General features: G+C 44.7%; 10 protein-coding genes and 1 pseudogene across 34 annotated transcripts; 7 read left to right on the forward strand and 4 right to left on the reverse strand.

The window, feature by feature from the left end:
• Nucleotides 1-340: 340 nt before the first annotated feature.
• On the reverse strand, nucleotides 341-175203 carry ATRN (attractin). Of its 3 annotated transcripts, XM_079784525.1 has the most exons (30): nucleotides 174792-175203; nucleotides 136178-136261; nucleotides 131825-131938; nucleotides 125654-125782; nucleotides 118057-118262; nucleotides 116591-116759; nucleotides 109263-109353; nucleotides 107854-108097; nucleotides 106934-107117; nucleotides 104819-104973; nucleotides 102162-102246; nucleotides 91498-91718; nucleotides 89188-89309; nucleotides 87991-88129; nucleotides 86229-86419; nucleotides 83484-83703; nucleotides 82052-82237; nucleotides 81046-81279; nucleotides 70154-70291; nucleotides 64015-64108; nucleotides 62252-62304; nucleotides 57205-57299; nucleotides 54749-54827; nucleotides 52866-53023; nucleotides 33505-33566; nucleotides 12995-13073; nucleotides 11153-11260; nucleotides 7466-7580; nucleotides 4503-4648; nucleotides 341-3628 (listed from the first exon to the last, which is right to left on the reverse strand). In XM_079784525.1, exons 1-29 carry the CDS (start codon nucleotides 175157-175159, stop codon nucleotides 4524-4526), a joined length of 4248 nt encoding a protein of 1415 aa, XP_079640651.1. In that variant the 5' UTR covers nucleotides 175160-175203; the 3' UTR covers nucleotides 341-3628; nucleotides 4503-4523. The 3 variants fall into 3 exon arrangements, with proteins under 3 accessions (XP_079640651.1, XP_079640652.1, XP_079640650.1); XM_079784526.1 differs by having other exon boundaries at nucleotides 341-4648; nucleotides 125654-125761; XM_079784524.1 differs by having other exon boundaries at nucleotides 341-4648.
• Nucleotides 175204-214182: 38979 nt separating this feature from the next.
• Nucleotides 214183-345007, forward strand: DNAAF9 (dynein axonemal assembly factor 9). 2 transcript variants are annotated; one of them, XM_079784898.1, is made up of 37 exons: nucleotides 214183-215230; nucleotides 232730-232809; nucleotides 236526-236645; nucleotides 239842-239966; nucleotides 240691-240787; nucleotides 241667-241773; nucleotides 246602-246679; nucleotides 262514-262612; nucleotides 269729-269784; nucleotides 271744-271879; nucleotides 273782-273863; nucleotides 276685-276721; nucleotides 279775-279862; nucleotides 281024-281100; nucleotides 282623-282667; nucleotides 283029-283074; nucleotides 286608-286719; nucleotides 287486-287556; nucleotides 288503-288553; nucleotides 289155-289242; nucleotides 301386-301489; nucleotides 302330-302476; nucleotides 303520-303608; nucleotides 304201-304302; nucleotides 304574-304691; nucleotides 306856-306944; nucleotides 308182-308340; nucleotides 313980-314105; nucleotides 320521-320558; nucleotides 328206-328341; nucleotides 331540-331626; nucleotides 335218-335324; nucleotides 335639-335713; nucleotides 337487-337692; nucleotides 338820-338885; nucleotides 339822-339915; nucleotides 340472-345007. In XM_079784898.1, exons 1-37 carry the CDS (start codon nucleotides 215148-215150, stop codon nucleotides 340582-340584), a joined length of 3534 nt encoding a protein of 1177 aa, XP_079641024.1. In that variant the 5' UTR covers nucleotides 214183-215147; the 3' UTR covers nucleotides 340585-345007. The 2 variants fall into 2 exon arrangements, with proteins under 2 accessions (XP_079641024.1, XP_079641025.1); XM_079784899.1 differs by having other exon boundaries at nucleotides 279778-279862.
• A 7662-nt stretch (nucleotides 345008-352669) lies between these two features.
• On the forward strand, nucleotides 352670-362448 carry SLC4A11 (solute carrier family 4 member 11). 12 transcript variants are annotated; one of them, XM_079784777.1, is made up of 20 exons: nucleotides 352670-353036; nucleotides 354552-354596; nucleotides 356875-357027; nucleotides 357158-357207; nucleotides 357465-357696; nucleotides 357779-357860; nucleotides 358096-358219; nucleotides 358582-358794; nucleotides 358867-358960; nucleotides 359063-359188; nucleotides 359269-359382; nucleotides 359473-359605; nucleotides 359857-359930; nucleotides 360332-360575; nucleotides 360651-360757; nucleotides 360849-361017; nucleotides 361115-361288; nucleotides 361446-361641; nucleotides 361757-361897; nucleotides 362024-362447. In XM_079784777.1, the coding sequence occupies exons 2-20, from the start codon at nucleotides 354566-354568 to the stop codon at nucleotides 362048-362050; spliced, it is 2484 nt and encodes an 827-aa protein (XP_079640903.1). In that variant the 5' UTR covers nucleotides 352670-353036; nucleotides 354552-354565; the 3' UTR covers nucleotides 362051-362447. The 12 variants fall into 12 exon arrangements, with proteins under 12 accessions (XP_079640903.1, XP_079640901.1, XP_079640896.1 ...); XM_079784775.1 differs by having other exon boundaries at nucleotides 352671-353138; nucleotides 361728-361897; nucleotides 362024-362444; XM_079784770.1 differs by having other exon boundaries at nucleotides 352671-353036; nucleotides 361728-361897; nucleotides 362024-362444.
• A 1958-nt stretch (nucleotides 362449-364406) lies between these two features.
• Nucleotides 364407-376403, reverse strand: ITPA (inosine triphosphatase). The gene is made up of 8 exons (XM_079784784.1): nucleotides 375725-376403; nucleotides 374693-374750; nucleotides 374539-374603; nucleotides 373852-373925; nucleotides 372794-372825; nucleotides 372033-372148; nucleotides 366100-366176; nucleotides 364407-364831 (listed from the first exon to the last, which is right to left on the reverse strand). The coding sequence occupies exons 1-8, from the start codon at nucleotides 375788-375790 to the stop codon at nucleotides 364696-364698; spliced, it is 624 nt and encodes a 207-aa protein (XP_079640910.1). The 5' UTR covers nucleotides 375791-376403; the 3' UTR covers nucleotides 364407-364695.
• A 2550-nt stretch (nucleotides 376404-378953) lies between these two features.
• LOC307107462 (small ribosomal subunit protein eS8-like) lies at nucleotides 378954-381580 on the reverse strand (annotated as a pseudogene). Its single transcript has 5 exons — nucleotides 381541-381580; nucleotides 379799-380301; nucleotides 379566-379620; nucleotides 379082-379375; nucleotides 378954-378988 (listed from the first exon to the last, which is right to left on the reverse strand). The product of its transcript is annotated as a small ribosomal subunit protein eS8-like (transcript).
• A 162-nt stretch (nucleotides 381581-381742) lies between these two features.
• On the forward strand, nucleotides 381743-393037 carry DDRGK1 (DDRGK domain containing 1). The gene is made up of 9 exons (XM_079783919.1): nucleotides 381743-381897; nucleotides 383043-383234; nucleotides 384422-384534; nucleotides 384780-384881; nucleotides 388011-388133; nucleotides 388503-388541; nucleotides 391616-391672; nucleotides 392323-392371; nucleotides 392737-393037. The coding sequence occupies exons 1-9, from the start codon at nucleotides 381807-381809 to the stop codon at nucleotides 392901-392903; spliced, it is 933 nt and encodes a 310-aa protein (XP_079640045.1). The 5' UTR covers nucleotides 381743-381806; the 3' UTR covers nucleotides 392904-393037.
• An 11600-nt stretch (nucleotides 393038-404637) lies between these two features.
• On the forward strand, nucleotides 404638-414569 carry LZTS3 (leucine zipper tumor suppressor family member 3). Its single transcript, XM_079784123.1, is given in 7 exon segments — nucleotides 404638-404791; nucleotides 408187-408246; nucleotides 409341-409503; nucleotides 410087-410089; nucleotides 410091-410558; nucleotides 410866-411738; nucleotides 412093-414569. Coding segments are annotated over 5 exon segments (2115 nt in total). The 5' UTR covers nucleotides 404638-404791; nucleotides 408187-408246; nucleotides 409341-409431; the 3' UTR covers nucleotides 412792-414569.
• A 2239-nt stretch (nucleotides 414570-416808) lies between these two features.
• Nucleotides 416809-454221, forward strand: UBOX5 (U-box domain containing 5). Of its 6 annotated transcripts, none has more exons than XM_079784055.1 (6): nucleotides 416832-416937; nucleotides 437151-437224; nucleotides 445618-445712; nucleotides 447176-448373; nucleotides 450735-450896; nucleotides 453406-454221. In XM_079784055.1, exons 3-6 carry the CDS (start codon nucleotides 445659-445661, stop codon nucleotides 453612-453614), a joined length of 1623 nt encoding a protein of 540 aa, XP_079640181.1. In that variant the 5' UTR covers nucleotides 416832-416937; nucleotides 437151-437224; nucleotides 445618-445658; the 3' UTR covers nucleotides 453615-454221. The 6 variants fall into 6 exon arrangements, with proteins under 6 accessions (XP_079640178.1, XP_079640183.1, XP_079640181.1 ...); XM_079784053.1 differs by lacking the exon at nucleotides 437151-437224 and adding an exon at nucleotides 419369-419470 and having other exon boundaries at nucleotides 416901-416937; XM_079784052.1 differs by lacking the exon at nucleotides 437151-437224 and having other exon boundaries at nucleotides 416809-416937.
• Nucleotides 416835-445712, forward strand: FASTKD5 (FAST kinase domains 5). 5 transcript variants are annotated; one of them, XM_079784047.1, is made up of 4 exons: nucleotides 416899-416937; nucleotides 419369-419470; nucleotides 427961-430503; nucleotides 445618-445712. In XM_079784047.1, exon 3 carries the CDS (start codon nucleotides 427998-428000, stop codon nucleotides 430449-430451), a length of 2454 nt encoding a protein of 817 aa, XP_079640173.1. In that variant the 5' UTR covers nucleotides 416899-416937; nucleotides 419369-419470; nucleotides 427961-427997; the 3' UTR covers nucleotides 430452-430503; nucleotides 445618-445712. The 5 variants fall into 5 exon arrangements, with proteins under 5 accessions (XP_079640176.1, XP_079640173.1, XP_079640174.1 ...); XM_079784048.1 differs by lacking the exon at nucleotides 416899-416937 and adding an exon at nucleotides 417051-417188; XM_079784050.1 differs by lacking the exon at nucleotides 419369-419470 and having other exon boundaries at nucleotides 416835-416937.
• A 13419-nt stretch (nucleotides 454222-467640) lies between the features above and the next one.
• On the forward strand, nucleotides 467641-469816 carry AVP (arginine vasopressin; the record flags this gene model as incomplete). Its single annotated transcript, XM_079784946.1, has 3 exons — nucleotides 467641-467760; nucleotides 469290-469491; nucleotides 469647-469816. The coding sequence occupies 3 exons, from the start codon at nucleotides 467641-467643 to the stop codon at nucleotides 469814-469816; spliced, it is 492 nt and encodes a 163-aa protein (XP_079641072.1).
• A 5400-nt stretch (nucleotides 469817-475216) lies between these two features.
• On the reverse strand, nucleotides 475217-475892 carry OXT (oxytocin/neurophysin I prepropeptide). The gene is made up of 3 exons (XM_079784995.1): nucleotides 475766-475892; nucleotides 475439-475640; nucleotides 475217-475345 (listed from the first exon to the last, which is right to left on the reverse strand). The coding sequence occupies exons 1-3, from the start codon at nucleotides 475883-475885 to the stop codon at nucleotides 475311-475313; spliced, it is 357 nt and encodes a 118-aa protein (XP_079641121.1). The 5' UTR covers nucleotides 475886-475892; the 3' UTR covers nucleotides 475217-475310.
• Between the last annotated feature and the right edge of the window lie 5610 nt (nucleotides 475893-481502).

Consider the following 481502-nt stretch of genomic DNA (forward strand, 5'->3'; position numbering starts at 1 on the left):
CAGCTGGCAGGCCCAGCATCAGTGTGGACCGCTCTGCACACCAGTCTTCATTCTCATTTCAAGGGCACCAGGTACAGTGGGACATTAGGAAGTTCCTCCAGAGGCATCGGAGGTGCCCACCTGCTGGTTTTACACCTTCATCTTCAACTGCCAAGTGCTTCCTCTGAGGCAGCTTGAAATTTGGGAACCATTAAAAAATTTTTTTCCTTAAGGCTCTAATGACCAAATTGTAAAAAAAAGAAAGAAAGAAAGAAAGAAAGAAAGAAAGAAAGAAAGAAAGAAAGAAAGAAAGAAAGAAAATAAAAATTAAAGACAGAATAAAATCCCACATTTTTACCAGATCTACTTTTATTTCAGAAGGAGTTTGTAGTATAGTATTTACTTTTGTTTATATACAAGTTCTTCACATTTGTGTTTAAAATGCAGACCTCCCTTAATTCTCTTGTTCCCACTTAAATTAGCTGTTATTTTACAATACAAAAAATACCAAAAAATTGCAGTCCTTAAATGTATGTATAGTACCCACAATCCTCAGCAATGAAATAGTTTACAATACTTACTCCATATTTACATGAGTGCAATAGATGCTAAATTATACATATTAACAAACTAAGCTTGAATCCAAACAAACAAAAATGTAAATAACTATAGAACAAAACATTTTCAAAGCCAGAATTAGTTCAATGAAACAGGCTTCACTAGTGTTCAGAATGTTTTGTGCCCAAATTCAGTTACTGGAAGTCACTTCCATTATTGCCTTTAAAAGAGAAGGCGCCAGTTTTCATCTGCTCTCCAGATCGTTTCCCTGCAGGCAAGGGTGTTTATTAGTTTGAACCACTCAGGGACATGTCTCCTGGCGGGCCTGGCTATCTACAAACCATCACCGTGACTTCTGAGGCCGAGTTTGGTACACTGGGTAAACATTTCGGACTGAGCTGGTGCACAGCCGAGGACAGCCCTTCTGTCTTCCTGGGTCTGTTCTCAGGATGGCCAATTCTCACAGAATCCCTAAGGAAAGATCTCCTGGATGATGGGTTTGGGAACTGGATTCTGTTGTAATTCTGGAGCTGCTTTTTCATCGCCCTAGCATTAGCTTAGGTTGTTAGTAAGTGCTTAGTGAATATTCGTTGACTGGATGAATGAAACGGAAGGATCGGAGGTGTTCATGACAAGGGCACCCCCCTCAAGGACATGAATCATTCCCACCCCTACCCAAATGCACTCCCTAAGTTGAAGGAGTAAGACTTGCACTGAAGGTAAAATGTCTTTTTCTGATAGTGCTCTGGTCTCTTCATTTGCCCCAGATTTTCTGGTGTCTCTAATCTTGCACCTCAGGCCTCACCACAGATATTCCCATGTTTCCCTTTTGCTGCCAGTTTTCGATCCTGAGCTGCTTTTCCTCTGGGATAGCCCGGGAAAGTAGGAGTTGCCTTCTCTCCACACCTCCTCCCACCTGTTGGAGGCGATCCTCAGAGAGAAGCACAGACTTCTTCCTAAGCTGTGTGTATAAGGGAGTAGGAGAGGGCAGGAGGTCAGGGTGTGTGCGGTTCTCCATGGGGAAGCAGGAGCTATGTATCAACAAACTACCCCACTCCCACCTACAGTTTTCAGTACAGTAAACTATGGTCCTTGGAAATGATCACTAAAAATTTAGACAAGACCACAACAAAATGCAGCCTGGAAAACCCCTTTTCAGAAAAATCTGATTCTACAGGTATAATCTTTCAACTTAAAGACTTTGAGAAACATTTATCATGATGATTTGATAAATTGTTCTGGCCACCCACAGCACCCAGAGGCTGACAGACTGATTCATGATGCACTTGCAGAGCCAACAATAGCGACAGAGAGATTCGCACTGCCTTTGAGACTCCTCACATACTGTTTAAATGAACTCACTGCCAGCTTTCATCTGTGTACTGACAGATGACCCGGGTTCTCAGGGTTATCCAATTGGTACCAGATGCATTTGAACATTGAACACATCAGCACGATGGGGGTGCACTCTCTGGCTTTGTTATCAGTGCTTCAGGGCTAACAAGAGGACTTCTCTGAACTTGGATATCCAGTATATGGCACAAAAACACATTGGGTGAAACTCAGATGCCATAAATTTAATAAAAATACATTTAGATATTTTTCTGTTTTATGTACACTCTGAATGTGAACATTCTGGACTACTGTATAGTTATGTACAAGTGCAATATCAAGGTTGTCATGACTACTTTAATTTATGTACAGGCTCTCCTGTGACACGCAGACATCTCTGAAGTTCCAGGTGATGCCCTCTTGGTAACTGGCTCTAAGCGAGTGCCTTTCTCCTGCCACCCCCTTCCTCTGGCCGAGCCTGGAGGAAGCCGCTGGCTGTGGGCTGCAAAGGAGAAGCAGTGGGTTCAGCTGCTTCTCCACTGTGGGAGCAGAATTACACTTCATTTGCTCTTTTCTTCCGTTTTAAAACAAAACATTATCTTTTAGGAAAAAAATAAATAAATAAAACCAGGTGGCTGTGGGACCGGTGCATGTTCTTTCAAGGCATGGGACTACGGTGGGGAAGGGACTTCTCTGGCCAAGGGCGCATGGGGTCCTTAGAAGAAACAAGGATGTCCCTTGTGGTAGGATCCTCTGCAGTGCCTCCCTCTTGGCCAGTCACAGAGGTGAAGGGCCATTCACGGCAGGCTCCCTGTGGGTGCGGTGACCTGGAGTAGCAATGTGGGGAGTTCAGAGGTTTTTTCTAGAACCATCTGCTCTTTAACAGTGATGTGAAAACACAGCTTTTTAGAGGCAAGTCTCAGAGTAGAGGTGTTTTGTGCACCAGACAGTATTTTATGGTTCAGCTTCTTTGAAAACATCTTCCCAGGCCATTCTTCACGGGAGTGGGTCGGTACTGGGAAAGAGATAATACTCGCTCTCTAGGCACTGCATTTAAAGGTGAAATGCCGCAGTTTTTGCTCTTTTGACTATTTATTTATCCAAATTCACAAACTTGAGCATTGTTGTGTAGGGGCCCATCCCCAGGCTCTGAAGCAGGAGAGGTCTCGGGAGGCTGCTGCCTAATGCCAGAGAACAGAGCACCACGGGCAGACAGCACGATGCCCAGGCAGTGCCCTGGGAGAAAAGCCGGGTCTGCCCCCACCCCGCTTACATTTGGTCACTTTCCATTTGGCGTAGTTTTCCCTCATCCATTTTTTCCATGTGCTTTTCATCCTGTTAGTGTTCACTGCCTTCCCCATGGCCACCACCTGAGCCTGGGGAGGAGGGGTGAAGAGCCCAGCCCCTGCTGGGGGAAAGAGGTCCTTCCCCTGGCGTGCGATCCCACCGCAGCCTGCAGCCCGGCGCAGGCTCCAGGAACAGAGTTGCTCTTTAACAGGTGCCGTCATGCTCTTTTCTGCTCAGGGAGACATGTACCACGAGTGAGTCCCTTCTCCTGTGGTGCCCTGGCAGCAGGAGGCCAGAAAGGCTGAAGCAAACGCCAGGCCGAGAGTGACCTGGGGGCAGGGACACATGGGGATCACGCCTAGTGTCCTTATGTCAACAGCAACAACTGGAGCTTTCAGTTAGGTCATTTCCGCTCTCCTCTCAGTCCTTGCTGCTGGGATAAAGGTTGCTTGGGGTGAGAATTCTTTCCTGGCTGCAAAGTACATTTTAGAAAAAAAGCAGATTGCCAATGAGACTATTTAAATTCTGTAAGAATGTAGGAATGCAATTATGTAAAAACTTAAGCTTACTAACTTTCCAATTGCTAGATCTATTTAAAGTCTAGGCACTTAGTGTGTGTGTGTGTGTGTGTGTGTGTGTGTGTGTGTGTGTTGAGAGAGAAAGAGAGAGGAATTTCAAATGGATTAAGACCTAAATTAACCAAGTTGCTATAGAAAACTACCTATCACACCAGTTTACATTCTAAGTAACACTGCTGACCTTGACATTTAAAATAGCCCCCTTCTATCTCAGTTTAATATGATTCAAAAGTGACATTAGTTCTCAACTAGAAAAAAAGCTCCCTAGAAGAGTTATCTGCCTAAAATGTGCAAGAATAAATAGCACATCTTTTTAAAAAGATAGCACGTTTCAGATGACAAGTTCATTCATCTAACTAGTTTTGAAAAGACCTTGTTCCAGAACGACTGATGACACACGTTTACTTGTAAACACTACATCTTTGTTTTTTTGCACAGTTGAGACAGTCCCAAGACCAGTTTCCCACAAGTAAACCTGAGTATCATTCCTAGCTCTCTCACTGGCTCCACACTGGCTTCCTCCAGCAACATCTGGATCATCCCTGGACCTGTAAGTAAATCAATTATTCCCTATGCAAAAATAAAAGGTTAGATGCTGGAGCACAGATGGGAGAAACTGTCAAAGAAAGCTTGTGAACATGCAGATGAGTCGATGTTTCCAGTCGGAGGGTTTCCAGTTTTTTGCCCTGCTCCACTCAGCACAGCGTCTCCTGCCTGCTCCCTCCCTGCAGACTCCAGCACGCCACTCGCCTCCATTTGCTCACTCACAAAGACTCCCTGGCCCCAGCATCAAATGCAGGTCCCAGGCTGCGCAGGGGGCTGCTGCTTCCGGTTTCTCAGTGCTCCTAGCTTCTCTTTGTACAGCATTGGCAGGTGCTGAGAAATGTCCACCAGGGCGCTGGCTACTGCGAGACCTTGGGAGAACCCACAGAGGGAACACATGTTAAGGAGCAGCTTGCCTTTATTTTCAAAAATAAATTTAAAAAATCTGTTTACATTCCCACAGTGCAATAAACAAAGCAATAAAGTATGTAGGGAAGTCTTACTTGCACTCTGCCCTTTCCTCCACCTGTCCCAGCTGAGAAACTGCTTTCATTAGTTTGCATATATTCTTTCAGGGTTTAGTTATACAAGTACAAATACATATTCTTTGCCCCTCCCTCGTTACACAAAAAGGTATAGCCTGCTTTTCAGATCAGTCAAGCCAAGTGCTCTGCTTGGTGGTGGGAGCATTCAGTATGATTGCAGACATACTCTAAGCACTAAACTTCTCCTGCTGGCCTCCAAAGGGAGGCCAAGGAAAAGCAGCACTCATTTTTTAAAATATGTTTTTATTGATTTCAGAGAGGAAGGGAGAGGGAGAGAGAGATAGAAACATCAATAAGAGAGAGAGTCATTGATCGGCTGTCTCCTGCACGCCTCACACTGGGGATCAAGCCAGTAACCTGGGCATGTGTCCCAACCGGAAATCAAACAGTGACCTCCTGGCTCATAGGTCGACGCCCAACCACTGAGCACACACCGGCCGGGCAAGCAGCATTCTTTACAATGTAATTCAGATTCATTCCACATGGCCCAGCCAGCATTAGTGATTTTTTAAAATATGTTTTTATTGAATTTAGAGAGAGAGGAAGGGAGAGATAAGATACATCTATGAGAGAGATTGGCTGCTTCCTGCAAACACCCTATTGGGGATTGAGCCCACAACCTGGGCATGTACCTGACTGGGAATCGAACCAGCGACCTCTTGGTACATGGGACAACACTCAACCCACTGAGCCACACGAGCCGGGCCAGCACTAGTGATTTTTATATCTATACCACGATACGGGTTAGGGCAGACTCTGGAATAAGTAAGGTTCTTTAATCTCCCTGTGCCTCTATTTCTTCCTTGTAGAATGGGGAGTAATAACACAGGGCTTGTATGAGGAGTCAATGAGTGAGCTGAAGTATCCTTAGAATGCTGCTTGCTCATCACCACCCCACACTGCTTTAGAGCCTGGTGGTTCCAGTCTCCTTTTTGGCTGGTAACCGTTAACTGATTTCATCTGGGAAAAGGCCAGCCCAGGTCAGAGCTGGGCTGAGCCCTCAGGAGCCATGCTGGCAGACTTGTCGCTCCACCTCACTGAGCCTACAGAATGGGGGGAAACGAGAGGGGGTGGTTTTTAAGTGCCAGGTTTAGTGCCTGGAATTCAGTAACAACGGCTGTGCCAAAGGCAGAGCCAGGTGCTCTGGGAGCCCAGTGGACACCCTCTAAAATGGGGGGTGGAGAAGGAATGGGGTCTCAAGCAGGGGTGGGCCTTCATCAGGAGCTCAGGGGGGTGGTGGGGCACATCAGGAAGAGTTTGGGGCAGAAAAGGCCGCAGTCTGTCATCTCCTCCCCACCCTAGCCAGCACCTTGCCATCAGGGAGAACTGTCCAATGTGGCAGAAGACACAGCCCCAGAGTCTTCAGGTTTACGGTCATCCTGCCCTCAACATGGGCAAGTTAGGGGCTCAACTCACTGAAACCCCCAGGTGAGGGCAAATCAAGCTGTTCCCTAGGAAGTGAAGGCAGAAACCCTGGCCTGGCCATGCCTAAAGGCCTCCTTTCGTGAGGACACCCCAGATGCAGACCATCTGAAAGCTGAGCGGGAGGCTCTTCTGGTTATGCTCAGGGTGTGGAGCTCAGGGCCTGGGCAAGTAGTCTGCTCACACTTTCCTCATAGGCTTTTTTTGGCTGAGGCAACCCTGACCCCAAGAATCACCTCAACTGAAAGTTGTCTAAAACATTCATATTGTCTGAGGCATCCCTCCAAAGTACTGCATGGTTAATCAAGATACTTCAAAACTATACTCCTTCTTTCCTTCATGTTCAATAATAAGAAAATGTTTATCTAAATTATGATCCATGTATTTGATGGAATAGTATAAAAGAGATTGGTAAAAGATTATGTAGTAAGTTGTTAAAATGTTTATGAAAGTTATATGAAAAAAGAATAAAATAAGAATGACAAACATTTCAACTAAATTGCTGGAAGGAAACAACAGAACAGTGAAAATTAATGGGTGTTGGAGAGGAGAACTCTAAGTTTTCAAAAACTTCCTTTAAATTGTTATAATTGCTGTTTGTGCCTTATATTTAAAACAGAGTGAAAAATGCCCTGGCCAGGTAGCTTAGTTGGTTAGAGCGTCATCCTGATACACAAAGGTTGTACATTTGATACCTGGTCAGGGCACATACATGAAGCAACCAATGAAGGCATAAAAATTTTTGGAACAACAAAATTATATTCCTCTCTCTAAAATAAATCAATTAAAATGTATAAAACACAGTGAAAAAGCAAATGAAATGCAACAGTTCTGGAAATACCAATTTGAAAAGTTCTGGAGGAGCCACGAGAGTAGGTAAGATGACTGAGAGAGGAAGAGGGAGGAAGAGGAAGAACACCTACATGTAGGGGCAGAGGAAGGAGAGACAGGAAAGGAGCAGCAAAGGCAGAGGAGGCCAGAGACACTGTAGGCAAAGGAAGGTGTGGTAGGAAGCATCAGTGTCACCGGGAAGCTGGCGCAGTGAGGGGAGTTCTGGACTTTCCCCTGGGAAGGACCTCAGGAGAGACAGTGAAGGAAATCCAGTGACAATGGAGTTACCTCACCGAATCCTCATAAGGACATGAGGCAGGAACTATTCACGTTTATACCCAGTTCTCTATAAAAGGGAAGGATCCCTCACTGACCCTCTAGTCTACTCACCGGACTGCCCAGGAGGAGGGATTCCACCAAGGCCTCGAGGGAGCCTCACAAATGCAGAGAGGACAGCAGCTTTGTAGTAAAAACATGGCTCCAGGGCAATGGGTTTGGGAACAGCCTGGTGAAGAAAAAGAATTAGCTAGAGTGGTGTTTCTCAAGCTTTAGCTCTGCAGCCTTCAAAGGTGATTTTGTAAAGATGCCCTCTGTATTAGTTCCTGTTGGTGTGTAACACATTATTAACTTAGCTGCTTAAAACAACACATCTATTATCTCCGTTTTGTAGGTCAGAAGTCCAGACAAGCTCTGTAGGGTTTTCTGTTTAGGGATAGAGGACTATTCATGTGTTCCATCAGTTCTGGAAAATTCGTAGCTTTTATCTGACAAGAGTCTCAGCTCTTATCTTCACAAGGAGGAAGTCAAGTATCAGCTGGGCTCTACTCTTATCTCGGGCTCTGGGGCAGAATCTGCTTCAAAACTCATTCAGGTTGCTGGCAGAGTCCAGCTCCTTGCGGCTGTAGGCCTGAGGTCCTCACTTCCTTGCTAGCTGTCAGCCAGGGCCACTCTCTTCTCTTAGTCTGCTTGCATTCCTGCTCATGTGGCCTCTCCAGCTTCAAACCAGTGATGATCCATCAAGTCCTTACCATGCTCTCTCTGTGCCACCAGCCAGAGAAAACTTTCCCCATAGCTTAAGGTCAATTACCTTGGGACTTTTAATACTTCTGCAAAATCCCTACATATCAGTCCCTTGAGTTTGACTAACTAACCATGAGACAGGAATCTTGGGGCCATCTGTAGAATCCTGCCCACCATACTCCCAAACATGTCAGCAATCTCTTCAGTTTGGCTGAAGAAAATAATTTGCAGAACCGCCCTGGCTGTGGCACAGGGAAATGACTGCATGGTGAAACCAGTTATGAGCAATTACAATAATCCAGGTGCAAGATGACAGTGGCCTAGACCAAGGTGGTAGGTCACAGTGGTGGAGAAGTACACAGTGGTCAGGGAATATTTTTAAAGATAAAGCCAAAAAGACCTATTGACAAACTGGCTGTCCAATGAGAATGAGAGTGAAGATGAGTCAAGGACGATTCCATGAGTTTTGGCCTGAGCAAATAGAATAATGGAGGCAATGTGTCCTGAGTTCAGGAAGATATACCAGAGGAGCAGGTGTGGGAAACACTATATACAGTTCAGTTTTAGACATGTTAAATTTGAGATACCTGTTAAGACATCCATGTGGGGACACTGAGTAAGCAATCTGATACATGAGTTGGAGGTTCATGGGAGAGAGGTGAAGGGAGAGCTCATAGTGTTTAAATCCATGATGGATAAGATCACGGCTATGGTCTGAATGTTTGCGTACTCCCAAATTCATGTTCAATTGTAATGCCCAGTGTGATGGTATTTTGAGATGGGAACTTTGGGAGATAATTAGGTCATGAGGACAGATTTATCATTAATGGAATTAGTGCCCTTAGAAAAGAGACCCCAGAGAGCTCCCTCACCCCTTCTACCATGTAAAGGTTTCAGCTAGAAGGTGCCATCTATGTACTAGAAAGTGGGCTTTCAGAAGACAGTGAATCTTCCAGCACCTTGATCTGGACTTCCAGTCTCCAGAACTGTGAGAAATAAATTTAGGTTATTTATAAGCCACCCAGTCTCTGGCATTTTGTTATAGCAGCCCAGACTAAGACAATCACCAAAGGAGTAAATGTAAAAGATATGAGAAGAGACCCATTTGGGTTGCTTTTATCTTTTAGCTACTGTGAATAATGGTTCTATGAACATGGGTATACAAATATATATTTGTGACCCTATTTTCAATTCTTTTTGGGTATATACCTAGAAGTGGAATTGCTGGATCATATGATAGTTCTATTTTATTTTATAAAAAACTAGAGGCCCAGTGCACGAAATTCGTGCATGGGGGAGGGGGGTGTCCCCTCAGCCCAGCCTGCACTCTCCAATCTGGGACCCCTTGGGGGATGTCCGATTGCCGGTTTAGGCCCAATCCCTAGGATTGGGCCTAAACCGGCAGTTGGACATCCCCTTTCACAATCCTGGACCGCTGGCTCCTAATCGCTCACCTGCCTGCCTGCATGGCCGCCCCTAACTGCGCCCCCCTGCCAGCCTGGTCGCCCCACAGCCTGCTTGTTCAGCCGTTTGGTCATCCCTCACTAACCCCCCTGCCGGCCTGGTTGCCCCACACAGCCGGCTTGTTCAGTTGTTTGGTTGTCCCTCACTAACCCCCCTGCCGGCCTGGTCATAGGCAGCCATCTTGTGAGGGTGTGATGGTCAATTTGCATATTGCCTCTTCATTATATAGAATCAATACTGTTTTCACAGTGGCTGCATCATTTTTACATTCCCAACAGTGTACAAGGGTTCCAATTTTCTCCACATTGTAGTGATCTATTTTTGCTCTGGCTGATTTTAAGATGTTCTCTTAAAAAAAAAATGTTCTCTTTGTCTTTGGAGTTCTATAGTTCCAGTATGATAAATACAATTGTACTATTTTTTTCTCTTCTGCTTTCCCTTTGCTTTCTTTCCTTAATCCTGCTTGTGATACGTTTTGCTTCTGAAATCTGTATATTCATGATTTCTATCATTCTGGAAAATTCTGTTATTATCTCTTTGACTTTTGCTTCCCTCCATTCGTTTTGAGACTCTGATAATATATATGTTAGATCTTTTCATTCTATCCCCCATATTCTTATTATCTGTCATATTTTCCATTTCCCTGCCTCCTGTTCTACATTCTATGTAATTTCTTCAGATTCATCTTCCAGTTCAAAAGCTCTGTCCTCATTTGTGTCTGATGTACTGCTTGACATGTAAACTGAGTTATTTAAAAAATTTCTACTACTATACTTTCCATTTCTAACAGTTACATTTGGTTGTTTTTCAGATCTGCTTGGCCATTCTTGACTCTCACGGCTTCCTCATCGTTATGATTCCATCTTTTATTTCTTTAAACATTTCATACATAGCTATATTATGTCCTTTAGATATCAATTCAAACATTTGAAGTCCTGTTTAAATCCACCTGCTGACTCTTATTCATGAAATGTGTCTCTCTTGTCTGTGGGAATCACTTTAGGTTCTGGTTTTGGTTCATGACTTGTTCTTCTTGGAAAAGGAAAAGGAGAATGGTCCCTGAAAATATTACCTACTTCCTGTGAATTCAGTCATGCTTTAATAGTATGTTTTATGCAGGACATATGGCTGTTTTACTAACGTATCTGAAATATTCCATCATTTTGTTAAAAGAGAAATTTCTTTTACTTTCCTCATCAGTTTTTGGGGGAGGAGTCAGAAATATTTACTTTATACAGAATTCATAGTGAATTATGATTCTGTCCCTTTAAAAACAAAGCCCTCCAAATACTTATAAAGAACAATGGTTCAATTTAGCTTTTTTCAAGTTTTAAAATATAAGGCCATAGAATATCAGACAAATCATTTATATTTTAAAATCCCTTAAACATGAGACTGCTTAGCGACATGAATCAAAGACTGGAAAACAAAAGCAAAAGAATACAACTTTGGTGTGCTGGCATATTGTAAAAAAGAAAGAGAGAGGAAAACATGAGGCAACACATTAAAGTTCTTTCTCTCTCAGGTTTCCCCGACTCAGAAGCATGAATTTTGACAAATTAAGTTATAGGGACTTTGTAATCACATTCTCACCTTTATAGTCCCCCCAATAAGATCAGGAGGCTCTTCATCTGTTTCCAAGGCAACATTTACAGAGGCAAAGGGACGACTGGCCATCTGCTGCATCTCCCGCAGAAGTTGCTGATGAGTAAAACAGTAAGCATTACTGCAATGAGTACTGAGGGGATTTTATTAGAGAATACTACGTATTAAAAATATCCCATCCTCCCTGATTCAAACACATCAAACCCAAAATATTTTTAATACAGTCAGGGAAAGTTGGACAGAGACCATGTACTAGTTAACATTAGGAATTACTAAATCCTGTTGGATGTGGTAACAGTATTGTTATTATATTATAGAAAAAATCCTTATCAGTTAGATATATATACTTTAGTATAGATATAATGCCACTATACCTCTGTTAAATACATAAAATTCTATAGCCCTATCCCGTGTGTGTGTGTGTGTGTGTGTGTGTGTGTATTTTTTTTTTCCTATTAATCCTCACCTGAGGACGTTTTCCATTGATTTTTAGAAAGAGTGGAAGGGAGGGGGAGAGATAGAGAAACATCAATGTGAGAAAGACACATGGATTGGTTGCCTCCCCCATGCACCAACCAGGGTGGGGATCAAACCTGCAACTCAGGTATCTGACCTTGACCAGGAATTGACCTACAACCTTGGTGTATCAGGACAATACTCTACCTGACTGAGCTACCTGGCCAAGGATGATTTAGGACTCTTAAAACTTCCCATCATATCCTTTGCTCTGAAACAGTTTATATGTTTTGAAAATAATTCTCATAAGTATCTAAGAAGGAATAGAATATTATTTCCATGAACTCATCTTAAAATAGAAACTCCCTGAGTCTAATGACCTTTGTGGAGAGAGTAATATTTTGACAAGTTTTCAATTCCTTCTTCCCTGATTATTAGTTTATTGTGGCTCTCACTTTTTTCTTATTCCATTTGGATGACTTGTATTTTTTCAGAACACTGTACAATTCATTGGGATTTTAAAATATCCTAGTAACAGAGCTATTAAAGAATCCTCTGAATATGTTACCCACTGATTTTTAAAATAATAAAGAGGATGCAACATTTACTTCTATGATAACATCACCTTTACATGGGTCAGAAAAGGTTTCATGCCCCCAGGAAGAGGCCCATATTCTGGAACCTACCTCAACCCCATCACAGACACTAATGTTCTATGATCAGTGCTGAGTGCTTGTGAATTTTGGTTTTAGATATTCCCATTCTCTTCTAAATCTTGATTATAGATAAATTTTTATATAGAAAAAGGCACTAGTAGATACAGAAAACAAAGCACATGTAAGGCGAGGTCTCAGTGCATTTTCATTAGCAATAACGCAATAGACCTGATGACCAGAAGGCAGAGTATTAACAGTGACAGTTGCAATAAACAAAGTTCTTATGTTATAATTTTTAACCAAGTGTATTTATTTGATTTGTCTACTGTAAATATTTGTTTGAGTTCTTACTTCTGTAACGGAGCTCTGGAAATAAATCAAGATTCATAAAAAAATAAAATTCAAGCCAAAACTTAATTAGATTTGTATTTATCTTCCTTGAAATATGAGAAATTCTTAGATCTCCAGGACCAGGGTGCTGGTAGGACGGGTAAAACTGGCACCTGTTTAAGTCAATATAGAGTTTCCTTATAGAAAGCTGAGACCATGTGGGGCAGAATTAATGACACTTTATGTAGCAGTAATTGAAGTCTACTGGCCATCCATGAATATGTCCATCAATGATCACTGAATAGCTAATGCTGACTTGCTTAAGAGAAATGTGTAGAAAGGAAAAGTTCTTATAAGGATTCATTAATCTTTATCCACTGAGGCTTACCTCTCTGCGCCTGGAGGCCCAACAACTTTGTTTGATCTTCCAAACCACAGCAGCCACCAGGAGCAAAGAGAGGAAACAACTGTGAGAAAGGAAAGTATCAAATTATTATCCCAGCCCCCAGAATCAGCACCACTGTCTCCATATTCCAGGCCAGACAGGGAAGCAATCCCTCAGATACCACCCCAAGCTCCTCTCTGATGAGTAATCACAACCATGTTCCGGTTCGTAGGAAAGCAAAGTGTGAGGGGCCTCGATAAGCTGAGCTTCAGACCTTACTGTACAGTCACCACCAGGTGCTCGGAGGGACCCCGACCTCCCATTGGACCTTTAATGGGATGGCTCATCAGGGGCTTATCCCAAATAAGGAAAATAATTCTAACAAAATTATGACAGATAATAAGCATGCTATTTAATAAAAATTAACAAATATTCACTGTAAGGTATAAAAATAGGAAAAATTAATTTTTAAAATAACTTTTTATAAGGAAGAAGTAAATATAGAAGAAACAAACTTATGTGTAATAATATATATTCAATTACATTTTTACAAAGTAAATGCATACATTTTTGTAAAGTAAAATGATCACTCTCAAGCAAACAACTTTCTTAAAAGTACTAGGAGAGACTAACTCCCAGTGGTCACATAACTGCAGGTAATTTCAGTGCTCTCCCAATTGTAAACCAGGCATTCAATGGTTTGAAAAGCTACTGTGATAGCAGAGAACTGACTTCTGATAAAAGGATTAATGAGTTGAACAAATATACCTCTAAAGTAATTGCTAAAGTATTTTAAAAACTGGTGTTCTTCCAGCTGGTATGGCTCAGTGGTTGAACATGGACCCAGGATTCAAGAGGTCACCGATTAGATTTCCAGGCAGGGCATACGCCCAGGTTGCAGGCTTGATCCCCAGTAAGCGGCCTGCAGGAGGCAGCTGATCGATGATGTTTCTATCTCTCTATCCCTCCCCCTTCCCCTTTCTCTAAAAATAAAAAGTAAAATCAATAAAAACATATTAAAAAAAACACAACACTGGTGTTTTCACTCACTAACTTGTAAAAGGGCTTGCTACTGATTTTTTGTTTGTTTGTTGTTGTTTTTTTGCTACTGAGCTTTGTTCCAGAGTGTTATACACAGACATGATGCTCTTGGCCCGTGCCACCAGATACCCGCTTGCTGAGCTTCGTGTTTGCAGGATGGATGGGGTCGGCTTCGTGAAAAGCGGCCTCAGTGCCCCCAAGTACTGACCCCAAGGCAGACCTCCCAGGCTGGCTGGAGAAGGGCACTCTAATATGTTAGGATGATTCAACTTTGGTCTTTTCACAAAAAGAAACTTCAAAGCTCTGACATCTCACCACTTCCCCAAAATGCATAAGCATGGAGACCCCTCCGAGGTAACCTAACAGAAGGTAAGGGGCCCCAGGGTCATCACTCAGGGAAGAGCCTTCAATTCCTTGTCTGCTGGTCCTTCCTCCTCCCTGACAGTCTCTGTTTTCCTTTTTGTATCAATACTTTACTGGGCCAGGTCCTGCCCTAGGCTCATGGAATACATTGACAAATAGAACGAAAGCCCAGTTCCCATGGAGTTTACATTCCAGGATGTGGAGACAAATAGTAAATAACATAGAAAACAAGAACAACATAAAAGAGCATGTCAGAAGGTAGGAAATGCTACAGAAAGAAAAGATGATCGGGTAGGGGGGGTTCAGAGTGCCAGTGGCATTGTAAGGCAGAATGGTCACATGAGCCTTACTTCTTGAGAAGGAGATATGTGAGCAAAGACTTGGAGGAGGTGTGGGAGATGGAGTCATCAGCATGCATATGGTATTTGAAGTAATCAATCTGGGTGAGGTCACCACGGGATTGAATACAAATATATAAGAATGTCCTAGGGGACATCCGTACATTGAAAATTTGGGGAGAAAAGAAAGAAGCAATAAAAGAATCTGAGAAGAGTAACTTCAGTCTTTTTTTGGTTTCCTTGCATAATATTGTTTTTATTCTAACATAAACACAGGGAGGCAGCAAATCCACATGGAAGGGATGAAGTAAATGAGAACAGCATCTAATTGGTCAAGACACGGTTGATGCAGCTGAGTACAGGGCTGACCTCTGAGGACCCTAGTGTCACGACAGAACCATCGGGAGGGCAGCCCCACTGACGCTCAGAAGGTCCCCTGTCCTCCAGGGCCTGAGGCTTCTGTCTTCAATACAGACCAGGTGAAAACATCAACAACCCAGTGCCTTCCACCTGTTCCAGCTTTTAGAAGTGACACAAACAGCATATCAACATGTAGTGATTGTCCCTCAAAGCTGACACATGTATGATTTCTTCTAAGGTAATAACAACAATGAAAATTTACTAGCTATTTCAACAAAGGTGGCTCTTGCCAATACTCCTCCTTTCTTTTTTTCCTACCACTAACTTGGTTACAGGTGGGGCTGCAAGTCAGTGTTCATCCTACTACAGTTTCTTTTATCAATGTTTTTCTACATTTTTCAATACAAATGTAATTTAAAGAAACATATGAAAAATTTCAAACACAGAAATAGAACAATCTAGTGAATTCCTATATGCCCATTACTTAGCCTTGACAATATTAACATTTTGCCAATGTCATTCAAAGATCATTCTTAAAGAAGTGTATTTCTTTCAATACTAGTTCACTGACCCAGGCTAAGTGTCCCTTACTTCCTATCAGCTCTGTACCTAAGGAGAAGCCCAGAATCCTTCAGCCTTTTTGTTCCGTACCTGTCCCTTTCTATCAAAGGCTTATACTGTCTATCAGAGGCTGAGACTTCGCAAAAATCCTGGTCAACTTGCTCTGGGAAAATATTTTCTTCCTCATGTTCATGAAAAGGACTCTATTCTTAGCTAAGAGCTCACCATTCCAAGTTCTTAAACAAAATCCAGAAAAAAACAAAGTTCTGGATTCTTTCCCAGAAGGGAGAAGTGATGATAACACCACCAGTGGTCCCTGATCAATGCTGTAGTGATCACTAGCAGTGACTAATCCTCACTGGGTTGGTACTTGAAAGCAGGGTCATCTCATGAGCATACCTGCTAACTTAACTGAGTTAGCACAGCCTCTGTATCCCCTTAAATGAGAGCCATCAACCAGCACCACTAGCTTTTCTCCCTCAGAGAAGTTGGTGACTATGGTTCCTCATAAATGCACTTTTCCTAAAGGTCTAATTTACTTTCCACATATATTTGAGCCTAGGTGCAGAGGTGTGTGTGTATGTGTGTGTGTGTGTGTGTGTGTGTGTGTGTAGGGTTGAACAAAAGATACAGTGTCCTGCTCTGTTGAAGCTTAGAGTCTAACTGAGGACACAGATCTTACACAAGTAAAAAATTACGAGAACTACCATGATGAAAAATAATATGTTAATATGTTTGTGTGGGAAAGATCAAGGGCAGACAATTTAGTTTGGGGGTTCCAGGATAGAATCTTGGAGGAAATGACACAGTGCACAATTTGAAAGATGAGTACGGTATAATAAACAGCTTTACTTGTAATAACCAAAACTGGAAACAACTCAATGTTCATCAAGAGGTAAACAGATAAGCAAGCTGTGGTTTATCTTTACATATACTATTACTCAGCATTAAAAAGAAGTGAATTATATTTTTATTTTAATTTAAAAAAATTTAAAAATACATCTTATCCGGGTGAGGCCGCGCGCCCCTGGGACCAGGTGAGGCTGGGTCCCGGGCCTGGGTGAGGCCGCATGCCCCCGGGTCCGGGTGAGGCCGCGCACCCCTGGGTCCGGGCGAGGCTGGATCCCGGGTCCGGGTGAGGCCACGCACCCCTGGGTCCGGGTGAGGCTGGATCCCGGGTCTGGGTGAGGCCGCGCGCCCCTGGGTCCGGGTGAGGCCACGCGCCCCGGGGCCTGGGTGATGCTGGGTCCCGGGTCCGGGTGAGGCTGTGTGCCCCTGAGTCCGGGTGAGGCCGCGCCCCTGGGTCCGGGCGAGACCAAACCAGAGGGAGTCGGACCTGCATTACCACCATCTGTCCACCATCCAGAACTGAAAAGTCAGTGCTGACATGTACACATAAGGAACTGGTGGACATTGAAATTGGGTCTCAAAAGAACTGTTGGTCCAGAAAGAAACTCACTACAGACTGATTCATTTGCCTGTCAGAATAACTATTATTGCTCGTCTCACATTCGGTTCTTATAAGTATATTTCTAGTAACACATGATCTCACTCATCTAGGGGAAATGATGAACAACATAGACTGATGAACAAGAACAGACCCAGAAACAAGGAGGCATCGATCGGACAGTCGGGCCTCAGAGGGAGGGTAGGGGAGGGTGGGGGGAGGGGGGAGAGATCAACCAAAGGACTTGTGTGCATGCATACGAGTCTAACCAGCGGTTAAGGACAACAGGGGGGTGGGGCATCCGTGGGGAGGGGTGTGGGATGGGAATGGGGGGATGAGGACAAATATGTGACACCTTAATCAATAAAGAAATTAAAAAAAAATACATCTTTACTAGTTTTTTTGGTATGAAGCAATTATACAAATCAGAAGGGTATAATAAAAGAAATGACAGTCTTTCTGAGTCTGAACAACCTATTTTCTATAACAGGTCTGTTGAGATGTAATTCAGTAGCATCTTTTATAGGCTAACAAGAGGCCTGGTGTATGAAATTCATGCATGGGTAGGGTCCCTAGGCCTGGCCGGCAATCCAGGGCCCATAGGGGCTTTCTGGCTGCCGGCCGGGGCCTCCCTTCCCCAGCTGCTGGCAGGGGCCTTCCTTCATTCCACGCTTTCCCCTGGTGGTCAGCGCACATCATAGTGAGCAATTGAACTCCCGGTCTTCTGGTCGAACTCCCGAGGAGTCAATTTGCATATTAGGCCTTTATATATAGAGAAGATGGTGACTCGTGAGAGGAAAGGACCTAAATTGCTTCAGGATGGAGGCTGGTTCCCAGAAAAAACAATCATGTGATTTGGGGTTGGAACCTCAGAGGAGAGAGGGGCAGAAGACTGAGTTCAATCACTAAAGACCAGTGATTTCATCAATCATGCCTGTGTAATGCAACCTTGAAAAAAAACAAAACGTGGAATGAGGTTTGCGAGCTGGTGGGTTGGTGAAGAGATTGATTTGCTGGGAGGCTGTCATGCCCAGAGGGCATAGAAACTCTGTCTTCTCCTCCCATCCCCGTCCCTCATCTATACATCTCTTCCATTTGGCTGTTCCTGAGTTGTATTCTTTATAACAAAACTGTAATTTTAAGCACAGTGCTTTCCTGAGTCATTTTAGAAAACTGTCAAATCTAAGGGGGTTGTTCATTGGAACCCTCAAATTTGTAGTTGGCCAGGCAGAAGTGTGGGTAGACTGGGGACCCATTTGTAGTTGATATCTGAAGTGGGGCAGTCTTGTCATACTGAGCCTTTCACCCAGGGGGTCTGTGCTAACTCCAGGTAGTGCCAAAACCAAAATGAATTGTAGGACACCTAGTTGGTGTCAGACAATTGGTTGTTGTTGGGAAAAACCAAGCAATGAATAAAAGTATACAGGTGAAAGGTAGGGAGAAGTGTATTCTAGAAAGAAGGGAAAACATTTTCATATGCTGTGAGGCAGGAAAGAACCTGGTGCTTTTGAAGAAACAGAAGGTGACCATGTAGTGGGAACACAGAGGGCAGCATAAAATAAATACAAAGGGGTGAGCAGAGGCCATTTCACACAGGACCCTGGTGTTTATTTTAAAATATAACATCAATGATGAGAATCATTAATCAGCTGCCTCCTGCATGCCCCCTACTGGGGATCGAGCCCACAACCCCGAGCATGTGCCCTGACTGGTAATCGAACCGTAACCTCCTGGTTCATAGGTTGACACTCAATCACTGAGCCACACCAGCCGGAACTGGTGTTTATTTTAGATACAATGGGAAGTCACTGGATATGAGATAAGTAGACAGACCCAACCTAACTCACGATTTTAAAGGTCTCCTCTGGGATTTTTGTGGATTGTAGAGGGGCCAAAATCAACTGAAATGGTCAGGTGAGCTTGTGATGGTTAGGGCTAGGGTAGGAGTGGAGGTGGAGCAGACTGAAGTTGTAAATGCTGCAATGTGGTGAGAGACTGCCTTTTGTTTTTCATTTTGTTTTTTGTTTTTTTAATCCTCACCTGAGGATATTTTTCCATTGATTTTCAGAGAGAGTGGAAGAGAGAGAGAAAGACAGAAATATTGATGTGAAAGAAACACATTGATTGGTTGCCTCCTGCACAAGCACAGACCAGGGCCCGAGCTGGGGAGGAGCCTGCAACCAAGGTATTTGCCCTTAGTCGGAATCGAACCTGGTATCCTTCAGGCAGATGCCCTATCTATCCATTGAACAAAACCGGTGAGGGTGGGCGTGCCTTTAGGATGTAAAGGGAGAGCAGGGGCTTAGAACTGGCAGTATGATGTTGCAACTAGAGATGGGGAGAAGACTGGAGAAGAAGGATCAGAAAGTTCACTTCTGCCCTGACTGGTTTGGCTCAGTGGATAGAGCGTCAGCCTGCGGACTGAAAGGTCCCGGGTTCGATTCCAGTCAAGGGCATGTACCTTGGTTGCGGGCACATCCCCTGTGGGAGGTGTGCAGGAGGCAGCTGATCGATGTTTCTCTCCCATCGATGTTTCTAACTCTCTATCCCTCTCCCTTTCTCTCTGTAAAAAATCAATAAAATATATATTAAAAAAAAAAAAAGAAAGAAAGTTCACTTCTGGGCATGTTATGCTAACTAAGGGGATGCAGAGTTCAATCAGAGAACGCAGAGTGGGAAGATGGCCAGGATCCGGCTCAGGAAGAATAGCAACAGTGAGAGGTTGAACAGAACAGGTTGTTCAGGAAGGGAGGCCAAGAGGGCATGAAGAATCTCACAAAAGGGTGATCAGTTGGATACCTTCAAATTCGGCAAAAGAGATGTACTAATTGTCCTCAATAACAATTTATTTGGGATATGGGGATAGAAGACATTGGAAAGGGTTAAAAAGTAAAAAAATGGGCTCCAAGCCCAGAGTCAATAGATACGAGAAGGAAGGGGGCTCTGAGGAAGAGTCAGAGTATTGGGGGAGTAGCATTCTGAGTGCATCACGAGAGGAGATGGCTTCCCCCCATTTCTGCCTGTGCTGAGCAACGGAAGACAGCAGCTAAGGCAGTGAGCTCTGGTCCTGAGGCCGGAGAAGCCATTCAGAAGACAAACTAACAGTACATCCCACCCAGGAGCACATTCTGCCCCTACTCCACACTTAGTGGAGGCTGTGACAGACAGAAACAGCATTCACACACAGGCAATGTGGAATCTTCCACACAACCAAAAATCAGACATTTGGAGGAAAACCAACAGTGTGAAAGAGTGGTACCAAACAACACATAAAAGAAAAAAAATCCAAAATCTGAGGCGACAATTATTAATAGCACAAAGTAAGACTTCAAAATAAAATATTATTAATCTCACAAATGAATATGAAAGGAAACTGCATTCACAAAATCAAAACAGGCTATAAGAAAAATGTATTAGTAAAACACTAAAAACATTAAAAATGTACTAGAAATAACAAAAGAAATGAATCCAACTCTGGATTAAATTAACAAACTGGTAAATATTGCGGAGGGGGTCACCTAGAATGCAGGGCAAAAGGAAAATCAGAGTTCAGTTAAGAAATATAGAGCAGACACAGAATCTCCCTCATTCATCTAACAGAGAATTCCACAATTCAAGCAAATAGAAGTAGAGACAGGAAACAATCAAAGAAATAGAAGACAATGTTGCAAAACTCAACATTCTAGTCTTCAGACTGAAAAGGTCCCCAACAAGTACCAAATTTTTGTTCAGATCTTTCTTTTTAAAATTGAAATTAATGGGGTAACATTGGTTAATCAAATTATATAGGTTTCAAGTATACAATTATATAATATATCATCTGTATATTGTATTGTGTTCACCATCCAAAGTCAAGTTGTTTCCTTCATCATTTATCCCCCTTTACCATCTTCTACCTGCCCCAACCCCCTTTCCCTCTTTAATCAGCATACTGTTGTCTATGAGTCTTTTTCTTTTTCAGATCTTTTCTGAGAGAATAGGATATAGTTCGGCACCACAACAACATTCAACAAAGGGAATGAGGGGTACATAAAACAGTGCAAACTTCCCCCCACCCCCCGCCAAAAAAAACCCACTACAAATGGTAAGACTTATAAAACTGTTCCTATATAATGTAAAAGAACTACAATCTAGAATTTAAATCCCAAATAACCACTACCTAGGATGGCTGTGGGAATAATTATGGGTCTCTCTCAGAGACCTAAGGCAGCTAGCTCTTCTAGGAACTGGAATCAGGAAGCTGCCAGGAGCTGAGGCCATAGTCACAGCCCCTCAGTGGTTACACAGCCTTTCCCATCTGACCCTCCTATGCCTTTGTTTGGATGTGGATGAGTACTACTGCCAGTCCCTGAATTCACATGACTTTCAGCTAATTCAGGGTTTCTCAATGCCACCTGAACATATAAGAATGGTTCTAAGGTACAGCCAGGGCTTGGATTCATGAGAGAAGTGTTTCAGATTCTCAGAATCCAATTTAAAACTTGTAGGAGAGGCCTCTAATTGGCCCTGTTCATCTCTGCATGTCAAATTATAGGCTTGCCTGTTTATGGTCTGCCCTTAAGCTCTAGACTGTTAAATACCTGCATTAAAGGGTGATGAAGAGCTATAATGTAAACAGGAGCAGGTCACAGTCCAAGAAGAGGTGGCCTATGTGGTGAATGTGCCAGGTGAAGACATCACAGAGTAGACAAATAGGTTGTGTTTTGAAGGAGTAAGACTATGACAGGCAAATGCAGAAAACTAGATTAAGTATACCACCCTTCCAGGTCCTGCTGCTCACATGGCCAAAAAGGGAAGGAAACAACAACAACCTTAGAGGGACTCATAATTTGGTGGAAGTAACAAGACAAAGATTCATGAAATACTGAATTTGCAAGAATATAGAATGATTCTTTGGCCTGCTGTGGAGGAACTGTGGAAGATGGCTGATGTCAGTGAGTCCTGGCTATCTGGCACTAAGCAGAATACAAAAAATGTTGGCAGGTTTGGGAAGAAATGCTGGAATCTTCTGTGGTAACACGAGAGAGGGCAGTTTCCTTCTGTGGGAGGGAGAGACTTCCCTGTAAATGGGAAGAAGTTTCATCAATTTCCAGCATTCCATATTGCTGGCTTTGCATTATTTGGGACAGAGGTCCTGGGTCCCCACTCAGCTCCAAAGAGCTAAGCTGGGCATACACTGAAAACGGAAATAAAATAGAGAGTGAATTCCCAGCCTAGTGGGCGGTGTGGCCTTGGAGTTGAAGTAATTAACATCCTCCCTTGATTCATTGACAAGTTTCTGAAGTCTATCCATTTGGAAAAAAAGTAAAGCTATAGCCAAATAGATTCCAGATGGAAAAAGGATGACCTAAACATGAAAAAAAAAACAACAAGAGGAGATAAAAATACTCATGAAGAAAATATAGAAAAAGACTGACAGACCTGCTTGCCAAAAAATACCAGAAAAGACAAACAACTGAAGACACACACATGTTAACAATCACAAAATATAATGAAATCCTAAATTTCAGTAAGAAAAAGGCAAACAGACCAATAGAAATATGAGCAAAGGATATGAACAGATAATTCAAAACAAGAGCTATAAGAGATCAGTAAGTATCACTCATAATTAAAGAAATCCAAATTAAAACAAGATACCAATGATACCTCCCAGATTAGCAAAATTAAAAATTTGACAATTTCCAGGGTTGCTGAGAAATAATAGTGGTAATAAGAGAGATAGGCAGAAATATTAGAAGTAAGAGATATCACATTCCTGCTGTAGGAATGTAAATTCATGCAACTGTTCTGAGGGGCAATCTGACAATGTTTTTGTGTTTGGGTATAGCAAGTATAGAACAAAAAACTATCCCAGAGAGAATATTCACAGAAAAATGCAGACATATTCAACAAAAATTGAGGACAATCTAAGTCAGTCAAAAGAGGAATGTTTATGTATGGTACTCAAAATATGGGAAAAGCTGTTTTGGGAAAAATGAGGCGAATTTCCACCTGGGAAAATTTAACCAGAGAACTAGAAGTAAAATAGTAACTTATAGAACAACTAGAGGCCCAGTACATGAAATTTTAGGCCTGGCTGGCGATCAGGGCCAATTGGAGCCTTCCTTCTGGATGCCAGCCAGGGCCTCCCTTTCCCAGCTGCCGGCTCCTGGCCAGGGCCTTCCTTTGTTCCACGCCACCCCCTATTGGTCAGCACACATCATAGTGAGTGATAGAACTCCTGGTCTCCCAGTCGAACTCCCGTGGGGACACTTTGCATATTAGCCTTTTATATATATAGATATGTAAGGAGGCAGCCATTTTAATAACCAAAGAATCAGAAAAAAAAACACACTACTTATGTGCAGTGTATATACACAGAGAAAAGTTTTGGAAACATGTAACACCAAAATACCAACAGTGGTAATTTCTACATTTTTTAAAAAATTGATTTTAGTGAGAGGAAGGGAGAGGGGGTGAGAGAGAAACATCAATCAGCTGCCTCCCGAATGTGCCCTACCCAGGGATTGAACCCTGGGTATGTGCCCTGAATGGGAATTGAGCCTGCTGCCTTTTAATGTATGGGACAATGCTTCAATCAACTGAGCCATCCGGCCAGGGCAACAGTGGTAATTTCTAAAGACTAGAATTAGGGGAAGTTTGAATTGTAACTTTATTTTTATGTTGTTTGAAGTTTTATAATGAATATAAATTACTTTTGATATTTTATAAGAATTCTTGTCCTAAAAAATCAAACAAAAATTCTGGTCTTCATGCTGATTTTCCACATTAAAAAGTCTGAGTCAAGATTTAGTATTTTTACTTTAAAATACTTGGATTAGCCCTGGCTGGTGTGCCTCAATTGGTTGGGTGTCGTCCCATGCACTGAAAGGTTGCTGGTTTGATTCCTAGTCAGGGGACATGCCCAGGTTGGGGGCTCCATCCCTGGTGGGAGGTATGCAGGAGGCAGCCAATCGATGTTTCATCACACATCAATGTTTCTCTCTCTCTCTCTCTCTCTCTCCCCCTCTCCCTTCTTCTCTCTCTCTAAATATCAATTTAAAAATCTTAAAAAAAAAACTTGCATTAGTTTAGCAGTATTTCATGGTATCTTTCTATGTTGTCCTATAAACATTTCCCCTTTATATTATCTCTATCACTGTTTAATAGAAATCTAATATGAACCATATATAATTTTATATGTTCTAGCAGCCACATTAAAAAAGTGAGAACAAAAAATTAATTTTAATAATAGTTTTATTTAACCCAAAATATCTAAAACATCATTAGAACATGAGGCCAGCCGAAACCGGTTTGGCTCAGTGGATAGAGTGTCGGCCTGTGGACTCAAGGGTCCCAGGTTCGATTCCGGTCAAGGGCATGTACCTTGGTTGCGGGCACATCCCCAGTAGGGGGTGTGCAAGAGGCAGCTGATCGATGTTTCTCTCTCATCGATGTTTCTAACTCTCTATCCCTCTCTCTTCCTCTCTGTAAAAAATCAATAAAATATATTTAAAAAAAAAAAAAAAAAAGAACATGAGGCCAATATAAAAATTGAGATATTTTACATTCTTATTTTCTACTAAGTCATTAGAATCCAGTGTGTATTTTATATTTATAAAAAACCTCAATCTGAAAATAAAAACAACAAAAAAACCCCACACACAACTCAATTTGAACACTAAATTTTTATCAGGAAATATCTTATCTGTACTTAAGATTTCATAAAATTTACATTTGATATATAGATTCACATAAGCAGGTTTTTAAAAACATACTTAAAAGTTTTCTGATAACTGAGTCAAGTATCAGTGTTTAAATTATATTTAAGTTAGTTAAAATTAAATAAAATGAAAAATTCAGTTTCTCAGTTGCACTAGCTACATTTCAAGCACCCAGGAGCTACATGTGACTAGTGGCCATTAAGTCTATACTGATCTTTCAGTTTCTTGTTTGTTACGATTTACTTTTTATTCCTATTTAACTTTTCATCACTTAAAACAAACCCGAACCTTTTAAACTTTATCTGTTTCTCTGGTTATGTATTATGCTCCACTGGTCAATCTGATTTTGTGCCAGTGCCACACTGATCACTGTAGCTCAACAACATGTTCATTACCTGGAGGGCTAGTGGACTGTCTCCACCCTCCCACATTTTTGTCTTGGCCATTCTTTCTTGATCCAGATATGTTGTAATTTTGTGGGGGTTTTTTAAATCCTCACCCAAGGATATTTTTTCCATTGACTTTTTCAGAGAGAGGGAAAGGAAAAGAGAGGAGAGAGAGAGAGAAAGAGAAACATGGACTTGAGAGAGACACATTGATTGGTTGCCTCCCGCATGGGCCCCAACAGGGGCTCAGGAGGAACCTGCAACTGTGGTAAGTGCTCTTGACCAGAAATCAAACCCACAATCCTTCGGTCCGTGGGCCGGCACTCTAACCGCTAAGCCAAACCAGCCAGGGCAGATATGTTGTAATTTTGAACAAGTTTATTTATCAAAGTAGCACAAACATATGTTAATTTCATTTTTTTTTTTGTTGGTGAAGTATAGAAATATACTGTAATTGATTTTCCCCCTAGATATACTAAATGTATTATTTTATTAGAATTCTTATCTCTCTTTGAGATTGAGAGTATGCAATGAGTTGCTTCTTGGTGGAGATGTCATCATCCAGAAACTAATTAAAGGCTAGGCAATCCCTGGCTGGGTAGGTCAGTTGGTTAGAGCATCGACCCTACACACCAAGGTTGTAGGTTTGATCCCCAGTCCGGACACATATAAGAATTACCAATGAATGCATAAATAAGTGGAACAACAGTCAATGTTTCTCTCTCTCTTTCCCTCAAATCAATCAATAAATAAAATTTTAAAATAAATCCTATATAATAAAAGGCTAATATGCAAATTGACCAAACAGTGGAACAATTGGTCGCTATGAGGCGCACTGACCACCAGGGGGCAGATGCTCAATGTAGGAGCTGCCCCCTGGTGATCAGTGGGCTCATTCCCACAGGCGGAGTGCCGCTCAGCCAGAAGCCAGGGAGCAGGCCTAAGCCGTTAGTACAACATCCCCCAAGAGCCCCCGGACTGTGAGAGGGTGCAGGCCGGGCTGAGGACCCCCCCCCCCCCGCCCCGAGTGCACGAATTTTGTGCACTGGGCCTCTAATTTAAAATAAAGGATATGCTGGATGCTGGGTCTTTTACACTCTGGTGAACAAAATGCATTAGCAACCAAATTAAAACACACATTATAAGTGCGCTTTTATATTGAAAAGGACAACGTGGTAATTTGTTAACTCTTTCTCAACCTCATCAGTTTACAGCAGGTGGAAGTGAGTCCAACAGTATGTAGATGAGTCTTGACATGAGGCCATCTGCTCCCCAGCATCACTCAGAAATTGATTTTCCACTTCATGACTTGAGAGTGAAGGAGGGTACCTGATAGCTTTCTACTGGAAAAACAACATTATGGTTTTCATGCTAGCATCTGCCCTTACTGATAAGAACTGTAAAAGATGATGTCTTGGAATAATACTGAACTGATTTTTAAAAATATATTTTTTTATTTTTTACAGAGAGGAAGAGAGAGGCATAGAGAGTTAGAAACATCAAAGAGAGAGAAACATCGATCAGCTGCCTCCTGCACACCTCCCACTGGGGATGTGCCCGCAACCAAGGTATGTGCCCTTGATCGGAATCGAACCTGGGACCTTTCAGTCCTCAGGCCGATGCTCTATCCACTGAACCAATCCGGTTAGGGCTGAACTGATTTTTAACTATTGCCCTGTGTCTAGCAACTTTGTTGAATTCACCTATTCTAATACTTCTCATCTACATTCTTTTAAATTTCTATGAATACAATCATGTTGTGAGTAATGATGATTTTTCCTTTTCCAATTCTTATTTTATTTATTTTTCTTATCTTACTGTATTAGCTAGAACACCTATCATGATGTCAAATGAAGTGATAGTGGCATTTTTTTTTCTTGTTTCCAAACTTAAAACAGAAAGCTTCCAACATTTTACTATTAATAATGTGGTTTGCTGTTGTATTTATATATTATTATGTTATCAGATAGATTTAAAGAAGTTTCTTTCTATTCTTAGTTTCCTAAGATTTTTAAATGAATATTAAATCTTGTCAATCTTGCAATTCCTAGAATAAATCCAACTGGGTCATGATACTGTAATTTTTTTATTGATTGATTGATTGATTGATTCCAGAGAGGAAGGCAGAGGGAGAGAGAGATAGAAACATCGATGAGACAGAATCATTTGTCGGCTGCCTCCTGCATGCCCCCCACTGGGGATCGAGCCTGCAACCCAGGCACGTGCCTTTGATTGGAATCGAACCCAGGACCCTTTAGTCCACAGGCTGACGCTCCATCAATTGAGCCAAATCAGCTAGGGCCAGTAGTCTTTTCATATTATTGGTAAATTTTTGCTTCCTCCTTCATGAGACTGGCTTGTAAATTCATTTCTCTCATGATATTCTTGTCAGGTTGTGCTAAATTCATAAAATGAATTGGGGTGTATTCCCTCTTTTTCTGTTCTCTAGAAGATTTGATTAATATTGATATTATTTCTTCCTTAAAGGGTATAAGTTACCAGTGAAACTACCTGGAACTAGAATTACCTTTGTGGGAAATTTTTAAATTATGTATTTTTTAAAAATACATACAGGGGAGAAACCAAGATGGTGGCATAGATAATCACCTATACTTGCTGCCTCTCACAACCACATCAAAACCACAACTAAACGGCAGAACAACTACCACCCAGAACTGCGGGAAAGCTGGCTGAGTGGAAGTTCCACAACTAGAGAGGTGAAGAAAGTGCATTGAGACCGGTAAGAGGTACGGAGGTGTGGAAAGTGCTGGCACCTAGATGTGCTGCTCCTTAAACCTGGAGGGAGATACAAGCTCCCGCTTGCTCTGAACTCCAGTTCCGGGCGAGACTCTGGGGGACCCAGGCACATACGGGGTGAAACTGGACTGTATGGCATGGGGACAAGAATGCGAGGGCGGCTTACTCTTAGAGGTGCTCGTAGGATCATTGTTCCTGCATGGGGGCGCAGGACACGGAGAACCGGGGACTTCTCCGGTTCAGGGCAGCCATTGCTGTTTGCTCCACCCTGGTGATTCCCAGAGAACCTGCTGCACCCAATTTACAACCCCACCCAAGCTGTACGCATCAGCTTTTGCATATGAATGGCCTAAAACCGTAGTCGGCAAACTGCGGCTCGCAAGCCACATGCGGCTCTTTGGCCCCTTGAGTGTGGCTCTTCCACAAAATACCACGGCCTGGGCGAGTCTATTTTGAAGAAGTGGCATTAGAAGAAGTTTAAGTTTAAAAAATTTGGCTCTCAAAAGAAATTTCAATCGTTGTACTGTTGATATTTGGCTCTGTTGACTAATAAGTTTGCCGACCACTAGCCTAAAACAAACTGCAGCTGGGTCAGAGAGCCCCAGAGATTCCAAAAGAAGGCCCACTGCCTGGCAGCAGCAGCGGCCTTGCTTCACAGCTGGCCTCATCTGGGCACTTCCAAACCCCATACAAAGAGGAGGAATCTGCAGATGTCTCTGTAGCTCCTGCTGGGCGGCCCCAGATAGTGGCTGACCTTGCACCTCCTTGGAGATCCAAGAGCCAGTGTACCCAGTGGTAAGAGTGAGACCATACCGGATTACAACTCTTCACATCCATAAGAGACACACTCAAGGGGCAGACTCAGTGAGCACCAAAGCCCTACTGAAGCAAGTCCTGCCCCATAAGGGTGTCTCCTGTGCAACAGATCTTCCAGTGTAGACACAGCTGGTCATCACAGCATATTGGCCTGGAGGTCAATTCCTCCCAGTGACACCAATAGCAATCAAGGGTTAACTACAACAAGACTGTGCAAACAGCCCACAAAGGGGTGCATCAAGAGCGTCCACCTCAGGTGACTGGGGAGGCTGAGCCACTGGGCCCTATAGGACACCAACCACACACAGCCACTCTATCAACTCAAGGAGACTTAGCAGCTACCCAGTACATAGAAACAAACACAGGGAAGCAGCCAAAATGCAGAGACAAAGAAACAAGTCACAAATGAAAGAAATGGATGAAAGCAAAATACTGGATATAGAGTTCAAAACCACGGTTATAAGGTTATTCAAGAATTTTCTAGAAACCTCCAAGAAATTTAGTGAGACCCTCAAGGATATGAAAAAGGACCAATCAGAAATTAAGCATACACTGACTGAAATAAAGAATAATATACAGAGATCCAACAGCAGACTAGAGGATCCCAAGAATCAAGTCAAAGATTTGAAATACGAAGAAGCAAAAAACACCCAGCCAGAAAAGAAAAAAGAATCCAAAAATATGAAGATAGTGTAAGAAGTCGCTTGGACAACATCAAGCATACCAACATCCGAATTATGTGGGTGCCAGAAAAAGAGAGAGAGCAAGACATTGAAAACCTATTTGAAGAAATAATGACAGAAAACTTCCCCTACCTGGTGAAAGAAATAGACTTACAAGTCTAGGAATTGCAGAGAACCCCAAACAAGATGAATCTAAAGAGGACCACACCAAGACACATCATAATTAAAATGCCAAGAGCAAAAGACAAAGAGAGAATATTAAAAGCAGCAAGAGAAAAACAGTTCATTACCTACAAGGGAGTACCCATACGACTGTCAGCTGATTTCTCAACAGAAACTATGCAGGCCAGATGGGAGTGGCAAGAAATATACAAAATGATGAATAGCAAGAACCTACAACCAAGATTACTCTACCCAGCAAAGCTATCATTCAGAATTGAAGGTCAGCTAAAGAGCTTCACAGATAAGAAAAAGCTAAAGGAGTTTATCACCGCCAAACCAGTATTATATGAAATGCTGAAAGGTATTCTTTAAGAAGAATATTCCTTAAAGGTATTCCTTTAAGAAGAGGAGGAAGAAGAAAAAGGTAAAGATAAAAATTATGAACAACAAATACATATCTATCAACAAGTGAATCTAAAAATCAAGTGAATAAAAAATCTGATGAACAGAATAAACTGGTGAATATAATAGAATCAGGGGCATAGAAAGGGAGTGGACTGACAATTCTCGGGGGGAAAGGGGTGTGGGGGATGCAGGAAGAGACTGGACAAAAATTGTACGTCTATGGATGAGGACAGTGTGTGGGGGGGGTAAGGGCAGAGGGTGGGGTGGGAACCGGGTGGAGGGGAGCTATGGGGGGAACAAAGAAGAACAACTGTAATAATCTGAACAATAAATATTTATTAAAAAAATAAATGTTTAAAAAGGGTAAATGCAATATATACTAGTAAGTTTTAGAAGTCAGGTAAACAGTTACTGCCGGAAACAAATCAGTTTCACTAAAAGAGAGATGTTGACAGGAAGCCAGGAAGGCTGGTCAACAACCTTAATTGCTCTAACCACTCATCCTTTAGTTGTTTACATTGTTAGCTGAGGCAGCCTCCACCTTTGTTTGTCCCATGTACGTTTCTATTATTTCCTGCCTAAGGGCTACATGTAAGTTTCTGTTATTTCCTGCTTAAGGGCTACATGTAAGTTTCTGTTATTTTGCCTAAGATGTTTTTCCCCAAAACCTCAATAAAAGGGATGGCAGAGCCAGAGCAGTCCTCAGTTCTCCCACTAGAGGTGGACTACCGCCTGGCCCCCCATTTCGCCAAATTGAATTTCTTCAAGTCTCCATTCATTTGTGTGCGGCCCTTCTCCAGAACTCGAACCCTGAACCGGAACCCTGGACCATGCGGGACGTGGAAAGGGATTCCTACAAGTTACCTTTGGGGAAGATGGGGGTTGTAATTGATGGATATACAGGGAGTTCCTAGGGTACTAGTAATATTATATCTTTTGCCCTGGGCAGTAGTTACAGAAGTATGTTCAATTTGTGATTATTCATTGAGCTAGATACTTATGACTTGTGTTTCTGTAATTTTGTATTATACCACAATATATTTTTTTGTTCACAATATAATTTTTAAGAAGAGAAAACAGGTTCCATATAAGGAGTGGACATTTTAATGGCATTAGCTTTTTTAATAGTAATACTGGAAGATAGAAGAGATAGCATAATGTCTTCCAAATTCTAATGGGAAATAATTTCCAACCTAGAATTCTGTAGTTAATTTTTCAATCAATTGTGAGGGTAAAATTAAGACTTTTTCAGACAAAATGGTCACAGAAAAGTTACCTTCTCTGCACCTTTTCTCAGAAACCTCCTGAAGAACGTACCCCAGTAAAAGGAGGGAATATATAGGGAAATGAAGGCACAAGATCTGGGAAACAGAGATTTCGATATAAGAGGAAGGCAAAAGAAACTCCCAAGATGACATTGTGCGGCGTCTTCAAGAAGAAGTGCACCAGGAGCAGCAGGCAGAAGGGTCCTAGGGCACTCATCTCCAAGGGAAACAAATTAAGAGAGTGCCTTGCCTGGTGGTTGTTTGACCAAACTGAGAGTCTTTTCAGTTCTGTCAGAGTACAGGACGAATCAGAAGTAGCTACATAGAAAACCAAACAATTAAAAAACAAATTCAGAGTGATCGCCCATCCAAGAAAGGGGATGTATACTTAGAGTTCAATTCATCTGTGAAGGAACTTTATGGTTATAACAACATAAACAGAGATGATTGATGTAGCCAAGCATTGTGATGTACTATACTGAATGAATGGGAGGGATTATATATGTTTTTGTGGTGTGGGGAATTGTTGGGTGAGGTAACATAAGATAATAAAGACTCGTCTTCAGTAGGACATCAAAAGATAACAACTGAAAAATCAAGAAACAGAGTAAGCCTGGATAAGTGAAAAACAGCTAAAGCCATTTAAATTGGGGAAAAGGGAGGGTTGAAAGGTGGGGGACAGGATGCTGTTGCTTTCTCTTATAAGCCCTGTATCTATCACTTGTCTTTTCCAGTTATGTGTATACTAGGGGCCTGGTGCACGAAGATTCGTGCACAGGGGGTGGGGGTGGGGTGGGGGGTGGGTCCCTCAGCCTAAACTGCACCTTCTCCAATCTGGGAGCCCTCAGGGGAGCCTTCTCCAATCTGGGTGTTTCTGTCTGTCTGCAATCATATGAGCGAACTGTCTGAGACCCCAACCCAGTTTGGTTTGTTGCTCACAGAATAATATAGGCTTTTTTTTTTTTTCTTTGCTTCATTGGTGGAGATTTCCTGGAAGTTTTAGGATATCTTCCCTTTAATTTCTCCTAGACACTCTGACTTTACTTATCTCTCTCACCTCTGCTTTCCCTCCATCCCCCACCGCAACAGTAACTTGCTCCAGGCTCACTTTGCTCTAGTGCCTAGGACAGTGGTCGGCAAATTCATTAGTCAATAGAGCCAAATATCAACAGTACAACAATTGAAATTTCTTTTGAGAGCCGAAAACCGACTTCTGCGCATGGGCCACGAAGTTTCAATCGCACTGTACGTGCACGCCCGCATGTGGTATTTTGTGGAAGAGCCACACTCAAGGGGCCAAAGAGCCGCATGTGGCTCAAAAGCCGCAGTTGGCCGACCACTGGCCTAGGAGATCCGTTTGCCACCAGAACTACGATTCCCAGCATTCCTGGTGCTTCCTGCGCTCTGGGCTTCAGCTTCTGGTCCTGGGGCTGCCACCAGTACTACTACTCACAGAATTCCTGGTGCTCCCCATGCTGTGGGTTTTCCCTTCCTGCTCTGTCTCTGTCCCACGGCCTCCCGCTCTGCCAAGTCCTCCAAGCCGCCAGCTCTACCTTTCTGCTCTCTGTCTGGCGGCTTGGGGAGCCAAGTTCCCCAATCTGCTCCACTGGCTCTCCCGCTCTGCTCTCCGTCTGGCACCTGTGTATGCAAATTAACCCGCCAGCTTTGTTGGGTTAATCTGCATACTCACTCCTGATTGGCTGGTGAGTGTAGCGGAGGTACTGTCAATTTACATGTTTCTCTTTTATTATATAGGAGGAGGATAGTATTTTCATAAAAATAAAATTTAAAAAACTAAAATAAAATAAAAATCCCAAGGGCTTAGCAAGTCATTATAGCTTTAAAACTCTGGATAATCACCTGAATCATTTATTTCTTGAACAAGAGGAAGCATATATATAGCACACACCAGTAATCATTAATTAAGTGTTGTTTCAACCCCAAATTCTTTCCATATAAAGAGCCAAATGATCTCCACTTTAGTATAGGGTACATGAAAAGCTGCCTCAAAAATGCCAGAACTTACCAAGCAAATGTTTTCATTTTATCAGATGAGACTGAATTTACACTACTGTTACTGACATGTAACTTTTCAGGAAATAAATACGATTAGTTTGGTCTGTTGTGCAAACTCAGGATTATTCATTTATTTTTTATGAGCTGATAATTAATGAAATTAAGTACCTCAATCAAAAGAACAGATATGGTTTGTATGAGTGAAATTACCTGAAAAAGGTCACGAAGAACTGTACTAGGTCCATAAAATTGCTGTGCTGGGAGAAGGCAATCTGTGACAGAGAAACAGTAGTGTGATTAGGTGGGTTATAAAACTGCGCCATTAACTCAGTCTTTTTGGTTCAATAGTTAAGCTGAAAACATACTTTCAATTCTAAACAAGAGATTAATGTAATATTTTTCACTTGAGGAAAAGTGCCTCATCCCTTTAGTTTCTTCTCTTGTTTAACTGCCAACCCAAAAGTAATACAGCAGGTCTTTCAATAACATTTTGTCCTTATAACGTTGATGAGATGCCACAGGAACTTAACTCTTGTTTCTATCAATTAGACTGTGGTCATGTTGGTTTTGTTACATGTTGTTTTGCTTACAGAATCTATCAATGACGTTGAGAACTTACTGTATTCCGAGGCTTCCACAACCTCCTCCAATGCCCCTCTGCTCACGACAACAAACCTAAGTTCTTAGAGGCTGAAACTGAAGACGTCTCATTACTAATGACAGGCAAGTCAGCTTGCTTGCTACCTCTTTGTGCCTTCATCTAAACAAAATATTCTGCTGGTTTGCTTCAAATTCCAATTCTTGATCTACAGTGTGGAGGGCAGCCTCATCTCATGCCCCTCATTCCTTCAACATTTATGTGCTCAGAATGTACTCACTTCAGGATAATGTCTTTTTTAACCATATCTCAAATCTTACTATACTGAGTATCACCTGACAATCAACATAACATCAGTTGGAATTTAAATAATTTCATTTTACAGTGAATAGTCTTTATACCAAGAATATAAAATATTCCTAGTGTAGTTAATCAAAACCACTGTCTAAAAGAGGCATTCTTTTGTGTATTATTAAGAAAAAACACTGCCAATTAAACTATGATAAAATGCTTTTAAAATCATTAACTGTAAGATTCACCTTGATTTCAGATATTAGAATATGAAAATATGTACACCTCAGGATTTATTACTAAGTATGACAATCATGTCCTTATTATTACCTGCAGTACCTGCCAGCTATTATGGTGTATTCCCTACTTCCTTTTTTTTTGAGGGGAACAGAGCCCTCCTTGGAGAGAGAATGATAATACCGACAAAGCAATTATTGAATAATTGAATAAGTGCTATAGTACAGACAATATGTATGATAATCAAAGAAGTAAATGATTTTTACTAATCTCACTCAACCCCTTATCTTTGTCAGGAAGCATCCTGCAGTAATGCAAGAAAAGTGCTATGCCCAGGCCCCAGCACAATAGCAATACAATGCTTTGCACTCTTTTTTAACCATTTTCTAGAGAGGGAGAGAAGGAGAAAGGGAGAGAAAAAAACATTAATTGGTTGCCTACCATAGCGGCCCCAATTGGGAATCGAACCTGCCACCTTTCAGTATAAGGGATGATGCTCCAACCAATTGAGCCACACTAGCCAGGGGTATGCTTTGCACTCTTTTAATAGCCAGACTCAGAGAGGCAGAAGAGGTTTCCTCTGTTTGCCTTTTGGATGGTATTCTTTTCTTTTTTTAAAAAAAAAATATATATATATATTTTATTGATTTTTTTACAGAGAGGAAGGGAGAGGGAGAGTTAGAAACATCAATGAGAGAGAAACATCGATCAGCTGCCTCCTGCACACCCCCTACTGGGAATGTGCCCGCAACCAAGGTACATGCCCTTGACCAGAATCGAACCTGGGACCCTTGAGTCCACAGGCCGACGCTCTATCCACTGAGCCAAACCGGTTAGGGCTGGTATTATTTTATTTTTGATATTCCATAAATAAAGTTCCAATACTACGTCTTCAGGCCATAGAATATTATGGGCATAGAATTTGAAGATTTTGTAGCCTTCCTCTGGCTACCATTTATAATCAGAAATACAAAGATAACACAGGTTTCATATCTTAGATGAAAACAAACCCACATCCTTTGTTTTTCCTTCATTTATTACAGTAACACATATCAAATAAGAAGGCTCTCTAAGAATATGGCTATAGCCCGGCCAGCGTGGCTCAGTGGATGAGTATTGACCTATGAACCAGGAGGTCACAGTTGGATTCCTGGTTCTGGCACAGGCCCGGGTTGCAGGCTCGATCCAGAGCAGGGATGTGCAGGAGGCAGCCAATCAATGATTCTCTTTCATCACTGATGTTTCTATCTCTCTCTCCTTCTCCCTTCCTCTCTGAAATTAATACAAATATATTTTTAAAAAAGAATATGGCTATAGTCCTCACATAAAAGCATTTAAATGAGATTGGAGGGAGGAACCAAGATGGCGGCATAATTAAACAACTAATCTGCTGCCTCACACAACAATTTCAAAAATACAACTAAAAGACAAAACGTCTACCACCCAGAACCACAGGAAAGCTGGCTGAGTGGTAGATTTACAACTAAGGAGAGAAAGGAGCACAAACGCTGAAAAGCTGAGGTACGGAGGCGCGTGAATCGGGCTGGCAGCGGGCGACTGGGTGCGCGGCTTTTCTTCAACCCAAAGGGAGACAAGCTCCCGATCACTCTGAAATCCAGTTTCTGGGGACACATGGGGGACCCAGACACCTACAGGGAGAAGCTGGACTCTCGGCCATCGGGTCGGAAAGTGAGAGTGACTTTTTTGCACAGGTGTACCCAGCAATCATTGTTTTACTGCGCTGGAGCGCGGGGCGCAGGGACTTGGAAACTTGGAAAGGCAGAGACGGCTGACGCCAGCCATCGCCGTTGGCCACGCCCCAGCCTAGTGACGCCCTGAGACCCCGCCCAGCCCTGAGACCCCGCCCCGCACATTCTACAAACCCGCCCAGGCTCCACACAGCGACTTTTGCATATAAATGGCCTGTTCTGTGGCAGCTCAACCAAATTAACTGCAGCTCCAGTCAGACTGCTCCAAAACCGCCCAAGCAAAGGAGGAGAAAACTAGTTCTTGCTGTAGCTCCTGCTGGGGGACACACAGTACACAAGGGTACACCAAGAGTCCACCTCAAGTAACTGGGAGGCTGACCCATTGAACCAATAGGACATCTAGTACACAAAACTACCCTACCAATTCAGGGAAGCAGAGAAAATGAGGAGGCAAGGAAACAGATCACAAACCAAAGAAATGGAGGAGAACAAGCAACTGGACATAGAGTTCAAAACCACGGTTATAAGGTTTTTCAAGAATTTCATGGAAAAGGCCGATAAATTCAATGAGACCCTTGAGGATATGAAAAAGGACCAACTAGAAATTAAACATACACTGACTGAGATAAAAAATATTATACAGAGACCCAACAGCAGACTAGAGGATCGTAAGAATCAACTCAAAGATTTGGAATACAAAGAGGCAAAGGACACTCCTCCAGAGAAGCATGAAGAGAAAAGAATTCAGAAAGTTGAAGATAGTGTAAGAAGCCTCTGGGACAACTTCAAGCGAACCAACATCAGAATTATGGGGGTACCAGAAGAAGAGAGAAAGCAAGATACTGAAAACCTATTTGAAGAAATAATGACCGGAAACTTCCCCCACCTGATGAAAGAAATAGACTTACAAGTCCAGGAAGCGCACAGAACCCCAAACAAAAGGAATCCAAAGAGGACCACACCAAGACACATCATAATTAAAATGCCAAGGGCAAAAGACAAAGAGAGAATCTTACAAGCAGCAAGAGAAAAACAGTTAGTTACCTACAAGGGAGCTCCCATACGATTATCAGCTAATTTCTCAACAGAAACCATGCAGGCCAGACGGGAGTGGCAAGAAATATTCAAAGTGATGAATAGCAGGAACCTACAACCAAGACTACTCTACCCAGCAAAGTTATCATTCAGAATTGAAGGTCAGCTAAAGAGCTTCACAGATAAGAAAAAGCTAAAGGAGTTTATCACCACCAAACCAGTATTATATGAAATGCTGAAAGGTATTCTTTAAAAAGAGGAAAAAGAAGAAGAAAGATAAAAATTATGAACAACAAATACATATCTATCAACAAGTGAATCTAAAAGTCAAGTGAATTAAAAATCTGAGGAACAGAATAAACTGGTGAACTTAATAGAATCAGAGGCATAGAATGGGAGTGGATTGATAATTCTCAGGGGGAAAGGGGTGTCTGTGTGGGGAGTATGGGAAGAGACTGGACAAAAATCATACACCTATGGATAAGGACAGTGGGGGGGAGGTAAGGGCAGAGGGGGGGTGGGAACTGGGTGGTGGGGAGATATGGGGGGAAAAAGGAGAAACAATTGTAATCTGAACAATAAAGATTCATTAAAATAAAAATAAATAAATAAATAAATATTACATGTCAAAAAAATAAAAAAAATAAATGAGATTGGAGAAGGACAATTATATTAACAAAGTTATTATATAAACAAAGTTATTCAATCTTGAGGAATGAAGATTCCAGGTTATACTATGTAAAGAAGAAGAAGGAAACAGATTCTAGTCCATTCAATTCTGTTTATAGAGTTTAATTTCTTAAAACATTAGTATGTCCTCAGTGTTTACATTTAAAAGAAACTCATGTGATGCTTTTAATTATTGTGGGATGCCAAAAAGTTTGGATGCCAATGGCACCCTCTGAGGATCTATCAGTGTCCACGGGCCTATGCCTCAGGGAAGCTCCCCCAGGGCTTCGTAAAGCAGGGTCACGCCACATTCATGTCCAATTTAAAGTCATAACAAGCCTATATAAGCTGGCTGCCAGTGTGGCTGGTACCCAAGATTCACATTATTCTAAAAGGGGTCCCATTTTGTTGAATGTTTATCATCTAAGTCTCCACAGCTACAGGGTTTCCTAGGAAAGCAAAAGGCATAATATAAAAATGTTTATGAATGGACCAACCACTTAGAAACATCTCACCCTGCTTAACACTCCACCCACTGTGTTAGTCTTCATTGATTAATGTTTAATTGATAGAGTTATGAACTTATTGTCCAAACTAAGAATTGCTGAGAGTGAAGGGGAGTGCAACAAGCATGAATTGGGCAGTGCCTATTCACAGATTGTCAGACATGCAAACCAACTGCAAAACCAATTTTGCAAAAGATGAGATTTCAGTGAAAGTGCTGTTGGAGAACTGATCACATAAAACCACTGACAAAGATGGCAGAATTGTCAACTGAAGATGGATAAAGGTTACAGATGTAAACCCTTCAAAATACTCTTAATAGGATTAAGAGAGGATCTTAGGAAAACTGATGAGGCCCTTGTGACGATGTTTTTAAAATCATGGTGTGAAGTCAAATGTGAAGAGGAAGACTGAACTCCAAGCACTACAACACAACTGAAGCCACAACTCTTATCTCCTTACCTTGTTTGATTTTCCTTCAGCTCTTATATGTGCATTTATTTATAGTCTTTTTCTTTCACTAGTAAATAAGATCCATAAGAGCACAGGAACTTTGCTGCTGATTACTATATCTTAGTGCCTAAAGCAAGACTGGCATGTAAGAGGTGCTTAATAAATATTTGCTGAATAAATATGATACTTGAAAAAATAATGACCTCACTTCCCCCATAATCCAGTAAGACATAATTGAGTTTTCTTCTAAGAACTGGGGCTCATGGTTGCATCCATAATTTAACTTCTTAACATATATTTTTATTGATTTCAGAGAGGAAGGGAAAGATAGAAACATCAATGACAATAGAGAATCACTGATCAGCTGCTTCCTGCATGCCCCCTACTGGGGATTGAGCCAGCAACCCAGGCATGTGCCTTGACTGGGAATCAAACCATGACCTCTTGGTTCATAGGTCAATGCTCAACCACTGAGCCATACCAGTTGGGCTAATTTAAATTTTAACTATAAAATCTAAATAAACATTTTTTATACTTTTGAGTTCTATTTTTCAAGATGCTATCCCAATCAGACTTTTTTTCATGATTATTATAAAAATGTTTAAATGTGTTTATGGACTTTTCTGATACTAAAAATGAGAATTTTTATAATAAAATCTACTTAATTCAGAGAAGAAAATCTCATTACAATTTATTTTTTTTAAATGAAATGTATTTTAATAAACACTGACTTTCTAATTATTTAAAGTGTGTGCATACATTTTTTTTTTTCAGGAGACAGAACCCTATATTTTCAGGAGACAGAATCCGATTGATCCATATGTCTATTCTTAATCAAAGAAGGCTAGAAAGAATGGGTTGCATAGTACAAATGTGGGTATTGAAAGAATTTCTCGAAGAAAGGGTCAAAGGCTGGGAAAATACCTCAAACGTGTAGTTATACTGAAGCATCCATCTTATATAAAAACTGCTGTTTGAAATTTTAACCCTGCTATTTTGGCTTCTGTAAATGTTTGCTTGCTTAAATAATAAGGAAAATAAGACTACTCCATTTCAGAGAGGCCATTAATATCTTTTTTTTAATTAAAAGCTTTTATTCTTTAAGTCTTTATTGTTGAAAGTATTATAGATGTCCCTCCTTTTCCCCCCATGGACCCCTCCACCCCGATTCCATCCCCTTCCCAGGCCTTCAACGCACTATTGTCTGTTCATGGGTTATGTACATATGCTTCTAAGTTCTTTGGTTAATTTCTTTCTGTCCCCCAACCTTCCCTCTGAAATTTGTCAGTCTGTTGTATGCTTCAATGTCTGAGTAAATTAAGCTCCCGATGTCATTATTCTCCCTTTCTAAATAGTAAGTATTACTCTCTACACTTCAGGACATCTAGAATTTATATCCCTGTACATTTACACACCTGCTGTCGACTCAATTTTCAGTGACATGTTTGATTAAGATGTGCTTGCAGGAGGGGGGTGTGGTTAAATAAATTCTAAAAACAAAACTCTGAAGCCCAGCTAGCCTTAGGACTTGGGGTAGGATAAGGAGGATCTGCCCTGCCTAAACACTAATTTTGTGCGTCAGCCAAACAAGTGTTTTCAGATGGCTGTATTACTGCACTTGATCTTCCTGTCAATAGAGTGTCCTCCCTTCTTATCCAGTCATCCCACCATCCACTGGGAAATGGCTCTCTTCTCTACATTCTCTCCAACACTTGATCCACTTCTTTTAAAGGCTGGGGGAAATCACATGCTACCTGTGTATACAGAGATTACCTGGAAAAGATGATTCCTATATTCTTCTGTCTACAAAGATCTCAATATCTGACTTTTTAACTCTTGTAGGAGAAAGAATAAAAAGGTAATTCCCCACCTTCCACACTAAAGCAGATGCACCTTTGCATTCTAAGAACTAGAGCAGGGTTCTCAAACTCTGGAGAGCTTGCCACAAAGTCTGAACCCCTGGCCCTATTCCTACTTCTGTAGCTTTAAGCTCCCCAGGTGATTCTGATGCTGGTGTTCAGAGGCCACACTTCAGGAAAGTGTGAAATAAGGAATAATTTTTAAAATATCTTCCCTCACTCCTTCCCCTGAACAATTTAGTTAGTTTCATGAATTGCAATGGAAAAAAAAAATTAACATTTTTACTTGAAAGGTTTGGCCCCAAAAGAAAATAACTTGGATCTTTCCCAGGGTAGAAGTGAGGGGAAGGATAAGGGTAGAGGAAGAGAGGATAGTACTTTGAAATAAAAAGAGGCAAGACGCAAACCTTGAGACTGGGAAATGGAGGGAACGAAGAGGATGTTTTAGAGTTTTGAAAGTGCCAAGGAATATGGGGTGCAAAGGAATGTGGGATGACTGCATGGTGGGCCTGGGGGCTCTGGAGCCTTAGTGCTTATTCTGTGTCCAAGCTTGTCACACACATGGGAGTGAGGACAGCTGCCTTTAAACAAACCTCATGGCCATGGGCCAGAGCACTGGGAGCAGTCAGTGAGTGTAGATCAGAGGTCCTTCCCCAGATCTCTGGTCTGTTAAGCCCCGCGGTTTCCGCACATCACTGAGAGAAGGGAATGGAGCTCTGTGAATACAAGCTGAAAATGAATTTATAAACTATGGTAGGTAGAGGCTGAGCCCAAGCATACTCTAAAAATAAGAAAAATAAGACCTTTCTTATACTCCACCACCTCTTTTTTTTAAAAAACAAAAACAAAAAAACAAACAAAACAAAACACATTTTACATCTATTAGGTGCAATTTATAAAGCAAGTACTCACAAAAACTTAAGTGAATGAGTATGTGAATGAATAATGAATGAGTACAAAAAGACCACCTTCTAATATACAAGGATTAAAAAAACAGGAAAAGGCCTCTAATCTTTTATCTTCACAAGAATGACCTTCATTGTTAGAGCATGCAAGACAGGGAGAGGATGGGAAAGGACAGTTGGACGCCCTGTGAGGCGATGCAATCTTGACTCTGAAGCAGCACCCGTCAGGCTCTGAGAAAACCCAAGTCTATGTGTACCCAGCAGAAACTCTGTGGGCTGCTCCGAGGCCTTGAGGCCAGCAGCTCCACCAGGGCTCAGCTCTACCTGGTTTGGGAGCCCACCAAGACTACAGCCCCTCTGCTGCTCGAATCTCCCTGAGAGGTCAACCTCTGCAGATGCTGAAGGTCTCACATTAGGATCCAAAAGTGCTGAAGTGGACATGCCTGCCATCTGGGCTCCTGGCTTCACCATGCCAATCTTGCCACATAGTTCTGGTCACTGCAAGGCTGGAAGCCAGGAAAGGACTGTTTCTCCTATAAGAACTGAGCCCTGTCTACAAACAGCTTTCCACTCAAGCCTCAGCTGTGCTGAGGACGGAAGATTCTGTGACCACTGGCTGAGCATATTCTAACCTGGGTCTAGTGCTGCCAGCTCTTTGAGTTTTGCTGTGATACAAAATAACTTTCTTTAAAAAACAAACAAACAAATAAACCCCAAAGTTCTATATGAAACTCTATGTTGAGACCACAGGCCCTGGACTGGATCCCAGTGCTCATTACCTGGCCCCACACACCACCCATCTAATGCTGGTTTGTGCTGGCACAAAAATTGTATACCCAAGCTCTGGCCAGAGCCCCAGGCTGGTGAATACCACCGAGCCACTCATTCCTGACATGCAAGCTAACACTCACCATCTGTCCACTCCCAACCTCCCACCTCAATACTCCTCTGTGCTTTCTTCCCCAAATTTCCTTCCAGCCATTCCTTTTCACCTCTCCAAAATTCCTATTCCATTTTATCATGCTCATTAATAATTTAGAAAACATTAAGAATGACACACACTTTGTTGAAGTATCAACAAAGCAATGGTTCCTGCTCTCCCCCACTCTTCTTAAGGCTTCTCTCCAGAGGACTCTACCTTTAATTAGGATTACTTTCTTTTTAAATTTATTTCAGAGAGGAAGAGAGAGGGAGAGAGAGATAGATGAGAATCATTGATCGGCTACCTCTTGTACACCCCCTACTGGGGATCAAGCCTGCAACCCGGGCATGTGCTCTGACTGGGAATTGAACCCTGATCTTCTGGTTCATGGGTCGAGGCTTAACCACTGAGCTACACTGGCCAGGCTAATTAGGATTCTTTTCAGTTCTTCTGAGTGATACCTTTATATCACTAATACTTTTTTTTTAAATTTGTTCTTTCTTGACTTAGCCATGTTAGGCATTACTTCCTGACTTCCTGCTATAATAGAAAGTGATTCAGGCCATCATCCCCTTTCCCCTCTTCCAGTATAGTTATATCACTGTTTTTAGTGCCTCTGTTTGTGTCTATGTTGTTATCCTAAGGGTGATGGTGATAGAAAGATGCCAACAAAGACAGGAAAGGGATAGAACACCCTCAGATACAGGGAGAAGATGTGCCTGTTACCCACAACTGCAGGAGCAGGAGCAAATACAGCCGTGGCCCACTGCACGGCAGCTTCCCAGGCCTCACAGCCTCTGGTGCACCCCTGCTTGGGGTTGAAGCCAGTAGCTCTTGGGGAAGTCCCCCCACCCCCATTTTCATCAGGGTGAGGTATCTTGGGCTAAGGGAGAAGGAGTTTTGCCCTCGATCCCTGATTGTTCTAGAGACTGCCCAGCAGTGGCCGATAAATGGTAAAACCCTCCCAGTGCAATGCTGTGTGCTTCCTGTAAAGCAAAGCAGACGTCTGTTCTGAGACCTATCCCAGCTGAGGCACATTCCTGTAGCTACCTTTAGGAGGGTAAATAATAAACTTGTATCTTTATTTCTTGTTCTATCACTTGTATTATCTTTTTCCACTATTTTTATTGTGGAAATTTTTTAACTTTATAAAAACGTAGAGAGAATAGTGTAATGAATCCGATGTGTTCATAACCTAGCTTTTTAAAAATATATATATTTTATTGAATTTTTTACAGAGAGGAAGGGAGAGGGATAGAGAGTTAGAAACATCGATGAGAGAGAAACATCGATCAGCTGCCTCCTGCACACCTCCCACTGGGGATGTGCCTGCAACCAAGGTACATGCCCTTGGCTGGAATCGAACCTGGGACCCTTCAGTCCGCAGGACGATGCTCTATCCACTGAGCCAAACCGGCTAGGGCCATAACCCAGCTTTAATAATGACCAGCTCATGGCCAATCATGTTTCATCCATACTCTACCCACTTTCCTGGTGATCATATTATTTTGAAGCTAATCCCAGACTTCCTAGCATTTCATTCTTTTAAATATATATAATTAATTTCAGAGAGGAAGGTAGAGGGAGAAAAAGATAGAAACATCAATGTGAGAATCATTGATTAGCTGCCTCCTGCATGCCCTCTATTGGGGATCAAGCCTGCAACCCGGGCATATGCCCTGACCGGGAATTGAATCATGACCTTCTGGTTCATAGGTTGATGCTCAAACACTGAGCCATGTTGCCGGGCTCATTTCATTCTTAAGTATTTCAATACAGATAGTATCTCCTAACTACCCGCTCTAAAATCAGGAATGTTTGTGTGCTCATCCTTTCCTTTTCTCCTGCCTCTCAACTCTTTTGACAAAATTTCAACCTAAAACAATTCAGTCATCTAACACCACACTGTGGAGACTGGGATGACAAATTCTTGGTCTCCAACCCAGCTAGTTCCTTAGCAGAGGTCAGCAATCACTCTGACATCAGACAAAGCTGTCAGAGGACCTTTAAAGAAGTTATGAAAGTTGCAAAGAAAGAGAAAGTTCTGATAACAAGCCTAAATCTCTTGTAACTCATAACTATGCATCCATCTAGCAACATTTATGAAGTGTCTACAACTGATTAACACTATGCTATAAACTGAGGGTTCGGAAATATAAAACAGTGTCCTTACCCTTAAGGGAATTTTTGTGTAGTGAAAACCAGACAAGTCTAGGTTGTGGAGGCGCAGATAAGGGAAGGAAACTCCCATGGGATATGTCTATGGGTCATCAGCGAAACCTTGCCCTGGGTTTCTAAACAAGAATTATACCTGCAAACCTCAACTCCGGCCTGGCTCCTTCCAATCTATTCTCCAAACTGCTGCCAGAGGGGCCTTTCCAAAACTCTGATCTTTGTCACTTTTTGGCTTAAAGCATTTTAATGACCCCACCCCCGTGGTTTTCAGACTACAGTTCAAACCCCTCAGCAGAAACCTCCAGTCTCTTGATGACAGCCTCTGCCTAGCCCTCCAGCATTTGCTCATAGGACGACATAACTTCAGTTCTGCTAAACTCCTGTAGTTCTTGAAAGTGATTTGGCATGTCCTTTCCCCACTCACTGCCTGACCCCAGGTTCCTTAAGACTCAGCTCTGATGTTGCTCACTCAGACTCAGGCGACACAGGACACACACTCCCTTCCCCACCCAGGAGCACAGTGCCTGACATAGCTCCTGCTATCCATGCTATCATGGCTGCTGCTTTGAGCCAGAAAGTCTGCTGAGTGCATGGATGTTGAAGGAAGCCTAGTGGGTCCTGGCTATGGAGAGCACAAGAGAGAGGTCTGCTAGCAATGGGGATTTATCCATTTTAGCTATAGATGATGTTCACAGATGGTGTGGATGAGACTGTCCAGGGAGAAAGGTCCAGAGGAAACCCAAGGGGACAATGTCATTGAAAAGCTCAGAAGAAATAGCCAAAGTCACAGATGAAAAGCAAAAGAGAGGAGACTTTCAAGAAAAAAGAATAATAAATAATGATCATGATGAAAACCACAGGTAGTACAAGAGCCTTGAATGCCACTTGAAGCAAGGAAAGACTTATATTTTATGTAGTTTAGTTTTAAATTATTTCATAGCTTTGTAATTCTTAAAACCCTTAAGTCACAGATATCTAACACCAGGAGGTTTGTATATACATTGGCATCATTATTACACAATTATTACAAACATTAAAAGTATATCTGACACTATTCATAATTTCAAAGAGTGGAAACAACCCAAGTATCCATCAACAGATGAATGGATAAATAAAATGTGGTATATCCACACAATGGAACATTATTCAATCTGAAAAAGGAATGAAGTACTAAACATACTAAAAATGGATGAACCTTGAAACCAGAGCTAAATGAAGAAGCCAGTCACAAAGGACCACATATTATGTGATTCAATTTATATGAAATGTCCAGAATAGGCAAATCCATAGAGACAAAAAGTAGACCGGTGGTTTTCAGAGGCCGGGGGTGGAGTGGGGTGGGTGGTGGGAGGGGAGAGGGAGAAATGGGAAATGACTACTAATGGGTATGTGATTTCTTTTTTCAGATGATGAAAATATTCTAAAATTGATGTGGTCATGGTTGCACAATTTTGTGAAATGTTAAAAAACACTACATTGTGCACTTTAAATGGGTGAATTGGATGGTATGTAAATTATATCACAATAAAGCGTTTACTAAAAAAAGTATATCCGAGTCAATAAAAGTTTCATACATCCTTTGCTCAGTATAGCAATCTTGCTAGCACCCATAAACATAACTCTAAAATCTAAATGAATGCCTGGTTCTCAATACAAATTCTGTGTTGCCTTCACTTGTGAACACTAGCCTCTTACATAAAGTAGCAGATGAAACACCCAGCATGGAGAGGGCTTTAATATTAGTTCCACATTACAATAACAACCTCTGTTGCAGAGCCAGTAACAAGCTAGAATCCCAGCTTCACTATGCACCTTCCCCCCTGGCACGTCTGTCCGTTCTCAATCTTGAATACCTATCCTCCCAAATGATGGTCCTGGCTGAGCTGGCTGAGTCTTGCTCACTGGGGAGAACACCTAGGATCACATTCAGAAAGCAGGGTTGAGGGAGGGGTGCTCACCCACAGGAGCAGCTGACTAGAAAACAGGCACAACTAGCCCCAACATACCCTCCACCCAACTACACACAGGCCCTTTCAGTCTGGGTAGGTGTTTTTTTAAACTGCATCTACAAAGACTTTTATAGTTAGTTTCAAATTCCCTCAGTTAGCAGTTATAGGTTTTGATCTGTTCCTAATTATGGAAAAGAATCCTGGGATCAGTTCAGAGTGAAGGAACTTGAGTTTAGCATTACCATTTTTAAAGCACGAATGTTTACATGAATTTCTGAGTACAGAATTAGATTTCCTCAGTTACTTTGCTTTAAAAAATGAGAAAGACAGAAAAGTTATTTTGGTTGCAATGAAAGCCATACTGAAATTTAACTGAATGGCCTACACTACTGCGCCATTTAGACATCCTGGTTCTCTACACTTTTACTGAATTTGTACAGTCTCTAAGTGTGCATGCATGTTTTTGTGTTTAAGAGCTAGCTACATCTAGAAGAGTGAAGGCTCTGAGGAAAACAAAATAATAAAGAAACATATAGCTCCCTTTGTTGAGAACATGCCTGCATCTGCCTAGGAAGACACAAGCTTAGCCCTCCGCCCAGCGCACATTCAGATACAGTCCCAAGTGCAGAGAACCAGGCGTGTGAAGACACTGAGAACACGCTACAAGTCTAGTCACACTGTTTGCAAATACCAGAGAACAAAGAGACACATTTTCAATAGAACTTACCTGCTTTTCAAGGAAAGCTTGGCAAACTAAGTGGTGAGCATGCCATCGTTTATTTTCAAAAGTGCTCCTGAATGCAGCTTTCATAAAGGGCTCTTACTCAAGTGAGTAATCCAGCAGAGGTAAAAGCACCGAAAAAAATCAGGCAGAAAATCGACATCTCTTTGATTCTTAAACTTAAAATTCGTACTTTTTAAAAGTAAGTGTGAGGAAGAGATCCCTCTAGAAGGAAATGCTCTAAAACCATTTCAGTGACTTTCAGAGGGTGGAGCAACAGGGCATGGGAAGGAAAAAAACTAGAACTCCGTATTGGCAACAGCTCGGCTATCTCCAGCACAAAAGCCTGTTTATGTGCACAGAGCCCTCTTTCCAAATGGGAAAAACGTCAGCAGCATTAAGTCAAGATTCTCACCAAGATTCTTAAAAATATTAATTATTTCTTCAGCTATACGCTGAAGAACAAAATCTGAAGTTCAACTGGATTCAGAATATCATGAGGTATGCCATTATGAAAACAATCTCAACTTAAAAAACAAGTCAATAAATAACATTTACTAGAGCTCAAATCAAGTATTTTACAAAGGTATATGATCTATAATTTGATAATGTTAGAAAATGCTACCAAGCTCAACCTCTTTGGGGTCAGACAAGTTACCTAAACCCCTGGTTGACCCCCAAGATTCCCACTATGTTAGTACGTACACCCTCCCCTAGAGTGTGGAGGACCTGACCTAATTAGATGACCCCTTTTAAAATAGGGTCTAAGGTCAGAGTTAGAGAAAGGTGAAGCCTCAGTAAATCATATCTGTTTTGGGTATAAAATTTTTATTTTCAAATGCTACAGAAATAAAATAATGCAGAATGCCAATTTCTAATTTTCTCCCCAACTCAGGAAAATTTTCTTGCAATTTATCCAACTTGTATCAATAGCTTGTTTCTTTTTATTGCTGAGTATTATTCCATGATATAAAGGTAGCACAATTTACTTATCCATTCACCTGCCAAATAATACCTAGCTTGTTTCCAGTTTAGGGCTGTTATGAATGAAGCTGCTAAATACAGCCAAATAGGTACAATAAATGTTGGTGCACAGGTGTCTGTGTGCCAGCATGGCTCAGTGGTTGAGTGCCGACCTATGAACCAGGAGGTCATGGTTCGATTCCCTGTCGGGGCACATGCCTGGGTTGCGGGGTCGATCCCCAGTGGGGGGAGTGCAGGAGGCAGCCAATCAATGATTCTCTCTCATCATTGATGTTTCTATCTCTCTCCCCCTTTCCCTTCCTCTCTGAAATCAATAAAAACATGTTTTTAAAACAAATTTTCATTTCTCTTGGATAAATGCCCAGGAATGCAACTCTGTATAATAAGAGCAAGTTTAGTTTTACAAGAAAATGCCAAACTATTTCTTAGAGTGGCTGTACCATCTCACTTTCCCACCAGCAATGTAAACATGATCCAATTTCTTGGCAACCTCTCTAGCATTTGGTATTATTATTTTCAATTTTAGCCATTTTGATAGGTGCACAGTGATATCTCATTGTGGTTTTACTTTGCATTTCTTTAATAGCTTTTGATGCTAAACATCTTTTCATGTGATTATATGACACTACAGGCACGATGCCCTCTTGCAATCAGGGAGCCCTTGGGGGATGTCTGACTGCCGGCTTAGGCCTGCTCCAGTTGGATATCCTTAGCGCTGCCGTGAGCCGGCTTTTAACTGAGCAGCGCTCCCCCTGTGGGAGCACACTGACCATTAGGGGGCAGCTCCTGTGTTGAGCGTCTGTCCCCTGGTGGTCAGTGTACGTCATAGCGACCAGCTATTTCGCTGTTAGGTCGATATGTATATTAGTCTTTTATTATATAGGCTATGTACATCCTTTTTTGGTGAAATGCTTCTTTATGTCTTTTGTCAATTTTCTAAATGATGTGTTTGTTTTTTAATGAATTTTGAGAATTATTATTTCTCTTTTTTTTGTTAAATCCTCACCCAAGACATGCTCACTGATTTTACATGCTCCAACCAGGGATCAAACCCAAAATCTATGTATGTACCCTGAACGGGAATCGAACTCGCAACCTTCTGGTATATGGGGCAACACTCCAACCAAGTCACACCAGCCCAGATGAGAATTATCCTTATATTCCAGATACAAGTGCTTTGTTGGAACTACAGTTTGAAAATATTTTTCCCCAGTATGTAGCTTGTTGATTCATCCCCTTAACAGGTTCTTTCACAGAAGAAAACCTTTTTGTTTTGATGTCCAATTTATCAATTTTTCCTTTTATGGGTCATGTTTTTGTTGTCAAGTCTAAAAACCTTTTGCTAGCCTTAAGATGTGAAGATTTTCTACTAAAAGTTTTATAGCTTTGTTTTACAATTAAATCTGTTAATCCATATTGAGTTAATTTTTATGTAAGAGAGTTGTGATGTTTATGTCAAAGTTCGTTTTTTTGCCTATGGTTGCTCAACTGTTCCAGCACTACTTGTTGAAAAGGCAATCCTTCCTCCACTGAATTGTCTTTGCACTTTTGTCAAAAAACAGTTGGGCATATTTATGTGGATCTATTTCAGGCTTCAGAATTCTATTCCGTGTCCATTCTATTGCATGATCTGTGTCTATCCTCCTGCAGTAACCCAATGTTTTGGTTACTCTAGCTAAATAGTAAGCTTTAACATTGCATATAGTGATTCCTCCCACTTTATTCCTCTTTCTCAAAACTGTTATAGCTATTCTAGAATCTTTGTCTTTTCATATAAATTTTAGAATAAGCTTGTCTATATTTACAAAAAAAATCCTGCTGTGATATTTATTTATTTATTTATTTATTCATTCATTCATTTATTTAATCATCACCCAAGGATATTTTTCCATTGATTTTTACAAAGAGTAGAAGAGAGAGGGAAAGACAGAGAGAAACATCTATGTGAGAGAAACACATTGATTAGCTGCCTCCTGCACGAGCCCTGACCAGAGCCTGGGTGGTGGAGGAGCCTGCAACAAAGGTACGTATCTTTGACTGGAATCAAACCCGGGACCCTTTGGTCCACAGGCCGATGCTCTGTCTACTGAGCAAAACTGGCTAGGGCATTGTTGTAATTTTTAAAACTATTTTTGTTGGGGTAAAATATATTTAAGATAAAATTTTCCATTTAACTGTTTTTAAGTGTATGATTCAGTATACTTAAGGACAGATGCTGCAAAGGTTAGATAAAAGGACAGTGTGAATAACTTTGTGTCAATACATTCGAAAAATATAAGAAATAAAAAATTACCTTAAGTTACTCAAACAGAAAAAGAATATCCAAAATATCCTATAACTATTAAAGAAGTTGAATCAGTAGTTAAAAAAATCTCCACATAGCTCTGGCTGGTGTTCTCAGTGGTTAGAGCATCAGCTCTTGCACTGAAGGGTCACAGGTTTATTCTAGGTCAAGGGCATATACCTGGGTTTCAGTTCCCTCCTGGCCTCCCGTCGGGGCATGTGCAGGAGGCAATCAGTCAATGTGTCTCTCTCACATCAATGTTTCTCCCTCTCTCCCTCCCTTCCACTCTCTCTGAAAAACAATGGAAAAAATATCCTCGTCTGAGGATTTAAAAAAAAGAAAATCTCCACATATAAAACACCAGAATCAAATGATTTTAAAGGACATCTATCAAGTATTCAAGGTTCATGTAATTTTTTTTATCATGATAATGTTTTAAATTTTATCTTTATTTTTGAAAGTATTATACATGTCCCCTTTTTAAGCTTCATGTAATTTAATATTATATAATCTTTTCCAGAAATGAGAAAAAACTCCACGATTATTAAAGGTTAATTTAACCTTAATATAAAAACAATAACAAGGACAAGAAGGGAAAATTATCAGACGTTCTGACTCATGAAATAGATAAAATGTTCTAATCAAAACATTAGCAAACTGAATACAGCAATGCTTAAAGAAAGAAAATGACACATCATGCCCAAGTCAGGTTTATCCCAGGAATGCAAATGACTTTCCAGGACCTGGCTTATGCAAAACAATAAATCTGTGGTGCTTGCCATTCACTGACAAAGGAAGCACAGGGTTTGGGGCTAAGGTCACAAAATGACTATATGCTGAAGTGCAGAGAGCTTGTGAATGTCCAGGTAGAGATGTCTAGGCAGCAACCAAGAGTACTTACTGGTCTGGAACTCAAGTATAAGCTGGGCTGAAGACAGAACACTGAGAATCACCAGTACAGACCAGTACCTACAAATGGGATGGAATTATCCAAAGAAACTGGGATGAAGACAGAAGAGAACCAACCTGAATCCCAGACAACCCAATGTTTAAAGAAGAGGATTCCCTAAAAAGACTGGCCAGAGAATCAGGGAAAGAGAGAACCAGAAAGGCAAGGAAGACAGTAACTCAAGTCACTCTACAAAGGAGAGGGGACAGGAGAATTCAGTCACTGTTGTTCACTAAGACAGGGCAGTTTCAGGATGTGGTGAGGGGAGAAGGCAGACTGTTTTTGGCTGATGAATGAATGAATAAGAGAAAACAGAAATAGGGAATGTGGTCAATGCTTACAAGAAGGCTGGCTGAAGAGGGAAGCAGCCTGTGCCAGAGCAAAGGGAGAAGCCCATTAGAGGATGAACTTGTAGACCATTTAAATAGGGTGGTGAGAAAAAATACAACAGAGCCTATCCTCCACATTTCAGAACGGAAAAGATTGTTCTTTAGTCACAGCCCTGAGGCATGAACATACAACTACCAGAATTAGATTGCAAACCCATCCTACTTGATTTGTGACAACTTGCTTCAGTTGACCATGCTTCTGAAATTCAGCAAACAGCCACAACCCTAGTCCAGTGACCATGCTCCTATGGCTAAAAGTGAACCAGTCCCTGAAAGTCCACTCATCCCTAAATTCCACATTTACCCAAAATGAAGGGGGTAAAAGCAAAAAGTATTAAGGTCTTCCTCAAGGACAATTATAAAAAGCACAAACTGGACCATGGATCTTGGAAAAGGGGGAGTCCACTGGTCTGGAAACTGAGAAAATGAGCAGATGGATAACAACAGTGGCTGCAGTAGGTGACATGAATCCTTTCACATCACAAGTATCAAAATCTGAGCTGTGGAAAGGCTACCTGAATTGTACAGGAGCAAGCTAGGACTCAAAACCACATCTGTTTGGCTGTAAGGCCTAGGCTCTTTATGTGAACTTATAGTGCCTTTGTATCCATCTTACTCATTCCAGAATTGAAGCTCTTTATGTAGCTCTACAAACTTTTACATGGCCAGTGCTAAATGAAGAAATTATACAGCTATAATTATCAAATTTGTTACATGCCACCCTATTTCAAGTGTTGACAACTTTGCTTCATGAGTGATTTATACCATCTCCACTACAATCTTCTATGGTACTCATGTACTCAGCACTCCTTTGCTACAGATTTAGAGGCAAAGCAATACTGTACAGGTTGATTACTGCAAGTTCCAAACTAGTGAATTTAGTTTCTAATAAAGAGAGTTCACCATGTCTGCAGATGAGACCAAAAAGCACATCTTACCTGAATTTTGATGGGCCAGGTGAAATTACTGACATAAACAAAGAAAGTGATATTTTGGTGGTTGCGAAAATCAAACTTCTCATTAGAGAAGCTATCTTTGTACTCCTTAATGTTGGTTTTCGAAACAACAGGCATCTCTTCTCCAGCCTGGGTTCCAGCTATTAGAAAGAAAAGAATAAAACAGAAGAAACTTTTTGGGGGGTTTGGGGGACAGAATTTACCTTCATTACTAATAAGGATAATAGTTAGCATTTACTAAACACTTACTATGTCCCAGGAACAGCCTTTTAAGAGCTCAATCTCATTTAATCCTAACAATAACTCTATTATCCTCATTTATAGATCAGGAAACTAAGGTTCAGAGAAACTAAGTAACTTGGTTCAGGTCACACAGCCAGTAAGAAGTGGAGCTGCGATTTGAAGCTGGGAAGACTGATATTCAAGCCCGTGCCCTTAACTAGAATGGTTTTATTAGGAATCCCTGCAATTCCCTTCCATCCTGCACATGGCCATGAAAATACAGGTAGCACTAAAGCCCTATTAACAGGCAATGACATCCACTCTGCCCACCAGCTACAACTGTATTTAAGTCCCCCCAATGTGGTATAAATGCATCCCATTCCCACAAGTCCTTCAACATCCCGTATTCTCCCTCTGCCGGGAATTCTAGTGTCTGTAAAAATTCATTAAATAGATTTTCCTCATGTCTGAATCAAATCCTGTGACGGGAGCCCAGACTGTCAGGTTCTTATTGAGACAGTCATTGTAAATCATCATATGCTCCGAGATGTTGCCTTTCTCAAGACAAACATTCCAATAATCCAGACCTTTTCTTAAAAGTCTCTCATCCCTGCAAGTTTCTGAATATTTTCTGAATTCTAGACAGTCTTTTAAGACATGGTAAACATAAAGTGACGTGCAAAGCTAATGATTTTATCTTGCTTCAGTCTAATTGGTTGCGTTTTAACAAAAAACCAAAGACCAAACAACAACAAAAAACCCAAAACAAAAAACCAGTATTGTATAGTAATAATAATGATGCAACATTTAGTGAGAATTTATCATGTTTCAAGCACTACTTTGAGTAGTTTTGTTTATGATCTCATTTGTTTAATTCTCACAACACCCTGCATGGCTAGGTGTTTTTTTATGAGGAAACTGGGACAGAAAGCTTAAGTAATTTGCCCAACAGCACAGTAACAGGTAGAATTCAAACACAGGTCTGTCAAGCTATGCTCTTAACCACTACATAAGACCCACCCTTTACTGTTTTAGCAGATTTTCTGCTCCAGCACATCTTCTTTAGTGACTCATAGTAAGATAAACAAGATAGTAAAAGCTGTGCTCTTAGAGTTTTAATCTCCAAAGTACATTTGCCTGTACCTATTAAAATCTCATTCTATTTTAAATGTTTCCATTTCTTGAAACTTCAAGTCATTTGCCTTTTTCACTTCTGAAGCACTGATGAGGATGAGGATGGCAGTGCCAGAACAGCAGCTGCAGCAATGCTATTCGTGGTGGTAGTGGGGCAGGGTAGTGAGCATGTACTGAGCTGACACCATGGTAGCCACTGGCATGTAGAACCTAATTTAATCTATACAACACTTCTTTACAATGAATAACCCTAAAATCTAGAGAAGGATTTAGACATTTGCTCAAGGTCTCCCAGCTGATAAGTGGCAAAGCGGGGTTTCAAACCCAACTGTCTCTCTCCAGAACTCCCTTTCTCAACTCCTACCTCACGATTCTTAACCTTTTGCACTCGGATGTAGAGTGTGACTCGACAGGTTAGCATCGGTAGCAGCTCGAGAAAAAAGCAAGCGAGTGCAAAGGGTTAATCTACTACCTTCACTCAGAAGGTTTTCACTAGGTAAGTTTTTTACCTGAGAAACTGGCGGCCCAGGTGATGTTGAGATTGAAGTTTTTGGAGGCATTGATGAACATGTCCAAATCCCTGTTTTGCTGATGAGAGGTACAGATAATTAGAAACGTAATTAGAACAGTTTCCAGATTTTAAAATAATGCAATCATTAAATTTTATTACTTTTACCTTTCTTAATTACTAAGCAGATATTTTACATCTTAACAGAAACTGACATTTATAGATTAGTAAAATTTCTAACCAATATAATATACCCCATATACATTTGATTTCTCTCCCATAAAAATACATGGAATTGAATGATTTATCAAATGCCTAACTCCATGAAAAATACATCTTTAAAAAAACAGCCTCACCAGAGCACAATGACTTACACCTGTGACCTATGTTAGGGAAATCAGCCTCCTAAGAAACCTCTGGGCAGCCGTTTCCAAACGTCTGGATGTAAAACACTTGATCAAGGGTTCCACTTTAAATGTATTTATAAATTTAGTCGATGTACTTCTGAACTAATAGATTATATACAGTGTAAAGTTCTCCAAAATGGAAATGGTTTTTAAAAAAGCAAACAAAGCTGAAATAAACTAAATAAAAAAATAATTTGATGGTATTCGTTCATGATTTGAATAACATTTTTCTCTAACTAAAAATATTATTTCAAATAGAGAAAGATGACTAAATGTATTTTATGGACTTTGAAAATCTTGTTTACCACTAAGAGATATAGCAAGTTGAAGAGCTAGTTTAACTTATTTTGATTTTTGGTTTTAGTGACTGAAAAGATATCTGTGAGAATTGTGTTCTGGCAACTGGGAGAAGTATACTGTTGGCCATGCTGGGTAAATTTTAATACTAATATTTACTTTTTACTGATATTTGGCAAAAATTATTTGGTGTCAAAGAATTATTTTTGCAAATAAATCAGATGTTGTATTTTTACATTTTACAAATGGATCCAATCCTGCTGAAATTCTTCATTTTGTAATATCACAAAACATTAGAAAATTAAGATTTTTAAGGGTGTTGTTTTAATAGTTTCTACAGGACAAAACTTCAATGGAAACATTTTCAAAATGGAATCTCCAAACCAGAAGTTTCTCTCACAAAGCAGTTATCTTCTCATTTATTAACATAACCTCACCTTCCCCTTGAAGGGACAGCTCAAATGTTTAATTTTAATATTTATTGGCAGCACACTACTAACAATTACTTATTCCAAAGGAAGATCAATAAATTTGGAACCTAGTGCTTTTTTAAAAGATAAAAAGATACACACTGGATACCTCTATTAAATATTCATAAGGTAAACAGGGAACTCCAGAGAGGTCCAAAGGTTTTCATGGTCACTGCCCACATTGTTAAGAAGTATTACCAAAAGCCTAACAACATCAATTACATCCTGAAAGACTGAGCGCTTCAACCACTTGCTTATGAATAAGTTTAGTAAATAAGTTTCATATTTGGCCCTTTTGCTATAACCTTATCCTAAAATCTTTTTTCAAAATTCCACTTAACACAGCCCCTGAAATGATATGCCTACACAGTTTTCCCACAAAATGTTTTCATTTAAAGTACATTGATGAGAAATAAGAAACTCCTAGGGAGGCTCCTAAGTAATTTATCAAGTTTAGAAAAATTGCATTATGTATTGGAGTGGGTAATGAATGACTTTATATTTCATTGAAGAAATTGGGCAGATGTGTCTTCACATTCTAGATGCTTCACTTTTAAATGTCATGCTGGGTTGGCACCGTTCTACCACTAGGAAATACCTTATGGCAAGATGGGGTTCATCATTAACGTCAGTAGGTATAAATCCACGTTTCAAATAGTCATCTTAATAATTTCAATTATTTCTGGCTAACTTCTTGTTGGGAATAACTAAACCTTTGCTGTTTTTACCTCCGCCTGAATGAGGCTAACAACTTATTCTACGAGAAGTGTCACCTCTGCCACCTCCCTTGCACCACTGGTATTGATTTCAATCTGCAGTTTCTTGGTGAGCACTTTTTAAGCCTCTGATCTACTTTGAGAGAGTAAATCTGGGCTTTGCCATTTGCCCCTCTGATGGGGGAGTTTCCCTTGCAGTCTCTTCTCCTTTTCTGTACAGGCATGCAATGGGCTGATGGGCAACCAAGTATGTGTGGAGTCAATGTCAGTCTGTGTATCCAATACTGGTAAATCTTAAAACCGTTCCTGCCTTTTAGGTGGAAAGGAGATAAAATGTAGATCTAAAATTTCTTCCCTGTACCTCTAAACATCATCCTGTGTGCTCCACTCTGGAGACCACTGCTAAGGCAGTGCTTCTAGCCATAATGACAAAGAAAAGAAAAAAAAAAAGAGGAGGAGGAGGAGGAGGAGGGGGAGGGAGAAGGGGAGGAGGGGGGAGAGGGAGGGGGAGGGGGAGGAGGGGGAGGGGAGGGGGAGGAGAAGAAGAAGAAGACTTTTAAATCTTACTTCATCAGGTGTAGCCACAAAATTGATGGCTGTGTAATAGCGGTCATCCTCCTGGGACAGGCTAAAGGTGAACTGATAGTCAATAAGAAGAGTATCTATGATAAGAAAGACATGTGTATTTAAAAGTTGAAGAAAAACAAAACAGGTCTCTAGAAACATACCTTGATTATCTCATAAATATTCAATACCAGGAAAGCACTTTTGGCTCACTTATACCTGGGGACTGGGGGGTTTTCAAAGGAAATCAAAGGCAGTATCATAGTATAATTTTGTTTGGATATACCCACAAACCCTCCTTATACCATTATCCTGGTTGAGATTTTAAGCTCCAACCTAACCCACCTACAAATATCAATTGAACATCTACAAGCTAGGCCGTACTTAAGCATATAATGTTATAAATGGGGAGTTGTTGGCAATTTTATTTTTAACTGTTTAAGAAACTGCCATATGGTTTTCCAAAGTGGCTATACTATTTCACATTCCCACAAAGAATGTATGAAGTTTCTCTACGTCATTGTTGAAACTTGGTATTGGCTTTTATTTTTCCAGATAATAGATTATAAATATACCCTGTTACAAAAAATTCACTGATGTGGTTTCAGGTTCCACATCGTAACTACCCTTTAAAAAATAGCCAGTTGTCTGGTTTTGGTACAGTATCAAAGCATAATATCCATAACTATGTGAAAAGGTAATTAAAATACTCCATTTTCCAACTCTGTCTGGTGAGGCCAGGTTTTTCTCATGAATGTAGGAGCAGATGTGAGACTCCAGTTGTCTTCTCTTAATCCACAGTATTGGCTTTTGAGTCTAGTCATTCTAGGAGTATATCTCACAGTGGTTTTAATACATATATTCCAAATGTCTAATGTTACCCATTTTTTCATGTGCTTATTGGCCATCTATAATAATAAAAGTGTAATATGCTAATTATACCAGACAGCCGAACAACCTTCTGGACAAAGCCGGAGCTGTGAGGGCCAAGGCAAGCCACTGTGGCTGCGAGGGCTGGGCCCCTTGCATGAATTTTGTGCATCGGGCCTCTAGTTTATATATATTCTTTGGTGAAATGTCTATTCAAATCTTTGCCTGTTTTTAACTGGAATTGTCTCCTTATTCAATTGTAAGAGTTCTTCATATATTCTGAATGTAAGACTTTTATCGAATATATGCTTTGCACCCAGCCACAGTGGCTCAATGGTTGAGTATCGACCTATGAACCAGGAGGTCATGGTTCAATTCTGGGTGAGGGCACATGCCCGGGTTGCAGGCTCGATCCCCAGTGGGGGGCATGCAGGAGGCAGCCAAGCAATGATTCTCTCTCATAACTGATGTTTCTATCTCTCTCTCCTTCTCTCTTTTTCTCTAAAGTCAATAAAAATATATTCTAGAAAAAACTTTAAAATACTGGTATATATATACTTTGCAATATTTTCTAGCCTGTGGCTTTTTTATTTAAAAAAATTTTTTTAAAGAAACATCTATGTGAGAGAAAAGAACATCAATCGGCTGTGTCTGATATGTGCCCCTACCAGACGCAATCCAGGTTTGTGCCCTGACTGGGAATTGAACCTGCCACCTTTTGGTGTATGGGACAATGCTCCAACCTACTGAGCCACACCAGCCAGGGCTTATTTTTTAATGGTGATTTTTAAAATACAAGTTTTAAATTTTGATAAGTCCTAATAAACAACTTTTTCTTTTATAAGTTGTGCTTTTGGAATCATATCTAAGAACTCTTTCCCCTACACAAGGTCATAAAGTTTTTCTCTTTTCTCCTAAGGGGAAAAATCCTATCTAATAATAGAGTAATATGTAAATCATCACTCCGCTACACTCACAAGCCACGTCCACCAGCCACGCCCACCAGCCAATCAGAAAGCGAATATGCAAATACACCCAACCAAGATGGCCGCAGCCTTGGAGAGCGGCCATGGTCTGAACTGGGTGATTGGAGCCGAAGACCAGAGGGGAAGATCAGAGCCAGCTGGGGTCCCCCACAGGCAATCAGAGCCAGTTGGGGTCCCCTGAGGCAATCGGAGCCAGCTGGGGGTCCCTGCCCAGGGCCCGAGCCTCAAACAGTGGCTTGCGGCATTGGCTGGGGCGGAGCTGGGCCATTGGAACCAGCTGGGGTCCCCTTCGGTGATCGGAGCCAGCGGGGGTCCCTGACCAGGGCCCAAGCCTCAGCCAGAGGCTTGAGGCCTTGGCTGGGGGCGGAGCCCGGTGACCAGGGCCCAGCTTGCAGCCTTGGCTGGGGGTGGAGCCCGGTGATCGGAGACAGCTGGGGGTCCCTGCCCAGAGCCCGAGCCTTGGCCAGAGGCTTGAGGCCTTGGCTGGGGGCAAAGCGGGGCGATCAGAGCCAGCTGGGGATCCCTGCCCAGAGCCCAAGCCTCGGTCAGAGGCTTGCAGCCTTGGCCGTTGGGGCGGAGCTGGGCGATCAGAGTGAGCTGGGGGTCTCTGCCCAGAGTCCTAGCCTCGGCCGTGGATGGAGCCGGGTGATAGAGCCAGCTGGGGTCCCCTGCAGGTGATCAGAGCCAGCTGGGGGTCACTGCCCAGAGCCCAAGCCTCTGCCAGAGGCTTGCGGCCTTGGCCGTGGGTGGAGCCGGGCGATTGTGCCAGCTGGGGGTCCCTGCTCAGGGCCCCAGCCTCAAACAGAGGCTTTAGGCCTTGGCTGGGGGTGGAGCCAGGCGAGTGGAGCCAGCTGGGGTCCCCTGCAGGTAATCGGAGCCAGCTGGGGGTCCCTGCCCAGAGCCTAAGCCTCGGCCAGAGGCTTGCAGCCTTGGCTGGGGGTGGAGCGGGGGGATGGGAGCCAGCTGGGGGTCCCTGCCTAGGGCCCGAGCCTCAAACAGAGGCTTGAGGCCTTGGCCAGGGGCGGAGCCAGCTGGGGGTCCCCTGCCAAGGGCTGGAGGCTTTAGGCCTTGGCAGGAGCGGAGCGGGAGATCTGAGGAGATAGGTGTGAACTACAGAGGAAACACCTTTTCTGACCGCTCATTGGCTAAGCTCCCTGTATGCCACTGGTAATATTCTTAGTAACTTGGGTATAAGAATCCAAAAAGGTAATCTAGGGCTTTTCCACCACACTCCTGGGGAAAAAAATGAAGGTCCGCTGCTGGAGGGCTAAGAAATGTCATAACCTGCCCTACACGGTTTTGCTCAGTGGATAATGCCTAGGTTTGCCAACCGCAGAGTCCAGGTTAGATTCTGATCAAGGGCATGTACCTAAGTTGCAGGCTCCTCCCTGGCTGGGGCCCAGGTCAGGGCTCATGCAGGAGGCAACCAATCAAAGTATTCCTCTCACTTTGATGTTTCTCTCTGTCTTTCCCTTTCTCTTTCACATTCTCTAAAAGTCAATGGAAACATATACTTAGGTGAGGATAAAAAAAAAAGAAAGAAATGTCATATTCTATGAAAGACACATCTTGAAAATGCCTAAAGAAAGTTGTCATTTTTTCTTGGTGAAGGGACTGGAGTCCGTGTTGATGAAAACACCTTGGTGGCTGCGGTGACTGGCAGTGGCTCCAGCAGTGGGGTGATGGGGCTGGTGCCTTTCCCTGATCAGCCCTGTTGTCTCTCACAAAGGGAGGCCAGACTGCGGCTTAGGCCCACTCCCTATGGAGAGCGGGCCTAAGCCGTCAGTAGGACATCCCCTGAGGGCTCCCAGTATGTGAGAGGGGGCAGGCTGGGCTGAGGAGACCCTCCCCCCCATGCACGAATTTCGTGCACCAGGCCCCTAGTATATCTATATATCTATATATATTACATTTATAGGTTCCAGTTGGGACACGAATTTTGAGGGGACACTATTCAACCCAGGAAAGCAAGTATATAATTAGAGTGCATATGCTAAACATTAACTCATTTTTCTCTGGTTCCATAATCTGACCTGCTATGTGGGTTCTCCTACTGGAAGACAATGTATTTACCCATAATGACCTGGTCACTTTGCTATTTATCTTTCAGTATAAGTTAACCTTTTGCACTTGGATGTCGAGTGTGACTCCACATGGTTAGCATCGGTAGCAGGAATCGAGAAAAAAGCAAGCGAGTGCAAAGGGTTAATCATTAGAGATTTTGTTTTATACTAGAGGTCTGGTGCATGAAATTCGTGCATGGGTAGGGCCCCTAGGCCTGGCTGGTGATCAAGGCTAATCTATGGGACGACTGGTGGGGTGATCAGGGCCCCCACTCGCACCTGCCTTGGCCTGGCACTGCCCGCTTGCCATCCCCACCCCCCACTGTGGTCCTGCTCTTGGCGGGGTCCATCGGGGCCAGCAGCACCTCCACTGCCACCCGCTGCCAGCACCACGCCACCGAAGCCTGCCATGTTCCGCACCATCCCCTGGTGGTCAGAACACATCTAACTTCCGGTCAGTTGAACTCCGGCCCGTGGTAATAATTTGCATATTAGCCTTTTATTATATAGGATATTAGTTCCTAAAGAGGTTTCAGAGAGAATGATACCTTCAACTATATTTTAAGATTTGAAAAAAAATACTTTTATTGATTTAAGAGACAGAAACATCAATGATGAGAATCATTGATCGGCTGCCTCCTGCATGCCTCACACTGGGGATCAAGCCCACAACCCAGGCTTGTGTCCTGACCGGAAATCAAACTATGACCTTCTGGTTCATAGGTCAATGTTCAACCACTGAGCCATGACAGCCGAGCTAATATTTATTTATGTTACCTATGTCCTAAAATAAGAAATATGGTGACCCCAACCAGGTAATGGCAAATGAAACAAAGTTTCAAGAGAACATAAGCAAAAAAACACAGAGATATATATCTCTCTGTACTCTTCCCTGATATCTGCTATGGACAAACTAACATAAACTATAACCACAATTAAAGTAGTTTAAAGTTGTGCCCATATATGTATTAAACTTAATAGAATGTAAGCACATCAAAAAAAGAGGACACTTCCATGGGTCATTGCTATATTCCTAGAGCACTTACCATTCTCAAACAATGTTAAAGACAATAATGAAGTTTTACTGAACTACTTTGCTTCTAGACAGACAAGAATTACAAAAACACTTACAGTAACATGTTCCTTTGAGAGGGTTTCCCTGGTATCGATTTTCTACTTCACATCTAGGGGGGGAAAATGAAGATTATTTTCTATTGCTATTTAAAAGAGAATCTACATTCATTTTAAAATCAAGTAGACCCTTTAATATAAACTACTGTTTTTGAGTCGGTATAATTACATTTTTCACTGTTATTCAAATCAAGTAAACTAACAAGAATTTGCATTTATTTTTAATGCTGACTGCCCAGGAGTTCATACAACCACCAACTGAGAAACATTTGCCAAACACATGAGATAAACCAAAATATAATATATCTAGATCCTACTTATAATCATGAAAAATACATTTTTACTTTTGTATGAACTATTCTTTTAAAAGTGCAGTTAAAATATTTTTCATATATTCATTTTTCACCTCTTTCCTATTCTCCCTGGATAAATTGATCCTGTTCTTTAAATACAAGTAAGAGAAGGCTAAACACAAATAATCTTTTTTTTTTTTTAAACCTGGGACACAGTTCACCAGTCTAGAGAAAAAATAAGTTCTAGTAAAGAAATTATTAATTTCCTCATAGGTATTATCTATGAACATCAGCAAAACTATTGAGGCAAGCACAATAGCTATGAACTATGAAAAAAGAAGGGGAAAGCTTGGGTCAAGCACTTTTCCCAGATAAATAATACAGGGATATGTGTCCTTTTATACTTGTTTATACCTAAATCTCTTAAAAAGAAAGTCTTCCCCATTTCTTTGCTGTGTATCAAAACTGAGGACAGAAGTGATTAATTTTGCTCTATTACATTTTTCTGTTTAAAGAAACCTGGACTCAAAAATTAAATTTGATCTTTGATTATAATTTTCTTCACGTACTGGTTTCAGGGCAGCATAAAACCAATAAACGTATATGCACTAATATAAACTAGGAAATGTAGACAGAGCATTTCCCTCCTGAACACCACTATCAAGCCTCAATCACTGGTGACATAACTTTGTTTACCAATGACACATCTGCTTGCATCAGCTCAGTATTTTGATACTACTAAACATTTCTAAGTCTCTTCTTGAGAGAATGCGTAAACCTGGAGCATGTGTTTTCTGAGGTTTTCTGGTGAGGCAGACAGGAATATATGAAATGGAGAACAATCTCTCTTCTTTCAACATCCAAGGACATTAAAAACAATTATTGTTAGTCCCACTACTGAAAGAGGTAGAAAATGAGATTCAGCATAATTAAGTGATTCACCTCAAGAGGACCCCACTCAGTGGAGGCACAGCCCCACATCTGCTTGCATCCTCATAGGTGGGGACCCCAGACACTCCCTTGGAAGATGTCTCATCTATTTCATCAAGGAAAATGCTAGAACAGGGTGGGATGTGTTAAAGGCCAGAGAGGATCATCTCCACTATCAGACAACCAAAATGCCAAATAAAATACTGTCTGGGAATACCAGCTCTTCCAACTCTCTTTTGGAAAAGGGTTCAATCTCCTGACATGACAAACACCAAGTACTGGCTGAAGTTAGACAACTAATCCAAGTCAGCAACCCAGGGAATATCAGAGTTATTAAGGAATTGTTGCTAAACTGATGACCTACTCAGTATGGAGGTTGACCAAGTTAGACCTGTCTGAAGTGGAAAGTGCAAAATTCCAAATCAATCAACTCGGGATCCCTTAGAGCCCATGGCAGCAAGGCATAGACCCAGATGACCTGGGTCAATCACTAAACCCGGGCGTGGCCTGTGGCAGGGGTCCGGGGAGGGTGGTACTCACAGCTGGCACTCGTCCCCCTTGACGCCCTTGGTGGTGCAGAAGCACTTGCCCGTGTTGGTATTGCACAGGGATGCATGACCATTGCACTTACATACTAGAAGGAGGAAAAGGAATGTTGGTCACAACTGGCTTAAAAGATTACTATCAGAGACTTTTTCTAAAACAAGTAAATTAATATCAATTGGATTTGATATGAAAGATTAAAATAAAAGCATTTAATGAGTAAGATTCTTTTTTTTCAGCTAATGATTTATCTCAAATAATGTGAAGGCAACATTAAAGGAACCAAAGTCAAAGGACAGGAGGAAAGAATGTCATTTCCACCACCATCTGAAGCAATCCCAATTTTTATCTTTTTAATAGACTGTGATTTTCACTATTATGATTCTTCTATTCATTCAATAAACATTTAATGAAGTGTCTAGTGTGCCAGCTGCTGGGTGTGAGGACACAGACATAGTCCCTGCCCCCATGGAGATTTTCTGAGTGATGACAGCCTGAGGGAAGGGTTGGTCAGGCTGCACTCAGCTTCAGCTGAGGTGCTTTCTCCACAATGTTCTCATTTCAAACCCCAGGAGGGCTCAGAAGTAGGGTGGGATTCCAATGGCAGGTTGGTGTTTCAGAGGCCGTTCAGTATTCACCACCCTTCCTTGCCTTCTTCTTGGCCTCCACAGAAAACAACTTCTGGCCCTAACTGGTTTGGCTCAGTGGATAGAGCATCGGCCTGTGGACTCAAGGGTCCCAGGTTCGATTCCGGTCAAGGGCATGTACCTTGGTTGTGGGTATGTGCAGGAGGCAGCTGATTGATGTTTCTCTCTCATCAATGTTTCTAACTCTCTATCTCTTTTCCTTCCTCTCTGTAAAAAAATCAATAAAATATATTAAAAAAAAAAACAAAACCAACTTCTGTCACTTCTCTCCTCTAGCCATCAACACCTCTCTACCTTTTTTTTAATCCAGCACACTAGAGGCCTGGTACATGAAATTCATGCATGGGTAGGGTCCGTAGGCCTGGCTGGTGATCAGGGTCAATCAGGACCTTCCAGCTGCCGGCCGGAGCCTTCCTTCTCCCAGCTGCCAGCTGCTAGCCGGGGCCTTCCTTTCCCTGGCTGCCAGCAGGGGCCTTCCTTCGTTCTGCGCCGTCCCAGATGGTCAGCGCACGTCATAGCAAGCGGTCAAACTCCCGGTCAGTTGAACTCCCAAGGGGACAATTTGCATATTATCATTTTATTATCCTAAATAATAAAATGATAATATGCAAATTGACACAATTTGCATATTATCATTTTATTATCCTAAATAATAAAATGATAATATGCAAATTGACTGAATGGTGGAACGACCGGTTGCAATGATGCGCACTGACCACCAGGGGGCAGACGTACAACACAGGAGCTTCCCCCTTGTGGTCAGTGCGCTCCCACAGGGGGCTGGCTGGCGAGCACAGAGGCGGTGGCGGGAGCCTCTCCTGCCTCTACGGCAGCTCTAAGGATGTCCAACTGATGGCTTAGGCCCGCTCCCTAAGCCGTCAGTCAAACATCCCCTGAGGGCTCCTGGACTACGAGAGGGCACAGGCCAGGTGGAGGGACACCCCCCCCCCTTAATGCATGAATTTCATGCACCGGGCCTCTAGTCTATATAATAAAAGCCTAAGCAGCCGTTACAGCGGAACAACTAGAACGACCGGTCGCTTGACGCGCAATGACCACTAGTGGGCAGACACTCAACACAGGAGCTGCCCCCTGGTGGTCAGTGTGCTCCCATAGGGGGAGCACTACTCAGCCAGAAGCCAGGTTCATGGCTGGCAAGTGCAGCAGCAGTGGCAGGAGCCTCTCCCACCTCTGCGGCAGCACTCAGGAGCAGCGAGCCCAGCCGTAAGGAGCAGTGAGCAGAATGGTGGTAAGGAGCGAGGGGTCCTGGACTGTGAGAGAGATGTTTGCCTGCCAGCTTAGGCCCACTCTCCATGGGCAGACATCCCCTAAAGGGTCCTGGACTGCGAGAGGGTGCAGACCGGGCTGAGAGACCCTTCCCACGCCCCCGTGCATGAATTTTGTGCATCGGGCCTCTAGTATAGGATAAATATGAAACATGATAAATTTTATGTGCTAGTTGAAATAAGTGAGTTTTTTTGCTCAATTCCTTTTCACTTTACACCCTGTTTTTCTGTGAATAAAATTAAAGGCATTAGGCTGGAGATAGGTGCACTTTTAAAATAAATTTTGCAGAGAAAAAAATCACCCAAAGAAACCTGTGAAACAGAAGAGTAAAGCTGTTAAGAGAATGGATGAAAATTCAGAAATATGAGTGTTCAACTGCTGGCTCAGTTGAGTATGGAGAGGGGGGTTTAGTATATTAACAAAAAAGCAAAGGCCTGAAGTCAGTTTGCCTGGGTTTGAATTCAGTCCAGTCCACTTAGCTCCTTTGTAACTTTGGCATGCTATTTAGCTCCTGTTTTTGCATCTATATGATGGGTATAATAATAGTACCTATATCGTGGGCTGTTGTGAAAATTAAATGAGATAATACATGAATGAAACATAGTAAGCATTCAATAAATCATGGTTATTATCCTTAGCTTAAGGACTATCCTCTCTAATAAAATGGTAATATGCAAATTAACCATCACTCCGCTACATAAGCCATGCCCACCAGCCAAGCCACGACCACCAGCCAATCAGGGCGAGTATGCAAATTAACCCCAATCCAAGATGGCTACAGCCACAGAGAGCAAGGTTTCCCAGGTAACAGAGGAAGCCAAGCTTTCCATAGCCGTTGCAGGCCTAAGCCTCCACTCAAGCTACAAAGTTTCAATTATAGAAGGTAAACAAATTGAAACAAATGGCAGCAGAATGGAGCTTGAGAGAGCAGGCCAGGGTTGCCGCCGGCAACAGGGGAAGCAAAGCTTTCCGCACACCCTGGCCAGGCTCACCTGCTTAAGGCTACAAAGTTTCAATTGTAGAAGGTGAATTAACTGCCACAGAAATGGCTGCCGCCCCGGAGGAAACAACAGGCTTGGCTCCACTCCAGGCTACAAAGTTTCAATTGTAGAAAGAAAATAAATTCCAAATACCAGGGCCTCCACTTGGGTTGCCAGGGGGCGTGGCCGGCCTGCAAACCACCACAGGCCCCTCGCTAAGGCCGCCCCACGCCCCAAGGGAACCCCACCCTGATCCGGGACACCCTTCAGGGCAAACCAGCTGGCCCCCACCCGTGCACCAGGCCTCTATCCTATCTAATAAAAGAGTAATATACAAATTGATCATCACTGCAACACACAATATAGCTGCCCCCATGTGGTCAAAGATCCTGCTTCCCTGTGGACACAAGATGGCCACTACAAGATGGCCAGCAGGAGAGGGCAGTTGGGAGGCACCCAACCTGCAAGGGAGGGCAGTTGAGAGGGACTAGGCTTGCAAGTGAGGGCAGTTGGAGGTGATCAACCCTGCAGGAGAGGGCAGTTAGGGGTGACCAGGCTGGCAGAGGAGGGAAGTTGGGGGCAAACAGGCTGGCAGGGGAGCAGTTAAGCATCAACCAGGCTGGCAGCGGAGTGGTTAGGGGGTGATCAGGCTGGCAGGCAGAAGCGGTTAGGGGCAATCAGGAAGGCAGGCAGGCAAGCAACTGGGAGCCAGCAGTCCTGGATTGTGAGAGGGATGTCCGACTGCCCGTTTAGGCCCGATCCCACCAGGATCGGGCCTAAACGGGCAGTCGGACATCCCTCCAGGAGTCCCAGATTGGAGAGGGTACAGGCTGGGCTGAGGGACAACCCCCCGCCGTGCACGAATTTCGTGCACCGGGTTTCTAGTCTATATATATAAAAGCCTAAGTGACCGTCGCAACCGAAACAACCGAACGGACGACCGAACAGGCTGTGTGGGGTGACCAGGCCGACAGGGGGGGTTAGTGAGGGACAACCAAACGACTGAACAGCAGCCTGTGTAGGGCAACCAGGCTGGCGGGGGGCGGGGGGGGCAATGAGGGGCGACCGAACAGCCAGCTGCGTGGGGTGACCAGGCTGGCAGGGGGGGCAGTGAGGGGTGACCAGGCCAGCCAAGGGGGGGAAGTTGGGGGTGACTAGGCCATTGGGGGGCAGTTAGGGGTGATCAGGCAGGTGAGCAGTTAGGAGCCAGTGGTCCTGGATTATGAGAGGGATGTCCGACTGCCGGTTTAGGATCGGACCTAAACCGGCAGTCGGACATCCCCTGAGGGGTCCTGGATTGGAGAGGGTGCAGGCTGGGCTGAGGGGACCCCCCCTGCCCATGCACGAGTTTCGTGCACCGGGCCTCTAGTACAATTATAAGAGGAAAACATAAAAGATTTAGTGCCACTCACAGTATTTTAAAATCATGCTTTCTATTGTGGATTGAGACTCTAAAAAATAAAGTTAGCTCTAAATTATGGACAATAGTACTCAGGCCCCACAACTGCTACAGAGCAGAATGTAATTTTTCTAGATGGCTGATGAAGATCTGGGGATGAAGACAACAAGGCATAGATCCAGCAGACCTGGCTATAGGAACAGGCACTTGGAAGCACAATCAGGCCCAGGAGTTAAAGTCACACATTCTGAATGTGGTTCCCAGCATGGCCATCTCGCAGTGAGAAATTAGGCAGGCTCCTTGATCACAGGGATAATAAAAGCCCCTATGTCTCGGGTGGCTGCCAGCACAATGCCTTGTACACAATTATCAATAAGTTTGGGTACTCTGATTACTGTCTAATGGATGAAGTCTATTCACAGGAGTAGAAAAATATTTTTACTGAATATTTTTTAATCTGAGCAATAAATTTAAGAGTGGTAGGAAATGACATTAGAAGAGTAATAATAATTGTTCACATCTACTGAGTGATGACTATGTGTCATGCATTCCTCTGACTGCTTTCATTCCAACATCCCCATATTTGCAGATGAGGAAACTGAACCCCAGAAAGGTTAAGGGATATACTGCTGGGATACAGCTCTCTCCTGGCTGCTCTGGGATTAGACCTTTCTCAAGAGCCATGCTAAGGAGCTTGGAGGCAGAAATAGATTCGGCCTATACCCACCAGCCACTAGCTCTGTAAGCTTTTGAGAAAGCAGAGGGGAAGACTAATTTACTATGAAACCTTTTAAAAAAATATTCACACACTTTCATGTGCTCCTGTCCAGACGTCAGTGAAACAAGAGCTTGGGAGCATCCCGCCCAGGCCGTGGGGAGGGGTTGTCTTCCTGGTGTGCACTACTAATTTTAACAACCAAATGAGCGGAGATTTTCTTTTCTTATTTATTTTCCTGCTCAGAACCTGAAGGGTCTTTTTATGGAAACTAGAACAAACCAAAAATTGGTTCGTTGGTATCACTGGTAACTTACAAAAAACATAATTTATGTTCTAACAATAAAATGTCCTGTTGCTTACAGGAATCTATTTGACATGTATGGGGAAATGTGGGACTATTTAAATATTTAAAATATACCGGAAGTACTGAGGAGTCCGGCTCCTGGTTAAAAATCTACATCCATTTTTTTCCAACCATAGCCTTTCCCTGGCAGACCTTACAGGGAAAGATGCCCTCCAACACCAGCCTGGGTAGAAGTCTCTGAGGGGAGTTGCAGCCAAAGTCTCAGGAACCCCTGGTTGGCCACCTCTTTCACATATTCGCATTCCACCTTCAGATGCCTTCATTCCTAGGTCTCCTTACCTGAGGCCTTGGGCTAGAGGTCATCTTCAGGCCTCTGCTGAACTTCCTCATGGGGGAGGAGAGGAAAGCCTTGAAAACACTTTCTCCACTCTCCATCCCCAGTGCTTTCCCACTCCCAGCCCTTCCTCTTCACCCTCCCTCCCCACCCAGGGTCCATAAGAGGCTTTTGCTGAGCCTTTTGTCTGGGCTCCCTCAATAGTCCGGAGACCACCCCCCACTTCCACCCCCGCCTGTGCTCATCTATCTGACACTCAACCGGTGCTCCATTCCAGGAGAGAACATAGAACAGGTGGAGTTAGTGCTTTCTCCACTTTAAGCCTCTTTCTTGTATGACTTAAGAAATACTAGTACAGTATCCAAAACCAAGTGGTTTCTTTCTCCTTTTAGATATTCAAGTCAAAGAGAAGCATTGTGTTACATCTGGGTTGCAGTCAGTAATCCTGATGAATGGATTTGACTTACACTGACATTTCCCCCCATTGGTGGGATCACCATAGAAGCCAGATATGCAGGTCTCGCAGTGCTTGCCCGTGGTCAGGTTCTCACACTTCTCACAGATACTCTGATTAATGCATTTGCTGTGGCCATTGCACTGGCAAGCTGAAAGAAAAATATTTTTTTTTTTGGTCCCATTGTACAACTGATGGAGTAAGTTCCACAAGATTATTTGCATCTATCTAAGTTCCTTATTGCCTCTAAATACAAAATCATTGAAACTGGGTCACTAAAAACTAGTTTGAAAAATAAGATCAAAACATCAAAAAAGAGCTAGTGTGTGAAATTCAGAAATATATCACAGCAAGAAGAAAGTCCATAGACAGTAAAAAAAAAAATTTGTTGCTATTCACTGGAAAAGCAATATATGCTTATGGTACTTAAATTTGAAAACTATAAGGCAGGCAGGAAAATTACATACACTTCCACCATCCAGAGATCACTGTTCACATCTTGAATTTTTCCTTCCAGTATTTAAAAAAATATATTTTTATTGATTTGAAAGAGAGGAAGGGAGAGGGATAGAGAGAAACATAGATGTGAGAGAGACACATCAATTGGTTGCCTCCCAAACACGCCCTGACCAACCAGGGCCGAGGATTGAGCCTGCAACCAAGGTAAGTGCTCTTGACCCTTCAGTTCATGGGCCGATGCTCTAACCGCTGAGCAAAACTGGCTAGGGTGTAAACAGTTTTACTGAGATATAAGTGACATATAACATTGTGTAAGTTTAAGGAGTATAACATATTACTTTGATACACTTATATATTGCCAAATGATTACTATCATAGCATTAGCCAACACCTGAATCACATCACATAATTATCATTTTTTGTGTATGTATGAGAACATTAAAGATTTACTCTTTTATAGCAACTTTTGCAGGTTTTTCTTGCCTGATCAGTATGATATAGTTTTTTACTATCTCAGAAACTTTCCATAGCTGGTACCTGTTTTGTTTACCACCTGTTCTCTACCCTAACCCTGTAGGTATTTGAGTTGTTCTGTAGGGAGAGGTTATAGGGTTAAGCCTCAGACTGACCTGCTGGTAAAGTCGCAAACAAGTCCCAACTTAGTGGGCACAGTCCTCTAAGCATAAAGCTTGATCTTGTGACTGCTCCCTAGATCTTTCCTGGGTAGCTAATTGGCTCTGGGAGGGGAAGCAAGTGCTGCCAAAACAAGTGAAACTTATAAGAACATTGTAGATTACCTTGTTTGCCCCTGACTATAACTAAAGCATCAGCTTTGCAGTCTGGGTCTGTTCTGTGACCTCAGCAAGGCACAGAAGATCCACCTAGACCCAGCTTTTTCTCTTTGTCTATCTTTATTCTTCATCCTTCACCACCTCCCTCAGGCTCGCCAAACCCTTGGCTGTGCTGGCGCAGCACATTGTTCTATACAGATTGCAGCTGAAAAACTTAAAAATGACTACATTAGTTTTAACTGCACCAAAATTACTTTGGATGTATGGGATACACATGTTGTTCCTGTGAAGATGGGTAGTCCTCCCTTAGTATCTACTGATGCTCAAGTCCCTTAGTCGGCCTTCCATTCTGTGGTTGCAAAACCCATGGATATGGAGGGCCAACTATACAGCAGAAGAGCAGAGCACAACACACATAAAATGTAATACCCAAAATCATTTACAGGAGAAACCAAGATGGCGGCATAAGTAAACACCTAAACTGCAGCCTCACACAACAATTTCAAAAATACAACTAAAAGACAAAACAGACATCATCCAGTACCACAGGAAAGCTGACTGACTGGAAATTCTACAACTATAAGGAAAGAGAAAACCACAAGGAAAATCAGAGGAGCTGTAAAAGCCTGAGGTACGGAGATACGGGCGCACGCGTGCGGAGAGGACGGAGCCAGAGAGGACGGGGCGGCTGAGTGCCTGGCTGGCGTTCTCTAGCGGGAAGGAGAGAAAAGCTCCCAACTGCGCTGAACCCCAGCTCCGACTGCACTGAACCCCAGTTCCGGGCGAGACCCTGGGGACCCAGGCTCATACTGGGGGAATCTGGGCTGTAAGGCGGAAACTCAGGGGAGCGGCCAAAGGCAGAGCTCCGGAGGCGCACGTGAATGCGCGCAGAAGACGGACTGTTGACTGTGCCGCTGGATTGCCCTAGCGAGAAGGAGACAAAAGCTCCGGACTGCGCTGAACCCCAGTTCCGACTGCACTGAACCCTAGTTCCAGGCGAGAATCTGGGAATCCAGATTCATTGGGGGAGAGACTAGACTGTCTGGCAGCGGGTGAAACTCGAGGGTGCCTTTCTCTCAGAGATGCTTGCAGCGACTACCGAGAGACACTGAGGGACACCGAGACCCAGGAACCTCATAGGGCGGGGCTGACGGGAAGCCAAGGCTGTAGGCTCCACCCTGAAACTCCGCCCCATCCAAGCTGAGCACAGAGGCTTTTGCAATTTTGCAAGTCTAGTCAAATAAGGCTATCTCCCGGAGTAGACACAGCGGATCCTCACAGCCAATTGGCCTGGAGGTCAACTCCTCCCACTGATACCAACAATAATCAAGACTTAACTACAACAAGGCTGTACACACAGTCCACAAAGGGGTGCACCAAGAGTGTCCACCACAGGTAACTGGGGAGGCCGAGCCACTGGCCCATATAGGACACCAAGCACACAAAGCTACCCTACCAACTCAGGGAAGCAGCGAAAATGCAGAGACAAAGAAACATATCACAAATGAAAGAAATGGAGGAAAACAAACAATTGGATATAGAGTTCAAAACCATGGTTATAAGGTTTTTCAAGAATTTCCTAGAAAAGGCCGATAAATTTAGCGAGACCCTCAAGGATATGAGAGAGACCCTCGAGGATATAGAAAAGGACCAACTAGAAATTAAACATACACTGACTGAAATAAAAAATATTATACAGACACCCAACAGCAAACTAGAGGAACGCAAGAATCAAGTCAAAGATTTGAAATACAAAGAAGCAAAAATCACTCAACTGGAAAAGCTAAAAGAAAAAAGAATCCAAAAATTTGAAGATAGTGTAAGAAGCCTCTGGGACAACTTCAAGCGTACCAACATCAGAATTATGGGGGTGCCAGAAGAAGAGAGAGAGCAAGATACTGAAAACCTATTTGAAGAAATAATGACTGAAAACTTCCCCCACCTGGTGAAAGAAATAGACTTACAAGTCCAGGAAGCGCACAGAACCCCAAACAAAAGGAATCCAAAGAGGACCACACCAAGACACATCATAATTAAAATGTCAAGAGCAAAAGATAAAGAGAGAATATTAAAAGCAGCAAGAGAAAAACAGTTAGTTACCTACAAGGGAGCACCCATACGATTGTCAGCTGATTTCTCAACAGAAACTATGCAGGCCAGACAGTAGTGGCAAGAAATAGTCAAAGTGATGAATAGCAAGAACCTACAACCAAGATTACTCTACCCAGCCAAGCTGACATTCAGAATTGAAGGTCAGCTAAAGAGCTTCACAGATAAGAAAAAGCTAAAGGAGTTCATCAACACCAAACCAGTATTATATGAAATGCTGAAAGTTATTCTTTAAGAAGAGGAAGAAGAAAAAGGTAAAGATAAAAATTATGAACAACAAATACATATCTATCAACAAGTGAATCTAAAAATCAAGTGAATTAAAAATCTGATGAACAGAATAAACTGGTGAATATAATAGAATCAGGGGCATAGAAAGGGAGTGGACTGACAACTCTCAGGGGGAAAGGGGTGTGGGGGGTGCGGGAAGAGACTGGACAAAAATCGTACACCTATGGACGAGGACAGAGGGAGGGAGGTAAGGGAAGAGGATGGGATGGAAACCAGGTGGAGGGGAGCTATGGGGGTGGGGGGGAAGAGTAACAACTGTAATAATCTGAACAATAAAGATTTATTCAATTTAAAAAAATCTGCTCAATATAAAAAGACTAAAAAAAAAAAAAGACTGAACAAATGTGTCTCTCTTCCCCTTCAAAACTACACTGAAAGATTAAATTAACAGGAGTATGGGATAAGAGGAAAAGGTGCTATCAGAAGTATTGGGAGGTACTTCTAAAGTATTGAGGAATTTCCAGAAATCAATCTGACCAAACAACGGGAGTTCAGACACCTGTATCCTAATATAGGAGAAGGAGGGGACTGACAAAGTGACCACATGCACTTTACCACTTGACACCTAAATAATCCAACAAAGGCTGGCAGCCAGAGCAGGCCTCGGGAGAGTGAGGGATAGCAGGAAGTACCTCATGACCTGCTCAACAGCTGGCTAAGGCATCTGTCCGAGGCTGCAGTAGGAAAGGACAGTTCTGTGAAATGAGTTGGGGGTCAGAAAGAAAAACCAGGGCAATGCCCTAGCTATCTTCAGGTTTCCATAACATCCTAGTGTGGGGAGACACTTGGCACAACCATGATCATGACCATGCCAAATGCATCCGGGCACTTGGTCCATTACTCCCTCCTTCTTCCACTGAAGGAGGAAAGCAGACCACTCAACAACAGTCAGAGCATACCAGAACTGGAGAGACCTGTGGTTGGCTAGCCTGCTTCTCCCTTAGGATATCACACCATACCTTCACAACAGCTCAGTGTACTCAATAGTGATAAATTCAGATAATCTTAAAAATAAATACAAATCAACTTTAAACAGTAATCAGTATAAGAAAGTCATCAATGTAAAGGCACTACCTGGATAAACATGAAGAGCAACTAACCTTGAAGGAAAGGCTGATGCAAGAAACTTAAGAGAATGAAAAATACTAATTTTAGTATTGAAAGAAATGAGGGATTATTGTATTCATAAAATAAGAAAGCTGGCTCTGAAAAAACCTCATGATATTTAGAGAATTTGCAAAATGAAAAAGGATAAAACAAAATTAGGCATAAAACAAAATATAGGTTACACAGGAGAACATACATCTTCAAGAAAAGAAGCTATCTTCAAGAACATATTATGAACAACTGTATGCCAACAAATTTGATTACTTAGATGAAATAGACAAATTTCTAGAAAAACACAGATTACCAAAACTGAAATAGAAAATCTGAATAGAGCCGAAACCGGTTTGGCTCAGTGGATAGAGCGTCGGTCTGCGGACTGAGGGGTCCCAGGTTCGATTCCGGTCAAGGGCATGTACATTGGTTGCGGGCACATCCCCGGTGGGGGGTGTGCAAGAGGCAGCTGGTCGAGGTTTCTCTCTCATCAATGTTTCTAGCTCTCTGTCCCTCTCCTTTCCTCTCTGTAAAAAGTCAATAAAATATATTTAAAAAAATAAGAAAATCTGAATAGACCTGTAATAAATGAAGAGTTTAAATTAATAATCTAAGAGCTTCCCACAAAGGAAAGTCCAAGCCAGATGGCTTCACTGATGAATTCTATCAATACTTAAAGAATTAATGCCAATCCTTTGCAATCTTATTAAATAGAAAAGGAGGGAATATTTTCCAACTCACTCTATGAAGCCAATACTAGCCTGATAACAAAGCCAGTCATCATAAGAAAGCAAGCTATAGAACAGACTCATATCCCTCATGAATAAAAGACACAAAATCCCAACTAGCAAAATGAATCCAGCAACACACAAAAGGATTATGCAACATGAGCAAATTGCTTTATCCCAAAAATGCAAGGCTGGTTTAATATTCTTAAGTCAATTAATGTAATGCATAGTATTAACACATGAAAGAATAAAAACCACATCATCATTGCAATAGATACAAAAAAAGCATTTGATAAAATATAGCATCCATTCATTACAAAAATCTTCAAAAAGCTAGAAATAGAAGAAATATTTCTCAACCTGATAAAGGGCATGTATGAAAAATTTAAAGCCAATATCAAACTTAATGGAGAAAGACTGCATTCTTTCCCCCTAAAATCAGAAACAAGACAATGAAGTCCACTCTCACCATTTTTATTCAACATTACATTGAAGTTTCTAGCCAGGCCAGTAAGCCCCCCAAAATAAATTTATAAAAGAGTATCCAGATTGGAAAGAAAAAGTAAATTGTCTTTCTTAACAGACATAACCTTGATGTAGAAAACCCTAAAAAACACACTAAGAAATGAATAGAAATAATAAATTAGTTCAGCAAAGTTGTATGACACAAGATCAACAGACAAAAATCAACTATATTTCTACACAATAGCGATGAACAATCAGAAAATGAAATTAAGGTAATTTCATTTTAAGAAAAATAAAATACTTTATATAGTAAATTTAACAAAATAAGTACAAGATATGTACACTGCAAACTATAAAACATTACTGAAAGAAAGTAGTAAAGAACTGAAGAAATAGAAAACCATTTCAGGATCATAAATTGTTAGATGGCAATACACCCCAAATTGGTCTATAGCTTCAATGCGATCTCTTTTTGTTGTTGCCAAAATTAACAAGCTCATCCTAAAATTCATATGAAAATACCAGAAACCCAGAATAGCCATGACAATCTAGACAATAAGAACAAAGTTGGAGGACAGATTTCCCAATTTCAAAACTTACTACAAAGCTAGTGATACTGATATAAAGACAGTCAATGGAATAGAAATGAGAGCCCAGAAATAAATTCTTACATTTACAGTGAGCTGATTCTCAACAAATGTGCCTCAAAAATTCAATGGCAAAAAAAAAAAAGCCCTTTTAACAAATGGTGCAGGGAAAACTGGATAGCCACATGCAAAAAGATGAATTTGGTCTCCTACCTCACACTACATAAACATTAATTCAAAAGTGGATCATGGACCTAAATATAAGAGATAAATCTATGAAACTTTAAAAAGAAAACATAGGAGCAAATCTCTGTGATGTTGGGTTAGTTAAGGCACTGATTTCTTTTTTTAAAAAAATATATTTTATTGATTTTTTACAGAGAGGAAGAGAGAGGGATAGAGAGTTAGAAACATCGATGAGAGAGATACATCGATCAGCTGCCTCCTGCACACCCTCTACTGGGGATGTGCCCGCAACCAAGGTACATGCCCCTGACCGGAATCGAACCTGGGACCCTTCAGTCCACAGGCCGACGCTCTATCCACTGAGTCAAACCGGTTTCGGCGGCACTGATTTCTTTAAAAAGCACATGGGATAAAATAAAACACATTGGACTTACAAAATTTAAAACTTTTGTATTTCAAAAGATACTATCAAGAAAGAAAAAAGAATGCAAGAAAATATTGCAAATCATATATTCTAAAAGGGATATCTAGGATTCATAAAGAACTCTTATGGATCAATAATAAAAAGACAATGTAATTTAAAAAATGGGCAAAGACTTTGAATAGTTATTTTTCTAAAGATGAGATACAAATGGCCATAAAGATGAGCAGCTTCATTAGTCATTTGATGCAAATCAAAACCACGGTGAGATACAATTTCTCATAAACTAGAACAGCTACAATAAAAAAGATGAACGCAGTGTTGAGGAGGATGAAGAAATCTGAGCTTTTTACATTGTTAGTGAGAATGCAAAATGGTGTACCTACTTCTTTACACCCTTTGCCCACTTTTTCTGTTGGGTTGACATTTAGCTTTTTTTTCCTGGAGGGAGGAGGTTTACATACTATGGAATCATTGGATATATACAATGCAGATATTTATTCCCAGTTTGTCTCTTGCCTTTTATTTTTGTTTACAGTGGCCTTTCTCTAACAGAACTCACAGGGAGCCCTGTTATCAATGGCACTGTCTGAGATGCTCTTGGAGAAGTTCTCACCCACTAACTTCCTGCCTACCCTCTCCCAACTGTTCTGGAGGCCTATCAGCACATTCCTGAGTATTTACTGAAAGGGAATCAAAGGCCAATTTCTCAAGATTAGTTTCTTAGGGCAGTCTCCCCAGCAGGTTTACTAGGCACAGGCTTTTAGGCCAACTCATGGTATATTCCTTCTAAAACCAACTACTGGAAGGAATAGAGAGAGTAGGGAAGGAGGGAGAGAAGAAAAGGAAAGGGAAAGACCAAAAGGAAAGAAGGAGGGATAGAAGGGAAAGGAAGAGATACAGAAGGAGGGAGGAAGAGAGGGAGAGAGGGAGGAAAGAAGGGCGAGAGGAAAGAAGGGAAGGAGGGAGATAGGCAGGCAGGCAGGCTGGGTTATTCCTCTTGCCAAAAGGCAGAGACCTTTTCCCCTTCTCCCTTTTCTTACAATTCGTTAAGAAAAACCTGTATTGCCCTAGCCGGTTTGGCTCAGTGGACAGAGCATCGGTCTATGAACCAAAGAGTTCTGGGCACATACCTTGGTTGCAGGCTCCTCCCCTGCCCCGGCCCTGGTCGGGCTCATGGAGGAGGCAACCAATCAATGTGTTTCTCTCATGTTGATGTTTCTCTCTGTCTTTCCCTCTCTCTTCCACTCTCCCTAAAAATCAATGGAAAACTATCCTTGGGTGAGGATTAATAAAAAAATAAAACCTGTATGCATATAAATCTTTTTAAAACCTAAATAAGCCTCTTACGAGCACTACAATCCAAGAATGTTTTTCTTAAGGGCCTGGGAGCCACCTCTTTTAAATGAAAACATCAAGGAAGATAGCACCCTATCTCCCAGTCCTTTCCGGGATTTAGCCTGAGTGCATTGTGCCGAGCTGCAACCACATGCTTGCCATAAATTACAAGATGGTTTATTATTTTCTTGGATAAAGGCAATTACCTAACACAGGTGGCCACCCCAATTACCAGGTTAATTCAGGATAAACTATGAAAGAATGTACAGCAAACAGTGCCATCAAATCCTCTCTTATGAGGACAAATTATCATTCATCTTGAGAACATGTATATAATGATTGTATTTGCTTGGCTATTTATTTAAAAGGGTGAGATTTTGTTTGTCTTTGAAATCTCATTAGTGGCTTGCCTGTGATGTGCATCACAGTCTGCTTAAAGCTGATATCCTACCTAATAACAGACAAATATGCAAATTGACCATACCTCCACTACACCCAAGCCACGCCCACCAGCCCAAGCCATGCCCACCAGCCAGTCAGGGCGAGTATGCAAATAAACTGAACCAAGATGGCTACAGCCACCGAGAGCAAGGTTTCCCAGGCAACAGAGAGAAACAAGCTTTCCGCCTGCCCTTGACAGGCCTAAGCCTCCACTCAAGCTACAAAGTTTCAATTATAGAAGGTAAACAAATTCAAACAGAATGGCGGCAGCCACGGAGCTGGAGAGACCAGGCCAGGGTTGCCGCCGGCAACAGGGGAAGCAAAGCTTTCCGCACACCCTGGCCGGGCTCAGGCCTCTGCTTAAGGCTACAAAGTTTCAATTATAGAAGGTGAATTAACTCAAACAGAAATGGCTGCCAGTGGAGCATGCAGGAAGCTTGGCTCCGCTCCAGGCTACAAAGTTTCAATTGTAGAAGGTAAATAAATTCCAGATACCAGGGCCTCCGCTTGGGTTGCCAGGGGAGGTGGCTGGCCTGCAAACCACCACAGGCCCCATGCCCCAAGGGAACCCCCACCCTTATCTGGGACACCCTTCAGGGCAAACCAGCTGACCCCCACTCCTGCACCAGGCCTCTATCCTATCTAATAAAAGAGTAATATGCAGATTGACCACCACTCCAACACACAATATGTCTGCCCCCTGTGGTCAAAGATCCTGCCCCCATGTGGACACAAGATGGCCACCACAAGATGGCCAGCAGGGGAGGGCAGTTGGGAGGCACCCGGCCTGCAAGGGAGGGAAGTTGGAGGCGACCAACCCTGCAGGGGAGGGCAGTTAGGGGTGATCGGGCCGGCAGAGGAGGGAAGTTGGGGGCAAACAGGCTAGCAGGGGAGCAATTAGGCATCCATCAGGCTGGCAGCGGAGTGGTTAGGGGGTGATCAGGCTGGCAGGCAGAAGCGGTTAGGGGCAATCAGGAAGGCAGGCAGGCAAGCAGTTGGGAGCCAGCAGTCCTGGATTGTGAGAGGGATAACCAACTGCCCATTTAGGCCCGATCCCAGTGGGATCGGGCCTAAATGGGCAGTCGGACATCCCTCGATGGGTCCCAGATTGGAGAGGGTACAGGCTGGGCTGAGGGACACCCCCGCCCTCCATGCACGAATTTCGTGCACCGGGCCTCTAGTTCAATAATAAAATGGTTTTCTTTCTTTTCTACATCTGTGGAGAGAAACTTCTGGGTTGGCAGAAGACTTATTTTTGATTTTTCTCCTAACAACTGCCAAGATGTATTTTTAAGTAAAAAGCAAATTGTAGAACTATATCATATGCATTGCATTTTTTTAGTTTTTAAACTTTACCCTAGGACATTTTTTTCATTGATTTTTAGAGAGGGGAAGGGAGGGAAGGAGGGGAAGAGAGAAAGAGGAAAGGGAAAAAGGGAGAGAGAGAAATACAGATGTGAGAGGTACATGGATTGGTTGCCTCCTACACATACCCCGACCAGGGCCGGGGACCGAACCTGTAACCCAGGCACACACCCTTGACCAAGAATCGAACCTGTGACCATTAGGTGTGAAGGCCAGTGTGCTAGCTACTTAGAAACACTGGCCAGGGAGTACTTTTTAGTTTTAAAAATATACATTGGTATGTCTAGAGATATCTGTATCAAACTGTTAAAAGTTTTTACTTCTCTGATGAACTGTAGATGAGAAGAGGAATTCGTTTTTATTTTATCTACATCTATAATATTTAGTTTTTTTGTGATGAATTTATTTCATTACTTTTATAATGAATGTTAGCAAAACAACTCACTTGAAATTTTATTATTTTCATTAACTGAAAATAAAAATATTTGTCATGTAAAACTACTTCTCCAAAAATGATGTGTTTTTTTTTCTTAAAGGAAATCCATATAAGTAATGTAGATTTCAAGGTTTTATTCTTTGCAGATAGGTAGTGAAACACTTGATTTTGGATACACAAGACATCTTACCTGGACAATGAATAAAAGACCAGTTGTATCTGCTGTCCTCCAGACACATGCTGGAATTGAGAAGGGGCTGTGGGTAGAAATTTCCTATAGGGGCCTGAGAAGGCATCTTCACTGGTCCTTTATAGGAGCCCTCTATGCATTTCCCTTTGCCAGTATTGCTGGGATCAGTACACCAGCCGCAGCCTGGTTGCTCCAAGCAATGACTACAGGTATAGTAGCCTGAACAATTTTCAGCTGTTAAGAAAACACAAGTTGCAATTCACTATCTCCTACAGATCTGAATTCATTGTATTTAAATCAGCTTTTTCTTTAACAGATTATTCAATTTCTGTGAGTCAAAATTCCTATTCTATTGTGACTGTTTTAAATGGTATAATAAATTTGAAGAACCCAATATCTTGTTCTACATGTATTAGGGACTCCTCCCCTCTCTCAATCTCAGGATGATGGAGCCATAAGGGACCTGAGAGGTCACCTACTGAAAAGCACTTACTTTAGGAGTTAGAAGATTAAGATGTGGAGACCAGCCCGGCCAGCATGGCTCAGTGGTTGAGAGTTGACCTCTGAACTAGGAGGTCACGGCTCGGTTCCCAGTCGGTGCACATGCCCAGGTTGTGGGCTTGATCCCCAGTGCGGGGTGTGCAAGAGGCAGCCAATCAATGATTCTCTCTCATCAATGATGTTTCTATCTCTCTCTCCCTTCCTCTCTGAAATCAATAAAAATATATTGAAAAAATGATGTGGAGGTCATACAGGATGGAGAAATATGATACTGAAGTTGAGCAATTATTTCTGTACTCTGTGATCTATCCTACATTTATTTACTTGTGTCATTGTGCTTCGTTCTGTATGAAGATTATCATCAAACAGTCTATCGACAGATCTGAGCTGAAGGTCAGGTCCAGTCTTGTCCCTCAAATGTTCAGAGGCTGACAGCACCACCTTACTGCAGGAGTTGTCACCCGTACACATCGCACTCAGTGCCTAGAGCTCACTTTTCACTTACGGGGACAGCTGCTCATGGTATACCACTCCATACACTGGCCATAAGGGAAGGAGGCCACATAGGCATTGGAGTCCACACACTGCTTCATGTTGCTGCACCACATGCACTCAGAGCTACCACTGGTGCACTCTCCACACGCCGTCCTCAAGGCACACGGCGTCCGGCACTGCTTGGTGCTATGGTTCGCTGGGAAGTAAACACAAGAGAGACACTTAGAGCTCCCACCATGTTGGCTAAGGTCAAAGTCTTTTCAGTATGGGTTGTGACCCATTAGTCTGTCATGAAATGTCATGAAATCAATTCAGTGGGTTATATTAAATGAAGGAGAAAATGGAAAATATTAGAGTCACCATGTACTGTTTAGTCAAATATATTGTTACACTTGGGGAAAAAGATGTTTTTCTTTTTCAAAGACCATTAAGGATAGACCTGTGGGAACAAGCTAATCTTTCCATTCAAGTAGGGGTTCTAAAACTCCTCAAAATATATGGGACCTAGAATGAACTTCAGGGTTTTTACAACCCACCTGAACATGCAAAATCACATCTTTGTATATTTTAGGGAGGAAGGACCACAGCATTCATTAAATACACCAAAGCACTCAGGATCCAAAATGGCTACTAAGCTCCCCTATAGGAAGTTTAGAAGTAATATTTTAAGGTGACTCCTACAGTGCTATAAATTCTCTTCTATACTTCTGTGTTCCTCATATTATGGTCCCTTCCTAAAATGAGACATGATATCCATGGAGTCCAGCCTCCCAAAAGTGCCCAGAAAATTCCACCTATTACTTGTGAACCCTCTGCAGGAAGAGGACACTTGTCTTGGGCTTATCTGCGTGCTGCAGGTGATGCTCCTGTGCCTGCCTTTAAGCCTAAATGTAGCCTAGAAGAGAGATTCAAACCCATGAAACTACTCAAAGTGTTTGCTCCTTCAGTTCTCAAGTACAGCTTTAGCACATCAGGTTTGCTTCTGTTTTCTGTCACAGAAGTGCGCTCATCATTTTCCTCCCTGATACATCTTTCTGTCCAGTCCCTTTTGTCCCCTACGTCAGTTCTGATCTTGCCTTTGCTTTTATTTGTATTTTTGGTTCTTTCTTCCACAATATTTCTCTTCCAACACAAGAAATTAACCTTTTAGAGCAAGTCTCAAACTTTTTGAGATCAACAAACCAACCAATCTCATTGTTAATTAGAATATTAGGTTCTCTGAGTAGTATTAGTTATTTTTTTTTTTAAGTTTATGGGTCATACTATTCTGAGCCAGAGACAATTTCCTTCTGCTTTTAAAATTCTGGGTTATACTCTGCTTCATATGCTTGAAATCAATACTCAATCTGTTTTTCATGAATATTTTACATATATCAATACGATGCCTCCTATGGTTTCTCTTTCAATGAACTTCCAGTAATGCATAATTCCCATATACTTACCCTGCCTTTCACAGACACTACCATTGAGTGGGTTGATGCAGGTTGCAGCCTTCAGGCCCCGAGTACTGGGTTCTGATAAGATTCCACAGAATCCAGCATCACTGGGCTCAAATGGCATCCACTGTATCGAACTATTTGTGAATGGGGACATATCTTCCCAGCACCAGTAGGACACATTGATCTTCCGAAGGCCAACCCATGGGGTCAAGGTCAGCTTAGTCTGTAGGCAAAAGAGACACAGTTATGAATATAAACAATGTCTTGACCAAAACAGGCTTCTAAATAAAAACCATGAAGTTACAAATATCCCAAAGATATAGGAAAACTTCCCTATCCACTGACTCAGCCATTACAGAGAAGGACAGACCATCATTTTTATGTTATATATCATGCTTGGCCCGTCAATATGGTCTTTTTACAAAGGACAAAAATATAGCTCAGAGAATATATCAAAAATTTCACAGAGATTAATGGCAAAACAATAATCAAGGTCCAAAATTTCCACATCCTATGACATGCTATGAAGAGATAGCCACCCCCAAACTTGGTTTAAATATCTAACCATACATGAAATAATCTTGCCAATATTCCTGAAATACTAGTTATATGTCTATCCTCAGAATCATTAACTAAGCCTGTTTTGGGGCACTAAAAAGCTCAGATGACTGGAGATTCCCACCTTCAGCTGGGGGGTAAGGGCTGGCATTGAATTTTATAGGGAATAATGGGATAGTAAACCTCTGGGAGAGTCTCTGCCTGCTGCTCCACTGAAATTTCCTTCCCGTTGCATTAACAAATTCTTTTAAAAGAGAAGTACAAAGTTTAGCCCAGAAATGAAAGATAGTCCTAATTTTGCCAGTTATAAAACAAAACGTACGATGTATTTCCATTTTTGAGGAAAAAATATGCATGCCTATTGAAAGACCGAAAAGAAATAAACATACCCCAAAATAGTTATTTTTAGTTGTAATGAGTAATATTTATTGCATTTTTAATGTTACTATTTTCTAAATTTCCTTTGAAATGTGTATTATTTTTTAAGGAAAGAAAAAAACAAAGTTAATACTTTTTAAAAGTCCTTCAATAACTTCCCTTTGCTTTCCTGATAAAACTCAAAGTAATAGCATTGTAGACAACGTCTCTCAGGATTTGGCCTTGATTCCTCATAAGACACAGCTATAGCAATTCCCTTCTACCCAGCTGGCAGCTCACCCCTCAAACTCTGCATCTTGCATGTGTGGTAGCAAAGCACAGAGAGCCCTTCCCTAGTCACCTTCCCAATGCACTCTTCATCTTCAGGAGTTACCACTTTCTGGCTACGAGCTTGCCTCTGCCCTAAAGGCTAGGTTGAGTACTCTTACTTGTTTTTCCATGTAAGCCTGGGCTCTTAGTCTAGACTTACAGCTTAATTTACAGCTTAACACAAGACTGTGAATTCTTACTGTATAAAGATAGTCCCAGCTAATTTGACTACCCAGAATCTTCTAGAACTAGAAAACCTGAGGAAGAGAGAAGAGGGACCAGAAGATAGGATAACTATGACCAGCTGGGATAGCCAAACCCTTCTAACCAGCTATTCTTTGAGACACATGGAATTGGGAGTCATTGGAAATGAGCAAAACTGTAAGCTATCCATTTTCTGAAGAGTGACTATAGATAAGATCAGCTAACAGGCAAGGACAGAACACTGTAGACACCCATATTTGGGGGTCAGGTAAAGAGAAACAAACAGCAAGAGCAGTCTCTAATGGAGATTATAAATTTGAAAAAGCTTTTAAGATATGAAATATCAAATGTGGCCATAGTGTTCCCTGAGGTAACGACATTTATGATGTATTACCAAAGTTTTCCACACCATACCAAAGTTGCACTAAAAAAAACCCGAAAAAACTAAATGTAGAAAAATAAAAAATAGGCACCCCCTACCCATTGCAGAATGGCCCTCGAGGCAGTATACAGGGCCACATGTAGCCAGGACCCAGGCTACACTCCATATCCTCACCTGAAGCAGGCTGCACCTAAGGAAGTACTGCCTATTGCTTCTCCCTACTTGATGAGAAGAACTCCCCCCCCCCCCCAACCCCAAATGCTCTGTACCAAAGCCAATGCCGTTAAGAGCTTTGTCTTGTGTCTACTTAATTGAGGATAGAATCACAGCCTAAGATTTTAAACTCAAAAAGACCAAATGTGATTGTGGAATGTCAACTATAAGCCACCTCAGAGCACTGAGCAGACAGGAAGAGAACTTGGGGTTCTGTGCTTAGAAACTCTTGATAAGAAGGTACTCTCTCTTTTTGGGCTGGCCAGGCCTAAGGAAGATGCAAACAAACAAACATTTCTTGGGTGATGAACATTAAATCGTATTACACACTGTAATAATACCTAAAATCTGAGACTCAGGTGGCTTAATTCAACCTAGCTAAGTAGCAGTGACATTCCCCTCCCCCCAACAGCAAAACCTAGGGATAAAATAGATACAAAATCATCACTGTTGTCACAAAGATATGTGCATAAGTACACACATTACTATTCAATACACATTAATTTATTCAAATATAATTTAGTAGATATGACTAATAAAATGTTTAAAATGTTAAGGTAAGAAAGAATGTATTAAAGGAAGAGAATCTGACAGTGCAAGTTCCAGTGTGTTACACAGCACTCCTCCTGCTAAGCACATCACAGGTGAGCTGTGTTCATGCCCTCAATAGATAATAGATGTAAGTTCTAAGGATTTTAACTCACCATGCTCTGCGATGATTGCATTTTTTGCAGCTCACTAATGACAAAGTCTATCTTCTTCTGGGTTGTAAGAGAAGCCAACAGGGCATTGTGGTTCCTACAGGACAATTTAGCCGTGTCATAAGTCTCCTTGGCCGTAGTAATTTTCAAACACATGTTTACAACCAAATGCCAGCCAATGCCACAGGTAGTTTCTTTTGTAAAGGATGGAGAGAAAGAAAAAAAAAGTTTTAGAAATCACACAAAACTACTATATTACCCGTTTGAATTAACAAAAAACTAAATGTTTTTGTGATTTGCATTCTAGGTACTTCCTTAGGATGTAGTGAGAGTATCAGACACATTACTAAGGAGCAAGTACAGAATATGAGAATTTTAAATGCTTTAAAAAAAATTAGTCTTATTTCCTAGATCTCAAAAATGAGGCCAACCCTCCTGTGTCTTAGAAGAAAACATTTGTTTGGTGCCAGTGTTGATTTTATAAATCTCCTTTTTAAAAACAATTAAGAATAAGACTAAAATTTAAGAGCAGAAAAATAAATATGGATATTGGAAGGCTGGAGATAAAAACTGCAAGAAGAGAAATGAGTTGGTGAATGAACAAGTCTATTTTTCAAAAGCTGCATTGTTTTCACATCAAGTATAAAATCAAGTGCACAATTATCCCAAAAGTAAAGTGAAAAGATCTTTTTTTTGGGGGGGGGGGACCCCAAAGTGACAGAGCTGTAGCAAACAAGGCAAGCCTGTAATCTGCTACTGTGACTGCCCTAAACCCACTCGATAAACTGCACAGAAGTTGTGAATACTTCTTGGAAGACAATGAGCAAAGCAACTTCACCAGAACCAAAGTACCCTGGAGACACCATCAATAATGCTCATTACCAGTCAGTGAGATCAATGAAAGGTGCAGTACCATGGGTCAGGGATCATTTAAGAGCAGATAAACACTTGCTCCTCAAGTGTGGCATCAGTGTCACAGCTTGTTCAAATGTAGATTCTGAGCCCCACCCTAGATTTGTACCAGAATCTGACTTATGGAAAGAACCCCAGGTCCTCAGCTGTGCATTAAAGTTTGAGATGCAATGAGAGAAAGAACAAGAAGCCCACTCATACAAGCTGAATCAAGTACTTCCAAAGGACATTCACAGGGGCCTGGTGGAGCCCAACTTCCCTTATCATGCCTCAGCTGTTGCACGGAGCCACAGAAGTCCCCCTTCCTGGATATCTTGGTTAAGCAAATATATCATACAGTTTTAGTTATGGCTGGTTGGCCCCAGACCCCCTAACTCATCATCCCAAACCTCAGAAGTGCCATAAATTAAGGTATTCAGGGCTGGAGATCACCCCAGGAGGTGCTGTGGACACAGGCATCTCTCCTCTCCTTCTTGTCAGAAGGTGCAGGCTGTCTAATCCCAGTGGTCAATAAGAAGTAAGTACTCTTCATTAGGTGCCCAGCAGAATGGCTGATGAGACTGCTGCATTATATTCCTGGGTTTGCACAGAAGAGGCAGGGTGAAAACAATGGAGTGGGCTCCATGATACAGAGCCAAGCTGTCATTTGATTCTCCAGAGCAGCAGATGTTTCACTTTGTTTCAAAAGACAGTAGGAGCATACTTAAGAACTGTATTTTTGTTTTAAAAAATAACCACAATATTGGTAAGAGGGAAGGAATGGATAAAATGAGCTTATCCCTCGCCCCTGCTGGGTTTAGTCAAGTCTTTGGACCCCCCGCCACACACATCAAGATGCCCCTCTAAGGCCTACCGGGCAGGGAGGAGCACTCCTGATTGCGGTGATCCCACTGGCAGTACTGGTCCAGGGCACAGCTCCTACAGCTGGTCTTCTTGTTACAGTAGTACACGGGATTATCCTTGGTGCAGTTCTCATACTTGGAAATGGAGATCTAGAACACAGTGGACAAGAGTTTTCTTATTTCCACAGAAAGAACTCATGGTAAGGACAAACTCATGGTAAGGACAAACAGGATACTAAAAATTGAATTAAAGAAGCAAACTGCAAATGGATATATAAATAAGATTCATAGGAAGCTGCACCACAGTGAAAACACTAGGGAAAGGTTCTGCTGAAGGACATGCCTTTACCTAGCAAGGAAGTCATTCATTCTTAAACACCATGCTTCAACCTGCTCATATGTAAAATGGGAATGTTGAATGTAATGCTTTTCAAATGCCTTCCAAACAGGCTAAATTTAAATTCTATGAACTGTTTTACAGACTGTCAAAGAATGTCTTATAAATTGTCAAAGGCTGTAAAAGTTGAGTCATCATCTTTGTTGCCTTCTAACCTACATAAAAAATTACAAATATTAAGCTTTAATTATGCTAAGCCAAGATATAACAACTATAATAATAAAAGCATAATATGCAAATTAGACCAGACATCCTTCCGGACGACCTTGCGGTTGAAGCTGGGGCTGCGAGGGAAGCCTGGGTCCCAGGTGCCAGAGGGAAGCCGGTGCCAGAAGCGGGGGGAAGGAAGGCCTACTCTTGCACGAATTTCATGCATCAGGCCTCTAGTTAGACAAGAAGATTATACAAAGTATATTATTTCCACAATTCAATGTGGCTACTACCTGCCTGACTCCCTTTTAGTCTCAAATATAACTTGCTTCCAAAACCTTGCATAGGCAGAGCTCACCAAGCCTCACACCGGCTCTAGTACTTAGCCACGGCCATGCTAGGGAGTGGGGCATAATCAAAACACCAATCCTTCCTTTTTCTAAAACACCACACGTCAATCCTATAACAAGGACCTTTGGAATTAGAATGTACTGGGCATCCCTTCCTAAAAGAAAACTTGAGCAATAATAAAAACCAAGTCTACAGTGAAGGTTTTAAAAATAACTCTGGGTCAGTTTTTATAACATTCACACTGTAACCTAAACATAACCCCACTCTGGACTTTTCCATCCTCTAAAATCCTTGAGAAACAGCCCCTGACCTGGCCTTCCGCGCAGCTGTGGTTCCTAGAGACACAATAGTTGTTGCACCAGTGGCAGTCATTGGTGTTGGCTGTGCAGCTGTAACAATCCGTGTGTTGGTCACATCTGTCATGGGCAAGAGCTATGAAGAGAAGAAAAAGTCATCAACTGTGACAGCTCTTCCTTAGAAAAGTCAAAGGCCATTACAGCTGCTGTTGAGCACAATCTGAGACTAAGGCCAAAAAAAATGTAAGAAGTGTCGGGAAGTAAAAGGATGAGTGCAACTGGCAGGAAAATATATCTGTCAGGTTAAAATAGATTTAGAAATAAGTAAATAATCTGAAAAAACACTATTTTGTACCCACTCCCCCCAACAAAATTACACAGAAAGTGAAAAACAAAGAGAGGCTAATTTTCTTTTAACAGTGAGATAAAATGGAAGTAGCTGTGGTTCTTTAAATATTTTTCTTCCCAAGAAAAAAAATCAACTAGCAATAGAATGAACACAATAGAAAGAGCTTTCCTGAAGCCAAACAAAGTAAGGTAGAAGAACAAACGATTCCTCCCAGCTATAAACACAAGGATAATCTGGGCACAGGAAGTAGGCAGCACCACAGAACCCCAAAGGAAGCACTTGGCTGAGCTGCATTTTCTACACATACATGTAAGTCCAAGAGTGTAATTTTGAAAACTTCTAGGCTACTAAAGACTTGTTGCATTGCTTACTGACCCTAGATAGGTCAAGATTAGCAATAAAAGAGAAGCTGCACAATCATATTGCCTTATCTGTTGAATCACTCATGGACATAGCACATGGTGGAATCCGTGGATAAGAATAGGTAGGGCCCACCCTCACAAAGACTCCAGCATCCTGCTCCTTAGGTTGTTCTTCCTGCCCTGGTCATCACCCCGAGGACTGAGCCCAAACAGAAAGCAGAGTGAACCAGAAAGGCAACATTTGAGATGAGTTAACATTAAATGAGGTCATACTGAACCACCTAAGGTAAGTGAATATTATTTCCTATAAGCTTTCACCTTTAGTTTGAACTTTAAAAATTTGGTTAAAAAATAACTATGTCACTGATTTTATCCCTTTTAGGAGACAGGGACTAACCCTACCAGATTCTGATAATCTCAGTTCTCCAGCACTCACCAGCCCACAGTGAACCTGGAAGGTTGCCTGGGTGTTCTTACTGCAGTTTTATGTTCAGCTTAAAAGTGAAAGCTGCCTCTACCCACCATAACTCTATGGTAACTCTATACCAACCCTAATGGTTAAGAAATTCAGTCAACATACTTTAAATTAATTGAAGTGAACAAATATTCTGCAGAGACATTTTTCTTACTCTTAACAGACTTTCTCACATATTACTTTGCATTGTGCTAAATGTCAGAGCACAAGGGTAAAAAGTAGGCAAGATGAAAAAAGTTTGGAAAGCACAAGAGGTTGTTCTAGAAGCAGGGATCACTACTCATCATCAGCAACGGTCTGTCATGCTATCACTACTGTGCCCAACTTGAGAAGCTAGAAAATAATAGTACTTTGCAAAGACAGCAACTTTACCTCTATCTACAAGAGTAATAGCTTTTACTGGGTTGGCCCTCTTCTTCTCCTCCTTAACTTTAGAACTGCATAACACAATATGGTAGCCACTACCCACATATAGTTCTTTTTTTGTTAATCCTCACCCGAGGATATTTTTCCATTGATTTTTAGAAAGAGTGGAAGGGAGGGGGAGATATAGATGTGAGAGAGACACATCGTTTGGTTGCCTCCCACACACACCCTGACCAGGGCTGGGGATCGAGCCTGCAACCAAAGTACGTGCCCCCTTGACCAGAATTGAACCTCCCTTCACTCCATGGGCCAACGCTCTATCCCCTGAGCCAAACTGGCTAGGGTCACATGTAATTTTTAATTTACATTAATTAAAATTTCAGTTCTTCGGTCATACCAGTCCAGTCTCATTTCAAAGTACTTGATAAGCACATGTCACTAGTAACCACCATATTGAGACAGTGCAAATATAGAACATTTCCATCAACACAAACCAATTGCAGCCAGGTTCTGGAATTGGTATAGAGTCTATGCAAAGCCAAGGAGGTTTTTGTCTCTATGATTTGCAGATAGGTTGTAGGAGCCACATGGCATCCTCCAACCCATTGTAAAGATCTTTACAAACCAATTTTTCATAAAGCCTTTGCATAAGTTATTATTGAATATTTTTGGATAATAACATGAAATCTAAAAAGTGTACATATGCTAAATGCCTTCATGATTCAGATAAAATGAGAACTCAAATTAATTTAAAGAAGAAAAAAAAACATACTTCTTTTGGAAAAACATTCTGATTTTAACTTTTCTTCTTGTGCTTCTGTTGCTAACTCCCAGGAAATACACTGAGATGACCCTGTGTCCCACACACACTGGATGCCAGGTCCTGCTGCTAGACAAGCAGCTTCACTCCGGTGTGCTTCACACCGTTCCGAGGTAAATACCAAGATGTCACTGAGGAGGAGACTATTGAAGCCACCAAACACATACATGGTGCTAAAAGGAAAAACAAAAAAGGGAGAGTAGTTTACTAAAACCTTAAGTAAACAAAGTCATGATACACTATTTCAATCTTCAGACAAACCTTACATATTGATAGTTCTGTAAGAAATTATTTTTTCAGGATCTCAAAAAATATTCTTATACCTTTCCCTCTCAATTTCATCCTAGCCTAATTCCAATAATCAACCTACTCTTTACCTAACTATATTAAAAAGTTCTCATGATAACATGGTGACTTTTAACCATAATTCCCTGGAATATTTTATTGTCAGGGTAAGCAAATGTCTTTTAAAATTAATCACATAATTGTACATCTACATGTTCTTAAATATTAAAAATAAGTATGTATAATTTTAAAAACATAAAGTCTTAATTAAAATTGTGTAATGATTCATAAACCAATAAGAAACAGATAAAAATACAAATGAAAATTTAGTACACAGTAAAAATGGCATCTTAAATTAGTGTGGAAGAGATGGACTTTCTAGTAAATGGTATGGAGATAACAAAATAAACATGGAAAAATATAAATGGACCAGAGAACCACTTGAAAAAAAAAAATGAACCCACACATGCACTTTAGAGGTTAGAAGAAAATACAGGTGAGCTACTCTATAACCTGAGAATAGGAAAAAAAAAATCCCCATGACTTAAAATCCAGAAGGCAATAAAGAAAAATACTGAAAAATTTGATTATATAAAGTAAAAAAAAATTTGCACAGAAAATACAGGTATAAGCAAAGTAAAAGACAAATGATGCACTGTGAAAAAAATTATTTACAAGCTATGTTAAAGGAAAAGAATATCCCTAATATAGAGACAGCTTCAGCCAGTTTGCAAGGGAAAAATGTAAATGACCTCAAGCATATGAAAAGATGATTAACTTCAATTATAAGAAAAATGCAAATTAAAATTACAATGAGAAAGCATCTCTCACCTAAAAAGACCAAAGTCTGACAATGACTGGTGAGGCAGTAGGGAAACAAGCACTCTAATACGTGACTGCTAGGCAACAAATGGGACAAGCCTAAAAAGGGGAATTTGGCACTATCTAACAAAACTATGCATTGATCTTTTGAACCTGAAATCACATTTCCAGAAGTCTATCACAAAGACATAGCAAAAGTAAAAAAAGAAATACACATGAGGCTATTCACTAAAGCAATAATGATAATAGTAAACACACAAACAACCCAAAATGTCCATCGTCTGGGGATGTGATGTATAAACTGTGGTGCATCCACACAATGAAATAGTAGGTAGCTGTAAAAGGGATTCAGGAGGATTTCTACATACCGCTCTAAAGTGATCTCCAAGATACACTGTTATGTGAATTTTAAAAAAAGGAAATGCTAAATAAATAAATAAATAAATAAATAAGGAAATGCAGAGAAAAGTATATAGAAGTGTGCAACCACTTATTGAGGGAAGAAGGAGCTCAAACACACACACACACACACACACACACACACACACACACACACACATTCATTTTTCTCTTCAAAACAGCAACAAAGTTTCTCTTTAACTTATCTTCTTAACAGGCTTAGAAACAATGACCAACCCAGTAGCAAAAGATAAGAGTAGCACTTACATTGTGGTATTTGAAAACCATTCTTTCCCCCACCCCTCAAAAAAATTTACCACTCTTTAGAAACAAATCTAATTTCATATATGGGGCAAAAAAGTTTGTGATGAGCCTAGACCAGTGATGGGCAACCTTTTGAGCTCGGTGTGTCAAACTTCGCCAAAAGACTGAGCATAACTCAGGTAGTGTGTCACTTTGAGGAAAAAACTAACTCCAAGACTCTAGTCGCAAATGTTTCATCCTCAGGACCAGCAAATGTTTCATCCTCGGCATGCGGCCGTGTGTCATCAGAAATGGCTACGCGTGTCAGTGCTGACACGCGTGTCATAGGTTCGCCATCACTGGCCTAGACGATCTTGGCACACCAAACAAAAAGGAAGACTATAGTTGTACCAAAAAGACTCAGGAGCTAACATAAAGAGATGCTTGCTGGCCAAAATTGGGAAATATTTGAAATTTAATAAGAATAAAAACTATAATGGATTAAAACATATTGCATACTTTTAAATCTATAAGTTCTTAATGATATATGGCCCCTCTCCTCCAAAGAAACTCATTTGTCAACTCTGTAGAGTGCTAAGAAATCAGTTCATTTTGAAAATTAGTAAATCAAGGCGGGGGGGGGGGGGATCAACCCTATGAAGTGATCTTGCTAAAATATTGAAGTGAATCTGACTGAATTAATTTGCAAGAATTTCAAAAGAGAGTCCAATACATATTTTATAAAACATGGGGATGCAATAATCAAAATGTAGACTACAGGAAACTCTACAAAATAAACAACCCAGTTTGTTTGTTTTTTTAATGTTTGTTTGTTTTTTATTTCAGAGAGGAAGAGAGAGATAGAAACATCAATAATGAGAGAACCATTGATTGGCTGCTTCCTACACACCCCCTACTAGGGGCTGGAGCCTGCAACCCAGGCATGTGCCCTTGACTGGAATCAAACCCAAGACCCTTCAGTCCCCAGACCGACGCTCTATCCACTGAGCCAAACCAGCTAGGGCCAAACTAGTTTATTTTTAACAAATAAGGGGGGATGTGATGAACAGGGAGCCTATATATCAACAGAAACTTAAAATACATTTCATCCAATTGTAATATATGAATCTTATTTGGACCTTCATTTGAACAAATTAAATTTTTAAAAATTATGAGGCAAGAACTTCTGGTCAAGATGACAGCGTAGGTAAATGAGGTACTCAAATCTTCCCACAACCACATCAAAATTATAACTAAACTACAGAACAACCATCGTTCAGAACCACCTGAAATCTAACTGAATGAAAGTCTTACAAGTAGGGATTTAAAGAAGCCACATTGAGACTGGGAGGAAGGGCGGAGTCGTGGAACAGGCCAGGCCCACACCTATATGTGGCATTTTCAAACTGGAGGGCTATCTCAACTGCAGAGGTCATCTCTGAGGAGCAAGGAGTCCCGGGCCACACCAGGCCTCCCAGTCTCCATAACTTCTGGCTATAGGAAGCAGCAGGGATTGTGGCTGAGTGAGAAAGAGGGCTGCTGGAGTCCCAGGTAGTTCCTCTTAAAAGATCTGTGCAAGGACTTACTCAGACTCACGCCCTCTGAGCTCCAGTACTAGGGCAGCAGCTTCAAAGGAACCAGGGACTTATAAGGAGGAACTGAAGTGTCTACCATCAGGATGAGAGCTGGGGGATGGGGGAGGGGGACAACTTTCTGCCAGACTAAAGTGCTGGCAGAGGTCTTCGTTCCTTTCCTGAGACTCAGCCCCACACACTGTTCACCGGCCCTAGTGATTCCCTGAGACTCCATCACACCCAACTTGTGGGCCAACCCAAGATGTTTTCAGTGGCTTTTACATACAAAAGGCCTTTTTTGCCTCATGCTTTGGACTTTCCTAAAAACCTCTCAAACAAGCAGCATCTGGCCTCTGTGTACCCTGTACCTCTTGCTAACTGGCCCCAGGCCTTGCATTAGCAGCAGCTGGCCTTGGTTTGTAGTTTGGCCTCTCCTGGGCACCTCTAAGTACAAGGAGCAGCCATTTGCACATTGCTCTGTAGCTCATGCCAAGTGGCTCCAGGCAGGGCACAGCAAGAAAAAGAACTAAATAAAATGAACATAAGCAAACTACCAGATACATAATTCAAAGCAATGGTTAGCCCTAGCCAGTTTGGCTCAGTGGATAGAGCATCGGCCTGCGGACACAAGGGTCCCAGGTTCGACTCTGGTCAAGGGCATGTACCTTGGTTGTGGGCACATACCCAGTAGGGAGTGTGCAGGAGGCAGCTGATCAATGTTTGGTTATAAGGATGCTCAAGGAACTTAGTGAGAACTTCAACAGCATGAAAACAGGAAATAGAAACCATAAAAATAAGCCAATCAGAAATGAAGGATACACTAAGTGATATGAAGAATAATTTAAAGGGAAAGAACAGTAGAGTAGATGAAGCTGAGAATTAAAGCAGCAATTTGGAATACAAGAAAGCAAAATAAAACAAAAACAAACAAACAAACAAACAAACAAAAAAAACAATCAGAACAGCAAAAAGAATCCAAAAAAATGAAGATAGTGTAAGGAGCCTCTAGGAAAACTTCAAGTGTACCAACATCTGCATCATGGAGGTGCCAGAAGAAGAGAGAGTAAGCAAGAAATTGAAAAACTATTTTAAAAATAATCACAGAAAACTTCTCTAACCTGGTAAAGGAAAAAGACATACAACTCCTAGAAGCACAAGAGTCCCAAACATGATGAACCCATAGAGGCACACACCAAGACACATCATAATTAAAATGCCAAAGGTTAAAAAAAAAAGATAGAATTTTAAAAGCAATGAGAGAAAAGCAGTTAGTTACCTATAAGGGAGATCCTATAAAACTGTCAGCTGATTTCTCAACAGAAACTTTGCAGGCCAGAAGGGAGTGGCAAGAAATATTCAAAGTGATGAAAATCAAGGACTTACATACAATCAAGATTATTCAACCCAGTAAAGCTATCATTTAGAATCGAAGGACAGATAAAGAGCTTCACAGATAAGAAAAAGCTAAAGGAGTTCATCACCACCAAACCAGTATTATATGAAATGTTAAGAAGTTTTCTTTACAAAGAAAAAAATGAACAATAAAATGACAATAAGTACATATCTATTAACAATTGAATCTAAAAAACAAAATAAACAAACAAGCAGAATAGAAACAGACTCAGAGATAAGGAGAATATTTTGATGGTTGCCAGATGGGTGGGGAGTTAAGGGGGATGGGTGAAAAAGGTGAAGGGATTAAGAAGTACAAATTGGTTGTTACAGACTAGTCATGGGGTTGTACGACATAGGAAATATATCAATAATATTCTAATAACTATGTATGGTGTCAGATGGGTATGAGATTTATTGGGATGACCACTTAGTAAGTTATATAATGTTTTAATCACTGGCGTATACACCTGAAACTAATATAATATTGTATGTCAACCGTATTTGAAAAATAAAAAATGATTTTAAAAATAATAAATAAAATTAGAAAAAAATAAAGTTTATGAGGCAATTGGGAAATATGAACAATGAGTGGTAGTAAATTACTATTCATTTTTTAAAGTGTGATAATTGTATCATGGTTGTATGTTTTTAAAAAGTCTTTATTTTCAAAAGATACCCAATCAATCCTCATTATTTGTAGATTCCATATTTATGAATATACCCAGTTGCTAAAATTTATTTCTGACTCCAAAACCACTACTCGCAGCAGATTTGCAGTCACTTGCAGACATACACACACAGAAAAATTTGAGTTGTCCAGCATGCACATTTCCAGGTGAGGTCAAACAAGATGATGCTCTTTTCCTGTCTTGGTTCTCAAACTATACACAAGTGTCCTTTTGATAGTTTATTTAGTGTCATGTGTTTGTTTTTGTTTTGTTTTGTTTTTTAATATATTTTCACTAGAGGCCCAGTGCACAAAATTTGTGCATGGGTAGGGTCCCTAGGCCTGGCTGGTGATCAGGGCCGATCAGGTTCCCTGCCTCCCCGCCTCCTCCTTCCCTCGCTCCCTCAGCGCCCGCAGCCGCCACTGGTTGCCCACCATGTTCCATGCCACCCCCAGGTGGTCAGCACACATCATAGCGAGCAATTGAACTCCCGGTAGAACTCCCAAGGGGACACTTTGCATACTAGCCTTTTACATATATATATATAGATTGATTTCAGAGAGGAAGGGAGAGGGATGGAGAGACAGAAACATCAATGATGAGAATCACTGATTGCCTCCCTCCTACACACCCCCTACTAAGGAGGATCGAGCCTGCAACCCAGGCATGTGCCCTTGGCCAGAATTGAACCTGGGACCCTTTAGTCCACAGGCGACACTCTATCCACTGAGCCAAACCGGCTAGGGCTGTCATGTGTTTTTTGCATGTTTGTGCTTTAAGTTGGTGATTCTGCTGTTTTAAATGGCCCCAAAGCACTTCATGGTGTTGAAGTGCTGTCCAGTGATGTGGCTTATAGAGAAAATACTGGTACATGCATTAGATGAGTCATTCAAGCATGAGTCATAGTGCTGTTGACTATGAGCTTAATGTAAATGAATCAACAATATATATAAACTAGAGGCCCGGTGCACAAAATTCGTGCACGGGGGGGGGGGGGGTGAGGGGGGTGTCCCTCAGCCCAGCCTGCACCTTCTCCAATCTAGGATCCCTCTCACAATCCAAGACTGCTGGCTCCCAACTGCTCACCTGCCTGCCTTCCTGATTGCTCCTAACCGCTTCTGCCTGCCAGCCTGATCACCCCCTAACCACTCCCCTGCCAGCCTGATTGATGTCTAACTGCTCCCTTGCCAGACTGTTTGCCCCCAACTTCTCTCCTCTGCCAGCCTGGTCACCCCTAACTGCCCTCCACTGCAGTCTTGATTGCCCCCAACTGCCCTCCCTTGCAGGCCTGGTCCCTCCCAACTGCCCTCCCCTGCTGGCCATATTGTGGCAGCCATCTTGTGTCCACATGGGGGCAGGATCTTTGACTACATGGGCACAGCCATCTTGTGTGTTGGAGTGATGGTCAATCTGCATATTACTCTTTTATTAGATAGGATAGAGGCCTGGTGCATGGGTGGGGACCAGCTGGTTTGCCCTGAAGGGTGTCCCGGATCAGGGTGGGGGTTCCCTTGGGGCGTGGGGTGGCCTGGGCGAGGGGCCTGTGGTGGTTTGCAAGCTGGCCACGCCCCCCAGCAACCCAAGCGGAGGCCCTGGTATCTGGGATTTATTTATCTTCTACAATTGAAACTTTGTAGCCTGGAGCGGAGCCAAGCCTTCTGCTCGCTCCGTGGCGGCAGCCATTTCTGTTGGGATCTATTTATCTTCTATAATTGAAACTTTGTAGCCTTAAGCAGAGGCCTGGGCCGGCCAAGACTGCAGAAGCTTGGCTTCCTCCATCGCTGGGGGCAACCCTAGCCTCCTGCTCTCTCCAGCTACGTGGCTGCCGCCATTTTTGTTGGGATTTATTTATCTTCTATAATTGAAACTTTGTAGCCTTAAGCAGAGGCCTGGGCTGGCCAGGGTGTGCGGAAAGCTTGGCTTCCTCCATCGCCAGGGAAACCTAAGCCTCCCTCCTGCTCTCTCCGTGGCTGCGGCCATCTTGGTTGGGTTAATTTGCATACTTGCACCTGATTGGCTTGTGGGCGTGGCTTGTGGGTGTAGCAGAGTGATGGTTAATTTGCATATTACTCTTTTATTAGATAGGATAAGGTGTGTCGTTAAACAGAAACACATACAAAACAAAATTATAAATTGATTAGTTGATGAAAATGCAAGAGACTTGCAAGAACCTAACTCTGTATTTCCCTGGGTGTAAAAATTCAATATTCTCTAATTCAGTGTTTGTGGTGACTTTATAGAATACCACAAAAAATGATAACCAACTATATTCTGATGAAATTTTATGCCAGGGAGCTTCAAAAATAATCTGGAATGGGTTAGGGTTTCAAATTTCCATAATAAAAAGTTTTAACTTTTTTTTTTTTTTTTTTGGAAACAAACTCCACAGTACATGATTTATCTGCATCTTACCTAAAATTTCTTTTTCTATTTTAAGACTATATTAAATTGCTAGCACTAATATTAAAATTGGGTCTATTACCTCTTACATATTAACATGTAATAATGAGTTTAATTTGTTCTTAGTCTAAGGGTAAAAAAAAAAATCTAATAGGATCATTCATAGTCTCTGTTTCTAAAAAGAACAAAATCCAAACCATCCTATTCATTTACACATTTTTTCAGAAATATCTAGTTGACATGTACTATGTATAAAGAAATCTCTGGTTTCTGCTCCTCAGCCTCTAAGAATCAGTAGAAAGCTCAGCTGCACCTCTCAGCTGCTTCAACTGGATGAGGAAACTCCCATAGGCTAAAGCAGCTCAATTTATCTCTTTGAACTCTATTCATCTCTTATTATCTTTTTACTAGAGGCCCGGTGCATGAAATTCATGCATTGGGGGGGGGGGGGGAGGTACCTCAGCCCAGCCTGCACCCTCTCTAATCTGGGACCCCTCTGGGGATGTCCGACTGCTGGTTTAGGCCCGATCCCTGTAGGATCGGGCCTAAACCGGCAGTGGAACATCCCTCTCACAATCTGGGACTGCTGGCTCCCAACCACTCGCCTGCCTGCCAGCCTGATCACACCCTAACCACTCCCCTGCCAACCTGATCAATGCCTAACTGCTCCCCTGCTGGCCCGATTGCCCCCAACTGCCCTCCCCTGCTGGCCTGGTCACCCCCAACTGCCCTCCCCTGCCAGCCATCTTTGACCACATGGGGACAACCATCTTGTGCGAGGGTGTGAGGGTCAATTTGCATATTACCTCTTTATTATATAGGATTTTTAAATATTCTTATTGATTTCAGAAAGGAAGGAAGAGGGAGAGATAGAAATATCAATGCTAAGAGAGAATCATTGATCGGCTGCCTCCTGCATGCCCCACACTGGAGATCGAGCCCACAATCCAGACATGTGCTCTGACTGGGAATAGAACCCCGACTTCCTGGTTCCTAGGTTGATGCTCAACCACTGAACCACACTGGCCAGACGACTCATCGCTTATTTTCTGCTCAGTATTTCTTCATTATCTTGTTAAATCCTTACTGTATACTTTTCAGTTGTCTTTTAATGGGAGACTTCACTGGCTGATGCCAGAAGTGAAAGTCCTCCTTCGGTCCAGTGTCAAGATTTTCAGCCTTTTAAGTCAAGCCCAATTCACCTTTGGAAACATGATGATGTAAGTATCTGGTGGTTTGAAATGCTATGTTTGAACAAAGCTGCAAGCAGCTCAGAAGGTAATGGAGAAGGTCCTAGCTATCTATTTTTTAACAGATCCATCAGCAAAGAGTATAATTCTTACTAGCTTAAATTGTTTAAGCAAAACCACTGGCTGATTACTAAACAACAATGACCTAGGAAGTCAGGTTGAAAAATAAAAACAAGAGAAAACAACTAGAAAAATCAGCAGACTCCACAGAATTAGTCTAGGCAAGCCACTAAACAAACAACAAAAACAATAGTTGGTGGTGATGGTGGGGGAATCAGAATCCATATTTGCTACAATATATTACCAAAAATGTTTAGTTTTCAACAAAATATTACAAGCTATGCAAACACACAAAAAATGTGACCCATACAGAGGAAACAAAACAATCAATCAAAACTGTCTCGCCCGAACTGATTTGGCTCAATAGATAGAGTGTAGGTCTGTGGACTGAAGGGCCCTGGGTTCTATTCCAGTCAAGGGCACATGCCCGGGTTGCAGGCTTGATCCTCAATAGGGGTGTGCAGGAGGCAGCTGATCAATGATTCTCTCTCAGCAGTGATGTTTCTATCTCTCTCTCCCTCTCCCTTCCTCTCTGAAATCAATAAAAATATTTTTAAAAATGGGTGAAAACTTCCACAAATTTTAATAAAATGACTAATCTATACACCCATAAAGCTCAAACAACTCCAAGATTGACACAAAAAAGATCCACACTTAAACACATTATAACCAAGATGCCTTTTTTTTTTTTTGAGAGAGAGAAAGAGAAACATCGATAGGTTGTCTTCTGTATGCACGTGGGGATTGAACCCACAACCTAGGTATGTGTCCTGACCAGGAATGGAACCCACGATATACTTATGGGACGATATTCGAATCCACTGAGCCACACCAGCCAGGGCATGGCCTAAAATTGTAAAAGGTGAAGTAAACAACAGTAATAACAGCAGAAACAAAATGAGAAAAATTAACATGACTAGGCTGTTTAACAAATAAAAAATCTTTAAAGTACAGTGTAAGGAACAGTGGAAAGGCCACTATGAATTGGCCTTATATTACAGAGCCTTCTCCAGGGCAGGCTGATAAAGAGCGCTATTAGTTTGGGCCAGGCATTTTGACCAATGCAATGCAGACTTCACATTATTAGGGACTATAAACCTGTTCTATATGAATCTCCCCATCTCTGTTCCCCTACCTTATTCTCCCCTATCTGATGTGCCCTCTCTCTTTTTCTCAAATCTCCTTACCATTCAGACCTAAGTTCCATGAACAGTAGCAAATGACAGAGGGCATAAGATAGTCATTGTACATAACTTTTGTGGTCCCATGCATTCAGACATCAAACATAGCATACTCCTGCATGCTAACAAAAAAAAACCATGGTATTAAAAGAAATTCAAATGTACATCAAATATTTTAAATATAAATCAGGAAATTCATGCCTACATAATTCTGTGAAAAACGAACAAGGTGGGAAAATGTTGAGAATAATATGCAAACCCAATTCCATTTCTTCATATTTTACTTCATTTTCATTTTAAACCCAAGAGAAAAGGAACAAGCACTTCTTTTCCAATTACCTGTTGTGTAGGATTGCTGAGTGGCCAAATCTGTTGACATCATGGTGCAGATCAGGTCTGGGAAGCACTGACCAGCGGTCACAAGCTAGGAGCAAGAAAAACACATTTCAAATGAGACTGCCATTCATCATCAGTAGGAAGTGGCATCTTCTTTGGGAAGAAGACTGCACAAACACAATCACATAAAATGTTTCTCTTGCTTTTTCTGAGTCACACCTTCATTTCTGAGGTAAAATGCAACAGCAGCAGAATAGCAAGGTATGCAAGAAAGGCAGGACCACATGGCAATTCTAATTAGCGAATCCAACATCCCTGACACCCACACCACTCACTCTGTTGCCTATCAATTTCACGCACTAGAATGTTTTTTAACTTAAGCAAATTTTTCAGACCTTATGTAAGTAAAACATATGGGTTCCATAATTATTTTCCACTCTATATTGACTTGCCCAAATGGTAGCTAAAATAGGAAAATACAGGCGAAAAATTAAAACTTAAAAAAAGAAATTCAAACTTCCTTTAAATTTTTAAAAGTCCTTTTGTAGAGCCCTGGCTGGTGTGGCTCAATAGGTTGGTGCATTGTCCTGTCCACTGAAAGGTGGTGGGTTCAATTCCTGGTCAGGGCACATACCTGGGTTGCGGATTCAATGATCCCCAGTCAGGGCAGGTACAGGAGGTAACCAATCAATGTTTCTCTCTCACATCGATTATTTCTCTCTCTCTCCCTTCCTCTCTCTAAAATCAATAAAAAGCATATCCTCAGGTGAGAAAAATAAAATGAAATAAAAGTCCTTCCCTAGATCTCTTAGATCTACTAATTTTCCTTTGTTCTGATCCATGCTGTCAATTTCTCTTACTGGTAAACCACACCAAACTCACACACACTGTCTGCTTCTGAAATAAGCAAAGGTTCTTCTACTCAATCCAGACATTAATTCAACCTTGACAACAACAGCTTTCATTTCCTTCTCCTACCAGTGGAGCTGGGATGAGCAGGAGCGGCAGGCAGGAGCAGCAGGTGGCGTTGGACTGACAGTTTCAGCCCAGTCCCCGCAGGCTATGCTGAGGGACCCCACCGATGCACGAATCCATGCACCGGGCCTCTAGTAATAAATAACCTCTGTTGCTAAATCTGAAAGACTCTCCAGGACTTATTTTAATCCCTTTGCAGCCATTGTTAACAGCTCCCTCGTAGGATGCCAATTTTGCCTCACTTTCCTCCTACTCCTCCTACATGCTTTCGTAGTCTGCATGCTGTTTCTGACTTCTTTATCCATCTATCTGTCCTCTGGCTCTTTGCTCATCCCTGATGACATATGTCCCCTATAGAATTTTATCCTGGAGCTTCCCACTGATCTTGAAACACCAAGAGCTTCCCACTGCTCCATCCCATAGTCATCTCCAGCTGAACATTCTCCCAAATTCACCTTACTCACCTTGTCCCAGACTCCGTCCGGTACTTCTATTTCCAGCCTTGGTAAAAAGCACCATCTCACACTAGATACCTGGGAATCAAAATGCTTTCATCTCTCTCAAATTACACCCCAGGTAATCCTCAAGTTTCCAGGAGTTCTCAAAACCATCTATCTCTTTATCCTCATTGCCACTTCCGCAGCCTTAGTTCAAACCCTCCTCAAGACTTCAGCCTTAAAACTTCCATCTTGCCCCTTCCCAACTACTCATCACATGCCACAAAGAGATCTTCCTAAAACACAAATACGATTCTGTCACCTCCTCTGTAAGATTCTTCAAAAAGCCTAAACTCCTCATCATGACATCACAGGTTTTTCAGGATCTAACCAGTCTGATAGCTGCTTGGGTCTCTAGTTCAGCTGAAGCCATTGCTCTCCTATGTGCAGCTATAATACAGCCAAAACTATTTACAGGCCTCAAGTATGGCATGGTCCCTTTTTGCCTCCACCTGAGAAGTCCACCTAACTTCACTTAGCTGACTTTCCAGTGTTCCTCAGGACCCAGCCTAAAGGGCCCCTTCTCAAAAAGGCTTTCCCCAACTATAACCCTTTTCCCTATATGTTAGGAATGTTCATAGGTGTTCTCATACATTCATCTTAGAGCAAGTAACACCATGAATTGCAATTATATTGTATACTCGGTTCCCTACCTCCCACCCTATGAGGCCAAGGGCAATGTAGAAGCTCAGTAGCTGGCATAGAAATGAACATCCAATGATAATATTTATACAAAAGAATAGCTAGCATTTGTTCTGCATGAACAAATACTGCCCTCTTCTGGAAAAATGTATTACCACACTAGAATTTTTAAATAATGTGAAATTGGTATCTAGGGAACCAACTTAACACAATGCTGGTGGTCAACAACTACATGACACTACATCTGTAGCACAGGAGAGCCCAGTTATCCCAACTCATCCTCAAAAATTAACATTCAACTTACGTTCAACTAATTAAAGGAGTGACTTCAAAAAAAATTTAATACAGAAGTCATGTTTTTTTAATAAATGTAACATTAGTCAAATTAACATAAAAATACCTTTTATGGCCTCTTTTAAATGGCCTGACCTTTTTTTTTTTTTTTTTTTTTTTTTGGCCTGACCATTTTTAACTATTTCCATTTCCTTTAAAATGTTACTTATAGACAAAAAAGACTCTTGAAAATAGTGTTTTGGGGAAACTTACCAATGTCATAAGCCATGAAATCTGAAGAAAAGCATTTGGCGCCATGGCTCATGGATGTGTCATTGTGTGTATTTCCTCCAAACACCAGCATGGTTCCACTCACTATCACAGCTGTGTGCAAGTAACGGAAAAATTGGCTGTCCTTAAGAATGGTCCTTTTGAGATTTAAAAATAATAAATACAAGTTTAGTTTTTTACAATACTTATCACCTATTCACTAATGCAAACATAACCTTGTTTGTTACTTTTTTGTTAATCCTTACCCAAAGATATTTTGCCATTGATTTTGAGAGACAGTGAAAAGGAAGTGGAGGGAGGGAGGGAGGGAGGGAGGGAGGGAGGGAGGGAGGGAGGGAGAGAGAGAGAGAGAGAGAGAGAGAGAGAGAGAGAGAGAGAGAAACACATGGACTGGTTATGCCAGGGTATTGAACCTACAACCCAGGTATATACACTTTGGTCCGAAGGCTGACACTCTAGCCATTGAGCCAAACTAGCCAGGGCAACATAACAACTTTCTTTTTTAAAATATATTTTTATTGATTTCAGAGAGGAAGGGAGAGGGAATAAAACATCCATGATGAGAACCATTGATTGGCTGCCTTCTGCACACCCCCTACTGGGGATCGAGGACCCTGCAACCCAGGCATGTGCCCTTGACAGGAATCAAACCCGGGACCCTTCAACTGAAGCTCTATCCACTGAGCAGAACCGGCTAGGGCACATAACCATTTTCTTAAGTTCACATCCAAATGTTTAAATACTTCTGGATTTTTCCATACATATAACTTTCTTAATAATAAGTAAACATGTAAAATCTTAAAGACTTATGAGAATTTTGACAAACTATATTAAGAGCCACGCCGAAACCGGTTTGGCTCAGTGGATAGAGCGTCAGCCTGCGGACTCAAGGGTCCCAGGTTCGATTCCGGTCAAGGGCATGTACCTTGGTTGCGGGCACATCCCCAGTAGGGGGTGTGCAAGAGGCAGCTGATCGATGATTCTCTCTCATCGATGTTTCTAACTCTCTATCCCTCTCTCTTCCTCTCTGTAAAAAATCAATAAAATATATTTTTTTTAAAAAAACTATATTAAGAGCCTTAAAAATTGATGACCTTATCATTGTAGTTTCTGGATAGGAATCATATGAAAAACAGACAGAAGCTTATGCACAATGCTTTATCAGTAAAACAAAAGCTAGAAACCAAAATTTCCAACTGTACAGGCTCAGTACACCTACACAATGGAGTATTACACAGCCATTGAAAGTGACAGAATATAAAACTGTATCCACAGTATGGTCTCAAGTATGTAGGGCAATACAAAAAGAAGAGAAACTTGCTTTTTAATTATATTATTTCATATCTCAAGTTTGCTTTACATTTATTAAAATTAGCATACTTTATAAAGACCAATATATAGTTTAGAGTGAGGAGAGCTTTAATCTTTTAGGTACTGAGACAATCTCTGTTTGGTGTTTTCATGGAATGATGCCAATAACTGACCCCAGTGATGACACCTTAGTCATCAAGGAAAGGTAAAATGAAAAAAAGAAGGAAAAAGAAAAAAGAGAAGGTAAAATGGATATATTCTACTTAACTACAACATTGTGCATAAACGCAAAATAATTTATCTTTAGGATTCTGAAGAGCTAAAATTTTACAGTGGTACTGAGTGTCTGAAAATCAAAAACCATTAAAAAAAATACCAAGCATTTTCTTGATCAACCTACTACAAGATTATAGAATAATGCAACAAAATAAATACTAGATACTTTATTACCTTCTGCTTATTTCCCAATTTCTTTGTAACACCTGCTAGGCCTAAAGAAAAAAACATAGTACATTGCCCTAGCTGGTTTGGCTCAGTGGATAGAGCGTTGGCCTGTGGACTGAAGGGTCCTGAGTTCTATTCCAGTCAAGGGCACATGCCTGGGTTGCGGGCTCGATCCCCAGTAGGGGGCGAGCAGGAGGCAGCCGATCAATGATTCTCTCTCTTCATCGATGTTTCTATCTCTCTCTCCTTCTCCCTTCCTCTCTGAAATAAAAATATATTTTAAAAAAATATATAGCACATTTTCCCACACCTTAAAATGAAAGCTCAAGAAAAAGCACCTACCACATCTTGGTGTCCACATCGTATCTGTAGAGATCATCTGCGAGCCGGTATTTATTGGCGCTGAAAGCCTTGTAGCCTCCATGAACATAGACTGCTCTAGTCCTGTGGTCATAGACACTGCTATGGCCATAACCCCCTTGGACAAGGGCACCCTCGGTTTTTAATATACTCCACATATTCGTATCTGAAAATGGAAAACAGTTAAAGGCAAATGTTGCAGGCTCCTCTTCTCTAATACTTATAACTACCAAATAGCTTAGGATAAGAGAAGAGATTCTGGGAGACTTGATACATATAACTTTTTTATCATTTTATTTTTAAAGGAAGGTCACCTAAAACTAATAAAGTCAAGTGCCAAACTTCAATTTGTTAAATGTTTTAATGTTCTAATACACCATATTGGAAAAGAATTACATTAAATTTAAGAGTCAAAGTCCCCTCAATTGAACACTTAATTCCCCATGTCAATACACAGATATACTTTATGGGTCTGCTTTCTCAAAATATAAATTATATCTGGTACTCCTATTCCATAAAAACAGATAAAATTTAACCAAAGGAAAGGTTTTATAATAAGAGGAAATAACGCTCCCCTAAACCAATCTCTAAAGAGCTACACAAATGTGTGTGTTTTTTTCAGAATGCGTTGTTTTGAATCATTTTTATTAATTTATTTTATTTTCAGTTCCTAAAGCAGTTAGTGCCATCTTTGACTCTGTGCCAAATTGACAGTAACAAATATACTGCATACTACATAGCAGCACCATAATCTGAATTTCACTAGTAATACATCAATGTTAACTGCATTTCAAGATAAAGTACTAGGCCAAGGTTAGGTTGAATTGTAAAAAAGCCATAATAATTAGGGTAAAGTTTTAAATTTCACATTAAAAAAAATATCACTGGAAAAATATACCTACCCAAGTCATATTCCTGTACATTGCTTATGTACCCATAGAGAGGGCAGTGACCAAAGAAGACCAGCATGACCACTTGGCCCGTATTCAACGTGATGATGTGTGCTGAGTGCCCAACAACTGCATACTGCTCCTTTGCGTCCGGAGTCAACAACACCCATGATTCATTATGAATATGAAACACTCTCAACTCATTGGTCACATTCCCTGTTGAATCAATTTTACCTCCGTACATGTAAATTTTATCCTGGGGAAAAAATGTGAACAAAACTCTAAAAACATCGAAAGGATTAAATCTGAGAACAGAAAAAGAGCAGTTCAAAACCTCAATATTATTCTTAGCTTAAAAAGTGTTAGTGAAATGCAGCTTTCAGTGAATGTCTAGGAAAAGATGGCAAAAGAAACAAAATAAAATAAGTTGTATTCTACATCTCTAATTTGCCACTTTTCTTGGACTTCCTCATGCAAAACCTTTACTACAGTGACAAAATGATTAGAAAAATAAAGTTGAAAAGTTCCTTCATCTACCATAAACCACAAAAACAAGGAAATGAAAATGATTACTTAGTTATATTGCAATGTGGCTATTTTTGGCTAACCTTGCTAATATAAGAAACATAAACACTAATCAACACTATATTATATTAATTTTTAACCATCTAGTACCACAATCATAATATCCTAGTACAATATGAATTCATTAAAATTTCTCATGTTAAATTTGTTTCAACTTTAACTTCCACTTGTACATTAGACAATTATAAACCCCTCCAGCCCTAGCCAGTTTGGCTCAGTGGATAGAGCTTCGGCCTGTGGACTGAAGGGTCCCGGGTTCAATTCCAGGCAAGGGCACATGCCCGGGTTGCAGGCTCGATCCCCAATAGGGGGCATGCAGGAGGCAGCCGATCAACGATTCTCTCTCATCACTGATGTTCCTATCTCTCTCTCCCTCTCCCTTCCTCTCAGAAATCAATATATATATATATATATATATATATATATATATATATATATATATTAATATATATACTTCCAAATATTAAGTTTTCCCTAAATTAAAAAAAGACACTGAAGTCAAAATCATAGAGACAAAAAAGCAGAATAGTACTTATCAGGGGCTAAGGGAGGAAGAAATGAGGACTTAAGTGTTTAATGGGCATAAGTTGCAGTTTTCTTAGATGAAGTTACAGAGATGGATGGAGGTGATGGTTGCACAACATTATGAATGTATTTAATACCACTGAAATTTATACTTAAAAATGGCAAAGATGGTAACTTTTATGTGATATGTATTTTACTACAACCAAAAGGTTAGGGGGGAAAAAACATTAAATAGCTTTTCAACCACATAATATGAAAAAGTCACTATGGAAGAGTTGAGTTTCTAGCTCAGTAGAGTGGAGACATTTTACCTTGTATAATGCTAAAGAATGGCCATATCTAATAACCACATTGTTCACAGAACGGTTCAGTGCAAGCCACTCCCTAGAAGCAAGGTCATACCTACAAAACAAACAGATCATATTTTCACCCAAATGACAGAACAGAATATCTTGTACTCTTTTATTTGTGATAGAATCTAGCTTGGAGATGCTCATTACATCTGACATGCATATGGATAGGCACCTGGGTGAACAAACCTCATATCTGAGCCTACTATGCATATGAGAACTCAGGAAGGAGGGCTGGGTTGTACAGCCCTGGGACAAGAATGAAAGAAATCTAATGGAAGTTTCTAATGATTCCTGAAAACCTCTTCTACACACAGTTTAAATAACCTGAAGATAGCGTTATACCAGTGGTTCTCAACCTTTCTAATGCCGCGACCCTTTAATACAGTTCCTCATGTTGTGGTGACCCCCAACCATAAAATTATTTTCGTTGCTACTTCATAACTGTAATTTTGCTACTGTTATGAGTTGTAATGTAAATATCTGTGTTTTCCGATGGTCTTAGGCTCTACAGCATTGAGAACCGCTAGCAGGGTCGCCTAGGGTTATATATATATATATATAAGCAACCGGTTGACAGTTTGACCGATTGCTCTGACGTGCACTGACCACCAGGGGGCAGACGCTCAATGCAGGAGCTGCCCCCTGGTGGTCAGTGTGCTCCCACAGCGGGAGCGCCACTCAGCTGACCGACGGGCCAACAGGCACTAGATGCACTACTACACCCCTCAAGGGATGTCGGACTGCCGGTTTCAGCCCAATCCCCGCAGGCCTGGGTCCTGAATTGCGAGAGGGCACAGGCCAGGCTGAGGGACCCCACCACTGCACAAATCCATGCATCAGGCCTCTAGTAATTAAATAAAAGATAGACAAGTATCCTAACTCTCCCTTTTCTTTACCTAATTGATTTTTTAAATTCATATTTTAAGAAAGCTATATCATTATAGTATTTCAATTATAGTATGAATACATTTTACAGCAAAAAAATGCCAAAAACATAAATCATCTATACTCTTGCTTTGCAGCTTAATCACATTCAATATCTTAGAATAGTCACTTTTAGTTTGTCTTCGAGAAAAATATCACTCTACTGGTTTTTACTAAAATCATAATATTCATTATGAAGAATGTAACCTATGACCCTGGCTGGGTTGCTCAGTTGGTTAAAGCATCGTCCCAATATGCCAAGGCTGATGGTTCGATCCCCAGTCAAAAATCTTCCTTCCTCCCTCCCTCCCTTCCTTCTTCCTTTCTTTCCTTTCTTTCCTTCCTTCATTCTCTCTCTCCCTCCATTCCTCCCTCCCTCAATCCCTCCCTTCCTCTCTCTAAAATCAATAAATAAAAACTTGAAAAACATGTAACAAATGCAAAAATATAAAGTTAAAACCTTAAAAAATGATCCCACATTTAATCACCTAAAAATGAATATCATTAACATTAAGTAAACCTCATTCCAGGCATTTTTCCATGCATATATACAGATAGAAGAATCGAGTAACAATATATATTTATAGAAAGGAGATCATGCTATGGATAATATGTTTAATAAATACTATTTTAATTTTTATATAATTTAATAGAAAAAAATCAAAGGGAAACAAATGCTATTGTTACACTTTAAAAGTTTATTTTCTGTAAGTTTCCCTAAATAATCCAAGTTTTTAAAATTATACAAATCATTACTATATGTAAACAATTACCCTTTGAGAAAGCATGGAGGGACCTGGAGAGTTTTATGCTAAGTGAAATAAGCCAGAGAAAGACAAGTATCACATGATCTCACTTATACAGTATGTGGACTCTAATGAACAAAAAAACCTGACGAACAAAATAGAACCAGAGACACTGAAGCATGCAACAAACTAATGCATTTCAGAAGGAAGCGGGTAGTGGATAGACATTAACCAAATAACTTATATGCATATATGCATATAACCCATGAACACAGACAATAGTGTAGTGAAGGTCTGGGGAGGGGTGGGGGTGGGGTAGAGGGAAGAAATAAATGGGAGGAAAAAAGGGACATCTGAAATACTTTCAACAATAAAGATTAATTTTTAAAAAGAAAGTTTTATCACAAAATAATAACAAAAAAGGAAACAAATATCCATCAATAGAAAATAGATTAATTATAGTATATCTATGTAATAGAATAATTATACAGAATCAAAAATAAATATACTCAAGCAACCTAACACTGTTGAGAGTTATCAACATAACTCTCAAAACAATGTAAAGCTAAAAAGGCAAACTACAGAATACTATTTCTATAAAGCCTAAAAACAGAAACTTTATTAATTCTAAAATATGTTTATATATAAAGTATAAAAATATGTATGTTAACAAATGACACCACAAAATCAAGGTATTAATTGTCTCTGGGATTTTGGAGGGGTATGCGGGGGGCTTTAACTATATTATCAATGTTTTACTTCCTAACCTGGGTGGTAAATGCATTAATATTCATTATTTTCCTCTAAACCTTTCCTTTTGTCTTAAGTATTATATACATGATCTGAAACAAATCTAACAAAATGGTGACAGTTATTAAATATGAAAAGTACATAAATTAATACCACCTAAAATTTTATGTATTGTTTGAATGTTTTATAATTTTTAAGTACATGAAAAATTTAGAGGTTGAATTCACTTTAGTTTTTAAGTCAAATACAATATAATTTTGGACAAGATCCACTCACTCCCTGTTTGGACAGTTGAAAACAGCATTTGTATTTCCTCCCATGTCTTCTCCCAATTTTTGTTATATAATTTTTACATTATCCAGGTTATAACATTCATATTCCATTCTATAACTATAATTCAACAGTTATTTAGTAGTAGGTCTATATTTTAGCTGGATCAATCTCTTTACAGTCCTCTTACCACAGCTTCTCTTTCTTGAGTCTTTAATTTTTTATTGGCTGTATTTCACTGTCAAGTAGCCTTTTTCTAGTTGAGCTCATATATATTCCTTTCTCTAAATTGGTGAACCTATGACACGCATGTCAGCACTGACACGCGTAGCCATTTCTGATGACACGCAGCCGCTGAGGCGGCCGCATGCCGAGGATAAAACATTTGCTGCTCCTGAGGATGAAACATTTGCAAAATAATGTTTTTTCCTCAAAGTGACACACTACCCGAGTTATGCTCAGTTTTTTGGCGAAGTTTGACACACCAAGCTCCAAAGGTTGCCCATCACTACTCTAAATTCTTTCATGTTTAAGAAAAGTATCTGGAAAAACCAAGATGGCGGCATAAGTAAACACCTAAACTGCTGCCTCGCACAACAATTTCAAAACTACAACTAAAAGACAAAACGAACATCAACCAGAACCACAGGAAAGCTGGCTGAGTAGAAATTCTACAACTAGCAGGAAAGAGGAAAGCACACAGAGAATCAGAGGAGCTGCAAAAGGCTGAGGTACGGAGACACGCGCACAGGCAGCTGAGTGCCTGGCTGGCTTTCTCTAGCGGGAAAGAGACAAAAGCTCCTGAATGCGCTGAACCCCAGTTCTGACTGTACTGAACCCCAGCTCCGGGAGAGACCTTGGGGACCCAGGCTCATATGGGGGGAATCTGTACTGTCAGGTGGAAACTCAGGGGAGCCGTGAAAGGCAGAGGTCTGGAGGCGTGCACGCGAGTGCGCAAAGAGAAAACTGACTGCTGAGTGCGCCGCTGGCTTTCTCTAGCAGGAGAAAAACGGAAGCTCCTCACTGCGCTGATCTCCAGTTCTGGGCGAGAATTTGGGAATCCAGATTCTTTGGGGGAGAAACTGGACTGTCTGGCACCAGGCGAAACTTGAGGGCGGCTTACTCTTAGAGGTGCTTGCAGCGATTACCGAGGGGCACTGAGACCCAGGGGCCTCATAGGGCAGGGCTGACAGAAAGCCAAGACTGTCTACTCAGCCTGAGACTCCGCCCCACCCAAGCTGAGCACAGAGGCTTTTACAATTTTGCAAGTCTTGTCTCATAAGGCTGTCTCCAGCACAGAAGTTCTCCCGGCGTAGACACAGCTGATCCTCACAGCCAATTGGCCTGGAGGTCAATTCCTCCCAGTGATACCAACAATAATCAAGACTTAACTACAACAAGGCTGTACACACAGTCCACAAAGAGTGTCCACCTCAGGTAACTGGGGAGGCCGAGCCACTGGGCCATATAGAACACGTACCACACAAAGCTACCCTACCAACTCAGGGAAGCAGAGAAAATGTGGAGACAAAGAAACAGATCACAAAAAAAAAGAAATGGAGGAAAACAAATGACTGGATATAGAGTTCAAAACCATGGTTATAAGGTTTTTCAAGAATTTCCTAGAAAAGGCCAATAAATTTAGCGAGACCCTCGAGGATATGAAAAAGGACCAACTAGAAATTAAATATACACTGACTGAAATAAAAAATATACAGACACCCAACAGCAGACTAGAGGAATGCAAGAAGCAAGTCAAAGATTTGAAATACAAAGAAGCAAAAAACACTCAACTGGAAAAGAAAAAAGAATCCAAAAATTTGAAGATAGTGTAAGAAGCCTCTGGGACAACTTCAAGCATACCAACATCAGAATTATGGGGGTGCCAGAAGAAGAGAGAGAGCAAGATACTGAAAACCTATTTGAAGAAATAATGACTGAAAACTTCCCCCACCTGGTGAAAGAAATAGACTTACAAGTCCAGGAAGCGCACAGAACCCCAAACAAAAGGAATCCAAAGAGGACCACACCAAGACACATCATAATTAAAATGTCAAGAGCAAAAGATAAAGAGAGAATATTAAAAGCAGCAAGAGAAAAACAGTTAGTTACCTACAAGGGAGCACCCATACGATTGTCAGCTGATTTCTCAACAGAAACTATGCAGGCCAGACAGGAGTGGCAAGAAATAGTCAAAGTGATGAATAGCAAGAACCTACAACCAAGATTACTCTACCCAGCCAAGCTGACATTCAGAATTGAAGGTCAGCTAAAGAGCTTCACAGATAAGAAAAAGCTAAAGGAGTTCATCAACACCAAATCAGTATTATATGAAATGCTGAAAGGTATTCTTTAAGACAAGGAAGAAGAAGAAAAAAGTAAAGATAAAAATTATGAACAACAAATACATATCTATCAACAAGTGAATCTAAAAATCAAGTGAATTAAAAATCTGATGAACAGAATAAACTGGTGAATATAATAGAATCAGGGGCATAGAAAGGGAGTGGACTGAAAATTCTCGGGGGGGAAGGGGTGTGGGGGGTGCGGGAAGAGAATGGACAAAAATCATACACCTATGGATGAGGACAGTTGGGGGGAGGTAAGGGTAGAGGGTGGGGTAGGAACCGGGTGGAGGGGAGCTATAGGGGGAAAAAGGAGGAACAACTGTAATAATCTAAACAATAAAGATTTATTAAATTTTAAAAAAAAGAGTATCTGCTTGCTAGCTTTAGAGTTGAATGACACCTTGGCTGGGTATAATATTCTTGAGCCATCCATTCTTTCCTTCAGAAATGTGCAGATACTGCTCCCTTGAATGCTGGTATTAAATGTTGCTATGGAGAAATCATAAGCAAGTCTGATTTCTCCCCCTTTTATGTGGTTTACTTTTCTGCTTAGAAGCCTGGAGAAGTCTCAATCATTCTCACTGTCTCTCCCTGGCTGTTTCCCGCTTCTCACCCTCCCTTTCTTTCGCTATGTATTTTATTCTCACTATTTTTTAAAAAACACAGTATTATACTTGAGGTAAAAATAACTCAAAACTATCCAGGAAAATGGTTTTACAGAACTTACTGTATACCGCTGCAAGACTTTTGTGGAGTTCTGACCATGCAAGGTGTTTTCTGAGAAGGGCTACTATGGCTTCTGTAAACACATTTACTCCTACTATTCAAGAGAGTGGACTCATTGCTGCCCTTTGCTTACTCCTGCACAGATACTGATACATACAAGTCTTGCAGCTATCAGTGGTTTAGTTTTACCCATCTGTGTAGATCAAGCATGTCAAACTCGCAGGCCCACAATGAATATTTTTGGGGTCCAGCCAATATAATGGTATGTAAGGAACGTTTTAATAAAAATTTTGTAACTTAATTTTTACAATATCCTGTTATACATAACTATTAATCACGAACTACAACATTTGCTAATGACTGATGACTATAATCATGTTGCATTAATTTCCCTTACGAGCCTTACGCGCAGGCACACCATTTCTCCCCACTAATACTGGCAGTGAATATTTTAGCAGCCGATCGCCACTTCACTAGTCTTGGACTGACTTCCTGTGCGCAACAGGAAATATTTCGAGTTCGGAGAACAAGAAATATAGGTTTATTTGCATTATGCTTATTAATTTGTGCAGTTATTCAGTGTCTGGTAAGTTAATGTTCAAGAAAAAATAGTAATTTTTATTAAAATGTTCTATTATTTTATGTTAATGATTACTCATTTATTTCAGCCCTTTGTATTCACCATGTCTCTATTGAAATAAACCTACGTTTCTATGAAAATTGAAGCTTTTGTCTTTCTGCGGCCCACATAAACTTAAGCCTTGTTTATTTGGCCCATGTTAGCCTTTGAGTTTGACATGCTTGATGTGGTTGCATACCTCTAACCAAGTCTTGTTATCAATGTAACCCATGTATTTTTGCATGTTTCCTAGTTGTTCTGTGTGTTTAATGATACATTTTGGGGGAAATCATAAACTATGCCTTATTCCCAGACCCCCTTAAAGAACAGATGATAGTTTTTTACAACCTTCATTAATAGAAAATGTCTAGAAGACACTGCGAGGGCACAAAATCAGCAATAAGTTAAGCACTGATAAATTTCTCCCAAAAGTCAATCTCCATAGCTAATTCCACCATGACAACATATATTCTCCTTTCAGGATAAGTGGCATGAGACCAGTAAATAGACCTTGAACTCTGGGAAGTACTACACAGTGGCCTAATTTCCACTGGTAAACTATAAATTCAAACCATTTGATATATAGATTTGTTGTTAATTAAATGAAGAGATAAAGTAACCCCCTATTTAAAAGAACCTACTATATGTACTTAAAGCAAAGCATGAGATACAGTATTTGGAAAAGATGAATCATTGCTTATTACAATGAATTCTTTGTGGCTTCCAATTTCAAAAACTAAAAATATGTCAAAAAAGTCTGGGATACTACTACCAAAATATTAACAGAGATTTTCCACCAGATAATAGAATTACTGATGATTTCTTTTCCTTTTGTTTATCTCTATTTTATAAATTTTAAAAATGGAAAATTAATTTTTTTGCAAAAGTGTTAAAACAACTTACGCTAGAACCATGCTGTAATCTGAGTGGTTAAACATATATCCTCCAACAACCCACATTGTATTTCCATTGACCACAGCTTTGTGAGAGGCTCTGGGGAGCCCTGGGTTAGAATATTCCTCTTGAGTCCAAAATGACTGGTTAGCTGGTACAGGAATTGAACATCCAGGACCTAATAAAACATAATAAATTAGCTTCACAAAATGCAGCTTTAGAATTACTGCATTTCAAGTTTTAATCTACTAAATGTAACAAATATCTAAAGATACTCAGTCTTGCCCTTTAGTGTCTAGATATCAGACAAATAACTTTAATTTGTGCTTTTAATTTACTCAAAGCTAGAGACCAACAGTAATCTCTCATAAAATTCAAAATCACATACTTGTTAATGATGACCTGACCATATACAGGTTAGGATTTTTTAGAAATAAAATACTTGCTTCAACAGCCCTCAGAGGAAAGCGGACAAAGGGATTATTAAGGCAAATGGAAAAAAAAAAAAAACAACAACAAAACTTTAGGGCTAAAATGTAAAGACTCGTCCCAGGAATAATAGTACAAACTTCCCATTTCCTGGAAAATCAAGAAGCTCCATTCTTGGAAGGTTTAGCTTCTGCTGCACCATTTGCACAGTGGTAGGTACTCAAATACTTTAGTTATTTACCTCCTTGATTTCCGCCAAATTGAACAAATAAAGCATTTATAAAAGCACATTTCCTTTCACAATAAAAGTGGTCTGACGAAGGGATAAATATATAAAGAAAATCACTAAATCAGTATCAGCTATTATCATCCATCCTTAAAGAATTTGCTCAACGCCAAAACCGGTTTGGCTCGGTGGATAGAGCGTTGGCCTGCGGACTCAAGGGTCCCAGGTTCGATTCCGGTCAAGGGCATGTACCTTGGTTGCGGGCACATCCCCAGTCGGGGCTGTGCAGGAGGCAGCTGATCGATGTTTCTCTCTCATCGATGTTTCTAACTCTATCCCTCTCTCTTCCTCTCTGTAAAAAATCAATAAAATATATAAAAACAAACAAAACAAAACAAAAAAACAAACAAAAAAAAGAATTTGCTCAAGCTTCTTTAATAATTTTTACCTACATATAAATCCATTAGCTGACTACTTTAGAATTTTACTATATATTGAAAGTTTCTGAGGAGACATTATTATTGTCCCATCTCCCAGCTTGGTTATCTGCTATGTCTTCTTATGGCTGAGACCAAGTTCTCCAACTTTCATGAATGAATTGCAAAGAATGTCAAACCCCTTCCCAATTCTAAAGAGACTACAACCACATATCTATGAATTTCAAATATTTGTAAGAAGCTCAATAAAGAGATGTGAAAATCTAAACACTACCTGATATTTGAATAACAGAGAAGATATAGATACTAGGAATAAAGTCAGTTACAAGTTATTAAACTAGAAATATACTTTAAATTGGAAGAAAAGTGAAGAAAGCACCTACCCTGCCACTCTGAGAAGCAGAAACATCCTCTGACATCACTGGAATTGCAGATGCCTCGATGAGGAAAACCACAGTTATTTACACAGTGAGGAATGTCACATGCTTCACCTTTCCAGTTTTCAGAACATTCACACTGAGCAGTGTTGCTGCTGTTGCTGATCTTACATTCTCCTCGGCCTGAGCAATTATTCGGACACATGTCAAAACTATAAAAACAGTGAGAGAAAATTAAATCAAAACAAAGCAACACTTGTAATAATTTAGGAGAACTTTCTCCTACACAAGGTTTAAGAATGTCACTGTCTTTCTAGTTCATTCACAAGCACAGCTGCAGTACTTACCATTCAGCCTAAATAGGGTCACCCAACAAAGCATAGCTTGGGTAAGTAATGAAATCAAATTGACCTTGCTGGATTCTCTTAAGAGATAAGTGAAAAAACTTACAAAGAGAGAAGAAATTCTTGCAAAATGTTCAGGCTTAGCTTCTCAAGATGGAATGACTATCCTATTCTTGGTAGCCACAAATGATGAGCATTACAAAAATTATGAAATGCATGTTGCAAGTTTGCAGAAGAAAAGGATAAGACAAACTGCCAACAATGCACCATCATCCTTATGGTGTGTGTGTATATATATATATACATATATATATATATATATGTATATATGTATATATATGTATATATATGTATATATATATATATATACTAGTAGCCCGTTTGCACGAAGATTCGTGCAATAGACCTTCATTCACCTGGCTGCCTGCACCAGTTTTCTGCCGGCACCAGGGACCCAGGCCTTGGCTGTGGCCACCGCCTTCTGCCTTTTTTAGGGTCGGGGCTTGGCCCCGGGCGGTGGCCTTGGGCTCCGCGGCACCCAACATCCTTGCTAAGGATCGCAGGAGCCGACCCCCAGTGGTTTCCTGCGATCCATGCAGGCTGCCCACTGGTGCCCAAGGCCGGGAAAGCCTCCGCCCCAGGCTTTCCTGGCCTTGGGCTCGCCGCACCCAGCGTCCCTGCTACCAATCACAGGAGCCGACCCCCAGTGGTTTCCTGCGATCCATGCAGGCTGCCCACTGGTGCCCAAGGCCGGGAAAGCCTCCGCCCCAGGCTTTCCTGGCCTTGGGCTCGCCGCACCCAGCGTCCCTGCTACCGATCACAGGAGCCGACCCCCAGTGGTTTCCTGCGATCGGTGCAGGCTCCCCGCAAGTGCCCAAGGCCCGGAAAGCCTCGGCCCCTGGGACCCCCGGGAGGGGCGGGAGGGGCCGGGCCACGCCCCCCCCGGTGGCCGATCGCCTCCGGGATCCCCGGGAGGGGCGGGAGGGGCAGGGCCACGCCCCCCCAGGTGGCCGATCAACCCTGGGAGGGGCGGGAGGGGCCCGGACACGCCCCCCTAGGTGGCCGATGGCCCCAGGCACCCCCGGGAGCAGTAGCATGGGCCCGGCCACGCCCCCCCTAGGTGGCCAATCGCCCCAGGCACCCCGGGGAGCGGCGGCATGGGCCCGGCCACGCCCCCCCAGGGTGCCGATCGCCCCAGGCACCCCCAAGCGGCGGCCTGGGCCCGGCCACTGGGCACCGCCATCTTGATCTTCTCAACCGCGGATATGCCACCCGGAGTCCCGCCCCCAGCCTCCTGCCGGCCCAATCGTGGGCATAGCGGAGGTGCGGTCAATTTGCATGTTTCTCTATTATAAGGTAAGATATATATACACACACACACACACCATAAGGATGATGGTGCATTGTTGGCAGTTTGTCTTATCCTTTTCTTCTGCAAACTTGCAACATGCATTTTGTAATTTTTATATACACACACACACACACACACACACATATACATATATATGTGTGTGTGTATATATATATCTGGATAGTCTCTACAAGTTTACAAAATTTGTTAAAGATTATTGCTCAGATTATTGCAGGTGGCAGCAGCATCACCCAGCAGGTATTTAGAAACACAGATTCTCAGGCACCGTTCTGCTGAACTACAATTTCTGGGTAGGGCCCAGAAATTTGTGCTTTAACAAGTCCTACAGAAGATTCTTGTGCATGTGAAGTTTGAGAAGCCCTAGCCTAAACTCACATTTCCCTTTTATCCCCTCCCCTTCAGAGAAGAAATTCACCAGTTTCCCACTCTCAATGCCATGACTTTCTAATCTTCCATTCCTACTGGGCCCCCGACTCCACCCTCCCCAGCTAGGGTGACCTAAAAGCCTCCTTTGCTTACTCAACCTCATAGCTGTCAGCTTCCTCCTTCCTGACACTTTCTTCTCTGGGCTTCTATGACAACAAAGCCCACAGGCATTCCTATGCCCCTTAGCTACCTCTACTATCCCTCTCCTCACTGTGCACACGCCCCATAGGCCAGTCACTGTGCACACGCCCCATAGGCCAGTCACTGTGCACACGCCCCATAGCCAGTCACTGTGCACACGCCCCATAGGCCAGTCACTGTGCACATGCCCCATAGGCCAGTCAGCCACTGTACACATGCCCCATAGGCCAGTCAGTCACTGTACACATGCCCCATAGGCCGGCCAGTCACTGTGCACATGCCCCATAGGCCGGCCAGTCACTGTGCACACGCCCCATAGGCCAGCCACTGTGCACACGTCCCATAGGCCAGTCAGTCACTGTACACATGCCCCATAGGCCAGTCAGTCACTGTACACATGCCCCATAGGCTGCCCAGTCACTGTGCACATGCCCCATAGGCCAGTCACTGTGCACATGCCCCATAGGCCGGCCAGTCACTGTGCACACGCCCCATAGGCCAGCCACTGTGCACACGCCCCATAGGCCAGTCAGTCACTGTACACATGCCCCATAGGCTGCCCAGTCACTGTGCACATGCCCCATAGGCCAGTCAGTCACTGTACACATGCCCCATAGGCCAGTCAGTCACTGTACACATGCCCCATAGGCCAGTCAGTCACTGTACACATGCCCCATAGGCCAGTCAGTCACTGTACACATGTCCCATAGGCCGGCCAGTCACTGTGCACATGCCCCATAGGCCAGGCACTGTGCACATGCCCCATAGGCCGGCCACTGTGCACATGCACCATAGCCAGCCACTGTCCACATGCCCTATAGGCCAGTCACTGTGCACATGCCCCATAGGCCAGTCACTGTGCACATGCCCCATAGGCCGGCCAGTCACTGTGCACATGCCCCATAGCCAGCCACTGTGCACATGCCCCATAGGCCAGTCAGTCACTGTGCACATGCCCCATAGGCCAGTCAGTCACTGTACACATGCCCCATAGGCCAGTCAGTCACTGTACACATGCCCCATAGGCCGGCCAGTCACTGTGCACATGCCCCATAGCCAGCCACTGTGCACATGCCCCATAGGCCAGGCATTGTGCACATGCCCCATAGGCCAGTCAGTCACTGTGCACATGCCCCATATGCCGGCTACTGTGCACATGCCCCATAGCCAGTCACTGTGCACATGCCCTATAGGCCAGCCACTGTGCACATGCCCCATAGCCAGCCACTGTGCACATGCCCCATAGCCAGCCACTGTGCACATGCCCCATAGGCCGGCCACTGTGCACATGCCCCATAGCCAGTCACTGTCCACATGCCCCATAGGCCAGTCACTGTGCACATGCCACATAGGCCGGCCAGTCACTGTGCACATGCCCCATAGCCAGCCACTGTGCACATGCCCCATAGGCCAGTCACTGTGCACATGCCCCATAGCCAGCCACTGTGCACATGCCCCATAGCCAGCCACTGTGCACATGCCCTATAGGCCAGTCACTGTGCACATGCCCCATAGCCAGCCACTGTCCACATGCCCTATAGGCCAGCCACTGTGCACATGCCCTACAGGCCAGTCACTGTGCACATGCCCCATAGGCCAGTCAGTCACTGTGCACATGCCCCATAGCCAGCCACTGTCCACATGCCCTATAGGCCAGTCACTGTGCACATGCCCCATAGCCAGCCACTGTCCACATGCCCTATAGGCCAGCCACTGTGCACATGCCCCACAGGCCAGTCACTGTGCACATGCCCCATAGGCCGGCCAGTCACTGTGCACACGCCCCATAGCCAGCCACTGTGCACATGCCCCATAGGCCAGTCACTGTGCACATGCCCTACAGGCCAGTCACTGTGCACATGCCCCATAGGCCAGTCAGTCACTGTGCACACGCCCCATAGCCAGCCACTGTGCACATGCCCCATAGGCCAGTCACTGTGCACATGCCCCATAGCCAGCCACTGTGCACATGCCCCATAGGCCAGTCAGTCACTGTGCACATGCCCCATAGGCCGGCCACTGTGCACATGCCCCATAGCCAGCCACTGTGCACATGCCCCATAGGCCAGTCAGTCACTGTGCACACGCCCCATAGCCAGCCACTGTGCACATGCCCCATAGGCCAGTCACTGTGCACATGCCCCATAGCCAGCCACTGTGCACATGCCCCATAGGCCAGTCAGTCACTGTGCACATGCCCCATAGGCCGGCCACTGTGCACATGCCCCATAGCCAGCCACTGTCCACATGCCCTATAGGCCAGCCACTGTGCACATGCCCTACAGGCCAGTCACTGTGCACATGCCCCATAGCCAGCCACTGTCCACATGCCCTATAGGCCAGCCACTGTGCACATGCCCTACAGGCCAGTCACTGTGCACATGCCCCATAGGCCAGTCAGTCACTGTGCACATGCCCCATAGGCCAGTCACTGTGCACATGCCCCATAGGCCAGTCAGCCACTGTGCACATGCCCTACAGGCCAGTCACTGTGCACATGCCCCATAGGCCAGTCAGTCACTGTGCACATGCCCCATAGGCCAGTCACTGTGCACATGCCCCATAGGCCAGTCAGCCACTGTGCACATGCCCTACAGGCCAGTCACTGTGCACATGCCCCATAGGCCAGTCAGTCACTGTGCACATGCCCCATAGGCCAGGCACTGTGCACATGCCCCATAGGCCAGGCAGTCACTGTGCACATGCCCCATAGCCAGCCACTGTCCACATGCCCTATAGGCCAGTCACTGTGCACATGCCCCATAGCCAGCCACTGTCCACATGCCCTATAGGCCAGCCACTGTGCACATGCCCCACAGGCCAGTCACTGTGCACATGCCCCATAGGCCGGCCAGTCACTGTGCACACGCCCCATAGCCAGCCACTGTGCACATGCCCCATAGGCCAGTCACTGTGCACATGCCCTACAGGCCAGTCACTGTGCACATGCCCCATAGGCCAGTCAGTCACTGTGCACACGCCCCATAGCCAGCCACTGTGCACATGCCCCATAGGCCAGTCACTGTGCACATGCCCCATAGCCAGCCACTGTGCACATGCCCCATAGGCCAGTCAGTCACTGTGCACATGCCCCATAGGCCGGCCACTGTGCACATGCCCCATAGCCAGCCACTGTGCACATGCCCCATAGGCCAGTCAGTCACTGTGCACACGCCCCATAGCCAGCCACTGTGCACATGCCCCATAGGCCAGTCACTGTGCACATGCCCCATAGCCAGCCACTGTGCACATGCCCCATAGGCCAGTCAGTCACTGTGCACATGCCCCATAGGCCGGCCACTGTGCACATGCCCCATAGCCAGCCACTGTCCACATGCCCTATAGGCCAGCCACTGTGCACATGCCCTACAGGCCAGTCACTGTGCACATGCCCCATAGCCAGCCACTGTCCACATGCCCTATAGGCCAGCCACTGTGCACATGCCCTACAGGCCAGTCACTGTGCACATGCCCCATAGGCCAGTCAGTCACTGTGCACATGCCCCATAGGCCAGTCACTGTGCACATGCCCCATAGGCCAGTCAGCCACTGTGCACATGCCCTACAGGCCAGTCACTGTGCACATGCCCCATAGGCCAGTCAGTCACTGTGCACATGCCCCATAGGCCAGTCACTGTGCACATGCCCCATAGGCCAGTCAGCCACTGTGCACATGCCCTACAGGCCAGTCACTGTGCACATGCCCCATAGGCCAGTCAGTCACTGTGCACATGCCCCATAGGCCAGGCACTGTGCACATGCCCCATAGGCCAGGCAGTCACTGTGCACATGCCCCATAGCCAGCCACTGTGCACATGCCCCATAGGCCAGTTAGTCACTGTGCACATGCCCCATAGCCAGCCACTGTGCACATGCCCCATAGGCCAGTCACTGTGCACATGCCCCATAGGCCAGTCAGTCACTGTCCAAATGCCACTGATTTCCAGATGACATCCCAACTCGAACAGGAATTCTGAGTCCTAGATCCCAATATCAATGTCCTGTTTAGACATCTCATATGTACCCAACCAACCTATCAACATCTCCCCTCAACCCAGCCTTTATTCCTACCTGTGTCACTAAAAATCACCTTGCTAGTACTTTGTGTGATAAGCCGCCTAAGCTGCCAAATCACACACCCTGGGCGCCTGAAAGACTGAATCACCACACTAATCAAGATAGAGACGGCTTCAAATCAGCCTGAATGAATACTGAGATCATGAGAAAATGGGCAGAATAACAACCCAACATTAAGGTTACACGTAGAGATGACTGCCTATGCCAGGAGCTGGCAAACTTATTTTGTAAGAGGCCAAATAGTATTTTAGGATTTGAGGGCCACAGAAGTTCTTTATCACAAGCCGCTAGCCTATTTAACTACTTATGAAAAGAAACATTTCTTCTTTTTTTTCTTTTCAGTTTGAAGTGAAAGTGGGTTTATTAGTGAAGCAGTGAGGCAGAGAATAGGCTACTCCACAGAGAGAGCAGCCCCCGTAGTGAAATTTGCTTCCTTTACTGAGGTTCATTTAATCGGGGGGCATTTCTTAAGAGGAAAAATAGAAAAGACAAAAGCCTCTCTAGCCCTGTCCATGGTTGTTCAGTGGTTAGAGCACCGGACTACACACCGAAGGGTCATAGGTTTGATTCCTGGTCAAGGGTATGTACCTGGGTTGTGGGTTCACTCCCTGCCCCCCAGTTGGGGCACAAGCAGAAGGCAGCCAATCAATGTCTCTCTCTTACACTGACATTTTCTCTCTCTCCCCGCCACCCCACTTCCTCCCCTTCCACTCTCTCTGAAAAGCAATGGAAAAAATATCCTCAGGTGAGGATTAGCAATAACCAAAGTTAGCCTCTCTCCGTATCACAACAAATTCCAAAAGCTGCTAAAGTCTGTCTGTCTACATTTCCTTTGTAATCTCAACTAAGTTGTCATCAATGGTCCAACCACTGAGTACATGAAAACTACTACTATTTGTTAAATCGTACTTAGCAAAAACCCTGTTTTAATCCATTAGCAGGAAAATACCCCTCTCTTCCAGGAGAAGCTCAATAGCAGAAAGATCTAGGTTGAAACTGTGGTTCAAGCACTTTAACAATGTATTGTTTCCCACTAGTTTCTTCAATTATAAAACAAGTAGAAAAACAGTGCCCATATTTCACTGAGTTTTAAAAAAACTTTAAATGAGAAAATACATTCAAACTGCTTACTGCAATGCCTGTCACACCATAAGCCCTCAATATATATTAGTCATTATTATTGTTAAAACAAAGTATATAGTCTTTTGAATAAAACTGCAAATATTAGACTTAAATATCTTACTTGTAAGTGATATTAAATCCAGTCAAATTATAAGCAGCATCACTAAAAAAATGCAGCAGGGCATAACCTGATGTGGCAACAACCTCAGGGACAGTCTCGTTGCCGTCTCTTTCAGGAACAATCAGGCCACTGAAATGAAAACACATTTCTTATCAAGGGAAACACACTCACAGACACATCACATGGTGGCAAACACAAACTAAGAGCTGAAATTCATCCTTATAATTTAAAAAACCACTTCCAGGAGGAGGGGTAACTTCCTGTGATAAATGCATGGTACAACCCTATTAGTTCTGGTTTCTCTGGCGAATAGATATGAATCTTTTGCTAGATTCCCCTTTATTCTGGGTTATATTTCTATTAAGATTTGAAATCAATGGCCCTATTCTTCTTTTTTTAATAAACACTTTTATAATGCTTCTTTGAAAAACTGAATAAACCTCTAATAATCACAGAAGGTAACAAACTTCATGAGTTGATGAATGTCAAATACTAGCAAAAGACATGAAAAGTAAAAATATAAATAAGTAAGCTTGATAAACAAACACATAATCCCAAATACATCCTGATGTATTTTCTTTGCCTAATTAATACCAGATTACATTATATAGTCTACTAGAGGCCTAGTGCACAAATTCGTGCATCAGTGGGGTCCCTTGGCCTGGCCTGCGGGATCAGGCCCAAACTGGCTCTCAGATATCTCCTGAGGGGTCCTGGATTGCGAGAGGGCACAGGCCAGGCCAAGGGACCCCACTGGTGCACGAGTGGGGCTGGGAAGAGACACAGGAGGTTGGCCAGCCAGGGAGGAACTGTGGGAGGGCTCCAGGGCATGTCCAGCCCGTCTTGCTCAGTCTCTATTGGTCAGACCCCAGCAGCAAGCTAACCTACTGATTGGAGTGTCTGCCCCCTGGTGGTCAGTGCACGTCATAGTGAGCAGTTAAGTGGCCTTAGCATATCATTAGCATATTATGCTTTGATTGGTTGAATGGACGACCGGACACTTAGCATATTAGGCTTTTATTATATAGGATTTTATCAGTAATCCTACCTAATAAAAGAGTAATGTGCAAATTGACCATACCTTCGCTACACTCATAAGCCACGCCCAGCAGCCATGCCCACCAGCCAATCAGGAGCAAATATGCAAATAAACCCAACCAAGATGGCTGCAGCCACAGAGAGCAGGAGGGAGGCTTAGGTTTCCCCAGCAACAGGGGAAGACAAGCTTTCTGCCTGCCCTTGCTGGCCTAGGACTCCACTCAAGGATACAAAGTTTCAATTATAAAACAAATCCAAACAGAAATGGCGGCAGCCACTGAGCTGGAAAGAATGGGAGGCAAGGGTTGCCCCCGGCAATGGAGGAAGCTAAGCTTCTGCAGCCCTGGCCAGCCCAGGCCTCCACTTAAGGCTACAAAGTTTCAATTATATTAGATACATAAGTCCCAACAGAAATGGCTGCATCCACAGAGCGAGCAGAAGGCTTGGCTCCACTCCAGGCTACAAAGTTTCAATTGTAGAAGGTAAATAAATCCCAGATACCAGGGCCTCCACTTGGGTCGCCAGGGGGCGTGGCCAGCCTGCAAACCACCACAGGCCCCTCGCCCAGGCCGCCCCACACCCCAAGGGAACCCCCACCCTGATCCAGGACACCCTTCAGGGCAAACCAGCTGGCCCCCACCCGTGCACCAGGCCTCTATCCTATCTAATAAAAGAGTAATATGCAGATTGACCATCACTCCAACACACAAGATCAAGATAGCTGCCCTCATGTGGTCAAAGATCCTGCCCCCATGTGTACACAAGATGGCCACCACAAGATGGCCAGCAGCAGAGGACAGTTGGGGGTGACCCAGGCCTGCAGGGGAGAGCAGTTGGGGGGGACCAGGCCTGCAGGGGATGGCAGTTATGGGTGACCAGGCCTGAAGGGGAGGGCAGTTAGGGGCAAACAGGCTGGCAGGGGAGCAGATAGGCATCAATCAGGCTGGCAGGGGAGTGGTTAGGGGGTGGTCAGGCTGGCAGGTGGAAGCAATTAGGGGCATTCAGGAAGGCAGGCAGGCAAGCAGTTGGGAGCCAGCAGTCCTGGATTGTGAGAGGGATGTCCGACTGCCCGTCTAAACGGGCAGTCGGACACCCCTCGAGGGGTCCCAGATTGGAGAGGGTGCAGGCTGGGCTGAGGGACACCACCACCCACTACCCCCGTGCACAAATTTCGTGCACTGAGCCTCTAGTATACCATAAGCATTTCCCATATTACTAAAAGTTCCTTCAGAACTTATGGTATCTCACTCCAGTACACAAAAATATTCACTGGGTGCCTGGAGAGGGAAAGAATTATGTCAAGGTTCTAAATGATGGCTTTAAGGCTCCTGACCCATAATTCCAACTTGCTTTCCAGAAGATACGTGCCGACCTGAAGTCCCATCAATAAAGACTGAAAGAGTCAATCCCACATCACCCCACCAAGTAAGATTACTAGTCCTATTTTAGCTTCGCTAATAAGTAAAAAGTGATTTTTAAATTTTGATGCTGAGTTTCTTTTACACTCCCAATGTTAACCATTTTTCCTATGTTTACCTGCCTATTGCATATCTTCATATGCTCAATATCTTCAATTATTGAGGCACTGTCTCCACCACCAATACCACCACCTCATTCTTTAAAAGCCTAAATCCTTACCAGGTCTTATGCAATATGTTCCACACACACACCACCAACAAATGAACAAAAATCTCAACCATTATTCTCTTCCCTTCATTCACTTGACCCTAGCCAAACTGGCCTCTTTGCTTCATAATTTGCAATACACCCAGAGAAAACACCATACAACACCTTCATCTTAGGTTTTAAAAACTGAAGACTACAGAACAGAATTCAGATTAAAAGTCCACATCTTCTGAATCCTGTGTGGTTTTTTTCCTTATTGGCTGAACTATCTGCTGCCAGGCTCTCTCCACTCCAGGTCCCCAGCACATTACCACTGGGTTGATTCCTCTATCCAAGTCCTCCTGACCCAACAGAATTTCTCAGCTCCCCATCTTGTGTCAGGGTTTCCAAATTGTTCTGTTTATCAGTGGTTTAGAGGTTTTGTGTTTCAGGTAAATTTCAATTTTCAAACCTGTATTTTCTCACTATAATTTTAGAAAATTTATATTCCAATACTATGCCACAGGTTAAATTTTAACACAATCAATGGATTAGTCTATACTATCAGTTAACCAACTTTTTTTTATAGAAACCTAAAATTTTTCCTGTTTTCTGTACATATACTTTGGCTTCTCTCAAAAGTCATCAATTAGAACGATTACAGCCTTCTACTTATTTATATGTTGCTGATGATTCACATGTCTGCTCAACAAATACCCAGTCCAGGTGAAGCACAGCATTGATTATGCATACCTGCTTGGCTGATGTTCCCACAAGGCTAATGGCAAGCTGATTACAAGTGCCCAGCACATTACAAAACTCCATATATTTGGATTAATGAACTCAGTATCAAGTGAACCCAAAAAAAGTACTATCATGATAACAAAATACTATAGATAGTTTTTGCGCTTGTGTTAAAATTTGTGGTGCCTCTTGCTATAATTATAATGCAAGGAATACTTCAAATTCTGGCATAAAGATATACATGCACAACACTTAGCAAATGACATTTTGATGCTTAGCATGGCCTATCCATCCTGATCTTTGGCCTCGAAAGTGAATCTAAGAAACTGGTTCTTAGTTCAAAATATGTTAGAGAGATTTCTAAGCCAAAGGGAGGGGAGAAATACAAGGGCACATTAGTCCCTGGTCTCCTGTGTCCTTTGGCAACTCTTGTACTGTTTACTCTGTTACTTCCTCACCCACATGAGACTAGTCCCATGTGAGGAATACAAAAAAATATTTGTTGAATTGATTTCTATTTAGTCAAGGAAATAAAATACTTATAGGGGGTGGGGAGAATCCAGAAAGTGAGTTGTAGATTAAAAAAAACTGACAAATATGACTCCCTAAGGAGATGTGTATTTTAAAAATCCTCTCTAATAAAATGGTAATATGCAAATTAACCATCACTCCGCTACATAAGCCACGCCCACCAGCCAAGTCATGCCCACCTGCCAATCAGGGCGAGTATGCATATTAACCCAAACCAAGATGGCTACAGCCACAGAGAGCAAGGTTTCCCAGGTAACAGAGGAAGCCAAGCTTTCCATAGCCATTGCAGGCCTAAGCCTCCACTCAAGCTACAAAGTTTCAATTATAGAAGGTAAACAAATTGAAACAAATGGCGGCAGAATGGAGCTTGAGAGAGCAGGCCAGGGTTGCCGCCGGCAACAGGGGAAGCAAAGCTTTCCACACACCCTAGCCGGGCTCACCCGCTTAAGGCTACAAAGTTTCAATTGTAGAAGGCGAATTAACTGCCACAGAAATGGCTGCCGCCCCGCCCCGGAGGGAGCAGCAGGCTTGGCTCCGCTCCAGGCTACAAAGTTTCAATTGTAGAAGGAAAATAAATTCCAGATACCAGGGCCTCTGCTTGGGTTGCCAGGGGGCGTGGCCGGCCTGCAAACCACCACAGGCCCCTCGCTCAGGCCGCCCCACACCCCAAGGGAACCCCCACCTGATCCAGGACACCCTTCAGGGCAAACCAGCTTGCCCCCACCCGGGCACCAGGCCTCTATCTTATCTAATAAAAGAGCAATATACAGATTGATCATCACTGCAACACACAATATAGCTGCCCCCATGTGGTCAAAGATCTTGCCCCCATGTGGACACAAGATGGCCACTGTAAGATGGCCAGCAGGGGAGGGCAGTTGGGAGGCACCCAGCCTGCAAGGGAGGGCAGTTGAGAGGGACCAGGCTTGCAAGGGAGGGCAGTTGGAGGTGATCAACCCTGCAGGAGAGGGCAGTTAGGGGTGACCAGGCTGGCAGAGGAGGGAAGTTGGGGGCAAACAGGCTGGCAGGGGAGCAGTTAAGCATCAACCAGGCTGGCAGCGGAGTGGTTAGGGGGTGATCAGGCTGGCAGGCAGAAGCGGTTAGGGGCAATCAGGAAGGCAGGCAGGCAAGCAACTGGGAGCCAGCAGTCCTGGATTGTGAGAGGGATGTCTGACTGCCCGTTTAGGCCCGATCCCACCAGGATCGGGCCTAAACGGGCAGTCGGACATCCCTCCAGGAGTCCCAGATTGGAGAGGGTACAGGCTGGGCTGAGGGACAACCCCCCGCCGTGCACGAATTTCGTGCACCGGGCTTCTAGTATATCTATAATAATAAAAGGGTAATATGCTAATTAGATCGGACATCCTTCCGGATGAAGCCGGTGGCCGGAGGGAAGCCGGGGTCCCAGGTGCCTGCTGGCAGCCAGAGCGAAGCCCAGGTCCTGGGTGCCAGAGGGAAGCCGGTGCTGGCAGCCGGGGGAAGGCAGGCCTACTCTAGCCCAAATTTTGTACATTGGGCCTCTAGTTATTTTATAAACCTTCTATCAAGTTAAAGGAAGAAAAATAGGATGGTTTTGAATTCCTATATGGTAAAAAAGATAACAACACAGCCAGTTATTGTTAATAAAAACTAAAATGCCAAAAGCAATTTAGAACACGCCATATATTGGGTGTGAAGCTCTTTTAACAATATGGAATACAATTATTGAAAAAATATTATAATACATAAATGGTATATTCCTCATTCTCCTCAGATAACCACTGTTCATTTTCTGTATATTCTTCCATAAAGTTTCCCTCACCCATAAGTACACACACACACACACACACACACACACACACACACCTATATTTGAATTTAACAAATACCTCCTGAAGGCCTATGTAATGAGGAACACAGAAAGGATTAAAATTAACATGATCCCTGATTTAATTTTTTACAGAAATATTAATATTCAACATATTACTCACAAAACATTTTTAAAATGTAAACTTCACCACTACCAGGAGAAGCAGGTGAACAATACTACCATCATGACTGTACAGAGCAGGAAATTAAAAAGAGAAGTCAAGTACTCTGCCCAAAGACTTACCTAGTAGTTACAGGAAACCAAGTCAGGCCTCCAGAAATAGTACTCTTTCCATGAAATAGTGTGTTAAGGAATAATAAAGGTGAGTCCAGTAAGAATGCAATCTAGGACATATGTTTGAATTCAGAAATCATATGATTAACAACTAATATGAGTGAACTTACCTAAAGGCAGCAATTAGTGGTGCATAAATTGAGTCCCCATCATAAACATATAAATGGTCCCAACTACACTCTGTAGCAAAATGATTGAAACGGAGTCTCATTATTCTATTTGGCCTGGAAAAAAAAACCCAACAAAAAATAATTTATAATAATCATCACTATCAAACATTTGAAAAATATATACCTAGATTTTTCATTTACAGAGAGGAGAAATTAATACTAAGGAGTATTTCATTATTTGTCAAAGATTTACTTAGTATTTACTATATGCAAGAGACCACTGAACATGCACTGATAAACAAAATAGACATGGTCTGTGCCTCTTTGGGCCTTATAGTCTACACAGTAGCCATTCATTAACAGCCTCTGAACCAACCCATTAGCCCTTCCAGTTCTGCACTTCCTTCTTCAACCGAAGATTCCACACTACATCATTTCATAATCACACCTGCCAATTCTCTAAATTCACCTGCCCCTCTAACTTTTCATGGAACTACTTGGCAAAAGCCGTGGTCTAGAGGCAAACAGTTACCTGCTTTGACTTTGAACCCAAACAAAACTAATCCGTGCCAGAGAAAGTCACACCTTCGAGTAGGCTGGCTCCAGTATTGGTCATTGCTCACCAACTTCAAATGGTACTTCAATTCTGCCAGCAGTCCTATTACTAACTCTCTCTCTCTCTCCTTCTCCACAACTGGTATTCTCAATTACTATTTCAAGCCATTCAGTCCCACCCACTTCTCTGCTTCTGTTCAGCAAGACAAAAATCTCTCAAATTCCCATTTTTCAAAACAGATACACCTACCTACTTCTCCTTCCATTTCTCAAATATTTAGCATCTCCCTTATCTGAAACCTCTACATACACATTTAAATCTCCTTCAGTATCACATATTTTACAAAACAACAAAACATAAAAAGCTTCAAATCCTAACTCTTCTTCGAGTTATTACCCCACCCATCCCTTTCTCCTCTTAATAGAGTAAAACTCTACAGAAGACTGTTTTCTCCATTTCTTCATATCCCACTTAGCCCTTCACTCTCTAACCTGGCTTCAGCTCAAACAGCTCTTGGTATTAGCAACACCATCTAGTTCCTGCGGATGCCTAATTATATGTCTCCAGTCTAGACTTTCCTCTACCTCACACTTATCTATCTAAATAACATCTCTAACAACTAAGTAAATACACAAATAAGTTAACTCAGATAGTGATAAGTACTGTGAAGAAATTAAAGGAATTATGTTATGGTAGTACACCAGGTGGTGGGGAAATACCCCAGAAAGCTTTGAAGGAGATTAGAATGACAAGAGATAAGCCATATGAAAAGCTTAGGAACAAATGTTTCAGGCAGAGGAAACAGCATGGTCTTAAAGACTCAGGAAGAAATAAGTTGATGTGTAAGGACAATATGAAGAAAATCAGCATATCTGAAACAGCAAATCGAGGGAACCTCATGAGATAAGAAGTAAGAGGTAAGCAAGGGGCAAAAGCAAAAATCAAAAGGCCAATTTCAAGGCTATTACAGGGGCCAAGGAAGTTGAGGGTGGTGGTTTTTAAAATAATTTCAGAGATTAATATGAAAAGGAGAATGTAGAAGGATTTGGGCAATATTCTAGAAGGAAAATGGACAGAACTTACTGATAGGCTGAATATGGGGATAAGAGGAAGGAGAATTATTTTTTGCTTAGGCTGAGTAGGAACAACCACTGAGATCCCATGCTGAGCAATGGTGGAGAAGGACACCAGATGGGAGTGGACTGACAGAAAGGGCAAGGGCAGACCATAGAGCACAAGTTCTCAAAAGTGTGGTCCACAGAACACCAGGGGCCCTGAGACCCTTTTAGGGGCCCAAGAGGTCAAGACTATGTACATAATAATTAACATTAAGCTATCATGTACCTTATCATCATGTTAGCATTTACTAATGGTACAAGAGCAAATTGTGGGTAAAACTGCTGACACCTTGGAACCTAGCAAGACAGTTGCACCAAACTGTACTAGCAATCACTGTTATGCTTCACCATCACTCCCTCACAGAAAGAAAAGAAATGACAGCTTCATTTAAGCATAGCTTTATTACAAGGTAAAAACTATTAATTTTATTAATGGTACTCATTCTTTTTAATACTATGCATGACAAGGTGGGAAGTATGCATAAAGCACTTCTGCTACCTAACAAAGTACAATGGTTTCAAGGAAACTCACTTTTGAAATTGAGTTGTGAGCTGAACTAGTTGCCTTTCTTTTAGAACACCATTTACCATTTTTACTTGAAAGAACAAACTATGGTTTTTCAGACTTGGACATATGGCAGATATTTTCTTGAAAATGAACAAAGTAAAACTGTCACTTCAAAGAAAACAATTGGCAGTATTTGGTGCCAAAGATAAAAAACAAGCTTTCAAGCAATAATTAGAGCTTTGGAAGATTGATATCTGCCACCTAGACACAACTTCCCAATATTTAAAACGTTCTGATGAGATTGATGGTGATATAACTAATGTGATTTTTTAAATTGATTTGAGAGAGAGAGAGAAACATCGATTTTTATTGTTCTACCCATTTATGCATTCACTGGTTGATTCTTCTATGTGCCCTAACCAGGAATCTAATCTGCAACCTTGGGTATCAGGACAATGCTCTAACCACCTGACTACCTGGCCATAGCCCAATGTGATTTTTTTAAAATATCATATAATGAAATATATCAACATTTGGGATATCTGCATAATTCAGTGAGCCAATATTTTCCAAATGACCACATATCATGTTATAAAACCATGCACAGGTTAAAGATCCATTCAAGTACAAGAAAACTAATTACTTTTAATTTAACAAATTCCTAAAGTTCATTCACATTGTTTCATAGTCCACATTGCAATTTACTTTTAAGAAACTACCACTTGTCAAAGACTACCATCCACAATTCTTTAAAAGCACTATAAAAACCCCTTCCCTTTTCCCACTTCATATTCAAATGAAGTCTAATTTTCTTCACATACTTCACCATCGTAACATTGAAACAAAGTGAATGCAGGCCCGGCGGGCATGACTCAGTGGATGAGCATCTACCTAAGAACCAGGAGGTCATGGTTCGATTCCTGATCAGTGCATATGCTCAGGTTGCAGACTCTATCCCGAGCAGGGGACGTGCAGGAAGCAGCCAATCAATGATTCTCTCTCTCTCTCTCTCTCTCTCTCTCTCTCTCTCTCTCTCTCTCTCTCTCTCTTTCTCTCTCTTTCTCTCTCTCTCTCTCTCTCTCTCTCTCTCTCTCACACACCATTGATGTTTCTATCTCTCTCTCCCTCTCCCTTCCTCTCTGAAATCAATAAAAATGTATTTTTTTAAAAAGTGAATGCAGAAAAAATGATAATCTAGCTGTCTTCTATTAATCCAGAGAAGAGATTTATAAAAATGTAAAGCAATGCCATTCTTTTATTAACTTTTTAAATACAGGGCTTCTTTTTTCATAAAAATATGTCATTTGTGCTAACGCATAGTGGGTTTATTAGTTGTTTTTAAACTGAATTAAATAGTATTTCTTAGTTTTAATTTTTAATATGGTAAAAACCGATATAACCCACAAAAACAAAAGTTATTTAGAATTCTATAAATTTAAGAGTGTAATGAGGTCCTGAAACCAAAAAGTTTGAGAAACACTGCTTTAAGTAAGGTTTGCTAAAGGTAAGAAAAAGAAGGTAACAGCTGGAGAGGCATGGGAGCGGAGAGAAGGAGTTGTTTGGACAATAACAGTTATTCTAACTTTCATCCCCACAATAAAAATAGGTATTTAGAAAAATGACACAATATTATGATTTTCTACTGCTTTAAGCACATCACTTAAAATACTCCTGTTTTTTTAACTAGTACAATTGAAAATATACAAAATTCTGGTGTGTACAATTCCTCTACAGCATTAAATCAACACAAAAGCCCTAGCCAGTTTGGCTCAGTGGATAGAGCATCGGCCTGCGAACTGAAGGGTCCCAGGTTCGATTCCGGTCAAGGGCACATGCCCAGGTTGTGGGCTCAATTCCCAGTGGGGGAGTTGCAGGAGGCAGCTGATCAATGATTCCCTCTCATCATGGATGTTTCTATCTCCCTCTCCCTCTTCCTTCCTCTCTGAAATCAATAAAAATAAAAAAAAATAAAAATAAATCAACACAAAGAGTTTTTTTAAGTAAAAATAAAGATTAAGAAAAATAAAATAAAATTTACTTATAAAATAAGAAATTATTGAATAAAAATATTTAAGTACTTTATGCTACAGTTTGTTAATTTTACTTGTAGGAAAAGTAATGCTACACTGAGCTCTATCCTAAAAAAAAATCAATTAGCCATTATTACTTACTGTCCTTCAATGAGCCATGTGCACTTCGTTTTATATTTATAATTTCCAGGTCCATCTGTTACAAACCCAGAAGATCCAGTTAATCTGTAATTTAAAGAAAAAAACTTAAGTTCATCAAGATTTTATATATTAATAATATATTTTCTAATTCTCAATACAATCCAAATTAAGCAAAGTGAGATGCATACTATATAACAAGAAGAAAATAAATGCATAGTTATATTCAGATTACACAAATATAGATAAAACTAATATATACACTTAAGAAGTTACAAATATACTAAAATCAACACAAATAAACAAAAAACATTATCTAAATCGTTCCAGATAAGATAAGGAAAATCATACATTATACCATAAAAATGGCCACAAAAACTTATTTATAAATATGAGTTGGTATTTTAAAAAATAACATCACAAAGCCCTGGCTGGTGTGCTCAATGGTTAGAGTGTTGGCCAGTGCACAAAGGTTCGATTCCTAGCCCTGGTAGGGGTACGTGAGGGAGGCAACCAATCAATGTATCTCTCGCAAATCAGTGTTCCTCTCTCTCTGTTTCTCTCTCTCATTCCTCCCTCCACTTTTTGTAGAAAAAAAAAAATCAATGGGAAAAATATCCTCAGGTAAGGATTGACCAAAAAAAATTTCACATTAACAGTTATACGTATTTAATACAATAACACTATAGACAGCATAACTGTGATGGGCAAACACATCAAGCCACAACTCACAACAGATCCACCATAGCCATTTAAGCTGCTGCTTCTGAAGTGGCAATCTATAACCAACCCTCTTTGAACAGTGTACATCAGCACCTGTCTTCCCACACTCGTGCCAAGCCGGAAGTTTGGCAATATTTTGAGATCTTGCCAATATGATAGGCATATCCTACTATTTAATTAATGTTTTGACTGGTACTAGCCCTTGTTTGAATCTTCTCATCACTTGTTCATTTGCATTTCTCCCTTTGTGAATTTAGATTCCATATTCTTTGCCTACTTTGCGACCAAGAGGTCTTTTCAAATTAATATTTAGGAGCTCTTTTTATACTAAGGAGCTCCCATTTGTAAGTTATATATACTATAAATATGTTTTCTCACTCTCCTTTTTTCCTTATACTTTATTTCTAGTATATTGTGTTATATAGAAACTAGAGGCCTGATGCACGAAATTCGTGCACAGGGGGTGTGTGACCTTCAGCCCAGCCTGCACCCTCTCCAATCTGGGACCCCTCGAGGGATGTCCGACTGCCCGTTTAGGCACAATCCTGGTAGGATCAGGCCTAAATGGGCAGTCGGACATCCCTCTCACAATCCAGGACTGCTAGCTCCCAACTGCTTGCCTGCCTGCCTTCCTGATTGCCCCAACCGCTTCTGCCTTCCAGCCTGATCACCCCCTAACCACTCCCCTGCCAGCCTGATTGATGCCTAACTGCTCCCCTGCCAGCCTGATTGCCCCTAACTGCCCTCCCCTGCAGGCCTGGTCACCCCCCAACTGCCCTCCCCTGCAGGCCTGGTCCCCCACAACTGCCCTCCCCTGCAGGCCTGGTCCCCCACAACTGCCCTCCCCTGCTGGCCTGATTGCCCACAACTGCCCTCCCTTGCAGGCCTGGTCCCTCCCAACTGCCCTCCCCTGCTGGCCATATTGTGGCGGCCATCTTGTGTCCACATGGGGGCAGCCATCTTTGACCACATAGGGGCAGCATCCTGTGTGTTGGAGTGATGGTCAATTTGCATATTGCTCTTTTATTAGATAGGCTTTTTATTATTTAAGAAGGATGCTATTTCCTTTCTCACTGCTGTTTCCAGGTCATTTTTCCTCCAACTTCCACCAACAATGTCAGTCTCTCTGAAACAGACACTCTTTTGGATCAGTCTCCCTTACTTTTTTAGATATCTACTGAGATCCCAATTACATCTCACCCACTGAAGACATTAGTATCTAGTTCACTGCCTTTCACTCAACTACTTCAACATCTGAGATGTTCCATCCCAAACCCAGATTTTCCATTTCATAATTTCAACATTAAAATCTTTCTCCATCCCACTTTAGTTACTCAGTATTCTAGGTCTTGTCATTACCAGTAACAGCACAACCACCAAAATGTTCATTTTACGTGTCCTGTACTCCTATACTATTACCATCTCTTCTCTCTCCAATTCATTTAGCTTTCTTCTCCCTTCCCAATGAGTCATCAGCCCCATTGGGACCTCCAACCCACTAGACCAACTCTCCTCCATGTTCATCCCCACTACCCACACATTTCACTTTCCCACTTCCCCAGTTAAGATCCCATAACCTATCACAATTATAATGCCCTGAAAATCTCTACTTCTTTGCCCTTCTCTACCTCTGCTATAAATTGACACAAATGTCTCCATGTTTTACTCCCCAATGTCTATTCACCCCCAAAATGTTAGTCTGAGCCAATCATGGTTTCTTGTGCCCTCTGCCAATAACTGATTGCCAAAGGGAAGCAATCCAGAGCATATAAGGCATTTCCATGATCATCAAGAACCTAATAGTCTTCTATCTTGTTTTGTCATCTTCAATATGTGGCTTCCACCACATAATCCAAGATGCTGCTCAAACTCCAGCTATTATTCCCACAGTCTACCCAGCAAGAAGGAGGAAAAGAAAACAAGGCACATATCGCCTCCAAGTCAAACATGACAATGCAATCAGCCAAGAGTTAGACAAATCTAAATGTAGAGGCTGAGGTATGTAGCCATGACCCCAGATAACCATGCATCCAATGAAAATCAGGACTTTCTTTACTAGAGAAGTGGAGAAAGACTAGGAACAATCATTCTTAGTCTTTATCACAACATGGAACCTAATATTTAAATGTGAGGGGATGTCTGATGAAGGACTTCTGGAAAATATTTTCTGATTCTTAAAGACAGTGTGGTAGACAGAGAGATGTGCCACCTAGATCTCCCCTTCAAGGAAGAACTTGCTGCCAGCTGCAGCAGGGAGTCTGGTCATCAGACAGCCTCCAGCTGCCAGTCCTTCAGGAGCTGTCTTCCCAGGGCAGCCCACACCAGAGCAGGTATAAAGGCTGAACATTTCAATCCAACATGGAACTCTGACAAGCAATCCTTGCCCCTTGGGCAGGCTTGCATTAAAGCTCTTCTTTTGCCCAGTTCTGCTCTCAGCCCCTTCCTCTCACAGTTGTTATAAACAACTTGTACTCCAAACTCCATCTCAGCAAACGTTTCCAAGAAACCCTACAACAGACATCCAGAGAAACCATACTTCTCCCTCTGGACTCTGCTACAGTGGATTTTACAGTTAGAAGTACCGCAGCCTGAACACAAAGCCAACACCAAGGATGACAAATCAAAGAAAGGCAAAGGTCCCTGAAGAGCAATACCAACCAACCACAGAGTCCACCCCAGTTTTATTGGTAATTAAATTTCCCACGGGTTACTGTTTTAGAGAGCGATCTCAAGAGGGAGAGAGAGCACACCCATGCATGCACTACCTTAATTCTTTGTTTTAGGCTCTCCTACCTCCAAAAGTTTATGGCTTTCTATTATACTTGTTTTGCTCTTAAGAGTTTCTATTGCCTTCACATGGACATGCTCAGGTGTTTGTAAATCAGCATCACCTTTAGAAAAGAAATAGGCCATTTTTATTTTAAATATTTATTTAGTATCTTTAAACATGCATATTTACATAATTTTACAGATAATCCTAATCCTATCTAATAAAAGAGTAATATGCAAATTAACCGTCACTCCGCTACACCGCCAGCCATGCCCACCAGCCAATCAGGAGCTATTATGCAAATTAACTCAACCAAGATGGCTGCAGCCATGGAGAGAGCAGGAGGGAGGCTTGGGTTTCCCCGGCGATAGAGGAAGCCAAGCTTTCCGCACACCCTGGCCAGCCCAGGCCTCCGCTTAAGGCTACAAAGTTTCAATTATAGAAGATAAATCCTAACAAAAATGGCAGCAGCCACGGAGCTGGAGAGAGCAGGCTAGGGTTGCCCCTGGCGATGGAGGAAGCCAAGCTTTCCACCGGCCCTGGCTGGCCTAGGCCTCCACTCCAGGCTACAAAGTTTCAATTATAGAAGGTGAATAAACCCCAACAGAAATGGCTGCCACTACAGAGTGAGCAGAAGGCTTGGCTCCGCTCCAGGCTACAAAGTTTCAATTGTAGAAGATAAATATATCCCAGATACCAGGGCCTCCACTTGGGTCGCCGGGAGGCATGGCCGGCCTGCAAACCACCACAGGCCCCTCGCCCAGGCCACCACACGCCCCAAGGGAACCCCCACCCTGATCCGGGACACCCTTCAGGGCAAACCAGCTGGCCCCCACCCATGCACCAGGCCTCTATCCTATCTAATTAAAGAGTAATATGCAGATTGACCATCACTCCAACACACAAGATCAAGATAGCTGCCCTCATGTGGTCAAAGATCCTGCCCCCATGTGGACACAAGATGGCCGCCACAAGATGGCCAGCAGGGGAGGGCAATTGGGAGGGACCAGGCCTGCAAGGGAGGGCAGTTGGGGGTGATCAAGCCTGCAGGGGAGGGCAAGTTAGGGGTGACCAGGCCGGCAGAGGAGGGAAGTTGGGGGCAAACAGGCTGGCAGGGGAGCAGTTAGACATCAATCAGGCTGGCAGGGGAGTGGTTAGGGGGTGATCAGGCTGGCAGGCAGAAGTGGTTAGGGGCAATCAGGAAGGCAGGCAGGTGAGCAGTTGGGAGCCAGCAGTCCTGGATTGTGAGAGGGATGTCCGACTGCCTTAAATGGCCCAGACTGGAGAGGGTGCAGGCTGGGCTGAGGGACACACACCTCCGCCTGTGCACGAATTTTGTGCACCGGGCCTCTAGTATATAAACAAACAGAGGCCATCACGACCAAAACAACGAGACGGACAACAGAACACAGGCTGAGTGGGGCGACAAAGCTGGCAGGGGAGTTAGTGAGGGACGACCTAACGACTGAATGACAGGGTACGTGGGGCGACCAGGCCAGCAGGGCGGTTAGTGAGAAATGACCAAATGACTGAACAGCAGGCTGCGTGGGGTGACCAGGCCAGCAGGGGGGTTAGTGAGGGATGACCAAACGAATGAACAGCAGGCTACGTGGGGCAACCAGGCCAGCAGGGGGGTTAGTGAGGGACGACCAAACAACTGAACAGCAGGCTGTGTGGAGCGACCAGGCCAGCAGGGAGGTTAGTGAGAGATGACCAAGTGACTGAACAAGCAGGCTGTGTGGGGCGACCAGGCCGGCGGAGGGGGGGGGAGGCAGTTAGGGGCGATCAGGCCAGCAGGCAGAGGCGGTTAGGGGTGATCAGGCTGGCGGGGGGAGGGGCAGTTAGGGGCAATCAAGCAGGCAGGCAGGTGAGCAGTTAGAAGCCAGTGGTCCCGGATTATGATAGGGATGTCCGACTGCTGGTTTAGGCCCGATCCTGAGGATAGGGCCTAAACCGGCAGTCAGACATCCCCTGAGGGGTCCTGGATTGGAGAGGGTAAAGGCTGGGCTGAGGGGACCCCCCCACACACATGTACGAATTTCATGCACCGGGCCTCTAGTGAATAGATATAATCACAGGCTTTTTTGGGCAACTAAAAAACAATTCTTCCCTGGTTCTCCCACCTACCCCACACCAAGATAAACATTTAACTACTAGCAAGCATTCTTGACTATTTTTCTTCATGCTCATGAGCCCATGATGTATGCTTGGTTCTCTTACATAATTTTTTATTACAGAAATTAATTATTACACAAACTTTTGTGCATCTTTGTTCTCTCACTCAACAAAACTTTGTGGGACTCTCTCCAACTATTAGGTCTAATTCATTCCTTTTCATGTAGCATAATATTCCAAGCTATAGAGATATAATTTTTTTCTGCCCTTCTCCTACTAACATTCATTCTGTTTTCAATTGCTTGGCATTATATACATTGCTGCAATAAATAACCCTATACATATGACCTAACTTGTGCTTTTATTTCTAAGAATAGAATCTTAGGAGGTTTACTGGGCCAAAAGGAATATGAATTTTAATTGTTAACCAGGCTGCCAAATTATTTTCCCAAAGGCTGTAACAATTCATATTTTCACCTGCAATATGTAAAAATATTCTATTCTCCACATTTCCTCTGTATTAGGTATTGTTTCTTTTAAATTTTACCAGTTTTTAATTTGAAATTCCCTGTGTTCTAGTGAATGACCAACAAGTGGTTATTGAAAATTTAGAAAGAATTGAAAGGGGAAGACCAGGAATAGCAACCTAAAATTTCAGGTCAAGTTTTATAGTAAAATTAGAGTACCAGGACACTGGTACTACCTGTACCCACTTCAGCAGTAGTCACACAAAGGAATCAAATTGAAACATAAAGACATTTTGACAATATAAAAACAGAAATATAAGGAATTAATGCCTTGCTACTACCAATTTACCAATTTGAATATATGCTGAGGGTAATTCTACAGTGAAAATGAATACAGAGAAAATAGGGAAATCCTCCATAAGAGGCAGATTTCAAAGGAGTCATCTTATTAACTATTTCTTTCTAATTTATTTGTATTATTTCCAGACAATATGGTCTGTAAAATCTCAACTTTTCTCATCTGTTCAGACTTTCTATATGACCTTGGACATTGATAAACTTTGACCAAAGTTCCTTGGATATTAAACAAACAAACAAAAAACAGCCCTAACCAGTTTGGCTCAGTGGATAGAGCATCGGCCTGCCGACTGAAGGGTCCCAGGTTCGATTCCAGTCAAGGGCATGTACCTTGGTTGTGGGCACATCCCCAGTAGGGGGTGTGCAGGAGGCGGCTGATCGATGTTTCTCTCTCATTGATGTTTCTAACTCTATCCCTCTCCCTTCCTCTCTGTAAAAAATCAATAAAATATTTTTTAAAAATAGCCTATTGTAGGAATGTGAAATACTATTTATATACGCACATATAATTAAGTTTATTGAATGCACTATTCAATTCCTTTATATTCTTACTTAATTTTATCTACATTTAAATCTAACTCTGAGACATGTATGTTGAAATCCCATACCACAACTGCTTAACTGATGACATTTCACAGATTAATTTTGCTTTATATATTTAGCTATTAAGCCAAACCAGCTTATGACAGTAAGATCTTCATAAATTATGCCTTTTAGAAAAATGTTTTTATTGATTTCAGAGAGAGGAAGGGAGAGGGAGAAGGAGAGGAAGATAGAAACATCAATGATGACAGAGAATCATTAATTGACACACACCCCATCCCTCCACTGGGGATCCAGCCAGCAACTCAGACATGTGCCCTGACCAGGAATCGAACTGTGACCTCCTGGTTCATGGGTCAACGCTCAATGACTGAGCCACACCGGCTGGGCAAATTATGCCTTTTATGATAACAATCAATTAACCTAGTTTGATGCTCAAATTGCAACTTGTCTATTATAATTATTAGAATAAACATATCTTCCTGTGATTTTTCCTATGTCTGCAGGATCTATACTGATGCCCCCCCCCCCCCCCCCGCTTTGTCATTGATACCGGTAATTTTTTCTCTTTATCAATCTCTCCATCAGCTTATCAATATTATTCTTTTCTAACTATTATCTTTATCAATCGTCTATAACAGCTCACTGCTAAACAAATGCTGAACACTGTTTTCACTTTTCACCTTTTTTCATAAAAGCAAAAATCCTCTTTGGATTTCTTTTGGTTAGCAAAAACAGGTACAACTGTAAGTCTTTTGTAAAATGAAATGGCAAACCATGAACTTTTGAAAAGTGGGGCATACCTGTATCATTGTTAAATTTACTGGAGAAAATTGTCCCTAAGATTTAAGTCTCTTAAAACTATCACTATTCTTAGAAAACGCATGCTAAAGTATTTTGAAGGGTCAAGGGTCATAATATACTGTATATATAGCTTACTCTCAAATGGTTCAAGTAAAAAAAACTATAGGGGAGGAGGCAAGGAGAGCATGCAAATGACATTTTCATCTCTTCCTCTCTGTGCTCTGTCCAACATATCTTACAATTCACTGATATTTCTCTTCATCTGTGTCTAAAGTTCTCAAAATCAGTTACTGTTTTTTCAATTCCCATTAATTCTTTTTTAAATTTTCTAATTCTCTGCTGAAATTCACCTTGTAATTTGAATTCTTAAAGATAGTACTCATTTATTTCAGTCTGTTTCTAATCATTCTAATTGCTGACTCTCCTGTGTGCATGTGTCTTCACTAATGTCCTTTTTCTGTTCCAAGATCCAATCCAGAATTACACTGCATTGATTTGTCATATCTTCTTAATCTCCCTGGCCCTTTTTAATAACTTAAATTTTAGTTGAGATAACAGATTCACATGTAGTTATATGAAAGTATACAGAGTGATTCCTTGTACACATTGACTAGTTTCCCCAAATGGTAACATTTTTCAAAATTACAATATATCACAACCAGAATACTGACACTGATAAATCAATCTTACTGAGATTTCACAATTTTATTTATACTCGTGTGTGTGTGTGTGTGTGTGTGTGTGTGTGTGTATGTAAGTTTATACAATTTGGTTCATGTATCCACCACAATCAATATACTGAACAGTTTCAACACTACAAGGATTTCTTATATTACCCCTTTATAACCACTCAGACCTCTCTACCACATTTCCCCCAAGCACTCCCCATCCATAACCCCTGGCAATATTTAATCTGTCAATTTTATCTTTAGCAATGTCCCTCTTTGTGACTGGTTATTTTCTCTGCTCTAAAGTCCAATTTATCATATACTAATATAGCCAATTCCTACCTTTTTTTAAAAAAATGTTTGCATGGTATAGTTTTTCCATTCTTTTACTTTCTACCTACCTACATTGTGGAATCTGAAGTGACTTTCCTATAAGCTGCATATAGTTGGGTCACATTTTTTTTATCCACTCTACATTTAGATTAAAGTAATTATTGTTACATTTATGGTAATTATTGATATGTTAAGGCTTAAGTCTGCTGTTCTATTACTTCTTTTATGTTTCTATGGTTCTCATTCTTCTGTTTCTCTCTTTTTGCCTTCCTATGGGGGGAGGGTACTTGAACATTTTTAAAGATTCCATCTTATAGTTTTTATCTTTTGTACAGTTTTCTTAATGGTTACCCTAGGTATCAGAATATAACTATGTAACTTATAACAATCTACTAGTAATGGTATGTTACCACTTTAAGTGGAGTGTGGAAACCTCATTTCCATTTAGGTGCTTTATCTTCACTATTTTCTAAATTATTTTTAATTTATTGATTTTTAAAGAGAAAGAGGAAGTGAAAGAGGGAAACATTGATTTTTGCTGTTCTACCAATTTATGCATTCATTGGTTAATTCTTGTATGTGTCCTGACCAGTATTGAACCTACAACCTTGCTCTATTGGGATTCGATAACCAACTGAGCTACCCGACCAAGGCTATCTTCACTATTTTAAATATCATATTTAGTATTAGATGGTTTTAAATTTTTTATTCAATCACCATAATCTGATTGCTAAAACTCAGGAGGAAAAGATTCCATTATTGTATGTATCGATATATCTGTTCTCTCTATTATTCCTTCTTTTCTGATGCTCCAAGATGCATTCCTTTATCATTTCTTAACTGTTTAATGAACTTACATTAACCATTCTTTAAGGGTAGATCTACTAGCAACAAATTTTTAGTTTTCCATCATCTGAGAATGTTTTTATTTCCTTTTAATACCTGAGGGACAATTTTGCTGGATACAGAATTAACAATTGATAATTCTTTTATTTTAGCACATAAAAAATATTGTGCCACTTCCTCTGGTCCCCTGGTTTCAGATAAGACATTTGTTATTTGAACTGGCGTTCCCTATAGGTAATGCACCATTTCTCTCTGGCTGCTTTCAAGACTCTTTCTTTACCTTTAGTTTCTGGGCTCTGTTTTGTTCCACTGATCTATTTGTTTATTATTTCACCAGTACCATACAGTCCTGATCTCTATAGCTCTATATTAAGTGTTGAAGTCGTGTCAGTCCTCCAACTTTGTTCTTCACCTTCAATATTGTGTTTCCTATTCTGGGTTTTTGCCTCTCCATATAATCTTTTTTTTTCATATAATCTTTAGAATCAATTTATCAATATGCACAAAACAAGTTGCTGGGATTATGTTTAATTTATAGATCAAGTTGGGAAGAAACGACATCTTGACAATATTGGGTTTTCCTATCCAGGAACAGGGAATATCTCTCCATTTATTCAGTTCTTTGATTTTGTTCGTCAGTTTTGTTACTGTTTTTAACTATATTTGTATTGATTTCAAAGAGGGAGAGGGAAAGAGAGATAGAAACATCAATGATGAGAGAGAATCATTGATTGGCTGCCTCCTGCCTGCCCCCCACTGGGAATCCAGCACACAACCCGGGCATGTGTCCTGATGGGAATCAAACCCAGGACTTTTCAGTCCGCAGGTTGATGCTCTCTATATCCACTAAGCCAAACCGGTTTTAGTTTTCCTCATATAGATCTTGTTCATATTTTGTTAGACCTATACCTACATATTTCATTTTGGGGGGTGCTAATGTAAATGGTACTGTGTTTTTAATTTCAAATTCTACTTCTTCATTGCTTGTATATAGGAATGCAACGAATTTATATATATTATCCCAGTATCTGTGCCTTGTATCTGTATCTGTAGTTTGTTCTTTGCCAATTTGGTAAATTTTCAGGCACAGATTCTTTGAAATACTCTATTTCTCCTTTCCTTCTGGGACTGCAATTATATAAATTTTAGAACTTTTGCTCTAAAATAGAACTGAACTTCCTGGTTCATAGGTTGATACTCAACTACTGAGCCACACCGGCCAGGCCTCAGATATTATTTTTCTATTGTTTTTTTCTCTGTTGTTTATATTGGGTAATTCTATTGTTCTGTTCTCAAATTTACTGATTCTATCCTCTGTTATCCTCTACTATTGAACCCATATAGTGAGTTTGATTGTGGTTTTCAATTTTAAAATTTCCATTTGGTTCTAATTTCATTACTAACAGGGTTCTAAATAATTTTATTTCATTCTCTTCTTGGAACATATTCAGTGGGACTCCCATTTGATTCAGGGGAGAAATGAGCCCACCTGGATGATAGTTCGGAAGGTCAGGAACTGGTTTAGGTGTCCTTCTTCTGTTCAGTGTGTGTGGGGGGGGGGGTGTGCAAGATATCCTATGACTATGTTGTACATCCAGTTCTATGATCCCAAACCAGCTTACTTTCTTCTTACAACCTTTCAGAGTTCTCCTTGGGTTGTCTTCTGCACCAATTCCAGGATTTACACTTTTTAGACTTAATAGGAAAAAAATGGATCTATACCATCTCATCTGTACTGGAAGTCTCCCTATGGATCTATTTTGATTATCTGTTTTCTCTCTTGATTTTCAATCACTTATTTTATTTTTTATACTAGAGGCCTGGTGCACAAAATTCATGCACGGGGGGAGGAGGGTTTTCCTCAGCCCAGACTGCACCCTCTCCAATCTAGAACCCCTCAAGAGATGTCCGACTGCCCGTTTAGGCCCGATCCCACTGCTGGCTCCCAACCGCTCGTCTGCCTGCCTGCCTGATTGCCCCTAACTGCTTCTGCCTTCCAGCCTGGTCACCCTCTAACCACTCCCCTGATCGACACCTAACTGCTCCCCTGCCAGCCCGACTGCCCCTAACTGCCCTCCCCTGCCGGCCTGGTCACCCCTAACTGCCCTCCCTTGCCAGCCTGGTCACCTCTAACTTCCCTCCCTTGCCAGCCTGGTCGTCCCTAACTGCCCTCCCTTGTCAGCCTGGTTACCTCCAACTGCCCTCCCCTGCAGGCCTAGTCCCCCCCAACTGCCCTCCCCTGCAGGCCTGGTCGTTCCCAACTGCCCTCCCCTGCAGGCCTGGTTGCCCCTAACTGCCCTCCCCTGCCGGCCTGGTCACCCCTAACTGCTCTCCCCTGCTGGCCTGGTCGCCCCCAACTGCCCTCCCCTGCAGGCGTGGTTCCCCCCAACTGCCCTCTCCTGCAGGCCTGGTCCCCCCCTAACTGTCCTCCCCTGCCAGCTTGATCGCCCACAACTGCCCTCCCTTGCAGGGGAGGACAGTTGAGGCTGGGTCCCCCCTCAACTGTCCTCCCCTGCAGGCCTGGTCGCCCCCAACTGCCCTCCTCTGCTGGCCCAGTCACCCCTAACTGCCCTCCCCTGCTGGCCTGATTGCCCACAACTGCCCTCCCTTGCAGGCCTGGTCCCTCCCAACTGCCCTCCCCTGCTGGCCTGATCGCCCACAACTGCCCTCCCCTGCCGGCCATCTTGTGGCGGCCATCTTGTGTCCACATGGGGGCAGCCATCTTGTGTGGTGGAGTGATGGTCAATTTGCATATTACCTCTTTATTATATAGGATATCTGGTTATTTTATTGAATGCAAACTAAGTTTTATAAATATTTATTATATGTTATAAATATATGCAGTATAATTATATATGTAATATATTATCAGTAAATACATAAAAACTGTACAGATAACTTGAAATAATGGTTGATGGTGTCTTCCTCCAGAGCAGATTTATATTTGCTTCTAGCATGCAATAAATAACCTTGATCCAATCAAGGATTACGGTGATTTGGAAGCTAGGCTTTAGCCTTTGTGAGAGCTGACCTATTTTCAGTTCAGCCTTAAGCATAGGGTGTAGCCTATCCTTCAGGTTTCTCAACTAAAAGCCTGAGGTGTTTTCCAGTGCCCCTCTTTCTTTGCAGGTCCTGACTTCCAATTTTGTCCCCTAAGTCTACATGATTACCAGAAACCCTGCTCAGAATCTCAGCCTCTCTGCCACAATTTTCTGCTCAACCTCCTAGCTGCACATTTCAAACCAGCCAATCACTCCATGAGAAAAGCTGTACCAAATGTTGATCGTACCACTCTGAGCTTTCCTTCTCACCAAAATTTTGATCTCTCAAGTCCTTACTCACTCGCCAAAGTCTTCAAACAGATTTAAAAATAAAAATAAAAAACTTCACAGCTTTTCTAGTTACTTTCAGTTAAAGTGTTGGCAAAAAAAATAAAAAATAAAAAAAGCTATTCTACCACTGATAGACACAGAAATTTCCACAGTAGCTTGTTTTATGATATGAAATATTATTGGGAATTATTATTTAGAGAACACAATCAGGCACTAAAAGTAATGCTACCTAGGTTATTTTCTAGAATTTTTCAGTAGAGAGAACTAGAAAACACATTTTTAAAAAAGAAAATACATCTCGAGTTCACACTAACATTTCCAACTCAAAGTTAGGATCCCAGAAGTCTTACTCAACTTCTATGATTGTATCTCTTTATCACACCAAACTCTAGTGCCCCAATCTATATATATAAAAGGCTAAGTGACAAACCATCCATCCGTCCGTCCGACCAACCGACCGGTACATATGAAGCGCACTGGCAATTTAAAAATAAATGCTGACTCGTACATGCGTGATACAATAAAGTTCTCGCTGGCGCCAATTGCATAAGATTATATTAATTTTATAATACTATGCTATATATACTATTTTGACATGTATTTTTTTGCAGTAACGTAATTACCGCACGAATCTTTCTTCTAATTAATTTCCTTTCAATGTGCACGAATCTGTGCACCGGGCCACTAGTCTAATATAATTACCCACTTGCTCTACCTTACACACCTCCAGAATAATAACACCAATATTACTAACAACTATATGATTACTAAAGAGTATATGGTGTCTTTTTTTTGCAGTTCTTTGTTCTTAGTGATATATCCCACTAGAAATGGATAGTCAAATTACTATGTTTCAAAGTCACCTGAAATACTCTCTCTGTGCTTCAACCTCAAGCTTCATCATTTAGGTTCACTTGTTTCCTATGCTTTTGATATTTAGACATTGCCCTTTTCTCTCATTTTAATTTATTTTTGTTTCATAATACGGTAAAGCATTTGCATGATTCTAAAACTCAATCCAGCCCAACCTGGTTTGGCTCAGTGGATAGAACATCAGCCTGCAGACTGATAGGTCCCAGGTTTGATTCCAGTCAGAGACACATGCCCAGGTTGTGGGCTTGATCCCCAGTAAGGGGCGTGCAGGAGGCAGCCAATCAGTGGTTCTCTCTCATCACTGATGCTTCTATCTCTCTCTCTCCCTCTATGAAATCAATAAAAATGTATTTAATTTAAAAAAAGCCAATCCACAAAACAAAGTATATTAAGAAGTCTAGGTTCCATCCCTGCTTCTTCCACCCCATTCCTTTCCTTAGAGAAACCATTTCTATTAGTTTTTGGGTCTATGCATATACTATACAACAATATTTGTGTATATATTTGTAGACACTCTTTCTTTGAAAAATGGTAGCATACAATATCACTGTTCTGCTCCTTGATTTTTCATTCAACAACATATTCTCAAGATGACCACACAGCATATATATAGTCCTTGTTCCTTTTTACAGCTATTCCATTATGTGGACATACCATATTTTGTTTAACCAATCCTCTAGTGCTCTGGGCCTAGACTAACCTGCAAATGATTTTTTTTTTAATAATTTAAATTCACATAAGATTTTAAATGGTCTCACTGTGATGGCCGGAAAAATAAAATGGCTGGTATTCTGTCTGGCCTTTGCTGTCACAGCTTAAAGCAAAGAAGTTAACTATATAAGCAAGAAATAAAATATACTAAGAAAGCCCCTACACAAACTACTGATACAGGGTGCTCAACAGGAGTACACATTAACATCAGCCACAGAGCTTTAAAAAACACAAATGATAAATAATGGGGGCCCAATGCAAACCACTCTCTAGTGGAACTCAGCATTGCACTAGTGTCTTTAAAAGTTCATCAAATGATTCTAATACATACTCCAAATTAAGAACAAATCATAACAATCTTGGAATTTCTAGGTATTAAAGTAAGTGGCTAAATTTTTGGCAAAAATACTAAAAATAATTCCACATTCCAAAGTTTCACCTTTAATCAGAAAATTTTAATTCTAATTCCTTAAAATTAAAACCTAATGAAAAACAGTTCCCCCTGGCCGGTGGATCAGTGGTTAGAGCACCAGCCCACACACCAAAGGACTCGGGTTTGATTCCCAGTCAGGGCACGTACCTGGGTTGCAGTTTGATCCCCAGCTCAGTCGGGGCACCTCCTGGAGGCAACGAGTCAATGTGTCTCTCTCACATCAATGTTTCGCTCTCCCCCCCCTCCCTCCCTCCCTCCCACTCTCTCTAAAAAAGCAATGGGGGGGAAAATCCTCAGGTGAGTATTAACAATTTTTAAAAGTTCATGGAAATTTATTCATGCTAATAAGCCCTAAAATGTAACAGATTAAGCATATGTCCTAATTATTTTTAAATAATAAATCTATAACTATTATAAATGATACATTACAACTGAGTGCTGTGCTATGTTTAGGATATCCTACTATACCCATCCATGATAATAATTAAAAATAGAAAATACACTTCCTCATTTAAAAAAATAAAGCATCAAAAAATAAAAAAAAATAAAAAAATAAAGCATCTACCTTGAAAGAGTCAATAAAAGGGACAATTCCTATGCTCAAACTCTGGGCTCTGTCCTTGGAGTTGGCCTGGATCCAGTTCTCTATGATCCCTCTATAAGTAATCCTTATCTGCATTCATGGCTTCATCTATCATCTATCCTATCTAATAATAGACAAATATGCAAATTGACCGCACCTTCACTACGCCCAAGCCATGCCCACCAGCCAAGCCACGCCCACAAACCAATCAGGACGAATATGCAAATTACCCCAACAAAGATGGTGGCTAATTTGCATATCAAGACAGCGTAGAAAGAAGCCAAGAGCTGCAGAAGGGAGCAAAGCTGCGGAGAAGCAAGCAAGCCAGGTGGAGGAGAAGGGAGGAGTGGAGGCGGGGCCGGGGGAGAAGGAAGTTGAGCAGGCGGGGCCGGGGGAGAAGGGAGGAGCAGAGGCGGGGCCGGGGGAGAAGGGAGGAGCAGAGGCAGGGCCGGGGGAGATGGGAGGAGCGGAGGCGGGGCCGGGGGAGAAGGGAAAAGCAGGCGGGATGGCGGAGAATGCGGGCCGGGGGAGAAGGGAGGAGCGGAGGCGGGGCCAGGGGAGAAGGAAAGAGAGCAGGCTGGCGGAGAAGGGAGAAAAGCAGGGGGGCTGGCGGAGAACACGGGGCAGGGGACAAGGGAGGAGAGCAGGCAGGGTGGGGTAGAGTGCAGCAGGAAACCCTATTGCAGGATTTTTCCTGCAACGGGAACGCTAGTATGCTGATAACTGCCCATGCTATATTTCCAGCACAAAGCAAGACCCATGTTTCAGACTCATATTTCCTATGCCATAAATTTAAGTCATTAGTCCCCTTCTTTTACCTCTTGCTTTTTTTCACCACTTTGTCATCATCCACCCTAACTTTCGAAACTTATCAACTCTTCCTTTGCCTCACCCATTTATTCAGCCTACAAAACCACTCATTTTCCCCCTTCTTCTATCCCCTTTGCCAATGCCAATGCCTACTTAAAATTCTCCTCTTCCAAGTTTGGTCTCCTGTAACAACTAAGCCCAGCTCTGTGATCTGGCCAGTTCTCTACAGAGCCACCTGTCATCTTCCTCAAAGGCTAAGTTGATCACATCAAAACCTTCTTGGAAACCTTTTCTTGCCTTAACACTGCATGAAAGGTCCATCACAATCCAACCCCAACTTATTTCTCCTGATCCATCTCTAGCCGCTGCTCCCCAGACAAAGCAGCCCATATTGCAGCAATATCAAATGTCACTCTTCCCTCAACTCACCTGCCTGGAAGTCCCCAAGCATTAGCACATCCTGATTTCTCTGTTTAGACTTAACTTCCCTTCATCCCTTCGCCCTCTTTCTTGTTTCCTCACCTAGTAAACTCCTAACCACCCTTTCAGATCTCAGTTCAAATTTACTTTGGAACTCTGGGAACTGTGCCCAATGTCTTTTTTTTTATTTAAATTTCTTTATTGATTAAGGTGTCACATATTTGTCCTCATCCCCCCATTCCCGTCCCCCACCCCGCCCCACGGATGCCCGCCCCCCCCCCCCCCGTTGTCCTTAACCATTGGTTAGGCTCGTATGCATGCACACAAGTCCTTTGGTTGATCTCTCCCCCCTACCCCCACCCTCCCCTACCCTCCCTCTGAGGCCCGACAGTCTGATCGATGCCTCCTTGTTTCTGGGTCTGTTCTTGTTCATCAGTCTATGTTGTTCATCATTTCCCCTAGATGAGTGAGAACATGTGTTACTAGAAATATACAAGAACAGAATGTGAGACGAGCAATAATAGTTATGCTGACAGGCAAATGAATCAGTCTGTAGTAAGTTTCTTTCTGGACCAACAGTTCTTTTGAGACCCAATTTCAATGTCCACCAGTTCCTTATGTGTACATGTCGGCACTGACTTTTCAGTTCTGGATGGTGGACGAATGGTGGTAATGCAGGTCCAACTCCCTCTGGTTTGGTCTCGCCCAGACGCAGGGGCGTGGCTTCACCCGGACTCAGGGGCGCGCGGCCTCACCCGGACCTGGGACCCAGCATCACCCAGGCCTCGGGGCACGTGGCCTCACCCGGACCCAGGTGTGCGCGGCCTCACCCGGTCCCGGGATCCAGCCTCACCTGGACCCAAGGGCGCGTGGCCTCTCCCGGACCTGGGATCCAGCTTCACCCGGACCCGGGACCCAGCCTCACCTGGATCCAGGGGCGCACGGCCTCACCCGGACCCGGGATTCAGCTACACCCAGACCCAGGGGCGCGCGGTCCCACCCGGACCCAGGGGCGCGTGGCCTCTCCCGGAACCAGGGGCGTGACCTCACCCGGACCCGGGACCCAGCCTTACCCGGATCCAGGGGCGCACGGCCTCACCCAGACCCGGGATCCAGCTTCACCCGGGGCGCGTGGCCTCACCCAGACCCGGGACCCAGCCTCACCCAGATCCAGGGGCGCACAGCCTCACCCGGACCCGGGATCCAGCTACACCCGGACCCAGGGGCGCATGGCCTCACCCGGATCCGGGACCCAGCTACACCCGGACCCAGGGGCGCGTGGCCTCACCCAGACCCAGGGGCGTGGCCTCACCCGGAACCAGGACCCAGCGGGGCTTCGTCTTCTTGATCCCAATTCCTGTCGGTCATTTCCCTCTCAGCAATTCCTTCGGCCATTTTCTCAAAGCTCCGGGGCGGCTGCCGCAGAACTCGCTGGGCGGCGGGCTCGGCGAAGCTCCGGTGCGCCCAGTGCGCGGCGGTGGGCTGGTCCGAGGTCGCTGCGGTGGCACTCAGGTCTGCAGCAGCGACTAGTCGCCGGGCGAGCTCACCTGGATCCGGGACCCAACGGGGCCTCGTCTTCCCGATCCCAACTCCCATCGGTCAATTCCTTCTCAGCAATTCCTCCGGCCATTGTTCTGGATGGTGTCTGCTCTGTTTTCCAGTTGTAGTTTCAAAATTGTTGTGGTAGGCAACAATCAGGCGTCTGCCCTATGCCGCCATCTTGGTCCTCCAGAAGATTCTTAAGTAACCTTATAAATGTGGTTCTGAACACTGTGTCGTCCATTAGTTTACTTTCCTTCATCCCTTCTATTCGTGACCTGCTTCGGTGTCTTCACCTTTTGGCTGCCTCCCTATAGCTCAGCTTCCCCAATCTCCTTAGGTGGTCGTTCTTGATACCCCCCTTTGTGGGCTGAGTGCAAAGTCATGGTGTTGTTAAGCCTTGATTGCTGTTGGTACACTGGGAGGATGTGACCTCCAGTCCAATTGGCTGTGAGGATCAGCTGTGTCTACGCCGGGAGACAGCCCCATTCAACTAGACTTGCAAAATTGTAAAAGCCTCTGTACTCAGCTTGGATGGGGTGGAGTTTCAGGGCGGAGCCTACAGCCTTGGCTTCCCGTCAGCCCCGCCCTATGAGGTTCCTGTGTCTCAGTGTCCCTTTGTACTCCCTGCAAACACCTCTGAGAGAAAAGCGCCCTGGAGTTTCGCCTGCTGCCAAACAGTCTAGTCTCTCCCCCAATGAATCTGGATTCCCAGATTCTCGCCCGGAACTGGGTTTCAGTGTAGTCGGAACTGGGGCTCAGCGCAGTCTGGCGCTTTTGTCTCCTTCCCACCAGGGCAATCCAGCGGCACCGTCAACAGACCATCCTCTGCGCACAATCCCGTGTGCACCTCCGGTGCTCTGCCTTTCGCCGCTTCTCTGCATGTCCGCCTTACAGCCCAGATTCCCCCAGTATTAGCCTGGCTTCCCAGGGTCTTGCCTGGAACTGGGGTTCGGTGCAGTCGGAACTGGGGTTCAGCACGGTCCGGAGCTTTTGTCTCCTTCCCGCTAGGGCAATCCAGCGGCACAGGCAACAGTCCCTCCTCTGCGCCGCTCCTCTGTGTTTCCGCCCCACAGCCCAGATTCCCCCAGCATGAGCCTGGCTTCCCAGGGTTTTGCCCGGAACTGGAGTTCAGTGCAGTCGGAGCTGGAGTTCAGCGCAATCTGGAGCTTTTATCTCCTTCCCGCCAGAGAACGCCGGCCAGGCCATCAGCCGCCCCTTCCTCTCCGGCTCCGGCTTCCCCGCACGCGCGTGTGCTGGTGTCTCCACCCGTGTCTCCATACCTCAGGCTTTTACGGCTCCTCTGATTTTCCTTGTGGTTTTCTCTTTCCTTCTAGTTGTGGGCATTTCAGTCAGCCAGCTTTCCTGTGGTTCTGGATGATGTCCGTTTTGACTTTTAGTTGTATTTTTGAAATTGTTGTGCCAGGCTGTAGGTTAGGTGTTTAACCTATGCCGCCATCTTGGTTTCTCCCCAATGTCTTTTGCACTGAGCTGAGTGTTGCCTTCTGTGTTGACTTACCATGTGGTCTGATTATCACTGACAGAGAGGAATATCTCTGCCCACTAGTCTGCCATGGTTTTCTAAAGGATATACCACATGTACTTTTTTCTCCACTGCCTAAAACATCATGGATGCCCACAAAAAATGTGCTGCCTAATGAAGTTCCAACCAAATTTTACAGCAACAAAAAATTTTGAGCTCTTATTATAAACGAAATTTACTACAAAAAAGTCCAGAATAAATTCCTATAATGCATCCATGACAGTCTGGAGAGAAGGGCATTTCGGAAGCTAAAGAACTGGAGGAGGAGCCTTTGTTCAAAACACCTGAACACTGACTCTACCCTATCACCTCAGATGAAAAGGTATCTTGTGAATGCCTAGTTTGGTTCAAGAAACAGGAGAGTTCAATAATTTAAATAAAGCCTTCCCTTAAGCAGCCATATAATGATAGTCTGTATTATGTTTTTCTAAATAGCAATGAAAACTCAGAGCATAAAAGGGCAATACAGAACAAAAACTGGGAGTTCCAGAACCAGCTCAACTCAACCTGCAAAGAAACCAGGAGCCAAAAACCTGGCTCGGACACAAGCTATATCTGGCTCTGCACTGTGTGGTCTCTCGTTTCTTCTAGGTTTCTAGACACATCCTTAGCAAATAATTTGAAATACTAAATTAATCTTATGGGGGAATACATCTTCCCATCAACTACAGCCCACCTGAAATAATAAAACAGCCCCATTCTCCCAGGCTTAAAATGTTGGTGTTACGTTTGTTAGCTTCTTCCTCTATTTTATTTCCTTCATCAATGTATGACTAATTTATGATACAATTGCCATCAAAGACTTCCTTACATTCATTCCTTCATCTCTAATTCCACTGGTACACTCTATTCCAAGTCCAAACAATTCATAGTAGCCTTACTGCCAAAGATTTTGGCTACCTTTACAGCTTCCATGAACTGCCCACAAAGTCTGCTTAGCATTCCACAGCCAGAACAAACATTCCTAAAGGACCAATGTCACCATGTTACTACCCTTGTCAAGCGTTTACAATGACTCTGCACAGACTATGGAATGAAGTTCAAACTCCTGATCGTGACATTCTGACTACTAAGAATGTCAATCCTCCCTCTTACTCTGACAAATCAGTTTCCATCACTGTCCCCCAAACACTCTATGCCCATTCTCATCTCAATTGTGCTTTTACTCATACCATATTCCCCATCTCTTCCTGGAAAGCAAACCCAGCCACCCACACACATTTTCCCCTACATAATATATGCTTTTGATCTTTCTTGTGTATCCAATAACCAAAATCTCTCCTAGGCCCCTGAATATTAGACCCAAAACAGCACAAAATAGGATTCCATTCAACCAAAGACCAATCCTGTTGGCAATCAACTTATTGTAACTACATTCCTTTCAAAGAATCCCTATAAATATATAGTAATGAAAGGAAAGAAAAAGCAATTAGTAAGGATAAAGAAACAGAAGCTTAAGGAAACTGACATTTAACTCCAACTCCTGCTAGCCATCTAACACCTTTTATTTGTATATCACCTTATTAAACTTTTCAGATTTTTTATGTTTATTTAAGAACTAGAGGCCCGGTGCACAAAATTTGTGCAGGGGGCGGGGGGGGTGGTTTCTCAGCCCACTCAGCCCAGCCTGCACCCTCTCGCAATCCGGGACTGTTGGCTCCTAACCGCTCACCTGCCTGCCTGCCTGCCTGATTGCCCCTAACCCCTCTGCCTGCCTGCCTGATCACCCCTAACCACTCACCTGCCTGCCTGATAGCCCCAACCACTCACATGCCTGCGTGATCACCCCTAACCACTCTGCCTGCCTGCCTCATTGCCCCTAACCACTCTGCCTGCCTGTCTCATCGCCCCTAACCACTTGCCTGCCTGCCTTATCGCTAACCCCTCTGCCTGCCTGATCGCCCCTAACTGCCTCTGCCTCAGCCCCTGCCGCAGCGGCTTTGTCCAGAAGGACATCCGGAATGACATCCAGAAGGTCGTTCGGCTGTCTGGTCTAATTAGCATATTATGCTTTTATTATTATAGATTTAAAGACATACACAATCTGGCTCCTACCTACAAATGGAGGGGGAGGGGGAGAATACCAGAAGATTCTTAGCTAATATTTAGTGGTTAAATAGTCGAGATTTGATGATAGTTTGGAGGTAAAGAAAAAACAATACGTAAGGAAAACACCCTGATTTTTGGCCTATGCCAGTGGTCGGCAAACTCATTAGTCAACAGAGCCAAATATCAACAGTATGACGATTGAAATTTCTTTTGAGAGCCAATTTTTTTAAACTTAAACTTCTTCTAACGCCACTTCTTCAAAATAGACTCGCCCAGGCCGTGGTATTTTGTGGAATACCAAGGGGCCAAAGAGCCGCATGTGGCTAGCGAGCCGCAGTTTGCCGACCATGGGCCTATGCTGACAAGAATGAGAATTGAACATGCCTGGAGTAAAAATCAAGAGTTCTAGTTCATAGTGTTTAGAGTCCTGGGACTAAGAACATCTGAATATAGAGTGTAGATAAGAAGAGGATTGGGTACAGATACACAGACAGTATGTCTTTAAGTACTCTAATTTCTAGAGGTCAGAAGAAGAAAGAGTTTGCAAATGAGCAAACAGTCAAGTATGGGGGTAAAATAGATAAGAAAAAGGAGCATGGAGTATGCAGATCAGAAATAAAGGAACAGTCACAATTTATTGGCAGCATGATTATCAATATAAAAAAAACAGGAGAATCCAGTTTTGTATTGATAGTCAAGCTTTCAATACCACAAAAATATAGGACAGTTTCCTAGACAAGTTCAATATAGGAGAAAATCAATTCTGCTTTCACACCTCTGCCATCACCATGATTTTAAAGCCCAGCTAGTCTCTGATCCTAAGACGATTAGACAGTTGTGATACGCTATCTCCACCAAGTGAGTCCAGCCAAGCTCCAGCCTAGACCCAGATAGGTGATTTCAGCAGAAATCAACCAAGTTGCCCAGACAACCACAGAGATTCATGAGCTAAGTATTACTTAATGTTATAATGATAACACTAATAAAAATGATAACAATAAAAATTTCATTTCTATGCATCAATTACATTATAATAATAGCAACAAAATTATGTGTCTAGGGTAAATCCAATAAAAGTATATCAGACCATTTTGAAAAAAAGTTACAAGAATTTACTTAAAGACATAAAAGATTCTATGGCCATACCACCCTGAATGCACCCGATCACATCTGAAGACATAAAAGAAACCTAAATAAATGGAAATATAAAGCATGTCTGGATGGAAAGACTCTATATCACAAAAATGACAAATTTCCTCAGGCTAATCTCAATATTCCAAACAAAATCTCAACAAGGACTTTTATTGAAATTAGAGAAGAAAAGGGCTAAAAACAACTAAGACAAATTTGATGTCTTCTATGGCTACAGTGTACTTCAAATCTATAGGGGGAAAACATATTCTAATTCAGTCTCTTTTTTTAAAAAATCCTCACCCATGGACATGCTTTTATTGATTTCAGAGAGTGTAGAGAGGGAAAGAGAGGGAAAGGAAGAGAGAGAGAGAGAGAGAGAGAGAGAGAGAGAGAGCAAGAGAGAGTCAAACAGACAGAAACATCGATGTGAGAGTGAAACATCAATCAGTTGCCTCTTGTACACACTCAGACCAGAGATCGAACCCACAACCTGGATATGTGCCCTGACCAGAAATCAAACCTGTGAACTTTCAGTGTATGGGAGGGCACTCCAATCAGCTGAACCACAACGGCCAGGACAAAAAACATACTATTCTATAAATGGGACTGGGACAACTGCTTACCAAATAAAAATAATTAAATTAGATCATTACAACAAACTATAAATTACAGGTAGATAAAAGATCAAAATGTGAAAAAGTAACAAATTTAAACATTGAGGAAGTAAGATAGAAGGATATCTTTACAACATCGGTATAGGGAGAAAAAATTTTAAATATAACACAAAAAGCACAAACCATAAAGAGTGATAAAACTGATTATATTATAATTTGAAATTCCTGTTAAAAAAAAAAACACCACAAAGAAAGTTAAAGACAAGCTATAACGTATTACTGCTGGTAATGTAAACTAGGTAAATCTCTATGGGAAGTTACTTGACAATACTTAACAACATTTAAAATACACATATCCTCTGGTAAAGCAATTTTACTTCTGAGAATTAATCCTAAAGGCAGACCCACCAATGTGTGAAATGACATGTATATAAGATCATTCAACTCTTCTATCTAAATTAAGGCACATTCATACAATGGAATACCAAACTTTTTTTAAAAAAAGAATATACTGGTATGAAACTATCTCCAACATAACATTATTCAGTGAGGATGAAGAAGGTGAAACAAAGTACAGGTAGTGATCAGAGTTAAAGGAAGGATAGGATACAACAAATATAATTGCTTTTACTAGTATATGCAGCTAACACATTTGCAAGGCTACACAAGAACCTGGTAACAACTGACTACTCCCCGGGAAGGGAAGGAAAACTTTCCACCATGTATCCTTTTGTAGCTTTTGAATGTATTACCTACTTTTTAAAAAAAAGACCATATTCTACCTAATCTAATACATGCCTTTTTTTTCTGATTTAATATCTCTGAAACCACTGTGCTTCTTAAAGAATCACTAAACCCAGGCTATTCTCAAGGGGAGCAATGAAGAGAAATTAAGCTCCACATTCTGGAAGGGGAAATATCTACTTATATTACTCAGAATTCTTCTGTAAGATTTGTCCCTTCTCATCGTTTATCAAAACTGATGCAATACCTTAATTTTACTGGCAGGATTTTTTTTCTTTAGCAGTACCTAAAATTTAGGTATATCTTATAATCAATGGCATCTTAGATTAAAAAAAATAAGCTAAAATTCTTAATATCTTTATTTTGGAATATAATGTTAGATTTACAGAAAAGTTGAAGAGATGATACAGTGAATTCCCAGACACCTCTTACTTTTCACCTAATGTTATCATATTAGATTACCATGGTACATTTGTCAAACTAAGTAACCAATATTGGTACATTTCTATTCCCTAAACTCCAGACTTCATTCAAAGTTCTCCAGTTTTTACACTAATACAGTAATTTCTGCTCCACAATCCAATCCAGGATACCACATTACATTTATTCGTCAATCTCCTTTGTCTCCTCTGGTCTACGACAGTTTCTTAGTGTTTCCTTGATGACCTGTGCAGTTTTGAGAACCACTATCCAGTGCTTTGTAGAATGTCCCTCAATTTGTCTGATGCTTTTTCACCTAATTAGATTGAAGTTATAGGGTTTGGGGAAAATAACACAGAGGCAACATTCCCTTCTAATCACGTATCTGGTAGCATATGAGATCAACATGTCTTATCACTGCAGTCTTAATCCTGATCATTTGGTTAAGGTGTTTGCTACGTTTCTCCCCGTTATCATTACTATTTTTGCCCTTTCCATATTCTGTTATTTGGATAAGAATCACTAAACCCAGGCTATTCTCAAGGGGAGCAATTAAGAGAAATTAAGCTCCACATTCTGAAGGGGGAATATCTACTTATATCACTCAGAATTCTTCTGTAAGATTTGTCCCTTCTCATCATTTATTTATAGGTAATTTTACTGTTGTTGTTAACCCTCACCCAAGAATATTTTTTCCATTAATTTTTTAAAATATATTTTTATTGATTTCAGAGAGGAAGGGAGATGGAGCGAGAGATAGAACATCAATGATGAGAGAGAATCATTGATCAGCTGCCTCCTACACGCCCCCTACTGGGGATCAAGCCTGCAACCTGTCACGTGCCCTTGACTGGAATCCAACCTGGGACCCTTCAGTCCTCAGGCCAATGCTCCATCCACTGAGCCAAACCAGCTAGGGCCCATTAATTTTTAGAAAGAGTAGAAAGAAGCGGGGGGGGGGGGGGGGGGGGGGAGGGCGGGAGAGAGAGAAACATCAATGTGAAAGAAACATCAATGTGAAACACTGATTGGTTGCCTCCTGCATGCACTATGATCCGGAGCCAGGGATCAAACCTGCAACCCAGGTACAGGCCCTTGACCAGGAATCAAACCCCTGAACCTTTGGTGCGGGAGGAGAGCAGGCAGGGCGGGGTAGAGTGCAGCAGGAAACCCTATTGCAGGATTTTTCCTGCAATGGGAATGCTAGTAAATCAATAAAAAGGAACAAATAATACTAATAAGCAAAGGCAAGAAAAAGCAAATAAACGTAACATCTAGATCACTGGACAGAATTCATAATCCAGGGGGGGAAATTACATGAGTGAATTAGAATAAAAATAAGAATTTAAGCCAAAAAAAAAGAACAAAATAAAGAAGACAAAACATCTTTTTTAAATGAATGAGAATGGTTACCAAACTACTATGGAATTTGAATTCTACTCAATAAAATTTTTAAAGTAATATAATGGGCCTTTTTCAATAACTCTACACTATGCCAAGAATGATATTCTTTGCAACTATGTAAATACATTTTTATAATTGTATAAATTAACTGCATGTCAACTTAAATACATGCAAGGAAGTAAATAAAATTTTTAAATTATTTTGGAGGTGCTTCAAAAGTTTAAAAATCACTACTCTAGAGAAAAATCATACATGCACCCACAAAGAGATATGTAAAATGTAAATTACAGCAATTTGTAGCAGCACACATTAGAAAAATCTAAATGACCATCAGCAGGACAATGAATGAATTGGAATTCTGTAATGAATATAGCTAGAATCTAGTAAAACTACATTTATGAACATAAATATTAATCTTAAAAGCATTAAAAATGTATTTTGTGGTAAGAAAAGCATGCTTACTTTTTACAAAGTTTGAAAAATATGACCTGTTTTTTGGAAACAACAGTGTACTGGTATGTGTGTATGTGTGTGTCTGCAGTAAAACTAGAAGCATGCATGCAAGGGAAACAATACACATCAACTTCATCATACTACCTATCTCTGGGGAGAGGGTAAGGTAAACAGGATTAGGGAGGGGTAACACAGGAACTTTGGTTGGTATCCATAATATTCTATATTACATAATTTATATTTATATTATTATGGAATAATAATAATATTACTATGAAGAAAATTCAGCAAAGATAGGTTGCAGGTACAAAGATACTCATTTTATTATTTTTTTATTTCTTCCACAGGCTTGATATATTTTATATTAAAAGGAAGTTAAAGTCAGTCTACAGAGACTGAACCAGCAAACCCATGATTGCTTTAAAGCAACCAATTACTTGGCCAGGGTTGCTCAATGTTGTTCAACCAGTAGTCCAAATGATGTTCCAAAAGAAAAGCATAAGACACAATGTTTAAATAGGAGTCACGAAGGGCAAAAAATTAATCTCTATCTACAAATTTACCTCAATCTCAATATTAACTTGTCAAATCTAATCAAAATCCAACTTTGCAAGATACCCTTTGCACTTCAAAAAACCCATTGTTAAAAGGGGAAAATATAGTGACAATTACAGCCAGTTTGGCCTTTTTATTCAATTTTGGGGGGGAAAAACATCCACACAGGAACCATGCTATTTGCAGAGAAATGCCTACAAATAGTTGAAAACCACTATTATTTTATCATGTAGAAACAAAATACAAAAAAATTCTAAGAAATAATTTTTAAAGCACAAATGCATGAATATCAAACAAAAGGAGAGGAAATTTGTTTAATTTTATAGTACAGAGTCAAATTAAATCCCTATTTTAATATACATTGATCCCAAAATTAAATGCCATTTTTTATTTGTGTATAAATCATGCTTTTTCTTACACATTAATTTAAAATACATTAAACATGTACCACATGAAACAGGGAAAAGGGCAAATTTTTTATACTGTGAATGCCATTACAAATTATATTTAAAATCTATGTTATGTTCTTTAAAAAATTACTTTTCACTCTATTTAAAAGTATCTTATAAAAAACAGGATGCAGCCCTAGTTGGTGTGCTCAGTGATCAGAGTATCAGCCCATGCACCAAAGGGTCTTGGGTTCGATTCTCGTTCAAGGGCATGCATCTCGGTTGTAGATTCAATCCCTGGCCCTGGTCACACTGGCAGGAGACAAACAATCGATGTGTCTCTTTCACATTGATGTTTCTTTCTCTCTCTCTCTCTCTCTCTCTCTCTCTCTCTCTCTCTCTCTCCCCCACCCCCCCTTTTCTGCCTCCATTTCACTTTCTCTAAAAATCAATGGAGCCCTAGCTGGTTTGGCTCAGTGGATAGAGCATTGGCCTGTGGACTGAAGGGTCCCAGGTTGGATTCCAGTCAAGGTCACATGCCCGGTTGCAGGCTCGATGCCCACTAGGGGGCGTGCAGGAGGCAACCAGTCAATGATTCTCTTTCCTCTCTCTCCCCCTGCCTTCCTCTCTGAAATCAATAAAAATAAAAATAATAAAAATAAAAATCAATGGAAAAAATATCTACAGGTGAGGATTAAAAACAATAAGAAAAAACAGAGGATGTATTTTTTAGCCCTGGCTGGGTGGCTCAGTTGGTTGGAGCATTGTCCTATACACTGAAAGGTTGCAGGTTCCATTCCTGGTCAGGGCACATACCTAGGGTTTGATACCATCAGTGAGGCAACCAATCACTGTTTCTTTCTCTCATTGATGTTTCTCTTTCTCACTCTTTCCCTTCCTCTCTTTCTAAAAATCAATTAAAAATGAAAAAGAAAACATATCCTTGAGTAAGGATTTTTTTAAAAAAAGAAACAGGATTCATTTTTAAAGATTACCTTTTAATTTATAAGAGAGTCCATAAGAGTATACATTTTTCCGAAAGAATCTGTGAATCAAAAATAGAGGAAACACTGGTGAAGAGAGGTGACTTTTGTGTGTCTTAACAGCATCTGATAAAATTTCAGCCCCTAATGGTTAGAGATTAATAAACAAATTAGAAAATTCTTAATTAGAATGCAAAAAGGACCAAGAGGAATTTTAAAATTCATTCAACTTATGACTGTACAATGTTAATCTCAAATTCTAAAAGAATAAATTCAGCCATCGCAAATTCAACTATGACTAAAATTAACTTCTATAAGTGAAAGATAGAATTCTAGATGAGAAAACACATAAATAAATAGCTAGAGTTGGCCCGACAGGTGTGGCTTAGCAGTAGGGCATCGACCCAGGAACCAAGAGGTTGCCAGATTTCTGGTCAAGGCACATGCCCAGATTGCGGGCTCGACCCCCCAGTAGGGAGTGTGCTGATAGATGATGTTCCTCTCTTATCGATGTTTCTAACTCTCTATCCCTCTCCCTTTCTCTCTCAAAAAAAAAAAAAATCAATAAAAACATATTTTAAAAAATAAACAGCTAGAGTTGAAGTTCTCTCAAAATATAACTTGGAAAAACAAAAAACTTAAAGAATTACAAATTGAAAAAATAAAAATGAAAGCAGGCTTTCAAGTGCTAAAAGAAAAGCAGTTAAAGGGATATGACATCACTAAAACAAGGAGAAAGAAAAAAACAAGGCATATATAAGAAAGTCACCCTAAGGAGAAAAAATTAGAAAAAAAGCTAATAATAAAGGGCTAGTTTGAGAGAATAGGGAGAAAAAGGAAAAATGGAAGGAAGAAAGTAATAAAATGAAGGATTAGAGTAATACATAATATACTAGTAGGGATGTGAGTCACTTTTGCCACAATGCATTTGGGAAATCACAGAAATAGGAAACAAGTTTCACAATAGGTTAGTGGCTGACAAATTTTCAGATACAATTATTCTGAAAAGTATTAAAGTTTCATTTCAGTTTTAGAAACAAGATTGTGTGAAAGAGAAAACAGTATGATTTCATATTGTTCAGCCACAATTCCAGGTAACTACTTTTATATTTAATTCTCAAGATAAAGATAACCTACAAATTTATTGAATCAGTTAATCATAGTTAGAAAAAAATGTTTAGACCATAAACATACTCTGCTTTTCTCCTATATATTTCTCTGTCCTCTATACTGTAGTAAATAAAAAAATATTAGCTCATCTTGGGAACCTTTTGCAAAGATAAAGTTTAAATGTCACATATCTGCTTTTAGGCATATATTAAGACATTCATGCTCAACTTTTCTTTTTACTCAATAAGCATATTTTTACCCTTTCAGATAAGTAAACTCTATCTTCCAGGAATCAACCAAAAACTTTAAATGTCTATTATGTAAGTATTTTATATAAAGTTAAGGATGCTCCCAATATAGCATAATTTCACACAATGAGCACATATTTGTTTGCTTCCTCCCATCATCCTCTCTGTTCCTCCATTACAAAATCAGGAAATGAATAACTGCCATTCAATGACTTGGCTCTACTGGACTGAAACTCAACATAGGACAATCCTCACTGCAGTAATCTCAAAGAGCCAATATAATGCATTCCACCTAATGGGTCCCTCACAAATCCTTGTAATGACTGAGTGAATTCCTAATAAACTGGGGATCAGCATTTTGTTACTTGTTATATTTTCTAGAACATTCCCAATTTTCATTATCAATACTTAGTGGCAGGTTCTAAGAATACACAGCAATGTCACTGTTTTCACCTGCCTAGCACTGGCCCCACTTTCTGGTAACAAAACATGTGTTTTCCTTTCTCCTTCCTTGTTCCCCTTTCTCAGTTCATGCCATCTAATGAAGCTGAACTTCATCCTCCACTCCCAGTGTAGAGGAGACAGCCAATCAATGATTCCCTCTCAACACCGATGTTTCTATCTCTCCCTTTCCCTTCCTCTCTGAAATCCATAAAAACATTAAAAACAAATAAACAAACAAAAACAGTAAATCTCTCATCTTTTTCTCTTAAGCTTGTATAAGATGGGTGTCTGTCACTAAAAGAACTTTGACAAAAATCATACCCAATACAATTTACAAACAGAATGACAATTAATGAGCCCTCAACTATAAAACTTGCTTAACAGGGCTGAGGTACAGGGCAGTGAGAACAGTCTCATCTCCAGCTGGTAGTTGGCAATCCCAGTTAAGCAGTATCAAAAAAACAAGCTACAACTATTGGCTATGGTAACTTACGGTTCAGATCATATCCCATCAAAATTGGAACATTGAGAGACTTGGTAGGAAAATATCAGGAATTTAGACCATGTTATCAACAGCAAAAGCATAAGGCCCAAAGTCCTGGGTATGGAAAATACAGACTTTCATGATCTGGCCCTACGTCCCTCTGCATGTTAGAAATTTTTCTATATTGTAAGGGACAGGAAATTCAACACTTCCTGGCATAAGAAATGTATCTCACAAAACTGAAAAGTACATCTTCAGACAAGTCTTGAACCAGAGATTCAGAAAGTCGTCAGGTCTCCAACTCCACTTCTCTGACATCCTCCCTCCTCTAGGAGTTGCTTGGACCTCAGGTGGGCTCCTATCACAACAGCAATGCTACTAGCTGTAATGGTTCTATGTTCCACATCCTCACCACATAGAGGGCAGATGACAAAGCATCTGCTTCATAAACACCCACAGAGAGGCCTCTAGCAGGTTCTGAGACTCATTCTGATTGAGTCAGCTTAGATTACTGCCTACCTCAAAACAATCACTGCAGCCAGAGCCTGGAATGAACTGATGGCTTAGCGAGGTCAAGGATGCACCCTGAAGCTGAAGGTTTTAGGAAAGGCAGAGGGAAAGCCATTATAACCTTCTAGTGCATCCCTCACAAGTTATACTCTAACAACTACCTATGTTGAATTCTCTAAGTGTTGTGGTTTGAACTATGTCCCCCCACACAAAAAATATTTTGAAGTCCTAACCCTGAGTACTTGTGAATGTGACCTTATGTACAAACGGTCTTTGCATATGTACTCAAGTTACTAGTAAAATGTACTCAAGCCATATATCCAATAAGACTGGCATCCTTATAAGAAGAGAAGACACACAGAGAGAATGTCATGAGAATGAAATGATAGAGGTAGACACTGAAATGATGTACCTACATGCCAAGGAATGCGCAGGATTGCTGGCAATTCCAGAAACTTAGAGGAAGGCAAGGAACAGATTCTCCCTTATTCAGTGAGCGTACGGCCCCGCCAAGACTTCCATTTCCAATTTCTGACCTCCAGAACTGTGCAATTAAATTTCTGTTGTTTTAAGCCACCCATTTTGTAACACTTTGTTACCACAAACCTAGGAAACTAATACCCTAATAAGTGTTTGACAGTTCATGATTCTGTCTTTGCACAAGCTCTTTGCTCCTTCTGAAATGCCCTTCTCCCCCACTATTCATGTTTCACTATTCACACTAAACTTCTCAGATCTGTCCAAAATGTCTTCTTCTCTGTATACCTTCTACCAGAGCCCTCAAAAATTTAGTCTCTCCACCACATATTAACCCTGCACCACATCCTGCCTGTATTTTTATTATTAATTTCTGATTGCCTGTGCGCTTAGCTGTCTTTTCAGAATTATGAGCTCTCCAATAGGAAAGCAGGGCCTGATTCTTACCCACATTCATATGCTCAAGGCATGCACATAACCTAATACATAATAATCATTCATTCAGTAGCTATCCATGAATTAAACGGGTTGATAACTCATCTCAAAAGAAGATAAACAGGTATGATTTTGAAGAATTTTCTATTATAGATTATAGATTATAGATTATAGATTATAGAGAACTGAAGATGGGCCTTGGGGTAGAATCTACATAAGTAGAGAAGAATGCAGAATACTGCTGAATTAACAAATATGCAGGAAAACTATATAAAGTGGAAGAATTTGTGTAGGAAAAAAGAAGTATATAGGGCAGTGGGAGCCTTCTGTTGACAGTCAATTTACAGTTAAAAGGAGTGAAAAAAAAGAGGTTTAGATAGTGACACATATTTTCAGGGGATTATGTGACAAAGTGTAGAATGGACTCTGGAGGTGCAAGAGACCAGTCAGGGTGTAACAGAGGCAGGTTAGCAATGAGGTAAAGGACCATGCAGATGTACTCAAGTTACTAGTTACACTAGAATGGCAACAGGAAAAATGAAAAGGAACAAATTTCTAAGACTTTAGAAAAGAGAGAATAAACAGAAAGAGCAATGAATTACTCCTAAATATTGACTGTTGTTTATCTAAAGTCAGATTTGCTACTTATATAAGAAAGTGCAAAGGAAAAGACTATTATTTCAATGAGGATAAGAAGTTTGGTCTTACACATGGCTCATTCTGAGGTGACATTAAAACATCCCAGTAAAGATGCCCATCAAATAGTAGAAAATAAGACAATGAAGTTTAGGAGAAACAGAAGGACAAAAGATATATGGCAGTCATATAGGCAAAAATGATTTTGGGGGAGCAGTTTTATAACTTTATTCTAAAATCAGCAGTTAGTTCTCAACCATATTAACTGCAGATTTTTTTAAGTGGTGATGGGTACTTAGGTAACCAACATATAGAGCTTGTTTGGTGAATCTTCATCCTCATTATATTTTCTGGACAACCACACCTGAGTACAGTATGGGACATTTCTTATTCCTTTGGCCCAAACAGCTTTGTTGAGCCTGGTGTCAATGTGTACATCTAGAGTCTCCATCTCCTTCATGGTAAATTTCCCAATCTCTTTAAGCCTGAGAGGAACACTTCTTAAAACCCATTCCATGGGTGGGCTTGTGAATAATGATAGTATATTCTCTGATCACTATCTTGTTGATGGCAGAACGGTCCTTCTTCTACTCTCCACCCTTCTTTATGGGAGCCCTTCTGCCAGGCCCAAGTTGGAAAAGAAGCTCAAGGTGTTTCTCAAAGGATTTAGGTCAGCCCTTCCAAAGAATGTTCATAAAAGGTGACTGGACTCAGAAAAAATGAGAGGCCAAATGGTACAATAGAAAGCATGGGTTTGGAAATTAGACAAGGTCTGAGTTCAAACCACAATTGTTTATAAGTTGGGCAAGTAATTTCAATATATACTCATCTATGAAATGGGAATACCTTCAATCTAAGGATTACAAGGAATAATTCCTAAAAGGTACTTAACACAACACCTGGAAAAAATGGATGCTAGATAAATGGTGACAGCTGCTGCTGTGACTAATCCTAGTAGTTACTGTACATGCCAGGCACAAAACAGATCTATCTATCTATACTAATAAAAGGGTAATATGCTAATTAGACCGGGAGACCTTCCAGACGTCCTTCTGGACAAAGCCATGGTGGCGGGGCCGAGGCAGAGGCGGTTAGGGGCGATCAGGCCAGGAGGGGAGGGCAGTTGGGGGTGATCAGGCCGGCGGGGGGGGGGGGGGGGACTGTTGGGGGCCGAGCAGGCCGGCAGTGGGGGGCAGTTGGGGGCAAGCAGGCCGGCAGTGGGGGGTAGTTGGGGGCGATCAGGCTGGCAGGGGGGGCAGTTGGGGGCAAGCAGACCGGCAGGCAGAGTGGTTAGGGGTGATCAGGCAGGTGAGCGGTTAGGAGCCAGTGGTCTCGGATTGCGAGATCCCGTGGGATCAGGCCTAAACCAGCAATCAGACATCCCCCAAGGGGTCCCTGATTGGAGAAGGTGCAGGCTGGGATGAGGGACACACCCCTGCCCCCCCTGCACAAATTTCATGCACCGGGCCACTAGTATCCTATATAATAAAGATGTAATATGCAAATGGTCATTACGCCGTGAAACATAACGACTGACCGCGTAGTAACGACTGGATCACAGATCAGCAGGAGGGTGGGGCAGCTACTGGCTACAAGCCGGCAGTGGAGAGCTACCAGAGGGGGCAGGGCAGCAAGCTATGAGGGGGGGGCGGGGGGAGCTACAGGAGGGCGGGGCAGCGGGCCGAGAGCTACTGGCGGGCGGCAGTGAGCTACTGGCGAGCTACTGGCGCACGGATTCGAGCACAGTCTTTTTATATATATATAAAAGACTAAGCGACCGAACGACCAGTTGACCGGTCACTATGATGCACACTGGCCACCAGGGGGCAAATGCTCAACACAGGAGCTACCCCCTGGTGGTCAGTGCACTCCCACAGTGGGAGCACCACTCAGCTGACTGATGGGCGCCAGACGCAGGGCTCACAGCTGGCCGCCGCAGCCTGGAGACCGCAGCAGAGCAGCAGGGAGCCTACCGACCAGCGGCAGCAGGCGTAGCAGGGCTGGGATGAGCAGAAGCAGCAGACAGCGTTGGACTGCCAGTTTCAGCCTGATCCCCACAGGCCACGCCAAGGGACCCCACCAGTGCACGAATCTGTGCACCAGGCCTCTAGTATTAAATAACTGCCTACTTCTTTTCTTCTTCTCCTATAGAAGGTAACTCAACATCATGGCTCCAATTCACTACGTTATTCTATACTATCCTCCCAAAAGTTTTGTACAGCAAGAACTTTAAAAAATTAAATGCATATTAATTTCATAAATGGACTTAATATCTTTATTCTCTAACTTGATATTTATCCTCCAAAGAAATATTTCTATGGTGATGACACAAGTAGAAAAAAAAATATCTCTGAATTATAAAGATTCACATAAAAATGAATGAAAGTGGTACTGCTTTAGAAATCATCCACCAAAGATTCCATAGTTATTTTTATTACAATGGCACCATTAACTTTATTCTCTGCAATTAATCATTTTTGTAGTATCTTTCATTTGGAAAAAAAAAAATCAAGTGATATTCTAACTACAACCACACAAAAATCAAATTTTATACAACACTGTCAGAGTTGTCCTGAAGATTAAATGAAACAATGTATAAGAAAATGCTTGATCAGGTCCCTGGCATTTAATATGCACTCAGTAATAACTTCAGTAAAATATAAATCCTCTTATTATCCTACATTCCTTTCAATTAATGAAAGAGTCCTTATAATAGCAATTATAACATGGGATTTATGGAACTAAAAAGCTTTAAAAAAACACACCAACTTGATGCCAATACAAACCAGAAAGGTGTCCATTTTAATGTCTCTTAGTTTAACAACAAGGAGGTTTATCAGTTAAATCAAGATACATACCACTGTAATCAAAACCAGTACTTCACTCTTCCCCTAAAAATAATCCTTCAACTAAAACTTAAAAAGTTTGTTTAAAGGTCAGAGACATAAGTTCCTCTTACTTTCATTTCTAAAGATGAAAATGCCATGAGCCCACAAAATATAATAAAATTATCAAGACCAATGTCAAAGGAAAGGACCCTGACACCAGCTCAAACTGGCTCAAATGGAGTGTCCACAGTAACCAGGGGAGCTGCTTCACTCAAGTGTGACACCATCCGAGACAACCAGTGTCAGGACTGCCTATTCCCCATAACAAGTGATTCTTCTCTAATCCTCTGGACTTTCTATGTGAACACTCAGATCTGCTCTATCTCCCTGGCAATCTCCTTCATCTATACTAATAAAAGGGTAATATGCTAATTAGACTGGGAGACCTTCCGGGAGACTGGCCAGGGAGGGCAGTTGGGGGCCATGAGGCTGGCTGGGGAGGGCAGTTGGGGGCGATCAGGCCAGCAAGGGGGGGGGCAGTTGGGGGCGAGAAGGCCAGCAGGCAGAGTCGTTAGGGGCAATCGGGCAGGCAGGCAAGTGAGCGGTTAGGAGCCAGCGGTCCCTGATTACTGGGATCGGGCCTAAACCGGCAGTCAGACATCCCCTGAGGGATCCCAGATTGGAGGCCGGGCTGAGGGACACACACACACACACACACACACACACACCCGCCCCCGTGCACGAATTTCGTGCACCGGGCCACTAGTAGATAGATAATGCCAATGCTTACACCTGTCCTACCAGTTGGATACCCTGAAAGCATCGCAGTGTGTGCAAAATTAAACATTTCAGATCCGTTCCTCCTGTGTCACTGTGTTTCTTAATGGTACCACTATCTTCTCAATAGCCCAAGATAGAATCTAGTTTTCTTCCCCTCAGCATCCCCCCTCTTCCCAAAAGCAAATCAGTTTCAAAGAAAGATTTGTCACTTACCTCTACAATACCACTTAGGACCTATCTCATATCCTACCTCTGGTTACTGCTGTCCTGACCCACACTAACTGTTCCCACCTGGCTGCCCACCATCGCTCATGCTTAAAGTGAGTCCACCTACTCTGTACAGACTGATCTTGCTATGCATCTCCCTCCCCACACTACAGTCCCCCGCTGCCTACCACGGCATGCCAGATTTTCAGAACTTGAAAGAACTTTCCTCTGATCAAACCATTCATTCACTTGATCTTGGAAGCTCCCCAAATTCAAAATGCTCTAGCCTCGCCTTCAAGGCCATTCCTGCTCAAGGCCATTACAATTTAAAAAGCCTGTAATGTCATGAAACCAAGACCATTCCACTCTTCACAGGCTAAAAGTCAAAATTCTCAACCCAACCAACAGGGATCCACATGGCCTGGCCCCTGCCTATCTCCCCAGTCTTGCCAGATTCCAACTCAAAGTCACTTATTCAATCGCTAAACTTACCATTCCTAACTAAGTCAGGTCCTCTCTCTGTCCCCTGCTCGTCATCTCCATGGCCTTAAGCAAATTGGATAAGTCTTTTCTTTCAATTACACATTTACTTGTTAACAGCCTGTTTCCTGACTAGAATGGAAGATCCATGAAAGCAGTGACCCTGTCTAGCTTGTTTTTCGTTATTTCCTCACTCCTCCACATCTGAGATCAAAAATGTTCAATAAAGCCCTGGCCAGGTGGCTCCACTGGTTGGAGCGTTGTCCCACACACCAAATGTTTCCGGTTGGATTCCAAGTCAGGGCGCATACCTAGGCTATGGGTTCCATCTCTAGTTGGGACGCATACAGGAGGCAACCGATCCATGTTGCTCACATTGATGTTTCTCTCTCTCGCCCTTCCTCTCTCTCTAAAATCCATAAAAACATATCCTCCCGCGAGGATTTTTTTTTTTTTAAAGTGTTCAGTAAACCCCTACCAACGGCATGCGGGGCTCTGTAGCTCCCCTATGACTGGGGTTATTTGTGTACATACCTTTTTCTTGCTATATTCCAAACTCCTTGTGAACTAGGCCAAAGTTTGGCTAATCTATTTGTGTGCATTATCTGGAATTCCTTGCACAACTGAAGCAAATAATAGATAACCACTAATTAATTAGTGAGTGATCTCTCCAAGAGGTACTGCCCTGAACCAGCCCAACTCGGAACTCCATATTCCCCAGAAACCAGGGCCAACAGGAACCTCCTTCAATGCCCTCACCGACAGACCCTCTTCCAATCTGCGGCTTCCAGGGAGCTTCAAAGGGCTAATTTCCTCACTTTCCTTTAGCCAACAATCATTGATTCTTCTTTCTCTCAGACCTCGCAATCCTACCCTTTCTACCTCCAGCCAACAAATCACTTCCAAGGCCCTCTTTTTTCAGAGTGCCTCATCTCTCCAGCAGTCGGGGAACTCATCAGGCCCTAGGGAACAAGGGCATGTTAAAACCAAGTGTTTAAGTAAGACTGGCTCTCCTTTCCACCTCTTCTTTCACACCTCGTTTATCCGAAAGAGGCCCAGTTTCAGAGACGGGCTTTGATACATTTTGGGACCCTAAGCTTTTTTTTCCCAAGGTGGCTCGCCGCACCCAAACCCCTTTGGGGTACCCCCACCTCTGCCTCGAACCTTGCCATCGCCCAAGTACAGGAAGACCCCGGGCCACAGACGACGATCTCCCCGGAAGCAAATGGTCCTCGAACACCGTGGGGCGGCCCTACCTCCCCACTTTCCGTCTGGCATCCACCTCGGGCCTGCAGCCGTCTCGAGCACCCCTTAGCCTCCACCTCTGGCTGGGCCCGGCCCTCCGACACCGCCTTCCACTCACCTGAAGCGGCCCCCGCAATGCTGGCACTGCTCGCCCACCCAGCCGGCGGGGCAGATGCACTGGCCGGTGCCAGGGTTGCAGCGGCCGCCGTTGACACACGGCCGGTCACACTCCTTGGCCTCGGTGGCGACCGAGCCCGACACCACGGCCGCTGCCGCCGCGGCCTCGGCAGCCCAGGGCAACAGCAGCAGGGGCGGGAGCAGCAGCAGCAGCAGGCGCGGGAGGCGCAGCCCGGCCCCCAGCCCCGGTCCCCCAGCCCCGGCGGCGACCCGGTCGCGGAGCCGCCCGCCGTTTCTGCCCGCGGGCGCTGTCGTCGCTGCCGTCCGCCTCCTCCGCCTCGCCTCAGTCGCCGCCGCCGCCGCCACCATCTTCCCGGGGCTGAGACGGCGCCCCGAGAACACATACACACGGCTCGGCCGGCTCCGCTGCGCCGGGCCTTGCGGGGCGGGGCCGTGCGGACGGTGGCTCCGGCGGCCCATCCTGAGGGCGGAGCCAGAGCCGCGCGGCCGGCGGGGCCGGCGCGAGCGCGCGTGCGTGAGTGGGCGCCCCGCCGCGGGCGGTCGGCCCCCGGGATCCTGTCGGCGCGCGTCCTACCCTGAGTCTGCGGCTCCCGGAGACCCCCGCGCCCACCCCGGGGCCGGGTACGAAGGCCCCCTAGCGGGCTGGTTTCTGCGCTTCGCCCAGGAAGGCGGCCGCGGGGGAGCAGCCCTGAAGCGGGGGGGCCCCCTTCCCCGGCTGCCTGGGAGCCGGCCGATCGGCTGGCCCTGCCGGGCCGTGTGGAGCGCGACCCTCCCGGAGACCACGGCGCCCGTCATCGCTCTGTCCCAACTCGAACTGCGGGGTAAAAAGGGCTTAGGAGGCCGCGTCGTGGTGTGGGGCTGCGAGGTGCTGCGTTCGAGCCTCTGCTTTCTCCTCTGTAAAATAGGGATAACGAAATAACACGTGTGTTTGGAACCTCGCGCAGCGACTGTGCTCCATACACGCTTAATAGACTAAACGAGCACACACACAGCCTAACCTCCTTTGATTCAGGCTGATCCAGTAGCAAACCGGACCCCCTTCTGTGGAGGAAGATTGGGGTTATCTTATTTCCCATTATTTGCCCTCCAATCATCCCTGAAGAGGGGGCAGCATAAAATTAGGGATAGGAGCACCCTCAGCCAGCGCAAGTCTGTCTGTAGACCCCTTCTTGTCAGTTTATTATTTTGATGGTCCCCCTATGAAACATGCTTCCTGGCAGTATAAACTGTGTGGTCCCTGACCTGGGAATCTGGACCTTTGTCTCAACCAATAGAAGAAGGTGGCAGAAGTGACCCTGTGCCGGTTACAGATCTCAGCTTTAAGAGAGAGCACCTGGCAATCTTGATGATGAGCTCTTGATTATTATAAGCTGCTCCCCGCCCCCCCCCCCCCCACCTTCTACCTTGCTGTAGAGAGATGATATTGAGGAAAAATAGGGACCCAGTTATCACCAAGAACTGAGACCCCAGACACATGAACCTGCCAGATCCATCCCAACTGAGTGACCAGCCATTGAGTGAAGAAGCCAGCTGGGTTGTTCCAGGTGGCTGGGCCGTTCCTCATAACCTAGGACAGGGACAAGTCCTTCTTCCTGTGCCTTATCCAAAATCCTAAGAAACGATAAAGTGGCTGCTGTTTTAAGCCTCTGTGTTTTAGAGAGGTTTGTTACTCAGCAATAGATAACCAGAAGCGGAATCAGACTTCGCCTTCACTCCCCACAGCAAAACTGAACCCAGGCTGTGAACTTTCACATTATTTTACCAAACACTCATGGATAACCAAATGGTTTGCCTACACAGAAGGGCAATACAGCTGCCCTTGAACCTTGATGCAACAAACGTTCTCTTTCTTCCTTAATCTACTCCCTCCTTTTGTTCTTTTTCCTTAGCCTCCAAACGTGCTCAAATTATCTTTTCCTTAAACAAAACAAACAAAATCTAACCTTGACCTATGAAGGGAAGTATTGCTATCTTCTTTCTCCTTTATTATTGTTGTCAAAGAGTTTCCTACATTTCCTATCTGTGTGGTATATTAAAGATAGTTGCAAATTCTTTAACACTCTTTCCATGGAGAAATGGGGACTAATCACCTCCCCCCCCCCCCCCCCCCCAATTCCTTGAATCTGTACTGGCCTTAGTGTTTGCTTAACCAATAGACTATGGTGGAAGTGCTAGGACTTCTGAGTCGAGATCATACAAAGTTTTGCAGCTTCCTTCTCAGTGTCTTGGAACACTTGCTCTAGGAAAATCCAGCTGCCAGAAAAGAAGTTCAGCTACTTATTCTGAGACTGCCATATTATGAGGAAGCCAACCCCAGCCTCCCGACTATTTGAGTCTTCCCAGTTGAGGCCCCAGACACTTATGAAGCAGAGAAGTATCATCTCTGCTGAACCCACCACAAATTACAGATTTGAGCAAAATAAATAAGTGTACTTGTTTCAGCCACTAAGTTTTGGGACAGTTTGAGACAGCAATAGATTACCAAATTAGCCTGTAACTTGCTTCCTGCAAAGACAGGAATAAGTCTTACGAGGTAAACTTAGATTAAGAATGGCAATATAATTATGTATACATTTTTAATGCACAACTAGTCATCTATATATATAATACAAAGTGGGTTCTGATCTTATTGGCCAGTTGCTCCTCATGGAAGAAGTCGCTGCAGCTCCAGATGTATTTCTGTTGGACTCTTCTTGCTTTATCACTAAGGTTTTGTGGCTTTTCTACCTGAAATTCCATGCCACCTTCTTCTCTACTAGTCCTTATCAGGGTGGCCACTTCCAGGTCCTAGAAACTTTAATGCCCATGGCAAAGAATTCCTAGCCTTCGATCTGGAACTGCTCTAAGTCCAGACTCTAAATAAGAGTCCTCACCAACTGCTTGCCCAAGGAGGTTTGCATGCACTATGATAGTTTGAAAGTACCTCTGCCAGTTTGTGTGTGTGTGTGTGTGTGTGTGTGTGTGTGTGTGTGTGTGTGTGTGTTTTAATCCTCAAGGATATGTCTTTATTGATTTTACATACATAGAAACATTGATCAGTTGCCTCCCATACGTGCCCCAACTGGGGATTGAACCTGAACCTAGGTATGTCCCCTGACTGGAAATTCAACCCACAACCTTTTTGGTGTACAGGATAATGCTCCAACCAACTGAGTCATAGGGCTCTGTGTGTGTGTGTATGTGTATGCATGTGTGTTTACTCAAGAAAAGCATTCTCTCTGTTTGTGAGGCCCTTTTGCTCTCTCTGATTCTATGTTATCATTTTTTATCTCTTTGCTTGCATCGCCTCAAGGTCATGGATATGGATGGGTTTTATAATCCTTGGTTTTTACTCAGATAGTGTCTTAGGTCAGTTTCTCTAGAAGCAGAGCCTGACACAGGGTTTGGGTGCATACTTTATTGGGATTGCTCTCAGGAGACAGGCAATGAAGAAAGCAGGACAGAGCAGGAAAGGAAACTAAGCAAGGATGTGGCCTTCTCTGGAGTTTAGCTTCAGCCTGATCCTATGGAGAGCCCTGGATTATGAATTGTACCATGGAATTGATCTCACCTTGAGGCAAAAAGGCCAGCATTTTGTACACATATATCATTAGTCGCCAACACTCACAGCAGTAAAAAGGATTCGGTAAAAGAAATTTAAGAGAGGAACCAGTAGTCTACTATACAACAAATATTTATTGAGCTATAGAGAGCACAGATGAATACTGCCCTGGTAAAAACCTATCTGATCAGCTGTCTAACCTTTCCTAACCATCAACAGATCTTACACTTTTAGTCTACGTAGAACAAAGCAATTTCCTGATTATAGCTGTCAGGTTCTCACCTACCAGGGAAGGCCCTATATTGTCTGTGAAAAAGGCTGATCCTGAAAGTTTGAAACACAACTGAGAGGATTCCAGATAGAAATGGCGCTCTACTGGGTAGCAGCTCCTATGTGAGGTGTAAGTCAACTTACAAACATAAGATCCTAATAGTTCTTGGCAGGCTCTACAGGAAAGTGCTTAGGGATCCTTGCCCTGGGAGCACAGGGTTAGTCCCCTGAGTTGGCAGAGCTCCTGGTGGCCTCCATAGACAAGCCCCACAAAAACAGGAAGTAGCCTTTATAACAGCTCAAGGGACAAGACCTTGGGAAGAGATCACCAATTTAAAGGCAGAGCATTTGCCCTAACCGGTTTGACCCAGTGGATAGAATATTGGCCTGTGGACTGAAGGGTCCTGGGTTCAATTCAGGTCAAGGGCATGTACCTGGGTTGCAGGCCCTGGTTGGGGTGCGTATGTGTGGGAGGCAGCCAATATTAGACATACAAGAGACTTATGGGGGAAATGTCTATGAATGATAAAGGGGAAGGAAGCAGAAAAAAGCAGGGAGAAGATAGAGACTGGAATAAAAATTGACCGTTGTGAAGAAAAGGGGGAGGCAGGATTGGTTAAGAAGAGTCTCAAACTACAGTATAGCTCCAAGAAAGGCTTGTCCAGGCCATTGAGGAGGGCTGGAACCAGAGTTGCCCGTTGGAGTAGCCTTTCATCTCACAGGAATAAGCCTGCATTAGCACAAATGTGGTGGTAGAGCCACAGGGCTAGCAGATCATCTGCCAGTCAGTTCAACGCCCCACAGCAAGAGACCAGAACAATGCATTTTCATGGCTACTATACCTGGTAATATTCCTTTCCACCATCGCCCTGGAGATGAATGGGATGGCTTCTTAGTCAGTGTCCCCTCTAGACATCTTACCTTTCACAAGTTAGATGCACAGCCCTGGCTTGGCTGATTTGTTTGGAAGCTAGACTGGCAACTTTATACTGAATAAGCCCCAGGTTTCTTGGGTAATTCACTGGAAAAGAAAGAGGGATTCAAGGAGAAAACACTTGATTTCCTCCTATTGAGGACAGATCAGTGTTCTAATTTTTGTTGTTGTTGTTGTTAATTCTCACCAGAGGATATTTTTTCCAATGATTTTCAGAGAGAGTGGAAGGAAGGGAGTAGAGGGAGGGAGACACACACACACACACACACACACACACACACACAATCACACACATATCCACTGGTTGCCTCCCGCACGCACCCCACCCAAGGGTGGGGAGCAAACCTGCCACCCTTCGGTGAGGGGGCAATGGAGAGGGGTGGGACAGGCAGGGATGGTGCTCTAACCACTGAGCACACCAGCCAGAGCAGTGTGTTCTAATTATTTATTTTAAAAAATCTGAGTTGACTATATTATATTCCAACTAATGATTTTGTACATTACTGATTATATAAGAAAAGAAAGTCTGAAATAGAAGCTAGAAAAGATCTTATAATCCAAGTTATAGTTAGCTATTGAACTAAAAGCAATGTGGTGCTTTTTAAAAATGTCCACAAATTCCTTAATATGCCCTTTAAACATTGGAGTTTAACTCGATTCCTGGTCAGGGCATATGCCCAGATTGCAGGCCCTTTCTGGCCCTTTCTAGAAGGCTAGATTTATTACTCACTTCTAACAAATAGAATATTATAGAATTATGCTATGTGACCTCTGTGGCTAGGTCATACAAAGGATAATCTCTCTCTCTCTCTCTCTCTCTCTCTCTCTCTCTCTCTCTCTCTCTCTCTCTCTCTCTCCCTCCCTCCCTCCCTCCCTCCCTCCTCCCTTCCTCTCTTTTCACTTGCTTTGGAGGAAGCCAGCCATCATGTAATGAAGACATTTCAGCAGCCTGTGGAGAACTGCCCAAGTGGGGAGGAACTGAGGCCTCCCACTAAGAGCCAACACAAACTTGCCAGTGGTGTGTGTGTGTGTGTGTGTGTGTGTGTGTGTGTGTGTGTACCTTTAGCCTCAAGGATTCATATGACAGTGGCCTTGGCCAATATCTTGACTGTGACCTCATGAAAGACCTTGAGCCTGAATTGCCTAGTAAAGCTGCCCTTGAATCTCTGACTCAATATAAACTGTGAGAATAGCCCAGCCGGCAGGGCTCAGTGTTTGAGCATGGACCTATGAACCAGGAAGTCACGGTTCAATTCCTGGTCAGTGTACATGCCCAGGTTGTAGGCTCGATTCCCAGTGTGGGGCATGCAGGATGCAGCTGATCAATGAATCCCTTTCATCATTGATGTTTCTATCTCTCTCTCCCTCTCCCTTCCTCTCTGATATCAATTTTTTTTAAAAAACTGAGAATAATAAATTGTTATAAGTCTCTAAATTTGGGAGTAATTTGTCTCAGAGTAATAGATAACTAACACAGGCAACAAGAGTTTGGAAGTCCACCTACATGCACCCAACACCATGACAGAAGATATTAATTCTGAGACAATATAGCAAACCCACAGAAGATGTCCATTTCCTTCTTTCCTGCTTTGGCTCATAGACAAGCCATTTCCTCCTCAAGCTAACTTCCATCAAAGCCCACTGTCCTGGTGCCACCAGAATCACCATCTCTATTTCTAGTGCTTACCTAAGGCCCTGATACAGGCTACTACAAGTGTTGTGATCAAGCTTGTGAGGCCTACACAGAAGTCCCCATCTCATGTTGCTACCCAGCCACTGGCACCAACTCTCATTATCTGAGACGTCACTGGCAGCAACACAGCCTTCATTACCACAAATTGGTTCTTGCATACACTTGTACTGTGACTATGGCAGGAACCCCAAGATGGGGGATGGTGACAGGTAACCCTGTGTGCAGAACCAGCTGACCTAAAGCCTGGGCTGTGACTAAAGGTGTGGCCCAGATTGCAGTGTTTACCAAGTTAAACAGGCTGAAGCCACCTCAGCGTATCAGAAATGGATCAAGGCACAAGGAGCATTTAGCTATGAACCCCAGCAAGCCAGGTCTAAGGGCATTAATTATGAACAAGCTTCATTAATTAAGGACAAAAAGAAAGCAAACCTTCAGGAAGTCCATGAGTCAGAGTCCTGGGCTTGGGACAGCTTTGAAGTCTGTGCCTATTGCCTGTGGTGTGGCCCCCACCCTCACGACTGGCATGAAGCCCTCAGGCCCCTTCTCTCATATGCATTTCAAGGGAGGCTATAGCTTTTTTTTTTTTCATGTGGAAAGTTCCCACAGAGTTGCCACGGCTCAGACTCTGTCTCATACAGGCAAGAAAGCTTCAACAATTTTATATTACTTGAGGTGCCCCCAGAAGAAAGTCCTGTGGCAAGGATTCAAGATCAATATGGGTCTTAACCCCAGGCAGCAGGTGGAGAGTAGGGAAGTAAGACCTGGAAGGGAAGAGAAGTCAATACCTATCAAGCTAGTTACTGGTGTGAGCAATCAGAACTTAATTCCACAGGGGAAATTATGGGAATTGGTATAGGACACATGACTTAGAGGCAAGGGAGCCAGAGTATTTAGGGGTATTTATACACCAAATCCAGTCAGTTATTATGGAGGGGAGTGGTGTTAATTACTGTGGGGACCAACACAGACATGCAGATATTGGTTGATCAACCTTTTGTTTATTGGTCATCTAGGTGTGAACTGTGCATTCATATCCTTTGACCATTTTTCTTTTCTTTTTAAATATATTTTTATTGATTTCAGAGAGGAAGGGGAAGGGGGAGAGAGAGAGAGAGAGAGAGAGAGAAACATCACTGATGAGAGAGAATCATCGATCGGCTGCCACCTGCACACCCCCCACTGGGGACCAAGCCCGCAACCTGGGCATGTGCCCTTGACCAGATCAAATTTGGGACCCTTCAGTCCACAGGCCAACGCTCTATCCACTGAGCCAAACTGGCTGGGGCCATTTTTCTATTTTGTTGTGTACCTTTTTTTATTGATTTGCAGGAGTTACTTATATATTCAGATACTTATATATTCAGTTACTTATATATTCAGATACTATTTTCTTCATTAGATGTGTGGCAAATATTTTCCAAATTGTAGTTCATCTTTTCACTCCCTTTATGGTATAATTCAATAAATTCTTATTATTTTTTAAGTATGTTTTTATTGATTTTAGAGAGAGGAAGGGAGAGGGATAGAGAGATAGAAACATCAATGAGAAAGAAACATCAATCGGCTGCCTCCTGCATGCTCCCTATTGGGGATCGAGCCCACAACTGGACATAGGCCCCAACCTGAATCAAGCCTGTGACCTCTTGGTGCATGGGACGATGCTCAGCCAACTGAGCCACACCACTCAGGGCATACTTATTTTTAATGTAGGTGAATTTAACAATCTTTTCTTTATAGTCTTTGCCTTTTGTGTCTTGTTTAAGAAATTCTTTCTGCCTTGAGGTAACTAAGATGATAATTTACTAGGCATGTTGGCTTTTTTTTATATAGTCTTTAATCCAGCTAGAAATCATTTATATGATGATGCAATATAGGAAGTCAATACTTCATTTTTATCATGGAAAACATCAAACATATACAAAAATATAATAATTCAATGAGCCCAACACCCAGCTTCAATAATTATTAACTTATTTCAGTTGACCATTGGTGTGTAAAATATTATCCCAACTTCACAAATTAAAACTAATAAACATTTGTTATCTCACACAGTTTTTGTAGGTCAGGATTTCAGAAGTGACTTAACTGAGTGGTCCTGGCTCAGGCTCTGTCATGAGGCTGCAGTCACGCTGGGCTGCAGTCATCTGAAGCCTCACTTAATGGGGCTAAAGGACCTGTTCCAAGGTGACTCTCGCCTATGGCTGATAAGATGTTGGCAGAATGCAACTGTTTTTTGCCACATGGACCTTTCCATAGAGCTGTTGGAGTGTCCTCATGGCATGGTGGCTGGCTTCCCCCAGAACGAATGATCCAAAAAAGAATAAGGTGGAAGTTCGAATGGCTTTTATGATGTGGTGTTGGGAGACACACAAGATCACTTCCACCACACTGTATTCATTAGAAACAAGTCACTACATCCCACCCACAGTCAAGGGGAGGGAAATTAGGCTCTACCAACTGGGTTATTTTGAAGGAAATTGCAGAAATCATAGTATTTCAAATATAAGTACTCCAATGTGAATTTCTAAAAGGTATGCTCTGAAGAAATGTCATAACCATAATACCATTATCACACAAAAAGTTAACAATAAAACAATAATTCCTCAATATCCTGTCAGCATTAAAACTTCCTTATTCAATTAAGCCACTGCTGCCTAGATCAGTTCTGCACACAGGTTCCCCCAGTCACCTTCTCAGGGATTCTGTTTCATGCTGCAGGGTGGGATACTGTGGAAATCTGTTTGGTACCCAGGCATGCACAACCCAAGAGTGCCAGGGATTTAATATTCTTTGAAGCAAACTTTGACCAATAGGGATTGAGAAACAATGGACCACTACTTTTGTTATGGAGTCCAGGGGCTTGCTGCTTAGGGTGTTCTACTCAAGAACAAGACGTGGTTGACAGGTAGTTTTATTTATTTGCAGCAAGTAAAGGAGACAGGGGATTCACATCCAAAGCTCTGTATCCCCGAGGGAAGGCTTAGCCATTGCTTATATACACTATTTGAATTAATTGACTTCTTTGCAATTGGCTACACTTATCAGGTTGGGTTCCTGTCAAGCTCATCCTGTTTAAAGCTGTGTCTGCAAAATACTGGGCTACATTTTAACATTTAGCAAGCATAGCATTTAGTAAGAACCACCCAGACCTTGAGATCCTTGGTCTATCTAACACTTTTCCTTTCATCCCCAGATCAACAGTCCTAAGACACAGTATATGCAGCCTCTAAGAAGGTCTAGGCATTAAGGAATTACCCTTAATGGTGGTCAACTTGATCATGCTTCCTGTATTGGCTTTGCCGCTTCTCTATTTCACTCAGTGTCCCTCCGCCCTGCTCCCTGAGATTGCACTCCTCAATAGTCTTGGCAGACAGCTTTTTGTTTTGTTTTGTTTAAATCAGACTATGCTTTCTGGAGGACCTAGGCTAGGAAACAGATGGTTCCAAAGAAAGTGTACACTTTGCATTTGACTTTTTGTCTTGTAGGGTTCTTTGATCGATAGGTTCCATGCCCTCCCATTTCTTTTCCTTTGCAACTATTTGGTTATCATAATAAATCATATTGTTTGTTCTGAGGAGTTTACCACATTATAGATTTCCCTTATCTCTCTTACTATAGTGGTGTTTATCATGCTATCTGTTCCCTATTATTTCCTAACCGATAGTTAGATCTAGAATCTTGATCAGATTGAGCTTTGAATTTTTGGCAAGAATACTTCATGGTGATATTAATTGCATCACATCAGGAGATGCAATGTCTGTTTTTCTCTTTATGATTTTAAGGTTGATTGATAGGTTCAGGGGCAGTCATTCTAATCCAGCCATTATAAACTCCCCACCAGTCTTTCACCTAATGATTTTAGCAGCCAAGTTTAATCATACCCTAGAACTGTACTGTCCGGTACAATAGCAATTAGCCACATGTGGTTATTTAAATTTAATGAAAATTGAATAAAATTAAAAATTAAATTCCTTAGTCACACTAGCCACATTTTTAAAAAATATAATTTTATTGATTTCAGAGAGGAAGGGAGAAAGAGAGAGAGATAGAAACATCAATGATGAGAGAGAATCATTGATCAGCTGCCTCCTGCACACCCCACACTGGGGACTGAGGCAGAAACCCGGGCATGTGCACTGACCAGGAATCGAACTTGACCTCCTGGTTCATAGGTTGACGATCAACCACTGAGCCACCCCAGCTGGGCACTAGCCACATTTGAAGTGCTCAATAGCTAATGGCTTCTGTATTGAACAATGCAAATATAGAATATTTCCATCATCGTAGAAAGTTTCATTAGACAAAACTAGCCTAGAACCATTATTTTATTTTTATTCTAATTTTTATAATTTTAAGTATTTCATCCTAAATCTACCATCCTTTATACATTTATTAACTGTAATTGTTCTATAAAGAATCATATTCCCTCATAGACTATAGAGTTACCCTGAGGTATGCTAGTAGTTCCTACAGTAAAAGCTGTAAAAATGCTTACTTGCCTTTATTTACAAGTATTCAGAATAATGAGATTATTTCCTGGCATCCTCAGCATCCTCCAAAGTGGATCAAAGCTTTTGGGTTTTTTGTCTTGTTTTGTTTCATTGTTTTCAAAATCCTTATGAACTAATGAATAATGTATTTGATGTCTTTCAGTTCATTGTAGTTACTGTTCTTATTGATGCTCAGATTTTCCCATTTGATAGTTTGGTTCCTACCATAATATTTTATAGGTTTTTTTCATTTCCAATACAAGATGTATCAGGCTTTTCATGTACATTTTCTGCCCCATGGAATCAGACATTTCTTCAAATGGCCCTGGTTCCTTTTAGAGAAAAATGGGATACTCATTCCTAGTGAGTTGGTTGTCCTTTTTTATTTTTTTAAAAAAAAGTATACAGAGCTAGAAAATAATCTTTTTTAAAGAAAATACATCCTTGACAATATAAAAAAGAACTCTTACCTCTCTTACCAACAGCATGGATGGACCTGGAGAGTATTAGGCTGAGCAAAATAAGCCAGTCACATGATCTCACTCATATGTGGAATCTAATGAACCAAATAAACTGATAATCAAAAATAGACCCAGAGACATAGAAAGATGATCAGACTGTTGAACCTCAAAGGGAAGGCAAGGGAGGGTGGGTGGGAAGAGATCAACCAATGAACTTGTACGCATATATGCATAACCCCTGGACACAGACAATGGGATGGTGAGGACCTGGGGGGGGGGGGGGCGGGCGGTGGGGATGGAATCGGGCTGGAAGAGGTTAATGGGGGGAAAAGGAGGACCTATGTAATACTTTCAACAATAAAGTTTAAAAAGAAAATACATTTTAGCTTCAGACTGATATTCCAGATTAAAATTTAGGACTACAAAGTTTTGCTTAACTTCTTTGATTTCATGTTTGTATCTCTTTTCTACTGGATCAGTGGTCGGCAAACTCATTAGTCATCAGAGCCAAATATCAACAGTACAATGATTGAAATTTCTTTTGAGAGCCAAATTTTTTTAACTTAAACTTCTTCTAACACCACTTCTTCAAAATAGACTCACCCAGGCCATTGGTATTTTGTGGAAGAGCCACACTCAAGGGGCCAAAGAGCTGCATGTGGCTCACGAGCCGCGGTTTGCTGACCACTGTACTGGACTGATATTCCTGGTTCCTAAGGTTATCAACACAAGTACTCATTTTCTTTGTCTTATAATGACTATAGTAACTTCATTCAGCTGTGCCCATAACATATTGATTATTAAATGTCTTGAATATCACCCTTGCTCTATGATCTACAAATTCTGTAAATTAATTTTTCTCTGCCAGAATTTCCTCATTTAAGGGAATTGCTGTTCTCCTACCACCCATGATGTAATGAACCTGTCAGACAAGGAACTTGGCCTCCCCTTCCATTGGAGTGAAAAATACTCATGGGATATGAGAGAATCAACACCCCAAGGGTGAACTTTGGCCAGTGTGAGATAAGATACGAGAGGAACCAGTGAATAATCTTATTTCACTTTCACCCTCAATGGACCATTTCAAGACCTGGTCGGTTTGCATAACTTTTTAGGAAGACTCCTGTGTAACTAAGGAACCCAACATGTTTTCTTTTTTAAATATATATTTTATTGATTTTTTACAGAGAGGAAGGGAGAGGGATAGAGAGTTAGAAACATCGATGAGAGAGAAACATCGATCAGCTGCCCCCTGCACACACCCCACTGGGGATGTGCCCACAACCAAGGTACATGCCCTCGACCGGAATCGAACCTGGGACCCCTGAGTCCGCTGGCCGATGCTCTATCCACTGAGCCAAACCGGTTAGGACCCAACATGTTTTCTTTTCTTTTCTTTTTTTTTTTAAATCTTCACCCAAGGATATTTTTAAAAATATATTTTTATTGATTTCAGAGAGGAAGGGAGAGGGGATTGAGCCCACAACCCAGGCATGTGCCCTTGATTGAAATCGAACTCGGGACCCTTCAGTCCACAGGCTGATGTTTTACTCACTGAGCCAAACTGGCTAGGGCAATTTTATTTTATTTTTTTGAGAGAGAGACGAGAGAGAGAGAGAGAGAGAGAGAGACCAATGTAAGAGAGATAATCATTGGCTGCCTCCTGACAGGGGATCAAACCTGCAACTTAGGTATATGCCCTGACCAGAATCAAACTTGCAACTTTTTGGTGTACGGAATGACACTCCAACCGAGCCACCTGGCCAGGGCCAGGTATGTTTTCTTGAAGCTGCAGGGAGCCCAATAATATACCACCTTGCATTTGCTTTGTTTCCTTCCTCTGTCTAACTTTTGTTGCTCTGGATTGTGCCTCCAGTTAAGACCCCCTTGCTCTGTTCTCTAGGGAATCCAGGCAAAAACAATCTAGGCAAAGACAGTTTTCCAGGATCTTCTGGGTGAAGAGCTTCTGGGTGAGTTTATATATTCAATAAGCACTCCAAGATACATGGCCCTGGCATAGCTAGAGCCTTCTGGGAGCATTGATATGGATTCTGGGGAAAAGCAGATATGTCTCTCTCTAAGATTATGAGCTACATGTCAAAATATTTTAGTAGAGCCCTGGCCAGTGTGGCTCGGTGGCTGGAGCATCAGCCGGCAAATCAAAGGATCTCGGGTTCATTTCCTAGTGAAGGGTGGGTACCTGGGTTGTAGGTTCCATCCCTGGTTGGGGTGTGTGCGGGAAAACATCCAATTGATATCTCTCTCTTCTCTTCTCTTCTCTTCTCTTCTCTTCTCTTCTCTTCTCTTCTCTTCTCTTCTCTTCTCTTCTCTTCTCTTCTCTTCTCTTCTCTTCTCTTCTCTTCTCTTCTCTTCTCTCTCTCTCTCTCTCTCTCTCTCTCTCTCTCTCTCTCTCTCTCTCTCTCCTCTCACTCTTCTCTCTCCCCCTTCCCTCCCTCCCTCCCTCCCTTCCACTCTCTCTTTAAATCAATGGAAGAAATATCCTTGGGTGAGGGTTGACAAAAAAGATAAGTAGTTTAGTAGATGTATGTTTAGTATTTCTTAACATATATTTCACTCTACTTCTGGTAACAGTGTATTGCTTTTGAAGGAGGAGAGAAGAAACTACTCCTTTTTCTTATTCTTAGCTCATCTACTTTGGATGGAGCTGACTTCTCTTTGAGTCCATAGGTGGACATATAATCCACACTGACCAATCACATTCCCTGACCACAGATTGTTTGGGGTAATCATGTGACCCAGTCAGAGCCCTCGAACTATGGGATTGTTAAAAGAGAAAAAGCTTCTTTTTCTCCCCTGGACTAAGAGCATCAAGGATGTGGAGCCATTATGAGGAACCTGAATATAAAGCCGACACAGCAAAAGACAGGATACTGTGGAGGGAGTAAAATGAGTCCTACCTAGTTGACATTGCTGGAGCTCTTGGTTCAAGCACCACTCAGACCTTCCTACCTCAGATTACACCTCTTGGATTACACAGGCTAATGAGTTCTCTTTTTTTGTTTAAGCCAGTTTGGGTTGGGCTCTATAACACAACCGAAACCGTTATGACAGCTGTAATGATGGCAGCTGCAGGAAAATACATTGCTGCCATGTGACGAGATCCTGGGTGATAGTGACACGTATTCACAAGAAAGAAAAAATTAGAACTAAGAGATGGAGAGAGGGAAGGAGAGCAAGTGATTGATATGGGCAACTCCAAGTACCAGGATCCTGTCATTCCTGACACATATTGCACCTTTGAGTTCTCAATTATTTGAACCAACAAATTCCCTTTTTTGCTTAAAGGAGTAAAAATTAAGCTTTATCACTTTCAAAGGAAAGCATTATGACTCACACAATACCCTCTTTTCATTTTTCCTGAATCATTTTAATTTTTCCTTATTGAGTTGAAGGCAATCTTTTTTTTTCTTCAAGACAATCTTTATATATCCTGAAATTGATAATTTTTGTTCATTGTTTGCTCTACATAATTTATTCTACCACGTATCTTTTCCTTTTTTTATGCTATTTCTCAGTGCTGAAAAGGCTGTGATTTTATGGGGTCTAAATAAACAAGTTTCACCTTTATCATTTTGGGATTATTAGACATGGTCCTTTTGGTTGAAATTGATGGAAACACAATACAATCTAGTTTGAATTAAAAGACAATATATTGGCTAACTTAATTGGGAGTTCTAGAGATATTTGGTTTTAAGGCTCAACTGGAATCAGCTCCAACTGTCATTGGGACCATTTCTCTCTCAATCTATCCGTTCTCTGGCCTTCTTTTCCATTGAAGCTCTCTTCATTTTTTTTATAAACAGCCCATATTCTTATACTTTATAGCTCCAAAGGAAGAAAGACTCTCCTGATAATTGGGCATAGGAATCCAAGCAGAGCCTGATAGCTATTATGAGCACTCTAACAGATCTGCATTATCTATCCACTCCTATGTCTAGTGGCTGTATCAATCATTTCAAATTACTCAAAATGTGCTCCACACAGATTGAAAGAGTTTTGTTATGGAAGGATGGAAGGAGGGAAAACGTGGTAAGCATTTAATAGCTACCATACTCGTCTCTGTCTTTTATATTTAGTGTATGAAAACCTTTCTCTCCCCAAATTATATTTGTATTTATATATATTTACTTCTATCACATATTTTTAATCCTCTCAAATTTTTTACTTTAAAATTTGTGTTTTCATTTTAGAGCTACATTTAATCTAGAATGTATTTTTATTTATGGCATGAACTAGAAATCTATAACAATTTTTTCCATATGAAAAACCTATTGTCTTAAAAACATACGTTGAATAATCGATCTTTTACCCACCAGCTGGAAATGCCATATTCGTTACAAATTAGATTCTACATTTATGTGGTTCTCTTTCTTGACTATACATTGCTCCATTGATCTAGTCTTCTATTGCAGCAATGATTCATGTTGCTCAAAGAACAGTTAACTTTCCTGGGAAGCACTGCTTTTTATTTGGTCCTAAATTTCTTCTAACAGGCATGTTTTGGGCTGTGGTTCTCTTTGATCATATCCCCATTAATCTGATTCTGTCCATTTTCTTATTTATTTAGTAATTTTAAATTGATACAACAAAAACCAATTGAGAAATTGACCAGCCCAGAGAAAAGGCAACAAATGAAAATGATTTAACATCTTATTTCATGAATGTAAAATTTTCTCAAATCTCTCAGGGAGTATTAATGATAGTAGATTTTTACAAGTTTATTTCTGCTCCTTGTTGTTGTTTCGAGTTCCTTCTTTTCTGTTTGTTTAGGTCTCTGATTTTCTTGTTAGCAGCTTTCCACATTAGGTGACTCATGGCCCTCTGTTGCTATGCATAGGACCTGGAGCTTATGTTTGTAGGTGGAGTGTATTGATTGGGGCCTCAGGGTAACAGGATGGGCAGGTACTTGGAAGTTTCATTGGGGCACCACCCCAAATGCCAATTTCTGTAGTTATTTTTCTCTGGGCTGGTCAGTTTCTCAAGTGAAGGCTCCTCTCACCATCGGCCAGGTGGGAGGAACTGTATGTGTGAGTGGAAGAGAGTGGATAGTGGAATATCTGCTTGGCTCAGAGCATGGGATGATGCCAGGGTCTCCATTCGGAATGCAAACTTCATGCATTTCCCCAGGGTCCACCTCACCCTGAGCTATGCCAGATCTCCCTAAGCTGAGAATTTTGGGGTCCGACCTTTCCAGGGGACAAAGTGTAGTTTTTTGTTCTGGTAGAGGCGGGCCAAGATTTTCAACTGTGTCCTCTATTTCCAGCACCAACCCTCACCCTGCCATCAGAGATGTATGGTATTTCCAATCTCTGAGCCTTTCTGAGGTACTGAAGCACAAATTGGTTTTTCTCTTATTGACTCACCCCCATCTACTTAGCAGAACTGAGAAAACTGCAAGCAACTTTAGAGCAAAATTCTGAAACAAAAAGATTGTGAGAAGTTATCAAAATTTGATTTGTCAAGGAATGAACCAGCAGGTAGACACACACACACAAAAAAAAGCTGTTTTCTTTATAAACCGTGGAAAAAGGGACTCGGTGGAACTCTTTCCCCCTCCCCACGTGGGAGTCTGTACTTGTTCAATACATTTCCACCTTTACTATAAAAAAAAAAAAAAAGCTGTTTTGACAGTGCTTGAAAAACAGGTGTGTGTGTCCAAACACAGTTAGAGCGAATGAAAGGAGTTCCAAAGACATTTGCTAGGTAAAATTCAAGAATGGTTAACTTTCTACAGGGTAATAAAATCCTTGTGTTTCACCAGGCTATAAAGCCTTAGAACCTATTGGTTTCTAAAGCTTAACTATAACTATATAGGACCATAAAACTGCCTGTGCCTTCAATAGCTGTGACTCAAATTAGATACACCATGGCAATGGAATTAGATTCCCCGGGACACAAGCTTCTATTTTCATTCAAACAGGTGTTTGAGGTGTTTCCTTGAGATATCAGGAATCCATCAACCATAATTTGGCCTTTTTCCAAGTGTGGAATCACTTCTCTTTCTTCCCTATGCCAGGTAACATCTAAAATATTATTGACATCATTAGCTCAGTCTTGCCTATTATTTTTTTCCTTGTGGGTTTTGTACTTTTTTTTCCTAATTTACTGTATTTTAGTAAGGTTTGGGGAGAATCCAGCATTAACTCATGAGCTCAATTACCTTTTTTCTTTTAACCATGCATTTCTTTCTACTCTCTATCTTCCAGGACTTTCTTAAAATGTTTGTTAGTTTTTTGTTTGGTTGGTTTTTAAATACGTTTTTATTGATTTCAGAGAGGGAGAGAGAAAGAGAAACATCAATGATGAGAGAGAATCATTGATTGACTGCCTCCTGCACTCCCCCTACTGGGGGATTGAGCCTGCAGCCCTGTCATGTGCTGGACTGGGAATTGAACTGTGAACTCCTGGTTCATGGGTCGATGCTTAACCACTGAGCAACACCAGCTGGACTTGTTCGTTTTTCAGTTCCCTGATGCTGCTGTAGACCTATTAGTTTCTCTGTTTCATGTCTTTTCTGGATTTCATTGGGAGTTTTCAGCAGGAATGACAGTGTGTACTTTTCACCATCTTGATCCAGGCCTTTTCCTGATTATATCAATGTTTGATTCCAAATATCAATCTCACCTTTGGGAATGGAAATAAATGGTTCCCATTATTCAGATAAACATTGCTGTATCGTGGTAAGAATTAGTAGGTATCTTGTCTTCCAGCCTCTCTACTTCTTATTAGTCTTTCTCTATCCCTATAAGATAGATACCCACTCAATGGTCTTTTGGAAGGGCTTTACCTCTGCTTTTCAAACTTTAATGGGCATAAGTAGCACTAAGTAGCCAGTTATAAAAGTAGAACCCCAGACTTCACCCCCAGAAGATGGAGAAGGTTAGAGAATCTATATTTTAAAGAGGGCTCCACATCAAATCTGGGGCCATGCTGGCCTCAACTGAATAATGCAAGGATGGACTATATAATATACTGAATAAAAAGGAATTTATCCATCTATAGTGGCATTAACACAAAACATTTTAAGGGAAATAGAAAAGAAAGTTTTTCATGGAAAAATGCCAACTAGTCAATGGAAAAGGATGATGCAAATTGAAAAAAGATCATCATTTTACAAACATTCTAGTAACAGTTGATTCAGACAGGACTCATCAATGGAAGATAAAATCATTGCAAAGAAGGAGGTTGGAAAAAGATATTCAAAAGGTCTGGAAGTATCACCCTAAGAATATTTAGTAATGACGAAAAGGAAAGATACCTTTACCCTGGAGAGATCTAGTAGTCACCATCTTTTTTTGAAATTGATTTCAGAGAGAGGAAAAAAGAAGGAGCAAGAGAGAAACATCAGATGAGTCATGGATTGGCTGCCTTCTGCATGCCTCCTACTGCGGATCAAGCCCACAACCCTGACCGAGAATTGAACTGTGACCTCCTGGTTCATGGTTGATGCCCAACCACTGAGTCACACCAGCCAGGCTGATAGTCATCATCTTTTTTTAAAAAATCCTCACCTGAAGATATTTTTCCATTGGTTTTTAGAGAGAGTGGAAGAGAGGGAAAGGCAGAGAGAAATATCAATGTGAGAGGAACACATCGATTGGTTGCCTCCTGCACATGCCCCAGGGAGGAGCCTTGACCAGAATCGAACCCCGGACCCTTCATTCCACATGCCTGTGCTCTATCCACTGAGCCAACCTGGCTTGGGTGGAAGTCATCATTTTGACCAAGGGATTACATTTAGCATAATTACTAATGTGATCAGTTGACTGATGTGACTCATTGAGATGAACACTCTATTACCTAATATTTCTACCAAAATTCTGAACAGAGATTTTTTTAGGAAATCAAGGCCCTATGCATTACGATGTCATAGTTATTTTAAGTACAAGGGTTTATTTAATGGATATGATCAATACTTTAAAACTTTCAGTTCCCTTCTACCACAGACTCCTTTGTATTCTGGAAGTGACCAGGGAGCACTCTTGTGTAGTCCTCTTAGAATCCCCCAATCTCCCTCTGCAAAGGTCACCAGTCAGGCCTCTATTGTATGAAAAGAAAGAGCTTTGTCTCTGCCCTTACATTTCTTTTTTTTTTTCCTTTTTGGTATTTGTATATTAAACTGATAAGAACAGATACTATACTTGATCTTAGCATAGCCAAAAGGCCGAGAAGAAATCTGCCCTTTTATTTCTTACTAGAGGCCCGATGCACGAAATTCATGCAAGAGTAGGCCTTTCCTTCCCCTGGCTGCTGGCACCAGCTTCCCTCTGGCACCCAGGACCGGGCTGGCTTCCCTCTGGCCGCCTGCAGGCACCCAAGACCCAGGCTGCTCCCCTCCTCTGGCCACCAGCAGGCACCTGGGGCCTGGGCTGGCTTCCCTCGGGCCCTGGCTTTGTCAGGAAGGACGTCCGGAATGACGTCTGGAAGATGTTCGGTCTAATTAGCATATTACCCTTTTATTTTATTTTTATTTTTTATTTTATTTATTATTTTTTTTTTGCCCAGTTCCAGTGTGACAGTGTCACCAATATTTTTCCTGATTCTCTTCTCAGTGGTACTAGATTTATCTAGTTTCTGAATACTCACTGCATCTTGTATTATCTTTACCCTTGGTGTAACTTGCTTTAATTATTCCATTTTAATATTGTATAATTTTCAATGCATTTTATTTATTTTGGTATTTCTTGCTTTATCCCCCCACCCCTTTTAATTTTGACCTCCTTCTGCCATCTCTCACATCCGCTCTGCCCCCCTCCTCTGACAACCATCCATATGTTCTCTACATCCATCAGTGGGTTTGCTTTTAGATTCCACTTATAAGTGATATACAGTATTTGTTTCTCTGGCGCATTTCACTTCCCATAATGCCCTTGAGGCTCACCCATGGCAAGATATGGTCCTTTCTTATACAGTTGAGTAATATCCTGTTGTGTTTAAATAATTCGGCTGCCGTGAATAATGCAAATAATCACTTTATAATGTTCAAAATGTCATGTTGCTTGCTTTGTAGACTTGAACAGGTCAAGAGCCCATATTTGTATGCTTGTTACTATGACTGCTCTAGAAGTTTCCCCTGAAACACAAGGTCTCTGATCAACTCATTTCCGTGCTTTCCGGGCGGCCGTTGCATGTGATGAACAAGCCTTTGGGAAGACGCCCGCACGTGCTTGTTTATCCCACGAACTCCACCCCAGCTCGCCAGCTGCTAAGAAGCTGCCTCGCTCCCGGGAAGAGTACCTAGGCCTTCTCAGGCCCAGAGAAAGCTCTGCAGCCTGGGAGAAGCATCTTCCGCCACAAAGTCTGACCTTCAACAGCAAGTTGGTACCCCGAAAGGGGTGCACCGTTCCCGGAGATACTGCAATACCGGGTCGATGCGTGGAGTGGACGGAGCAAGCTCCTATTCCAACTCCCAGCTTCAAAAATCCACTTAATATATTGTCCTTGGGTAGAGGACGTATCAGATATTAAACTGATAAGAACAGATACTACACTTGATCTTAGCCAAAAGGCCGAGAAGCGATGCCGACTGCTTTGCCCTCGCCGCCACCCTCCTCGTGTCACACACATTCAAGGCAGGGTGAGGACGCTAAGCCTAAGCCTCCCTCCGTGTCTGATTTCTCTGCGTCGCCCACAGTACGTGGATCTCACCAGACTCTCCCGCAGATGTTTGTGTGCTCTACACTTTTAACCAGAAGTCCTGTATCCCCGGTTGTTCCCTCGTTCCCGCGCAGAAGCCCTTTCTAATCTGCATGCCCCGCCCTTTGCCCCCTCCCCTCCGCTCCCCTCCCCCCAGGAGCGGTGACCTCCGGGGCGGACTCCACCCTCCCCACCGCCTCCGCGCGCGGTGGTCCCAAACCTAGGGGAGGCAACCTCTCTGCTCGCGTCCGCGTTCTTCCGGCCGGCCGGCCGGCCGGATTCTGTCCAACGGTTGGGGTCCCGGGTGGTTCGGAAGGGGAACAGTTTCCGTCGCAAATCTGGGCATTGGAGTCAGGCAAGAGCGTGGGCCAAAAGACAGAGGTGTAAATAAAGCATGGAAGGCGACTCGGGGGATGAAGGGGCTGGTTGGCACCCCGCTGACCTGCCCAGCACCTGGAGCTTACATGCTCTGGGCCTCGGAAGTGCCCCAAAGAATGCTAGTTCTTTCCTGCCGTAATCGCCTCCGACGCACGTGGAAAGCAGTTGGCAGCGTGCCATTGGAGGGTAACTTCGTTGGGACGTTTGACTACTGACAGGCTCCCTGCCTCTCTCCCTCTTACGCAGCACCGGGACACACCCTAGCCCCGTCCCCGCAGGCACCTCGCAGGCTGCTGAGACACTTCCTACCGAGCAACCTCCTCCTAGAGTGGAGAGAGTGGTGTTACCCTACCCTTTTATTATTATAGATATCTTTGTGAAGTGTATTTGATGCCAAAGTCACTCTGTGCTAAAACTTCTGAAATATACCTCAAGGCCACTGTCTTACATGATGGCCTTAAAGGGACAACTTTAAACTTCCAACATCTCACTAAGATTTTATGTGACAACCATTCAGTTTCCGCTCTCAGCCCTCCTCTCTCTAGGACTAAGAAATGGGTCCATGGGGGCTCGCCAGAAGACAGTAGGATAGTCAACATTGTCTTGCCAGACTTGCCCTCTGAGCAGAGGCTTCTCATTCCAACCACCCACCCAGTCATCCAGCTTGCTCTGGAACTCTCTCATCAGCCCACTTGACTCCTTGGAGTATTAGAACACAAGAAAGTGTTCCACAAGAGGACCCGATACTTGTGGATGAAATAGCTGCCAAAGCAGAAGAGGGGGAGGTGAGAGATTTAGGGGGCAGCAGCTTCCCTAATCCTCACTTCTCATTGTGCACCATCAGAAGCTTCCCCCGTTTCCCTGGAATCTTGAGAAACAAGCCTTTCTGCAAAGCCCTGTTCCCCATATCCAAACTGTACCCCTCCTTTTTTGTTTACACTAATGACAGAACAATAGGCACATTGTTCTCCATCTTTATTTTTTCATTTAATGATGTATTTTGAAGATCCTGATTTATCAATACCTATAGATATTCCTCATTCATCTTTCTGGCTGCATAGTGTTGTATTGCATGAGTGTACCATCATTTATTTAGCCTGACTCCTATTAATGGACATTTAGAATGTTTCAATTTTATTGGTATTAACAATGTGGCAATTGGTATTACCATGAAAATCTTTTGATTCAGTGAGGATTACATTTGGCTGAAGGCAAAAGAAAATTTAACTTAAAAAATCTTAATCAAATAGGATATATTTTCTTCTCTTAGAACAGCATCAGAAGAAGGAATTTCAGTACAGGGACAGTGGCTCAATACCACTTTCAGGGAATCAGGCTCTTTATACACGCTTTGCCTGTGTGTGTGTGTGTGTGTGTGTGTGTGTGTGTGTGTTCACCGTCATACTCACAAAATGGTTGCTGCCCCTCCGGACATTGCTTCTGCATTGCAAGCCAGAAAAAAAAAAAAAAAAAAGGCAAAGGGCAGAGAGCCAAAAGACATGTTCATGGGTGCTGTCCTTAAATAATTTTCTTTGAAATCCAACCAATGTCTTTGGCTTATATTTAATTGGCCAGGACTGTGCCATGTGGCTACCCTCGCTTAAAGATGATAGGATTTTATTGAACTTACTAGCAGCCCGTTTGCACGAAGATTCGTGCAATAGACCTTCATTCACCTGGCTGCCTGCACCAGTTTTCTGCCGGCACCGGGGACCCAGGCCTTGGCTGTGGCCACTGCCTTCTGCCTTCTTTCAGGGTTGGGGCTTGGCCCCGGGCGGCGGCCTTGGGCTCGGCCACACCCAGCGTCCCTGCTACGGATCTTAGGAGCAGACCCCTTGATCGTTGCCTGCGATCCGTGCAGGCTCCCCGCTGGAGGCTTTCCCGGCCTTGGGCTCCGCAGCATCCCAACGTCCCTGTGACGGTTTCCTGGTGGGCGTGGCTGGTGGGCATGGCTTGTGGGCGTAGCGAAGGTACGGTCAATTTGCATATTACTCTATTATTAGGTAGGATTATTAGGTAGGATTGTCACCATTGACAAAATCAAGTTCTTTTATAAGGAAGAAAGGAAAATGGATATTGGTGGACAATTACCAGTACTTGCCACATACTTAAACATCTGTAATTTCACACATACGTGAAAAAAAATCTGGGGGATAAATTTCTAGAAGGGAAATTTTCTGGGACAAAAAGCATGGCCAATGTGTATATTTGTGATTCTGTTAGACATTATCAAATTGTCCTCCACAGAAGTTATACCAATTTCCCCATTACCAGCAAAGGTAAGAATGAGTACTATTTTAATTTTGTTAATCTATTTTTTATTGACTTTTTTAGATAGGGAGGAAGGAAGAGGGAAAGAGAGAAACATCGATATGAGGGAGAAATATCGATTGGTTGCCTCCTGTATGTGCCCAGACCTGGGTCGAACCTTCAACCTTCGGTACACAGGAGGATGCTCCAACCAACTGAGCCACACCAGCCATAGTTTAGCTTTGCTATTCTTAGCGAAAATTAAATTTTTTTATTTTTTATTTTTTATTTTTTTTAAATATATATTTTATTGATTTTTTACAGAGAGGAAAGGAGAGGGATAGAGAGTTAGAAACATTGATGAGAGAGAAACATCGATCAGCTGCCTCCTGCACACTCCCTACTGGGTATGTGCCCGCAACCAAGGTACATGCCCTTGACCAGAATCGAACCTAGGACCCTTCAGTTCGCAGGCCAATGCTCTATCCACTGAGCCAAACCGGTTAGGGCAAAAATTAAATTTTAATTTGCATTTATATTGTGAAGGATGTTGAATATATATAACTGGTTTGGTTTCTTTGGAGAAATTTGACTAATAAAGCTGTCATATTACAAATATTATTTTTAGTTCACTGAACTCTGTGTTTCTAAAATTTATCTTATTCATAGGATTCATAGGATTTGTTGCATAATATAACATTGAATGAATATTCCACATTTGATTCATATTTCACATTTGCTCTCCTATTGATGGATATTAAATCCCCCCTCCCAAATTTTACTGTTACAAAAATGTGCCATAAACATCTTTGAACTTACTTCACCTGTCCCTATCTGAATTTCTTTAAAAGTGGAATTGTTGCACTTGGCTGGTGTGGCTCAGTGGTTGAGCATCAACCTATAAACCAGGAGGTCACGGTTCAATTCCTGGTCAGGGTACATGCTCAGGTTTCGGGGTTGATCCCCAGTTGGGGGCGTGTAGGAGGCAGCTGATCTATGATATTCCTCTCCCGACGATGTTTCTCTCTATCCCTTTCCCTTCCTCTCTAAAAGCCAATAAAAACATATATTTTTTAAAAAAGTGGAATTGTTGGGCCCTGTATGCTGTGGTTCAGTGGTTGGAGTGTGGGCCCTATGCAGCAAAAGGTCGTGGGTTCGATCCTGGTCAAGAGCACATATCTGATTGCAGGTTCCATCTCTGGCCCTGTGGGAGTCAGCCAATCAATATGTTTCTCACATTGAAGTTTCTTTCTTCCTCTCTCTCTCTCTCTCTCTCTCTCTCTCTCTCTCTCTCTCTCTCTCTTCTCTCCTTCCCTCCCTCCCTCCCTCCCTCCCTCCTTCCCCTCCTCCTCCTTCCCTCCCTTCCACTCTCTCTAAAAAATCATTGGAAAAAATGTCCTCAGTTGAGGCTTAACCAAAAAAAAAAGTGGAATTGCTGGTTTATAGGGACATATAACCATCTTTTACTTTACCGGATGTTACTAAATTGCTGTCCAAAGTGATTATATCAACTTATACTTCCACCAGAAGTATATGAGAGTTCCCATTTTTCCATATTCTGACAACACTGCATAATTCAAGCTCCTAAACATTTTTTCCAAATTAATGGGTGTAATGGTATGTCATTATTTTAATTTTCTTTACCCTCATTATTAATGATGTGGAGAGTATTTACTTTTGTTTGAGTTTCCTCATCTTTGAATTGACAATGTTAATTCCTTGTGCATTTTTATATCGGGCTGTTTGTCATTTTTATTACTTTACAGGATTCTTTGATATAGTCTGTCAGTAATCCTTACCGCAAATATCTTAACCCAGCATGTGTCTTGCCCCCCCAAAAAGAGTTTTGTTGAGAAATAATTCACATACCATAAGATTCACCCATTTAGAGTGTACAATTTATTGGGCTTTAGTTATAGTCACAGAATTGTGCAATCATTACTACCTTCTAATTTTAGGGCATGTTCATCATCTCCAAAAGAAATCCTGTAATTATTAGTAGACACTCTTCATGCCCCCCGCCCCCCACCCCCCGCCCACCCTCCTCCAAACCTCTGGCAAAGCTAGTCCACTTTCTTTCTCTATAGGTTTCCTTATTTTGGACCTTTCATAAAAATAGAATCATGCAATAGAGTCTTCTGCGATGGCTTCTTTCACTTAGCATAGTACTTTCAAACTTAATCCATGTGATAGCATGGAAAGTTAGCTTTGTTATACTATGCATTGTTTGTTTGTTTGTTTAATTGTTGACAGTATTACAGAGGTCCCCCAGTTTACCCCCCTTTGCCCCTCTCCACTCAGCTCCCACCACATCTCAGGCCTTCACCACATTGCTGTCTGTGTCCATGGACTATGAATATATGCATATATGATCTTTGGTTCATCTCTTCCAGTCCATCCTCCTCTCCTCCCCTCTGAAATCTATCAGTCTGTTCCATGTATCCCTGCCTTTTGTTCTATTATGTTCGTCAGTTTACTTTGTTCATTAGATTCCACACATAAGTGAGATCATGTGACAGTTTTCTTTCTCTGACTGGCTTATTTCGCTTAGCATAATAGTCTCCAGGTCCATCCATGCTATCACAAAGGGTAAGAGTTCCTTCTTTTTTACAGCCATATAGTATTCCATTGGGTAAATGTACCACGACTTTTTTATCCACTCATCTACAGATGGCACTTGGCCTGTTTCCAGATCTTAGCTATTGTAAATAATGCTGCTCTGAACATAGGGGTGCATATTCTTTCTGGTTGGTGTTTCAGGATTCTTAGGATATATTCCAGAAGTGGGGTTACTGGTTCAAATGACAGTTCCAATTTTAATTCTTTGAGGAAACTCCATACTGTTTTCCACAATGGCTGCACCCCACCAACAGTATAGTAGGGTTCCCTTTACTCCACATCCTCGCCAGCATTTGTTGTTTGTTGATTTATTGATGGTAGCCATTCTAGCAGGTATGAGGAGATACCTCACTGTAGTTTTAATTTGCATCTCTCTGATGATTAGTGACGTCAAGCATTTTTTCATATGTCTACTGGCCATTTTTGTATGTCCTCTTTGGAGAAGTATCTATTCAGGTCCTTTGTCCACTTTTTAATTGGATTGTCTTCCTGGTGTGGAGCTGTATACTATGCATTGTTGTACATGTTTTGATTTGGTCAAATATATCAGTCTTTAGAATTCTGATTTTTCTATCTCATTTAAGAAATCCCTCCCTTTCCCTGAGTTACAAAGATGTGCTGTAATAACTTAAATTTTCTATTTTTCACATTTAAATTATCTGCTATTTATTTTGCATACTGTGTCACATAGAGATTTAATTGTTTTCCACATGGGTAATCAATTTTTCAGCACTACTTACTGAATAGTCCACCAATTCCCCTACTATTTTGTAATGCCATGTTTATTATACAACAAGGTCTCATACATGTTTAAGTCTGTTTCCCTCTCCCTTTGTTCCCTGTGCCATTATGATATCTTTATAGTAAATCTTATTACTAACAAAGTTTATAATAAATCCCACTTGGTACGGCAAGTTTCATCTCCTGCTCTTTTCCACAACCAACTTTTCTATTAATGACCATGGGGATCAGTTTTTTAAGTTCCATTAGAAATATCCTGTTTGGAAAGAATCAACATTTTAATGAGTATCTCAATAAACATGGAGTATATTACCTCTTATTCCATCTGTTTCATCTTGTAGTCCTCCCTTTCCCCTGCTCAGAAGTAAACCTTGAGGTAAGAATATTTTTATCGATTTCAGAGAGGAAGAGGGAGAGGGAGAGGAAGATAAAGAGGGAGAGGGAGAGGGAGAGGGAGAGGAAGATAAAGAGGGAGAGGGAGAGGGAGATAAAGAGGGAGAGGGAGGTGGGGGAGAACACTTGATTAGACTGATCAGTTGCCTCCCATCCACAGGGACCAGGGATTGAACTCACAACCTAGGCATGTGCCCTGACCAGGGATCCAACCCACAACCTTTCGGTGTACAGGATGACACTCCAAGCAAGTGAGCCACACTAGCCAGGGCAAGAACTTGAGTGCAACTACCGCCTTACTTGGGAGGTAATCCCAGGAAAAACCAGCAGGAGAGTGGGGAAGAGATTCAGGGAAGGGGAAGTAGCTGATGAAGTGAGTATTCTCCAGCAAGTTAGCACTGTGGGCTATATCTCCTGAAGAACCCTGAGAAGTGCTCTGGAACATGTACCTCAGAGCTGTCCCAGCTGAGGAGTGGGAAGCTGGAGTATATATACAACTCCCCTCAGCCATGATTGAGGGCTTCCAGCAGTCATCAATTCCCCAGCTCTTCTAGCCTGCTGACATGGAAGGTGGGCCAGCATGCAGGGAAATGGTTAAGTGCCAAGGAGCACCAATAATGTCTGCTAAGCCACCAAAGCGTCTTTTGAAAACTCAGATGTAAGCATGTCTTTTCCCTGCCTAACGTCTTTTACTGTAGAAAAATCCAAAATTGTTGGCATGGCCTATAGGTTTCTCCACATCAGCTACCAGCTCCTTTCCCTCACCCTGCCACTCCTTTCTCAGGAAGTTTAATCTCTAGCCAAATTGACCCACTGTCCATCTGTTCCTTCAGAAGCAGCTGGATTACATCAAACCCTCACTTCTTTGCATTTGCCTCTAATGCCCTTTTTCCTTATTCTCTTCCTAGAAAAATCTTTCTAGAAGGCAGAGTGGTTAGCAACATGGTCATTGAAGAAAGATGGAGCTAGAATCAAAACTCAATTAGTGGAAAATGCAAGATGACAGGTTGTGAAAAAGAAATAAGTAATTTGTCAAGGGAAAAAAACCTGCTCTAATATTTATTTGGTCAAGTCCCTCCCTCCCTCCCTCTCTCTCTCCCTTTCTTCCTCCCATCCTTCCTTCCTTTCTCTTTTTGTTAATCCTCACCCAACACTTTTCCCATTAATTTTTAGAGGGAGTGGAAGAGAGGGTAAGGAGGGAAAGAGAGACAAAGACAGAGAGAAACATCGATGTATGAGAGACACATCAATTGGTTGCCTCCCACACCCACCCCGACCAGGGGGCTGGGGATGGAACCTGCAACCCAGGTACATGCCCATGACTGGGATTCTGAACCGGAGACCCTTTGGCGCATGGACCGGCGAAACCACTGAGCCACACTGGTCAGGGCAAGGCACTTCACATTTCTGACATTCAGTTTCCTTATTTATATAACAGAAATATACTTAATTCTTACCTTATAGAATTATTGTAAGACTATATTAGTTATCTATTGCTGCATAGCAAATTACCCCCCCCCCAACCCTCCCAAGTAGTGACTTCTAACAACAACAACAAATTATCTTAAGCAGTTTCTGTGGGTCAGGAATTCAGGAGCAGCTTAGCTAATTGGTTTTAGCATAGGGTCTCTCCATGAAGCTGAAGTTAAGATGTTGGCTGAGGCTATAGTCACCTGAAGATTTGACTGGTGCTGAAAGATCTGCTTCTATGACATGATGGCACAGTCACATGACTGGCAATTTGGTGCTGGTTTTAGGCAGGTGGCCTCAGTTTCTCATCATGTGGGTCTCTTAATAGAGTTGCTTGAGTGTCTTCCTAGAACAGCAACTGCCTTTCTCTAGAGCAGGTGATCTAAGGAAGATGCTGCATGTTCTTTTATGACCAAAATTTAGAAGCCACACATTGCAACTTCTGCCATACTCCGTTGGTCAGTGGCCAGAATTTATTCAATGTGGGAGACTATACAAAGGCATGAATACTGGAGGTAAGGATCACTGGGGCCCATCTTGGAACTCAGCTACCACAAAGGTTTACATGAAAGGTGCTGAGAACACAGTGTTTTCAAATTATAGCTTTTAATGATCAATCATCTTCTGGATCCCTTGCACAAACATCATTCTTCTGAGAAGCCTTCCAGACCACCATAGGCAATTATGAAATAGTCTTGGCAAAAAATAAAAATAGAATCTGTTCAAACTTTTGTTATTTTGCATCTTCAAGATCATAATTTGAGGCATTGAGGAAAGGGAAATCATTATCTCAGGTAAGGTCTCTTAGCTGGTCCAGGTCTTCCTACCTCTTCCTGTTTCCACACCCCGGAACACCATAGCCAGTTACATTTACCTCTTAAATAAGTGGGGAAAATTTTTATAAATAAATAAAAGTCCAAACTACTGGATACTATTCATCAGTAAAAAGGAATAAACTACATGTAACAAGGGGAATGAATCTCAAAGTCATTATGCTGATTCCATTTATATAAATTTCATGAGCAGACAAAATTAATCTATGGCCATTAAAATCAAATCAGTGGTTGTCTGGGGCCAGGGTGGGTATTTGACTGCAAAGGGACCCCAAGGAATTTTCTATGGTCATGGAAATGCTCTGTATCCTGACTGGGGACAATGATCCTGTAACTGTATACATTTGTCAAAATTCATTGAACTGTTCATTTTGTTACCCATTTTATTGCAAGGAAATTATAGTTTCATAAAGAAAGATTGCAGGTGAAAACTTTTAAAAGACCCTCATTAAGTGGGCTACATATAGTATCTCAGATTACCCATGAATAAATAGGTTTCCAGATTTAGCAACAAAAAAAACACAAGAGGACCAGTTAAATTTGAATTATATCTAACTGCTTATGCAAATGTACATAGGTGTAAAAGAAAAATAATAAGGAATATATACTAAAAAAGCATTTGTTACGTATAGGAAATGTTATCAGTATCAAAATTATATACTTCCTCCTTTAATTATATCTTTCTGACCATTTTGTTCTCCTTAATAGTTCCTTGTTTTATGGAATTTGCTAATAAAATTCCTTGAAGATACAATCTATGTTCATTTTTTTGTATCATGGCTTCTACACTGGTCACATCTAACTTACTAAGTTCTTTTGTCTATTGAACATTCATTAATGAGAAAACATGTTCAATGTTAGTTTTATGAGCCAGTATACATAACATATACTAGGATAAAGTTAACAACTCTGAAAATGGCTCTTAAAATTTGGTTTGTTGAAGCAAATACCATCTTTCATGGTATGCTTTGTTTTTCTGTTTTTCAGTATTATATTGATCTCTTAGTCAATAACTTTTAAAAATGTGGTCCACTGACCAAAAACAAAGAACATTGTTGTCAATATTTATTCCTTCCTACTTCAATACTATGCATGATAATCCCACTCATTCCTATGCTGGAAGAGTCTTTAGTAATATTCATGTAAAAGGTGCCAGGGTTGCAGGTTTGATTCCTAATCAGGGCACATACAAGAGTCAACCAATGAATGCATGAATGGGTGGAACAACAAATCAATGTCTCTCTCTCAAAAAAAAGCAATTAAAAAAAAGAAGAATCAAGCCAGACCGGCATGGCTCAGTGGTTCAGTGTTGACCTATGAACCTAAGATGTTACAGTTTGATTCCCAGTCAGGGCACATGCCCAGGTTGCAGGCTCCATCCCCAGTGTGGGCATGCAGGAGGCAGCCAATTGGTGATTTTCTCTCATCATTTATGTTTCTCTTTCTCCCTCTCCTTTCCTCTGTGAAATCAATTTTTTTTAAAAAAAAGTTTAAAAAGAAGAATGGAAATTCTTCATGAGATGAAATCCACTTTAAAAGTTAGTCAAGACAAGTGCTGTAATAATCACCCACTTCAAGTCAGAATATTTTTTCATGCTCATAAGCAATGGCCTTATTAAGAACTGCCTTAATACTTTAAGGAATAAATTTTTCTTCATCAATCATTCCTTCAATGCATTCAACAGTTCCCTTAAGCAATGGAGTTGCTTCAATAACACTGTTTTCTCTTCTTCCAGTTTGCATAACCCTACTTTAAAGAGATAATTGTAAACTATAAACTGTTTCCTTTAATGTATTTTAAGAGTCAAGAATTTTGGAGGCCTTTTCGTTAGAAGTAAAGTATGATTTCAGTGCTTCAAATACATTGAGTGTTTTCTCAACTCCATTTGTTAAAGAGAACAGGTGGGTTTTTTTACTTGTTTGTTTTAAATCCTCACCCAAGGGTATTTTTCCATTGATTTTTAGAGAGAGTGGAAGAGAGACAGATAGAGAAATATCGATGTGAGAGAAATACATTGATTGGTTGCCTCCTGCACCAGCCCCAACCAGGGCCCAAGAGAAAAGAGGGAGATATGTGCCCTTGACCGAAATAGAACGTGGGACTCTTTAGTCCGCAGGCTGACGCTCTACCCACTGAGCCAAACTGGTTAGGGCACTAACAGGTTTTTGAAGGCAAGAGAAATGAAAGATAGTGAATGGCAACAAAATCACTTATTCAGTTTGAACTTTAGGATAGCGAATGGCAACAAAATCACGTATTCAGTTTGAACTGTAATTGTTCTCTTACACCTGGTGAAAGAGAACAATTACATGACAATTACATCAAAGTCAGTAGGAAGGACATCAGATGCTCTTTGAGCAGCATTATACAGGATACAAGCAGGACAGCCAACAGCTTTCAAAGAATCATTCATGTTTTACTGCAACTTTGAATAAACAAGTCTGCACCTTATGTAAACATCTACTAACATTTGTATTATCTCCACTAAAAGCAGTACAATTTTCCTCAACTCCTAACTCAATAAGAAAGTTTCTGGTGCTGGCCGTGTAGCTCAGTTGGTTAGAGCGTCATCCAAAACACCAAGGCTCTGGATTTGATCCCCAGTCAGGACACATACAAGAATCAACCAATGAATGCATAAATAAGTGGAACAACAAACTGATCGTTTCTCTCTCTTTCTCTCTAAAATCAATCAATCAATAAAAAGAAAGTCTGCAAAAATTTACTCTTGTTTCTGAAGTCTCATCTGGAAGGGATTTTATTCAATATAGCCTTACAAGGGAGCTTTTTCACAAGAGTATTGCACAAGCAAAGTGAACATTTTTCTGCATTGTAATTACTTGCATCCATGGTGATACCATACAAAGATGAGCCATTTTGAGCTTTGATAATGACTGCAACAGGAAATGGAGTTATTACATTTTAAATTATTGCAGTAATTTTTTCCTGGCATTTGGAATTTTGCTTGCAAATTTGGAATTAGAAAATATTTCTGGTAGCAGTACATTCAAAGAGTCATCTGAAGCCTGGCTGGTCACTCAGTGGTGAGTGTTGTCCTGTGCACCGAAGGGTCTTGGGTTCGATTCTCGGTCAGAGCACATACCCAGGCTGTGTGTTTAATCCTGTAGTCGGGGCTTGATGTCTCTCTTTCTCTCTCTCTCTCGCCTTCTCTCTCTCTCTCTCTGCACACCCTTTGTCTCTCTCGTGAATTAATGAAAAACATATCCTCAGGTAAGGGTTAGAAAAGGAAAAAATAAAGAGTTATCTGAGCTGAAAGAATGACAATATACAGTGTGGGCAGCCATCACAGCTTCTGCTATGATTATTTTATCTTCTCATCTAAATTTCTCACCCAATGATATTTTTCCCATTGATTTTTTAAAAATGTATTTTTTATTGATTTCAGAGAGGAAAGGAGAAGGAGAGAGAGAGATGGAAACATCCATGATGAGAGAGAATCATTGATTGGCTGCCTCCTACACACTCCACACTGGGGATCAAGCACGCAACCCGGGCATGTACCCTGATCAGGAATTGAACCAAGATCTCCTGGTTCATAGGTCCACTGAGCCACACCGGCCAGGCCCCATTGATTTTTAGAGAGAGTGGAAGAGAGTGGAAGGGAGGGGGAGAGACAGAGGGAGAGAAACATCATTGTATAGGGGCCAAGGAGCCTGCAACTGAGGTAAGTGCCCTTGACCGGAATAAAACCCAAGACCCTTCACTGGCCTAGATTGGCCAGCACTCTAACCACAGAGCAAAACTGGCTAGGGCTAAATTTCCCTCTGTCAAAATTGTTTTATTGCTTACTTTGATACAAGTTCAAGAAATCACACATTTTATTCTTAGCTGTTAATAAATGCTGGTTTGTATCAGACTTTCTATCATTTTCAATATTGAATGAACACTTGCATACTGCACAAAGAGTTTCAAAGGGACTTTTTCTCATTTAATAAATGTCCACTGTTCAGAAAATTCATCATGAAATTCACACTTACATTTTGGCATTTTGGGTTTCAAACAAAAAAGAGGTAACAATTTTCAACAAGGTTGCTCAGGCAATTAATTGGGAAAAGAATAGTCTATTCAAGAAGTGGTGCTCAGACAACTGGATAGCCACATACAAAAGAGTGAGGTTGGACTCTCACCTATACCCAACATAAAATTTAAGTGAAAATGGATCGAATACCTAAATGTAAGAGCCAAAAATATTACACTCTTAGAAGAAAACGTAGGGGTAAATCCTCATGACCTTGGATTAGGCAATGGTTTCTTAAATAAGACAGTAAAAGGGCAAGCAACTAAAGAAAAAATAGCCTGACCAGCTTGGCTCAGTGGTTGAGTGTCGACCTATGAACCAGGAGGTCATGGGTTCAATTCCCAGTCAGGGCACATGAGTTGTGGGCAGGGGGTGTGCAGGAGGCAGCCAATCAATGATTCTCTCTCATCACTGATTTTTCTCTCCCTCTCCCTCTCTGAAATCAATAAAAAATATTTTTAAAAAAGAAAAATAGAGCACTGTTTATGCCTGGTGTTCTCTAAAGCTGAGGTGGCAGCCAAGCACCCCCTCTCTGAAGAGTATAGGGTTGCTATTAATCACATGGCATGTTATGAGTTGCACATCAGTGATGCTTATTTTTCTATGGCCTGTTATTATATTGAAGACCCAGAAGAATCTTATTTTGTCACATTATTTGAAAACCAAGCTGAGGTGAAGAGGGAACATGGACAGCAATTCCTAAGATATCTATGAGGATATGAGAGTAAAATCTGCCTTCCGGTGATTAAAAGGCCTGAGAGATAGATAACTGGGGGACTGGCATACAAGCTCTAGAGTCTGCCCTGGAGTTGGAGAACAAGTTAACCAAGCTCCTGTTAGACCTGAAGACCATAGCTTCTGCCAACAATGACTCTAATATCTTCTGCTTCATGGAATTGTACCTGGATGAACAGAAGAACAACACAAATTACCTGCAACACCAGCTTGTATCATAAGGAATTAGAAAATCAGGCCCAGGAGGAGGAAGACCCATTGAAAAAGCCTGCTGAAGTGTTAGGTAAATAGACCTAACATCTGAAAGCAACAAATCAAGTTTTCCCACTGTAGTAGGTCCCAAAATCAGCTCCTTAAGAATCTTAATCTTCTCAATTTGTCAGAAGACTGCTTTCCTTCATTGGTGTGTATACAAATAAATCTTAAATAAAAAAAAAAAAGATAAGTAAAAATAGATTTAAAATGCTGTGCTGCCCTAGCTGGTTTGGCTCAGTGGATAGAGCATCGGCCCACGGATTGAAGGGTTTCAGGTTCAATTCTGATCAAGGGCCGAAAGTACTTGAGTTATAGGCTTGATCCCCAGGCCAGGGTGGATCGGGAGGCAACCAATCAGCGTGTCTCTCTCACACCAATGTTTCTCTCTCTGTCTCTCCCTCTCCCTTCCACTCTCTAAAGATCAATGGAAAAATATCCTCGGGTGAGGATTAACAAAAATAAAAAATAAAAATGCCGTGCTTCAAAGGACACAGGAATCAAGAATGTGAAAAGACAACCTACAGAATGGAAGAAAATTTTGCAAAGCATGTATCTGACAAGGGACTTATACCTAGAATATATAAAGAACTATTACAACTTAATAAAAAGACAACCCCATAAAAAATGGGCAATAGTTCTGAACAGATATTTCTCTAAAAGGATATACAATAAAAATTACATGAAAATATGCTCAACAGCACTAGCTATCAGAAATGCAAACCAAAACCACGATGGTGTGAGAGCATGATGTAATATATACAGATGTCAAATTATAATGTACTAGTGGCCCATCGCGCGATATCGTGCACAGTAGGCCAGGAACCGCAGCACGCCGCCAGGAGCCGTGCTGCTTCCATGGGAGCCATGCTGCTTCTACAGGAGCTGTGCAGCTTCCGCGGGAGGCGGGCCCACCGTCTCCTCTCCAGGCCTGCCCCACTGTCCCCCAGAGGCCCCCACAGCTGGGGCATTGCTGCGGCGGCGTCCTGCCCCGGCCGCTCCATGCCTGCTGCCCAGAGACCCTCCATCACCATGGCGATGAAGTAAGCATTCCGCCAGGCCGCTTACGCTGTCGCTCTCAGCGGCAGCCCCCCCCCAGGACTGGGGGACTCCGGCGAGGCTGAGGGGACTGGGCGCCGCCATCTTGTGGCTATGGGTGTCGCCATCTTTGTGACCGAGTGACAGTTAATTTGCATATTACCCTTTTATTAGCTAGGATACCTCAAACTTATATAAATGTTATAAACCAATGTTATCTCAATAAAAAGAAAGTATAAATAAAACAAACAAACAAAAAACCCAATGAGTTACCACTCATACCCATTAGCATGGATATAATAAAAAAGATGGATAATCAGTATTGGTGAGAATGTAGAGAGATTGGAACTTGAATATGTTGCTGGTGGGAATGTAAATGGTACATCCATGTTGGGAAACAGTTTGGAAGTTCCTCAAAAGATTAAACACACAGTTACCATATGACCCAGTAATTCCACTCGTATGTTATATGCCCAAGATAACTGAAAATATATGTCCACACAAAAACTTGGATGAGAATGCTCCTAGCAGCATTCACTAAAAAACAGTAAAAAAGTGGAAACAACCCAGATGTTCATCAACTGATAAATGGATACGAAAAAATATCCATCTACACAATGGAATACTACGCTGCTATAAAAAATAAGGAACTTTTACCATTTGCAACAGCATGGGTGAACCTGGAGAGCATTATGCTAAGCAAAATAAGCCAGTCGGAGAAAGATAAATATCACACGATCTCACTCATACGTGGGATATAATGAACAACATATACTGATGAACAAAAAATAGATCCAGAGACAAAGAAACTCTGAACAGACAGTCCAACCTCAGAGAGAAGGCAGGGGAAGGGGAGATCAACCAAAGGACTTGTATGCATGCATATTAGCATAACCAATGGACATGGACACTGGGGCGGTGGGAGCTTGTCCTGGAGGCTGTGAGTGGGGGAGTGTCAATCGGGGGGGAAAAGGAGACATATGTAATACTTTAAACAATAAAAGAAAGACATCCATACAATGGAATATTATTCAACCTTAAAAAATGAAATTCTGGGGCAAAAAAAAGAAATTCTGGCATATGCTACAACATAAATGAAACTTGCAAAAATTATACTAAATGAAAAAAATCAGTCACAAAGGACAATATATTGCATGATTCTGTTATATGAAATGTTTAGAATAGACAAAACCATATGTAGAGGGAAAGATTAGTGATTGCTCAAGGCTGGGATGGTTGGGAAGAAATGGTAAAATGACTGCTAAAAGGGTGATGAAAATGTCCTAAAAACATATCCATAGAGTTGTAAAAAAAAAAAAAAAAAAGGTAATAGCAGCTATCACAAGAATTGAAAAAGTTGTCTTTAAAAAATCTCACGACTTCTACATTGTGTTTGTCCCAAGTCCAAACTCATAAATAACAGCGATAATTGAATCTTGGAAGGTTGCAAACCTAGACTTGACAGGGTGGGGGAATGTTAAACTCAGTATCCTATCTAATAAAAGAGTAATATGCAAATCATCACTCCACTACACTCACAAGCCACGCCCACCAGCCAATCAGAGTGAGTATGCAAATTAAACCAAACACATGGCGGCAGCCCCGCCCCCCAGCCTCTCCGGGCCTGTGGGAGTATGAGAAGTCAGGCGTCAGCACCTGAGGCTGGCTGCAGCCACAGAGACCAAGAAGCCGCCTGCCCCATGATCCCAGGCTGCAGCCAGCCTCAGAAGCCTCACGTCCGCCTGCCCCATGTCCTGGGGAGACTGAGAAACCCGGCCCCAGCGCCTGAGGCTGGGTGCGGCCCAGGAGATGAAGAAGGCGCCTGCCCCGTGATCCCAGGCCACAGCCAGCTGGAGAAGCCGCCTGCCCCATGTCCACCTGCCCCACATCCTGGGAAGACTGAGAAACCGGGCCCCAGTGCCTGAGGCTGGCTGCAGCCACGGAGACCAAGAAGCCGCCTGCCCCGTGATCCCAGGCCTCAGCCAGCTGGAGAAGCCGTTCACCCCACGTCCTGGCGGAGACAAGAAATCGGGTGCCAGTGCCTGAGGCTGGCTGCGACCTGGCAGATGAAGAAGCCGCCTGCCCTGTGATCCCAAGCCGCAGCCAGCTGGAGAAACCGCCCACCCCACGTCCTGGGGGAGACAAGAAACCGGGTGCCAGCACCTGAGGGTGGATGCGACCTGGGAGACGAAGAAGCTGCCTGCCCCGTGATCCCAGGCTACAACCAGCTGGAGAAGCTGCCCACCCCATGTCCACACGCCCCACGTCCTGGGGGAGATGGAGAAACCGGGCCCCAGTACCTGAGGCTGGCTGCAGCCAGGGAGATGAAGAAGCCACCTGCCCTATGATCCCAGGCAGCAGCCAGACGGAGAAGTCGCCCCCACTGCATCCGAGGGAAGATGGAGAAGCCACCCGCCTGTGGTCCAGGCGCCAGCACCTGCAGCTGGCTACAGCCTGGTAGATGGAGAAGCCGCCCACCCCTTAGTCCCGGGCACCAGCACCTGTGGCTGGCTGTGGCCTGGGAGACAGAGAAGCCGACCACCCTGTGGTCCTGGGCGCCAGCACTTGCAGCTGCAGCACAGGCGAAGCCACCTGCCCACCATCCCCTGAGGCTGCAGCTAGCCTGGGCGCCTATGGCTGACCAGAGGGCGGGAAGCCCGGATCCCAGGTGCCTGTGGTCAGCTGGAGGAGGGAATCCTGGGTACCAGGTGCAGGCCAAGGCAGAGGTGGTTAGGGGCAATCAAGCCAGCAGGGGAGCAGTTAGGAACAATCAGGCTGGTAGGCAGAAGCAGTTAGGGGCAATCAGGCAGGCAGGCGAGCGGTTAGGAGCCAGCAGTTCTGAATTGTGAGAGGGATGTCCAACTGCTGGTTATCCCACGAGGGGTCCCAGATTGGAGAGGGTGCAGGCAGGCTGAGGGACACCCTCCCCGCTGCTCCCCGTGCACAAATTTCATGCACCAGGCCTCTAGTCTGATTATAAGAAGGGGAAAAAAAGATTAATTTCTCGTTGGTCAGCAAAAGAAAGCTGTACTTGTAAGGCACAGTCTCCCTAAACAAAACCAGAACTGATCTTATGGGTTTGGGGAAGCCTAGCGTTCAGGAATTGGCGGGTTCAGAATCGGGAGAATCCAGCAATGAACAGACTTGACGCTCTGTTAGTGTGGTCACTGTTGTAAGGTCACTGTGAGGACCTGCTAACTTTCAGAAGCTTGGTCCCTGGAGTGAGGCACTTGCTGATTGGCTGGTGTGTGGAAGCGTGGAGCTGTCGATGATTGGCTAACTTTCAGAAGCTTGGGGCCCGTAATTGATTTACTAACTTGCAGAAGCTTAGTTACCTGGCTGACATTCAGAAGCAGAGCCACTGTAGTGGGGCTGTTATTGATTGGTTGATTCTCAGTGTCTGTATACTGATGTGAAGTTATCTCTAAATATCTTGTTCTTGAACTTGAGCCAAAAGTTTTTTCCTTCCATGAATAAGAAAAATAAGTACTTCTAATTTCTAGTCCCTTCTTTTGGTCCTCCTTCAGTTAAACCTGCTGGAGACACCACAGGGATTGTCCAGATCTTTCACTTGCGGAGGTAGGAATTTCAGCTGGAATTCCATTTAAGTGATTTAAGCGCCAATTACCTTGGTGGAAAAACATTTCTAATATTTTTGTAACTGACTGCAAAAATATTAATATAGGATATTTAAGGTATCCTGACAAAGTCAACACATGACGCAGGACAAAATCATTTCGTCCTGCAGATACAGGACTCCTGGCCACAGTGTCAATGAGGTATTTCCCCTGTTTTACACACAAAAAGACCGAGACTCGGTGGGATTAGGTTTCTTGATTATGGCTCTGCAGTCGGAAAGGCGTCAAGCCAAGATCTGCACAGAAAAAGATCGGGATCCTTTGTGACCTTATCCGCCTCTAACGCCCATACCCAGCGCAGAGCTGGGCCCCCTACTAACCTGAGGTCGGCTAGGTGTTCGAAGGGAGGGTGTGCAATTGGTCAGCAGCGGGAATCGAGCAGGCCAGGAAGGAGGCGCCCAGCTCCCGGTGCTGTCCAGGGATCCCGCTGCTGCAGAGGAAAGCTTTGAGGGAAGCCGAAGCCCGCTCAACGGGGCGGGGCGGGGCGCAGCGAGGCTCCACCCCCGGGCGCGCCCGTGTGCGTGGCTGCAGGCGCCGCAGAGTCCCACTCTACAGTGCGGAGCCTGAAGACGCGGCAGCGTGGTAGCCCTCGCCGCGAGTACAGGCGACCGCAGCGACCCGCACGGACGGCTCGCAGTTTAAGGAGGGCGCGGCACTGCGCCCTAGCGCCGGTCCTGCGCCCTTACGCCCACGCCGCGCCCCGCCAGTCGCCACGCCCCCAACGCAGCTCCCAGCCAGCGTCCGACTCCGCCCCCGCCCCCGACGTGCCCCCGCGTGCCGCGCCCCCCGCCCACCCGGCACGCCCCGCCGCCCCGCCCGGCTGCAGAGGGCCTGGAGCCGCCCGGCGGGCCTGTACGACCCTCGCAGCGGCAGGGTTGTCCTCCGCTGCCGCCGCCTGCCGCCATGGACGTGTACCCCCCGCACCGGCTGGGGTTGCCCCGCGCGTGGTCTCCCGGGGGCCTCGGCCGCGGGTCGCCCTCCGTCAGGTACGCGGGACCGAGGCTGCAGAGGGCGGCCCGGCAGGGGATTGCGGGTGGTTGGGGTCCGACGGCGCCTCAAAGCTCGGGGTGTGGCCGGGCATGGCTTCCACACGCGGATGGTTTTTCCTTAAACGGCTCTCGGAGGAACGTTTCCCCAGGAACCGTGTCCTGTGTGGAGCCTCCCACAACGGCTGCCTTGTGAAGGACCCCCAGCGTGGACATCTTACCCTATAGAACGTTTCCCCCAGCAGGATTTTTCTGTGGAGAATCCCCATAGTGCCTTCTCTAGGGATGGGTCACTTGCCTGCCCCATAGATTATTGCCCTCAGAAACCGCTAGAGAGACACCCCCCCCCCCCCCCAACACACACACACACAATAACTCCCCTGTATAGAAACCCCAAATGGGTTTCCCTAGAAACGGCTTAATGTATAATGCCCCCCAATCGGAAGTCTCCTCTAGTGCTTTTCCCCTTGACATAGGCTTCCTTAAATACAGAGGACCTCCCTCCCCACCCACTACAGGCACACAAACACTGACAGCGTCGTCCCTAGGGCGCATCTCCTCACCTCCCCCTGCCCCAGCCTCTTCGCGACGCCCCCTCACTCCACAATGGGGAGCTCAGGTTGGGGGGGAGTTGGAGGTCATCAGGGGCGCAGGAGGGGAAACTAACTGGATGGATAGGAAAAAGAGGCTCAGGAACCCCGATAGCGGTGGGCCCCAGGCCCCTGAGCCTAGAGACCGAACCCGGGAGTGCCTCGCTTTGGGGAGGAGGGTGATATGAGGGAGGGTCCCGCACCCTTTGGAGAAAGGAAAATCTGTTCTCGGTTTCTGCTCCGTGTGCCTTTGGGCTCCTTGTGACCTTGATAGTCTGGGCATTGTTTGTGATGGAGCTGGCCTGGGACCGCCTGCGGAATGCGAAGGTTGGAATGATGGAGGGGTTGTGGCGGAGACCATGGAGAGGGAGGGAGGGAGGGAGGGTGAGAGAAAGAAATGGGCTTTGGCGCACTGCAAAACTGCCATTAAACCAGAAGAGGGTTTTTTTTTTTGTTTGTTTGTTTTTTTTTTTTTGTTTTTTTTTGGTTTGCTTTTTCTCTGTTTTAGCCACTTAGCAAAGCAAATATGGTATTGTTCCCTTGAAAGGAGATTTTGAACGTCGATGTTAGAACTGCTTTTTGTATATCCTTGTTATGGTGATTACGGCATCGTATTTTTAACGGTTTGCTCACCGATCTGTTTTGTGTGGTGTTTTTTTTTTTAATAAACCAAATTAATGGAGAGCAAGAACTAAATCTTAGAATCATGTTCCTCTCTTACTTCCTGGCATTCCTTCCCTGCAACTAATGCGTGTTTGTTGAATGAATAAGTGGGGAGGGGAGGCTAGATTCCCATGGTTGCATTTGCAAGTCCTTGTTTGCTTTTAATTTGGCAGGTGAGATTTGTTTGAACTTCTACTCTGCCCTTCAATGGAATTCCTTGTGGACTTGACAGTTCCAAGTGTTTAGCTGCTTTATGATAACCATCTCCAGTCCACCCTAAGGTCCTAACATTTCTGGCAGACAGTTTCACTGTTAGAAAGTATTTGAATTTTACACAGAGTGAAACGGCACTTTAGAACTTGGAACAGCCATCTGTTAAAGCCAGGCTCTCTGTAGACTTGGGGTTCGTCCCATCATCTTAAGCGTAGGAATCTTTGAGTTTTTGAGCCTTTCAGGGGGAAAAAAGAGCTTCCCAGTGAAATCCATCTCTAAAATAATGCTGTCTTCCCTGTTTCTAAAAACATGGCAGTGTGCAGCTATTTTTAAAGTAGTGTTTTTATGCTAAAAAGATAAATGTTGGTTAACTTTACTAATCAAACTCGGAATCTTCTACTGAGTAGTTTGAGTGAAACTTGTTGGTCTCCGGACAAGGAGTAGTGCAGGGAACCCCAAGACCTGGCTGTTTTATACCTTTGATAAAAGAAATTTGGTGAAGGTTCCCCTCCTTTCTCCACCTCTGCATAACTGAACATGGTTTTCTTACCCATTCAACCCTTTCCCTGACTTTTGACATTGAACGTTTCTAGCACATTTGGGCTCAGCACTTTCCTGTCACCTATACCTATCTTCTTTACTTAACTCTGACTCCTGAGTGATGACAGGGGCAGGCCTAACTGGTGAAGTTACATTCCTAAAGACCCATAGTTAGTATTTTGCAAGTGTGTGGTTTAGTGGTGGTGTTTATTTTCGCAGATAAGGAATAGAAATCAGGTGTTAAAATCTTTTGCTTAGAACTAGAAGCTTTTTTTAAAGGATGTGGTAGTCATTAGTGCTGTCCATGTGGACATGAGGTAACTATTGTTCTTGCTTGCCCCCTTGAAGTTGGGTTTGGGTATGGCCTTGTGAGTTCCTTTAGGTCAGTGGTCGGCAAACCGCGGCTCGCGAGCCACATGCAGCTCTTTGGCCCCTTGAGTGTGGCTCTTCCACAAAATACCACGGCCTGGGCGAGTCTATTTTGAAGAAGTGGCATTAGAAGAAGTTTAAGTTTAAAAAATTTGGCTCTCAAAAGAAATTTCAATCGTTGTACTGTTGATATTTGGCTCTGTTGACTAATGAGTTTGCCGACCACTGCTTTAGGTCAGTGAAATGTGCACAGGAATGATGCTATACCTTCTGGTGTGTAATTTACCATGGTCTTACCTTTGGTGATTGTTGGTACTTTAGGTGGTGGCTAGTCCATCAGCCTGGGACCCAGAGCAAGCTTTCAGGAGACTGATGTTTGAAATGTAGAGTGAGGAAGAAGCTTTTGGGGTTGTTACTAAGTACCTATCTTGACTTATACTAAGGAACCAGTATAAAATATGCTTTCCTGCTTCAAAATCTTTTTCTGCAGAGGGATCTGATCCTGCTCAAGATTTGTTTCATTTCACTGCTGCTTTATACAAATAATCCAACATACACTGTGCTGGGTCTAGTTCTGGATTCAAGCAAATAAGGCAGGCCCCTACCCTTAAAGATCTCCTTTGTAAGTGGAAAGAGGCAAAACAATGAAAATTGTAATACAGGGTGGAGATAAATGAGTACTGAGGAAGAAATAGGGCTGAAGGAACAATAGTGTAAGAGGGCACAGTTGATTTGGGGCTCGATGTTGGAAGAATGAGTTGCCATTTATTAATTTGGGAATACTGGAATAAGAGCAGGTTTGTGGAGAAAATAGAGTTCAATTTTGGCCTTGTTCATTTTAAGTTTCCTAATTAATATCCAAGTGGTGATATTGGGCAGGCAGTTGGATATATAAGTCTGGCATTTAAGAGAGAGATTGGGACTGGAGATACCACCCATATGCTGATGACTCCCAAATTTTTATTTTAAATCTGTGAGACTAGGCCCTGGCCAGGTAGCTCAGTTGGTTAGAATGTCATCCCAATACATCAAAGCTGCTGGTTCAATCTCTGGTCAGGGAACATACAAGAAGCAATCAATGAATGCATAAATAAGTGGAACAACAATTGATGTTTCTCTTTCCCTTCCTCTTTCTCTCTAAAAAAAAAAATAATAATTATAAAAAAAAAAAAGCTCTGAGACTAGATAGAGATGCAGAGAGTAAATGTAGATAGAGAAGAGGACCAACATCCAAGCCCTGGGCTATCCCGTGTAGAAAAGACAAGTGTAGCAGGATCTTCCAACTTGTGAGGGAAAATGATTTTCTGGAGATAGGAGAAGATTCTGGGACAGTGGAAAGCCAAGTGATAAATACTGATGAGGACTAAGAATAGACTGTTAGATTTGGAAATGTGGAGGTCAGTGGTGACTTGGACAAGAACAGTTTTTATGCAGTGAGTTCAAGAGAAAATAGGAGAGAAATGGATGACAGTCAGTATAGATAGTAATAGTGATTTTGTTTCAAGGATTGTTGTAAGGGAAAGCAGAGTAATAGGGCTATGGCTGGACGGGCATGAGTGTTGGAGTCCTTTTTGTTTTTAGGTGGGCAAACATTTTAATTTATAGCATGCTTGTAAGTTGATGGGAATGATGGAGTACAGAGAGGCAAACTGATGATTAAAGAGAGAAGGGACAATTGCAGAAGTGAGGTCCTTGAATAGGTGAGAGAGAATGAGATCTAGGACATACATGGATATGTTGACCTCAGGCTAAAGTAGTGTATGAACAGTTCATCTGTGGCAATTATATGGACACAAGTGCTGGTGCAGTGGTAGCTTGGTAGTGGAAGAAAGTGGAAGTTCTCTTCTGATTACTTCTGTGTTTTTAGCTAAATAAGAAGGAAGTCTGTTAGCTAAAAATGAAAAGGGGGCGTGTTGAATGTTTGAGGAGAAAGAAGGTATAGCATTCATCCAGCAGAGTGGAGAAAAATTAGTTGAATAAGGAAATATTGCCTTATTAGGATTGCCACGCAACACCAAAAATGTACACACTTGGTGTTTGTTGTCATAATTTAAGGTGATACCCAGTTAGTATGGGTATATGCTTTTCCTTCATCTGTATTGAGCTTCTTGGATGTGGAGACAGTGGGAGGGAGTAGCTGAGGTAGGATAGAGAACATCATTAGAAGACAGGAGTAAAGGAACAGAGATAAAGGTAGTGCAAGGAGCATCTGTGCATATTGAGAATATCATGAATTAAGGAGGAAGTAGTAATAGCAAAAGAGACCATGATCCAGAATCTAAAATCTTCAGGGAATGTGGAGGACAGAATAACCCAGAGGTTTGTAGATTCTGTAACAAGGAGGAATAATGGGTGGTTATTGTTTGATGGCATGAAGAAATCATGCAAAATGAAATAAAATTTCTCAAAGCTGAAGGACATAAGTTTCCAAATTCAAAGGACTCTCCAAGAATTCAGTACAATTAATTTAAAAATAGCCATGCCAAGGCACATCATCATGAAAATTTTTGAGCACTATAAAGACAAAAGAATATCTGCAAATCACATAGATAGATAGGGTCAGGAATTGTAGGGTTGGAAACTAGAAGATAATGGAAAAAGCAGTGCCTTCTGAAGGAAAATAGATTCCCACCCAGAATTCTGGATCTAGCCAAACTCTCAGGCAGGTGTGAGGGAAGGATACAGACATTTCACACATACAAGCTCTCAAAGTTTGACCTTCCATACAACCTTTATTGAGAAGCCATTGGATATGTGCCCTATCTAGCAAAACAATCTGATTAAGGGGTTCTTGTGCAGGGGCTTCTTTATTCCATGTACAAGTTGGATTTCTTCCTTGTTAAGGGACTCATAAGCAAGGACCATCTTTGTTACCACTGGGAATTATCAAAGGGATGGGACTTTTATTTATTTATTTTTTAATATATTTTTATTGATTTCAGAGAGGAAGGGAGAGAGAGATACAAACATCATTGATGCGAGAGAATCATTGATTGGCTGCCTCCTGCACACCCCCTATGGGGGATCGTGCCCACAACCCAGGCATGTGCCCTTGACCAGAATCGAACCTGGGACCCTTCAGTCTGCAGGCCGACGCTTTATCCACCAAGCCAAACCAGCTAAGGCAGGGATGGAACTTTAAAAAAAATATGGTGTTTTTTGTTTTCTTTTGTTTTTAAGAGAGAAAGGAAAGGAGAGGGAGAGAGAGAAAGAGAAACATCGATGTGAGAAAGAAACATCGATTGATTGCCTCCCACATACACCCCAACTGGGGACCAAATCCACTACCTGGGCATATGTCTAACCAGGAGGCGAGCTGGTGACCCTTCCATGCACACATGGGACAATGCTCAACCAAACTGAGCCACACTGGCCAGGGCTGGGATGGGACTGTTTTTTATTGCCATTTCCCACAGTGCTTGCCCTAGTGCTTAGATCAGTGTCTGGCATACAGTCAGCACTCACTAAATATGAACTGCTATTGTTAGCAATTATGCAACACTGCTTGCAGTAATTATTTATTGAATGAATAGAGAATAATTGCAGGTGAAGCTGTGGGCTATGTTAAATTTCATGGATATTCAAAAAATGAAGAACCACAGTTGTGAGCTAGATGGTGAGAAGGTGGTTCACGATAGTGATGTTCTATATAAGTAAAGCCTCACAGAGGCAGATTATCTCTTCAGATGATGTTTATTGGCCAGTTACCAATGCCCATGGTTCTCTTGGGTTTACAGATCTATAGAAGTAATCATTGTTGATGTAATACAGATGGTCCCTGCCTTAAGAAAACTCAAAATGCAAAGCAAGACTACGATCTTGTATGTCTGAAAATGTGAAATTTCACCGCCAGTATACTTGCTTGGATGCTGGCCACCTTTTGGTGTACAGAACAGTGCTTCAACCAACTGAACTACACCGGCCAGGATCAGATTTAGCACAATTTTAGTAGTCAAAGAAGTGGAGGAAAGTAATTGTGGATGCTTTCTGAGTGAAGACTTGAGAAACTGACTTTACAAAGAACAGATTGTTTGAGGAAATGCTCAGAGAACGCTGAAGAAAGGAAGAAAATGGAAAATAAGATGCTATACTAGAATATAGTGAACAGCATTGCAGATAGCATTTTCCAGTTGTGATCGGTAGTATTTTCTGAAGCTCTTGAATTTAGTTTCTAGAATGGCTTGTGTACCCCAATTCATGAAATATGTGTAGGCATGAATTGCAAATGGGCACGAGTTTTAACTATTTTAGGTGAGGTGGCCTATCAGTTAGGAACTACGTTTTGCAGCTGGTAAAAGACACTGAAAAATATTGACTTAACTTTGGGGTGTATTATTTCTTGTAAAAGATGTCTAGAGGAGGGCCAGCTAGTCCTAGTAGAAAGTCATTAGGGAACCAGGCCTCTTCTGTGTATATATTTTGCTATTCTGAGCACGTGGGTTCCATATTCTCCATAGCTTCTCAGTCAGAAAATGGCTGTAGGATCTCCAGCTGTGATATCATGTCTGACAGGCAAGAAGGGGAAAGAGAAAGAACAGCTTCCTGTTGAGTCAGTTCCTTCCCTGCCAAGAGCTCCCTCAGAAACTTCCACCTAATATGGCTTCTGCGTGTCTTGTTGGTCAGCTCTAGAACAAGTGAGAATTTAGCAAGTTGTTTGGAAAATGTAATGGACTAAGGATGACTTTCAAAATAGGAACAACAACTATAAAATACATAGGAATCAACATATTAAGGAATGTATAAGACCTCTATAAATGAAAATATAAAACTTGATAGAAGGGTATAAAACAGAGAGGAGTGAATGGAAAGACACATCATGTCCCTGATGGGGAGCTCAGTACTGTCCACACTCAATATGATCACAACACAAAATATCAATGGGAGTTTTTATGCATCTTAACAAGCTGATTTTAAACTTCGTCTTAAAGAGAAAGTGCTCAATAAAAGCCATGGGATCTTTGAAACAATGATAAGAGAATGTACCTTGGCAGATACTAAAAATAATCCATAAACTAGAAAGTTCAAGAGATGACATTTAAAGCTCCGATTATTTTTTAAGTGTACTGTTTCTGTGAGTATAGGTAAATGGATCAAATAAAGATAAAAAAGATCCAACTATATATGGCAGTTTAACATATGCTAAAAGTGGCATTCCACATCAGAGGATTAAAAGGGTCATCAATATATGGTCTTGGAATAATTATATTTTGAAGGGGAAATATAGTCAGATTCCTGCTTCAAAAAGGTTAAAAGCAAATTCCAGAGGAGCAAAGAGCTAAATTTTTAAAAGATACATACACATGTAATTAATGAAATATTGGTATTTTATTATTATACTTTTATAATACTAGTACTAAGTGAGGAAGACACAAAAGAAAGACATAAAACCCCTAAGCTTAAAAATAAAATTAAAACATTTAATTATATAAGACTTTTAAACTTCTGCCTGAAAAGGATACCATACAAAGTTGAGAAGCTTGAAGAAAATATTTGCAACATATGGCCAAAAAACAACTCTTAAAATATGATCGAATATATAAATTATTCAGGGGAAAAAGACCAAATGACCAAATAAAAATGGGCAAAGAACATGAATATGCATTCATAGAAAAATATAGATGATCAATAAACATTTGACAACCTACCTAGTGATTAGGGAGAATATAACTTAATTAACAATAGTTGAAGAGTGACAACATGGTTTGGAAAATTGTGGGGAAACAGGTATTTTGAGAAATTGCAGGTGAGTGGGGGTTTTTGTGTTTTTTGTTTGTTTGTTTTTTGATCCATTGGCTGACTATATTGACACGATACTGTTGGTTACATGTTGAAAAAAACATACAATACAAAATACAAAAAAAGTTGGTTCCATTCCTGCCCACTCCTCCTCTTATCCATCCACCCCCAAATACTCATCATCATGATTTGGTCTCAGGAATCTAGGTGAGTGTTTTAAGAAAACCATTTGGTAAGATCTATCAAAATTTAAAATGCAGATACCTCTTAACCGGGCAGTGTTACTTTTAAGTCTCTACCTTCCAGAAACTTTTGTACTTGTGACAAAGATGAATGTATTAAGGTTGCCCATTTTAAGAAGAATTGTTTGCTTTGCAAAATAGTACAATTCCTGAATGCTCAATCCTAGTGACTGGGTAAATAAAAACAAAAGAATACAGTGCAATCCTTTTAAAAATGAGGTTGGCTTCTATGTACTAACTTGGAAAGATCTTAAGGTATAATGGTAAGTGAAAAGAGCATGTTTCAGAACAGCTGCATATCATGATTATGCTTTTATGTAAAACACCCCCCCCAAAAAAACTGACCTGACTAAATATTTTACGGTGAGAGAGTCACACCAAATTGTTCACAGTGGTTTTCCATGATAAAATAAATCAGATTGGTATGAGAATTCACTTTGTAAAATATTCAAAACACAGAGCATAGGAGAATATATTCGTTTTTATTGAGTTTTGAAAATCAAAGGTTAGCATAAATTACAGAGGAAAAACAAGCAAAAATAAAATTTTCAAGTTTTTTCTTCATTTCTAGGGAACCAGGATAATGAAATACAAACAAATAAGAAAATAAACATTGCTGTGTATACAGTAACTGTTATAAAAGCAATGAGCAGTGAATTAACTGTTACATATAAATCAGAAGATGGGAAGAACAGAGACAATTGTTTAGAATTTTAAAATATTATATCTGTGACTAATTTTATTGTCAGGAAATCAGTGAGGTGAGATATATCAGAAAGGAAAGGTTCAGAGTCAGGGTACCTAGTCACTCAGGTTCTCGTGCTGTTAATCTTTATTCAACCTTGTGACCTTGAGCAAACTGCTTCTGTTTAAGCTTTGGTTTCTTCATCTTGTCGCCTGTCTACATTCTTAGTCTGAATCCAAGGAAAGTTAGAGATAAAGTATAGTATACAAGCAGCATATTTAACATAAACTGCATTATTGGGTCTGCTCAGTCTACAGGTATTCTAAAGGAGGTATGGGTGACCAGAAGCTGTCTTCCCAGGATATGCCAGCTTTGCTCAGGTAGACCTGGGAGCTAGAGGGCAGTACTGTTGCTGAGTGGGCTTGGTGTATGTGTGAAAATATATAATTAAAAAGGTATGGATGAATACACAAATTCATAATGGTAACTTCTGGGGGTGAGGAACAATGAAGACTTTAGTTTTATATGTAATTTTTTTCATCAAAAAGTATAACAAATTAATATTTTATATGCATAATTTTAAACGGCACTACTGTAGATTAAAGCAAATGTGCTAAAATATTAAGTCTGGGTGCTGGGAATATGGATGTGGTTTTCTTCCTATTACTCACCAGGTCTTTTTTTTTAATAGGCAAATATTTCAGTAAGTAACAAGTTTAATGGTTCAGTAACAAATAGACTATGTCTGGTTAAAAATTAAATTTGGGGAGCAAGAAAATGTACAAACGAAAAGGAGACCTGAATTTAGCTTTACCCATTTGACAAGAAAGTAAGAGATACCAATGCTTCTACTTTATTTGGCCAGGATACTTGTAGAAAAGAAACCCTTTGTTTTTGTGTTCAGGATTGTCTTGGCTTTCCACAGCAGTAGTGGGGGAGCTGTTTGTTTCCTGGTCACATGAACTACTTATGCTTTTGTCACTGGCTTCTTGTAAGTTTGAAAACCAAAGAGTTCTTGGTAACCTTGGTAGCCTACTGTCCACATGGGTAGGGAAATGGGCCAAAGGACAAACTTGATGAAATATTTCTAGTGTAGAGAATGATTGCAAGGTCAATCTTATATAAAACATGAAAAAGTGAGGAGAGACAGGCAACCATTTCCCAGGGAAAGAAGTTTTCTTTAATCTTGATAGTCTTGCAGTTTCTGTTATGCTACTTCTAAAACCCTTAGTTACTCCACATGTTCCCCTTATCTCCAGCCACAGATTTGTATTATAAAAATGTTCAAACAGCACAGAAAAGGTAAAAGAATAATAAAAGGAATGCTTGTTATACCTACCACTTAGATTCAACCATTTTTTAACATTTTGCTATATGTGCATTATTTTTATTTTCTCCCCCCCCCCCCCACCCCTTTTTCAGGTAAGTTGCAGACATCACTTCACTCCTAAGTAATCCCTCATGCAGCTGCTAAGAAAAAGCACATTCTACTATTTCACCATAATATCATCTCACCCAAGAAAGTTAACAGTAGGGGGGAGGGGGGAGAGATCAACCAAAGGTCTTGTGTGCATGCATATGAGCCTAACCAATGCTTAAGTTCAACAGAGGGTTGGGGCATCCATGGGGAGGGGTGTGGGATGGGAATGGGGGGATGAGGACAAATATGTGACACCTTAATCAATAAAGAAATTTAAAAAAAAAGAAAGTTAACAGTAATTGCTTACTATCATCAAATACCTAGTCCACCTTCAAGTTTTCCCAGATGTCTCATGGATGTTTCACTTTTTAAAAAAAATAATATCACATTTGTCCTGGCTGGTGTGGCTCAGTTGGTAGGCATCATCCTGTGCACCAAAAAGTTGCTGGTTCTGTTCCTAGTCAGGGCATATGCCTGGGTTGTGGGATCAATCCCTGGTAGGGGGCAAGTAGGAGGCAGCCGATAGATGTTTAACTCTCACATAAATGTTTCTTCTTCTTCGTCTTCTTCTTCTTCTTCTTCTTCTTCTTTCTTCTTTCTTCTTTCTTCTTTCTTCTTTCTTCTTCTCTCTAATTTTTTTCTCTATTGATTAAGGTATTACATATGTGTCCTTATCCCCCCCCATTGCACTCCCCCACTCATACCCTCACCCCCCTAGTGTCTGTGTCCATTGGTTAGGCTTATATGCATGCATACAAGTCCTTTGGTTAATCTCTCCCCTTTACCCCCATCCTCCCCTATCTTCCCTCTGAGGTTTGACAGTCTGATCGATGCTTCTCTGTCTCTGGATCAATATTTCTCTCTTACTCTCACTCTCCTTTCCTCTCTCAAAAAATCAGTAAAAAATATTTTTTAAAAATCATATTACAGCCCGCCTAGTGTTGCTCAGTGGTTGAGCATTGACCTATGAACCAGAAGGTTATGGTTTGATTCTAGTCAAGGCACATGCCAGGCTTGTGGACTCAATCCCCAGTAGGGGGCGTGCAGGAGGCAGCCGGTCAATGATTTCTCATCGTTGATGTTTCTCTTTCTCCCACTCCCTTCCTCTCTCTGAAATCAATAAAAACATATTTTTTTAAAAACATATTACATTTCATACGTGGCATTGTATTATTATTCTTTAATCTCTTGTATATTAGAAGAGTTTTCCCTCTTTGTTATTTTTGTTTTGCATGAGATTGACTTTTTATAACTTAAAAAATGTTTTAATGTGATAAAATAAACAAAATTTGCCATTTTAACTACTTTTTAAGTGTACAGTTTAGTGGCATTAAGTATATTCACATTGTGCAGTAATCACCACTATCCATCTACCACAAAACTGAAACTCTGTACCTATTAAAGAATAACTCCTCATTTTGCTCCCCCAGCTCCTGGCAACCACCATTCTACTTTCTGTCATTATGAATTTGACTATTCTAAGAACCTCATTAAGTGGAATCATACAATATTCGTCCTTTTGTGACTGGCATATTTCACTTACTATAATGTCCTCAAGGTTCATTCATGTTTTAGCATGTTCCAGAATTTCTGTCCTTTTTAAGATTTAATAATCTATTGTACATATACCCCATAGTTTATTATTTTTCTGTGGATAGACACTTGCCTTGCTTCTATCCTTTGATTGTTGTGAATAATGCTGCTATGAACATGGATGTACAAACATCCATGAGTCCTTGCTTTTAATTCTTTTGGCTATATGCCCAGGGTGGAATTGTTGCATCATATGATAATTCTATTTTTTATTTTTTGAGGAACCTCCATACTCTTTTCCACAGGGGCTGCACTGTTTTACATTCCTACCAGTGGTGCACAAAGTTTCCAATTTCTCTCCATCCTTTCTAATATTGGTTATTTTCTGAGGTTGTTTTATGCTTGTTTGTTTGTTTATTGTGTGTGTGTGTGTGTGTGTGTGCTTATAGTAGCCATCTTACTTTGTGTGGGAGTAGTATCTCTTTGAGGTTTTGATTTTCATTTCCATAATGATTAGTGCTATTGAGCATATTTTCATATGCTTAGTGGCCATTTGTATATCTTTGGAGAAATGTCTATTCAATTTTGAATAGGTTTTTTGTTTTTCTTGAGTTTTAGGACTTCTTCATATATTCTGAATATTAGCCACTTATTAAGTAAATGATTTTGCAAATATTTTCTCCCATTCTTTGGGTTGCCTTTTCATTCTGTTGTGTCCTTTGGTGAACATAAATTTTTAATTTTGGTGAAATCTGATTTATATATTTTTCTTTTGTTGTCTGTGCTTTCAGTGACATAGCCAGAAATAATTGCCAAATCCAATGTCATGAAGCTTTTCATATGTTTTCTTATAAAAGTTTTATGGTTTTAGGTTTACATTTAGGTCTTTACTCTTTTTTAAAATGTTTTTTTATTGATTTTAGAGAAAGGGAGAGAGAAAAAACCAATGTGAGAGAGAAACATCCATCAGCTGCCTCCTGCACATCCCCTACTGGGTATCGAGCCCACAACCCAGGTGTGTACCCTGATCCTGAACCAGCGACCTTTTGCTCTGACACCATTTATTGAATAGGTCAATGTTCATCCAACTGGTCAGGACTCTTTATTCTATTTTAAATTAAATTTTGTATATATGGTATAAGGTAAGGCTTCAAACTGATTCTTTTGCATGTGGATATACAGTTTTCTCAAAACAATTTTTTGAAAAAACTGTACTTTTTCAATGAATGGTCTTGGTACCCTTGTCAAAAATTGCCAGTACCACACTGCCTTTTTTAAAAAAATCCTTACCTAAGGACATGTTTACTGATTTTAGAGAGAAGTGCGACACTCCAACCCACTACGCCATACCGGCCAGTGCTGCTTTGATTACTGTAGCTTTGTAGTAACTTTTGAAATCAGGAAGTGTGTCCTCCATCTTTGTCCTTTTTCAATATTGTTTTGGCTAGTCTGGGTTCCTTGAGAGTTCATATGAATTTTAGGATGGATTGTTTTATTTCTGCCAAAACGTCCTTGGGATTTTTATAGAGATTGCTATAGATTTCTTTGTATAGTATTGGCAGTTTATCAATATTAAGCCTTCCTATTTATGAACACATATGTATTTCCATTATTACTATCTTTCTTAATTTTAATTTCTTTCAGAAATATATTAATGATCCAATTTCTCTGAATTGTCACCAGAATTTTGGTATTGTCATTTTTATTTTAGCTTTTCTAATAGGGGTGTAGTAATATCTCATTCTGATTTTAATTTGCATTTCCCTAATGGTTAATGATGGTGAACATGTTTTCATGTGCCATCTCTGTGTCCTCTTTGAAGAAATGTTCCTTCATGCTTATTTTCCGTTTTCTAATTGTATTGTATATTTTTTACTGTTGAATTTTGAGAGTTCTTAATTTATGTATTCTACTGTCAGATATGTGATTTGCAAATATGTTCTCCCAATCTTAGCTTGTCTTTTATGATTTCACAGAGGAATGGGTGAGGGAGAGAGAGATAGAAACATCAATGAAGAGAGAGAAACACCGATCGCCTGCCTTCTGCACACCCCAAACTGAGCCCGTAACCCGGGCATGTGCTCCTGACCGTAATCGAACCTGAGACCCTTCCATCTGCAGTCCGACGCTCTATCCACTGAGCCAAACCAGCTAGGGCTGAGCTTGTCTTTTCTTTCTCTTAACAGGGTCTTTCACAAAGCAACATTTAAAATTTTGATGAAGTCTATGTATCATATTTTTCTTTTATGGCTCATATTTTTGGTATTAGTCTAAGAAAGAACTTCATCAAACCCTGAGTCCTAAATTTTTTTCTAAAGATTTTATACTTTTACATTTAAAAAATTTAAATGTATGATCTATTTTGAGTTAATTTTTATGTAAAGTGTAAGGTCTAGGTTGAGGTTCATGTTTTTTTCTATGGATATCCATTTGCTCCAACACCATTTATTGAGAAGACTATCCTTCTTTCATTGAATTGCTTTTGAAGCTTTCCCCTAAATTAGTTGGCTATATTTGTCTGGGTGTATTTACGGCTACTCTGTATTGTTCCATTGAGCTATGTGTCTATCTCTCAACCAATGCCACTCAGTCTTGATTACTTTAGCTGTCTAAGTCTTGGCATTGTGTCAAGTGATTCCTCCTCCTTTGTTCTCCCCGCCTCCCCAAAAAAATTGTTTTAGATATTCTAGTTCCTTTGCCTTTTCATCTAAGTTTTAGAGTCATTTTGTCTATGTCTACAAAAAAATCTGTTGGAATTTTGATATGAGTTGTTTTAATCCTGTATATCAATTTGGAGAGAGTAGACATCTACATTATGTTGAATTTTCCAATCCATGGACACATTATGTCTCTCCATTTACATAAATATTCTTTGATTTCCTTTATCAGTGTTTTGTAGTATGTAGTTTATAAGTCTTATGCATGTTTTGTTAGATTTATATTTAAATAATATTGTACTTTTAATTTTGGTTTCCATGTGTTTGTTGTTTTTATGTAGAAATACAATTGATTTTTACAAAGTGATCTTGCAAACTTGTTGAACTCACTTATGAGTTCCAGAAGTTTTTTTGTAGATTCAGTGATATTCCCTACTTCATTTTCAATCTGTATGCCTTTTATTTTCTTGCCTTATTACATTGGCTAGAACTTCCAGTATTCTGTTGAATAGGAGTGGTGAGAGCAGACATCCTTTTCCTATTTCTCATTTTAGAGGAAAAACTTGTCTCACCATTAAGCGTAATCCAAAACTTTGCTTTGAAGGTTTCTGTAGACATACATTATCAAGTTGAGGAAACTTGTCTATTCCTAGTTCTCTGAGTGTTTGTATTATAAACTAGAAGCCCAGCATGTGAAATCACGCAGCCCCGCCCACCAGCATGCGCCCCACTGTGCTCACAGCCCTGCCCACCCACGTGCTCCTCGGGGTGCTCACAGCCTCGCCCACCCGCACTGATCTTTGGTCGTTAAGGCATGAGGGCCACAGGCCTTTTATAATATAGATGGGTATTAAATTTTGTCAAATGATTTTTCTATATCAGTAACACGGTTGTGTGAGTTGTGTTTTTTTTTCTTCTTTAGCTTTTCATAATGGTGGGTTAAATTGTTCAATCTACCCATATGAACCAGCCCTGCATCCCTGGGATAAGCCCCCTCTTGGTCATGGTGTATAAAGGAAGTCCTCACTTAGCATCAATGATAGGTTCTTGGAAACTGCAACTTACAAGACTAATTTTACCATAGGTTAATTTATAAAAACAAGAATTAAATTCCTTTGGTATATTTCTGGTCACAAAAACCACCAAACTTGCAAACAAAGGCTCAAAACACTTCTAATATTAAACATTGAAGTAAATGCGAGCTATATATACATTTAAGAAAGATTAATAAAAACAAGTAAAGTAATTAATTTGTAATTCACTTATTTCAGTCAGGGGTTGCAGGTGGCTGGGACCTCTCCTGGCAGCTCAGGGCACAAGTCAGGGACCAATCCTGGACAAGACACCCTTGCATATCAGGGTACACTCATGCACACACCCACACCCACACTCACTCAGACTGGGACAAATTAGACACACCAATTCACCTCATGTGCACATCCTTGGGTGTGAAAGGAAACCGGAGTAGGTACCCAGAGAAAACCCACACAGACTTGGAGAGAACATGCAAACTCCACACATAGTGTCCCTGGCTGGGAGTTGATTTTTTTTTTTCCTCATCAATTTTATAACAGTGTTGTTTGAGGACCTGCTGTAATTCTTTTTGTATATTTTTGAGTTCTACTTGCTGGTAGTTTATTAAGGTTTTTACATCTATATTCATGATAGATATTGGTCTGTTGGGTTGTTGTGGGGTTTTTTTGTTTTTTTTTTTCTTGGTAATGTCTTTACATGGTTTTGGTATTACATGGAAGATTGTGAAGATCTTGAGTGAAGACAGTGCTAATGATCACTAAATCATGGAGTGGATGACTTGGGCCATGGGAATATCAGAAAGAATCCAGAGGAGAAAAGGAATCCGGGAAGGAAATTAGTATTGTTGGCTAGAAATATTGTTGCTTGGGTGAGTGTAGGGCAGTGTACCAGAGCAGACTCAGTGAGGGTTGGGGATGCAATCTGGTTGTCATGGACAGAACAGTTAGTGTAGTTGGCTTGTGGAGAATCTTAGTTAATAATGATGTGATAGGGCTGGAAATATATTGACTGTAGAGAAAAATTATTTATATTAGTGTTAGGGAATTAATAATGGAGGTAGATCCTAAACCTGGAGGTGATGGGGGGTTGGGAGGGGGAGCGGAGAGACCCAGTAGAAGGATCATTCTTGAGCAGGAAATTGAGCACCTCTCTCTAGCACTGCTGGTAAGGAGGAGGGGTTGGTATGGGAGCATGGGTCCTTAGAAGTGATATTAATGTCTGGGAGTGCCTCTCCTTGTGCTTTGTTTAGGAGGAAAGGGATATTCCTAAGGCCAAAGGAATAATAGATCTGCACCAAAATGGGAACAAGTACCCAGTGGTGACACTCTCTACGGGTAGAGTTGTGATGGTGAATCAAAGCTTGGTTTAGGTCTTTACACCAGTTTTTTTATTTGTTTGTTTTTATCTGTTTGGTCTTTTGTGTTTGGTTTTGACAGATTGGTGAGGTCCACAGTTAGGGCAAATCAGTGTGGAAACTCTTCAATCATCCTCAGAAATAAGTCATTGGAGGTCTTTCTGCTAAGCTGCTGAGTCCCAGTGTTATCCAGCATTGACCATGACAAGGCCATTAGCTCCATCCTCCATTGAGCCAGAGAGCCACTGACCATCCAGTTTGTAATCAGCAGTTCAGACTTAGTCCTCTGACCAATTCTGCATAATCACTTCTGGAAAACAGAAGAGAAGGGAACATTTCCCTATTCATTTTGTGGTTTTGATACCAAAACCAGACAAGGACCAGTTTCCATCCCTAGCAGTCATTCCTCCTCATGCCTTCATTTGCTGGTACTGAGGGAGTTGATTTCTGTTCCTGTTGCAGCTGCAGCCGACTCCGCCAGGTTCAGAGGATCCTGACCCAGAGCAGCAAGTCTCGACCCGATGGGATCCTCTGCATTCTAGGTCAGTGCTTTTAATAAGGTGGGACTCAGGGCTGGGGCAAATTGGCTTCTGTTCACAGGAAGATACTGATAATAGTATCATTGTGAGATCAGCCATGGGTTAGTGTCCCCTGCTCTTGTTCCCCTGAAATCCATTGCTGTTTAAATGAGATTGGGTGAGATATCAGTAAGATAGGGAGTACCTACCACAGAGCAGGCATTTTGTACATATTACCTCATTTCTCCTTACAGCAAACTTACAAGGGAGCAGTGTTGTCCCTTTTTTTTACAGAAGAGGAAACTGAGATTCTAGGAGATTAAACAGACTTGCTCAGGGCCACAGAGTGGCAAAATTAGGCATTTATTTGTTCTTTAAAAATGTTTATTATGAAAACATATCATGTAATTTAAAATTAAGATAACACATGAGTAATAATGAACAGAGCTTCCTAACCATCCCAGATACCCACTCCCACTCCCCAGAGATAACATTGTCAACTGTATCTTTTTTTTTTAACACAAATGGGAACATTTTATGCATATTGTTGTTAACCTAATTTTTAAGATTTTCACTTGACCATATTATCTTAGAGTTTTTTTTAATATCAGATTGACTACTTGAATGTTGAATACTAAAATGTTGCAGAAATTGATGTGTTTGAAGTTGGGTGTGAAATGGAGGTAAAAAGTAAACCTACAGGACAGAACTTTATGTGAAAGTATTAGTTAGGAAACTTGTATTTCTTTTCCCTTTATTTTTTTTTTTTCATCACCATTTATCCCCCTTCACCCACTCCCACCCACCCAATCACCACACTCCATTGTCAATGTGTTTTTCCTCTTCTTTTTTTTTCTTTTTTTGCTCAATCCCTTGAGACTTGTATATTCTTTTTTTAAAAATGTGTATTTATTTTGGATAGAGGAAGGGAGAAGGGGAGAGAGAGAGAGAGAGAGAGAAAGAAATCAGTGATGAGAGAGAATCTTTTTCTATTCCAGGATCCCATCCAAGATACCATGTTAAATTAGTTGCCATGTCTTCTCAAGCTCCTATTGAACTGTAACAGTTTCTCAGACTTTCCTTGTTGATGACCTTGACAGTTTTCAGGAGTGCTAGTCAATTAGCATGTCTCTCTAATAGGGTTTTTCTTATCTTTCTCATTATTAGAATGGGGTTAAGAGTTTTGGGGTGGAAGACCAGTAAAGTAACATGCCATTTTCATCACATGATATCAAGGATCCATACTATCAGCATGACTTTTCACTGTTTCTGTTAGCCTTGATCACCTGGCTAAGATAGTGATTTCAGGTTCTGCACGATGAAATACTCTCTCTAGCTCTCCTTTCCTACTGTCCTCTTTGGAAGGACGTCACTATGTAGCCCACTCTTTTTTTTTAAATATATTTTATTGATTTTTTACAGAGAGGAAGAGAGAGGGATAGAGAGTTAGAAACATTGATGAGAGAGAAACATCGATCAGCTGCCTCTTGTACACCCCCTACTGGGGATGTGCCCGCAACCAAGGTACATGCCCTTGACCGGAATCGAACCTAGGACCCTTGAGTCCGCAGGCCGATGCTCTATCCACTGAACCAAACCGGTTTTGGCATGTAGCCCACTCTTAAGGAGCCAGGAGTTATGCTCCATCACCTGAGATGGGAGTATTTACATAAATTATTGAAATTCTTCTGCATGGAAGACTTGTCTCTTCTCCCACATTTATTTATTTATCCAATCATTTGTATCAGTATGGACTTACTGATAGTTTATAGTTTGAGTTACTACTTCCTACTTCAGGTTGTTCCAGCTTCCGCCATTTAGAGCTTTTTCAATTGGCTCCTGTGTCTGTGTCCCTCCCTTTGATACACTCCCTCCAAAGTTGTTTGTTTGTTTGTTTAGTACTTTTGTACTTTCTGGCACTCTTAGATGCTCCAGGCTTATTGTGCATATTTCCTGTTCCAGTCCTAAAATCAGCTGTTTCTCTAAGGAGCCCTGTTTTTTTTACTGGAGAATGGTATTAAAAACCAATCTGAGTGTACTAATTGCTGCTGGGATATCATTGCTTCTAGGCCCTCTCAGCTGACAGAGTAAGGAAATATATGTGTGTACATTAACTGGTGTGTATACACACATCTGTATATGTTATGTAATCATCTGTATTTAAGTTAAATATGAATTTATATTAATGTCTTTAGCTCTAACCCATTATCATATGGATCATTCTAGTCTCCTCTTATTTATTTATTTATTTATTTTTATTTTAGAGAGGAAAGGAGAGGAGGAGAGAGAGATAGAAACATCAATGATGAGAGAGAATCATTGATCAGCTGCCTATTGCCAGTGTGCCCTTGACCAGAAACGAACCCAGGACCCTTATGTCTGCAGGCTGACGCTCTATCCACGGAGCCAAACCGGCTATGGCGTCCTCTTCTATCTTATCTATAAACTTCCATTCCACCAGTGAGAAACATGGCACCTACCATTTACCATCCATTTAAGTCCAGTATATCTGTGTAGTATTATCAGATTTGTTAGCCCATAATACCTTATGAGAAACAACTTTATCAATTAGAGCACAGTGCTTACATATAGTTTCTTTTGCTTAAATTTTACATGGTCAGTCTTTTAATGTTAGCAATTTATGTGGCAATTTATGTAACTAGAACCCTTACAAGAGGACATGCTACAACTAGGCCTATTCAATCCACTGGTTATTTTTAACTTCGTAGCCCTTTCAACTTTGGCGTTATGTAAGCCAGGCTATTCCTGCTTTTGATTCTTTTTCACCCCTCCCTTCACTGAACTGTTGGATGGGAAAGAACAGCACTGTGCTGCTTTTATCGCAGCTGAGAAAGGAGTTCTCCCATATTAGAAGTCCTCTGACATAGGCAGTCCCGAGGCCTCTCTGCTCTGAATGACCATTACTTTTCACTGGTCTGAATGACCATTGGCAGTTCTTTTTTCCAGGCTCCAGCCATATTTTCATTCTTGGAGCTCCTTCTGCCCCAACTCCTTCTTCTTAGTCTCACACAGACAGCTGACTGCTGCCCTTAATACATCCCTTAGCTCTGGGCCTTCATAGATACCCAGGAACCAGGTAGTATATGTGTCTATGGCATTGAAAGGCAGTAGTGAAGGCAGTTGTTATTTCATTTCCTTTTTATTTATCTCTGACCCAACCCGATGGACTATAAACTTTATGAGGGCCATTTGTAGGCCCAGCACACACACTAGTATCCAGCACAGTGCCTTAGGCCTAATAAATATTTGTGAAATTTTAGATATGTGTGGTTCCAGTCACTTGTCCTCTTCACTTCTTTGAGTTTTTTGAAACCACCTTAATTCTCCTTTAGTTGATCCCACATGTTTTGGTAAAGGTTTTTTTGAGAAGTAATATTTTCCTGACAGCTATTCCTATTCCAACTGAAAATATTTCAAAATTTTTAACCAGCCATGACAGGACTTAAATTATATTTTCTGATTTTTTCTATCCTCAAGAATAGCTTTTTGGCAATTAACAGTTTCAATAATCTGTGCTGTTTGACAGTCTCTTGAGTCCAAGTAAGGGTACTTGATGCCGAGGCCTGCTTCTTTCACAGAGAGGTGCTTAGTTTGGTTTCTGGTACAAACTGGTCTAGGTTATTGCCTTTTACTTACTCATCAGGGTTTTGCTGAACAGGGTCAAACTATTTGGGCTCATTTGCTCCCAGAGTCTGATCAGGGTCTTCTTTGCCTTGCAGGAATCGATAGCAGGTACAATGAAGGCTGCAGAGAGCTGGCAAATTATCTTCTGTTTGGTTTGTACAATCAGAATACCAGTGATTTTGAGAAAACAGGGTTTTCTGAAGAAGTTCTAGATGGTAAGTCTATATTGGTAAACTCTGTGTGAAAGAGTAATAGCGATTATTTTTCTTCGGATCCTTTTTCATGGTCTTTTATGGAAACATATGATCAAATTTAAAATAGCCAGAAGCCCAATAAATTTTTACCTTTTTATTCATAAAAAACTTTGCTTCTTTGCTGATATATTAAGGAATATGTTCTTTGGGTCACCTGCTGGATGATAAGAAACTAGCAACAAGTAGTTTTCAAGAATATGTTTACTGGGTAATTCTGCTGTAGAAAAAAAAGTAAGCATCAGTGTTTGGCTTTATATCTTGATAAGATACTAGTTTTCCTCTAAATTGCCTACTGCCTCTACATGTGGGAGGTTCAGATTATGTGCATTGTCCTGTGAAAGCACTTTCAGCTGTGAGTCAAAGATGAGCCTGCAGGATACTCCTACAAGGAAGATTTCATGTGGATCTTCAGCTTAGGAACAAGGGCTCTTTGTCCTGCTCTGTCTTTGGGAATTGTTTCCTGTGTGACTTGAATTCATGACGATTTCCATGACTACAATGAAGGCTTTCTGCTTACATTCCCTTTTCCTCAGCTCTGAGACACTCACCCTGTGTTGATGCTGCTGTGGGCTGATGCCCAGGAGCTATCTCTGATATCACATACTTAGCATCATGACTTGTCTGCCAGACGGGTCAGGAGACACAGGAATAGACAAATCAAATTGGACAAGAGACAGAAAGCTCTTGTGAAGCAGCTGGGGGACGCATGAAAGCAAACATCTGATGTTGATATAATATTACTGTGAGGATCTGGTACAGTGGTTCTCAACTGGGGTTAGTTTTATCCTCCTGGAGACATTGCCAATATTTGAAGACATTTTAAAAAATATATATATTTTATTGATTTTTTACAGAGAGGAAGGGAGAGGGAGAGAGAGTTAGAAACATCGATGAGAGAGAAACATCAATCAGCTGCCTCCTGCACACCCCCTACTGGGGATGTGCCCACAACCAAGGTACATGCCCTTGACCAGAATCGAACCTGGGACCTTTCAGTCCTCAGGCCGATGCTCTATTCACTGAGCCAAACCGGTTAGGGCTGAAGACATTTTTGATGGTCACAACTAGGCAGAGTGGGTAGAGGCCAGTGATGCTACTAAACATCCTACAAGGCATAGGGCAGCCCCCCACAACAAAGAATGATCTGGTCCAAACTGTCAGTAGTGCTGAGGTTGGGAAACCCTGGTCTATATGTGAAAATCTTCTGTAGTATCTAAATACAGAATAGGAGTATCTAATTCTTTAGTAGTATCTATCCCTGTGGAATGATTAAAGGTTTTGTTCTTTTTCGGAAGTGCAGAAAGAAGCTGAAATTATTTCTTCCATTAAATTCTTTTCAATTCAAATATAGTTTCAGATTTTTATTTTTTAAAAAGTTTCCTTACACTGTACAGCATCTACTGGTTTGGAAAGACTTCATCTTGGCAGCTCATTTAAAGAATTATAAAAAGACAGATGCTCATATCGGCCACACATTTCACTGCAACCAAGATTGCTAAGTACTGAAATTAAGGAAATGGTTCAAACCCTCAAAGGTGTGCACTTTTTTTCCCCTTTGTCTACCCTGTCACCTGGTACAATGGGTGCTTATGAAATGAGCATTTTCTTCAAAATTAATAAATTTATCTTTTAAATTCAAGTAGTTAGAAAGCTGAGATCACCAGATTTATGCTTCTACATTTCAGTCTCTATTATATGAGAGGAAAAGAGGCCAACATGAAGGACATATTTTAAAAAGAAACTTTTAAAATAGTTTATATCTTTATCCAGTTCTCTTACCTGACTATGTACTCTATTAAATGTTGTTCACAGTGATGACATCAACCCTAAGAAATCCTGAGAGTGTTTAATTAGATTTAGTAGCTATTGTAATATTTCTTTTTAATTCTTTGTTGTATCAGAGTATATTCTACACAGAAAGCCTTGGGCTCTCTAAGTGACATCAGACTCTTCCCTCCTCAGCAGGCGATGTACATGTGATTTAGGGCAGGGTGCTTTTAGAGGGCCTGTGTAAGGAAAACGGGCAGATGAGAGGGGGCCCTTTCCCACCCATTGCCACCTTGGACTCCAGGGCTTACCCAACAGTCAACAGTGAAGAAGCTGCTCCATACTGTGTTCCCTAGAACATCTGACCAGGTGTGCAGCTCAGAGTGGTTTAAAAGGCCACCAGCATGGAACTTTATTTCAAGAGGCACCTAGCAGTGTGGTCAGCTGTGGTCAGTATTCATTGGGCTCATGTTTTTGTGGATTATGGTCTGTCACACTATTACTATGTTGGCATTGTCCTAAACCTTCTGCCTCAGCCACCTCCTCCAGCAACTTCCCTATGTCATCTTGTTAATGGTCTGCTCTCTGAGGAGCCATGGGATGGAGCCTCTGATTTTCTTCTGGAAGTTTTGACTGCTTTCTTTCTCAGTATTCAAATTGCTTTAATAGTCCTGCCCCGTTCCATGGCTCTTCTTTTAGTTTTCTGAGTTTATTTGCATTCCTGGGTTGTTTTATTTATTTGACCCACCCCTGGGTGGTTATTCCTTAAATCTGTGAGCTGCTGATCTATTTCTAGAAGCCCTGTCCACCTGCCTCTACTTCCTTCCTTCCTTCCTTCCAGCCTTTCCTGTGTATAGAGTTCACCCCTGTACACAATAACCCTTCCCAAAGCTAACAGACAATGTCCCTTGAGCCCAGTGAGCCAGCAGCCAAGAGCCTTAGACACTGACGTCTGTATGGGGAACTAGCCACTGGACATATTCGCTACTGTTTTCCTGCCTCACTTGCTTTAGGCTGTGGAGTGTCCATTTGGAATTTATCTCTGCAGTGAAGTACACAACTGAGTTTGGTACCAGAGATTTGACTATGCAGCACTTTTGCAAAACACCCTGTAGGATGTTCTTTTTACTTATCCTGTACCTGCATTGCCATCTCTAGAGATCCACAGTTGTAGGAGCGTCACATGGGGACAAGGAATTCCTTGCTATCCACACTTGACTATTCTTTAGTCATTTTGTGCACTGCCAGATTAAAAAATTTTCAGTTTAGAGTTTTGTTATGTTGTCTCTGCTAAATCGTTTTAATGGTTTTACTAACTATGTGGGAAGAAATTGTCTAAAGAAAATGCCTTTAACAATCTTGTGTTTTATTAATTTTGTTTCTCTTACAGATGTAATTATATTAATTAAATCAGACAGTGTCCATCTGTACTGTAATCCTGTAAACTATCGCTATCTCTTACCCTGTGTGGCACATTGGAGAAATCTGCATTTGCACTGCATGACTGAAAATGAGGTAAGGAGAAAAGATAGAATAGTCACTTAGAGACACTCTTAAGAATATTCTTTCAAGAAAGTATAGATCTGGAACAGGAGTCCCTAAAAAAGTCAAATTGCAGAATGTGGAACTTCTTATATTTCATGATGCAGCTACCTTATGGATAAATTGTACGCCTGAAGGAGACAGAAGGGACTCTTCAAATTGGGGCTTAGGATAGGCTTATGAAGCTGCCTTCCTACCCTGCTTCATTACCAGCCTGCACACATTCTCTCAGGGGGCTAGTGCCTACATACTGCTCCAGGAGAATTAGATAAGCTTTCTGATATTTATGTGTTTAGATTTCTTGGTATCTGTTTCTGTTTTCCTTTGGGCCCATTTCAAGGGTTAGGCTGGGAATCAGATTGGGTTTTGAGATTTAGGATTTCATAGAAATTGTGACCTGATATACATCAAAAATCCTTTCCATAAGTATTTGGGGAATTTTTGAGGACAAGTTTTAGCTCTTCCATTTAGATCTCTGGTCCATTTTGAGTTGGTTTGCCCTTGAGGGCATTGGTGTGAGGTAAGGGAATGGCAGTGTTTTTGAACAGCAAACGTAAAATGTGGCTTTGGAAACACCCTCTTGGGTACAGTCTTCTATAAGTGTTACTTGAGGCAACTCTGATAAAATGCAGAGAAAATATGGAACTTTGCATGATGTCTTATAAGAACCTGTTTTCCTTTCAATTTCCCTCTTTAGTATGAAGATGAGGAAGCTGCAGAAGAATTTAAAATTGCCAGCTTTGTGGACATGGTTCGAGACTGTAGTAGAATTGGCATTCCTTATAGCTCCCAAGGTGAGTGTCTGACAGTGAGCCGTTTTAACCTTACTTGGGTGGTATGTGAATCACATGTCCCTACTTCTCCTTTCATTGGAGGCCTTCAGCTGGGAAACCCATTGATCTATTGTCACTAAAGTCAGAGGCTGAAGCAGAAAGGAATTTGGGAACTATGTAAGCTTGTATTCATAACCAAAGTTTCTGCAGCAACAGAGCAGGCCACCTACAGTCAGATAGAAAAACTGGTAGGGCATTTACACAGTTGCCATCTAGTGTGTACCCCTTATTGTACATAGAGTGTAGATGTGGGGCCTCTTGGTAATAAGAAATAGTAATTGGGTAACTATTAAAAATATGCTGACAGTGAGGCTCAAAAATGATGGGTAAAAATATAGGGAAAAATCAACAAGTTTAATAGTGCTTACTAGTATATCTTATTTTACAAAAAAGCTTGCACATTGAAGATACTGTTATAAGAAAGGAAAATTTTTGATTTGGTAATTTTCCCTTGAGGAAGTTGTTTGGATATGTTTTTTAAGGGAGAGAAGCCAAGTTTGGGTCTGTTAATAATTATATCCACTAACTGATGCAAGTCAGATGTAATAGGCCAATATTTATTTATTTATTTGCTTCCTTGCTTAGGAAACCAGAATGTGAAAATATACACATACTGAATCTGAATTTATGTAACTTGCTTATGGTTTGAATTTTCCTTGGTTTTAACTTCGTATTTCTAGTGTTAATACTTAACCATTTGATCTGTTTCAATTTTATTTTGCTAGATGAGGCTGTGGTGAACTTGTGAGAAATGATGCCTGTCTAACCACATTAGATCAGGTTTAGACTGTTATATCCAGGATGGTATTTGATACATGTTGTTATATTTGATTCCTCTAGGTCACTTGCAGATATTTGATATGTTTGTAGTGGAGAAATGGCCAATTGTACAGGCCTTTGCACTTGAGGGCATTGGAGGGGATGGATTTTTTACCATGAAATATGAGGTATGTATAAAAAGTAGTATGCCTGGTTTTTATGAAGGGCCCTCAGTGTGGGTGTGCATCATTATAATACTCTGAAAAGCTGTCAATCACCTCCCAGTGACATGGAGCAATTTAAAAGTCTTGAAATGGAAAATAGTTTCTGTTTAAGACTAGTCCCCAAACTGAGCTCCTGTGTTCTTTCTTTTTGGAATTCTCTGTCCTCCTTCCTCTCCATTCTGAGTTCACTGTTCTCCAGTCTACTCCTGTAGATTTCTAAGCTGACTCCTCTTACAGTACTTATCATTTTGTGTTATTATACATTTGTCATATACCTCCTTTCACCAACCCAACCACCTGCCCCTGGACTCTGGACTGGAAGCTTCTTAAGAACAAAAGCAGAGTCTTTTTGTTTTTATTTGTTTCTCAGATATTCATATAATTTGAGAACTATTTAAGAGCAAGGAAAGGGACAGTGCAGAATTTTGTATAAGTACCGTGTACTAGAGAAATAAAAGGGTTAGCTATTCTGGTAAGAACAGTGCCTTTTATTTTCGTATTCTCTGTATCTAGGAGATGACCAATAAATATTTGGTAAGTGGGTTAATGAGTGAGTCTGGTAGAGGAGATCATCCAGAGTGCACATTAGGGAGGATGGCCCGGTATGTTAGTAGCGTCACCACAGGATCTCCTTGCCTCCCAAGGACCCCCCCCCTCCACCACTAAGATGACCTGCTCCCAACACAGGAAACCAGGAGAGGGAGGCATACTATTAGGGACAGAGTAAGTGGGGCCTTTGGAAGCAAGGCCCAGCGCTAATTTTTACCCTCCTTCTGAGAAGTAGCAGGGTCCCTAGGAAATAAATGGAGGTTTGCCTGGCAGACTCTGTAATGTGGATGAGCGTGGGCTGTAGAGAAGTGCTGAAGAGAAGCATACCACTTGACTCCACTTTTCCTGCTCTAAAACCACAGTATTCCTACATGGACTACAACTCACAGAGCATCAGCAGGCTGTGTTGGACCTGCCCTAATAGGAAGTAATGCTCTCTAATTTAGAAGAGTAGGGGCTAGAATGGAGACAATGCCATAGGAGATAGAGAAAGTTAATATTTTTAGCAATAATGATAATATTTATTGTTAATTAATTATATAAACTGGGCATTTATAGAGTGCCTCCTATATATCAGGCACTATCCTAACCACTTTATATGAATTGACTGTAATTCTTACAGTAACCCTCTGAAGTAGGTACTGTTACCATCTGTATTTTACAGAGAGGTTAAATGAACTTCCCAAAGTCAGAGCAGCAGGGCTGGGGTCCAGTCCAGGGAGTCTGGCTTCAAAGCCTGGGCTGCTGCTAGATTAGCATTGGAAAGCAGTGCTCTAGGAAGCTGCATGATTCATGCAACCCAAATGAGGCAGCCCTCTGGCTCCTGCCTTAAGGTGCATCACACCATGAAGTCACAACCCAAAGGAGTAAAATCCCCTCCCAAAAGACCTTTACAGGGCAGTGGAGATCTTTACTGTAGGGCAGTGCTCTTCCAGGGTGGGATGTGTAGTGAGGAGGAAACAACATATGTCACACAGTAAGAGCGGGGGAGGTGGGACACAGGAAGGGCAGGGGAGGTAGAAAAGTATCTCAAGATCCCTTTCTCAGATCCTGCTCTTCTCTGTAGCTGCTAACTTTCATTCTCTCAAATACTTTCCTGTGTCTTCATCTCATTCCCCACTGCAACCCCCACTCACAGTTCTCCTTACCCTGTCCTTCCCAGTCCTTTAAGATATGGAGCAGTTTAGCCTACTGATCAGCTCTGCTTTATATACTCTCCACTCTGATTCACATATCAAAGGCTAAGAGGAGAACTACAGATAGATAGATATAAATTAATTTTTTTAAACTTCTGTTTTGCATGGCCATATCCAGAAGAAAGTTGTTAATTCAGAGGATGCTTTGTCCCTGATGTTAGCATGAGGAAGGAAGCCCAGTTCCACATAGCATTCGCTTGGTATTTAGGCTGGGCCCAGCTCAGTTGTGGATATAGAGAAGTCTTCCCAGGAAGCAGTACAGGGAGGTTCCTCTGATAGGGCTTTCCCTGCCTCCAGCCTCTTTCTTCTTATTCTCCAGCTGCTGGAACTGTGACCTGGTAATATAAATTTACATCAACTAGCTCCCCAAGGAGAGGATTCTAAGAGCAAACTTCTGAATAACGAGGGTAACCATAAAGTGAGCATTTATTCACCTTTCAATACATGAGATCTTTGTGTTGAAAAGTAGAATAAGATTTATGAAAAAATTCAACAAATATAAGAAAGAGACCATAGCATATTAGATGCAGTCCAGCATGTTTTTAAAAAAAGATTTCTCCTGAAAATAAAAATTTTTAAAAAATACCTCTTGTGTATTTTTTAAGAATGGAGTTTGTAAAAAGAAGTGAGATATGGTAGATAGGGCAAGCAAATTAAGGGAGATGGATGACATCCAAGGAAAGATTATAAGTCTCAAAATTCATTAGTAGAATTAAAATTTGAATTTAAAAGGAAAGAAATCAAATCCATTACCCCACAAAAACCTAATAATTTGACACACTTAAAAAGCTGTTCCAGAATACAGAGGAAAAGGCCAAATAGATTAAGTCAATAATAAAGGAGAAGATAAAATGGGGGGTAAAGGATGGAAATTGGTAGTATTGAAAATCAAGGGATTAATTAAAAGTTGTTATATAATAGTTTGTGCCTCCTTCCCCAAACCCCCGCCACTGTCTCCCAAGTGACAGGCAACAAGGCATTTACCAACTGCCACCTCCACCCTAGGAAAAACAAGGAACAGGGTGAGTGGGTGGGTTTCTCTAAAGAAACTGAAAAACAAGACAAAAAAAAAAGAGAGAGAGAACTCATTGGCTAGTGTAGCATTTCTTGCCTGAGAATAAAGCTCTCCACATCTTGGCATTTAGAGTATAGGTGGGTAGGGATCCTGGAATAACAGCCTCCTGCCTGTCTGCTCTCCCCAAAAAAACTTCCTGGTAGTTGACAAGCTCTGCTGAGAGCATAAAGCTTCCAGTCAGCCCTTCCATTTGAAAATACAAGCAGGCCACCAAAGATCTCGAAACATTGTATTAAATACCTAAAAGGAAAAAAAAGAACAATTTTTTTAAAAAGGACCAACTGAATAAGACCCCAAGATAATTTAAGATATACAGGAAACTTAAGGCACAAACTCTCCTTAGGATGCCCAGAGAAATTTAAAATTTTTTGGCAACCAAAGAACAAGTGTTTTGTTGTGATAAAGAAATGTAAGGAAAATCACTCTGGAAAATTTTAATTGATAAAATCATAGAGGATTTGGAAGGTAAAGTTAGGGGAATCTCTACAAAATGTAGACTAATACAATCAAGGAGATAGAAAATATGAGAAAAAGTTAAGTCATGGAGAACTGATCCACGAAGTCTGATATCCAACAAGTGTAAGTTCCAGAAAGATAGAGCACTGATATCAGAAGAGAAGAAATTTTTTTTAAAAAAAAACAACAAACATTGCCCAGGCGGCATGACTCAGTGGTTGAGGTCAGGGTTCCATTCCCAGTCAGGGCACCGGCCGGGGCTGCGGGCTTGATCTCCAGTAGGGGGCGTGTAGGAGGCAGCCAATCAATGATTCTCTCTCATCATTGATGTTTATCTCTCTCTCCCTCTCGCTCTCCCTTCCTCTCTGAAATCGGTAAAAATATATATTTTTTAAAAAGCAAGTGGTAGTATAGTATATACTTGGCCTGCAATAAATAAAATATATATGGTATTAATATTATAAACAATAATTACTGGTATAACCAAAAATCATATTATGGTATTAGATGATGTTAGGTTGTGTGAGTGTCTGTGTATGTGTAGAGAAAATGTATGGGAATGAGGATCATTGTAGAAAAGCTATATCTTCGCCATAAGTCAATATTTATTTCCTAAATTGGTAAATCAAGAAAATAAAAATATATGGGTGAAGAGAACCAAAACACTTATATGCATATATGCATAACCCATGGACACAGACAATAGTGTGGTGAAGTCCCGGGGTGGGAGGGTGGGTGCAGGCAAAAAGGAGACATCTGTAATACTTTCAACAATAAAGATAAATTTTAAAAAATAAATGAATAAATAATAAAAATAAGGAAAGAAAAAATAGAGATATAGGTATATCATAATAAAATATGGAGGCAACTACCAGAAGGAAATGTTGAAAGACTTAAATGGTTGCCTCTGAGGAGTGAGTTTTGTGAAAGATTGCAGTATGGGAGTACTATTTGGTTTTTTAAAACCATGGACATTATTATTTTAATTAAAATTTTATTTTAAACAAGGGCAAAAAAGTATATATATAAATGTGCATTTGTATGTATATAAATGTATATATGTATGCCCATCATTGAAGATATTTAAAAAATGTACTAAAGGCCCAAGCCAGTTTGGCTCAGTGGATAGAGCGTCGGCCTATGGACTGAAGGATCCCTGGTTCGATTCCGGTTAAGGGCACATGCCCAGGTTGTGGGCTCAATCCCCAGTAGGGGGTGTGCGGAAGGCAGCCAATCAATGGCTCTGTCTCTCTCTCCCTCTCCCTTCCTCTCTGAAAGCAATAAAATAGATATATATTTTTAAAATGTACTAAAGTTTCTGAAAAGATAGTTTCCTTGAATGGGACATCATTTATTAATATGTGTAGGTTCTAATGTGATGGATAAAAATAACATTTATTATTCTAATCACTTGAGTTTTCACAAAGATAGTCATTTCTGAATGTCAGAAAATAATTTGGATTGCTCTAATGATATTGACTCTCTATTATTTTAAATTTTTGCCCTTGTGTTGCAGTTGCAGGATGTGAGTTTGAATCTATGGAATGTCTACAGCAAAATGGATCCTATGTCTCTGGAGAGTTTGCTTTCAGAAGTAAGGAGCCAAACTGTATTTTACTCACAAATATTACTCTTATTTACTAATTGTCTTTAACTTGAAGAAATGCAGAATATATTTTAGTTTAGTTTAGTCAAAGAATTGAGCAGCTTCTTGAACTCCTTGAGGGTAGAAGGGGACCTGGAAAAGTGATACTACCTTTCTACACTGAGGAAACCTCACCTTAGGTGAGACCAAGGCCGCCGGCCTGGTCCAGGGTTTAGGTTTTCATCTAAAGACATTCTTTCTGTTGGGCTGGACTTTAGGAAAACAATTGTGAGGGTGACTTTTTCTACTCTTTCTCTGGCATGAAAAGATAAAAAAGATGGGGTATGGCTTAAAAGAATAAAGGATTAAAGCACAGGTCAGCAAGCTTTTTCTATAAAAGACTAGATGGTTATGTTTTAGGTTTTGTGTACCCTGAGAGCAGCTGCAGATAATGCTTAAACTAATCAGTGTGTCTGTTACCAGGAAACTTTATTTATAAAAATATGTGGCCTGCCCACAGGCAATAATTTACCAAGTCCTGGATTAGAGAATCAGGCATTAATTTTTCATCTGAACTTTGAAGGAAAAATTCAGGGTAGAAAGAGCAATTCACAATGGGGAGCAACAAACAAAATCAAGGAATAGATACTTTGGTTAAGCAGCTCAGTAGTGTCTCTCAGTGATCAAGGATAGATATGCATGGAAAAAGAAAGCTTATAGCCTTCAAGTGAAATTAGCTATAATATCAAGGCCCCTCTAAATGAAAACAACACACCAGTCTCACAAATATCAATGCCTGTATTAAGTGAAATATTAGCAAACAGAACAGTATCATGTTAAAAGCATGTTCTTTGCCCAGCTGGCATGGCTCAGTGGTTGAGCTTCGACCTATGAACAAGGAGGTCATGGTTCGATTCCTGGTCAGGGCACGTGCCCGGGTTGTGAACTCGATCCCCAGTAGGGGGCATGCAGGAGGCAGCCGATCAATGATTCTCTCTCATCATTGATGTTTCTCTCTCTCTCCCTTTCCCTTCCTCTCTGAAATCAATAAATACATATTTAAAAATAAAAGCATGTTCTTTAATGAAGTAGGGCTTATTAAGGGTTCAATATTTAATATCAGGAAATCTATTAATGTAATCATTGTACTAATTTTTCTTCTTGGAGCCATTTATGACCCCATAGGTGACAAAAGGCATTTGATAAAACTGAACATTCATACTGTTTAAACATTTCTAATCAAATAGGACTATAAAAGAAAAAAACGTAACTGTTTTGTTTTTGTTTTTTAAAACGTAGTCATCATAAACCACCTATGGCTATCCTAATTATGGAAAAAAGTGAAATATGCAAAAAATTACAACATTAATCTATACTAATAAAAGGGTAATATGCTAATTAGACAAGACATCTTCCAGACGTTGTTCCTGACAAAGCCGCCCACGGTCCCAGGTGCCTGTGGCCGGCCCTGGCAGAGCTGCCAGGTGGTCCCGGAGCTACTGGAGGTCCCGGGTGTGTGCGGCCAGCCAGAGGGAGGGAAGGCCAGGTCCCGGGTGTGGGGGCCAAGGCAGAGATGGTTAGGGGCGATCAGGCAGGCAGGGGAGCAGTTAGGGGTGATTAGGCTGGCAGGCAGAGGGGTTAGGGGCAATCAGGCAGGCAGGGAGAGTGGTTAGGGGCAATCAGACAGGGAGAGTTGTTAGTGGTGATCAGGCAGGCAGGCAGGCGAGCGGTTAGGAGCCAGCGGCCCTGGATTGCAAGAGGGATATCCAACTGTCCAGCAGTCAGACATCCCCAAAGGGTCTCAGATTGGAGAGGGTGCAGGCCGGGCTGAGGGACTCCCCCTCTGTGCATGAATTTAGTGTACCAGGCCTCTAGTAGTGTAATAAGAATGATAAAGTGTAACCACCGATAGAGAAGAGAGGTAAATAGTTTAGGACTTTCTAAAAGTGTCTGAGACCCATGCTCCCCTTGTATTCAGTGCCCTCAGTGTGAGGAAGCTTTAGGTCACACATGGGGGCTAGACATAGCATTATAGTTTTGAGAACACTGCAAGCATCTTTGGAGTCAGTGAAGAAGGGACACTTAGTAGGACATCTTTAATTGCAACATCTTCAGTTGCAACAGTGACATATGACTGAAGAAGCAACAGTGGTAATCACCATGGGCTTAATGTTAAGCCTTTTCCAGTCTTTCTGATTTTCCATGAGCTTGGTATTCTTAGGTGATATCATGATGAAGTGAATGCCTGGCCAGCATGGCTCAGTAGTCGATCTATGAACCAGGAGGTCACAGTTGATTCCTGGTCAGGGCACATGCCCGGGTTGTGGGCTCAATCCCCTCCAAATGAAGTGTGGGGTGTGCAGGAGGCAGCTGATAAATGATTCTCTTTCATTGTTGATTTTTCTATCTCTCTCCTACCTTCCTCTCTGAAATAAAATTAAAATTAAAAGAAGTGGAAGGAAACCTTTTTAGTGTCTAATAGTGAACTTCTCATCTATCTGAAAGAGTGATGGCTCAGAGCCAGATTTAATTTTATTTAGAAGTAATAAAGTAAGATGATTTGTTTTGTACCAAAATGTGGCTGAGCACATTTATATCCACTATATAGAGCTCTTACAAATCATTAAGAAAAATACAACAGGGAGAACTGGGGGACAGCAGGAATTGGCTATTCACAAAATAAGAAAAAAAGTGACCAGGGTTTTCCACTCCCAATTAGGGATATGGAAAGTCAAAAGAAATCATTGCTATCACCCTAACAACCAAAAAAGCCTGAATAAACAACAAAATAATTGTTTAAAAATAAAACCATTAGCAAGCTGAAGATCCAAAGAAAGCTAAAAGAACTCAGTTTCAGAAAATGTAGGGCCCTTCATAGGATGCTGTTCTGATTTCTGGTAGAGCAGCAGAAGGAAGAGGAATCCATCATAGACAGGGATAAGTAGAAATCAGCTGATCTTTAAAAGAGCTATTAAAGGCCATCAACTGTATCCCATAGTGCTCAGGTAGTCACCAAAGGCTGGGTGGGGGACCAGGCAAGGAAGTTGAGAACCATCCGCCCTAAGGCACTTGACACTCAACTATCACCTGCATTGGAGCAGAAGAACTGAGAGCAACCCTTTGAAGGCATTCCAGGTACTTACAACGTGTAAGTAGCTACCCTCTTAAGGCTGGGGGTAAGGCAGCAAGATAGAGAAGGATCTCCTTACATAGAAAGATCCAAGGGGACTGGAGAGCTAAGAGAACTCCTTAGCAACCCCCAAAATTGGTAGCCAGTTGTAAAGCAGGGAGTGATAGTCCAGAAAGCTTGTGGTTCAGCTACACAACACAAAGAGATTTTTAGAATCTTGGCCAGTGCTCTGAGCAAAGTTTGTACTAAAGTTCATACCCATCCTCAAAATATTTTAATTTAATGATGAACAAAATAAAACTAAAAATGCAATAATACCCAGACCCAGGCCAATTACATAATGAATTGACTTAGATCTCTATTCCAGTGTCCTGACAAAAGAAAGTGTGTGCCCTTTCCTAGAGGTAAATATTATTTACCTTTTTTTTACTGTTCTTTCATACCACATGAGTGGCATATGATTTTTTAAAAATTATAAAATATGAAGAAGCAAGAAAATATGATCTGGGGTCAAGAAAGGAAATACTCAATAGAAGCAGACCCAAATGTTGAAATTAACCAATGAATTTAAATAACTAATAAAAATTCCAAAGTATATGGAAGAAAAAGGAGACAACATGCATGAAGAGATGAGGAATTTAATCAGACCTGAAAACTATAAAAAGAAACACATGGAAAAGCTAGAAATGGAAAATACTATATCAGAAAAGAAGAATGTATAAAATTGGCTTACTAGCAGACTAGATACCAATGAAGAAAAGTTCAGTGAACTTGATGATAGGTCAATAGAAAGTTTGTAAACTGAAGGACAAAGAAAAAAAGAGCAAGGGAGTGGCGCATCCAGTGTCTGTCAAACAATGTCAAATGATCTAACATAGTATATTTGGAGTCCCAGAAGGAGAGTAGAGAGAAAATAGGGCAGGAAATTTGGATTGGTAATGTCCAAGAACTTTACAAATTGATGAAATGCATCAATCCATAGATCCAAGAAGCTCAGTGAATCCCAAAATAAAATAAATATGTATAAAAATGACTAAATTTTTTTCAGGGATCTCTTGTGATAAGTCTACAAATGTTAATAAAATCTATGTCCAACAACCAAAAGAAATTAAAATGCAATTCTAGTCATTACTTGTGTCTCTAAAAATTATTTAAAAGGGCTCCAATTCACATCCATCTAATTTTTTAAGAGCTATTTTTTTCTTCTCTCTTCTCTTGCGTCATAGCCTCCAAACTTCTCTAAAACCCCCTTTTCTCTCTACTATCTAAATACTTTTCCTGTTCCTATGTATTTTCCCTTTGCCAAGACCTTTAATCTTATAGCCAGAATTGGCATCTAGGCTTTGATTCTTGTTGGTCAATCACTCGTGGCCAGAGAACCTATAGTTCCATGCTTCTTGGTCACATACCATAGAGCGAAAATGCAGACTCCTCTGAAATTTGACGTAGAAACGTGCTTGGTGAGAACATTAAAAGAGCAAAGTATATTTCCATGTTTGTAAAACAGTTTGTGTTTCTGTGTATTAGAAACTTCAAGTGGTAGTCTTACTGGTATTTTTATTTTACTTATTTTTATAGTCTCATTTTCATTTTATGTTAATTCTTTAAAGTAATTTTAAGTATTAAAATTGAGCTTCTTTTCCCCCTTTGAGCCAGCTGAGAGCTGCCACTGCCCATGCCAGCCTAGGGCCAACATCCTTCCCCACTAGCCAAGGGCCAAGGCACACTGGCATGTTTCTTGGGATTTTCAGACCTTTGCTGCTTATCTGACCTTGATATCTATCTGGGCTTGTCTTCTGGATTTGACCTGGAAGAGTGTGGGCAGATAGACTTTCCCTTCTTCATCATGAGATTCAACTGACCAGTTCCACGTACATGCACAGTATCCATTTCCAGAAATGCACGAAATAGTGTGCTGGGAAAAAGTTAGAGAAGAGTGTGTCTGGTGGAAAGCACTCGGGCTCTGGGTATCTCTTACCTAGCTATATTTCCACTTTTGCTACTTGATAGTATTGCATACTCAGGCAGGTCACATTACTGTTCAGTGCCTCAGTCTCCTATCTACAAAGTGGTCCGGGGAGCAGTTAGGGGTGATCAGGCTGGCAGGCAGAGGGGTTAGGGGCAGCAGAATACTGTATGTATGTATGTATATATGTGACCGTTTCATATATAATAATAATTTTTAGTATGAAAACTTATTGCATCTTCCATTTCATTTATTTTATTATTGATGAAAGAGAGAAGGAGAAACCAATATGAGAGAGAAATATAAATAGGTGGCCTCCTATATGTGCCTCAACTGGAGATCAAATCCCACAACCTGGGTACCTGCCCTGACCATGGAACCTACCACCTCTGGTATATGGGATTGCACTCCAACCAACTGAGCCACACTGGCCAGGGCTGCATCTTCCAATTTAGTCACAGCGTGGAGCTGAAAGTAGTATTTAACAGTTTATTCTACCTTATTCTGTAATTAGTGCTGACACATCCACCTCTGTCAGGGAAGTCTTCTTGGGGCAAAGTACCTGTGTTCTTCTGTGTATCCCCCCAAAGCACACAATGTTTTTCACATAGAGAATGGCTACTGTTCAACTGTATAACTGTTCTTGTTATAGATCTGAACCAAGATAGGTGTCACCTGCCCTGGCCGGTGTGGCTCAGTTAGTTGGGCATCATCCCATGCATCAAGGGGTTGCCTGTTCGATTCCCAGTTAGGGCACATGCCTGGGTTGTGGGCTCAATCCCATGTTGCACCCTCACATCGATGTTTCTCTCTCCCTCTCCCTTCCTCTCTCTCTCAAAATCAATTTTAAAATTAAAAAAAAAAAAGATAGGTGTTACCATGTAGGGCACTAAAATGGAAACATACCTTCTGAGCTTGTTTCCAAATACAATTGAAAAACAAAATAAAGTGTATCCTGTATTAATAGCTATATTGGTTCTTTTTGTTTTTCTAAGCTTAACAAAGTGAAGCATTCTGTTATTACCCAAGGGTTGGACGGAGCCAAGCAAGTGAGGCACAGACCTCCACTGGGTTAGACAGCCTCTGATGTGGCTTCCATGAGGCCAGTAATTTGCATTATGGGTTTCTGAGACAGAGAGAGAGCAGACAAATGTCAGAAAGTCAAGGGGGAGGTTCAAATGTTCTCATCCAACTTGGGCTGGCTGACAGTAGAGGCAGAGAAGTCGAGAAGTATGATAGACATCTATGCAAGGCCTAGTAATAAGTACTTTATATAGGTTATTTCATTTAATTCCTGTGATATCTCTGTAAGATAGTAGTCCCCCATTACACCTTTAAGGCATTTGAGGCTCAGAGAGTTAATTTCCTTGCAAGGATGCACAGCCAGTAAGTGGGAGAGCAAAGGTTCCAGCACAGGTCTTTCTGAATTTAAACATACTCTCAGTGCTAAGTTGTAGTGGTAGCCAAGTAGAAACGTGGAGTGGATCTAGGACTAAATGAGTTGGACAGATATTGAAGGTCTGTGGTTAGTTAGAGTGCTGGAAGAATAGGGAGTGTACTTCTCTCCAGAGTCCAGGAGGCCCTGTGGGAGTAATCCAATGCCAAAGTGGGAAGATTGTTCTGGACTTAGGTAGGATCAGGGCCACTGATTAGACCTGATAGTAGTGGGTCTAGATCTTAAACAAGAAGGTCTAATTTACAAGGCCGAGGCACAGAGGTGGTATGGCAAGACAGTTTGACTCAGGCAATTGTAGATTACCAGTTTACAAGTATATATTTTGTGTATATAAAATACATATATAAAAAATAGGATCAGAGCCGAAACCGGTTTGGCTTAGTGGATAGAGCGTCGGCCTGCGGACTCAAGGGTCCCAGGTTCGATTCCGGTCAAGGGCATGTACCCTGGTTGCGGGCACATCCCCAGTAGGGGGTGTGCAAGAGGCAGCTGATCGATGTTTCTCTCTCATCGATGTTTCTAACTCTCTATCCCTCTCTCTTCCTCTCTATAAAAAAATCAATAAAATATATTTTTTAAAAAATAGGATGAGAGAGTATTTCACAAAATGTTGATAATGATGTCTATTCTTTATTTTCTTAGTTTTCTATAACAAATATATATTGTTTTTGTAGACTTTTTATTAAAATAACACAGACTCTGAAAACAACATAAAACTAAAGTATAACCTACTAATTATTATGAAGCAATAGAAACATACTAGCTACCCCAGAAGCAATCCATCGCCTCCTTCCTCCTCCACCAAGAATAACACTGTCATGAATTCTATGGCAATCTCCTCACTTTTTTTTGCAGTTTAATCATCCAAATGTACTTCCATAAATACATAGTTTAGCTTTACTTGGTTGTATATTTTAGGTTTCTTTTAATCTATAGGTTTCCTTTCCATCTCTTCATTTCTCCCCAGTATCCTCCCCTACCTCCACTGCTATATTTTTGTTGAAAAAAACAGATCATTTGTCTTGTAGTTGTTCTCATTGAGATTTTGTTGATTGCATTCCCATGATGTAATTTAACATCCTCTATACTCCCTGCCCCCGTCTTCCATATTTCCTGACTATGATAATTGAATCTTGAGGCTCAGTTAATTCAGACCTGGAATTGGTCATATCTCTAGTAAATTTTGAGTCGGAAATAGTATTTCAATACCACAATCTAGGTGATAGGAATACTTATTGCTACTGGTTTGCTCATTGTTTTTAAATCTCTTCAGTGAACAGAGCTAGGAAATTCATTGTCTCTCTTTCCCTCTACCCTCTTCTACTTCCCCTCCCCATGTGCATGTATATAAATGCATATCTGATTTTTTTATCCTACATTATATATAAAACATTCAGAAAACAGTATCAGGCCCTAGCTGGTTTGGCTCAGTGGATAGAGCATCAGCCTGTGGACTGAAGGCTCCCAGGTTTGATTCCTGCCAAGGGCACATGCCCGGAGTTGCCAGCTCAATCCCCAGTAGGGGGGGTGCGGAAGGCAGCCAATCAATGATTCTCCTTCATCATTGATGTTCCTGTCTCTCTCTTGCCCCTCTCCCTTCCTCTCTGAAATCAATAAAAATATATTTAAAAAAAACATTATCATAACTGTCACCTACATGATTACTGAAAATAATTTTACATATATGTATATAATCCTACCTAATAAACTAGTAATATGCAAATTGACCACACCTTCGCTACGCCAAGCCACGCCCACCAGCTAAAGCCACGCCCACCAGCCAATCAGGGTGAGTATGCAAATTACCCAACAAAGATGGTGGTTAATTTGCATATGCTGAGGGAGGGAGGAGTGAAGACTGAAGACAACTTAGAAGGAAGAGGGAGGAAAAGCGGAAAGCACAGTGGCTGCCAGAGGGAAAGCCCGGGCGGGGTGGGGCGGGGCGGAGCAGGGCAGGCGGCAGCGGCGCTCAGGTGCAGGCGCGGTGGCCGCAATGGCGGCCGCAGCGGCAGCTTGCAGGATTCTTCCTGCAAATGGGCTACTAGTCTATACTAATAAAAGAGAAAGATGCAAATTGACCATACCGCCGTGACGCCCACCAGCCAATCAGGAGTGAGTATGCAAATTAACCCAACAAAGGTGGTGGGTTAATTTGCATACACAGGTGCAGAGTGAAGACTAAAGAGGCTTGGCTTCTCCGCTGCGGCCGGAGTGAAGGCCTGGGTCCTGGGTGCTGGAGGAAAACCGGTGCTGGCAGCCAGGGGAAGGAATGCCTATTGTACAAATCTTCATGCAACGGGCCTCTAGTATACATATATGTGTATACATGAATACACACATCTAAATAAAATGTAGATCATCTGAGCAGTAAGTAGTGAAGCCACTTGAGAATGATGTTTACATTAAGTATTCCTAGCAAAAGTCCCTTGTGCTTTATGCCTAAGATCAGAAGTACAGTCAGTACATAGCTAATACAGAGTCTACAGTTCTGAGTAGTTGTGTATTCTCACCTTGAAGAGAAGAATGGATGAGAGCATAGATCTGTCCAGCCAGTTTTAGTACAGCAAACAGAATGCCTCCTGTGAGCAAGGCATTAGGCTGAATGCCCAGTTTACATACACTTACACTGTGAGATGGACAGTGAAGACGACTGTCCAATTTGAGTACAAATTATCAGCAACTTCAAAATAAGTACAAAGATGTTGTATCTTAAGCAAGTCACAGCTGGTGTTTTTTGGTTAACTGATGGTGCCTTAAAGAATAGCCAGAAGCATAAAGCAATGTGTAGTGGTTGGGAACAGAAATGAGATTAGAGAGGAGACTGAAAGGCAGCTGGGATGATAGAGGAAGGCAGGCTGCACATAGAGGAGAGTCAACTGGGAAGTGCAGAGTTATTTATACTCCTGCGACTACTAAAAGGAGGTTGTGAGGGAGGAGAGACCTCTGGGCTACTGGCCACCTCAAGACCCACTGAACTTCTAACTAAAGTCAACTAATTTGTCCTTGAACCTTTGTTATGACCCTTTTGGCACTAGATGTTGTACCATCCTGTAGATGCCTCATAAATAGCTCCCTCACCCTAGCTGGGTTGGCACAGTGGATAGAGAGTCAGCCTGTGGATTGAAGGGTACCAGGTTTGATTCCAGTCAAGGGCACACACCTCCATTGCAGGCTCGATCCCTGATCCCAGTCCAGGCACATGCGGGAGGCAACCAGTCTATTTCTCTCTATCACATTGATGTTTCTCTCTCTTTGTCTCTCCCTATCCCTTCCACTCTCTCTAAAACTCAATGGAAAAATATTCTCGAGTGAGAATTAACTAACTAAATAAACAACTCCCTCTCTCCAACAAGGGTTGCTAAAGTAAGGCACTTGGAAAATGCAATACTCACATCCTCCCACAACCACATTAAAATTACAGCTAAACTGCAGAATAACCATCATTCAGAACCACCTGAAATTTAGCTGAATGGAAGTCCTACAACTAAGGATTTGAAGAAGAAGCCACATTGAGACTGGTAGGACGGGTGGAGATGAAGAACAGGCTGGTCCCACATCCACGTGAAGTGGATAAATATTGGGAAGGATATCTCCATTGCAGTGGTTCCACCTGAAGAGCACGGAATACCTGGCCTTCTTGCCCAGGGTTCCTGTGCCAGAAAGAGGAGTCCCCATAAGTTCTGGCTATCAAAACCAGAAGACCAGCAGGTATTGTGGCTGAGTGAGACAGAGGGCTGCTGGAGTCCCAGGCAATTCCTATTAAAGGGCTCTCACAGATTTATTCCAACTCATTCTTTCTGAGTTCCAGCGCTGGGGCAGCAGCTCGAAAGGAACCAGGGACATATGGGGAGGAACTGAACTGTCTGGCATCAGGGCAAGTGGAGGGGAAGCTTTCTCTACACCAGAAGTGCTGGCAGAGGCCATTGTTCCTTTTCTAAGCCATCCCCCCACAGAGCCAGCAGGCAGGTGCCATACCTGAGTCTCCACCAACCTGGCTTATACTGGTCAGCCTGTCATGATTCTCTGAGACCCCACCCCACCAACTTGCAGGCCCACCCATGCTGCTTCCAGTGGCTTTTGCATATGAATGGCCTCTTGGTTCATGCTTCAGACTTTCATAAAATCTCTCAAACAAGCAGCATCTGGCTTTAATGTGCCCTGTACCACTAGCTAAGTGGCCTCAGGCCTGGCAGTAGCAGCAATTGGCCTTAGTTTGAAGCTTGGCCTCTCCTAGCACCTCCAAGCCCTGCACAAGTAGCAGCCATCTGCAGATTGCTTTGTAGGTTATGCCGGATGACCCTAGGCAGAATACAGGCAGGCTGACCTTGGCCTGCGTCTCTCAGAGCAGCGGTCATCAACCTTCCAGACTTCAACCGCTGCTCTAGAGGCCCCAGAGCCAGTACACCTGATAGACAGCTTCAGACCATGTTGAAGCACCACCCACCCATTTCCATAAAGGACACACTTAAGGAGCACACTCATTGGGTACCAGAGCCCCCGCTGAAGTAAGTCCTGCTTCATGGGATGGGACCCTGCATCGCAGCCAGTCCTTACAGCTGATAGACCTTGGGATAAATTACTGCCATTGATGTGCCAACAGCAACCAAGGCTCAAATACAATAGGAGAAGGGTATTCATGGCCCACATGGGGTTGGGGCAGGGGGCACACCTGGAGTGTCCAGCTTGGGTGAACCTGGAGGCTGTGCCATTGAACCCTACAGGACTTACTACATTGGGTCACTCTACCAAGCCCAGGAAATGTGGCAGCTCTACCTAGAATACATAGAAAATACATAGAAAAAAACACAGGGAGGCTCCCAAAATTAGGAAACAAAGAAATGTGTTCCAAATGAAAGAACAGAGCAAAACTCCAGAAAAAAAAGAGCTAAACAAAATGGAGACAAGAAATCTATTGGATTCAGAGTTCAAAACACAGGTTATAAGAATTTTAGTGACTTAGGGAAAGAATAAATGAACTTAGACCTTCAACAGCATAAAAAAAGGTCATGGAAACCATTAAAAAAACACACACAGAACCAGTAAGAAATGAAGGGTACACTAACTGAAATGAAGAATAATTTATAGGGAATCAACAGAGTAGATGAAGCCAAGAAATAAAACAGTGACTTGAAATATAAGGAAGAAAAGAGAGAGAGAGAGAGAGAGAGAGAGAGAGAGAGAGAGAGAGAGGGAGGGAGGGAGGGAGGGAGGGAGGGAGGGAGGGAGGGAGGGAGGGAGGGAGGAAGGAAGGAAGGAAGGAAGGAAGGAAGGAAGGAAGGAAAGGAAAGGAAAGGAAAGGAAAGGAAAGGAAAGGAAAGGAAAGGAAAGGAAAGGAAAGGAAAGGAAAGGAAAGGAAAGGAAAGGAAAGAAAAGAAAAGAGGAAGGAAGAAGGAAGGAAGGAAGGAAGGAAAAGAAAGAGGAAGGAAGGAAGGAAGGGAGGGAGGGAGGGAGGGAGGGAGGGAGGGAGGGAGGGAGGACCCACCTAATCAGAACAGCAAAAAGCAAAAAAAAAAAAAAATTAATAGTGTAAGGAGCCTATGGGACAACTTCAAGTGTACCAATATTTGCATCATGAGGGTGCTGGAAGGAGAAGAAAGCAAGAAATTGAAAACCTATTCTAAAAAATAATGACAGAAAACTTTTCTAACGTGGTGAAGGAAATAAACATACAAGTCCAGGCAGTGCAGAGAGTCCCATAGAAGATGAACCCAAAGAGGTCCACACCAACACACAATTAAAATGCAAAAAAGGTTAAACACAAAGGGAATTCAGCCCCAGCCAGGTAGCTCAGGTGGTTGGAGCATTGTCCTGATGTGCCAAGGTTGTGGGTTTGATCCCTAGTCAGGACACACATAAGAAGCAACCAATGAATGCATAAATAAGTGAAACAACTCAGTCTCTCTCTCTCTCTCTCTCTCTCTCTCTCTCTCTCTCTCTCTCTCTCTCTCTCTTCCCCTCCCCTTCTCCCTCTTTCTCTCTTTCTCTAAGTCAATAAATAACATTTTTTAAAATTATTTTTAAAAAAGAGAATCTTAGAAGCAGCAAGAGCAAAGCAGTTAGCTACCTACAAGGGAGCTCCATTAACCCTTTGCACTCGCTTGTTATTTTCTCGATTCCTTTATTCTAATGCTAACCGTGTCGAGTCACACTTGACATCCAAGTGCAAAAGGTTAAGACTGTCAGCTGATTTCTCAACAGAAACTTTGCAAGCCAGAAGGGAGTGACAAGAAATATTCAAAGTGATGGAAATCAAGGACCTACAACCAAGATTACTCTACCCAGCAAAGCTATCATTTAGAATCAAAGGACTTATGAAAAGCTTCCCAGACAAGAAAAACCTAAAGGAGTTCATTACCATCAAACCTGTATTACATGAAATGTTAAAGCGTTTTCTTTAAGAAGGAGAAGGAAAAAAAGATAAAAGATAAGAACCATAAAATGGCAATAGATACATATCTATCAACAATTGAATCTGAAAACAAAATAAATGAACAAGCAGAATAGAAACAGACTCATAGATACAAAGAACATTTGATGGTTGCCAGATGGAATGGGGGTTGGGGACATGGGTGAAAAAATTGAAGGAATTAAGAAGTGCAAATTGGTAGTTACAGAATAGTCATGGAGCTATAAAGTACAGGGAATACTATAGTCAATAATCCTATATAATAAAACCCTAATATGCAAATCAACCAAATAGTGGAACAACTGGTCGCTATGATGTGCACTGACCACCAGGGGGCAGACGCTCAATGCAGGTGCTGCCCCTGGTGGTCAGTGTCCTCCCACAGGAGGAATGCCGCTCAGCCAGAAGCTGGGCTCACGGCTGGTGAGCACAGGGGCAATGGCGAGAGTCTCTCCTGCCTCCACAGCAGTCAGACATCCCCCGAGGGGTCCCAGACTGTGAGAGGGCCCAGGCCAGGCTGAGGGACACCCCCCCACCCCGTGCACGAATGTTGTGCAATAGGCCTCTAGTATTCTAATAATTATGTATGGTGTCATATGGGTATAGGACTTAATTGAATTGATTACTTAGTAAGTTATATAATGTCTAATCACTGGGGTGTGCATCAGAAACTAATATGATATTATATGACAACTGTAATTGAAAAATAAAAAATGAATTAAAAAATTTTAAAGAATATTGAGTAGCAGAAAGTTCAATTGAACCTAGAATATCAATCTACAATCAACTAGTTCTGAATTGGTTAAACTCTAAATTGAAATAAAGTAGTATTTCCCCACCAATTCACACCCCACAGTAACTTTATATTTAAAGCATAGATATGTACACATATGTCTATATATATGTATGTATGTATATACGTACATACTTTTAGTGAACTTGTTTGAATGAAAGGAATCTGTGATATTTTATATAACTAAAAATAAAATAAACAATAAAAGCTACGTTAATGAGCCTTGGTCAGATAGCTCAGTTGGTTAGAGCCTCTTCCCAATTCGCCAAGGTTGCGGGTTCGATCCCCAGTCAGGGCACATACAAGAATCAACCAAACAATGTATAAGTAAGTGGAACAACAAATTGATGTCTCTCTCTCTCTCTCTCTCTCTCAAAATCAATAAAAAATAAGTTAATAGAAAATAAAATAAAAAAATAAAGTAAGGCACTTGGAGGCCATTACTATCCTTTTTAAAAACAGTTTTATTAGAGTATAATTTTTATACCAAAAAATTTACCCTTTTTATGTGTACAATTCAATAATTTTTAGTAAATATACAAAGTTCTGCAGCCATTACCAGGATTAAATTTTAGAACATTTTCATCAACCCAAAAAGTTCCATAGTGTTCATTCCCACTTCCAGCCCTTGCAAACCACAATCTACTTCCTACCTCTATAGATTTGTCTTTTGTGGGTATCCTCTCTAATAAAATGGTAATATGCAAATTATCCATCACTCCGCTACATAAGCCACACCCACCAGCCAAGCCACGCCCACCAGCCAATCAGGGCGGTTATGCAAATTAACACTATCCAAGATGGCTACAGCCACAGAGAGCAAGGTTTCCCAGGTAACAGAGGAAGCCAAGCTTTCCAATAGCTGTTGCAGGCCTAAGCCTCCACTCAAGCTACAAAGTTTCAATTATAGAAGGTAAACAAATTCAAACAAATGGCGGCAGAATGGAGCTTGAGAGAGCAGGCCAGGGTAGCTGGCGGCAACAGGGGAAGCAAAGCTTTCCGCACACCCCGGCCAGGCTCACCCGCTTAAGGCTACAAAGTTTCAATTGTAAAAGGTGAATTAACTGCCACAGAAATGGCTGCCGCCCCGGAGGGAGCAGCAGGCTTGGTTGGCTCCGCTCCAGGCTACAAAGTTTCAATTGTAGAAGGAAAATAAATTCCAGATATCAGGGCCTCCACTTGGGTTGCCAGGGGGCGTGGCCAGCCTGCAAACCATCACAGGCCCCTCGCTCAGGCTGCCCCACGCCCCAAGGGAACCCCACCCTGATCCGGGACACCCTTCAGGGCAAACCAGCTGGCCCCCACCCGTGCACCAGGCCTCTATCCTATCTAATAAAAGAGTAATATACAGATTGATCATCACTGCAACATACAATATAGCTGCCCCCATGTGGTCAAAGATCCTGCCCCCATGTGGACACAAGATGGCCACTACAAGATGGCCAGCAGGAGAGGACAGTTGGGAGGCACCCGGCCTGCAAGGGAGGGTAGTTGTGAGGGACCAGGCCTGCAAGGGAGGGCAGTTGAGAGGGACCAGGCTTGCAAGGGAGGGCAGTTGGAGGTGATCAACCCTGCAGGAGAGGGCAGTTAGGGGTGACCAGGCTGGCAGAGGAGGGAAGTTGGGGGCAAACAGGCTGGCAGGGGAGCAGTTAAGCATCAACCAGGCTGGCAGCAGAGTGGTTAGGGGGTGATCAGGCTGGCAGGCAGAAGCGGTTAGGGGCAATCAGGAAGGCAGGCAGGCAAGCAGTTGGGAGCCAGCAGTCCTGGATTGTGAGAGGGATGTCCCAGATTGGAGAGGGTACAGGCTGGGCTGAGGGACAACCCCCCGCCGTGCACGAATTTCATGCACTGGGCTTCTAGTTTCATATAAATGGACCATATGCCAGGTGGCCTTTTATATCTGGCTTATTTCACTTGGCATTTTTTGAGGTCCATCCAAGTGATACTATGTATCAGTGGTTTCCTACCACCTCTTAAAAACAACATATTTAATCGGTCTAGTATTTGAGATCAAATGCAGCTTCATGATTCAGATTTTCTAAAGTACCTTCTTTAAATAACTAAATGCATTATCTTTTTATTTTTTCCCTAGGATTTGATGGCTTTTGAACATCAGTGGACTAGCTTCTTCGCTAATTTTGACACGGAAATTCCTTTCCTGCTGGAACTTTCTGAATCTCAGGCGGTTGAGGTATATATGGGAAGGATCTAAGGGAAAGAAGAAATTGGTTAATTTATTTGTTGTTTTTATCTTTACTTAATTTTTTTTCTAGAATACAACACTACCAATGCTAATTTGTTTTGATTATCATTTTCTTAAGCTTTGTCTCATGCCATAAAGAAGTTTTTAACCCCATGCCAACCCCTATATAAAAAGTGTGTGTCGGGGAGGGGGGGGTGGTTCTGTGCTTTTTTATAAGTCTACTCATTTTTTAGTGTGTTGGTGCCTCTGTCAGCTAGGAATTCTATTAGGCATTAACTAATAAGCCTAGGATTAATTCTCTACCAGTGAGTAGTATACCTTTGTCAGTTGAACCTCAAAGTAACACCAAGCTTCCTTTCTTGGCAAACAGTAGTGACGTTACTAGGTTCTGGCTAAGACTCACTCTGTGAGTAGACTGAAGTATCTAAATTAAGGACCAAGCCACAGGACTATCCCAAAATCTAGTCAACAGGAAGGAACAGAAGAGCAATCTTGAGATTGCACTTGAGCCTACGGCAGACTTGCACTGTAGGCCCTCAGTTTTCCTGTGCTTTATCCAGAGTTGATCTTTGTTGTCATGCATTTTGAGTTTACATCATGTTGAAAACTCACAATATATTGCTGTTGTTTTTGTTTAAATACTTACTTTTTACTCTTTTAAAATATTATTTAAAAGATTTAGCCCTGGCCAGCGTGCCCAAGTACCAAAGGGTTGCAGGTTCGATTCTCGGGCAATGGCACATACCTGGGTTGCAGGTTTGATCCCCAGCTCCTGTCAGGACTTGTGTGGGAGACAACCAATCGATGTGTTTCTCTCACATAGTTGTTTCTCCTCCCCCGCACCCCCCCCCCCCCCCACACACACATACTCCACTCTCTCTGAAAAAAAAAAAAAAAAAACAATGGAAAAATATCCTCAGGTGAGGATTAACAAAAACAAAAAAAGATTTAAATAATTGTAAAATCTTACCTAGTTACCCATGTAGTTACTCTTCCCAGTGCTCTTCATTCCTTTATGTAGACCCAGGTTTCCCTTTGGTCTGATTTACTTCTCCCCAAAGGATGTCCTTCAATTTTTTTTGTGATGTGAATCTTCTGATGAGTAATTTTTCCAGCTTTTGTATGTCTGAACAAAAATCTTTATTTCACCTTCATTTTTGAAAGATGTTTTTCTCATTTATAGAATTCTAGGTTGACAGTTTTTTCCTTTTCAGCCCCTGAAAGATGTCCACTGTCTTTCTCACTTGCATTGTTTCTAATGAGAAGTCTTTTATCTTTATCTTTGTTCTTTTGGTACATAACAGATGAATTTTTTCCCTCTGGTAGCTTTTAAGATTTTCTCTTTTATTACTGGTGTTTGAATGATTTGATTATGATGTGCCTTGCTGTAATTTTCTCCATATTTCTTGCACTTAGATTTTGTTGAGCTTCTTGGATCTGTGGATTTATAGTTTTCATCAAGTTTGGAAAAAATTTTTCTGACCTCCTTTCTTTTAGAGACTCAAATACCTCTGTATTAGGCCACTTGAAGTTGTCCCATCTGTCACTGATGCACTTTTCAGTTTTTTAGATTATTTTTTCTTCTGTTATTATTGGTTCTAAGAGTGAAAGATATTCAAAAAGGTCTACTCAATGATATGTCTCTCTTTGCTTTTTACTAACTTGTTCTCATTCCTCCCTTTTCACTCTTTTTCCATTCACTTTACTACCATTTGGTAACAAATCTCTTCAGTTTCTGGTGTATCTTTTCTGTATCTTGTGCAAATGATCAGATACATGTGTATTTTCTTTTTTTTAATATATGTTTATTGATATCAGGGGGGGGGGGAGAAACATCAATGATGAGAATCATTGATCAGGTGCCTCCTGCATGCCCCCTACTGGGGATCAAGCCCACAACCCAGGCATGTGCCCTGACCAGGAACCAAACCCTGACCTCCTGGTTCATAGGTCAATGCTCAAACACTGAGCCACACTGGGTGGGCCATATATATTTTCTTATATCCTCTTCTTTCTTTTATTGAGGGGTAGTATACTAGGTGTACCAGTAGATAATGCGGATTGTACCAGTTAATAAGGTGGATTTTTTTCAATAGATGGAGTTACACATATGTTGATATATATACGATTTGATATGTATGCTATTTTGTTGTATTGACAGCAAGCTTCAAAATTTCATATGTCAAATTTGCTGAAGGTGTTAACATCATAGATATTTTTACGTTTAAAAATGTCGAATTTCATGCCCAAAAAAAGAGCATTTGTGGGAAGTTTTAATTCATTACTTTATTTTGAAGAAAAAGTTATCGTATGCTTCGGGAAGCTTATGGTGAACATGCTCCATCTCAAGATACTTGTGAACGCTGGTTTAAATGCTTTAAAAGTGATGATTTTGATGTGAAAGACAAAGAATGTTCAGGTCAACCGAAAAAGTTTGAAGACCAACAATTACAAGCATTATTGGATGAAGATGCGTGTCAAACTCAAAAACAACTTGCAGAAAGATTAAATGTTGCTCAGCAATCAATTTCAGATCGTTAACAAGCAATGGGAAAGATTTTAAAGGAAGGAAAATGGGTGCCACATTAACTGAATGAAAGACAAATGGAAAACTGAAGTCATCAGTAAAATGTTGCTTCAACGGCATGAAAGAAAGTCTTTTTTGCATCAAATTGTGACTGGCGATGAAAAGTGGATTTATTTTGAGAATCCCAAATGCTGTGCATGGGTTGATCCAGGTCAACCATCATGGGTTGATCCAGGTCAACCATCAACATCAACTGCAAGGCCAAATTGCTTCGGAAAGAAGACAATGCTCTGCGTTTGTTGGGATTAGGAAGGGGTGGTGTATTACGAGCTTCTAAAACTAGGTGAAACCATTACCAACAACAAATAATCAATTTGAACCACGCTTTGATCGTGAAACAGCCAGAATGTGCCAGAAGACACGGCAAAGTAATTTTGCTTCATGATGACGAACCATCACACACTTCAAAACCAGTTAAAGACATGTTAAAAGATCTTGCCTGGGGGGTATTAACCCACCCGCTGTATTCACCAGACCTTGCTCCTTCAGATTACCACTTGTTCTGATTGATGGCACACGCACTTTCTGAGCAGTACTTCAAAACATACGAATAAGTGGAAAATTGGGCTTCTGAATGGTTTGCCTCAAAACAAGAAAAGTTCTATTGGGACAGTATCCACAAATTACCTGAAAGATGGGGGAAATGTGTAGCTAGTGATGGACATTACTTTGAATAAAGCACTTTTGATTTTTCTCTTGAAATTATAGTGTTTTCTTTGATTACAAAATCTGCCATTATTAACCGGTACACCTAGTATATGTAGTCAATATCCACTTTGCTTTTTTCACTTAACAATATATCCTGGAACTCTCTCCAGGTCAGTTCATTGAGATTTTCCTCATTCTTTGTTATAACTTGTAGTAATCCACTGTGTGGATTTATCTTAATTTATTCAACCAGTCTCATATATGGACATTTACATTGTTTTCGATATTTTATTCTTGTAAAAAGTAGCATAGTAAATAACTGTGCTTATGTATTTTAATATTGTTGAAGATTTGTATACCTAGTAATGGGATTGCTGGGTCAAAAGATAAGTGCATATGTAGTTGTGTTAGATATCGCCAAATTTCACTTCAGAAGGATTGTACCAGTTTACATGCCCACCAGCAATACACACAAGTGCCTTTTCCACCACAGTCTCACCAATAGAATGTGTTGTTATACTTTTTAATTGTTGACAGTCTCATAGATAAGAAATGGTATCTTGGTATTATTTTATTTTAGAGAGAGAAAGAAGGAGAGGAGAGGAGAGGAGAGGAGGAGGAGGAGAGAGAGAGAGAGAGAGAGAGAGATCGATTTGTTGTTCCATATATTTATGCATTCATTGGTTGTTTCTTTTTTATTGATTTTAGAAAGGAAGGGAGAGGGAGAAATAGAAACATCAATGATAAGAGAGAATCATTGATTGGCTGCCTCCCACATGCCCCCCACTAGGGATTGAGCCCACAACCTGGGCGTGTGCCCCTGACTGGAATCGAACCTAGGGCCCTTCAGTCCACATGCCGACGTTCTATCCACGAGCCAAACCAGCAAGGCTGGTTGTTTCTTTTTATGTTCCCCAACTGGAGTTCGAACCCTCAACCTTGGCTTATTGGGATTATGCTCTAACCAACTGAGCCACCAGGGCATCTTGGTATTATTTTAATTTGCATTTTGTTTGAAGGCCATTTTATATTTTATTTTCATGTCTTTTTCCCATTTTAACATTTTACAATATTAACTGAAATGTAGAGCATAGGTTTTAGGTCTTTTGTCCCTTACTTTTATAGAGTCCTTTATATGTTTAGGTTATTAACTTTTTGTCTGTGGCATATCTTTCAGATACTTCCTCAGTGTTCATCAATTTCTTTTTTTTGGTCATGCACACTTTTTTATTTTTATGTAAATTTATTAATATTTTCTTATACTCCCTCTGGACTTTGAATCATTGTATAAGTAAAGGCTTTCATCTAAGTTTAAATAGGAATTCACCTTTTGGGGAATTGTATGGTTTAATTTTTAAAATTTAGATCCATAATTCATTTGGGATTTTTGTATGTGTGTGGATCTAATTTTACCTTTTTTCCCCCAAGTGCCTACTTAGTTAGAATCCCAGTTATTCAGTTCACACTAACTCTGTGACCTGGGACAACTTAATTAACTTTTGTGTCTTAGCCAACTCATCTCTAGAGAGGGGATAATGATAGAATGAACCGCATAGGTTGTTAATGAGAATTATTTGAGATAATACATTTAAATGCCTATCACAGTCCAGATAGTAAACCCTCAGTACATTTTAAGCTATTATTATTTTAATATATAAATGGGCTTTACAAGTAAGTAAGACAAATACCAAAACCCCAATTGATAAACATCTACAGGATGTAAATAACAGTAAATTACCAAAGGGAAATCCAAATGTCCATTGAACATATCTGAAATATCCTACTTCATTAAAAATCAAAGAAATGTAAAATAAAACAACAGTGAGGTACCATTTTTCGTTTATCAACTTGACAAATATATTTTTAATTGGACATTTAATGGACAGTGCTTATGGTAATACCCTGAAGTAGACATAGTCATATATTATAAGTGGAGCTGTACATTGATAAAACTTCTTTGAAAAACAATTTGGCAATATAGTTTTTGCATTTTACCCTATAATTGAATTTCCTGTTATAACTGGAAATTTTTTACCCCATTTTACCCTATAATTGAATTTCCTGTTATGATTATTAAGGAAATAATCATAAATGCAGATAAAATTTCTGCCAAGTTCTGACAGTATTATTTATTACTAGAGGCCCAGTGCATGATTTAATCATGCACATGTAGGCTGTCTGTCCTATGGTCGGGACCCGGTGTGGCCGGCAGCTCCGAAGTCCCTGGGCCCCTAGGGCGAGGCGGGGCGGCGGCCGGAGCCCAGGCCGGGGTCTTGCCTTCGCCTCCCGCCCAGGAAGGCTGGGGCGGCCGCCGCCCGCTGCTGCCTCCTCTGCCTTCCAGCTCCCTCATGAGCCCTCCCTCGGCCAGCCCGCATGGAAACCCGCGCCCTCTATGGACACCGCCGCGCGCTCGGGGTCTCCAAACGCCTGGCTCGCTGCCCCAGAGGCCCTTCTGTGCCGCAGCACAGCCATGGCGCAGACGCTGAGCTCGCGCTGCCAGCGGCCCAATCACCACCCCGGCCACCCCGAGTCCCGCCCCCTGCGCCTCCTGCTGGCCCAATCGTGGGCGTAGCGGAGTGATGGTAATTTACATATTACCTTTTTATTATGTAGGATACTAGAGGCCCAGTGCACAAAATTCATTCACAGGGGAGGTGGGAGTTCCTCAGCCTGGCCTGCACCCTCTCTAATCTGGGACCCCTCGGGGGATGTCCGACTGCCGGTTTAGGCCTGATCCCACAGGGCCTAAACCGGCAGTCGGACATCCCTCTCATAATCTGGGACCACTGGCTCCTAACCACTCACCTGCCTGCCTGCCTGATCAACCCCAATTGCCCTCCCCCGCCGGCCTGATTGCCCCCAACTGCCCTCCCCTGCCGGCCTAATGACCCCCTAACTGCTTGCTCCCCCGAACCAGCCTGATCTCACCCCTAACTGCTTGCTCCCCTGCTGGCCTGATCACTCCTAACTGCCTCTGCCTCGGCACCCACCACCGTGGCTTTGTCTGGAAGAAAGTCAGACGTCCGGAAGATGTCCAGTTGACCTGGTCTAATTAGCATATTACCCTTTTATTAGTATAGATGAGTTAGTAGCAATGTAAATTTCCAAGAATAAAAGACTATTTAATAAACTTTGGTACAATCATATATTATATGGATGTACCATAGAAAAAAGATTTGAAGAAAATGTACCAGAATGTTAACAGTTCTTAGAGATTTACGTGGTTTTTATTGTATTCTAAAATAAACATATATTAGGTATATATTCAGGGAGGAGATAGGGCAATAGATGTTAGTTAAGGAGATTAAATTTTTGAGCCCACATATCAATTTTTGATTAGTGTTAAACCTAGCACTATGCACAGCATCTGTCAGTGTACTTCTTAAGTTCCTTGGATTCTTCCTCATTGCTGATTTTCAGTTCATTAGAATTAACATATATTCTTTTATTGACAATACAGGGAAAAATTTTTAATTAAAAAAAATGATTCCCATGTGATTAGTAACTTGGACCATAGATGGTGGTTATTCCAATTTCCTTTCAGTCGTTTAAAAACTATAAAATTGACAAGAATTTCTTTTATTTGCCTTGCTTTTTCTTTCCTTTTCTTTTGCAGCCTCTTATCATTTTTCCTTTGCTTATTTTTTTTTTGCTACCTGTCCCCAAAATTCATTTTACTATCTACCACATATGTCCTTCCATGTTCTTATGATAATCTGAAAACATACATCTCTCTCCATACACCCCCACACACAAATTATGTGTATATATATTTATACATACTAGTACATACAAATATACATGAGAGGTTTTGTGATTGTTTTATAAGATTATGATCTTAATATGTATAATGTTGGCTTCTTTTTTAGCCATTCAGAAGTTATTTCAGTCATGGAATGATCTCTAGCCATATAACTGAAAACAGGTAAGGTTCTTGGGAAAGAGAGGTGAATGGTAATGGAAAAAATGGGGTTGACAAAGGAGGGTGGAGGTGGAGGAGCATCTGAGTCTAGAAGCTAGAATTATGAAAATATGGGTTGACTTTAGTCATCACAGGGTAAGAAATCCATGCTCTGTAAAATTGTTTCACTGCTTTTGTATTTTTTAAAAAGATTTCAGAGAAGAAGGGAGAGATGGAGAGAGAAAGAAAAATACCAATAACATCAATTGCATGCCCTCTACTGGGGATCGAGCCCATAACCTGGGCATGTGCCCTGACTGGGAATTGAACCCTGACCTCTTGGTTCTTGGGTCAACGCTCAACCACTGAGCCACACCAGCCTGGCAGTATTTTTAAAAATATAGTTGTATTGTGAACTAGCTTTTAGAACATTGTAGCTTGCTGAAACCTAAAGAAAGGAATTTTTTATTCCAACCCAGCCCAGGAAAGCTAGAGGAAGCAGAATGTGCAAGGGCTGGGCATTGGCTTGTGGGGAATAAGAGGGATCATCCAGTCATAAAGGTCCTGCTCCAGGAAGACATGGGAGCTGTGAGGATACAAATGCATTTGTTTTCTTTGATGTGTTTCCTTCAGCACTACTCTTGTCACGATAATTAGGAGGGGATAGTTCCTCGGATGGATAAATAAGAATAGATCTTTCCTCTCTTTTCTTCCCCAATTCCAATCCAATCTGATAGTGAGACAAATTGCCCTGGCTGGGATTCAGTCATCTTTTTCTGCCCAAAGTGTCACTTAGCTTGAATTAAGCTTCAGAAGAAAAATCAGTCATGTTTACTTTTAAGAGTCCCTGTTTGCCTGAAGCTTAAGGAAGTATTTTTAAGAGTAATGAAAAGAAATGAAAAGAATTTTCCACATGATATATACTAAGAGCAATTTAAGGAAAGCTTAGAGGATAGAGGAAATTCTCAATCTGTTTTAGTTATGACAAAAATACCTTAAACTGGTGGCTTATACACAAACAAAAACACATGTATTTCTCACAGTTTGGAGGCTGGGACGTCTTTGATCATGGTGCTGGCAGATTCAGTGTCCGGTGAGGGCCCACTTTCTCATAGATGGCTATTGTTTATCTATAACCTCACATGGTAGAAAAGGCTAGGTATCTCTCTGGAACCTCTTTTATAAGAGCCTCTTCTATAATCCCTTTAATGAGGGATCCATTCTTAGGAGCTAATTACCTCCCCTGCATCCTACCTCCTAATACCATCACTTTTCTGGTGAGAATTTTAACATATGAATTTATGGGAACACACACATTTGGCCCATAGCAGAACTATGTTTAAAAAATATCCTTTAGTCATTGAATATTTATTGAGATATGAATAATAAGTAAGAGATACATGGTTAAAAAGTAAAACAGACATGGTCTCTGCCCTCATGGAATGTATCGTGTGGTAGAGAAAGAAGACATTAAACAAGCAACCTCACAAAGAAATATATAATTACAGCCCTGGCTGGTTTGACTCAGTGGATAGAGCAGCGGCCTGCGGACTGAGGGTCCTGGGTTTGATTCCGGTCAAGGGCACATGCCCAGGTTGTGGGCTCAATCCCCAGTAGGGAGCAGACAGGAGGCAGCGATCAATGATTCTCTCTCATCATTGATGTTTCTATCTCTCTCTCTCCTTTCCTCTCTGAAATCAATAAAAATATTTTTTTTAAAGGGAAAATAGAACAAGCAGAAAATAAAAACCTGCCTTGGGCTTAGTTATGTCCCTAAATGACTAATTCGAATGTGTCAGTAGGAGGAATCTGTGACATCTGGCATCCCTTCCCAACCAGCAAGGAGCTTTAGGTGGATGGTAACTGACCGCTTTGCTGAGACTGCATGATGCCACTTAGAAAAGCCTGAGAATTTACTCACTGGGAATGTGCCCAAGCCAGGAGTCTCTTTTCTAATCACATGTTTTTAATTTGCCACTCTAGCCCTAATAGACAACCATTTGTTCTCTTTGGTAATCACTCCACACGAGAAAACCTGAATGCTGGCAGCTTTAACTTCCCCTCTGAAGGGCACCTGGTACGCAACACTGGTCCCAGTGGGAGCTTTGCCAAACACATGGTGAGTGGCTTGACTGCCTGGTGCTTAATTGGATAAAAGGAACATTTTATGTGAGTGTGTTGATTTAACCTTGAATGTGAAGCTGGAGTGAAAAGAAGTGATTTGAAACTATCTATATATATAAAAAGCCAGCCACCAGATGCTGTAACAACCAGAATCACTAGTGGTCACTATGATGCCACTGTGGCCAGTGAATGGGCCCGATCTGGGGGTGGGGCCAGCCAGCCAACTCCCACGGCCCCTCCCCTCAGCCGCCCCACCCCTGATTGGCCTCTCCCACCCCGATCGGCCCGCAGCCCCTCCTCCCAGCCGGCCCTGCTCCTGATTGCCCCTCCACCCCAATAGGGGGTGGGGCCAGCCAGCCAACCTCCTGCAGCCCCTCCCCTCGGTTGGCCCCACCCCAAATTGGCCCCCCCACCCCGATCATGGGCAGGGTCAGCTGGCCAAATGCCTGTGGCCCCTCCCCCCAGCAAGCCCCACCCCCGATGGGCCCCACCACCCCTATCGGCCCACAGTCCTCCCCCTAGCCAGCTCCACCCCCAGTTGCCCACATACACACCAGTCGGGGGTGGGGCTGGCAGGCCAACCTCCCACGGCCCCTCCCCAGGCTGTTGACCTGCGATCAGGCCCCCCACACACCCCAATAGGGGGCAGGGCCCACTGGCCAATCGCCCACAGCCCCTCGCCCCAGCCAGCCCTGCCCTGATCAGCCCCAATGCGGTGGGCTAGCTGGCCAACCTCCCACCGTCTCCTCCTCCCAACAGGCCTGGCCCCGATCCGCTCCAATTGGGGCCGGGTTGGACGGACCCCACCCATGCACGAATTTGTGTACTGGGCCTCTAGTTTTTATATAAGTACTAGTTATTATTTGAAAGCATCATATTTAATTGTTAAATATTTGAAGCAAAAAGGTTAAAAAATACTTTCACAAACCCAACTCTTTAAATTGTAAGAATAGTATCATCAATAGAATAAAAATTTTAAATTTCCTTGAAAATACCCAGTCATTCCAAGCCCAAGTATATGTCTTAACTGTTACATTTCAGGGCATAAACCTTGAGGATCACAGTCCTTTTATTGAGAGTGTCAGGGAGCAGATTCTTGCCTTTGATGGTATATTGTCAGCTACATTCTTTTAAGGGAAGCAGACTGAAATGTGAGACTCTAATGATTATAAATCTGTGCTGTTGTAATGGAATTTTAAGTATTTTCAGAATGTTTTTGACAATCAAGAAAGCTGGGAAGTAGGCACTATTATTTTTAAATTGGAGTTTGGAGAACATGAGACCCAATTACCTCTGGACTGAGACTCCAGATATGTCTCCAAGCCAGTAGGGGATATAGGGCTACATGAATGGGCATGGTCTCAGGATCTTGCTGCTTTGTAAAGGGAGGGTGCACACTGTCTAAGGAGGAGTTCTTATGGAAACCCAAAGACAACAGGAAAGAAAAATACAATGATACTAGAGGAATTTAAAGCCCCTGGCAACTGCAGCTACAGAAAACATTAAACACAACAACCCAACTCCCTGTCAGATCAACATAAATCCTTACATTAAAGCCTGTTTACCTCAGTTCCTGCTACCTGATATGCCGTATCTGGCCATTTTTTCTTCTTTTTTTTCCTAAGTTGTGAATTCACTAGCATTGCGGGCTGACTGAGTACCCAATAGCCACCTCACAATATAGCTAAGGTTAAAAAAAAACCACACACACACACAAGGTACCTTTGGAAAAACAACTTTTAAAGGTGATCTTTTACCCTATGCCTTTAAAAAAATAATAAATCAGCTGTTGATCAAATAAAAATGATTTCCATTGACTAATACACTTTTTGTTTCTCTAGTCATACACACCTAAATCCCTACTCCTTTTTTACTTTTACTTTTTTCTGACATCCAGGTGGTACAGTGCGTCTCACCAAAGGGACCCCTTGCTTGTTCAAGAACATACTTTTTTGGAGCTACTCATGTTCCTTACTTGGGTAAGTCCCTATAAGTCGTCTTCTCATCAACTTAATGAATCGTTCCTCCCATGAACCAGAGGTGGACTCATGATTTACTGCTTTGCTTAGAAGCTCATGATGCCCAATTTGTAGCCCTCCAAACTCCCTTTCTGATTGCAATTGGAGGGTTGATGTGCTTGACACATTTCTCGCAGTATGTATTTCAGGAGAAAAAACTATTGGCTCAACATATATTAGGTCTAACCATGTGTAAGACCAGGTGCTCAGTGTCAGAGGGAAGGCAAAGATGAGTAAGTCCTAGTTGGAGGTAACAGGAGGTGTGGGCTGCATTGGGAGTTTGGATGACTCAGCCAGGTGCCCGCCCAGCTCTTTTTATGAGGAAAGTGAAAAAAGGCCATGGAGGAAAGATACCCAGGAACTAAGAACATTGACAGGAGCAAGGGCTCCATGTTGTGGGTCCATCCAGAAAGCTGACTAGGGCTGCTCATCTTGCTGGGGTAACCAGAAGCTGTAGACATCCAAAGAGACAATGAGGCCCTGACCGGTTTGACTCAGTGGATAGAGCATTGGCCTGTGGACTGAGAGGTCCCAGGTTTGATTCTGGTCAAGGGCATGTACCTTAGTTGCGGGCATATCCCCAATAGGAGGTGTGCAGGAGGCAGCTGATCGATGTTTCCCTCTCATTCATGTTTCTAAATCTCTGTCCCTCTCCCTTCCTTTCTGTAAAAAATCAATAAAATATATTTTTTTAAAAACAAAACAAAGGGACAATGAGAAGAATCTCTAGAACAGTGGTTCCCAACGTGGGGCACATGCCCCACAGGGGGGCAATTTGATTTTTAAGGGAAGCAATTCAAGGATGAGTTATTAACTGAATTTTTTGCATTTCTTATGGTTCTAGGGGCTTCATATACAGTATATAAATATATATTGTGACATATATTGTGGAATTTCAGTTCTCTATTATATGTTTGGAACTTTATTTGGTATTTTTTCATATCATTTTATATTATTACTAGAGGCCCGGTGCACGAAATTCGTGCATGGGAGGTGGGGTCCCTCAGACCAGTCTGCACCCTCTCCAAACTGGGACCCACTTGAGGGATGTCTGACCACCCAAAGAAAATGGATTATTTTTTAAACAATTCCACTGGTGGGGTCAGGCCTAAATGGGCGGTCGGACATCCCTCTCATAATCCAGGACTGCTGGCTCCCAACCGCTCGCCTGCCTCTACCTGATTGCCCCTAACTGCTTCTACCTGCCAGCCTGATCACCCCCTAACCCAGTGATGGCGAACCTCTGACACGCGTGTCAGTGCCATTTCTGATGACACGCGGCCGCTGAGGCGGCCGCATGCCGAGGATGTAACGTTTATGTTATTTAAACTATAAATATCGTGAAATAATGTTTTTTCCTCAAAGGGACACACTACCCGAGTTATGCTCAGTTTTTTGGCGAAGTTTGAAACACCGAGCTCAAAAGGTTGCCCATCACTGCCCTAACCATTCCCCTGCCAGCCTGATCAACGCCTAACTGCTCCCCGGCCGGGCCTATTGCCCCTAACTGCCCTCCCCTGCTGTCCTGGTCACCCCTAACTGCCCTCCCCTGCATGCTTGGTCGCCCCCAACTGCCCTCCCCTGCTGGCCCGGTCACCCCTAACTGCCCTCCCCTGCCAGCCTGATCGCCCCCAACTGCCCTCCCCTGCAGGCCTGGTCCCGCCCAACTGCCCTCCCCTGCAGGCCTGGTCCCCCCAACTGCCCTCCCCTGCAGGCCTGGTCCCCCCAACTGCCCTCCCCTGCAGGCCTTGTCCCCCCAGCTGCCCTCCCCTGCAGGCCTTATCCCCCCAGCTGCCCTCCCCTGCAGGCCTGGTCCCCCCAACTTCCTTCCCCTGCAGGCCTGGGTCCCCCCAACTGCCCTCCTTTGCTGGCCTGATCTCCCCCAACTGCCCTCCTCTACTGGCCTGGTCACCCCTAACTGCCCACAACTGCCCTCACCTGCAGGCTATCTTGTGGCGGCCATCTTGTGTCCACATGGGGGCAGCCATCTTTGACCACGTGGGGGTGGCCATCTTGTATCTTGGAGTGATGGTCAATTTGCATATTACTCTTTTATTAGATAGGATTATTTTTTAAAACAATTCCTTAATGATTTCTTCCTTAGTACTTCAACTGTCCTTTTGTTCTTTTATTTTTCTCTTTCATGGATGCTATTTTCTTTGGAAGTTTGTTTAGACCAAGTTAATCACCTTTTAGGCTTCCTCCACGAGAATAGGAGTTCACTTTTTGAATAATAAGAATTATATGTCATGGGGGGCATCAAGATTTTAGACATGCTTAGGTGGGGCATGGCCAAAAAAAGGTTGGGAACCACTGCTCTAGAATGAATGAGGGTCTCAGTACTGCTCCACGGTACATCAGAAATCGAGTTTTCTCCTGGATGTTATTACATGAGCCAGGAAACTCTGAAAGAAGCATGACTTAGGTCCGATAATTAAGGAAATTAATAGGCAGAACTGAACCTGCTTACTTATACCTCCTAGTTTTAAAAAATTAAAATGAAAGCAAAAACATTTCCAGAGCCTAAGATTCTGTGTCTTCTTTGGGATTTAGTAGTGATACTGATTGGGTTGTCAAAGTCATTGTCAGGGGTGAAGTACAGGAGGGATACTGAGAGAAGCTAGGTTTTGCCATCGTTTGTGCTCGTACAATATTTAACTTACAGGGGGGGAAAGTAGTTCTTGACATCTCCTTTGAATTAAATTAAGAAATTCTAGCTTCCTTGTAAAGTGTTTGCATCTCCTGTGATTTTATCACATTCTTATTAGATCCTCTTTCACAGGTGATGACAACAAGCTGCCCAAGAAAACTGAACAAATGTAAGTCTTCATTTCTATTTTATTTTTTATTTTTCAAAGTTGAGTTACTCAGAAGTTGGACTATCCTGTCTACCTCCTTTTGAGATCAGCAGTGGGTAGGACATCTGCTTTATGAGGTGAGCAGAGCTGTGTAATTTCCCCGGAGGTTCCCAGCCCCTATCAGCTGGGAGTGCAGGCTGGAGACCCGGCCAACTTTGCCATCTGCTGCTGCTTTCCAAAACTCAGAGGCTTCCTACCTGCACATCCGTGCATTTAAATGGCATAACTCTTCTTAATATGTGTTTTTTTTTTTAAAGGTGGGCTATTTTATTTTTTATTTTTTTAATTTTTTTAATATATTTTATTGATTTTTTACAGAGAGGAAGGGAGAGGGAGAGAGAGCTAGAAACATCGATGAGAGAGAAACATCGACCAGCTGCCTCCTGCACACCCCCTACCGGGGATGTGCCCGCAACCAAGGTACATACCCTTGACCGGAATTGAACCTGGGACCCTTCAGTCCACAGGCCGACGCTCTATCCACTGAGCCAAACCGGTTTGGGCGATATATGTTTTCTACATAGTGCATTTTTTATCGGGGCTTTCCTAAAAACAAAACATCCTGAACCCATTGGGAGAATCTGTATGAAACCCCCTCTGGTCTGAGACGTGTTTACTCTGGGTTTGACACTCAGACTTACGAAACAGAATTCAGGTCTGAAATCAGGCTGTGCAGCCTTAGAAAGGTCCTAATGTTGACTTCTCTCCCCCCACATATAGTAGGAAATCAAAAACGGGAAATTAACTCATAATCCTTGTATTAGTCTACTTGGGCTGCCATAACAAAATATCACAGATTGGGTGACTTAAACAGCCAGAACTTTTTTTCTCACAATTCTGGAGGCTGGAAGTCCAAGATCCAGGTGCCAACTGGGTTGGTTTCTGGTGAAGCCTCTCTCCTTGAGTTGCTTTCTTACGTGGCCTTTCCTCTGTGCTCATGTGAAGAGAGAGAAAGAGATCTGGTGTCTCTTCTTCTTTTTAGAAGGTAATATAATCACACTACAGAAAATTTGGAAAAAATAAAATAAGATCCTCCATAATTTTTCCTTTTTGCCACTACACAATAGTATCTTAATGTATCTTTTTCTGGATTTTTAAAAAGATTATACATTTAGGTTTTGTGTAGTAGTAATTATGGTGTTTGTGCATTTTTTTGTGGGGGGGGGGTTTCTTCACTTTATCAACAAGTCAATCACATTCTGATAGGTTGGTGGGTATGTATAGTCTTGCTTTGTACCTGCTTGTGCTTCCATGCCAGCTGTACTTGGCTATTGCACTGGGTCCTCATTCTGGACCCTTAGACATTTCGCCTCATCCATATCCATTGGTGCCCAGCTTCATGGACTGGTATTGAGGGGTGCTTGGGTGCACATCAGGGGACTGGTGGAACTTGGGCCTTGTGGTGTCCCAGTAATGGCAACAGCAGCATGATCCAGGCACGGAGCAGGCCCTTCCCTTGACATGGGTCTCAGACCTCCCATCCAGGCCCTGTTAGTAGCTCAGTGGCTTTGTATTGAGCTCTTGTCTGAGGGCCAAACAGGGGGAGGCCTGATCAATGTTAGTATTGAATGATGTTTGAATCAAGCTGGGCTGGGGAGGGAGGAAGGTTATATTTATATACCTTTGGTGTTGGCCTCTATAAAGCTTCATCCTTAGTGTTGAGGTGTGGAGGGTTCTGGTTTTACCTAGAAGTGGCCAAGTTCATTGGCAGTATCCCTACTGGGCCCCTTCCTACCAGGACATACCCCTCTGACGTCACCTTGCCACAGTCTTCAGGATATGACTCTTGGAGCCGTCACTTTGTTATGTGTACTTTTTCTGTCCCTTTTCCTTCTACCAAACTCAAATCTCTTACCTACAATGCGGAGGCGTGGTGAGGGAGCCATGGAGGAAATTGGCAGTGTGAGGTGGCACGGGGGAAAGCACCAGGCTGAGAGCAGACCTGAGTCTGCGTCTGCCATTAATTTTCTGTGTCCTTGGACAACTTATTTCACCTTCAGAGGCCTACTTGCTTCTTCTGTAAGCTGAGAGCGTTAGACCAGATCATTTCTGTGTTCATTCCTCCTTTCAAACTCCTGTCGCCTTCCTTTACCTGTTTCAAAGGCTGAAAAATAGACATATTCTTCGGGAAGGCCTTGTCACTTCTTTGCTAGCCACCTCCCTTGCCTTTCAGGGCCTGGCGGATGAGCCTCTTTTCTCTGTAATTATCCTAATGATATTCTGGGTCTCCTTCCTCTGAAGCAGTGGCTCTCAACCAGGAACATTTAACTGTATCACTCCCACCAGCCCCCCGCCCCACCAGACGTTTGGCAGTGTCTAGAGAATGATCTGCCCCAAAATGCTGAGATTGGGGACATTGGTAGCAGTCCAAGTCTGGCAATGACTTTGGGAAGTGAGAAATAAAAGAAAGCAAGATTGGTGAGGAAGTGTTTTAGGTGGGGAATGCTCCCCCTCAGAAGCATTCTGTAGTCTCTATATCAGGTAAGCTGCCTAGAAAGTGGTCTGTATCTGTTCATTTGAATTTAAGTGAAGCTCATCTTCTCCCCAGAGCAATCTCTCTTGCCCTCTGAGGTCTCCCACCCTGAGGTTCCAATAGCAGCCAGCCTTTAGCAGTCCTGGGGAGAGGATATGCAGGTGTGGTGCAATTGGTCCCTGGAAAAGGAGCAAGTCTGGATCATGACACTGAAGGGATTCAGGGTCCTTGGGCGGCTGCTCCTGCACGTGGAGGGGTCAGGGAGCCCACATACTTTTCATCTTTTGGATTACAAACAGGGAAGGTTGGTGTTTTGAGCAACATTAATGAGAGCTGGCTTTTCTTATCATAATTTAACAGAGAAAAGTATAAATCAGATGGGGCACATGGCTTTTAAAAGGTTTAGAAATCAGTGGGTTCCTATTTTTCACTTCTCATTCTGTTTAAAAATCAGTCCCATAGAGAATGTCATTTTTGTGCATGCAGCTTTTGATAAAACCTTGTAATGCTGTAGTTAACCCATATTTTTTTGTTTTAAAAGTAGGCTCTTGTCACAGATATATGCTGCTGTTATTGAGGCTGTTTTGGCTGGCATTGCATGTTATGCTAAAACTTCCAGTCTAACAAAGGTAATTTAAGTACCATATTTCTCTTTCCATAGAAGTTATTTTAATGTAAAACTTCCTATCCATCTGGGTGGGAGTTGTTTAGTTTGTTTTTGGACACTTTGTAGTACTCGGTTTTGTGTGAGCTTGGGCCTCTGTGGAGCTGGCACCAGACAGAGACGCATTTAAAGTGCTGAGCTTGTGCTGCCTGCACTGCCTGTGACCAAGCTGCCCTTGTCATGAATGACAACTAATCACTTCTTTGTAGATATCTGGTTGTGTTAAAGAAAAAACGTTCTATAGCATATTATTTTACTTAATAGTTTTTTAAAAGTTTAAAAAAATATATATATATATATCTTATTCTGTGAATTTTAATAAAATTAGGTAAGTTTATTTTGAGCTACATAGTTTAATTTCCTATAATTCAGTGTAACTGAAGATCAGAAAATCTGACTTGCCTTTCCTAGACAAGCACACGTGCTCTCGTGCTCTGACCGTTATCTTCCTTGCTGTTTTGCGGTTAACCTGCCCTGCTGAGTTGGATTCCTATATCTGACCCAGTCAGGAGATGAGAAGAGTCGGCTTGATGCCTCCCCAAGCCAATAGGACCTTTCCTGAAGGAAGCCATTTGACATTGGAAAGGTTGTGTATGATGTAGATAGCAGAGAGACTGTAGCATAGTCACCAGCTCCTTGCCATCTCCCTCCTCAGTCAACTTGAATCCCTCGTACTGTCTTGGGTTTGGTGCAGACCTCAGTTCTCACACCTTTGTTTTTTAACTAATCTTTTGTAACTCTAGGTATTTGAATCTCTTTAGCGTTGGGCAGAATCTCTGAGGGCAGGCGTCCCTCCCCTAGGGCCAGGGGAGAGGGGAGGAAAAAGCACATTTCCAGACCTCACAATGGCACCATCTCAGCTGATTACAGCTCCCCAGGAGATCAGGTTCCAGGGCCCACCTGCCTGAATGAAGTGTTTCCTGTGAACCCAGCCTGAAGAAAGCTGACACCAGTTCCCCTTAACATGGTGTTTCACTTTAATCTATTGATGTATACAAAGGAGTCACGTAGAGGGGAGGGGCACAGCGTTGTCCTGGCCAAATGTTAGAAGAGCTCTTTCTTTCAGTGATGTGTGTGTTTTCCTGCTGTGAAAGCTAATTGTTTCTGGTTTTTATTGGTTTTATAGGCCAAAGAAGTAGCTGAGCAGACCATGGGATCTGAGTTAGATTCCTTTGAGTTGATGCAGTTTAAGGCAGCCCTACGGTAAGCAATGGCTGATACTTCCTATGAGGACTTTTTTTTTAATGTCTGTTTTATAAAGACCCAGAGGAGTGATCATAGCTTTGAGAGACCAAGGAGCCAAAGAAGGAGGAACTGTATGAGAAAGCATGCCCTGACACTGGAATAGGAGGCAGATCAGTACTGGAACTATTGGAGACATGGCAAACCTAGTTCAGAGGTTAGAAAGGTAAAGCTGGGAACAGGAGTGGTGAGGTATGTTAGGATCAGGGGTCCTGGGCATGTGAAGACACTCACTGCTTTATCTGCCTCTCAGATGTAGAAACCCTGAGCCTGGCTGTGTCCCAGGATCTAGACTCTGGGAATTTGGCTTCTGTGGCAGTCTTCCCTCACACATCTCCTGGCACATCACAGTGGATCTATGTGTAGCCCAGTCAACTTAACCCACTGTCCCATATGAGGACCACTTTAAAAAAAATTTTTTTTTATTGATTTTGAGAGAGAGAGGAAAGGAGAGGGAGATACATCAGTCAGCTGCCTCCTGCATGCCCCCTACCAGGGATCGAGCCCACAACCCAGGCGGGTACCCTGACTGGGAATCGAACCAGCAATCTTTTGGTGTATGGGAAAATAGGCAACCACTGAGCCACCTGCTCAGTTGCCTCACATTTTCTTAATCTAGAGCTCTGGGTAGTGAGAAGGAACATTTAGAAAGGTAAGTCAGTCAATTGATCTGACAAGAAAAATCCTATTTCTGCACTTCCAGGAGTGGAAGAAAGAACCACTTGGTGCAAGGTTTTAGGCTTATTCAGGTCTCCTTTTCTCTGGGTCCTCTGAGTCTTGTAACTCTGGCCATGAGAGGGAAGGGAGAAGGGAAATTTGTTTCCTTAAGGCCTTGCACTGGCCTGGACTATCTTTCCCTGGTAGCCTGAGTTTGAGGAAGCTCATTTGCTTTCCAGCTGTGTGGCCTTGGACAAAATAGGGAGCTCTGTGCATCCATTTCCTCATCCTCTCACCTTGTGGAGTGATTGGGTGTGTACATTTTAGCTGCTGTTGCAGTGGAGTCTTCTCTGTATCATCACCATGGCTGACATAGTCATTCCATTCCTCCTTTCCTCGGGGCCTTGCCTGAATCACTCAGCCTTTCCAGGGCAGGCCACCTCTCAATCCCTAGGCCTGAGTGTACCACTCAAGCTGGAGAAGGAACAAAGAGAGAACACCAGGCAATGGGAGGAGAGTCTTGACCCAAAAGTGATGAATGAGGAGGAGGTTCGGGACAGCATGGCAGGAGCCCTCGGGTCAGTAGAAGGTCACTCCCAGACTGCAATGGGCAACAGTCCTGTCACATGGTTCTCTCCTGCTCTAAGACAGCCCTGAGAATCTGCACAGAGGCAGGGCCATGACAGGAGTTAGATGCTGGCTGCACACTTGGCCAGTGTGCTAGGAGGGCCCTGCACAGGTGCACTGCAGCAGCAGGTGTCTGGGCAGGGCTCCAGCCCAGGGGTCAGCAAGAGCCTACTGACTTTTGTTTTGTTTGGGTCTACAGCTCCAAGATGGCTTTTCATATACATGCTGTGAATAATCAGGGAAGGTAAGTATATGTTTGTGGTACATCCATATTTGGGCAAGTTTTAGAAGCAAAAAGAGAAGAAAGGCTAACTTGTGGCTGCTGATATGGGTTGTCTTCTCTCAGTTCTCCAGGGTTGGGCCCGGGGCTGGCTGTGGTCAGCTGAGACCCTGTACCCTGAGTGCTTCTTACTGAAACACTGAGGGATGGAGGCTGGGGATGGACCCATTTCTGTCCAAGTGGCCTACATTCTAATTGTGCATATATGTAACCCAGTGTTTTTGAAAATCCCTGAGAGAAATCTGGGTCTGTAGGTTGCTGCTAAGTTGAAAAAAAGAGAGCATTGAAAATATTCAGTGTCTCTCCCATTTCTTTCCTTTTCTAGAATCGTGCCTCTGGACAATGAAGATAGCTTATACTTTGTGAAGACGGTAAGAGATATCTAACAGGTCAGCTGGCCGAGAATGGCCTATAGAGGGACATCTACAAGGGGTGAGGTGGAAGTGGGTGGGAGTCTTAGGCAGCCCATCCTTTCCCCGAGGAAACTGTTCTATTCTCAAAACTGTTCCAGCTGCCATAGTGGTGAGGCTGTGCTTTCTGAGGGTGCCCAGGCAGCTGTGCCAGGCCCACCACATCCACCCTCCCATATCTAGGTTCCCTCGGGTCCAGAGTCTGATCTAGGGGCTAAGACTTCCTAAGGTTCGGAAGGCTTCCTCCAATTGGCTGAGATTGTTCTGCCCTCATGTGGAAATGTGAGGTGAGAACAAGACTGCCTCAACATTGACCGAGGAGTTTTCATTGGCTTCAAACTGTTCCAATGCCTGTGTTAATACCCTTAACAGGGGCCTGTGAAATGAAACAAGAACAAACAAAAAAAACCAGGGTCCTGACTCTCTAGAGAAGTGAGGTAGTCAGAGCAGAGCTTTCCTGCCCTGTGCTGGGGGCACACTGATAGGCCAGGGGAATGGTTTAATGATACAAAAATATTGGTCCTTGGCTAGGCTGCTCTGGCCTAGGGTAGCCAAAGTTTCTAGACTAGTTTCTCACACAGGCTAAGTCCTCCATTTACCCCAGTGCATCCTGATGAGAAGATTGGCAAGCAATTCAATAGCGGATGGTGGACATGCAGCCAAGATTCTGGTTGTAATATATATGGGCACAAGTTATACCTTGAGTCTGTTTTACAGCTACTGCTTGAACCTTAATTCCAATGAGCTTTTTGGTCACCTGGAACTAGGTGGGCAGCTGTGGATGAGTTTATGTAAATGCATGCCCACCACCATCACCAGGGGAAACACAGTAGTGTTATCTCATCTACAGAGAGAGTAGTACAACAAGGGTACTTTTTTAAAGTTGCTAGTAATTTCTGTTTTTATAGTGTAGCTGCTCCTTTGTACATGTCAACATTTTATGTCAGTGTTCTTTTACAACTAATTGAGACTTTTTTATGACATCATCAGGATGCTGGGAAATGCTTTCTGATATTTGGGTGATAGTACTTTATCTCCTTGCTAGACTTTAAACTCCATGACTTCTCTCTTAGATTTGTGCAGTGCTCTGGAAGGTGCTTTGCACAGAAACAGGTGATTAGAAGTCCAGTAGAATCATACTGTTATGTTCAGTATGCTTTCTGCAGCAGCTAATGAAATAGGAAAGAAGAGATGGGAAGTTGGTGCTTTCCGTCCAAATCCTGTCCTCCCTTCCAGGCTGGAAGGAAGTTGTGCCTCCTCTCCAAACTTTCCTATTGATTCTTCCTATAAGTGCTGTATTTCTATATTACTTATAGTTTGGGCTACATATATCAGGGAGTAATTCTGTATTAACATATGATGTCTTTTGTATAAGAATGTTCTTGTCTCTCCAACTATACATTATAACGTTTCCTGAAGATAGGGACCTTGTTTTACATCTTTTTCTCTCCACACGCCACATGTTTCAAAGTACATAGTGTCTAACAAATACTACATTATTCTTTTTATTAATTTATTTTTGTTTTTTAAATTTTGTTACATGTATTCTTCTTAATGTTCTCTCTCCCCTTCCTCAATACCAGAAACCAAATATGAAAGAGAGGGATGAGGAATCCACAGGATTTGTCATCCTGATTGATCTGGAACCCAAAGAAGTGAGGTTCCGCCCTAGCTGGTTTGGCTCAGTGGATAGAGCATCAGCCTGCGGAATGAAGGGTCCCAGGTTTGATTCCGGTCAAGGGCACATGCCTGGGTTGCAGGCTTGATCCCCATTAGGGGACGTGCAGGAGGCAGCCAATTGGTGATTCTCTCTCATCATTGATGTTTCTATCTCTCTTTTCCTCTCCCTTCCTCTCTGAAATCAATAAAGATATATTTTTTTAAAAAAAGAAGAATTGAGGTCCCATTGTCACCTAAGAGGGACCATGTACCCCAGGAAGGTTCTGTGTCTTCAAATGTTCAAAGTTCTTTGAAACAGATTTAGATAAACCTTCTCACTGTCAAGCCTAATCAGAAAGTTAACTAAAATCTAAAAGCCTACCTGTCCCTTATGTACATCCTTTTATCATGACAACATAAAAAATGAGGACTCTGGCTTTAATTGTGATTTTCTTCTTTTCAACTCTTCAGCAGTCTTTTTTTTTTTTTTTTAAATCTAGCAATTCCTTCAAGACCCCTCAGTCCTTTGTACTGAGGATGGAACAGGGTCCCAGGCTAGCACAACAATGTGTGAAACGGACTCTGGCTTCAGGAGCTCTGCACCTGGCTGTTCAACCACGTCAGGCCATGAGGGGACTATTTCATGTCCTTCACCCTTGTCATGATCATCCAGACCCTGGCTCATACCATTTTCTGCATTTCTGCTAGATTCCCCCCAGAATTGTTCCATTTTCACTGGTTTTAAGTGGTAATTCGGAGCTTTGTTACCAGCCGTTCAGGAGCTTCTCTGAGTTGCTCCAGTGTTTGTTTTTTCCAGCCTACTGAAGCCTCTATTTTTATTTGTCTTCCCGTAAAAGTTTGAGTGGCTGTCTTTTTGTTTTCTGGGTTCTGAAGGTCACATTTGCAGGTGTTGACATGTACCCCAAAATATCCATGAAGACATGTATAAATACCAAATGAATGACCTTCCCAGACCTGTTCAGAACTTGAACTTATACCAAAGAAGGAATTGATAAAGGTGTAGACGTGCTGGGATCTTATGAGTTTGTGAGTGTACAGAAGCCTACCAGAAACACTTCCAACTCTAAATGGCTGGGGACTAGTCACAGTTAAGAAGCAAGGCTGTGCCCTAGCCAGTTTGACTCAGTGGTAGAGCATTGGCCTACAGGCTGACGGGTCCCGGGTTCGATTCCAGTCAAGGGCACATGCCTGGATTGCGGGCTCGATCCCCAGTAAGGGGCTATGCAGGAGGCAGCCAATCAGTGATTCTCTCTCATCATTGATGTTTCTATCTCTCTCTCCCTCTCCCTTCCTCTCTGAAATCAATAAAAATATTTTTTTAAAAAAAGAAAGAAGAAAGGCTGTTATTTTTGCCTCTTAAGGAGGATAAGCAATGTGAGGGAATTTATAGAAACATAAAGATATTCTTCTAACCCTAGGGTGTCTCTGATCAAGAAACAATTGGCCCTGCCCAGTGTGGCTCAGTTGGTTAAGTGTAGTCCCGTGCACCAAAAGGTTACTGGTTCAATTCCCAGTAAGGGAGCATGCAGGAGGTAACTGGTCTGTGTTTCTCTCCCTCTCCCTTCCTCCCTCTCTAAAAGTCAATTAAAAATCTTTAAAAGAAGAAGCAGTAGCAATTGCAGGGAAGCCTGTGTTTTAAGTCATCTTCCAGTTCTGAGACGTATTTCCAGATAACTTGAGTTTTTCTTAGAAACTCTCCAGTTTTCTTTTGAAATGTACCTGAAAGCAGTATTTTGTGGTCTGTTTCTTATGGGTCTCTCCCTGAAGGTTTAAGACTGACAACTGGTATAACTCTATTTTCTAATTTGATGCAGGCTTGTATGACTGTCTATGACATTCCTGACTTGCTGGGAGGAAGGGGGAGCTTAGGATCTGTGGTCTTCTCAGAATCATTTTTGACATCTCAGATCTTGGTTAAAGAAAAGGGTAAGTGTATATGGTCTCTGGAAAGCAGAGTTTGAGCTTTTGGTGGGGGGGAAAAGTAAACCATAAGTGAAGTCAAAAGACCAGCAATCAACTAGTGAAATATTATAATATTGATGATCAACAAAGGGTATATATATTCCAATTTATGAAGCACTCTTATGAATTAATAGGAAAAAGTCAAGCTATCCAATGGTAGATAGACAAAAAATGTGAACAGGCAGATCACAGAAATGGAAAACAAAACAGTTATATATATATATATATATATATATATATATATATATATATATATATATATATGTGTGTGTATTATCTTCACATATATGTATATATGAATATGTACAGTCTTACTAGTAGTCAAGAAAAAGCAGTTTGAAACAATAATTAGATTCCTTTTATTACCCATTATGTTGACAAAAAATTCTAGAAAATTATAATATCCAGGGCTGGTAGGATGAGCCTGATAATGTTTTGTTTGATTTTTAATATGTACACACCTGTACTACCTTGATAAAAATTGAAAGTGTAGATAAAAAGGACTAATTCCCAGAATTCTTCATTTAAATGTGTCTCTCTATTTGTTGTAAAAACTAACAGAGTTAATCACATAGGGGAACTTTTCATTAGTGCCCCACCCACACTCTGATGAGGAAGTTTTCATTTCCTGAGGGCATCAAACTCATCCTGAGAAGGGGAAGGGTGTAGTTATCTGCAAGGTGGGCTCAGGTGGTAGGCAGTAACCTGCATGTCTGTGGTCTTCCTACAGATGGCACTGTTAACAAAGAAACCAGCTCCATAGTCCTGACAGCCGCCATACCCAGATTCTGCTCCTGGCTGGTTAGTGTCATTCATCAGGTGAAGTGGACGTAAATGCGGAGAAATCGGGGAGAGCATTTGAGGAAGAGCCTTTTCCTTGGGTCTTGTCAGATCCTAAACTAGCTGCTTTCAGGATTGGAAAGCTTTTTATCTCAGCTTTCTCTTTATACAAACGAATCTAGTTTCTTGAACTCTCATAATCTTGGAAAAGTTCTAAAAGGAAGGAACTACAAAGTTATCTGGGTCCCTATTAAATTTGGGGAAAGAAGTAGTTAATATCCCCATTTTACAGATAAGGAGACTGAGGCTTAGAAATTGACCACCTTGTCCAGAGTCACACAAATAGTGAAGAGTGGATTATGTGGCTCCCTTCTGTGGTTAGAATATTTGCTACTGAATTTGTACAGCAGTGTCTCTCTATGTGTGAAAAGGTTCCATTTTCATTGGTGGGACTTGCTCTAAAACACTAGTGCCTTGGAATGCAGACAGCAGTGAGTCTGGTAATGATCTAAATGAGTACCCCTTTTAGAAGCTCTTTATATCTCGTTACTTTAATTCTGACATGGATGGAGAAGAGCAAGAGTTGATCTCAATATGAACATGTTTAAATGCGAACACACTCAAAATATCTTAATATGTTTTCTTTCCTTCATCCCTAATAATAGTGTTTTTCTCTGAAGTTAAGTGTAAGTGGAGACTAACATATCCTCTCCATATATCATAGGCTCATTTAGCTGAACCTCAGGTCCCAGTGAGAGAGCCCATCATGACCTTGGGCTCTGAGCTTTGATGACCAGAGCCAACTCTGCCAGTGGTCAGGATCTGAGAGACTGGATTTAGTGGAGGGACTGCTCAGTCAGTCTCCTGGAAATATTCCAACCCATGGGTGTAATGGGGAGTGAGGGACACCTAGCAGAGTTTTTACTTTGAAGTAGTATTTTAAAATCTATACTCCTTTTGGGCACAGGTAGAAGATAATGAAGTAAAATTGTCTGAGAAAACCCAGCAAGCAGTGAAGGTAAGTAGCCTTATTCTTAATGTTAACACCGTATCAAAATAAAATGTAAACAATTTATATAAAGATAACTTAAAATGTCTAATTTTAAGGCTAATCTAAAGGATTTGTATCTCTTTGTCTCAATTCCTGTTTGCATTCTTCCCAGCAGAGTTCTAGAAATAACCATTTTATGGGGTACACAATTAGAAGGATTCTTTCTGCCATTTAAACTTTGCAGAGTTTTGTTTTTTTGTTTGTTTGTTTTGTTTTTAATCTTCCAGTACTATTAAAAGCAGATCTCAGATTGACATATGGAGCTGAAAGGTCAACCTTTAGGCCAAGAAGAGTTGACTTTGGTAGAGATAAATCTATTGCAATATAAACAGGCATTGCAAGCTTTGGTGCCTGGACTCAGAGAGGACCTTGCATTGTTTTTATCAGCACAAGTAAAAGGATTCCAGTGACATGACAAAGATCTGGGCAAAGCCAAAGATGGTGGAATAAGTTGGGTATATTTGAAACTGACTCGGCAACTTTTGTAGACAAACTTGGGTAAGAGTTTTGATTCTATGAATCTTGATGCTATGACTCACCTGTTCTTTGTGTTTGTTTGTTTTTAAAGGGAGATGAGTGTTTCCTGGGAACTTTTCTAACAGGAGGAGAAGGAGCATATCTTTATTCCAGCAATGCACAGTCTTGGCCTGAGGAAGGTGAGCTATGTCTTGGTCCCTCTTTTGCAGGTATCGGCATGGATGTTATGATTCATAATACATCTGATATTTGAAAAGACTTACTAGTAATGGTGTAGAAGTGTTTTCTTACAGCTTTTCTTCTTTGATCCATCCATTTTGCAGATGAAGAAACTTGTGCTGGGAAGGGCTGGCCCCAGAACTGTACCTGGTCCTCTTGTTGCTAGCTGAGGGTTGCCCTCAGAATGGGCTAGAGTAGCAACATGTCCAGAAATAGAATCTGTGGACATAAACAAAATCTAGATGAGTTTTCTATGTGTAACAAATTACCACAAATTTAATAGCTTAAAAGAGCACACATTTATTATCTCACAGTTACATAGGTCAGAAGTCCAGGTGGACTTGGCTAGATTCATGTTTGGGGTCTCATAAGGCCAAAGTCAAGGCATCAGCCAAACTAGGCTCTTATCTGGAGGCACGGGGAAGAACCTGCATCCAAGCTCATCCAGATTACTGGCAGAATCCAGTTCCTTTGGGCTGTAGGATTGAGGTCCCATTTTATTATTGGCTGTGAGCCAGGACCACTCTTAGTTCCTCCTCCCCGTGCTCCTTGACCTGTGATTTCTTCATCTCAGCAACAGAGAACCTCCCTTGCATTGTTGAATTTCTCTCAAACTTTCATCTCTCTGAATTCCTCTTCTGCTACCAGCCAGAGAAAACTCTGCTTATTAAGGGCTCTTGTGACTAGAGGAGGCCCACTCAGATAATCTTTACCCTTAAATTTCTTCCTTACCACAGTCTACCCTCTGGCTCCACACTTCATGTCTCTTCCACATGAAAAATATATTCACTTTTGCCTAAGGCCTCGTCCCATTTTGGTAACAGTCCAAAGTCCTAAATTTCACCAGCTCAAAAATCTAAAACAGTGATGGCGAACCTATGACACGCGTGTCAGCACTGACACGCGTAGCCATTTCTGATGACATGCGGCCGCATGCCGAGGATGAAACATTTGCTGCTCCTGAGGATGAAACATTTGTGACTAGAGTCTTGGAGTTAAGTTTTTTCCTCAAAGTGACACACTACCCGAGTTATGCTCAGTTTTTTGGCGAAGTTTGACACACCAAGCTCAAAAGCTTGCCCATCACTGATCTAAAATCTCTTCATCAAGATTATCTAAATCAGGTGACCGTGCACACAAACAGCCAAGCCTTACACAGCAACCCCGGGCACCCCATCCATGTATGAACAGCTGAGCCTTACGCAGTAACCCCAGGTGCCACATCTGCAAGAGAACAGCCAAGCCTTAAGCAGCAACCCAAGGTGCCTCATCCACACACAAACAGCCAAGCCTTACGCAGCAACCTGAGATGCCACGATTGTGCTAGCTGCCACCAAGCCCAATGCAGCAACTCCAGGTGCCACAACCTAGTGTGAGCAGCCAAGCCCTATGTAGCAACACCGGGTGCTTCACACAGCAACCCCAGGTGTCACAACTGTGCGCGAATTGCCACCAAGCCCGATGCATTGACCCTGGGCCTGGTGACCATGAAACCTGCCGCCAAGCCCACCGCTGCATTCATAGGCCCAGTGCAACTTGACACCTAGATCCTTCAGTGAGAGCAAAAATGGGGAGACAAAGAAACAACCCTCAAGGGAAAGAAAAGGAGGAATCACCAGAAAAGGAACTAAATGAAATGGAGGCACACAATTTGTCAGAAAAATAATTCAGAATAAGGGTAATACAGTTCATAAATCGGATGGATGAGAAAATCAACAACTTATGTAAGAATCAAGAGGAAATAAAGAGTGATATAGCTACAATAAAAAACAATATGGAAAGTTTCAACAGATTAAAAGAAGCAGATGACCGAATTAGTGAATTAGAAGACAGGGCAGCAAAATACATCCAATCTGAACTGCAATTGGAGAAAGAAAATTAAAAGGCAGGAGGAGAGCCTAAGAGAGCTTTGGACAACATGAAACAAAGCAACATACGTATAATAGGGGTGCCAGAATGACAAAAAGAAGAACAAGGGTTAAAAAACCTACTTGAAGAAACGTCAGGAAACTTCCCTGATTTGGGGAAGAAGAAAGTCACACAAGCACAGAGAGTCCCAAACGAGATGAACCCAAAAAGACCCATACCAGGACACATCGTAATTACGATGGCAAATGTTAATGACAGAGAGTCTTAAAGGCTTCAAGAAAGAGACAGAGAGTTGCCTATAAGGGATCTCCCAATAGATTATCAAATGATTTATCAACAGAAATACATCAGGCTAGAAAGGAATGGAAGGAAGTATATAGAGTGATGCAGGGCAGGGGACTGAGTCTAAGAATACTCTATCCAGCAAGGCTATAATTCAAAATTGAAGGGGGAAAGAATTAAAAAAAAAAAAAGAGAGAGTATCTAAATCAAGTACAGATGAGGCTCTGTGGTGTAATCCATTGATTACCACTCCTGAACATACTAGTAATTCCTCTCCATATGTGGACTTGTGAAATTAGAGACAAGTTACCTGCCCCAGCCCTCCCAACACACTAGACGGGATTGGCATATGATAACAGTTACAGACATTCTGGTTCAGAAAGGGGGGAATTTGAAGATAAAGAGTCACCAGCCCAAGGCAGTTTTGAAATTCTGCTGGACAAATTCCAGTTCCTGAATTAGTTTTCAAGGCCTGGAAATAGTCCTCCAAGAATTTTAACTCTGCCCTCTGGGCCCTTGGTTCCACACTCCTAAACTTTTAGTTTTGCCCTCTGGGCTAGTGGCTACACCTCTGTCATCCTTTCTTTCTCTCTCTCTTTCTTTTTGTTTGTTTATCATCCTTCCTTTTTCATGAAGATGACACTTTGTAACTGAGTATTTTTATGAGTCTGGTTCTTACCAGTAGAATTTTGGGGATATAACTACCACATTTCATACTCTCTCTACCTTTCTGGCAATGTTTCTGCTTATATAAAAGTCTCAAAAACCTTGTTGACCTTGCATGGATTTCATGGGGATTCATGCTCCTTTTTGGTTTCCTCAAAATATTTTTTAATGTGTTTTGTTCTTTCCCTGTTAGATATAGCCATTTTGGGGAAGAAGAGTTGTGACTTACTCTACAAATTTCTCAACCTCCACTAAGCAAATGCTCTTTCTGGGTAATTTGTTCTTGAAAATAATTCTGTCTGCTGGCAGATTCCTCTCCCTGTCCTCAGATCAGTGGTTCGGCTCCTGCTCCTCCATTAACATAGAAGACAAAGCACATGGAGTTCTGGTGCTCCACAAAATGCTGGGGTGATAAGGGATAGCATGTGTTACTGTGCCTGTGCTGCAGCCCCTGCATTTCTGCTCCATCCGGCAGCAGAAGACTGCAGAGTCTGGGACATTTGTTGAGGGCAGGGAGCATGTGACAGTGCTGTCAGCCTTGGGCAAGATTGCAGTGTCATAAAGGCAGGTTGTGGTCACAACACAGAAGTGTTTGTGTTTTCTCATAGTTGAGCCAATGATAATATTTGGCAAAGATATTTGCCAAATTAGTTTGTACCATCTTAGCAAAGGGCCTTGTATAAAAATAATCTTACATTTGTATTGAGTTATCCAGCAAGATTCGGTGTATCCTGAGGTCTCTACATAAGAATAAAGGGCACAGCCAGGCGTTTCTGGAGCCTTGTTAGACACACTCTTTTGAGAGCTTAGATTTTTTCATACTTTCTTAGTTCCTGAGGGAAATGTAGTTTACATTCGGAGATAGTTTCATGAGGAGGAAAATTCAGTAGGAACAGAGAATTTAAACAGGAGTCTCCTCTGGTTGTGTGTTAATGTTTCACCATTTTGGGATTCAGGTCAATGTTGTGAGGCTTGAAGTTTATACCAGTTGGGGCTCTCTTAAGGAAAAATAACAAAATGGTTAGGGGCTCTTCTCAGGGCCTTGGAAGGGGGCTTGAGCAGGTGAGGGGTCTTGAAGTTTAGGTGTCATTAGTGTCTTGGCAAATCTGCCTTTGTTTGAGACTGATGAGTTTGAAAATTATCTGTTTCCACTTTCTGAAGGCACTTACGAGGCTGTTCAGCATGTACTACCTTGATTGCTCTTTATATCCTGAGCCCTGTTGAAGGTGAAAACTTGTCTAAGGTCAGGTAGTCTAGGTCTAAATCCCTTCTCTTCAAATGCTTCCAGCTCTGGAACCTTTTCCCTTCCCTGGCTAGTGACTTCTGCTGTCACGAGATGTCTTGTTATTCAGCTTCCTGTTCATTCAAGTCCTTCATGTGCCCTTTTCGTCCCCATCCTGCTGACCTTGGTCAGGCAGGCTGCCCAGTATCTAATCCTCAGGAGCCCACTTTGGAGGTTTACAACATATGCCTATAGCCCTAAACAATGTCTTGTTTTTCAGTAATACAAATAGAATCATACTGTGTGTGTTCTGCAACTTGCTTCTTTTCCTCAATATTCTGTTCCTAAAATTTGTTCAGATTGTGTATGTAGCCATATAGTTCATTCATTTTCATGGCTCCATAGGATTTTTTTGTATGAAAATGTGCTATTTATCCTTTTGACTCTTGATGGGCATTTGGGGTTTTTATAGGGTTTTGCTCTTGGAGACAGCACTGTCATGAGCATTTTTGTACATGTCTCCTGGTGTACATGGCACCAGGAAGGTGCCTTACAACCTATCTTTCTTGCTGTGTTGTTAACAAAATTTAACTGAGTATGTGTAAAGATCTACTTGGCTCTATTAAACAATTCATTAATTGGGTCACATTCCATCTAGCAACTAGAAGGGTGCTATGATGAGTTGTATAAAATAAAAGGTTTTCATAGGCAGAAAAAGGATGAGACTAAAAGTTAAAAAGAGTGGTTTATTTTAAGTGGACACATTCCCTTAGCACAGTGATGGCGAACCTATGACACGCGTGTCAGCACTGACACGCATAGCCATTTCTGATGACACATGGCCGCTGAGGCGGCCGCACGCCGAGGATGAAACATTTGCGAAATAATGTTTTTTCCTCAAAGTGACACACTACCCGCGTTATGCTCAGTTTTTTGGCGAAGTTTGACACACCAAGCTCAAAAGGTTGCCCATCACTGCCTTAGCAGAAGGTCTTATCAGGCAGATTACCTCACTAGTGTTGATCAGAAATTCCAGACTGGCTTAAAATTCCACTCCTGGGAGAGACTGAAACTACAATTAGGTTAGTTATTAAGTGAATAGAGGCCTGGTGCACAAATTTGTGCATGGGTGGGGTCTGGCCGGCCCGCCCCGATGGGGGCCCATGGGGCCAGGCTGGCGTGGGAGAGGGGCCACAAGCAGTTGGCCAGCCAGCCCTGCCCCCGATCAGGGTGTTGGGGGCCAATTGGGGGTGCGGCTGGCCGGGGGTGAGGGGCCAATTAGGGCCCTGATCAGGCTAGTTGGCTGCCGCAGTGTGCATCATAGCCACTGGTCATTCTGGTCATTCCACCATTCCAGTCGCTGGGCTTTTATATATATAGACTAGTAGCCTGGTGCACAAAATTCGTGCATGGAGGGGGGTTTTCCTCAGCCCAGCCTGCACCCTCTCCAATCGTGGACCCCTTGGGAGACATCCGACTGCTGGTTTAGGCCCGATCCCTCTCGCAATCTGGGACTGGTGGCTCCTAACCGCTAACCTGCCTGCCTGCCTGATTGCCCCTAACTGCCTCTGCCTGCCTGCTTGATTGCCCCTAACCCCTATGCCTGCCTGCCTGATCACCCCTAACCTCTCTGCCTGCCTGCCTGCCTGCCTGATCACCCCTAACTGCCTCTGCCTGCCTGCCTGATTGCCCCTAACCCCTATGCCTGCCTGCCTGATCACCCCTAACCTCTCTGCTTGCCTGCCTGCCTGATCACCCCTAACTGCCTCTGCCTGCCTGCCTGCCTGATTGCCCCTAACTGCCCTCCCCTGCCGGCCTGATCTCACCTCCAACGGCCCTCCCCTGCCTTGTTATATGTTGGTCTTCCCTGAATATTTGCCACTTTGATTGCTATCAGTTTTGACATCCCAAATATAAAATTTTCTGTGTTTTGCCCAAATAAAGTCAACCCTTCCAGGAGGCCTGTCTTTCTCCCTCATAAGACTACAGGGCTGGAGGGGAGATCATGTGAATAACCCCATAATAAAACATCACAGATGCCCACTGTTTGCACCAAGCTTCTATAGAATTTTTCAAATAATGCTTCTCAGTTTTATTGTACAACTTTGGTTCATTTCCTAGGCCTTAAATAGTTGTGGAGTTTTGTTGCTGCTTCCATTTCAGGTGCCCCACCCCTTAGGACATTTGAAATATATTCTCACTTGGTAAAGAATCCTAGGTTGACAGTTTCTTTCTTTTTGTGCTATAAAGATGTTGCTCCACTCTATTGTCATCTTGCTTGCATTGTTTCTGAGCAGAAATCTGCTATCCTTATCTTTTTTCCTTGCTGCATAAAGTGTATTTTTTCACTCCAGATTTTCTTTCTATCATAGATTTTAAGCAATTTGATTTTTATGTGGTGCGGTTTTGGTGTGGTTTTCTTCATGTTGCTTGTGCTTGGGATTCATTTAGCTTCTTATTGATAGGTTTGTAGTTTTCTCAAATTTGGAAGTGTTTTGGCCATTATTTCTTTAGTCCCCTCCCCTTCTAGAACCTCAGTTACATATATTGGCTGCCTAAAGTTGTCTAACAGCTCCTTGATCTCTGTACTATTATTTCAGTCATCTTTCTCCTTTGTTTTATTTTGCATAGTTCCTATGTTTTTTATGTATTTTAATTTACTAACCTTCTCCATTGTTGTTATGCTTATTAAATTAACATTTGTTAAGTGAAGCACAGAGTGCTAGATGGTGAGCCAAGTTCAACAAAAGATTAAAAAAGAAATTGAAGTAGAGAGTTTTTCTTTTTTTAAATATATTTTTATTGATTTCAGAGAGGAAGGAAGAGGGAGAGATAGAAACATCAATGATGAGAGAATCATTGATCAGCAGCCTTCTGCACGCCCCCCTACTGGGGATTGAACCCGGGACCCTTCAGTCCACAGGCCGATGCTCTATCCACTGAGCCAAACCAGCTAGGGCGAGAAGTTTAATACAGTACTCACAGGTCCTAGAGGAAGCACAGGGCATGCCTTGAGGGGGCCACACAGGGAAGGCAAGGTTGGGTGCGGGCAGAGAGAGAGACAGGACCTGGGCACATGGCCTTATTAGGATCCATGGGTGGAGTGCTTTGAGATTCCCAGAGTAAGGCCAGATTTGTCCAATTCAAATTTGAAAGAGTGGGTTCTTAGTAAGCTCCACAGGGTTCTTAGTGCACAGGAGGAGGCACTAGGAGGGGGGAGACTTTTGATCACTAGAGCTCTTGGGGAAATCACATCAGGAACTTACATTTGTTTGTGACTCTGCGGGCTGTTATCTAGGGCATGCGCTTGCATAAGGGGGCTATTGTCAGTTAGAGGGCCCTGTAGGCCACTTCGCTAAACAAAATGGATGCTGAGGCAGCAGTACTTTGGAGTAGCTTAGACAGTTAGACACCTAACTCTCAACAGTTATCTAATGTCCTTTATCTCATCCAATGTATTTTTCTTTTCAGATATGTACTTTTTATCTCTAGGAGTTTGATTTAGATATTTTTTTTACATCTTTTATGCCTCAAGTTAACATGGTTCAGTCTTCTAGCTTTTTGAACATGTGGCATACAGTTTTAATAATTGTTTTAATCTGTTTTTCTTCTAGTTCTATCATCTGGGCCTTGCTTTTAAGCTTTGTTAGGCAGGAAGCAAAGCAGCATTTAATTAGGGCTAATTTTACCCCACTACTGAGGCAAATCCTTCTGAGTACTCTACCTGATGTCCCTGTGAAGTATGAGGTTTTCCACTGGGCTGGTGGGAATGGGCAGAAAATTCAGTGCAAGGTACGGGTTGTCGTTCATTGTTTTACACAGCAATATCCAGTTTTTCCAGGACCATTTGTTGAAAAGACTCCTTGCTCTTTTGAGTTGCCTTTGCACCTTTGTTTAATATTGCTTGACCTCAGTGGCTGGTTGATGCTCAGGCTGTCCCTTCATGCTCCCTATAGTGCTCTAGAGATTTTAGTGTTTTCTCCCGCTGGACAGAGATTGCTCAGCAATGAGGGACAGGGGCTCTGGTCCCATTGACATGTGGGGGCAGTTGACACATTCTGAGAACTCTGGTGGCCAAACTGAGTCTCGCCTTCCTGTGTGGGAAGGCCCAGGCAGTGGCCATCCGCTATCTGCTGCCTTCATTCTGCACCCTCTCATGTCTTCCCTGTGCCCACATTAAGCTGTCGAGGGATACTTTAAAAGAGAATGTTCTCTGCAGTGCTGAACCTGAATAAATTATACAGGGGTGGGCACAAGTAGGTTTACAGTTGTGAGTACATGAAACAGAGTTTATTCTTGTATTATTTATTAATTACTGTATTATTTTCCATATGAACAACTGTAAACCTACTTGTGCCCACCCCTGTACAGCTGTGTAGTATTGTACCTATAACCTAGGAACAGGATGTTGAGAAAAGTAAGCAAGTCACAGAAGGGCAGGTGTTGGGGTTTTGTTGTTGTTTGGGTTCTTTTTGTTAAACCATGTGTGTATATTTCACACACTCTCGCACACAGAGAATGAAAATTACTCAGCCATTACATCATAATATTTCCCTGGCAGTGATAAATGTTCTCTCTTCACACAGGTTAGACTGTAAGTGGATTTTTATTTGTACAGTCAGTTGTCCGAAGAAGGAAAAGCCAAATTCTTCATTGGCAGTTGGTGTCTTTGTTTGCCCTGAGGGCTCCTCCTTCTTCTGTGGGACTCCTGGGAATGCAGAGGTCAATCAAAGGCAGAACCATGCTGCATCCTGGCTGCCTCTGAGTAGTGAGGAGGAACATTCTCTCACTTGGGTTTCAGACTCACAGTGGAGAAGGAATGACAGAACCCATCCATCCAGGGCACCAGGGACAAGACAAGGAGCCAGGAAGATCTCATCAGGAGTTGGCTACTCTGGTCACTGAGAAACCCCTACAAAGGCATGTCCCTTCAGACCATAATCTGACAGTCACAAAGCCAGAGCAGATACCAGAGTGGTATTACAAAAAGTGGATTAGGATCTAAGAGACCAACCAGGGCACTGGCACTGGGCCGCCCGGTGAGTCGCTTCAGTTATCTCATTTGTGCCCTGAGAATAATGACAAGGCTACTGCTCCCAGAGCCAGCGCAGCTGCACCAGTACTAAAACCAGTTCTTGTTTACAGAGTCTCTGCCCTGGGCCAGGAGCCATAGTGAGTGCTTTTTCAGCGCTGTCTTGTGAATTTCTGTCTTCCTCTTTTCCATTTTGTTTTGAGGCTTCAGAGTCTAGAGGGAGAAGAAATGCTGGAGATGACCTGCCTGATCTACCTCTTTCCCTATCTTTCCAGTGAGTACTTGGAATGTGCAAATTCTCATATCTCTGCTCTTTTCTGGAAGCTTTGGGAGGATTTTGAGGTTTGTCCAGGAGTGAGTGGTACTGGACTTGTTTCTGAGAAACTTCACATTAGAGGTACACAGGTGGAAGGTTTGCCCAGGATCTGGAAGGGTACAGATACTAAGCAGTAGGTAGGGGAGCAGTTTCTATCTCCTGATGCCTTTTGATTCTCTTTTCTCTGTAAGAGGTAGGTAGAGACATCTTGTGGTTGGAATTAGTGTGGTTGTGGTGTTCGGAGAGTGTTGAGGGTCTTGAGTGGGTGAGTTGGTGGAAAGGGTTGGGAAACAGCAGTGGATGGACTGTTGGGAAAGCAGAGAAGGCCCAATCAGGTTAGCCACACGTGGTCTTTGGAAGAGCAAAAGTGAAGGGAAAAGGGTTGAGAGAACCAAAGTGCATTGGCATCAGACAAAACTGTGCTTTGTATACTGGCTCCACCATCAAGTAGTTCTGTGACTTTTGGGGAAATCTCTCTAAACTTAAGTTTCCCCATCAATCCTATAAGAATTCTTTCTCTTATAATTGTTGTGAAGATGGAAAACTATAATGCATATGACATGCTTGGTATGTAGTAAAGTAAAATCTGTTTCTGTCCCTTCCCCTGAGAAAACAGAGATTAAAAGCAGATCCTTTCCAGGGGATCTGCCTTGGATGTAAATGAAAGGAAACTCAGAAATTTCTGAGCAATAGGGGAAAATAGGAGGACTGGAAGCTTTAAAGGCTCAGTGACATCAGAAGATGAGGTTTTAGGAGTGAGAATAACTAAAAGGATAATGAGATGCTAATTTCAGAGAGTAGGCTATAGATCTGAAAATTCCAGGGGTTAAGATGTTCTGGGTGCTGCTTTATTGCTGTGGAGTTGGGAGTGAGGAACAGTGAGGCCAGAACGTGGTGTGAGCCATCCCCTGATCTCTCAGAAGGAATGGTAGTGTTGGCTTTGGAAGAGAAGACTGTGAGCACATTCAAAGGCAGTTGGAAATGTTGGGGGATGATTAGGAGGGCAGTACATGTGAGCAGTGAAGGAAATGAAAGTATTGTGCCAGCATGGAGGGGAATGGTCTGGGAGCAGCAGTGAGGAACTTTGGCGTTGGTGCAGGATGAGGCTGGGGCATGGGTAGACACTACTCAAGAGGGCCCTAGGGCAAGGCTGTGTGCAGAGGAGGCCAGGCTTTACTTGTTAGAGGTGGGAGGCTTACAAGGCTTGAACCTGGATGCCTTGAAGTGGGCTAGCTAGTCTCTGGCAGCTGCTGCCACAGATGGTAAGGTTGGCATTAATTCTCTCTGGCTGATCATCTTATTCTTTCGTTGATATGCAGGCTCCAAACCTTCCTCTTTTACCTAAAAACTGTCTCCATCTTCTCCAGTTCTCCCCATTCCCATTAACATGCATACACAAATACACACACTCATCAGGCCTCTCTGCCCTGAAACCCTACCTCCTCAGGATGCCTTCAAAACTTGAAGTTTTGCCCAGCCAGCGTGTGGTTGATTGTCCACCTATAAACCAGGAGGTCACGGTTCGATTCCTAGTCAGAGCATATGGCCGGGTTGCAGGCTCAATCCTCAGTGTGGGGTTTGCAGGCAGCCAATCAATGATTCTCTCTCATCATTGATGTTTCTATTTCTCCCTCTCCCTTCCTCTCTGAAATCAATACAAATATTTTTTTAAAAAAACACAAGCAAAGAAACAAAAAAACTTTAAGTCTCCAAATTCCTCACGCTGGCCTTTGCTCTTGTCATTACAACTTCCAGAGTTGTGAGGCTACTTTCCTAGAGCTACAGCTCAAGGAATCACTAAGATAGAAATGACAGTGTTCCCAAGCCTGTGCCTTGAACTCCAAGAAGTACTTTCTCTTTTCTCTATATGTGAAGACAGGGAAAGAAAGGCGGTTATAGGAACAGAAGGATCCAGCTTGGACCAGCTCCAGAAAACAACTTCACCCAGGGGTCTTATGGGTATTCTGAGTGCTTCATTTGGGTCTCAAAGCAAGCTCAGGCCCACTTAACACTTGTCATCTTTCTGTGTCATCATCCGCTTAGAGCCCATACTGAGCTTCCTGAATTACCTTGGCCATCCCAGAAACAGCAGTTCTCCTTAGATCTGAATCCTTGTACTTAAGAACTTACATCTACTGTCCACATCTCACCTGTTTTGCTTTTGTGAATAACGGAACAGCCGGCCTCCAGTGTCTGCGAACCAAGTTATTGCCTAACTCAAATCTTCCTTTGCTAGAAACAGACCCTTAGGCTCCCTTCACTAATCCTTCAACTGAGACCCTGGTGCTCCTTTTTGGGCCTTAAGTGAGGCACGTGGTCTCTTCAGAGCTGATCCAGCTTCTGCCAAAAATAGGAGAAAGGGGCACCTGTAAACTCAGTAATGGAGCAGACATACCGAGTCTTTTTTATTGTGTTTCTTTGGAAGATACTCGTATGTAAATGTGAATTTTGCCTCTCCCCATCAGCTGATAAATTATTCACTTGTTTTTTTTTTCTAATTTTCATGCAGAGGTTGTATCTAATGACTCATTTATCTCTGAGATTCTAAGAGGGTACATTGGCTTCTCCAGAGCACAGGGCTCAGAATAAAAATCATTAACTGAAGCAATACAGACACTGTTCTGTGGTTACGACTCTCATACCTACAAGAAGGACATTGGAACCTGGCCCCTAGGATCCAGCCCTCCTGCTCTGATCAGCTCTGTTTTCCTTCCAGGGAAATTGTACTTCTTCTCTAGTGGCCTTCTGTTTTCTCACCGTCATCATGGAAGCATCATCATTTCCAAGGATCACATGAATTCCATTTCATTCTATGATGGGGTAGGTATTTTACTAGTCTGTGGCTTTCGTGTTCAGAAAGATACCCCACTTCTGAGGGGAAAACCAAATAACTCCTTGTCCTCGCTCTACCACCATGGGTCAGGATGTCAGGAATCAGCACTGCCTTTAAGACAGGCAGGCAGGGAGACCATGGAGAGGCCTGCCCACTCTCAGGGCCTTGAGCCTCATCAGCCTTGCTGCTCTGTAAAAGGCTTAGCTACAAGGGACTTCTGGGTCAGGTGGGCCAGCAGCTACCCATGGGTAGTTAACTCATGCCAAAGAAGATGAGAAAGTAGGCTAAAGAAGGCCTCCAATGGCCCCTACCAGATGGCCACCTGCCCAGGAACACAAAGCTCACCCAACTAAGAGCTGCTTTCTGCCCAGCCGGCATAGCTCAGTGGTTGAGCGTGGACCTATGAACCAGGAGGTCACAGTTTGATTCCCAGTCAGGGCACATGCCCAGGTTGCAGGCTTGATCCCCAGTAGGGGGCGTGCAAAAGGCGGATCAGTGATTCTCCCTCATCATTGATGTTTTTATCTCTCTCTCCCTCTACCTTCCTCTCTGAAATCAATAAAAATATATTTTTAAAAAGTACCCTAGAATGAATTTTGAGATGACATTTTTAGAAGAAAAAAAAACACCTTTGTGCTTCCTATATCTTGTATACCTGGGTATTGGAAAGCACATCTATTATTGAACACCCCCCCTCCACCACCCAGTAAACCACATAATGTGAAAATCATTTCACTAAAATTTATTTTATGTGTCTGATAGTAGTTGTGAGGGCTGGTATCATGCAAATAGCTTTTCTCATTGATGCTCCCTCTTTTTTCTCTTAGGATTCCACCAGTGTTGTTGCTGTCCTTCTGGTACACTTCAGAAGCTCATTACTTCCTCATCTCCCAGTTCATTTCCATGGTTCAAGCAATTTTATGATGATTGCCCTTTTCCCCAAATCAAAGATCTACCAGGCATTTTACCCAGAGGTAACATCAGTCATTAGTGAGCAAAACTACTACATTTCCCCCTAGCAGTTAGGTGGTAAGGCAGCATCTCAGTGAAGTGATGAGAAGGAGTGTTGGGAAGGCTGGTTGGGGTGGCTGCTTCTAATCCCTTTGGGTTCTGGAGTGGTGCCTTGACATTGAGCGGTGAGAACTTAAAGGAACTGAACAAAAGGCTTTTTAGCTTCTAAGAAAAATCTTCCTGTCCCTTTAAATCCTAATTAAACTGATTTTCCCTTTAGCTACTTGGTTGAATTTTGAGCCCTACCTACTGGATTAGAGCTCTCTGCCCCACCCCAAGTTCTCCCTCCCCATGGTTCGGAGCCCTACCCTTGTGAATGGTCCCACCTGGCAGGCTGCATATTATAGGCACTCAGCACAGATTGCATGAGTGAGGGAGCTTACTGAGAATTGTACAACCCACTTAGATACCAAGAAATAGCCAAAGTCAAACAGATGGCCAGCCTTATGATGGTGGAAATGCTTGGAAAGGTGTGATTGGAACAGCTTATGAGAGGACAGTGTCTCTCCCCCAGGACAGATTTACAGAACATGGAGGAGACAAGAGCTGGCCTTAGCTGCAGATGGGGTCTCAGGCCAGTCTGTGTCTCCCTCTTACTGCGTGCTTGTCCTTTCAACCTGGAACACGGAGGAAGCCCTTTAGATTCTCTTCAGCCATCCCTCTGCTTCCAGACGGGAGCTGCTTGAACCACTCCTTCTGTCTTGCCCTATCACCAGGGAAGGACATGCCCCTTCTGCCAGAACATTATACCCAACACCTTCTTTTGTGCTTCCTGGCCTCTGAAGGAGCAGAATCCCTGGGAGAGGAACCCAGAAAGAAATTCTAGTTTTGAAAAATACAGAACAAAATTGCTTTAGGTCTCTATTTTTGAAACAAACTTGTTTGTTATGATGGTCTGCCTCCGTACTGACAGCCTAGATTTTCAACAACCATCAAATCCCCACGTGGGTTCCATATCCTGTTGTTGGGTTTCAAGTGTTCTTTGCTCAAATTCTGTTTTGTTTAGGTCTTCTCCCTCTGGCAACAGCAGGCTAACTCAGGGCTGTCTTTAAAAGTGATCCAGGAAGATGGATTATCTGTGGAACAAAAGAGATTGTAAGTGGCTGCCTTCAGTGTTTGTGCTTGCTTCCTAAGCTGTGCATGTCTGTTCTCTCTGCAGGATGACTTGCGTTATGTAACACAGGGGTCTTGGCTTCTAAAAGGGCCGACACGGTCACGTCATTGCTGCCAACTTGCAGGTAGCAAGAGCCCTTGGGGAAATAGAAGTCAAGAAAGTTGAAATCCACCAAGAATCAGAAACCCATTGTATTACCAAGGGTTTCAGGCCAGCCTTCCTATGCGGGCACACCAGTCACATTTTATTTTAGTCAGCAAGATGCTTGTTTTGGAAGTGTTGACTCTGTCACAGGACTCTGGCTTGAAAGCATCAGAACAAGTTATGTAAAGTATGTGCATCATAGGGATTAATATATTTTTATTGATTTCAAAAAGGAAGGGAGAAGGAGAGAGAGATAGAAACAGCAATGATGAGAGAGAATCATTGATCAGCTGCCTCCTGCATGCCCCACACTGGGTATTAAGCCTGAAACCTGACCGGGAATCAAACCATGACCTCCTGGTTCATAGGTCGATGCTCAACCACTGAGCCACACCAGCTGGGCTAATCTGTGAGCTTTTGATATTCCAGACACTCCAGTGCACAGAAGCTCTTCAATGTCCTGAGCCATGCTGCCAGGGAGAAACGAAGTCCTCTAAAGCTGCTCTCCGCCAAACTCCCAGAGCTGGACTGGTGAGCTCTGATTTTCTGTTTATAAATGTTTAATATTCTGGCTTTGAAATGTCAGAACCTCAGTGTTGGTCCTTTTTAAGCTTTTTTCTTCATAGCTTCTCAGGGATCATTGTAAAAGTTAGTAGTGACACACCATATACAATTTTATTCTTTAGAGAGAATCTCTCTAAGGTTTCTTTTTCATCAAGTAAATAAGGAGTTTCTCATGTGGATGGGCACAGTAAGGCAAGGCTGGTGATGCTAACACAAGAGCATTATCTTGCTTTTCTAGGTTTCTCCAGCATTTCGCCATCAGCAGCGTTAGTCAGGAGCCTGTGATGAGGGCCCATCTCCCTGTCCTGCTGCAGCAAACTGAAATCAACCCTACTCACCGAGTAGAAAATGACAAGGTACAGCAGCTCACCAAATCTGCTGGGAGTTCATGGGAAGAGAACCCTGATAGTCTGTCCTTGATCTTCTGTATCAGTTAACAAGAGTAGCTCAGGCGGAGTCCCTTTTATACGCTCCTTCACCTCTTTGGATTCTGATGTAATGATGCACATGAAACCCGCTCTATGCAATGTGTACAGGCATCTACATTAACCCCAGCCAAGCCTATGGCAGTAATGAAACTCTGGCACCTTGCCGGGACCTCCCCTTCCTTCTCCAGGCTTTTCAAACTCTTGCTCAGTGCTCTCATGCGGTCAGCTCTTTCTGGTTGTGACAAGGACTTACCTGGCAGTGGGTGACACATTGAGCTTAATGAGGGGATGGGCCTTGTTAGTTGGGCCTTGCTGGCATCACTAAGGTAAGCTGATACTGTATAAACATCCCTGAGTGGATTTTAATCTGCTCCCACCTCACACTCCCTTCCTCTTAACCCCTCCCACCATTTCTTTGAAGCCATATGTCTTCATATGCTCAAAGAGGGCATTTCACAGACTTTCTGTGAAAATCTAGAAGACGCTCAGCTACAAAAGAAAATAGAATCAGTAAGCAATTAGAAGCCTCGTTTTTCCCTTAGGCAGGAGTTTAAAAATGAAAATGCCTACTTGTTATATTTTGTTTAAAGGTGCTGGAGACCCTGGCCGGGTACTTAGTTGGTTAGTGTTGTCCGGATATGCCAAGATTGCCGGTTTGATCCCCAGTCAGGGCACATACAAAAAGCAACCAATGAATGCATAAATAAGTGGAACAACAATGTTTTTCTCTATCTCTCTCTCTAAAAATCAATAAAAAGTATTTTAAAAGGTGCCGTAGGACTGTCCTTAAAATAAGGTGTCTGGCTATAAGCATGTGTGCTGTGATTTGAGAGGCTGAGGCCTGGGCACTGAGAAAAGGAAATTTGGATGGGAGGAGGATAAACAAAAATTCAGTTACATGGAATACTCCCCACAGAGGCAGAGAGGGATACACAGTAGGGGCCTGGTCAGAGGGGAGGTGGGAGAGCTTCTGCTTCCCAAAAAGAGGAGGGAGCCATTGCCATCTCTCTGCTGCCCGGTGAGTGCCACCACGCTGAGCTTTAGTGTAAGTTGTTTGTGACCAGGCCTGTCCAGGTGAGTCTTGTGTATTGTGATAAAGCACATACTTAAAGAGGCCCTTGCCACACTATGTCACTTTTTCCTTTCCTCCCCTGCTTGACCCCTCTTTGTTAGTGAATTTCTTTGAGTTGCTTTACAATGTCTGCCTGCAGAGGGCCCTGTTTTCTTATGGTTGTGTATTAAAGTTGGGACAGTCCAGCCTGGGTCCTCTTCTCCCCATCAAAATTCAAAGGACAAAAGGCCACCACCAGCCTCTGCTTCAGGGAATTCAGCTCCTCCTCATGCTGGGCAACTTTAATGTGCAAGCATTTCACAAAACCTTACATGTGGACGTTTTACTCTCCAGCGGTCAGTCTGAGCATAGCAAAGAGAAGTGGAACCGGCTCTGAGCTGAGTTGTAAGAAGAAACTGACACCTGCATCCCAAACCAGTTTTTAATGCCTAGTATCCTGCAATGTATTCTCCTTGCAGCACTCAGTACCTCACCCCACTAATCATTTTTATTAGGGTAAAATATATGTTAAAAAACAAACAAACCAAAAACCTCAGAGGAAAAAAAAGACTCAAAAATGCTTCCTACACCAGTTTGTTTCCTCAGCTCAGGCTACGCAACTTGGAGGGCAGGGCAGCCAGACAAAAACATCTACAGTGCCACTGGTCTCCTTGGCTGAGGTTACTACACCAGTTGAGCCTATGGCATTTTGGTCCCAGACCTCCTTTCTGCCTAGTATTTTTCATTGTATTTTAATTGATCTAATCACAGCGTGCTCTATGGAAATTTTAATACTAATACAAAATTTAAAAAGTGTTTGCTATGTGCCAGACAATGGTCTAAGCACTTTACATATATTAACTCTAATCATCACACCTACCTCGAAAGGTAGGTTCTATTGTTAGCCCAAGTTCATCACAAAGCTAGTGAGTGCTGGTGCTGAAGTTCAAACTCACAGAACCTGGCTCCAGCAGTCTGTTCTCTCACACAATACTGCCTCCCAAATGAATCACAAACCCACATGGCTTTTCTTTCACGTAGGTCATTATCAGCATTGTAACTGGCCTCCCGGGATGTCATGCTAGCGAGCTCTGTGCTTTTCTGGTCACTCTGCATAAGGAATATGGCAGGTTAGTATGGCTGCCGCCTTTGCTTTGGGGAAAGGGAAACCTTGGACGTGTACTGACCTTTGGTGTAACTGGTAACAGCACAGTAGTCATCATCCATCCATTCATTTGACACATTTGTACTGAGCACTTTCTGTATGCCAGGCACTGCTCTAAGTGTGGAGGAGAAATGAACAAAACAGACACGAAAATCTCTGCCCTCATGGAGCTTATATTCTCCTGTGGGAAGACAATTAACCAGATAAGGAAAATTGTGTATTAGCTAGTGAAAAGTATGATGGAAAAAATAAAGCAGAGAAGGCTGTAGGGATCACTGGACTGGGAGGTTGGGGGTGGGAACAGGGATTCCAGCTTTAAAGGGGAGACCTCACTCACTAAGAAGGTGACATTTAAGCAAAGGCCTGAGAAAGTGAGGGAATGAACCCTGGGTATCTGGAAGAGCACTGTAACAGCCGGACCAGCACAGGCGAAGGCCTGGGAGTGTGCCTTGTCAGCAAGGCAGTTCAGGGCCAGGGTGGTTAAAACTTGGGACTGCGTGAGTTCATGTGCAGCTGGGACATGTTGGCTCAGGTGAAACTGGGAAACCATTCATCCATCACTTCCACCTGGCTGGCAGGTTACTAAACAACCCTTGCTCACTGAACCAGGCATTTGGTATCTAGTCAGTCTACCTCAAAGTAAGGCATCCTGCCAGAGGCTGTAGGGATTGAGAAGACTGCAGTGGCCCAGAGGTTTGGGAGTTTTTGGTGGGAGGTTGTGGAGGCTGGAGAGACAGGTTTTAGAGAGATGTGAGGGAGATATTGGACCTCCTTTATATAAGTACTAAGTAGTTAACCAGTTTCTCCCTCATTACCATTGCGTTTGTTCTGCAATCAGTCTAAATTCTTCACTCTGCACATTTCTTATTCTCAGCAAGCATTTTACTGTGCACCTGGCTGAAGCCATTGTATTGAATGGTCCTTAGGAAGTGACTGCCTGGCCAGGAGTCTTTCTCAGCTCTGAAGTCCATTGGCCTTTTTCCCTGTGGCAAGGAGTTTCCTGTCATAAGCTCCAGTGGCAGTGGTGTCAAGATAGGGGGCTCCGCACCCAGCCAGTACCCTCTGCCTGCTTCTTGGTGCCAGGATTGCTCTCTCCTGAAGGCTCTCTCCTGTACAAATGTCTGACATTTGAATCCACGACTGAGCTGCCGGGCCAGGCCTTCAGGTGGTGCCCACAGTGAGATCACACTTGCCATTTCCAGGTGGATGGTGTACCGCCAAGTCATGGATGGCTCTGAGTGTTTTCATGCTGCCCATTTCCAGAAGTACCTTTCCAGTGCCCTGGAGGCCCAGCGGAACCGCTCTGCCCGCCAGTCAGCCTACATCCGCAAGAAGACCAGATTGTTGGTGGTGTTACAAGGGTGAGCACTGGGAGTCTGGGGACAGTGGGGTAGGTGGTGACCTTGCCACTGCTGTTACTTAATGTGTAGCTTACCTAGGGCACAGAACAAACTCCACATGTGTATGAGCAGGGTCTGCGCTACACAGAGAGGCCTTAAATGAGCAAGGACTCCTGTTGCCATCCTGTGACCTAGAGTGGCTGGTGTAGCTTACAAATACAAGTTTTAAGTTTGACTTTAACATCATAATATTGCCAAAAGGTAGGAATTAGGGAGGTTTTCTAGGTAAGTTTCTTTGATAATTCTTATAACAATAGTGATCCCTAAACCTCTTCCTTCACTATTTAGGCGAAGGAGCTTCACCTGTTTCAGCCCTCCCTCATATGGAGTGGCAGAGACAGCCCCCACACTCTGCAGTCTCCAGCCCCACCATCCTGAGGTGAAGGATGCTCGATTAGTGAAGATAATGCTTCACCATTCTGTCGGTGAAGAGCTTGATTAGTCCAACTCAGTGGTCGGCAAACTGCGGCTCGCGAGCCACATGCAGCTCTGGAGTGTGGCTCTTCCACAAAATACCACGTGCGGGTGCACATGTACAGTGCGATTGAAACTTTGTGGCCCATGCGCAGAAGTCGGTTTTCGGCTCTCAAAAGAAATTTCAATCGTTGTACTGTTAATATTTGCCTCTGTTGACTAATGAGGTTGCCAACCACTGGTCCAGCTGAACAAGGAGCTCCCTGAGAGGACAGGTTCAACAGTGTGTACCACTGCTCCCAGCACCCTGGCTGCAAGAAGCTTCCCTTGACCTCTTGCAAGGCCTTCCAGGAAGGAGCCCCATGCAGGTCCATCACCCCCTTAGAGGAGATTGTGCCGAAATGCAGGCCGTGCTCTTCACTGGTGTCACTGTGGTTGGTGATAAAGACTCTTATGGCAGTTCTCATAAACTGCTTTTGTGCTATGCTGGTTTTTGTGCTTGTAATAATGATTATTTGCAATTGGCTGATTGTTTCCAGTAAAGAATAGGCCCAGGTAATGGTGAGAGTTGGAGGAAAGCCAGGTCAGTGGTCCTGAGCGGGAAATGGGCAAGGCTGTGCACCCCACCAGGCATCATTCCTCTTCCTCATGCCTGTTCTCACCCTGCCCTGGGCTTTCCTTCTGTCAGCGCCTTTGTGGGCTGAGGTTGTGGAAGCCACAGAGCAAGTGTCTGAGTTTGAAACCACTTGTTTCCTTCTGTTTTTTTCCATTGCTTTTAATGGTTAAAATAATAGATTGACCCCTGTCAGAGTTGAGAGTCAGTAGGGGTATGGACCTGGAGTCAAATTTGTCAATTTAACATTGTGCGGCTGAGGTAATTTTCCATCTTCTGTCACTTCATAGACCATCGTTGATTCCTTGTCTCTGATTGTGCAAGTCTGCAAAAGTGTCAGCTGTGCTGGCTGCTCTGTACTGCAGTGACAGTGCACGGCCAGCCCATTCTTGTCCTCTCAGACACAGCCTTTGCCCAGTCACAGCCCTGGGATGCTAGGGACCTCAGATTTCCTAACAGACTCAAGCCAGGATACCAGCTAAATGCTGTGGCTCTCACTAAGACACTGTCCTTACAGGCTGGGCCTATTCTCTTGAGGCTCAGCAGGGAACTTGTGGCAGCCTCCTTTGTGAATGTCCATCTCCTTGGGGCTGGACCTCCGAGCCCAGTATTGAGATTGCTGGTGAAGGGTGACCCCAAGGGTTTCTCAAATCGAGAATGTATTCCTTTAATGTTACATTAATCTTCATTTATAGGATTCTTTGGGGTAAACCTGTGGTTGGGGCTGAGTTTTATTTTGCCCCTAGAGTGGCCTGGTACCATTTGACTTACTGCAGCAGTGGGGGAAGTGGTGTTGAGCTTTGACATCAAGTGGAGCTATTAGTTGTTACTATAAAAATTAATGTATTTTGAAATTATGGAATTTTTAATGGAGGACAGAACAGTGGTTGTCAGGAGTTAGAGATGAGAGTGGGAGGACAGAAGGGAGGTGTGTGTGGTTATAAAAGGGATCCTTATGGTGGTGAAGCTGTTCAGTATCTTGACTATGGTCGTGAATATAGGAACCTACACAGGTGACAGAATTCTATGGAATGACGTACATATAACACACAAATAAGTAAAACTGGATAAATTTAAATTTTAAAAATTAATTTTAAGGAATTTGTTTATACTTTGGAAGGTTGTAAAATCATTCTTTAAATTATCTACATTTAAAACTAAGTATCTCAAAAATTAATTAATTAACTAATTAACTAATTACATAAATAAAACTAAGTATCTCTCTAAAAACAAAAATTGAATTGTGCCCAGTCGGTGTGGCTCAGTGGTTGAGAGTTGACCTATGAACCAGGAGGTCACGGGTTAGATTCCTGGTCAGAGCACAAGCCCAGGTTGCGGGCTCAATCCCCAGTAGGGGGTGTGCAGGAGGCAGCCAATCAATGATTATCTCTCATCATTGATGTTTCTATCTCTCCCTCTCCCTTCCTCTCTGAAATAAAAAATAAAAAAATGTATTTTTAAAAATTGAATTAATGTAAAACATGTTCCCAAAGTCTAGGCTTAAATTGCAAACATAAAACAGAGCCCAAAGGACACTTGAATGGGATATCTGTATATTTCAGAGGAAAGAAAGTTCAAGTCCTGCTGGGGTTTGGTTTTGGTTTTGGTTTTATTTTTAATAAAGGTAGTACAGACAAAAAAGAGGCAAACATGAAGAACCAGTTTTTTGCCTTCATCATGCATTCAGGCAGTTTAGCCAAAGTGGCCGGATGCAGTCTGGCAGCTGAAGTGGCCTGCTCCTTCTGTGGTGAGGACTGCCTCCTTCTGTTTGGAGGCCACGCCCAGTATGATTGCTTTAAGGCAGGGGCTGGGGAGAGAGGAAGGGTCTAGCAGAACCCCTCAATAAGTAGAGTGAATGACACTTAGGGCTTCCTCTCTTGCCACAGGGGCTCTTGGCTGCAGTGCGGTGATGCATCATGTAGATGCGCTGGCCTCACCAAGGAGCCTGGGGCCTGTTTCTACTCTTTTTTCATTAAAATAAATGAAGATAAATGGAATGCTCTGAAAACCTGGAAATTCCCCAGTCACCCTCTCTAAGGGTAAACCTATTGTGTTAGAATGACCAAAATCTGCAGGACTGGCTTGTAAATCTTTTTTTTTTTTTTAATAGTTCATCGATTCATAGAGAGAGAGGAAAGGAGAGGGAGAGAGGGAAAGAGAAACATAGATGTAAGAGAGAAACATCCATCAGCTGCTTCCAGCATTGCCCACTTGTGCCCTGACCTGGAATCAAACCAGCAACCTTTTGGTGCTTGGGACAACACCCAACCAACTGAGCCACACCGGCCACAGCTATAAATCTTTTTCAGTTCTTTTTTACCCTAAGAAGTGAGAGCCTTGCCCTAGCTGGCTTGGCTGAGAGGATAGAGTGCTGGCCTGAAGACTGAGGGTCCCAGGTTAAATTCTGGTCAAGGGCATGTGCCCAGGTTGCGGGCTCCATCCCCAGTAGGTGGCGTGCAGGAGGCAGCCAATCAATGATTCTCTCTCATCATTGATGTTTCTATCTCTCTCCCTTTCCCTTCCTCTCTGAAATCAATAAAAATATATTTTTTTAAAAAAAAAGAAATGAGAGTTTCTATAGGCTCCTACCAAATATGGAAATTTAAAAAGCTCCAAAGACTCTTCTTCTTTTTTTTTTTTTAGAATCAGGGAAAAGTTCATGCTGAGGAGCAAGGCTGGGACACTTAACCATGAGAGTTATATCTATTAAACATGACCACAAAGAGATTTGAGGCAGCGTGCAAGCATCAGTCCTGCTCACCATGTGTGCATAAGGGCCTGGCAGTGTGGGCAATGTGGGGGTCTCTCCTGGCATCCAGGCCCACTCAGACACTGCAGAACCAGTGGAGAGAACTCCACATGGTTGTACACAGGCAGGGGGAGAAACTTTCAAAAAAAGCCAGTGAGCCCTGACCGGTTTGGCTCAGTGGATAGAGCACCAGCCTGCGGACTGAAAGGTCCCAGGTTCAATTCCGGTCATGGGCATGTACCTTGGTTGCAGGCACATCCCCGGTAGGAGGTGTGCAGGAGGTGGCTGATCAATGTTTCTCTCTGATCAATGTTTCTAGCTCTCTATCCCTCTCTCTTCCTCTCTGTAAAAAATCAATAAAATATATTAAAAAAAAAAAAAAAAGCCAGTGAGCCATGGCTGGGTAGCTCAGTGGGTTAAAGCACCGTCCTAATACACCAAGGTTGCAGGTTCAATCTCTGGTCAGGGCACATACAAGAATCAATCAATGAATGTATAAATAAGTGGAACAACTCCTCTCCTCTCATCACCTTTCCTCTTCTCTCTTCCTCTCTCTCTTTCTCTCCCCTCCCAACCTCCCTTCCTCTTTCCTCCTAAAAATTAAAAATGAAAAGTCAGTAAGCAGCCCAGCCAGTGTGGCTCATTTGGTTGAGCATTGTCCCATGCACCAGGAGGTCACCAATTCAATTCCTGGTCAAGGTACATGCCTGGGTTGTAGGCTCAATCCTGGTAGGGGACAAACAGGGGTAGCTGATAGATGTTTTACTCTCACATCAGTGTTTCTCTCTCGCTCTCCTTCTCTCGCTCTAAAAATCAATAAAAAATCTTTTTTAAAAATCATATTACATCCTGGCCAATATGGCTCAGTGGTTGAGCTTTGATCTATGAACCAGGTCACAGTTCAATTGTTGTGGACTCGATCCCCAGTAGGGGGCATGCAGGAGGCAGCCGATCAATGAATCTCTCTCATCATTTATGTTTCTATCTCTCTCTCCCTCTCCCTTCCTCTATATCAATAAATAAATAAATAAATAAATAAATAAATAAATAAATAAATAAATAAATAAATATTTTATATATATATATATATATATATATATATATATATATATATATATATACTTTTTTTTTTTTTTAAGTAAAAAGATTGAGAAAAAAAATGGAGTCAAGATGACTCCAGACAAATCTTTTGGCCCAGCAGCTGAAGGAGTGTTCTCCTCTGCTGAGAAGGACAAGGCCTTGGGAGGAACAGGTGTGGGGGAATTGGGTCATGAACATATTAAGTTCTAAGTGAAAATGTCAATTTGACTCTGCACAACTGGAGTTTGGAGGGAGTTCCAGACAGGATATACAAATGCAAGGGTATTTGACACGCATCTCCCAAACTGGAGAGGTACCTGATGAACCCCCTTTTCTCTCTTGCCTACATGTTCTGTGAGGTAGAAGGAGAGGAAAGAGCTATTTTAAGAAAAATAGACCAATGCAGAAGCTCCTAACTTGATCAGAAAACAGGCCTAAGAACACCAAGTCCACCCTCAGAGCCCCATAGTCACCTGTGCAGACTTACCTTTACCCTGGGGTTTGGGGATTGAACTTCTACCCACACTTGCACAGTTATGAGGACTAATGGAACTCGGGAATGCAGAAACACTATGGATTCCAGTGGCTCCAAAGCATGAAGTAGGGTGACTCCAAGAACCCAATCATAGGCTGCTCCTCTTGGTCCTCCTTCCACTCTTGCTCAAGCCACTTGGCATTCTCCTTTTTCCCCGCCCCACTCCGCCACTCCAATCAGTAAACTAACCACTCCCTTTTTTTCCTCAGCTACACAGATGTTATTGATGTTGTCCAGGCCCTGCAGACCCATCCAGACTCAAATGTCAAGTCTTCCTTCACCATTGGTGCCATCACAGTGTGTGTGGAGCCCCTGAGCTGCTACATGGAGCACAGGTACACTCCTAAGACTACCTCCAGCCCACAGGACATGGTGTGTTTAGTGTACAGAAAGCAACACACTAGCAGGAGACACATCTTCATGTGTTTGTCTTTTGGAACACATCAGTCTACCTTATATACAATAAATGCTCAGTTGTTACTGGATTAGTGCCCGGTTCTAGAAGACCCCTTTGGACTGGCAGCCTCTCCCCACTTTTCTTTGTGTGCTGAAGAGGCAGTGGAACTGGGAGCAGCATCTCCCAGAAAGAAATGCCCAGGGCAGCCTTTTCTCTGTCTTTACTGCATGGGAGGGGCCTGTGTCCCAAGGCCCTTGGAGTTTCTCAAAGATACTTTTTCATATGGTGAAGCCATCTTAAAGCCACTTTTACCTCAGTTAATGACACTCATTCTCACTACCAAACGGGGAACTTTTTTTTTTTTTTCTAACTTTGGGAGTAATATAAGAACAGTAAAGAAAATTGGGTAATAGTTCATCCATAATCTCACTAATTCAATATAACTATTATAATACTTGTGAATTCCTTTCTGATCTTTTTTTTAATTCTTTATTGTTTAAAGTATTACATACAGTATTACATATGTCTCCTTTTCCCCCCATTGACCTCTCCTCAGCCTCCCCCACCCCCCATCACATGCCCTAGTGTCTGTGCCCATGGGTTATGCTTATATGCATGCATACAAGTCCTTTGGTTGATCTCTTACCCCCACCCCCACCCCCTACCCCCGCCTTCCCTCTGAAGTTTGATGGTCTGTTCAATGCTTCTCTGTCTCTGGATTATTCTTGTTCATCGTTTATGTTGTTCATTATATTCCACAAATGAGTGATATCATGTGATATTTATCTTTCTCAACTGGCTTATTTCGCTTAGCATAATGCTCTCCAGGTCCATCCATGCTGTTGCAAATGGTAAGAGTTCTTTCTTTTTTACAGCAGCATAGTATTCCATTGTGTAGATGTACCACAGTTTTTTAATCCACTCATCTGCTGATGGGCACTTAGGCTGTTTCCAAATCTTAGCTATGGTAAATTGTGCTGCTATGAACATAGGGGTGCATATGTCCTTTCTGATAGGTGTTTCTGATTTCTTGGGATGTATTCCTAGAAGTGGGATGACTGGGTTGAATGAGAGTTTCATTTTTAATTTTTTGAGGAAACTCCATGCTGTTTTCCACAGTGGCTGCACCAGTCTGCATTCCCACCAGCAGTGTACGAGGGTTCCTTTTTCTCCACATCCTCTCCAGGACTTGTCGTTTGTCGATTTGTTGATGTTAGCCATCCTGACAGATATCTCATTGTCTTTTTGATTTGTATCTCTCAGATGACTAGTGATTTTGAGCATGTTTTCATATGTTTCTTGGCCTTCTATATGTTCACTTTCAAAAAGTGTCTATTTAAGTCCTTTGCCCATTTTTTGATTGGATTGTCTATCTCCCTTTTGTTAAGATGTATGAATTCCCTATAAATTTTGGAGATTAGGACCTTATTGGATACTAGAGGCCTGTTGCATGAAGATACATGCAATAGGCCTTCCTTCCCCTGGCATCTGAGACCCAGGCCTTCGTTCTGGCCGCCACCTTCCGTCTTCGCTCCAGCAGGAATCTTTGCTCCGACCAGAGCAGCTGGGGGGTGGGGCCACTGCCATCTTTGTCGGGTTAATTTGCATACCCACTCCTGATTGGCTAGTGGGTGTTACAAAGTGATGGTCAATTTGCATAATTATCTTTTATTAGTGAAGATAACATTGGCAAATATGTTCTTCCATGCAGTGGGCTTTCTTGTTGTTTTGTAGAAGGTTTTTATTTTTATGTAGTCCCATTTGTTTATTTTCTCCTTAGTTTCCTTTGCCCTAGGAGCTGTATCGGTAAATATATTGCTACGACATATGTCTGATATTTTGCTGCCTATGTATTCCTCTAAAATTTTTATCGTTTCTTGTCTTACATTTAAATCCTTTATCCATTTTGAGTTTTTATGGTTTCCTGTCTTAAGTTTAAGTTATTTATCCATTTATGGTATAAGTTGGTGGTCTGGTTTCATTTTTTTGCCATGTATCTGTCCAATTTCCCCACCATTTATTGAAAAGACTGTCTTGATTCTCTTGTATGCTCTTGCCTCCTTTGTCAAATATTGATTGAGCATAATGGCTTGGGTCAATTTCTGGGTTCTCTGTTTTGTTCCATTGGTCTATACGTCTGTTCTTGTGCCAGTACCAGGCAGTTTTGAGAACAGTGGCTTTGTAATATAGCTTGATATCTGGTATTGTGATCCTTCCAACTTTGTTCTTTCCTTTCTGATCTTTTTATGTGCATGCTTTTTTCCAGTTTTATATTCTTCTTCTTCTTAGGTTAACCTATAAACAAACATATATGTTAACATATGTATGTTCTTGTATCACACTGGTAATTACATTTTTATTATATAATCATTATGTGTTTGGGTGAACATAATTATCTCAATCATTTTACCACTGTTACATAGGATGTCTCCAACATTTCACTATTATAAATAATACAGTAGGAACACCTTTATCCATATAAACTTCTCAAATTTCAGATAATTTCCTTAGACTAGATTCCTCAGAGAGATATTATTAATTAAGTGTATTATAAGTTTATTACTTTTTATTCACATTTCCACATTGCCTTTTTGAGTGGGTTTTACAGTTCACACTGCCCCAGTGGTGTCTGGAATTACCTGCTTCATCATGAAAGCATTCCTCAGTGGGGAGAGTTTCAAGCATTACATTGTCTCCTCAGAGCTATTTAACTTCCTCTCCCTTTAGCCTAGTGGAGTATATCCCAGGTCTGTAATCATGTGGTCTTTCCGGCTAGTCCTTATTATTATTATCCCCTGGTAACTGATTGATCTATCCTTAGACCGTCACCTGAAAAAGCTCCCTTCCTATTTGAGTCACAAGTTTGGTATCTTTAAATTTCTCATAGAAATTACATTAGAAATTATGTCCCTAATCACCTTATCTGATCCCAAGAAATGACTTCGCCGTTCTCTCTTTTCATTTTCTGTGATCCTGGTTCTGCTCCTTCTGTCTTAGGTTAGGTTACTGTAATGAATGCTGAGCATCACCATTGTACTGTGGACTTCCATGCTGACTCTTAACATGCGACTCTTTCTACCATTCATGTCTCTTCTTTTTCTTGTTTTTTTAAAAGATGAATTAAAGCAGAAGGAGGTCTAACATGGGATTAGATAACTACCATAGATACTACCATTTTTAAAAAAGTAGGAAAAGATAGTAATAAGGAAACAACAGATGGAAGTTACACTTCAGAAAAATTAGCCCAAAGAAATACTCTTCTAAACTGTGAAGAAAAAAGAAATTCAGGAGAATAGGAGCTAGCAGGGTGGGGTAGAGAGAGCTCAAGGAAGAGATATAAAAGGTCTGGGGAGCCCTAGCCAGGTAACTCAGTTGTTTATCATCCCAGTGTGCCAAGGTCGCAGGTTCGATCCCGGTCAGGGCACATATAAGAACAACCAATGGCCTTAGCTGGTGTGGCTCAGTTGGTTGAGCATTGTCTCATGCACCCAGAAGTTGCAGGTTCAATTCCCGATCAGGACACATGCCCAGGTTGTGATCTCGATCCCCAGTAGGGGGAAAGCGGGAGACAGACAGTTGATGTTTCTCTCTCATCAATGTTTCTGTCTGTCTCTCCCTCTCCCTTCCTTTCTCTCTAAAATCAATAAGAACAATTTAAAAAAAAAAGCAAACCAGTGAATGCACGAATGGGTGGAATAACAAGTCAATGTTTCTCTCTCAAAAAAAAAAAGGTGGAAATAGGGCATAGAAGTCTTGCTTTTTTCTTTCTGTAACGTGGGGTTTAGTATGGCTTCTTTAATCTAGGAGGTGGACTAGATTCAGGATGGACCTATGTGAGATTTGCCTGATGTCTTTATTTTAGTGGGTTTCATTCATTGAATTTCTATTGAGTGATTGCTGTATGCCAGGACCATTCTAATCATTGAAGGGGCAGCAAGGAACAAGTCAACCCAATCTACATTTTTGTGGATATGCACATGAGAATTTTGGGACACATGTTTTGGGGCAGATTAGATCAGTATCATTTATTAATTGACTAAAATTTTATATAAATCAGGTACTTGGTTGGAACTTGAGAAAATGCATGATACCATACCTACATAAGACTTAGGAGTATATTATAACCACAGCTATTTTTGTTATTCAGAGGAAGAGCTGGTCAGCAACCACTATAGTATACGCATTATTTCAGTGTTTGTTGGTGCAGAACTTGTCTACTATGTTTAAGACTCCTAAGCCAGGCACTCTTTAATATTACAGTTTAGTAGGGAGGATGAGAGAGCCAACATTTATTTTGCTCTGTTTGTCCGGCACTGTGATGCTTTACTCCTCTTACTTCTCTAAATCCTCCTTTAAGGTAGGCTTCATTGTCATGTTTTACTATGAGAGAGCCACTCAGAAAAATTAAGTAATTTTCCAAATGCCACAGCAGTGGCATGTACATAATTAATCATGATATAGAGTAGGAAGTACCATAATAAAAAATACTTTGTATAATACAATTTTATACAAATTATAAAGAAGTGGTGATAACTTCTATTTGAATTAAAAAGAAAGCCAGAGTATGAATTTGAAGGACCAGGATTCCAAAATGCCAAAATATGAGAAATTGTATTCCAGTTTCAGGGAATCATATGTATATGCAAATCCGTGTGTTCTGAATATTTTCTTTGCAGATGCTTAAAGGGAGCAGCTTGATGACCCCAGGCCCTCTCAGATCCCTTAAGGGGGAACTCTGCTCAACCTTATCTAAAATGCCTGGCTATGAGAAGCAAGCAGGGTGCTAAGAAGGGCCTTTCAGGGCATGTACTCTCAGGCCAGGTCACAAGCACTTGATGGGGACAGACACTTTCTAACAATATATTTGCTGTAGGGGAGGAGGACGTTCAGTGAACGGTGAGTGCAGGGAAGTCAGTGAGTTCTGTTCTTGGGAGACTCTGGTGTGGATGTTCCAGGGCTCTTGACCTTGCTCAGAGCACATAGGGGGTTCCTCTTTGAAATTCTTCAGACCCCATGAGGTAGTCAGGCAAGAGCAGCCCAAAAAGTGGTATTCATCCAGCTCACTCACCCACCAAATTCGGTTCCAAATGATGTGTGCCTGGCTGTTTTTAGAAATCAAATAGAAGAATGAAGACTCGCCACCACCAAGGAAAATCCCCCCAGTGTTTTGAACAGCATTAATACCTGCCACATAGACCAGAAACAGTTCAGAAGTGTGGCTTCAGTAAGCATCCCACTTGCAGGGAAAGAAAACAGGAGCTCTATGGTGCCAAGCAGACCTGGGTCCCTGCATCAGCCCTCCCACTTATTAGCTTCATGTGCAGCCTTGGGCAAAGTGCTTAGACTGCTTAGTCATCCTACACCCATTCTTCTCAGCTTTTAACGGGGTGGATGTAAAGACAGAACAAGATTGGATATGTGAACTGCTTGCATAGGGCCCAGCCCTGTAGTAAGACAAAAGGCAGCTATTCTCATTAGTGTTACTGTTCTTCCCTGAGGAGAGCACTATGATGTTTTAGGAGTTTTAAAGCACTAAGGGTGTGGGATTTTCTCTGGGGCTTCCTACAGAGCTCCAGTTATTAACTAACTCACACTTTGGATCAGTCACCCTCACCGGCTTCAGTTGTGGTCCAGTCAGTTTCCTGTTTTTCATTCACTATTAGAAGTCAGAATGGGATTAAAGGGGAAACAGGGTTCTAGTGCGCACATGAAGGGAAACATGGCAACTTTGGTACTGAAAGCCCCTGTTAGAGTTAGGTGAATGTAATTTTTCTCATTTTCCTTGAATTTCCCCTTTATGAAGACAGTACCTTAAAAAAAAAAAAAAAAAAAAAGGCCAGCTCTCTTTCTGTTTCCTATAGTCTAGAGACTGGCCATGCTCAGGTAGGTATCCCCTCTTCAGCATTCCACCAAGAGTTGGCCATGTGCCGAAACTGGTTTGGCTCAGTGGATAGAGCGTCGGCCTGCGGACTCAAGGGTACCGGGTTCGATTCCGGTCAAGGGCATGTGCCTTGGTTGCGGGCACGTCCCCCGTGGGGGGTGTGCAAGAGGCAGCTGATCGATGTTTCTAGCTCTCTATCCCTCTCTCTTCCTCTCTGTAAGAAAATCAATAAAATATATTAAAAAAAAAAAAAAGAGTTGGCCACGTAGGGACTTTTCCTGGTTTAAGGAACCCTGTTTTGGTTCAAAGCTGTGAAAACCTCTTGCATAGCCATGGCTATCCTAATGCTCAGTGCTTTCTGCCGCTTGCCCCTCGAGGAAATCATCTTAGGTATCAGGGATATGCTCATTTTTGTGGGAAATAATGACAACTCTGACATTATGGTTTTAAAATATTTCTTTTTCCTCCCTAGATTTCTCTTTCCGAAATGTCTTGACCAGTGTTCACAAGGTAAGCAATGGGCTTTACTCCTGTTTGCATGACTTTCAGATTCTGTTTAGATGCAACAGACTTTTCTTCATTCTCCTACCTACCATTCTAAAATCTAAAACAAATACATTGGTACAGGGAAAACTTTGACATCTTTTATTTTTATATTTGATCGGCAGATTTCTTCCAGAGTTGGTCTCTTAATGATGACACATTGCCATGGCAACACCTCTCCTGAGCTGGGCTTAAATCTGCCCTTGCCTTCCAACTAATATCAGTGGACTGAATAGGTATTCCTGGCCACTGGAACATCAAGATCTTGCATTTCTCCTATCCCATGAGTGCAGAGTGTGGCCCGAGAGAATAGAACCTTCTCCCTTAATATTCCCCCTACATACACTGGAATTTTCCATACCTCCTTGGTAGCATTTAGAAAAATCCACCCATCCTGTAGGTTACACTCAACTTTGCATTGTCTTACTGTCTGGAACCCTAGAAGCAGCACTTTTTTGTCATATTAGCTATGGTGCCTGGAGACCCAGAATAAATTCTAAGTTTCCTGCAGTGGTGATAAAATGCTCATTGTTGTCAGAAGACCTGGGCTCTGGGCTTCCTGAGCCACCCCAGCAAGTAGATATCAGACAAAGAAATAACTCGGTGTCCCCAGCAGAGTTTTGCCCTGCTGAGCCCACTGCCAGTCCACAGGGAGCGGAGACAGCCGAGCATACCAGAGATCCAGAGATGTTGTCCTGGGAAACAGCTGAGCTGGGTGCTGCACAGGGCAGGAGGCCGGGTCACTGGCGGGAGGAATGTGCAGTTGGACTGCTGCACCAGGAGTCTCAAGTCCCGCCTCCAGAGGCCCCTGTGGCTTTACAGGCATTGCACCCCAGAAACTGAGTGGAATGGAGGTAGATACTCACAGTATCTACACCAGGTAGAGATTAAGGAGATCTTACGGAGGTTGGGTCAGTGGGATATGATGATAGGTTACATATGGGACATGAGTTAGAAAACGGAGCTATGTTGGATGACTCCTAGGTTTCTAGCTTGAGAGATTAGGAAGGTTGGTGGTGCCTGTCCTTGAAATAGAAAGCACAGGAAAAAACAAAGGACTGGAAGATAACCAAGGAGAGCTGTCTGGTCCTCAGATACATGTTTGGTAGTCAGCATCAAAGCCACGGGTGTGGGCTGTAGTCAGCTCCTGTCCACCACATTATTGCCACCCTAGTGTCCTTGGCTCCTTGACACTTTCAGTGACCCTCTGCTTTTTTTGCACATAAATAACAGATGCTTGGGCTGCCCTGGCAAAGGGCAAGTGCTTTGTCTTCAATGTCATGAGCCTGAACAGGACAAATTGCATTCTCTCTGGCACTTAGTAGGAATATTTCAATATCACTGTCTCCTAATTCAGTGTTCAAAGGCAACTTGTGTCAAATTCTGTGCTTGTATAAGGCTAGGGATGTGATCAGATATGGGCAGTCGATCTTGGGGCCACATACGCTGTTTTCTGAACTCCAGGGGGCTTGTGCAGTGACAGTGCCTTGATAAATATCTTCCCCTCGCATCTGGGCCCAGGGAACCCTGTGGACTGGTCTGGCCTGGCTCACCATGGGCATGGGCTGCCTGGCGGAGGGGGGGGGGGGGAGGCAAGGTCAGTTGACTCATGAACAATACAGGTTTGAACTGTGCAGATCTGCTTATATGCAGATATTTTTTAATAAATACTGTAAATGTATTTTCTCTATGATTTTTAATAACATTTTATTTTCTCTGGCTTATAAGAATACAATATATAATACATATAACATACAAAATATGTGTTAACTATTTGTTCACAGTAGGCTATTAGTAGTTCAGTTTTGTGGTAGTCAAAAGTTATATGTAGCCTAGCCCGTGTGCCTCAGTGGTTAAATATCAACCTATGATCCAGGAGGTCATGGTTCGATTCTTAGTCAGGCCACATGCCCGGATTGCAGGCTTGATCCCCAGTTGTGGGCATGTGGGAGGCAGCTGATCGATAATTCTCTCTCATCACGGATGTTTCTTTCTCTCTCCCTCTCGTCCCTCTCTCTGAAATCGATTTTTTAAAATTATATGCAGACTTTATTTTACTATAATGCCCCTAACCCCAAAGTTGTTTAGGGTCAACTGTATTTTTCTCCTCGGTGATTTAGTGGCTCCCTTGGAGGTGGTATCTGACACCAGTAGACAAACACTTCATGTCCCAAGGGAGCATATTGCTTCCCTTTGCTCCTTTTCATGAGTCAGGTTCTCTGATTCATTGCTTTTACAGCAAAGGATTATTTACAATGAGAAAAGGACTGTATTGCAGTCCCAAGATGATGTGTATTACAGAAATATAAGGATTAGGAAATAATCTCAGTGCTTAAAAAGCTAGCAGGGCCCATTATAATGTTGCCTTGAATGCAGAGTAACACATTTTACTAACATGCACTTCTCTTAAAAGTATCTATAGATAGATAAAAGAGGCAAACTTTGTTTTCTCCAGGGCTACTGAAAGTCTTTCCCCCAGACTAGGATGGTCAGATAGACCTTAGAGATGTCTGGGCACTGTTGGGAATGGGCCAGACTGGTGAGACCTTGGCCAAATCTGGGTACCCACTCCTTGGTACAAACAGAAGGAAGCTCCTGAGCCAAGCAAAATGAAAACACCCACCGTGGCCTCTTCACCCTGAGCTCCAGATAACTGCTGCACCTGCTACACAGATGGCATTTCCTCTTGACAGGTGGCAGTTTGCATAGCTGGCCTAAGGAATGCTAGGCATAATCCTTTTGCTTGTTTCCCTATAAAGCAAAGCCCCTTTTCTATGTCCAGTTCTTGACCTAGAATTCCAAGCCCACAGGGTTTGCCTATGATGGTACTTGTGAGGCAGACAGTACTTCGGGCAGAGTACCTCTCACCTTTTCCTGGACGGACCAGGCCTGTTTGTGACCCTGGTAGTATACACTGCTTAGGTTGGCATGTTTGCACTAGTCTGACTCCAGTTTCTTTGGCCCAAGAAGATACTAGACAGAATCCTAAGGCCTTTATTAGCCTTTACTGAGCCTTTCCTGGCTCCTCACTGCAAGACCCACCACAGCTATTCTCATCTTCTCCCCCTGGGAATCTGACAGGCCTCTTGCAGCATCCGGCTTCTGTATCTGCCATCTCCGGAATGTGCTGAGCCTTCTAGAACCCTGCCTGCTTCCCACTGTGCCACATTCTGAGCCTGGCCTCCTCACCTTGCCTCACTCTGTTTCCAGAGGCCCCAGTCACTTCCTGTGGCTGCACCAGCGCATGGGGTTCTGGCTTTAGCTCACCAGGCTGTCCTTCCTGTCTCCCCTGCAGCCTCCAGAGTGACCTTTCTAACTGGGAAAGGGAGCACAGTGTCACCTTCATTAGCAGGCTTCCCTGACACTCTGGCTGAAGATGGTGCATCTTTTTCTTTTCTTTTTATTGAATGTATTGGAGTGACACAGGTTAACAAAATTATATAGGTTGAAGATGCTCCATCTTAATGTTAAAGCTTCTGAACAGAAAGGGCATGCAAGGAACCTTTTAAAATGGAATAAACAAAATGCTAACATTTACTCCATTTGAATTTCTAATCATGTGCTGTTACCAAAACTAGGTCTTACATGGAGACCTTAACAATAGAGGTGTTTTGTTTTTCTTAATCCTCACCCGAGGATATTTTTCCATTGATTTTTAGAGAGAGTGGAAAAGAGAGGGAAAGACAGAGAAAAATATTGATGTGAGAGAAACTCACACACGATTGGTTGCCTCCTCTATGAGCCCTGTCCAGGGCCCGGGCTGGGAGGAGCATGCAGCCGAAGTACGTGCCCTTGACCGGAATCGAACCCGGGACGCTTCAGTCCGTAGGCTGATGCTCTATCCACTGAGCGAAATAGGCTAGGGCAGCAGTAGAGGTTTTGAGTGTGTTAGAAGCTTATTTAAAAATGTGATTCTGGCCCTAGCCGGTTGCTCAGTGGTTAGAGCGTCAGCCTGTGGACCGAAGGGTCTTGGGTTCGATTCCCAGTCAAGGACACATGCCTTGGTTGCAGGTTTGCCAGCCCTGGTCAGGGCATGTAGGGCATGTGGGAGGCAACCAATCAATGTGTCTCTCTGATATCGATGTTTCTCTCTTTCTCTCTCTCTTTCTCTCTCTTTCCCTCCTCCCTCCTTTCCACTCTCTCTAGAAATCAATGGAAAAAATATCCTCTGGTGAGGGTTTTTTTTTTAATGTGATTCTGTATATTTCTATATACTTGTATATGCATAGACTGTCTGAGGAAGCCTACTCAAAACTGGTTATCAGTGCTTGCCTCTGGGGAAGGGAGCGAGGGCTCAGGGTGCAGAGGCAGGAGGAAGAAGCTGTGTACTGAATACCTTTTTGTACTTTGAGTTTTATACCAAAAATATGTATATACTGTAGCCTTAGAAACCTTTTCAGATGGCTGTCTGATGGATGGGATTTGCTTAGAGTTTTATGAGGGATATATTTTGGCATGTGAGTGCCCATACCATAGCTGCTATGGCAGCTGCCTTCGGAGGTTAAGTGGCATGTATCTTTTTTTTAATAATATATTTGTATTGATTTCAGAGAGGGAGAGGGAGAAAAAGATAGAAACATCAGTGATGAGAGGGATCATTAATCATTGATCAGCTGCCTCCTGCACACCCCACACTGGGGATTGAGCCTGCAACCCAGGCATGTGACCTCCTGGTTCATGGGTTGACGCTCAATCACTGAGCCACACCTGCTGGGAAAATCTTCTTAGTTATAGAATTAACAATAACACCTGTGATAATTCTATTACAAAGTGGAATATAAATGTTGAAAATCTTAAAAACCTATAAATGAAATTATATCTAACAAAAAATTAGGAGGACAGCAGGAGAGAGAACTCTCTTTACATCTTCCAATGGGGGAGGTCAATAAAGTTTTAAGTTGTTAAATCAAGTTATAAAGAGTTATACACTTTAAAGATATAAAAGTATCCATTAGAGGAACTAAAATTAGTTTTTGTTTGTTTTTTTGTTTTTGTTGTTAATCCTCACCTGAGGATATTTTTCCATTGATTTTAGATGGAGTGTATTTAAAAAAAATTTTTTTTTATTGATTTCAGAAAGGGAAAGAGATATATAAACATCAGTGATGAAAGAGAATCATTGATTGGCTGCCTCCTGCACACACCCTTCTGGAGATCAAGCCCACCACCCAGGCATATGTCCTGACTGGGAATCGAACCCACAATCCTTTGGTCTATAGGTTGACTCTCTAACCTGAACACACTGGTCAGGGCAGGAACTGAAATTATTAATGTAATCAATCAGAATATGATGGTGGAGAAATGGGAAGAATTTAATTATATACCAGCTTCCGCATCTGTCATATTGGAAAGTCAGTAGACACTGTCTAAACGTGACATTATAAGAAATAGTGATTTAGATCTATTATTTTTAAAAGTTAGAATTGCTATCATAAGAACTAAAAGATTGTAATCCCACCACTTATCAAAGAATGCAAAGGCTATACTGCTAAAGATTAAACAATCTAATACAAACAAGGTGACAGAACCAAAGTGTCATAACTATAAATGGGATAAACATGCAAAAGGAAAAATATCTCAGATTAAACCAAAAACAAAATCTAGTTATGCAGTGCTTTATAAAGAGAAGCATCTAAAACTTAGTAAGGGTGATGATAAAATATTGGGAAAGACATAACAGACAAATGCAAACAAAAAGAAAGAAGGCAATATTATTAATGGCAAGGTTGAATTGGCCAAAAAAATTGAGAAGTCTAAAAGAGCAATTTGTAATGATAAATGATACCATCTACTACTTGTTGTGAATATTTCTATACCAAATCAAAAGAAAGCATATATCCTAGGTTACTACATTACTAAACAAGAAATAACATTTTAAAATAATAAATTAAGCATTCAAATTAAGAAGTTAGGAAAAAACAACAACAAGAGGGGACTCTTTCCTCCTCCCCACATGGGAGTCTGTGCTGTGAGATTCTTCCCCTTCCCCACATGGGAGTCTGTACTTGTTCTTCAATAAATCTCCACCTTTGCTATAAAAAAAAAAAAGAAGAACGAATTTTAAACTAGCTTATAATAAAAACAATTGAATCTATCAAAGAGATCCAGCTAGTGTGTTAAGCAATACTGTGGGGGTGCAATCAGCAAAATTCAGACAGACTGGGAAAAATTTACAGGATATAATTTTTCAACAATAAATTTCAAGGAAATAAGGAGAAACTATAGATTGAAAGGGAATTATGAGATGTATCAATGAATATAACATGTGGACTTTAGTTCCTGGTTCAAAAAGTTAACTCTAAGAAAACATTCATGAGATAGAAACTTGAGCACAGATCATACTTTTCATATTTGAAAAAATATTGTTAATCATTTTTAAAGAGTTCTTATCTTATGGAGATATATACTGAAATATTTTTGGATGAAATAATAGGATGCAGCAGCTACCCTCTGGTAATGCACCACAGGGTCTATCTGGAATTGGCTTCAGAATCACACAGTGCGGGAGCAGGGGAAAAAGAAAAGACGGGCATGGTATGGAAGGAATACAATTAGCCAAGTGTTGATAATGCTTGATGCCTGGTGATGAGCACATGGGAGTTCATTGCACTACTTTATCTATTTTTGTATATGTTTGAAATTTTCACAGTATTAAAAAGTGAATAAAGTGGTTGAATAAAAAATGCAAATGTTCTTTACAGCAGAAATGGTATATATGCTATGATCATAACTATATAAAAATAGGAGTGAGTATGGAAAAGATATAATTTTATTGGCATGGTGGAATGTGGTAACTTCCCTGATTTCCAAATTCTCTTTAGTGTTACGGATTTTACTTCTGTATTTTCACAGAAAGGTTTGGAGTGATCATGGCCCACCCCACAACCTGTCATTACATGTGCCCCTCTTTCTTATTGTATCATTATGTGAATATCTGTGTTAGTACTTACCTTGCAATTGTGGGTTTATGTGTATGACTCCTTCTCGTCTGTACACTTTGAGAATCTACTGGTTAGCACCTGATACATGGTTAGTGCCTGGTAAATGTGGTCTGAACTGGTGAAGGTCATTGGCACCCATTCCTGATGAGGTTAAGTACAGGGGATGCAGAAAGGGCCCCCTGATGAAGCTCAGGGTATCAGCTGAAAAGCAGAATTAAGAAGATAGGAGGGCCTGGAAAGTGTGGCTCAGTAATTGAGCTTCAACCCATGCACCAAGAGGTCAGTTTGATTCCTGGTCAGGGCACATGCCTGGGTTGCAGGCTCCATCCCCAGTAGGGGGCGTGCAGGAAGCAGCCCATTGATGTTTCTATCTCTCTCTCCCTTCTCCTTCTCCCTCCCTCTCTCTCTCTCTCAAAATCAATAAAAAAGCATTTTGAAAAAGAAGACAGGAGATTAGGAAGTAAGGCAGCCACAGTGTTGAGGCATGCACTCCAAGAGGTGGCAGAAAAGGGAACAGAATGATGGCTGTGTCTCTTGGTGTTGGGGGTCTGGGGTGTCTATACAAGGGGCTACTGGAAGGGACAATCTGGGGAGGGAGCAAGGGCCCATGTTGGTGTGAGCCCTCAGCCCATCAGGACTCTGAAGGCTGAACTGTTCTTGGTTTTATTGCCAGGCCTGGTGAGTAATGTGGTGTTCACCAGTCACACCACGGAGCAGAGGCACCCTCTCCTGGTTCAGCTGCAGAGCCTCATCAGGGCTGCCAATCCTACCGCAGCCTTCATTCTTGCAGAAAATGGGATTGTCACCAGGTAAATTTATCCCGTTCCCTTCACCCCACAGACCAGGCACCTTCTCAGATGCAGCAGCTACCCTCTGGTAATGCACCACAGGGTCCTGAGCAGTTATAGAAGTGCTTGATGCTACGTAAATCACCAGAAGGACACTATGTGTCAGTATCCTGTCCTGTTTTAAGATATTTTATTTTAATGCATTCACATTTTCATTCATTAAGGAATGGAAGTCAAGAATTTCTCAAGTTCCTGTGTTAACATGTAAGAAAAATTACATAGATAGAGGACATAGAGAAATTATCTTTTTACTTCATGGACTTGGGTCCAAATTACAAACTAAAAATAGATCATTGGTGACTTTGTGTGTGTACGAAAGCATCTGATTGTGTAGCAATTTCGTTTGCTCAGTAAGGACACTAAAAGGTATATACTTTTTATATAGTCTTGACTTTTTTAAAATATATTTTTATTGACTTCAGAGAGGAAGGAAGGAGAAAGGAATAGAAACATCAATGATAAGAGAGAATCATTGATCTAATCGGCTGCCTCCTGCATGCCCCCGACTGGGAATCAAGCCCCCAACCCAGGCATATGCCCTGGCCAGGAATCGAACTGCGACCTCCTGGTTCATAGATTGACGCTCAACCACTGAGCCATGCTGGCTGGGCTAGTTTTCACATTTTAAAAATTGATTTAAGGGAGGGAGAGAGAGAAACATTGATTTGTTCTACTTATGCATTCATTGATTGATTCTTGTATGTGCCCTAATCTGGAGATTGAACCCTCAACCTTGGCATATCAAGACAATGCTCTAACCAACTGAGCTACCAAGCCAGGGCTAGTTTTGACTTTTGAGCAATACAAATATTTTACATATTCAAAAACTAAATGAAACCAACAAGGAGGAAAAAATCTAAATACAAACAAAAAAGTGAAACCATCTGCAATCACACACACAAAATAATTAATTCAGGTAACTTTTGAGCATAATCCTCTATTGGTATCCTGATTCCAAACAACATCACAGAATAGAGAAGGGAGATTATAAATATGGCCTTAGCCAGTTTTGCTCAGTGGTTGGAGCTTTGGCCTATGGACTGAAAGGTCCCCGGTTCAATTCCAGTCAAGGGTACAACCTTGGTTGCAGGCTCGATCCCTGGCTGGGTCAGAGCATGTACAGGAGGCAACCAATCAATGTGTCTCTCTCACATCAATGTTTCTCTCTGTGTGTCACTCTCCCTTCCATTCTGTCTAGAAATCAATGGGGGTGAAATATCCTCCAATACGATTAATAATAAATGTGAAATGGGAAAGGTGAGGGAAAGCCCTGTAAATGTTGGATTTGAATTTGGGGGAACTCAGTGTAAATTTATTATTTTTAAAAAGGTATATTTACGAGCTCTTTCCATTGAAAGGGACCAGAAATACTAATCCCACAATAAATACCCCTACTTCTAGATCTTGGTTTCTATGTACCGATCCACTGTCAGGTATCAGGACTCCTTGGAGGACTGGCGGATTGCAATTCTAGGGCAGGTACATTTTATGCCAAAAAAGCAAAGATTTGTGTAGATGTGTCAAAAGGATATGGGAACTATCTTAAGAAGCTGTCACTAGCCAAATTTGGGACAACTTGAGCATGAGAAAGAATAATGATAATAATGGATTATAGCACATGGAATAAAGTGAGTGTGTGTGATACTAAAAAAATGAAGAGGGGCAGGATACTAAATCTCTTTTAACAGGCAAATGCTAACAAATAAATAAGGATTTCTAGAACTAGAAAGTCACCATCTTGTCACCTTTGGTATAATAACTTGGTTTAGGCAAAAATCATCAATGGATGCTCAGTAGTTGACAGATTGTTGAGGAAAATGATATTCACTAGTCTCAGAGTATCACTCCACAGACTACTTACTACTTACAAAGACAGAAAGTACCTTCACAGTTGGAGGAGGGAGTCTTGTAGTCATGACATTGACCAAATGATTCAACTTAGCAAGGCCTCTAATGGGACAAATTGGCATGATGTGCCTCCGTCCTATGATGCTGTGGGAAGGACACATCACCTGGCTATTAATCTTGCCCAAAATATTCACCTGAATCTAATCATGAGGAAACAACCAGACAAATCTAAGTCATGGGACACAAGACAGCTGGCATATCTTCAAAAAGGTTAATGTCATGAGAAACAAACACACATAAAAGTTGGAGGAATTGGCCAAAACCGGTTTGGCTCGGTGAATAGAGCGTTGGCCTGCAGACTGAGGGGTCCCGGGTTCGATTCCGGTCAAGGGCATGTACCTTGGTTGCGAGCACATCCTCAGTAGGGGGTGTGCAGGAGGCGGCTGATCGATGTTTCTCTCTCATCGATGTTTCTTTTTTTTTTTTTTAATATATATATATATATTTTTTTTTAATATATTTTATTGATTTTTTACAGAGAGGAAGGGAGAGGGATAGAGAGCTAGAAACATTGATGAGAGAGAAACATCGACCAGCTGCCTCCTGCACACCCCCTACCGGGGATGTGCCCACAACCAATGTACATGCCCTTGACCGGAATCGAACCTGGGACCTTTCAGTCCGCAGACCGACGCTCTATCCACTTAGCCAAACCGGTTTCGGCTCATCGATGTTTCTGACTCTCTATCCCTCTCCCTTCCTCTCTGTAAAAAAACAATAAAAAATATTTTTTTTTTAAAGGAAAAAAAGAGAAAAAAAGTTGGAGGAATTGTTCCAGATTAAAGGAAAATAAAGATTGTAATTTTGATGGGTGATCCTTGATTGGATCCTGGGTCTCCCCACCCCCCAGAAAGGGAAAATTTGAAAATGGATGTATATTAAATCAATACTTCTTCAGCTTTAATGTGCATATGAATCTCTTGAGGATTATTAAAATGAGGGTCTGACTCAGTGGGTCTGGAATGGGGCCTGAGATTCTGCATTTCTAATGAGCTCCCAGGTAATACCAGTGCTGCTGGTCCACAGTATTAAATTCCTCGGGCGTGATAATCGTATTGTGGTTCTGTAAGAGAATGTCTTTGTTCTTAGGTGATGCATACTGAAATACTTAAGGGTGAAATAACAGAAAAAAATGCATGCGTTTGTTGCTTATATGTGTGTGGGGGGGACGGTGGAGAAAGAAAGCAAATGTGCAGGTTAAGATTGATAGTCCTAATTAATCTGTGTTTTTTTTTCTGTATGTTTTCAAAGGAATGAAGACATTGAGCTGATTCTTTCAGAAAACAGTTTTTCAAGTCCTCAGATGCTACGATCTCGATATTTAATGTTCCCTGGCTGGCAAGTATCATCATTGAAAAGTAGCTAAGATTTATTTGTAAACCCAATGACTTATTTATTTACAGCATGAGAGAGAGAGAGAGAGAGAATATATACCAGGTGTGCTATACAAGGGTGTCCATGGCAGCTGGAAGGACCTGCCATGTCCCAACAGCAGCTGGCTTTTCCAGGAGCCCAGTGCTCCCCATCTTGGGCCCCAAATTGGGAGTCTTGCTTTTTGTTGAGGAAAAGGATAGATAGGGAATAACGTGAGTATTTATTCCTGTGGGCACCAGGCACAATAGTGTCTTGTGTTCCCTCTGGCCTCTAGTGAGGGTGAGGTGGCTGACACAGAACCAAAGAGTTGTAACCTTCCCAGGTGAGAGAGTCACTCCTGAGAATAGTCAGTCCTCTAGGGTTCCTTCCTGACAGGTGAGTTCCCTGCCGATGGGGCCCAGAAGATGTTTCTTCTGTCCTGGCAGCCTCCCAGCCTGTGATCTTCTCCAGAGGGGAGAAGAGAAGGAAAGAGACTACAAGGAGCATTGTAATCATACTAATACCAGCAGCTCAGGAGCACTTACACACATTGTTCTAAGACAGCACACTCCGGTATGGTAACCACTAGCCACCTTTGACTGTTTAATAAAATATAAATGAATAAAAATTCAGTCTTTTAGTCATACCATACTTGATTTGAATCACATCATACTTATACAGTAGGTAAGTGGATCATCCCTTTTTCCTGAACAAGACAGTTATATCCTAGATAGAAAGAAAGAGATGGAGCTTCTGAGGTGAAACCCTCCTCTGGTGGCTGCAGATGCGGGGCCTTTTGCTGCCCACACCTAAGGGCCTGGGCCTGAGACTTCTATCCGCACCTGGTGCCTAGGGAATCACCCTTCCTCCAGTCCATGCTGACTCATTCTGGGCACGTGAACCGAGCTCCGGATACACTTTCCTGGAGGCAGACTGATCCAGGAAAGAGCTGGGTATGAGGAGCTCATTAGAAGGTTCTGTGAGTGTGGAGTCTGAAACCTTCCCTTGATCAGGAAAATCAATCATTGTAGATAATCAGAGATGGAAGGGCCTTAAAATCACCCTTCAGGGAAGGTGGGGGAGGGTGGGTGGGTGGGAGGTGATCAACCAAATAACTTGTATGCATATATGCATAAGCCATGGACATAAGACAATAGGATGGTGAGGGGGGCGCTGAAGGGGATCAGTGGGGGGGGGGAGGGAACATATGTAATATTTTCAACAAGGAAGATTTTTTTTTTTTAAATCACCCTTCAGGCTCTCCCTTCTGAATTCCTTCCTTGGATTCAGATAACTTAGTCATTTAACGAGATGGCAGCCATCAGACTCCTACTCATCCCTAGACATTACTCCCCTCCCTCCTTGGGTCAGGGCCATCACCTCCTAGTGAATGGACTTCAGCTCCAGGATGTGCTCATTCTGAGCTGTGAAGATTCTTAGCCATTCCCCTTCACAGCCCTCTGTTCTCCTTGGCCCCGCCCCCACCTCCCTGGTTGAAGGGCGTGTTTCTAGCCTGGGAGGAAACCTTTCCCTCTTCCTTCATCCCCCTCCAAATTAAGGATTCGGGCTCTGAGCACAGAAGCCAGAGTAACTCATGGTCTCCAAATGGCTGTCTGGGTTGGGGAGAGAAAAAAGACCATGGCAGTGTTACAAAAATGTTATGCTACTACCCAACTTTAAGAAATCACAAAGAATAAGATACTTTCAACAATATAAAATTCAAAACTACAGTTGCTATTTTAAAACCAAGGAAACTAATAAGAAAATACAGCCCAGCGGGTATGGCTCATCAACCTATGAACCAGGAGATCACGGTTCAATAACCAGGTTATAGGCTTGATCCCAAATAGGGCACGTGCAGGAGGCAGCTAATCGATGATTCTTTCTCATCATCGATGTTTCTCTCTCTCTCTGAAATCAATAAAATCATATTTTTTAAAAGAAGAAGAAAATACAATAGACAGGAGGAAAATGATTGCTTCAAATGTGACAGAGGGTTAATATAATATTTGAGAAACTTGTTTGGCTAGTTAAGAAAAAATAGCCCACTCCATATAGATGTGGACAATTCACTGAGGATCAAATACAGATGGCAACCATGATAGCAATTCCATGTCAGTAATATTCAAAATGTAAAATGATGCCTCACTATTATTTTGATTGATACTATTAAATTTAACCAAAAATATCTATAGTAACCATTGCTGGGGAATTGTTGTGAAACTGGAATGCTCACCTACTGCCAGGGGCAGTATAAATTATTACCATTGAGATGGTTACACCTTCTTCTGGACTGATTTCCATCATGGGGATTCATCTGAAGGAAATAATACAAAAGAAGAAATGACAGTTCCATCACTTTGGAAGCTAGTTGATGGGAGTTTATTATACTACCTTCTACCTTTGCATGTATTTGAAGTTTTCCATAATACGAAGTTAAATTTTTTAAATGCTCTGAATATGGCTATGTTCTGAATGAGTCTGTGGCAACATTATGTCTGCTGTTCTCAAAACTGAGAAAATAGTGCAGAGCTGCCTCCGCCCTTTAGTTCCTTCTGGAGAGAGTGTACACACCAAATATACAGTCTGTTAAGCTACCCTCAGCAATGATGGAGCATAGTCGGAGCCCTTGAAAGAGTGGGTGGGGTCCTGAGGAAGAGCTCTAAGGGTACCAGGAAGGACCCCTTGTCTCAGGTGGGACACTGGCAGGCTTCAAAGGCCGAAGGGGTCTTTGATGTCAAGAAACTACTAGTCTAAAGAGGTAAACCATTCTTCCCAACCTCAAGGTGAAAGAAACTTATATACATTTAAACAAATGTATTATACACAAATTGTGTACAAGTAAGAGATAATTCAAATATTACAGGATAAATAATATGTAGTTCATTCCAAAGTATCTTACCTTATAATAGAGAAACATGCAAATTGACCGCACCTCCGCTATGCCCACGATTGGGCCGGCAGGAGGCTGGGGGCGGGACTCCGGGTGGCATATCCGCCATTGAGAAGATCAAGATGGCGGTGCCCAGTGGCCGGGCCTATGCCGCTGCTCCCGGGGGTGACTGGGGTGATCGGCACCCCGGGGGGCGTGGCCGGGCCCATGCCGCTGCTCCCGCTGCTCCCGGGGGTCCCAGGGGCCGAGGCTTTCCGGGCCTTGGGCACCAGCGGGGAGCCTGCACCGATCGCAGGAAACCACTGGGGGTCGGCTCCTGTGATCGGTAGCAGGGACGCTGGGTGCGGCGAGCCCAAGGCCAGGAAAGCCTGGGGTGGAGGCTTTCCCAGCCTTGGGCACCAGTGGGCAGCCTGCACAGATCGCAGGAAACCACTGGGGGTCGGCTCCTGCGATCCTTAGCAAGGATGTTGGGTGCCGCTGAGCCCAAGGCCACCGCCCGGGGCCAAGCCCTGACCCTGAAAAAGGCAGAAGGCGGTGGCCACAGCCAAGGCCTGGGTCCCTGGTGCCGGCAGAAAACTGGTGCAGGCAGCCAGGTGAATGAAGGTCTATTGCACGAATCTTCGTGCAAACGGGCTACTAGTTATATAATACTGTTGTACTTACAGTTTTTTAAACCTTTTAAGGTATGAAGGTAAATTTGATGCTGGATCAGTCTTTCCATTAATGGTTCAGATCTGTGTATGGTTTGGTCGTCCCTTGGAGAAGACTCGCTTTGTAGCCAAATGTAAAGGTAAGCCCTGGCTGGGACATGTCCCGGACCCCAGTAAAAGAACGCCAAGAGTTGTCCCTGTTTCCTGGCACCATTTTAGTTTTCTCTATGCTGTCTCTTCTCTTCATTTGAGTCTGAAAACAGGCAGAGGGATTTGAGAATGCAGGAATCCCCCACCTCTGGAGCCCCTGGGGAGGAATGGGGAGGAATAGAATCCATGAACCCAGGACCCTAGAGTAAGATCCCTTCCTGGTCCCTAACCGTCCCAGCGCTGCCACTCTGAACTTGGCCTCTGCCCCCAGGTGGGTAACAATCCTGTCCTCTTCCTCCACCAGCAATTCAGTCTTCCATCAAGCCAAGTCCTTTCTCTGGAAACATCTACCACATCCTGGGCAAAGTGAAGTTTTCAGGTAACTGGGGGGTTGGATTTGGGAGCCCTGCACTATGGAGTTCAGAGCCTCCACTGGTGCTCTGCAGACTCTCTCCAAAACCCTCCCCTCTGGGCCTTATACCATTGGACTCTTCCAATCACCCCTCTCCGCCAAGGGCCTACCTTCCTTCAGGTCCTTCTGCTCCACAGTGGAGGATCTGTCCTGCTCCCCCTGGATGGCCTGCCCAGGGCCTCTCCTCACAGCTCCTGGACTTCCTTGACTTCCTTGTTCCAGAGACTCAAGCCATTATCCGTGGTTTCTTTCTAGACCTATCACCTTTCTAGAGCTACCCCAACACTGAGATCTCCAGCTTCTGATCCGTGTCTGTCAAAGTCACTTGCCTTCTCCCTCCTGTTCAGTAGGCCCTATTTATCAGCCTTAGACCTCTGGAGCCCTCCAAACCTGACGTCTGTCTATCCTGGGCTGGGGTCTGAGAAGGCCCAAAACAAGGAGTTGCTCAACTCAACATTGAGGAAGAGGAGACTGTTCCAGAGAAAAGGCACAGCATGTGCTGTGGGCCTGAGGCAAAAAAGGCACACTCAGGAACCAAAAAGGGTTTACTGTGGCTGAGGCTTAGGGGGAGGCAGGGATTGTGTCTGTTAGGTTGTCTAACTAGCAGGTGTTAGCTACATAACAAGAAGCAAGAGGTCAGGCTGCATAGCAAGGCCACTGAGGACCCAGGTAATGTGTGTCTCTGTGTTCTTCCATTCTTGGTGTCAGCTTGTCCTCAGGTACCCACTCCTGTGGTTGCCAGGTAGTGCTGTAGGTCTAGGTGTCAAATCCAGACACAACATCCAGCTGATGGAGATGCTGGCTCTTCCTGTGGTACCTTTATCAGTGCAGACGCCCTTGCTGAAGTGCCTCCTCCCAGTTCTTCAGCAGACTTCTCCCCTTGGCCAGGATTGCGTTGCTATGCCTTCCAGGATCCAGGACCCATGGGGAATTGGTATTGGTGGAGGAGAGGTCTGCTGGACAGGCAACCATCAGTGTCTGCTACAGGGAACCATTGAGAGTTGTAAGCATGGAACCATCTGGTCTTCAGATGGAAGAATTAGACAACGTAACCTTTAAAAAGGAATCTTTCATGGTCTTTAACCTGTACCATTGGCCTAATTTATATTACTGAATTTGAAACTTTGGCCCTCTCTTTAAGCCCCTTGCTCAAGCCCACTTCCCTCAGGTACCAACAGACAACCCCCCACCTGCTTCAGGGGTCTTAGTGCCTTTGTCTTCCCTCTCCCCCATCATCAGCTCCTTTTCTTTCTTTATACCTACTCTTGACCCCTGTCTTGTTCAAGGTTAACCTCTATTGTTCTGGATCCCTTTCTCATCCTGCCTTTTAGAGGTACCTTGATCTTTTCTCATGTCTCCTGTCAGTCATAGCCCAGCTTCTCAGCCTGTGAACCTTGTCCCCTCTTTTCTGTTCCCATCCAGGTGACCCTCCCACAGCACTTGTACTGTGGACACGCCTTCCTCCCTTGGCCTCTCGGGCCTCTGTTGAGACCCACCCCTCCAAAAGGGGGCCTTTCTCTTATAGTCCCCTTCTGGGTTGTATCTACCTGATCACTTGATCAACCAACCTACTCCACCCTCTCTTACTTCATCCTTTCTAGCTTGCCACCAATCATGTCAGTTCTCCCTCCTGTACATGTCTCATGAGTCTGTCCTCAGCCATAGACCCTGTGTCAGTCTTAGTGTAGCCTTACTCTTTGTGGCATTGTCTCGGGGACTGGCTGACACGTGTCCTTGCAGACTCTGAGAAGACCATGGAGGTCTGCCACAACACTTTGGCCAATTCCTTGAGCATCGTGCCTGTATTGGAGGGACCCACGCCACCACCCAACTCCCGAGGCACCCCTCCCGACAGCAGCGGGCAGCAGGAGTGTTACCTCGTGTTCATCGGCTGCTCCCTGAAGGAAGAAAGTGTCAAGGACTGGCTGCGGCAGTCTGCTAAGCAGGTAGTTTTTGAAGCCCAGACAGACTTGGCACAGCTGTGGCTAGCACACCTCAGAGCTGCTGCTGGCCTTGAGGCAAAAGTCCCTTCACAGTCTCCCTGGTGCCTCCCCACTTCCCCACCACTCAGACTCAGCCAGCACTTTCAGGGACACTTAGAGAGTGGAAGGCAGCCACTCGGACAAACTCGAGGCAGACTTGTTCTCACAGACATTTCCAATTCTGCTGCCACAAGCAGACTGGAGTTACTAGGTAGCCTAACTGGGGCCTGGGTGAAACCTACTTGTTCCATGTAGACCCTGTGTCAAACAGATGTTCCAAACTCAAAATGTCATTTCTTAGCTGAAACTAATTCAAGGTTCTCCTGTGTTCTGAGCCCAGAATCACCTATTCTTGAGCTTTCCCTCTAGAAGGAATTAACAACAAAGATATGGGTAGAGCCTTTTGCAAATCAAGACTCACTGGATAGCAGTGAGCCTGGGGCCCTGGAGACAGGTGCCGGGGAAGAGGAGGCTTCCTGTAAATGCACACAAGCATCTTTAGCCCAAACACACACACACACACACACACACACACACACACACACACACACACACACAGTGGAGTTATGGAGTTAAAATCCTTCAATACACTGCAAGCTTTGGGTGCTAAGCCTCTTAGCGCAGCCTTGGGGGGTTAGCTCATCCTAGAACTCTGGAAATAAAATTGGCTGGGGCCCAGGGCCTTTGTAGATGCTCAATGGAAACCTGTCTTTTATACTGAGGAATGGCTGCCTGTAGGCTGTCTTTCTCAGACCTACCTGGATAAATTTGATGATGCTTATCTATGGGACCTCATCCCTTTGTCTGCATGTCTGTCACTGGTGGGCCTTAGGGATGAGAATCTGCAGAGGCAAGAATATGCCTATTTGCAAAAGCACTGGTCTCTCCTCTGCCACTATCCCCCAGCACACAAAGCTCTGGAGTGGTCTTCTTGAGGGGCAGACAGGCAGGATATTGTGTTCAGGTCATGACAGTGCTTGCTTTTCCCTCCACTGGGGTCTTAGTCATATAACTGGCCCCTTGAGCCCTCACCCGCCCGGGTACTCCATCAGCTCTGTTGGGACCTGACCCCTCCCTCCATCTCTGCACAGAAGCCTCAGAGGAAAGCCCTGAAGACCAGGGGGATGCTAACGCAGCAGGAGATCAGGAACATCCATGTGAGTACCCTGCCCTAGGGGCTTAAGGCCCGTCCATATCCCAAGTCTGTCCTTCCAAGCTTGTGTAGCTTCATCCTTTGGGATTTTCTGGTGTCACGTGGGCATGAGATCTAGGAGAAGGTGAAGCCCTGTTTTGTCACCCTGTTCAAACAGCTGAAGAAGTTATTCTCTCCTTCCCATCCCCATGGTCTACATAAACCAGCAAGGGCCCAGGAAAAACTGTCCAGATCCTGAAGCTGCTTATGGGTAATGTGTGAATCCTGAGGCCAGGACAAGAGGGCCCTTGATGAGCCCTCTTGACCTCCAGGCTGACTCCCAGCCTCTGCCCCAGTTCCTACCTCCACAGGAGCCTTTTCCTGACAGGTTTGGAGGCAAAGACTGAAAGGAACACAGGCCCCAACATGAGCCACATCACCAGTCCCAGTAATGTGCAGGTGGGCAGGAGAGTGCTCTGGGACTCCAGGAGCCCCTGCTTTGGACTGGAGGAGAGCCCCTTCATATCCAGGCCCAACAGGACCTGGGCAACCCTGGGTGCTCCTGGGCAGGACACCGTAGGCATCTCAGAAGACAGACCTTCAACAAGGTTGAGTGCAAGTAGTTTACTTTGGAAATGATTCTAGGAGACACAAGTAGGGAAACGGGAAAGTAACAGAGAGAAGGAAGGGGAGACAGCCAACAACAGGTATGTTTCTAACCAGGACTACTGTGGACAACCAGAGTCTTCTCACTAGGGACACCCAGAGTGCCTCCCTACGCGCCTGGAGACCTCCATTGTCTTGTCTGAGAGCTGCTGTGGGGAGGTGTTAATTCCCTGACACACAGCCTCCATGGAGTGGGCTATCTTGCTAGGATAATAGGTTTGTTTTTTATTTTAATGAATGAGTGAACGATAGAAAGTGGTCAGATCATTCTAACAGGACTCTTTTTTCCCTATAGGTTAAACGCCACCTGGACCCCCTACCTGCAGGCTACTTTTATAATGGCACCCAGTTTGTCAATTTCTTTGGTGACAAGACTGATTTTCACCCGCGTATCCTTGGAATCTGGGGCTGGGGGTGCCTGGAAGCTTATCTATAAGGAAAGTGTCTGCTAGAGGCAAGGCAGCCCCGCACTGGAGCAGGCTGGGTTCTGAGAGCAGCAAATCATAGAGGCGGACTTCATTTTGGCCTCTTAAAGTCAATTGAATTTCTCCCTCATTCAGTGCTTGCTGATATAATCCCGTGAGTTGTAGTTTAAATGCAGCTGTGGTGACATCCTCAGTTCTGTGGTCATCAAGGTCACAATTTACATGTTGGAGATGGGGCCTGCTTATAGTAGTTACTCTGTGAAAAGGTAGATAGGGTGCTGCTGTGTGCTAATGAAAGCTGAAGGGCGCAGGTCTAAGACCTCATGAAGGACCCTGCGCCAACCCCTGCTGCATTCTTTGTAGCTTCGGTGCTGCCAGTATGTAAAAGCCCATCAGGTACCCTCTATGCACTTACTACCTCAGAGTCCCCCCCGCCCTCGCCTGCCCACAGATCCCTCTGGGCCAGGGCAGGCTTTTTTGTCCTCCACGCTCATGGCTCTCTTCCTTAATGAGCTGCCAGTCATGGACCAGTTCATGAATGACTATGTGGAAGAAGCCAACCGGGAGATCGAAAAGTATAACCGGGAGCTGGAGCAGCAGGAATATCACGATCTCTTCGAGCAGAGGCCTTAGAGGAAGGCTGCAGAATGTCCACTCAAGATGGACAGAACAGGGTGTCTTAGCCTCAGTTCCTCCAGAGGCCCCTCCCAAAGAGGGGCTGTCTTTGTTCTCCTTGGCCTTTGTGTGCTGGCTTGAGTGCATGTTGTCTTTATTCTCTTTGCAGCGCTGAAGAGCATCACCGCACCACTGATTTGGGGGGAGGGGTCCTCATGGAGCATGAGCAGACAAGGACTGCAGTGTGTGTGGCTGGCAGTCCAGGACCTCTAGGTCTCTCACAGTATCTCCTCTGGGCTGTTGAAGCACTGTGTGAGGGTGGGGGAAGCATTTGGAGTGCACAGAGTAGCTGCTAGGATGCAGAAGGAACCCTAGCTACCCAAATTGGAGCCACCCTTGGGGAGGGCCAGGCCACCACAGACCTCAGGCCTCAAGACAGTGCCCCAGAAGAGCCTTCTCCCAGTGCCTGCCTTCCTGGTCAGGCTCCTCCCATTGAGGGAGCTGGCCCTGCTGGCCCTGGGCCAGTCCTGGGGGAACGGCACAAGCTCTGCCCCAGCCTAACCCAGAGTCAGCTTGGGCTGAGACCAATAGCTGTTCTAAAACGAGGGGCTTGTCCTTACAGACTAAACTGGAAGGCGACCTGCTTTTCAGAAGTGTGCAGCTTTGAACTGACACAAGCAGTCCCCTCAGGATGGGTTCTGAGTCCCCTTATGGTATCACTCCAGTTTGCCTAATTCAGGGACCAGCGCAAACCTGCTGCTGAAGGCTCCCTGGCAATGCTTTGCCTCACTGTTGAGGGGAGAATCCTGCAACTGCTCAGTTTTAGGTCCTGATCATTTTTTGGGGTGTCATTGAATGGGGTTCAGTCCCCAGCACCCAACCCTCCCCTCAGCCTCGCCAGGGAAGGTCTGGATTTCGGCCACAAACTTCAGGAAATTGGTGCCCCCAAGCATTGTTCCTGGCCCTGAATTTTTTGGGCTCCTGAGGACCAGGAATTTCAAAGAATTCCAATGTCCAAATTAGAATGCCTTCCAGTGGCCTTGTTTTCAGTGGCCCATAGAGCAGAGGGGAATTACAGGTCTGTCCCATGCTGACCTCCAGAACTGGTGTGGAAGGGGAGGCCCCAGGCACTGGTATTAGGTGATGTCTGTTAGGACTTCAGTGCCTCAGCTGCCTCGGCTGTAAATGCTTTCTGATTTCATGTTGTTGTTTTTGCATGCCTTAGGAACAAGCACATAGGCGAAACCAGCAAAGTTTCCAGTAATGTAGTGGGGTTTTTGAGAAAGACCCCTGGTGCAGAGGAGAGTCAGAAAGGATGGAGCACATGTGGTCAGTGTGCCTGGTCACACAGAGGCCTGCATGCAAGTACTAAAGCAATTGTACCGGCTTTTCGGTACCACGTACTTGTATTAGGAAAAAACAATTTGTATTTGAAGCCAAACAAACAAAACTCCAGTACTACTGAGTAAGAAATCTTGCATGAAGAAAGGCTTCTGAAAAGACTCATGTTCTCCAGTCCCAGCTCCCAAAGCTGCTGGTGACAAGGCCCCAGATGTGGAGCCCAAGTCTGGGAGCCCCTAATGTCTGGCTGGCCAGAGTTTGGGGTTCACAGTGGACTTGCCTCTGCTCCAGAATCAATAACATAGATATTAAGTGCAATTGATTAAATAAGCAATGAGTTACTTGTAGCTTCCTTTAGCTCTGCCGAGCTCTTTTTAAAAACTCAGACTTGAGCAGCCTTAGAAAAGGGGTGGGTGGGGTGGGTGGGGCCATTTCCTCCAGGTGGGTTGCTGTGAAGTTTTAAATGAAAGCTCCAGATCTTGGAACTCTAGCCATTTCCTAGCTGCTGCACAAAGAGTTTTTAAAGAGGGGTCGGAACCCGCCCATAGCAGCGGGTCTTCCCACTGCGTGGGGCTGTACTTACGTGGTGGTCTTGGTTTCTGACCATCGTCCGTAGAAATGCTCTCTCACCAACTTGCCCCTCTTAGAGGGAAAACTGTGATTACCTCAACCAGAATATGAAACTGTGATTGAAAAAAGTCAAAACGTTAAGTTTAAAAGCCAAACGGCAAAACTGGCTACGGCCTCCTTAGACACTCCTCAGCCTGCTCAGGAGTGTGAAGGGGCACATAGGTGAAAGGGCATTTCACTCCTTGGGGCGCACTCTGTGCCCGATGAAGAGGCACGCGAGCATGCGCAGTGTGAGCTCTTTGAGGACTGAGGCCAGGGGGGCGCATCCTCCCTGCACGGCCTCTTCCAGAACCCGCGGGCCTCTGGGTTCCGACTGAATATCCACGTGATTCCTCCAGGTGGAGGGTGGGGGCTTGGCTGCCTCACGAGGATGGGCCATGACACTGTGTTTTAGATTTTGACCTCAGAAGTGGATACTAAGGACCCAGCAAAGACATCAGTGAGGGTTCCTAGGGACAGGCAGAAGTCCTCCAGGGGCTGACATGCTTTTTGCCAACTTTCCTGTTAGCAGCTTCAGTTTTATATCACCCAGAGTGAGTGTGATACTGTTGAAATCGCTGAAGTTATGGGTCATTTTACGTTTTGATGTGGGATATTTTATTTTATTTTATTTTATTTTATTATTTTATTTGGAGGGAGGAGGCAGAAATTGGAGAAAAGGGATTACCCTAGGAAGGGGCGGCTGGCAAGGAGTTAAGTTGACTCCCCTAAGCCCTGGGGCTCTCCGACCTCAGGCCAGCACACAAGGCCCTGCAGGTCACAAGAAAAAGTTCCCTCCTAAATTCAATTAGGATTCTGGAGAATTTTTGCACAGTAATAAGCTCTGAGTTGCTCTTCAGGCTTCTCGAAAGGGAAAAGTTAGCTCAAAGATTGTAAACTATTAAGTATTCATTCCAGCATGTTGCTGACCTAGTTGGATAGTTGTACCTCAAAAGTAGGTGAGAAATGGCTTCCTCGTTGTCTTAGGTTGTCAAATACTAATGACAGAAGAAGAGCTCACTTACGTGCCAAAATTCACTTGTATGGCTTTTCAGTGCTTTAATATTTGTAACTTAAATTTTAAACTCATTTACAAACACTACTGTAACTTCAGTGAAACTGAATTGTGTGATTGAAGCTTTTTGCTTATTATAGTATTTATTACACTACTTAATTCAGTAAATATATTAAAGTAGCCTTCAATTTATTTTTATATTATTTTACATGTTTTTACCTGCAGTTGTGTATCTGAATTGACCTTGGTAACAGATGTAATGCTAAGGACCAATAAACTGTCACTGAACAAGCAAGGCCTCCCTTTGTTGCCTGTCCCTGTAGACCCAGTCCCAGGCTGAGGAAACGGCCCACCACCTGGGACTGGGTGCTTTCCCTCTGCTTCCCCAGGAAGCCTCTCTGCTGCCCCCACCCCCTTCCCCAGACCTCAAAGTGGCCTTCAGAATAGAATTCTATGTGGAGAAACCACCCTGGCTTGGGTGTGGGCACTCCCGGGGTCTCAGAGAAAAGCTATCCCACGCTTACAGGTCCCTATGAGTCCCCGCATCCACAGGTGCCCCCACCCTCATCTCCAACAGCTCAGCAGGGCTGTGGATTCTGTGGATTCTAGGCTGCGGCAGGAACCATTGCTTCAGAGACCAGTCAGCTCGTTTAATCCCAGAGCTCTGCGAGGCGGCCACTCCGCCTTACGAGTGCGGGCAGCCCAAGGCACGAAGGGTGCAGTACCTGTCCCAGGTGGCAGAGCCACTGTCCTTGCCCGCCTTGGATTGCAGACACCCTCCCTGGGCTCCTAGTGGCATGGGCCTTGGAACCACCACGTTCTGAGGCAGAGGACGCAAAGCCCCAGAACTCCAGAGCAGCGACTTACCAGTGTGCACAAGAATTTTTAAAACATGCAATCCCTGACTGTTTAGTCAGGGGCACTGACCTCTTTTTTACTTTTTCTTTTTATTTATTTTTTGTTGTTGTTTTATTTATTTTTTCTTTATTTTCTTTTTGGCACTGACCTCTTTTCCCTTAGATTGTCAAATAAGAAAATGACAAGCCCTGGCTGCGTGGGTCAGTTGCTTAGAGCATCATCCTGACAAGCCAAGGTTGCGGCTGTGATCCCTGGTCAGGGCACATACAAGAATCAACCAATGGCACAGCCAGTGTGGCTCAGTGGTTGAGATGACCTATGAACCAGGAGGTCACCCTTCAATTCCTGGGCACATGCCCGGATTGTGGGATGGATCCCCAGTGTGGGATGTGCAGGAGGCAGCTGATCAACGATTCTCTCTCATCATTGATGTTTCTATCTCTCTTTCCCTCTTCCTTCCTCTCTAAAATCAATAAAAAAATATTTTAAAAAAATTAACCAATGAGCTGAAACCGGTTTGGCTCAGTGGATAGAGCGTCAGCCTGCGGACTCAAGGGTCCCAGGTTCGATTCCGGTCAATGGCATGTACCTTGGTTGTGGGCACATCCCCAGTAGGGGGTGTGCAAGAGGCAGCTGATCGATGTTTCTCTCTCATCGATGTTTCTAACTCTCTATCCCTCTCTCTTCCTCTCTGTAAAAAATCAATAAAATATATTTTTTAAAAAATTAACCAATGAATGCATGAATAAGGGTAACAACAACTCTATGTTTCTCTTTCTCAAAATGAAAATTAAAAAATGACACCATTCACAATAGCCTTCCAGTGTGAATGGGTCGAAATTATACCTTTTTTGGGGTCAGATTAGCAAAAAATGTATTTTTTGGTGTGCTGCAGAATTTTAGAAATTAGTTTATGTGTGCCATGAGATGAAAAAGGTTGAGAATCACTGCTCTAGAGGAACGAAACCCAAATGCCCAACTTTCCCCTTGCAAGCCCGAACCCCATCTGCCCAGCGGTCTCCTGCCAGGACAGGTGCTTCCCCACACAGGTGGCCTGGAGGGGCTGCCAATGGGGGCACCGACCACACCCCCACCGGGTGGGGAGGAGCGGCCTCTGCCTTTCCCAGAAAAAAGCCAACCAGGGTGGGGCATCGCCTTGAGGCTGCGCGTCCACAGAGACCCTGCTTCCTGTCCCACCCTGCACACTGGGGCCTCCGGACAAGGCAAGTGCACAGGGAAGGGTGCAGCCTCCCCTGGATGGGAGGGTGGTGGTCTTGGGCTTGGAGATTCTAGGCGATCAATTAGTCACATACAACCAAATACAGAACTGCCTGAGAGGAGCTAAGAGAATTGTGGGAGGAAGTTGGCAGCTGTATAATGCACCCCACAACCCCTTTCCTCAGAGCCTCCAGCCTCCCACCTACAGGGCCAGGTTTGAACCGTGGAGCGTCTGTGCTTGTGCTTCTCAGAAACCATCAGGGGTTGGGAATTACCCCCCCAAAAAATTGCCAGGGAGGTAAGGGGAGACAGTAAATGGGAAAGGGCTCCTGGGAACCAGAAAGGGAGCCTGTCTCCACCCTGGAGCCCACAGGGGATTACTGGGCATGTTGACAGAGGGAGCCCCTGAGTCAAGGCATCCAGGTGGGGTAGACATGTGGAAAGTGAAATTTGGAGCAGAGGGCCTCAGGTGAAGCTGCTGAAAATCACAGGGCTCTCTGAGGAGCTTGGAGAAATACTGATGTATTCGTTTCTATCGTACAATCTAGGGAAGAGTCATGCCCGAAGAAAATGACCATATGCCCCACTTCTGATCCATGACGGAAAGGGAATGGCTTGGTTCCTGTAAGAGGAGTCCAGGGTAGTACCAGCTTCAAGATCAGTTGGGCCCAGGCACTCAGATCCCCTCAGAACCCTCACCATCCACGTTCTCCCCTGCAGTAAGCTTCCTCTATGCCACCAGCAGCCTAACACCCCAAAGGGAAGACCCAACCTCCCTCTCCAGGGGCAGCCCCGAAGTCTGGAGTCCCATTCCCATCCCTGAACCAGTCACAGTGGTCAGCAGTATTCCAATTAGCCTGGCATTGGCTCACTGTGCATTTCCAAGACTTCCCTCCCCCCAACCCCCACCACCTCGACCCACACACACACCAGGCTCACTAGGGAGTTGAGTCCCCCAAAGAAGAGCTTGCTCTCCAAACCAGCATTACACATCACCCTACAGGCCACCCCTGAGCTTTTCCGTTGAAATCAGAATCCTACTTGATTTTTAAAATGTTGCTTTCTGCTAGTTTTGGGGGTTTTTTTAGTACAAGTGATAGCAAGCACAAAGTTATTCCATTGTGGTGGTGGTGATCTTTAACCAAGGGGGAAAAAAACTTTTAATTGAAAACATTCTGTCCACTGAGACTATTTCCCCCTGCAGACCAAGAAACGGCCGCCATTATTTGGTTCTATAGTGCCCCAGCACACCCAGGGACACCAGTGTTCCATAGCAGCTAGTTTAAGAATCCTTTTATTCCTCAACAAAAGGAAAATCACATAATGTGGGGGGTGGACTGCTGCCCCACATTGGTGAGGGTCAGAAGTGGACCAGCTAGAGAATGATGTTGAAGGAACAATTGACAAGACAAAATGACTAATAAGACAAGAGTGAAGAGGGCGACCTTAAGGTAGAAGTGGAAAAAGCCAAAGTGGAAAAAACCCCAATACTGAAACAATTCCAGAAACTTTTTGTTTCATCCTCCAAAAACTTGAAGAAAAATACATTTGTTTATTCACAAATTATTACTGTTTTTCCCAGGCCTCTGCATTGCTAAATTGACCAGCCAAAATAACTTGGGGGGCGGGGGGGGGGGGGGAGAGGGAATTGCATCAGGGTCAATAAATTTTATGTCAAACTAATAAATGACTATAAATCTGTAAAAAAAAAATGCTAATCAAATAAAGTGTGAACTTATTTCCATTTTATCCTACAATTATTACTGCTTTTCCCATACCAATACAGAAGTTTAATTTTTTTTCCTCTCATGGCTTCAAATACTTAAGAAACTTTATATCTTACCCCGAAATTTCATGCCTGGATGAATGTACAAATAATAGCAAAATAAGGACAACAGGAAGAGGAAAGATGGTTAGATAACCAAAAATTCATGGAAATTTCTAGCTAAAACAACTCCATTTCAACCTCATTGTTTTATAGATAAAAATTATCATAGACTCAAAAAGACCTGAGGGTGTTACCCTGTGCCTTCCTGCTAACTTTCCCTACCCAGTGCATCCAGCTTCCTGCCAGGAGCCGGGCGCAGCTCACGGGAAGGTCTGAAGTGGTGCTGAAAGCAGCGTCAGCCCTGAATGGTGGGCTTGAGGCAGGACCTTGGGCAGCCCCTTGGATAGGGGACCAGTGAGAATGAGAGCCAGGGATGTGGAGGACCTGGGGTACACAGAATGGCCACGGAGGGCAAGGATGGCCAGGGGGGTAATATTCCGCCCAAACTCTTATAAGGCTTCAGGTGTGGGTGATGGGATTCAAATAAAATAGGGCCTGGGGTTAGATGAGGGTGGGGAGTCAGCCCTGCGGCTTTTATCCTCGGGTTCTCTGCACCCCGCAGCATGTCCTGAGGGGCTTGTTGTAATGCAGACTTCTGGTGTCTTCAGAGGACCTATCCATGAAAATCCGGGGCCCAGACTGGGGATCTGAATTTCAGCATGCTCTCGGTGGGCGGGACTCTGATGTGATACACCTCTGCCTTGGAGGGTCTCGCTAGGAAAAGCCATGAGGCATCAACTCACACAGTGGGGTGGTGCGTGGTTCTCGCCTGTGGCCGCTGGGAAAGGGTGGGCCAAAGTAGGTCAATGTTGGGTGGTGTCTGTCCTCTAGGAGGTTCTTGGCTGAGTTGCTGGGCTGTGGAACTGGACCCCAGGTCAGAAGACAGAAGGCGGAGACAGAGACAGGGGAGGGCCGTGGAGCAGTCCTGGAACCTCCTGCCCAACAATCTGCTGGCCAGATAGAACCATTGAGCACAGAGCCAGTAGACCTCTGTCCAGTGCTAGGTTCTGACTGTGAGTATAGATGGGAGCAGGGCATGGGACTCAGGGGATGTTGTCCTGATGGGAGCAGGTCCTTGGTGGCTTCTTGCCCTCCTAGCTGCCCTTATGGAGCCTGGTTCTTTCTCTCAGAAGGGATAGGTGGCAACTGGGAGAGGGCTTAATGCTGTGTTCGTTGGGTACCAAAGGGTCTTTCTCCCACTCACCAAGAGGGCCTGCAGATGTTCCTCAGGAGAGAGGGGAGGTGAGGAGAGCCAGTGGAGGCCACGTTCCCTCTCCCAACCCCTACCAGCATCACCAGAGGGACAATGTGGGAACAGCATGGGCTGTCTGCTGTGGGCAGCAGGAGCCCCAAGAAGCTTGTAAAACTGAGTGACTCCAGGGAAAGCTGATGGCTGCAAGATGTGGGAAGCCACATTTGACAAGGATCCAAGGAAGGCACAGACAGAGGGAAGGAGCCGACAGGAAGAGGACATAAAAGGACTTGGTAATGGCTGTGGAGGCCAGGGTGCGAAGAAGGAGGCAGAGGGAATCAGGAGTATCTGGCTGGAAAACCCAAGCGGGAATGGAGGGTGAAGAGGTCATCGGGAGGGCTTCATTGGCTCGAAAGCCTCCAAGACACACGGAGACATGGATCACGCGTTCAACACGTCATAGGCTTATTGAGCACCTGCTATCCTAGGAGCTTCGCTGTGAAAGGCGAGCACACAGCCCCACTCTCAGAGAGCTCCAGTCTAGCCGAGGGGATGGGGCCCAGGCAGCAGAGTAAGAATGAATGAGGCAGTGCTTTAGTGAGGGGCCAGGCGGGTCTGTGATAGAGGGCACAGGCACCTACTTCAGGGGGTGTGACCGGGGAAGCCTCTCAGAGCAGAAGGATGAAATGAGCCATGGTAAGAGCTGTGCACATGCCTTCAGGCACCACACTCTCAAGGCCTCCAGGCAAGTGGGCGGGCTGTATCAAAGGGACAGCCAGCAGCCACTGTGGCTGGAGTGGCACTCCCCTGGGAGCAGGAGGTATAGTGTGAGGTGAGAAATAGGCAGGGGCCTTACCCCACCCCCAACTCCCCTAGGCCACAACAGGGAGTTTTGGGTTGTTTTTCTAAGTGCCATGAGAAGCCATTGAAAGTGGAGAATGAGCCGAAACTGGTTTGGCTCAGTGGATAGAGCATTGGTCTGCGGACTGAAGGGTCCTGGGTTCAATTCCGGTCAAGGGCATGTACCTTGGTTGTGGGCACATCCCCAGTAGCGGGTGTGCAGGAGGCAGCTGGTCGATGTTTCTCTCTCATCGATGATTCTAGCTTTCTATCCCTCTCCCTTCCTCTCTGTAAAAAATCAATAAAATATATTAAAAAAAAAAAAAAAAAAAAGAACGTGGAGAATGAGCCCTAACCAGTTTGGCTCAGTGGATAGAGCATCGGCCTGCGGACTGAAGGGTTTCAGGTTTGATTCTGGTCAAGGGCATGTACCTCGGTTGCAGGAGGCAGCTGATCAATGTTTCTCTCATCGATGTTTCTAACTATCCCCCTCCCTTCCTCTCTGTTAAAAAATCAATAAAATATATTTTAAAAAATAAAGAAAGTGGAGAATGAATTGTGGGTTGGGGGCAAGTTAGAAGGCCAGATGATGGACCAGGATGGAGGTGCAAGTGGGCAGAACTGTGCTTTATTTCTAAGGTAAACCCAACAAAACTTGCTCATGGATCAGATGTGGATGAATTGTTGTGACTCCCAGGTCCAGAGCACCTGGGTGAATGGTGGACTCAAGAGCTCTATTTTGCATGAATTTTCCTTCCTTCTTTCTTTTATTTTTAAATATATTTTTATTGATTTCTGAGAGGAAGGGAGAGGGAGAGATAGAAACATCAACAATGAGAGAAAATCATTGATCCGCTGCCTTCTGCACGCCCCCTACTGGGGATCAAGCCCACAACCCAGGCATGTGCCTCGGACCGGAATTGAACCCGGGATCCTTCAGTCCTCAGGCCAATGCTCTATTTGCTGAGCCAAACCAGTCAGGGCTATTTTGCATGAATTTCATTTGAATTGCCTATTAGCCATCCAGGTTGGGGGGTGGGGAGTAAATAGACTGGAGCATGTTGAAGTCAGGAGCTCCCTGATTGTCAGCTGTGGCTGGTTGAGAGCCATGGATTCAGGGAAAGATTGGCATAGGCCAACCCCTAGGGCCAGGTCAGAGGAGGTGGGAGGGGAAGTAAATGTTGCAAGAAAAAGGAGGTACTCGTGGTGCTGGGTGCTGCTGGAGGGGGGAAGGGCTGGCAAGAAAGCTGAGGCAGGGTGACCTTGACAAGAATTTCAGTGGAGTGAGGAGGACAAAAGACGGGTGTGAGTGGGTCAAAGGGAAGTAGGGAGAGGGTGTGGAGACAGAGGAGTAGAGATAAGGAGAAAAATGCTCTGAAGCGCAGCTGAGGAACTGGGTGGTATCTGGAGCAAGGAGTTCAAGGAAGTGTTTTGTTTTTTGTTTTTTAATGAGATACTACAGAATCACTTCTCACTTCAGACTAAAATCTGCAGGCATCAGCAGCACAGGGGAAAAGTGAGTGGAACGCCATTACGTGGCTTAGGGAACCCAGCACTCATGGTTTTTTCCACAACCCACTGAAGTCTGAGACCCCAAGGGAGGGAATGAGAGGAGTGTGTGTGCTTATGTCTGGGTTCCGGAAATACCTGTCTGTGTAAGGACCCAGCGGGGCACAGGTGGGGAGACCTCAGCCTCTGATCCACAGACAGAGGGCTGGTGGTGGGTGCGAGGACTAAAGGAAACAGCTTCTCACAAGCAGCAGGGGCGGAGCACCTGAGGCTGCGGTGGGTAAGGGGGTCCGTGCTAGTTCCTCTGAGAGTCAGGTCCGTAAGCCACTGGGAGAGGCCTTGGCTGAGGGCTCCTGTTTCCTCAGATGAGGGAGGAGGAGGCTACAGTAAGAATGCGGCTGCCCCTCCAGTCCAGATTGGCTTCCTGGAACAACTGGGTTGGAAGGTCTAGGTGTTGGACCTCCAGGGAGCTGCTGGTGACACAGGGGCACTGATGCAGAACGTAGGCATTGCCCCAGAGAGGCTGGGGGCAAAACGGGTGACTTTTCAAGGGTCCAGACCCCGAACACACACATCCCCAATCCAGCCTTGTTCCCTAGGCAGTCAGCCTCTCTGTTCTTCAGCTCCCCCTCAACCTCCATCTCTCACCCCTTGACTCCAAAGTCCGAGCCAAGAGCTGTGGGGTGTAGCTAGAGGATGGAGTAGAAGGGTACCCAGGATGACTCTGTTTCTCCTCCCAAGTCCTGCTCACCCCAAAGAAAGAAGCAGGCAAGCTATCTTCCTCAGCATCTGCTACAGTAGTAGGGAGCAGGATGCTCACAGCCATTCCCACCCTGAAGCCATTCATCTGCCTAGAGGGGCACCCTAAAGTCCTTCCTGTCTTGCTGGGACGTGAACCGGGTCAGTCTCATTCACCATGTCTTTGCATGGGGCTCCCCCAACACTCGCAGAGGTGGGCTCATCCTCTGCTAATCGGGCCAGCCATCCCCAATGCCTGCAGAACAGAAGCTCAGGACTCCATCCCAGCAGGTGGTGAGGGCAGGAGTCGCTGCTAGTCCTTGGGCTGGTGGCAAGGGTGGAGGGGGTCTGGGGTTAACACTTAGGAGATCCTGGGTCAATCCAGGGCCCAATGGTTGTGGAATCATTTGCTGAGAAGGCCAGGTCAAGGTTCGTCCCATGGGCTGGACTGGCCGACCCTGTCGCAGATCGTGCCCGCCGGCCCGCGCGCACCACCACCTCCCCACACAGGCGCGCGCGCGCACACTCACTGCCTCCCTCTCCTCACAAATGAGGAGCCCGAGAAGGTGCGTCCGGGGCCGGGATCCCGCCAGTCCAACGAGGAAAACTGGGCGGCGGGGCCACCTTGGGAAGGAAAGAAGCCGCGAGCCAAGACCTTGACCCAAGAGAAAGCCGAGGGCGCGTCGACGCCGGAGGCGAACCCCCGAGGCGCCCTGCGAGCAAACCCGACGCCGCAGAGAAGGGAGGGCAGCCGGCTCCGCGGGCCTGGACGTAGCCCAGCGAAGGCGCGTCCGCCCGTCTAGTTAGTCCAGGCGCGCTTCCTGGAGGAGGAGGAGGAGGAGGAGGAGGAGGAGGAAGGTTTACCGCCCGAGCAACTGGGCAGAATGGAGGGGGCGGAGCCGGCGGCGGGCCGGGCCCAGCGGAGGCCCCCTGCCGAGAAGAGGGGGCGGCGGCCAGCGGCACGCTTAAAGCCGGTGCGGAGGAAACCCTTCCCCGACCTGCTGCAGAGGCTGGACTCCGTGGGTCCCTGGGCCCAACCCGTTTCTTCGGAGAGGCCTGGGCGGGCGCGCGGGCTCGCAGAAGCCGCGTCTACACGTCTGGCTTAGTCGCCACGCGCTTCGGGGAGGAGCCGGTCCGGAGCTGAGAGGGCGCGGGTGAGGGAGCGGGGCGGGCGGACGGGACCCAGTCCCGGGCCGCACGGCCTCCCGCACCGGGGCGGGGCGTCTGAGCGGCATTAGGACCCAGGCGCGACGCGGGGGTGTGCCCCCAGCTCCCTCCGGTGTCCCGCCCGAGACGCCAAGTTTGGGGTGCCGGAGCCCGGGGTAAGGATCCCGGGTGTGCGTGCGGGTGTGCAGCCGTCCGGCAGCCGATCGCCCGGACCGTCGCCGTGGCCGCCAGGCGTGTGCTCCATTTCCAGCCTTGCGGTGGGTGCCGGTGCCGGAGCCGGCGGGCACGACGGCGAGCCCGTCCGCTCTCCGCAGCGAAGGCGTGCGAGGCGGGACTCGGGGCCGTCGGGGCCCTGGGGCATCGCGGGTGCCGCCCCTGCAAGGGCCCTGGGGCATCGTGGGCGTCAGGGTCGTGGGGGCTTTCCAGCCGGGGGGAGAGCCCGGGGGTGAGTGGCCTGGAGGGTAGAGAGGTGGTGGAGAGAGGCCCAGGGTAGACGCTGAGCTCTGAATTAATGCTCTGCACCGCCCTCTGGAGATTCTTAAATTTTGGAATAAAGGACGTGGCCCGTGGAGGGCGGGGGGGCTTGGAAGCGGGCGGGGCAGAGCTGGGGGTCCCTCGCACCCGGGCGCCGGGCTTTCGGCACGCTGCTGCCCCCGAAGGCCTCACTTTACGTTCCGCGCGGGTCTGCCTATTGGTGATGGTCCCTGGGCCTCCGACCGACGGGACTCGGACACCTGGGGTTTGTACGACGTTTATTCGCACGTGGGCGCCCGGGGTGGGAGTAGGGTGTGCACCACCGCCACCTTCCGCAGCCCCGTTCGCGCCCTGCTTGCCTGTGGGCATCCCGCCTCCTACCCCCGGCGCCCAGCGTCTCCGAGCCTAGAGGCGCTTTCCTCTCGGGCACGCGATCCTTTCTGTGGCTTCCTTCCTCGCACAGCGCGGCGCGAACACCCGCGACCATCCGGGGCCCGGCGTGAGGAGCGCGCACAGCGCCCCCTTCCATCCCCCTAGAGGACCAACGGCTCCGCCTCCCAGGGGGCCCGGGACGTGGGTGGCGGCGCCGGGGAAGGAGGCCGTTGCCCCTTCGGTTTCCTGTGGCTCGGGCGCGTGAAGTTGGGGGCTGCACGTGTGATGGGTGCTGATGGCCGGGAGGGGGGTGGGGGGCTTCCCGGCCCAGGAGAAAGAGTCCAAGAAGAGCAGTATGCCCGCAGCAGAGCTCGACCCCAAGTATTGGGCTTGGCAGCGAAGGAAGAGCCAAAGAAGTGGGCCGGATAATTCAGTGAGGGTGGAGGATTCCTCCTCTCGCCAGCTCAGGCCCTCCCTCCACCAGTCCAGGAGGCTGAGGGATTCTGCAACCAGTGAATCCTTCCCTGCCTCACTGGGTACTGTCAATTACTCTTGGAGGAAACATGCTGAGAACATCCCTGCCTCCTCACCTGGGCAGTCCCTAGCAGATGCGTTAAAGAATCACTGGCGTGACTTCCTCGGGCCCCTCCCTCCTATGTCTGTCCTCTGCTCCCTTTTCTCTCTGAGGTTGGCGGGGGTTGGGTCCCTGGGAAGGTAAGAAGAACTCAGCAGGGTTGGTGTGGGGTGGAGAGCAGATGGGCACTGGGGACTGGCCACAGCCGGTTGTTGGGGCTGGTAACAGCAGTTCTTGGCTTTCCTTGCAGAAAACTCTTCCATCATGTCGCAGAATGAATACCTTGAGGATGCGGGTGAGTACACTCAGGGACGGGTGGGTGCCTAGAGAGAACTCCTTGATCCAAAGTATCTGGGAGTGCTAGTCCAACTGCCTGGGTGCCATGGCATGGGCCACCTGTCTGTGGTCCTTTACTGGTGCTGGGATGCCTTTGGACTCTGCCCTGAAGGAGTCTGTGGTGTGGTTAGAGAGGCAGCTGAAACCGCCTGGACAGGGACAGGTCTCTGGTGGTGCTGTGTCCTGGGAGGGCAGGCTGCTCTCTCTCCTGGGCTATACAGGCCATCCAGTGACATCCCGTGGTTCGCGTTTACAAGGCTCTGGTTATCTAACCAGCCTTAGGCCAAGGACTTAGATGCTTACATTCCTCAGTCCCTGCCCAGCCCTGTGAGGGAGAGCCTGCCATCGTCCCTCTAAAGAGATGTGACTCTGCTTCTGTGTTCCCTGCTAGCTCCGGTCTAACTTTCCCGTCCCCGTGTCTCCGGGATGGCTCTGTGCTGCCTCTCCTGTGCCCAGACCCGGGAACTGGCAGGGCCATCAGAGAGGTGTCTAGTGGGACAGTGCTTGGACAGACTGGTGATGTGCTCTTACCAAGGATCCATGGGGCATGACAACCTCATGTGCCAGGCTGCTAGCAGGCGAGTTAGGCATGTGGCTGGGCTAAGGATGGAGGAAGGAGCTTTGCAGGGACCTGGTAGTGTCAGCTGGGGAGGTCCTGGGGAGAAGGGGGCAGTGTGAGGGACAGCACGGGAATAATGGATGCTTTGGGTGACAGGGGGAGCTGGGGCAGGTTGGGGCTGAGAACCAGGTTGTCAAAGCAAAGGAAGCTTGGCATTGGGGAGGAATGAGTTTTTCGTGGACATGAGCTCCATGATAAAAGTCAGAAGGACACTTTTTTTTTTTAGAAGGACACCTTTTGACCTAATAGCTTTGCTCTGGGATCTAGGTGCAGAGCAGACCTCAGGCTACGGTTCACCAGTCCATGGGGGCCTTGACAGGGGAAGCCTAGCACCTGCTGTCCAGGCTCAGCACAGGACATGGGGGACAGGGCCTGGGTTGTGCAGAGGAAACCAGCACTGCCTGGCAGGTGTAGGTGTGCTGCTGACCCTGCCCTGTCCCTGCACAGGTGTTAGGTTTGTAGGGTCTGAGCCACAGGGTCCTTTTCCTGGGATCACCCACAAGTGGTGAGCCAAAAGGGACCCATAGTCAGTAAGAGGTGCCAGCTGGGCCAAGAGTGAGGCAGCGCCCTAGGACTTGCCAGAGAAGGGTTCTGTGAGCCTTGAAGAAGGCTCTCTGGACCTTCTACTCAGAGGGCAGGAGCTGGCATGGCTGGGTGCTGGCCAACTGGCCTGAGGCGTGAGAGATCGAGGTGGGGAGTGGGATTGGATCTGAAGGGCCAGGGGTCAGGACATGGGTAGCAGGTCTGTCTCAGACGGCGATCCCAGAGGCTGTGGGGAGCCCCAGCAGGGCTTGTGGAAGACGACATTTGCACCTCACCAGGAAACCTTCTCATAGGAGGGAGCCAGTGCTGTGGGGCAGTTGCAGTAACTGAGAGGCAGACCAAGGGTTCTGTGCTCTGGGAGTCCCAAGGTGCCACAGCATGCCCCTCTCCCACCATGGGATGAGGCTGAGATGAGGCCTCTTCTGCAAGTCCCATCCCCGGTCAGTCCTCGGCTCTGTTTCTCAGGCTCTCCTGCTTCCTGGGTCTTGTATGTTGTCTGGACTAGGTCTCAGCCTTGATGTTTGCCCCCAGGCCCTACCTGGGAGGAGGTGCCTTAAGACCCTGTTCCAATGACGTGGGGAAGGAGGGGTCTGGATACTGCAGTGGCTCTGGCTTCCCTTGGATCCCATCTGGGTAGCCAGGCAGGTCTGGGTCCTGTAACCTGTAGGTTCTAGGAGGGCAGGGGTTAGGCAGTCATAACTGTGTCATTACACCATGTTCCTGGCTCAAAGTTTGTAGAATGAACTTTTTTTTTTTTCTGGTTGAAGGATATGGGTCAGAACAGTGCAAGGCCCTGGTTCCTGTAACTGAAAAAAGTTGGTTGAAGGTTGTTGGGTGGGGCTGTCAGCCATCTGCCATACTCAGGGGGGTGGGGCCAAGACTATACACTCTATCCACTTGGGCCTGAGGCTGCCTTCCTGGCCTACGCGAGGCCTCCCCGACCACTCACTGAGAGTGCACCAAGTGGGACAGCCCAGGACAACAGCTCCTTGGTCGTGAAGTCCCTTTTGGGGTGTAGCGCTGACGGCCAGGCCCTCTTGGGGTGTCTTTTTCTCGGTGGTGGTTGGGTCTCCAGGCTACCTCAAGTGTGACACAGATGATGCCTCTGAAACCCATGAGGAGAGCCTGGCAGAAGAGGCCTTCAACACCGTCAACTCCTCCATTGTGTCTGGCGAGAGCATCCGTTTCTTTGTCAACGTCAACCTCGAGGTGCAGCCCACCCAGGCTGGTATGGTGGTTGTAGCAGGGATAGACTGCGGGGAGGGCAGGGGACTGGAGACTGGGCAGGTAGGCTCCAGTCCACCGAGAGAGACCCGAAGAGGTGGGTTGGTGCCATGAGCCATCTCTCTTTTTTCTAGCAGAGAGTGACTTGCCTGGTGGCTGTGGGCTTCTCCACACCTCTCGCAAGGTGAGTGGCCCATCTGCAGGACAGGAGACACTGGGTCCTGGGCTGGAGGTGGCTGCTCCCCTGAGATAGCTCACGCTGCTCCCCTCTCGCACTACACAGGGAACTCACACTAGCCCAGAGCTCATCTGGTAGGGCCTTCCCTTCTGGAAGGGGCTGTTGGTCCTGGCGGGAAAGGGCAGCCAGGGAGGGGCCCCCATGGAGGAGAGGCCAGGTAGTGCGGCAGGTCTCACTCATGGGCCTGCGTGGGGTCCCCACAGTACCTGAAGTTAAAGAACTTCGAGGAAGAGATCCGAGCGCACCGAGACCTAGATGGCTTCCTGGCACGGGCCAGCATCATCCTGAACGAGACAGCCACCTCGCTGGATGACGTGCTACGGGCCATGGTGCTCCGCATAGTCTACAACCCCCACACCATTGAGCCGGACTGCAACTTGGACATGCTCATGGCCATGCTCTTCACTGATGCTGGGGCTCCCATGGAGGGTAAAGGTAAGGCCCATCTCCCATCCTTGGCAGGGAGGTCAGGGAGGTGGGCCAGCTGACCTCCTATCCCCCTACACCCTGTCCTCAGTTCACCTGCTGTCAGATATCATCCAGGGAGTCACTTCCACGGTCACAGGGGTACAATACCAGCAGTCATGGCTCTGCATCATGTGAGTTGCCAGGCCGCCACATTGGGCCTCCCTACATATCACCGTGGAGCCAGGTATCCCATGTCCCTGTAGAGGCTGGCCAACCCAGTTTAGGGGGAGAGGGTGTGAGCATTCCCATCCCATTTGGTCATCATTTTTATCCCTAACGGAAGTCACTGGGGGTCCAAGTTAGGTACTCTGGGTGGGATCCCCCGACCAGCAGTGGCAACTGTGTGCCCTCCCCTGTCCCTGCCAGCTGCACCTCCAAGTCCCTACATAGGCGGCACGTGTGCATCAGCCGCCTGGTTCGCCCGCAGAACTGGGGGGAAAATTCCTGTGAGGTGCGGTTCGTCGTCCTGGTGCTGGCCCCACCCAAGATGGTGAGGAGGGGTCTTGGGGTGGATGCCTTTCTTGGGAGGAAGGTTCCAGGCTACCTGGCTATCTTCTTGGGGGCATCTCTTCCATGTGCTGGAGTACCCCACAGTCCTAGCATCTGAAGGTCTCATTCCACCCTGTCCCTTCATCTCGGCCCTCCTGGGTTTCTCTGTAGCATCTTGCTAGGTCCTCATCAAGCCCTGACTTTCTCCAGAGATTGCCCAAAAGGTTGTATTTCCTTCCTGACTGAAAAGAGATAGTTTTAAAAATTATTCAAACAGGGGCCTTTCTTTGGCTGCCCCAACCTAACCCTTCTAGTTGGCTGACAATGACTTGCAGATGTGATTCCCCCATTTCCCACCCCCAGAAAAGCACCAAGACTGCGACGGAGGTGGGGCGCACCTTTGCCACCATGTTCTTGGACATCACTTTCCGCCAGAAACTCCTGAAGACCCGCACAGAGGAAGAATTCAAGGAGGCCCTAGTACATCAGAGACAACTGCTCACCATGATGGGCCAGGGTCCAGGCCCCACTGCATTGAGCTACAGCAGAAACTCCAGCTTCCAGAAATCCCAGCATGTACGGGGTCAAGGTGGGCCTGGGTGGGGGGTGCAGAGCATGGGCGCAGAGCTAACAGGCACCCTGCTATAGCCCCTGCAGCACAACGATTTCTTCCCTGTGGGGAAGGGCATCCGTGAGGACCTCGCCCGCAGGTTCGCCGTGTACTCGCTGGACTTCACTGATGGTATGTGCTCTGCAGTCCCCTGAAGCTTGGCCTGTGTGGCTCAGACCATAGGACAACACATATACCTGTCCAGCATCCCCAACACTCTCTGTCCTGTCCTAGGCATTATCGGGAAAAACAGGACTGTGGGCAAGTACATCACCACCACCCTGTTCCTCTACTTCGCCTGCCTCCTGCCCACGATCGCTTTTGGGACCCTCAACGATGAGAACACCAAAGGGGCCATCGGTAAGGGACCGGAGGTCAGTGGGGAGTGCTGGGAGGGAGGGCCTGGGTGTGGTGCCCGCCTGACCACTCCACTTCCTCAGGTGTGCAGAAGAGCATGGCTGGGCAGAGCATTGGCGGCCTCCTGTATGCGCTCTTCTCTGGGCAGCCGTTGGTGGTGCTGCTGACAACGGCGCCTCTGGCCCTCTACACTCACGGTGCAGTGAGAGTTGTGGTAGGGAGATGGTGCCCGTGGTCCCTGGCCCTGGCCAAGTCCTGACCGCCCACCCCTGTCCTGCTGCCTGCAGTGATCCGTGGCATCTGTGATGACTACAGTCTGGACTTCAACACCTTCTATGCATGGATAGGCCTGTGGAACAGTTTCTTCCTTGCAGTTTATGCCCTCTTCAACCTCAGCCTGATCATGAGTCTTTTCAAGAGGTGACAGGGTCTTCCCTGAACTGCTGGGGCCTTGGAACTCGAGGGAGACCAAGGCCAGGGATCTGGTCAGCCAATGTCAGCCTCTGAGGTCCTATAACCCTAGAGGGGAGGGGGCTCCCCCAAGGAGAAAAGCCTGGAACTGGTCCACTTCATGGCAGTAGGAGGTGGGGGGGGGGGGGTCATACTGAGGCTCAGGGAAACTTTCCCCCACAGCTTACCCCCATCTTATGAGGCATATCATCCCCTGGCAGGTCAACAGAAGATATCATTGCCATGTTCATTTCCATCACATTTGTGCTGGATGCTGTCAAGGGCATGATCAAAAGTGAGTATTTACCTAAAGGCCACTTGCTGCAGAGGGATCTGAGTTAAGATGGGGGATTGTAGGCTGTGGCCAGGGCAGTCAAGCAGCATGCAAGCTAAGGTTGTTCTCGTGCTCCAGGGTGCTCTGGGGAGCAGCAGCCTCATGTGCTGGGGGGTGACAGGGCTGCTCCAGGCAGGGTCAGAGCACTGGGCCATGCGAGATGCACGATCAGACAGGGCAGAGGGACAGCGGCAAAGGGTGGGAGTAGTGGGTGGATGGGCAAGTCGATGGGGCCAGCTTCCCCTCACTCCTCCCAGATGCCCCTTCTCCCTTCAAGGCCCCTCCATCCCACATCTAGGAGGAAGCTGGGCCCCCATCTCCCAGAACCCAGATGGCTGAGGCCTTTTGGCCTATATCCATAGTCTTCCAGAAGTACTACCATGGCGACCAACATGGGAATCGCAACTTAGGTCACAATTCCCTGGTTAGCCTGCTGGACCTAGGCACCAGCCTCAACACCAGCTTCCACACTGCCCTCAACACCAGCCTGAACCCAGAGAGCAGCCAATTAACTGAGCAACCGCACCGGGACACCGCCGTGCTCAGCCTCCTCATCATGCTGGGCACGCTCTGGCTGGGCCACACCCTCTACCAGCTCAAGAAGAGGTGAGGGGGGCCTAGAGGTAAGGGGAAGGAGACACAGCCCCTGGACCAGGCTGATACACCCTCCTCTGTCCCCAGCCCCTACCTGCACCCCCACATGCGGGAGATCTTGTCCGACTGTGCCCTGCCCATCGCTGTGCTCACCTTCTCCCTCATTGGCTCCTATGGCTTCAAGAAAATTAAGAGTGAGTTGGGACGGGACCGGCATGCGGGTGGGGTGGGGTGGGGTGCCTCCGTGGAGTTGTAGGCTGGAGCAGGGTCTATATCTTGCTGCAGTGAGCAAGTTCCGCTACAACCCCCGTGAGAGCCTGTTTAAGATGGCTGAGATGCACTCGCAGTCCCTCGGAGCCATCTGCAGTGCCATGGGCCTCGGCTTCCTGCTCTCTATGCTCTTCTTCATCGAGCAGAACCTGGTGGCTGCCTTAGCTAACGCACCAGAGAACAGGTTCAAAGGACTGGGAAGGGAGGGCTGAGCAGGGTGCCCCCCTCCAAGGAGCCAACAGGGGCTCTATCCGATACATGTTCCTGCCTTTCTGCTGCAGGCTAATGAAGGGCACAGCTTACCACTGGGACCTCCTGCTCATCGCCATCATCAACACAGGGCTGTCTCTGTTTGGGATGCCCTGGATCCACGCTGCCTACCCCCACTCCCCATTGCACGTGCGGGCACTGGCTCTGGTGGAGCAGCGTGTGGAGAGTGGGCATGTCTATGAGACGTGAGTGTGACAGTGGCCTCTTGAGGCCTGAGGCAAGAATCACATGGGCCCTAAGGTGGATAGCCGTGGGAGGGATGTGGCCCTGAGAGCCACAAGTGACCCAAGGTGGGGCCTTGGACTGGGGCTGGAGGTGATGCGGTGCTCTGGGCCCACACAGGATCATGAATGTTAAGGAGACGCGGCTGACCAGCCTGGGCGCCAGCATCCTGGTGGGCCTCTCCCTCCTGCTGCTGCCCATCCCGCTGCAGTGGATCCCTAAGCCTGTGCTCTACGGCCTCTTCCTCTACATTGCCCTCACCTCCATCGACGCCAACCAGCTCTTTGAGCGTTTGGTCCTACTGCTCAAGGACCAGGTGAGCATCTGGCCCTGAGCGAGGGATGTGGGTGGGAGATACAGCAACATCAGACCTCTCCACACCTGGTTCCCTACCACCCACAGGCCTCATACCCACCCACCCATTATATCAGGAAGGTGCCTCAGAGGAAGATACACTACTTCACGGGCCTGCAGGTCCTGCAGCTGCTGCTGCTCTGTGCCTTTGGCATGAGCCCCCTGCCTTACATGAAGATGATCTTCCCCCTCATCATGATTACCATGATCCCCATCCGGTACGGGAGGATGGGCAGAGGGCAAGTGGGACCAGCTGGGTGGAAGAGTGGGGCTGCTAAGACGGGGCCCTCTGCCTTCTCCCTGATTCAATCTTCATCTTTCTGCCTACTCCCTCCCCTCCTCAGCTACAAACTGCTGCCCCTAATCATTGAAGCCAAATACTTGGACGCCATGGATGCTGATCACTGAGCTGCTGACTGGCAGGCCCTGGCCACACCCTGTTGGTTGGTCCCTCCTGGTCTTCCTAGCCCGGCTGTGACTGTCTGTGGGGAGATGTGGGTGTCTTGGAGTGCTGCTCTATGCTGCCCTCCTCGCAGCTGTCCCAACGGCCGAGGGCGTGTGTGCATTGTGGGGGTTCCATGGAGTGTGCCTGCACTTCCCATTGCCTTTTGCTTTGGGTCCAAACACTGCTCAGGGCAGCTTCTGCCCAGGGTGGGACTAAGTAAGATGGATTTTCTTTTGATAAAAGAGTCAGATGCCTGAAAGAGAAACCATTTCCTTGATTGTATAAGGAATTTGCTGTATGCACATTAGAGAATAAAGCTCCTGTTTCTATGCTGCTATGTGCTGTCTCACCCCTGTAGCCTGCCCCAGCCTCTGAAGGCCACCTGAGTGCCGTGGGGAAGGGGCATAAAAGGGATCCATGTGTGTAGAGTGGCATTTGTGTGCTGTCACAGTGAATGTTGGCCCAATAGGGAAATGTGGAAGATCCAGGCGGCCTTTGTGCTGCCAGGAACCTACAGGGGAAGTGTCTGGGAACAGAATGTGTGAGGATCCTGAGGAGCGGGCTTGGGGCCAGTAAAGAGCATGGCTGGCGTGGGGAGATTAGCGGGCTGACAGCAAAGGGCTCTGGCTCTCAGAGACAGTTGCAGAGCAGCCTGATCGGAGACTGAAAACAGGTGAGTAGGTCAGATTGGCAGTTTTGAACTATCTGGTCTGCTGGGTAGATTCTAGAATTTATAAGTAGGGGAGGTAGGGTGGGGGAAGGGCTGCATCCTGCACCAGGGCATTGCTGGTGGGGATGAAGGAAGTAGAAGAAACCATATGGTGTGGATTGGTCTGATGGGGGGAGAAGGTACCATGTTACTGGCTTGGTCATTTGGTGGTTGGCAGGCAGCGGGAAGCAGGGACCACGGGTCTAAGGCTCTGGGGAGCGCCCCTGTACGTACCTGGGAGCAGCAGCAGTGGTAGGCAGAGACTCTCACAGACACCCCATCACATCACCTTTTAGGACTGACTTGATAAATACACCACAGACCAAAGGAGCAGATGAGAAGACATCTGCTACATGTAAAACTAAAAAGGAACTAAGATCTAGATATACAAAGAATTGCTGCAAACCAACATAAGATGGTGACTGACAGAAGAGGCAAAGGCTGTGAACAGTGAAAGGGGGGCCCAAAATGTTAACAGGAATGGCCACAGGTGCTCAAACATCTCAGAAATGTGAGGAATGCAACCCAGCAGTGAGATGGCACCTTCTGCTTGGTAGAAATCAAATGTATGGATGATTGAGTGGGAGATGGGGTGGGGGCTTGTGCACTGAAACGAGGAATGGAGACTGAGGCACAACCAAGACATCTCACCCTCCAACCGAACAATGCTGTTTGTGGGGAATGAGTAGCTCAAGTTAAAAGAAGGGGGACAGAAAGTGTACTGTGTGCTAGGACAACTCTGGGGAAGGAGCTGAGTAACAAATAGGGATGCCTTGCCCCACACATGTGGTACATGAGCCTTTGTAGCCCCCTCCCCAGTAGCCTGGGTATCCCCTGAGTTGCGGGGTGGAGGGGGTAGTGGGGGGGAGTCATGTCCAGAATCACCAAGTGAGGAGCAGGCAGGCCCCCATCATCCCACATCATAAACATATGTGTGTGTGTGTGTGTGTGTGTGTGTGTGTGTATGTATATATATATATATATTTTTTTTTAAATTTTTTTCAGAGAGGGAAAGAGATAGAAACATCAATGATGACAGAATCATTGGTTGGCTGCCTCCTGCACACCCCACTGGGGATCGAGCCCACAACCCCAGGCAGGTGCCCTTGACCAGAATCAAACCCAGGACCTTTCAGTCCACAGGTACTCTATCCACTGAGCCAAACCAGCTAGGGCTATATGTATATTTATTAAATGAGTTTGGAATTATAATAATAATTTGAGCTGTTCTGATGTGTAACCCCACAAAGCAAAAGCACTAGACTTCCCACACAGCCCACTCCAACCCAGCAAACACCATGGAGATGAGCTGGGCATTGGCTCACTTGATGGGTGGGTGAACAGCATGGATCTGGCATGGAAAAGGTCAGCCCCTGGTCTGAGACTTAAGAACGAAAGGAAAGATTTAACACTCCAGCTAGCAAGGGCATGCGAACACCCTGGACACAGTGCTGCCCTCGTCCCACCAACACCCCTTCCCCCTCCACTTAAGAGGTTTCCTGCTCCTGCCAAAAGGGATTCAGGAGACAGACACCTGCCTGGGGCAGATTTCAAAGCAGATACATCCAGTTTATTTTGGAGTGCCTTCCAGAATTTTTACTTATCGCATTTAAAACACACTAAGAATTTCTTCCCCAAACCCTCAATTCTGTCAAGGCCCATTTAATACCTGAGGTCCTTTCGGGTCCTGGAGGCTGTAGGAGACCAATGGTGTCCCTTGCACAAAGCTCCTCCAAACAGAGCCATCTGCTCCTCCAGATTGGCGAGGCTGGTCTGGTGGGGCTGTCAAATCTCAACACCCCCAGGAAGTGGTAACCCTGAAGGACATACTTGGGGGGTGTCTGCCTGATGGAGGTTTCAGGCTAGCCCTCCCCAGATTCCCGGTGAGCATGCTCATCATTCTTAGAAGTCAGGCCGCCAAAGTATTCCTGCAGCTCGCGCAGGGCCCGGAAGCGATGGGAGATGGCATTCTTCTCAGCTTTGGGCATCTCTGCGTACCTAAGGGGCGACAGCAGCAGCTCAGAGAATAGGGAGCCCAGATCAGGGAGGGTATAGATCCAGCCCCCCTCCCCCCAGTCAATTCCAGAGCCCAAAGCTCAAGGATTCCCCAGGAAAGGGTAGCAGCTACTTAAAAATGGAAACGTTTTATGGGAGTGTGGGGGTGGGGGGGGGCAATGGGAAGATATGTACACATGTAATACCTTAATCAATAAAAAAAAAAAAGAAAGCAAGAAAATTGAAACGTTTTAAATTCCCCTATAGGTAGAAACCCATTTGATGGTTGTGGAAGGATATTAAACTTGCTCCAGTGTGTCCAAAAGTCATTAAGGGAAGCTGGGGACAAGGGGATGAGCTGCATATTTGATCAGCTTTGTCATCTATTGACAGGAAGCAGTGGGGCCTGACAGCAAACACAGCAGTCTCCTCTAGCACACTGTGGGGGGAGGGAGGCGAGCCGGCCACTGGCCTGTCCTCCATGCCAGGACTCCAGTGAGGTGGTGATCCCACACCCCGATGGTGGGCTTCAGATCTATGCTGTCCAGTATTGGCCACTAGCCACGAGTGGCCATTTAAATTTAAACCAATTACAACTGAATAAAAAGGATTCGGTTCCTCAGGCACCCCAGCCGCATTTTAAATGCTCCACAGCCACTTATGGCTAACTGCTGCTGGATTGGGCCGTGCAGATGTACAACACTTCTGCCACCAAAGAGCCTTCTCGGACCGTGCTCTTTCATGTTGTCCTCAGCCCTGTCTGGCCACTGTGAGTGAGACCTTGGGCCAAGCTCCCTAAGGGCCCCTCCAGCCTGGAAACCTGACTCCAATCATGGCCAATGTGTCCCATGTAAATAAAGGAGGAAATTGGTATGAAATACTAAGAACACTCAGCACCAAGGGCGTTTAATGTGATGCCCTACAATAGTGTTAACATTTTCCCAAACTAGATAGAGGGAGTCAGAAGATCACCCCAAAACTCATGTATATACATGACAAGCCAAGGTCAGAGAGGGGAAGCCACTGAAGTCACACAGCTGCTCTGCTATGAGCTGGAGCCCGAGCCCAGGTCCAGCTACACCTGGCTGCCTCCCCCACCGTGGGCTGGGCCACCCAGATTCCTTGCATCCACCCCAGCAGAGCTGCCTTCAGTTGGAACGAGTCTCAGAGCCTGACTCTGTCCATATCCGCATGCCTGCACACTTGGGTGGAGCATTGACCCAACACAGACTATGGCTAGCCTGACCCCAAGGAAACACTGGGCTCCTTACGTTTGCTCGTATCCATCAGGTTGAAAGCAGGGGTCCCAGCCAAAGTCCCGGCAGCCTCGAGGTACCACAATCCGGCCCTGCCAGAGGAAAGGGGGACAGGCATGTCATTGGGTTTGGAGGAGATACAATAGGAGGAAAGCAGTAGCCAGTCTGAGTTTAGTTAGGGATTTGGTTACTAAAAATATATGGTTTCAATGGGCCCACAATGCCTGCAAATGTATGCTAAACACATAAATAAAATGCAGTTCTCCCCTCACATACAGGGAGGAACCATGTACTTGATATCACTGGAGACACCCTTACTCTCTACAGCTTTGCCAAATGGTGACCTATTGAAGAGAGTCAACTGTGAAAACCTGACGGAAAACACTTTCTCCTAATAGTAGATTAAGGTCCCTAGAATTTGCAGATAAGCCCTATGCCTGCTACTATTACTGCATTTCTCAAAATGCAAGACAGGCTCTAACAATTAAGTGAAATAACATGATAGAAATTACTTAGCACAATGTTCAACATAAAAATGAGGACAATAGCCTGGCTGGTGTGGCTCAATGGTTGAGCGTCAAACTATGAACCAGATCATGGTTCGATTTTCAGTCTGGGCACATGCCTGGTTGTAGGCTCAATCCCCAGTAGGAGGCTTGCAGGAGACAGCCAATCTACGATTCTCTCTCATCATTGATGTTTCTATCTCTCCCTCTCTGAAATCAATAAAAATATATTTAAAAAATTTTAAATGGGAAGAACCAAGATGGCAACATAGGTGAACACTGGTACTTGCCAACTCCCACAACCACATCAAAATTACAACTAAACTACAGAACAACCATCATTCAGAACCACCTGAAATCTGGCTGAATGGAAGTCCTACAACTAGAGAAGTAAAGAAAAAAGCGCATTGAGACTGGCAGGAGGCCAGAGACATTGAACAGGCTGGTCCAATACCCACGTGTGGTGTTTCTTTAATCAGGAGGGATATTTCTAAGGCCTCCTGTGAGAAGCAAGGGGTCCCAGCCCCACACCAGACCCCCAGCCCAGGGTTCCAGGGCTGGGAAGAGAAGTCCCCATAACTTTAGGGTATAAAAACTAGTGGGTCCCTAGCCAGTTTGGCTTAGTGGATAGAGCATTGGCCTGTGGACTGAAGGGTCCCGGTTCCATTCTGGTCAAGGGCACATGCCAGGTTGTGAGCTCAGTCTCCAGTAGAGGGCGTGCAGGAGGCAGCCAATCAATGATTCTCATCATTGATGTTTCTATTTCTCTCTCTCCCTCTTCCTTCCTCTCTGATATCAATAAAAATATTTAAAAAAAAAAAAAAAAACCTACCGGGGATTGTGGCTGAGTAACACAGAGACTGCTAGAGTCTTAGGTGTTCCTCTTAAAGGGCCTGCACAAGAACTTATATGGTCCTGACCTCCAGTGCCGGATGGCAGCTTTGGGGTAGTCCAGGGACATGCAGAGAGGAACTGGACTGTCTGGCATCAGGACAAGAACTGGAGGGTGAGTTCTCCTCGACAGGGGTGTTCACAGGTGTCATTGTTCCTGTGCTGAGACCTCCCCCATTGCAAAGCTGCCTGGCAGCCATATCTGAGTTTCCATCAGCATGGTCCACACTGTTCATTCCCCCTGGTGAATCTATGAGAACCTGCCCTATCCAATTTTCAGCCCCACCCAAGCTGTTTGCAGATGCTTTTCCGTATGAATGGCCTGTACTGGCTCAGTTTCAGACATTGCTAAAACTCTCTTAAACAAGCAGCAGCTGGAGTCAGCGTGCCCCAAACCTATCAAGAAAAGGTCCAAGCATTAGCACCAGCCTGCCTTGCCTCACAGCTTGTCCTCGCCTGGGCACTTCCTAGCCCAATACAAATAGCAGCCATCTATAGATTTCTCTGTAGCTCCTGCCAGGTGGCCCCAGGCAGTGGCTGACTTTGCAACAACCAGGAGGCCTCAGAGCCAGTGACCCAGTGGACAGCTTCAGACCATACCAGATTACAACTCTACACATCCACAAGTGACACACTCAAGGGGCAGACTCAGTGAGCACCAAGCCCCACTTAAGCAAGTCCTGGTCCATAGGGGTGTCTCCTGCATAGCAGCTCTTCTATTATAGATGCAGCTGGTCCTCACAGCCAATTGGCCTGGAGGCAAATTCCTCCCAGTGACGCCAATTCCTTCTCATGATGCCTATCAAGGCAACTACAAGACTGTGCACACAGCCCACACAGGGGCGCACCTGAAGTGCCCAACTCAGGTGACTGGGGAGGCTGAGTCACTGGGCCCTACAGGATACCTATGACACAGGCCACTCTACCAATTCCAGGAGACATAACAGCTCCACCTAATACACAGAAACAAACACAGGGAAGCAGTCAAAACGTGGAGACAAAGAAACATGTCACAAATGAAAGAAATGGAAGCAAGCAAGCTACTGGATATAGAGTTCAAAGCAATGGTTATAAGATTACTCAAGGATCTTAATGAGAGCTTCAAGGGACTTAATGAGATTTTCAAGGGACTTAGTGAGACTTTCAAAGATTTTAGTGAAAATGTCAAAGACATAAAAGACCAGTCAGGCCCTAGCTGGTTTGGCTCAGTGGATAGAGTGTTGGCCTGCGGACCAAAGGGCCGCAGGTTTGATTCTGGTCAAGGGCATGTACCACGGTTGCAGGCTCCTCCCCAACCCGGGCCCTGGTCAGGACATGTGCAGGAGGGAGCCCATCAATGTGTTTTTCTCACATCGATGTTTCTCTCTGTCTTCCCTTCTCTCTTCCACTCTCTCTCAAAATCAACGGAAAAATATCCTTGGGTGAGCATAAAAAATAATAAAAAGTCAGAAATTAAACATACACTAACTGAAATAAAGAATAATTTATAGAGATTCAACAGAATAGAGCGTTCCGAGAATCAAATCAACAATTTGAAATATGAGGAAGCAAAAAAACATCCAATCAGAAGAGCAAGAGAAAAAACGATTACAAAAATATGAAGATAGCATAGGAGCCTCTAGGAAAACTTTAAGTATACCAACATCTGCATTATGGGGGTGCCAGAAGGAAAAGCGAGAGCAAGCAATAAATTGAAAAACTATTTGAAAAAATGACTGAAAACTTCCCTAACCTGGTAAAAGAAACAGACTTACAAGTCCAGGAAGCACAGAGTCCCAAACAAGAGGAACCCAAAGAGGTCCACACCAAGATACAACATAATTAAAATGCCAAAGGTTAAAGACAAAGAATCTTAAAAGCAGTAAGAGAAGAGCACTTAGGTACCTACAAGGGAGCGCCCATTAGACTGTCAGCTGATTTCTTAACAGAAAGTTTGTGGCATGGCAAGAAATATTCACAAAGTGATGGATTGTAAGGACCTATAACAAGATTACTCTACCCAGCAAAGCTATCATTTAGAACTGAAGGTCAGACAGCTTCACAGACAAGAAAAAGCTAAAGGAGTTCATCACCACCAAACTAGTACTACATGAAATGTCGAAGGGTATTCTTTAAGAAGAGGAAGAAGAAAAAGATTAAAAATATGAACAATAAAATGGCAATAAATACATATCAACAACCGAATTTAAAAATAAAAAAAAAAGAAGTCTAATGAATAAAACAAACTGATGAATAAAATAGTATCAAAGGCACGGAAAGACTAACAGTCTCAGAGGGAAGGGGAGGAAGGGTGGGAAGAGATTAAACAAAGATCTTATGTGCATGTACTCGTATGCATTCCCGATAGACACAGACAATAGGGTGGTGAAGACCTGAGGAGGGGTGGGAACCTGGTGGAGGGAGGCAATGGGCGGGGGGTGGGGAGAGGGAAGAGGGACACCTGTAATACTCTCAAAAATAAAGATTTAAAAATAGATAAAAAGAAAAAATTAAAAATCAGCTTATTACTGGCTGTAATAAGTGAATTCCAACAGAAAAATGTTACAAAGAATACAAATTATAGCCCACTGTCACAAAATGTCATGTTGCTGTGGAAGCAATAAAAAAGTAATTTAAAAACTATAAGAGAGGTAGTAGAGGGTGGGGATTAGCCACATAATTGACAAGTTCTTTAGACCAAAGGCAAGTTCTGCTCCTGCTAGCAGGGAGACTGAGGCAGTGACTAAACTACTCTGAACCACACCCAAGTAACACGTTTTATGAACATCTGCAGTGAGGCAGGCAGCGTTGTCAGCCCTGGGGTTACAGCAGGCCTTGCCTTGCCCTCACAGATGGATCTTAAGCAAAACGGGCATCAAACTAGTAAACAAATTACCAAATGCCAAGTGGCTTAAAGGGAACAAACAGGGAGCTGGACTCAAGAACAGGATAGAATGACTTGGGAAGGCCTCAGGGATAGAGCAAGAACATTCCAGGCGGCCCTGGCCGGTGTGGCTCACTTGGTTGGAGTGTTGTCTCATAGACTGAAAGGTGGAGGGTTCAATTTCTGGTCAGGGCACACACCCAGGTTATGGGTTCTATCTCTGGTTGGGGTGAGTACAGGAGGCAACCAGTAGATGTTTCTGTCACGTTAATGTTTCTCTCTCCCCCTCTTCCCCTCTCTTTGAAATTAATTTAAAAAGGAACATTCCAGGCGGAGAACATTCCAGGCTGATGCCAAGGCCCTGAGATAGGGAAGGGCTTGGCATATGCACTGCTGAAAGGACAATGTGATTAGGTTCAGAGAGCTCAGGTAAGAACATGAGGAAACAGGGCCACCCTGTGTAAAGTGGGGGTTGGGAAGCAACAAAGTGCATGAAGCAGCCAAAGCTGGGGAGACACTAGGGGATGGTGGGGACAGCAGTGACCTGGCCTTGTCAGCAGGGCCTGTGGTTGTTCAAAGTTCTGATTTTTGAGAGAGAACATTCCCATGTTCATAGCAGCATTATTCACAGTAGCCAAAATGTGGAAGTAATAAATGCCCATCGACTGATAAATGGATAAAGAAAATATGGCATATACATACAATGGAGTCTTATTCAGCCTTAAAAACAAATTCATGCTACAACATGGATGATCCTTAAAGACATTATCATAAGTAAGCCAGTCACAAAAACATAAATACTATAGCATTCACTTATATAAGGTATCTAAAGTTGTCCAACTCTTAGAAACTCATGCCAGGGTCTAAGGAGGGGCGAAAGGGAGAGTTGCTAGAGATCTGTTTGCACAAGTGTGCATATAGTTAACACTACTGTACACTTAAAACGGTGAAGATGGTAATTTTTATGTTATGTGTTTTTTTACCACACACACAAATATAACCAGGTAGGGCAACACACCTCTGTGGTCAACCCCTGGTGGAGTCTCTGGGATAGCGCTTTGTGGGCTACAGTGGGACTCTTGGATTTTATCCTGAGCAGAAGAAAGCAGAGGAGTGAATCCCCACAATGTGGGAATATACTGGGGGGGGGGGGGGGGGGAGGGGGGGAGAGATGCACGCAGCCAGCTCAGAGGGTAGTGTGGGCCCTGTGAGAAGTTGCTGAACCTCACAGGTAGGCATGAGATGCTGAAGGAGAGCTGGGAAGGAGTAAGTTGGAGGAAGATTCTATATGAACATAAAGTTAGAAAGCCTGTGTGATATTCAAGTAGTTGGATAAGGAGATTGGAACTTGGAGAAGTCTGGGATGCAGATGTAGCTCTGGGAGTTGTCGTCTTCAGTTTCTACATTTGCTTCTCAGGAGGGCATATAGTGCAGAGCTCTGGGTACACAGGGCCTCAAGAGTTGTGAGCCATTATGCGTTCCCCTCAAACAGCAGCCTCAGGGGTCACACAGATTTCGGAATTGACAGCATTTCTCCTGGTGGTGCTCAGGGGCAGATCTGGGCAAAGTCCTGGGAACTAACTCTGGCCTGGATGCCCTCCCACTACCTTCCAGCAGAAGACACTGGCCAAGAGTTAGAGGCTCAGCGCCCTCTGGTGGCATATTGAGGAACCAGCATGAGTACGCACCGAGGTCCGGCCCCTGAAGAGGCGCACGGGATCACTTGCGTTGCCAGTGCTGAATGCGAATGTACAGAGTGCATAGGCCGACTTGTCCTCGAACCCCGCCAGGAGCTGGTGGAGACCTGTGGACAGGTGCAGTGAGGGCTTAGCGCAGTCTGTGCCGGCCAACGCCCACTCCCCACCCTGAGGCCCCAGGTTGGGGGACATATGCCAAACTGGGGGTTTTATACATGTCATCAGATAGGCTTTGTGGTGATAAACCTGGAAGTTGAGTCATGGGGAGATGGGGTTCATTATTCTGTTCTACTATTATATATGCTTAAATGCTCATTAATATAAAGTGTTTTTAGCAGCACCTAAAGAGGGAACATTTTGGCCTGCAACTGTAGGTGACCGAGTATGCACTGCTGGGGCCCAGGAGGGGACCCGAACCCCAAGGCCAGGCCCTGGCAAAGGCAAGGACTGGCAGGCAGTCAGTAGGGCCAGTCCTCTTACCCCCAAATCAACTGCAGTCCCTTTGTCCCTCAAATTCACAGCTCCCACCACCCCTTTCCCATCCACTCCTTCCATATCTCAGGGCTCCCTAGAGTCAGGTGTGCAGGGAAAGTATGAGCTGCAGGTTATAGATGGGGAAACTGAGGTGAACAGAAGGGATCCATGGTGGGGCTGAACCTGAGATTCCTGATTACTAGGGGGGCCCTCCCCTAGACCACCTCGGGATTCTCAATTCCCAACAGATCTAAAGGAAGAAATAAAGGGAATAATACCTTCAGGCTTTAATTTCTCCAGAAACCACTTTCTGCAAGACAAACAAAGGTGAGTCAGACACCAGCAGATGGATCTTGGGACCACCTTCTTCTCTGGATTGCAGCCCCCCAGGGATCAGAGCCCTGGGACAGCCAAGCAATTCACAGGATAAAGAATGCCTCGCCCTGGGCAGTGTGGCTCAGTTGGTTGGGCATTGTCCAGTGCACCTAAAGGTTGCAGGTTCAATTCCCAGTCAGGACACACACCCAGGTTGAGGGCTCAATCCCCAGTAGGGGGCATGCTGGAGGCAGCCAGTCCATGTTTCACTCTCACATTGATGTTTCTCTCTCCCTCTCGCTTCTTCTCTAAGAAGCAATTTAAAAAAAACAACAAAAAACAAAAAGAATGTCTCAACTCAAAATGAAGACAAATCATCCAATAGGAAAAAGGAAATGGAGGCAAACAGGCAATGCATAGAAGAATCAATAATTCAATGAAGGCCTCAAGCTGAGTGATAATTAGGCAAATGTAAATTAAAACTACATGTGATAACACTTCATACTCCCCACATTGCAAAATATGGAGCAATTCATGCTATAAGTGTATACAGGTGCTACTGCCTTCGCAAACATATTGGCAATCTAAATGTTAAATATACACATATCCAAGACCCAGTAGCAGCACTGGTATGCATTTGCCCCCTAACCACAGAGAGGGGTATTCAAATCGGGGTATTTGTACCCTAGAGATACAACAAGACCTTTTAAGGGGGTCCAGGACATTGGATAGGAAATCCATTTTCAGATCTTGACTTTGTTTTCTTTTTCCTGAAATCGATCTATCCAGGAATGTACCTCTTCAACAGGTGGGTTCCCCTTGCCCATCTCCACTTACACAATCACATTCTCACACTTTACAAAACAAAGGCATGCCTTTCCCCATCCCTAATCCTTCCTCAGGACAATCTGAAATATTGGTGTTGATGCCAAGATAGTGAATGATCTGTGATATCAGGTAACCAATCATTTCCAAGTTCAGATGGTTTTGGGAGCAGGGCCCTATAAGGGGGAGCACTCACATGTAGGGGCCAGGGAGGCCCCCAAGGGCATTGAAGCACAGACAGGTATCCTCCACCAGTACAGGCCCCTGCACCTGCGGCACAAGGAAATACAGCCCTGAGACCTGCTACCAGCAACAGTCCCTGCTGCAGCCCTGAATTCCCAGGCCATCCAAGCTGGAGCCAGGCCCACAGCTGGTTGGAATCTGCAGCAACAGGATATAGAGGTCCGCCCACCTGCTACCAGGATTAGCCCTTGGCTAATCTCTTATATTCATTTTAGAGATAGGGACACCAAAGCCCTGGCAGGCTGTAAAGCCCGCTCCAGGCACAGTAAGAGAAAAGGTGGGATTCATAGTCAGGCAGCCTGACCCTTCAGGAAGTGCTCTTTCTCAGTTCCACAGAGACAAGTGAGTACAGAGATGGATGGATGTGGAGAGATTTGGGGGCTGGAATGTATGTATCTGAAAGTTAGAGAGAACTATGTGTGTAAGTGGTGGTCTGGGGAGATACTATACAGTCAAGGTTGAGAAAGACAGTATTCCAGGGCCAACATGAACTAACCCCAGAACAGCTAGGCCTGGGCAGATCCTTGAGTCATACCAAATTGTGCCCACGCTATTGTTCTCCACTCATCCCCAGCAGGCACAGGCCCCAGGAGCCAACAGGACAAGAGAAGTGAGTAGAGCACACATGTGGAGCAAGCACCTGGCGAGCTGCCTCCTGACACTTCTGAATGGAAATCTCGTCAGGCTCTCCCTGGTACTCCGGCACTTATGAGGAAAAAGACATACAGAGTCAGGTCACCAGCAGACAGAGAAATCAAACTATCTTTTAAAAATAAAACAAAACAGAGACATACGGTCAATTTTCTTTGCCACCAAAGTACATGGAAACTTGTCTCCTAGAATCTGAATGACCTGTTGCAAAATGAAAGAACATTTATCACCATTTGTTAACGATAATACACAAGTTCTCATCCGCCATTCTAATCAGGTAATTCTCCTGTCAGTACCCTAAAGCTTATTAATCAGGCCCATGAGCCTCACCCCAGCCTTCAGGGTCCGCCCCAGCAGGTCAGCTCCCTCATCTCCACAATCTCCTACTTCAGGTCTCCCATGCTAACTGCCCATCCAGAACACCTTCTTAATGCTCCCAGAAACCCTATTTTTTAATTAACTTACTTTTTATTGAATGTATTGGGGTGACATTGGTTAAAAAATACTTTATTTTTAATAACCACTAGCTGAAATTTAGCATATCTTTTAATTGTGAATATAGAAAACCAAAATAGTATTAGCAGTTCCTGTGACCTTCCTTCCCCCGATCCATTGATTTTTGGAGAGAATGGAAGGAAGAAAGGGAGGGAGGGGGAGGCCAAAGATCATTGTGAGAGAAACACATTGAATGGTTGCCTCCTGAGCCCTGACCTGAGGCAGGAATCAAACCTCAAACCCAGGTATGTTCCCTTGATCGGGAATAGAACCCATGACCCTTCAGTGTGTAGGTCGACGCTCCAACCACTGAACCACACCGGCCAGGGCACCTGTGACCTTTAAACCTTTAAATCCCAAACGTCACCCTGGCAGGTGTGGCTCAGTTGGTTGGGCGTCCTCCCAGGAGGCACGGAAAGGTTGCCGAGGTTGCAGGTTTGATCCCTGGTGGGGGGCGTGCCAAGGACCCCGCCACTCCTCCGAGCTCACAAGCCCTGGGTCCCCGGCCGCCCCACTCCGCGCGGTCCAACCCGTTCCACCCGCTCCGTCCGACCCATCCCTGCGGGTCCGGCGCTCCACTCCCCCTGCGCGACTCTCCCGCGTGCTTCCTCCTCCCGGAATCCAGGTCTCCGCCCCGTCCCCAGCCGCCTCCTGGCCGGCCTCCCACACCCTCCTAGCACCTCCTCCAACTTCTTGGCGTTCCCCGTGACAAACACGAGCTCCTTCCCGGCCAAGGAGGCCGCCATAGTGAGCCACTGCTACCTCGCCGTCCCACCGGAAGCCCCTCTACCGCGGGTTGCAGGCACTTCCGGCCGGCGGCGGAAGGGGGCGGCCCGGCGGCCAGCCGAGCGATCCCGGGCCAGGCAGCCTCGGGATTCCGTTGCGCGCACCAGGCCTCGGCGACAGCCTCCCTAACCGACTTGCGGAGGGAAGGCCGCGCTGGGCGCCTGCGCCCTCGCTCAGACCCCGGGGAGAAGGGTGCCGTTTTCCGGAGGAGCGGCCTCGGGCGCCGCGCGCTAGAGGGAGGAACGTGGCGCGGCCACCCTGCTCCCCCGGGCAGTGGTCTTCCCGAGTGGAGGTTGGGCGCTCCGAGATCTGTCTCTCCCAACAAGCGACGCTATCAGCAGGGACCGAAAAGATAACATTCCAGCCATCGGCCCTCCGCCGCTATCGCCCTTTTCTGGAACTTGAGCACCAAGCGAAGCAAAGAACTCCGTCCTTCCTACCCCGAATTCTTCACCCCCTCTCAGTACTCACGTCTCAGCCAGATCTTTGCATCCTGAACACAGCAAAGAATAGACCCACCTGGGCGACAGACCCACTGCTGACTCCCGCATTGGGCAAGTCACCTGTCTCCCTCCTCCAGAGACTCAGCAAGGGCAGAGGTAGGGCCAGCTCTACTCACGGTGAGGCAACTCCTGTCAAAGGAGTGTCAGTACCCTGGAGGTCGATCCGTGCCTGGATGAGTTATTTTGCTTAATGTTAATGACCTCTGACAATCTCGAATTTTTTTGATTTTTTTTTTTTAGGTCCCAGAATTTGTCCTTAGGGAATATTTAAACTTCCATGCTCTCCGAAAACTCTGCTCAATGATCATAACGTTAGTATTGCACTAAAATACATTACTGTGTTCTGGGGCAGGTCCTGAAGTTTCTGAGTCAGTACTATTTCCACAGTGTGATTTGTGAAGCTCCATGGAATTGATCTGGAAAGTAGTGGGTTATATTCAGGAAGTGGGTAGCCCTCCTTCTATGTCATCTATCTTCCTTCTTCATGAAGTCATAGATGAGGTTTCCCTGATCAAAGCTGACCTCCTGGCTGTTGAAAACTTAGGCTAAGAGGAGCTTGCCAGTGCCTGGACACAGACCCTTGTGTACTACAGACAAGAAGCATGTGCTATGTCAGTGCAAGGACCCTGGGAGTGCTGGAGGCTGAGAGAACCACCTTGTTTGGGGAGGCTGATCAGTCACAGCAAGCTGTAGGAGCTCACAAAGGGTTAATAGCAGGGAATATTTTGAGTGGATATTCACTTTAGATAGACCTCACTCTAATCTGAAGGCTTTGGAGCTCAAGAGCTTGAGGAGAGGGAGGAGGTATGTGAATACAAAAAATTGTATACAAAAGTTTGTGTATATGTGATCTTTAGTCAGACTCTTGGTTGCAAGGGTCAGAAAACCGGCTTAGGTAAAACAAAACAAAAAAAGAAATGTATTGATTAGTTCACTTAACTGATGAGTCTACCTATAAAGAGAGCCCTGGCCAAGTAGCTCAGTTCGTAAGAGTGTTGTCCTGATAAGCCAAGGTTGTGGGTCCAATCCCTGGTCAGGGCACATAAAAGAAGCAACCAATAAATCAATAAATTTTAAAAAGAAAAAGAATGGAAAGATAATCTGTCAATCATTCATTCATTCATTAGATTATGCTAGAATTACAATGTGTGAATTTTTACCCCCTTTAACAAGGAATATGACTGGAAATCTCATTAGAATTTGCACTCTCCTTGATTGGGGAAATCCAGTTAAGCAAAGGAGGATTCTTGCCCTCAAAAAAGCTTGTCAGGTCCTATCAATTCTACCTCTGAAATAGTTCTGGAATCAGTCCCCTCCTTTTCACCCCAATGCTACTGTCATGAGTCCAATGCTGTTGTGAACCTGGAAGATAGTTCTCCCTGCCATTTTCCACCCCTCCTGTGTGCCCACAAATCTTAAGAGACATGATTGGGGTCCAGGACTCTGAGAACCTGAGAACTGCAAATGAAAGCTATAAACATATCTAATTGAGGCAACAAGGAAGGGTTATCTCTACTGACAGTTTGTTGTTTTGCCCTTCCAGGCAACTTCTGAGCACATGCAAATTATGAAAATTTTTAGTCTTAATTTTTACTTTTTAATAAAACTTTTTATTGTGGAAAATTTCACACTTATACAAAAATGTCAAACTTACAAAACAGAAGGAAAAAGCGGAATAATGAGCCCCTATGTACCCATCACCCAACTTTAACAATTGTCGACATTAGCTTTTTATTTTTTTTGACATTAGCTTTTTAAAAATATATATATTTTTATTGATTTCAGAGAGGAAGGGAGAGATAGAAATAGCAATGATGAATCATTGATCAGCTGCCTCCTTCACGCCCCCTACTGGGGATCGAGCCTGGAAATCGAATCCAACCTTGACCTCCTGATTCATAGGTCGACACTCAACCACTGAGTGAGCCATGCCAGCTGGGCAACATTAGCTATTTTTATAAAATCTCTCCTGCCCATTTCAGCTTGTTGAAATTTTAATTTTAAAATGTAAATTATGAAATATTCCAAACTTACAGAACATAATAAAATTGATTCTCAAGATTCCACCATTCCAATTTAATAATGTGGTATTTAGTACTTTTAAAACATACATAGCCCTGGCTGGCAATGTGCAGTGGTTAGAGACTTGGCCTGTGTACTGAGCTCTCAATTCCTGGTCAAAGGCATATATACCTGTGTTGCAGGTCAGGTTCCCTGCTCTCCCCCTTCCCAGCAGGGGCATGTGGGAGGCAACCAATTGATATGTCTCTGTCACATTGGTGTTTCTCTCTCTCTGCTTTTTCCCTCTCGCCGCCCCCCCCCTTCCTGTCTTCCACTCTCTCTAAAAAAAGAAAAATAATCAGTGGAAAAAATATCCTCACTCCTTTTTTAATCGATTAAAAAAAAACATACATAAATGTTGTTACACTGCACATAACCATTTGCAATAATTTCCATTTATTGGAAGTTAACATGTCATATTTTTTCAAAACTACCACCACCAACAACGAATTGGTCCTGGGATCTTTATATTATCACACACACAAAAGGCTTCATAGTCTAATAACTAATTCCCAGTAGTTATTTGCTTTCTAAAAAATCTTGAGATTACATCCTGTCCCTAGTTTTTTGGAATAAGCACCTTTAATACAGGAGCTAAGATAAGAGAGAAGAGGATTTATTTGCCTTCTTAGGCCTTGATTTTCTTTCTTTTTTTAAAAAAAAATATATATTTTATTGATTTCTTACAGAGAGGAAGGGAGAGGGATAGAGAGTTAGAAACATCGATGAGAGAGAAACATCGACCAGCTGCCTCCTGCACATCTCCTACTGGGGATGTGCCTGCAACCGAGGTACATGCCCTTGACCGGAATCCTCTCAGTCCGCAGGCCGACGCTCTATCCACTGAGCCAAACCAGTCAGGGCAGGCCTTGATTTTCTTCAGCTATAACTCCAGCTCCTTGCCCCTGAGCACATAACCTTCTGCTCAGCCTCGCTGGTCTGGTCTTGAAGCGATGCATGCAAGAAACTTGCCCTGCCTGGCTGGGTGTGGCTTGTGGTTGACCATCAGTCTATGAACCAGGTTCAATTCCCGGTCAGGGCACATGCCTGAGTTGCAGGCTCAATCCCTGGTAGGGGCACAGGAGGCAGCTGATCAATTATTCTCTCTCATCATTAATGTTTCTATCTCTCCCTCTCCGAAATCAATATATATATATATAAAGAAATTTGCCCTGCTGGAGGCTACTGATTTTGGCATTCCTTTTCCCTTCATCATCATATTTCTTCTGACTTTTTGTTGTTGTTGTTAATCCTCACCTGAGGATATTTGTCCATTGATTTTTAGGGAGAGTAGAAGAGAGAGGGAAAGACAAAGAGAAACATCCATGTGAGAGAAACACATCAATTGGTTGCCTCCCACAGGAGCCCAGACCAGGGCCTGAGCCAAACTGGCTAGGGCTTAACTTTTGATTTTTTGTTTTTGTTTGTTTGTTTGTTTAAAATCTCTTCCTCCTCACAAGTGAGCTTGGCCCCCTTCTTGCAGCCCAGGGGGCAGTGCATAGTGGGACTGGTACCACTGTCAGTAGGGTGTGCTGTCGACAAGCATGATGCAGTTCTTTACTGGAGTCTTGGTACAGACCAGTTTGTTGTTGGGTGCATTGTAGACATCAATAATCCTTGTTTTGTGCGCACAACACTCTGAGCCCCAGGAGAAGTTGCCCATGCCCAGCTTCAAGGCATGGTATTTCTTGTTGCCTCCCCTACACACAGACTGTATGTATGCGGAGGGGGGCGGGTAGTGTGGGGAATCTTAGTGTTGGCAGCAGGCTGTCCCAGCTCATATTGTCGCTTCTTGTGGTAGGGATTTCTCTTGTGCCCAGTCTTGTGGCACTTATGCCAGTTGTCCTGAGAGAGAGCTTGGTGCCACTGGAAAGAGCCTGTCCCCAGTTGTGTTTTTTTCCTTAAATCTTTAAACAATGTATGATTTTGAGAAAGAAAAAGGAAGGGGGAAAGAGAGAGAGAAGAAGAAACATCGACTTGTTGTTCCACTTATTTATTCATTCATTAGTTGATTCTTATATGTGCTCTAGCCAGGGATTGAACCCACAACGTTGGTGTATTGGGTCAATGTTTTGAGTTACCAGGCCAGAGCCCCCAGGGTTTTTTTTTTAAACAACTTTATCAAGGTATAACTTGTCCCATTTTCTCTATAAATTGTTAAGAATTAAAGGGGAATTTAAATTCCCTGTGGGTGTTTAATTTCCAAGAGCTCACTATGGAAAACTGCATCATTAATTTTTGTACAACCTAATAAAGCTAATTTTATTTTAAAATTGGTCTAAAATTGGAAGGTCTGAGTACAAAAGTATATCATTATTTAAATGGAAGATTTGGTCTCTCCCCCTCACCCTTTCAACGAAATCAAATGTTACAGATACAGGCACAGTTCTGCCTTTAATCTCATCCATCTTCTTCCCTCCCCAAAAGTAATCACCATGCTGAAGTTTGTATGTATTATTCCTAAATATGTTTTTGTACTTTTTCCACATAGTATGTTTCCATAAACACTATATGGTATTGTTTAGTGCTTTAAAAACATATATTAGCCCTAACCGGTTTGGCTCAGTGGCTAGAGTGTCAGCCTGTGGACTGAAAGGTCCCAGGTTCGATTCCGGTCAAGGGCATGTACCTTGGTTGCAGGCACATCCCCAGTGGGGGGTGTGCAGGAGGCAGCTGAATCAGTGTCTCTCTCATCGATGTTTCTAACTCTCTATTCCTCTCTCTTCCTCTCTGTAAAAAATCAATAAAATATATTTTTAAAAAATAAAAATAAAAACATATGTTAATGTCATCACACTACACATTATGTTTGCAATAATTTACACTTAATCTTTTTTATGCCCCCAAAAGTCATTCTATCTATCTATCTATCTATCTATCTATCTATCTATCTTACTGTGGTATATAACCCATGAGAATAATAATAACCAGCACTTTTGGAGCCCTTATGAAATATCAGGTACTACTCCAAGCACCTTTTCAAAATTCACCTTCTATATATATAAAAGCCTAAGCGACTGGTCCATTGGTCGCTATGACGTGCACTGACAACCAGGGGGGCAGATGCTCAACACAGGAGCTGCCCCATGATGGTCAGTGCACTCCCACAGCTGACCTCCTGGGGTCCCTCCCCCCGTCCGGCTGACCCCCATTGGGACTGGGCGAGATGCCCAGATTGACCCCCATCACCAGCCAGGCCCAGGGACCCCACACCAGCACGAATTTGTGCACCAGCCCTCTAGTTTTAAAATAAAAAAGTATGGTCTCTTGGTGAAACCTGCGGTCTGGGCGGGACCAGAGTGGTGGGCGGAGTCTAGGACGGGAAGGGGCGTGGCATGTGAGCGAGGGGCGGGGCCTGGGAGATCCCGGGCCGCCGGGTGGACGCGTTAGCCCCGCACAGGAAGCCGTTGACATGGTGGCCCCCGTGGTGTACCTGGTGGCGGCGGCTCTGCTGGTCGGCCTTATCTTCTTCTTGACTCGCAGACAAGGCGGAGCGGCAGCAGGTAGGAGATGTCGCCGCGCCGGGGCCGGTGGGGCCGCGTTTCCGGCCTCCTGAGCCTTGGTAAGCCGTCGCGCGGCGGCTCCTGCGCATGCGTCTGCACGCCGGCGGGGCGGCCGCAGCGCCCGCCTGGCGTCCGGCTGCTCCTGCGCTAACGTAGACGTACGCGATCCGCTGGGAACCGCAGTGCTGGAACCCGCGGGATGGCAGCGTCCTACACGGTTCTCCCGGCCCCGGGCACTCCAGATCTGCTGACCCAGAGGGGTTGGGCCCTGGCGGACCACACTGCCATCTCTCATTGTGGCGATCCCCCTCTGCGCCCGTAGTTGAGGCCGCAGGAGTTTCCTCCAAAGCTGGCTCCGGAGCGGATGCCAAGAAGTGGGCACCTGAGTGTTTTCTGCCTACCCACCACCTGGAGAGAACACGAGGCAACTGAGAGAACTGCCTGAAGCTCTCTCTTTTTCCTCTCAAAAAGACACCCATGCACCCTCCTCCCTGTTCTGCACTCCGATCCGAAGATCACGTCCAGGGCATAGAACAGATACATCCTTCATTCCTCACCCCACCCCTTGTCCGCATATGGCTTTGTGTATAATGTCTCTCCCCTTCTCTGGCCAACAAGCTACTCGGAGCACCTGCATGCTCCAATGGCAGGGGAGAGAAGCTGAGGTAAGGCAGATAGCCCACAAATCTTCCTGGAAGGAAAGACAGCCCCCAAGTGGGCTCTCTGGTTGAGATGCCAGATAAAACCATGGCGTTTAGGTGGTGTTATGCAAGAAATAAATGCAGTCCTGCAAGGGGCATTCGGGTGAGGTCTGGATGGGTCAAGGTGGGCTTCCTGGAGGAGGTAGAGCTTCAGCTCCATCTTGCTCCATCAGGGTGGTAATCTGATGGGCCAGCTGGAAAGGTGGGACCTTGAGGGGAAAGGTATTAACACAGGCAAGAGGCAAAGGGTGATCTTGCTCAGAGACCAAGGTGTGGGTCTGGGTTGTAACTGTCTCAATGGTCTTAAAAGTTGGGATTTGTGCTCTGGGTATTAGGAGCCTGGAGGAAGTTGAGTTGAGGGAGGATGAGACTTTTGGGATGTTGCTCCCCAGCCATCAGGTGGGTTGGGGTGCCGACAGCATTATGGTTCCTCTCTTCCTACAGCCGGCCAAGAGCCACTGCACAATGGAGAAGAGCCAGTAATAGCAGGCCGAGTGGCCCCGCCCGAGGAGCAGAGGGTTGGGGCTAGACCCCGGCGCCGCAGGGACCTGGGCAGCCGCCTGCAGGCCCAGCGTCAAGCCCAGCGGGTGGCCAGGTTGGAGGTGGATGAGAATGAGGATGAGGCTGTCATCCCAGGTGAGTGGGGCCACAGCCTGTAGGGGAAGGGAACTGGTTCAGGGGCAGAGAGGACTCCAAAAGCTGGGTAGAAGGATAGGGTGTGGAGCCATAGGATGGAGTGTGACCAGACTTGGACTTGGCCTTCAGTCCTAGGGACCAAAAGTTCTGGATCCTGACCCTTATTTCATTGGGCCAACCCCCTCTTCCTTCACCTTGGTTCTCAGTGTCCAAGCAGGAGGGCAGGGATCTTTAGATTGACCACAAGAGTTTCTCAGTCCATTCCTTATATTCCAGCAGCCTTCTTGGTGAGGGCATATTCATTCCCTGAGAGCCTCACCCCAGAGCTAAGGGCTTCTGCAGTTCCTGGAGTAGAGTCGCCCATAACCTGAGAAGAGTTTGAGGACAGATATTCTTTTGTCAGGAGCCTCTATATCCCTGGTGCTGGGAGACCAACAGAGAGCCCTTAGGATTATGTAAAAGAATATCCCTTTCCAGTGCTCCATAGCTGGCTTGAGACTGAGGAGGAAGCATTTGGGGCTTTTGCCCTTGTACCTTTGGAAATTAGCCCCTTGAGTGCAAATAAGAGGCCCTCTGTTGCACCATTCCTCCTGTCTCAGACTTGGAGTCAAACATCCTTGCTACTCAGGAATCAGCGAGTCTTTAACTTTCAGGGCCTTTGGCCCTGGGGTAATCCTGGGGTTTGGGCTATCTTTTTACGTTGGATCTGGTGGATCAAAGGGATAAATAACCCTGGCCAGGGGCTGAGCCCAGAACCCTCAGCAGTTCCTGACTACAGTGAAGATGATTTGAGATGGGAGGGAGAGGGGGAATGGGGATAAATTTCCCCTGGGACATCCTTCCCTGGAGCTTTGGCTCAGAGACAGAAAACAGAACTGCAAGCCCAGACAGTCCTGCCTGTGATTTGCAGGCATTCAGATATTAGAACCTGGTGCCTCCCTCTATGGCTATGCAGCATCTAAAGTTATCTCTTCCCTTGCCCTCTGGTCCCCACACCCTACCACCACCCCTAATACACGTACTAGTACACCCAGAGTTTAAATTTCTGCATTCATGGCAGATGCCTCTGGAGGGCAGAGCTGGGCTAGTGACTTGCAGGTGGGTGAGAGGGACAGGGACAAGGGGTGGGGTGGATCCATCATCAGTCCTCTTTAGCCAGGACCTGAAGTGTCTCTAACCACGCTTAGCCCACGAGGAAGAAGACAGTGAGAAGCCAGTGGAAAGTCACCTGTCAGGGAAAATTGGAGCCAAGAAACTACGGAAACTGGAGGAGAAACAAGCACGAAAAGCCCAGCGAGAGGCAAGCAGGAGGGGCGGGGTGCAGCTCTGGGAAGTGGGAAAGGGCCCTGCCTTCCCTGTTCCCTATGGTGGACCCTTCCTTTGAGGATCTTTGCATGCTGGGCTGGTGTTTGCTGCTTGCCTGGTTTTGTCTCCTGCAGCTTTGGTCTGTGGCCTGGCCCAAGCATTGCCTACCCTGGCCTGTTTGGGAGGTGGGCAACCTCTAGCCAGGGGTGGGGATGTGCCTCTATGAAGACCTCTCTCCAGGCAGAGGAAGCTGAGCGTGAGGAGCGGAAACGCCTTGAGTCCCAGCGTGAGGCAGAGTGGAAGAAGGAGGAGGAACGGCTTCGGCTGGAAGAGAAACAGAAGGTGAGGCCGACCCCAGATCCTGACTCTGACACCTGACTAGGCATCCTTGTTTCCCATGCAGCTCCCCAACTGCTCCAACCCAGAAGATTGGCCATAGACCAGGTGCAGGGGCAGGCCCGGGTTTACTTGGCCCTGGGTTCTAGGTGCAGTCTGTGTAAAGGTACTGCTGAAAAGCAGAGCCTGAGATGGGAATTTTTATGCCTGTGTTGTATCGATCATATCTGGAATACTTGAAGAACATTCAGGTGGTGAGAGTGGCTAGAGCAGGGTAAGCAAGGAGAGGGGTCAAAGAGGTAAGGGTGGGGGTGTCTAGATCCTGAGGGCCTTGAGGCTGTTACAGGTCACTGAGAGAGATGGTGGACCCTGCCTGAGCCAGTTCCTGTTTAGGGCCTGGCATAGAAGAGATGCTCAGGGATGGGGGCCACAGCAATAAAGGTTGTTAATGACCATTGGTTTGCCAGATGCTTTCTTCCTTCTGAGAACCAGGTACCCAAGAAAGAGACTATCACAAAGACGTGCTGTGATATAGGGTAAGAGCCAGGGCTGCCCCCGCTGGGGAGACCCCATAGCTTTGTGCCTTCAGGTTCTGACTGGCTTCATTGTTGAGGATGGCAGAAAAGCCTGGCTGTGGGTGCTGTAGTGAAGGGACCGGAACACAGCAGAGGGAGGCATTAGCAGAGAGGGTTTTTCACCTTTGTAAGTATTGACTCTGGCTAATGCACCTTCAGTGTCCCGGGGCTCTTCCCTCCCTCACTCAGTTTCCCGTTATTGACATCTTACCTATTGTGGCCTATTTCTCACAACTAATACGGATGTATTATTATTAACTAAACCTCGCACATTATTCAGATTTTATCCGTTTTCCTCCAGTGTCTTTTTTCGTTTCCAGGATCCCATCCAAATGCCACGTTACACTTCGTTGTCATGTCTTCTTAGGCTCTTCTGGGTTGTGACAGTTTCTCAGACTTTCTTTGCTTTTTTTAATTTTTTTATTTCTTTATTGATTTCAGAGAGGAAGGGAGAAGAAGAGAGAGATAGAAATATCAATGATGAGAGAGAATCATTGATCGACTGCCTCCTGCACACCCCTCCCCCCACCGGGGATCGAGCCCGCAACCCAGGCATGTGCCCTTGGCCGGAATCAAACCTGGGACCCTTCAGTCCACAGGCTGATGCTCCATCCATTGAGCCAAACCAGCTAGAGCAGACTTTCCTTGCTTTTGATTAACTTGATTGTTTGAAGAGTGCTGGGAAGGTATTTTGTACAATGTTCCTCAATTTGCATTGGCTGATGTTTTTCTCATGGTTAGACTGAGGTTATGGGTTTCTGGCAGGAAGACCACAGGCGAAGTGCCATCTTCAACACAACATATCAGTGGTACATGTTATCAACTTGACGGGTCACTAGTGATGTTAACCTAGATCACCTGGCTGGGGTTTTGTCAAATTTCTCCACTGTAGCCCAGCCGCTGTGTCTCAGTAGATGAGTGTTGATCCATGAACCAAGAGATCACTGGTTCAATTACTGGTCACGATACCCAGTAGGGGGTGTGCAGGAGGCAGCCAATCAATGATGCTTCTCTCTCATCGATGTTTCTATCCCTCTCTCCCTCTCCCTTGCTCTCTCTCTAAAAACCAATAAAAACATTTTTTTAAAAAGAAAGCTCTTAGGAAGAGTTAGAATTTAAGAAACAAAATTTCTCCACTGTAATGTTACTCTTTCCTTCCCATACTTCTTCATAAACAAGTCACTGTGCACAGGCCACCCTTAAGGGGTAGGGATTTATGCCCAGCCTCATTTAGAGAGCATCTACAAAAAGTATTAGGAGTGCTTGCTTTGGCAGCACATATACTACTAGTAAAATTGGAATGATACAGAGATTAGCAAGGATGACACGCAAATTCGTGAAGCATTCCTTTTTTTTTTTTAAGTATTTGGAATTCTTTTGTAAGGGAGATTTATCTTTTCTTCTCTGTCTGTATACTCAACTGTTTATTTTTACCTACATGGACTTATGACCATTTATTTTATACTTTGTCTTGTAATCCAATACTATTTTATCTATTTTATTGCTGCGATTGTTCCAATGTTGGCCATTCTTTCAGTTGGCTGCTGTATACCTTTGACATACTCTCATTGTTTTCTTACTTTTGGCACTGCAAGGTGCTCCAGGCTCATCAGGATATTTCCTGTCCCCGCTTGAGCTTCGAGTTTTGAAAAGATCTTTCTGAGAGCTCTAGGAAATGGATTAGGTTGTGGGGAGGTTGTTGTACTAGGTGATGGTGGTGATGGTGGTGATGGATGGACTGAGATGCTTTCTGGAAGTTAAGTAGAGATGGGACCTCATTTCTGACTGGGGCCACTGGCCAGTGGAGATGGGACCTCATTTCTGACTGACGCACTGAGCCAGGGACTCAGGAGGAGGATCAGACGTGTGGGGAATAGATCACAGGGTCCTTCTAGAACATAATTCAATTTGAGGTGCTTGTGTGACAGCCCAATGAGTGTGTCATGTGGGCAGTCATGTGCTTGGGAGTAGAGATTTGGGCAGGGATACAACTGTGGCAGAAAATGGTTATTGGGCATGGAGAAAGAATGGAAAAGGGAGGAGGCGGAAAGAATGGCCCGAGGAGCAGGAGGAAGTACAGGAGAGGTGGGGTCTGGAAGCCAAGGGAGGAGAGGGAGTGGCCAGCTCTGCCCAGTCCCACTGAGAAGACAGGACTGGGAGGCGATGGTTGTCCTTTGGGTTTGGTGGGATTAAGAGCATGGGCGAGATGGTAGCAGGAGTTGCTTCAGAGGAGCTGGGTACACAGAAGCCAGATAGAGTGGTCCGGAGTGTGAATGGATGGTGAGGATATGAAGCCTTAGGCGTTTGTTTGAACATGACAGGAACAGAGGGAGAGGGTGATGGGAGAATATTGTGGGAGGGGTCATGGAACTATGACAAGAGGGGCCTCTGTCTTCTGTTCAACATGGGGCCAAAGGGATCGGGATCTTGAAGGAGCTCTGTCCCTAAGAAAGGGCTGAGCAGTATGACTGATGCCCTGTGGGGGCAGCAAGGACCAGAACAGGGATGGGGTGAGCACCTGTGCCCAAATACCTGACTCTTGCCCACTCTGTGTCCACAGGAGGAGGAGGAGAGGAAAGCCCGGGAGGAGCAGGCCCAGCGGGAGCATGAGGAGTACCTGAAACTGAAGGAGGCCTTCGTGGTGGAGGAGGAGGGCGTGGGCGAGACCATGACTGAGGAACAGGTGGGCCTGCCACTCCTTCGAAACCCTCCCTCCCCCCACCAAGGCAGGCCTCTGGCAGACCCAAGGCTGGCCATCGCATCCCAGACACCCTGCTGCTCTTCACCTGCCTCCCCAGTTAGGCAGTGAGAGATGGGTGGGCATGATGACCAGCAAGCTCTAGCAGCGAGAGGCCTTGTGCTCAGGAGAGGTGGTGCTTCCAAAACCCTCCCTGTGGGAGGCTGTGCTGCTGGCGGAGGTGGGTGGCACATGCAGGTGGTTGGGCGGGCACACAAGCAAGCACACAGGCAGGTGGCACTCAGGTGGGCAGGTGGGTAAGCCTCTGCAGCCTCTGCAAGGGCGACACTCACTCTGGCTTCTCTCCCCCTTTAGTCCCACAGCTTCCTGACAGAGTTCATCAACTACATTAAGGTAAGAAGCCAAAGAGCAGAGCATGGTGTCAGCTTCCTGCTGTGTGTGTGTGTGTGTGTGTGTGTGTGTGTGTGTGTGTGTGTGTGTGAGAGATGTGTGTTCTCAAGGCCTAGACGGAACCGATCCAAGTGGGGGCTGTAGGAGTTTCAAGCTCATGCAAGTGTGGGCAGTAGGACCGAGAGGGGCTGAGCTGCCAGGGTCATGGCCAGGAGTGTCTCTTCTCTGACCCCGAAGGTGGAGAAGGACCTGGGTCTGTGTGGGAGGCATGAGCCTTTGATCGCTTCCTCACACTCAGGGTTTGACAGTTTCCCTGCTCTTCAGACCTCGTGCTCAGTGAGTCACTGTATTTTCAAGTTTATTTATGTGTGTTTTCTGTCAGTTTGTCACCCAGAGTCTCCACTGACTTGAAACAAGCATCCCTGCCATGTGCTCCTGACCTGGAACTTGGGTCTTGGGGGTGGGGCAAAAATGATGCTGCTTCCTTTGGAATCTAGGGCAGGGTGGCAGGCATGTCCCCTTCTATGCACAGGCCCCCCAGGTGCTGCTCTGGGTCGCATAAGCATAGGCACTGTCCTGCTCTGCTTTGCTGCTAAGCAACTTCTCTCCCACGAAGGATGTGAGAGGTTTTCAAGAGCAGCTCAGAGAAGCAGAGGCGGCTGAGGGATAGAGTACAGAGGGAGCGGGGGTGGGGGTGGGACTTGGGGGTGCCAAGGAACAGGGCTTGCATAATCCTCCCCCACCTCCTGAAAGAGAGCAGGGTTTAGATGCCTCCCAGCAGGTGGGGGCTGGGGTTTCCCTAGAGGAAGAAAGCTCCCTCGGCTGTGCCCATTCCCCTCCCATGGGCCCATTCTCCACCCTGGCACACGTGAGTGAGGGCTGCAGCCTGGGCAGGACATCTCACACTTCCCTGCTGCCGTTTGGAGCTTTCTGTCCCCATCTACCCGGTGGGCAGCACCGTGGCCCTGTGTCCTTCCTCCCGGAAGCCCTCCGTCCGCTTTAGCTCGCCCTGTCCTCTGCAGAGACCTGAGACAAGGCCCCCGCAGTTCCAGCCCTCACTTTCCATGGCTCCGGAGGAACCACCTTCTGGTGGATCTCCACACTCTTCTGGACCTTAGAGGTCTTTCCAGCCTGTGCTGATTGTCCCAGAGATTCTGTCCGCAGGGAGAAGGAGGCCTTTCAGAATCCAGCCCTCCCATCCCACCCTCCTGGCTCCAAGGGGGTGAGCCCTGTTCTCTTAGTGTGTCAGAACTGGTGGCACATTATTGTGCCAGCATAGTTATGTGAGGCGTAGGTCTGACTCGTTTTTGTCAATCGGTCCACTCTCCTTTCTGATCAGGGCTAGGTTTTTTGTTGGTTTATTTTTCCAAGCTGATTTTTGGCCCCAGCACCTCAGGGGCCACCTGGGGTGACTTTGTGTTCCCACTCTGAGCTGCCTCTGAGAACCCAGCACCCACCCCCTGCTTTGTAGGTAGAGGCCAGCTGGCCAGGTCACCTTGTGCTTGCCCGTTCCCTGTCCAGCTGCCGCTCGCTTGCCTTCCTGCTTGCACATTCAGTTTGGCATTTAGAACAGTCACATGCCATCTCAGCCCGGGAGGTGTCACTGTGTCACTCCTCCCCCAGCTCGTTTGCTATGAAAGAATCACGGAAACATACAAGGCTGCCTTCTCTAGCATCATATGCTGTCTGTCTGTGGGGGAGGCAGGGGCAGATGCATGGGTAGGACCCAGCAGTGGACTCTCAGCTGCACACCCCTACCCCACCCAGAACTAAAGGCTCTGCTGAGGGTTTGAGGGAAGCATGTGGAACATGGCTGTGGTGTGGAAAGTACTGAGAACGTTAGCAAGAGTTATTTTAAGGGTGGGCCCAGTGCCTTGGACGGTGTGAAGAGGATGGTGAGAAGAAGTGTGGGGGTCTCCGGGCATAGCGGGGGTAAGCAAAGGCAAGGTGGAATGAGCCATACTGCCTCTACTGAGACCCCTGCTTGTGCCTTTTTTTGAAAAAAAATTTTTTTTTCTTATTTTTATTGGTTTCAGAGAGGAAGGGTGAGGGAGAGATAGAAACATTAATGATGAGAGAGAATCATTGATTGGCTGCCTCTTGCACACCTCGTACTGGGGATCGAGCCTACAACCCAGGCATGTGCCCTTGACCAGAATCGAACCCAGGACCCTTCAGTCCACAGGCTGATGCCCTATCCACTGAGCCAAACCAGCCAGGGCTTGTTGCGCCCTTTTATCTGCTCTCTCCTTGTCCAGATTCTGTGTGTGTGTGTGTGTGTGTGTGTGTGTGTGTGTGTGTGTGTGTGTCTCTCTCCAGATTCTTGCCTGTCTCCCCTGTCCGTCTGTGAGTTCAATGTTTTGGTCACCATTGTATTTCCCACACCTTCTCAGTGTGTTGTCCTGGCAGGTCCTCAGCAAATAGTCCTGGAGATAGTTTTTAAAATAGCTTTTTGTTGGGTGTGGCCGGTGTGGCTCAGTTGGTTGAACATCGTCCCGTGCACTGATCCATTGCAGCCAGGGCACATACCTGGGTTGCAGGCTCGATTCACAGTAGGGGGCTTGCAAAAGGCAGCAAATCGATGTTTCTATCTCTCTCTCCCTCTCCCTTTCTCTAAAATCAATAAAAACATATTTTTAAAAAATTAAAATCGTTTTTGGTGACTGTCACCCCATCCCTTCATCTTATGGTGCTTCCCCTTCCAACCTGTCTGTGATGTTAAAAAAGATGCAGCTGGCTACCAGAGAAGGTGGCAGCTGTGCTTGACTCCCCACGTGTGTGTGTCTCAGATTGGTGCCCAGCCCAGGATGGAGCCTGTGGGCCAGGTGGTAGTTTAGGCAGATACCTCTCCACAAGCAGGGGAAAGGGAGAGTTTATGAGTGTGTGTGTCTCGGTGTATGCATGGTTGGGAGAGTGTGTGAGTGAGTGTGTGAGGTGATTAAGGCTTTTCCACAGGAATCTACTAGTATACAGTTACCCAGGCACCCAAAGCAGATCAGATCAGAATGCAAACCTCAGTGTGTATTGAGGGGGATTTGCCCACTTAGCCTCCCTCCTTTTATTCTTTCTCTTTGTAGCAGTCCAAGGTTGTGCTCTTGGAAGACCTGGCTTCCCAGGTGGGCCTGCGGACTCAGGTAAGCCCTGGAGGATGGCCTGCTGTGTGGAGTGTGGCTGTCAGAGGGGGGCTGCCCTAAAGATGGAGAGTCTTGTTGCCCCCTCTACTCTGCCCCAACCAGGAGGGAGTAGAGAGGAGGACTCTCTTGGCACCCCAAGAATCCTGCAGGGGTTTTGGTGTGTGTGTTTTGTTTTGTGGTGTTGTTGTTTTTTGCATTTTCAAATATATTTTTATCTTATGAATGAGGAGTCACATTCTCTTTAAATATCCAAGGGGCATTTTTCCAAGCTAGAACCCTGCCTTTCTGCTAGATGGAAGAACAGGCAGAGGAGAAAAGAATAAAGTCCTATCACTCCAGCAACCCCTGTAACTGAAGCAGCCCAAGTCTAGTTACCTTGACAACTCTTGAAAACAGGCTGTACCAGCCTTCATGGCCAAATGTCACCACTGCTCCTCTCCTGGTTGGAAAAGTGCCTCTCTTGGGGTCTTGTAGGGCCCCAGCCTCTTCTTCCCTGATACCCTCCAGAAGAGAAGCAGAGTCACATTGGATGGTGGAGCAGCCATGAGAGTGGGGAGGAGGAGATTTGGCTGTGGTGGCAGGGAGGTTGCAGGTGCCTTTTCTGGGGATGTCAGCACCCGTCTCTACTCTGAGAATTGTTCTCCTCACAGGACACCATAAACCGCATTCAGGACCTGCTGGCTGAGGGGACTCTGACAGGTGAGAGGATGAGAATCAATCACTACAGGTCTTGGCTTTGGGGAGTGTCTAACCACAGAGGGCTCCAGATACTTGTTGTAGAGGCAGAATCATAGCCGAGGGTGGGGGGAACGGTGTGCAATGATGGACACTGAACAGGGGACACTGTTAGAAGGAGGACGTGCCACCCAGGGATGGCTCAGGGTCCCAGGACAGGCAAGGAAGCCTGATTTGACACCTAGCCAGGATTAGATGCAGCCAGGAAAGGCTGAGCAGGCAGGCAGGCCTGGAGGGCTTGGAGCCAGTTGTGAAGAGGTGGGAGGGCATCTCAGGCCAGATGAGAAGGGCCCAGAAGGCTCAGCCCCACAACCTGTGTGTCCCCACAGGTGTGATTGACGACCGGGGCAAGTTCATCTACATAACCCCCGAGGAACTGGCTGCTGTGGCTAACTTCATCCGACAGCGGGGCCGGGTGTCCATCACTGAGCTTGCTCAGGCCAGCAACTCCCTCATTGCCTGGGGCCAGGAGCCCCCTGCCCAGGCCCCAGCCTGACCTAGGCCTTCCCTCTTGGACTCAGAGCTGGCACGGCCTACCTGACCATACATCTTTATCCCTCTCCACCATCCTGGGGCAGTGATGGAGTGTGGCTAGGCAGTTCTAGATTAAAGGCATGTGAGCACTGCTGAGCTTGGTGTGGCTTCATGTGGCGGAAGGCCTGGCCTGGGATCCCAAATGAGCAGGTGAAATCTAAGCCTCAGAAAGTACCTGAGGATTGAGGGTGGGAGAGAGGGTGGAGTGTCCTATGGAAGCAAATGGAAGTTCTCTTTTTATCAAGCATCCATTCATTCAAAAAACACACAAAAAACTGAAAATTTATTGTGTTCCTTCGTATCCTGCAAGCCAAGCTCCCAAGGTCTGGAGGAGATCTTTCTGTTCTTCCTTCATCCTTCCAAGAGCAAAAGTGAAAAACCTCTTGGACCATGTCTCCCCTAACAGGAGGGAGGTTTCACCATCCTCCTATATAATAAAAGCCTAATATGCACATCTACCGAATGGCGGAACAACCGGTCGCTATGATGCGCACTGACCACCAGGGGGCAGACGCTCAACACAGGAGCTGCTCCCTAGTAGTCAGTGAGCTCCCACAGCGGGAGTGCCGCTCAGCCAGACTCATGGCTGGGAAGCGCAGTGGTGGTGGCGAGAGCCTCTCCCACCTCCGCAGCAGCACTAAGGATGTCCGACTGACAGCTGGGAGTGGGCCTAAGCCATCAGTCCGACGTCCCCCGAGGGCTCCCAGACTGCGAGAGGGCGCAGGCAGGGCTGAGGGACGCCGCCCCCCCCCGCCCCCCCCAGTTTTTTATATGGATTCAGGAGCCCTAAGAAAGGCTGAGCCTGGCTGGTGTGGCTCAGTGGTGGAACATGAACCAGGAGGTCATGATTCGATTTCTGGTCAGGGCACATGCCCAGATTGCCAGCTTGGTCCCCAGTGGGGGCATGCAGGAGGCAGCTGATCAATGATTCTCTCCCATCATTGATGTTTCTTTCTCTCCCCCTCTCCCTTTCTCTCTCTGAAATCAATAAAAACATTTAAAAAAAATAAAAAAGGAAGGAAACCTGAGAGCCCTTAGGAAGAGAAGTAATAAGCTGTGCCAAGGAAAGAGTCCTAGGGAACATTAGCCTTTAAGAGGGAGGTCAGGGAGGGTGAGAGGCAGGGCCAGTTGCTTGTGGGGCAGGTGGAGGGAAGAGGAGGACCTGCTTGAGCAGGATAGAATTGTGCCATGGAGGGGCATTGCCTCATACAGCACATCACATGAATTCAGCTCCACATATTTGACAAGTCTAAATGGTGTGGTGATTCCGCCCACTAGTGGATATGAGGACCATATGCTCGGGAGTGGGTGTAAGATGGGAGATGTGTGTCTCCTGTAGGGTCAGTCACTCTAGTTCCTGTGGACTATTCATAGCATGAGTATCCTGCTGTGCTGAGGGTGAGGCATGTGTTTAAATGTGTATTCCTTATGCAAGGTGGCCCCTGAACATAAACCACCTACTTCCTCTGATGCCTGGTGGTGGAGGAGGCAGCTTTGTGTTCCAGTCTAGGAGGAAGTTATATGTGGATGGTGATGGGGAGACAGAACATCAGGTTCCAGGGTGGAGTGTTCCTGAGGGCTTGTCAGGGGTGATTTAGACTCATTTGTTATCATAAGCATTAGCTGTAGATCCTAAATTCCAAGTAAAGTGTGACTTTGCTACTTCTGTTAGCAAATGGCACTTGGAGTCACCCGGAGCTAGGCGTCACATGCATTGTTTGGAAGGCCATCTGGGAGCCCACAGTCTAGTTGGATGGGGGAAGGAACAGATGATGCCCCAGCCAACTGAGCTACCTGGCCAGCGTGGCCCCTCTTTTATAGTGAGATTATTTTCCTTACATCAGGGAATCTTGACTGTTGATTCCAACCAATCAGATAAGTTTTGATTTTTTTTTAATTTCCAAGTTATAAAATGCTTGTTATGCTTGTTCTGGGTACCTAGTCTTCATAGCCCAGCCCAACAGGTATCTTTGATGCCACTTGCTCCCTGTAGAGTCTAGTTCAGTTCAGTTTGGTTCTATCACAACTTCTCTTTTTGATGCACCTTCAAGGCCTATTATTGACAAGCCTGTGATTGGAGAGCCATTTAATACAACTTGTCTTTTCAAAAAATGGTTATTTACAAGATTGGCCATGAGTTGAAAAATTATTAAAGCTGAGTAATGATCTATTTCTTTCTTTAACCCAATATTTATAGACAGAGATTTTGCAGTTTCATTCATCATTCAGCAAATAAATGTTGAGTGTCTTATTTTATGCTTGCATTAGTTTTCTATTGTTGCTGTAACAAATTCCCACAGACTAAATGGTATAAAACAACACAAATTTATTATCTTATAGTTTTGTAGGTTAGAAGTCCAACATGGGTCTTACTGGTCTAAAATCAAGGTGGGGCTCTGTTCCTTTTAGGAGTTATTTCCTTTTTAAAAAAATATTTTTATTGATTTCAGAGAAGTAGGGAGAGGGAGAGAGAGAAACATCAGTGATGAGAGAGAATCATTGATTGGCTGCCTCCTGCACGCCCCCTACTGGGGATCAAGCCCGAAACCCAGGCATGTGCCTTTGACCAGAATGGAAACCGGGACCCTTCAGTCCACAGGCCGATGCTCTATCCACTGAGCCAAACCGGCTAGGCGGGAGCTATTTTTCTTCTTCAAGAGGCTACCACATTCTTTGGCTAATGGCCCCCTTCCTTCATCTGTAAAGCCAGCTATGTTGCATCTCTCTAACAAATCTTCCATAACCAGATCTCCTCCCTCTCTTCTGCCTCTCTCCTCCACTTTTAAGGACTGTGATTACATAGGCTCTCCTAGATAATCCAGGATAATCTCCCTGTTTTAAGGTTATCTGATTAGAAGCTTTATTCTATCTACAACCTCAATTCTTTGCCATGTAACCTAACATAGCCACAGGTTCTGGGGATTAGGACTTGGATATCTTTGGGGCCTTTATTCTGCTTACCAGATGGGGATATGAAGTTTTTAAAAAGAATCCTGCCTACGTGATGCTGCAAGGTAGTGAGGAAGACAGATGATTAGATTAATAATCATAATTTTCTTTTCTATCATTTGTCAGATTTTGGCATTAAGATTATTCTACCTTGGCTACTGGTTTGGCTCAGTAGATAGAGCATCGGCCCTCGGACTAAAGTGCCACAGGTTCAGTTAGGTAAAGGGCAGACTTAATCCAGGCCCAGTTGGGGTGAATGCAGGAGACAACCAGTTGATGTGTCTCTCTCACATCGATGTTTATCTATCTGTGTCTGTCCCCCTCCCGTCCACTTTCTCTAAAAATCAATGGAAAAAATACCCTCAGGTGAGGACTAACACAACAAAAAAATTATTCTACCTTTATAAAGTTCATCTGGGAGCTTTTCATCTTTGGAATGATCTCTTTATAGATTGGGTAGAACTCAGCCATAGAACAATCTAGGGCTAGTGTCATTTAAAAAGGTAGATCTTCAATTCCTTCTTTAGTTATTGGTCTTATTAAAAAATTGTAATTAAAATAATTTTTAAGTAGCTTTTTTCCATTTGGGAGCTTTAGTGCAACAAAACAAGAAAATATTGAAAAAGAAAAGCTCCTTTATTTTTATAGATAAAAGGATTGCATCCTAGAAACCTCCAGATTTATACTTGGCTTGTTTCCTCCACTCCAAGTCTGCAACTTGAATGTCACCTTATCCAGAATCGGGTTTCCCCAGTAATCTCAACTTCTTTATACTTAGTACCTTCTAATCATTATGTTTTACTTATTCTCTCCTCCCATTAAAACACGAATTCCATTGGGGCAGGGATTTTGAGCAAATATTTACCTGCTTATTCTTTTTAAAAAACTTCTTTACTTTTTAAAAAAAGTAATACATGCTCAGTGGATGGAGCGTCAGCCTGCGGACTGAAGGGTCCCAGGTTCGATTCTAGTCAAGGGCACATGCCCGCGTTTCGGGCTTGATCCCCAGTAGGGGGAGTCCAGGAGGCAGCCAATCGGTGATTCTCTCTCATCATTGATGTTTCTACTTTCTCTCCCTCTCACTTCCTCTCTGAAATCAATAAAATATATATATATATATATATATATATATATATATATATATATATATATATATATATGTAATACATGTTTTGAAAATGCAAACATTATAGAATTGATAGAGCCCTGCCTTCTGCTATGCCCCCTGCAATCCCACCATCTCAAGGTAGCCACTGTTAATAATTTTGTGTATCTTTCCAGACTTTTTTATGCATGTATATGTATATATTGGCTTTAAAATAATAGACAAACTAGAGTATAATATACATACATGTGATTCTGTTGCTTGCTTTTTTTCACTTAATATAGTCACCTTTCTATGTCAGTACATAGACATCTATATCTTTTTTTGTTTTGCTAATCCTCACCTAAGGATATTTTTTTCCATTGCTTTTTGAGAGAGAGGGAGGGAGGGAGGGAGGGAGAGGGGGAGAGAGAGACTGATTGCCTCCCACAATGCCCCAACCAGGGGCAGGGTGTGAACCCGAAACCCAGGTATGTGCCCTTGACCAGGAATCCAAGACCCTTCAGTGCTGGGGCTGACACTCTCAGCCAGAGCATCCATGTCATCCTTTTAAATAGTTTTCTTTTTCTTTTTTTTTTTTTTTTTATATATTTCATTGATTTTTTTACCGAGAGGAAGGGAGAGAGACAGAGAGTCAGAAACATCGATGAGAGAGAAACATCGATCAGCTGCCTCCTGCACGCCCCCCACTGGGGATGTGCCCGCAACCAATGTACGTGCCCTTGACCGGAATCGAACCCGGGACCTTTCTGTCCGCAGGCTGACGCTCTATCCACTGAGCCAAACCAGTTTCGGCTTAAATAGCTCTCTATTGTTACATTGCATTGAATGTATTGTGATTCATTTAATCAATCTTCTATTAATAGATTGATGTATTTAATTTTTTTCTCAAACTATAAGAGAACATTTATTTAGAGAATCATAGAAGTAGAAGTAATTTGTAGACAAAATGGGTGTAGCAAAGAGGTTGTAGAGGCCAATGAAGGGCCCTTGGAGCTTAGAAGTGAAGAAGGTAAAGGTGATGGACCTGAGGGGAGGGAGAGGGAAAAGGTGCTGGCATGCTCCCGGGAGGGAGGGAGGGAGAGAGGGTGGGAGGGAGAACTCAGGCTGGGTCCTCCTCCTGAGGGTTTTAAGGGTGGAGATTTTAGGGGAGGTCCTAGAGGTAAATCTCAATAGAATATTCAGTAGCTTTCTAGTTGTGTCCTTTCAAGGTTGAGGTCTCCACTGATTGATTGGTGAGGGTCATTATTCAATGCAGCTGGTGAGGGTCATTATTCAATGCAGCTGGTCCTGAGGTCAGCCATGGTGTAGCTTATTTGGTTTTGCTGTTTTTCTGGGCCTGGAGCTGAAATACAACTGTGGCCTAGATGTTGTCTCTAGCGTAATTTTTGTTGATGTTGCTATTACAATCAGTACATCAGTGACTTCATATATCTGTTATATTACTTGCGATAGCATTCCTCTTCAGACATGGAATTGCTGGGTCCAAGAACATACACATTTCACATTTTTATGTTACCCATTGTCCTTCCAAAAGTTTGTACCAATTTATACTCAGAAACACTGAGTTCTTGTTTCACTACCCCATCACCAACATGGGATAACATCAGTCTTTTAAAATATATATATATAGCTCTAGCTGGTTTGGCTCAGTGGATAGAGCCTCGGCCTTCGGACTAAAGGGTCCTGGGTTCGATTCCGATCAAGGGCCTATGCCCGGGTTGCGGACTCGATCCCCCATAGGGGGCGTGCAGGAGGGAGCTGATCCAATTATTTTCAGCATTGATGTTTCTATCTCTCTTCTCCCTTCCTCTCTGAAATCAATAAAAATATATTTAAATATATATTTAATTGGTTCTCAGAAAGAGGAAGGGAGAGGGAGAGAGAGAAACAACAGTGATCGGCTACCTCCTGCACGGCTCCCTGCTGGGGATGGAGCCAAAAACCCAGGCATTTACCCTGGCCAGGAATCAAACTAGAGACCTGTTGGTGCAAGGGTCGATGCTCAACCACCGAACCACACCGGCCGGGCTGTCATCAGTCTTTAATTTTTGTCAGTCTAATAGATTCTTGTTTCTTTTTTTTTTTTATGTTTTTATTTATTTTATTTTATTTTATTTTATATATATATTTTTTAATTTCTTTATTGATTAAGGTGTCACATATTTGTCCTCATCCCCGGACACACCCCTCCCACACCCCTCTAGCATATTTCCCACACCCCTCCCCATGGATGCCCCAACCCTCTGTTGAACTTAAGCATTGGTTAGGCTCATATGCATGCACACAAGACCTTTGGTTGATCTCTCCCCCCTCCCCCCACCCTCCCCTATCCTCCCTCTGAGGCCCGATAGTCCGATCGATGCCTCCTTGTTTCTGGATCTGTTCTTGTTCATCAGTCTATGTTGTTCATCATTTCCCCTAGATGAGCGAAATCATGTGTCACTAGAGATATACTTATAAGAATTGAATGTGCGACGAGCAATAGATTCTTGTTTCTTATTTTTTGTTTTCCCAGCTTTATTGAGAGGATAGATTGTTTTAATTGCCTCCCCCTTTATTCCATTGGTGAGGGAGGGATTCCCGATTCCCACCCTAGGTTTATGGGGATGACAAGACACAATATCTGACACTGGGCAGGTGAGTTTGACAGCAGTTTATTAGTTATATATTCTCACAGTTCAAGGGAGGAGGACATTATAAGCCATACATGGCTACACAGGTGGATCTCTTGGGACTATAGTGAACAACCAGAGGATGTGGGGGGCAGGCTTTGTAGCAGTAAGAAAGTGAGGTGACACCTGGTTCCTGCAGGGAAGGCTATTGGCTTGTTTGAATAATTCCACAGGCTGGCAAAGACTGAAACCCAATACTCAGAGATAAGGAGGAGCTAGCTGCACCTGGTTCATTAGATAAAGATTGTTTGGCTAGGGCAACTTTCAGTTAGGCCATTCAAGGCCCTCCTGCTTTCACCAGATGTCAAGGTAGCACAAACTATCGAATCTTAATTTCAATCACTCCTGGTTAATTATGAGGGTTCTTTATGGGTACTGATTTTTGGACGACTTTTTGGCATCTCTGATTTTTTTTTCTTATTTAACAAACTCATGGATTTTTCATTTTATATACAACTAGTGGTCCGGTACACAGATTTGTGCATATTGAAAGGAAATTAATTAGAAGAAATATTTTAATATCACTATTCGCCCTTTCTCTATAATAGAAGTGTCAGAGATGAAAGAAAATTAGTAAAATATATATGAAAATAATATATAAATTGATTAATAAGTAAACAATAACAACATGATATAACAACAAAGACATGATATAAAAAACAACAAAAACATTGATAAAAATGACTGATAAATTGATTAAACTTATTTTAATATCTCCTTGTATACCACATTAAGAGTAAAAACACTTCCAGAGTGCTTGACTAATTTCCCTTGTGAAGTATTTACAACCTTTAACGTCACACGCTCTTCGAACTCGAGAGAAAGCAACATACAACTGACCATGTGCAAAAACGGGTTCAGGTAGGAATATTCCTACTCTGTCTAGAGCTTGTCCTTGTGATTTATTAATAGTCATCGCAAATGCTGGCATCACGGGAAACTGTCTTTGAATTAATTTAAATGGGAGGCCAATGTCAGATGGGAACAAATCAATTCCTGGAATCAGAACAACCTCTCCTTCCGCAGATCCTGTTAATACTTCAGCTTTGATTATGTTAGGTCGCAATCTTGTGATAATAAATCTAGTATCATTACAAAGACCCCATTTACTATTAAGATTTCTCAGTAGCATGATTATTGCACCCACTTTCAATTTTAATTTATGACACGGCATTCCTGAAGGAGTAATACTATTAAGAAATTCGATGGGAAAATTTCCCTTTTCGGCATCAACCGTTGAATCGATGGAATCATCACTCAAATAAGTGTGAAAATCGCCACTTTCAGCTTCAGAATGTCAACAAAAACAACCAAATTCACAATCAACAATGACAGATCGAAACATGCTTGCGATTGGCGCCAGCGAGAGCTTTATATGTATCGTGCATGCTCGAGTCAACATTTATTTTTATTTTTTTTAATATATTTTTACTGATTTCAGAGAGGAAGGGATAGGGAGAGAGAGATAGAAACATCAATAATGAGAGAGAATCATTGATCGGCTGCCTCCTGCACACCCCCCAGTGGGGATGAGCCCACAACCTGGGCATGTGCCCTTGACAGGAATTGAACCCAGGACCCTTCAATTCACAGGCAGACACTCTATCCATGGAGCCAAACCAGCTAGGGCTCAACATTTATCTTAAATTGCCAGTGCACGTCATATGTGTCAGATGGTCAGACAGACATACGGTCAGTCACATAGCCTTTTATATATATACTAGAGGCCCAGTGCACGAAATTCATGCATGGGAGGGAAAGGGGGTCCCTCAGCCCAGCCTGCACCCTCTCCAATCGGGACCCCTCAGGGGATGTCCGACCGCTTCTCGCAATCCAAGACCGTTGGCTCCTAACCGCTCGCCTGCCTGCCTGGCTAATCACCCCTAAACCCTCTGCCTGCCTGCCTGATCGCCCCTAACTGCTCCCCTACCAGCCTGATTGCCCCTAAACTGCTCCCCTGCTGGCCTGATCGCCCCTAACCGCCTCTGCCTCGCCCCGCATCCGGGGCCCAGGATTCCCGCAGGTCGCAGGCACCCAGGACCTGGCTTTGCCCAGGCTGGCCACAGCTGCAGGGGACCGTGGGCAGGTGGCTTTGCCCAGGCCACAGGCACTGGCTCCCGGGACCGTGGGGCAGGCGGCTTGTCCCTCTCCCGGGTCGCAGCCTGGCTAGTCCCCATTCCTCTCTTGAGAGCTCATTTGTGCCTGGCTGGGTCCCATTCCTCTCTCCCCAGTGTTGAGTGTCTGAGCAGTATGGCATGACATCGTGAGGGCGTGATGACCATTTGCATATTAGCTCTTTCTTATATAGGATTATATAGGATAGATTGTATATATAGATGTTATTTAATTTTATTACCTTGACTTGTATTTAGGAATTCCCCCCCTCCAAAAAAAAAAATATGCTCTCTCTGTTGTTGGGTTTGTTTTTTGTGTGTGTGTGTGTGTGTGTGTGTGTGTGTGTGTGTGTGTGTTTTAATCCTCACCTGAGGGTATGTTTTTATTGATTTTATATATATAGAGAAAGAAACATTGATGGGTTGCCTCCCATACATGCCCCAACTGGGAATTGAACCCACAACCTTTTGGTATACCAGACGCCGCTACAACCAACTGAGCCACCTGGCCAGGGCTGAACTATGCTATCTTTTTTGGGAATTGGTGTAAAGGGGAATTGTGGCATCAGAAAATAAAATAGCATTCTAACTTTTCTGGCTCTTTTAGATTTACAGCAAATCTATTTATAGCAAATTTAGAGAATTCTGTCATTAAACCATCTGAGTCCCAAGTCTTTTTTTGGACATATTTCTTGGATAATATTTTCAATCTTTTTAAAAATATATATATATTTTTTATTGATTTTAGAGAGGAAGGGAGAGGGAGAGAGAGTTAGAAACATCAATGATGAGAGAGAATCAATGATTGGCTGCCTCCTGCATGCCCCACACTGGGGATCAAGCCCACAACCTGGGCATGTGCCCTAAAGGGGAATCGAACCATGACCTGATGCTCAACCATTGAACCACACCAGCCAGGCTCAACCTCTTTCTTATTTTTGTAGTTTTATTTCCCAGAAGATGGTCTACTTTATCAAGATTTTCATATATATTAAAACAGAGTCAGTTATGGTATTTTCTTATTTTCCTGGTGTTCTTAAGATGCAAAACCACATTCTCTAAAGCTAAGAACAGAATACTTTAAAGAGATAGTTAGATCAAGATAGATGGGGTGGAAACTGACTAAAATGAAAGGAAAATAACAATTAAATACAAAGAGTACTGTTGATGACTGAAGAATATTAAATTCGTGGAAGATGAAGAAAAACTTGAGATACTCTCCTATGATGCAGAGAAAAAGGACAAAGATTTAATTGACAATGGTGACCCAATGTGATAATTTTAGTGGAGGAAAAGAACAACAATCTGTTCACAGATTAGACAGGAACATAGAAGAAAACTTTTCTAAGCTGAAAAGACCTTTTATTTCTAGAAAATTGATAGAAAAAGGCCTGCACTGAGACATACTGGCAAAATGTTTGACTTTTGAGGGTAATAAAAAGTCCCAACAAGGCCGGAACTGGTTTGGCTCAGTGGATAGAGCATCGGTCTGTGGACTCAAGGGTCCCAGGTTCGATTCCGGTCAGGGGCATGTACCTTGGTTGTGGGCACATCCCCAGTGGGGGGGGGGGGGGTGCAAGAGGCAGCTGATCGATGTTTCTAACTCTCTATCCGTCTCTCTTCCTCTCTGTAAAAAATCAATAAAATATATATTTTTAAAAAAAGTCCCAACAAGCACCAGGCAAACTGCTCACCTAAAACAGCCCAGCCCAGATTGCTATCATTTGTTTTGAAGTATAATTGACATGTAAAATTACAGTTAAGCCCTGGCCGGTTGCTTAATGGTGAGAGCATCAGCCTGAGCACCAAAAGGTCTCAGGTTTGATTCCTGGTCAAGGGCACGTACCTCGGTTGCAGGTTTGATCCTCCGGCCCCAGTTGGGCCATGTGCGGGAGGCACCCATTCGATGTGTGTCTCTCTCCCCCTCCTCCTTCTCTTCCACTCTCTAAAAATCTATGGAAAAAATATCCTCAAGTGAGGATTTAAGAAAATAAAATTACAGTTAGCCCTTGAACAATGTGGGGAGAGAGGGATAGGGACACCAACCCCTGCACTACATATATTTAAAATAAATATATTTTGTATTTATTTCAGGGAGGAAGGGAGAGGGAGAGAGAGATGGAAACATCAATGATGAGAGAGAACCATTGATTTGCTGCCTCCTTCTCGCCCCCTACATGGAGCTGTAACCCGGGCATGTGCCCTTGACCAGAATTGAACCTGGGACCCTTCAGTCCGCAGGCCTAGGCTCTATCCCTGAGCCAAACCAGCTAGGGCTGTCCCATATATTTTAACTTGTCTCCCGCCAGTGAGCATTTCCGAGCAGCTAGTTTCAAATGGGCTCGGTTTGCTGACGAATGTAGATACGGTCCTCGGAAGCCTCCCACACACCCGCCTGTGGTCCCCGCGCGAGGGCGGGTCTTCCCACCGCCGTGTCATATCCACCCATGACTTCTGGTACCGCCCCACCTTGCAGACTTTCAGGGTTTCAGGTGTCCACTGGGCGGCCGCGGCCGAAGAGCTTGAGCAGGAGAGGAATGGGACTCGGGGTTCGGCATTGGGAGCCCCTTCCCCAAACCAGTGGGCTCCCTCCCTGTCGCCAAAGATGTGGGGTTCAGCGAGGGCGTGGCCCCACTGGGTTTGTTGGAGAGACTGGGGACTGAGCCCAAGGGTCTTGGGAGGTTACAGGCGAGGAGTAGAGGAGCTCTAGGCAGACTCGAGTGGGTGAACGCGGGTCCCAAGCGTGGGCAGGGATTCAGCCACCAAAGGGTTAAAGCACTGAGTCCTGCCCCAGCCCGGGGATTGGCGACTCCGGGGGGCGTGGCCAGAGGGCGGGTCCGCGTTTGCCGCAGCTGCAGGTGGGCGGGGCCCGGTCGGGGAGCGGGAGGGGCGCGGAGCGGAGCTGGGCCCGCGCCGCGCGCCCCGCCGGGCGGGCTTTGGGCTGCGCCAGCGAGCCGGGCCGGTGGCTTCTGTTCCGAAGACCCCGCGCCGGACCCTGGAGCAACGAGTAAGTGAAGCAGGCCCACCGCGGCGTCCCTCTCAGCGTCAACCTATCCCCGTGCCCTCTGCACCGCGAGACTCCTCCGGCGGGACCCGGAGCTGGGGAGGGGGCGCGTCCCGCTGCTGGGGTCGGGGGGGGAGGGGAGTGGAGATGAGTCCGATGATGTCATGGATGCTTCGTCGGGCCTGGGGAGCAGTGGAGGCCGGAGGGGGTGCGGCCCGGATTATGTCACCTCTCCCTCTGCGCCCCGCCCCCCGGGGCCACACGCGTTGTTGGGGAGCACGGGGAGGTAGGCCGGGATTTCCCCCACCGCAGAGACCCCCTGGGCACCTTCTCGGGACGGCCTGTGGCCGGGGTCTCTGTGGTGCTGCAGGGCTGTGGGCTGTAGGTGAATGGCGAGCACCCCCACCCCTCCGCACGGAGACTCGTGTGTGCGCGCGTGTGTGTGTGATGGGGGGGTGAGGGTTTGCTGTCAGCCCCCACAGTCCTGAAACCATGGGCTTCATCAGATCCAGGATCTAGGGGATGGACCACCTTCACCCGTTGTCGCCAAAGGAAGATGGATCTCCCCTCACACATCCCAACCAAGAAGTTCTGGAGACCTCTGCACCCCCAAAAAATTTACAGTGCCCCCGATCTCTTTTCTCCCTTAGTCCTTCCCAGAAGACCTTCCTGATTTTCCTGTCTGGATTCATTGCCTCTTTGCATTGCTCATCACTAGCAATCCCACACATATTCTCTCTTCATCTCCTCAGTGCCAGAGCCCAGGGACCCCCAGGACTTTGCAATCTGTGCCCCGTGGGCACCCACAGGCCAGCACTGGGGAAGCCTCAGAATGAAATCTCCATGAAGTAGCCTGAGCCAAGAGCTCTAAGACCCCTTCCTGCCATGGCAATCAGGACGCTGTCCTGGGAGGCAGCATTTGGATTGGGCCTTGAAGGATGCAGGATGGTTCAGAGACCTGGGAAGAGGCTGTGTGTGGAGTGGGAAGGGGCTCAGATCAGGGGAAATAGGATGTGCAGTGGGAGAGGCCTTGGGGGCCCTGCTGCAAGCTCTGCTCTGGTTCTGGGGGCCGAGAGGAATGCCAGGCATTTTACCCACAATACATATACTTCTTAAGATGCCTGTAAGGTAGGTGTGAGAATCTGAGGTGAAATAAGCCGCACACAGTTCCACCCCTAATTTATATTTGGAGCTGATGTCTCCAGAACTCTGTCTAGTCTACTGCGCTTGATGCTGCTCATGGAAGAATTTGGGCAGAGCAGGGACAAGATCAGCTTTGCCCTTTAGAAAGATTCCCCCTGGCAGCTGCGCAGGAGAGGGAGTGCAGAGGAAGAAAGGCCAGTGAGGAGCCCCCAGCAAGGGTGCTGGCAGGAGGGGCTGCTGAGATCTTTAGGAGGTGAATGGGCCGAGCTTGGGACCTCTGAGACCCCAAGAGAAGGTGGAATGTTCCTAGTTTTGGGAGGGACACAGGTAGGGAGGGGCAGTGATAACTGTGGGTTGGAGGTATCAGCCCATGTAACTGGCATGTAGAATCCACTTGGGCTCTTTGTGACTGCTAATACTGTAAGTAATTTCCCAGGCACTGAGGTTGATGGGACAGAGAGAGAGGTAGAGTCAAGCAACAGGCTGTCATCCAGGGTGTAGAGCTGATGCCATAAGGCTGCCATTGCAGACCACACTCGGCTATTGGGGCCAGTTCAGGACTCTGACCCATAGCAAAGCTCAACTCAGTTTCTGCCTATCAGGGAAGCATATGCCCCTCCTTATCTTGCCAGCTCCCTGCTGGGGTTCTGAGGAAACAAGCTTGGAACAGGCAAGAGACAGGGAATGCTTGCATGGGGTTACCCATGACAGATTAGAGTTATGCCAAGAAGCTCTGGGGGGATGAGGCTTGAGGGAGAACTGCTTTGGGTTGGCAGTAAAGGATTCCCAGGTAAAGCACCAGTATAAGAGGCTTAGGAGCCCTAGCTGTTTTGGCTCAGTGGATACAGCCTCAGCCTGTGGACTGAAGGGTCCTGGGTTCAATTCTGATCAAGGGCATATGCCTGGGTTGCGGGCTCAACGCCCCCAGTAGGGGGCATGCAGGAGGCAGCCAATCAGTGGTTCTCTCTCATCATTGATGTTTCTATCTCTCTCTCTCCCTCTCCCCTCCTCTCTGAAATCAATAAGAATATATTTTTTAAAAAGGCTTAGGAAAGAGTCCTGGGACCCCATTTCCATCCAGAACTCTGGGTATCTGAGTCTGGCTAGGAACCACACACTCTAGGGAAATGGTGGGGCAGAGTGGCATATGACCAGCCCCAACCTATGGTCAGAATCTTGTTTCCTGGATCTCAGAGAAGGTAGTAGTACTGCATGCTTGTATTGTACCTTACAGTTTACAAAGCACCTTTCCAAACATTGCTATCCCCTGTCACTCTCATGATCAGCATGATTACTTATGAGGTTTGCTCATGCTCACACCCAGGCCTCTGGCGCAGCCCCCTTGCCTAGATCTCCAGTCTCACTTCCTTTAGCATATCAACACACTCAAGTTTCTACCATGTTTAATTTTCAAAATAGAAAAAAGCCCTTGGATCCCAAATCACCTAAACGACTGCCTTCTTTGGCCTTCTTTTAGTAGGGAACCTCCTGTCTCTCCCTCCAGACCCCTCTACTCCTGGCTTTGCCTTGCACTACCTTTCTGAAGCCATGTTCTCAGACACTGGTGAAATCAGGCACGCTCTCCAATCCCAATTCTACCTGGCCCGTTTTTAACACCAGAATTGCACCCACATTCTTGAAAGCCCCCATTTTGTTCTGCAGGGCTTGCCTTCTGGCCTTCCTCCTGCTCCTACACTGTCTCCCAGGCTTCCGAGGCTCTGTTGTCCTAGCTCGTTGCCGGGCTCCACCCACACTATCCTTGAATGCTGATGATGCTCAGTCTCTCTCTCTCTTCTTCTCCCTCCCTCCCTCCTTTCCTCTCCAGCATGTGAGAGAGATCTTTCTCTGGTCTTCTCCAGAGTTGACAGTTTACAGCCTGTTTTCCCCAAACATTCTCCCCCTGTCATGTTAAATGTGTCATGCCCACCCTGTTGCCCCAGCCCAGATCCTTCCTTGCCCCCACCCCCTGAACTCCATCTGTATGAAGTTTTGTCAGTTTTTCCTCCCAAATCCTGCCCAGGCCTTCCCACTGGTTCCAAGCCTCAGGCCGCTCAGCCTCCATCCTCAGCTGCTTAGCTGCTCCTTCTACTGTACCAGGGATGGTGAGAGAAGGGGGTCATGATTAGGATGGGAGGGGGATTTCTGATCTGAGGGGTAGCCAGGTTCGTGTATACTGGGCGTGTACAGGGACTAGGGTGAGGCATGAGAGGCAGGCACCTAGGGCACCAAAGTAAGGAGGTCCTCACTCTCTCTAGGTCTGAACTTGCTGATCCTGCACTTCTGTTGCGCCCTACGGGACAGATTGGCCTAGAGAGGTAGGTGAGAAAGTGCTTTTCTCCACACCTAAGGATCAGGCGCTGAGAGAGTGGAATTTCACAAAAGCAGTGTGGACTGGCTTGATGGTGAACTTTCCAGCCACCTAGAGCTGTAATTCCAGGTGTGGTGGCCAGGAGACTCTGAAGGGCAATAGTTTTGTCAGGCTCCGCTGGACACAACATTAGAAGTGGGCACCTGGATAGAAGACAGTCTGAGGAATGCTCAAGGGGCTGTGGGGTGCCACCTGGACCCCTTCACCTTGGTAGAGGAGTGCTCTTGGCCTGGTTTCTGATGGGAGTAAGGGCGAAGGGCCTGAAGGACACGCCCGCCATCTCTGGCACGCGTGTTTGAGTGTTTACACTGCTGGTAGGCACTCATCGCAGCCCCTGCCAGGCCGGATTATTGGGATCTCTGGGGCAGGTGTTCCCAGGTGCGGGCTTGAGACAAAGGAACCAGGAAGCAGGGGCTCCCTGAGCACAGGTAACCCGAGGCCCTGCTGGCCCTGTTCCTGTGGGCCGGCCTTGGAGGGTGGGGTGCACGCCCACTGAGGAGCGCGGAGGACTTCACGGAGCACTGAGCAGGGTCAAGGTCCACAGGGAGTGGGAAAGGGGAGTAATCCAGGAAGTCTTCCCGGAGGCAGTGAATTCTTCGGGAGGTTCAGCGGCGCGGGATCTTCCCAGGCTCGGCTGGGTGCGCAGGCCCCGCCCATTCCCGCCCACCTGTGGGAAAGGCAGGCCCTGCGAGAGGCTCGGCTGGCGCCTGCTGCTAGCGGCACTGCGTTCTCCGCCCCGGCCTCTGCCGGCTTGGGGTCCTCTTCCGAGATACTGGATGCGGGGAGGGGACCCTCCGTGCCAAGGCCCCGCGGGGCCCACTTGGGAAGACCTCTGGGCGGGCTCGTTGGCCACGCGCTGCCGCCGCGGTTCCTGGCTGGCCGCGGGGGCCGGGGCGTGCCCGAGGTGGCCCTGAGGCGCGCTGCAAAGCAGCTGCTGCCCCCGCCCCCCAACACCCCAGTCCGCTCCTGCGCCTGTCGCCTGGGGGCGCCTGGCACGTGGCAGCTCCGCGAGGTAGGTCCTTCATTCCTCCCCTTTCACAGAGAAGAAAACTGCAGTCCAGGATGGCTCTGCCGGTCTGTCTAAAGTCACTCAGCTGGTTCCGGCCGAGCTCCGACTTCCCGAGTGAGGCGCATGACCCCTGCATACCAGGCCTCCAAGGGTCCCAGGCCTGAGGGCCTGTCGGTCCCCCACCCCCTTGGAAAGGCAAGGAGAGGAGCCTGTGCTGGTCTAGAGCCTCCTTCTGCCCTTGACTGCAACACCCTAGGTTAGGATGCCGCCCACAATTTTTGGATAGGGGTGGGTTTCTCTCCCTCCTTTAACTTCTGAGGTTCCCTCTTGGATTCAGGTACTGCTGTCCCCTTCCAACCCCATCTCCCTGCCCATGAGGTTGGGATGCAGGGGTCCAGACCCGGGGTAAAGAGCCCTACGTGGCGGAGGTTGCAGTAAAGAATTGAGTGGGCCACTGAGTCTGGGAAGCTCATGGAGGAGGTGTGGGTGAGCAGTGGAATACAGAGCTGAGCAAATCTGGGAGGGAAGGATGTGTATGGTGTCCTGGGCTCGGGCTTTGTCAGGTGGGCAACATGCAGCTCCCGGTACCAAGGTTATCACTCTTTACCCAGCCCCATTCCTTCTCCTTGGGTGTCTGGGAATTCTTGTGTCTGTTTTAGGGAAGGGGACACCGAGAGGTAGGATACAGGTGGTGCTGGGGCTGAATCGGCGGGTGTGGTGTGGTGTGGTGGGCATGGGAGTGGTCTGACCAATCCTGCTTTCTCACCTATGCCCACAGTGCCCCCCACTCCCCCGGCTCAATCATGGCGAAGCTGGAGACACTACCTGTGCGAGCTGACTCAGGGCGGGATCCCCTCCTGGCCTTTGCCCCACGGCCCTCTGAGCTCGGACCCCCAGATCCTCGTCTGGCCATGGGCGGTGTGGGCAGTGGAGTGGCCCATGCCCAGGAGTTCGCCATGAAGAGCGTGGGCACCCGCACAGGGGGTGGGGGCAGCCAGGGCCCTCGAGCTGGTGGCAGTGGGGCCAGCAGGGAGAGGCCAGGCCGCTACCCGTCTGAGGACAAGGCTCTCGCCAACTCCCTCTACCTCAATGGCGAGCTGCGGGGAAGTGACCACACGGATGTCTGTGGCAATGTGGTGGGCAGCAGTGGGGGCAGCAGCAGTAGCGGCGGCAGTGACAAGGCCCCACCACAGTATCGTGAGCCCAGCCACCCACCTAAGCTCCTGGCCACCTCTGGCAAGCTAGACCAGGTCAGTCCCCAGGGCCCTTTTCTGGGGATGGAAGGTGAGGTGGACTTTCTTAGAATTTGGGTTGTTGTAGGTGCCAGGATGGAGACTGGTCTTGAAGGGTGGGCCGTGGGGGCCAAATCCAGCTGGTGGGTCCAGGACAAAGACTTGGCTTGGGTGGGCCATAAGATAGACACCCAGCCCTGAGGGACTCCTGGGATGGAGAGCAATGAGGGTGGGAAGTGGGGAAGTCTTGTCCAAAGGGAAGAGGCTGGGGTCAAGGCTAAGGCCCCATCCTGATGTCCACTCTCCCTTCTTTGCTTTTACGCAGTGCTCAGAGCCGCTAGTTCGGCCTTCAGCCTTCAAGCCTGTTGTACCCAAGAACTTCCACTCCATGCAGAACTTGTGTCCTCCACAGACCAGCGGGACCCCTGAGGGACGACAGGGCCCTGGGGGCCTCAAGGGTGGACTGGACAAGTCTCGGACCATGACCCCAGCGGGCGGGGGTGGGGGCAGCCTCTCAGACTCAGGCCGGAACTCACTCACAAGCCTGCCCACCTACAGCTCTAACTACAGCCAGCACGTGGCGCCCCTCAGTGCCTCCACCAGCCACATTAACCGCATTGGCACTGCCAGCTATGGCAGTGGCAGTGGCAGTGGCACTGGCAGTAGCGGTGGTGGGTCAGGCTACCAGGACCTGGCAACCTCTGACAGTGGGCGGGCCTCTAGCAAGAGTGGGTCCTCCTCATCCATGGGGCGGTCTGGCCACCTGGGATCGGGAGAGGGCGGAGGTGGAGGCCTGCCATTTTCGGCCTGCTCACCACCCTCGCCCAGTGCTCTGATCCAGGATCTGGAGGAGCGGCTGTGGGAGAAGGAGCAGGAGGTGGCCGCCCTGCGCAGGAGCCTGGAGCAGAGTGAGGTGGCGGTGGCCCAAGTTCTGGAGGAGCGGCAGAAAGCGTGGGAGCGCGAGCTGGCCGAGCTGCGGCAGGGCTGCAGCGGGAAGCTGCAGCAGGTGGCCCGCCGAGCGCAGCGTGCTCAGCAGGGCTTACAGCTGCAAGTGTTGCGGCTGCAGCAGGACAAGAAGCAGCTGCAGGAGGAGGCTGCCCGGCTGATGCGACAACGGGAAGAGCTCGAGGACAAGGTGGCCGCCTGCCAGAAGGAGCAGGCCGACTTCCTGCCCCGGATGGAGGAAACTAAGTGGGAGGTGCGGGTTGGGGGCTTGGGCCTTCTCCCTGTCTCCTCTTCCCTCTGTCCCTCCAGAGAAACCCAGAGCAGTAGGCCACCATGATCACAAGGGGAATGAAAGTTGGGGGTGGGGCACAAGATCGATTAGCAGTTCCTGTGAGGACCAGAGAGAGCTGTCCCTGGGCTGGCGGGGCGGGGGGGGGGGGGGGGGGGGGATTGGCCATGTATATCCTGTGTCTGAGGGGGCCCTGTGTGTCACGTCTGCCCAGCGTGATGCCCTGGAGAAGCTTGGTACCTCTGGGGCTGGATATGGTGGGGTGAGGTGAGCAGAGCTCTGCCTTCACCCTGGCTTCTCCCACCCGACCCTGCCCAGGTGTGCCAGAAAGCCGGGGAGATTTCCCTCCTGAAGCAGCAGCTGAAGGACTCGCAGGCGGATGTGTCCCAGAAGCTGAGTGAGATTGTGGGGCTACGCTCCCAGCTGCGGGAGGGCCGGGCCTCGCTGCGGGAGAAGGAGGAGCAGCTGCTCAGCCTGAGGGACTCCTTCAGCAGCAAGCAGGCCAGCCTGGAGCTGGCCGAGGGTGAGCTGCCCGCCGCCTGCCTCAAGCCGGCGCTGACCCCTGTGGACCCCGCCGAGCCGCAGGATGCCCTGGCCACCTGCGAGAGCGACGAGGCCAAGATGCGCAGGCAGGCAGGGGTGGCCGCTGCCGCCTCCTTAGTCTCCCTGGACGGGGAGGTGGAGGCTGGTGGGGAGAGCGGGACGAGGGCCCTGCGGCGGGAGGTGGGGCGGCTGCAGGCCGAGCTAGCGGCTGAGCGGCGAGCTCGGGAGCGCCAGGGGGCCAGCTTCGCAGAGGAGCGCCGTGTGTGGCTGGAGGAGAAGGAGAAGGTCATCGAGTACCAGAAGCAGCTGCAGCTGAGCTACGTGGAGATGTACCAGCGCAACCAGCAGCTGGAGCGGCGGCTGCGTGAACGCGGGGCCGCAGGGGGTGCCAGCACACCCACCCCCCAACATGGCGAGGAGAAGAAAGCCTGGACCCCTTCCCGCCTGGAGCGCATTGAGTCCACGGAAATCTGATCCCTGATCTGGGCTTGGGACTTTTGACAAATACCCTGTCAAAGGCCAGAGTCCCCATGTCCCCTCCCACCATCTCTCTTCCCCAGGTTTCCCTTATCCCCAGACCAAAGAGGTTCTCAAAGCAGCTGTGACCAGGTCCCTTCCCTTCCTGCGCTGAGTGCCCTCCTAGCTCTACTACTGTCCCTCTGGGCAACCCACTGGGCCCTCCTCCCAAGGAGGGAACAGGGAGAGGGCAAAGCGAGCGAGCGGGGATTAGGGGCCCAGGCTCCCTTTGTTGGCACTCCCTGGTTGGAGATGGAGGTGGCAGGCCTGTAGTGCCATGCGGTCCCCCAGCCCTCATTAGGTCTGGGCTGCTACTGTTGGCTACTCTGTGTCCAGTAATGTTCTCTGTGCTCGCCTCCTAGGCCATGTAACCTGAGGGGGTCTGCTGAAACTGATAGACCTTGGGCTCCTGGTCTCTCTCCTTCCTGCACTATTCTCCCTTCCTGGGCAGATTGGCAGGACAAGTGGGAGCAGATGGCCTGCCTGTGGTTGAGAGGGCTACCTGCCCAGCCCCTCCCCACCAAGGTCTCTTGGGCTCAGACCTCAGAGCCTGGCTTGGTCTGAGTGTGTGTCCATATGTGTATTGAGGGAGGGTAGGGCTGGGGCTGGAGGCCCGGTGTCCAGTAAAGATTTGCCCTCTTGTTCCTGGAAGGGTCACCTGGAGGCTTCTAAGCTCTCCCTCCCCACACCCCTTCCTGGCCACGATCCAAGGCAATAGCCTCATCTGCTTGGCCTGCCCCACACACAGGGCCACTGTCTGGTTCTAACTACAGCTATTAAGTGCTACCTGCCTCTCAGGCACTCCCCTCACCCAGTCCTGAGGTCATGAGTGTCTGTGATGTCTTCCCCACTCCATTCCCCCAGCCTCCTGCTTTCAGCTCAGAACATCATTGTCACCTCTTCCCTCAAAACTCACCTTTTCTTCCAGTAGAAATTTCTGCTTGATATTTGGTGCACTCACTGCCCACTTCCAAGCTCCACTGGGCCCAAACCTGAGCCTGAGGCCCTTGTTTTGGGGGGTGGTTGTGATTGCCCTTGAACGACAAGGCTGACGTTTGGGTTCCCAGGGCCCTGAGGTAGTCCAGGGAAGGCCTGACATGGCCATCAGTGGGGTTGGGGCAGCCAATGTGACTTCCTCCTCTATGGGCCCTCTGAGAGTCCATCTCCCCAAGGCAGGAAGGGAAAGGCAAATTTCTAATTCACCAGCAATAAAAATTGGAGGAGGCTTGGCCCTTAGCCCTTGTATTTCTCTCTTTTTCACTCTCTTCCTCCCGCCCCCAAGACTAGGTTTGGGGACAGGGTGGAGAGAGCTGGCAACTACTGTGAGCAAGTCCTCTAACCCCTGACCAGCCTCCTCCCATGACTGGTGACTGTTTAACAAGCTGTGCATCCCCTATGAAATCAGGAGTGCCTCTCTGTGTGGCCTCTATCTCTTTGCACAGCCCCTTCCTGTGGCCCTCACCAGATCTCTGGGTTGGGCCATTCTGGCAATCACTGCCGATTCCACTCACCCCTCAGTGTACCTGTCCCAGAATCTGGGCCTGGGCCAGAGGGGCAGGGGGAAGAGAAGGCATTAGTAGGAAAAAAATAAAAAAATATAAAAAAATATTAACAGACTCAGCTTTGGGACTTCCAACTACAAAAGAAATTATATATAAATATATATATAAATATATATATCTACCATATGTGATGGAAAGACTTTGTTTTCTTTTCCCAAAGAAATAAAATGGAGAAAGCCTCTTGAGTGGCATTCTTTGACCTCTTTGTGTCTTTGCAGGTGAGGGGGTGTGGAGGGCAAAGCTGGAGTAGACATATCCCAGAGGAGCTATGAGACGTGTTCACTGGACCATGCCAAGAGGTTGGCTCAAAGTCCAAGCTCCTCCATATTGCCCAGGAGGAGTCGTACTCCCACATTTCTGGCCAGTGGGGCATTCTCAAAATCTGGACACCAGGCTGCTGGCCAAAAAGAGATGATGCAGGATAGCTAGATGCAGCCTGTAGTGGCCTGAGCCACCTTATAGCAATGGGCTGCTGTTTGAGGGTAGAATACATATTAATGAAGTCTAAGAACCAGTTTGTAATTAGTGATGAGGGCCAAAAGGCAGAAATGACCCAAGTGTGCTGCAAGAAGGGAGTCATCCTTTGAGGTTAAGTGATGTCTTTTATGATAATTTTTTCCTGGCACCCTTACAAACCCCTCCCCCAATCAAGAATGTATTAGGCGCCCTGGCCAGTATGACTCAGTTGGTTGAGGGTTGTCCCATGCACTGAGAGGTTGCCAGTTGATTCCCAGTCATGGCACATGCCTGGATTGCAGGCTTGATCCCCAATAGGGGGCGTGCAGGAGGCAGCTTATGGATGTTTTTCTCTCTCATCAATATTTCTCTCCCTCTCCCTCTCTCTCTAAAATAAAAAAAATTTTTTAAAGAGATGCATAGTTCAGATTAAAAAAAAAGACTATTATGCTACAAGCAACCCAACCTGAATTACAGGCCCTTAAACAGTGGCTTATTTTTTCTAACCTGACAAGTCTGGTAGGCATTCTACGTGTCATAGGTGTTGGTTCATCAAGGACTTAGACTGTTCATCCTCTTACTTTCACATTCTTGCTGTTTACATCATGCCACAGGTGGCTGCCAGAGATCCAAGAAGGCATTGAGACAGCACTACTGTATCATGAAAGTAAAAGCCTTCCCAGAACCCTACTAGCATGTGTTCCTTTAAATTTTGTTTGCCAAGACTGAGTCACATGTTCTTTCAATTTTAAGGGAGGCTGGGACATTGAGTATTTGTCAAAGAACAATAGGATTGCCTTGGCTGCCTCCGAGTAATGTGTGTGGTCCATCCCCTGGGGGCGAGCCCTCTGCTCTCTCTGGGTTCTGCAGGCAAAGACAGAATCATAATCAACAATTAACTGTGTGCCCTGATCTGGCCCAAGTGAGAGAACCTCCCTGAGCAGTGGTGTCAGTGGTCTGAGGCCCCAAATGTTCATACCCAGGCAAACAGTGCCCTCTGCAGAGCTCAGGAGTTGGAATGCCAGGCTTGCCCACCTCTTCCCTTGCAGTGAAGTATCCTGCCTACATTAATTTTGTCTCCTGGACAAGATGGTGCCCAGGAGGGAGTATCAAATCTCAGGTCTCCTTTGTAGCTTTTAAGATGAGTGGATGAGCCTGGCTGGCATGGCTCAGTGGTTGAGCCTGGACCTATGAACCAGGAGGTCATAGTTCCATTCCCAGTCAGGGCACATACCCAGGTTGCAGGCTCAATCCCCAGTGTGGATCCCCACTGTAGGAGGCAGTAGATCAGTGATTCTTTCTCATCATTGATGTTTCTATCTCTTTCCCTCTCCCTTCCTCTTTCTTGAATGAATGAATGAATGAATGAGTGGATGAACAGCCAAGGTATGATGATCCTGACCAGCAGCTCTCCAGTGCCCCCAGGAAAGGCTGTGTAGGGCCAGGCCCTCCTGAAAGATCTCAGTGGAGACCCTTCCTTGCCTAGTTTTGCCCATACCGTCTCAGGTATGAGCTCCCTACTTAGGAAGGTCCAGGATCACCCTGGCTCCTCCATCATAGGACTGCCCTCCTCAAGCTCCAGCTCCTCACGTCCATTTCTCCGTCTATCCATCACTAACTCTTCTCTTGGGAGAACTTTATGATTACATTTCTTTTAAATGTATGATTATCCTCATTGTACAGACAAGAAATTAGGCTTAGAGAGTTTATGTGATTTTCCCAAGGCATAACACCCTGAGGAGTGGTCGGGATTCGAACCTGTGCCTTGGCTATTAAATTATTTCCAGAGTGGTGTGTCTTTGGCTTATCCCGGGGAGCTGGTAGCCAAGTTCTTTAGCACCAGCCAAGTTCTAGATTCCCCTGGATTCCTCAACATCGTCCTTTAGTGGAAAACGTCCTTGAAAAAACGCTAACAGAGTCTTTTGAGCCTCGGTCGCACCCGTCCTTCGCGCATCAGCCGGAAGTAGCGGGCAGTTGGCCGGAAGTGGGGCTGTGAGGGGCAGGTGTACCTGGGGGAGTCGCCGTGTTGCCGCGCTCCGCGGGATCTGTGATCTGTAATTGTGGTGTCCGTGCTGGCCGGGCCCAGGTGAGTGGCGGCGGCTGGGTAGAAGGTCGCACCGGCCTCTCCGTGCAAACCTGGTCCGTGGCCCGCGCCTCCTGGCCGGCCCAGGGCCCGCGCGCGCCGAGGCCGTGCCTCTCCGCACTTCTCCGTCCGTGTGACGGGCGCTCCTCACAGGCCCGGCTCTAGAGAGAACCTTGGCGACCCCAGCCGCTCCGCAGTTCTGTGACCTTGCGAGCGGCTTACCCGAACCTGCATTTTTGAGCTGTGAGCCAGAGGTAATAACAGTACTTGTCTCACAGACCTGTGGCGAGAGTGTAGCGAGATGCTCCTCATCTCTCTTCAATGTGCGTGCGCATCACTTAGGGATCTTGAAGATTCCGATTTTGTAGGTCGGGTGGGGCCTGCGATTCATTTTGTAACCAGCTTCCCTGGTGAGTCTGATGCTGCCGTTCCTCAGGACACACTTTGAGCAGTATTTTGCTTAGTACCTGGGATGGGGTGAGTCTTCAATAAATATCAAACGGTGTTTTGTTGTGCTGTGGTGTTTGTTTTGTTTTGTTTTTTAAGTTTCTGGTTGCACAAGCCTAACTAAGGATAGTATTGATGCCCCACTCCCTTTTTTCTCTCCAGGAGTAAGACAAATGATTACCTTTTCTCTTCACGTACAAACCATGACACAGCTCTTCTGCCCTGACTCAGGAAGCTTTGGGCCCTGCCTATACCAGTTAGGTTATACTGAGGTGATACTTCATTGCTCACTCGCTGTAGATCCTCGGACAGTGCTCGTCCCGTGGAGCTGGTAGCCAAGTTCTTTAGCACCAGCATAGCTCATGTTTTATGCTTTAGTAATGTGTTGCTGCTGTAATATGATTGCATGTTTTCCGTACTTTGGGCACACTTTGAGTAGTTATAACAGCTACCTTTCCAGAATTAGATTCTGCAACTCACTGATCTGAATGGCGCTGGGATGACTTTACTACTGCCTGATAGGACAAAATGAAACCTGAACCGGGGACCGGGGTGGGTGGCTGCGGACTTGGCCCCTTTCCCAGGGGGGCCGAGGGTCGACTCCCTCCTCCCTCCTCCCTCCTCCCTCCTCCCCCCTCCCCTTTTTTCCCTAAAAACAAAACCCTGAAGACTCAGTGCCATATATAGTACAACTGAGAAAGTGAGGCCTTTGTCAGTTACACAGGTCTAACTTGTCAGTTTGGCTTTCTTCCCAATTCATTGGCTTACTTTTCTTTCTCTTACTTTTGTTTTTAAATATATTTTATTGATTTTTTACAGAGAGGAAGGGAGAGGGATAGAGAGTTAGAAACATCGATGAGAGAGAAACACCGATCAGCTGCCTCCTGCACACCCCCTACTGGGGATGTGCCCGCAACCAAGGTACATGCCCTTGACCGGAATCGAACCTGGGACCTTTCAGTCCGCAGGCCCACGCTCTATCCACTGAGCCAAACCGGTTTCGGCTCTTACTTTTGTTTTCGATTTATTGTTCTATTCCCCAATACGGCCTTGTCATTCATCATGTAAGTAAGTCAACTTTGATATTAATGAATTTTGAAGTTCCCTCTTCACTTGCCTGAAATACTGTATTGTGCAGCCTTGCAAATTGAGGAAAACCGATTTAAAATCAAGTGTGTGATGAAGTTAACACTGATAGGTACTTGGACCATTTATTTGGGAATTTTTCCACATAACTGGGTACAGCTACTTCTCTCTGCCTGCATGGGTTTTGTCATTTCTCTTCTAGTCCCATTCCAATGGGCTGAGAGAACATGAGTTTCTGCTTTTTGTTACAGTCAGAGATTTTTTAACGATGAGTCTTACCAGACCCTTTCAGAGCGATGGCTCTAACAGAATTATCTGTGAGGCCTTGCCAGACTATATCTACCCAGACCCTTCTTGTCATTCTGATAGAGAAAAAGTAGAGTTTTAGAAGGGGAGGAGAAGGCTAAGAACGCTAAAAGAGTTTCACAGATTATTGTGATGTGCTGTTTTCTCACCCGTAAGCATGGAACCTAGAATGAAGTAGAGGGGATAGGCTGTTAGACTTGATTTTGGTTTGCACTAGTGCTTTACCTTCCTGTAAGCTGTGTTCCTGTGTGGAAATAAGCATAGAAGTGCCTAGTCCAGTTAGCATCTGTATTAACAGCTAGGGGTCCTTACTGTCAGCCTCTAAACCCTCACCATGGGCTTAAAGCTTTGTAAACTGATCAGGAGACTCCAGCACCTGGAAAAAGTTAGTTGTTTTAATTCTTAGGGCTGCCCAATAAATTATTTACTAAGATAAGAATGAAGGTTTTGAAGTATCCATTTATTTGTGGCAATTTTATCAGGATATAAGAGGTTTAAACCTTTCTAGCAGAAAGATCAGAAATCAGAATTAAGGAATGATATCTGATAACTGGTAAATTGAAAATGCTGAGGGTGTTATATACTTAATCTACAGTTAGCATGGCTGCCTTCTTCCACCTGGCTCTCTAACTTCTGGACTATAGATTAAAACGAAGCTATTCGGCCTTGCTCAGACCTGTACCTGGAAAGTAGAAAGGTAAGATTCCTCACTCCTATGAAATCACATGATTCAGGGTGATTTGGGCAGTGCTGTTCAGAACAGCCATGCTCCAGGGGTCTCTGAGGTTCCACTCTGGTTCATAAGAAACCCTAAAGAGGAGGTAGGAAGCAGGGTATACTTGGGGCACTTAAACTAGGAAAGGGGCTTTGTGAAATGATGCCACATATCTTTGAATCTTCATAGAGGCATCAGGAGTTATTTGGCATCTCATGGTGTTCTCAGCTTTCTTATGGATTCTCTGGGAGTCCTTAAGTAAGGAGGAACTAACTCAGCTGTGTTTTCTCTACCTGGGTAACACATCCTTACCTCCTTTTCTCCCCACATTTTGCTTTGTTGGTTCTGTATCTCGTGTTTCTTTCCTTTTCTGCAGTATTTAAGACCCAACTTCCGAAGTGGTTACATTTCATACCTGTATATATAGATACTAGAGGCCCAGTGCATGAAATTCGGTGGGGGAGTCTCTTCAGCCCAGCCTGCACCCTCTCCAATCCGGGACCCCTTGGGGGATGTCTGACTGCCGGTTCAGGCCCCATCCCGCAGGGCTCCTAACCACTTGCCTGCCTGCCTGGTCACCTCTAACTGCCCCCCCCCCCACCAGCCTGATCGCCCCTCACTGCCTCTGTGTGCTGGCCTGATCGCCCCTAACTGCCCCCCCTGCCAGCCTGGTTGCCCCCCCCCCCCCACTGCCAGCCAGGTCGCCCCCAACTGCCCCTCCCTGCCGGCCTGGTTGGTCCTAACTGCTCCTCCCGCCGGCCTGGTCGCCCCCAACTGCCCCCCCCCCCCCACTGGCCTGGTCGACTCTTACTGTCCCCCCTGCCAGCCTGGTTGCCCCCAACTGCCCCCCTCTGCCAGCCTGGTCACCCCCAACTGACCCCCTCTGCTGGCCTGGTCGCTCCCAACTGCCCCTCCTTCTGGCCTGGTCGCTGCCAACTGCCCCCCTCCCTTGCCAGCCTGGTTGCCCCTCACAGCACCCCCGCCGGCCTGATCGCCCCACGCAGCCTGCTGTTCAGTCATTTGGTCGACCCTAACTAACCCCCCTGCTGGCCTAGTCGTCCCACATAGCCTGCTTGTTCAGTCGTTTGGTCATCTCTCACTAACCCCCTTGCCGGCCTGGTTGCCCCACGCAGCCTGTTTGTTCAGTCGTTTAGTCATCCCTCACTAACCCCCCTGCCGGCCTGGTCTCTCCATGCAGCCTGCTTGTGAGGTGTGACAGTCAATTTGCATATTACCTCTTTATTATATAGGATGGTGTCTATGCATTTAACACTAAAAGTTCTGTGATGAAAAAGTAAGTAGCTACTGTTAGTTATTTGCAGTTTGGCTCTGCATGCCTCTAAGATTATTTTGTTATCATTTCTGTGGGCATCCATAAAGAAATTCTAGAGACAGTAAAAATTCTAGAGACAGAAATTCTAGACACATTCTTGCACTGGGAATAACTTTTCAACATTTTTCTTGAATATTAAGGTTACTTTCTCTGTTCACTGATTATCTTCTTGATGAATACCTTAAACTCCTGTTAGCACATGCATTTTGTAAATTTAAATTTTGTCAGTTATACATGGATATGGTTTACACAGTCAAATCGTTTGATAGAGCTTATAACACTAAATAGTAATTTCCTCTTACTCTCCCTTTATTTTTGTATCCTAGAGGCACTTTCAACTGTGTGTCTATTTCTTTGGGCATTTATCGGTATACTAGAGGCCGATAAATTCGTGCACAGGGGGGCGGGGTAGGGGGCGTCCCTCAGCCCGCCTTGCACCCTCTCCAATCTGGGAGCCCTTGGGAGATGTCCAACTGCCAGTTTAGGCCCGATCCCTGTGGTCTCGCAATCTGGGACCTCTGGCTCCTAACCACTCTGCCTGCCTGCCCGATCCCCCTAACTGCCCTCTCCTGCCAGCCTGATCCCCCTAACTGTCCTCTCCTGCCAGTCTGGTCACCCCTAACTGCCCTCCCTTGCCGGCCTGGTCACCCCTATTCACTTTTTTTTTAAATCTTATCCCCTTCACACACAGTTATATTTGACTTTCTTTTTGGCTTTTCCCTGTCACACAATTTTTCTCTCTCTTTTATGTAACACTTTTTCCTACTGACTCATCATTTATAAACTTTTCTTTCCTCCTCATTTCCTACTTCTGTTCCATCATGCTTCTTCCCATCTTTCTCCTACCTTCCCTCCCTCCCAATATTCCTTCTTTCCTTTATCTTTACCCCTCTCCTCCCTCCCCTTTTCCTTCCTTCCCACCTTAATTTTTTTCTTCACTTCCTCCTCGGACCTGCTTTGCTCCCTCCCCCATTTCTTCCTTCTTCCCATTCTCCTTTTAAGCTCTACCGGCTCTCCTTTAAAACTTTTCTTCCCTCCCTCTTTTTCTTTCATCCACATTCTTTTCTACTTACTTCCACTGTTTTAATCCTTTGCACTCGCTTGCTTTTTTCTCGATTCCTTTATTCTAATGCTAACTGTGTCGAGTCACACTCGACATCCGAGTGCAAAAGGTTAATATCTATCTACCCGCCTAATTATTCACTATCATTTATCTTTTTTCTTTTCTGACTCCTACTTTTAAAATCTGTCCCCAGTACACAACTATACTTGATTTTCATTATAGCTCCTACAGTTCACTCACACATCGTCTTTCCTTCTTTAACTCTGCTCTCTACTGACTCCTTTATAAAGTTTTTCCCTCCCTCCTTCCCTTCTTAAAGCTTCCATTGGGGGGGGGGGGGCGTTAACCCCCAGCCCAGGGCTCAGCCCTGGTCAGGTGTTTGCCGCCCCCTCTTCCCCTGCCTCCCCTCTGCTGTCCTGCTCCCATTCTCTGCCTGGGACACCCGGCCCAGCGAGGGTGGCCGAGGCCCACGTGGTCTGAGTGCTGCTTCTGCGAAGCAGGAGCAACTTCGCTCAGGAGGCCTCGGATGGTCCTCCACTCCTTCCTGGACTTGTGGGCGTCTCCCCGCCAACGGCTGCCACTGCCCTCCTCCTGTGTCTGGGTGGGACTCCCCGCCAGGTGCACCTGCCCTGCCCCCCTGCAGTCGCCACCCCCTTCCTCGTGCAGTTTCCTTCCCTTTTCCATTCCTGCGTCTTTTTCTTGTTCCCTTTCTGTATTTCTGTTTCTCCTCTTGGCCTGTCTGCATGCAGGTCTGTCTTCCTCTCCCTCTCCTTTCTTTCTTTTTTTAAATTTAATATATTTTATTGATTTTTTATAGAGGGGAAGGGAGAAGGATAGAGAGTTAGAAACATCGATGAGAGAGAGACATCGATCAGCTGCCTCCTGCACACACCCTACTGGGGATGTGCCCACAACCAAGGTACATGCCCTTGACTGGAATTGAACCTGGGTCCCTTAAGTCTGCAGGCCGACGCTCTGTCCACTGAGCCAAACCGGTTAGGGCTCCCTCTCCTTTCTTATCCCCTCCTATCATATCGTATCCTACCTCGGGCCTTGCAGCTGCCTGAGCAGAGGATGGGGATGCAGCCTGCTGATCCGGTCATATTGTGATGCTGTAATGGACAAATTTGCATATTCCTCTATTATTAGATTAGATTTCTTAATAACATATTTGTGTTGCTTGTTTTTTATTTCTAGGATATCAAATCAATAGCTATAAAAATATTTTGACCTCTTTATTGAGGCTCTAGGTTTCTTGTATCATTATCCACTTTCCCTAATCATCTTCACCTCCCTTTATCTTCCAAATATAGTTTGCTCATATTTCTCTTTTAATATATTTTTATTAATTTCAGAGAGGAAGGGAGAGGGAGAGATCGAAACATCAATTATGAGAGAGAATCATTGATTGCCTGCCTCCTGCACGCCCCCCACTGGGGACTGAGCTCGAATTTTGGGCATGTGCCCTTGGCCGGAATTGAACGTGGGACCCTTCAGTTCATAGGCTGACACTCTATCCACTGAGCCAAACCAGCCAGGGCTAGTTTGCTTATATTTAAAAAAAAAATTTATTGATTTGAGAGAGAGAAATTGATTTGTTCCACTTATTTCTACATTCATTGGTTTATTCTTTTGTTGTTGTTGTTGTTATTGTTTTGTTAATCCTCACCTGAGGATATTTTTTCCATTGACTTTCTAAAAAAAAATATTTTTATTGATTTCAGAGAGTAAGGGAGAGGGAGAAGGAGAGAGAGATAGAAACATGAATGAGAACCATTGATCGGCTGCTTCCTGTATGCCCCACACTGGGGATGAGCCTGCAACCTAGGCTTGTGCCCTGACCTGGAATCGAACTGTGACCTTCTAGTTCATAGGTTGACACTCACCACTGAGCCACGCCGGCTGGGCCATTGACTTTTTTAGGGAGAATGGAAAGGGGAGAGGGGGGAAAAGAGAGAAACATCAATGTGAGAGAGACACATCAATTGGTTGCCTTCCTCACGTGCCCTGACTAGGGCCGGGGATGAAACCTGCAATCCAGGTACATGACCTTGACCAGAAATCAAACCCTTGACCTTTTGGTGCACAGGACAATGCTCCCTGAGCAACACCAGCCAGGGCAATGGTTGATTCTTACATGTACCCTGACTGGAGATCAAACCAGCAATCAGTTTAATCAGGAAGACACTCTAACCAACTGAGCTACTTGGCCAGGACCAGTTTACTCATAATTATTTATTAGGTTGATATTCAAGGTTTATGTAAATATTATTTACAGTTGAGCAGGGAGTATACTATAACATTTTTTTATCATGTACAACTTTTTTGTTTTCCTGGAGTTAATTTTTGTTATTGTTAATTCGTTTGGTTTTCTGTCTCCCTTTCCCCAGGTGTCACTTAGAAGTATAAATCAGCTTTCCCCAGTAATAACCATCTCCTCCAGCATGAACTGCTTACTCTTTATGTCTGCTCACAGCTCTAGTCCTAGAATCCTTTTTCTTTCTTCTTTTTAAACCTTGCCTGAGGATACTTTTCCACTGATTTTTAGAGAGAGTGGAAGAGAGAGGAAAAGACAGAGAAATATCGATGTAGTGGTTGCCTCCTGCACCCACCCAGACCAGGGCCCGGCCAGGGGAGGAGTCTGCAACCGAGGTACATGCCTTTGACCGGAATCGAACCCAGAACCCTTTAGTTCTCAGGCCAATGCTCTATCCACTGAGCCAAACCGGTTAGGGCGTCCTGAAATCTTTTTTCATCTTTATCCTGGGGTTTTCCTTTGCTTCTCTCCTATGCTGAACTCTAAATTCTGGATCTCATATCTCTCTTTCCAACTTTCAGGTCTTCAAATGTGACCTCTTTGCTTTGATACTGGGGGCATCTTGTAAACCCTCACCTTTATATAAATTTCCCTCTTTGAGGTCTTTGCTCTTTTGTGAGTAATATAAACTAACCATAGTGATAGTTAGGATCCCAGACCATTAGAGGTGGGTGGGGCTTTTGACCTCATCAGGCTTTAATCCTCTAGCTCTCTGGCATCCTAGAGATTGTTCAGTGTCTTCCCTACTTCGCTGTCTGCAATCTGACTCCTCTCTCGTCTCTCCAGTATACCAGCAGTGTTAGTTTGGGAATGAATCAGACAATCCTTGATGTCAAACCCACTGTGTGCCTTGGCTGTGTAACCTTTGGCAGGTTTCTTAATCTTGTGAAGTCCTCTTTTCCTCATCAACAATAGGGAGATGATAAAATCTACCTTACAGAAATGTTATAAGGATTGGAATCAATGCAGATAAAATAGCTCATAAAATGCTTGGCACAGAGGAAGCCCTAAGAAAAGTATGGCTCTTGTTTTTTCCATATTGGGACTTTGCTTGCATTTTTACAAATGAAAAAAGTGCCATATTAATTCAAAACATGGGATATACACCAGTCAGACATTGATATTCTAGGAAATGATTCTTGTTACTTTGAAGATCATGCATAGTAATTTTATTAAGTATTGTTAGGTAGTATTAATTGAAGTAATTTAAATGCACTTTTAAAATTATAATTTATAAAGGTATTAGTTAAGTTAATTCATATATACTTATGTATTATCACTTTTAACCCCCCCCCCCCAAAAAAAAATGGGGAAAAAAGTTAATTTAGCAAAGATATTACAAAGTCTCTCTCACAAAGAAGTAATGTATTTTAGGTGATGGCATTCATTTGTGTTCTGTTTGTTCCACTGATATTTGTATGTACTTTTTAATGTACTGTGTATGTACTGTGATGCCTGCTACACAGTTATTCTGTAAACCAGCCTCCTCCTTCTGGATGAACATTTGGGGTTGGGTTTTGTTTTTGTTTTTTTAACAGTTTTTTGTTTCGATAACAGCTATTTTTGTAAAAAACTATTTTGTCTTTTTTTTTTTTTTTAGTTATTTCTTCAGATTTACTTTCTAAGATGAGATGAAGGACTACAGATATGAATAGTTTATGACTTTAGTTGCACATTGTGTTAGACTAAATTTACATTCCAGGGTCCAAAACAGGTGTTCTTTTTTAAATATATTTTTTATTGATTTTAGACAGGAAGGGAGATGGGGAGAGAGATAGAATCATCAATGATAAGAGAGAATCATTGATTGGCTACCTCCTGCATGCCCCATACTGGATATCGAGACCACAACCCGGGCATGTGCCCTGACTGGGAATCGAACCATGACCTCCTGGTTCACAGGTCAGCGCTCAACTACTGAGCCATGCTGGCCGGGCCAAAACAGGTTTCTTAAAAGCCCTGTTTTGTCAACTGGAGAGTCCCATTACTTGCTCTCTCTTTTGTTTCCACCATGCCTGTGCTGCAGTATTAATTGAGATTCCTAGTGACTGTTTTGAGGCATAAATCATCAATTATCATCTAAATATTAAAGGAAAATATAAAATTTAAGTATTATTTTCCTAATGTTTTATAATTTTTAAAAAGTTGGCCACATGCATTTTTAGGAATAAACTTCATGTAAAGGGAAAAATAGTAAATATTTTATGCTTTGTAGGCCATATATTTTCTGCCACAATTGCTCAATTTTGCTCTTATAGAGAAAAAGTAGTTATGAACAATAATGAATGGCCCTTGCTATGTTCAGATGATAATACTTTACTTATAAAAATAGGTGGAGGGCTATTTTTGAGCCATAGTTTGCTGATACCTGGTCTATGGTATCTGAACCCATAGATTGAAACTTGGTGTGCAGAATGGGTCCACAGGCCACAGAAGAGAACCAAATGTATAATGATTTCATGTGAAATAATTCTGCTCTGGTTCACAAAGAAATTGGAAGCATACATTTCTGCCATCCAGAGAAGCCTTTCTAGCTGAGTTACCTGAACAAAGCCACTAAACTGCCCTGTGAGCTCTGGAAGGAGGCTGATGGGAGGTGGGCAGGCATTTCAGAAAGTCATTCTGCTTCCCTCAGAACCCTCAAGGGATTTTCTGCAACACCGGCCCTATCTGGTTCATATTTTGGCAGCTCAGGGCTCCCTGGATTTTGCTTGTCAGGCTTTGGCATTTCTTAAGTGGAGGGAAAGACAGCAAGCATTTAGAGAAAGCAAGAGTTGCCCAGCTGGTGTGGCTCAGTGGTTGAGTGTCAACCCATGAACCAGGAGGTCACGGTTTGATTCCCGGTCAGGGCACATGCCAGGTGGGGGTGTGCAGGAAGCACCTGATCAATAATTCTCTCTCATCATTGATGTTTCTGTCTCTCCCTCTTCCTTCCTCTCTAAAATCAATAAAAATAGATTTTTTAAAAAGTTTTGTACTTTGGGAATAGGGAGGATTATTTTGAGTATAATTAAACTTTATACCAAAACCTCTTTTTACTTTTGGTATTAGCATAGCAGCTTTTACCAACTTTCTTATTCTCTACATGGGTCTTTTATTCATTCATATTACAGAGATGGAATAGGTTGCTCACTTTTGTTCCCAGTTGTTATTTTTTTAATTTTTAAAAATTAATACTCACCAAGGATAAATTTCCATTGATTTTTAGAGAGAATGAAAGGGAAGGAGAGAGACACAGAGAGAAACATCAATGTAATTGGTTGCCTTCCACATGGGCCCCAGTCAGGCCAGGATTAAGCCAGCAACCGAGGTTAGTATCCTTGACCGGAATTGAACCTGGGACCGACCCTTCAGTTTGCAGTCTGACACTCTTATCACTGAGCCAAACCAGTTAGGGCTCCAGTTTTCTTTTTGAAAATCGGCTTTCCTTCCTGTTGGAAGTTAGCAGAACACCTGTCTCTTCTTTGACCATCACTACATGTACCATAAAGAAAGTCTAGAGGTCAGAGGAAGTACAGAAGGAAGTCTGGACTGAGCAGCATTCTGGAGGACTGCCTAATAGTACCCTGGTTTTGAGGTTTTCTTGTGTCTTTATGCAAGTCACAGAGTTTATTCTTGATGTATGCTGTCTTTTGGTTTGGGCATTCACTAGTGTTGTATTTAAGTGGACAGCAAAGTTTTAGCCCATTTTGTATAATGTGTAAATGTCGGTATTGTGATAGGTGGAAGCCACTTATTCTTCATCTATCCTTTTTTCAGTATCTGGCACCAATTCTGGCCCAGTCATTTGTGATCCATGACTCTTGTGATATGCCGAAGATTTCCAGGCAATTTCTGTGGAACGCCTCCCTGTCCAGCTCTATTCAAGCACCATATAAACAAGAAATTGCCCGGTCAGACCTGTGAGGACTGTGTTCTGACTGCCAAAACGATCAGTATTGACTCCAGAATGGCAGCCACTCTTAAGTTAGTAAAACCATTAGGATATCGAGCGTTTTGCAATCCTTTTGCCTGCAGTGCAACCCAAAGTGTGGCATATTGGAATGTGGGAAGCTACACACGGCACAGGGGACAGGACCCTCCAGAACACAGTAATCTCTGCCATCCTGCCAAAAAAGTTGAGAACATTTGTAGCACCTCCTCTTCTCAGAGGATCCTGACAACCAGCAGTGCCCTCCTGGGTTTGGAATTCAGCAGGGCTTCTGCCTCTAAAGCCAGCACGTTGAAACTGGGCTCACCTAGGGCCATGAAAGTTGATGAAGAGGATGTAGAAGTTTTTGATTCCTTTGAAGACCCCCGAGTTTTCCTACAGCTAAGACCAGAGTACCAGCTTCACAGCTATAACAAATCTGAACCTTGTCAGCCCCTATCTGTTTCAGAAGGTGAACTAATTTTGCACAAAGTCACAGTTTATCAAGATAATCTCCAGCCTCAAATCATTGCCGATTATTTCTGTAAGCTGAGCTCTATGCCTGCAGAACAACGTCCTGTTTTGCTGTCTAGTGCCAAATTTGCATTACTCTGCCAGCTGAGTGTGAAAAACATACAGCTCTTTGATACCCTAGATCTGATCAATATTTTAAAAGCGTTTGTCAGTTTAGGAATCCCTCATTCCCACTCAATGCTAGATGTGTATGAAACCAGATTTTGCCATAAAGTATGGGATATGAGTCTGGATCAACTACTCATGGTTGCTGATCTCTGGCGATACTTGGGCCGCAAAGTACCTCGGTTTTTAAAAATCTTTTTTAGTTATCTTAATTTGCACTGGAAAGACCTATCCTTGTCTCAGCTGATTCACCTGATTTATATTATAGGTGAAAGTCGTCAGGTACCCCAGGACCTAATGCAAAAACTGGAATCATTGATCCTCAAGTATATAGATTTTATCAATATAGAGGAGGCTGGTGCAATCTGTTTGGGGTTCTTTAAATCAAGTAGTAGTCTCTCAGAACTTGTCATGCGAAAAATTGGAGACTTGGTGTGTGCTGATATGCAGAACCTGAGTAGTTATGCCTTAGTAAACATTCTTAAAATGTTCCGTTTCACTCACGTGGATCATGTAAATTTCATGAAGCAATTTGGGCAGATTGCTCCTCAGCGAATTCCTTCCCTGGGAGTTCAGGGTGTCATGCACTTGACTCTTACCTGCTCTGCCTTACGCTTCCTAGATGAAGGGGTAATGAATGCTGTGGCTGCTTCTTTGCCTCCTAGAGTATCATACTGTCGAAGTAAAGATGTTGCCAAGTTTCTGTGGTCATTTGGAACTCTGAATTATAAGCCACCCAATGCAGAAGAGTTTTATTCTAGCCTGATAAATGAGATTCACAGAAAGATGCCTGAGTTCAATCATTACCCAGAACACCTGCTCACTTGCCTGCTGGGCCTGGCATTTTCTGAGTACTTTCCAGTAGAGCTCATCAATTTTGCTTTGAGTCCAGGGTTTGTCAGGTTAGCTCGGGAGAGAACTAAGTTTGAACTCACTAAGGAGCTGTATACCCTTGATGGTTCAGTTGGCATTGAGTGTCCAGATTACAGAGGCAACCGTCTTAGTGCTCACCTTCAGCAAGAGGGGTTAGAAATACTGTGGAATGCAGCTAGGAAGGATATGTGCTCAAAACCTGAATTCCTAGAAGCTCTGTTTTTACTTGAGACCATGTTGGGTGGGCCCCAGTACATTAAGCACCATATGATTTTGCCCCATACCCGATCTTCTGACTTAGAGATCCAGCTTGATGTTAATATGAAGCCATTGCCATTTAACAGAGAAGCCATACACTCTGAAGATTTACTAGCCAAATTAAGGCTCAAGCATGTGGGAATCAGTCTTACAGATGATTTGATGAATCAGTTACTGAAGGGGAAATCAGGAGGGCATTTCCGGGGGGATATTGAGTCAGAGACTGGACAACAGCCCATGGAATTAGAGAAGAAAGCAGCCATGCCCTCGGAGGCCTCTCTCTACAATGTGGCAGACAGATTGGGGGCTATGGAGATGGTTGGCCATTGCCCACCAGCCTGCATGCAGGCCCCACAAGTGAAGTTGGCTATTCAGTTGACAAACAAGAACCAGTATTGCTATGGTTCCAGAGATCTGCTTGGACTGCACAATATGAAGAGGCGGCAGCTGAATCGGCTTGGGTACCGTGTGGTAGAGTTATCCCACTGGGAATGGCTCCCACTACTGAAACGAACTCGCTTTGAAAAGCTGGCGTTCCTCCATGAGAAAGTGTTCACCTCTGCTCTCTGAAGGACCTTTGGGCATTTCTGCTTATAAATGCTGTAGATATACACTGTACCAGGTATTGTGAAACAGTTATAAAAGCTAGAATGTAGGTTTGTAATAAAATTATCTATTGAGGATGCCCTAGGCGGCTTGGCTCAGTGGATAGAGCGTCAACCTGCGGACTGAAGGGTCCCAGGTTCAGTTCCGGCTAAGGGCACATGCCTGGGTTGTGGGCTCAGTCCCCAGTGGGGGGCATGCAGGAAGCAGCCGATCAATGATTCTCTTATCATTGCTGTTTCTCTCCTCCCTTCCTCTCTGAAATCAATAAAGAAATATATATTTAAAAAAAATTATCTATTGAGGAGACCTAATTGTGTTCTTGTCTATGGCAGACTGAAGGTAATATATGTTATTGTGAATTAATTGTAACCTAATTTGTGCAGGTAAATAACAAACATCTTAAAATGTCCTATTTTCAATTTCTCATTTTTCTGTCTCTGTTTACCAGCCTTATCTCATAGTTATTTTGAATTTTTAGATAAAAGTATAGTCAGACATTATCTAAAGCCAATTTTTAAAAATTTGTTTTCAGCCCTAGCTCAGTTGGTGGCTCAGTTGGTGGAGCATCATTCCATGCACCTAGAGGTCACTGGTTCAATTCCCGACCAGAGCACATGCCTGGGTTGCTGGCTTGATTCCCAGTAGGGGGTGTTCGGGAATAAGCCGATTGATGGTTCTCTCTCATTGATGTTTTGCTCTTTCCCTTCCTCTCTCTAAAACCAATAAAAACGTTTAAAAAATAATAATAAATAATAAGAATTGGTTTTTATAACTTCGCTATAAAATAAGAATCTATATATATAAAACCCTAATATGCAAATAGACCAAATGGCAGAACAACCAAACAACTGGTCGCTATGATATGCGCTGACCACGAGGGGGCGTGTGTGGAACATGGTGGGTGTCGGCTGTGGCGGGATGGTGGAGCAGGTGAGCGGGGGCGCCAGACCAAATGGGGCACCGGTCGCTGTCATCGGGGCGAGCCTCCAGTGGTTACTGAAAATTCTTTGCTCCCATGTGCCATGGTCCCACCGGGTGCTCACACCTGCTGCGGGGCCGGGGCCGCCACTCGCACCTGTTGCTGGTGCTCAGCGCCATCAGCAGGTAGGAGTGGTGGCTGCCGGCCCTGATTGCCCCTCAGAGCTTCACCTCCCTTTGCTCCTGAGGGGCTATCGGGGCAGGCAGTCGCCTTTCGCACCCGCTGCCTGCGATGGCCCCGCTCGCACCCACTGCTGGTGCCGGCCCAGCTTGCAGCTGGTGCTGGAGCAGCTGCTCACACCCGATCACCTCCCCCTGTTCCTGAGGGGCAATCGGGGCAGCAGCTGCCGCTCGCATCCACTGATGGTGCCAGCCCTGCTCGCACCTGCTGCTGGTGCTGGCCCCAATGGCTCCGTGCCGTCAGTGGGCGCGAGCGGGGCCAGCGCCATCAGCGCATGGGAGCGGTGGCAGGGCTGCTCACAGACGGGACCCAGGGGCTGCAGCGGTAGGGGCTGGGCGAGGGTGCGGAGGATGGGCCAAGACCTGCTCCTATGCCCACTGCAGCCTCATGGCCCACAGTTCCTTTCAAGGTGCACGAATTTGTGCACTGGGCCCCTAGTCTTATATAACTTCACTTACATTTCAGGATTTTCCCCCATGCATGTTTTTTTCTTCACACCCTCCAAAATTAAAGTCCTTCTTATTCTTGTTTAGATTTGGTTGGTTGTTCCTAGTTGCTGATTCTTCATGCTTTAAAAAGCCATTTCAGAATTAGTGAGCTTACTATCTTCCTCTTAGCCCTGTCTGCTACATTTTGACTTCTTTTTTACCCCTGGAATATTTTCTCCCTAAAATTGAACTTAGTAGAATTTTATGAGTGCCTGTTGGATCAGAGGTTCTCAAATATGACCAGGCAGAATGTTTTTCATGGCAAGTAGCTCAGATGAGAAGGAAACTTATTACTGCCCTTAACAGGAGCAGTCTAGGGGACTTGGTTGTATTAGAGCCACAGGTTGTATTAGAGCCAATTTATGATTGTATATATGTAACTACAAGTAACATTTGTAAACACTGGGGAGTCTCTGAGAATTTCTCTTAAAAAGGATCCCTCCCATCATTACTAGGTCTCCTCATCGGCCTGGACTGAAGGGTCCTGGGTTTGATTCCAGTCAAGAGCACATGCTCACATGCCCAGGTTGCGGGCTCGATCTCCAGTGGGGGGCATGCAGGAGGCAGTCGATCAATGATTCATCATTGATGTTTCTATCTCTCCCTCTCCCTCTCTGAAATCAATAAAAATATATTTAAAAGAGAGAGAGAGAGAGAGAGAGAGAGAGAGGGTTTGGCCCTGGCTTTGTGGGTCAGTTGGAACATCATCCCATACATTGAAAGGTTGCAGGTTCAATTCCCAGTGTGGGCACATACCTAGGTTGTGGGTTTGATCCCTGGTTAAGGTGTGTGGGGGAGACAACTGATTGATGTTTCTCTCTACCTCTCCCTCTTTCTCTTAAATCAATGAAAACATATCCTTGGGTGAGGATTTAAAAATAAATAAAAAGAGTCAGTTGCTGGAGAGAGAACAATTAAGACAAGAACTGAAAAATCACCAATAAATTTGGTAACCAGGATATTACCAATCACCTTAACAATAGCAGTTTGAATTGAATTGTCAGCAAAAGCCAGATTGCACACTTGTTGAATGAGAGTTAAGGAATGGGTTGCAAATGTTGAAGCAATTCCTTGAAAACTTTTGAATAGGAGAGGAAAACTTTATTTAGCTGGATTTAGAGCAGGATTAGAATTGCTGGATAAAATACAGGTTGTCCAGTTAAATTTAAGTTTCAGATAAGCAATGAATGTTTTGTGGTAAATTACACATAAAATTGGCCATTTTAAACAAAGTGTACAATTCAGTAATATTTTAGTACATTGATATTGTGCAACCAATCACCACTATTTAGTTCTGGAACATTTTCTTCACTTCAAAAGAAAACTCCATACCCATTAAGCAATCACTCTATATTTTCCTCTTTTCCCAGACCCTGGTAACTACTAATCTGCTTTCTGTCTATGGATTTACTTATTCTGAATATTTTTTTAATGAAATTATATAATATGTACCCTTTTTTTTTGGTCTGCCTTCTTTTATGTAGCATCATGTTTTCAAGGTTCATCCATGTTATAGCATATACCAGTACTTCATTCCTTTCTATGGCTGAATAATTTTCCATTGGGTGGATATACCATATCCATCAGTTGATGGGCACTGGATTGTTTTGGTTATTGTAAATAGTGCTGCTGTGACTATTTATGTGCAAAGTTTTGTTTGAACACCTGTTTTCAGTACATTTGAGTATATTTACCTAGTGGTGAAATTGCTGGGTCATATGTTAATTCTATATTTAACTTTCCTACAGTGGCTGTACCATTTTAAATTTCCTATAGCAATGTACTCGGGTTCCAGTTTTGCTAACACTTGCACTTGCTATTTTCTGTATTTTAAAAAATATTCTGGTGGTTCTGAAGTGGTTTTGGTTTGTATTTCCCTGGTGACTAATGGTATTTAGCATCTTTCAGTCTTTTAAAAAATATATTTTATTGATTTTTTACAGAGAAGAAGGGAGAGGGATAGAGAGTTAGAAACATTGATGAGAGAGAAACATAGATTAGCTGCCTCCTGCACACCCCCTACTGGGTATGTGCCCGCAACCAAGGTACATGCCCTTGACTGGAATGGAACCTGGGACCCTTCAGTCCGCAGGCTGTCGCTCTATTCACTGAGCCAAACCGGTTAGGGCTCAGTCTTTTTTTTTTTTTTTAATATATTTTATTGATTTCCCACAGAGAGGAAGGGAGAGGGACCGAGAGCCAGAAACATCGATGAGAGAGGAACATCGACCAGCCGCCTCCTGCAAACCCCCCTCCGAGGATGTGCCTGCAACCAAGGCACACGCCCCCGACCTGAATCGAACCTGGGACCCTTCAGTCTGCAGGCCGACGCTCTATTCACTGAGCCAAACCGTCCAGGGCTCTTTTTTTTTTATTTTTATTCTCACCCAACGATATGTTTTTATTGATTTTAGAGAGAGAAGAAGGAAGAGAGAAAGAGAGAACAAAAAACACTACAGCAATCAGTTGCCTCCCATACATGCCCCAATCAGGGATCTAGCCCTCAACCTGGGTAGTACCCTGGGTGGGAATCAAACTCGAAACCTTTTGTTGTACAGGATGATGCTCCATCCAACAGAGCCATCCAGTCAGGGCAGCATCTTTCAATATTAACAATATTAAGTCACCAGTCCATAGACACAGAATGTCTTTCCATTCATTTAGGTCGTCTTTTTTTTTTTTCCAGAGAGGAAGGGAGAGGGAGAGATAGAAACATCAATGATGAGAAAGAACCATTGATTGGCTGCCTCCTGCAGGTCCCTCATGTCCCTCACTGGGAATTGAGTCCACAACCTGGGCATGTGCCCCGACCAGAATCAAACTGTGACCTGGTTCATAGCTCAATGCTCAACCACTGAGCCATGCTGGCCAGACATGGTCGTGTTTAATTTCTTCCATCAACATTTTAAAGTTTTCAATGTACAAGTCTTACACCTCCTCAGTTAAATTTATTCCTAAGTATTTTATTTTTTTGATGCTATTGTAAATTGGATTGTCTTAATATCCTTTACAAATTTCTCCTTGTTAACGTATAGAAATACAACTTGATTTACCCTGCACTTTTGCATAATTCTTTTATTAACACTAATAGTTTTTTGTATGTGTGTTTTCTATATATAGGATCATATCATTTATGGATAGAGATGGTTTTACTTCTTCTGTTCCACTTTGGTACCCATTTACTTATTTATTTGCCTAGAACTTATAGTATAGAATTGAAAGAAGTGATGAAAATGGGCATCTTTGTCTTGTTCCTGATCTTAGAGGGAATGCTTTCAATTTTTCACCATTAAGTTTTTAGCTGTGGGTTTTTTACAAAAAAACAAAACAAAACAAAAAGCCGTTTTTATTGATTTTAGAGAGAGAGAGGAATAGAAAAATAGAAACATCAATTGGCTGCTTCCTATATGTCCCTATTGGGGATTGACCCTGCAATCTGGGGGTGTACCCTGACGGAATTGAACTGGTGACCTCTCGGTTCATGGGTTGACGCTCAACCCCTGAGCCACACCAGCTGAACTAGCTATGGGTTTTCATAAATGCCCTTTATTGTGTTGAGGAAGTTCCTTTCTATTCCTAGTTTACTGGATAATTAATAGATATAAGTGGGCACTTAAAATTTATATTTGCTAAGTTGGCAACCCTAAAAATGACACAGAATCATGGCAGGGGTTTTTGTTTGTTTGTTTGTTTTTTAATATATTTTTATTGTTTTCAGAGAGATAAAAACATGAATGATGAGAATCATCTATCAGCTGCCTCTTGCACGCCCCACACTGGGGATCGAGCCCACAACCACGGCATATGCTCTGCCCCGGAATCGAACCACAACCTTCTGGTTAATAGGTTAATGCTGGACCACTGAACCACACCAGCTGGACAAGGCAGGGTTTTTTTTTTGTTTTTGTTTTTTTAAATATATTTTATTGATTTTTTACAGAGAGGAAGGGAGAGGGATAGAAAGTTAGAAACATCGATGAGAGAGAAACATCAATCGGCTGCCTCCTGCACATTCCCTACTGGGTACGTGCCCGCAACCAAGGTACATGCCCTTGACTGGAATTGAACCTGGGACCCTTGAGTCCGCAGGCTGATGCTCTATCCACTGAGCCAAACCGGCTAGGGCAAGCCAGGGTTTTTTGATGGGCTGTTGAGGGCAGAAACTTGGATGTTGTTTCCATGTTGAGGAAAGGGTGTAGTAGTCAGAATAAGTTGAGGATTCCGTAGAGAGGCAAGAACAGATGGAATAAGGCCTGAGTAGAGGGATGGAGTTAAGTCTCATCTAGTTTCCCACAGAATTTTGCTGACACTACTATTAAGGCGTTGAGTAAATGGTATTAGAACTCTGTCCATGTCCTTAAAGAGTCTGTGGGTCTCTTTAAAGTAAAAACTATACCCAATTATGCCTTGCTTTGAACCTATGAATTTTTAAAAACTGTCTTGTGCTTAGCATAGTACCTTGCACATATTAAACCTTTGAAGGGTAAATTGGCTCCAAGTGAGTAAGATTGCAGGCTTCTTTTGGGCCCATACCTATGTTCTGGTCTCCTTGTGTACCTCTTACTGGTGGGTGTCTGTGTGGGATAGGCTGGGACAGCTGTCTTTCATTTTAACAAGCTCTAAGAAGAATTCACATAAGTCAGTTTTTTTTTTCATGGATGGACAAGTAACTCAATTTTGAAATTATAAGAAGCATTGTACTTCTTTAAAAGCTGAAGTGCCCAATTTATAAAATTGCTCAGTGCATTGGTATTCCACCCACTCTTTGAGGTTAAATGCTTTTCTCTTATTTGACAGGTAATCTTTTCTCTCCCCCCCCCCCCCCACCTCCCTCTGTAACCTGTTTGAGCCTAGACTTTAAACTGCCAGAATTACTTTCCATTACATTTTCGGGAGACTACTCAGCTATGGCAACTTCTTTGTAGGCCAAAGGAAGATGGGTGCTGAGGTGTTCAATAAGTGTCATGGTCACCTTATTCTCTTCAAAATTATCCCTCCACACTTCCCCACCCCTAGGTTCTGAGTCCTCAACAACAAAAAGGATTGCGTAGCTGCTTCAAGCTCCAAAGAAGCAGACAGAAACCTTCCAGGTAGGATGACCAGCTTGTCCCAGTTTACCCTCCTGGTTTTAGTGCTGAGAGTTCCACATTCTGGAAAGACCTCAGTCCTGGGTAGACCACATGGTTGATCAGCCTACCTTTGGGTCTCTTCTCAGTCCTTCCCTTTCACTTTCCCTTACTCAGCCTGAGAGACAGAGGAGAAAGGTCTATCTCCATCTGGACATCCAATCCTATAGGGGCTGTCAGTTACAAGAAATACTGTGGGCATGCATATAGAGTCATATTCCTCTCTGATTCCATCCTGAGACCTCAGGAACCCATGCAATTATTTAACTACTTACATCAACTTAAACATGAAAGAAAGAAGAACGTTTATCTGACTAATATATTGTATATTTTAAGTTTCTGCATGTTCACTATTACCTCCCAAACTCTTCAATGTGTACATATTCTTAATACAGATTTCTAACAAATGTGTGATCATAATTCTTCTATTTTGTGATATATATCTATATATCGATATATATCTATATATCTATATATATCTATATCTCTCTCTCTATATATATACATATATATGTGTGTGTGTGTGTATCCTATCTAATAAAGAGGGAATATGCAAATTGACCATCACACTGCCACAAAGATGGTGGGGCGCCCAGTCCCCTCAGCCCCACCGGAGTCCCCCAGTCCTTTCAGCCCAGCCAGGGGGGCAGCAGGCACACGGTGCGGCTGGACCCGCCCTCAGCTGCCCAGGGCCAGCCTGAGGTGCAGGCAAGCCTTGGATGGTGGCTGCCCAGCTGACCAGGGCTGCCCAAGGCTCAGGTAACCAGGGCCGGCCGAGGCTTGCACTGCCGGCAGTGGCAGCAGCAGAGGTGTGATGAGGGCGTCGCCTTCCCCTGATCGCCAGGTCGCCTCCTGCCCCTGAGGGCTCCCGGACTGTGAGAGGGGGTAGGCCAGGCTGAGGGACCCCCCCCCCCCCTCCAGTGCATGAATTTTCATGCACTGGGCCTCTAGTATATATATATATATATATGGTGTTTTTCTACATAGTCATTTATCATTTAAGTACACCAAAAATAAATGTGTCACTCAAGTTTATTTCTTATAATGTGGGCAGTGGAATTAACTGGAGTCTTCACTTGAGGGGCTTAGAACTTAAACACTTCTGTGGTAATAGAGTATTTGGACATATGAAGTAAAAGGCTTCTTAAAGGGCAGTACAAGACGTCCTTGTGAGGGAACTGTTCTGTGTCTTGATTATGGTAGTGATTACACAAATATGAATGCACAAGTCACCAGGGAGGCCAGACAAGGAGGCACAAAGTGCTACTTAGGCTGGCAATAAAAAGAATTTCACGTGGATGGACTGAATAGTCTTCGTAAATATTCTCTAAAATTGGATTTAGTAAGTGCTGTGTAGAACAAGTAGGTTGTTTCTGTCAGATATAGGTTCAAATGTTTTAATAGTTGACTAATGGAATTAACCTCTGATGAGGTAAGATACTAGAAAGCTAGCTTACGTAAAGATTTTCTTTAAAACACAATTTAAGGTTTGATCCAGCACATGTTGGAAAGGGCAGTCACAGTTTCCAAATTCCTACATAGTAGAGCTTAGCCACATTAATTTTTTTTCCAATTTTTTTTCTATTAAGGTATTATATGTGTACATATCTTACCATTGCCCCCCCCCACCCCACTCCCATACATGCCCTCACCCCCCAGAGTTTTGTATCCATTGGTTATGCTTATGCATGCATACAAGTCCTTTGGTTGATCTCTTATCTTCCCCACCTCTCCCTAACCTTCCTGCTGTAATTTGACAGACTGTTTGATGCTTTACTGCCTCTGTATCTATCTTTTTGTTCAACAGTTTATAATGTTCTTTATTATCCATAAATGAGTGAGATCATGTGGTATTTTTCTTTCATTGACTGGCTAATTTACTCAGCATAATGTTCTCCAATTCCATCCAGGTTGCTGCAAATGGTAAGAATTCCTTCTTTTTATGACAGCATAGTATTCCATTGTGTAGATGTACCATAGTTTTCTGATCCAGTCATCTGCTGATGGGCACCTAGGCTGTTTCCAGATCTTAGCTATTGTAAATTGTGCTGCTATGAACATAGGGGTGCATATATCCATTCCCAGTTTCTTAGGATATATTCCTAGGAGTGGGATGACTGGGTCAAATGGGAGTTCCATTTTCAGTTTTTTAAGGAAACTCCATACTGTTCTCCACAGTGGCTACACCAGTCTGCATTCCCACCAGCAGTGCACGAGGGTTCCTTTTTCTCCGCATCCTCGCCAACACTTGTCGTTTGTTGATTTGTTGATGATAGCCATTCTGACAGGTGTGAGATGGTACCGCATTGTTGTTTTGATTTGCATCTCTCGGATAATTAGTGATGTTGAGCATGTTTTCATGTGTCTCTTTAGCCACATTAATATTAAGTTTGGAAGAATTGATTTGTAAAAAATGAATGATACTGCCTTGGCCGGTTGCTCAGTGGTTGGAGTGTCAACCCATGGACTGAAGGGTCATGGGTTGGATTCCCAGTCAAGGGCACCGTCAAGGGCATGTACCTGGGCTGCAGGGGCACATGTGGGAGGCAACCAATCAATGTGTCTCTCTCACATTGATGTTTCTCTCTCTCTCTCTCTCTCTCTCATTTCCCCCATCTCCCTCTCCCTTCTACTCTCTCTAAAAAATCAATGGAAAAAGTATCCTAACTCATTGAGTGAGGATTAAAAAAAAAAAAAAAAAAAAGAATTATACCAAACCTTGACCTAAGTAACAGCAAAAAAAAGTAAGATATCCATATAACTTCCTGGCAAATCCTTCAAGGTAAATGGTGACCAAGTAGATAGTAACCAGGGTGGTTTGGGAAGGTTTGAATATGAGTCTCAGTTTTACTTTTCTTTGAGCCTCAAGTTTCTTCATCTGCAAAATAAGGGTATTAGTACTTACTTTAGGGCTAACCAGTTGGTAACATTTAAATCTAATAGAGTCCCTGGTAGCCTCCTCTAAGCCATTTTGTGTATGTGGTATGTTTTTATTACTGGAGGGTTCTTGTCTGATGACTTACTAGAAGACAAGGTTTGCTGAGACACTGTGTAGATAAGACCTTACTGCATTAAGTGGTGGGGCAATCAGATTCTTTCCTTTCAGGTGTCTGAGGTGGAATTTTTAAAAGTTATGCGATAACATTTGAAAGCCCTTTGTTCAGCCTTACCCCTCTCATCCTGATCATCTCTCAAGTCCAACCACAGAAGCAGGTGTGTGTGTCAGGGGTTAAAGGCAAAGGGCAGTTGTCCTGAGGGTCTCATGCTACCATTTACTACTGAGTTGGGTACTCAGATAAGTTTTAAAGATTTTTTCATTTGACTTTATACTCACAGGAAAGCTCTTTGTCATGGCTCCAAAAAGACCCTGCCCAACTTGCTCTGGTCTTAGCATTTAAGTTCTCAGAGAAATAGATTTCATGACAAGAAGAATAATTTAAAGTTAAAAGACCACAGTGTGCCTGACCCGTGTGGCTTCGTTGGTTGGGCGTCATCCCATGCACCGTAAGGTTGCTGGTTCGATTCCTGGTCAGGCACATGCCCAGGTTGGGGGCTTCATCTCCTGTAGGGGGCATTCAGGAGATAGCTGATCTATGTTCTGCTTTCACATCAATGTTTCTTTCTCCCTCTTTCTCAAAAGATTAATTTTTAAAGATATTTTTTTAAATCTTAAAAAAATAAAGACCACAGTGTGAAATGTCCAAGAAAATAACAAGAAGATAGGAAGAATATAAATGTTGGTGAAATGGGTGCCTCCCACTAGGAAATCAAATCAATACTTCAAGTAATTGGCATTGCTACCTCGGCCAGAGTCCCCCCCGGCTCCTGAAAAGAAAAAAAAGGCCTAAGATGTGGACTGTGGGGTAGAGATTATTGTAGACTAGTGGTCCTTTATCTTACTAATATTAGCCACCTCTCAGCATTTTTATATTACAGCAAAGTCTATCTCTTTTCTCTTCTTTTTTTAATTTAATAAATCTTTATTCAGATTATTACAATTGTTCCTCTTTTCCCCCCCCATAGCTCCCCTCCATCCGGTTCCCACCCCACCCTCTGCCCTTACCTCCCCACCACTGTCCTCATCCATAGGTGTACGATTTTTGTCCAGTCTCTTCCCGCACCTCCACACCCCTTTCCCCCTGAGAATTATCAGTCCACTCCCTTTCTATGCCCCTGATTCTATTATATTCACCAGTTTATTCTGTTCATCAGATTTTTAATTCACTTGATTTTTATATTCACTTGTTGATAGATATGTATTTGTTGTTCATAATTTTTATCTTTACCTTTTTCTTCTTCTTCCTCTTCTTAAAGAATGCCTTTCAGCATTTCATATAATACTGGTTTGGTGGTGGTGAACTCCTTTAGCTTTTTCTTATCTGTGAAGCTCTTTATCTGCCCTTCAATTCTGAATGATAGCTTTGCTGGGTAGAGTAATCTTGGTTGTAGGTTCTTGCTATTCATCACTTTGAATATTTCTTGCCACTCCCTTCTGGCCTGCATAGTTTCTGTTGAGAAATCAGCTGACAATCGTATGGGTGCTCCCTTGTAGGTAACTAACTGTTTTTCTCTTGCTGCTTTTAATATTCTCTCTTTGTCTTTTGCTCTTGGCATTTTAATTATGATGTGTCTTGGTGTGGTCCTCTTTGTATTCCTTTTGTTTGGGGTTCTGTGTACTTCCTGGACTTGTAAGTCTATTTCTTTCACCAGGTGGGGGAAGTTTTCAGTCATTATTTCTTCAAATAGGTTTTCAGTATCTTGCTCTCTCTCTCTTCTTCTGGCACCCCCATAATTCTGATGTTGGTATGCTTGAAGTTGTCCCAGAGGCTCCTTACACTATCTTCATATTTTTGGATTCTTTTTTTCTTTTTGATTTTCCGGTTGTGTGTTTTTTGCTTCTTTGTATTTCAAATCTTTGACTTGATTCTTGCGTTCCTCTAGTCTGCTGTTGGGTCTCTGTATAATACTTTTTATTTCAGTCAGTGTATGTTTAATTTCTAGTTGGTCCTTTTCCATATCCTCGAGGGTCTCTTTCATATCCTCGAGGGTCTCGCTAAATTTATCGGCCTTTTCTAGGAAATTCTTGAAAAACCTTATAACCGTGGTTTTGAACTCTATATCCAGTTGTTTGTTTTCCTCCATTTCTTTTGTTTGTGATCTGTTTCTTTGTCTCTGCATTTTTGCTGCTTCCCTGAGTTGGTAGGGTAGCTTTGTGTGCTAGGTGTCCTATATGGCCCAGTGGCTCAGCCTCCCCAGTTACCTGAGGTGGACACTCTTGCTGTACCCCTTTGTGGACTGTGTGTACAGCCTTGTTGTAGTTAAGTCTTGATTGTTGTTATCATTGGGAGGAATTGACCTCCAGGCCAATTGGCTGTGAGGATAGCTGTGTCTACGCCAGGAGAACTTCTGTGCTGGAGACAGCCTTATGAGACAAGACTTGCAAAATTGCAAAAGCCTCTGTGCTCAGCTTGGATGGGGCGGAGTCTCAGGGCTGAGCAGACAGTCTTGGCTTCCCATCAGCCCTGCCCTATAATTTCCCTGGATCTCAGTGTCCCTCGGTAATCACTGCAAGCACCTCTAAGAGTAAGCCGCCCTTGAGTTTCGCCCGCTGTAAAACAGTCCAGTTTCTCCCCCAATGAATCTGGTTTTCCAGATTCTCGCCCGGAACTGGAGTTCAGCGCAGTGGGGGAGCTTCCGTTTCCCACTGGCTAGAGAAAGCCAGCGGCATTCAGCAGTCAGTCCTCTCTTCGCGCTCGAGCCTCCAGAGCTCTGCCTTTCGCGGCTCCCCTGAGTTTCCGCCTGACATTCCAGATTCCCCCTGTATAAGCCTGGGTCCCCAGGGTCTTGCCCGGAACTGGGGTTCAGCGCAGTCGGGAGCTTTTGTCTCCTACCCGCTAGAGAAAGCCAGCCAGGCACTCAGCTGCCCGCGCGCGTGTCTCCGTACCTCAGCCTTTTGCAGCTCGTCTGATTCTCCGTCCGCTTTCCTCTTTCCTTCTAGTTGTAGAATTTCCACTCAGCCAGCTTTCCTGTGGTTCTGGATGATGTTCGTTTTGTCTTTTAGTTGTAGTTTTGAAATTGTTGTGCGAGGCAGCAGTTTAGGTGTTTACCTATGCCGCCATCTTGGTTTCTCCTCCTATCTCTTTTTTCTTATCAAAGCCTTTCCCATCAAGGCAAATAAGGTAATATAGAACTCCCTGGCAGTGTATACACACACAAACAGGGTGGGGTAAAAGTATGTTTACAGTTGTGAGTATGCGAAACAGTTTATTCTTATATTATTATTACACTAGATTCCCAATGCACAAAATTTGTGCAAGAGTAGGCCTGCCTTCCCATAGCTGCCAGCACCCGGAATCCAGGCTTCCCTCTGGCCGCCTGCACCCTGGACCCAGGAGGCCCCACCCACCCACCACAGCCGGCCAGTCAGTGGCCTGGGCCTCCCTCTGCGGGACCATCATGGGACGATGGCCATGCCCCTGACCAATTGCATTGCACCCACTTTGGCTGGCCTGGCGCCAGTGGGTGTCATAGCATGGTCTCGGATGGTTAGATGGTCATTCCACTATTCTGCCAGGTTGATTTGCATATTACACTTTTATTATATAGGATTATTTTCCATGGGAGGAACTGTAAACCTACTTTTGCCCCACCCTGTATATTTATGTATACATAAACACATGCATATATATACATGCACAAATACTGTAATAGTAATGTAAAGGATACTTTTTAAGAAATTTAATAAAGTTGATAGACCTCTAGCAACACTTACAAAAAAATAATAGAAGAAACATATTATCAATATGAATGTAAAAGGAGATCCCTCTGCAGCTTAAAGGAAAATTTTTTAATTGAGATAATAAAATTTATTCTCATGTGTAAATGTTTAGGTATGACCGTACTGGAAGGCATAAAGAAGTAATCAGAAGCTTTTACCAAGAAGTAGAATCACCTAGAATGTAGACAGATGCAGACTGTCAAGTGTATTAGCATTGCTCTCAGTGATGTGGTTTTCAGAAATGGTAAACACCTCTTGGTAAAGATTTGAACAAAACATAGTCTTCTTATGACTTACATGGAAGTTCCCTTCCTAGAAAATTTAGTATATATTAAAACCATGTTAAATTTACTTTGTGTTTATAGGTAAAACTGTGTTAGGGACTAGGCTGAGATAAATATTTAAAGGTCCCATGACAGATCTTCACTGTGCAGAAACTGCCCCCCAAAATGTTACAGGACACGTCACATGCCTGGCCTCTGCAAAGGGACTTACTGATCATGACAACCAAGACCCCAGAGGGTGGCTCTGTCCCTATTGGGCTAACAGAGTATTTCATGGTCTTGTCGACCAGATGGTAAAGCATAGAATGGCTGCCTGGCCTCACTCAAGGAATTCAGATCCATTGGACAAGCTTGCCACTGGAAGGGATGTTCCTAGCGGCTTCCCTACACCTCTACAGAGAGAACCAAAAGCTATTGGACATTGGATATTTTTTCTTCCAATTTTATTGCCCTGTAATTGACATAACATTGTAAAAGTTTAAGATGTACAACATAATGATTTATATACTGCAAAATGACTTCAGTAATAAATTAGTTAACATCCATCACTTCACATCGTTTTTTATGGTGATGAGAACTTTTAAGATATACTCTCTTAGCAGTTTTTAAATATACTAGTACAGTATAGTTAATTGTAGTCACTATATTGTACAGTATACCTTTAGAACTTATTTCTCTTATGTTTAGAAGTTTGTACCTTTTGACCATCTTTACCTATTTCCCCCTGCTTGGGCATTAGTCATTAAAATGACTATTTGGATTAGCTGTCCTTAATAAGGTGCTTTCCAACCCTAAGATTTTCTATTTCTCAATAATGTTTATTTTTCTTGTTTTTGTTTTAATAAGAAAATGTAATTTCATAGAAGTGTTAAATAATAATGCTTAGCACCATTATGATTGTTTTCTGTGACCCTTTCCATTCGAAACCCTCTGAGTAAGTAGGCTTGTTCTTTCTCTGAGCTCAGCCACTTTTGGCCCTGCCTTTCCTGTGGGGAGACCCCGGCCGAGCTGACAGTCCCTTGCCTCCACTGGGTCTTTAGAAGAGCTCCAGCCCAAGACCCAGCAGGCTCTGGCATCCTGCTCAGTCTGCAGTCGAAGTCTCCTCCACATTTTTTCAGACTTTTTCCCCAGCATCACGTGTCAGATAAAAAGAGAATGAGTATAGGCCAGGAGAGGTTTGTTTATGAAAGTTTTTGTTGTTACCCTGTTTGATTCTCTTCTCTTAGGAATCAACTCCTAAAGGTTTGCAATTGAATTTTAACTTGTCTAATACCAAGTTTTATTTTTTATTTAAGGCTATTTCTGATGCTTGGAAGCTATCTTTTCAGCCACAAAGATGGTAATAAATCTTTGCCTCCCACAGTTCAGACCAAGAATTTACTGCAACAAGGTAAACAAAAGTATATACACATAAATAAATTCACTACATCTGTTTTTCTTGTGTCTCCCCCCCCCCCCCCCTACACTTCCTGCCTTGTATAGTGAACTTAAGTCAGGCTTAATGTGCTTTCACAAACCTCATTGTTTAGATTCCACCAGATGGTATTGAGATAAGATTGGGTCAGGCTGCACCTCTAGAGTTAGTTTCATTGCAAGGTGAGCTGTGACTCATTTTGTGGATTGTCATGTTCATTGTGCTTTTCCCTCTGATGGTTAATTTTAATATTACGCAAAGTCAGTTAAGGTTAGAGACACTCTTTCTCCTCTTTCTCACCCCTCTGTTCTTATAATTTCAAATGCTAGAAATAATGGTTTGTATTTTTTATTTGCATTCCTTGTGGGTTTTTTTTTTGTCTTACTGCCTTTATTCCTTGTTCCTTTTGTTAAAACATCCCTTAGCTTTTTAAAAATATATATATTTTTATTGATTTCAGAGAGGAAGGGAAAAGGGAGAGAGAGAGAGAAACATCAGTGATGAGAGAGAATCATTGATTAGCTACCTCCTGCATGCCCCCTACTGGGGATCGAGCCGCAACCCAGGCTTGTGCCCTTGACTGAAATCGAACCCGGGACCTTTCACTTGGCAGGCCAACACTCTATCCACTGAGCCAAACTGGCTAGGGCTTCCTTGTTCTTTACATGAATTAAGCTGCCTCCCCTTTTGTACAAGGAGGGTGTGTTTCCACAGCTCAGAGCAGTGAATAAGGAAGTTTGAAGGGGAGAATTGAACCCCTCCCCTAATTTGGAGTTTCTGCACTCAGCGTACTATTTTAGGCTCCCAGATTGTTAAGGTGGCTCCTTTGGACAAAGATATCTTAAAATTTCCATTGATTATAACAAGTATTAGAAATATTAAAAGATGAAGAGGTTATTTATAATCCCATCTTTTGCACATGCACCATTTTAAATTTCCCATCATATTTTGTGATCCTTGTCCCCATGCGCACATTTTTTTAAACCAAGTTCCATCATTTATAGATTTACAAGAAGCTTGTTTGTTATGCCTTCCTAGGGATCTTGTTGTAATGTGTAGTCCAAATACAAAATTGAGATCTTTAATGAACATATTTTTTATCCCCTAAATATGCATGTTTTTATTTTTTGAAATAAAAAACTACCAATTTTTATGCCCTGTTTCCACAGAGATGTGATTTTCAAGGGATTTTGGCTGGGTTGGGTAAAGCTTTCTTGCTCCTATTTTTTAAGAATAGACAGTACTTGGGGTATACTGTTGCCCTCATATTGGGTGCCTACAAAAAAACCCAGGAGAATTTGAAGTAATAGAGGAAATTTTAAAATGAGGAACTTCAGATTTTCTTTAAGAAATTTTCTTAAAAGTTGCAAATTCTTGAAAACTAGTTGTCTTCATTTGGATCTCATCAATTTGTCTCATATTTGTCATTAAATCTATAGATATCAGCTGATGGCTATGAAGTAGAAAATCTCATCTCTGAAGACCTCACAAAGAGAAGTCGTGGTTTTAGGACGGAGTATTTTATTAAGCCACCAGTCTATGTGACTGTTTCCTTTCCCTTCAGTGTGGAAATCTGTAGGATTAACATAGACCTCACAGCTGGGGGAGGCCAAAATGTAACTGGCCTGGAAATGTACACGTCTGCCTTATCCAACAGAGCATCCTGGAATACCCCTGAGTGCCAGACACTGGGTCCAGCTGAGCCATCCATCCCGGACAAGGAGGCGTTCACTTTGGTAGGCAAAGTCTTATTGAAAAACCAAAACCAAGTGGTGTTTAGCCACCGGGGCTTCAAGGCCAGGCCACCATTTGGCCCGATGGAAGCCACACTCCCCTCCCCTGCTATTGTGGCCCAGGAGCTCTGGAATAAAGGACCTCTTTCCCTTAACCATGTGGCCCATCTCAAGATCTGTATCACCCACGTGACAGGCAGTGGTATCCCTTGCATCAAACGGTTGGAAGTGTGGGGTCAGCCCACCAAAACCTGCTCTCAGGAGGTAATAGATAATGTCCTGCTGGTTGCTTCCAAAAACCTCTCCCAGGACTTGGCTCTGCAGGTACCGGCCTTGCCCATGGAGAGTGACTGTAACCCTGGGGGTGAGTCTGGGGGCCAGCAGGCCCCCTCCAGCCTGCAGGAGCTGGCTGAGGTATTTCAGGATGTGCCTGAGGAGTTCCTGGATCCCATCACCTTGGAGATCATGCCTTGCCCCATGCTGCTGCCCTCAGGCAAGGTCATCGACCAGGCCACACTGGAGAAGTGTAATCGCAGTGAAGCCACGTGGGGCCGGGTGCCCAGTGACCCTTTCACAGGGGTAGCCTTTACTCCACACTCCCAGCCCCTGCCTCACCCCTCCCTGAAGGCCCGGATCGACCATTTCCTGCTCCAGCATTCCATCCCTGGCTGCCACCTGCTTGGGAGAGCACAGACTACAGTGGCATTGACCCCTTCTTCCATTGCTCTGCCATCTCGGAAAAGGAAGATGGAGCAGGCTGAATATGGCCCCAACAGTAGCCTTGACGTAAATGCTTCCTGTTTTTCTACCACAAGCCTGGTCTCACCCACTACCTCAGAGCACACTGCTAAGAAAATGAAAGCTGCCAATGAGCTCGGTCTGACACACATGGACTGCTCAACAGGTAATCCACCACCCTATGTCCATGCCCGTTTGTCATCTTTACTCCTCCCAGGTGACACTTGGCACTATTGTCCTTTGTTTTTGCCTTGCCAGCCTAAATTACCCCAAATCTTACTGGCTTAAAGCACCACACACTCATTACCTCACAGCCCCTCTAGTCAGGAATCAAGGTGTTGCTTGGCTGGATTGTCTGCTTCAGGCTCTTCCAAGGCTACTGTCAAAGTGCTGGTGGGGCTGCAGTCATCACAAGGCTTGACTGGGAAGGATTCCCTTCCAAGCTCACTCATATGGTTTAGGTTGCAGTTCCGTGCTGAACTGTGGCACTGGAGGCTTCACTTCCTTGTTGACTGGTGATCGGAGACTCCGCTCAGTTTCTTGCCATGTGGGCCTCTCAAGGGCAGCACACAACATGGTAGCTGTGTACACAAGTGTGTGCAAACAAGGTGGAAGTTGGTTTTGAATAACCATGGAAATGACATCCCATCACTTTTGCTGTATTTTGTGAAAAACAAGTCACTAAAGTCTAGCCCACTCTAAGGGGAGAGGTATCCCAGGGCACGAGGTGGAGTTCACTGGGACTCATTTCAGATCTTCTTCCACACCATCTATTCCTGTTTTAGTCACTGTGTTTATCTAAGACTCATGGTTGAATTTTGTCTAATGCCTTTTCAGTATCAATGGAGATTAATTATAATTTTTCATCCTTAGGTTTTTAATGTGAGAAAGCACATTAATAGACTTCTAAATATTGAACCATTGTTACATTCCTGGAGTAAACTCCATTTAGTCTTGCTTCTTTTAATGGGCTGCTTGATTCTGTTTGCTAGTGTTTTATTTAGGATTTTTGCATTCATTGTTGAGACTGGACTGTAATGTGTGTGGGTGTGTGTGTGCATGTGCACCATATTTGTTCAGGTTTGGTATGGATTTATTTGCTTCATAAGACAAATTAGAAGTTTCTTTTTCTAATCTCTGAAACAATTTAATATTAGCATCACAGTTTTTGTTTGTCTGTCAGTCCTCACCAGAGGATATTTTTTCCATTGATTTTTAGAGAGTAGAAGGGAGGGAGTGTGGAGGGAGAAAAAGAGAGAAACATAGAGAAACATCTATGTGAAAGAGACACATTGACCGGTTGCCTCCACACATGCCCTGACTTGGCCAGGGGTCAAACCTGCAACTCAGGTACGTGCCTTTGACCAGGAATCAAACCTGCAAGCCTTCGTGCTCAGGCTGATGCTCTACCACTGAACACCACCACCCAAGGTTCATAATTTGCTCTTTACATGTTTGGTATTATTCCCTGGGATTGTCAGTGCCTGGTGCTTTGGGAGCTAGCTCTTTGACAGTCTTTTCTTTTCTTTATGAAAATTTGTTAGTTTAGATTTTATTCTTTTAATTTTCTTTCTTACTCTAAAAATCCTGTGCAAGTAGCGCACTTAAAGGTTACACCTGTGTCTTCTCTGTTTTTGAGTGTAAATTATAGTTAACACGACCCCCAGAAACTCCTGGAAGCATCTGAAGTGTGATGGGCGAGACCAGGAGAAAGGTTTTTAGACCTGGATGTCTGTGGAGGTCTCCATTGGTGTTGGCCTTGACAGATTTGTTGCTGACACAGGACCATGCTGACCAGTGGTCCTTGAAGAGTCCAAGCTGATGTCCTGTGTCCCATAAACTATAGACAAAAATAATGCACTCCCCACTTTGGGCAGTGTTGTGAACCAGGCAGTGTCTGGGTCCTTCCTTGGGCAGCTGCCCCCCTCCTCCCATTGCCTTCATCTTGTGCCCATTGCGTGGCTTTCTGTAGACCACACAGAGAAGGCCCTCGATAGTGCAGCGGCAGAGTGAGATCTTCATTGTCCCACTCAGTAATAACTGCATTGCTTTACCCAACAGGAGAGCGTGCAGGCCAGCATCCCTGCAGAGCAGCGGGGTTTCCAGAAGGGAGGAGATGGAAAGAGCGGATTAAGGCTGCCGGGAAGGGAGAGCAGGGGTACAAGGCTGGATGTTTGCTGGCTGCAGTCATTTCCTCACCCACAGGGAGGCCTTCAGAAAGTAGGGTGCAGTTCTGCAGGGGAGCCACAAGGTGGCCCCGACCTGCCCAGCAGTTGTCCAGGAGGAGGAAAGCTAGTGCAAAGCCCAGGAATCCAGAAAGCAGTGTGGTGTGGGTGGGTAGCAACTGCCAGGGTCCCCAGTTGTGATGTATTCTGTCATCACAATCCACTAGTAGACATCGGGAGGACTTTCCTTACATTTGTGTCTGTTTAAAGTTGGAAATGCTGTTTTTGTAGTCCTCAGTGGACTTGGTGTTTTGGTCTTTTTTTTTTTTTTTGCCAAACCTCTCTCTGGATATTGTCAACAGGGCCAGTGTCCCATGAGCAGAAGCTGTCACAAAGCTTGGAAATTGCCTTGACATCCACCCTTGGCTCCATGCCCTCCTTCACGGCGCGGCTGACCAGGGGACAACTCCAGCACCTCGGCACAAGGAGGACCAGCACTTCCTGGAGGGCAGGCACTGGCCCGGGTAACATGGGTCCCGTCCACCTCCTTGGAGCCCTTGAATGGGGTGCTGAGCCATAACGCTGGGTCTCGGGCCCTTCATGCCCAGCTTCTTAGCTCCAGTACCCAGGCCTAGCGGGGAACCGGGTCTCTTTCCTTCTCCAGCGGGGAGCTGACAGGCTCTTCATAAAAAAAGCTTTCTTTAGGCAACTCTTAGTAATTCTGTGGACGTAGATACCCTGCTGTGTTTTTTTTTTTTTTTAATGTAAGATCTATTATTGATTGTTCTGTCCTGAGGACTTTTGTTTGTTTCTCCTCTTTAGTTTATTTTTCTTATCTAGTCTGTCTCCCATCTGACATCTGGGGTATTTTATGTAAGTGTGAAGTTTGGGGTTGAGTATGTCACCTTCATTCTTTCCTAGTCTTAGAAAAGAACAGTGGTAGCTTACTGAGCCAATTTTTGCCTAAAATGAACCTGGGACTACACTGGATAATGGAATTGATTAGGATATTAAGTGGAGGGCCTAACTGGAATGCTGGGGCATTTTCTCCAAGATGAAACCTGGTGAGGCTAATGATAAGGCGCACACTTCTTCCTCCTGCCCGTCCAGAACCAGGCCCTCCGCTGTTGTCTGGACCGCAGGTCATCTCTTCTGCCTTCGTCCCGAACTCCTCTCTTGATTCTTTCCATCCTGACCATTCCCCAGAACTTGTCTTGTCCAAATGACCAGCATTTCCATGACCATAAAAAAATGGTCACTGATCCTCTGCACAATATCTGATGTGGCTGACCAGTCGCTCCTTCTTTTTTTTTTTTTAATATGGAACGCTTTACGAATTTGCGTGTCATCCTTGCACAGGGACCATGCTAATCTTCTCTGTATCGTTCCAATTTTAGTATACGTGCTGCTGAAGCGAGCATGCCCTTTCTTCTCGAAACACCTTCTCTCTTGGCCTTCTAGATGTTACACTTTTTTTCTCCCCATTCTCAATGATCCATCTTCAGTTTCCATTGTTGACTCTCCTCTTCAGTACTCTGGTCCTGGACCCTCTTCTCTCTGTCCTCTTTGTCACCCAAGTGAGAGCCCACTTGGCCAGTGACTGCCCATGTTCACCTATAGCTTTGATCTTTCCTGGAACTCAGACCCCGACCTCCCTAACAGCTGCTTGGCGTCTCCACGTGGAAAACTCATGGATATCTTGAGTGAACTTCTTAACTGAGGACTGCTCCAAAGGTTCTCCCACCCACATCCCCTCCCACACCATTGAGGGCCAAGAGCAGCATCTTCTACCATTTGGTCAGGCCTATAACATGCAGGTTAGCCTTAGTTCTCCTTCGTGTCTTCACACTGACGTTCTGTTCATCATCAAATCTTGTTCATACTCCTCTGGAGTAGATCTCAGCATGGTCCTCTGCTCCACTGCCTTCCTGCTGTGCTTTCCAGGCTCCTGCAGCAGCCCCGTTACTTCCTAACAGCCACACTTCCCCTGCCATAGCCCGTCATCCTCACAGGAGCCAGAGAGACCTGTCATGGGAGCTAGATCATGCTCTTCCACTTAGAATTCTTCCATCGCATCCCATTGAACTTGGAATAAGTTGAAACTCCTGCTGCCTGTGAGGTCCTGCATGCTCCAGCCCCTGCCCTCCCTGTTCTGCCATCTCATCTGGAGCCACACTCATGCCTCACACCCCTCTGTCTTCTTTCTTTGATGGACCAGCCATTCTTTGTCCTTGCTGTCTCTTTCACTCTTTGCATGGCTGGCCTCTTTTCATTCTTATGGCTCTTCCCTAAAGAGGCCATCCTTGCCCTCTCCAGAGGGGTGTGGATTATAAGAGAAAGAACAGCCTCCTTAGGCATGGCCATGAGAGAAGGAAGAACAGGTGAGCTTGGGGCAGGGGGTGGTGAGCACCTGTCCACCGTGGCTCTCATTCAGGAGCCGCTTTGGGAAGTGTGGAAGGAGAGAGAGCCAGCAGCACAGGCAGGGGACTGATGGCTGAGGAGGGGAGCTGCCAGGCCGCAGGGCTAAAGAGAAGCAGGCCCCGGGCTCAGCTGGCATGTCTGCTGACAGATCTCAGCTCTGCCCCTCTAGTGACTTCTCTCCCCCCTCGACCTGCCCAACCCTGACACACAAGAGCATTTTCTGCTTTTTCCTTTTGTCATGCCTCACCTTGTAATTTATCAAGGTTGTCAGTGTGAGCTTGTGCCTTACTCTGGCCTCGGGAGCCTGTCCCAGGGGAAAGTGCATCTCGGGAGACTGGGCTGCAGGGCCCAGCGCTACCTGGCTGCCCTGAGAAGCCAGCTCTTTTGAGATTTGATGATCTTGTGGAGGCCTCCCAGCTTCCCCAGCTCCCTGGTTCCTCTGCTCTCAGATCAGCCAGAGGTGGCCTAGGGAGGGATGCAGCCAGACTGCTGCAGGGGTAGAGGGTGGGGCAGCTTCTCTCCCACTCCAGGCATGTGCCCTGCCTGCAGGATGGAGCCTGCACTAGGCGCAGCTTTCCCTAACCCTGTCCTATTTCCTCCCTGATTTACCAGAGCAGCCTGGGAGTGTCCTGGGTCCCGAGTGTGCCTCCTGCAAAAGAGTATTTTCTCCCTACTTCAAAAAGGAGCCCGTGTACCAGCTTCCCTGTGGCCACCACCTGTGCCGGCCCTGCCTGGGTGAGCAGCAGCGCTCCCTGCCCATGACGTGCACAGCCTGCCAGCAGCCTTTCGCCAGCCAGGACGTGTTGCGGGTCCACTTCTGAGTGACTGGCCTCAACCCGAGAAGACCTATTACTGGGAGGAGCAGAAGTGGGGGTCATAGCTCCCTGAGATCTGGCCAGGTCCCAGGACAGAGGGGCCTCTTCGTTCCCAAGGGCTCTCCCTTTATTGCCTCCCGCAGTGTAGCACAGGCCTGGGGTGAGGGGTGGGGGAGGGGGCCTCCACTCCAGCTCAAGTGGCACTAGGATAACAAAGCCATACTTTGGGCTGGGAGGGCTGGGGAGATGTTGCTGCCCTCCTGCACCTCCCTGCCACCCCCTTTCTGCCAGAGCCCAGGGCCTGCTACAGCCAGCCCCACCCTGCTGAGGGCCCCCAAGTTATTTGCACACACACATACACACACGTGTGCATGTGGGGCGGGGGCCCCCCGCATCCTGCAGGGTGGCTGTGCATGGAGCACAATGGTCTGTGGCTCAGGGTCTCAGAGAGAGCCTCTGCCTTCAGTGTCACCCAAAAGTGGAGTGAATGACTCAGCCCCCGACTGGCAGACGGCGTGGAGCCTTAATAAAGTGATTGTTGACATCTGCTGTGGGCTTCCTCCTGATGGATTGCCTGTCTGTCGTCATACTCCTGTCCCCACTCCCCCCCCCCCCCCCCGGCACCCATACAAAGTGGAGTTGTCACAGGGCACTGCCACCCAGTCAGGCTGTAATTCGGTCAGATGCGTGCTGTGAGGGCTTGCAGGTGGGTGAGCGTGGGTGGGGAGGGAGGGTTGAGCCCCTCCTTGGGGCTGGGTGCCAGCACACACTTCCCTGTCTGGCTGCCACCCTCCGAGGGGAAAGGTGCCTTTCACGAAAACGACCTGTTTGTAGGCTGCAATTTGTTTTTCCGTTCAAAATTTAGTTTTGTGGAGTCGCAGAGGGAAAATATGTATTCTTACAATTGTTTACTGTATGGAGTAGATTCTAGTCACTAGAGGAGGGTCAGTGAGAAACTACACTGCTCTTTTCCCCCTTCTGAGCATGCCTGGGAGGAGCAGCACTGAGCGGCTCCATCTGTCATCCTGGAGGTTCCGTCGCAGGCTCCTGTGGACAGGCCGGGCCTCTGCCACCCAGGGCTCTGAGCTGCCTCCCCGCCACAGCCTGCAGCCCTGCACCTGAGGGCACCTGCGGGCTGGAGGCTGGCAGTCTCTCTGGTTTTTAAGCTTTGCGCACGGGCAGGGAGAACTCCAGTCCTTACACTGAATTTTACTAAAAATTCAGCTGCTTGGACTGCAGTCCAGACCCAAGATTTAGAGATCTGGGGTTGGGGTTCAGGAATCTGCTTGTTAACGAGTTCCTGGGGGATTTGTGTGTCTCAAAGGTGGCTGCATCCTTCCCTCTGCCTCCTGGTGGCGCTTCCCTTGAGACTTCAGGGTCTGCACTGGTGGCTGATGAGGCTCCATGTGCCCTTGGCTCGAAGTGTCTGGGCCATTCCAGATTCTTGCCTTACCCTCCTTCATGCTTGTGTTCTAGGAAAAGCCCCAGCATTTGTAGCAAAATCACTGGGGGTTGGGGGCGGGGGTGGGTTTTATCTTCAGCCTGTCGCGGTCTCAGGGGAACAGCCTAGCTCCCACCAGCAGGTTGACAGCCTCAGGGAGCCCTTCTCTCTGGGGTTGCCCTGTTTGCCCCACCTGGAGCCAGGGGAAGCCACCAGCCTAACGCATGCTCCGATGAGGGCAGAGCTGCCTCCCTTCAGCGGGGCCTGGTGGGAAATTGGGCCTGGGAGCCCTGGGCCGGACAGTTCCTGTTCTCTGACCAGCTGGAGCCATACCTGCATCCTTGGAGATGTGCTCATCCACATCTCATTTTAAAGAGCCCCCAAAAGGAAGTGGTGATTGCACCACCCTTGCCAGGAACACACTAAGCACTGCTGGGCTCCATCTCTCCCCTAGAAAGTGGGAATAACCTTTCTCTCGCCAGCTCGTTCAGAGGCAGTTTATTTCTCCCTAGAGCCTGGGGCCAGGCACAAAGCGGCGGGCACAAGGACTCCACGGACTCAGAGACGCAGGGCTGCACAGCCTTGAGTGACTCCCTCGCCCCACCGCAGGTTCTGTGGGACGCTTGTCTCCTCCGCTCTCCTGTGTCATGTTCTCAGCACAAGCCTGTTTGGGGCACGCAGCCCTGGGCCCTCCGACAGCAGGAGGCTGGGCGTGGCCCCCGAGGCTTTGGGGGGGAGGGCGCTGGTGCTCATCCCCACGGTGCAGAGTGAGGCCTTGCCTGCGCCCTGGCTGTCCTCCCCGTGGGCCAGAGGCCCCAGCCCTTGAGCACTGTCCGTCCTCACGCACAGCGGCTGGGCCACGCATGCTCTCTGCTGCTGCCGCTTCTCAGCTGGAGCAGACCAGACGGGAAGGAGGGCGCTCAGAAGTAGTCCTGGAGGTAGAAGACGTAGAGGAACCAAACTGCTAAGAAGACGAGGAGCTGCTCAGTGCTCACAGGGTATTCCGCCTCCTGGCAGCCAGGCCGTCGGGCCCTGCTCCTGGGCCCCGGGGCAGAGCGGGTCCCCCCGTCCCCATGCCTGGCCTGCCTCCTCCGGTGGGTCTCCAGCTTGAGGCTGCTTAGCTGCTGGGTGCTTTTCTGTTCCCCAACCAGTCCTCTGCCACCTGGGTGGCTGTAAGTAGGTCTGTAGACAAAGAGATCTGCCCCTGGAGGAAACCGCCTGCCAGGCCACTGCTCGCCCCCCGCCTGGGGTATTGTGATGCTGGGCTGGCTGCCACTGTGACCATTGTGATGGCCGCTGGGTGGGCTGGGCTGCCTCAGGCTGACCCCCTCCTGCACAGCTGTCCCCCTCTGTCTACTCAGCTTCCTGCCCAGCCCTCTCAGCTCGCTGTAGCCTGCCTGGCCTCACACAGGCAGGATCGTTCCTTCCAGTTCTAGGAAGGGGACTGGCTAGGTTGAGAATTAGCCAAAGATGCACTCTCCCATATAGTAACCACTAGCCTCATGTGGCTATTTAAATTAGTTTAAAATAAATCAAATTAAAACTTCACTTCCTGAGTCACAGCAGCCACATTTCAAGTACTTAATAGCCACTCGTGCTAGTGGCTATCCTATTAGCAAGATATAAAACATTTCCACCATCAAAATAGTCCTGTTGGACAGTGCTGGCCGGGTAGGAACATGTGAGACTGGCTCTTGGTTTTCCTTAGCTCTATGAACCTGTCTCCTGACAGGCCGTAGCCCCAGTCCGCCTTGCTGTAATGCATCGCCTCTCGTACAAAGAGGGCATAGTCCAGAGGGGTGATAAGATCTCCAGAGGGGACAGGGATGAGGTGAAGGAGGAAGAGGCAGTTGGTAAGTTTTCATCAAGGTTTATACCAATAGCAAGATTATGCTACTCATACCATACTAACAAGAGATAACTTCACACAAGAAAAAGATAACCTCACAAACATTTTGGATCTTTTCCCTTCCAATATCTATAATAATCTATAATAATAAAAGCATAATATGCTAATTAGATGGGACTTCCTTCCGGACGTCCTTCCAGATGACCTTCCAGATGAAGCCGTGGCTGCAGCCGCAGGATCGAGGAAGCCACTGCGGCTGCGAAGGCCTACTCTTACACGATTTCGTGCATCGGGCCTCTAGTTTTATTATAAGGGGGAAAATGTCTATGTGTATACTGTGTGGTCTTGTTGCCTGCTAGTTCCCTTAACATTTCATGGGCATTTCGTTAGACACTATTCTTATTATAAAGATCATCTTGAAGAACAAGCCAAAATAACGAGGAACAGTTTGAGCTTAACCCACAAATACATAGGCCAACAAAATGACTAAAAATCCAGAAATAGGTCCGGCTGCACGTGGAAATGCAGTGTGCTCTGCCCGTGGCATTGACAATGAGCTGGGGAGAGGCGGGCCTTTCATAAGTGGTGCTGGAGCCACTGAAACCATCTGAGAACCAGAAGGAAATGGAAAATGAGGGAATTCCTGAGGGAGAGGAAACTTCCCTGACTCAAAATCCAGATACACTAAGGCCAAAGATGGATCAATTTGACTACATATGAATTTTTTAAAAAGTCTTCTACTAGTATGTTAACAGAAAAATTTAACATCATTACAAAGTAAAAATAAGTTACAAGATTGGGGGAAAATATATATATATATATTTTTTTAATCCTCACCCGAGGATATTTTTTCATTGATTTTTAGAGATATTGGAAGAGAGAGGGAAAGACTGAAATATCAATGTGAGAGAAACACATTGTTTGGTTGCCTCCTGCATGCGAACAGGGCCCGGGCTGGGGAGGAGCCTGCCACTGAGGCATGTGCCCTTGACCAGAATTGAACCCAGGACCCTTCGGTCCGCAGGCCAATACTCTATCCACTGAGCCAAACCCGCCAGGGCTGGGAAAATGTATTTGTAACTTGTTTTGCAGTGGTTAATATCCCTAACATATAGCTCCTAAAAATAAGAAAGATTCACAAAGAAGTGCACATGGTCTTTTAAACATGTCAGAAGATGCCCACCCTTGCTCATGATATGATGAAATAATAACCGTGAAATACCATTTCCTGTTCAGCAAATTGACACAAATCTCCAAGTTCGGCCACACTCCGCGGGTGAGGCTGACGGTCCTATGCTGCTGGGAATGCCTCTGCGAAGGGGAATGTGGCAAATCCAGGGAGGGTGCGTACCCATGTACCCCCTGACCCAGCCTTCCCACTTCTAGGATTCTAGCCCGAAGATTCGCTGGCAAAAACCTGAAGAGAACACTTTCGGCCCTACCAGCAAGCAGCCTAAACAGCAGGGCAGTCCCTTGGGAGCTGGGGAGCCATCACCCCCCGTGGAAGGGCCCGCTGCACCCACATGAGTCTGCGCACACTATCAAGGATGTTGGGGAGACGTAGAAGGCTACCCATGTGGGTTAAAAAACTTTGCACTCAAAAGTTTAAAAAGCTTTTATGTGTTGAGCACGCTGTCCTGGGCATTGTGCTCTGTGCGTATGTATTATTTAATCCTCACAGCTCTTGGAGGAAGGAGGAAGCTGAGGCTCAGTTCCACAAAGAGCTGGTCTGACCGACTCCAGGGAAACCAACTCTCGACTCCTCTGTAGGTAGCGGAGGCTGGCAAGGAGCTGACTCAAGTCCCCTCCCGTCCCAACAGGGGTGGCCTGGATGTTGTCACCGCAGGGTCTGTAAGGATCCCTCCATGGAGCTGGGACCTTGTGCAGGCTACAGGGGCACCGACGGCACCGAGCTGGGGGGAGCCCACCCAACCCCACCAGCTACAGGAACCTATCCACTGGGGTCCAAGCTCATCAGACGACTCAGAACCGGAGGCACGAAAAATCTAATTATGGAATAACTCGTGACTAAGCTTTTGAAAACTCAATAATATTACATCTCGAGGCACAAAAATAAAAGATGTTCCTTTAATAAACGCCCAGCCGAGTTAACTTCATGTAAATGGATAAATCTCTTGGTTGAAATGCCAATGGAAAAGTACCCGTCCTGCAGTTACTGGAAGAATTGGGTGTGGGGAGCAGGTGCCAGTGGCTCTAGCCACAGTGGTTTCGGGCAGGCTCTGGCCACGAGCGGTGGGGGCTGGATCCTGCCAGGTGTGGCTGCCACACTGCAGACAGTGACCCCCCGCCCCCCCGCCGTGTGATAGGGTGGCTGAGGGAGATTCAGTTTTCAAGAGAAATTGGGTGTTGGGAAACAGTAACCAAATGAGCCCTGTGTGGTCCTGGTGGGACGGGAAGATATGCGGGATGGACAGACTGGGGGTGGGGGCGGGGGGGGGAGTCCCAGGACGGTGTTAGGAAGCAGAGGCAAGAGAAGGGGAGAATGGGGGCTGCTGACACTCTCCACGCCGGTGGGGAGAGCTGGGTTTGAACAGAGGGAGCAGAGGATAAGGGTGGAGGAGACAGAGATACAGGCTGGTCTCCCCCTCCCACAACTCCCGATACCCTCCCCTTGGGCCCAGGGCTCAGACATCAACTGTGACGCAGCTGATGAAATGCAACCCCATGGCTCATTAATTAGGAAGCCTGTAATTAGCCTGTCTCAGAGACCAGGATCCTCCAGAGAGAGCCCCTCTCACCTGCCTTCCTCTCCCTCCCACCCCACGGATGAGATCAGGCTCGGGGGAGCTGGCCCCTGGGAATGAGGAGGGGCCCGGAGCACGAACACCAGGGGAAATGAGATGCGGGGGCACGCGCTGATGCATGAGATGGCCTTGGTAAATTGACCTTCTATAATGAGATGACGGAAATGATGGTAAGCGCCTCAAACCTTAAAATTTTCTTCATTTAAGAATCTGGGGGCAGGCGGGGGTGCAGCCTGCGCACCTGCTCGAGCCACGCGATCAGTTTTGGAGCGATTCGGAGCAAAAGAAACACAGATTCGGGAATCAACCTGCCATTTCACACGGATGTTACTCAGCAAGACTTCTTTAAATTCCCCTCTTACCCTCCATCAGCCTCCCGCATTCCTTTCCTGCAGCTCTCCCATACTTTGCAAAGCTCCTTGGAAAATTCTGTCCCAAAACTTAGTCCCCATCCTTTTCTCCTGACTTCACGCCACTGTGACTGCTGTCCATGACTGGTTGCTAATTATTTGACACTCGTTCCATCCAAAGGGGTGCTCTGTTCCTTCTCTTAGCTCTGGACAGGCGTGTGGTGGCTTAGACCCACAGCGTGTGGCTGCAGTGACCCTCCTTGACTCCGAGGCTGTCATGCAATACCACATGACTTCTGACTCATTTCCTGGAACTCGCCGGTGTCCAACATATCCCACAAGCAGTGAAAAGCCACACACAGAGGCCACGGGGAGGCAGGAGCTCAGTCCCAGCTGCGCCCAGGTGCCCGGGCACGTGAGTGAAGAGTCTCCAGGTGATTCCAGCCCCTGGCCGTTCGCTCTTTCCCGCGGAGGCCCCAGACCAGGTGGAGCCGAGAACAGCGGTCCTTGCTGTGCCCTGTTTGGACTCCTGACCTTCCGAATCCACGAGCTTAATGAAACGGTGGTTATTTTGTGACCTGCGTTTGGGAGGTGTTTGTTACACAGCAAGTAGAAACTAGAACAACCACAAAATCCTCAAGGACTCCTGCAGCGGGGTCTAGAAGGAGCACTCGGGAGGGCGAAGCCAGAATCCTCTTAGCAGAGCGGGGAGGGGACAGCCTGAAAATGTTCCTGTGCTAATGCTCTGTGTCCTGACAAATGTAGGCAGATAGAGAAACTGAGGCTCATCGGGGCTGGCCAGCACGCTAACTCATTTCCTGAAGACCCAGTGTGGGCCCACGGCAGGGCCCTGGAGCACACTGAAGGCAGGAACTCTGTCTGGGAGGGCAGAGAGACAGGGACGTGTGAATGAAGCATTTCTAGGTCAACCCCACCAACCTGTAGGAGGTTAGAGTTGGGGGCAGGACAAACGGGACTCTGGTTCTGATTTCAGAAAGATATCTTGGGGATTTGGGGGGCTTAGCTCCACAGTATTCATTGTCCCTTTATAATATCATCCTGATTTTCTTTTAAGGCATTACCATTTCTCCCCTGGATGCAGTCGGAGGAAGCTCTATTCCGGCGCTTAAGGGATAGCATATGAGCCAAGCTAAGCCAAACAGACAGCCTTCCTTGGGATGGGAATCCGGGCACAGGGACAAGGCTGGCGGCACTTGAAGCCATCCTGAGAATGGGCACTCTTGATTCTGCACCCATCATGCCCCAGATGCTGTGGGAATTGGTTGCTAATGGCTTGTTGCTGGCCTGTCTCCAAAGACTCGCCTCAGCCTATGTGAGCCACCTCACCAAGAAAATGCCTGGGAGGTTCCTTCTCCCCAATCTCCTTGACCAATGACTGAGTAGTATGCAAATTATGTATATGTGTAACGGCCCTGGCCGATGTTGCTCAGTGGGTTGAGCATTTTTCCGTGCACTGAAAGGTCGCTGGTTCGATTCCCGGTCAGGACATATACCTAGGTTGCGGATTTGATCCCTGGTGGGGTGTGTACAACAGGCAATCCATTGATGTTTCTCTTTCACCTCTCTCTCTCTCTCTCTCTCTCTCTCTCTCTCTCTCCCTTTCCCTCCCTCTTCCTTTCTCTCTCTCTCTAAAAAAAAATCAATGAAAACATATTTTTAAAAAATTAACCCTCTTGCCTCATGGTAGGACAACTCTGTGGTGCCACTCACACTCAGGAGCTCAGGGGGACCAGGCTGAGGCTAGACTCCAGTTGAAGACCCATGTTTACTGGCTTCTTCCCTCGTCCATCCTACTTCCCTCACTCCTGAGAGCCTCCCTCACGGACCTCAGGTACAAGAGTTCCAATCTCAGGCCCTGCTCCTGGGGGATCTGACACACCATTTCATGAAACTTTATGGGTTCCTGTTTCGTGGCCCTCAAGAACTATAGCTTCCAAGCCTGGCTCTCAACTCTGCCCTTAAATTGTGAGCTCTCAGTAGGCCACTAGTAAATTCCTTCTGCTCAAATGGTCCAAAACAGCACAGAACCAGCAGCAGAGGCCAGGAGGCAGGGGAACTGATGTTCATCTTCTGGTTTGGACCCGTGTCCTATGGCAGGTGGGGGTGAGGCTCAGTCGTTGCAGCCATGTGCCTTCCGAGGGCAGGGCGCTGGCAGACTCAAGGGCTTAATGCCTAAGACCCAGACAAGCAAGGCCCTGCCCTTGCCTTAGAGGCCTGCTCGGGCCCTCCTTGGGGTGAAGCCAGGGGAGAGAGAGAAAGAGACACATCAATTTGTGGGTTCATTGGTTGATTTTTGTACATGCCCTGACTGGGGATTGAACCCACAACCTTGGCAAATTTCCACCTTGGGGTATGGGAACGATGCTCTAACAAACTGACCTACCCAGGCAGGGCCCAGAGGATTTTTCTAAATTGAATCCAGGGGCATCTACTAGATACCAGTTCCAAATACAGCCTTCTCACTGGAGAAAATCGGCACGGTCCCGGGCTTCGTATGCAGCTACTGATCTCAGGGGGAAATGTTTTTCTTTTCTCCATCAGGCGATACAGAATACCTAGCTGTCAAAGAGAGGGGGAGTGGAGCTTTCATAATAATGGGTAGTGAGGGGCCTTAAAAACAAGGTGAAGGCCCGGTCGGTGTAGCTCAGAGGTTGAGCATCGATTCCCAGTCGGGGCACATGCCCGGGTTGCAGGCTCATTCCCCAGTGTGGGGTGTGCAGGAGGCAGCCAATTAATTGATGATTCTCTTTCATCATTGATGTTTCTATATATATATCTCTCTCTCTCTCTCCCTTCCTCTCTCTGAAAAATCAATAAAACATAAAAAGGAAAAAGTCAAGTAAGATTTTTTTAAAAAGCAAGAGGCGGTGAGTGCGTCCCCAGTGTCCCATGGCCTCCCCCTGTCTGAGGGGCGGTGCTTTACTGATCTGACCGCGTAGCATGTGCTTGGGCAGTGCTTCTTCGGACCACAGGGCTGTGATTCTTACAGTCCAGACCACGCGGCCCCACGTTAACACAGGGAGAGAGCGTTTCTGAGGCATCCTCAGGAATCTTCAGACTTAGCTGGTTGATTTCCTGAGTAACCTGAGAGTATCGGTGTTCTTTACAGAAATACACCATTTTACTTACTTAGTGCCATCAGGCAAACCAGAGGCAGCCTTACCAGCCACAGGTGAGTATATGCGTGCTGGATTAAATAAAGAAAAGCATCTTATATATACTAAGCTGAATAATGAGATATTTTTATTTGTTAAAAACAGAAGCATTAGAAATCAGTATCAGAAAAATATAGGAAAGTCACAAATTATTTGAAAATTAAATGACACTTCAAAATAACCTGTGGGCCCTCCGGCATGGCTCAGTGGTTGAGCCTTGATCTATGACACAAGAGGTCACACTTTGATTCCTGGTCAGGGCACATGCCCAGATTGTGGGATTGGTCCCTAGTGGGGGCATGCAAGAGGCAGCCCATCAATGATTCTCTCTCATCATTTCTATCTGTCTCTCCCTCTCCCTTCCTCTCTGAAATCAATAACAAAATAAAAATAAAAGATAACCCAGGGGTAAAAGAAAACAATTAAATAATTTAAACTGAATGAAAATAAACATTTCAAAAATTATAGGATATAGCTAAAGCAATACATTAGGAAGTTTATAGCTCCCAAACCTATATTAGGATGATTTTTTAAAAACATACAATTTTACTGATTTTAAAGAGAGAGGAAGGGAGAGGGAGATAGAAACATGGACGCACCAATCCACAGCCTCCTGCATGCCCCTGCAGAACCCTGGCGTGTGCCCTGAGCGGGAACCAACCCGCGCCCTCTTGGTGCATGGGTTGTTGATCAATCACTAAGCCACAACAGCTGGGCTACAATAGGATGATTTTACACCAGTAGTTCAACCATCAGCTTAAATTAGAAAAAAATAGCAAATCAAACTAAAAGTGAACTATGGTATAAAAAAGGTGTGAACAAGCCGAAACCGGTTTGGCTCAGTGGATGGAGCGTCGGCCTGCGGAATGAAAGGTCCCGGGTTTGATTCCAGTCAAGGGCATGTACCTTGGTTGCAGGCACATCCCCAGTGGGGGGTGTGCAGGAGGCAGCTGATCGATGTTTCTCTCTCATTGATGTTTCTAGCTCTCTATCCCTCTCTCTTCCTCTCTGTAAAAAATCAATAAAATATATTTAAAAAAGAAAAGAAAAAAAAAGGTGTGAACAAGAGTGGAAGTTAATGAAAAAGTAAACTGAAAAATAATAAAGAAAGTTTACAAAACTAAAGATGATACTTTGGAAATAATAAAGATTATTTTATTTTAATATATTTTTATTGATTTCAGAGAGGAAGGGAGATGGGGAGAGAGAGAGAGAGAAACATCAATAATGAGAGAGAATCATTGATCGGTTGCCTCTTGCACGTCCCCTACCAGGGATTGAGCCTGCAACCTGGGCATGTGCCCTGACGGGAATTGAACCGTGAGCCATGCCGGCTGGGCAATAAAGATAATTTTAAAAAACCACAACACCGTGTGGCAAGCACTGTATCAAGGTGGACCTCGAGTGATTGTAGATGCTATTAAACCCATCGACATAGACCCAAGTTTGAAAATAGTTGAGGTGGAGGTAAGGAATGTGTACTCCAGGTGGGTGGTGAGGGAAGGCTCCTTTTAGAAAAGACATTTAAGCATCCAGGTGAATCTCAGGGAGCGGGGAGGGCAGGTGAGTCTTCTAGGACAAGGAAACCGCAGATTCTGAGGTTCCAAAGCAGGGGCAGAAAGAAGCAGATAGATCTGAAATGTATTTTAGAGGAAGGACTTTGTTAAGAGTGAGGGAAAGAGAAGGACCAGGGAGAGTCTCAGGCTCTGGGAGGAGCTGCTGGCTGGGTCGTGGTCTGATTGCAGAGCTGGGGACCCTGGGAGTGAGCAGGGGAGCAGCTAAGAATCCGGAGTTGCGTTTGACCATGGTAAGTTGGAGAGGCCTATAATTATTTGAATACCCAGGGGGAGGTGTCATTGGGCAGTTGTCTCTATAAGTTTGGCACTTGGGGGAGAGGCCTGGAATGGAGATACAAATTTGGAAATCATTCGTTTGTAGAAAGCATATAAAATCATGGGGTTAGCATCAATCACCTAGGAAGAGGAGAAAAAAAGGGATGCAGGCCTGAGTCCTGGGACGCTCCGACATTAGAAGCCAAGGTCAAAGAGGAAGAGCCAGAAAAGGAGACTGACAATGAACATCCAGTGTGGTGGAAGGAGAACCAAGGCAGCGTGGCGTCCCGGGAGCCACACGAAGCATATTTTTGAAAAGGACAAGTGCTCACCCCTGTAGAATGCCGCTCGGGGATTGTGGAAAATGAGAACATAGACACGGCCGCCGAATTCGGCAAGATGGAGGTCGTTTATGATCTTGATCACAGGCGTTTCAGTGGATTGGTTTGGGCAGAAGCCTGAGTGGAGGAAGTTGAAAAGTAAATGTTGACGTCTAAAAATGGCAGCTGGACCACAGTGGGAAACCAGGGCAATCCCTAACTCCAGGAAATGCAGTAAGTTGTTCAGCGATGGAAAGGTCATCATAATAAGCCACCTGGCTCAGCTTGGAGGGCGCATTTGCAGTCTAACTCGTGGAGGAGGAATCTTGGGGAAGGTGTGGAGGAGGAGGGGGGGGGGGGACATCCAGAGGGTCCTGGTGACAGGTGAGGAGATGTATCTACAGTGCAGCCGGCCAGCAGAGTAATGAGACTTTTCCAGCCCATGCAGCCCCAAGAAGGTGGTATTGGGAGTAGCAGGCCCTCTGGCATCTGGTGTTTGGGTCCCTCAAGGGGCTCTGGTGCGGGGCTCAGTCTTAGAATGACGATGCTGGTAGACAAGGCTGGCCTGCCCCCGGGCCGGAGCCCTTGAGTTAGTGGAGCCCCATCCATTTTCAGAAGGTGACTCAGACCTGCAGGGCGGAGAGGGAAGGATGCTGGGCCTACCCCCACAGCTGGCGCAGCTGGCCCTCTGGCCTCCTCCCTGGCCCGGCCCCCATTCCACAGAGTCTCAGGAAGGCAACAGTTCACACGAAGCTTCTTTCTGGTCATGATGGAGTGAGAATGTTCCTCCTGGGTTCATCCAGTGAGATACTCTCTCTGAATAAGCTTGTCAGCTGTTAATAAGAATAATGGCGTTAATAATACAGCACTCCTCCTCATTAACTTCACCCTGTGCAAGCACTTTTCTAAAGCTCTTACAACAGCCTAGGAGGTGGGTGTTAGTATCTCCCTGCTTCACACTGGACGGAAGTGAGGCTCAGAGCGGACAAGTGGCCTGCCCACGTCATGTTTCCCGCCACAGCGGCCAGATGGCAGCCGGCCATTGGGCTCCAGCATCCTCATGGCCCCCAAGGGGACGTTCCTGAAAAGATGGACACCAGGTTCTGAGAGTCGGAGCCCCTCTCCCTGGGACATTGGACCCTTCATAGCACTTTGTGGGGAGGAGGCTGTCCTGTCACACACACCCCTCTTCTAGGAGCTTCCTTCCAGGACCCTGGAGAGGAGGCCAAGAGCCTGGGGGCTGGAAGAGCTGGGGTTACAGGGAGACTCTGGTGCCCTGGGGGGAGGGAGGCTGAGTCTCTTCAACCCGTCAGCCTGGGCTCCTTCCTCAGGCTGGGCCCTTTGGCTGTGACTGCTCCCTTCCTTCACCCACAGCCCTGATGTCCTCGCCCTCAACCCAGTCTTGAGATGGCACCTGCCCTGGTCCCCGGGAGCTAGCGTCCTGGTGGGGTAGGAATTGGGGCAGGCTGGCTGCCAGGTTCCATGGGCCTCTCCCCATCCCTCTGAACCTCGCTGGGTTCCCAACCCCATGCTCCTGCTGGGAGGGAGAGATGGGGGCACGCCGAGAAGCTGCCCCAAGGCCCCCAGTCTCTGAGACCCTGGACCCCGCTCTGGGTGTGCGCATGGGATGGGAGCAACCCCAAATTCCCCGGAGCCTGCCCACCCACCCTGTGGGAGTGGCCCCCTGACTCCTGGCCCCTTACCTCCATCGGGGCTGCCTGATCCACAGGCTGCAGGCAGCAATTTCCTTTCTGGGTGCAGCCAGTGCCACCTCCCTTCACACCGCCTGGAGTGCGAGCTGGTCTTGCCACTTGTCCTCTCACAAGGTCAACCCTCTGAAGGGGTCCTGCAGGCCTGCAGCCCTCTCCCACCGCTCCCGGGCCCGCCAGCCCCGTGAGTCCCCCTCACCCCCTCCTCAGGAGACGGATGGGGGATAGGGCCCACGCACCCCCAGAAAGCTTAGAGACAGCCCCCAAGTGACCCTCACGTGTCCCTCTTCCGAGCCCTGAGAGCTGCGATCACAGTCTCAGCAGCTCCTGCCTCCCCGCGGCCACCCCCCTGCCAGCGACACTCCTCCCCCACCGGCCCGCACAGACCGGCCCACGTGCGTCCCCAGGCGCCTGAATCACTGCTGACGGCGGGGGACCTGGTGGCCGTGGGCTCCTGGGGAGCCACGGGGGAGGGGGGTGGTGGCCACGTCACCTCGGAGGAAACACCTGCGGCCATAAATAGGCAGCAGCGGAGGCAGCACAGCACAGCCTGCCGAGCAGCACCCCACGCTGTGGCCACCTGCGCCAGGATGCCCGACGCCATGCTGCCCGCCTGCTTCCTCGGCCTGCTGGCCGTCACCTCCGCCTGCTACTTCCAGAACTGCCCGAGGGGTGGCAAGAGGGCCATGTCCGACCTGGAGCTGAGACAGGTATGGCCAAGGTCCGCCTCGGGGCTGGGGAAGGGGCAGAGCCCCGGGCTGGCACCACGGTGCGGGGCTGGGGAAGAGGGACGCCTGGCCTATGGGGGTCCGGAGGAGAGCCCAGCGGAAGCGAGGCTGGGAGTGGATGGCAGAGGGGACCAGACGGCGGGCAGGCGAGGACGGGCTGCAAGGCTCTCTGGACAGTCCCCGTCCAGACGCGGGTGGAGGAGCGGTTTCCGCAGACCTGGGCTGGGCCGGCCGGGAAAACTGGGCAGGAAGCCTCCTGTGTGCCCTGGGGCCTCTCGGCACCCCGCAGTGGCGGGGCAGCAGGGGGGCCTCTCGCCCCCTTGCTTCACACTCAGCATTTGAGGCCTCCCCACCCAGCCCCCAGCCTCTCCCGGCCACAGGCCCGGCCTCCACACCGTCACTGGCCATCGCCGAGCTTGCCGGGGTGGTAGGTGCCAGCCCCGCACCCTGTGAGGGGTTGTGCTGGGGACCGCGCCCACTTCCCTCCTGCTGCATGTCCAGTCCATCCCTCCTGTTCCACTTCCATTGGAGCTGAAGGAAGCCCGGGCTCCGCGCTCCGTCTCAGTTCTTCCCAGGCCGCAGGAGGCTCAGGCCTGAGCTGCTGAACAAAGCAGAGGGGGCAGCTGGGCAGGCAGACGTCCCTCCCCTCTGCTCGGCCTTCGGGCCTGAGTCACCCAGGGGCCTCGGGCCCTCCTCTAGGGCTCAGGACTCTGCCGCCCCTGGTTAGTGCACAGGCAGGTGAGCAGAGGCCCCCAGCTTTGGGGGAGGGCAGGGGAAGGGGGTGATGGGTGAGGGAGTGAGGGGGCCGGGCCAGACCAGAGAGGGGACAGGAAACGGAAGGGCCTGGGTGTGGGGGGTGAGAAATGGGGGCGAGGGGTCTGGGTTAGGGGTAAAGTGGTGGGCAGCGCCCGGATGCTGCAGCCCTGGGAGACCCCCTGCGGGGGGCGGTGTGTGTGTGTCTGTGTGTCTGTGTGTCTGTGTGTGTGTGTGTGTGTGTGTGTGTGTGTGTGTCTGTGTGTGTGTGTGTCTGTGTGTGTGTCTGTGTGTCTGTGTGTGTGTGTCTGTGTGTGTGTGTGTGTGTGTGTCTGTGTGTGTGTGTGTGTCTGTGTGTCTGTGTGTGTGTGTGTGTCTCTCTGTGTGTGTGTGTCTGTGTGTGTGTGTGTGTGTGTGTGTGTGTGTCTGTGTGTCTGTGTGTGTGTGTGTGTGTGTGTGTGTCTCTCTCTGTGTGTGTGTGTGTGTGTGTGTGTGTGTGTGTCTCTGTGTGTGTGTGTGTGTGTGTGTGTGTGGATGCTGAGTGATTCACAGGGAGAGTCGGAGGCACCTGTAAATCCAGGGAGGTTGGTGGATGTTGGCTCCCCTCCTGGGACCCTTTTTGGGGCCAAAGCAGCGCCAAGGCGACCGGAACCTCGGGTCCTTGAGCTCCGCCCCCCCCCCCCCCCGGGGGCCTTGACCTTCACCCCGGTGCAGCGGCCTCGCTCACCCGGCCTTCTCCCCCCCCCCCCCCCCCCCAGTGCCTGCCCTGCGGCCCCGGGGGCAAAGGGCGCTGCTTCGGGCCCAGCATCTGCTGCGGGGACGAGCTGGGCTGCTTCGTGGGCACGGCCGAGGCGCTGCGCTGCCAGGAGGAGAACTACCTGCCGTCGCCCTGCCAGTCCGGCCAGAGGCCCTGCGGGAGCGGGGGCCGCTGCGCCGCCAACGGCATCTGCTGCGACGAAGGTGCGGGGCCAGGGGGGTACGGGGAGGGGCGGGGGGGCGGGGGGGCCCAGGGGGGCCGGGGCCCGGGGGGCGGGCGGGGAGGGGCCGCGGGGCGGGCGGGCCCGATCTGGGTCAGGTCCCGGGCCCGCCGGTGCGCTGAGCCCCCTTCCCCGCAGAGAGCTGCGTGACGGAGCCCGAGTGCCGGGAGGGCGCCGGCCTCCCGCGCCGCGCCCGCGCCAACAAGCGGAGCAACGCGACGCAGCTGGACGGGCCGGCCGGGGCGCTGCTGCTGCGGCTGGTGCAGCTGGCGGGGGCGCCCGAGCCCGCCCCGCCCGGCGTCTACTGAGCCCCGCGGCCCTCCCGCCCCGCCCTCGGAGCACGAAAAATAAACCTTTTAAAATGCACTGGCTGGTGTCTGTCTGTCTGTCTGGGGGCGGGGGGCGGGGGGAGTTGCTTCCCGGACCCCAAGACACAGGCAGGTCCACCAGGCGAAGGAGAGCCAGGCCGCCTAAGGGACGCGATCCTGCCCCAGCAGAGGTGTAAACGGAACCGTGGACAGGCGCCTGGGCCGGGAGGGGAGGGCCAAGGCCGGGAGGGGAATCTTAGGGCCGAGGGATGGGAATGAAGGGAGAAGCGTCGGGGGAAGTTGTCGTGGACAACACAGCGAGAGAGAGAGAGAGAGAGAGAGAGAGAGAGAGAGAGAGAGAGAGAGAGAGAGAGAGAGACACAGAGAGACACAGAGAGACACAGAGACACAGAGAGAGACACAGAGACACAGAGAGAGACACAGAGAGACACAGAGAGACAGAGAATGACGGGAGAAGATGAGAAAGGCGGGAGGGACAAGCCAAGAACCAGCGGGGTTCCGGTCCCCATTTACTCCCGGAGGCTGAGGGACCAGCGGCTCCAGGGACCCATCCTGGGCCCGGGTTCTCCGTCCAATGTCTTTGTCATCCAGGGCTGTGGGGGGCGTGCACGGCGGGGGGGGGGGGTGGTGCAGGTGGGCGAGGGCCGGGGAGTGGGACCAACATGCCCAGACCCAGCAGCGAGGCCACGAGGAAAGGGCACCCCATCTGGCTCTCAGCCAGCCTGAGAGACAGGCGCCCCGAGACCCTGGCCCGTGCTCCCCGGCACAGCTGTGCCAACCACGCTCCCTGAGAACAGACAGGAAAAGAACTGGGAGGGGCCTGCCCTGTGGTTCCCGACCACGGTCACAGATACAGTCCGAGGCGCACATTCAGAAGCACAGTCACACTCAGAGACACAGACACAACAGACCTGAGGACAGGCAGGCCCCTGCACACACACACACACAGACACACACACACAGACACACACACACACTCTCTCTCTCTCACATGAGCTCCCGGGCAAACCGACTTGCCACCCTTCGACACATGCAGCTTCAGGGCAAAGATGTCCACTAACAGGCCAACGCCGTTCTCTGTCCCGTGTCCTCCTCGTGCCCTTTGCCCATTTATCCCTTCCCCCTCACTCTTCTCCCTTCCCTCCCCCCTCAACTCTAGGGCCCTCTCTCCTTGTCCCCCTACACCCCTCCCTTTCTCTTCTGCCCTCTAGCCCTCTGTTACCTTGTATCCCCCTTTCTCTACCAGCCTGGCCTCTCCCTGGGATGTCTGGCTCCAGGTCTTGGAGGCCACATGGAGCCCAGGCTGAGAAAAGTCCCCCTGAGCCCTGACCCCAACCACCAGCCTGGGGCGCGGCCTCGTGACAGCCTCAGCCAGCCCCGCACGGGGGAACGTCCAGGAGCCAAGCCAAGGTCAAGCTCTCTTCTGGCCTCAGAGATCTGCTCTGCCATCACCCCTGCCCAGGCTGGGGGGGGGGGGGGGGGGGGCAGGGTCATGAGGGCTTCTGTCCCTAATTAGCCAGGGCTGAGGGAGTCTCGCTCCTTGTCTGTGTCCCTTGTTTTTTGTGGTCTTGTCTGTGGTCTTGATGTCCAAGAACCCTGTGCTGCAGGGTCCGTGGCATTGATAGAGTGACATAAAAATAAATCACAGCAGGAGGTGCTCACTGATGTAGCCGACGCTTCTAGTTTTCAGACTGGAATGCTCTGTCCTAAGGCTTCACACTCCTGTGTGGAGCTCGCCTGTGTGGCCCACAGTCCTCTGGGTGCACACATAGGCATTTTCACTTTACAAATTAGTGTTATTAGTGTTCTTTCACAATCCATATGTACTAATTCGCACCATTTTAAAAAATATATGTTTTATTGATTTTTCACAGAGAGGAAGGGAGAGGGATAGAGAGTTAGAAACATCGATGAGAGAGAAACATCGATCAGCTGCCTCCTGCACACCTCCTACTGGGGATGTGCCCGCAACCCAGGTACATGCCCTTGACCGGAATCGAACTTGGGACCCTTGAGTCCACAGGCCGACGCTCTATCCACTGAGCCAAACTGGTTAGGGCTGCACCATTTTTAATAAAGTAAATTTGGGGCAGCTTTTCATATCAGCACATTTACCTCTACCACCATCTTTTGGTTTTGTAGGATTTTATGATGAGAAATTTCAAATAGACCCAAACTAGAGCTACTTAGACCAAAACCCTGCAGGCACCCACCACCCTCAGTTATGACAATTATCATGGGGTGGCTTGTTTCATCTCTGCCTTAATTCTCCTCCCACTTTCAGATGATCAAGGCCAACTGTCATACCATTTCCTCTACATTCCTTCCCTGGCACGTCTCAAAAATATATGGACTGTTCTGATAACCATGACCACAGACTGTTATCACACACATGCAAACCCCAAACCAAACCTTGACCATATATCAACACAGGCATACCTCAGAGACATTGCCACCACAGTGAAGTGAATATGGCAATAAAGTGAGGTGTCATCTCTCTTCTAGTGGAGGGTCTTGCCTTCAGTTTGTAAAACATGCAACATCTGTGAAGCATATTAAAGCGAAACAATAAAACGAGGTGTGCCTGTATCATCCAGTATTCAGGCATTATTCAAATTTCCTCAGGTGTTCCAGGAGTACACCTTTGCAAGTCATTGATATCTGAGTCCTTTTTCCCCCTCAGGCACAAAGGAGAATGTTAATCCTCATGCCCCTTCTGCACTCTTATTTTCCTGACCCTCCTGCAGAGAGCGGCTTCCCGTCTTCTTACTGTGCTCATTACCAGCAGGTGTCATCGGATGACTTTACGGTGTGTATGTCACCTGGAGTTATTTTGCCTGTTTCGTTACATATTAAAATAATCGTATTTTGTAATATGTTACTCTCCTTTTCCCTATATTACTGCCAGGACTAATTATATATATTTTTGAAATTGAGTGCAGGTAGGCATATTATCTGGGAATTTCACTGCTAGGTAGCAAGGTGGGTTCACAGAGTACTAGTTAGACAAAGGGAGAGTTGGAAACCACTGTCCTGGACAAGCGCCAAGCACTTCGGCCACTCCGAGGAGGGCCAGAGGCCCCGGGACTGAGCCAGGAAGAAGAGGAAAGAATGACAGCACCTCGCTCTGCGCCCGTCTGTCTGGCCCCTGAAAACTTCACGTGGCCTGGGTTCCCTCAGCACCTCTCCCAGCTCACCCACGGGACCTTGCTTGATATCCTCAGAAAAAGGGTTGTTAACCATACTCTATGTTTTTTTGTTTATTTTTTATTGATTTCAGAGAGGAAGGGAGAAAGAGAGAGATAGAAACATTAATGATGAGAGAGAATCGTTGATCAGCTACCTCCTGCACGCCCCCTACTGGGGAGCAAGCGTGCAACCCAGGCATGTGCCCTGACTGGGAATTGAACCGTGACCTCCTGATTCATAGGTCGATGCTCAACCACTGAGCCACGCCGGCTGGGCCAGACTCTATGTTTTATTTTTTTATTTTTATTGATTTCAGAGAGGAAGGGAGAGGATGAGAGAGAGAGAAACATCAATGATGAGAGAACCATGAATCGGCTGCCTCCTGCGTGCCCCCTACTGGGGATCAAGCTCGCAACCCGGGCATGTGCCCTTGACTGGAATCGAACCTGGGACTCTTCAGTCCGCAGGCCGACGCTCTATCCACTGAGCTAAACCGTCCAGGGCCAGACTCTATGTTTTTGATGGTGGAAAAGAAAATACTGCTGGCCTTTGGATTTAGGGAAAGAAAGGGACAGTGGGTGGGTGGGGTGTCGGAAGGGGGGGAACCTGAATTCAGTCCCAAGGTGAGAAAGCTGGACTGATACCCCTCTTCTGTGTAAGCCACTGGGGTTGGAGGGGATGCAGGGCACTTAGGGCTGACAAAGGGGTCCCAGGGGGGCGATTCCGAATTTCCGCTGATGCGGTGGGTGGACACCCGAGCTTGCCAAGCACAAACCCGTGACCACATCTCTCCAGCTGAGGAGCGTGGTTCCCTGTGCGGTGTCTGAGGGACCACAGAATTTGTAGGACTTTCCTCAGGTACCCATTTACGTGTGTCGCGCACCTCCCCATGGGGGACTTGAACAGGACTCTGCTTGGAGTCATCTCCTGAGCCTTTCCTAATAACCCCCTGACTACTCCCCCGATGCGGGGTCCTGGGAGGGACCCCCTCTCACAGCCCCAGCAAGAACCCCAGTCTAGATCGCTGTTGGTCACTGGGGCTTTCATTTCTATTATCTTCACACCCTTAGCAATGATCTTTTTCTCACTTTTGAAAACGTTTGCTCCAGTTTATAGCACATACACAGAAGTGAACAATTCACACGTGTGCAGCTGATGGGTTTCATAAACTGAGCGCACCCCTTGCACCAGCTCCCCGGCCCAGAGGCAGACCACGGCGGCACCCAGAGAGCCCTCTCTCGTTCCATCACCGCCCCTCCAAGACCTCTGGCTCCATTGCTTAGCGCTGCCTGTTTTTGTGGTTTATATGAAGAACTTCTTACAGGCCTCGGTGGTATTTTTTTCTCTTTCCACTATGTCTGTGAGATCCACACACAGTTAGGTGTGTGTGTGGGGGGGGGGAGGGGGGTATGCAGTCTTCCAGTGTGAGAAAGACACAGAAGTAACTTTAAAAAATATATGTTTTTATTGATATCAGAGAGGAAGGGAGAGGGAGAGAGAGAGAGAGAGAAACACTCAATGATGAGAGAGAATCACTGATTGGCTGCCTCCTGCACGTCCCACGCTGGGGATCAAGCCTGCAACCAGGCATGTGCCCTGACCAGGATCTGATCCATGGCCTCCTGGTTCATAGGTCGACACTCAACCACTGAGCCACACGAGTTACTTGTTTTTATCACTAACAGATGCGCTGTGCCCCCGTTTTGTGTGGACACGGACCCTCCGGAATGGCTGGCCCACGCGGAGGTAAGAGAAGGGGTGTGTTCTGGGGGAGAGGATTAGGCTTTTATTGATTCCCAGTAATCCATGAGAAGAGTCGTCCTGTTGGTGGCGTTTTTTGCCTTTCAGGGTCATTTCTGTGGCCGTGTGTTCCCAGGAGCCCCTGTTTGGCAGGGTCCCCAGCTTGGCCACATCTGAGTACCAGGGGCCTCCTCTGGCCTGAGCCTTCCTTCAGCGCCTTGGGAACAGGCCTTCAGCTGTGGAGGGTGGAGGCCTCCTGCCCAGCCCGCAGGTGCGCGAGCTCCCTCAGGTGTTAGAAGTCACTCACCACCCACGGCCGCCTGCTCGCCCTTCCCTCTGCGAGCAAACACAGCACCCAGCCCTCCCGGGGCAGCAGCCCGCTCCTCCACCCCGTCCCCTCCCAGTGCTGACACAGAGACGCCAGTCGAGTTAGAGGGAAAAGGTGCATTAGTTTATTTTCATTATTTCGGGGGTGGCTGTGGAGGGAGCGAGGGCTGCGCGCGATGTCCAGGGCGCGGTGCGCTCAGCGCTGCGAGGCGGCGGCCTAGGGGTCGCAGGCGGGGTCGGTGCGGCAGCCGTCTGTGCGGAGAGACGCGGGTCAGGGCTGTCCGGTGTCCCCGTCCCCGTCCCCGGACCCCGCGTCCCCGCCCCCCGCCGGCGCGGCCCGCTCACCGGGGCTGCAGCAGATGCCGTCGGCGGCGCAGCGGCCCTCGTCCCCGCAGGGCCTCTGGCCGGACTGGCAGGGCGACGGCAGGTAGGTCTCCTCCTGGCAGCGCAGCGCCTCGGCCGTGCCCATGAAGCAGCCCAGCTCGTCCCCGCAGCAGATGCTGGGCCCGAAGCAGTGCCCCTTGTCCCCGGGGCCGCAGGGCAGGCACTGGGGGGGCAGGGGCGCCAGGGGGCTGAGCGGGGTGGGAGTGGGGGCGGGGGGTGCCGTGCGGGGGCGGGAGGCAGAGGGACGGAAGGGGAGACCCTGCGGCTGGGAGAGGGTGAGCGGCTCACCTTGCGCACGTCCAGGTCCATCACGGCCCTCTTGCCGCCCACGGGGCAGTTGGTGATGTAGCAGGCGGAGCTCAGCGCCAGGAGGCCGAGCAGGCAGCAGGCGAGGCTGGGGACCGTCATGGTGCGGGCTCGGGGTCCGACGTCGACGGCTGTGGCCGGCTCTCCGGTCCCGTCCTTTTATGCCCGGGGCCCCGCGCAGCCCAGCGCGGCCTAAGAGGGCGGGCGGATGTCTGGGCACGGCTGGCCGCCGCGGGTCAGGCCCTGTGCGCCCTGCGCGCGCCCTCATTTGCAGGGGTCGGTCTGGTCGAGGTCACTGCGTTGGCTCCAGCCATGTGCGCGGGGGAGGAGGGGGGGGGGGGTGGCAAGGAAGCCTGTGGGGGGGCCTGGGCCCCTGGGGTGAGAGAGAGAGTATGGGGGTGGGGTGTGTGGCCCAACCAGGGATTATGCAGCTGGACTCCCCATACCCTGGGGGTGGGGGGAGGCACAGGAGGGCACCGGACGCCCCCAGGCCCGAAGAAGCTGTGGCAGGACTGGGCAGGCCTCCCCCACCGCCCTCTACCCCTGCCACAGGGCATCCTTGCCCCTCTGTTAGGGAGGACTCTTCCTGAACCCACATTTCTTGGAGCTCACTTCCCACCCCCACTCCCACACCAATATCCACTTCCCCGCACCTGGAACTTGCATGGGAAACGACCTTTATTTTTCTCTGACCGCTAACTGAAATTCAACCTTTCCTTCAACTGTGAGGGAGGAGCAGTCCACAGGGGAATTTGCGATACCTGGGGCTTTGTCAAAACTGGAAATGACAGGTCCCCTCCTGTCACATCACAGCTATTGCAAAGCTCTGTACGCAGTGTTCAGACCACCACCCGTTTGTAATTGGGCAGTTACTGGGCCTGCCACTAGGTCTCGTTACCTAACGCTTTCAATGAACAAGCTGTGACTGTCACCGATGGTTTTAACATTTTGACACCTGAATGTAAATATGATCGGTTTCCTTTGTGTTTGTGTCATGCATTTAAAAACAGTGCTTTTTTGGGGGGCATTTTAAACGTATCTCAAATGAAAATAATTGCACATAAAAGAGAGACAGACTGCCTCAGCGGAAGGGGTGCAGGCCAGCGTCGTGAACAAGATGGGCAGCACGGATTCTTTTCAAGACGGGACTTGTCACCGAGCTGGTGGTAGCGTGGTCCGCTGAATGGCCTTTGGTCCAGGGTGTGGCTCAGCGCAGAGCACCCCCTGGCTCACGGCACACCTTTCCCAGGTGCCCACAACCAAGGCCTGGTCCGTGCTGACCCAAAGCTGGGCAACTCTGAAGGGCCATTTCAGATCCGGACCTCCCTGTGGCGTTGGTTACCCGAGGCCAGCAGAGAGGCTCTCTCTGCCCAACCCTGTTTCCACCCGCTCCCTTCCAGAAAGGTGGGCCCCAGGGCCCCTGCTGATAAACATCCAACCCATTCAAGTCCGTCTCAGGCTGCTGCCTGGGGAGCCCACCTTGCAAAGGCGTGGACGAAATGAGTCCAATGTCAGAAAGGACAGACTCAACAGCACCAATCCCTTGAGGTCAACCCAAGGGAGAGGAGACTGAGGGGGGCCCCAGCCAGGCCTGCACTCTGGTTCACTCTCCAGAGGAGGGTGCTGAGGCCACCGGGGCACAGAGCCTGCTGACCCCCAGCCACTGGTGTGAGCTCTCCAGCTCTGAGGAGCTGGTTAGGCCACCGGGGAGTACCAGTCAGCGGCCGGCCTTGTTTCTCAACCAAATCAGCTCATTGGCATTGCTGGACTGGAAGGCCAAGCATTTGACCCCGGAGGTGGCCCAGAAAGGCCTCCCACCCACTCTGTGAGCACACTGACCTCCCCAGGTTAACACATGCACATAAATTACTTTAGCTAATGGCCCACAGGGCCCGCATCCCTTCATCTGTTCAACACTGCTCCTCTGAAGATGCTCTGGGGTCCCAGCCCAGATGCTTGGAAACACCAGGGAACCAGGGGCTTATATTCTGGGGGGGTGGTCGGGAGGGGATGGGAGGGTGACATGAAACAATACACCTATTTCAGCAGGTTAGTGGGCAGTGAGTGCTATGGAGAGAAGGGTGGGGCGTGCCTCAGTTTCCCTCAGGGGGCTCAGTGTAGGCCTGTGAAGGTGACAGGTGCCCGTTGGAGGAGGGAGGGAAGAAGCCACGTGGATATCCGAGGGCAGACTCATTTCCTGTTGCTGTGTAACAATGCGCACAAATTGAGCAGACTGACACCCACTCACTCTCGCCAGCTTCTGAGGGTCTGAGCAAGGCCCAGCGGGTCCTCTGCTCAGGTCTCCGGGGATGTCGGCCAGGCCGTTCCTTTCTGGAACCGGGAGGTTGTGCAGGATTCCCCCCCTGTGGCTGCCGAAGGGATGGTGGCTTGCTTCCTCAAGGCCAGCAGCAGACAGGCCTCGGTGCTTCGAGTTTCTGAGCGCAGGGACGGCCATCCTTTTAACTCAGTCACACTGATGAATTTGGACAGTTGGGGCCTTAATTACATCTGCAAAATCCCCTCACGTTATCACGTCATGTAGAATAATCATGGAAGTTATACCCATTGGTTTTGCCTGTTACGAAAGTTACAGGTCCTATTCACATGCCATAGGAGTTTACTCAAAGGTGTGGATGCCAAGGGCGGGAACCACAGGGGTCATTTTAAAGTTCTGCCACCACGGAGGGGGGTATTCTAGGCAGAGGAAGCAGCAGTGCTAAGGGGTGGCCGTCTGTCTGGCATGTTTGAGAAACTGCAAGCCCCACGCGGCTGGAGTAGAGAGACCCGGGGTCAGAATGGTCACATGCGACTGGGTCACGTAGGACCGACTGAAATGGGGAACCAGAGAAGGTTCTGAGTGGAGGAGCGACCTCATTGGGTTTACATGTTATAAGGCAGCTGTGGATAGTATGTTGTGAAAAGACCCTGGGGAAAGGTGGAGGTCGGGAAGCCAGTGAGGAGGCTACCGTAGCAGGCCCCGTGTGTGAGGATGGTGGGCTGGACCAAAGTGACGGGGTGCACGTGGGGAGAAGTGATCCCCTTCTTTGGAAGGACGTTTGGGGTTTGTTGATAGGTTGGCTAAGGGTGGGAGAGAAGAAGAGGAGTCAAAGATGCCTCGGAGGCTTTGGGCCTGAGCAATGGGATCGATGGAGCTGCCATCAGCTGGGATGGGGACCCTGAGGGTGGCCCAGATTTGGGCTGGGAAGGGCAGGAGCTCAGTGAGGACATACAGACATTTGAGGTGACATCACACCCCCAAAGGAGACTTTGAGTTTGCATTTGGATAGAAGAGCCCGGAGTTCAGGCCAGAGGCCCAGGCTGAAGATACATTAATCTGGAGTCACTGACAGGCACGGACCCGAGTGAGAACACTTAGGAGAGTGGCGGTGGCGAAGAGGACCAAGGGCTGAACTCTGAGGAAGGTCAGAAAAGAGGAGCAGGACGTGAAGACGGGAGGAGGAAGGGACCAGCTGTGCCAAGTGCTGCGGGCGTGAAAGTTCAACTTCTTTATTGAAACCATTTCGATGAGGCAGAATCTACATGCCATCCCATCTACCCATTGTCGGTGTGCGTTTGGATGGTTTTCAGTGAGCAGTTGGGCAGCCATCCTGCAATCCGGATTGAGAACCCTTCCAGCTCCAAAAACGGCCCCTCACGCCTGTGTGCATGGCTCTCCTCCAGCCCCCAGGAAACCACTGAGGTGGACTCCCCTTTTCTAGCATTGCGTGCCAGTGGAACTGTGCCGTGTGCAGTGATTCATGTCTGGCTTCTTCCACTTACCAGAGCGTTTCTGAGTTTGCCCTCGTGATTGCGTGTGTCAATAGCTCGTTTCTCTGTATTACTGAGATGCAGTCCGAGCATGGACCACATTTTGTTAACGATTCACCCGCTAATGAACATTTAATTGCTTCTAATTTTGGCTATGATAATCATCTTGCTATGAATACTTATGTACAGGTCTCTGCACGGCCACGTGTTTTCATTTCTCCTGGGTAGTGACCTCGGAGTAGAATTGCTGGGTCATAGGGTAAGTGTCCGGTTAACTTTTAAAGAGGTGAGCAGTTATCGCCTCCCCTTCGGGGGACGTGCTCCCTGGTGGTCCCGGTGTGGAGCCGGCTGAAGCCCGCAGGGACTGGGCCCCAGCGGCGGCCGGCGGAAGACAGGGTGAGAGGACTTTGAGGTGGGGTGAGAAGCTGTTTGACACAACCTTGGTTTTTGATGCTGAAGCTGCCGTCTCCATCCTTTTGCCAGAGTGGCTGAGCAGCGCGGAGGGAAATCTCCCAGCTACAAAGGGTGACAGCAGCCCTGGTGGCAGTGTCTGCTTTCACTGAGGTTTTCGGTTCTGTTCGTGGATTCTTTTTCTTTGCTGAGGCTATCCATTCTGTCCCACGTCCCTGGCTACGGGGAGACAGCCCCGCCATGGGTGCCGAATATAACGCACCCATGCGTTATCTGTGAGCCGGTACCCGAGTGAGCCTGCAGTAGGCTGTTCTGCTGTCCTCTGAGGCCAGCTGCTTCTGTTGGGTGGTGTATGGTGAGACCAGGGAATCCATTGCACTCCTTCTTTTCCTATAAAGGGAGTGCCCTGATCAAAAGCAGCGTGGTGGGATGGCTGTCATGCTGTGTGAGGCAGGCAGTGTGTCCGCCTGGCTCCCGGGAAGGGTGTCCCCCGTGGCCTCTGCTCTCGGAGAGGGGGGCTGGCAGCAGTGGTGGCAGCCAGGCCAGCCCTGGTGAAGTGAAGTCCCTGGGGGTGAGCCCCCACACAGCCTCAGTCCCTGCCACCAGGACCACTTTGTCCAAGAGTCCAAAGAGCAAGGATTGGGGGGGATGGGGCCAGAGGGTGTCTGACGTGCACAAGTCACCTGTGCACTGGGTCTTTGGGGCACAAATAATTTCCAACTTTAGGTCCATTCTGAGAGGTCCAGCCACATACTCTCCACCAGCCTCCTTGTTTCCATCCTTCGAACACGTTCCTGCTAAGTCCCAAGCCTTTGGTCGTCCCTCCAAATCATTAGCTACTTGTCTCCAGCCTCAGGATTCTCTCTAGTTCCAGGTACAGTGGTTGCAGTGCAGTGTTCCAGGTGGAGAAACTCATCCAATGTCCCTCAGGGCTCCTCACGGGCAGGACAGGAGCACCACAGCCATGGCCATCTGGGTGTGAGCCGCCTGAAACCTGGACTCCATTTTTTTGCCTCTTGGTCAACTGGACATTGAAAACTCCCTATGAGTTCACAATTATGAGTGAGGAAGGAGCAGGAGTCCAGGAAGAGTCCCTCTGCCTGAGCAGCTTATCTGCCCCACAGCGAGCACACATGCCTGAGTGAGGCCAACCCAGAGCAGTGCGTCCGGCTGACCCACAGTCTCATGAGCAGTCATAAGTATTTACTGTCTCGCACCACCAAGGCTTGGAGTGGCTTATACAGAACTAGAGGTCCGGTGCATGAATTCGTGCACAGGTGTGGTCCGATTTGGGTAGGGGAGCCAACTGGGGGGGGGGCTGGCCAGGGGGAGGGGTCACCCCCTGGTTGAACTCCCAGTGGAGGGGAAAATTTGCATATTAGCCTTTTATTATATAGGCTAAGCTAAGTGATATGCAGGCAGTCTCTAACAGGGCTGGGGGACAAGCAAAGAGCTGTCTTCAAAAGGAGCTAGTGCTTTCTCCAAAAGGGGTCTAGCTTTGTTCTACAACCCTAGGGGCTTCTGACGTGAGATCCCCCGG

The sequence above is a fragment of the Cnephaeus nilssonii genome, assembly GCF_951640355.1.
Source record: "Cnephaeus nilssonii genome assembly, chromosome: 11".
Taxonomy (NCBI): Eukaryota; Metazoa; Chordata; class Mammalia; order Chiroptera; family Vespertilionidae; genus Cnephaeus; species Cnephaeus nilssonii.

What these genes read in the sequence shown, in the direction of transcription:
- ATRN (XM_079784525.1), bottom strand. Translation starts at nt 175,159, where the DNA reads ATGGTGGCGGCGGCGGCGGCGACTGAGGCGAGGCGGAGGAGGCGGACG. An exon ending in GGGCCTCCAGGCGCAGAGAG is followed by an intron (nt 11,261 to 12,994) that starts GTAAGCCTCAGT and finishes TTTACTCATCAG; the next exon opens with CAACTTCTGCGGGAGATGCA. An exon ending in TTATTGGGGGGACTATAAAG is followed by an intron (nt 7,581 to 11,152) that starts GTGAGAATGTGA and finishes TTTCTTCACCAG; the next exon opens with GCTGTTCCCAAACCCATTGC.
- DNAAF9 (XM_079784898.1), top strand. Translation starts at nt 215,148, where the DNA reads ATGGACGTGTACCCCCCGCACCGGCTGGGGTTGCCCCGCGCGTGGTCT. An exon ending in AGCCATATAACTGAAAACAG is followed by an intron (nt 269,785 to 271,743) that starts GTAAGGTTCTTG and finishes TTGCCACTCTAG; the next exon opens with CCCTAATAGACAACCATTTG. An exon ending in AGGAGATCAGGAACATCCAT is followed by an intron (nt 338,886 to 339,821) that starts GTGAGTACCCTG and finishes TTTTCCCTATAG; the next exon opens with GTTAAACGCCACCTGGACCC.
- SLC4A11 (XM_079784773.1), top strand. Translation starts at nt 354,023, where the DNA reads ATGGCCGGGAGGGGGGTGGGGGGCTTCCCGGCCCAGGAGAAAGAGTCC. An exon ending in TGTCAAGGGCATGATCAAAA is followed by an intron (nt 359,931 to 360,331) that starts GTGAGTATTTAC and finishes CTATATCCATAG; the next exon opens with TCTTCCAGAAGTACTACCAT. An exon ending in AGTGGGCATGTCTATGAGAC is followed by an intron (nt 361,289 to 361,445) that starts GTGAGTGTGACA and finishes GGGCCCACACAG; the next exon opens with GATCATGAATGTTAAGGAGA.
- ITPA (XM_079784784.1), bottom strand. Translation starts at nt 375,790, where the DNA reads ATGGCGGCCTCCTTGGCCGGGAAGGAGCTCGTGTTTGTCACGGGGAAC. An exon ending in GGTGGCAAAGAAAATTGACC is followed by an intron (nt 374,604 to 374,692) that starts GTATGTCTCTGT and finishes TTTCCTCATAAG; the next exon opens with TGCCGGAGTACCAGGGAGAG. An exon ending in GGAGAAATTAAAGCCTGAAG is followed by an intron (nt 372,149 to 372,793) that starts GTATTATTCCCT and finishes ACCTGTCCACAG; the next exon opens with GTCTCCACCAGCTCCTGGCG.
- DDRGK1 (XM_079783919.1), top strand. Translation starts at nt 381,807, where the DNA reads ATGGTGGCCCCCGTGGTGTACCTGGTGGCGGCGGCTCTGCTGGTCGGC. An exon ending in GGATGAGGCTGTCATCCCAG is followed by an intron (nt 383,235 to 384,421) that starts GTGAGTGGGGCC and finishes AACCACGCTTAG; the next exon opens with CCCACGAGGAAGAAGACAGT. An exon ending in CACGAAAAGCCCAGCGAGAG is followed by an intron (nt 384,535 to 384,779) that starts GCAAGCAGGAGG and finishes ACCTCTCTCCAG; the next exon opens with GCAGAGGAAGCTGAGCGTGA.
- FASTKD5 (XM_079784050.1), top strand. Translation starts at nt 427,998, where the DNA reads ATGACTCTTGTGATATGCCGAAGATTTCCAGGCAATTTCTGTGGAACG.
- UBOX5 (XM_079784052.1), top strand. Translation starts at nt 445,659, where the DNA reads ATGGTAATAAATCTTTGCCTCCCACAGTTCAGACCAAGAATTTACTGC. An exon ending in CAAGAATTTACTGCAACAAG is followed by an intron (nt 445,713 to 447,175) that starts GTAAACAAAAGT and finishes TTAAATCTATAG; the next exon opens with ATATCAGCTGATGGCTATGA. An exon ending in ACACATGGACTGCTCAACAG is followed by an intron (nt 448,374 to 450,734) that starts GTAATCCACCAC and finishes TATTGTCAACAG; the next exon opens with GGCCAGTGTCCCATGAGCAG.
- OXT (XM_079784995.1), bottom strand. Translation starts at nt 475,885, where the DNA reads ATGACGGTCCCCAGCCTCGCCTGCTGCCTGCTCGGCCTCCTGGCGCTG. An exon ending in TGGACCTGGACGTGCGCAAG is followed by an intron (nt 475,641 to 475,765) that starts GTGAGCCGCTCA and finishes CTGCCCCCCCAG; the next exon opens with TGCCTGCCCTGCGGCCCCGG. An exon ending in CGGCATCTGCTGCAGCCCCG is followed by an intron (nt 475,346 to 475,438) that starts GTGAGCGGGCCG and finishes CTCTCCGCACAG; the next exon opens with ACGGCTGCCGCACCGACCCC.